The sequence below is a fragment of the Emydura macquarii genome, unplaced genomic scaffold (assembly GCF_026122565.2).
Source record: "Emydura macquarii macquarii isolate MOO-44397 ecotype Brisbane River unplaced genomic scaffold, CSIRO-AGI_Emac_v2 contig_480, whole genome shotgun sequence".
Taxonomy (NCBI): Eukaryota; Metazoa; Chordata; order Testudines; family Chelidae; genus Emydura; species Emydura macquarii.
This window is the reverse complement of record NW_027130617.1, coordinates 130,939-707,654: the sequence shown is the minus strand read 5'-3', so window position 1 is coordinate 707,654 and position 576,716 is coordinate 130,939. Positions and strand designations below refer to the sequence as shown.

At 39.9% G+C, this 576,716-nt stretch overlaps 5 protein-coding genes and 1 long non-coding RNA gene across 11 annotated transcripts; 2 read left to right on the top strand and 4 right to left on the bottom strand.

Moving 5' to 3' along the window:
- Positions 1 to 41,199: 41,199 nt before the first annotated feature.
- On the bottom strand, positions 41,200 to 56,721 carry LHX9 (LIM homeobox 9). Of its 2 annotated transcripts, none has more exons than XM_067538227.1 (5): positions 56,448 to 56,721; positions 54,637 to 54,839; positions 53,186 to 53,541; positions 47,183 to 47,385; positions 41,200 to 42,584 (listed from the first exon to the last, which is right to left on the bottom strand). In XM_067538227.1, exons 1-5 carry the CDS (start codon positions 56,619 to 56,621, stop codon positions 42,528 to 42,530), a joined length of 993 nt encoding a protein of 330 aa, XP_067394328.1. In that variant the 5' UTR covers positions 56,622 to 56,721; the 3' UTR covers positions 41,200 to 42,527. The 2 variants fall into 2 exon arrangements, with proteins under 2 accessions (XP_067394328.1, XP_067394327.1); XM_067538226.1 differs by lacking the exon at positions 41,200 to 42,584 and adding an exon at positions 45,635 to 45,942.
- Positions 56,722 to 67,294: 10,573 nt separating this feature from the next.
- Positions 67,295 to 72,834, bottom strand: CUNH1orf53 (chromosome unknown C1orf53 homolog). The gene is given in 4 exon segments (XM_067538225.1): positions 67,295 to 67,502; positions 68,901 to 69,002; positions 72,384 to 72,683; positions 72,686 to 72,834. Coding segments are annotated over 4 exon segments (531 nt in total). The 5' UTR covers positions 72,743 to 72,834; the 3' UTR covers positions 67,295 to 67,430.
- Positions 72,835 to 111,602: 38,768 nt separating this feature from the next.
- DENND1B (DENN domain containing 1B) lies at positions 111,603 to 361,883 on the top strand. Of its 3 annotated transcripts, XM_067538290.1 has the most exons (23): positions 118,364 to 118,940; positions 122,221 to 122,285; positions 188,129 to 188,172; positions 218,265 to 218,314; positions 229,088 to 229,207; positions 238,857 to 238,926; positions 241,349 to 241,429; positions 246,995 to 247,054; positions 248,882 to 248,935; positions 253,904 to 254,014; positions 272,404 to 272,504; positions 282,689 to 282,734; positions 287,437 to 287,538; positions 298,008 to 298,133; positions 311,517 to 311,618; positions 319,683 to 319,773; positions 324,717 to 324,757; positions 325,688 to 325,756; positions 328,895 to 328,951; positions 329,819 to 329,929; positions 345,825 to 345,913; positions 351,513 to 351,729; positions 353,985 to 361,883. In XM_067538290.1, the coding sequence occupies exons 1-23, from the start codon at positions 118,924 to 118,926 to the stop codon at positions 354,540 to 354,542; spliced, it is 2,382 nt and encodes a 793-aa protein (XP_067394391.1). In that variant the 5' UTR covers positions 118,364 to 118,923; the 3' UTR covers positions 354,543 to 361,883. The 3 variants fall into 3 exon arrangements, with proteins under 3 accessions (XP_067394393.1, XP_067394391.1, XP_067394392.1); XM_067538292.1 differs by lacking the exons at positions 118,364 to 118,940; positions 188,129 to 188,172 and adding an exon at positions 111,603 to 111,722; XM_067538291.1 differs by lacking the exon at positions 246,995 to 247,054.
- Positions 361,884 to 377,206: 15,323 nt separating this feature from the next.
- CRB1 (crumbs cell polarity complex component 1) lies at positions 377,207 to 480,704 on the bottom strand. Its single transcript, XM_067538270.1, has 12 exons — positions 480,656 to 480,704; positions 479,774 to 480,355; positions 470,177 to 470,372; positions 465,773 to 465,912; positions 463,636 to 463,818; positions 434,277 to 435,230; positions 429,563 to 430,113; positions 426,533 to 426,698; positions 420,418 to 421,324; positions 418,492 to 418,620; positions 414,479 to 414,605; positions 377,207 to 377,422 (listed from the first exon to the last, which is right to left on the bottom strand). The coding sequence occupies exons 1-12, from the start codon at positions 480,702 to 480,704 to the stop codon at positions 377,207 to 377,209; spliced, it is 4,200 nt and encodes a 1,399-aa protein (XP_067394371.1).
- A 74,352-nt stretch (positions 480,705 to 555,056) lies between these two features.
- On the top strand, positions 555,057 to 575,713 carry ZBTB41 (zinc finger and BTB domain containing 41). Of its 3 annotated transcripts, none has more exons than XM_067538287.1 (11): positions 555,057 to 555,201; positions 556,200 to 557,437; positions 560,322 to 560,529; positions 561,815 to 561,884; positions 565,811 to 565,958; positions 567,554 to 567,683; positions 570,039 to 570,134; positions 570,957 to 571,063; positions 572,567 to 572,672; positions 573,830 to 573,918; positions 574,709 to 575,713. In XM_067538287.1, exons 2-11 carry the CDS (start codon positions 556,315 to 556,317, stop codon positions 575,359 to 575,361), a joined length of 2,730 nt encoding a protein of 909 aa, XP_067394388.1. In that variant the 5' UTR covers positions 555,057 to 555,201; positions 556,200 to 556,314; the 3' UTR covers positions 575,362 to 575,713. The 3 variants fall into 3 exon arrangements, with proteins under 3 accessions (XP_067394388.1, XP_067394389.1, XP_067394390.1); XM_067538288.1 differs by having other exon boundaries at positions 555,057 to 555,251; XM_067538289.1 differs by lacking the exon at positions 555,057 to 555,201 and adding an exon at positions 555,893 to 556,045.
- LOC137146800 (uncharacterized) lies at positions 555,876 to 567,667 on the bottom strand. The gene is made up of 3 exons (XR_010918054.1): positions 567,521 to 567,667; positions 567,091 to 567,181; positions 555,876 to 556,050 (listed from the first exon to the last, which is right to left on the bottom strand). It is a non-coding gene; the product is annotated as an uncharacterized lncRNA (long non-coding RNA).
- Positions 575,714 to 576,716: the final 1,003 nt, after the last annotated feature.

Genomic DNA, 576,716 nt, shown 5'->3' with positions numbered 1-576,716 from the left:
TGAAGTCACTGTCACTGCCTTAAGTGGAACAACATGCTGCAAGAGAAAATGTGAGCATACCATTTTCCTTGTCAATATTTTTGGCTAACAGTATTTGTTATTCTATTGCCGTAACACCTTGGGGTCCTGATCCATGACAAGGGCTCCTTTGTGCCTGATTATCTGTGCCTCAAAGCTTTAAAATTTAAGTATGAGATGTGAGACAGCAGATGGATACAGGACACATGCACAGAGGGGTGCAAGGAACTAGTGAGACATTATTGGCTAGCACAATAGGCAGTGGTCTTAGTACACTAGTGGCCAACCTGTTATCAAGTTTATTGTAGGCATCATGGCACCGGAGAGTTTTGAGGAGGGATTTGAAGGAGAATAAGTAATTCTGCAGAGTATGTCGCAGGGGGAGGGAGGATGGTCTTCCCAAGCATGAAGAGCAGCATGGGGAAAGCATGAAGGTGCTTTTGGAAAATGTAACAAGTGGGCAATGGAGGCTGGCATCATGGTCGCATCAGAGGTGGGAGTTGACACTTCAATTGTGAGTTAGAGATGACAGGGAGGGTGGGGATAAGCCATGAAGGGCCTTGAAAGTGAAGACAACCAGCTTATGTTTGGTGTGATAAAAAAAAAAGGGGGGGGGGGGGAGCTAGTGGAGTGATGCAAAGAGAGGGATGACATGGTTAAAGTGACAGGTTAGTAGAATTGTCTTTAGAGCATCATTCTGAATGGATATGAGCAGGGCAAGTCTGCAGCTAGCATGGCCAGAGAAAAGGCTGTTGCAATAATCAAGATGTAAGATGATGAGAGACTGGATGAAAATTTAGCTGTGTGGATGGAGAGAAAAGGCTTGTAGAAATGTAATGTAGAAATATTTTCAAGATTGAGATCTAGCCGGTAAGTGAGGACCTAGAAAGAGGTCCATGTCAAAGATGATGCCCGGGTTATGGGCCTGAGTGACAGGCAGGATGGTAGTGTTGTCCATAGTACTTCAGTTACTTGTTGACTTCCAAAGTCGGATGCTGATTTGCATGTGTAATGAAACAACTGAAGTAAGCCTTATCAACTCTCTCTACCTATTATCGCCACATAGGCCTTCTTCCACCTTTGTCCCTACTCCTCCTCCTGTGTTTCACAGCAACTACTGGAGCCCTGCAGTTGAGACCAGTTGATGATGACCCAAGTGTCAGCACTGCCTGGCACAGACTTCTGTTGTCCCTTCCCTTGTCCAACCCCCACCCACCCTTCTGTATTTAAAAATCAGTGTCATGATGATTGGGTGTCTTGCTGACGCGCCCTTGAATAAGTAAGAGTCAGACTCTGCTTTCCCATAGAGCACTAGAAATTGGCAAGCTCAAACTAAATTCTATAATTTAAAAAAGGCTTTAAGTGTTGATAAACCAGCTATTAAATTCTAAAGCAAGGGACAGATCCTCAAATGGTAAACTGGCCTTACATTGCATAGGTGGCCAGACTACATGATCATAATGGTCCTTTCTGGCCTAAAAAGCCCTACGAATTTAAATTCCATTGACTCCATTGGAAGTTGAGTTTTTCCTCCTCTGGATTCTGCCTAACTGTACAATGTATCTTCACTGATTTACTTAGGATCCTCAACATAAAGTGGGTGGATTGCTGCACTAACATCAGTGTCCTCACAGAGGTCAATATCTTCAGTGTTGAGGCTGTTTATCCAGCACCAGCTGAGGTGGAGTTCACAGTGTGTGTGCAAGCCTGATGCATGCCTCCCAAAAACAAGTGCTGTATGCCCAACTTTACCAAAGAAGAAAGGAAATGAGGAGACCAAAAGAAACACTTCAAAGACACCCTCAAGACATGTATCAAGAGATGAAGCATCAGCACCACACACTGGGAGACAGTAGCCCAAGATAGGGCTAACTGGAGAAGACTTAACAGAGAAGGAACAATCACTTTTGAGGAAAATCGCCTTGCCCTAGTCAGAAAAACACCAGAAAAGAAGGGCCAGACAATTGTTATGCAGCAATTGTGGCCCAACCCTGCCTTCCAACACCACCTGTGATGTCTGCCAATGAGTTTGCAGCTCAAGGATCAGACTCTCCAGTCACCAAAGGACCCACATAAAATAAAACCTGTGAAAGAGATCATCCTTCTCTCTGAGGGATTGCTGAAGACATAGGTACTGCCATAATGGATCAAACTCATGGTGCATCTATCTAGTATAGTTTTCTGGCTTCAAGAGTGTTCACAGCTAGATGCTTCAAAAAGGATGCAAGAAACCCCAATGAAGGCAGATGTCAGATAATCTGCTCCCCCAAAGGAGTTTCCTCCGATCTCCTAATAGAGATAAGTTTAAGCCTTGAAGCATGAAGTTTTATCCTTGCTAAAAGCTTTTTTTTTTTTTTTTTTAAGTATTTACAATTATAAATCGGTATATTCTAATTACCATATAAAATGTTCAATCCTTCTTTGAGACTTACTATGTTCTTGGCTTCAAAGACTTATTGGGAAAATTGATGGATTCCAAGGCAAGAAGGGACTATTGTGCTCATCTCATCTCACCTTCTACATAACACAGGCCATAGAACTTCCCTCAAAATAATTCCTAGAGCTTATCTTTTCGAAAAAATAACCACTCGAGTTAAAAATTTCAAGTAGTGGCGAATTCACCAGAACCCTTAGTAAATTGTTCCAAGCGTTAATTACCTTCACTGTTAAAAATTTAGACCTTATTTCCAGTCTGAATTTGTCTAGTTTCAGTTTCCAGCCACTGGATTCTGTTACACCTTTCTCTGCTAGATTGAAGAGCCCATTATCATATATTTGTTCCCCCTGTAGGTACTTATAGACTAATCAAGTAATCTCAACTTTTTTTTTTTTTTTTTTTTTTTAAAGTTTAAATGGATGGAGCTCTTTGAGTCTATCATGATAAGGAATGACACTGGGTTCCACCATCTAATAATGCATTGTATGAAAAAAATATTTCCCTTTATGCTGCCTCAGTGAAATTGGATGTTCCCTTGTGTATTACAAGACGGAGAATAGAAGTTCCCAATCCACTTTCTCTATAGCATGCCATCCATTATTTTGTAAACTTTTAGCATGTATCCTCTTATTAATTCCTATCTGAAGTAAAAAATCTTTTCATTCTCTCAACAAGAGCTTTTCTATGTTCCAATCACTCTAGATGCTTGTCTCTGAATTTCTTATCTGCAGTATTATGTTGGAGTTGGGATGACCAGAACTGAACACAGCAACCATCTCAGAATATGGCCCTAATATTAATTAATCATACCATTCTGCACTGTGTTTATAAAAGGTATTAAGGCCTAGTTCTGTACACACACCTCTACCTCCCATCATCTTCAGTGGGAGTTAGCTGTGTACCAGAGAGCAGAATTTGGCCTGAAACTCTGACCAGTGCAGGTTTTAATTTCTAATACTGTTGCTGTGCTCATTTGCAGTTCTAGACACGTAATCCTTTGTTGGTTTAAACACCTTTGTTTTTATGGATGGCTAGATTTGAATGAACATTAAGAGATTTGCATGCACATACTGTATATGTCCAATTAATCTTTGCTCTGCTAGCAGAAGGTCCCCCCCCCCTCTTTTTTTGCTATCTCACATTTTTAAAGCTAGTTTTGGACTACAAATCTAGCTTGCATTTTAACCCTAGCAGACTGAGGTACAGTAGTGCTAATCAGGGCCTGCCCTAGACCAAATGGCACCCCAGGCAAGGAGCATCTTTGGCGGCCCCACCCTCCATTTGTTAAACTTTTGAATACCTTTTTTTTTTAAATTGCTTTTAATTGCTATTCCATTTCATGACTTTGATGCACAATTTGCAACCATGATTTATCCCTGTCACATAAAATGATAAATTTGCACTTTAGGATCTGTAACTCTGTATTTATTCATGCCATATATAAGTAAATAAAAAAATTTGTTTCCTCTAAGCTTGTAGAAACTTTAATCTGAAGAATAACTGAAGTGTATTATCATCAAGAAACTGAACTGTGCATCAACATTGGGTGCAGTTTTTAAATAAGTATTAAATAGTATTACAGTAGGTGATAGCCTTAGAATGTTTAACTCTATCCTTAATTCAAAAAGTCGTTTTTCTTGCCTTTGCCCTCACAAATTGAAGCACACCATCAAAGAGATCCAAAGACTGGCCAATGGCATTTTCAAGCAACAAAATAGTAAGTGATAAAATAGCAAGCAATTTTGTTTGGCCATCGTCGATCAAAGATATCTTTTAATGAGCCTGAGCTTTGAAAAGCTGCGCTTACCACTCGCGACTTTGACCAGCAGCATGAGCAGAATCCTCAAAGCTATCCACAAATTAGGGAAAAAGTGTCCTTCAGTTCTTAAAATCCCCCAAGTACATCTTCACAATTACACAATATAACAAGGTTCACAATAACGCAGCTGGGCTCTCATGGCATTACAGTTCATTCTCATATATTTACTGACTGGCCCTGCCCCTTATATACCCACGAGAGCATGGCTGACAACATTCGCGGAGGCACAAGGAAAATGTAGTTCTCAGAAAGTGTGGAAGATTTCACAAGATTCTACAAAAAGTTCCAGAACATTCTAGGAAGTTAGTGAAAAATTATTCCACATACAGAATACCTGAAACATTTTACTTCAAAACATTCCATTTTCCCTTTTGTTGCTAACCACAAAAATAGCACCCTGAGACCAGCACCCCTGCAAGCCCAGCACCCCAGATGGTTGCCTGGGTTGCCTGCCCCTAAAGCTGGTTCTGGTGCTAACAATCGTTAACAGGTTTAAATAGATGTTTATAGGTACTGGAATGCCTAAACTCTTGCTTTACTGCAGAAAGTTACTTGTTCAAGTAGTGTTAGACATGGGATTTCTGGTAGTGAAGTGGGAGGATTGGTGTACTTATTTGAATACCAACACAGATTGTCATGAGTTATTACTACACTGAATTCAAAGTGAAAGGTCAGTATATCCACATTCAACCTTTGGTTTGCTAGTGAAATGATAGGAGATTTTGTTATAATAGCACCTTGAAGTAAGATCACAGATTTATTGTCTGGGGTGTTGTACATTTTACACAGCAAGAGGCATATCCTTAAAAACAAACAAAAAAAAACCCAAACAAACACAGCAGCTTACATTCTAAATAGACAAGACACAAAGGAAGTATTACTACTCCATTTTACAGATGGGTAAATAATACACAGACAGATTAAGTGACTTGACCATGGTCACACAGGAAGATGGGCTGAGCCAGGAATTAAACCCAGACTTCCTAAGTACCAGCTCAGGGCCTTAACCACCAGGCCATGTTATTTTCTAGTTATTTTTAAGCACAGCCTTCCAATCTTTTTTGCTTATACATTAGCAGATTTTTCCATGATTAAATCAGAAAAACTATACTTATCTATTTATGGTTAAAGGACCTTATTAAATTTATAAGGGTAGATAAGGTTAGATTTTTATATAAAAATAAAAAGTTAGGTACAAAGAATCAAAGAGAAGAACACAATCTGACCAAAACCGCAGTTTCTGACACTGCATTATATAAATAATTCAGTATTAAGCCTTGGCAATAGATTTCCAGCTCTAAATTTTACAAAACCCATACACAAACCTGCTTATTCAAACATGGGAGATCATAGATTTTAGTAAGTCCTTACTTAATACATTAGTTTGTTCCACAGATGGCAATAAAATTCATTCTGTAACTAAAATGTCTAATTTCATCATCATCAGTGAAAATAAATAATTTATCCTCCAACTTCACCCAACATTTGCATATTATTCCTTAAGAAATCTATATCTGTCTCCAACCATGCATTTCCTTGATCATGTTGGGAAACATTAAAACTTGGTAACCCTGAAAAATAGTCAAAATTTGTAATCAGTTTCAAAATGGTCATCGCTATAGTCATAAAAAAATAAATTAACCACTATATCCTTTAATCCTTCTTGCCTCAATTATTTTCTAGACAGTGGTAGGCAAAAGCTTTTTCTATGATTAAAAAAATTATACAAATTCTGTATTTAAAAAAAAAAAAACTAATGAAATGAGCAGAGCAGTAATAGGATATTGGTATATAGAGAAGTGACACATCCATGGTGGCAACGATGGTATTCTGAGGGAGGTTGCTAATGTTGTGGCATTACTGGAGGAAGTTGGTTGTGTCCTGGAGGAAGCTGGCCTTCTGTGTAATGAGTGATTTGAGGATGGTTTCTATGAGTCCTTATATCAATCACATCCATCACAGAGCATACAACTATACAGTCCCTGAAATCCAACCACCAGAGAGTGTTCAAACCAGCAAACAAAGAGGGTATGATTATATTAATGAGGTCAACAAACTCTAATACCACATACTATAAAAACCCTCAGACCATATCATGATTTACCCAAGAAAATAAGGATATCATCAAATCCTTTCCTGAACAACTCCAAAAGAAACTACCACCTCATCCCCCACAAACCCACCCCAGGGACCTTCTATATGCTTTCTAAGATACACAAACAAGGGTACCCAGACAGACCCATCATATCTTGCCATGGAACTCTTACTGAAGGACTATTAGGACTCATAGAAACAATCCTCGAACCACTCACCACACATAGGGTCATCTTTCCCCAGGACATTACCAACTTGCTCCAGAAATTCTATAGCCTCCCTCAGAACCCCTTCTTGCCACCATGGATGTCCCTTCCCTATAAACCAATATCCCTCAATGGACAGCATTACTGCCTGCCTCAAATGATGGACAACTCTCAGATCCTCCCCCAATCCAAACACAATCAAAATCATCCATTTAATCCATTACAGTTTTATAATTTCTCTCTCTCTCTCATTCACACACACACTCTCTCCCCCTCTCTCCCTCCAAACCATAGGAACAGCCATGGGTACCAGGATGGCTCCCCAGAATGCCAGCCTCTTCATGGACCACCTCGAGGAAGAGTTTCTGGACAAATCCTCCATGAAACCAATGAGATTCCTGAGATACACTGATGATATTTTCATCCTCTGAACAGACAACCTAAATTCCCTCAGATTTCCACCACAACTTCAACCACCACCACCCATCGATCCAACTCTCTCTAGAATACTCCCACACCAGCATCAACTTTTTGAACACCACAATCAGCTTCAACAATGGACTGCTACAGACAAATATATACAAGAAACCCATGGATCACCACACTTACCTCCACACATTCAGTAATCATCCCAAACACACCAAGACGTGTTATTTACAGCCATGCACTCATACCACAGAATATGCTCTGAAGAAAAAGTCCAGGATATACACCTTAAACACCTAAGACTGCCTTCACCAAACAAGGACAGTCCACCTCAAAAGTAGATCACATCATGAAACAGACCACCCAAATATCCCCCAGAGAACCTGCTTCAGTACAGAAATAAAATTTCTCTTACCACCCCACGCTGGAACCCACATGGGGTATCATTAAACAGTTACAGCCCATACTCCTTGGGGACCACATCCTGAAATAAATCTTTCCCCAAAACTCCTGTCTGACGTTCATTAGAATCTCCCAATCTCACCAAGCTAATCAGAAACAAGCTCACCACAGACCAAGATACACCAACCTAGAGCAGTACCAGATCATGCCAGAACAGATGCAAAACCTGCAGACATATCTCCACTTCTACAACAATCAACACCCACCATCTCCAACATATCTTTCATGATCCATGGGTCCTACACATGCCTATCACAACATGTGCTGTACCTCACCCAATGCATTAAATGCCCCAACAACTATGTGGGTGAAACCAGACAAATCACTATGCTCTCAGATACACTCACACAGTAAAATGATAAGACAAAAACAACACTATATCACCTATGGGCAAAGCTTTTCATAAAACAAAATCACTCCATACATGACCTCAGTCCTCATCCTCAAAGGAAACCTGCACAACACCTTCAGAGAGACAGGCCTGGGACCTTAATTTCATAACTTAGCTAGACACAAATCATGGACTTAAGATTCTGGATTTATGGTTTATTACAACAATTTAAAACTCACTTACCCCACTTTTTTGTCACTTAACCTTGAATGGTCTCACATAAGATGTTTACTTATGCGCAACAATCTGTTCCCAGACCAGAGAAGAAGCTCTGTGTAACTCACATAAGCTTGTCTCTCTCACCAACAGAAGTTGGTTCAGTAAGAGATATTATCTCACTCACCTTGTCTCTCAGAAAACTATGTGTCACTGCGCCACCTGCTGACGCCTGCCATATTAATCCCAAGGCTACATTGATTGATCTATTGAGCAATAAAAATACTAATTGTCGTAATCAAGTTCTATTTTTAAAGGAATAAAAAAAAAATCCCCTTCATTAAACAGAGACTCTCCAAAAATCATTTATTACTGAAGTCATTCAATTAAAAAAAAAAAAAAAAGAGAGAGAGAGAGAGAGAGAGAGAGAGAGAGAGAGATACCAGAAAACTACTCAGTTACTCCCTCATCCTCCAGAAAATTTAAAATCCCCAATACACAGCCATACATTAAAAAAAGAAAGAGCTAGCTCCATCTAAATATCTGGCGCTGGAAGTTGGCATTCCCAGTGGGGTGAAATCAGGCCAGCTGTTCTGAGAAGCTCATGGTAAGAATTCCTAGTAAGTGCAGGCATAGCTCAGGAAGGGGTAACAAACAATGGCCCATTCTCCATTACCAAAATGTGGGTGTGTGTTTGGATTTTCTTTTTTTCAGGCTGCGAAACATTTTTAAAATGTGATTTTTCATGCAACACATTGGAATCTGAGGCACCTTTTTCTCAGGTTGTGGTGCTGCAGCATGGTAACGTGCACATACGTCTGACGTGACAAACTAGGGAGGAAGTTTACAACTGAGCATTTTTTGACACATGCAATTTAGAGAACTAGAGCATTAAGATAAGAACACAAATGCACCTATATAGTGAAAAAGCTTTAGGTCAGATGTTCATAACTAAATCTAATTAATTACTGAATGATATCATGCAAAAAAATCCTCTTAATTTTAATATTTAAGGATGATTCTCCTGTATTTAGAATTTCTTATTGGCAGCTCTCCTTATTCGGTGGCTAAGCAGATGAAAGACAACAAACCTTTAAAAAAAAAAAAATCAAAGTAGCATTTCACATGAAGCTGCTGTTTTGTTAATGGTCTTAGTATTTATTCTTCCACTTTCTTGTTTAAAGTACCTTGAGAGACCATAGATGATTTTGCCTGAGGCAGCAAAGAGCAACAAAACTGAATGCAAGTCCTTCTGTAAGGGAATTCTACAGGAGGGGGTGGAAATCCAGTTGTCTCAATGGAATTGTCTGTCAAATATACAAGACAGACCAGGTACCCTACTTGACCAAACATGACAATTTAACATTGCCTTTTCAAATATGTTGATGTGATCATAAACATATTATCAAGTCCTGCAGCATAATCAGCAATAGATGTACAATTGAAAGTCTTGACAAGTTTTATCAGGAACTTGAGCTTTATGTACCTTCTACCAAACTTAATTTGCTTTTTCATAAACTCAAGAAACTTTTTTGAAAGACCTAATAAAATATTCCATTTTCTTTTCATGGTTACATTGGATCAGCGAGCATGGGATTGGTAAATGCTAGTTTTGCAGAATACAGTGATTTTTTCTTTAGGCCACAAATCCTTTTTTAAGATTCACCATTTTGCTCAGAAAGACAGATTCATTAAATAAAAAATTTCTTATTTTTCCAAGGATCTTCCCCCCCCCCCAAGGACAACAAATGGAGCATACATAAAATATAATAAATAAATAAATAAAATACACCGCTCAACCCAATCCTAATATATAATTTATTAAAATACATCAACAAAAGAACCTTTACGAAGATAGCATTAAAACTTACAATTAAGTCCACCAAAGCAAGAAAGATATTTCAGAGTCTAACTCTACATTCAGTACTACAAAACCTTTAGGGTCCCTCTTTCCCTCAGAGTTCACTTGGGTGATTAGTACCCAGCTTAGCCTACGCTGGGAGCGAGCAGCCGCACTGCAAAGTCTGCAGAGCCTACAGTACCGCCAGCGATCGACACGCAAGCTACATAATGTAGCTTGCATATCTCCCGTTGACATAGTTATGTTGACATACCATGGCATCTACACGGCACTGCATCAATGATAGTGCAGCCTTATTCCTTTCGGTAAGATGGACTAATGGCGTCGACTGAAGAGCCCATCTCCCATCAATTGAGCGGGTCTACATGACCTGCTTAATCGATCCTGTTGCATCGATTGCTGCGGAGCCTGCAGTGTAGACATACCTCAATTACTGTGTTTTCATTGGTGCTGCACTAATATGTGTGTGTTGCTAGGACTTCCGAGAGCAAATCCTATGGTTCTTTGTGCTGATGTATGCTAAGCCTATGTATGAGTCTTGCACAGAAAATTGTGAAATAACTTGTCAGTTTTTGGGGGCACATAGGGCAAAGTGTGGGAAGGCACTGGAGGACTATCAGAACTTGAGTGATTTAGTCTGCAACCTGCCCACTTTATGGGGAGGTAAGAACTTGAGTGAAAACACCATGCGGACTCCAGCCTATGTCCCTGGCTGGGCCAGCTAGCTCAGGTTTACAGCATCAAACTCAAGTGAAAGGATTGTGTGTGTGGATGAAAGAGGAGTTATGGACTACACCTGTGAAAGAGCCCAAGTTATCTCTTCAGTGAAGACCTATATACTGTACTTGAACCACATAAAATCCAGCCAAAGTTTTAGGCCTCAGTCCTGAAATATGATCTCCATGGGCAGGACTCTGCTCACATGGAGGCCCACTGAAGTCCAGGGGGCTCTGCATGACTGATCATACAGATCATTGCCTGTAGATCAAATAAAGTATCCATGTATCTGTTGTTCCAAATGATACTTCTCTCTTTATCAGTATCAAATATTTATTCTACTACCATTTTATTTTCTTAAAAACTTCAAGTGACATTACTAGCTATTTACACTAGATATGAGAGCACTTTATAGGTCTGTGTTATTAGTTTGTGTCTTTAGTTTGTAGCCATTAAACAACAATTAAGCAGTAAGGCGTGACAGGTAATGCACTTATCTCATAGTTAACTCCTGGGGCATTATAAAGTAGAAGGTGCAAATGATTGTGTCTATTGCCCATGGGAATAATTATATCTAGGAAGCTATTTCCTAGAGGTGCGCTTAGAGTCTTTATTTTGGATAAATGTTTCTAACTTACATACACACACAACAGCTGTATTCATAGGATTTTCTAAAATTGGATTCTGTAATTGCTTAAGTGTACTGCTGACGTGGAGAGGAGGGGGGAAGCAGAGCTGTGTTATGTTGATCCCATAGTTCAATCTACTCCACTATGATATGCCATAAATCACAACATTATGTTAATAAAACATGAAGGCAAGTCCTCTGAACTGAGTGTTAGCCCTAAGATACTATACTTCCATCCTTCACATCTAATAGTTAAGCCCATTTAAAACTGTCTGATGCATTAATTCTTTTAATGGAGATTTACTGCACAACCTGTGTTAATTTTGGAAGAACAGTGGTGATATGATGACAATTAAATCCAGAGTGAAGCCATTAGATTACATTTATGCAATTTATTGTAGGAAGACCTTTCCCCTAATATATACACTTATCTCAAAGATAAAGGTATGAAAGAGTTCTCAGTTACACACCAGGAATGGGATTCAGCAGCACAGGTAGGCATGCTAGGGGTGGAAGGTTGTGTGTCTAAGGAAGGAAAACATGGGGCCATAGCGCACACACTGCTGCAGTCAGACATTTTGGCTTGCACTGCAAGCTGTAGGCAGCCATAGGGAAAGTGCTAGAACTAGAGCAACCTGCAAAATCAGGAGGGGGAAAAAAGGTGACTTAAAGCCATCTTTGGCCCTCTTCTCCTCGACTATGCCTCAGCTTAGAAACAAAAAATTCTTCCCATGATGATAGTTCAATCATGAAGTTCTCTGCAAGATCTGGAAGCTCTTGTTCAGCTGCCCAGTTTTCCTTCCAATCAGTAGCATACATGGTGGAAAGGAAGGAGAAAACAGAGAGCAAAGGAATTTCAGAGTGTGAAACACTCAGTTACTACTATCATTGTTTATTCATTGCTGTCAAGGTGCAAGGAGTTTTGTCAGGATGCCTTCAGCCAAAACGCCCTCTCCTAAGCCACAGTGGCATATTGTAATACAGCACTGTCATATCACATTGTGTTGGCCCAAATTGGTCAGAGATGAGGATCTAAAAACAATGGGTGAACAGAACAAATGAGCCCATTAAGTTCCCAGCTCACTGTGCAACACCTGACAAGGCTGTTAAGAATTATATTGAAAGGCATAAGAATTGTCTTCCAAATTAGTCCCTTTAGCTAACCAAAATGGGATAGGCTGCTACTTTGGCTTTGGTCTAACTGAGATAAAAAAAAGTTTTATACAAAAACCAAAGTTTATTCTATCTCAAGGTATCCTTGTAAAGCAATAAGTGAGTTAGATGTAGATTGTACAGTGACTGCATAATCAAATAATAGCCACTATGCTCTCAGTAAGAATTCACACACATCCTAGGGCCTATCAGGCAGAGATAAAGAATGTTAATCAGGGCATAATCTTGGTGCTCTACTCGTATTGAAACTCACATGGGATCCTTAATTTACACCAAAGGCAGATAGAAAACCTTGTCTTATCTGAAGGATGGCACCTTTAATGAGGTAGCATCCCCTACTACTGCATTTCCACGTCAGCAATGGAAATGAGCCTAGTCTGAAAGCTTAACGCATAACCTTTGGCCAAGAGGAGCCAAGTAGAGTACAAGGAGAGCCATGCTGATGGTATATGGTCATGTTCTGACCCTTTGAATGCAGAACATAGTTTTACTTCTTTTAGGCTCTCCATGACCTTGCTCCTATCTGCTTCATAATCTTTTTGTAGAGTCTTCTAGGTTTACTAGTCCTGTCCTCAAAGCTATTATTTAGGCTTCCCTTTTGTTTGAGTTCCTTTGTGTTTCTGTAACTTTGTTCTTTTTCTTTGACGTTTATCTCCTTATAATCTTAGCTAAATCATTTTCCTATCTCAGTACACTGGCCTTATAAAGTTTAATATAAAAACTCCTTAGGTTTGACTACAGTTCACTGAATGCTCCTTTTCTATTTTACACCATCCTCTATGAATGTTTTGATGCTGGTATATAAATGAAATGTCTTGTGAGTTTGAAAACAAAAAATTGAATTACTTCATAAGGAAAAATTATTAAGGTGGTGGTATAAACTACAGGTGGTGAAGTCCTATAGCAGATCAAAAGGTCATGAAATCAATCATAATAAAAAAAAAAGGGGCAGTGATAAGCATAGGTAACTAATTGAGAATATTAGAATGGAAAGTGGATAATCCCATTTAAGTAGTTTGGAACAAAAACTGTGAGAATTGCAATTAATGAGTAAAACAGAATTGAGGTGGGGATAGCTGTAAAAGTTACATAAAATGAGCTTGTCACTTTCTCCAGGGAATGATGGTGACCCAGACAAAAAATAAGTTAGGTTTCATCTGTTTTGCTGTACTGTTTCTTTTGAAAAAAACAGAAACAGAAATCTTGCTGACAGATTCAGGGCACACCTTCCAGCAGTTAAAAGTGGAGATTGCTGCCCTACTATTCTTTCCCAATTTGTTCTATCCAGTTATGACTTCCATGACCTCTCTGTCTACACCTTCCAAAAAGGGTTCCAAGACACCTGGTACAGGAAAACAGCCCAAACCAAACTTATTACTTCCCACTGTTAAATAACAGATCTACTAAACTTTCAGTGGCTCTCTTTTATTGTTTTGGTTTTTTCCAACCCAATCCTATTTTTGCCCAATTTTTCCTTCCTTTTCAGCTGGGGGGAGGAAGGGGTGGGACCCACTAAAATAGGTGCCATGTGTTTGTTCCACTATTCTCCCTATTACAAAACTGCTAATATGGGGACTGACCCAACGGCCATTGAAGTAAAAGAAGATTACCAGGGACTTCAGTGGGCCTTGGATTAAGCCGATAGTGTCCAATTACTGCAATACATTTGGCTTCCTAACTTCCAACTTTAAAACAAAAATAGCAGAAAAAGGTTAACTGACATGCAGTTTTCCTTAAGATTTGGGTGACCTCACAATACCTGCATATTGCCTACCTCTACCCAGTCCCTTGCCCACAATCTTCATTTCAATCTTAGCTAATAGCCAAATAAGTCACTTCAATAACAATGTGGATATTTTTAAAAAACAATTATAACAATTGGGTACACTTGGAGACCATGTCACAGCATCCCACAACTCAAACACAAAACTGATTTGCCTCGAATTGTCCCATTTCTTCTAAACCCCAGGGATGTCCAGCTTTGGAAGACAGAGGCTGTTTACTAACATATGTAAATAAATCTCTAACTGATTCATAAATCAAGATGAGCAGACTGAGTGGTTATTTTAACCCTATTGCCTTTAGGTTTCCCCTATGCTTCAGTAGTTGGGAGGGGGAAGAGAAATCAATACCTACTCTCCACAAAACAAATATTTAACGAACCTAACTTTTAAAAATCCAGTTAGGAAACACTCCCTTCCTTCAAGTGTTATTAAAGTAGAATGCAGGCCCCACTCAGAGGCCAATCCTGTAAGGTGCTTTTTCTCCTGCTGGTCCAGTAAGGAGCGGTTACTGTTTATACTGTCTGGGAACTGACAACGCTTAGCACCTCCCAAAAGAGGCTCGGCATCTCACAGGACCAGCCCTAAACAACTGAAGAATCAGAATCCCTAACCTATTGTGAGACCATTAGTCATGTCCTCCACTGACCTGCTGAGACCCTGCAGCAAACAGAGGGAAGGGAAGATCAGATATGTTGAATATAGAAAGCAAACTAATTTATTTTTAACTTCCAGACAGTCTTTAGACAGCATAAAGAAGCAGTATGTTTTGCAGCTCATCTGCACAAATAAGTAGATCTTACTTACTGAATCTGCTTATCATCTGCATACCAAGTTACTGCAGCTTCCCTTGAGGAGGGTGTTATTGAATTACATGAAAGTGAGGCTTCTTCTGACTGGCAGAGAATTCATATTCTTGTCTGAAAATATGTATAAACTGGTAAGTCTTCTGTCCAACAGCTTCACACAAAACTGATACATGGAAGGCCTTTTCCTCTCTCAACCTTAGATGTTCTTAATCCTTCCCCTTTCAACATATTTCAATGTATGTCTTCACTTATATGATCAGTGCTAGTTTCAGGTTAGGGACTGAGACAAGATTCTTTCGAAACCTGTTACTGTTTCCCCAGCATTATACTGACCAGAAGTTCCCACATCTAGCTTTTGTTTCCCTAATATTGTGGCAGCCCAAACTCCTGCTACCCTGTTCCTTTGCAGTATGTCATGCCAAAATGTCTTACTCTACTAAAGTTCTCCCCTGTAATATTGCAGGCTTCTTTCCTCCAGTAACTGAGGAGATGAAGCTGGTTGATGATGAAAAATATGGTATAGTGTCATCATATAAAAGCAAGAGTTGTCTTAGCTGTTCAAAATACCCTAGACTACTATCAACGTGTGGCAAAGTCTAGGAAACTTCTCCGTAAAACAGTTGAGTTAAATTAGTACTGCCCTCTACTTTAAATTGGCTAGACTAGCATAAACTGGTTTTTAAATGATGTTTTATTAACCAATTTAGAATATAAAATCCTGTTGTCAGGGACTGTCTTCTACGTGTTCCATGTAGTGTGCTTGCTTTAATAAAGCAAAAAAAATAAAATAAAATAAAAACCACCACACAAAAATAATAGGGCTAGAGATAACAAACCTTATTCACGAGTGGCTAATTGGACTACTCGCATGAATAAAGACTGCAGGATCAGGACCATAATTTTTTATAATACAGAGTTTATAAGGAATCATGAGGGAGTTATGATGTTTAATTTTTTTCATTCATTAGTTAATGGCTACAGAGTGCCTTGACCACAGAAAGTGATGTCATTGCTAAGTGTTATTGTTAAGATTTTCTTCTATACAACAAGAGCCATGCAATGAAAAGTAATAATGTTTAATAATAATAGAGATTAAATCATAATGGCCACTAGAACATCCATGGTTGGATATGGGGGCAAGGAAAGAGTAACACCGAGTGTTTATAACCCTCAGATTCAGCTCCCAGTAGCAGGCTTTAGAATGTGAGTGAAGTTCTTTTGGTCACAAACAGTTGATACTTATGTGTCCACAAAGCTGCCCCTGCTAACATTTTGGGTTTTTTTTCTGGTATCTGCTAACTGGTAAACATATGTATTAAAATGAAGCCATGGGAGCCAATAAGTTACTACAAAAGTCTGCAGCAAAATTCATGCTGCTTTCCAAGACTCTAGTGTGGCTTCTGCTTTAATATATCGTTAACAATTTTATAGAACTATCCCAAAACAAGGCAGTGCTAGCTTTTCTTAGGTCTATGGATATATGCCACTTTACACCAGTTGAGGTTCTGACCTTCAATCTTAGTGAGTCCCTAACACTTAGAATACCTTTGATGAGCATGTCATCTTTACTCCTTTCTCTGTGTTCCTAATTGTACTTTCTTCCAGTTGTGCGTCTGCTCATCTCTATTCACGTTGAATCTGTGGATCTGTCCAAATACATCAACAATATAATCATCAGTAAACAACAAATTTCAGCCATGACATCCCTCTTCTTTGCGTGTTGTGATTCCTTTGAAGAATAAAGGATCACAATATTTATTAAACACTGCAATTAAACTTTTTTATAAATAACCTATGAGAAAGTATATTCATATATATAGTATCTAGTTTGAACTAGTCAAATCTGTATATTTCATGCTGGCCATAATTAACTATTTATATACCCTTGTTACAGGTCCCTTAATATATACAGATATCATCCCATATCCATTGTACTTATAAAAAAACATTACCTATACAAAACTGATGTGGATATTTTGTTACTCAGCACACAGAAAGTATGCTTTCTGCTTCCACTGAAGCATCTTATAATGCTAGGAATCAGGATTTGGTTTTGTCTTCAACCACTATGAAACTTAAACATCTGGGTTCAATGCAAGTTTCAATATTGAGAAAAAAAAAGTATTCACATTTAAAAAGAACCTGATTCTTCACCATGTGAAACCATTTATGCCAGTGCAAAGTGGATGTAAGACATTAATATTCTGATATGGTAATGTTTTAATCCCACTTTGCACAGGTATGAATGGCTACCTAAGGATCAGGACAGTGGAGAATAATAAAAGTACTTTCGGTGTGCATTTCAAAGTGTAATTATTAAACCCTGATGTGTTTTAGCAACAGGAACACCAGAAGTACACAAATGGATATATCTGGAGTACCATATTTGGATGTGTCTCTCTCTAGAGATCTGCAACTCAATGTTAGTTTTTTAAAAGTGGAAAAGCAAAGTATATATTTTCTGGCCTTTGCATGAAATACAGGGCATATGTTCACATGAATTAACAAATATATTGTTCAGAGTGCTAGGGCAAAATTGACTTTGGACAAAATTGACTTTGGACCAAATTGTCTCCTCTGGACCTGAAGGAGATGAAAATACCCAAGGTTCTTGATGGATCCTTTGCTGTATAGTTTTCTTCTGTATTCCAACCCCACAGTAGCTTTGCTGGGATATGGATCTATGGACAAGGAAAGGAGGTGGAACAGCAGCAGAAAGATGCAGGGTTGTCTTTGGGACTTAGTCTCAGACCTCACTCATGTGGCAATGAGAGTAAAACATATGTAGTGGTCCTAATTCTGATCTTACTTACACCATTGCAAACTTGTTGATATAATCAAGATCCTATAGTCTAACTGAAAATACTGTTTCCGATTTAGCTGGCAGGAAAGGCATGGCCTTTGTGACACTGTATCCTTATCTCAGTACAGTTGATAAAAATGAAAACTTTGTTTTTGGAATCTTATGTCTCTCAGTTCTTTATCATTACCTTCTGCTTCCCCAGCTTTCTCTGATCTTCTCTGATTTCTTAGACATTTCTTAGCTACTGGTTAGATGTTATTACTGTATGACATGTTCAACCTTTAAAACAAATTTACTTTGAAGGTTGGGCACTATTATAGTATGTCATAAGAATGATGTACTCAAGTGCTTATTTCAATGATGGGTACTTCATATCTGAAAATACCATCATATCCTCAAACACATTTATATCTGTAATAAAATTGTTAACCTCTTTTGAAAGACTCAGATAAAATAAAAGGGTGGGTTCTTTTTTGGTTGTTTGCTCGTCTTATAATAGCCTGTCTGGAGAGGCTGTTTGCAAAATGCCATTTTTAGCTTTTATCTGACAGCCACATCTGAAATAGGCAAGAGATCTAACCACTCCCCTGCTAGCTGCCATGCCCACTTATGTTTCTGTGGAAATGGATGTCAGATCCGTGAGAGCTGGAGGCCAAGCAGAGGGATGCGAAGGAGCATAAAAAGGGTAAGGAAAGTCCTCCAACCCCCAGAACTAGGGATCACCAGATAAGCAACAAGCCCCTTCCGGGAGCTGGAGGAATACCCCGGCATGAACATTGCTTAGACTAGATTTCATTAGCATTGAAGGGCCACATTGGCCTGGAATTAGAGCAGAGCCTAGTTCCCTGTCTAGCCTGCAGAAAAAGCACCAGAAAATAGGGAAGTAGCTTTAACTTCTACCAAAGGGAGTGGCAGAACTGGGTGTTAGTGTGTAAGGAGGATAGGGAGCTGCAAAGGCTTCATGGCTCAATATCATCCTGCCACCATGAGTATGGTTAGTCCACTGTTTGAAGTGCAAACCTGGGACTCAGAAAATCTGAGTTCAAGTCCTTGCTACAGGCTTCCTATTTTGACCTTGGATAAGTCACTTAATATCTGTGCCTCAGAGTTCTTCGTCAATAAAATGGGGATAATAGTACTTCCTACTTCACAGGGGTGTGGTGGGAATGTGTTTGTTAAAGATTGGGAAGTGCTCCGATAGGAGCCATAAAAATAGCTCTAATAGGTAGCTGAAAGTCAGTGGGAACTTTGCTACCATCTTCAACAAAAATCAGTTAAGCTTTGTGGTTCGGATTCTTCTCACTTGCACCAGTTTTACCTGGTGTATATATTCATAAGACTAGATCCTCAGCTACTGCAAATCATAGAACTATTGAAGCTATAAAACTGACATCATTTGGGGGATCTGTCCTATTGGCTTCCATGAAGCTACATCTCACTTACACCAATATAAGTGAGGAGATTCAGATCATAGAATCATAGAGCCACAGGATTAGAAGAGACCATGAGGGTCATCTAATCTTATCCCCTGTCAAAATGTAAGGCTCTATACATACAAGCCACTGTGTAAACCATAAAAAAGAGAGAGTCCTGTAGCACCCTAAAGACTAACAAATTTCTGCAGGCATAAGTTTTCGTGGGCTACAACCCATTTCATCAGATGCATGAAGTGGAAACCACAGATAGGAGGTATATATATACATCCAAGGGTGAGAAACATAACAATGAGGAGGACAAGTGCTAACAAAGTCAATTCAGTTAGGGTAAATGAAGCCTATTCACAACCGTTGATTAGAAGGTGAGAATGTGTGAACAGTGACAATTACTTCTTGTAATGAGAGAACCATTCCAAGTCCCTATTCAGACCCAGTCTGATTGTGTCAAGTTTGCATATGAGTTGCAGCTCTGCAGTTTCTCGATGAAGTCTGTTTTTGAAGCTTCTTTGTTGAAGTATGGCAACTTTCAAGTCACCTACAGAGTGTCCTGGGAGATTGAAGTGCTCTCCTACTGGCTTATGGATGTTACCATTTTTTATGTCTGATTTGTGTCCATTTATTCTTTTGCGTAGTGACAGTCCGGTTTGGCCAATGTACATAGCAGAGGGGCATTGCTGGCACATGATGGCATATGTTACATTAGTAGACGTGCAGGTGAATGAGCTCCTGATGGTGTGGCTGATGTGGTTAGGACCTGTGATGGTGTCACTAGAGTTGATGTGCCGGCAGAGTTGGTAATGGGGTTTGTTGCAGGGATAGGTTCCTGGGTTAGTGTTCTTGTATGGTGTACGGTTTCTGGTGAGTATTTGCTTCAGGTTGGGGGATTGTCTGTAAGCAAGGATAGGCCTGCCTCCCACGACTTGTGTGAGTGAGGAATCATCTTTTAGGATAGGTTGTAGATCCTTAATGTGTAAACTATGGTGCTGTATAAATCATTAGTACTATTAATTTTGGACTTCACAGCATTTCAAAACCATGCTCTCATCCTTTTGTGAAGCCACATACCGCTTCTCCCTCAGGTGACAATGAGACAGCAATGCTGAGTGTGAGCTTGTTGGGTTTAGGGTATATAATATGGAAAAAGAGGGAGATTGGAGGGAGGCCTGGAGTAAGTGGAGATTTGGAGTTGGGCTGTATCTCAGGAAATCTGGGTGGTAGTCAGGATATAGAAGGACCCTGGGGAGGAGTAAAGGAAGCTGTTGTGGGCAAAGGAAGCACAGTGGCTTATACCTGAGGCTTCCAGAAGAGGAGGGAGAAAGGTCCCTGCAGCTCAATAGGGGAGACCAGGGCAGACCCTGGAAGGAAGGACTATTGAACTGTTTAACCTGGAGAAGACAAACCACTATTGGCATTGCTCATTTCTGCATCAACAGGGTGAAGGCTGGGTGCCAGAGAGACTAAAGATGTATTGGGTGTTTGGACCTTTGTTTACCTTAGGTGGAAAAGATTGATAGTTTGCCTGGAGAGCTAAGTCATTCAACCACCCAAAAGCCAGAGGAACCTGAGGCACCTGAGTTGAAGAAAATGAGGTAGGGAACTTGAGACATGGTCATGTCCTGATACCAGAAAGGTCACACGCTTTACAAGCATTGATGCTGTTTTTTCCTTTACCTACATCCATTTTCAGGAGGTGGATGGTGACTTCCTAGGTCTCGTCTGATTATTTTGATTCCATGAAATAGTAACAGCAAAGTTCTTAGAAGCAGAAATTAAGAAGCCCGCTTGTGGTTTTTAGGAGTTTCCCCTGTGAATTTAGACCATTGCTCTTGATTAAGACTTGAAGAAGGCCTCTGTGAAGCAGCATTTGGGGCCTCATCCAACCCCACTGAAGTCAATAGGAGACTTTCTACTGATTTCTATTGGCTTTCACTCAGGCCCTTCCATGTTAGGGACCAATAAGGTGCTAACATCTCTAGTATTTACATTTAGAAGGAAAAAGTTAAACAAAAATTATAGCAGGAATACTAGATGTTATTTCCCTTTTCATAGGCATTGTTTTATTTTCATAAGGGAAAGTTTTACTTTAAGGCTTGATCCTGAAAGATGCTGGGTGCCCTAAGCTTCCATAGAAATCAGTGGGTGATTCAGAAGTTCATCACTTTGTAGAATCAGGCACTCAATGTGTCTCACTGCTGTACATGAGCACAGACAGTTGCAGGCTTGGAAGGTTTGACACACACACCTCAACAAAATTAGAGGTTGCATTAAAAAGAGAAAACCAAGAGTTCGGAACAGAAGCTCCTTCAGCTCACTTTTAATAAAGTGGACAAATTTAGTCATGTGCAAATCTACTCAAAGCAATATTAAACGGTTAATTATTTTAAACTCTAGACCCCTCCCCAAATAAAATAAGTTGTCTATGCCGCTGTGTAAACTTAAAAAGCACACTGAATTTCTTTTATACCCTTTGAGCAGTTTTTTATGTGAGACCCAAAATGGGAAAATATTTCAACATTGTTCATTTTGGGTGTATCAGTTGTGATTTACAAAAGATTTCTATCTCCTATAAGAAATTGAGAAATAGTTATGAATGAAGGGCCTGAATCATTTTGGGGGTGTGAGGAATGCTGCATGGGGCCCAAACATGCCTTTTAATGAAAAAGGGGGCAGTAAGCGTTGCCTCAAAACTATAAACGCTTTATTGCTCCTATGGTATTTAGGACACTACAGAAAAAAGCCTATAGAAAGGGACCAGAGATTTTTCGTGTCAACACAAGGGAATGTCAATTGTTTCTTTTCAGTGGAAAGCCTCAAATGAGTAAAGGGACAAGCGAAACAAATCTAAAGTTATTTTTAATAATGCAGAAACAATTGCACACAGATTGTGTTTCACTGAATTTCTACAAATACTGTACTAGAAGTATAAATAAATGGATTTATAAACCAATAAGAACTGGACAGGTTTTCGTTAAGGCCCAATTCTGGTTAATGTGCTTAAATCCCATTGACTTTAAAGGGAGTACTCATATGCTTAATTTTAAACTTGTGACTTTACTGAACTGCATCCTGAAACATTTACAGTGAAGGCAAGATATGAAATCCAATATGCAATTGGTTAAGAGAACCACTAGTACATTTCTCCAAAGTTTGCTTAGTCAGTTTAAAAAAAAGCATAAAAATTTGCATACATAATTAAATTGTGGTCTTGAACAGTGAGAAATGGAAATTGCTTAAATGCATAAGAATCATTGCATTGTTTCTGTTCATCAATAGTGCCTCATAAAACATCACTCTCCAATTCTTGCCACAATCATGCATTATTTTAAACAATAAGTTTCCTGAATCTTTCAGGCAATGGACTGGAATTACTACTGTGATATTTAGAAAACAAATAGATTTGCTTCTGCTCCTTTACAGCTACTTTTATTACTGCTAACAGTGAATCTTTTGCCTTGCTTACTGTTGCTTCTCTGGAATCATCACTTGCACTGTTGTATTATTGTTCTAAGGTCGATATTAAAGTGTTCCTTTCTAAAAAAGGGACGTCTAATTTGGGCCTTCAGAAAGCTCAAGTGGCGATGGGAAAAAAATGGGCATCAGTCATTGTCAAAACCTATTTAAGGATGGAATTCTTCAGAGGACTTACCAAGAACAAACAAAGGAAGAAATTACTTGATGTTATGGTACCTTTTGGGATCTGATTTGTTTTAAATCAAGGAAACATAATTCCTGAAAAAACAGACTATTGTTTTCTACAATCCCTGCTTTGTGAAGTGTAGCTTTTATCAATTGAAAATGTGAATGGCATTTTCTTTGCATGTTATGGAAGTCTTTTGAGAATAAAAGATCTTTAAAGGCCTTCTTAGGACATCAAAACATGACCTATTTGTAAAATGTTTAGTCAAGAAACTTAAGACAAGCTGGATTCCACAAGGATGAAAACATGTTAATAGGCATGAAAGGGGTTCTGCGATAACTTCAAAATCTAAAGACACAGTAAAGCTGTTTGACTATACAGAACAGAAGTGATAAAAGGTTTGTAAAATGAGGAAAGGTTAGGAGAACTGAGCCTATTCATTTTAGAGAAGGGCCTGAGAGACATAAGCCTCTGCAAAGATGAAGTGGGACTTCATAAACGAAGAAGGAGCTGTTTTCATTTGTCCACAAGAGGTAATGAGTGAGCTGCAGCAGTGAAATTTTGGTTTAGCAATTAGGAAAATGTTATAACTGCATGAACCCTTAAGCAGTGGAATGAGCTGCCAAGGGAAGGTTGTTTTGGAATCACCAACTCTGGGGATAGTTATCACCTGCTTATTAGGTGTTGAGTAGCACAGGGGGACCCTTTAACCTAGATGGTTCTGTGATTCATAAAGAATTCATTCTTATGAGGAGGAGATGACTGATATAAATTCAAGATCTAAATCAGTCTTGTTTTAACTGTGCTTCCCACAGAGACTTTGGGGTGGCAAGCTCATATCTGAAAAGGCAACTATTTACCTTCCAGTACAGTAAACTGTGTTTGCAGTGCAATATCACATTAGTACCTTATTTCCTTATAGCTTACAGCATTTGAAACCAATGCAAATTGAAGATAATTGTTATATTTATTAGTTCTTTGTATTTAGGGAAAAGGGAATGGTACACAAATACCCAGGATAACGTGTGAGCGTCTGACTCACTCACAAGCTAATATACAGTAGCACAAAAAGTACACTTTCCAGGGGACTGACTCAGTGGTCTATACATGCTCAAGTGTTTATTGATTTGTAGTTGTTTCATCCTCTGGTGGCAGAGAAGCCTTAGTTCTCATGGTAATGAAGTGATAGAGGTCTGTGTTTTTATAGTCAAATAGGCTGTGCTACATGTTTGCAGCTAGCTGATAATGACTAATTGTGATATTTATTATATTGCCACAAAATCAATACACTTTCTAAACACATGTGTATTACTTTTAATAGAACAATGCAATGTATACTATTCTATGCCACAAGCATTAAAGGGATTAAGATGCTAATGAAGGGCAGTAGTGTGCTAAGATGAGTAGTCATAACTTTTCAGATAACCAGAACAACTGTTGTAAGAAATCCAATTCCAAACCTGATTTAGTGGCAGTGATATTGTGGTAGTGCCCAAAGAACCCTGTCAGGATTTTACAATGCTTAGCATTATGCAGCTCCAAACTCACATCCCATATTGAATTGTCATTTAAAGAACAGAAACCAAGAACAGCTACCACCATCTTCAAAGTCTTCTCACCTTGATCTCGGAAGTAAAATCCTTTATCAAGTAAATCACAAAAAAGTATTATAGAAATAGGACACTTCATTTTACAGATTTCCTGTACTGCATTGGGCCTAATTCTGCAAGGTCCTGAGTATCCTTCGCTCTCACTAAAAGGAGTGCAGCATTTGCAAGATTAGGCCCTTTATGCAGAATAAGCACAATCTTGATTTATTTAAATCAGTGACAGTTTCGCCATTCATAGAATCATAGAAGATTAGGCTTGGAAGGGTCAATTCAGTCAAAAAGTCAATTCAGTTAGAGTAGATGAGGCCTATTCACAACCGTTGATTAGATGACACTTCTAATCACTTCTAATCAACAGTTGTGAATAGGCCTCATCTACTCTAAGTGAATTGACTTCTTTAGCACTTGTCCTCCCCATTGTTGTTTCTTACCTTGGATGTATATATATATATATACCTCCTATCTGTGATTTCCATTTCATGCATCTGACAAAGTGGGTTGCAGCCCATGAAAGCTTATGCCTGCAGGAATTGATTAGTCTTTAAGGTGCTACAGGACTCTTGTTGTTTTTGCTGTATACAGACTAACACCTCTACCCCTCTGTGCCTTTAAAAGAGTTCTAATCTGTCATGTGAATTTGTGTATTTTAGAATCTCTCACTATACAAAACTTACAGTATAACTAGTGGCCAGTATTTTGTAGTGCAACCTTCATAATAGGTGGTGCTAACTCTACTTCCTATCATAATCTCCTATTTTCAGTTTCTTATCACTTTGCCAAACTTCAACCATTTGGGAAGAAATTCTTTATGCCATATATGTCTCGGATTGAATGTTACTGGAAAATTCCAGCAAAAGTGGTTAGCCATTTTGAGAACAAGGCTAAGGAGATAAAGAAAATTATTCTCCTGCCCATGTTAGAAAGTTCTGGTGACCTTTTCTTTGAAGAGTACTAGCACCCCCATACTTTGATGCAAGGACTTGACATTTGGCAGGGGTTGGCCTGTGTGTCAGGAAGTGCATTTTGCCATTCCTGTGAAAAATCCACTCTAATTTGGGCAAGTTAGCAGACTCTGGGAGAAAAAATTGCAGTTTGCACATGCTCAGTAGAGACTTTGGATTTAAGCAGCTAATTCCCTGAAGATTGCATCTGCAGTGGGCATGCTCCAGCCCAGAACTGAGGAGGACTTTCCCTGAAATCACAGTTTTGCACTGGGCCAGGTCCAGGCACCTGAACAGAGAGCAAGGAGACTGCCTCTCCAGTGCTCTCAGTGTCCTCTCTGCTGGGCCCAAGCGAGTGGAGGAGGAAGCTGCTCAATTCAAACGCTGAGGGAACAAGAACCAGACCTGCAGTTGGTGGGAGGGCAGGGAGAATATATTTGGACAAGAAACCTAAGGAGAGGAGGGAGACTGGGACTGGACACCGGTGGTGGGCTAGATAAACTGGGATTGTGAGTTGTGGGGAGACTGGGAGCAGGACTAGCTGGGCAGAGTGACTGGGAGATGGGGAAAGAAATGAGGGGAACTGGAAGCCAGTAGTGTGGGGAAGACTGAAACTGAAATCAGATGAGAAGCTGAGCAGAATCTGGGACTGAGAACCAGTCAGGTCAGGGTGAAATGGGGCTGGGAGGAGGAAGAGGAGGGAATGGGAGACATCTGAAGTGGAGCTGGAATATGGGAGGAAAACTGGGACTGGCTGGGCAAGAAGACCATTAGAAGGAACTGTGGGGGGTGGGGTGAAAGAGACATAAAACAAGGAGCGTGGGGATGAATACTGGGACTGGAAGCCAGTGGGGACAGTAATTGTGGGTTTAGGGGTCAGGGCAACTGGAAGTCATGGTTGGGTTGAGAGACAGATCAAATGAGAGGGACTGGAATTGGCTAGACAAGGAGATTGGAAGCAAGGAGCTGTGGGGAGGAATCTAGGAAGGATGGACAAAATGACTGAGATGTGACATCCAAAGGTATGAGACTGGGACTGGGACTTGAAATCTGGGACAGGCTAGGTGAAGAGAATGAGACTGGGATGAGGAGCCAGAGGTGAGAAAGATACAGGATTGGGACAGATTGTAGGGGATGGGGCAGAAGGAGTCATGCTTGAGAGGATCAGGCAGAAGAATCTGTGCCCACTAGATCACATTCGTCTCCTGACCTTGGAATGAAACCCCAGATTCCTGAATCCAACCATTCCTCTTCTATCAGTAAATATCTGTGAAACCTACTGGCAAAGTGTGTCCCCAATCCCCCTTTAGTGCTTGTCCACATAGAAGATGACACTTACCATGGCTATCCTGAGTCAGAGACTTGAAATTTGGCAGGCAGTGGCAAGGGGTTACTCCAACAGTTCAAGTGCCAGAGGTCTATGTGGTGGATCTAAGAGTTCCAGCCCTATTGATGAACAATGGGTGCGTCAATACGTCATCACTTGATGACACTTGTTTTTAAGCTGACTTTTTTAAAAAAAATGAGAATATTACCCACTCAAAAAATACCTAATGTTAAAACATTCGGGTTGTAAAGTCAAGCACCCAAAAATTAGGAAATCCCAGAATTAAGGTCACCTGTGCAACCTTGATTCATCCTCCTTGTACATATGCATGATCACATAGTCTTTAAATTGCATGATCACATGCTATTTTTTCCACAGGATTCATCCCTCCTTCAGTGTACAGCATGGACTTACTCAGGAGAAGAATCAAGGTTGTGTTGGGAAGAAGGACTCCTGCCTCATTTATTAAGGAAGTTGGAAGATGTATAGTGAATGAGATAGGGGATTACAGGAAGAGAAAGGATGATCTCATGGTTAAGGCAGTTGAATGCTGCCGTAGAGACTTGGATTCCATCCCTGCCTAGGCTGCAGAATTTCTATATGATGCTGGGCAAGACACTTAAACCAAAAATTTCACAGGTGGTCTCTAGATGTATGTCCTTGTTTTCTGGGTGTCCAACTTGAGACCCTGGAGTTTGATTTGCATAAGCATACACAACTGCAGCTGAAGTCAGTGACAGCCGTGCTTTGAATATATAAAGTTCTGTATAATGCCAAATACTCTGAAAAAATCAGGTCCTACACATCTCAGATTGGACACCCAAAGTTAGTGGATACTTTTGACCTTAATCTCTCCATGCCTCAGTTATCTATCTATGAAATGGGGATAATACCCCCATCATGTCCCCAGGGTGCTGTGAAAATAAAATCATTCATGAAGCACTGAGATATAGTGACAAGTACCATAGGAAGGCAAATGACAAAATTAAACTGCCTTCAGGGAAGGGTTTAAATAGTATGCCATTAATAAGATCTAGGGCCACAGCTTGAACAATGAGAAAACAAAACATTGAATAGTTGCTCATTAAATGAGTACTGTCCACTCCGCACTGAACACACTGCCTGCTATAGTAAGGATGGGTCAGCATTGCGATTTTAAGATCACCCATAAAAATACTCTGATGAATTGTTCGGGTGCTAATTTTCTCCTTTAGGGAAATAAATTCAGCTCAATTTTTTTTCCTGTGCAAAAAAATGTTAGAAGAACTAAAGTCTGGATTTTTCAACACTCAAAATAATAAAGTCGACGTTGCTTAAGCAGAGATCGGACAGTCCTTGTGCATTAAAATTTCTTCCTTAATTACCAAGTTACATGCAAATTCTCAAATAAGAATTTTCTGAACCCACTTCTTAGACTAAGTTCTTAGGGGACAGGAACTACATCTATTTTTATGTTTGTACAGCTCCTAGCACAACTGGGTTCCAATCCTATCTGAGAACTCTGAGTAATTAGACTAAACATTCTGTACTATTTACATTTGTTGTATATTTAAAACTAATTTTGTTTAGATTGTACATTTGATTTAAGGCCAAATCCTGGGAAGTACTGACCACTCACAGCTCTCATTGAAGCTGTACAGCAGATTACACACAACACTGAGGGGAGAGAAAACTTGTAAAAGTTGCATCTTACAAAATGCAGCCCAGGCTCTGAACATCAATGACACCCATAAAGTTTAATCACTTCTAAACTCTGATCTGAAAAATCCCCAGGGACTGAGTGGAACAAAGTGTCCCTGCTGCACAGATGTAGGTCTGAGTCAGCCCTGCCTATGTTTAAACCAGCAGCTCCTGAAAAAATAAATATCTCAAACCTCATTTTTAGAGCACTGAACCATCTCATCCAACAGAGCACGAAAACTTAATTGCACCCCAGACTACCTTCTCTTTAGTTTCCTTTGGGCCAAACATTCCCCCATCCCACTCCCTTCTCCACTTATCTATCCTGAGATTCTCTCCCTCTCTGAACTCTGAAAGGAAGATCTAGGGTAGAGGGAGGTTGGCTTGTTCTTTGCCATTCAGAGCTCACAGCAATTCCAAGCAGGACGCAAATAATTTCAAATAACTGTGCAAACATTCCTTATTAATCCTTTTAGCTTCCAGTGAGGTAGATAAGCCTTCGTAGCCCCATTTTACAGTTGGGAAAAAAAATAGAGAATAAGTGATTTCTCAAGGACTCACAACAGATAAATGTCAGATTCAGGAGCAAACCCATTTCCTTTGATTTGCAAGGTAGAGCCTAACCCACTAGTCATTGAGCCTGTCTCTGTTTTCCTATCTGGTTTTATAAAATGCCTAATAAGAACATATTGCATTCACATAGCATTTCTTTATCTGTAGATCTCAACATAGCCAATGCAAGCATTTGATAATGGCAAGTATGAGCACATCCATAGGTGATAAGACAAGGAAGTTGTGAGAGGACAGGAATCAAAGATGGTTGCAAATTTCATAACCTTGATAGAAAAGTTAGTCTGAAGGCTAGCACTAATAGACATTGTGGCAGAGTGCCATGCATGTCAGCCTGCCACCCTTCTTCCATGTATAATCCATATTCATTGTGAATATTGCAGTCAGGTGAATAGATTACAATACAGCCATACAAATGCCAGCACTTATAATATTCTAGGCTTTACTATTCCACTTCTATTTTTATTGATTGATGCATTTCGGGGTCATATTAAGCAAAAATTCAGAAGCTTCCCTTCTCCCTCAAAAAATGAAGATTCCCTCTGTCCCACTGCCATGCACCACCATTTCACCCTTACAGATGCCACACTAATGCTTAATACACCTTATGACTAAAGCAGAGAAGTAGCCTCATGTAGGGTAGAGTCCTGAAAGGCTTCTTAGCAACAGACTGACACTGCTTGCGTTTAAAGGGTCACACACAGGTGTTTTGTTAATGCCTGCTGTAACCCTTTTACCAGGTTGTGGATCATGAGGGCTGCTACAAGCTATATTGATTTAATTCTATTCATTCCCTGAATGTGACTAGGAGTATACAGATTTCACTCTCCTGTGATCCTATTCTTTCCTCCACACAAACATGCTACATGCAATCAGGGGACAAACAAAAGTAAGGACTGTAGGAAGAAAAATCTCAGTTTTGAGTCTATGGGCCTGATTTTCTTGAAACTCACCTAAGTATAATGGAGTCACTTAACTGAAGCCAATGAAGTAACATCAGTCTGATTGAGATCACAAGCTGGAATCAGTTAACAGTCTCCACTAGAGGAGACTTACACACGCTGTTCTAAGAGTCATGCACATGGGCTGTCATCACCCTGAGTTATGCAGTAGATAGGGGTTTCTACAATGTTTCTGTGTATGGAACTTTCTTTTGGGGAATATGTGGGGGAATTATTATTTTCTTGTTTGTGGCTAGTCACAGGGTAACTGGTCCCTTTAAAATGGGAGCAGGGTCCAGTGTACCTTGTGACATGCCTTCCCATCCTTCCCTCAAGCCCAAATGTAGGCTCTACGGCCATCTTTTTTCAAGTTCTCCAGTTGCATAGGCACTACTGCTTCCTCTGACATCAAAAGGGCTAGCAAATCTTGTCAATAGTCTTTGTCTTGCCATCCAGAACCTATGACAAAAGCAAGGCCAAGACTATGTCCAGTGCACTTTATAGGACTCATGAAATCCCCCAGAGTTCTTGGCATGCCATAATTTATAACAGAGTCCTTGGGCTACCTGCAAAGCCATCCACAAGATCAGCCTGTGACCCCGGTTAAGTCTGTGTAAGCTGTTTCACAGCTCTTCGGGCATGTGCCTTTTCAGTGCACCTCCTTCAGCACTGAGAATGTCTGTGACAATATCCAGCTTCCCCTTAGGGTTTCCAATGACTAAAGTCTGCATATCTTTATCTAAATCTTTCAGAATTTCCTTTAACTGTACCCACTTCTGTTCTTCTTCCACCCATATTGTTATGGGACTAATACCTGCCCCCATAGACCCACTGTGTCCTTTTGCCTTTTTCCCCTACAGCCAAAACATACTACCCTGGGGCTTTTGTTTTTTCTCCATCCAAACTGGGACAGCATAGTCCTTCATGTCAATCCCATAATAGTCAGGGCCCCAATCACTCTGTAGCACAGTGTTTTTAAAAATCTGGGCCTCAAGTTTTCATAGAGTCCTGTGCAATGGGCCAGACCTCATATTCCAGATGTAGGTAGGAGAAAGAAAAAAGAAAAACAAATAACCCCCCCCACACACACACACACCTCACCAGTCAGTGTTGCCCACAATCCATCCGTACAGTTGTATGGGGCCCACACCTCTTTCCCTTTCTTCTCCTGGGGCAGCTGATCACTTCCTGTCAGTGGTTCCCCTCAAAATGTTGCCATGGAAGCCTGGGCATTCCTAACAAACCAGGCTGGAACTCCCAGTCATTGGTTCTGCTCTACCTGCCAACTTGGGAGGGTGGCTATCTCACCAGGAAAGACCACGGAGGCAACTGTCTGGTGTCTCTTCCCTCCTTGATTTGATCATCGGGGGGGGAGGGAGGAAGGGTGTCCATCTCACAATCCTGCCAACACCACCATATGGCAAAGGCATACTTGCCCAGTAGCACCCCCTTCTGGCCAAGCATAGCACTGCTGGGGCCTGCCTCAGTGTCACATTAACTCAGGCTCTCTTTAAAAAAGGGGCAAATATTCCCCCTTCTGGAGTTCAATTTATTACATTCAATAAAAAGTATTTCAAAAGAAAACCTCAAACCTTTGAAGTCTTCATGCCAGTTTCAGCTGGGCCGGGCCCAGCCCCTCCTTCCAGACGGTTTGTCTTCCCTTCGGAGTGCAAACACTCTTCTGTTTCAATCCCAAATTGAGCACAGCTCCCTCCCTATAAGGCTATTGTCTTGCTCTTCCAATACCTCTCTGCCTGGAGTTCAGCTTTCTCTACAGGTTTCCTCAGCAGATACCTTCCTTCCCCTAGCCTAGAGATCTACAAAAGCCACTATACTCCCTGCAGTGTCTGCAGACATCCCTCTTTTTTTTAATAAGGCCCAGGTGCCTTCCCTTAAGCCCAGTTGGCCAACAGGTAATCAGTCCAGGTGCACTGGACTTTGCTCCCTTCCTTGCCAGGGCCAGTCACCCTGTGACAGGAGTCCTGTTGCTCATGTCTGCTATGACACTTAATCACAAAGGGTCAAATTCCCCTGTGCAGAAAGCCATTCTAAACCTTATACCTCACTTACGTGGGACTTAAGAGTGCATACATCTTGTGCTGTTTCTCCCCACAAAAATGAATATCACCCATATAGAACACACTGAACCCAGGGTAATATCAAGAAATGACACTCATAACAATACAAGTCTTCTGATGCCCTCTGACATCAGGGAATGGTCAGCAATCCATAGGTGGCTTTACTCTGTAGTCAATGGGGGAAAAAGTGACAGAACCTTCAGGGGCTCTGAAGAAGAAGCTCTCTCTGAACAGGACTGTCATTAGCACTACAGGTGAAAAACCACCCTAGGACACACTCTCCTATTAGCCAGAGAGGAAATGGTAGCCTGCATTCTGACACATGTCAGCATCAAGGTTGAGCAGAAAAGCAGTGATGCGGATACCAGCATGTGTACTAGCAGCATGATTATCCTCACTGCATTTTATATTTGGAATCAATTGACAATCACAACAATAGGGGATTTATGCACTGGGCAAACTGTTATCCTGCTGAGGTGACCTGTAAAAGGGGGGAATTGTTTGTTTTAAATGTTACTGTCACGCTTGTGAGTGGATTATGAGATTCTGCTCCCCTTTAGAAACATTTGTTTGTCTGCATATCGCTACGTAAATGGAAGGCACATGTAGCTGCTTTCACCTTATGCCACCAAGAAATGTATGTATCAAGATCTAAAAATCAGATATTTAGATAGGATTTTCCACACATGCCTCTTGCCCATAAGTCTAAAAATCACCTAGACTGCCTCCCTCCCATTCAGAAACTGTAACCCTTCTTTGAGCCTCAGACCTTAAAATCCAAAACCCTCCACCCTGTGTGTATAACATTAATGACTAGTAAATTCATCTTCACTTACTGTATTGCCATGTATCTCTAGCTCGCTCATATATATTTTATATTACATATAAAAATCGTTTTGAATGGAATAAATAAATAAATACATCCTAATTTGGGGGTTTAGAGGAATGACCATGTCGGTAATAACCGGGAACATCACAATTATGTTTCCATACTGTGCCAGCTTCCCAAAGAAGAGTGGATATACAAAAGAATGTTTTACCACATACAGTGGAGACAATTATGTAATAAATTCCATTTATTTGCACCTCTTGACCATTTTCACTCTACTTGCCCACTAATCCATCTGTCCCCCAGGATTTATTCTAACAGCCCAAATTTCTGAACCTCTTCAGAGAACTGGCATTTAAAAAACTAACAAACAAGAAGACATAACACATCCTGCCAGAGCAATGTTTCACCAGTGTTGTACTAATCGTGTGTGAAGTGCTTTGGGATCCTTTAAAATGAAAAAGCTATTAATGAGCTAATAAGTTAAAAAGGAAAACTTCACCTCAGAATTGTCTTGCTTTTGTCAGTTAAGGCTAGGGCCTTAATAGTACTTAAACTTTTTTTAAATATATGTAACATATTCTGGGCTTGGGCTATCTTACGTCTGACTGACATTCAGAAAACAACGTCAGTGGTCTTTTAGAGATAACATGCTTGCAGTATGCAGCAGAGGAAATGTTAGCAGAGCAAAGAATGCTGTGAGCAACAGAACATATCAAGGCCCTTCCTAAATCAATTGAAAATGTTTTCCTGTGAAGAGGAGAAGAATCAGATAACTCTAAAGCAGGGGTAAAGCTGGCTAAACTATTTGTTGCAAATAATTTTAATTGCCGATTATTCTGTTTGCAAATAATTTCTGAATGAATAGATAATTATTTGTTGTTTTTAAATGTTCATCAGATTTTATTTGGCTGCATTTCAGTTCCTGGTTTGTTCACTTCAATTATACAGTTAACCATTTGCAGTGTGTGATTGGTCAGTTGAGTCACATGGTATTGTTACTGCTCCCTGGCTGGATGGCTGACATTTTTTAAATAACAAAATGAAAAGTAGCAAATAATGACCACCACAATTTTTGGACAAACAATAATTTGAAGATTTTTTGTATTGGCAAACATTTGTAAATGCCCAGTATACTCATAATAACAACAAACTGAACTCATTACTTGTCTGAATTTATTTCATACCTGAGCAGCTCTAGCCAGAGCTGATGGTCAGTAAGAGAACAAGAACTTTCAATTAATGTCATAACTTTTATAGATAGACCCAAAATGCAAAGTTCAGGTCTGGAGCTAAACTTTCTTAAATATCACCAGAGAGATGATCCGTTCCGATCCAAACTCTCAAAGATCAGGGTGTTCAGATCTGGCATTTTAGTCTAGGCTTATCTCTATTGTTTATTCCTCCAGCTGTGCAATTAACTCACCTTTCTTTCTGACTGCCTGATTTCTATTAAACCTTCCCATTGTTGGTTTGCCCTCACATAGGAACTTTTCCCTACCATGCTTTTCTAGGGGCTGGCTGGCCCTTTGACTATTGCAAAGAAACTCTCCTAAAGTGGCTGTTTTGCTACTACTTGCTGCTTTTTGCTGTTCCCGTTTCCTGAGCTGGTAAGAATTCTGACCTTTCCATATTTTTTCCTTTCTTTCTCCTCACAAGAGCTCCAGGATTCTCACAGCTCCAGAATGAACTGCAATCCATTGTGGTGGTTAATTCTGCTCATTGAAGGCTATTGAGGAATTATGTATATATTGTAGTTATATAAACATATTTATTGGAAGGGACCTGAATTTGTGGATCATGTTTGTCTCTATGATGCTTCTGTGCATGGTACTTCCTTTTGGGGGGAACATGTGGATATTCTTATTTACCCATTTGTCACCCAGTTGCTCTTGTCTGTCATGAAACATAATCATACAGGGTCAAATTCACCTGTGCAAAGAACCAGCCTAAGAATAATAAAAAAAAATCATTTTCATCATCTCCTTTAAAAGTGTATGAAGGTGAAGGAAATCTTCTTCAAGAGGGAAGTGTGAGATATGCTGTTGAGCAACATGATGACCTTCAGGCTTGGTTTACAAGTTACCTGCATTTTCCTGTTGGGCTTTTTCTGGTGAATCCTGAACATATTTGCTTCTTTTATGAGCCCAAAATGATGATTTGCACACAGATCACAGCTGCATATTGGGAAAATCAAATATGGAAAAGAAGCCAGCAGGTCTCCATTTCATACTGTGCAATGGCGAAGTCCCAGTAAACAAACATGGATTCTAAGAATGGAGATAAGAATAAGTCACAGGTTCCTGGCTGAAGTCTGTAGCATTTCTCATGGTCCTCTGAAGAGGGGAGCAAGCAACTAAAAGGCAGTGTCTTTGGTGACACAGTATAGGGAAATCACCACCTTCTTGATCTCAGTGAGCTAGGGTTCTTCACAGAGCTGGTAGACAATAATTCCACAATAATGACTGAGCTTCTTCTAAATTCCCAAAACAAAAAAGTCATTTAAAAAGTTAGCTAAGATTTCATATGGTGGTAATAATACTTAGCATTTATTTAACCCTTCTCACATTCAAATCATTTGATAAACATTGTGATGAATCCTGCCTGCCTTATAACATTTGTACAGCACTTGGAACTCTGGGATAAACAATTCTGAATATACATAAAGCATATGAGAAGATGTGCTGAATGCTACTTATGCATAAGGCATCTCGTGCCTTATGACTCTAATGACTCCTAGGTACAGTAAATATTATTTCCCTTTTACAGATGGGGAAAATTGAGACAAAAGTGATAAATAACTTGTCCAAGGCCACAGAGGAAATCAGTGTCACAGCCAGGACTAGGACTCAGCATTTCTTAATTCCTCAGAGTATATTCATACCAAGGTACTATCCCTATTCTTTTCTTTCTTTAGGAAGGGAGGAGTTAGGGAGAAATGAGGACCAACAAACTCAATACAAGTTCACTAAACAAAGCAGATGAGAAGAGAGTCTGCTCAGTTCTGGGATGTGTATTTGCTGAGGGATCTTTCTTACCAATGCAACATAGCTTTGCTTGCAATACTACACCTGAGATACTGTCCATAGCTTGGGACTCCACATTTAAAAAAGCTGCAGAGAAAACAAAAAAAAACCAAAGATACTGAAATAAGCAATACAAAAGAATTGGAGAAGTTGATTAGTTGCAGTGAAAAGAAAAGGGAAATGAATTCATTTAACCTTATGGCAAAATGCTTAAGTAGATAGACAAGAACTTTGTGTAAATGAGCTGTCAGAGGACCTGTTTTTAAAAAAAAAAATAGGCTGTCCAAGCCCATCCTACCATCCTCTCAAACCTTTGCCCCTTTCTAGAACTGACCTGACCCTATTTGAAGGATCTGAAATGTCTGATTCACTATTTATCACATAGCTCCTCACTTCTAGGTTTTATTCAGGACCAAAAAAGCCAAAATACCATAAAAAGGCTGCTCTTGTGTTTCAGACCAGACCCAAGACATTTGCAACTTGGAATCCCAGAAACCAAGTCAGAGAACTCCAGCTCTCATCAAGTTTCCTGAGTCCAGTCTGTAGATACACTAAGGTCAGAGAGTTTGGATAAGATTCAGAGAAGCAAGCAAGCATTTTGAGTTCTCCAGATGGAACCTTTTGAGATTTTCCCATTGCCATTATAAATACTAAGTGCAAAGGAGCAAAAAGAACTAGTGATCTGATCATCACTCGTAAGGGCCTGATTCTTCATGTCCCCCTAGTCTCTGAACTCCAATTTACTTTGGTGGCAGTACTTGACATAGAGAGCTTGTAGGTTTAGGTCCAAAATGAGAAGCAGTGGTTTTCAAGTAATTAATATTTGTGAGGTTCTCAGCTACTATGGTGATGGGTGCCACATAATTACCTAGATAAAGATTAAATTTCAGAAGAGGTTAGCTTACTTGATGTGGAGAATGTGGGAACATTTGTAATATTTTTATTAATAAGTGTGACTCAGTTTACGCATTCACTTTGTATTGCTACCTGCTGGATATGAAGGAGTTAATTTCCCCCCTGAGAGAGGGGGAAATGAATTGGTGGAGGTCACACACACCAGTCTCAGTCAGGCCTATCAAGAACCAAATGGAATGAACACATGTGAATGGAGGGTCCTGCAGAGACAATAGAAGCCTCCGTGCCTGACAGCCAGGAAAGGAGAACATGTGACCACAGAGTGGTTGCTTCTGGAAACAAAAGGAACCAGTTTTGAGCAGAGTTTGCTGCAACTCTCAGACAGGGACACAGATTCAGAGAGAGACTAAGATAGATGCCAGCAAACCATGGACAAGTAGGGCAGCCGTTTCCGCCAATATAGACTTTGTGTTAAGCTTGACTTGTCTATTCTGACCTCAAGACTCTCAAAGGCTATATACAAAAGCTAATACATGCTGGTTTGTTTCAAAAAGGCTGCCCTGTGTCATTCCAGCTACTCACTGATTGCATTGCTGCCTGAAATGGTTAAAGTCTGCAAAGAGGAATCTGAACTCACTGGGATTTGCTGTAGAGACATAGAGAAAAACAGGGTGCTGGAGTCTGAAGGCTCAGTCTGAGTTTTAGAGATTCGGGGCTCATCCTTGAGAAAAACTGAGCTTAAGGCATGGCAAGTAATTGAGGTACTTCCAAAAGACTATATAAAGGCTGGGGCATCAAACCCCTGTAGGTCCATGACATTTGGCTATTAGAAAAAAACTTTGACTAACTGAACAAAGAAAGAGTGGAACAATTTATCTAGCTGAGGCAGTTAAGGTTAATTCAATATAGATTTGCAAGTCAAGACCCAATATGTGACAAGAGTAGAATAAAGAAGTTTGCTTGATACAATAGATCCCAACCCAAGAGAATCTGATTCCTGATTGCAGAGCATGAAAGTAGCATCATCTTAGTCCCAGACATAAGGGTTTAATGTATAGTGAGTCTTCAGCCATATATCCCAACAAGAGGCTTCTGAGGAAAAACAAGATGCCTTCAAAAAAGAAAGTAGAAAGAAAGCCAAGGGTTGTTTAAGAATGATACCACAACTTCACCATTTTAAGAGCCACAATCTGCAACATCTGCTCATTAGGCCCATGTACCACAAAATGGGCATACACTATTGGTCACAGACTGTATCACACCCCCACAGCTTTTTCTTATGTAGAATATTTTTTCTCAAAATGTTAAAATTGCATGTTGTGCCTATTAAATGTGCCAGACAGTCAGACCTAGATAACGAAGGCTATTGTCTATCAGCTGAAGAAGTACAATACAAGTCATGGCAGAGCATGCCTCAGTCTAAAAATAGAAGGTTTGCCTATTAATTGCAAAATCATTTCAGTCTCCAAACTTATTCCTGTCCTTTCTAATGAGACTGCCCCAAAGGATGCCTGCCATCCTAGGTGTGTAAGAGTTTGGCAAGGTTAATTATGAAGTGGGCTGAGCTCACCAACACTAATGTGGTATTTTTTAAATTTATAGTAGTATTTTGTATTTGTATTTTGATTTTTTTTAATGTAACTTATTTTTAATTGGTTTCAGGTATTTGCTAACATTCTTTTTCCCTCTTTACGACAATTATTCACCGAAAAATCTGTCCAGAGATTGTTCCATGTAGCTTCTTTGCCACAGAATCAGACTGCAGGGGGCCAGAGCAGGCTACTGGCTCCTAGGCTCTGAGCAAATCCACATTCCTGAGGGATCAGTAAAGCAGATGGCTGCTGCAGAGCTCCAACTTCAAATCTATGAACATTCTTCTTTTTCCACTACCTCCAGCACCACAAAACCTTAATCTGTCCATAGGTGTAGGCTGCCCCACAGTAATGATATAAGGGCTAATCATATTGGCAATGAGTGGAAGAGTCACAGTGGGGCATATGTGAATTCTGTAGTCCTCTTCTTATGCTGTTCCTTCTCCATCATTTGTTTGGTGGAAGACAGCTGAGAGCTAGATGCACCAGCCTCGAAAACTCAACATTATGCATCATTCCAGACCAAGATCCTTCTGAACTGTGTAGTTGAAGTGCAAGGTAGGCACAGCTAACTTTTATTGACTAGAAATGTATTTTAAAAATGAATAATTATTGAAAATATTTTCCCCCTATTACAGTCCAGTTTAAAAAGAGCACAAAACAGAAAGACATAGGATTTGCCATGTTGGATCAGACCCATTGGCCCATCAGATCTGGTACCCTGTTCCACACAGTGGCTAACATCAAGTATTACAAAGGATGCTTTACTAGCAGTCTCAAGCCCATAAACAAGAGAAGTACACTTGGCCCAAAACCACAACTGAATTCACCAAGAAATGCCCATCATTTCTAATGCTAGTTGCCTTAATATGTTAGAATAGAAACTACTTTGAAATTGTTTAATGGTAATTCAGAGTAGCATACTCCTTTTTAGTAGCAAGCAAGCTCAGACTTCAAAGACTGCAAAAAGTCTGCTGTTCTAGACATTGCAAACATCTGGCAAAATAGTCTAGATACACATGCTTTTCAGGCTATGACATATTTTAATTTTTTGGTCAAACACTATAAAAAGAAAAGCCATAGAGCAATACAATCCTTAACACATAACCTACTATATCAACTCTTTTTTGTTACAATGTGTAATTGTGTAGAGAGTTTTACTTTAGGTCTGAATGACTTAAATCAGTATGCAAGTGTCTGAATGTCTGAAGGCAACACTAGGAGTATGTAGCTAGGTATGTGTCTCAATAGGGTTGTGTCATATGAGAAGCCCAGAAGAATTGCTCAACATTGCAGAATAAATGAGTAACTTCTCCAGCATTGCAGTAGCTGCTGGAAATTCCAGTAATAGAATTTGTGTCCTGTATTGGGGGGCAGAGCAGGGGAAGGAAAATATTTCTAAAGTTAATATAATGCTCAAGCAAGGTGCTTGGATTAGCAGCTCTGAAGCATGAAGTCCTCTTCACAGAACAGAATGGCAGTGGCCCCTGCTGTACTATATGTTGCACTCTTGTTCTGGAGGGAATGTTTTTTAGGAGAGGGTAATTCAATTTCCATGTTCATTCACAGACTGCTCCAAAAACCCCTTCAGGCCAGAGGAAGACTTCAATGACTTCCATGAGCTATGGATCTGACTCTCAATCGTTTGACCTGCTCCCCCAAACCATTTCTCTGGCAAGCAATTTGAAGTAAGATTTTTGCAGGCTTGGGCCTACTGGGCTCTCAAGGATGCCATGTAGTGCTGAATGTGGTGAGATGGTGGTGCCTGTGATGTGAATATTTCTCTTCTACAAACTGGAGTAAGACCCCCCACCAACTCGTTTTCTACACCCCACATTTTTGCAAACATTGATCTGCTTTGTGTTCCATCTTTTCTTGTTTCCAATGGTTCCTCCTCTTCTGTTGCAGTTCCCACTATTTTAACTTGCTTACCTTCTCCTGTACTAGATAAGTATTGTCCTGCTTGTAACAAATCCAGGTGGGCTAACGTAAATCTCCAGATCAGCCATAGCACCATGAAGTCAATTGTAGTTCTGAGTATGGATCGATAAGCAGAATCTGGCCCTATTAACACTAGTTAGATGGGACAGGTGAAATCTTGGCCCTACTGATGTCAATGGGAGTTTTGCCATTGACTTCAATGGAGCCAGGATTTCACCTAGAGCTTTTAGCTAACACCATTTTCTCTCCCCCTCCCCCTTTTAAATTAGATGAAAACTGGCAGCACACAGCCTATGAGCTTTAATGAAAGTATGGCTCTAAGAATTAATGGGGAAAGAGGAGTTAATCCATTTACTAGAGATAATGAACATATTGGTTTCTACAAGATGTTACAGGTAATAGATAGATTCCAACCCCCTCTTCTTCCCACCTCACAAGCCCCCACTAAAAAAATCTCTTAATGGTTAGGTCAATTTCTTAAAGTGTATAATTGCATTATTTGTGTAAGAACAGCAGAAGGAACCAATAATATGATGTGATATGATTAATTGCTTTCTTTACCTTTACGCCTCAAACCTCTCTTACCGTTGCTTCACACAGCAACACAGTTTAAGAATTTCACAGTAGATTTAGGATTGTCAAGTTGATTTGAACTAAATTCTCTGTGCTAATTGTTTTCAACAGTATTTTAAACGTAAACATGTTATTTAAGCAATATTCCCCATAACTGCCCCTAGTAAATGATAACTAACTGCAGCTTGAAAAGTCTAGTTACTGGTTTCCATTAGATCATTGAAGTAATCTGTGTGCAATGTTGTGTTAGATTGTTAATAATAGATGTACTGGGCTTGTTTGGATTTTCTGTTTAGTATTCAGAAACTGAAAAAGTTTAAGAAAACATTCATAATGCTGAGGATACACGTAAGTGAAATATTTAATGTCCATCAGTATTCATAAAAGTTACATTTTTACATAGGGTTCATTTCTATATTATAAAAACTTCATCTTAATGAAAAGGTTTTCTGGCAAGTCTTGTATATGTTAATTAGTTTAACATATGCTTTGGATATATAGCTAAATAGCAATATAGGGTTTTAAAAAAAAAAAAAGTTCTGCAAATAGACCTCTGAACAATTACAAAACAAGAATTGGTTATCTTTACACTTGCTTGTTGTCTTGTTAAATTCAGCAGTGATTTGGACTGGGCAAAGATCAGCTCTTTCTTAGGACAGACTTTTCTTAACAGTTCAACAAATTTGTTCATTGCATAGTGAAGATGTAACCGTCTGAAGGTCCTATAAATTATACCTTTGTATTCTAAAAAGTCATTGATGGTTTTGCATACTATCCTGCATATGCTTTCCTATGCTGATTTTGTTTTGTTGTTGAGGCTGATGGAATTATTATTAATTTTTGTTTTAAATATGTCAGTTGTACACAACAAAGGAAGAGAAGAAAATGAAAAATGTAAACACCAAAGGAAATAATTTTACACTTTGCAACAATATTGCCACCTCATTCTTTTGATTTTCTATATATAACATGTTGGAAATGTACTGTACTGCTTCTTTTCAAAAAATGAATTTAAATTAATTTCAACAGTTATGTGTTTACATAAAGTTAACTATGTTTGCATCAAATAAAATGTTTATTAATGAAAGCTAGTTATTATACAAGAAACATCAAAGAGAAAATTCATCATACAGAAATGTACACTATAGGTGACAGATGGAAAAGTGCATGCAGATTTCTTTGTTTTATTTTTAAAAAAGAAGTCAGAAACAATAGTACTAAAATTACTGGGTTTTGATCCCTATGATCTTAAATGAGTGAAAAGATTTTTTTTCTCTGAATTTACAAAATGCCATTTAAACAGATATGACTAATACACATTAGCAAGCAGGTGGAATGAATGCATTCAGATTTTATTTTACAAGTACTTGTGCTTGACAAATGTGATTTTTTAAAAAAAAAATTAAGAAGAATTGTCTTCAAATAAGGGTTGGGTAGATTGCTGCCAGGTTGCTCTGGTTTTATACACAGTTTCTCTGAATTTGTTTTTAATACCACACAATTTGTTTAATCCTTTTGTTTTGATAATTAAACATCATAAAATAACATATGTTTGGTTAACATTCAGGAAACGACATTTGAGTCTTATTTATATTTTAATTTTTTTTGGCTCGATAGATTTTTTTAAATGTATGATTATCATAACCTAATATTGTCTTTGTCTTCACTGCAGTGGATTTCCGATCAAACTTTTCCCCTTCTTTTAATACTTTAGGGAATTTTCAAACGTCGGGATGTTTGGCTGTAATGCCCCAAGATTTGTTCTCCCTGAAAGAAATCATAGTGACAATTTATTAAACTACAGAGCAACCTGGCTTTTAGGGGTCTGCAATTCTAGTTTGTGTTCAATATACCTAGCATTAAATCTTGATTCATTTCATCATAATTATTTGTTATATTTTTCATGCAATTACTTTAGCTGCTAGTTATCTGATTTTTAAAAGCCTAAGATAAGGTTGCAATATCAAATCAGTGGGGCATTACTTTTCATGTGCAAAAAAACAAAAACAAAAAGGATTTAAAAAATTAAACCCTATATTGTGCCATCAATGGTAAGTACATTTACTACGAAGAAAGTGAAAACCTAAAAAGAAATCCTATTTATAATCTTGTGTTCCCATGTTTAACACCATACATTCATTCACACATACTGAAAATGCAGAGAGACACATTGATACAAGTAGACTTTAAATTAAAAAAAAAAGATGGGAAATAAAACTCCTTGGATCCAAAAAGATTTATTCACACAAATTTAATAGGATATATCACAATTGTTTGGTCCATAAATATTTAGGGGAAATAGTTTCTATACAATGCATTTATCAATAAACAAAGAAACATGGACAATTTTGCTAGACCACTTACTGTACTATAAACACGAAGCTCAATATATAAGATTATTGAATTTATCAACTATATCTGAAAGAGTGCACAACTGCTTTCTATGACATGTTTGTCCCCTCTAACAGGATACACCATAAAAAGAGTTTCAGAAATAAGAGGTAAAACAGTACAAAACTAGTGAGGTGTCAAAAGGGCTTAAAACAGTTAATTTAACAAACAACACATATATCCTGATTTTTCACAAACTTACTCCCAAGTTATAGCATAAGGCACATAGTAGAACTGAGTTATAATTAGTCTACTTAATAAAGTAGATCTATAGTACCATATATTGTTCTGTCAAAGAACAAAATTTATAAGTATCAATATTTTTACCTGTAAAAGTGTATTAATAAAGATCTCAGCCTTACCAAGGTTGTTTGGTCTGGTTAGTGGTAAATGCCCATAAGGTAATAGAAATAGGAAAAGTCACAATTTAAGCTCCATAGAAGATGATAACCATACTTGCTAAATATATAATGGCAAACACACCTTTCTTCTATTACAGTGTTAACATCTCTTCCATCATCTTTTTTTAAAAAATAAGCTACTTTTCTGTGCTAATTTTCTAAAAACCCTGAGCAAAAGTTACAATAATGCACTTTAATGTGGGCAGTGAACTGTCAATATGTAACCACACATTTATACAGCCAAAAAGGACACCTTTAAAATATATTAAATAGCCACTTTTTCACCACCAAAAGAGAGGTTTGATGGGGTCTAAAAAGTGGAGTCTATGTGCAAAGTTATTCTTAACAATCCACTAAAAGCAAGATGTAGATCTTGACTGGTTTTTTTGTTTTTGTTTCTGAGACTTTCCACAATCTAACTGTTTTTAACGACAATAAAGGGGTACAAATGAACATTCACCACTGCCCAGACCATTCAGACTTTTAGCTTAATTAAAATAAAAAAAAATAAAAAAATAAAAAGAAAGAAAAATTGCTATTGTAAACTAGGAAATGTATTCAGATCAGCATCCACAAGGGCTTCTGAGTTTATCTGCCTCAAAACTATCCACTGCCAATTCCAAATTTCAAAAGAATTCTTCTAATGCATTTTTCTTTTATACAAAAGTTAAAAAACTAAAGTATATATTAGAAATATTAATGTACTAAAGATTTAAGTTCATGTATTAAACAAAGTGTCTGATACAATCTCATGAAACTTCTAAAATAAATTCAAAATATCATGAATAAAATGTACTAAAATCAGTTTCCTTAAACATCTTAATAAATTATATTTTGCTTATTTCCATCTTCCCTGAAAAAAGCGTAATTCATCGAAAATTGCCTTAGTAATATACACATGTATGCTTTTAGAACTTCATCCTACGCTCAGTGAAGTTAATGGCAGATCTCCCACTGGCTTTAATGGGGTGGGATCAGGACCATATAGAATGAATTGTTTTCATTAATTTTTTTAGAAAAATTGTAATCCATGGCATTTCTGACAGAGAGGAAAAAATGAAATACTAAAGCTCATATACTGAATTATTCAGCCTTGGGGCCCAATCCCGCAAATAGTCAGGCACCAGAGAAACCTTATGCATATGACATGACACATTGAAATCAGTGGAACTCTTCATTTGAGTAGTTCCTCTGGTGTATACTTCAGTGCACTTCCTCACATGAGTAAAGTTATTCTGGAGCATAAGTGTTTGCAAGATCAAGGGCCATTGGGTGTGCACAATGCAGAATTCACAGACCCAGGGCCTGATCTTGCAGTCTTTACCCACACACCACTCCCATTGGCCTAATCCTGCAAATCGTCCATCCATGCCCTGCTTCCACTGATGTCAATGGACATTCCACATGCATGAATGGCTTGCAGGGTTGGAATTATTGACCTGCATGGGAATTTTGGGTGCTCAGTGAATATAGGGTCAAGCTCATAACTAACATTTATACAACAAAAAAAAAAAAAGAAAGAAAGAAGAAGCATTGACACATGGAATGCCTCTGTCTATTCCAATTCCTAATTTGATTTGTTTTGTAGGTGTTAAAAATACATAGTACGAAACATAAACGTGTATTATAAAAATAAAGTTAGAATTAGGACTCTGAAATTCCATAAATGCACATACAGTCCTGGAGCAGCAAATTATTGGCTTTAAATGAACTGTCAGAGGCTTTTTCTGATTATCAGATGGGAACATAATTTTCTTCTCCCCTCCATCCCCCCAAGATTCTGGAAATAAGTAACATACAATTTTAAGAGGCACTTATTAGAATGATTCATAACCTTTCCTTCAATTGTCTGATGAATTAAAAAGAATCCAAATACAGTTTATAGACAAAATATGTTCATTTATAATGGAGACATATTACTGCAAACTCATTTGCCAAGTGGCTGCAGATGCTACACACCAAGCTGTTTGTTTTCCCAAATATTTTGTGGGTTTATTTAAAAAAAAAAAAAAAAAAAAAGAAGAGTCTTGTAAATAATAATAAAGAAGAATAAGAATAAAAAAAAAACTCAAATGTTAGAAAAGGTTCGTTAAGGTAGTTTGTGAGGGGCTCCCGGATTCGTGGCTGTCCAAGTTAGAGGTCACTGATGTCACTACAGTGATAGTGGGATTGGTCAGGTCTGTTAAAGTGGTCGCAGTGCCGGGTGGAGTGAGAGCGCCGCTGTCTGCTGAGGGCGGTGCCGGAAGTGACGTGCCATCAGCTTTATCGACACCCCCATTCTCCTGCCGCAAAAGGTTCCTTCTGAATTTGGCTCTTGCGTTTTGGAACCAAACCTGCAAACCAATCCCAATTGATTTCTTTACCGATGTTTGCTTTTTGTTTTTGTTTTTGCTTTCATGTATTTTTTTATGTTTGTTTTTGTTTTGCAAATCAGCTAAGTAACTCAACATCTTTTTTTTGCTACTAGTTTATATCATTTCCGTCACATTAGGCCCAGCACTGTGGCTGCTGATTAATGGAACACTGAAGCACATGATGAGGATATCTTATAGCAGACTTGCAGAATCCTACTCACCCACTCATCCAAGGAGAGTAACTTTTCTGATGGGCAAGTAACGTATCCTTGGGGGTGGAGTGGGTGTTATTCCATCACCTCCGTTATCATGGGAAAGGGTGGGTGAGGTAAAGATTTTTGGGCTGGTAAATTTTTGTGACCATTTTTAAAGACTGAAGACTTAAGAAAAAGAAATTACACCATCCCCTATTGCACTGGTTATTAATATAGGTTGCCTAAATCACCTCTGCCCTATAAAACTGTGGGTTCATTTTAAATGTTTTAGGTGACATGTAACACAGACAAGCAGTTAATGCTAACAGATTCTCCTTTGGACTCAGTCACTGCTCTCCCTTTGCACACTGCACACAGCACTACATACCTCACTTTAACTTCACTGAGCTAGCACACAATATGTGGGGATTTACAATTTTTTATTTTAAACTAATACATTGAAGTGTCTTAGGTAGGGGAGTAACTAACTGTAGACTTTACAATGGAAGCCCTTAGTGATAGACATGGAAAAACGGAGCAATCTGGCCCTGGAGGATCATATCAGCCAAAGCTTGCTTGCCATATCCCAGGGAAACCCAGACTTTGCCCAACCAAGGGCCACAATGACAACTTAAAGGCAGCCCAAAGGTTGCACCTAATTCATGTAAAATGGAGCAGATTGCATCTACCTTTGCCCTTAATATAAAGGTCACCTCATAGAGACTACAAGTCCCAGGATGCATTGCTTCCCTTGCTGGGGCTTGTAGATTCTAGAGACTGATCCCTGATATCAAGGATGATGGTGATCACAAAGCACATTTTAGAATTCATTTGGATGGTGGGCTATACACTGGGCACTCCTGCCATATATTTTGTTACCCCTTAAGTTCTCTGCACCCCCCCGAGGGACACAGCAATGTTACTCTAAGAAGAAGAGATATACATATAACACTCTAAATAAGGGAAATACTATTGTATTGGCGGGGGGAGGGATTTTTGTCAAGCCTGTGATGGTGGCATCTTACCTGCAGAACTCTCTTGGTCAGACCCGTTTTCTGGGCAAGCTGCTTGAGGTCCTTGGCATCTGGGTTGTGATTGATAGCGAAGTAGGACTTCATGGTGCGGAGCTGGTGGTGTTTGAAGGAGGTGCGCATGCGCTTAGTCTTCTGGGAGGGGGGATAAGGCTGCTGGTCTCTGTCCAGGTGATCTGCCTCATTCTCATTACAACCTGATCATAAACAACATGACACAACAAGGAGTTGGTGGTGATCATGCATCACACTGCAGTAAATAAAAATAAGGCAAGTTTCCAGAATCACATACTCTTCTGGAGAAGAAAGAAGGAATTGAGCTAATGTGGTATCAGGATGGGCAGGAAGTGGGACAAATAAAAGTCAGGAGGATGGCCTTTCCCTGTTCTCAACATTTATTATTTTCCTCACACCTGCTAAAGAACCAGAATTTTGAGGGCAGACCTGCCAAGTTACACTCCATTGGCATTAATTTTCAGGTTCCGCTGGAGATGAAGGGTCTTGTTGTGTTTTCAAACAGTCATTTAAAATCTCACTTATTTAACATGCCCTAGCTTGAGAGATCAAACCAACATTTTGAATCCTCCCATATCAGCAGCAGCCAAAAAAGAGGCATGAGGTGGGAAGGCTTCTTTTGACTGACCAGTTTGTTGATAAAACTCAAAATAAATGCATTTAGACTCTCCCTAGAATTTTATATTAAAAGTATTGGGGTTGATGCCTGCAACTGGAGTTGGTACCATAGTTAGATTGGCACCTATATAGACCATTATGATGAATGACCAACCACAGAGCTAAAGATCTGCTGTGATTTGATGATGTGTAAGGCTGCTAAAGTGATTTTGAATGATAAATATATTACAGATTACTGCCCCACTGGTGTGAGTTTCATACCAGGCCTGTGGTAGCATTGGGTACCATGGTGTCACTGCCTAGGCTTGGGACAGGAATGACACAAATACCAAGAAAAGTAACAAAGTCATCATTATTTTACTTTTTGGCCTGAAAAATAATCTCATTACTTTCAGGATTATATTTTACAAAGCCAGCTCAATCATGCAGATGACAAACCTGATTGTCACATAACAAAGAACATGAATTTTTAAAACGTCTAATTTAAAAACGGTTAAGAATGTACCATGTAAATTAGCCTAGGCTTCATTAATTCTTCATTTGAATTTATTTTGGTCTACTTCCCTACAGTTGGATTTATTTACTAATCTTAGCCAACTCCCAGTCCCCACAAAAATATAAAAAGCACACTCTAAGTGCTTTGCGTTGCATCAATCAACTCTGAGACTTGCAGTGCTAAAAACAGAGGTAAAACTACTTTCAACTGCCCGAAAAATAAAATGCTCAAGCCTTCTCAGAGCTTTGCTCCCTAATGAATTAAGAGACAAGTCAACGGTAACATATGCTAACTGGACAACACATAGACAAATGATCAGGTGAATGCTCATTCAGGATGGAAGAGATTCTAGCTGCAATTACAGTCATATCTGTACTTTCAAATATAATAAACCAGTAGCTCTGAAACCATCTGGAAGTCGAAATTACCTTGGAAGTAACTTAGAACCACGTTTCCAATATTTTTACTCATGCTTTATTACACATTTACTCAACACTTTATTACACAGGTTGTCTTACTGCCTTCAATGGGACTATTTGAGCAGTTAAGTATTACTCAAGATGAACAAGAGTATCAGAATCTAGCCCTAAGAAGTTATTTTAGCCAACTGTAAGCCATTTTTTACTAAAGCATTCAAGTTATGCAGCACCCATGCCAATTTATTTGTCTGTCTATGCTCTTATAGCACATTCATCACCATGGTTTCTGAGCAGTTATTTATTATGGCTTGGCTTTTCAAAGGGGCCTAAGTCAATGGGAGATGGGCTCATAACTACCTCAGGTGCCTTTGAAAATCCCAGTTTATATAATAATTACACCAGTCTGTTCTCTAGATGGCTGAAACAGCATTGGGTGGCTTAAAATACTACATTATTGCCAGGAAAACTAGGCTATAGATCAAATTCCGGCAATACATTACTGCATGTTTCTTTGCACCATCTATTTTTTAATGACCAGTACAATACACTTTCCATTGCCAAGATCTTGCCAAATACAGTTTGCATAGTTATTACATTTACATACCGTAAGAAAGTGAGTTCTTGAGCAACAGCTGTGCAAAATATTGCCATAGAGAAAGAAAAATTACCTTGATTTTGAGATAACTTACACTTTTCAGTTTTGATGACCTTTCTATATCCCTGGGACAATTGTTCAACACAATTGCTCTCAAAATAGAAATTATTTCTAACATATAATAGCTAATGTGGATCAAGTAAACGTATTTCTAGGGCTTTTATGTGGCACTCATCACTGTAATATCTGAGTCCCTCACAAATATTAATGGCCTTAGCTTCCTAACCCTCTATAGTATTGTTAGGTTCCCATTTACATTTGAGGAACAGAGAAACAAAGAGATTAAGTGATTTGTCCTAGGTCACAAAAGAAGACTGTGTCAGAGCCAAGAATATAACCCACTTCTCCTAGATCCTACTCCAGTGCCTAGCACAATACCATCCTTCCTCATACATACACACACACACACACACACACACACAATCTAAGCAAGATTCATATAATTTTGTTTGAGAATAAACTTTTTTCTCCTTGTATGGTCAAATTGTATGCTGAATCAGGGCTAGCAACACATTTCTTTTTTTTTTTTTTAAGTTGGGGTTGCTTCCATAATGACCTACACATTTCCATAGGAATAGGATGATATTTATGGTTTGGTTAAGAAAGCATCTTATTTTATCGGAAAGGTTAGTTTGTGCCCCACTTCCAATTCTCTTCCATCTTCCATTACAGTCTAACTTTTCAAACAACAAATGGATTCCTCTGGCTAACTGCAGAGTGCAGTCTTCGAAACTTTTTCTATATTTTAACACAAATACATTATGAAAACGTCTAAGTTATGTTCTCCTAATGTCTATTTCTAAAGTTGGAGATGTTTTCATAGTGAATTACAGCTAAGAAACAAAACAATCACTGAGCACTAGAGTCCAGGTTCAGGAACCCATCAGGGTGTAAAACTGCAGTTAAACAGGTCTAAAGTCAAATATTTAGGCTTTAGCAATGATCGGGCTTCTCATAAACATAGTTCTTTAAGGAGTTTTCAGTCATCTTACAAATACTCCTGCCTCCAGATACCACTAGGGGTCACTGCCACATTCATTTAGCAATTCGAACATGTTGGAATTTGAAAAGTAGAGATAGGCTTGGAATTGCAATATTTTAGAGGTGGAAAAACTTACTGGGTCTCTTTCGTACAGAACTGAATGATATTCAGCACCACCAAAGGGGGAAAAAAGCCTTTTGCTGCCCTGCCAAATACAATTGTAAATGATATTTACTGAGGTCTTTTAAAACAAAATCCACCATGCCTGACAAAAAGACTTTCACTTCATCCTGTCTATCCCGTTCTGGTGGATTAGAGAATCAGAGCCCAGATTTCCAGCTAAACCAGTAGTTACTTATGCAAAAGGCCAGCACGTGTTGTGGCTAGTATCTGAGAGAAAGGTACCCTTGAATGCTGCCTTTTAGACTCTTCCCTGCTTTGGGAAAGGGTACATGTTTAAACACCAGATCTGTGTAAGTGTCCTACTTTCCCCATTGCTCCAAGTTCAGTTTTTGAATGCTGTGCATTTACCCTTTGGAAACAGTTACATAGAAGAATAGTTCTCAAACCTGAATCCAAAAGCGAACGAAAAAAAAAATTTGAAAAAAATCTGACTGCCTAGTGCAGAAGGTTTTTTCCCCCGAAGAACAATTATTTCGTGTCGTTTTATAACCATGAGAGATTCTGTTGCTTTCTTTGGTGTTAAAGCAAAATTGGTCAACGGGTTGGAATTACAAGCACTGGACCTTAAGTTTAGTTGCAAAATGTACTTTCTGAAGACCATGTGCCAATCCTGGGTTTTCAGTCTTTTTTCCCTACACAAAAAAAAAAATTTTTTTTTTGTAGCTTTAGCAAATCACTGACCTAGACTGAGTCCAAAGAAGCCGGTCAGAAGCGGCTTCGCTTTCCTGGGACGTTTCCCAGGCGTAAAGGTTGCGTTCCCATTTGGGTGAACTACATTTTGCCTCCTAACTGGTGTTTTTTAATCTCCTTTACAGAGAGTGGCCCCGCTACCAGTGCCTTCTACCTGGGGGACGAGGTAGGGGGAGAGAGAGAGAAAACGCCCATTTCCCTTTAAAAATATGTTTCACCGCGCCCCACACCAGCGCTCAAAGGGTTTTCGCTGTAGTCTATTTATTTTCGCCCTTCACCACGCTTCTGATCCTAACTATAACAACGTATCGCTTCTAAAATTCAGCTCATTGCTTCTCGGGGCCTGCGGCAGCTGGGATGCTCGTATGCGAATAAGGAATAACATGGAACCAAAAGGGAGCTCCGGGCTGGCAATCCACCGTTACAAGTGACGGGACTGCACTGGGCTACAGGTTCCCCTTCCGTCACCGCTTTCGGGAATTGATTAGAAACTGCTCAGCGGCCAGGGATTCCAATGTCATCTTCAATTAACACGGAACAATGAATGCACCGATTGCCCTGGCTCCGAGGGCCACGCATCAGAGGACATGAAATAGCCTCGCCCAGCTAAGCAGTTCCACGCTAAAAGCCCCTCTCTTCAAGAGCAGCACCCCCCAGAAGAAGTGCCCGGAGTTGGTCCGGGGGGGGGGAGACCTCCGCGTCTCAGTGGCAATGGATGGGTTGAGGTCCGGGGGCGGAATTCCAGGCCGGAGTTTGTGCGTTTGTTGGAGCGCGCTAGTTTTCTCCCAACTCAAAGGGACAGACAGCTTCCCTTTCCTGCGTGGTGAACAGTTCATGGCTCTTCGCTTAATTGAACCACGTTGTGACTCCGCTGGCCGTGGGATGAGGGCACCCCCTCGCCCCCCATTTCGGGACCTGGGCCCGCCATCAATAGCCTTTCCCAGTCCAACTGCAGATCACAGCCCAGAATTCCGTTTCCCATCTTAACTGGGAGTTCAAAGTCTTCCTGTCCACATAGGCAAACACAAAGCTGCTCTCCTATAACACCACTGCCCCCCGCACACACACACACACACACTCTTCTCTTTCCGCCCCACGCTGCACTTCAATGAACAAATTGAGACTCCCTAAAAACCTGCGTTTGGGATCGGTCATTTTTAAATTCGGCTTCGCAGTTAATTCTTTTGTCTCCGGGTTAGTGAAATCCCGTTTGAATCGCCCGAAACTATTTAACTGGGCGCTTTCTGGTGCAGAACTAGTTTTAAGATTTCGCTGACAAAAGGTGCTACAGTTAAAATCGTTTCAAATAAGAAAGCAGGGGCTCTTTTCTAGCGGGGCTGTTGTCTGTTCCCTTCATTGGTGCCGGAGCAGACATGCCGCTTGCTCATCTAGATTTTTTTAAAATGTTGCCGCTGTAGGGAGCGGAGAAGAGGGTAAAAAAAAATGTGCCAGCAAAATAGGAAAATATTCAGCCTGAGGAATGAGTTACAGTAACGGAGAATCTCCGGATTTACATGCACACACGTGGCCCTACGGAAATCAGACTTATTTCCTCCAGATTTGTTTTCTGTTGATCAGTTTAGGTGAGCCTAAATTGGGGTCCAAGTGGTGGAGGGTTTGATTTGCACACAATCAAAACAATAGCACCTCCCGCATTCCTTTAGAGACATGGGGTTGGGTTTGGGGATGGCGGGGGCGCTGGGAAGTGACTACCTTTGGGTGTTTGACATTCATAGAGGAAGACAGCTTTTTAGGAGAGCTGCTGTTAGCTTTCCTGCACATGCAGGAAACCCTCCGAGGCTGTGTCTGATTTTCCAGGAGTTAAGCAAGATGTGGCCTGGCTGAGCTACGGAGCATTGCCCAGCTGGAGGGGGGCGGGGAGGGGGAGTCTGAGAAGGCTCCTTCCTGCACAGTGAAAGGTTCAGGGCACCGTTCCCACCTGAGTTGTAACTGACGATGTCCACTCCTAGAGCTGGGCTTTTTCTCTTCCTGGGCCTCCCTTTCTGGACCGTGCCAGTGCCATTGAAGTAAGGCAGTGCCAGCCCCCCGCTCTTGGCAGCCAGCTCAGTGTAGCTCAGCTGAGCGGGGTATTCCCCTTGCAAAAGGGTCTCGAAATGGGCCCTGCAGTAAACCAGGTTGTCCTTCATGCCGAAGTGATCGCCCGTGGTCAGAGTCTTGTTGCAGGTGGTGCAGGTGAAGCAGCTCAGGTGATAAACCGACTCCCTGGCTCTCATGACCATTTCAGAGGCTGAGATCCCAAGGTGGCAGCGGGCACATCTCTGCACGGAGAACCTTCTGAAGGAAACAGAAAAGTGGGCATCAACCGGAAAGGTAAAGGAAAGGTGCGAGCCACTGCCCAGATCGCCCTGACCCGAACCACGCCCCGTTCCTCTGCTCTGCGGAGAGCCCAACAACAGCTGCTCCCCGAGCCTCGCAGCTGGACCCGCTTCTCCGAGAACCGCCTTCACCGTAGGCCTCTGGCCTCAGTCTGACGCCCCCCGCCTGGCTCCTTGCAACCCTTTGGGCTTGTTAGACAGTCAGCGTAGGAGAAAACGAGACCAGAAAGGGCCCGCTTTACTTTTCAGAGGCAATTGATCTGTCTGCCTGGATGGTTTTTATTACTGTTATTATGATTGATTTGACAAAATCTCCAATAGTGCCAGCGAGGATAACCGAGAAGACTCGTTCTCGGCTTTTCTCTCGTTGGCTGAGCCATGGGGAGCAGCTGTGGGGCAGAGGGGGCCCGGAATGAACCCCGGCGAAATAGAAACTCAACACATATAAACGCGAGCCCTGAAACTTCCTTCTGCCGGGGATTCTGCCTGCCTCGAGCCGGGGAACTGTGAGACTTAAACACCAGCCCAGAGGTGCAAGGAGCTGATTTGGTTTAGCAGAAAGGATGGTTTATTATACCAACAAGCGCTGCCTCTGCTATTATTTACAGCGTCTGCCCGAGCCCGGAACACTCACTCCCTGTTTCCCATTAGCTTAGCTAGCTCGCCAGTGCAGGAGGGTGACCCCATCTCTGCCCTCGGGGAACCGACCAGCAATGTACGCGCCCCAGCGAGAGCGAAACTTTTGCTGGGAACTTAGGCGGCGAGCCCACAACGCCCGGCCCCGCGACAAACTGACTGTCTACTGCTGTGTCTTACACTGCCCCATGCTTTAGCTTCGTGTCTCTTGAACATTTCGATCCGTATTTTTCCCCCGTGCGAGATTTTTCCAGGGGGGTCGCCTTTGGTGCAATTGCCCTAGCTAACGCTGACACCTATAGACATGCGGAGCCTCTGGCTGGAAGAAGCCGCGTTTGAAATCCCAGTTGGAGATGAGCGTTTTGGTCCCTGCTGTTCTGGGATGCGCATTTGAACCGGTCGGGACTGATTGCTGTACCTGTAATAATCCTCCTTGCAGTAAATACTGCCGTCCTTGGCAAAGCAGGTGAGCTCTGACTCCAAAGCCAGTTTACATTCACAGCATTTAAGACACCTGAGGTGCCATTGTTTGTCAACAGCCAGCAGGTAATATCTGTCTGAGATCTTCCCTCCACAACCAGCACACAAAGCAGGCTTCTCGGGGCTCATTGGGGGCATGTTCTGCAAAACAACCACACAAAAGTGGATGAGAAAGGAAATCAAGACAGGCGTGAGGCGAGGAATCTGGGACGGCCGCAGGAATGAAAAGCTGAGTTTAGAGAAAGAAAACCCAGCTGTCTGGGGCCTCATTTGCTCTTGCTTTTGAGGGGGGGCAGCCCATCTCCCCTGGGGATGTATTTACTAGGACACGAGGGTGTTTATCCCATCCAACCTCCTCTAACGATGTAACTTCATTTCAGTACCTGAAGGCCGGTGATTAGGCCTCACTAGGAAAGGAGAACTGGTTGTTTCATAGTCCTGGGGAAGGTACAGAGTTGGCTGTAGATTCCCCGTTAGTTTTAAAATTGCACTGTTTGGTGCCTAGGAAATCCAGACTAGTGGGTATTTTACAAGTAGGAAAATATAGCCTTGCTGCACTGGAAATTTGCATCAGTATAGACCTTCCTAATTCGAATTCCTGTTAAGTTTGAATACCGTTTAAACTGTTTAAAATCCCCCCTCTCAATGCAAATAGGCCATTTAAAGCAGAAATGAAGGGGAAAGAGAGTTCCCCCCCCCCTTCTTAAAATTAGTGCCTTTTCCTTCCATTCATAAGCTTCTTGAAGTTCCTGTTTGCCTGTGTTTCCCATAAGAAATCGCTGTAATAAGAAACGAAGAGGGAGGTTATTGTAAATAACAGACAAAGCCCCCAAACGTGCATTTAAGATAGTTGGGGTTTGATTTGGTTTTTGCTTTGTCTTATGGAAGCGGGGGGAAAATCCATCTGTTCTTATCACCGAATTCTTCTTTTTAGCTGAAAAATGCAAACCCGGTTCCATGTTTTTTCCTTTTGGCAACAACTCGCGGGATGAGTTGAAATTACCATTGCAAAACCCTCGGGAGTTTAGCGAGCAGGGGACGAGAGGCAAACCGAATAGCTCAAAGCGGTAGAGCACTTTCCCAGGCGGTTACTTTATGCCCTGCAAGTAGGAGAAAGGGGGGATCTCGCTTTTCAGAAGACATCGCATGAGTGTCCATTTCTCCTGCCGCAGGGGAGGATCACTGCTGAGGTTACAACTCGTTTGCTAAGAAAGGAGATTTGATTTCTAGACCCTTTACCGTAAGCAATAACGTTCAGCGGGGCCGTTCTCTTTTGAATCGTTAGACTTACATTTCCCTTCAAACACCGCCCCTCGCCCCGAAGAAAACAAACTATTTTGCAGCGAAGATTTCTACAGTCTGATCCGGAAAGCGCCGGGGTAAAAATGCACCTTTTCCAAATCCGGACTGTAGCCCCCTGACAAACGAAAACCAGGCTCTCCTTGCAAACGAGGCAGGAGTCAGCGGTCTGCTTCACTCTAGTGCGTTCAAACGTGGCCCTCTTATGAAACTTCAAAATATTTCCCCTCTTACGAGTCAGATGAGCACACACAGAGACATATATTAATTAGACCAATGCAAGGCTCAGCCTCCATTAGAGAGCTAGTGGAGCCTCAGAAATGCTTCTAAACTTAAGGGATGATGGGGGGGGGGAGCAGAGTCTCTCTCGTCCCCCAAACTGTGTCTATCGGGGTGCAGGTTCGTATCTTGCAGTGAGTCCCTTTAGAGGGGTGCTAGCTCTTTTCTTACCGTTTCCCGGCCGTTCATCTGCCCGCCTTTAGCCAGGCGGGACTCGGTCTTGGATCTCCTCTCCATCTCCTCCATGATTCCTTGGATGTGGCCTCCGGAGATCCCGTGGAAAAGCATGGCTGGGGGACGGAAAGGACAAGTATTTTCTTCGGCTCTGCACCCCACTATTTCCATATACAGACCCCAGAGTCTTTAGATCATCCAAAATGTCTACACCAAGGCGCACAGCACAGGCAGAGGGAGCTTGCAATTAGTGGCTTCTCTTTGCACAAGCACCGAGGGTTTCCTGAAGATGTGCAGAAAACAAACAAGGGGGAGAGGAAAAATAATACAATAAAAATTAAAAAAAAAACAAAAAACAAAAAACACAAGACACACAAGCAGGAGGATCTGTTACAGTTGGAGAGCGAGCGGGGGCTCCTGACTGAAGAGACTTGGAACTAGGGGCAGCAAAATCGTCGGGAAAGAAAATAGTTTTGAACACAAAGAAAGCAAAAAGAAGTGCTATTTTCAGCAGTCCCTGGTTGCTTTAAAGTTCCCAGTGCCTGTAGGTTGGATTTGGGACTGCTGCTTTCCGGAGCTCTGTCCAATTTGTTAAGAGACTAAAGCCAGCCCATTTTTGATAATTTAGTAGGAGGAGTTCTCTCCCTAGAGCTGCCGCTGATTTTTATTCAGACAACAAAGACCTGTCATACTTCTCTCAACCCCCTAGTGATGGGCAAGCAGTGACAAACACGCCGATTGGGGACGTGGGTGAGGTGGGATCTATACCCCCACCCTACCCCCAAAACACACACACACAGTCCCGGGAGTTCCCAGGGAACGTGTGTTACAGGGAAAAGGGGAACTCGGAGCATGCTGTGCAGGGTTGGTGAGCTGAGAAGTGCGTCGGGGACTGTTTTGGTGTGTCTCTCCCCTCCTACCCTCCACCCCCCCAACCTTTGCCCCTACAAGTGCAAGATCTTGCAGTATTTATTGTCTCCCTTTGCCCTGCTGAGCGGCTCGGGCTGACTATCCCATTCGTATGGACTTCGGGTTGAGCCCGGTTTGGGCACTTTGGTGGGGGTAGGAAAATAAGGTGAACGCCTCTGTGGGAAGTTCACCCCCTTGGCTTAGGCGGAGGTTACTGCTGGGGGGAGCGGAGCGCCTGGACCTTTGCTGTAGGGGGTTAACCCAAATATTGTCCACCACGGCAACGCTGCTGGCACATTAGCCCCCTCATTTTGGGTGGCTACTAGGCTTCCACGTGGAAGGCGTAACCGCAGACTCTCCGCAGAGATCGCCCTCTGGGGACAGCCCCGCCACTTCGCTCCTGCCCAGCCCCCTGGGGATCAGTGACCCTAACAAGCATTTCTCCCCTGCCTGTATGGCCAAGTTTCAAGTACGAGCCGTGCGAACGTCCAGCCGGGCGCAGACCCCGGTCTTTAACCCTGATCCGCACAGCTGGAGAGTGCAAGCGAACCCCAGCCGCCAGCCCAGCTGTGTCCCGCGAGCTGGCCGGGGAGGAAGGCCGCCCGCTCTGGCACCATTCCCCGGTTGCTGTTCTGCTCGGTGCACCCCTTGCCCCGGACCAGAGAAGCCCGCTGGGCGCAGGGGCTGGGTGGACAGTCAGTTCGGAGTCAGCTCCCTCTCTTCCCCCCACTTACTTTTCACACCATTCTCTGCCTTGCGTTTCCCGGGAACAGCTGCAGGCTGTTTCTTGACACCTCGATCCCTGCTGCAGGATCTTCCTGGCGGCGGCTCCGCTCCCCTTGGCTCCCTTAGGGACCTTCCACACTAAACCCCAGCATGACTCGTGAAAACACACAGCCACAGCCACACCCCAGCCCCCATTTCCTTTCCAACGCATCCCCGGGACTCCTCCCTCGCCCATGTAACCCCCAAATCAGGCACCTTCCTCCCTTCTCTTCCGCCCTCCCCCCCCCCCAAGTATGTTATTTGCAGATTGAGCGTGGCTACATTCCTCCGAGTGCCAGAATACAGCTCATAAAACACAATTTCACACAAAGATGAAGTCAATCAAGTGAAATAAGCCGGGATTTTTTTTCTCTGTTGGCACACTAGACCCTGGACAGCAGGGCTGCTATTTACTGTAAGTAATGTAATTAGCCCTTTTGGATGGAAATCAATTTTTGGTTGGTTTTTTTTTTTTTTTTTTGTAAATAGGAGAGTAATAGCTATACAACCATGCGCCAGACACAAAAGGGTATAAGGGACTCTCCCCTGAAATGGGTAGGTTCTCTCCCAAGTCCTACAGTTTCCTGAGAAGCAGTCAAGGTCTGGGGTGGGCGGGAAGGGAGAGGGGTCTTCAGAGGGTTAGGTTCTCCTCGGAGAAAACAAGTCAATTAGCACAACAAGCCAAAGAAAAAAGGTAAACAAGACGAATCAATCCGGGCTGCGGGCGCTGCGTGCAGCGGAATTTTGAAACTTTCACTGTATTCATTTCTTTATTGCCGGGATGCCCACAGAAGGCGAGAAAATGCAAAGGTTGCCTCTCCTCCTCCAAGAAAAAACAGCTGGGGGGGGGGCGGTAACATATAAGCCAGGATTTCACAGCAAGTGTGGTTAGGTGAAGCTTTAGGAAATTAATCCAGAAACAACGGTTTGGCTGCCTAATTACTAAGAATGTAATGGAAGAAAAAAATTGCTAATGGCTTAAAGGCAGAGGAGCAGCTCCACGCTCCCCAGAGGAGAGATTGAAGCGGTTTGCAGAAAGTGTGTGTGGATATATGTACACACACCTACGCGAGAGATGACCTGTGTATGCATGTGTGTGTCTCTCTCTCTATGTAACGGGGTGTGTGGTATAACGGGGTGTAGCTGTGTACGAAATGCTTTTTAAAATCTATTGTAAACAGATGAATGATATAATGGCATTAAAATTCCCGCTATCATTGTAAATCTAGTGAATTTGCCCCTGCCTAACGTGTCTCTTTATCCCCTTCCAAATAGTCCCGTAGCAGTCGGTGGTAACCAGCCATGCCCTCGCTAACTGGATAGCTTCCCCTTGCTTTTGGGATGATGACAATGATCAGTGTTTTCCCCTAAGGCCGTATTTCCCAGAGAGGAAGTTGTCTGCGTTTGGAATAGACACGGGCACAAAATTTGCCCCGGACGGAGCGTGGAGGGGACCCCAATCGAGTGTGTGTTTGTTTCTCTTCTCCAAAGCCCAGCCGTGACCCCTCGAGCCCCGTCCTAGGTGGGGCTGTTCCCTGCCGGCCTCACTGAAGCTTAGAGAGAGCAAACGCATCGCCTGGGCCCAGAGAGGAGTGGTTTGGTGAGAGCGCACCCCTGGGACCGCACTGAGAAGAAGATCTCCTCCGTGTCCAGAAACCACTACAATGCGATGCCGGTTTCCCTGCACCGGCTCACGCCTTCGTGCCCTCTCTCCCCCTGCCAGCCCGCCCCAGCGGGGTTTTAAAAACCAGCTCCCGGCCGCTTTGAGGGGAAGGGCTCTTGAAAAGTTGGAGCACTCTCTCCCGTGTCCCACATTTTGTCTGCTAATGGCTTTTCGCTGGGTTCAATGAAAACCCTGTCGGTGCAAGGAGGGGGGGGGACTTCAGAGCCAGCCAGGGCGTTTGGGAGAGAGACCAACAAGAAAAAAATCATGTGTTAAATGTCTGTCACTATCTTAGCTCAATGGCTCTGTTAGGAATAATTGGGCAGATCCCATAACAAAACTCAGAAGTGACTAAACCCCTTCCGATTGGGCTCACTTAATGAATGAGAGTCCTTTCTCTCTGCTCCATCTCCAGCAAAGGCGGCCAGGGGTTTCTTAAGCTTTTTTTCTGATTAACATCCTCACGTTGGCAGACCACTTCTGACCTAAAGCGACGCTGAAAGTGTGTTGCTAGCATCAAGCGTGACTTCTCCCTTTCCAGAAAGGCCCCCCCGTAGGCCAAGGTAAATCTATTTCAGGATCCCTAAAGAGTTCATTTCTCTTTGTAAAGTGTACGGTAACTCTGCTGCTCCCGGGCAGGTTGGGGGGTGATTGCCAGCTCTTCGAGCAAGAGGCTTCTGGTGGAGTTTGGCTGGTTTGGTTGGGTGGGAAAGCGAGAGAGAATTAATTTACAACAAATCCGATAGGAAATTTAAAATCCAATCTAACGATTATTCTCTGGGAATCGAGGTTTACCAGGGCTTAATCGAGTCTGAATTTGGTTTCTCATTTACCACGGCTTTTTTCTCCATTCTCTCTCTCTCTCTCTCTGTGGCATTTTAGGAAGGATTGCAATGTTGCTGAGTAATATTCACGCTGTTTTAATATCGTGGTCTGCGATTTCAGATTTTTCCTTTTCATAACAGAGACAGGGCGTGTCTCGGACCCTCAGACTAACGTGGTGAGACGGAGTCTATTGTTTCTGAGAGAATCCCAGGTAAAACGTTGCCCTCCTGTCTCTGTATCACAACACTGACACTCCGCAGTGGTCGCAAAATGCAACCCGTGCCTTCGCTTCAACACTTCCCACTGAACCTTCCGTTCGACTGGTGAAGCCATTTCCAGCTTTGTAATTAGCATGCGCCCGGGACAGATTTCATGCATGTGATCATTTGGATCCGTTTTGCTATCGAGACCTTATTCTTCTGGCCACGGGCTACGGTCTAAAGCCTATTAAAGCGTGAACGGATCGTGTGTTTAGTTCTGAGGGTTTCGAACAAGGTCTACAGACAAATAATAATTAAAGAGGGGGGAGGGTATTCAAGCAGGCGGGTTCTTTCAGCGGAGGAGGGTTTGCCTTCGTGTACCTTGAATCAAGCGTTTGCTTAGTTTGGGAGAATGGCACCGTGGCCACGCTCGAGGCTCTGCCGGGCTGGTTAGCCGGACCACAGACAAATCCGCCCACCGCCTCTTTCACGTGCCCGAACTTTTGGAGCAATTTCCAGTTTATCTGATTCCGGAAAATAACATTTTTTAAAAAAAAATAAATAAAAATAAAAAGCCAGCCAGAACCAGAAGCACCCTTCATCCCGATGCTTTCGGGGGTGGTGGTTAAAGTGAAACGTTTTCAAACTGGAATGATCTTTTCTGCTCTAGAAGGCAGCGATGGAATACGTGCTTTTAACGATCCATTTAATCACCCCCGCAAAATACACGGGTAATAGCAGCGCTGTAGGCACAGAGGAGGAAAATCTGAGCATCAGAGGTGCAGCATTTACATGCATTGCATTTTAAGGAAACGAGATTGTTTATGCGCTTCGATGTCAGAAATAAGCACTGCCATCACCGCCTCCTTTCTCTCAGGTGAAGCCTGCTCAAATTCCCATCAGTTTACTGCGGGCAACTTTCAAATTATACAGAAATAGAGAAAGCGGATGCATTACAATATCATAGATTCACAAAACCAGCCTCTCATTTCTTCCCCAGGCTGGCGGTACGGTGGCTTAATCTGTATTTGTGTTACTCAAAGACTATCTTTATTTACAGAGCAACTGAAGGAAAAGCCCAACCAAAAGTGCTTGTATCTACCGGTAACCTGGAGATGTTCGCATTGATTTGCTTGAGGAGAGGTTATTTTAATTACAAATAATGCGGGGTAGTAATGCCATACACATCCCCACAGCCAAATGGGGGAGTAACCACAAAACACATAATCACACACATCCGAAAGAAAGAGGCAGAGCAAGATTATTGTCTAGCACCGCACTGTGTTCTTCAGAGTGGAGCAGCTCGGCACAGTTAACTTGTTAATTGTTGTATATTAACCTAATTGTATTTGCGCCCGGGTTGTAACTAGAACATGCAGCTTCCCAGGGAAGGGGGTATATTTTGGTGCGTTTGGTCAAGAAGCTTCCAAAACCCAGATTCGCAAGCAGGTGAAGGGAGCCGATTCCTGGGGGGGAGGGGAGGATAAACAAAAACAACCTTCCCCCATCCACCCCAGCCTCTTTTATTAAATAGCTGAATGGCTCAATCTTCGAAGGCTGCTATTTCTAGATTAAAACACACTCACATGCACCAAATGTTGCCTGTGAATACACCTGGGGAAACACGACCGTTCTGTGCTGCTCACAAAAAAAAAAAAAAAAAAAGGCAAGCAAATGACATCCGTGAAATAGCTGTATTCTTAGCAAAGACTCAGGCAAGATCTTACCTTGAGACCTTAGCAGCTTCCCCCAAAATTGTGCCCTTCTTAATGAGTGAGGAATGGGTTTTGGAAGGAGACGAGACGTAATGATCTAGCCAGTAGATGGAGGTTGTTCCTTGTTCCTAGCAGAGAGTCCATGTGTTAATTAAAATAAACAAGCTGCACGGTGGAAAGATATTTTCCTCTCCCTGTCCCACGCCACAGCCTCTAACACAGAATTGACGTGAATTTCTAACCTCTGACCTCTTACCAAGAGACACTTATGCCTGCCCTTTACTTTCTGTTTACGCGTCGAAATGTTTTTTTTTTTAAAAAAAACAAGTAAACAAAAAAGCATGGAAAAAAAGAAAACCCCACCTCCCAAAGGTAGATGGTTTGCTGGGTTTGCCTGATCTAGCTCTCCGCCCTCAGCAAGCAGGTGAGGTGTTAATGGGGAGCTGGTTGTAAATAACGCTAATAAAGCAAAGAACATATTAGGAAATTTAATAAAAAAGCAGCAAGGACTGGAGGGCTGCTAAAATATTGCACTGAGCATTTCCTCCTGATGTCATCATTTCGATCTGTGCAGATTCACAGCTGAGCAGCAACTCCTTTGTGTCGTTTGCATCTCTTTACTTTTTTTTTTTTTTTTTTTTTTTTTTGGTAAATCGTACTGAACCAGCCCATGGACTGTCTCAACCCTTCCCACTTTCATTTAAAAAAAAAAAAAAAAAAAAAAAAAGCCCTCTCAAATGGAGTCTCCCAACAGCAAACTTCAGCGTGATCTGATGTGATCTGATGTACGGATGTCTGGAAAAACCTCGCATTGCCAAACCCGATGAAATTGTGAGTTGTCATACAATACAACGCAGTCAAACCTCGGATAATTGTAAAAGTGAATCCAATTTAACCCATTAGAATAAAATCAGATGCCAAGAGGAATTGGAATCATTGCTTCTTAGGTGACAGCGCTGATGACAACTGATCCAGTGACTCAAAACCATAGGGAAAAATACGGATTTGAGAGTCATTTTTATACTTTGAGTCATTCTCCGTACAGGGGCATGGACAGATCCATCGCACAGGTTTTCTATGCGCTTACGGGGCAGCCGTACACACGTCTTTCTCACCAACTATTTACAGAATGGTTTTCCAGGAGATGGGTTTACTGTAAGAATCCTAGTGGTGGGGGAAGTTGGTTCTGGATCAGGAATACTAGATAACTTCCTTTCTCCTCATGTGATAGTTTCAACTCCTCTAGCCTAAGCAACCTGGCTATTTAGTGTATGTGGCCAGCATTTTTATTTATTCAGAACAGCAAAGGATGCTAATGATCTTACTTAGATTTTGTAGGGGAAAAAAAGAAAAGAAAAAAAAAGTGAAAATAACAGGAGCGAACACTTTTGTGGTGCAATAATAGACAAAAATATTTAAGTGTATGAAACCAATTAATTCAGCACCTTCCTTACATGTGATGCGCCAGACACGGGCTAGGTTTTATGATGCAGCTTTTGTCAGCTCAGCAAGAAAGTTCCCTAGTTTGCCTCGACTCTCGTCATTCTAGCAGTTGTCAACAAACAGCTGCCGGTGTGAACTCAGTTCATGCTGCAGACAAAACAACAGTATCGTGTCGATGAAGTGTTCCCCTCCACGCCATGATTTTCATCGTATTCTTTAAAAATGGGAATCTCGTCAGTAACACCACAGTCCCTGAAGGCTCCGTTTATGTTGTATTTAATATATATCTCCCTGGCCCTTACAAATAGCTAGATGGCTTATATTATAAGGAATAAAAATGTCACGCTGAACGCTTGAAATCATAGTTTCAGGGGTGACATTCGGGGAAGGCTTGTTGATTTCAGTTCCCCTAGTATTTTAACTTGGATCTGCAGTAAAAAACCGAGATCTCACGTTACAGAAACTCATCTGAAGTGACTGGTGAAGCAGGTGTCAAGGAGGGAAAGTAATTAAAGTGTTACAATACTAAAGAGCAGGCTTTTTGCGGGATGGAGATAAGAAAAAATACATACACCGAGCTTGACTTATTGACATTATGGAGCTGCAGGTCAATTTTACTTTCACAGGATGCATGGAGGTAACACTTTAAAAAAGTTTTTCATCGAATCCACTTACAACGGCAAGAACAATCTTTAATACTGAATCGTTTTAATCATAGCAACTGCAGCTCTGTACTTGCCTTGGAAATTGGCCGTGTGCACGAATAGAGAAATAGATAGAGATATATTTAAGTGGCTTGCTCTACTGTGAATCTTCTTGGGACACCGGCACCTTCTGTTTCTTTTCTTTTCTGTTTACTTTGAAGGAGCCTTTTTCTTGCTTCCTGACCATGCCACTGCCAGTGTTTTGTTGCTTTTGCCAGGCTATGTCTGCATTAGCTACCTTGGAAGTAGCATTGTTCCTCTCACAAAATAGAAAGAGGGCAAAGAGAGATTCCTTCCTAAAGTTAGCTCCAGCATTTGTCATTGCCAGATGCGTTACCCTCTCCATGCGCAAAACGCATCCAAAACAGCCTCCGATGCATTTCCCCCAATCTAACGATTTCGTTTAGAAAATATATCTATGTAAACGTCTTCCAGTTACCGACGCCCTAACGGGAGCAGGAGGCAGAGGAATATCCAAGGCTTATAATATGCTACCTGCTGCGTCAGGGCTAAACAATGTCATGGTTTGTTTCATTATTATTATTGCTGCAGAGATGATAGAACTAGACCTTACACTGGAAATTCTCCGGCTAAGAAGATAACCAAGAACGATGGATCCCCCTCTATTGACAACAAAGGGAACCAGTTGCTTGTGGGTCATTAAATTATGGAAACTAGCATTTGAATCCCTGAGCCACAAAACTGCTGAGATGCTACCTTCGGATACTTCTAAGTGCAGCGGATGAGTTCATTTAGGCTACTTACGCCTGCATTTCCCTGCTATCAAAATCTCCCTCTCTCTATTTGCATGCATTCACAGGGCTATCTAAACACCCCTAATAGTCCTACACGTTAATTTACTATTTGCTAGAAGGCGTTTCAGCCACGTTCTGTGTAATGTGGCTTCAGTCTACTCACTAGCCTGCCGTGAATGTTCATTTAGATCCAATCACTAAAACGAGGCAAACGGAATTTAGCTCCCAACTGCTATTCTCTCATCTGAACGCATGCAGAACGATACCGATACGCAAAGGAAATCCATTTGGCTGTTACCAGAAGGCTGCGCTGACGTTCAAACGATCTAAATCTTAGCATCTGGGAGACTGCAGCAAGCAGCTTTCTAGCATGGGGTTCATCCATTTCGTTCAGTCAAAGCTGAAAGGGGACCAGAGGGGACACTAAGCAACTGAATTTAAGTAGACTCGGCTGTTCCACAGTCCACAAATGGGGAGAAACGTTTCTGTTTATTTATTACAGCGAAAGGTAACCCTATCCCGCTCATGTCCTTTTTCTAGGAGAGAAGGTCCATCCTGGAGTAACATCATGATAGCTAAATGTCCAGTCACTGCCTCCAACACAAGCCAGCTCGCACGCCATACTTGAGGGGAGGTAGGTAGGAAAGGAACCGCTTTGATCTTCAAGATATTTGTCAGGTACTTGGTGGGAGTTTGTTTGCTGGAAACAGACAGTGATCAATGGAAACTTTAATCAGGCATATTCGGCAGCTCTTTGCTCCTGACGAGAAAGAGACAAAAAAGACAATAGTCAAGATAGCAACAGCGTTCCTGGGAAATCGAACAGGACCTTTTTAAAAAATAAGCAGAGATGCAGCAAGTCTGTAAGGTGTCTCCTATCCTACCACAGTTCAGTACCTCCTGGGGGCTCGTGACTATCTGTAGGATATTTTACATTTCACTTTATATTTGCAAACATAGTTCTCTCGTCTTTTCAAAGGCACTTGCTAACTTGGACACCAAAACAGTCTGATGTTCAATCAAATACAAATAAGTTAAATTATTCAGAAACTCAAACTAATCCGTGGAACCCCCACTGCCTCTCCTTTCTGTGCCAGAGACTTTACCTCGTAATGAGTGTGTCAGGAAGCCTCCTTTGATTTTTACCTCCAGATGATGGCAACAACCACCCCTTTCCATAGGGGTGGAAAGATCGATGTTTGGTTCTGTGTGTGCTTTGCCACCCTACGATGTTTCGTTGAATGGCAGATAGACTTAGCAATGAGACATTTGTCTTCGTTCGCCTTGGACCAGAGTGGTGGAGGAATTGACTGAGGGGCAAGCTAGATGATGCGGTTCTGATCCGGATTTCATGCCACTCTCGGTGTCAGTGGTACTTCAGTTCAGACCATTTTTTTAATGGCTTATCTAACGATCTTCGAATGTCAGCATGGTGTGATAAAATAGTGCGGGGCGTGCTCCAAAGAGAGTTCTCTACAGAATGGCTTGGCTTCACACAATATAACGAAATACAGATATACGTCCTTTTACATTCTTACTGCGAGAATAAAACCGTTTTGCAATGGGACTATACTTCTAGGGCAGTCTTGCATGTTACACCCTGCACCCAGTGATGTAAATAAAAACAATCATTGAAACTCCTCAATTTACCACCCAAATCAGCAACGTCTTGAAGTGATTTACGGTGTATATAGTGGCAATGTTAAGTAAAGCAAAGGTAATCTGAGTACCGCCTGCACCCGTATTCTTGATTTTATAGATAAATTAATCGTGGTATCAGTTTGCAACGAGTGATTTATACCGCTGAAGAAAGGGAAAGGAATCTCACTAATAACGTAGCATCTGAAACACCCAGGCACACACGGTTTAGCTTGGTTTTTTATTACAATTAAAATGTATTCAAATAAACCAGCATCAATAAAAGGAATGCCAATATTCATGCAGTCGAAGCCACAATGAACTGCTTCTGGCTACGGTTTCTGCAGTCTCCATCGTAGATCGTCAAGCATAAAAAAATGAATTGAACTGCTTCTTTTTGGACTGGTCTTTTACGTTAGCTTGATCATATGGACACTGCAGAAGAAATAAAACAAGTCTTTACTGCATTACTCAGCAATCAGTAAAAAAAAAAAGCGCTCAACTTTAAAGAAGTTAAAGAAGAATTGTTAATGATATTATATAAATCATTTGATCTATTTCGCCCGCCAAACTAAAAGGAAAAATAATGGCAACCCCAAACAAATGGTCCTAATTAGTGCCCAAGAACCATTTCCTAAATATGTCCTTCCAACTCGAAGAATTTCACTGACCAAAGCAATCTCTCACCCCGCCCCCCTTCAACTTCTTTATTTGGTGCATTATTGCAAAATGTTCCTCCTAACAAAGCAATGCAAAGGGGCGAAAAGGACAACAACCTTCTAGCCTCTCAGTGTTTTCTGTAATGGTAGTGTAAACATTTCCTGATCATTTGTAACTTGTTTTCAAATGTCTTACCGGTTGACTCTCTCTTTAGGAAAGGAAAAGGATAAAAGAGTTTTCATCAAAGAGTGAGTCTTTGACAGGATTACTCACCAATTTCACACCGCAGTAGTGGTATAAGAAAACTTTGTCAACTAAGAAGTCAGGGGAACTAGAAGTGAGCAGCTGACTTGCTTGTTCCCCCCCTCCCCCCCCTTTTTTTTTTCGTGCGCTGTTCTTTAAAGCATGTTTTCACCTATTTATTAAATTGACTAAGGGGAACTAAGTGTTACCCACCTGCGGCTTCAGCCACTACACATAGCCTGAGTAGGATACATTTGATCAACAGATTATTATGGACCTGATCTTGTCGCCACTGAAAGCTACGGGACATTTGCTATTTACTTCAATGGAAGCGGGTTCGTGCTGTAAGAGTGCAAAATACTACCTCTCACGCCGGTTAACTCAGATTTCTAAATTGTATTCGGAAAATACCAAGTCCGATTATTTTAACAAAATCACACAATATTCCACCATATCCCACATCCTTTGATAATCTCAGTCAGACTGGAGAACAGATCCTTAAACATAATCCTAGAAAACTAAACTACATTTGTGGCAAAATGTCTTGGTTATGTTAGCTTGTTTCTTTAAAAGGAGAAAGTTTGCTCGGGATAGACTTTCTGACATGCTGGTTCTTTTCATAGGCATCTTGCACTTGCCAAAGAGAACACAACTTACATAAAACAACAGCCTACTAAATAACTCCGGTGAAATTCTCCTAGTAGTTCAAGGAAATAAGGTTAACTTGAAATGTTACAACATTCTCTTTTAACGTTAAATAAATCCCTCAGTGACCTTTCCTGGACTTATTGTCCTTGGCTAGTCTAAATGTAACGGTGAAACGTGCAAGACAGCTTGCTAACTTTTCCTAATGGCAGCATTTACAATATTTTTCAAAGTTACTTAGAGAATATACACTCTAACGCTGCAAAGCAAGGATTTCATACTTACATGTCTGCATGCAGACCCACAGCATCTACCTCTCTGCAAGTGGGCAACTTCAGTGAACACTAAATAGCCAGTAACTGGATCCACATAGTTTTGCAGGCCAGCCTTAAAAAAAAAATACCAAAGAAACAGTCAACCTCAATTCTATATATTCTTCATCTCTTTGTGGTTTCATACTGGAAGTGATTTGACATTATCTCCCTAAAATCCAACTGCTTAGCTGAAACCAGCTCTAATGGTGATTCATGATTAAATGCATTCATACACTATTATAATCTGATCCTCATACTCTAACTCAGACAGAACTGGTAAATAAAGAGATTTGGAGAAGTAATAGAACATCTACAGAGCATATTTTAACACAGCTACAGATTCAGCCTTTGCCATTGTTCCCTTAGAGATATTTTACCTATTAGCTAAATTATTCTAAGCTTTTCAGTGCTATAAGAAGAAAATGGACTTTCACTCCCAGATTGTAGATGCATTTACACTTCGAATTATACTAAAGTGTAAATGTCTGATGCTGAATTTATGCTTCCAGAGAAGGGGCTAATCAAAGAATCAGCTGGTCCTGGAGAGATAAGGTGACATCTACACTCTTCCTCTTCACTTTGGATATTGTACACTTTGGGACTTTTTTACACCACTTTCTTTTCCTTTTCCAAATGTTCTTGAGTTTTCATTTTATTGAAAAGGATTTTTTTTAATGGTTATAAAATATTAACACCTTCTGCTGCTTTCAAGTGCTGCTTGATCAAAAGCAACTCATCACGCCAGCTTTGACGGTAAAAAGCATAACTGCAATTTGCAAACATAGTGCAACTGTTAAACCACTTTATATCAGAGGGAAGGTAAACACTTTGCTGGCATCCTCCTTTGGTGCTGGACAAGGCTGGGTAGGAAGGAAGAATCACTTTTTAATATTTAGGCTACTTTTTGATGGTCATTTCCAGCAATGCTATGGCCAGCGGAAACGTTCAGACCCCAGGGTTTTGGACCGTGTCTTTGGCAGTGTGGACACAGCTTTAAAATGTTCGACACAAAATACGTCATTCTCACGTTTTGGGAAGCAAAGATAACGCTCCTCGAGGGAAGCTGGCGCGGTACATTTCAAAAGTGGTAAGTGAATCAACTCCTTTGCTTTCCTCTTCGGCTGAGCAAGTGCAAACCGCAAAGGGCCACATCCCAAGTATCCCTCCCCGTCTCCTCGTCTTTCCCTGAGGCCCTGGGATAGCGGACGGCCTAAAACAAAGAGACCCAGAGGCTTTTTTAAAATGGGGCCACCAGCCATCTAAACATCAGCCATCAGTCACTAATGGAGGCAAAGGCAGAGAGCCAGCCAGCCACCTCGGAAAGGGAAGGCGGGTGGGAGATCTAGCAGGGGGACGGTCCCATGCCCACGTTAAGGTTATTTACTGTGACCATTCTGAATGGCTACAACTCCTATTTGACCCTACGGCGGGCAGCTGTCTAGGAATGGGGGGGGAGTCCTGGGCTGGTTGGGAACCTCCTTCTGGGGCCAATGGCAAAACTCCAGCCCGGGAAGAGAGTCGGCCCAATGGCTCCCTAGGCAAACCCAGCGACTGATGGCTGGGAAAGAGGCTGCCGCAGCGGGGCGCACAGCCTATCCCGGCACACGGTGCTCGGAGATGCACATCCGTGCCAGGAGGGACAAGTGTTGGCTTTGCGGTGGAATCAGGGAGCGTTGCTTTGTTAGGGGGAGAGGAAGAGGACAACACACACTGCCCCACAGCCAGTATTTACTGGGTGTTCTCATGGGCGTTCAGTGGCGGGCCCCTGCGATACTATTCCTGCAGTCAGTGGTGAGCCAACTTCCGTGCACAATGACAGCAGGTTGCTTCAGTCTCCCCAGAAAGAAACAAAACAAGGCGGCTCCGCTTTCCTCCGCCCTCCGGTGTCGGAGAGGTACCAGCTCCGCAGCCTCTCCGCGCCCACAGGGGAGCGGAGTGGTTATTAATCACGTCAATACCGGAGCTGGAGATGGAAGGCGAGAGCCACTTAACATGTCTGCACCCTATCTGCCTGAAGGTTGTTATCGGGACACATTTGCCTTAATGCAAAACACTTGCGTGCGCAGTACGTACGAAGTAGAAACACAAACGAGTTTGTAAAAAAACCGAGGCCCCAAGGTTTGGCAAATACACATTGGATCTGGCGTTCAGTCTATCAGCACCGGGCGGGCAGACAGTTTGCTCGGCGTCCGGGAGTCGCATTGCATGACTAAGTTGTTATATTTGGACATATTTCCCCCTGCCATAATCAATAACGAAGAGCTGGTGCTGCAGGTCGCTTGACGGTAAATCTGCAGGGTTTAGGTAACACAGCTCATTCAGGCTCTGCATGAGCTTTCTGGCTGGGGACTTCTGCCCCTCTGCTGAAAAATCCCGCTTTTGCTGTCTTAATTGTTCTCTTTTGGGCCAGGCCTTCTTTGACATGCCCCAGCCCTAGAGAAGTATGATGCTAGGAGCGCGCCCCAGAAGCTTCTCTCTCTGCGTTCCTGTGTTTTGTGACTTTCTTCTCTTTACAGTTCCGGGAGGACCATGCAGCACCTTGTGAGCAAATGTCCATGCCTGATCTTGCAGACGCATGGCCACACTTCTGCATAGAGAGGTTCGGGCTAGGAGCCAGGGAGGCCATCTCTACGAAATACCCCCAGCTAGACACCCGGCCATTTAACCACCAATTCAAGAGCAAGAAAGGGTTTCCCATCAATGCCCAATGGCCCGATCGGTACGGCGGGAAGGAATCGGAAACTGGGGCCAAGGTGGCTTTAGGAAACCAGCTCAACACCGCGTTCATCTGGCTCGGCTCCACGTGCCACCATTGCCGTTTGGAACCCCTCCTTCTGCACCTACCTGAGCAAGTCCACGGAGGCCTTTGGCGAGGGCAAGCCCCGGGGAAGTTAAAAGGGCAAGCCAGTCGCTGCGCATTGACCGGGCGAAGGTATTGCGAGGACGCGGAGGGCCCCCGACTCTCCACCTCGGCTGTGCGCGCACGGCCGCTGCAGCCGGCCCCTGAGCGCAGCCCACCGGGCTCATCCGACGTCGTTAGCCCTCCTCCCCCCGCCTTTCCCTGCGCATCCAGGCCACACGGCGCGGTGTCGGGCCGACGCCGGCATAGCCCCAGCTCAGGCTGAAGGAGAGGCCCGCGGAAGGCGACCTGTTGCCAGCCTTTCCTTGCACTGTCATGGCACCGAGCGCCCGCCATTGGGCTGGCCGCAGGAAGCCACGACACGGCTGCGAGCGTGCGTGACATTGAGCGGCCCCCTTCCCCCCCCCGGGCCGTCCGTGGCGCACGGGAGCGGCTGCTGCAGCAGGGAAGCGGGTCGCAGGGAGCCCTAGCCTGCAGCACCCAGCCGGGCCGGGGCGCCTCCAGCCCCGCCGGGGAGCAGCCCGGAGCCGCAAGGCGGCTGCACAAGCAAGCGGCGCCCGGCGGGCTGGAGCAGGAAAGCGAGGGGGGACTCACCGCGCAGGCCTCCCGGTGCAGCGCCACGATCCGCTTCTCCGCCGCCGCCAGCTCCCGGCTGTCCGGCCGGCCCGGCGGCTCAGTGGAGAGCTCCCCGCCGGGCGGCCCCGCGGCCCTGCCGGCGCCGCCCGTGGCCCAGCGCACGGCGAAGCCGAGGTGCCCTGACAGCAAAGAGGCGCTGCTGGGGGGAAGCCGCGGTCGCGGGCCCAGGGGAGGGACGCGGCTACGGCCGGGAAGCCCTGCTCTGCAGCAGCCGCGGGAGATGAGCCCCAGCCAGGCAGAGGGTCTCATTCCTGGCCCTTAAGTTCTCGCCGGGGCGCCACCCACTCTCGCCAGGGCAGGAAGCAAGTCTGGATCATAACAAGCCCTGGGCTGGTCTCCTTGCTGCTCTGCGGCCACCCGGGGAGACAGCAAACAAAAGAACCGAGGTCTGCTCCTGGAGCTTTCACCCCGTCACCCACCTCCGCTCTTCCCTTGCTTGTTCCCCTCCTGCCTTCTCTTCGCAGAGCACTGAAGGCAGCGAAAGGGTTCCCATGGCCTCCAGCGAGCTTTGGATCAGCCCTTGAGACTAGAAACTCTTCAGGGCAGGGACGCTCTTCTCTTAGCTGCTTGTACAGCCCCTAGCCCAGCCGCGCCTCCCTCCTAATGAAGGCCTTTGGGATTACTGTAATGTAATAATAATTAATAATGGCCTTGCCCCTGCAAGTGTATTAACAACGACCACTTCTACACGGATAAGGGGTTTACAGAAAATCATGGCATATTTCTGCTAAGCAGCCAAATCGTTTTCAGTGCATCCTCCCCCTCCCCCCCATCTGACTGCCATGTGTATATATGTTTGAAGGATCAGGGCCGTAAAAGGAAAATATTAAATATGTCTATTTTTCATTCTCTATTTGGTCATTTTTTAATAATTGGATTTCTTGTCTGGGCAAGGAAGTGACTATCTAGATCAAGACACAGTGAGCAGGTAGGCAAAGTAGGTGGGTGCCTGAGATTCTTCAGTGAGAAGCGTGTGTCCTGAGCTGCATATAGGTGTGTGTCTCTGGACATAACAAAATGCCATGTTCTACACAGGATGAAGAACTTTGTTAAGTCATAACCAACTTATTTTCAACCCGGGTAACCTCTGTACTGAGGACTATTCATCTGATGTGTCCACTTCTGTATTTTAGTCATTTTTGTATTCTCGGTTGTATTTTTGGTTGTATTTAATTGTATTTTTGTATTTTATTTTAAAGTAAAAAGTATTGGATATAAACTTATGAACAGTATATTGTTTTATTCCACAGCATAGGAAGATATTCATTCTTGGTATTGTCATCTCAGAAAATTTCTAAAAGTGTCCCAAAAGTGTCATCATCTTTTACAACTTTTTTTTTTAATTATTCATGTCACACTGTCTGGGATGCGTTAAAGTGGCAAAAATACACATAAAATATTGCATCTATCCTGGAAATCTTAGTTTACCTTCTTTCCTATAGTGTTCTTCAATTTCATCAGTAAGATGAGTGTGAAAGTCTCAGTAGTGCAAGTGAGGAGGGATTCAGCACTACAGACTCAGCTCCACAGCGAAGTCCCTTTAGTTGCAGCACACAACCCCAATACACATATGCAATGGCTCACTATCCAACTCACACAAACAACTTGATCTCTGACCTGAGCTAATTAAGATATATTCCCTATACACAGTGGTGAAGTCTATTGTGTTATTTATATGTGGAAAATTGTGACATCGGAGTTAAGTGCATTGGACATTACAGTGCAGCTGAGTGGACAATGGAAGGGAGGTAGTGGAGGTTGAGATGAGGATCTGGTAAGTGGAGTGTTGAATGACTTAACTACTTATTTGCTTTTTACAGTTTGGGTTGGTGTGTTATGCAGTTTAGCAGTCGGACCTTTCTATTTTTTTATTTATTTTGTTTTTGATAGGGGAATATCTACATATATCTACAATATTCTACAACTTCCCACAATGAAGATCCTGGCTGAATATTCTACTTCAAAAGTTTATTTGTTGTAAATATCAGTACATGGAATGCAGTAAAGTATGCTCATTTTTGCAGATGTTGGCCCCTATCCTGCAATTCTTGTCAAATTTAACGTCAGTGGGAGTTTGGCCACTTCTCTTTCAAATTTTGGCAAATAAATTCCTCGTGAACTTCCGCTATGAAATCCGGAACACAGCTGGAACCAGTCAGCACATGCATCTTTAATCTTTTCAGGGAGGATTTTGCAGACCATGTGGTGTAGCACTTTCCACAACTTGTCACCTGAAAACATAGCCTGTGCAATGAGAAACCCTGTTACAGATACACATTTTTGTGGAATACAGGCATAACCATCTAACTGCTGATTTCACATCAAAGTGAATGTTGCTGATTAGAGGTAAAGGTGTATTAGAAGCATAGGGTCTTGCAGAGCCCCACAGAAGTCCATGCAATCAGAATAAGGCCTAGAGTGCAATGCTGCTCTGTTATCACCGATAGCAATAGCAGTTTTGCCTGTTATACAGAACAACCAATTCTGACATCTGGACCATCAGATGCCAATGGAGGATTGTCCCAAACAATATATTTGACCTTTTTTTCCCAGTATTAAATTACTCAAGCAATGGGGTTTCCCATGCTGCTTCCCATAGGAGATTATTCCACCATCAGCTGTAGAGGTCTTTCCTGTTCTCATCATGGAGTGATGAATCAAGGTAAGATGGCTGCTGCTTTTCAAGGAGCCTGTGTGGTGGAAACTGTAGAAGCAGCTGAGAGCAGTTTCCAGCAATGATGGGACAGTCTGGAGAAAGAATTGTCAGAACCTCAGCAGAGCTGGTGTGGCCAGGAAAACTTGATGGGGGTGGAGTGGTTTGAACCACTCAGGCTGTGACTAAACCTGAGGGTCCCAGATTGCAGCTGCCTGGGGAGTTTACTCCCAGGCTTCAGATAAGCAGTTGGTCATAACAGGAGTGACAATGAAGAATTGCTTGTAGGAACCAGAGGGGACTCAGTAGTAGAGATCCTGAATCAAGGTGTGCTGGGGGCTGGCTGCCATGTGGTTGTTGATAGAGATGAGTGGAGGTGCTGGGGTCTGGAGAGCAGCAGGAAAGGGGAACCAATGAAAAGGACCATGAGATTGATCTCCACCAGCATCTGGAGAGCTGGGCTTTCTTCCTGGAAAAGCTGATTGTCTGGGGGATTTCTCTGTTCATTGTTTATGGGGGGCATTTGTTCTAAGGGATGCGATTGTTCAAATCCCCTTGGATTTGCAAGTGGACTGGCTTTGAGCTATAGTCTGGGAATGGCAGGGGAGTGTAACATGGAAAGACATTAGTCAATGACTTTTTGGTAAGTAGGAGAAGGGGATAAACCCACTGGTAAAAGACAATAAGAATGGAGGATTGGCCTTTGCTAAAGTAGATTGAAACAGGGGAGGGAGCTCTCACTGCACCAGCTGAGCTGAGGCATAGCTGGTTACTGAAGCTTTCACTCTGAGCACAGGAAGGTGGGCTGTGCTCTCCCTTAATTCTCCTTATGTTAACATTTGTGGATGGGGAGGCCTAGCTTCCCGTCAGAGTTTGATATCCGTATCATTTCTGGTTGTGGCCATAAAATGGGGACTTTGAATGTCCAGAGCACTGGGGGGCTTAGATCTCAAGCACTCGTTTATGAGGCTTTAAATAGAGAGGGGTGGAAAACTGTTTTCCTGTCCAATGAGATTTTGAAAAATGTTCCCATCCCAAATCAGGATGAAAAGATAATCTTTAACATTTTTGCAAATCTAAAATCCGTGGGGTTTTTCAGATCAGGTAAATAAAAGAATTTTGTTTTGACTTTGTCCTTTTAATTTTTTAAACTTTTTTTTAACCTTTAATTAACTTACATTTTGAAATGAAGTAAAAAAATGGAACTTTTCTGAAGCTGTATTGTTCAAAAATGGCTTGAAGTGGGAAATTCATCAAAACTGACCCTTTGCTGTGAACGGTTCCTGTTTCACTGACTCGGCATTTTTGGTCAAAAAGTTTAGCTGAAAAATTCCCGACTCTAGTTTTCAAGCCTTTGCCACTGGATGTCACACTTATTCAGCAATCACCGCTTGACTCAGCCATGGGAGTAGATGTAGTAAAAAGAAACTGGCATGTAGGACCAACTGGTCTATTGGGCCAGATGCCTGTGACGGTGTAGGGATATTGCCTTCTCCCTCTGAATATCCTACCACAGGGTCATGAGATACAGGCTGGGCAGCGTCTCCTGACAGACTTTCATTTTGCCAACACTGATTTTGCCTGGTATTTGAGGCCCAAAATGTGCAGGAGACCCATGTCCTGTACCTTTTCACTGCCCATTTGTTAGTGTTCAGTGTAAGAGTCCTCATCTGTAAGAGTCAATGCATCATCATAAGTGTCCTGAAATCAGACTCAAGATGTTTGAATCAGTGACGCTCCAAGGCAGGGCATCAAGATGAGACAGCTGTGAGTATAACTCCTGGGGCCCAATTACCCATTGCCCTTCCCTTAGAGGAGAGGCTTCTACTGGTGTAAAGTGAATGTGAAATGCTACCATTCTGATTTGAGAGAGCATTTTACACTTGGCTTTGCACTGGTGTCAACAACTCCCTGTGATGCAGGGCAATGGAGAACCAGGCCCTTGGGCTCACATACAGAACTCCTGTTGATCGCTTGTGTGTCCAGGAGTAGGAGGTCACCAGAGCTGCAGACTTTCAACTGAAGTCTGTGAAAGTCTCTGAGGTGTGTGTGGGGAGATCTCTGGACACACATGGTTGAGTTTTTCAGAGGGGTAGCCATGTTAGTCTGTATACAGAACTCTCATTGTTTATGGTTGAGTTTTGGTTGATTCAAATATGTGGGCTCTTAGAGCCACTTCAAACGTCACTGATGCTGTAGCACCTGATCTTATGTAGGCATCCAGGCTAAACGCAGGGGCCCAGATATGGTCTCGCCAGTGCCATGAGAAAGGGGACTCTCACCTTCCTGATTTGTGAAGTGAAGCCTCTGCACATTTAGTTAACCATCCCGAGCAATAAGCAGAAGCAGTCTGGCAAATCAGTTGTACTTTGCTGAACTTGTAGCACTGCTATAATGGTGCAGGATACTGATAATATGTATTACACAATCACCAGACTTGCTGTTTTACTCAGTATTTCATAATGTTTATGGGTTTCCTTGCTTGAAACTTATAAGCTATAATATGAGGCACAACATTCCTACCTACCTTTCTTGTAGAACTGCTGGTACAATTGCTTTTCATTTGTTCAGTAGTCCTTACCAGCACCGGGGTCCCTGAATGTGTCCATGTTTCACATAGTTCAGTTCTCTCTTCCCCAGACCATTAGAAGCATTTTAGCTATGAGTAACAGAAGCTCTTCCTGTAGATTTACTACTCATCTAGGGGCGAAGTAGATTGTTCCCTTTAAATGGGTGGCACTAATTTTTCTTGGTACTTCTTCCTGTGTTCTGAGGAAGAGAGATCAGTATCTTCCAAATCACACTACCAGACAGAGAGCCATCTGTGAGGGACATTTGGAAATGATACTGTGTATCCTAGTGAGTGTGTTTAGTGCACTCTGCTTTTTCGGTACAAGCTAATCTTTCTTTGAGTGGGAAGAAGACATTTTTTCTGAAATGCTCTTCAGTGAGCTCTTTTGCATTTTCAGCTCTCTAAGCTTCATAGCACAATTAAAAGGGAGCCTAGAAATGACACACATTTGTGAGTCCAGAAATGAAAACAGCCTTTCAGTTGCTATTAGTTGGTATGTAACAAAGTCATTTTATGATGCTAAATGAACTATATTTACTTCTAATGTTTCTGTAGCCAGTGATACTCACATGGCTTTAGCAAGTGGTTATTTCCTCCTAACAATCTCTTATATGTTTCTGTTATAATTTGCTACACGTCATCTTTTGCTGCAGCAATTGCAGTTGTGCTCTGGTTGTAGATCCTTTTTCATTGGTTTATTTTATTGCAAGCAATTCCTCCCACTTTAAGCTCTTTAGAATAGGGACTGTGTCAATGCATTTGCACAGTGCTTAGCACAATGGGGAGATTAGAGCTATTGAGTACTACCCTCAGGTAAATAAATAGTATTACTACTAATAATAAAACATTGGTTGTGCTGGGGCCTCAGCATTATTTAAGCCCCAAACCATTTTATTGTCTTTGCTCTGAAGCCTTGTTATAATTTGATCCTGAGTTCTCTAGGCATGATTTCCATATTACCATCATATATCGACCAATTAAAACTCAGGCAGTTTGCAGAATACGAGTGTCTGATTCTCATTTACACTATGGTTGCTGTACTCTGCTCTGTCATAGCATATGTCTGTGCTATTCTCAGGGGACACAATTGCAGCATGTGTAGCCATAGCTATGCTAGCTTTGATCAGGCTAGCTTGCTAAATATAGAAGTGTAGATTTTGTGGCACGGGTTAGCAGCTCAAGTACACTCCTGCCAAGGGCTCTTGATCCATACTTGGGCAGCTAGTCCATGACACTATCCCTGTTGCTTTGGCTGCACTGCTATTTTTAGCAAGCTAGTTCCATCAAAGTTAGCTCGAATATGCTTACATGTGCTATCTCGATTTCAGCATCGCCATACCCTCAGTGTAAATGAGAATCAGGCCTTGAATCTCATGTTTGGCATTCTTCTAGAGAGCTGTGTATAGAGTTAAACAGTTTTCTCTTAAGTAACAGATGGCATGTACAGTGTCTACAAAAAATATTTGGGCCCAGAAATGTTTTCATCTATTGAAATTTTTTTTGGAAAGTAGAATAGGAAGTGGGAGCAGTTTGAGAAATTAATCAGAGTCTGGATGGTCTCTGGGGAGAGCCTAAGAATTGTCACTGTAATGTTCAGATCTCTGTAGGAATAACATCCAGTGTGCTCGTTACAGAGGCAGATCAAGGAAAAGGCATGAACAGAATGGGGAGATCAATATTAAATATGTTATTACTTATTGTTATTCCTTCTACCTCCCCCTATAGTTGCACGTTATGTAATCTCATATCCTCTGCTATTTAAATTAATATGAAATTCTGTGACAGTTGACTGTTAATAGGAAAAATCACTTCAAGATCAGAGGATAGTTAATGAACAAGGGAACAACAATCTGATAGTTGGTGACTGCTGTAGTTTGCTATTGCATGTGAGCTCACCTCTGGTATTATAGTGACATGGACTAATTGAAATGCTATATATGATAAGTACCTGGTGTGGGAGGAGTAACTTGCAAGTGCCCTGTCCCTTCTTTGAATGCCAGACCTTAGCTATTACAACTCTTTCCTTTGCTTTGTCTTCTTTTGCTTGTACTCCTTAGGAAGACTTCCTCATGGGAAAGCATGTGTTGTTACCTTCCTTTTGAAGGATGATACAGTGAATGTGTCTCATACAGAATAGTTCAATTCAAGTCAGGTTACGAGAAACCCAAAATATTTAAGAATTACAAAGAGAGAAAATAGAAAGTAAACAGAGCTTTAAAAGTTAACTGCAATGCATACGAGCTTTAATAGACTTAGTGGAGTTACCATGCTACTTTAATTTCAGTAAGGAAAATAAGCATTATTAAATGCATTTAGTAATCTTTGCTAGGAATTCAGGTGAACAGAGATTACTTGCATTGCTTTTTTGTCTGCTTCAAATTGGAGTCTGACCTTTTGTTTTCTTGGAATTTTTTTTCCTCTACATTGTTTCAAAATACTGCCCAGTCACTCCTGGTAGGAGGAGATTGCACTAAGAGGAATTTCCTAATTTTGTGACATGAAACAGTGGTCAGTAGAAATAGATTGATATATACCACATGGGCAAGTAGTCCTTCCTTCTCTTATAGGTAGATTGTAAGCTGTTTGTTCTGTCTGTTTGAATAGCACTAAACACAGTGGGGCCTTGCTCCATGTTTGGGCTCCTAGGTGCTCTGGTAATACAAATAATGATGATTATTATTAATAAAGTAATTAATGCTACTCTAGTGCTCATTGTACACTGCAAAACATCAGGGACAGGTAGATTTATTGGAAGCTTTACATGTCCTATTTTAATGGTGATTACTGTAAGAGATGTGGTAAGTGTAACCTACACAAGATTGGTTGCAGCAGCCCAATTGGTGCGCCATGACATCTGTGTCCCCTACAGCTTCTTGCTTGGAAAAGCTGCCTGCCAGCATGCCCCTTTGCTCCTTACAGAGATAGGAATCACACCTCTGGAATGATCAATTCATACTGTTCTTCTGTTAGGCTTTATGTACACTGAAAAATGTAGGGGAATATACCAGTATATCTCTAGCACTGGTACACCTCCAGCAATGATACCAACAGGGCGAGCTCTAGTGTAGACAGGGCATGGAGATTTTTACCTCTTTGTCATTTAACCTCTTTCAGAGCTTGTTTACACTGGTGCCCTCCCTCTTGTTATCACCAGTGGAGCTGTGTACCAGTGCTTGTGCAATGGAGGACCATATAAAAAAATATTGTAGCATAGACAAGGTCATTGAGGGCAGATTCACTTCAGATCCTTCAGCAGTATCAGGCAAACGGAGCTGAATGACCCTGTATAATTTCTAGGACTGTCAAATGATTAATCACAAAATTAAAAAGAAATAATCGTGATTCATTGCAGTTTTAATCACACTTTTAAACAATGAAAGAATACCATTTGTTAAATATTTTTGGATGTTGGGGAGGGAAGTGTGTGTGTGTGTGTTGGGGGAAGTGTGTGTGTGTATGTGTATGATTAATGCATTAAAAAAATGCATTAATTTGTTTTGAGTTAATCACATGCATTAACTGCAATTAATTGATAGCCCTAATTATTTCTTAATGTTTAGTCTACTCACTAGCCTGGTCTATGCTAGAGAATATTGGCATTAGAAGCACCTGTTGCATTTATTACTTCATTCCATTCCAGCTTCACAAACAGAAGTGCTAGCAACGGTGCGCAAGCACTATTGGTAGCACTGCAACTCCATTTTCTCACAGCAAAGTTGACCACCATCGTCTCCATCACAGAATCACTTCGTATAATTGTTTTGGAATTCTAGGTATACAGCTCTTGTTCTGTGAGGTACAATGTAGCAACCAAGCCTTTTGTTATTTAAAAATAAGAATATCTTGTCATTTAATTTTACAAGTACCTGTGATTTAATGCATTGAAAATTACTAATTTATAGCACTCACATCTAAAAGGAATGTGGGTTTAGCACCTCTCAACTGTGAATTGCTATGCCAACAAATACCTGCTTTAAGGACTTGCATTAAGAACTGTGGGATAGGTAACCAGGGCCCAAGCATAATTATTTCGGGCCCAGTACAAACTTGTAACATGGGCCCCTCCCACACACATACCACAATCCCTCATCCCATACATACAATCTCATGAGCCATGAAAAAAGTTGGTAATGGGGGTTGCAGCCTGGGCCGGGTCCCCTAGGGCCCCCGGGGCCCGGTAAAGTGTACCCTTTTTTCCCCCATGTGGGGGCCCTGTAAGTATCCACAATGCACTGGTGTTCCAAAGGTGGACACATACCATTGCCTATTACCAACATTTGTTTGAACTGTAAGTTGTAAAGGTGCAATTCTCTAGTGCAGAGAAGGTGAAAGGGAACAGCCATCATGCAACAGGAATCTTTCCCTTTATATGAGAAGTTTGAAGTTCTCCATTAATGAGACATAATAACAGATATATAGTTTAAAATAAGCAGATCTAAGGAATAAACACAAGTTAGTCACCCCTAAGATAGTAAAGTAAAATACTGGGGCATGGCAACTAAATCTAACTTATCTTTTATCACTTGAGAACATATGAAGCAATATCAAACACATTAGGAGTCTAAAATGATGCAGGCAAATGTAGCTTTGTGCTGAGTAGAGAGTAAGAACAGAATATTTTCATACAAGGACTGGTTTTTCTATCCATAGAGCAGAACGATTGATTGTTTTAGAGCAGAGGACCTCTAGTCATCTGGTAACATGATCCAGTACAGAGATGTTAATACAAAAGTGGAAATATTACAGTGCTTTAGCATCTAGATACATGCACATCTGTTTAGCTGTGTAAATGCTCTCTGAGAAAGTCCAGGAGGGCTGGAACATCTTACGAATCAGGACTCTACTCCAGTTTTTGTATGTTTAAAATAAAACCAATGTTTTTGGAGGTCACTTCATTAGGATTTGCCTTCCACACCTCTTAAGATTAGATAGACTGGAAGTCTCAAAGTGTTCCAATGTACAATGTACATATTACAATCTGGTTAGAAAGAAACTCCACTTCTAGTGATTTTTGTCTGTGGAAATAATGACTTCGTTATGGGCTCCGACCTGCAGGCCTTGCTGACATTACTAACAGATGCAGGATTGGGTGCTAAGAGTGTTTACACTATGTGTTTGTATGTACAAGTTTATATACAATTGGAGCTGTTGACAGAGACAGAAGCAAAGGACTTAGAAACAAAACACAAGTATCAAGTGTGGAATGGGCAATTGTTTGTATCTCTAACACCTTTCCTGTTTCTCCTGACTGAAGAATGTCAAGCTAGTTAGGCAGCCTGGTGGTGGCAGAGTATGTTGCCATGGGACAGATTCAAGTTTGGTGCCTGAGCTTGGTTCTGGCCTTGCATGGAGGCAGAACATTTCTCTTTACCTGCTGAAAATGCCCTTAGAGGGACGCTAAATGGTGGAATTGATTGTTTCCTGAGCGAGCTGTATCTGACCTTCCAGTAAAGTTACTGTAAATTTTATAGTATATGAGAGAAACCACAGTATGTAGAGAGGAGCAAAGTGGAGGGAGGGCAGGTGTGTGTACTTCTACTATCCAGAGGGTCTTGGAAAATGCCTCGGAAAAATAAAGCAGTTGCATCATTTCAGGTAATTTCTTTTATGTCTGTTGACAAACAAATGAATAGAGAACTGGCTGTAGTCCAGAAAAAACAGTTTTAAAACTGACATGCAAATGCTACTTGAGAGCTGTTCAGTGGTCTGTGTAAAAGGAGTTCCAGAGGGATAGCCGTGTTAGTCTGTTTTTAGCAAAACAGCGAGAGTGCTGTGGCACCTTAAAGACTAACAAATTTCTTTGGGCATAAGCTTTCGTGGGCAAAACCCCACTTCATCAGATGTATGAACTCACTTTGTCAGATCCACTTCGTTCTCATGCATCAGACAAAGTGGGTTTTTGCCCACAAAAGCTTCTGCCCAAAGAAATTTGTTAGTCTTTAAGGTGCCACAGGACTCTCACTGTTTTGTGTAAAAAAAAAAAAATAGTTGCTGGTCTTGGCCCAGTTCTTGGTAGACAAACATCTGCATCACAGAACTCCCAGATGTGTTCCCTTCCTTTGCAGTCTCAGTAGAAAGGCCAAGGATCTGGCCTCATCCTTTAGAAGTGATTGTTCCAGCCCAGGGCTGAGATATACTGGCAGGGTAGTGCGGTGTACTACAACCATTCACACTGACACTCCACAGTGGATAAAAGGTGGGTAAGAAGGATGATCTCATGATTAAGGCACTGGGCTGGGTTTAATTCCTGGCTCTGTCAGTGACATCCTGTGAGCTTGGGCAAGTCACTTTGATGCTGTGCCATAGTCCCCATCTGTAAAATGGGGTTAATCCCTCCCTATCCCATAGCAGTGCTGTGAGGATAAAATCCATTAATGACTGCATAATTGCATGTGTTAAAAAGCAGCCCAGAGTTTTTGTCATAGAGCTTAACAAGAAAATAGTCAGCAGGGCTCAGACTATGTTTCAATGCAAAATCCATGCTCCTGTTTTCCTAAGTAGCACAAAACACTTAATACCTTCTTTTTGTCCCCTCCCCTTTTCTCTCTATGCCTATTGTTAGATCCATTTTTGTACCTATTTGACAAAGTCCTTTAAGACTAGGGAAGCATTTAAACTCCAGTGCATGAATTGGATGGCCAATACAGAACCAGCACTTGCTTTAGGATTTGATCACTAGGCACTAATCTAGGATTTTTGTGCTTCCTTCATTTATAGTTTATGATAAAAGATACTACCCAGGTGAAATTATTGTTCACATTTTGAATATTTTTAATTGCTGTCAAGAGATTAAAAAAAATACAGTCACTTATTGTCTCCCTGCTTTTTTTACCTGTTGGTTTGGAAGCATAACATTCTCTTGTTCCCAAACACAAATTTTGTTAATTTCCCATTATTAAACCTAACCCAAAGTTCACTATAATTAGTGGCAAGACTCCCACTGACTTTGGTGGGCTTTGGCTCAGGCTTGTGCGAGGAAGGACGCCTTGTAGCTAAAGCACACGACTGAGTCAGGACACCTCTGTTTCATTCCCTGCTCCACCAAAGACTTCCTCTGTGACTTGAGTGAGTCTCTTTTAATTCTTGACTCAGCTTCCTTTAGCTGTATGATAGGAACAGTGCTACTGTATCCACTTCACAGGTATGTTGGGAAAATAAGCTAAAGTTAGTAAAGTCCATTGAGTTCCTCTGATGGAGTTTGCCTGACTTAGTTGCTAAGTCTTGCTAGGTAGGTTCACTAGTTTGATATTACAGGATAGTTCAATGATACTTTTTTGTGTATATGGAATATTCATTAACAAAAAATAGCTAGCCGCAGAGCATTTAAAAATAACAAAGAATTACCACATCTTTGCAAAGAGATACAAGAGTTGTTTTGGAATAATCTTGAGTCTAACCCTCTAGTTGTTTAGGAATCTGTTGTTGAGCTTGTACCGACAAAGCTGTTGGCTTATGTGAATGTGCATATTTTCTAAGCTGTCGCTCTGAAAGAGAAACAAAATATTTATATGGTAGCATGGTGCTTTTACACATGCTGTCTGTGCCATAAACTGCTTTTCCTTCTGCAGAGAGTGGAGTTTAGAGCTGCACTCCAGAAGCTGTTAAAATGATAGTGAAAGTACATCAGGCTATGAACCTGCTCTCTTTCACTGTTTTCCTTGCCATCATGACTGGTTCCTGCTTGGAAGATGGCAATTTACTGAATAAAGTTAGCAGCCCACACACCCACTGAAAAATTTGCTACATAAAAATTAAATTGGTATCACTTCTGCTGTCCGTAGCCTTTCTATTTCTTTCTATTGCGTGGTGACATAGTAACAGGGCAGAATAATACCCAGTGAAAAACTTCAGGTGTGAACATGATTTTTCCAAAGTCAGGAGAATATGAAAACAGGGATGGAAGAATCTTAGGAGTCTGGATGTTATTCTGACATTTGTATCTGAACTACCCAAGCTTTTTGCATCTCAAAATTGGACTCAGTCTCATTGAACAAGCTTTCATGGGAGGTTTCTAGCAGTCCCACACTGAAGCATGGCAGGAAATGTGAGAGAGAGGCTGTTTGTTTGTTTTCTGGAGATTTTGCTATTTCAGCTGTGCAGAGGGTGGTAAAGGAACTTGCGCCATCATTTCTATAACCAACACCCTAAAGTTGTGAAATGTCTGAACATTTTGGGAGGAAGAGACTTCTTAATTAACTACCCCTTTTCTACGTGAGGTGGAGGTAATCTTACGAAGAATTTCCTCATTCCTTCCTTTAGGAAGGAATAATCAGTTGCACAAATACAAAATGGGAATGGCTGCCTAGGAAGGAGTATTGCAGAAAAGGATCTGGGGGTTATGGGGATCACAAACTAAATTTGAGTCAACAGTGAAACACTGTTGCAAAAAAAAGTGAACATCATTCTGGGATGCATTAGCAAGAGTTTGGTAAGCAAGACATGAGAAATAATTCTTCCACTGTACTCAGCACAACTAGAGGCTCAGCTGGAGGACAGTGTCCAGTTCTAGGCATCACACTTTGGGAAAGATGTGGACAAATTTGAAAAAGTCCAGAGGACAGCAACAAAAATGATTAAAGGTCTAGAAAACATGACCTATGAAGGAAGATTGAAAAAACTGTTTGTTTAGCCTGGAGAAGAGAAGACTGAGGGGGGGATATGATAACAGTCTTCAAGTACATAAAAGGTTGTTATAAAGAGGAGGTGATGAATTGTTCTCCTTATCCACTGAGGACAGGACTAGAATTAATGGGCTTAAAGTGCAGCAAGGGTTAGGTTAGACATTAGGAAAAACTTCTTAATTGTAAGGATAGTTAAGCACTGGAACAGGGATTTTGTGGAATCTCCGTCATTGGAGGTTTTTAAGAACAGGTTAGATAAACACCTGTCAGGGATGGTCTAGATAATATTTAGTCCCACCTCAGTGCAGGGGATTGGACTACATGGCCTCTCAAGGTCCCTTTTAGTCCTACGTTTCTATGATTCTTACTCTTTGCTGACAGACTAGGAGGGATTCATGGTTTGGGGAAGGAAAGCCTGCAGTCCTCTTTGCCAGTCTGATAGAAGTAGAAGAGGTCAAATACCTGACAAGATGTAGATGAAAAAATAAGGGAATTTAAAGTAATCAGCATAATATTTTCTCTGGTGAAAAAGTTTCCCTTCAAATCTAAGCAGCAGCTTTGGCACAAGGACTTCTGTATCAGAAACTACCATGGCAACTCAGTTACACAACAGACTGACTCACTACAGATGCCAAATTCTGGGCAGAGCTCAGAACTTCTCTCCTAATAATCTTAACATTACTAATGCACTTTGAGTTTCAAAGCACTTAAAACATGACAAATTAAAATGAACTCTATGAAGGAATCATTCCACCTGCCCTTGAATTGAAGCTGTCTTTGGGGTGAAGCAACAATTATTTAACCATTGACAAATGGCACACAGTAGATCAGCAGAACGGGAATACTGCCTTATCCAATTTAGATATCACAAGGAGGGTGTAAGTAGAAAAATTGTAATTAGTATTATCTGAGATGAAATTTAGCTGGGACATCAACAAAAAGTGGTGTTAGACATGTGCTTTGCAGAGGGAATTAATTAAGCAGCTAAAGGCTAATCGTCTTACAATTTGTGGGCATAGGTTAAGGTGTCGTGTCTAAAATTCTGTCTTTCTGGCTAGCTGCAGATGGGAACAGAAGAAACAGAATACTCTTGATTTTTAACAACACTTGATGCTGTTGATTTGAGTGGAATAATATTGTTAGCTAATTACTTTGTCTTGAAAATCCATGTCAGGAGAAGGAACTGTCCAATGGACAGAGGCCCTCAGACCAAAGGAATTTGCAGAGGGCATACCTGCAGTCAGCGACTGATTCTGAACCCGACACATGCATAATACAATGACCAACACACCTGAAAAATATAACAAGTTTTAATAATCTAAAGGAAAAATGAAATCGAACAACTGGCTAGAATGAAACAATTAAAAAAATAGAGGAAAAAAAGGAGAGACACCACTTCCCCACCCTATTAAAGGTATTGGTAAAAACTTCCTATACCTGCCTCATGAACCCACCTGCATGTATAGCTCTCACTCAACTCAGAGAAGCAAAAGCTTGAGAAAATAGAGGGGCCTCCCTCCAATCTCTGAAGAGTGGCTTCAGACTTCTCTGTGGAACTGCACTTTTAAAAGAAGGTTTTAGTCCCATCTCCCAATGAAGTAATTACTAAATTAGGGCCCATTTTTGGCTTCATTAGAATTAGTGGCAAAACTTCTATTGACTTCAGTTTTTAACAGGATTGGCCCCTGAAGCTACTTTTATAGTCAAGTGTAGTGACTGTCTTGTCCCTCTAAACATAAGTGTGCTCAGGCTGCTGTATCTTTAGAAAAGAATAACGGCTGTGACTTTTTCAGTCTTCTATGCTCATGTCTAGGCTTGAAATACAGGTGGTGTTTTGAAATGTGTCAGATAACAGGACAGGACAAGTTGCGCTAAAAAACATGCTAGCTGGTGATGGTTGGCCCTCCTTTATTAAACATGACTTGCACTGTCTACATTATTATTATTTATTTGTATGCCAGACCTGTTTAACATCATGTTACTTTAAAAAAAAGGTAGGCCACATGTTTTAAACAAGATGACATAATTTCCTAGTCTGAACAAGGCTAAAAGGAAAGTGAGTGGCTCTGTTTTTCTGTTCCCTCCCACATTGGAGCAATATCCTCCAGCCCAGACTCAACCACGAAGTTAGCCAGGGGATGAAAATGCAAAATTTTATCTCAAAGACAGCACTTTTCTTTCTCTTTGGTAAAGCTAACTGAAGTCAGATTTTAAGGAATGTAATTTTCTGCAAAGAAGGTTCTTTGGGAATGAGGTATCCTGCAACCTAATCATCGTCAGCTGGCTGATTTCTGTAGGTGTCGCAGTGAAAGTGGATCTTGAGAAGGAATGTGAAGGAGAAGAGGGCATGGAAGATGGAAGTGGGAGCATTTATGGGAGAAACAGGCAAATGGGTGTTCAAGGCATAATTAGGAGCAGATTAGTGCTGGAAATTTGAACTAGGCTTCCTCAGTTTGTGTCACCAACGTTTATTCAGGCATGGGTTGTTTCGTATTTAATATCATATATGGATCATATATGTCCCTGGATGAACAAAGGGCTGTAATGTAATCAGATTGAACAGGGAAGATAAACCCTCAAGAGAACATAGTTCAAGCTGTAAATAAATTGCTGCAGAATCCCGGCATGAAACCTAAGGTTTGGTACTCTATCTGTTTTAATATAGAGAGAATGATGACTTACACATTTAAGGAAAGGTTGACTGAGTGATGACTAAACGGGTGTGGTGTAGAAGTAGAATATTACTTGTTATGAGTTTGAGCCATTTTGGAGAGAGGATGAGCCAAAAAGTCAAGACATTTTTCATAACTTCAGAAGGAAAAAATTCAGACGGTATAATTTTAAAATCCTTTGCCTGACTTGTTCCAAACTCTCCAGGGACTTCCACCCTGGATTGCAATGTGGCATGAAAAAATTCAGGGGGATTGTTTTCTTTTGCTATGGAAGTTAGGTTGACACACTTGAAAATCAGGCTTATAATGGGAAGTCAGCTTCAACCTTAACTATGGAGTGGCTACTACATAAGTTTTCTCTTACACTGGCTCGTACTCTTTTATTCCCCCAAAACTATTCCTACTGGTGACTGCGCCCATTGTTCAACTGTGTGATACAAAGACTTGGAGGCTTTGGCCATGATGGATGAATGGGGTTTATTTTTTGGCCATGCCCAGAGCATCTTTGCTCATTGCTGGATTACAAACCCATGTAGCTAGAAGGAAACATCACCCATGCATATTTTGAATGATAGCTTCATTGTGAAATAAAAATAAACCCACTTCTTAGGTGAGATGGTGTCAAGATTTCTTTCAATTAAAATCAAATTCATGTTTCTTTCTGTGCCAGGATGTACAACTTCTTTGCATAACAGAAGGCTCCTTTGTTGAAGTAGAGTAAAAGACTTTTAAATGGTATGTGGTTTAAAAATACATCATGTTGAATTTTTGTATTTAAATCACCACATTTTTGTAACTGGGTCATCTACCCATTAACCATCATGTTCTTTATTCCTAAGTGATGTGATATTAATCTAGATATTTTTACATAGTTTTAATCCCCAGTAATATGATTCTTTTTGCATCAGAGAAATAAAACCCATTAAACATTTGTTGATTCATACAAAAATATAGTATAATCTAGTAATGTGATTAGATGGTATTTAATCTGGTAATGGTGGTTCCTTTGGCTTCATACTCTTTATTTTAATATGTAGGGGAAATTGTGTTATTAAACAACAATTCATTTATCCTTTTGTATCTTTCCTTTGACAGACCTCCCACCTCCTTGGCAGCGTTTTCAGTAACAGATTAACTAAATCCAGGCAATAATTTGCATATGCAAATATCTGCATATGCAAATTATATACGCAATTATTTTTTTTTTTGTAGTCACAGCAGACGTAGTGACAATACAACTGCCTTCAAGTTTTTGCCAAAATGTAAATCCATCCCCATTGTATCTGGTGAGTGAATGCACGTCTGGAGCTACTCATGCCCAGAGGGGACTAGGAAAACTAGGGTGACAAAGAAATAGAGGACACGGGCAGCTCTTTCTGTGATTCTGGTCAATATATGTGTTTCACTTATAAATTCCCCTCTGACATTGATAGTTTATCTGGTTCTTCATTCATTCATGTGCAATTAGTTTATCTCCAGTATATTTACTGAGCTGGTACTATAGTCCAGGTTGTAACTTTGGGCCACAAGAGTCACCAAAACAGGTCAAAAGAATTACAGTAATATGGGCATGCATTCCCCTGACTTTGTGGCTTCACGGGTATAGGGAGGTGAGGGCTGGAGAAGCGAGAAGAAACAGAACATCAGCAACTGTTTTATGTGAAGTCAGAGCCTGGATCTATGGAGATATGTCTCTTTAGCTAAGAGAAAACACAGTCCTCCAACAACAGTGATGAGCCTCTTGAAGAGAACTAGTTTTGCAGCTTGTTTGCCTCAGTGGAAGTTTGTTCTTATAACAAGAGCCCTGTCAGAGCTCTGAGAGGCGTCGGGGTAGTTTCTGGTTAGTTTCCACTCACAGGTACCTCGGAGGGAGACTGCTGCAATGAGAGAATGAATTTGGGAACAGTATTTTGTTTACATGATTTCCTCACTCGTGAATGCTGCCATTCATCATGAATGACCTTGGTGAGCTGTGTCTCCCTTGCATCATTCTGCCTTTTCTGGAAGAACTGTGACTATATTCATTGCCACCCCTTCATGGGATCATTTTCTGGAGACCAGGAAGCCCCGGTCCTGCAAAGTCTCTGTGCAAATTTCTCTGTTGATGTAAATTGGTGGAGCACCATTAACTTCAATGCAGCTTCTCCACTTTATACTAGCAGACATGTGGCCTTCAGCATGGCCTAGAAGCAGACGAACCGTCCAGCCATGGTCATCTGATGATAATTCTTTGGAGCACTATGAATAGATACTGTAACATTAGTGTTGCCTGAAAGAACGAGGCAAGACCAAGTTGTCCAAAAAAATCCAGCAAACTTAAATGCTGCCAAAGCCCTCAGCAGCACCTGCCTCCCCTTCCAACCTCGTGAGTCTCTCTCTCAAACCACACTCACCTACCACCCAGCTGGTGGAGGGGGAGAAGCCCACTGCAATATATGGAGAGAGATTGATACCCACATCATTGAGGTTTGAACCTAGGACCTTCAATGCTAAAAACAAGCTTGAGCTAAAGTAATAACTCCACTAGTTGGAAGTTAGAGTAGGATTTTATCCCATATGTGAACCAGCCACTAGAGAGAGACAGAGAACCACACTCTCCTAGTGTGGATTACACATGCAGCTAGTTAACTGGCTGATTGTAGTAGGGACTGCTAGGAGAGGGGCAATTGGAAAACAACCTCTTTCATATATTGAAATCTTTCAAGAGTACTGGGTCACATTCATCTTGTCTCCTAATTCTTCCATCTATTCCACTATCCCCCTCATTTCTGTTTCTGTGCTTGCTTTCTTATTTGTAAGATGGTTCTCAGCAAGCTAGGGAATTTTCCCCCTCATTGATCTTTCAATCCTTCCTGGGTGACAGTATTCATGCCAGTGGGTGACCCAGAATAATAAGTGAGTGGACATGTTGGACTATCACTAAACCATTTTATTTTACTGAATCTGGAAGGATTCTATGAGCTCAGTCTTGCAAGAAAAAGGTAGCACTCACTCCCAAGTCGGCAAAGATTTGGCCTTGCCTGTGCTGAATTTGCTACATTCTCCTGGAACCAGGGTCCATATTTGGGCCTTTTTCAAAATAACGGAGAAAAATAGATGCCTTTATGTAATTTATTAGTGATGCTTAAACTGTAGGTAATTTTGATTACCAGAAGTTGCAAGATGAATCATAATGGCAAATCTGTTTCAGTGCTTATCTCTTCATGTCAAACAGCAAAAGACTACAAGAATTTTGCTGGCAGTTGCCAAATCTTGTTTACTAAAGTTGCTGGAATTCAAGAAAATGTTTGTATGTGAGTCTTTTCAGACCTTGACTTATGGTTGCATTGTCATTCACATGCCCCTGGCATGCTTTAAGGGACAGTTGTTGAATCCCATAAGAACAGGAACATTTTAAATGGCCAAAAGGCATGTCAAAATACATATTTTTTTCATTTTTTAATGGAATAATTTGTCTAAGATTTGGACATAAATGTAGAAAATATTTTTACCAGGCTATATTGCTAACTAATGCAAGAAAAGTAGGCCTATAAATGGATTTTGGACTGTAGTAGTAGAAAAACACTATTCTGGTCCAATAATTTTAATTTGTTAACATAAAATTGTCACAAATAGATAAGAGAAAGCATGGAAGGCAGTCCAGTGCTATGCCCATATCATTAATTAGGACAGTAGTGTAGTCTAGTGATTTGAGCAGGAAACTGTGGGCCATTGTTCCTGGATGCTGCTCCTAGCTACACTAGTGACTGCTGTGTGTCTTTCATCTCTCTTTGCTTCAGTTTGTCCCTCTGTAAAATAACACATGGAAGAAACAGGAGTTTTGAGAGGGTTAGCTAATATGTGTAAAGTGCTCTCAGATTCTTGGATAAAAGATGCTATAGAGATGCTTAGTGTTATACCAGAGTACAAACCCCTATGTTACAGTAGGAGAGTTAAGGACCCTAACTTTAAGTTGACCAAGGAAATTTAGATTTAAGGCTGGCAATTCCCAGAGAGAGGAAACTCATGAGTTCACACTCAGTTACCACCTGTATCTTTCATTGGGTTTGAATTAGGAGTTGTTCTCTGCTTCCCTGCAGAAATAGTAGAGGGGTTGGCTTACAGAGCCTGTGTGTCTAAGGGCAACCATGGGAGGACAGGGTCATGGATGTGGAGATCTTGTGCCTGAATACTGACTCCTGGCCCACTTCAGACCCTTGGAGTCATGATGTCATTTGCTCTCCTGATGACCACTGTCCCTAAGGGCAGAAGTTCCACAGCACAGTTGGGTGGCCAGAATTAACTTTCTCTGGTGTGCTTTGCAGATTTGGGGGTAGAGAGATTGTGGTGGAGCATGACAAGCTCCCTGATCCACCCATGGAACCTCATCCCACACAAAGTGCTCACTGAGGAGATTCTGCAGATTTGAGGGAGCATACTGAGAGGCTGGGACTCTCTCCTTCCACATCCATGGGCTTCACGGGCTCCAGATTTCCTGACCATCCATAAGTGAAGAGTGTGGTGCATGAGATTTAAGGCTGGGGTTACTGTGACTTTGTAGGTCTGGAATATTCTGAGTGGCAGAGTTCCAAAGAGTTGCCACTTGGAAGATGTTGCAGCTGGAGTTGAGTTAGAGATTGAGCATAAGAGTGATGGGGGTTAGGGTGGGCTGTGTGTAGGATGGCTGGCCTTGTGGTTAAGGCACTGGACAGGACATGGGGGTTTGATTCCTGGCTTTACCGGACTTCCTTCCTGATTTTGGGCAATTCATGAAGGGTCAGGTTTTTTTTAAAAGGTATTTAGGCACCTACATTTTCGAAGCACCTCTGCCTAAATCATTGGGAGTTAGGTGCTAAGGAACTTTCAAAAAATCCCAGTAGGCGCCATCTGCATCTTTAGTTGCTTAAATACCTTTCAAATCTGCCCCTTAATGTCTCTGTGCCTTAGTTTTCCAATCTGTAACCTTGGGACAATTCTAGCACCATGAAATCGTTAAATGCCGTATTAAAGAGTATTAGAAAGTGCCTTTCAATAAATCTGGTTTGCCTTACAAAAACTTTTTATGCTGTAGAATGTGAATATTTATTCATGATGGGAGTCTTTCAAGGGAGAGAAGAGAAAGAGACATAAGATGGGTACTGTTGGCAATGATGGTGTTTTGTGTCAGGGGAAATAAAAGGCTCAGGGTATGCTACACTGCTTATTATACCGCTTTTTAGGTAGGCAGAACTGTGGAGATGCAAACTTTCTGTGGTCGACGTAAGCTGCATTCTGTCGACCTACATTGTCAGTGTAGACCAGGCCTCAGACTCCAATGCTTAAGTGAAAGGTGATTATTAATCCTAAACAGTCCCAGAATGAGCAGTAAACATAAGAATGTGATTTACAGACCCACACAAGTTTACATATTTCTGTGCATTGTCCTTATCTCAGGACTAGAAAGTTAAAACATAAATACTTGCTCAGACATAGTTACTTTTCTCTAATAAAACTAGGCTTGTCTACAACCATTCATTGGTTTCCTATGGCCCTTTTAACAATCTCCTCTCTATTAGAGGTAGACTATTGACCATCCAACTCCTCCTTTTGAATATCCTGGCATAATGGCAGAGCAGACTACCTCTCTGCCCAGTTATAGTCTTGGCTATGCTGCTACAGTAATAGGGGTTTTCTACCAAGGAGAATCTTTCTACAAATATGTAAAAGATCAGCTATGCAAAAGGTTTGATACTTACTTTCACCAACCAGCATTAAAAATATAGAAATGTGGAACACTAATCCCAAAATTCTCCAGGGACTATTGTTAAGACCTTTAAAGGTACAACAACAGTTTTTCCTGAAACAAACAACCCCCAAACAAAACCCAGCATTTTAAGGCAAAACAAGCCCTGGGCAAAACTAAGCACAGCCTCAGCATTCATTATACACTAGAAGGCACTCATTACTGTAGCTGCAGGTTATCCAAACACACCAGAGTGACACCTTTCACAAACATTCTATTAAAAGGAGACTGATAATTGCAGGGCATCTTCAAATACTTCACACTTAATATTTGTGAGCCTACTGGAACTATGGGTGCTGAAATTGATTTTTTATAGCTAGATGTTCTGGCAACAAAGGTTTATTGGAAGGATTTTTAGCAGAACCAACCACAAACATTTGACCAACATTTATCTCACCACAGAACATATATAAAAAGAGATACACATAAGGGAGCATTTCTTGTTGTGTTAGAAAATTTAATAAAAGATTTGAATTTAAGCTTTCAATTAAGACTTCCTGTTGAAATTAAATCTTGTTGACATAGGAGTACTCTTTAGGTATGAAATTTTGTGAGTTTGATTTTTCACTTTAGAAATAACGATTCTGATAATATGATAAAATCTGATGAAATGGGGGAAAAATACTACAGTCAATGCAAAGCTTTTGTCAAAGGAGAAAAAACACTTTGGATAATAAGAAACATGAACCATACATATTGTCAGTAATCATCTGAAGAAGAGAGCTGAAGTCTCTCGAAAGCTTATGTCTACAAATATTAAATTTGTTAGTCTTTAAAGTGCCACAGAACTCTCATTGTTTTTGCTGTATACAGACTAACACGGCTACCCTTCTGGAATCATGTTATCTACATGATCATCAGACTTGCTTTCTGCAACACCTAGGGTTTCTTTCTTTTTCTGGTTTTTTTAGGTTTTCTATCCACATACTGACCAGTCTCACCTACGCTCCAGTCTTCCAAACACTGTAGCATATGCGTAACCTTACTCCCTGAGTACACTTTTGCACCTGCTGAAGTATTTGCAGGATCTGGCCCTTAGTTTATGCAATCTAATAAGATCACAAGTTGAGACTTGTACTACATAAATGAAATATGGTTTGTTTTGAAAATTTCCATTGCACAGGCTAACAGGCATCCATCTTTCTCTGCTTGTCGAAACAGATCTCCAATACTTTGGTTTCATTTTGCAGCTATCACAGAAGACTGAGTATTTTACCAATATTTTATATTTTGAAATTATTCTGTAATTGAAAACTTCTAACATGATCAAGACCTCTTCATACCATGTGAGCCAACAGGTCCTTTCACAATTCTTTGCTGAGCCAACTTATTTTGTCTGAGTGTTTTTGTGGGTGGAGCAATTAACTACAAGTTCTCATGTTCACTTTTCATTCTTATGAATTTCTTTCAGTTTCAGTCTCTGCAGGCAACGAAATATTAAAAGTAAAGAAGAAAAAAACTTAAAGAAAAAACTACATTGTGTCACTATCTTGGAAAATATCTCTTAGAAAGTTTTATTTGAAAGAGTTTTTAATAAGGACTTTAAAGTACTGACAGCTTAACACTACCTAAACGTTGCAGGTAGAAATCCCGAAGTAGACCTCCACCGGTGATGAATCAATATATAGCTACAAGGCAAGAGAAAGTGCCATACATGGGATATAGAGTGAATAACATACAAGGAAAACCCACAGTTTTAGCTACACTTCTGTCTCAACATTACACTAAAGATGGATGCGTGGCCACATTTTGAATAGTCTTACACCTCCACAGGATCCCACAGGGGTTATGTAGGTTGTAAATCAGCATAAAATTTGACCCTTTTTTCTCCAGTGTTTTCCTTCTATCTCATGCCTGGAAAAGCAGCTAATTCTCTCAATGTCCGGTTAAAAATAACACTTAGAAAAGAACCATCTTATGCTAATAACACACGTTAAGCTTGATTGAATACACCCTACCAACAGCCTTAGCAGCACCGAAGCTGGAGTGCAATCTACAGACTGCATGTGGCAACCAAAGATAGAAGATTTCAAAATGACTGGTAGGGTGGCTGGGCATTTTCTGGGATCTCTTGACACTCTACAGTATTAAAAGAAATGCACAAAAATTAAATACAGAAACTACCCACAAAGGCAGCTTAGTGACCCATTGGGCCTATGACTATTGCTAGGCATAAATCTGCATCCTAAGGCTGCCATATTTAGGTTCTTTAAAGGCCAAGGAGTCATAAAATTTAAGGTCAGAAGAGACCAACAGATCATCTAATCTGACTACCTGTATATCACAAGCCACCAACACCACCCAGCAGCTGCACACACTAAATCCAGCAACTGAAATTAGATCAAGATATTAACAGTCCTCAGGAGACTAAACTAATATGTGCCACAGGCAGAGAATAGAAGGGACCCAGGTGCACAAATGCCTAAGGCCATTGCAATGGCTGGGAATTAAGTGAGATATACCAAGATGATCCTGGCAAGTAACTCGTACCCCAGGCTGCAGAGGAAGTTGAAAACCCCCCATTGTCTGCCAATCTGACCCGAGGGAAAATTCCTTCCTGACCCCACATATGGCAATCAGTTAGACCCTGAGCATGTAAGTGAGAACCAGGCAGCCAAGCACCTGAGCGAGAGACTGCTCGGTATCACCTCAGAGCACCAGAACACCCGTACAATGTCCCATCTCCAGCCATAGCCAGATAATATAAACTTGCCTAACACCAGCGATGATCAGCGAACCTGAGATGTGGCAGACTGCCAAAGGAAGCTGAGTTCCACAAGTAAGGATGCTCTGTTGAGGATCCCCATCTGCTCTTCCAAGTGTCCTCCAGGTCAGGGGCATAATATCTGAAAAAAATATGGGGAGGGGGCAGAGTTGTGTCAGCATATGGAACATGACGTGATTATATTATATCCCTCAAAAGTCGGAGCAGGGGAGCAAACCAAGAACTGGGTGTGAGCAACTGCCCCTCTTGACCAATAGCACATGATGCCCTTGCTCAAGTGATGTCTGTGTTTGTTATAAAGTACATTTGGTTTGTCATGCTTTCTTGAAAGCTTGAAAATGAAATGTATTTCTTCATTCCTCTTGTCTTCTTTCATTGGGCGAGCATGGTTCCTCCGGCTTCTGATGCTCCACAGGAACTCAAATCCCTGCAGTGGCCACCATTTTGTAATGACCCACCATCATGGGTTGTTGGTGGAGATTGAACCTGAGACCTTTACGATCAAAAGTATAGGTCTCCAGTACTTCAGCTAAAATTGCCCAGCATGCTGCTTACTCACACTGCTCAACAAACTCCTGTGTGACCATTCAATAGGTTTACTTAAAAAAACCTACACATCGATATTCCTGCATGTGCAGGATTCTGAAGCCATGGCCAACCTGTTGCAGTAACTTGTGTTAATAAAGCGTTAACGCGTGCAAAATGATATTAGGTATGACAATAAGCCTGGGTCATGGAGCATGTTGGGGCTACCAAACTGAAAGGATGGCCTCATCCAGTGTTGGTGGTGGCAGGGGTAATGCTGAAAAAGTGAGACTATGGTTTTCTCTGAGAGATCTGGTGGCCCTTAAGTCCATGTTGTAATTTCCCTCTGAAGGGACTGGAGATGGAGATGCCATTAGCCATTACCACAAAGGGGAAGCCTCATACTTTCTGTTACAGAGAGAATTTACTCTGTTGAGTCACTGGGAAATTCTATTGTTGCATGTGCTTGGAACTGATCCATGGGGGTGGAGCTAATGTTAGACATCTCTCTTTCAAACTCAAATGCATCATTCTTTGTTCTCTGCCTCAGATACTGGTTCTTCTTTGGAATTAGCGTGGCTGATTCAGCATCCAAGGCGTGGAGATGACCTCTCCCTGGACTGAATATTTTATACCTGCAAAGCCATGCCTACCTTGTATGTGCCTAATGTGGCCCTGCATAATTGTAAGAAAATGTAGTGTGTGCCAATCTGGGTGGCTGCACCCATTAGTGCATGCTTATCTTTTAGCAAGCAGAGATTCTCCATGTGCCCAGACTTTGAGCATTCTGTAATTCTGTGCATCCATATATTCTGATTGCCCATCCAGATTGGCGCACATGCAGGCTTTTCAAAATATGGCTTTAAGTTCAGGTCTGGCTGTATCCTAAATGGAGTGGTCTTTGGAAAATATCCTGCGGTACGTAGCAAAACTGTCCTTTTTCCAAGGCAAGCTGGGCCCGTCCCACAAGGTGCAACTTGGGTTTTCTTGACAGATGGTACATAATGGCCAATGCTTAATGGACGCTGTGTTGAAGAGTGTACGTGGCAAGGATCTTTGAGAATATTCCGAGTGAAATCCTGGCTCCATTGAAGACAATGGCAAGACTCCCACTGACTTCAGTGAGGCCAGGATCTCACTCTAAATGGTTACAACTGACAGTAAGTGGTCTGTCCAGCCAGATTTAGCCTTGGAGCTAATGTGTGCTGGAAGCTGTGGAAAATAATCCCAATTTGCTAGGCCAAATTTAAAATGTTCTTGCTATTTGGTGGCCTACCTGAGCAGCAAGCTTTTTCCTGCAAGGAGTGCTACACATATACCAGCTGCATATTTTCTCCTACTATTGATGAGGAAGCAGAGACCAAAATATATTTTCCCTGGCTGATGTCAAGAAGAAATGGTCAATCAGCCAAGGAAACACAGAAAGGGAAAAGGTCCAAAGATTTTTTTGTTTTAAGACACTGAGAGCATAAAACTCTAAAAATGGTGCAGAAACCTTACCTCCCTGGCATTATTCTGTTATATGAAACCATGGGGGATTTAATACAAGTAAGCCTATATCCCTTCCACAGGTTCATAGGAGATTTATCCCCAGGTTTAAAATTCTCTGCATGGCTGTGGAGGGAGAAAAGAGGGGAAAGAGTTCGAAGTGGGGCATCTTTTTGTCTGTATTGCAACTTGGTGCAACATAAAAGAATCATTCTTTATGTTTCATTTCCAGAGACTGATTTCTCTCTTGAATAGGTTGGTTCCCAACAGAACCCTGATCCACCCTGTTGAGCCCTAAGTGACTATGCAATTGCTAAAACCTCGTGCAGTATTCAGAATGTTGATGATTCAGAATGTTGACGATTTGGCAAACTGGCCTCATACTGGCATATTTATATTCACGTATTTGTATTTGATTGTCCAGGAATAGGATTAAGAAATGGATATTGAAGCATTTCTTGCAAAAAGCAGAGGCTACTGAAAATGATGGAATGATTCTTCAGACCAATTTGTACAAGTCAGGGAAGGAAAGAAATAAAAGGGGGAAATAGCTTAAATGCCAGTTCAGTGAATGTATGAGTAAAGAGGCCAGCAAATGCATATGACAGTGAGAAATCTGAATCTAAAAAGGTCAGTGACATTAGTTTGTGGCGGGGAATAATAATTCAGAACTCCCCAATGAAGAGAGTCTGCTACTCAGATGTAAGTACTATAGTATAAAAGATCATGATCCAGAACTACCAGGCCCATTGGACTTAAATTAGAGAACAGACGGGATGCCAACACAGTCAGTCACTGTGGTTCCAAACTAGAAAGTTGGGCAAGAATAGAGATATTTTAATCCAAATGGCATGGCTGCAGTCCTTGGCTCTGATAGAGACCCAAAGAAGAGACTGATTATTGTTTTCCCTGAAGAATACAGAGTCTGGTAATACACATGGAATGAATTATTCATTCAGGTATTTAGAATAGGGTAAAGGAAGAGAGAGAAAGATGAATGATAGAAGAGGAAGGCAACCATTACATGATGTGTATTAAAGATGTGCTGCTTCTAGAAGCTTTGTATAGTTGTTTCTTGTGTTTTAGGGAGCTAGGGTTGATAGTGATGAAGGTACAAATATAGGCAATGTTGAGCTTGATCCTTGAAACACTTACACATGTGAGTAACTTAAATGCATAGTTGCACTATGCATAAAAGGACTATACATGTAATTACCAACATATGTAAGTGTTTACAAGATAAGGCCCTGAATTAGCACACTTAATCTTGTGCCATGATCCCATGGAAGCAAGGAATATGTGCTGGCCTAAAATTGCTGTCTATCCATTGGGAAGCCATCCATAAGTGCATCCAAAAGCAAGTACTGCAATATTTTATAGCACTGGCCTTATGAATAGATCTATCAAGTGAGAAAATGACTCAAGAAAGATGCTCGGCTAATTGTTTTTTCTATTGAAGCACATAAAGCCAAGGGTGTTTAAATAAAATAAACAGATGTCCATTGCTTGGGATTTGTCAGGAGCTAGTGGGCTGGAATCCTGTTCATGCAAATGCCATTTGCATGGTCATGTGTTCTAATCCCATCCTTGCTACAAATTCCCTTTGTAGTCTTGGACAAAATATTTCCCCTCTCTGCCTCCACAGGGGTAGCCAATGGGGATTAGTCTCCACAGGTGACAGAACGCAGCAGCTGAGAGAATGAATTAGTTCAGGGGTTCTAAATATGAGAGTTGCAACCCCTGAAAGAAAGCTGCAAACAGATCCAGGAGAAGGATGACCACCTTCCCTTTTTGGGGGATTGGATAGAAAAGGGAGGGGGGAGTCAGAGGAGATACGGTCCTGAAACATTGTTATGTATTAACTGGGGTCATGATATGGAAAAGGGCTGAGAAATAGCAGAGGAGTGCACAGGAATAAAAATTTGGCCGCTTTTGGAAGGACACTTTCTGTGCCCCCCATGGCGGAAGGAGCTGGATTGGGAGGAACTGTCATCCTCCCGTGGCCTGGCCTAGCCTGGCCCGAAGCGGAAGGAGCTTGCTCTCCCGGCCCTGGCCCTGGAGGAGTTCTTTGCCCCTGCTGATTGGAGGGGGGCCCGTGCCCCTGCTCGCCCCCCCCCCCTTGCACACGCCCCTGAGTGAATGAGTTAAAATTTGTATAGTACTTTGAACATGTAAAATGCTTTATAATGGTTAATTACTAATGACAAAACAATCAGAAAGTTTGGATTCTAAATGCAAATTGCTGATCAGCATTACACTCCAAGTACAATCAGGCAGCTATATGTAGAGAGATTGGGTTCAGCTTTAAAATTTAAGCCAATGTTTACTGGCACAAGTCTCCCAGAAAACATTTAACATAAATTGTGATTTATATCAAACCACTGGCACAATTACTCATGCTGTTCCTAGTTTTCATAGTTGCAGCTGTCATCTTTAGACCTTTTCTAGTCACACTGGGTACCTGTGCAGCGTTTACAGCCTAAAGCATACACATAAAGGGAGAGGAGAAAACACTCCAAGGCTATCTGGCAAAATGGGCTTTCAATGCCTTGAAAAAGAGAAGTTGCATTTTTTTCCCCCAGACAAAACAGATGCTGTATCATAATCTGTGCACTATTTTGCTCAGTCTATCTCTGTCCGTAATTCGGCAGGCTTGTCATCTTGTGAATTGTGTGAACAAATCTAGATGGTGCTAAACTTTTGTTTTTGTACAATGTTTGTGTCTGGCTGTACTGCCCGGTCTTTACTTCTTAGACAAACATTTAATAAGCGTGCCTACTTGGGTCCAATCTCTTGGTGATCTGCAACAGTGGATTCTTTCAGAAGATTTTGTCTTTTGTTAGCCGTAACCCTGACAGCCACCTCAAAAGTCTACTGGGTGCTTTATGGAAGAGACAAATACAAACTGGTTACTAAAGGTAAGATTTTCTATTATGTGTTTATTTAGATGAACAGGGATCCTGTACCAAATCCTGAAAATATTTATACAAATACGTGACTACTTTAAGCGTGCACAGAGTTTCATTGACTTTAATGGGACAACTCATATGCTTATAAAGTTAAGCACAGCTTGCCGTACACTTGATGCTTTCTAAGAATATCTTTGAAGAGCTCAGTCTCAAGGCAGTTATAATGGTCTGTATTTGATTTACAACATGCCATTGAATTAGAAGGGAATTAGAAGGAGGATTTACTTAAAGCTCATGAAGACAGTGATTTAGAACATGGACTGTGGCCATCAGTGTGGGCTGAAGGAGAGAAGTTTATTGCAGAAAACAGCTTGCCTCCTCCTGCAGGAAAAACCCCAAAGTAGAAAGTTTGGAGGCTATCAGATTGGCTCAATGCATCTGTCAGGGCAACACATGCTTCTTCAAAGTAAAGATGACTTTCAACAACACCTCATGTAACCAGTGCTGGATAGAATCATCAATGAGCTGGAACTGTGATTTGGAACAGAGAACCATGAAATCAATAGACCAGCTGGGATAATGCATCCAAGAAATACAGTTTTCTTGGAAAATGAATGAGCATTCTGGCAGTAACTGCTATAGATTAGTAAAGAGCTCAGAATCTGACCCTTGATGAGAGCACTGTTTTTGCCAAATTCTTCAACAATAGTTTCATGACTCCTGCACAGACACATGCCTCAGCCTTATTAGTAAAGATTTAGGGCTTTTGAATACATTCATGAAATATTAAAAGAATATTCTCAGTGTACTTTCCATGAATCTTAAGCATTAAGTCAATGTCATTTTACAGTTTCTTATTGGAAGCTTAAAAATGAAGGCCCAGACCCTCAACTGGTGGAAATCAGCTGAGTTTTATGGAGCTATGCTGATTTACACCAGCTGAGGATGTGAGCCAAAATCTGTTTTCTTCCCCACATTTCTCATCTCTCGCTTTCAAGCACAGACTCTTGTTTTAATGTTTCGAGTTGCTCATGGGTGCTCCACACCTGGTCTGGATTAAAAAGACATGGCATTGAAGTGATTGTTTTGAAAAAGAGAAACACATTATCAACATAACCCTGCACTTTGCAAATGGATGTAAGAAATTATTTTCTTATACACATGGAGAAATTTTTATTTCGGATTAAGGAAAACCAAGGAGGAACAAATATAAAGTCTCCATTGAAGCAAGAAACCACAGTAACTCATTCTGTAATGGAAATGAAACAAATTGTTTCCTGTTGAAGCAGTGAGGATTACTGTATGTTTAAAGATGCAAAACAGAATGACACACACAACAAATTCAGATTATATAGTTATGTACAAGCAAAAAAGTACAGCAGATTTTGGGCCTCCCAGATTTCACAGTTTGAACTTTAGATTTTTCAGTATGTTGATATCAGAAATATAAACCGTAAGAATCCTGATGTGTGACACAAAAGCTTAGGCCTCAATCCTGCCACTGATAGCTGTGATGGCTGACCCACAAGGATTCCCATAGACTAATCCCAACTCTGACAATTGAAGGCCCCAGTTCTGTAAAGATTTAAGTACACAAATATTTTTACTGATAAGAGGAGACCCATTTGCTTCAACAGAACTAATCTCATGAATAAAGTTACTCATGCATAAGTCTTTGCAGGATCAGGCCCTAAGGGCTCAGTGGCTAAAACATGATGTAGGAGAAACATCAAGGGGAGAGTAGACCATACAGTGAAATGGACGGAGGGAAAAGCTGGAAAATATATTATTTTTACCCTCAAAATGAGAAGACTATTCACAATGCCCAAAGTTAAGCATGTGCTTAAGTCTCCAGGATCAGGGCCTTGGTTCTTATATGGCCCCTGTCACCATAGCATGTGAAGTCCTCACAAGTATGTAAAATTAGACGTAACAATAATATGCTCTTTCTTTTTCTTTCTTCCCAGCCTGCAGGACAAATAGCTTAATTAGTTCCTACGGTTGTTTAATATTGTTGTCATATTGTTCAAAACATAATTTGTGAATGAATGTGCTGCGTATGCATGTACAAAGTACTTATTGAGGGGAAGCTATGTTGAAGTAATGAGTTTTTCAGGTAGCTCTGAAAGCAGTGAACTTCATGGGTCATTCTTCACTCTTGTGGGAGTGACTTCCATAGACTTGACCCAGCTCCTGTGAAAGTTCTGTCTTCCACACTAGTGAACTTCCTGTATTGGTCAATTGTTGCTTTGTTCCAGTGGAATGTAGCTGTCATGGAAGATAATAGTAGCTGCCCCTGCTTTGCTCCCAAATACCTGCAGCCAAAATATATCTATCCTTCTAAGACGCACAACAGGGGAAGGGCTCTTTGAGCCCTCTTCTGATCTCTCCCTCCAGCACATCCATCCTGGAGCAACCAAAATGTAGTGCTCTCTCTCTGGGCTCTACTTTATCAGAGATGATTGAAGATGAATAGTTTTGTATGAATAATCTAAGAATTGCATTGAGCCTTTGCTCAGAACTTTTATTCAAACTAAAGGTTCATAAAGCTCTTTTACCTTCTTGTTTCTATTATTTTTATCACTAGCCTCTGCTGGGAAGGGACAGGGAAGTGCAACATTCTTTTACTAACAGTTTTTCATGAACAATCTTGACTTGACCAGAAGCTGGGAGTATCTCAGAGATATAAATTCTCCTGAGATTTTCGCCCAATCTTTCAGACTAAAGAAGTTTTGAGAGGTGAAATAGTCTTTGCAAACTCTCAGGTAATTATCTGAATCAAAAAAAAATTACAAAGGGATTAATTCTTAGGGAAATGGGGAATGAAGATGCCCTTGAAGGGGGGCTGTGGGAATATGTTTTGCCTTTTTTTAAATGTACACAGGCATTGGCCAGGTTAACATTATTATTTCTTATTTGTATTTCAGTAACATGTATAGGCTCTGACCTCACTGTGCTAGGCACTGTACAAACATATAACAGAGACAGTCCCTGTCTCCAAGGGTTTACAGTCTAAGGTCCTTATCCTGCAAACATTTAGGCAGCTGTTTAATTTTACTACCATGAATAATCTGGGAGTAAACGTTTGCAGGATAAGGGCCTTAAAGTAGCATATTTCATTCTATTACCTTTAGTTGCTGAATCATCTAAAAGGTATTTTTCCCTAGCCAAACAGAAAGACTTGTAGCAGGAAAAGAGCTGGAGTTCTGCAGAAAATGTATCACATTTCAGCAAGAAAAATCATAACTTACACAACACCTTTCCATTCCGAAGGGTTTATCAAACTACATAGGTATCATTTTACACTCCACTGCACTGTTTTTGCAGCCATTTCTAGATTGATACTTGGAAACCATTTAACCTCACACACTATTACACAAGAGTTCTGGAAAAGGAAGAGAAGAATATCTTATTCAACGGAAACTACAAGAAGAATTTTAGGTAAGCAAAATGGCACAGCAATTACCCAGACTGGAATCTATTCAAAGACTTCAAAACTACATCATCAACAAAGCAATACTAGAGACATGGTAGGATTTAGCTGAGCTTAGACTTCAACTTTGATTTCAAACACTAGCAAAGTGCAAACCCTTCTTTGGAGCCAGTAAGGCAATGTATAGTTATAATAATTTTTTTCCAACTATTTTGGCACTTCCTTTGATACATACAGAAGAAGTTGTTATTTAATATTCTTGTATGGAAGAACTGCCTCAACAATCTCTCACTCTTGGATGTCACAAAAGTTTTTGCTGCAACTTAGGTAATATATCGAGGGCCAAATATGCACTGGAATTTCACATGTTAAGCTTGGAAAAGTTGGCTTAAATTTCCAAATGTTACAATTACTGATGAATGGAAGTCACCAAGTCCTACTGGTTGATTTTTGACTGTAAAGCAAAAAAGGGAAATCCAAAAATCCCTCAGACGTGGTTTTGGAACAAAATCTTCAACTTCGTCACATCTTGACTATTCTGTGTGAGGAACTAGAAATAAGATTTCACTGGCATTGCAAATTTCACAGCAACCTACCCCCTGAAAACAAAAAGTAAGGATGGTAGAAGTGGTCAAAGAAGATATACATGAAAAAGCATGATTGCATTTAACAAATTAACAATTTATGTTTATCTATTGCTTTCATCCCAGGTAACTTTACAAATGTACACACACATACTCACAGGAGTCTCTTCCCACATCTTGGAAATGTAGCCATCTCTATGGTGGAACTCACCAACTCTTTGACGGTACAGAGCAATGCTACAAGACAACTGAGGACAGGAAGGAAAGAAAAATATTGTGGTAAATTATAACTGCTGGGGGCATTTAAGTAAATAGGATGAAATTAGCTATGTTGGAATTTGGCCAGTGCATTAAGATTAATGATGATAGGGCTTGCTCTGGTTTATGTCTTATGTTCCTCATGCTTCAGGCTTCCCTGCCAGTGGCCATCTGGTCAGGAAGGGACTCTCTCTCCCCTCCCCCCCCGCCCAGTGTATTCTGGGAGGTTTTCTCTTCTTCCTCTGAAGTGTCAGGGATGGCCCCAACTGGAGATGGGAGGGACAATGGGTGGGGTGGGCCAGGACTGTGAAGTGCACTGAGCGTTTTTTCTCTCAGGTGCTTGGCTGGCTAGTTCTTGCTCATATCTTTAAGGTCTAACTGATCACTGGGGATGGAAAGAAATTTTCCTGCAAGCCAAATTGTGGTTTTTCGTCTTCCTTGGCAGCATGTACGTGTGGGTCACTTGCAAGGATAATCTGGGTATATCTGTCATTGCAGGGGCCTCAGGCACTTGTCCGTCTTATTCTCTGCCAGTGGCATATAGTCGTCTAGTCTTCCGGGGGTCTCATTTACTTTGGTCTCATTTCTGTTGTTGGGTTTAGTGTGCAGGCTGATGTGGGTGGCCTGTGACATACAGGAGGTCAGACATGGATGATCTAGTGGCTCCTTCTGGCCTTAAACTCTATGACTCTAATATCACTAGCTTTGCAAAAGGTGCCTGGATTCTTTAGTGACAAGAAGCAGCCAGGACCTCTGTCTGACAAAGAGCATCTTTGGCAGTGCAGCACCCCCTGTACCAAGTTGTGGCATTGGCTGAGCATTGACCCCAGAGGAAGAGAGCTGTTATGTGTTTTCACACACAGTGAACAAAATATGCATTCTTCAGGCTCTAAACAAGCTGTTTCACAGTAAGGAAACAACACCACAAATTAATAAATATATTCTCCCGGCTCTGACATGTGAAAGAATGAACACAGTGTCTCACTGTAACATTCTGCATCTGTCCAGAGCCCAAAATGTTAGCCTCCTCAGTGCTGCACCTGCAGCAGGCAAGAAAACTCCTCTGCATTTAAAGGTATAGTGTACAGACAACAGAATGACATGGCTTGCTAGTTCCATAGCTACATAATCCATAAAGGCTACCAATACAAACTTCCAGCACCAGCTGTTTGTAATCTGACCAGGCAATAGTTCAAGGTGTTGATACTACAGGTAGTTGAGATTCTATCTGCCCTATTTATACTTCTTGAATAAGATAAATCTGAGTGGATTAGAATTTTCTGGCTCCGTTGTGCTGTTTGTATTCCTGTTTCCTTACTGCTCTTTCCAGTTTACTTCCTTTCTGTCTGTACTGGATGAGGGAATGATTACACATAAAACAGTTTGTGTTGATGAATACCCTAAGAGTAGCCACTAAAATCACTGGATTCTGACCTCTACCATGTGACAAGGGCATTGTCATTTGGAACCCCCAGCCAGGTATTTAGATGCAGGAAGTAAGTATCATTCTCTTACCAGGCTCCCGAGCATCACACCTTTATTATATGGTGTCAGCAGCAGACTAAATCTTTAACAAAACTTGAGCCAATGAAGCTACCTTAGTCTGAAAAGTGATCAGACAGATGTTACTTACAGTAAGCTCTAAACAATCTACAGAATATCCAAATGGGACTATAAAGGGGACTACAAACTGCTAGACAAAACAATTTAAAAAATACTCTGATCTAAGTGAGAATGTCAAAGGGAACTTCTCTTTACAAGAAAGTAGCTGCCAGGTGAGACCATTGCCCATTAAGTTACAGAGCTATGTAGTAAAGCTAAGTCGTGAATTCTAATTGGAGACCAAATTTTTTCTAATAGTACTGATAATTAGGTCAAAGCAGTTTTTAGGTCTTGAACTTGCAAAGATCAATGGATATATGCTGCTCTAGTGAAAAGTGTGTTCCTCAAATGAAAGTATGAGCAAGCAATGAAAGAAAAGAAGTTCACCTAATTAAAAAGGCATACTTAATACATCAGAACAGAATGCAAGAGGGAGCAAAAGGTAGGTATCAGAGTTATTTGTCACCTGACTCCAAATGTCTTCTATTTCCAGTTTCAGGAAAGGTAAAATTAAGATTCCCAAAATACTCCTGCCCTACCCACTGCATATTCTGTATGTTTTATAGTAAATGTGTAATGACATGAACAGCAATAATTAAGCTGCATGTTTAAGAAGGGAAACAAGACTAGAAAATATTACATAATGAAACAAAGCTGAATTGACGTTGCTGTGGGACATTTCCTGACTTACTGAGGCTTTTACCTATGTAAGCTTAACAGAGCTTTTGCCATTTTGTGCAAGATCTTTAGCTAGTGTAAACTGGTAGAGTTCTTCTGGCTTTAGCTGAGTGATGCTGATTTACACCAAGTGAGCATCTGACCCTTAATTTCCTAGGTTGTTTTTGAAAGGGGGAGGAATTTTTCTTAGTAAAAATGAAAAAGGCACCACTTTGGGGAAAAAAACGTGTGTTTGGGTGAAATTTACACACTGCTCCAAATCCTCAGAAGACCCTTTTCCTCTATATTAAGGGCTTCACTAAGACTGAGGTGATATGCAGGATTTTTTGCAGGCTTTCTGCGTTAGGGTGAATTTCACCCATAGTCGAGCAGTGCATTTCTCCACAAACACAAATTCTCAGACTTGTGATTTTTTTTCCTACTATGAATGATCACTGTGTAATTTTGAAACTTCAGAGCTTAGTGTCCTGCAAACACTTAGATGCAAGCTTAATTTTATTTCCCTGCCTAGACCTATAGAAGTTAGTGGAACTCCATTTGAGTAACATTAAGAACACATGCAATTGTTTGCTGGAATGGGCCCACCTTTCAAAGTTCAGCTGTCTTGTGTTATTAATTTATGGAACAAGAAGTGGGGAATTCTGCCAATGACTGTTTTACATTAGGGAAAATGGTGGTTTTTGTTTTAAATAAACATACACAACTTAAAATAGCTAAAAGGATTTTCCTCAAATGTATATATATATAGAGAGACAGACAGACATATAAAAATATTTTTTTCAGAGATGAAGCTGTCAAAGTTTCATCCGAAATGGAGAACTACTAAAAGCCAATGCAAGTGAAAACAAGGTGTTTATAACTGAAACTGTTTTCCAAACTTCAACATAGTTGTTATTACCAAACATACACTATAACAAGAGAGTAGTTCTCCAGAGACAATGAAACAAAAATAACAAGCTGTCTGAACAACACTTGTGTTTCCCTGGTCAACCTGCCTGATTTTATTGTAAGAGGCAGTTGTATAAACCGAGGATTAGTTTAAGAGAAGAATGGCAATGAATCTGTAGTAGAACAGTGCATTGTAGGGATTTATGGGTTAATTTGAGTTATAAGGATTCTGTATGGAACAGAATACAGGAGGAGGACTTGGGAGATGCTAACTGGTTGCATCAGTTAAAGGTGAGTCATGCTGATCGTTTTGTTTCAATGATTGAATGGACCTGAGTGGTGTTTAAAGGAAAAAAGTGAAGTTGAAGAAAGACAAACTACATCTTTTGTATATTTAATAGCAGTGGCTGATTGGATCCTGCTATTGTGTAAATAAGTGACTAAAAGAGACTTGCTGCGCCAAAGTATAATGGCTATATTTGTTGAAAATGTTGAATGGCTTGTTAAACAGGTTATAGATCAGCAAACAGTTGGAAACATAAATAATAGAGTTTGCTGGTGCTTCAACAAATTATTTCTCTTGGATTCTGCTTGTGTTCCTGACTATGCAGGGCAAAATAAGGCTATTGCTGTTTCAAGTTTGGGAGACCACATGATAAGAAATTTAACTTAATTAACTGCAGGTTTAATGGAGACAGCTTTGCGAAGACACTAATGGGGAAATCCTGAAACATTTGGGTTTGTTTACAGATACGATTATTAGAATATTACAAACACCTCTAACCATGTGTGCTACAAAAATAACTCCTTCATTCTGAGTAGGTTCATAACAGAACATTGTACAACACTTACAATTGTAAGATGCATTTCAGACTACCAGATTGTGCAAATGCATTGTATCACCTCAGAAGCCAAATATAAATAAGGTGTCAGACTAAACAGGGATATCATATAAAGTCTTGGTCAAATCAAAATATACTTTATTCACACAATTAGTACCTTGCAACACCCATTTGTTTTGCTAATAGATGGAGATAAATAAACCCTTTATTCTAAAGATATTTTTGCTATCTACATTTAATTATAGAATAGGTCCTGTTCTGACCCCAAACTTATATATTGAAGGACGAGTCCTGCAAAAGGGAAGTTTCTGATTGTTTTTAAATATATTTTAAGGACTCTCATATGGGTTACATCTCATAAGTATGGGAATGGCAGACATATGTTCTGTGGAAAAGTAAAATAATATTTTGTTTTGTAAAACTATTCCCTGGACTTCTCCAGTTGCCAAGCTTACTATCTATTATTCGTGGGGAAAAAATGACATGTGCAGAACATTTTGTATCTTAAGAGAAGCAGAACAAATGACTAAAATGGATCAGGCTATTATATTTCAGTAGCAGATACATTTAATTATTTTTTGATGCCAGCAATAGCTATTAATACAGCAAAAACATTTTGACGTGGCAAAGTTTGGGTTAATATGTAAGAACACAATGTTAGTAGCCAAGACAAGAATAGACCAGGGCTGAATTGTAGTAAAGTGCTTTTGAAATGGGTGTTGTTGATGGTGATTTGTCACAGGAATAACAAAGGTGCTAGGAACAAGGCATCACTTTTAATGGTTGGCATAAAATGGACCTAGGAGATGTTAAAGCAGGTCCTTGGAGGACCATTAATGAAAAAAATCCACAAAACCCAAAACACTGTAATTATATGTTAAGACACGCAGTGACCAGAAATTCTCTGTTTATTTTTTTTCAAGGAATTGCAAAAAAATAAAACACTGATCCTCAGAAATGGAGAAAAACCAGATTATTATATTTCAACATATTCCATCAAAACTCTTACCTTTGCTAATGGCAGTATTTGGATAGAAGACTCCAAGGATCAACTACCTGTTGTAAGAAGTGGTGTTTGGTGAGCTGGTAGGTAACACTACACAGATTCAGCACTGAACCAGTGACTCAGAATGATGCTAGAGGGCACTGTGTTGCTGGAAGAACCAACTTCCTGACCATTTGCTACTGAAGAGCAAAGTAAGGGATTGAGAGTCCCTGAGCAAAACAAACTGTACTCAGGAGTGGGGACTTTCCTTATCTTTCAGTCTGAGTCCCTAAGGACAAAAGGGACCTGATTCTGTTGCAAGGTGTTAAGCATCTCTTGAGAAGTCCTGAGCACCCTCAATTTCCACTGAAACCAATGAGTGCTGAAGGTACTCCATGTCACGGTTGCAAATCTAGCTGCACCTCTGTCCCCTCTCGGAGTGAAGCCCCTCAGGTATCAGGCCTTGTGTCTTTATCTCTCCTGGGGTGGCACTCTGTGATTCATTTACTCTTAGACTGGGCCCCAGGCTACAATACCTTTATCAACCATGCTTACCCAGGGGGTCCGATCGGGTTCTTCTCTTCCATGAGTCTGTGAATACAGTGGCTGTCCAGATGGCCTTCTTAAAACCCAAGTATCATTTATTTTTATAATAGGTAGAGAGCATAAGAAAGAGAAGAAGAAAAAAGAATGGGAGGGATTTTAAACCAACAAACCGTTCACACACCTGTCCATCATACCCAACACCCCCAATAACAGCTTCCCCTATAGAAAGAGTCCCTTTAAATCAAGCCAGGGCTCCTTTTTTCATACCAGTTCCTGGGTTTTTTCCCTGCTTGTCCAAATCAGTTCTGCAAGATGGCAGGAGCCAGGAGACGCATCTTAACAGATAATGGTTTTGGTACTGTCCTTTAACGACTCTGAAGTGTTTACCGAAAAGTGGTTTGACCTGACATATTGTTTTCTTCCTGCTTGTTTGCTTATAGTCAGTTATTAAACTAAATCAGTCTAGTCATAGAGTAAACATCCCAATAACTGGGCCAACATATAGTATGCAAATTATTACAGAGCAGCTCCACATCTCTCAAGAGCTGCTCAGCACCTTGCAGGGCCAGGCTCAGCAGAGATTTAAATCATGGCAAACATATGCATTGAGCCAAAAACCACTGACCAAATACTGTGTTATTATTTCACACAAAGGTCACTGGGTAAGTTGCCCTGCTATCTTATAGTAAAGAAGAATGCCCAACCCTGTATGTGGCTTAAGAACATCTTGAGATCCTAATGCATACCAAGCAGTTATTACAACAACAGTATACAGAAACTTACTGTACTGTTTATTTCCATCAGGGGTTAAGAGAAATGCATAATGGTAAATTGTTTTAGTTTGTGGAAAAGACATTGGTTGGTAGATTTTGTGTTCCATAAAGGCAGCTTTCTGTAGAAATGGAGAAGTGTTGGGATTGATTAGCAGGGCAGTGTGATTGGAGAAGTACTGCTAGTATAATGACCAAGAAACCAAATGGAGCCAGTTATTGGCCTAAAATCTTTGTATATTATTGGACCAGGTCCAAGTGCTGGACCCCCACTCAGTTACGTGCCAACTAGAGTTGTGGAGGGTAAGCACTGTGAGCATCAGGATGTTCAGATAAAAGCTAGACACCTGAGATGCTTGTAAGCCTTTGGTATGCAAATACATGTAATGGCAACGGCAAATCCCTCTATATTTGTACAATGAAAAATTCCTGTGTGGAGCTGAGAAATAGGCTTGTGTTGTTAAGCTAATTTCCATGTATAAATTCCACCAGTAAACAGTCCCTTTAAGTGCTGACACCTTGTGAAAGATTGTAATTCACACTGAACCATCCCCTAAAAACTGTAGTTACAAAGTTTAGTAGTGCTGTTCTTTGGTTAGACACAGCAAGACAATTTCCAGAATGACTTGCAAGCCCTGAGCACATCCTTATTTTAATATGGATCAGTTCCTAATTTAATGAGTTTTCAGCTTCACCACAGCAAGTACACGTTTAGTGAACAATAACCGCAAGAATTTCACACTGCTGTTAGCAGAAATTGTTCTCTTGCTCATCGAATAAGGCTTTTCTCTTGCTACAAAACTGTCAAAGAAATCTTTGCTCCATAACATTTTACTGGCAACCAGATTTGCCAGGTAAACTTAAAATGCAGATGACATTTCTGGGATCTGCTATCATTTAGAAATGTGATTCCTCAATCTAAACCGAAAAAGTGAATTCATTCAGCAACACTGGATTCAAGCTGTAAAGAATCTTTTGTTTACAAATGACTTGGATGAATGCCTGTCCTCCACTCAGTCTATGCAGAAAGTGAGTTACTACCAACATGAAGAAGGGATTCATAAGCCAGCCCTATATTTTAAAAGGAAATTAGTATCTGTGAAACATGTCTAGTGGACTGAAAAGTTTTTCTTAATCACTGAACATGGGCAGAAGCAGTGCATGCTTTCACACTATTGCTGTCAATATCTCTCAAATCTTGCATGGAGGAATGATCTCTGGTGGGGAGTGAATTGGGGGAGTTTCTTTGCTCATTCTTTGATTTATTTGAGGATGCTAATGAGGGTGGCGATTGTAATAGGAACTGGACTGAAATCACTAATCCACTTCAAATACTCAAACCAATAGTCTAGAGTAAAAGGTTCATTATTCCCTTCCACTATCAGTTCCTTGATCTGCCATGTTTGTGGGAATCAGAAATCCTTCACAGTGCTTTTCTACCATTCCCAACTTGTTTTGTACATGACAGTACAATTAAATGTAGAAATTGGAAAGCATAGGAAAAGTGTTTTTGTCTTTCATTTAAAAATGAAATTAAATGCAAAACACTAGTGTAATGGTAAGACTGCACAGTTTAAAAGGTAAGGCAGGATATGCCACTTGAAGGCTTCTACAATAAAATTTACATGGGCATGTCACATATCTTCTGCAGTTTATGGTGCACATCTAATAAACAAATACTTTAAGGGCCATATTGTGAACCTATTGCTCTCATTGGTTACTCACAGCAGATTTCACAATCTGGCCCTAAATTACCCAATTAAGAAATAAAATATGCTTGAAAAATACTCCTTAGAAAAAAGTATGTATGTGCAGTAGTTCCAAATTAATATTGCTGTAAGAATTTTAACATTTCAATGTCCTGTCTTCTTAAACTGTGCAATCTGAACATGGCATTAATGTAAATTCCTCTGATCTCCCCAGTTAATTTTACAGTGTTAAGTTTAGAACAAACAGGGTTTAATGTGGAATGCAGACATGCTTAAATTTATGATCTCAGAATCAAAACAATGAATAGTTGCCTGATTTAGATAGAAAATATTTTGCTTTTTAACTGAAACGTATGTAAACATGCAGAGATGGCACTATGGTGGTCACTACCTTAGGTAAATTGGGACATGTGTTCTAATGATATCTATCAGTTACCCATACTCTAAACAATCATGTAAATGATAATGATAAAAATGTCCATAATGAACTGATGTATTGAAATACTTTGCACTCGCTAATGAAGTGATGCATTGTAGGTGAATATATCAGCTGGCCTGCTAAAGTGGAGCTGGGGGTTTAGTCCAGTTGATAAGGCATATTGATTAGAGAGCCTGAAATGCTTCATTCCTACCTTAGTGCTGACCTCTCTCTGGGAGTTCACTCATTAATATGGATGTCTTCCTGCTTATTCACAGAGGTGTGTGTATGTTTGTGCAGAACGCAGTGGTCGTGTGGCACATGCATGGTGTTCACACACCGCATTATTACATTTGTAGTGACAGCTACCAGCTTGTTGCATTCTTGACTGTTAACGATAGCACAGTGTAATTTGCATGTAAAACTTTTATTGAGCCAAACACACACACTCACAAGATGTCCCTGGTATTTATATTTGTCCCTAAAACAAAAGTCTATTTTTTTACCATTAAATAAATAATCCACATACTTGGATACATATTATTAAAAATGCAGTGGGAAGTGGGTAAAACCATGCAGAGTCATTGTAAAGATGACGAACAGGGACTAAATACACCCCAGGGACAACTGACAGTGCATGGAATGATTTGAAATACTTTAGACATTTAATTACTGTATGTCTGGTTAGTGATCTTCATAGCATTCTAGAAATGGCTCTGTATTGAGTCAGTGACTGAGTCTTTACCTTTCTTCTCTAAAGGCCAAATCTTTTAAGGGTTGTGGTTGATTTAGGGGATGTTTGAAGGTAGATACTGGGGGCTATTAATGCTCAAGGATTTGTTTTTGAGATTAATATCATAGGCTGGGCACCCTAATTAGGAAATTCGTGCTTGTTTTGGAGAATTTTGAATAGGAACTTGCTGTATTGTAAATGCAGTACAATTATAACTTGTGATAGTGACTGAGAAATTGAAATAAATTGAAATAAATGCTAGTCTCAGTGAAATCAAGAGCAAAACTTCCAGCATTTAGCCCCAAGAGATGACTGTAATGTCCAATAAGATATTTTTGAGATGAAGTGACTAGTACTGCACATATATCCAAATGAGAACTTTTGAGCACCTGCACAGTCTATTGAGAGGGATGACTCATTTTGACATCTCAAGCAGGTGCTGTTTATTTTGTGGCCAGCACTTGGAAAACTTCCACCCCTCCCACATTCAATCCCTATAGAGGGGTTCAGTTTAAGTAGTTGGTCAGTTAAGGGTGGCTGGTTTCAGCCCTCCTCATAGGATCCTAAGTTACCACAACATCAATTCATTTAGTGATTTATTTTTCATTAAAAAAGATAAAACAGGGAAATTCACTACAAGAAGTAGATGGTCTGGTTTATAGAGATCATGAATCCCCCCACAGCTCCCACTGACTTCAGTGGGAGTTGCATGTGCTCAGTGCCTCTGCAACTGTGCCCAAGAATTAATGCATCACTAAGTTTGAGAAAGTAAGCACTCAAAAGGCAAGAAAATCCAAAAGCTAAGGTTTCTGCTTCAACATCAGATTGGTTTTGTTGCACATTCAACATATTTTATTATTAATTTATATGCCATACGGTGAATAGGATGTGCAAGATGGCCAAGATAATGTCACAGCAGGAAAACTTAATGTTGGTCATTTCCTGACTTCTTTGAGTGCTTGATTCAACTTCAGTAATGTACTAATGCTGTTTTATGTGTTTAATATATCATTGGCTTGAATTTATTCTACTCTTCAAGTGCTGATATTCTGAGTGATTTCAGAAGGCGCAGTGAAGTGGATGTTTTTTTCTTTGGCCCAGTATTGTAAAATTTCTGCTTTGTGCATTTTTCATTAGATTATATTATGAGGTGAAGGAAATTTGGTACAGGTGGGAATTTGGCTGCACAGACCACCAAAGGTGAATATGACGTGGTGAATTCTCAGGGCCAACTTTTGTTTATATCCCATTCCAAACTCAATGGGACTACTACTGTCCATAAAGTGTAAGTGTTTGCAGGACTGGCGATTTACTCTTATAATTTCTTCTCTTGGATTACTTGGTAAGAATTTTGGGGTACAGTTTGTTCAAGACACGAAACAAAACAAAGTTGAACTAACAGTATTATAGGCTAAAATAAAATTCTTAACTTCAAAATAATCATAAAACCATTACTTTTTCCACTATAGAACTAACATATGCATGGTGGTAATAAAACTAGACACATCTGATGTGCATCTGTGATGGTATAAAATGGATATGACATGACTGTTGCCAAAACAACTGCACTATTTGCAAACAGAATGGATCAAATTCATCTCTGGCAAAGTAAATGCAAGTTGCACCTGTTTATGGAAGTGCTAAATATAGCCCAACAAAAGATTGATTCAAATTCTGCATTCACCTATGTGCTGGTTGCTCCCTCTGAAGTCAAAGAAATTTGTCCCTTAAAAACTAAGGCCCTAATTTTGAAAATACACAGGAGTAACTTTATGCCTGTGAGTAGTTGCAGTGAGTTCAATGGGACTATGCAATATAGTTGTTTGCAGGATCAGGTTCTAAAATGTATGTCTCATCTGCTGTTCTTTACCTCTAACGGCTTTTCCTGGTGCGAAGGCCTATATCCTGCAAGCTGAGCCGTATGAGTGGACCCATGCATTTACATGCAGGATAAGGACCTTCCTAAACTGTTTAGATTTAAGCACATATTTAAGGCTGTGAACTGTGAATAATTGCATTGAGGTCCGCTTCTTATCCGCATCAGTGGGAACACTCACAGTGAGTAAAGGTAGGCATATACTCAAATCTTTGCATAACTGGGGCCTACTTGTTTACTTTTCGGCTGAGTTAGCCAGCCTTCTGGATGTAGGAGAGCAGCAGAACAGCTAAATCTGGCTCACCCTGGATTAACAAAGGCATTTTTAGGAAGTTCCTCTTTCTGGGGTGCTGTGTTTTAGTAATGAGATATTTTAGATAATCTGATTTAACATTTATTTCCCTCTCCTCTTTTGGGGTGTGTGTGTAAATGGAAATTCCACTCATTTAAAACTCTTAATCTGACAACCCGCTGTGAATGCTTTGGGGAAGGAGCTCTGTCTGTCTAACTTCAGCTCCTGATGGAGGAAGGGTGAAAAGTGGTGGGTGTTTTGTTCTCCTCCCCATTCTAGGGAAGCATTCATTATAATGAAAGGAGAAGTTCAGGGCCTTGGTGGGGATTTAGAGGAAACGTGTCCGGGCGGGGGATGGGGGCTGCTGTTTATAACCCTACAGCCCCCCAAGGGACAGGCCGAGCCGGCGCTTTTGGAAGCAGCGGGCTCAGGCTCCTCTAAGCCGGTCGGGCCCGTGACCTGGGCCTGCAGGGGCAGGCAGCGCTGGATCGTCCCCGGGCCCCTGGGGTGGGGGAGACCGGCTGAGCAGGCCCTCGGGCCGGTGCAAGGAGCCTGTACGCCACGCTGGGTCAGGCCGCCGGCTGCACCGTGTCCCCCGCCTCCTCAGCCCTCGGGCAGGCCTCCTCCAGTCGGCTCCTGCGCGGCGCGGCCGGGCCGGCGCAGGTGACACTGACACGGGCGGCTGCTCCGGCCACCGCGGAGCTTCCTGCTTCCCGGGACGGGAGGTGCCGGAGCGGAGCCGCAACAGGAACTGACTGAGGCTGGGACTGGGAGGAGGCGGTGCCGCCGCCGCCCGCTCCCCCCCCGTCGCCGCCGCCGCCCTCACGGCCCGAGCCGAGCAGCCATGGGCCGCTGCCGGCAGCAGCTGCTGTAACCTCCGCTTCCCCCCCGCCGCCGGGCGAAGTGTTTCCCCGCGGGGTGCGGAGCAGCCGCCCGGGCCGGGGCCCGACATGTGACCATGGACAGCAGGATCAAGTGGGTGCCGGGCGGCGCGTTTCTGGGGGGGGGAGCTGCTTTGAAGGGCGAGGGGAGGAGGCGGGACTAGGCCTTAGCCTCCCCCAGGCTGGTGGGGCGTGTGGGGCAGGGGCCTGGCTCGCCAGCTGGGCACGCGCGGGGGCGGCTGAGGCGATCCCCGGGGCACGACGAGAGTGGGACTGCGCCGGGCTCTGCTGCCAACCCCCCCCCCCTTTCCCCGCTGCAGGGGGAGCCTGGCAGCCTCCGAGGGAACCGCTGAGGGAGCCCCCGCCCAGTGGAGATGCTCAGAGCCCAGCCATGAATGCTGCAGCCCTCCCCACAAGGAGCGCTTGTCAGCCCCCCGCCTTAGCATCCCTTATCCCCGGGGAGGGAGAGGCTGTAAAAACACCCTCGCTGTGCCAAAGGGGTCCCCCTTCAGTCATCAGGGGCAGAGGCTGTTAGACATGCGTCTTAAAATGACCCCTGCTTGCTAAATCCTTCATCACCAGAGGAAGTGGGAAAGGCACACGCAGGGCCTCATCATAATCTTCACCCCAGTGTGGGAGTCTGCCCCACAAGTGGCAGAATTGACAGCCCATTGTTTCTGTGTCTGGGTGCACACTTACCAGACCTTTACACTTCATAGAAGACAGTACCTACCTACTAGGTTTCTCAGAAGAATGTCCCCGATGACTTGTTTGGGTGTTATCAGGTGGATTACAAAAACAATAGGGAACAAACTGTTGCACTCCTGCTTTATCTGGTTTTTGTCTCTTTGTATCTATTTCCAATAAAGGGTGATTTTTTTGGGGGGGAAGGGGGGTATCCGCTATTTTACTTGACTGTCATATTTGTGAAAATTATAGGCCAATCATTCCTGGTTTTGAGAAACAGCTACAAAAATAGTGTGTAAAACTAGTAACATCAAAACAGAAAATGTTTATCAACATTCTTCTAAAGATTCTAACAACATCTAATTGATTATTGAAGAAAATTACTATATTTTTCAAGAAGTTAAAAGAGAGTAATTCTACCTCGAGAATGTTTAGTGAAGTTAATTTTTGTGATGGTTTGAAGCTATTTGTCCTGTTTGATATGCAGATATTTTGTTATGTGAGCGGTGAATATAAGCTTTAGAAAAAGTTTCGTCCCCAATCTTGCAAAGACTCATACCTATTCATTTTTATGCACTGTGAATAGTCCCATTGACTTCCTTAATTCAGTAATGGAGGAGAGGTTAAATCTGTGTTCTGTAAACCGACTAATCCATATTTATGATGAATAAGTGTGCCGCTATTTAATAGCTATAGTAGAAATGAAAGTCAGTCTAACTTGTATTAAACTAGTTTGACATACTTCTTGACACTTCTAAGTCAACTTCTAAGTGTAAGTAACACCTATGTGGGAGGTGGAGTAAACCTAGAAGTTTTCTGTAGAAACAGACTTTGGTGGTGTACTGAAAGGAGCAAACATATTTTCACAAGATGTCTCATTGATTGTAAATTCAGTTAAGAAGTTGAGCTCTGTAGTCCTAATCCTATATTTATGATACTGTTTTATTGGAAATGAATGTGTTAAATCCAGCATTCTGACTTTCCATTTCTTCTTTAACGAAGGAAGAAAATGAGCCAAGAGAGCATACACACACCTAGGTTTACATTTCATTGAACGCCTTCATGGTATAGGTATTCCACTCTTCTCACTACAGGCTGGATTCTTAGAGCCCAATGTTGCCTTCATTTAAATGAGTGCAACTCTAATTAGTTTCATTCTGATCTTGCTAGCTAACAGGAGAAACAACGGATCAAATTCTTTTCTGTTACACTAGTATAAATCTCCAGTACTCTGGATTTACACTGGTTAAGAGCAAAATTTAGCCCCATATGTGCAGAACCAGCACATTCACGATCCTTCTTTTAAGATTTTCCAATTGAATAATTTAAAAAGTGATTCAGGGAAAGAATATGATATGGGAAGATATGTGATAGTTGCACAGAAACTTGGTGACAAAATAAATGATAGAAAACACATTAAGTAACTGATGATCTCTGAAAGTTTCCCCTCCAGTCCAAAATCCCTCTAAAACTTTTTTTTTTAACTTTGTATTGAACCATCTATGTGTGATATGCTTTATATATATCATTTTAGAAACCAGGGCCCCAGTCTTGAATTCCTTACTTGTGAAAAACTGCTGACTTCCGTAGGCGTTTCCTCCAAGAAAGGAGTTCAAACACATGCCTTTTATGTGGTTACTTAGATAAGTAATTGATATTGTTGAGATTATAATACTTGGTTTTAATATAAATATAAAATTACTAATGAGAATTAAAATAACTCATAAGGGTAAAAATAAATTAAGGGTTGCTTCTGAACCTAACATAATACATCAAGAAATTATTGAAATGGATGAGTTTATTCACAGACAGAGAATATTGTATAGTAATGGTATTCTCTTGCGGCTGTTCTGTTCAAATAACTATTTAGCCTAGGGTTGAGTAATGAGCTATCAGACAACAAATGCAAATGTAATTCATAATTATTGGATTAATATTTTCTTACTGGTTGAATTACTTGTGTTTGGGATTCATTCCTTAAAGATGGCATTGGCAGGAACTTCTGAAGGAGAGGGTAAAGTGACTGTCAAGTTTCAGTTGGTGATCAAATATATTAAAAAGATAAATGTGCTAATGGCTCAGTTTCCAGATATAAGATGGAAGCCTAATCTTGATGGTTCACTCTCATCATATTTTAAAAACGGAAGTGGTTCAAAATGGCAAAGTAGAAAAGGCTATGAGAGAGGTCCAATCTGTATACTGGTTTCAAACTGATAGATAATAAAGAAACCAACAGCGTATTTCCATCCAGTTAGTTTAGTTTAGTTTTGTAAAACAAACTGTCGGCAAGTTTAAAATTGTATATACTTCAACAATATATAAAATGGGGTAATGACATAATGAAGTGACTAAAGAGCTGTTAAACATATAGAACTTTGATTTATCAGAGTAATAAATCACAGAATTTTGCTTGTTTTAACAATCATCTAATTATTCCCAATTCTTGTTTCTCTTGCCTATTCTTTTTTGAAAAGTGTCAGTAGGATGTGAAGGAAAATATGACTTCTGAAATCTGACAAAACATCCAAATAATTGAGATTCTCTCTCTAATTTTATAGCATTAAGTGGAGTGCAAAGGATATAACACTATGGACACTGTAGAGAAGGCTTGATAATTTAGATCAGTCGGTTTATGTGGTTTGTGACATATGTATGACTAATTGATTGACTTGTTTTTTTATTTCCAGGCAAAATCCAGAAAGTACGTTTGATTTGGTACTCAAGGTAAAATGCGCAGCTTCTGAAAATGAAGGTAATGTACTCCAACTGCTGGTATTTATTTATAGAAACTAGGGATGGAAAATATCTATTAGATCATCTAGTCTACACACCCTCCATTCTGTCACCCCATGCTTTGAATTGTTGGTAATTTGTAATTCTGTTAGTACTCATGGCTATTATTCTAATTCATTTTTTCAGTTATTAATATCCTGATGATAAAAGGGCAAGCATTTATAACAGTTTATTGTTGGTATGCTGGTTTATGTTACATACTTTTACCATTTTAATTCATGTAATTTTCCCATAAAATGTAGATTTAATAAGTCATTTCATTTTAGAATGTCTCAGAACTGAAACTAAAGAGTGCTTTGATTTCTCCTTCTGTCTCCCTGGAGCTTTTCTCTTAACAATAAGTATTGCAGGAAGAAAGAAAATACATAAGTAGCAGAAAATAACTTTTCTTGTAGCACTTGTACTGCAGCAATTTTGGAATAGTGCAAATGGCATTGTGAGCTGACTTGAATTGGTATTAGCAATTAGTTTCACACTTCTGCAAGCACTCTGGTGAAAGGTATGAAGTTGCAGGAGTACTAACAGGATCACAATCCTAGTCGGTTATCTGAGTGAGTCTTTTGGTTGCATCTTGATTGTAGGAAAAAATGTGACTTTTCATGTTGAAGTTCAAGTGCTGACTAGAATTGACAAGAATTTCTAATGAGGGACTCAACAAGAACTATGGCATATGCCTAATTTTACATCTTCTAGGACATCAGCATGCCTCCTTGACTTTATCCCCTATTGTTTTTATTTTTTAATTGCTTCCCATGTTTTTCCTCATTCACTGATTCTTCATCACATCCTCTGCTTTCAAGCACACTGCTGTGTTCCCTATCCTAATAATTTTCCTTGACCCTTCCAGCCTCTCCAACTGCCAGTGCATACTCTTCCTCTCTTTCACACCCAGGTTTCTTGAATGTATTATCTGTTGCCAAGGTCTCAGCTCCTCTCCTCTGATTTCCTCCTGGGTCTTCTGCATGCACCCATTTCACTGTCTTGTGACTGCCGTCAGGTAGGCAGGGTATTATATCCTGTTCCAGGTCAAGTCCTTGGGTGACTTCTTTATTTTTATCTTCCTTGACTGAGCAACTTCCTTCACACAGTTGGCTTACTCTCCTTCTTCGATTTGCTCTCTGTGCCTTCATACTTGTGTGTGGGTTTGGCTTTCCTTTCTCTCTTAATTGCTTCTCTTAACATTTCCCATAGTGGCAACTTTCCAGTCATCTCCCATTATCCTCTTCCTTCTCTATCCTCTCTCCCTTGGTAACCTTCTGTCCCTTCTCGTGTCTTAAATGATAATGAGACCCTGATTTACCCTTCCACACCTGATCTGTCTCCCATGGCCTGTCTTTGATTTGTGACTATCTGACATTTTTTCTTGGATGTCCAGCCACCTTTAAGCCATCTTCCCCTTCACCCAAGCTTGCAACCCTTCATGTCATATGCAATTCCTTTTAAGATATAGGCTGTTGATTAATCCTTCTGGTGCTTCTTCTCTGGTATCTTTAAAATCTGTCCCTTCTCTATTCCTGCTGCCAGACCCTTGATCCATGCTCTTGTCATCTCTTGCTTTGACTACTACAGAGTCTTCATTTCTGACCTCCCCGATTCTCATGTTGTATCCTTCAAATCTATCCAGTGTGCTGTTACCAGAAACGTTTGCCTCACCTTCAGCTGTGATATCCACCTGCTCCAATCCTATATTGGCTTTCAGACCCCTTCTGCATCATGTTCAAACTCCTTATACTCAAGCCTGCAAGGCTTGACTTTGGCTTACACCACAACGCTAATTTCTTGGCATGTCCCCAGTTCTCACTGTATGTGCTCTTTCAGTTCATCTTCATGCTCTTTTGGTTGTCTTCTGCTACGAGAGACTCCGTGTCTTTTCTGATGAGCCCCTTATGCATTGAGTGTGCTCCCTGGCCCTGTGTGCCAGGCTGTTTTGCTTTTCTCATCTTCTCAAAATGCATATCTTTTGGTTAGTTTTCTATCCCTGTCCTCACTCCCAATTCTTCATACCTTAAAATGTATTTGTTAAAAGGAAGCAACAGGATGGGTACTTACCAAGTACATATTTTGATTTCTGTTCCATATAGGTTCTTATATTCCCCTCATCACCATTTGCCAGTGGTGTGTTAAGTAACCTGTGTAGTTCAATCTCCCTCTAGTCCTCTTCCCCGGGGGAGAACTCTGTGTGCAGTATAATGGGAACTCTTTGGTAGGTCTTTCTTTCTCTCTCCAATATAAACACATAACACTGCATACATTTTAGAAAGAAAGAATGTCAATGAAGTATGCCTTGCACTTAAAGGGAAAGTGGGTGAAGTTTGTGTGATGGTCCTTAGTTCATTTCATTCTTTTCATTCTCGGAGTTGTCCCTAAGAACTCTCAGTCCCCTGCACAGATGAGCTTTACCCTTATGGTCCAAAGTTCTGTTGTACCTTTGATGGTGGTCTTTTAGTTATGCTTGGCCCAGGCCCTGATGCCTGGAAGCTAAAGACAGAGACTTTGAATTTGACTCACTGTTTTATGGGGAAACTTTCATAGAGAGCAGAGGACGGGTTTGTTGTGCTCATATTAGACTGTGTGGTGAGGTAATGTGCTACAGTGTTCTGTACAAGCTGGAATTTCCTATGTGCTGAAGGCTTCATGCCCAGCTATATTGCATTGCTGTAGGGCAGACAGAACATGACACCGATATGTATAGTTGAGGTCAGGTCACCATCCACTAGGATGGGATGGAATCATCTAGTCAGCTAGAGATGTCGGAAAGCATTACTTGTGTATGATGCTATGTGAATGCTTTGCATCAGTGAGGAATCCAGGAACACCTCAAAACTTCTGGCTGAATTGATGAATTGCGAGGTGTGCGCCTTCCACCAAAGGAGACTGCACCATCAGTGCAATCTTCAGAGCGCTTTCATCTGCCCACCTCTGTCTTGCATGGGTTGAACTTCAACCATCTGTTTTTAATCCAGGAGCTGAGACCAGTGCTGGATGAGATGTTTTATGTTGAGTGGTATGGTCATAATGTGGTGGAGGGTAGGTGTGTCATCTAGGTATTGCTGGCACTTAAGTCTCTGTTTTCTTTTCAGTTCCCCTAGTGGCTGCATGTTGATGTTAAATAGGACTGGTGAGAGAATTGAGCATTCTGAAACTTAGTGAGAGGTCTAGTGGCTGAGGTGCATGCCATGTGTATATTTTAATTATCATCTTTCCATACTCTGGGCATCACCCTAGATTGTTTCTTGTATTAAGTCTAATTTAGATCACAAATGCCTCGGGGCAGGGACCTGTCATTGTGTTTGCCTGTGGCACTGAGAACAATAGTGATGTGTCAAATAAATACATTTGACTATTAAGACTGAATTTATTTAAGGGAATATTGTAAACGCCACAAGAGATCAATGTGTAATTTCGCCAACACCGCTTTAAAAACTGAGCACAGGTTTGCTAAACAAGGAGCTTTCCAGGTCGGTTTATTATAAGGCTAACAAATTTGACCGTTACCCTGTATTGTAAGAGTTACCTTTAAACAGATTTTCATGCTATGATAATCTTTTAAATACATCATACTTCAAAACAAGGTCCATTCACTTGTTTCTTTGCTCATGCCCCTTTTTCTTTCTTATGAAAGAGAATTGTGTTTAAATAGGGGCTTTCTGTCTCGCATCCCATCTGCCTCTTGTACTTGTTCCTGCAGTGAAGTCAGGGTTGAATCTGTGACATCACTGTCATCAGTGTTGCCGTGGAAATATCACAAGCAGAGAATTATAATCTCCCTGCATGAGTGAGCAGCAGGAGAAGCTGAGTTAGGAGGGAGAAAGACCTTAATGTGACCCACAGATCTTTAAAGTTTTAATTTCGAGTTTGTCCTAGTGTGAGACCCTCTTTAAGGTTTTTCTGCATTTTGTTTAACCACCCTTTCTTAGTTGTGCTACAGTTCAAACAAACATATAAAAACTAACACAGCCCTGCTGCATGCCTGACTATAACTAAACCAGTATTTTTAATAGGATGCTGCACACCAGAATCCAGTGTGTTTATGACGTGACACACGGTAATTTGCACTTAAAATTAGCTCTTTCCAAAGATGAGTTTTGGCAGTCAAACATTTTTCAATAACCCCTAAAATATAACATAACTTCCTTGGAAACAGGCCCCACAGGGTAATGGTTCTTTCAATCATAGCGGAGCAAATATACAGTGTCATGGGACTTAAATAACCTCTGAGCTTGGCTTTGAAGAGTAGTTGAATGATTAAAATTATTGCTTCATGATTGGTATAGCCAAGAGTCCTTTCTATTAGAGTAGTTTAAAGTAGGAATATTATTCTTAACATTATTAATCACTTTATATAGTGATAGTGACTAGAGGCCTCAAGCAGTTGGGTTGTACTGGTATGTCTTCACTCACTTTAGACCAAAACTTGGTGTAAGTTCATTCCAACTGAATATATCTATTATTTTTTTTCCACTCTCCTCCTCCACCCATATTGAAATTGGCAAGTCATTCTTAACACTGTATTGTTGATTGAGTGGAGGATGCTGCTGGCTGCAACCCCCCTGCCTTATCACATCAATACACAATGGTATCCCTGCACTTACCAGAACTTTTTTCCCTCCTGACCACCTTTTGTTGCCTTGGTGGGTAGGAAGGGAATGCTTTGTAAACAAAATTAATATGAGTAGTTTTTTTTTTTTTTAAATCCAAATGCATGCTATTTTAGTAGAATATTTAATTCATTTAATAAAATTGAGAAACTCAAAATAACAGTATTTGATTTACTAGGAACCATTGTTTCAACCTTCATCATTTCACTGTTAGGAAATACTTCTAGTGTTTGTTTATTTTATTAGGGGACTGTGTATTTAGTGATGATGGAAGAATACTGACACAGAAAAAAGGCCTTAGCCTAGTTGGAATATATTAAATGTTATACTTTCTACAGGGCTAACACTTTTGCCTTTCCACAACAACTAAGAAAAGTGCAAATGGACTTTACTGTAAATAATTGCATTTGAAACTAAATGTTAAATCTATCAAATTGAGACACATGCTAGTAGCTCATCCACAGGTAGATCATCCACTGCCTAGCCAGTGGGAAAAGTTTGAGGCCCTTGTAATATGGTTAGCATCAACTAGGGGTAACTTGATTAGCATATGTTAGATGAGCACTGTGGATGGGCATTTCCCTCTTCCCCCCACTCCAATGCTTGTTAATCTAGTCTAGTTCATAAAAATTAGACTAGTTTATATGCAGCATGGTTTTCTGTATTGGTCAGGAGAACTTTGCTAGCACACTCTAGAAGCAATGAGGTTTCTTGCATGTTTGAATTGCAGTGTGAACATGGTTCTGCAGTAATTAGAGAGTAGATGCTTTTACTTTATTTCTTAGGAAACTGCAAGGTTCCTTATTTCTGTCAGCGTGTCATACCTTAATTTATTTGGCACATTTAAAAAAAATTATATAGCAGTAGAAGAAGCATTTTTCAGCAGGCATTCTACATTCAGTTATGACTTGTAGAAACAAGGCACAGTTTGAAACCTGACATTAATATTGTAGAATCTGGTATGTTCATTATATTATTCTAAGTAATGGTGTCAGTCTTCAGACTTTTATTTTTTTTAACTTATATTCCAGTGTCTTTTGATCTTTCATGTTAATGATATCTACTCAGTAGAAGCGGCATACAGTGCCCCAGTGCAAACTTCCTCATAGTGGCAACTTGCACATGGCTGTTATTTAGTTATAGCTGTGCTGCAACATTAAAACAAGTTTGCTGTCTCTCCCTGGAGGCCTTCCTTGATTTGAAGGTTATATGCTTGCAGAAGCACCTTTCAGTATCATACCTCAGTGTAGAGGTTTGCCGCAGAGCTTAATTGAAGCTTTCTAGAATCTATTTGTACACATCATTTCAGTATGAAAGACTTAACAGATTTTCACTATATTAATTTTACTGAAATGTAGCACAATAGACAATAAATGTTATTTTAAAGTGGAAAGGCAGCAGGCCACAACTTCTGTGAACATGATAAGCTTTGAATTGTTTCATAGCAAATAAATTCCTTGAACTTGACTACCAGCATATATATCTCCAGTAGAGATGGTCTCCAAACCACTCTTCTCTCTCACTCCTTGAGAAGAATGTGGCTCAAGTTGACCCTTTTCTTTCAGATGACTATAAACCATTTTAAACTCCTGATTACGCCATGTTTGAGATGGTATAAGATGCCCAGAGTTCTTTTGGGTGCACGAGGCTCCTGCCAACATGCTCTTTTAGCCATGCAAAAATCATCTAGAAACCCTAAATAAGACTAGGAGTATGGGGTTTTAGAAAAAGTTGCTTTAATAGCATAGATTGTATTGCTCCACTAACTTTCTTTACAATTACTAATTCCAATAATATTACCTCTGTTAGTGAGGAGCTATGTCTAAAGGTTATATCCTCAAAGAATATCCTTAAATGTTTCTTTTCCTGTCTTAAGAAAAAGTTGGAATCCACTGAACAGTCTGTTAAATGCTGAATGTCGGGGTTTTTTTTTTGTTTTTTTTTGGTTCAGTGTTTGCACAGCACCTAGCACAGTGGAGTCCTGATTTAGGACTGTGACTTATAGGCACTATGATAATACAAATAATACATAAAAATAAGGATAGTGAACCCAGGAGATTTGTGTACTCTTTATTCCAAGTGATATTTGCTTGGAAAAGACATATATTTAAAAGGTAATAAAACTGTGCTGATCACTAATTAAAATGAATCTTAATATTAAGTGAAATGGTTAGTTTCACTAAGGTCAGGTGTACACTCAAAAGTTAAGTTGACTCAGCTGTGTGAAAAATTCATAACCCTGAGTGATGTAGTTAAGCCGACCTAGCCCCTAGACAGCACTAGGTTGATGGAAGAATGCTTCCTATATTGTTGATCTAGCTACTACCTCTCAGGGAGGTTGGTTAACTTCATTGCTGTGGTAAGTGGCTAAATGAGCACTTCAGCGCTGCAGCTGTGCTGCTGTATTGTTTAAGTGTAGACATAGCCTGAGATCCCAATCCTGCAAGCAATTAAATGCAGGTGGACCCTGGTGCCTGTCGGAAATCTGCATTGACTTCACTGGGGTTCTGCCCAGGAGTCTGTTAATGGAACTGCTTGCAGGATCAGGGTCTGTTTTCTCGGTGTTTGTTGGTGTGTTGCCTTTTTCCCTCCCACTGCACAGAGCTCTTCATTAACCACAAACACTCTGTGGGTGTAACATGTACTGATCAGATAACTGTTTTCCTCTGTCAATTCCTTTTCAGAGCATCACTTAAGTCTGATAAAAAGCTAGTTATATCAATGTAATGCACCAAGCAATCTGCAGTAATTAAGTTTTTTCAGAGTACTTGAAACATTCAGTAGAATACCCAGTTATTCTGCAATACAGATATTTTTAACTGCTGGCTTTCAAGTGGAAGGGTACTAAAGAGACATTTACCTTCAAAAGTACTGATCTCTATTTTTAAAAATTGTCTAGACAGAAGGGTGACTAAAAAGCAGCCACACACTGTCCACTACTATCAATTAAATTTGAAATACATTTAATTTTGAAAAATGTATTTGAACATCTTAGCCATATAATCACTTGAATTCATAGATTATTATAAGACTTAACCAAATGCTATTAATATAAACCTAATAGGTGCTTCAAATAAAGATTAACTAGATAGTTTTATGAAAAAATAAATTAAGGTTTAGTTTGTGCCAATACAGTGTTGGAGAAAACGTTCTTTTGAACAGTGGCCTAAAGTTCTGTTATGTGATACATCTACCTTCTAGACTTTGGTTATTGCTTTAAGTACTGTAATGGGATACCAGCATTTAGGTGTATGACCAGTTTGTTTTTTAAAACTCGTATCCCTTTTACAACTTTTTGAAGTTTGTCTTTAGGGTTTTTTAAAAAATGTTTTTAGTAATATGGAAGAATTGAGATTTTTTAAAAATCTTTAGTCCTTAATTAAAATGTTGATGATGTTTGTGTTGATGTGAATATAGTACTGTGATGCTGCTTATGATAGCAGAGTACTATAGATCATGGCAAAAAAGCATTTTTGTATCTGGAATTTAAGTGTGTATCTCTGGACTTGTTACAGAAGAAGCAGTAAGTTGGATGTGGTTATCGGTAAAAATGTTTACCCAAAATATGCAATAATTGTTGCAATGTTGTCATAGCTGTAAGTGCATGTTGAAAATGTACTTCAGTTACAACAAATAAAAAAAAGATTATTTAACTGTAGATCTATCACTATAAATAGTTGTATCAGTACTAAATATTCTGGGAGATACATGTGAGTCATTAGTTATTGTAGTTGAAAGTGATGGTACCTTAACATGTAATTTATTGACAGTGCAGTTATACATACCAAAGATTAGTTCCTTATAAAGTGTTTCTTATAATTTCCATTATTGAATTTTACAAACATATTGTGACTTTAAAAAAAAAAGTATTTGCATATAACCTGGTTCCTTTACAGTTGTTCTTAACTGTTTAGGAGTAGAATAGTTAACGAATTCTTTGCTTAGTGAAGTATAACACAAACATTTTGAGGGCAAAAGCAGATGAATTGTCTCTGAGCTTGTTCAACATGGGTATCGTTCTTTGATTTTAGAAAATATTGCACAATCTCAAGAATACAGGCCAAAGGTTGTCTTAATTCTTGTCTCATGTACAACACCAAGAACATGGTCAGCACTTTAAAAAAACACACAAGAAATCATTATGATTAGTAAACTCCAGTGACATCTAAATGGGTTAATATTTAATTTACTGAATTTTCATTTATTTAGTATGAAAACTTTTTAGGGCAAGAACTAAGTCTTCCGATATGTTTGGATGACACGTAGTGGGTGCTACGGGAATTCAAATAAACTGAAAAAAATTTATTATTATCTTTTAGACACAGATTTGTGACTTGGCCCCTTTCCTTTCCCTTTGGCAGGAGTTTGGAGAAGGTAGGAAGTCTCCAGGGTCCACCCTTTCTTCTTCATCAGGAGTAATCTAGGGCAGTGGCTCTCAGCCTTTCCAGACTACTGTACCCCTATCAGGAGTCTGATTTGTCTTGCGTACCCCAAGTTTCACCTCCATTAAATACTACTTGCTTACAAAATCAGACATAAAAATACAAAAGTGTCACTGCACACTATTACTGAAAAATTGCTTATTTTCTCATTCTTATCATATAATTACAAAATAAATCAATTGGAGTATAAATATTATACTTATATTTCAGTGTATAATAAACAGAGCAGTATAAACAAGTCATTGTCTGTATGAAATTTTAGTTGTACTGACTTTGCTAGTGCTTTTTTTGTAGCCTGTTGTAAAACTAGGCAAATACCTAGATGACATTTACCCCCTAGAAAACCTCTGCATACTCCCGAGGTATACGGACCCCTGATTGAGAAACACTGATCTAGTGGATAGAAGCTCCGTGGAAGATGGCTACTGTGCTTGCTTATTTTCTGCAGCTCTCTTCCCACAGCCCAGATTATTCTTGGTTGTGTGTGTCATGTGGGGAGTGGGGGATTTGGGAGGAGATATAGGCCAAGGACATATATTTATTGTATTCATCCCTCCTCCTTCACTTGGAGAAGAGGTCTTTGGGGGAGGGTTGACTCCACTCCTCAGCAATTATGAGATGTAGCCTGGGGTGGGAGGCCCATTTTACCTCACAGGCACCAACCATAGCAAATGTTGGGAGTAGGCTGTCTGACATGATGATGATGATGGAGATGAATTATTACCTTGAAGACATTTGCTATTGCCTGGCTGTATCAGTTTCTGTGTAATGCCATATACTGTTTATAGGTATGTAACTGGTTTGTAGGCAATAGAAAACAAGAACAAAACATCTGATGGGTTAGGAACTGTAAAGATTAATTTGTCAGAAAAAGAACTATTTTGTAGTCCTATAAAAGAATTTCCAATATGTGTTTAAATACATTAATATTAATATAAATGTGTGTGAGCCTAAGATAGCAAACTTATATAAGTAGGGTCAACCTGTGTAAAACATGGCAGTTCTTTCTCTTTTTCTGAAGCTGAATTTGTCTAATTTCAGTACTTTGATATCAGAGATGACTGCCTGTGTGATACTGTTTGTTTTCTGGCTTTTAAACTTCTGTGTTCAGAAGTGTAAGAGGTTGACTGCATATTTTTCTGAGCTAGTGTCAGCATACTTCTGCCTTCCCACACAGTGCACAGTCCATCTTAGAAAGAAAGTTTGCTCTAAAGTTTGCTTCATTCTTAGAGGAGAGTTGCTATGCTGCTGATACAGTACATCTGCTCTTCAAGTCTAATTTAAAGGCCTCTTTTTCACTTTTGCTGTGGACTTAAAATGTATTTTACTATAACAATTTATGATGATTTTAAAGTTTACAAATCCTGTCCACAGTCATAAGCCATCTCTCTTTGTCTCCCCACCCACTGAAGAGAGTGGAATGCAGTGTTTCTTCTCTGATTCACAGCAATGTTATTTTAATTGGTTTCTTTCCCAGCTGTGATATTGTCTGGTGATGTCCTAGGTGTGCTGATCATAGAATTTTGTTGAGATAGGTGGTTCTATATATAAAACCAATAAATAAATACAGTTATGCTTTTGCATTCTAAAATTCACTAAACAGGCTATTCTGCCTGTGCAGAGTACTGGAGAGTTTTAAAAAAAACCCCAAAAAACTAAAATTGTTTTTTCAAAGCAAATTAGTGCTGTTACTGCTTTAAGAACTTTTGTATATTAACAGCAACTTCTGTATACTTCCACCTGGAGATGAATTTATAAAATAGTCTCTTTTAGTATAGGAGACCATGGCTTGTGATAACACCTTGATATGAAGAGTCAGGATTCTCTGATGTAAACAATGTTGTTTGCTGACAGATGCTTAGGTCTGCACACACTTATGTAAACAACTGCTCTAACACTAAATTATTGGGTCTAAACTTTAGATTTCTTTTGGCCCAATCCTCCAGTTTGCTTCTTTGCATTGGCATTTGAGGGTGCAGATCATTAATAAAGATGAACAAAACCGGGGACCGACCCCTGGGGAACTCCACTTGACCGGTTGCCAGCTGACATGGAGCCATTTTGGAGTTCTCTATCCATTTTATAGTCCTTTCATCCAACCCATACTTCTTTAACTTGCTGATAAGAAAAACCGATTTGCTAAAGTCAAGGTATATCACATCCACCGCCTTCCCTACATCCACAGAGGCAGGGGTCAGGCATGACTTTCCCTTGGAGAATCCGTGTTGACTGTTCCTGATCACCTTCCTCTCTTCCAAGTGCATGATTCCTTAAGGACCTGCTCCATGATCTTTCCAGGGATTGAGGTGAGGCTGACCGGTCTGTAGTTCCCCGGATCCTCTTTCCTCCCTTTTTGAAGATGGGCACTATATTTGCTTTTTTCCAGTCCTCAGGGACCTCCCCCTGTTGCCACGAGCTTTCAATAAACTTTTTCAGAGCACCCTCGGGAGGGCCCCATGGACTTGTGAATGTCCAATCCTTCTAAATAGTCTTACCATGAGTTTGTATAGGGCCTAGTTTAGTGGGACTTTGATCTCAGTGTTGGTCTTCTGGATGCTCCTGTAATATAAATAAAAATAACTTTGAAAAGGTGTTAGAGTGTATTGGTATATTATGCCTGTGGAAGCTTCAAGTGAGTTTCACTAAGCTGGAAGTGATGAGTGTTCTTAGGGAGATGACATGTTCTGGTAGTTGGAATCAAGCAGTGGGAGTCAAGTGGTGTGGATTTTATTCCTGTCTGTGCCACTGATTTGGGTAAGGTACTTAATCTTTCTGTGCCACCTTTTCCTTTATCTGTGGTATTACTGTTATTTTGTTTATTACTTGTATTACCATAAGGCCTGGGAGCCCTGGTAATAAACCAGGAGCCCATTGTGCTAGATGCTGTACAAATACAGAACAAAAGATGGTCCCTGCTGGTATGGACACTTTTACAGGGCATCTGGCCCTTTAAGGGAAGTTAGGCTGGCCTCACTTGTGACTGATTGGCTAGCTCCTACCTCAGACTGCTCAAGTGGCCATAAAAGCTGGCAAGTAGCTCAGTTGGGGTGGAGAGCTGCAGAAAGTTGGTTGGCACCTGTGGCAGGAATTGGAGCAGGGTGACTCTCAAAGCAGCCGATAGAGTGCGAAACTGTAGGTGAGAGGGACAGCCCTTTGTTTTTGGTTTTTACCCTATTTCCCTGAAAAATTCCTGGGTTTTGAAAGAAAGTATTCAGGTTTTACTGATTTATTTATTTATTTCCCCCCCCCAAACCTGGATTTTGCAAGTGCTGGAATTCCTCAAACCCAGCTGCTGCTGTGCTGTGGGGAGCAACAGAGACAGAGAGTCAGGTCCTGGCAGCTGAGCAGAGGTCCCTGCCCATCTTGCATCCCTATTACCTGCCTTCCTGTCTGTCTTGCTTCCCCACTGCGCAGTGGGGGGTGAGATGGGCAGGGGCCAGGAGCTAAACCCGGTCTGCTTTCCCTGCTGGACAGAGCCTCCTCCTGACCTTGGACAATCAGCGTGGCCCCACCTGTTTCCCCTGTGCAATGGGGGTAGCAAGATGGGCAGGGAGCTGGGTCACAGCAGCTGAGACCACTCAACCACTGCAGTGACAGGCCTGCAGGAAGCAGAAGGATCCCGTCCCCTTCCACCCGCTGCCTCGCATGAGTACCAAGCATTCCTCATCTTCTTGCCCTCTGCCAAAAACCAATTGTCTTTGGTTTTTATGGTTTTCACTCATTCAAATTTAAAAAACAAAACAAAACACTTATAAATTCCTGGGAAATTTTAAACAAAAACCAAAAATGAAGGGCCTTAGGGATAGACAGCCCCCTTCAGAAGATCCTGGTTCAGGGAAAAGACCAGGTTTATATGTGGAAATTGCATTTAATTGTTTTATTATGAAGCAATAAAGCTGAAGCATTGAGAAAGGGCTTGACCCAACTTTTGGGCCTGGTGTCAGTCCTTCCTGGACTGGGGAAGCAGGCCAGCAGCTTACACACACATTGCCTTTGTAAACTGCTTTGTGACCCACTGTTGATAGGTGTTGTTGCTAATATCCTGTACTTAGGGTACATCTATAGTGACGGCGGCCAAGTTGCTGCCGTCAGATTGGCCTATCTGGATCCAGAAGTCGATGCTGTTAATCCACTCCCTCAAGTGGTGTAGTGCTGCGTCGACGGGAATGCGGTTCTCATCGGCGCAGTGCAGTGAAGATGGTGCACAGAAGGGAAGCACAGCAATCGACAGGAGTTACGCAAGCTACACAGAGTAGCTTGCGTAACTCCCGTCGACTGCCTCCGAATTGCCGGGTAAGTGTAGACCAAGCATTAGTAAAGATGGGTCTGAACCAAAATCTTGGATCTCAGTGCTCTTACTTGAATTTAGAGCTTCGAAATTTGAATGAGAATCTGATTTTTCCAGATTTTGGGCAGTTAGATTCAGTCCATTATGGAGAGAAGCTCAGGTTGAAATTTTGTGTCTGAAAATGGCACTTTGGTTTGGGCTGTTCTCTGTTATTTAGTTTGCATTCTTGTAAACGTTCCTTAGGTAAGGCAGTCTGCATTGATCATCATCATTAGGATGTCTCACTATAGATTGTAACCATGAGAAAGTCAGAAAATAGCACTGAGTTACCACATAGCGGTAGCTGCGATACAGCAGTTTTCACCGATACTCAAAATAGAAAATACTTGTTAGTAAATGTTAACTATCTTATTTAGGTTTATTGTACTGCGATTCGTACTAGACATAAAGGACGATCAACAGCTCTGATCTTACTTTCATTCTAATAGACACAGAATTCTAAATGAGTTTTGCATCTGATCATAGATGTTACCCAAACCAAGAGCTTTGTTTACTCTGTTTTACTGGTTGTATCTCTGTTAAAACTAACCCATATTTTGCATAACCCCAGTGCTGTTGAATATAGCATAAGAACTTTGCCTTTGAAAAGGGCAATGATGTTGTTTGTTTTACTTTTCACAACGTAGAACATGTTGCTGGTATAGGCCTGCTCTGTCTCATGCACTTGAATACCAAAATTATTTTGCTGTGATAGAAATAGAGAAGTAAGACTGGAACAAGGAAACTGAGTTTAAATCTATTATAAAGGAACATTAAATCTATTACAGGAACATATTCCACCAAAAGGAGGAAAGGAAACAGCAACATTTTAAGCACCTCTTTCTCCACTTCACCTCCAGAGGAGGAATTAACAAATGCCAAAGAAAGTTGATATGCATGTCTGGTTTTCTGTGGCTACCACTTTTCAGACTGGATCTTCATGTCCTTCAGGCTAGCCTCTTTGTGAGGTCCCTGCTGATACGCAAATCATCCAGTAGGGTTCCCTGTGCACTGTGTGCTGGAGGTTGCGTGAGTTGCTAGAATAGTGCCTGGGATAGTTACAAATGGGTATAATTGTCAGGGTCAAACTAAGGCAATTCAGGACCCTTGGCACACTTCAAATGGTGTGCCCAGGGCCCCCACTCTTATGCCATGCTCTGCTCTTCCTTGGGGTGGTATAGGGTTTAGAGTTAAGATGAACAGGGCAATACCCACCTCTTGAAGATTATTGTTTCAGGCTATGAGCAGATCCTGACAAGGATCAGTTACTCGTTTTACATTTTCAAGCTTTTCTTTGCATCCATATCTAGAAACATAATCTTTTTAAAATGAAAGATGAGATTCTGATCTCATCTACCGCTGGATCTGGGGCCCTAGGAATGGACCTATAGTGGCTTTGGCCATTGGTGTTGATTGGGTCTGACATACTGTGTTGTCTTTGTCCTCTTTCCTTTGCTCCCTATGGCTGTTTGCCTTGGCATTGTTTTTCTGTGTTTTATTACAGCATAAAGCAACAAACAATGTAAAATACTGTTTTATGTTATGGTGACTGTGGTTTATTTTATACTTACTTTTGTATTTTTCTTATTATATTGTAACTGCTTGGTTTTTCTTTCCTTCATACAAAAAATTAATTTCTGATCAATGATTGATAGAAATAAATGTTTATAAGCCAATTTGGGGTCTCTGAAAAATACGGTGCATCCTGTATAAAGAATAACTATTCTTCCTTTTTTTAAAGTTTTGTATTCAGAGGCTAGGATCCAGTGATTCATAACCACTTTGACAGATCATATTTTGTTCCTAATTGACATCTCTCACTTAGTGTGAACAAAGAAAGTGATTAAGAAGTATGCTTGTGGTGATCTATATCAGGCAGTATTGTTCATAGGATTTAGAGGTGAATAATAATAGTTAAAGATATCATTATACCTTATGGGAAACTCTGAAAAATACTGTTTCATAAAGACAGTTTTGTTGGGGTACATTGTCTGGATTTCTTCTCTCTCTCAAGAACACTTTCATATAAATAGAATTTTAGTTCCTTAGCAATTCATTGGCTGCTGCTTATTCCGCAGTTGAAGTCAATGTGGTTTGTCTGTCACTTCACAGTTAACTGCTATGAGACAGTAATTGTGAGACAGCTGATGTAGCCTTTGGCTGCTAGGGGCTTAATTCTGAAAGGTGCTGAGCAGTGTGGCCATGATCCAGCCAAGCTTTTAAGCAGGTGAGTAACTTTAAGCACGAGTGGTCTCACTGAAGTTAGTGGAACTCATACGCTAAAAGTGCCTAAGTGCTGTGTTTAGCATCAGGGATTGAGTGCTCTGCACCTCGGAGGATCAAGTCCAAAAATTTTCGCAGTATCCAAATGTTGTCAATGTAAGTAGTAAAAACAAATAATAGGAAATACAATTGAAGTAGCATGTGTCATAAATAAAGAATTCATCCCATTTCCCCCCCTTCCAACTTGTTTTCTCAGTTCTGGCCTGATGCATTGTATTTCTACTTAGAATAAGTTGAAATGTATGTTCATGGGTTCTGGAGGTATTGTAGCTTAGAAATAACTATCCAGAGGCCATAAAGATTTAAAAAAAAAATACTTGGGTGATCAAAACATGGGTAAGGAACAGCGGCTTGCCTAATTAGCTGCTCATGATTATTAGCGATTCCTTAGCTGAAAAGAGTAACGGTAAACTGAACTGATCGAAAAAGCTTTACTTAGACTCTACTGAGGGCTGGTTTACACTTACCTCGCGATTTGGCGGCAGTCGACGGGATTTACGCAAGCTACACAGAGTAGCTTCCCTCCTGCGTGCTGTTCACACTGTTCCCGTCGGGTCTAAACTGACCGCTTAATCGACCAGAAAGATCAATCTGGCGGCGGCAAATTTGCCGCCGTCAGTATAAACACAGCCTGAGACTCCAGTACTTTTTACTTCATTAGTGGTACCAGAAAAAGTGTTATGGCCAAAAAGGTCATTGTGAAGCATTCCAAGATTTAATCAAAGAAACAATATTACTTGTTCAAGATAAAGGAAAATTATTCAAACTTTTATTTTGCTGGACTTGATCACAAAAGGTAAAAACCATTTCCCACTGTGAATAAACTGAAATGTTGTTTGAAAAACAGAGTTTGCGCTTACAGCTGGAATTTCTCAGACTACTGCTGATGGCTCTCTTCCTTTTAAAAAACAGTTGTGTGACATTGAATTAAGGAAACCCCTGTGTTAAAGTTAGCAGACTCCTTTGCCTTCTACGATACTTGCTACTGCCTTCACAATCCTCAAAGGAAATTCACTGTTACATTTTGTATTTTAACAATGAAAAAACAGAAATGACGCTTCTAATTCTAATGAGCAAGGCACAGATTTTACCAAAATGGGCACCCAAGGCTCATTCACAAAAATATAAGATTAAAGGCTTGGTCCAGAAGCTCAAATGGGGAGTAACTTTTTTGAAATTACTAGAGAGAAACTGCTTTTAAACAAGTTTAAGTGAGAGGGGAAAATCAGGCTCCATGAAGAGACTGGAAGCTGAACTGATCTTTCATAAATGAACTTTGTACCTGCTTGGTCTAGTCTTTCCAAGATTAGATGGCAAAAGTATCTCACAAATGCTTCTCTTAACTTAGCTGTTTCATCTTTTTAAAAATAAAATATAACGCTCGGTAGTGAATGATTGTCAAGCAAATTGCATAAAGGCAGCTTTGTATCATACAAGGCTGCCTAGAAGTCTAACTTTTTCATAGTTAGTGATGGGATGTCATCTTTATGGAAAAAAAATCATAACTCCCTATGATTTATTTAGTCAGATGACCTGTAACTAGTCAATTTTTAGCTGGGTTTCGTTTTTCAAAAGCAACATTTTGGCTGCAGCAATATTTTGGAATGTCTAACTTTGAGCTAAATTGGATTTTCAATGTCATAAAAAAAGAAATTCTGTTGAGCCCTGTAGTCTGTTAAGCAGATCCTAATTTCAGCTACATCAGTGGAAAATTGGAGTGAATCCAGTTAGCTAGAGTTACACAGATCTCAGACAGAATTTGACTCAGTAACTGACATTCCACTTCCTACCATAGCTTCAGTTTAAAATAATAATTTTGGTGGGTGAACTGGAAGCTGAATGTATTTACATTTATATAGGTCTTTAGACTGCATAAAAATAGATTTATGAAAACGTATTTAAAAATATAAATAGTGCATATTATGGTTGTGTGAAAATAACTCCTCTTGATTTCAGATTAGCCATACTTACTTTGTAAAGTCTAGATACACAAGTCTGATGTCACCAAGCAGACCAAGAGAGTTTCTTTGAATAAAAGGAAAGAGTATTCGATTGAAGTAGAAGTAATATCAATTACAGTCTTGATGCTATGTGTGTAGAATAAAAGATTGGATGTCTATAATATCAGATGTGCTAGTGAGATTCAAAGCATGAATAAAGATAGGGAGAAGCCTCACTGCAACGTATTCACTGATCATTAGGTTTTTTTAAGCTACAATTCTGTACTATGTGAAACCTAGGGATGTTTCTGATCTGAAAATTATATTCTAATTAATGTTCTTGCTATGGATAGAATGCTGGAGAACAATAAAGGAAAAAACTGATTATGGCTATTGCTAAACTTTGGTAGATCAAGCAGATTTGATCATCTTATTTCACTGCCTCTTCCCTGCTCCTTGTTACTATTACTACATCATCTTCAAGTAACTCAACAAAAAGAAGTCTGGATCAGTTGATTCTTTCCTATGTGAATCATATAATCCCATAGTGCTCATTTATATTCTAAAGTAATTGAATGTGTCGTAAAGTTTAGTTACTTAAAAGAAATTCTGTCTGTTCTGTTACTGTAGACAACAAATGGGACATTACAAGCTCTCTAAAAGCCTATGGATTGCTTCATAACTCTGCTTCTTTTTCTCCCATTGTCTGAAGCCTTCCTCCTCCCACCAAAGAAAGGTTTCATTTTGTGTCCACTGAGGGTGAAATTAACCTGCCATGTGGTATGTTTTGCACTAGCCATCCACATCAGTTAACCCTGCATTACAGCTGTGCAAAGGGAGTCTTGGCAGAAAGGCCTGATAGGATTGCATTTGCATCTTTCATGTGCTATGGAAAAATCTGTAGATAGGATGACATGGAAAGCTGGGGAGCTTTCCAATAGCTCCAACATCCCATTCAGTTTCTATGGAGGGGCTGTTGCTGCAGTTCCTTGCTCTGGGCTGGATCTAGTAGATTTCATTTTCCTAACATGTCCATAGTCCACCTGCATGAAGCCCAAATACTTGCAATGTATGTGGCTGGAGAATAAGAGTTCCTTTTGCTTCCTTGTTATGTGGTCTACTTAGCAGGTTTAGAGCAAACAAGTGGGAATGCTGGAAACCTGCAAAGTTCTCTGAAGCCATGTGACGGAGGATGTAGAGCCAAAGCCTCCATCCCATTTCCTCCAAATGTACAGAATTTCCTCTACGCTGTCCAGGCTTGATAGATTTTCAGAGCTGGGATGGATCAGGAAAATAGTTGCACTTTAGAGCAGTAGCACTCTGTGGATTTCTGAGTGGGAATCTGTAGGAAGCAGCATTAACTTGCAGAAAGACCCTATCTGCGGTTTCTACTGCACAGCTCTTTCGGGGGCTGGAGTCGAATAGGTTCATCCTATGGCTGTAGGGCTTCTGTAGGAGCCAGACTAGGGTGAAAAAGAAAAGCGTTCGGTGCCAAGGCAAACAAGTTAAAAGTTAACTACATGGATGTTAATGCCTGAAGCAGTTACTTAAACAGAGGGAAAACCTTCTGTAAATAATCCAGATTTTTTTTACCAGACACTTGTCTTCAAAGAGAATACACAATAACAATTTTGACTTCACAATTTTGACCAGGCTCTGTATTTGATATATACTATCCTATTTTTCAGATGCTTGGTAGTCCATTTAAACATATAGCAGAGAGAGAAAGCTGTATCCAAGATCAAAATCAGGCTATACATGCAATGAGCCCTCCAAATGTCATGACCTGGATTTCTAAAATTATCTGTATATCTAAATACCAACTTCATCACTAGTGACTTCAATAAAGTTAAAGCCTAAATGAATTTGACTCTTTAGCTGAGTGATGATTTGTCTTAAGCTTGAACTTCAGCCTGGAGTTAGAGCCTGTTCTAAGGCAAAATTTTGCTGTTAATGCCCATGGTTGTTCCCTATTTACACTTTTGTAGGAATTTGGCCCTCTTCTAGGAACAAATCAGATCTACTCAGACCCTAACCTAAACACACATGGAGATTATATAAACCAGGGAAGGGGCTTCCCATCCCATAACATACACTATTGGCTACATTTTAATTAAAGGATGATGCATCTGGATACATATGTATATTATATTATCGGGTTTTCATATTGAGGACAAAGTTATATAATGCTTATGCTGCTATAGAATTGTTACTGTATGTAAACCTAAGCCAAATAAAATTCTTTGACGATTGATTGGCAACCGTTGATCCAAACTGGACGATTGTATACCCATAAGTGGTCTAATTCCATGCCTGATGAATCCACATATGACTGACAAGTCTAGTTCAAGAACGAAACACCTTTTAAAAATTTTGCAGATCCTTGTGTTCAAGACTTCGACGTGTATGTTTAGGCAAGAGTATGGACCTAGACCAGCCATCCCCCTTTTAGACTGATGAGACTGAGTCCAAAGGCCAGACTCAGTCCAGACGTTCAGTGCCTCAATGGTTGTAACTTCTGCCAGACAGCAACAGATCAGACCTATTGCTGAATGCCTAACATCTCTCTGTGGTCATGTTTCTGTGAGGGTGATGTTCCTTAGCTTCACTCCAACCAAGGTATTACCCACAAGGCAGTGGGAGATAGGGTTTTGAGGCACCCTATACTCACCTTACTGTGAAGGTTGTGACGTTGTGGTGTTTTATAAGAGCTACCCTGCCATGAGTAGCCCTAGCACGTGGCCACTAGGCCTTCCAGTCAGATGCAGTTTACGGTCATACCCAGGACCAAATGACCAATGAACACTCTTGTTCTGTATGTGATGCATCACTTTCATTTAGTTAATATTTGTTCAGCATTTGAATATATAGAACACTATATACTAAAAGTGCTAAATACTATTAATCTGATACATCTGTACTTGCAGACTAGAAGTTAATCCAAATCATGGAGCAAACTCTGACAACCTGCTTTGAGATTAAACAAGGGAGTATTTAATACTTACGGGATTATGCCAAGTAAGGAGGTACCTTCGTATTGATTTATGGTCACTCTAATATTATTTTTTCAAGTCTTAGCAATGCACATTTCAACACGTGATTTCCGGTGAGTATAAAACATATCATATGGAACAACAAAAAAGAAAAAAAAGTAGATTTAGATCTTTGCAAATCTACAAAAGATATGCAAAATTAAGCTAATTCACTATGACAGAACAAAACCAATTAATTGCTAGGCGTTGCAATAAAATAATACAACTCAGAAACCACAGTTGGAATATAAATCAATAGATAAACAACATCACAATGCTTCACACATAGAACAGAGTATGTAAAATATTCTTACACAACTAATGCTTTTAAATTAACTATACAGTGCCTAGATGATGGTGGTATTGCATCTGTACCTATTGTGACCCGTCTGTGCCTAAGGTAGCCACCTGAAAATGCTAAGGTCAGGGCAGGCTGTAAAAGGAGAGCAGATTCTCTCAACCCTGGTCTGTGACACTGAAGTCAGACTTCCCAACCAGCCACAAACAGAGCTTCTGATTTCCCACACTGGTTGTCAAAAAGCCAAAACAAAAAAATACACAGCCCCCTTTACTGCATTTCAGTCTCCAGCTCCCAGTCAGCCACTAGGTCCAGTAAAGAGATGAGTTATTTAAAACTCTGCTCTTTACCAAAAAGGTTTCTCCTGACCCCAAAGGGTCAGCCACAGTACCAGATCAGTATAAGTTTAGATCTTACCCAAAATACCATGCTGCCAGCCAATCCTTCAGTAAATAAAACTGAAGGTTTATTATAAAAAGAAAGAAACAAAGTATAAGAGAAATGTTAAAGGATTAAAGCAATCAGACACATACAATTGATTTGAAGTCCATATATATCAGGTTTCTAGTAGAATTGTGGAGTTTGCAGGCTTGTATAGTCCCTCCGGTGTATATCCAGTACCTGGATGGGTCTCAGTCCTTTGTTTCACAGCTTCAGTTCAGTTCAGTTGTAGGGGAGTTGATCCAGAGGTAGGTAGGTGGCTGAAAATGACTGAAGATCGAAGACTGGTGACTGAAGACTGGTGACTGAAGACCAAATGGATGTGGTGCAGCTGCCTTTTATGTTCTTTGGCCTTTGCCATGCTGCTTGTGAAAACTTAAAGGAATAAGATGGAATCCAGAGTCACATGAGTAAGTCCTGGTGACTTATCAGGTATATCCCTGGCTTCTCCCCTTGGGTCCATTGTACCTGTGAATTTCCTAATGGGCCATCCTGTCTGGGGTGTTGCCCAGACACAGCACAATTTGAAATACAGATACATCAACCATATCCATAACTTCCATTACACATATAACACATGAACATAATCATTATCATCTTACTTAGCACATTATAGCCTTTCTAACAGTACCTGACACGGCATATCTCACATGAATTATTATGATTCTGATGTATTGATATTAAATAACATAATAAATGCCCCTTCCCCCCCATCCAGCCAGCATCACACCCCTAACACAAGATTGGTGTAGAAGGGAGTAATCAGAGCTCCTGAATACACCTCAAAGGCCCCCCATATCCAGCCCGCATCACATCTTTTCTACTTTGAGCGTGTGGATCACTAAGAAATATGAGATGTGTTTGAAATAGATATATTTCAAGCTCCTGAACTGATTTTTGAATGGTAGAAAGACTACACTGGGTAGCACTAGTGGAAAGCTTGAAGGGATGGGGACATACAAAACACCTGATAAAATAGCTACATGGATGTTTGAAAATAAAATTTGGAAAAGGGCACTTGGTAAAATTATAACAAACGCCAAAATTATTAATAATGCTGTTACACATATTAGGCTATGCAACAAAATTATGGAAGATAAGATAATGAACAGCTGAATGGGTAAAATTCAGCTTACTTTTATTGAATAGTAATCCTCATCCACAGGAAAAAAAGGGTAATTCTGATACTCAAGGAATCTATCACAGGTTGCAGGAACATAGTGCAAAGTGTTTATATTTAGGCTGCAATATAATACCAACAGGAAGAATGGAAGTCAGGTTTGGACCACAAGTCAACAAGGAAAAGAGTTTTAAAAACAATAGATGAAATATCCTCCTAAGTTAGGAGACTGGATGGTTCAGTAATTAGTGATAGGATACAAAACTTTCAGCCCAAGGTCGTGTTTTCAAATTTAGCCCTGATTATTATCCTGTGATTGTTCTGCTATATCCCAGCCTTCCCCTCCTCATACTGGACCTAGTGGCTGACTGGGAGCCGGAGACTGAAATGCAGTAAAGGGGGCTGTATATTTTCATTTTGTCTTGGCAACACTAACTTTATGCATGATGCGAAGGAGCGGAGGAGGGCAAACTGAGGGCCAGAGTCACTGCTGGATCTATGTTGACTTTTGTTGGTGTTGAGGCAGGCAGAAGGCCAACCAGGGAGGGAACATATGGCTATACTCACTTTTGCTGGGTTAGGGGAGACAGCAAGGCCCAGAGAACCTCAAAATGGGGTGAAAAGTTCCAGAGGGGTAGCTGTGTTAGTCTGTATACAGCAAAAACAACAAGAGTCCTGTAGCACTTTAAAGACTAACAAATTTAATTTCTGCAGGCATAAGCTTTCGTGGGCTGCAACCCACTTTGTCAGATGCTGTGGGTTGCAGCCCATGAAAGCTTAGGCCTGCAGAAATTAAATTTGTTAGTCTTTAAAGTGCTACAGGACTCTTGTTATTCAAAATGGTGTGATGCTGGGCAGGAGCATGGTTAGGGTTCCTCTGAAATGCTGATAAAGGAAGACATCAGTAATACTGCATGCACTCCCATGGGTTGAATTCCTGAGCACCACTTTCCTGTGCTCTCACTAGTACAATATGGTAAGTTATAGACCAGAGTCAAAAGTTTTACTATTAATAAATGATTAATGATTATCTCTTTAAAAAACTTCTGTTTGGGTTTTTTTTTTTTTTTTTTGCAAGTTGAATAACCCTTTACTGGAAATGGATGAGTAAGGCTGGAAATGTATGAGTAACACCTGCAAACAGTATATTTTTGTAAGCAGTTTCCCAGTACTGAATGTTGTTACTTGGAGCTAATGTTAAATTATCCATTCATAGTCATCTCACTCAAAGCAACTTTAGGAGCAAGAATATGAAGATATCTGAACTCTTGTTTAAATTGTACTAGGTAGTAGCAAAATGGGACGTCAGCAAATTAATGTTTTCCATTTTAAATTCTACTTGCATTTGTTTTCACACTGTTTTATTTCAGTACATACACAGCTTATAAATTGCTACTTGGTGGTGAAATTAATCTCAGAATGACAAATGACAAACTGTGGCATGTGTTAAATGTTGGAAGAACACTTGTAGGGTTATACTAAAAATCAGATAAGCTAAGAATATTTGTGTGTGTGTGTGTGTAAAAACTGTTAAGTTTCAGTCAAATTGAAATGTGAAAAAATGTTCAAAATCAGTTATTGTCTGGGAATTCAAGGGTTGTACTTAAATTGAGAGATGAAATTGTTGCAAGGATATCCATTTCATGAAACAGTGGCTAGGCTCCATCAATTCTTACATTTTTCCAAAAGTACTTCAATTTTGTACAGCTCCATAGCATTTGTAGAGGTGAGATGGGGGATACTCCACATTTCTAACACTAACTTGTATCTTTAATGCCTACTTTATAAACATGGGTTGGAGTACAGTGCGTGGAGGAATTAATCTTCTGGTGAATTATTTGGAGATGCATTGAGTCCTACATCTTACATGTATATTAACGTTGATTTCCGTCTGTTGTTTGTTGTTATTTAAACAGACCAGCAGGCAGAACAAAAACAGATAAGAGAAGTCACTGGCAGATAGAACAGTGAATACTGCCCCTCTATTCACCTTTTTGCTCTCCCTCACCAATTTTGTGATGCTCAAAAGGATTAAATGACTTGCTTTGATGGGCATTGTCCTTTGAATTGGTATTGAACTGAGAAGGTTTTAATCCTGGTTCTTACATTGACTTGCAGTTTCAAAGGGGAGGTCAGTTAGCTTTCTTGATTTCAGATATGAAATGGTGGAAATGAATGATACTCAACAAGTTGTATGAATATCCTATTTTTCAGCCTTTAAATTTTTTTTCTTGAGGAGAAATAGCATCACCCTGCCCTATATCACACAAGACAGTTTCAGTATTTGAAAAGAACTGAAGAATAAATTAACTATTTTGCTGTAGGACCCCATAAACAGGGCACTAAAAGTCAAAATATGTATGCCAGTTTTCCAGTAATCAAAATATAAGAAATTCAGCTGATTCTGTTGCTAATTCCATTTTCCACCCTCCTTCTGCTCCCCTTTCCCAAATATGGAATCAACATTATTTTAGATAAGATCTTAGAATAAGTATATCCGTAATAATTAATCACAATGCAATCAGATATGGTAAGGTTCCTGAGTACTACAGTAATATAAATAATAATAAAAATCCAAATAATGCAAAATAAAGCATTTTACAAAGAGTGTGTTTAGAACACTCACCAGTTTTTCAGCTGTTTTACACCACAGTCCCAGTCTATCTCAGGAAAGGTCAGAGAAGTTACAGCTGATGATCTCTGTACAACAGTAGAGAGAACTCCTCATCTTCACCTCATACCCTATAACTGCAGTTTCATTCTGGAAAGCATTTAAAAAATAAGAGATGCAGGTTACACGCTAATGTTTATAAACTCTTCGTTGGACTTGAAATAAAAGAAAAAAGCTTCACTTGGATCCTGTTAGCCAGAGCAGCTTCAGGCAGAGTGAATTTAAAAAAAGACAACAACGCAAAACCCATGGTCTTTTCACCTCAGAAACACTGTGGAGTCTGCATTTTTGTTTTTTTACCAAACACTTGAACAACACATGCACTAAAAGATAATCTATACTTTGCAGAGCTGGGATTTATTAATTGTTTCACCTTCTGACAAATAACATTTTTCCTGCTTCACTAGAACACTTTATCAGTTTTCATCTTTCATGAAGGACTTAATCCTGCACCACTGAAGTCAATGGGACTTTTGCAACTGACTTCAATAGGAGTAGGATCAGATCCTAATTCCTGTCTTAATTGTTAATATATTTTCACTGTTAACACAGTGATCAAACTTCTCCTGCCTCCAAAGTAAATATTTTTATAAAGCCCTTCATAAAATTGCCAGATTTTCACTTATGTACATTTAGTGATCAGTGGTTAAACATTAATTTGCATGATAATATTTATATGTAGTGAAGCAGCTTTGTAAGAACTCCCTTTCAGGCAGGAACTAGTGTGGGCGGAGTGTGAGGCTGAGAGAGAGAGAGCGCTTTCCCTCCAACCATCTGAGTTTGGTGGCTATGTACAGGAAATTACCATATAAACTTTCAGCATTCTGAAGGGGTGGGCTGAACCATTTATCACTATATGTAAGGTATCCATTCCAGTGTATTCAGTATCCACTGCTTTAGGAGTGTCATGAGATTTATAACTAAAGATCTGTTTTTAGAGGAAAAACTGGCTTAAAAATAAATGTTCTTCTGATGCCAAGTGTACTGCGTAAGCTAATGTGCCTTGGTTCTTACCTGAAACATCTCTGCCTTTCCTGACGTGGGTGTCTCCAGAAGCGATACAGCCAATTGTGGCAAATCATGATGTACTCAAATGGAGGTTTGAAGGACACTGTGGAACTAATGTTTGCTTGTGACATAAACTGGGATTTGTACTGTCTTTTCTCAAAGTGAACTAGTATCCTAAATTACTGTGCTACCTAGCTCCTTTCCCATGTGTGGCCTTACAAATTCATGCTGTAACTTACCAGAATGAGTGTTGGTTCAGATGTCTTTACATAGAATATTTGGTTCAGATGTCTTTACATAGAATATTTTGTGATAGCTGATACTTAAAAAATCTTGCATGTGTTTTTATGTTAAATACAAGTGCCTAGAGTTTTAAATAGACATATAATCCAGTGAACTATAAAGAGTGGTGAGCCTATTATGCTTTTATTATCTTATCAAAAGCTGCCTCTAAATGTATCTAAAGTAATTACAGAATAAAAGTACAACTTGCAGTTGTTTAAAATGTCTAAATTTCTTTTGCTTTTTTTTGGGGTTGCAAATTTAGACCTCTTGTTCACTTATCTTCACTAAAACTTTTGTGGGGAACTGGGTTGTGGTGCATACAGAAATTTCTTAAACACCTCTGATCAAATATTAATTATTACCTGTTGAAAACTACATTGAGGTAATTTCTCTCTCTCAAATTATTTTTAAAAAGTAGTATGAACCCTGAAATCTGCAAATAGAGCAAATCAAGAAATTCATGCAGCCTTCTAATGCTAAGTGATGTAGAATCCTAAGATTGGCAAAGGCCCTGGGGATTTTCACCTTTCTCTGTAGCATGGGACACTGCTCACTTGCTGGTGGATTCTCTGTACCTTAAAGTCTTTAAACCATGATTTGAGGACTTTAATAACTCAGTCCTAGTTTAGAGGTTTGTTACGGAAGTGGGTGGGTGAGGTTCTCTGGCCTGCGTTGTGCAGGAGGTCAGACTAGGTGATCATATTGGTCCCTTCTGACCTTAGAGTCTATGAGAAATGACTTATGCACTCAGAAGCCTATATCTCATTGAAAGTCAGTAGGACTTAGGTTTCTAAATGCTTGTCAATTTTGAAGATAGGACTTAGGTTCCTAAGTCATTTAAAGTAAGACTTTTAAAAAACACCTCAATGTATACTTGGTGTTCTAGGGATATAGTGTGTTCTAAAACAGTTTGCATCAGGTTATGAAAACAGTTTGCAAGCTGTTTGTTTGTAGATCTGTAGTGGAAAATGAAGTTTAAAGAATTTTGTCTGCTAATTGAAAAAAGAACAAGGCTGTGATACTATTTGTAAGTAAAGTTACAGATCATGATAAGGTGATATAGCAGTTCGGTGGAAAAGACTTAGGTCAACCAAATCAGCCTTTTGCTACTGCAAGATTGTACCTGTGTAGTTTTTGAGTGCTTTGTCTAACTTCTTTACTGAAGAAATATTTTTAACACATTACAAATCAGGTTTGTTAATTTTGTTCTGTACCTCAGTGAATATCTTTGTAATGTAGTACAACCAGCTCTATATTCTGCTGTTTTGGTGTTTTGTTGTAACTTTGGGCATGGGTGTATGTGGGAGGAAACAGTGACTGAGACCTTTTCTTTAAAGAGATACTGTATTGTTTGAGGAGGGACAGAAATCTGTATGCTAAAAATAGAATTTTGCGGTTGAAAATTCATTGTTGTGCATTTTATATGTGAGAGGCACGAAACAAAATCAATTCTAATTTTCTTCAGAAGTATATTTTTCTTCTTTTGATATCATATCTACATGCTTTGATTACAAAGATATGCACATGATCTTTCTTCCTCTGAGGGAATGTATTCAGGCTGCAGACCAAAGCTCCCCTAGCACCATTAAAACAGTGTGTAAAACCAGTTGAAGTTTAACCAGATTATTGCATTTGCTCTCTTTGACAAAAATGGACAGTGTAATCTAAATCTGACTGAAATAGCTGGAAAACTTCTTGTGAGAAATACTCAGCTCTGCCTCCAAGTGGGGACAGCCTAGGATAGGTGTTTCTGAATAAATCTGGATAAATAAGCTTCAGGATCTCCCAAACCATCAGATCCATGGCCTTTGCCAGAATGGCTCCCACCTACTTCCCCTGGTCTTAGACCAGGTTGATAAAACAAAATTCAGAGAATGCTTCAAAATACTTAGTTCAGTGCTACCAATGTTAGAAATTGTTATCCTTCCTGCCCATGTCTCCCCCCCACCACCTATGGGTGAGACTGGGTTGGTAAAACAGGATAAAAAAGAATAAGAAGCGTTATTTATAATTCCCATCTTTCTCTATGTTCTATGTTCTCTCCAGATGGGAGCAGGAACCAGCTGACCGGGCTTACAGCAGGCTTGGGCTTTCTTGTCAATTTCCAGTGGAGCAGTGAAATGACAGCCCCTCCACTGTTATAAGCCCTAACTAAGTCGACAAAAGCATCTCGTCAAGGTGGTTTTATTTTGTCAAAAAAACAGGGCAGTTTTGTTGGCGGGGGGTTGATTGCAGTATGTACTCTGCCTCTGTTTTGTAGACCAATGCTGACTTTGGTCGACAAAACTCTCTAGTGTAGACCAGACCTGAAATATGCTGTCTCTTGTTGTCCCCAAAATTACTAGCAACTCAGTGTCAACAAAGAACTGACTACAGATGTTACAAAACTATTAGGTACTGAAGCAACCATTCACCATCGGAGGTGGGGAGAGACTGTAAACAAAAGATTTGCATGTTATACCTCATCTATGCAGAAAGTGTGAATTGTAAATTTCTTGTTTACATGGAAGATGTTTCGAATCACATGTATGCCACTGACTGTCTGCATCCCAATAAATGTGTGTGTGTGTAATCCTCAAGGAGAAAAGGAGGGTATAAAATAAGAGACAGTGGCTTCCCCATTACCTCTGCTCCCCCATCTCTACACACAGTAGCAAGATCATTTAAAAGACAAAGAACCATAACTAAACTGGGTAGACTGGTTCTAACTGGATGGCTTTCCAGTTAGCATGGACTGCTGAAACTTTTTGGGTGACAGACACCTTTTTGCTTTCAGATCTTATTTAGCTTGGTAAAGTTGAGGAATTAGATTGTGATTTTGTCCTTTTATTTTCTTTTGTAACCAGTTCTGACTTTTATGCCTATAGATTTTAAGTGATTATAAATTATATCTTTCTCTAGTTAATAAACTTGTTTAATCATTTATCTAAACTGGTGTGCTTTTGGTTGAACTATCTGGGGAATCTCTACTCAGGTTAATAAAGGCTGTTGCATATTCAAAGCCCTTTGATGGACTGATGAACTTTTAATAATCTTACTCTGTTCGTGGGGCTTTGAAGAGTGTAAGATGCACATTTCTGGTGTGCAAAGCTGGGACTGAGGACTATGCTGTGTTGCCCTCTATCTGTTCATGAGTGGCTGGGAAAGCATTCATGTAAGTTTGCTGGGTGTGCCTTTACCTGCCAAAGGCTTTGTGAGCAGACCCTGGAGAGGCTGCTTTTCATTCGCAGAGCAGTGTAAGAGACACCCTGGTCTGGAGAATTAAGGTGACACAACAGTTCACTGGTTCAGATTGTACCCTTGAGGAATGTCACAGATGGTTCCAATACCAAATCAGAATCTCCATGCCGTTTAGAGCACCACTCCTACATCTTTCCTCTCTCCTCCTTCCTTATTTAATAACTGATGGCGTTATAATTGAAATCTGTATACATCATATCTCTGTTCTCATCCCTCCAGCAAAGAAGGGTAGGGCAGAAGCAGTCTAATATTGAATTCCATTGAGCGGATCAGAATAAGTGTCAGATTTGGCTCTCTTTTTTTCCCAAGAGAAATAATATTGACTGATGGCAACTAAGAGCTGCAAGCAAATCCACCAATATTTTATTAGCCAAAGCTAAAGGGCTCATGCTCCATCACAGGCCCCACAACCTTACCCTCATCCAGAGTGCAAAAATCTTACTGTAAATACGCATCTTTACTCAACTTGCTCCCAATGATAAGTCACTATGAAAACAAAACAACTTTTCTGCTTGTCTTAAGACTAAAACCAGTAGTCCATCTGCCTCAATGGGGTCTCTTTCAGTTTCATAGAACCTTTCTTTTGTTCGGGGATGGTGCTGCAGGCGGAACCAGGGATCGGAATGAAACAGGGCCCAACATTATATTTTTAAACCGCTTGTTATGTTAATTGGTTCTTCTTCAAGTGCTTGCTCATGTCCATTCACCATAGGTGTGTGAACGCCTCCGTGCACGGCTACCGGAACTTTTTTCCCCTTAGCAGATCCCGTAGGGCTGGCTCTGGTGCCCTCTGGAGTCCCGCGCACATACCATGGTATATGAGGCGCTGCTGGCCCTACACCCCCTCAGTTCCTTCTCTCCGCCCGTAATGGTTACTGGAACTGCCTGTGCTTGCACTGCAAGCGCTTAATTCCTCGTGTTTTGAGCTTTAAGTAACGATTTTTTGTGTTAGTTAGTTATTTAGCTTAATAATTGTTGTTAGTTGTAGTTAGAGACCTTGAGGTAGTCTAGCTGAGACTTTACCAGGGGTGGGTATGCTCCGGTCTCATGGCTTCAAGCCATGTGCTTCCAACAGGAAGGCTTTCCCGCTAAGTGACCCCCACTGCCTGAAGTGCAGGGGGGAAACCCTTGTAAGGAGATAAATGGATCTGCAAGGCTTTCGGACCTCCAGAAAATCCGCCTGAAAGCCTCGCTCATGGAGCCCCTGACCGGCTCTGAACCAACCCGCTGTGGTACCCATCGTGCCGCCAGTGCTGAGGGCTCCGTCGGCACCTACCTGACTCGGTACCGCGAAGAGATGGAATCAGCACTTGGCGTGCGGATACTCCCCCGCACAGTCTAAGCAGGCATGGTGGAGCACCGATCCGTACCGAGGTCAGATCACAGAGACCCGCTGCCTGAGCCAGCGTCTCCAGCCAGGGAGCCTTCCCTGACTCTTGGGAGTGGGGGAGCCCCTCAGCACCTACCGGCACCGTCGAACTTGGAGGCCATCGGGTGGCAAGAGTCTTGTTGTCCTTGCATACGCTACTGCCGCCCATACCTCCACGAGAGAGAAGGGGCTGGCGTTACAGGGTAAGCCTGTGTTGGGACCCCCTGAATGGCTCAGGAGATCCCTGGTACAGGGAGGAAGATCTCCTGCAGACCGGTTTCCTAGGGTAGAGCAGAAACCCTCCCCTAGAAGTTATCTCAGCTCATGATCGCCGCACCGACCTGCATCGAGATGGAGAGCGAAGTCGCCCTCCTGACACCGGTCTTGCCCCCCCTGGCACCGGGTGAGGTCCATCCTACTGCTCTGGCAGCTGAGAGTTCACCCGCAATGACGCGGCGCTAATCCGGATCACCAGAGACAGTCTCGGTATTGAGGAATTCGCCGGGCGGGCCCGAAACTGGCTGCCAGAGACAGACTTGGCACCGAGGAGTTTGCTCCCCCACACCGAGGCAGCACTGAACCCGGATGCTGGAGATAGCCTCGGCATTGAGGATTCGCCCTGCAATGAGGCTGCGCCAAACTTGGTGGCCAGAGACATACTCTACACCGAGGAGTTCGCCCTGCACTGAGGCCAGTCAGGACCTGATCGCTGGAGTTTGACTCGGCGCCCAGATGCATGCAGAGTGCAAAGTCCTCAGTACCGGGATGATGCTCAGGTCAGCCCAGCTCGCCCAAGTGAGTGTCCAAACACCTGCTCCAGCCGCAGCACCCATATCGAACCTGGTAGTCAAGGTCATTGACGTCGAGGGGACACTCTCTGGAGTGACGGTACTGCACAGTGAGAGCCTTTGGGGCAGCCCCATCGTGGTCTTTTGACAGTGCCTCAATGTCCTTTTGGGGATGCAGTATCTGGGGGAGCCACCACCAACGAAAGGTGCCAGAGCTCCAGGCGCATGTAGCCCCGGATGGCCTTAGAGGCAGTGTTCACCCCAATGGCTGTATGGAAGCCTATGGGTTTTCCCGGGGGGGGTGTGTGTGTGTGGGATGGAACGGGACCACGGCCCTTCAACCCCTTGGGGATGCAGTCAGTACCTTGGGTACAGGGAAAGGGCCACCATTCGCCCTCGGATGATGACTCGGCCCCACGGGCAGGGACTATTGTGGGGACAACCTGTCGACGGGAAGAGATGCTGCGGCCTGCAGAGCCCTCCCCCCCGCCGGTTGAAGCACACTCCTGAGCCCTGGTTGATTCTAGGGCATACTGGGAACTGCTTAAGAGGTGGCCTCCATGTTGGGGCTGGACGCGAAGGAGCTAAAGGGGCATCAGACAATCTCTTTGATGTGCTAGTGGTGGGCCCTCACAGAGTGGGTAGCCCTCCCAGTCTACAAAGGGGTGCTCAAGATAGTGAGGGCCTCGTGGCAAACCTCCTTTTTCATACTCTGATACCTGAATGAGCCGAGAGGAATATTACGCCCCAGCCAAGAGGTTTGAATACTTGTTCATCACCCCGCTCCAGGTCCCTGGTGGTGGTTGCCCCAATCATAGGGATAGGCAGGGCAGCCGGGCTCTACTCCAGAGAACAAAGGCAATTGCAAGCCAGACTCATTTAGAGAAAAATTTTATTCAGTACCAGTACCAGCAAGTGGAAGGTGAGCCCTCAGGGGACTCAGTGAGCTGCTTTGCTGAGGCTCTGCCCGGCAGCAGGCACTGAACTTGTATACCATTGCAGAAGAGGATACCACGGGAGCTAGAGTAGTGCTCCAGGCATCCTAAGTTGCTGCTGATTCAGTGGGCAGAGCCATACCCCCCGTCATCGGCATGTTCAGAGGTTAGTGGCTGCAATCCCAGGCTGTCCCAAAGGTCCAGCAGCCCATCCGGGACCCTCCCATGGATGAGTCAGCCTTGTCTTTGGTTCAGATGGATGCGAAGCTGTGTGGTCAGAAGGACTTCAAGACCACGCTCTGTTCCCTGGGCCGCTACATGCCACAGACCTTTAGGTGTCAGGCAGGTCCCCAGGGACAGCAGCAGCAGAGGTGTCAGCCATGGCCGTCTTGCGACCTACGGGCAATGGGACGGAGTCAAGGGGTCTAGGAGACACCATCTGCCCTGAGTGACTCCTTAGGCCCTCAATAAGGGTCATCTCGGCGATAGAGAAATCGGAAAAGGCCCTTTCTATTGGTGCACACAAGGGCAGTGCCCTAGCTTTTACTCTCCTTCCGGTTCGTGTGGGCCAGAATGCCTGTGGGCCACTGGGTCCTTGATATGGTTTGGTGGGCTAGGTTCCCAGTCATCTTCACTCCCCCCCACCGCCCCACGACACCTCCCCCTTCTTCCCTCTCAGTGGCAATTCCACATTCAAGAGGTTCGGGCCACCTCAGCTTGGAGCAGTGCGAAAGTTCCCTCAGGGCATGGCGGGAGAGGTCCTACTCCAGGTACTTCTTCGTCCCCGAGGAAAAGGGGATTTAAGGACTGTGTCAGACCTATGTCGTCTCACAAATACCACAGGGGACTCAAGTCTCGCACTTCAGTATTGGATACAGGAGCCTGATATGCCACCCTGGACATCAGGAATGCATATCTTCAATGCTTCCTTCACCTCGTAGTGGTTGGCTCCCTTTAACGCTTTATGGCTTTACCCTGTGGCCTGTTCTCGGCCCCAAGGGTGTTTACCGAAGGCCTGGCAGTGGTAGCTGCGCACGTGAGGCAAAAGGGGGTGCAAGATTTGCCCATACCTGGATGATCGGATAATCAGAGGCAGGTCCAGGTCCCAAGTCCAGAGCAGTGTGAGCTAGTCAGGCACCACTTGCGGCTGGCGGGTCCTGCCAGTAGACAAACAAAAGTTCACGTTGACTCAGCTGCAGCCTATGGAATGCATCGGCGTGATCGGTTGCTTCCTGGGCCAGGCCTCTTTGCCCCAGCCACGCTGTGAGGCAGCGTCCCTCAGGATGGCTGACCTGCACAAATGCCCTACGACAACAGCCAAACGTTGCCGACAGCTGCTAGGTCACAGGGTGGCCTTCACCTATGTGGTGAGGCTAGCTAGCCTGACACTTAGGCCACTTCAGTCACTGCTAGCCTCGGTGTACAGTCTGAGCAGGTAACGTCTGCACCGGGAGGCTATGGTCCCCTTTCCTCCTCTCTCCCCTCTCTAGACTGGTGGTTGACTCCTCAGGATATGTGAAGGGGCGCTCTGTTCATGGAGCAGACTCCTCCAGTTACCCTGATATCGGACACCTTAGGCAGAGGCTAAAGTGCCATGTCAGCGCTGACCTCGGCTCACAAGGCATCTGGCCAAGGGAGGAGAGAAGTCAGCACACCAATGGAAAGATCTGCGAAATGCTTGCAGGGTTTGCGGAATGTCCCTCTGCTTTATCGAGGGCAGGGCAGTACAGGTGGTGACAGACAGCACAGTGACCATGTACTACATCAACGGGTGGGGGGAGCCCCTTCATCAGCCTTATGAAGGGAACCTGTTGGTCCTTAGGACCTGGCGGTGATCACCTCCCGGGGGTGAGGAATGATGAGGTGGACCGCGTTAAGGGGTTGCTTTTCCTCACCACTAGGGTTCGCTGCGCCCACTAAGGGCATCTACCACCATCTGGAGGGGGGGGTTTCCCCAAGGGGAATCTGTCTGTATCGGACTGGAGCACGAGGTGTCCGCAGTGCTGCTCTCTCCATGGTCAAGAGGTGAGGGTGATCCTCAACGCCATCCGTCTCTGGTGGTCAGAGAACTTCATATTCACTTTCCCGCCTTTCCCCTCCTGCATATAGTCCTGCTAAAGATAAGGAGGGGTTAAACAGATGCCATCTCGATTGTTCCAGCCTGGCCACGCCAGCACGGGTTCAGCATACTGCTGGATTTCTTGATCACCCACCTCGGGACCCTCAGAGACCTGGACCCTTGACACCTCAGGGAGTGATGGATAGGTGGCCGAAAGATGACGAGTGAGCTGCTCAGAGCAAGTCCAGTGAGTGCTGTTGGGGAGCAGGAAGCCCTCCACGCAGGTCGTGTATCGGGTTAAGTGGAAGTGGCTGTTGCCTGCCAGGAGGAGTCCCTGGGTATTCCGCTCAGCCTCTTGCCAGTACAGGTGATCCAGAAAATACTTGTCACAGTTAAAGCTCCAGGGATCAGCTGTTGCCTCCCTGAAGGCCCACCTAGCAGCCATATCAACCTTCCATCAGTCACTGGAGGGGGAATTGCAGTTCTCCCCTCTGATGTCGGTTAGGTTCCTGAAGGGGATTGGAGGCTCTATTCGTAGGTCTGCGACCCGGTGTCTCCAAGGGATCTCGACCAGGTCCTTCCTGGTACACAGGGACTCCCCTTTGGAACCCATGGCATCGTGCCCTCTACTCATGCCTTCCGGAAAGGTGGCCTCCCTGACGGGGTTTACCTCGGCAGGGAAGGTCTCCAGGATCAGGGCTCTGACCTCGGAGCCCCCCCCAATACTGTATTCGATAAAGATAAGGTTCAGTTGAGGCCGCACCGGGGCCTTCCGGCCCCAGGTGGCTTCCCAATTTCATTGTGACCAACATATATTCTCCCTATGTTTCTCTGAACCACACGGTTCGGAGAAGAGAAGGCGGCACTTGTTAAAAATGTGAGAGAGGCCCTGGCTTCTACATCAGGTGTACGAGGTCGCTCCGGAGAGTGATGCAGCTCTTCATCGCAGCAACCGACCGGATAAAAGGTTCACCAGTCCCTGTGGGTGCATTTTCCTTGTGAATAACTTCCTGCATTGTGTTCAGCTACGAGCAGGTGAAAATGCCGCTTCCGGATGCCACAGCTCACTCAACAGAGCTCAAGCTCCATCTACAGCCTTCCTAGCGTAAGTGCCAGGGCAGGGCATCTGCAGAATAGCTGCCAGGCTGGCGGTACATACCTTCACGTCCCACCAAGCCTCTGTCCAACAGGCGTGGGAAGACGCGGGCTTCAGCCGAGCTGTGCTGCTGGCAGCTCACCGCTAACTCTGGCCCACCTCCAAGGTACTGCTTGTTAGTGGAATGGACATGAGCAAGCACTCAAAGAAGAAAACAGTTACTTATCAGTAATTGATGTTCTTTGCGATGTGTTGCTCATGTCCATTCCATTACCCACCCTCCGCCGGAGTTGGTAGAAAGAAGGGACTGAGGGAGCGTAGGGCCGGCAGTGCCTCATATACTGTAGCATGTGCACGGGACCCCAGGGGGCGCCGGAGCCAGCCCTACGGGATCTGCTAAGGGGAAGAAAGTTCCGGTAGCCGTGCACAGAGGCATGCACACACCGATAGTGGAATGGACATGAGCAACACATCTCGAAAAACATCAGTTACTGCTAAGTAACCTTGTTTTTTCATAGGAAACAGATTTTTGGCATTACTTAAAGTATTGGGGAAAAGCTACTATATATTTTGCTTTCAAATCTTATGCCATGTTAGTGTTCTCTTTTCTTTTTGTAGTCCTACTTACAGCTATATGTAGGAGGGAAGTATTTTTAAAAATTGCTTAGCCTCCACTGCCTTGTTCTTGGATCAGTGCTCTAGATTTGCTTGTTTTCTCTCACACCTACTTATACCTGTTTGAAACCAATGTGGTTATGCTCACCTGTGAAAACTTAGATATGTGTGAAAACATATTTCATGGTAGGTCTGAATTTTCTTGCTCTTAGATCATAAATTTGGTGAGAGTCCATGAATTTGCAAAGTCCTCACACTAGCATAGAACTGGTGATTACTGTATAGTTAGTGTCTCTTCAATTTTCCCCTTCCCTAAAAGTTATCACTTCCATGTCTAGTATATGACGGGACATTTGCTCTAAGGATTAAGATACATGACATTTTACTATAGTACTCTTTAGCTTGAGTGAATAATATATTGTGGTAATGCTACAGGTTTGATTTTACTGCTGTCAGTTTTGAGAAATCTACCTTCTTATTAGTGACTTGGCCAGTCTATATAGAAATGTTCTTTAGATTATTTTGTGTTGCATCACCGAGTGAATGGGTTTGAAATAAATTACACATTTTATTGATATATAATGTTTTTCGTGAATGGAGATTCTGTATGTATCTGGGGTGGAACAGTGGGGTAAGAGGTCAGGATGCTATGGATATCAAACAGAGGACCGAGTATATGTCTCACCCCTACCTTATGCAGCCAGTCGTTCTCCTTTTTCTCCCATGCTGGTGATAGCAGACACCTAGTCTCCCCCAATTCACCTTTATTACTACTACTGGATGTTGGTGAGTGTGGTGGAGTTTTGTATGTTTGATTTTGATGGTGTTGCTACTCTTGGCAGAATGCAGGAAGCAGAAATGACTCATGGTTGGTAAATATGTTTTTCTGATAATTTGGTCTTATACTCGTGCTCAGGAAAATTTACTAGTCCTGAAATTGACAGCTGTCATCTTGACTGACACACCGGAGACTGAAACGGTGACCTCCAGAGGTAAAAGCATGAGCTATTACAGCATGAGCTAAAGAGTCAAGACTTTCTAGTTAGCACTGCAACAGACTCGTATCTTCTTTGAATTGGTCACAGTCTGAGACCTGCAACACACACTCTCCAGTGGGTTGTGAAAACATTTCCACTGGACCCGGAAGAATGTTTCTCTGTATGGCAAGAAAAAAAAATTAAGCTTAAGACATGGCTGTCACCTAATACGTTATTTTATTGTTTTCATTGGAAGTTGATTATGTAAACTTGAATGGTTACAGAAGGTCCAAGGTTGGTTGTCCTTATGTTTTCTGTGACTCTCCCTTTTTTAAAAATAAATGATGGTGACAAGGTCTTTTATAGTCTATTATGGGTTACATCTTTTTTTTTTGAAGCAGGGAGATGTTGGTATGTGTGGTGCCTGCTCCATCTTTACTGAATGTTCCACTTTCTACTGATGAAGGGTCTCCCATAATCATCACCTTTGCTGGCTGTCATGAGAAACTTCTGTTTTGTCTAATGGCGTTCCCCTCTTGTTTCTCCATAGTTGTTGCAAGGTTTCTCTTTCCAATAACTGGGCTCCTTCATAGCACCTCCCCCATGCTGCTGCCATGAGGGAGCCCTGGGGTAAGGGTTAGTGAGTGGCTGGAACCTATTCCTGTAATGGGAAGGAAGGCTCTCAATTTACCGCACCATTTTAAAAATTAAAAAACGAAATCCCATCCATGCTGAGTTGTATATGACTCTGTCCTTTCCTTTGAGACATCCTGACTCTCTCTTTTTTTACAAAGAAAAGTTAATGTTTGACCCTCGGCTGTGGCTCTCTCTACCTGCAAAGCCTGAGAAGCTCTTTGAGTCCCATGTGGCTATAGCTGACTTCACAAGCAGTTCCAATACCAAAATTCCAGGAGGTCTACAGTAACCTGACAACTTATATTTTTTTCAATACCCAATATTATCTCCATTTAACTTAATCAGGTTATTGTAGCACTTCTTGAACATTAAACAGGAACCAGTTCTGAGGTCAGCAGCTGCTTGTACTCAAACCTAATATATTTTGTGACACCCATCATTAAAATCAGGTTATCCTGAATACTGCTTTGTTTTATTCCCCCACTTCAATTCCAGCCTTTTTTCAGCTTCACATATCCTCATAAACCCAAGAGCAACTGGGATCACAAAGTTTTGCAGCCTTATTTCTAGCTCTAACAGTTATTGAGATAATGGACACTATTGAGTATGCTTGTGGTTAGTGGTGTTGTGGGGGGCAAAATTGTAATCGATAACTTTCTGAAACCAGAGAAAATTTAATAAACATCCATTAAAATTAATTTTAAGTCTCATCTATTGTGAACCTTCAGAACTAGAAGAAGATGGGCACAAAGGTGGTGTGACAAACTTCAGTTCAATCACTCTGCTTGAATGTTTGCAACCCTTCCTTTTTCTCTTCCTTATCTAGTTTTTATCTACTTGTTTAATGATAATGAAAGTGCTTTAGTCTGCCCATATGCTATCAGTTGTAGGATTGGGGTCTTATATCGTAATCACTTCAGCACAGAGAATTGTCATCTAACGCATTTGTGAAGCACCAAGAACTGGGAGCGTTATGGGCTTGATTAAAAACAATAATAATGATTTTAGTTATAAAGCACCCGCCCCCAAAAGTACATGGGGAACTGAATGACAATCATAAAACATTTTTCATTTATTAATAAATGAACACCCCAACCTCAACAGAATTACAAACAAGGTGGGTACAAGTTCATTGAAGCCAACAGACTCCCATTAACTTAAATGGACTTTGAATTGGGATCTGTATCAATAAATAATAACAATAATAGTTTTTTTTTTTTTTTTTTTTTGGTGTTCATCAACTAGCGTACTTGGAAGTGGCCATTGATCCCTCAGAGGTCACTGATCCCTCAGACCCATTTATCAGGCCATGAAACTGTTAACATCCCAAACCCCTGGGCCAATCTGTCCATGATGTATGCATATATTTATGCAGAGTAAAAAGTGTTCTTTTTATCTTAGTTATTCATACTTTCAAAAGCATTCTTGATCTGATTTTTTTTTCCTGGCCTGCTTTTAAGTATCGTAACAAGGAAGACTATATTAGTATTACCAGTAATCCAATTTAATAATTCTCTCTTCTGGGCATGATTTATACTGTAGAAAATGCAATCATTTTTGAAACAAAATTAAATCACCACATTGTTTTTCAGAATTCCAGAATTTACTTGTGCTCCAGGTTTACAGGTTTTTTCTCACATAGGTGCTGGAATGCCAAGTACTGGGGGTTCTGCCGGACCTCTGGCTTGAAGTGGTTTCCATTATATACAGGGTTTACAATTTAGTACAGTGGCTCTCAGCATCCCCACTATAAAAATAGTTCCAGCATCCCTGCCCACATATTTCTCTTTAGATGGTGTTTAGTGTTGAAGAGATGTCAGTTGTATAGACCAAGATATACAAGGCTGAAAACTTTAAAAATCTTGGCTGCCATATTTCTAGTTTTTTCACAAACTGTGGCAGTTGCTGTAGGTAATAGTCACTGTCCATAAACCAAGATGATACTGATGCTCTTTGTTTAAAATAGTAAGAAATAAATGTTTTTATCCTGTATTGTGATTTGTCTTAGTGTATCCTTGGATTATATAAGAATTGGGGCTGAATACATTTCCAAAATGTAGGGGTTTGAATGTCATGTAATAATCTCTATATTGTTTTATTGGTGCGCATAGGGCCGTAGCTGTCTGCAGGAAAAATAAATTTACTGACCCATGATTGAATTAGTGCCAATGACTGTTTAAAGCTTTGGGCTCTAAAAGTTTTTCTCTTATCTTTATATTAAACAATGGAAAGTTTTACCGTATGTTCAAATAACATCTTCATCAGGTTCACAACAGGATACCTTAGTTAATTTTCAGTTGAGTGCTTGACAGGATTTTCTTTTTGCTGGTTGGTTGGGTGAAAGTCTAGACATTGAGAGGCTAGGCTTTAGTGGGGCCGCACAATATAGTTATTGTGAATGTTAAGTAGGAGCAGCTTCCTCTGATGTACAGACTCCATGCTCAAACCAGAAGTACAAAGACACAGCTTTTGTTTCAGAGGAGAGAGGCTAATCCAAATGCTGCACACTGTGAAAAACCTTTTATAGAAGGAGGAAAAAAATTGCCTGGAAGGTGAGAGGTCAGCAGTTTAACCTCTGACCATAAAATAAGAGACTAGTGAAAAATGGGATGAACAAGGGGGAAAAATACTTCAAGTACTCTGTGCTTTGTTTATCAAAAACGGGTCAAGAGAGATGACTATCAGGAATGGTTACATGGGTTCTGATAGGACATGTGTGATTCCTAAAGTATCCACTGACTTAATTTTCTTAATTGGATATTAGTGCTTAATTTGAAACTTGTATAGATCCCTTTTCTCAGACACTAGTAAACTAGAAAGCCAAAACAAAAATCTTATCTTCTGCATTCTTTTTTGAAGTCTCATGTGTTTTTTTTCTAAAATCAGGATATCTCTGTTCTTGCTTTGTATAGATAAACCAGTCATTCTTCCTTCCCAATTTCCTTAACTGTTTTCTCTCAGTTCTGTTCTTCCATAGGAAATGCTGAGGGTGGTAAAGAAGTAGAACAGCATGCGACCTATGTGTATGTTATAACCTCCTCACACTTGTTCAGCAGGCAGTAAGATGGGTCTCTTAAGTTAATGACATAGGTCTTTGGGTGGTCACTGCTATTGTACAACACCAGGGGAGAGCTGTTCTAAATCTTAGTGCAAAGGGAATATAGAGACTTTTCCCTCTGATCTCATTTTGGTATTATCAGTACTGGGAATTTAGTCACAATCCAATTAGAAATGATGGAAGTTACGTTGTTAGTTAATTGCTGAGCCTTCTACATTCTCAGATCCACCAGTCTGACTAATCAGTTATCATCCTTTTCTTCAATCAGTCAGCAGATCCAAATAGTAATTCATATACTTAGTTCCTGGAACACTCAAATATGGTGTGCTTCACTACAGTAAATTCACAGTAACTACAACTTTTCTTTGTAATTTCTTTTCCTCAGCATGGAAAAGAGAAGGAGGAAGAAGAAGGTGACATAAAACTTTGTCAATGTACCAGTGGAAGTTTTAGACTCCAGTGCACCATTGCAGGCCTTTTTATATTGGGCATACCCCCCTTCCCACTTTTTGTGAAGGAATCAAAGCTAGGGCTCATTGCCCACTCTCTTCAAATATTTTTAAGGGTGTCAGAAATGAACAGAACATATTTTCTTATGACCAGAATGTTCATCACTTTAGCAATAAGAGAATTGGTCAGTAATTCACCATTGCTCTTCACCCAGCCAGGCCCAGGTCTCCTTAGTGCTCCTTAATACACTTTCTGGGGGGACAGGGAGGGGCGGATAGATGCTTGATTTTAGTTTGTGTTCAGATCTAGTACAATCCCTGACTTTCTTCTTCTTCTTCTGTCTCTTACCCAGGCTTAATCCTTTTGCCCCCTCAGTTTGATACGGTTCTTTCTTCTTTTCAGTTACAATCGATTTCTCACAAAGAAACTACTACTTGTAACTCAGTGGTCTGACATTTTCTTAGTTGAGAGAGAAGTCCCCTTATTCTCTTTAGATTCATAGTCCTTCGAGACCCCTTCAAGATTACTTCTATCAAAATGCAGTACCTCTGTGAACAGCATGTCCAAAACATGAGGCTGCCAATTGAGTCAGTTTTAAATGAAAGTTTCAGGAATCTATTCCTTGGGTGGACATGTCTTGAGAGTCTGTTCTTCAGTTAAATATTTCATTTCCTCCTGTTTGCAATCTGAGTTCCATGTGTGGCTTTTAGCCAAATCCTTTTCAAATGGAGCAAGCTTCTGAAAGAGAAATTATTTTTATGGAGAGGGGGACTCTTCAAAGATGGACCTGTTTGTTGCCTGTTGCATTTTTATGTCCATTGAAGGAAATATATGTATTAGGGGTTCCTGAGAGAATGCTTTATGGAGTCATTATCTCAGCAGACAGTTCCAGATATAGTTTATAGCCAGGACCATCTTGGAATAACTGTAAGAAATTACTCTGTTTTGATGGAACAGTCCCATGGCTTTTCAGTCAAAGTGAAACAAGTGACCCTAGAGTAATCCGGCTACTTGTCTTATTATTAATAGTCTAGTTTATAACTCACTTTCAGAGATCATCTTGCTGTATGACATGCATTGCTGTGACCTTAAGGACTTTGTGAATTTGTTGTGGATAAAGTGAACTTCTTATCCAGGATGACTGATAATATTTCCCTTTAAGAAGTATTAAACCAGAAGCTAAAAGCTATCTCAAGCTTTCTTAGTACAAACAACACTTGCAGTAGATTTTACTTGCATTTTTGACCCAAGAGGCACAGATTTACCTGTGGCTAATTCTTAGTATTTTCTCCAATTAGTCAGAGGAGGAGGAGATTTTTCACCCATTTAGAAAATTACCAGCAATAGTATATCCCTAAGTTCCATGTGGTCATAACAGTAAATCTGAAGCCACCAAAAGTATTTTGTACTCTTAACTAGTCTGTGTGAAAAAGTGGAAATTCATTAACTGAATTAGTAGATACAAACACATGTTTAGATAAGAAATTATTGTGTAAATTATTTTAAAATATAAATAACAGAATGGTATATTTTACTTCTTTTGTTCATTATCTGGTAGCACAGTAGTTTTCAAACTGTGATTGGTGGTGTATTGCTGGTCTAAATAGCTCTCCTAGTCTTCAAGAGCAATGCCTGTTGATATTTGTAAACCAGCCCAGTTCCCCTTTCGGCTTTCCCAATGCTCTGACCAGCTAAAACAAACAAATAAATGCATTTGCACACCCATCAATTTGCACCCTGCACTCCTGCTTCATGTTTTCCTTTGTTGGGAATTTCTTTGGTGTAAATTCAACCATGGTCTTATTTACTGACAGCATGAAATTGGAGGGATAGCAAACATACAGGAGGACAGAAGCAAAGTGGTCTGAAGGCAATCAAGGATCCATGTAAAGATGGATATCAAGGAGGAGAAGTCAATAGCAAACACAAAAAGGGTGCCATAACCAGACAGCTGGGATTGCTACTTAAAAACGCATGTTTTTATCTTGTTTCCTTAATGTGGTCTAATCTTTATGTGCAACTATTGAAAGCAGATACGTTGTGGCATCAGGATTGGAAAAGGCTCCAGAAAAGACCTCTTTGTTAAAAACATCATATAGGCAATACAATTACATGTAAACAGAAGGAAAAGCTAGTTCCTAGTGTGCTCTGTATATTGACAGCAGTAACTTATGCAAAATTGTATACACTTTAAAACATTAAAGGCAGATGTACTTGGCAAGATAACATATTCTCACGGGAGACACAACCTTAATTTATACAATTATTTCATTGCTGTTAAACATTCCCTGGTATTTCCTGGCAATAATAATACCTCCAAAATTATTTTCCTAGTATTGTCTGAATTTAGAAATCTGGCAGATGCATGTGAATATATAATTTACTCATGATCTCTATTTTAGCCACTGGAGCCATTTCAAAATTCAACATTAGTAGCTTGATCTTTATTTATTTAGTTACCATCCTACCATGGTGATAATCACCACAGAAAAATCTTAAATGGAAAGAGATCATGTAGCATGCTTTCTTTTAATTGGCTTCACCTGAGACATAGGTTTTTATGTTTTAGGACTGGTTGTTTCAATGCAACTGTACAACTATGGTGATGTTGAGAAGAACTAAGCTCCTCGTAATGGTGCATTAAGAAAACACTCAATTCATAGAGGATATGTACAACTCTAAGTTCACATTAGCTTTGGAAATGTGAGGGCAAATGTATCATTTTGAGCTTTGCATAAATTTCATTCTATTGGTGATGAACCGTACTATCCATTCAAATAGTTTTACCAGTAGAACTGCAAATAGAGCATGTACGTGTATTTTGGAGGATGTGTGTGTGTTGAGACAAATGTACTTCTGCAGTTTAACAGTATGCTTTATATTTAACTATATTATCAAACTGATGTTCAGTACCTTGTGTCAGTTCCTGTCTAGAATCCTATGTAATAAACAAAGAAAATATATTTTTTTAAATATAGGCCTTATGAGATGCATATTCTTCATAGAAGATATTTTTGTACCTTCCATATAGCGCAATTATCATATTATCACACCATTTAAGGTAAATTGGGGTGATACTTCCACCCTGACTTTGTTTGTTTGCTATTCTGAAAATTCAGTGCTTAATCATTAATAAGTGAACAAAGATAAACTTTATTGCTGAAGGATTAGTTTTTGTAAGCACATGCTGTCAGTGCATTTTTGATAGATGAATTTCTTATTTATTTTATATCTTTTGGGAAAGATTGAGCTGTATGAGGTGGCATGTAGATATACTGCCTCAAGAAGAGCTCCAGGAAGTAATTAGGACTCAATGTCCCGTCCCTGCTTCCCTCCTCCTTCAGAGAGAAACAACAGTTGATGCCCCTTGATAGGGTGTGGTTACTTCTCTCACAGCTCTCTCAGCTATGCTGATTGGCAAGTTGCTGGGAACATAGTTGCGTTTTAATTGTTTACCCCCTCTTTTCACCGGGCAGCCCTCTCACTTGCTTTCACCCTAGACCTGGGACCAAGATTTGGGTAGGGTTATAGGACTGCCAAGGACAAGTCTTACTCCGCTGTGCTCCTGTGTGAAGATGCAAAGTCTTCTGTAGGATTAATCATCATTGTTCTTAGCTGTGTTTTGAGACAGTAGATGCAATATTCTTTCACAAATATGCCATCATTACTTTTGTGCATTGTACATTAAATAGTTTGATGACCTAACATTAAATGAGAATAAAAATATTAACGGTTAAGTATATTTGTTTTTGTTTTGTAAGATTATTACTTTTGTTGCCTTTTTATAGTGTAATATTAAGACATTCCTTTTTAAACCTACTAACTGAAGTTGTCATAGAAAGTTGTCTTCATCTGTACCTTTTCCTTGGGTCCTGTCTGATGAAGTGTATTCCTTTAAAGTCAAATTTCTTTTATCTCATTAGTCCATTAAAATAATTGCCCACAATATTTAGCATTGGGTCTACTTATTTAAGAATAACAATTGTCTCTTTTCTAGTGCTTTTCATCTATAGTTCTCAAAACACTTGACAAAGGACAAGTATCTGTGCTCATGTTACAGATGGGGAAAATGTGGTACAGACAGGTAAAGTGACTTACCCAAGGTTACACTGCAAATTTCTGGCAGAGCTGGAAATAGGACCTTCACTTCTTTTTCCCAGTCCAGTACATGTTTTGCTACTGAACCATGTTGTCTCCCCTGACAGCGCATGTTCGACTGTTCTGTCTGTTATAGATCAGAGGGGAGCAAATGCATGTGAATACTGACCAATTGTGGCTGCAGAGCATAGAAAGAATGGAATATAGAATATGTGGCACCTTCTCTTTGCTTCTTACCTGGTGGGCATTCCTTCATGGCCTCTCTGCTACTTTGTGGCTCCACAGGAATTTGGATGTGTTACCAGCCCGAGAGGGGCATTGTGGGGGCATGGCTGCTCTAGGCAATTTGCTCCAGTAGTCAATTTATGTATTTTCCAATAAGAAAACACCACAGAAAAAGAACTTGCGCCATTTAGTTGGTCCCCATCTTGGAAGTCCTAGCAGTGCAGTCAAAAACAGGTGACCAATTGCAGCGTAGCCACCAAAGTGGAAATAAAGACCCCCAGCACATCGCCTTGAGAGATAGTCAGCCTATGCAGGTGTCTTGAGAGCTCTACAGAGAGGGAGTGCTGATTCTATGTTGATACTTGGACTCCCTAATGACAAGGCCATAGCCCCAGCCTCTTTCTGTCTCCCTATTCCGTCTCTCCTTGGAACGTATCACATCGGTGCAGCACTGACTTAGAACTTTTTGTGGAAACGCTTTTTCCTTCTGTGATTTTTTTCCACTGAAGGGCATGACTTGGCCCTTTCTTTGCAAGTAATTTTGTCTTTTTAAATCCAGAGGTGGAACAGCTCATAGAATATTGTAACTGGTGGATGAACTGAATATCTAGACTAGACAAATAGTCGGTTACTTATCCTAATGGCAACCCTCAATGTAGTTTACCAATTAAAATGATGTTTTATCTCCCCCTTTTCCTGTATAGAGTATGTATGAGAGATACTGAGTAGTAAGAAAGTAATGCTTCATGATACAGTGAGAATCTCAGCTGATTAAAAGGTTTATTAGCTGTTGGAGTAACACTGATCTTTCCGTAAACAACCTATTAACCTGTTTTTCTTCCTTTGTTCTTATCAAAACTTTAGTGTTGACTTTTAAAGATTGGTATGTGAAGAACGTCAAAACATTGATTTTTGTTTTGTTTTGTTTTTTTAAAAAGCTGCACGCTGTCTGTCATAGATAAATCAAGGCTGAGTGTATGTGGTGCAGCATTTTAAATTTTTGTTGTTGTTGATTGTTGCTCACATAGAGCCCTTGGGACAGATGGCCCCTCACTGTTGATGGTTCGATTACAGTGATCCCCCACAGCTTCAGAGGAGTGCGAAGAAAAGAAATTGCTTTCTTTGTCAAGGTGTTTTCAATTCAATTCTCACCCATTAGCCCTGTTTGGTTAAGTTTTGAATTACTCCATCAGGTGACTGATGAGCTTATTTTTTCCCCATGTTATTAAAATAGATCTGGTATACAATGGAAAGGAAAAGCAAAAGTAGATTTATACTTATTGATTTGTATAGCACCCTTCATCTGTATAGGGGCCTGATACATTATGAACGAACAAGACACAATGAATACTGAATCAAAAGTTAGAAAAGAGATTTTTAAACATATTATGGACTCTAAGATGTTCTTCATGTGTATATATAGTTTACTGGAGAACTTACAGGCTACAACTAACCTTTGGTGATGGTGGAGCTGATGATTTTTTAGTCCTCTGTGTAAATAAGAAAAAAAATAGTGTTCTCAGGTTAAATTCCTTGTGGACTATTATTCACATCACAAAACTACAAAATATAATCTGATACAGTTGGCACATTCACAGTCAGAGAGGTTTCAGATTATGCTATTTTAGAGACTCCCTAGAGTAGGAATTGGCCTATCAGATCAGATTTGGGTTGTTAGTGTCACACTAGCTTTCCCTGTGCTTCCCTGCCATTACCTGTGGGGAAAAACAAAGGATTTAAATTTCATAATTTGTATAAATCAAAATATACATCTTGATTGGGAAATTGAGGTCAAGGTGGAGGGGGAGAGAATTTGAAACTGAATCTCTTTGTAAAAACAAACAATTCCATTCACCCTACTTTTTCACATATAGGCCCAGTAATAATTAAAAATATCCCATCCCTGTCTTGCATCCTTTGGCTGAGTTGTACTTATATTAAAATGTGAGTCTCTTTTTTTAATTAGCTAGAATGTAATAAATTAATTTAGAACCCAGAGCCTCAGTTGAAAGCCTGCTATTCCTAGGTACACGCATCATGCAACCCCATTCGTCACACCAGTGCTTCTGCACATAGTGTGTTGCAGTATCTCTGGGGCTGGGTTTGCAAGGCTGACTGAAAGCTTTGGGCCCCATAAATCACAGCTGATCAGAGGAAGGAAGGTGATTTGGTTGAGGATCATTCAAATGGCAGCTGATTGAGGAGAGTTGGTTTTATTAGGCTGCCTGAAGGTACTTTACCTCTGAGCAGATTTGTAGTAGATTAATGTTCACAAGGACAGATAGTAACCGCATCAGGGTTTCACCGTGTCTCTTATATTCACAAAATGCTCAGGACAAGAGGGATGCTGTATCATGGTTGAGAGATGTTGATGAGAATCACGTTTTGCTGGAGCTCCTCAAAGTGTTATAGGCAGCTCATTTCAAGACTGATAATGCCAACCTCTGCTTTTGCTGTTTGCTGTTTCAGTGAAGAGGTGCTTAATGATGAAAATAAGAACACCCTAAGGTCTTTGTGTGGTGATAAGGTAATCAGTGGGAGATACTCAAAGAACCACAGTAAAATGTTTCGTCTTATGATGTATTATACAGATGAAACCTTTATTTTCTGGGGTTGTACATCTTTCAGTACAGCTCAGTCCAAGAAAGGCCTGTTTAATTGATTCATCTATTTTCACTGTTTTGCAGCTCTAGGCATACCTGCTACATGCCATGACTTAGAAAAAGGTGTAATATGCAGATATTAAACAGAGCCAAGTCATCACAGAGCTGTGTGGTACCCACTATTTAAGATGTTAGGTAGATGCTGCAATGATTAAGACCCTATCTAAACTTACCTCGGGGATTCGGTGGCAGTCGATGGGAGTTACGCAAGTTACGCAAAAAACTTGCGTAACTCCTGTCAACTTCTCTCCTGTGCGCCGTCTTCACTTCACTGTGCCCCGTCGATGCAGCGCTATGCCACTTGTGAAGGTGATCTTAGTACGTCGATTTCTGGATCGATCGGTCGGTGGTGACTTTGCCGCTGTCAGTGTAGCTGTAGCCTTAGTAAAAGGTGTGTTGTCTGGCGTATCTATTCAGTATCTAAAACATTGCCTTGTTCAGTATGTCTCTCTTCTCCAGCTAGGGGAGCATTTCATTAGCTTTCTTTTTTCCCTTAAAAGGTATGAGAGCTAGCTTTCAGGCTTCTTGCTGTTTTTATCTCTGTTTTTAATGTTATACAGAAGCATCAGTGTTTTGATTTACTTTTGCCTATTTTATTTGGACTTTTTTTTTCTATCATGTGAAGGATTTAGCATTGCTTTTGAATCCTTTCCAACAGCAGTCTACCAGAAGATGGTGAATATTTATTGCTACTTTTTTGTGCCATTTTTAAAGCCAGGCATTTTGCTTTAGAGGACTCTGACTATTTTTGTATATGCAGATCATTGGATCTGGCCCTCTCTAACTTCATATTAGAGCCTATAGGTGAGCTGGCATTTCCTAAAGGGAATTAGGTAGAAAACAGTATTGCACATATGTCCAAGAAGATACTGGAAATCTAGTCTCTATTAGTTTCAAAAAACTTTTTATATCTTTCCATATGAAGTCTATAGTTTTCACAAAGTAAAAGTAGCCTCTTCATTACTGAAGTAAAATGCTTCTTGCTTAATGTCTTTTTCTATTCAGAAACCATTGGTAGGAAGCATATTAAGCAACGGGATAGATCGGATACATGTAGATGCGCAGGAGGTATGCTTGTTTCTAATTTATTCAGCATATATTGTTCAATAATAATGGGGTTGAAATCTTCTGGATCTTTCTCAAAATCAATCTTGCAATAGCAATCTAGCAAAATATCCACTTGATCTCCGGGAGAGGATGCTCTATACACGGCCTTTAAGAACCTTGAATTGTGCACTTGAGTCTTGAAAGATAACTACATGCTGTGGTTTTTCAACAGAGGAATCTAGGTGGCATAGTGAGCTAGCTTTTCACCTTCAGCTGGATGCAAAACTTGTATTTGATTATAAGTGTAAATGACTTCGGCAGCTTCATCCTGTTCAACCATTGTTCAATTTACAAAACAATTGCACAACTTGTCTCATTTAGTTTTTGTTCAGGAGATGCTCAGGACAAGAATAACCATGGCATTGTATTACATGATGTGCATTAGCAGTGATGTGTGGGGGAAGCTTGCACAGTGCCTGCCTGCCTGTCCTGTGCTTGTCCTTCACTTGCTGATTTAAGACCCTACTTTTCATGATCAGTAAATTCACTCACAGATGAAAAATAAAACGTAATAAGTAATGCTGCAGTTACCAAAGGGCACATACCTGTTGCCATTCTTTACAAGTCCACTCTAATGAGTTAGTAGCTAAAGAAAAAGAAACACCACCTTATCTTGCAGAAAGACCAAGTAAAGGTTGGATGTACTCATTTTATCTGTGCACTTTCTGTGCATTGAACCTTCACCCTGATTAAGGTTTTATCCTGAAGCATGGCTAATAGCATTGCAACCAGAAAGATCCTTTCTTTATGTTCCTAGTTAGCTGCAAATGACTTATTGCTCTGTCTTTCAATGGTAACAAATTCTTGGGTAAAGGGATTGACCTGTAACTCTAACGGAAATGTGGCTAGAAGTGTTGTCTACTTATCAGAAGGGAAAAAGTACATATTTCCTGGTTTCTGAGTTTTGAACACACATGGCCCCTTGACAACTGTTTTCTCAGAATTATCACAAATATACTCATAGTGCTGTCAGCTGAAACACTAGATCCAGAATGCAGTATGTTGAATTCTGCAAGGTATTAGTGGGAGTAGTTTAGTTTTTTTGCATTTTTTTAACAACATAGATTAACTGAGTTCTTTGGAAACCATCATGATACAAGTTAAGACAGAGGTACTCTGAAATAAATTGATGGTAAATTATCTGGCCATTGGCTCTAGCCAGTGCCTTTAATGTGTCATGTACATATATACATCAAATTCACACACTTAAGTAGAGACTGTGCCAAATTCAGACTTGGAGTAAATAATTTAGTTATGACACACACACTTGAAGTCACTGAAGTTACTGAGGAATTATAGTAGTGTGAGTGAAAGCAGAATTTGGCTAGTTATGTCAAGTGTGAGATGGGCTGTTTAAATCATAGCTTAATTTGGTCTGTTTTTCTTGTAACATTTTTCAGGTGAATTGCTTTTGAATTGGCAAATTTGTTACTTTCCATCTCTGTCTCTTAAAAATGTCTGTTTCTGAAACATAAATGACATGCCCTTTGGTGTCCTGAAACATTTTTTCTTACATCTGAATCATACATCTCCGAAATGATAAACTGGTTTTATCATAGTACTCTGGGTCCATGTATACAAGTGAAGGAACAAAACCCATACATCTAAGACTCAGTTGTTAGGACTCATACATTTAAAAAACCTTTAAAATGATCGATCATAGTTTTGTTATAATTCATGTCATAATTTTAAGCTTCATTAACTCATGACCTGCCATGTCTAGAAAAAAATTCTGTTTTTAACTGGGGAAAAGGGGGTTTCTAGCTATGCAGTGGCATAAGTTTCTCATTCCTGGTACTGATTGTTCACTGAACCTTAGCAACAATGGATCTGAAAGGAAAGCCATCAGTATAAGATGACTCTCATCTCTCTTGTAGCAATGGTAGGTAACATTTCAAGATAAACACTTGAGATTAATATAATTGAAAAGATTACTAAACAAATTATTTTCTCTTTTTCCACTTTATTTACTTCGTGTATTTGACAGTACTTTGTGTAGTTAGTTTCACTGATTCTATGGTTAATCAGTTTTCCCTTTTAGTTTTGTGAGTCTTTCATACTCTAATGGGAGTGAACTGGTAAAATCTTCAAAAGTGTCCAAGAATTAGTTTCAAAAGTGATTTATGCACTTTGGTACCTAAGCCCCATTGGCTTTAATGAGATCAGATTCCTGAGCGCCTAAATCACTTTTGAAAATGGGTCTTGGGCACTTTGAAAATATACACAAAACCTATACCCACATCCACATAAGATATATCATGTGTAATTACTGTAATTGAAAAGCCATGTGATAAATCAGTTGATCTTGAAGCTTTTCCTCCCCTGTTTGCACTTTACACACTTAATCCATCTCCTCTGGGACTACTTCTAATGAAGCCTGGTTTAGTAGATGGCTATCTTACAGTATTTAGAACACAATACTCAGAATCACCAGACTTTTCCTTTATCTAAGTTATTGAGATTGGATTTAATTTTGTAAATATGTTTTCTTACACTTTTTATAAAGGAACCCTCTCTAAGTGGGTGCCTGCTTTCTATAGTAACTATCCTATGAAATACTACAGTAACAATAGACTTAACATTTCTGTAAAAGTTTTTTTTAATATTCATCCTTTGATGAACAAAAATGCATCAAGTGCATGATTTGCATAAAAATGTGCTTTCATGTATTTCCTAAAGTGGCACACTCATTTGCATATTGTCTTTAAACTGACATTTTAAGTGCCAGAAAAGTTAGCAAGCATTCCTTAGTTTCCCTTTTTTATGAAGTTTCCCCATTCTGTTTTGTCCTTGTTCTTTCTTTTGATTACTGGTGCCTGGCAAATACTGTAACTTCCTTCCCCATCCCATTCCATCCAGCTATTAGAATATGCTCCACTTTAATCCTGCAGAACCTAAGAGCCTGAGACCACTCCTAAACTTAGATCTTCCTGACAACAGTATATCTTGCACTAGTGCACCCCTGGCATTTACTGTGCATGAAAACTGTTAACAAGGGGAGTTTAATGTGATATATAGGAGTTGTCTTTGCTAGAAGTAACTTTTCTTTGTATGTGAATACTTATACTTGTATGTAATGGTTAGTCTTTTCTCTTCTTTTGTTTATAAATAACTATAACAGTAGCAAGATATTATATTGGGGTGGCAGAACCAGTATAGTTAAGGTTGAGATTCTCTAGTTATGGCAGCTAAAAGTGTATAACTGTCATGCTTATTTGAGGGTTTAAGAGTACTTTAAAAACAAGGCTTTAAGTGCTATTTTTGTGCAATGAATAAATTATTATACCAACAAAACCAAATAAACTTAACATTTAAGAGGTGAGTTACTTTATCGTTTTCTAATGAGAGAATGGGTTTACAAATCAGGTTTATGTATTGCATTCTTTTATTCATCCAAAAAAAGTGCAGGACTATTTACTGTCAACCAGGGATTTTTTCAATATGTGTCTTTTTTCTAAATGTAGAACTCTGCCCATTGGGGAGACAGTTTGTTTGAAACCTGGTCTGCAGAGGCACACTTATAGCCTTTTTTGAACCACCAGATTGTGTCTGTACTAATTAAGTTATATTGATTTTATGGGAATGTTAGTGATCTGTGAGTTTGGCACTGAGACAGTGATTTTTACATAACATTTATCCTACTGAAATTTCTGAAAAATTACATCCCAATATTTTGTACTCAAGCTTTTTCATTTTTACATGTTGGAATACACTAATTTTATAATAAATACTGTTGTGGTAAAACATATTACTTTTATTTTTCTCTTGGTTTTGTTACAAGTATATCTACAGAGGCTAAAATGCTTTCACCAATATATGCTGTACTATTACCATGGTAAAGAAAAGCTTTGTGAGATGAGTTGCTAATGCTGAGAATATTCTCTCTCTCAATTTATATCCCACTTTTGTATTTTTTTCTAAACTAAAGACCATTTGAGGAAGAGGAGGTTGGATTAAAACACTTTGAACCAGTTATTAAGTGTTGCATGAAGACTTAGCTAGATAAATTTGTGTTTGTTATTCAGGGAGAGTGTATTGTGACTGGTGACACTGTACCTTCTTTGAGATTTGTATTTCTTTCTTGTAGTTTCATATTATTGTAGGATGAGGTTGATTACTTTATACATAGGTATAAAACTGTAGACTCTAAAGAAATGTTACTAACTATATATATGTAATGTAACTAATAATGTAAACCTTGTCCCATGAGCATTTTTACCCATTCTGATGTGCAGAATCAGATCTTTAAGTTAAAAACAGTATATTCATTCAGTTCTTTTATAAAAAATTACTAAGACACCAGCAGATAAACTTCATGGAGCTCTGAATGATACTGAAATATGTAAGATACAAAATATGAAAGAACTATGAGAAGCAGAATTCTATGGTACCAGAGAGAATGATACCTGGACAAGCATCCTGCAAAATGCACTCACAGCCACATCCTCACTTTTGTGGTGAGAATTCCAGTGGAAATAATCACACCTTGCTTCTTTGCCCCAGAAGTCACCAACAAAATGATTTAAAGCAGGCTCATCCTCTTCTGGAGATGATATGGGCAAGTTCTTTTGGAGATTAGTCTTTCCTGATCTACCTGAGGGAGGGTCAGGGAAGGGCATTCTCTCTGTTTCATAACACAAGAATAAGCAGACAGTCAATGAGATTAAAAGGTGGCAAATTCAAAACTCATACAAATGAAATACTTTTTCACGCACTGTGTACTGAGACTATGAAATGTATTACCACAAAGTTATTTAGGCCAAGAATTTAGCAAGTTTCAAAAAAGGATTGAATATTTGTATGGATAACAAGAATCTCCAGAGTTGTCATAATGAATGATGGCAATAATTTTGAAAGGATATTACACCACATGTTTCATGGTGTTGCGACTGAGTCGTGGGTGGCCTGACCTAGTAGTCAGAGCCGGCGTTCATGGACACTGGACAGGAGTTTAGGGATTAGCTGAGTCAGGATACTAGAAGATCAGAAGCAGGAGAAAAACGGGATCAGGAACCAGAGTCAGGCCAGTAGGAACCAGAGTCAGGGCAGTCAGGATGCCAAGAAGTCAGAGTCAGGAGACAAATTGGAAGTCAGAACCAGGGATTAGATGCCAGGAAATCCAGGAGCAGGAACTACAGAATGGTTCAGAACGGGTTGCAGTCCTGTTCCTGCTACTGACTTAAGTAGGGCCAGCCAGCCAATCAGCTGCAAAGCAGTTTGCCACTGGGTCAGCAGGGTTCTAGCCGCAACACATTGACGGGGTTAGCCCCTGACTCAGCTATGCTCTGGTTGGCTGTCCCTGGGCTACTTTCTCCCACCCAATCCCTGGATACCTGTCTCCACTAGTCTCCCTCTGGGTCGCTGGGGCAGTCAGCGAGCGGGCGTCCTGCGAGTCCCTCACTGTCGACCGATGGCAGGTATGGAAACTCCCCAGGGTCGTCAGCGGAGGGCAGCTCCTCCAGGTCACAAAGTCCCAGGGGCTCCTCCAGTCCACCAGGTTCAGTCAGTTCCAGGGGGTCCCTGATGTCAGGCAGCTCCTCTAGGTCAGGGCTGGCCTCAAAGGTTTTTTCCCTCCCTGTAGTCTCGGGTGGCTCCTCCCAGCCAGTAGGGCTTGGCGGCCCTACCCAATCACTAGGGCTTGGCAATCCAGGTGGGCTTTGGAAGCTCTGGTCAGTGGGGCGGTTGATCCAAACAGCCGCTGGGCCTGGGCCTCGGGAAGACCCGTCTGCCCCAGCAGCAGCTTCCCCCTTACTGAGCTGCTAGGCCTTCCTTTTATAGTTCCTTTTCCTGCCCTGGCTCCGCCCCTCTGTTTCTGGGTAGTTTGGCCTGTAGGGCCACGTTCTGCTCAGCAGGGGTGTCGCGATCCTTTCTTGGGCCGAAGCTCCGAGGAAGGCTACAACGCTTTCCTACAGGCTGCTCCTAGAAACCCTAAAGACCCAAGTTCAAAACCTGTGGGTCATGACACGGGTTAAGGCAATCTCTGACTATTAGGTATTATGATGAAATTAATAAAAGGGTAGATCATCCCATATCTGCCTACTACAGGGTTCTTATACCTTTCTCTGAAGGACTGGCCAGTGTTAGACACAGGCTGATGGACCATGGGTCCAATCCACTAGGGCTGATGTTCCCTAATGCCCTGGAATCTCTGTATGTCATGTAGTGGAGTATGGGGCTTTACAGGTTTTCACTGATATGAGGTTTAATGTATTCATTAAAGATTATTCAATTGTTTAAAGTCATTTTTGTGGTAAAATAAAGGATACTCATTTAATTTTTTTCATAATTTTACCATGACAAACCACTTTATATTAATTAACATATATTCTTTTTTTTTTTTTTTTAAATCTTAAAATTATTACTATTGTATTTTTTTGTCCTGACAAAGTTAGGACTTTTCTTATTCTTTGCCATGACAAATAGTCGGCCTTACATATCACAAGAGCCTTAAAAGAGCCACTGCAAAACCTGCAAGTAAAGGAAAGGAGTGTAACTACCTTCCAATGTATTACTCCAAATCTTGGCTTGCATAACTGTCTATAATCATACAGAGGTTAAAATATGGTTCCTATGAACACTTGAAAAGAACTGAGTTAAAATCTCACAATTTCCCTTTATTTACTCATGCAGGCTAACAGTGAATCTGTTTCAGCCTGCTAGCCTTCTTTTGGAATCCTTTATGGCTCTGCAGTGCAGTAACATAACTCTGCCTTTGTTATGCTTTCATTAGAGCATTTTGTACATCAGTTGTCCTCAGGACTGGTTTTGACATTAGCGTTAAATTTTGTTGATTGCTTAACATACTATTAATTTTTATTTAATTTTAAAGTCACATGCACAAGGAGAAAAATACTAGAAAAAATATAAGAAAAGCATCTTGAGCAAGTCAAATGGCCAAAATCACTAATTCTATTACTCCATGCAATACTGTGAAATAAAGAGAACAAAAGAATTTCTCTAATACCTGTGGAGGCCCTGCTGTGCTTGTAGCAGAGGTTTTATTTATGTTGGTCACTTATAGTACTTGCTGTGTGCGCTAACTTTGCCATAGATTTCGATGTACTACTTCAGAATTGTGAAAAGAATTGGATGGGGTCCTTCGCATTCCACTGCAGAATCCATCTCCTTGTCTGCTAGTGTTGTAAAACAACAGGTCTTTCAGAAACTGCATTGCTATGTCTTTTACTCAGCGAGCACGTGGCTATCACTCACCCACCCTTTAAAGAACCATGGGTTCAACATCTTAATCACCTGATTTAAAAAGAAATCCTTAAAGTTTCCAGGCCTAGTCCCTCTATGAACAGCCAATAGCTTCTAGTATGCCTCAAACTTGACTTCTCCTCAGTATTGTGTAATGTATTTGTTTTTTTCTGCTTAACAGCCAGATCCTGGCCCTTGATTAGTGTCCAGTGTCACCAGTTTTTTAATTGTTTAATTGGGAGCCTAATCTTTCCTTCCTTCCTTCTTCCTCTGCCCAAGGTTAGGTTTTCATTTTTTTCTGTTAGAGTTCAAAAAATGTCTCCACATTTTTCTGAGGAATTTCTGTACTGGCACTGACCACTGATCTCTCTAGTCTTGCACCTTGTCTCCAACAGCATCCTTTTGTTATTTGATTCAGAGGAGAAGGTGATTTCCCCATGTACTCCTGGAATGCACTAATCCATGGAGTGTTTAACAGAGACCTCCAGCCCCAGGTATGATGATCACATTATGCCCTGAAAAATGAGTGTTGGTTTGTTGTAGTGATTCACAAAGGTTGAGTCCTTGCACTATGCTCTCCACAAACCTGAAGGAGCAGAGGTTGAGGCCAGTCTGTGATTGTACTCAATTGAACAATGCTCAGTTGATCCATGTTCTTTTCTCAGAGGTGAGCACAATGCTTCTGTAGCGCTTGCAGTCACTGCTTCTCCAGAGAGGAACAGATTGAGAAGGACATAGAACATGGGATTTTATAAACCCATTGGCCCCATTCTTGATCTTGTTTTTGATACACATTGCATAATTAATTAATTACTTAAGGACTCTGGACAGACTCTGAAAATTATTCTCTGTGGGAAGTGCTACTTAGGTCACTGAAATGGCATTGTTCTTTATAGCCATCATACTTGTAGAGACGGGCTAACTGGGAACTATATCACTTTGATTTGAACACAGCATTTTTGCAGTGGAAATAATAGTTTAAGACAACCTGTAATAGGGAAACACATAGTGTGTTACCATTAAGAAATAACTGATACAGTCAACTTTCAAAATATGTACTCACCAATGCCAGATTATTGCTAGGTGAGTGTATTCCCTCTGTCTCCAACTGAAGCAGCCAGGTTTGACCCTATAGGAATAATGCAAAGTAAGGAAGAAAGGGAAAAGATCCTTTTGGAGAAGAGAAATGGGAATATTGTGAATCTCCTATCTTCATTAGGCCAGTGGGGTAGAGAATGTGGAAAATGTTCACTATTGCTTCATCAGGAAGAAAATATAGAGAAGCCCTCCTTCTGGTTTCAGATACTCAATATCCTGATGAATAAAGGCGTGGTCTGCTAAGGCCTGGTCTACACTTAGTTTTGCTGGAATAGAAATTTTGGTTAGGGATGTGATATTTTGCTAACAAAAAACTATGCTTGTTAAAGCCCTAGTCTAGATGCAATTATACTAGCAAAAATATTGTTGCTGGTATAGCTTATTTTGCTGTAGGCACTAATAAAGTTTTTCTGGTAACAACAAAATTTTTTTTTTTTTTTGCTGGTATAAACTGCATCTACACTATCAGGGTTTGCCATATAGATATACTGGCAAACCTTTTAAGAGTAGACATAGCTTAAGAAAAGACTGAAAGAAGACTGTGAAAACCTGTGACTGTCCCTGCATCCAGTGTTGGCCCATCATTTCTGTCAGTTTCAGCTTGTAATATTTATTTGCTAAGATTTTTTTTTTTAAACTTAAGGCTGAGTTAGACACTCAGTTACCCCACCAGTGGGTGTCTTCATAAGAAAAAAAGAAAAAAAAAGTGATAAAATACATTCCAATTCCATGTTCTAAGGTGCCCTCCCCCCTTTTTAGTTCATCCTTTAGACCCCTTTCATTTGCAAGACCCACAGATGCTAACCCTCACCAGTAAAAATGCTTGCCATGAACTGTTATCACCTACCCCTCATTAACATAATCAATTTTTAAGAAAAAATGTTCGAAGATAGGATTATCCATTGGGGATACCCTGTGCACATTGCATTGATGATTGAGATTCTAGACTCCTGAGGCAGAGACTGTTGTTTTCCGTGTTTAGGTACTGGTACCCCCAGAAGTTCAAAGATCATGCATGAGCACCCCAAAATATCATGGGTTTGGCTCAGAAAATAAGTTTTTAAAATATATGTATATATTACAATTAGCATTGTCAACAAATGCACATTTATAGTGAGTGATGCGATTTTTGGCCCCCACAACCATCATAACTTATGTACTTCCTCAACCCCCCTCAGTTTTGTGTCTCCCCAGACACAATCAGTTCTGTACCTCCTCCAACCCCTAAGGCTGTCTCTTTTCCCCCAGCACAACTCTGTTTCTCTTGAGTTATAGAGGCATTTCAACCCAGGTTCCAGGTCTGGGGAGTGGACAACTCCAGTGGCTCTTTGTTTCACAACCTCCTCCTTTCCCCCCAATGCCTCAAGTGTGGGTCCTCCCTCTCCCGTTCCATGCCCAATGTCTCAGGATAGAGAAGGGAGGAGAAGCAGAGAGGAGCTGACTAGTTTTTCCGAAAAGTAGAGAAGATAAGAAGGGGTGCAGAGTTGCCTGGAGGTGCTGGGTTCTTTCTTCTTCCTCTTCCTCTTTCTTCTCCTCTGAAAATAGTGTCAGCTGCTCCCTCTTCCCTTATCCAGCAAGTCTTTCAGCTCCTGTAGGGATGGGGAGAGTTCAACCTGCATGATGCAGCATAGCTTATTGGCCGTTTTTTACCAAGAGGCAGGGAACTGGCTTTTCATCTAATGGAATAACAAATTTTGATTTAATATAAGCAGTTACTACTCATTTTTGGAATCTAGAATCTGTACCGTGCAGGATTGTAGGCGCTGTAACATAATAAAGATCTATATTGTTTTTAAAATAAGATGTCTGGGGTATTTATTTATTTTTATTTAAAAAAATAAATAAAAGGTGTTTACAGCTGAGGAAGAAACAAGAGACTAGTAGTTACTGTAGAGGCATATTTGTAGCTACAGTTTATTAAATCAGGTAAAATAGACTGGGAGACCAATTCATACTACTTTGTTTTGTCTAAGAAACATATGAGATATATTTTTAAATACTTAGTATTTTTTCCCTGATAAGCTGTTTGATATTTTAATTGTAAAGTATTCTTGCCCCAATGTTGAGCATGTTTTTTGTAAGAAATGTGTACCCTGGATTCAGTACAAATGGAAGGAATCCTTTTTATATATTTAATTTAGGGTTTCTTCTCATTAGCACATTTACTTAGAATTAAGGCAAGGCATGTGTGCCCTGACGGTTCGGTTAGAAATAGGAAACTAAGAGACACTCAGTGGTTCATCAGCCAACTATGGCAACAGCTCTTTCTGCTAGCAATTCCCATCCTCTCACCCATAAAATCAGCATAAAATTGACCTAACATTGCCAGATCAGATGGGGTATCTGGAAAGTAATCCTCAGGGGAAAAAGAAAAATCAGTCTTTGTGAATCTGAAGATAAAGTGCATAAAGTTGCAGAATCGGATTATTCTTTCTCTTTTTTATTTTTAAATGCAGTGCCCTTTTGTTTCTTCTTCTGCAGCACTTGTGAGAAGTTGCCACAAAGATATGTCAGATGCAGTCTGAGTCTAAACCCCAAAGCAGAAACAAACATAATCTTTTATTTAAAAAAACTGACCCAGATGATTACAATAAAATCCAAAGAAAAAAGGAGAGGGTTGGGTTTTTTTTTTGTTTTTTTTTTTGGGTGGTGGTGGTTGGTTTCCATAAAACAATGAAAAGAAAGAAAACTATTAAACTTTCTGTCTGTGGCATAAGCAATATAAGATATTTTTCTTGTAGATATTTATTTAATAACTTTACTGCATCTATACAAATATTAATAACTGATTAACACAATCACATAAATATTAGTAACTACAGTATGGTGAAGCTTATCTATTTGGAGAAGGTTGAGAGGTGTGAGGTTTTTGTTCTTATTTGTGGGGTTGGATGCTTTTGTTTGAATTAAGATGAGGATTTTTTTTTTTTTTTGGATGGGCTGTTTTGCTTTCAGGAGGGACTGACCAATGGCCTGCCATTGCTGTACTGATCTGTGTAGTTTTAATGATCTGTCAGAGTACATAGAGCTGGAGATAGGTGTGTCTTTTTTGTGTTTATCTTGAAATAAATAAATAATATCCAGAGAGAAATCACACTGCAGTACCTATCATTTTAGATCACTTACAGTTGTTGGAACTTGAAAGAGAGATCATGATAAAGTGGGGCAGTTGAAAATAATAAAAGGTGAGAGAGAGCTGGTATAAAATAAATATAATGCAATTAGGCACAGACACAAGGCGTATTGTCTGGTGATATCGAAAGGACAGGAGACACTTAATATGGTTTTAATCAGGCCGCAACTTTATTATTAGATGTCTGGGACTACCCTGCAGATAGAAGTGTATAGTGCAGGTAATTCCATGATCATTTAATATCTACCTGGGGGCTTCTGCCAGCACCCCTCTTTTTCCATCCAGATACCCCAGCCAACCCATTGCTGGGACCTTACCATCTCCTCCCCCCTGAATGAGGGCTAGGTGGGCTGTAAGGAAGGGGGGTTGGCTCCCTGCCGTGCCAGTCACAGAAGCCCTAAACCCCTCCCATTCTTTCCGCTCCTTTAACAAACACCTCCTTTTTAAGTCCTTTACCAAGCCATTTATCTAGTCATTGTATCCTTCTCTGTGGAGTACCTGAACTGTACTGAACTGTAGTTGTGGGATTTATATTGGTTAAGGTACCATGGAAACACAAAGTAGCTCATATTATAGATGTTTATCTTGTAGCTTAGTATATATAGGGCACTGTTGCAGGATGCCATTCAAGTCCATTGATATATTGTCATTGATGGACGAGTGTGGTTCATCTTTCTAGTGACTAAGGAAACATAGCAGCTAAAAATAATAATAAATAGTGCTTTTTGCATAATTCCTAGCTTACAGAATGGTTTCTGAATAATAGTGTAGCAACTGTAGCTATGGTATGGCAGGATGAAATTTTTTTTAATAGATAGTAATTTTACTATCTGTGGGAAATTTCTATCCAGATTAACAGTACTTAAATTTTTTTGAAAAAATATGTCTTAAGGTTGATCGTTATACTTGTCCGATAAGAACAATAGAGGAAATAAAAGAACATATTTCACATTTAACTTCAGAAAGTTTATTAAATTAATCTTTATTATTTTACAGAAGGAAAGTGTTGGAAAATAAAATCTTAATATTGCTAGTTACAAATGTCCTATAATGAAAAAAAAAAAATCAACCAATCAACCAGCTCCCCCACCCCCAAATGACTCAATATATAAAACATTGAATAAATCACTGTATTGAACTTCTGCCAAAATAGTGTTACCCTTTTCATTCTTAAGCAAGTGAAAGAACCAAAGATGCATGTAACAGTGGTAGATTGCTCTTTTAGACTCAGTTTCTGTAAAGAGATAAATACATCTGATTTCAGGAACTGGGCCTAAATTTGTCAATGGAAATAATTTTAAATGGTAGAGCATGAGGTATTATAGTCTCATGTAGTGTGCAGAAAAAGCAAGCTTGCATACATTATTTCTTTGTGGAAAATAATAGGTTTTGCAATTCTTAAACAACTAATAGATAATAGTTATACTTAGTATTGCAGTAACAGACGGGTATGATTCTTAGCATATCTGAGAAGAGTTTGCATATCCTTTGTGTTATGGGTTACTGAACTGTTTGTAGTGAGAGATCCATCAATTATTTGATAATCAGAATTTGGGCTGTATTATAGGGCACCTAAGTCACCTGGTATAGCTTCTGTTCTCTGAATTGATTATTTAACCTTTATGAAAAGAGCAGTGGTACCTGGAAAAAAAATCACTTGGTTATTCAATCATACAGAGAAAGGTTGGGAGCACTTCAGGAAGATAGATAAATGAGATAAGTGGACCCACACAATCTTTTGCTGTCCACTGGAAGAGTTAAGGAGACTTGGCCTGCAATGGCTTAGATATTCTCAGAATACTCATCTCTGCAAATCCATCATGTCTAATCCTACTGTTGCAGTGGAACGAATGGCCCAATGTTTGCAGGACAAGGCTTTCTGTCTGAGATTTCATCTAGAAAATACTTAGATAATGGTAGACTAGGGAAATAACTGGAAGAAGCAGCTAATGCTATATTGCCACTCCAGATTCCACAGGCGCCTCTGTGATTTGTAGTGTAGGTGCTTAGTTCTTTTGGACCTGAGGCTGCTGCTGAATGCCAAGAAGTAGCCAGGGCTGAATATTTTTTCTGTCTGTTATGGGTGAGTGCAATTCAGAAAGTGTAGGTGCAAAATGCTGGGGACCACTTGTTAAGCAGAGCTTCATGCCAGTAGCACATACCACCAATGCTAAAGGAGCTATATTGGTTGACTGGTGGTGATGATGTGGAGCATCAGAAACCTCATCACGTTCTGCTCCACATGCAAGGTATGCTTCTTCAACCTTCCTTCTCTAACATAAGCACATAGTAACATTATATTAAAACACCTCACCAAAAGAAAACATTCCACTGCGCACACAATTCTAGCCCTGGGGGGAAGATGAGAGAACAAACCACATGTGACAAATATTAGTTCTAGTGCTAATGCTCTACTGGCAGGCACTAAGATATTTGTGATGAGCACAATATAAGAACCTATATGGAATACAGCTGTGAGCTTTTGGGTGGAACTGAAATTGTTTTGACCTTTAAACCCTTAGGTGGCTTGAGAATGGAACTGTCTAGGTTGGAAACAGCAGATGTGCTTGAACTGGAGCTCCCTCTATTTAAACAGGAGGAATCTTCTGTCAGGGTCTGAGGTCCCCTTAGCTTTGAATTTTGCTTCACCGTCAGCTCACTTGGTTCACTAGAGCACAGATTCACTGCAGAGCCCATCTTTTTCATGGGAATAGATTAATAGGTGAGGGTCTTCATTATTGTTTAAAGGTGGGCGGATAATTGTAATGGTAAGTATAAAGGCAGACTACGTAGTTTACCAGGAGCATTCTGGTTGCTTATAGTTGTTTCAGTAAATTTCGATAAATATATGTGGCCCATACAGTGTGGAGAGGTGTTTCCAGGGAACAATTGTTCCTTGGACGTTGACCCCTCCATCCTTGTGTTAGTATCTAGCAACATCACCAACATCTTGCTACGGGTTCTGAAATGTCTGCAAGCAAGGAACCTTTCAGGAGTATCCCATTCCCTGTTCCCTCTACTCTTGCCTCATTGTGCTTATGCTCAGTGAAAAAATAGCATTCTCTCTCTCTCTCGTTTCCTACCTGCCCCCTAACACTCTCACTTCCAAACAAACACAATAATATGTATTGGGTGGGCGGGCAGGCGGGCAAGCATTTCCAGTGCAAATATGTGAACTCACTTATGAATATCTGTATTCACGTGAATAATAACTCCTCCCAAATGTTCATGTGAACAAAAACTGGTCACCTAAATGTTCTTGGACAGGTGAACAAAAGAGGACCTGATTAAGGTTAGGTTTAATAGTGAGTTGGATTTTGTGAATTTATTCGTAAACTCCCCACTCACAACAACCAACTGGCTTGAGGAGAGGTAGAGCAGCATCGACACACTCTCCCAATCTCACCAAAAATCAATAGGCTCTTGTGGGAGGATGGAAAGAAAAAGAAAATTCTTTTTCTCCTTTCAGCAAGTGATGGGTGTGGGGCTTCTGCTAGCCAGAGGCTGTCTCAAAAAATGGGGGCCTGAGAAGTTCCAGTAATCTCAGCCTTTGTGCAGGTAGGAATTTCAGTAGCTAGGAGGAGCAGTGACACTGGACTTCTCATTTGGGCTTTTCCCCAAGATTTCACTCATGGCTTCCCCATGTGATGTATTTGCCTCTGGTAATTAGGCCTTTAGCCCCTAGTCTAGTAGACATCTAGAAGATTTTTCCTTCCCTAGGTTGGAGTGTGGAAATGGGACTTGGGAAATTGGATTCTTATCCCAATTCTGATGTTGATTTACTCCGCGACTTGTGGTAAAACATCTGTGCCTCAGTTTCCGCATCTGTAAAATTGTGATACTTGCCAGATCTACCTCACAGGGGTATTTTAGGGTTTAATTAATATTTGTGAAACAGTTTGGAGTCACTGGATACAATAGACTAAGGTAGTATTGTATTTTATTAAAAGGGGTTGAAAGCTAGAAGAGATAAGGAGGTATATGGTCCTGTTTTGACTTTGCTTAAAGTTTAGTTGTGATGCTTGCACTAGATAAGCACATAACAATCAGTTTTCTAATCCATAGCTTAAATAGCATTGATCTGAATCTGAACGGAAAATTATGCAAAATGGATAAACAAGAATCCCTGAAAATAATGGCCATTTCTGTATTAATGTATAGTGTATTTGCAAATAGCGTATGTGCTGTAGGTAGATTTTAATTATTTCCTCATTTAATCAGTTGTTGTCATTTTGCCATCTTATGTGCAGTGTATGGAAAAAGGCTCTTTCACTTGATGCCATAACTGTGAAATAGAATTTTTGAATATTGGATTGACTCCTTAAAATAAAAAAAGTTGAAATACTCAAAGGTTAAAAGGTATATTTAAATCTGAAAACCTCAGTCCATTGTAATCTACTATTGTTATGTAAAAATATACTTAGAGTTCCATAAATATGAAATAAATGAATCTTTTTAATAATCCAATATCTTCCTTAGTTTTGAGATACATTTTTGCACTTGCCAGAGAGCTTGAAGCTACGCTGACCCTCTCTTTAATATTAATGTACTCTGACTGTGATACTCTGTTCCTTTGCCTCTGATTAATGCTGTCTGTCAATTATTTACAGATCCGGTGGTACTGTGGAAGTTCCCGGAGGACTTTGGAGACCAGGTTGGAAACATGAGATTGAACTTTTTTTTTATGTTAGAATAATAATAAAAAAAACCTCTCTCCTACTCAGCTGTAGAAAGGCAGATGCTAATGATATCAGTGAGCATGTCTTCACCAACTGATGGATTGGTAATTAGAATGCATTTGTGAGAAGAATATGCAATAGTAGTTTTGAAGCATTTTATCCATAGTAGTTCCTTTAGTAGATTTCACATTCTTTTTTATTATTTGAAATATAATATATTTGATGAGGTTTTTTTAATGCAGTTGGCTTTTTATGTTGCTTAGGGTTGAAAATAAGGTACATTTCTCAACAAAGCTTTACAATTAATCTTAATGAGCCAAAAATTTGTCTCGTAAGATATGTAAAAAATCCAACATCTTGATATCTGCTTTTAATATTGGAACTTTTATGAATTATGTTGCCATAGTAATTTACAGCTCAACATTTTTAATGCCTTATAAAATTACTGTTTATTTTACTTTGTAAGACAATTGATTTGCACATATTAGAAATGGACAATGGGATAAACCTACTGATTATGCAAACACTGAAGCCCTAGTTTATTATTATGAATTATTCTCAAAGGTAAACTTAGGACCACTGTATCTAGGGTTGTGTTCATGCTTGATAGCAAGTTTATTAATTAGGTACTGTGCTTAGATGGAGAGAATATTTTTATTTGTGACTTTTTTTTGGTATTTTACTATCATTTAGATCAGTGTTTCTCAATTAAATTTGGCCACGGAACCTTCTTGAACTCGATAAATAATTGCGGAACCCCCAAACTCTTAACAGTATTTTTACATATGGGGCCAAAAAAAAATGTCGAAATAAGCAAATTATATACAAACAACTAGGTCAGCGTTTCTCAATTAAATTACACTTAAATTACACTTACACTCGATACCCTCCGCCGAAAAATCCAGGACATCTTCCCTTTTTCAGCGGCACGGAGAACAGCTGCTTTCGGCGGCACGGAGAACAGCTGCTCGCAGAATCCTAACAGTGTTCCCGCGGAACCCTGGGGTTCTGTGGAACACCAGTTGAGAAACACTGATTTAGATGTATCTGTTCTATTGAGGCCATTTTTATTTGTATAAAAAGAGATACATAGACACAGTTAATAGAAGAAGTGTTTCCCATTATAGAGAACACCTTCCTTTGCTCTCTTTCTTATGTCCATAACCAAGCTTTGGTAGTGTCACCACCAGAGATACTTAAAAATGCTTGTACAGTAGATTTTGATAAATTGGAGTAATGGTCTGAAATTAATAATAGGAGATTCTGTAAAGACAGAAGTGAGATGGTTCATGATGAAAGGCATAGTTAGCTCACACTTTATATTTGTGTCTTTACCTGGTTGGGAGGTTATTACCAGGCAAGGATCTGGAGTTTATAAGTAAAGGATACATGGAATATGAGCAAAATACACCATGATACCTTCTAACTGTATATCCTGAAAGTTTTGAAAAATCCTTTCTTAGGAAAGAATGATTGGGGAACAATTTGGGGAAACTGATATTCTGGTAAAATATTGCAAAGAATAATCTCAGATTTCATGGAAAAAAGTAAATTTCAAGTCCTCTTTCATGCAGAGGTTGCCTTGAAAATGTAAATTGATCAGTAGATTTTGAAAACAACAAGCAGCTGGGCTTTGCTTCTACTTGATTCAGCCAACCCATTGCAGTCAGGGGGATCCTTTCAATTGACCTCGGTAGGCTTTGGATCAAGCCCCAGGAGAGGAGACTTGGAGGATCTAAATATCCTCCATTTCTAATTAGATCTGGTCAGAGCATTTCTAATGAAATAAAATTAAATTTAAATTAAATTTGTGTGTGTGTGTGTGTGTGTGTGTGTGTGTGTGTGTGGCGGTGGGGGTAGAGCGGTGGGGCAGGGTGGGGGAGGAATTCACAAAAAAATTAGTGCATGATTTTCCTCCCATTTTCCAATCAGCTCTGCTTTAAAAGTAAACAAATTATTCAATTTTGAATGTATCCCAAGAAATCATCTTTCCTAAAATCCATAGGCTTACCCCTATGCACTTATGATAATAATGTATTGGTTACATTTACAGAGAGTAACAAAAAATTGCTTTCCTCCCTTGTTGTATGCCTTGACAACTTAATGCTTATTTTACCTTCACTTTCATGGTCCAGCAAAAACCTTCCCCTTCCAATCTCACTTGAGCTGATTTTCTCCTCCTTCCCCTCTTTTTATGCTCTTCCTAATCCTTACTACTTCCTTACATCTTTTTCATCCTCTTGGCTTTACATTTTTTTCCTGCTACTCCTATGAACAGCTTTCTATCTCTTGTTTCCCAAGAGGCGTTTGCTCTTTCTGCAAATTCTTCCTGTGCGGATCTTCTCACCAAAGTTGTCAGCAGATCTCTTTTCACCAGAATTATTTGGTTTTGGCTTGATTCAAAGATAAGTTCTTTGGGGCAGGAATTTTGTCATCTTATTTATTTTGTAAAGCATTCTACACATTTAGGGCTCTATGGAAATAATAGTGACACAATCTGAAATAAATTCTGTCACAGAGAGGAAGGATGGTCCAATAGTTAGGGTGTCAGCCCAGGATTTGCTGTGCCACAGACTTCTTGTGTGACTGTGGACAAATCACTTTCTTTGTGCTAATTGTTTAAATGCCTGCAAAGCTATTCATATAGCAGACCAGAAAAACAAAATAAAACAAAAATCCAACAGCCACCTTAAAATGTGGAAAAATGTTCCAAGAAAAGAAATGGAAAAAAAATCCCCTAAAACCCTTTGCCAATCCTGAGTTTTTACTGATTCTTTGGCAACATGGATCTCAACATAGAATCATAGAAATGAAGAGCTGGAAGGGACCTCCAGAGATCATCTGGCCCAGCCTCCTGCTCAGAGGCAGGACCAAATACACCTAGATCCCATTCCTGACAGGTATTTTTCTAACCTGTTTATAAAAACCTCCAATGACTGAGATTCCAAACCTTCCTTGGAAGCCTATTCCAGCACTTAACTACTCATAGTTAGATGCTCTCCAATTTGTCCACATCTTTCTTAAAGTATGCTTTCCAAAACTGGATACAGTACTCCAGTTGAGGCCTTACCAGTAGAGCAGGACAATTACCTCCCGGATCTCACATACAACACTCTTGTTAATACAGCCCTCAGTGTTAGCCTTTTTAGCAACTGCATCACATTGTTGGCTCATATTCAATTTGTGGTCCAGTGTAATTCCCAGATCCTTTTCTGCAGTGCTATTGCCTAGCTGGTTATTCCTCATTTTGTAGTTGTGCATTTAATTTTTTTCCTAAGTGTAATACTTTGCACTTGTCTCTATTGATATTTCACCATGTCAATTTCAGACCGATTCTCCAGTTTATTCAGGTGGTTTTGAATCCTAACCCTGTCCTCCAAAGTGCTTGCAACAACCTCCCAGCTTGGTGTCATCTGCAAATTTTATAGGCATACTGTCCACTTCATTATCCAAATTATTAATGAAAATATAGTACTGGACCCATCCCTGAAATGTCCTTCCAATTTGATAGTGAATCACTGATAACCACTTTTTGAGTGTGTGTTTTAAAATTACTTGTGCACCCATTTTATAGTAATTACATTTCTCTATTTTGCTTATGAGAATGTCAAAACATTACTAAAAATCAACATAAATCATTTCTTCTGCTTCCCTGCATCCACTAAGCCAGTAACGCTGTCAGAGAAGGAAATGAGGTTGGCTTGGTAAGATTGTCATCTAGAGACTGGCTGTATACTGTCTGGTGAAACTGAGCTGCAAGCAAGTAGTGGAGCAGAGTGCAGTACAATAGAAGACCTATATTATTGAGATGTCAGACAACTGTACAACTTACCCATTATGCTGGAATCTCTGTTATGGAAAAGTAGTGTGACAGAGTTCGAGAAAATCTATTATAAGATCTCTAGAAAAGCAGGGCATTGAAAAGACCTATATTAAAACAATGGCACATCAGCACCAATTGTATGTTATTCTTCCATGCACACAGCAATAAACATGGTCACAAAACACAGGAAAGGAATCTTTCAGACCCTGGAATGAGGTGATAAAAGTCTCAACAGCAGTGGAGAAAGATCAAATCATTTAAGATGATAGACAATATAATTCATAAATGCTTAAGTTTGGAAGCTCTAGTAGGCAATAAAGAAATGACAATTAAAAAGTTCATTGGTTAATTTAATACTGAAGTTGAACTAGAAAGATGATGACCAATTCACTGATTAAAGTTGAAGTAAGATAGCAGCAAAGGAAGAAACAGTTGTTTTTACATTTCGGGAACTGTTTAATCATGAACTGTAGATAGAAAATGTGTCTTGGGATGAAAAAACAAATTTCAGTTAAGTTTATTCATTTAGGAAGAATACTCTGATACCCCTTTTGCTATAATATTTCCATGTTTGTCTGGTGAGAGAGATTTGGTTTGGTGAAGGATGTCATCACTGTAAGAAGTACAATGATGTTTGCAAACAAATTATTTTTCCCCACTACAGCCTTTCACCTATTAATAAGTTTAGTCATTTAGTTATCTCTTGAGAGAAAATCCTCAAACTTCTTTCAACAGAATTTCCAATATTGAAAGTATTTATCTTATATTTTGTTCCAAGACTGTAAAATTTAGAAAAAAATCAATGACAACACAATGTTTTGTTTGTTTTATATTTTTTTGAAGCAAGACAAAAGGCCAGATCTTCAGCTGATGTAAATCACTCACTGATCTACCCTAGTTATGGATCTTGCAAAGATTATTTATTTTTGTTAATCTTTAAACTTAAGACTTCTTATGCTGTCATCACTACCTGTGTACACAGTGTGCATCCTTGCAAGGGCCAGGCTAGGCAGAATCTGGCGTTGAGTACCTACATATGTTGTACTTTTAGGTAGAATAGCCTCCAGTGGCAATCTAGTTTACTCGTTGTAGCAACATTATTGGTGGATGGTTGAACTGAGCACACATAGATCTCCAATTTGCCTGGTTACCTCTACAAATTCAGATCTATGTGAATGGCAACTGGTGGTCAAGTAATCTTAAATTTTAGATGGATAACATATTTTGTATATTCCATCCTGCAGTCCTTTTACAAGCAAAATTCCCATTGAATTCAGTGGCAGTTATGTGACAAAAGACTGAAGATTTGGGTCTGTGCTTTAGCCTTTCGTATCTACATTTCTCATAGATTCATAGACTTAAAGGTTAGAAGGGACCATTATGATCATCTAGTCTGACCTCCTGCACAGCGAAGGCCACAGAACTTCACCCACCCACTCTTGTAATAGACCTCTAACCTATGACTGAGTTATTAAAGTCCTCAAATATTGATTTAAAGACTTCAAGTTACAGAGAATCTACCAGCAAGTGACCCATGCTCCATGCTACAGAGGAAGGTGAAAACCCACAGGGCCTCTGCCAATCTGCCCTGGGGGAAAATTCCTTCCCGACCCCAGATATGGCGATCAGTTAAACCTGAGTATGTGGGCAGGACTCACCAGCCAGACACCTAGAAATAATTCTCTGTAGTAACTCAGAACCCACCACATCTAACATCCCTTCACAGGCCATTGGGCATATCTACCGCTAGTAATCTAAGATTAGTCAATTGACAAATTAGGCTGTCCCATCATACCCTCCCTTCCATAAACTTATCAAACCCAGTCTTGAAGTCAGGTCTTGCCTCCACTGCTCCCCTTGGAAGGCTGTTCCAGAACTTCACTCCTCTGACGGTTAGAAACCTTCATCTAATTTCAAGTTTAAACTTTCTAATGGCCAGTTTATATCCATTTGTTCCTGTGTCCACATTGGTGCTGAACTTAAACAACTCCTCTCCCTCCCTCGTATTTATCCCTCTGATTTATTTATAGAGAGCAATCATATCTCCCCTCAGCCTTCTTTTGGTTAGGCTAAATAAGCCAAGCTCTTTGAATCTCCTCTCATAAGGCAGGTTTTCTATCCTGCGGATCATCCTAGTAGTCCTTCTCTGCACCTGTTCCAGTTTGAATTACATGGGAGACTGGAACTGCACACAGTATTTCATATGAGGTCTGACCAATGCCTTGTATAACGGAACTGACACCTCCATATCTCTATTGGAAATACCTCGCATGATGCATCTTAGGACTGCATTAGCTTTTTTCACTGCCGCATCACATTGGCGGATCATAGTCATCCTGTGATCAACCAATACACCCAGGTCCTTCTCCTCTGTCACTTCCAATTTATGTGTCCCCTGCTTATAGCAAAAGTTCTTGTTATTAGTCCCTAAATGCATGACCTTGCACTTTCCACTATTAATTTTCATCTTATTTCTATTACTCCAGTTTACAAGGTCATCCAGATCTTGTTGTATGATAGCCCAGTCTTTCTCTGTATTAGCAATACCTCCCAACTTTGTATCATCCGCAAACTTTAATGTCACACTCCCACTTTTTGTACCAACGTCATTAATAAAGAGATTAAATAAGATCAGTCCCAAGACCAGTCTCTGAGGAACTCCACTAGTAACCTCTTTCCAGCCTGACAGTTCACCTTTCAGTATGACCCGTTGTAGTCTCCCTTTTAATCACTTCCTTATCCACTTTCCAATTTTCATATTAATCTCCATCTTTTCCAATTTAAATAATAATTCCCCATGTGGAACCATATAAAATGTGGAATTTACTGAAATCTAGGTAAATTAGATCCCACTGCATTCCCTTTGTCTAAAACTTCTGTTTTGTTCTGAACAATTTTTTAATGTTACAAATGTTGGTTATTTAAAAGGTCATTTGGTCTTGTTAGACTGAAATATAATTTCAGCTTCACTATTGTATGAAGTTCATTTTTAATTGAACTACATGTAGAAAAGCACATTTAAAATACTATATTAAAACACAAACCAAATATAATTTTCAGGAAAAAAAATTAGTCCAGTAATTGTTGAAAAAATGAAATAGTTATTTTTGTAAGTGCTTTTTAAAAACAAAACTGCAAGAAACCCCAAATCCTGTGTAATTGTTTGAACACACCCACCCACCTATGGCAGAAAATGAGTCCCAGTAACTGGACATTCTTTGGAGGAAATTTTGGTTCCACTGAACTTAGTCACTGTCAAAACTGCTATTGATATTAGTGGGGTCAGGATTTCATTCACAAGCTTTTCCTGAAGTAGCTTTATTTAAACTGAAAACTCACTGAGTGTGCTCCCTGCCCATAACATCACAAAATAATTTCCCTTGTCAAAGATGTGGAGCTTCCTGCAGGTCATTCTGGGAGCTGCAGTTCAATTCCCTGTAGGCATATTAGAAACAACAGCATGGCTTTATTAGTTTTGTGGTGTGTATGTCACCAAAGCAATAGAGAGTTAAGTATTTAGTATAACTAGCCAACCAAAAAGATTTTTCAATCAAATTTCAGACAGCTATTATGCATGCCTTTTGAATAATGGTTGTCATAAGAGGTTGGCATAAGCTGTGAAGCATAGGGTTTAATATTCCTTCCAAAGTTTTTTATCATCACTAAATTATGATAACTCTAGATATTCTTGGCATCCATATAAACATCTTTTCCTTTTTGAATCTTACTAAGTTCTTGGCCTGAATGACTTTCTGTGGCAGTGAATTCCACGGTATAGTATATGCGTTGTGTGAAAAACTATTTAATTTTATCAGTCTTTAGTTTGTCACCTTTTAATTTAATTTATTGCTCCCCTTGTTGTAAGAAGTTTCTGATCTACCTTCTCTAGACCATTAGTTACTCTGTATACTTTTATCATGTCCTCTCTCTTAATTATTTCCTTTCTAAGGTAAACAGTCCCAACCATTTCTGTCTCTTCATGGAGAGCTTTTCCATGCCCTTGCTCATTCTTGCTGCCATTCACTAAAGACTTTTTGAGATAATGTGCGCACTATTCTATATGAGGCCGCACAATTGATTTACATCAAGGTATTATAATAGTCTCGGTTGTACCATCGTATTTTTTAGGTATCCTAACGTCCTTTCCAGTTATGAGCCATTTAGGCAAAGTCTGATTTCTGTGGTATAATAGATGTCTGCTCTAATGGTTTGATCCTGCAAAGTGCTGAGCATTCTGGCCCTGATCCAGGAAAGCACTTAAACTCATGCTTAACTTTGGACATGTGAGTAGTTCCATTGAGGTTAATGGGACGACATCTGTGTTGAAAATTGAGCACATGCTTAAGTGAGCAGCTGGATAACAGCCAGAGTGTTCAGCATCTTGCAGGACTGAGTCCTTAGTGTCTGGAAGTATCAAAGAAGTCAGCAGTAATAGAGACCAGAGCAATGTGGAAGAGAAAATATTGTTTTTTGACTTAAATAATAGTACAAACTCTATAAAAGTACGAGAGCTATAAAAAGCTGGATTTGGTTTTCAGAAGACAAACTTGTGTTTCTGACAATGAACATTCAGTCATGTGAAATACAATAAAGTATAAAAGAGAGACAAGGTGGTTGAGGTACTATCTTTTATTGGATCAATTTCTGTTGGTGAAAGAGACAAGCTTTTAAATCTGAGCTCTTCTTCGGTTCTGTGTAAGCTTGAAAACTTGTCTCTTTCATCATCAGAAGTTGGTCCAGTAACAGATTTTCCTGCACCCACCTTGTCTCTCTAATATCCTGGGACCAACACAGCTACAAGAACACTGCAAACAATAATATTTAAGAGACAGCTGCAATAGTCTTGAAATCCCAGTTCCTCACCTGCGAGACCAACGCAAGCCCAGGATATCAGGTAGTTTGTACTTCTGTCAAGGCTGCAGAGATGATATGAGGAGACACATCTCACCATCTTTCTGCCCTTTTTGACAGTTTCGTTCTTCTGCACTGATGGGGCATTAGATGCTTCCTTCACGTGCTCATGGGAAATACAACAGTGTTTGCTTCAGGGATGCAGCAAATCTTTGATTTTGTTACTTTGGTCAACCAATCTGAAACAGGAATTTAAGATATTGCTGCTGCTCTTATGTTGGTGAGTTAGATAGTGTTTTTGTTATCTGGAGAATATTTGTGTTTCTGGATTTGAGATTGAGATATGTCTACACAGCAAAGAAAAACTCACAGCTGGCCTGTGCCACACAGCTCAGACTTACGGGGCTCAGGTTGTGGGGCTTTTTCATTGCTGTGTAGCTCCAGGGCTCGGGCTGGAGCCTGGGCTCTAGGACCCTGTGGGGTAGGGAGGTCCCACAGCTCAGGCTCCAACCCAAGCCTAGCAGTCTACACAGCAATGAAACAACCCCGCAGCCTGAGCCTCGCAAGCCTGAGTTGGCTGGCACGGGCCAGCTGTGGGTTTTTCATTGCTGTCTGGACATACCCTGAGTGCGTCAGACATGTGTCTCTGCTCAACCTTGAAAGTATTCTTTTATTTAAATGGTACTCTGACTGCATGGTTTAGGGATATTTAGGAGCTGACAGCCTTCAGTGACTTCGAGGAAAATGGCTGGTCCAACTGAGACAATGGCAACTTTCTGCCTGCTAGCTAAACCCTGCTGAGGTTAAGGTAGATAATTTCCTGTGATTTACTGACTCTTTAACTTCCTTTATGGTTGAAAAGCATCTAATGTTTATTAAGACAATAGGACTTAAGGAAAAAATAATTAAGAAACATTGTGTAAGTAAGGAATGCTTTTATTTTTCTTTCATGCGCAAATTGCAACGAATGGAATAACAGTCATTTTTAGCTATTTTATAAATGTGAGTTGCTACACTGAGTTGTTTTCTCTTTACTTTGGAAAATTTTGTTCAGGCCAATTACTTGTTTAAATATTTTAAAGCACTGGAGGTCACTGAGACCCCTATAACATTCAGGATTTAAAATGCTCCAAGATGCAAGCTAAGCAACTTCTTTTATCCTTCTTTTCACTCCAAAACACACACAGTAAATCATTTATATTGGGGGCAACATTTTTTGCAAAGTGGATGCAGTACTGATGTTAAAAAAAAATTGGGACTTTCCTTCAGTTTTGGGGACAGGTGGCAACTACAAGTATACTTATTGTTAGGGTTGTGATGGTTTTGTTTTATAGAGCTTTTCCACGAGTTAAAAATGCTGAACTTGATCAGCATATGGTACCGGCTAGCCTCATCTCTCTACCAGCTCTTTTGTTGTCTTGTTATTGTTATAGGTCTTAATGACAGTTGTAAGCCATAGTTCTGGATGTAGGGGTTAGTCCACCCTGGGGAGAAGAGGGAGAAACAGCAGTGTGGATTATGGAAATATGAATTGATTTAAAAAGCAGTTCTCTTGTAATAGAATGGAGCTCAAAGAAAGACGGAGGAGAAGCTGGTGAAAAGACGATGGAATATGATGTGAAAATGATCATTTGAATGCTTTCCTTTTCATTCCCAGCTGCTGTTTCTGGTGAAAAGAGATGCATTTGTATATCTTAAGGCTGGGTGAAAAAGGGCCAGATGAATGAATTACTTGTTAGATATGTTTTCATTTTGAGTCAAATAAATTATGTGCATTTTAATAGACTGTGTGCATATTACTAGACTGTATGCATATGTAAGCCACTTTTTTTATCATACAGCTGTAATATTAGGGACTACATTTTGTTAAAATGTTCTCTTCTGTGTGTGTTCAAGTAAGTACAGTATTAATATCTGACAGTCCTTCAAATAGTTTTTCAGCCTGCAAAATTTAATTATGTTAGTGGTTTGACCTATCCCTACAACCAAAGGAGGAAAAATGTAGTCCATTGTTAGATGTTGGATAAGTGATGATGAATCTTTTGGATCATCTTTCTGAGGAAGAATCCCAAAAATAGTTACCTGGTGTCATTCTTAATAGATTTATGTCACTCTCACTCCACTCCAGTTTATTGCTTTCTTTTTCCTTCATTCTGCTCTTCCGCTACACCTTCTCCCCTCTCTTTTCAGTTCCTTCTTTCCATTTTAGCCTTCATTGTATGGATGTTTTGCTCCCCCCACTGTTGGTTCTGTCTCCCTCAGCTTCAAGCCATCTAATGAGGGGGTGTCCCAATTAGGTCTTCCTCCCTGGGTACTGGACGTTGATGGAGTACTGTGCATTACTTGCTTGGTCACTGGTTCAGGCCCAGCTTTTCCTGAGCTCCAGTCGAACTGGAATAGTCTATTATGCTAGGCACACATGCCACTGGTTCACTATCACTTCTCTGGATGCTTCTAAAATGCCACCTCTGATATGTCATTTGCATTTTAATTACATGTAATAATTTCTTGTTCACATGTTAGTAGTAACAATGAGATTATTGTACCATTTATACCACTTCCATTCATTAATCCTCACAACACACTTGCAAGGGAGGTTCAGTAGTTATCCTATTTTATTGCTGTGAACACAGATTGAATGGCTTCCCAAAGATTATACAGCAATTTGGAGGCAGAGCTAGAATTAGAACTCAAGAGTCCATGGCTCCTAGTCCAGTAAAATCCATCAGACTGTAATAATTCATGATTTCCTTATGATATCTCCAAAACACTGTGAAAGGCAGTATACTGTGGATATTAGCCCTCCTTCTCCCCTGAAACAAAGGTTATTGTGGTGTTATGTTTGTTTCTTTGTCTTGCTGTAGCAGCCAGGTTCTCCACTGAGGATTGGAGCCCCGCTAATTAGATGTTGTATACGGAGGTCCCTGAGCCGAAGAGCTTACAGTCTAAAATGAGTGGTTAAAACAAGGTGGTCTACATTAAGGACTAATCCTTAATTAATTAATTAAGTGGTCTGCATCTAAGGACTAATCCTGCACTGCTGAAGCCACAGTGGGAGTTTTGCCATTGATTTAAATGGAGAGAGAGTCAAGGCCTTATTCAACTTAGAGATCTTTCAATATGATCATGTCTTTAAGTTTGGTTAAATATTTAAAATGAGTACTAATTTTGGATGCATGGATGTGTCTCTACTGGTTTGTTTGTTTGTTTTTGGGAGAGGGATAATGGGGTAAGGTCATCTAACTGCTTCTGCTACCACCAGGGCAAAGCTAACAAATTTTAAACTATGCTCATGAAATGTCTTTCCTCTCTTGCTTCCCACTCCCTCTTGGTAGTCCTCTCATTTTCATTTAATCTCTCTTGTCCTTTTTTCAACTTCAATTGTGATAACAGTATTTTGCACTGAAAAACACTGGTTCTCCCCAGTTGCCACAGTGTAATTTAGTGATTCTAATTAAGTTGTATGATTCTAGTTAAACTATGCTATAATAAAATTATGCATGACCTACATTGTCTGTAAAAAGTAATTAGAAATAATTTATTTTTAGGGCTGATGTTATTTCTTTCTTTTTTGAAAGGTTACAAACAACTGTAATTCTGAAACTGTATGCATACCTAGTTCCTTGTAAGCTGTGTTCCCCCCCATCCTCCTGCCCTTACAATTCCTTCTCTTCTTGGCCACAGACTTTTATATATTACATTAAACACAGCCCACACAACTACCCTGTCTCACTGCCCCTTGTGACACAATCCACCACTCTCTTCCCATTATTGCACTCCTCCAACACAGACATATAAGCCAGTGTGCTTCCAGAAAGAATTATGAAATGCTAGACTGGGGAGCTCAGTCAAGCCATTACTTTTTAGAAGGTCTTATTTTTTCAATGTTGATTCCTTCTGATCCTTCCATATACACCAGCCCTTACTTCAGATGTCTTTCTGTTGAGAGAACAGCATTCTGCTCCTTTTAGAACTGTTTATTATTACTATTATTATTTATTAATTGGTTTATTCAATATTTATAACTTGTAGTATTGTAGCACTTGAAGCCTCCAACCAAAATCAGGGCCCCATTGTGCTATGCCCTGTACAAACACATAATGAAACAATTTGTATGGCTGAAGCATATGCCGCTGCTTAGATGGAACCTTGTTTTTAGGACATCACAGTCCAGGGCAATGAGATGCAAATCCATCTCTTAGGCTGGTAAGGCCAACACTTCCACAAAGCTACTGTATGGTCCTGCCACAACGAGTACTAGACATTTTAGAATAGGCACATGTGCAGATGCAGCTTTCAGTGGAACTGTTCTAGAAAAGTATTGCCATCCTATTGACTACAGGGACTGCTATTCCGATCCTAGCCCACTTGGACAACAATCAACTTTCCTTATGTATTGTTCATGGATAGGAGCAGTCTTCAATGCCCTACCCATAGCTGCTATTCTAATTTTGTCTGCTGCATTAGTAATGTTGTTTGTTTGTTCCTGTTCAACTTCTGAAATGTTCCTGGATAAAAGTTGATTTCCTTTTAAGCTTACATGAGACTCCTTTATTTTTCTAACAACTATAATTTCATTCCAACCAGATCTCTCTCACCTCCTGGCCTGTAACAACATGCATGTTATGTTAAGATCTACGGCCTTTGTGCTAATGATGTTTGGCAGGATCCTTGAAACAACTTGAATTGGTTGTCAAAAATCCTGTTGTTTCATTGGTTACATTGCCAAAGCCCTCAGAGCTCTTAACGTACTCCATTGAAAAGACTCTATTTACAGGGGGAAAAACAGTGTCTGATTTGTAAAGAAAATAAGTTTAGCAATCCTGTACCTTGCACTCCAGGGAGCCCCCTTCTTCTTTTTCCCTTGATATTTTATTTTGGGCCTAATCTTGAATAATTATGTGTCTCTTCAGCGGGAATTGCAGGTGCTCTGCTGTTGTTGATATTAGGCTCTTTTATGGGAGTATGTAGTGAGAGTATGATCCATATTTGACTCTCACTGCTACTCACATAGGAAGTGAGACTAGGACTTATTAACAAGTAAAAACTAAAATTCCAATATATCATTTAACTTGAGACAAAGAAAAATAAGCATGTTTGGAATTATTTAAAATATGGGTTCTTCAAGTGCTTGCCCATGTCCATTCCACTATAGGTGAGTGCATGCCTCCGTGCACAGCTACCGGAACTTTCTTCCCCTTAGCAGATCCCGTAGGGCCGGCTCCGGCGCTCCCTGGAGTCCTGCGCACATGCTGCGGCATATGAAGTGCTGCCAGCCCTACACGCTCTCAGTTCCTTCTTTCCGCCCGTGACGATTACTGGAACTGCCTGTGCATGCATTGCAAGCACTTAATTCCCCATGTTTTAACCTTTAAGCAAGGATTTTTGTTAGTTAGTTAGTTAGATTAATAACTGTTGTAGTGGTAGTTAGAGACTTGGAGATAGTCTAGCTCAGACTTTACCGGGAGCAGGTATGCTCTGGTGTCATGGCTTAAAACCGCATGCTTTCAGCGGGAAGGCGTTCCCGCTAACTGACCCCCACTGTCTGAAGCGTGGGGGGGAAGCCCTCCAGGAGAAGAGAGAGGCTTCAGACCTCCGGAAAATCCGCCTGAAAGCCTGGCTCATGGCGCCCCTGAGCCGGCTCCGAGCCAACCCACTTCACTGCGGTATCCAGCGTGCCGTCGGTGCAGAGGGCACTGTCAGCACCGACCCAACTTCTCGAAGACAGAGCGTGGATACTCCCCCGCAATGTCGGAGCAGGCAGGGTGGAGCACCGATCTGCACCAAGGTCGGATCACAGAGACCTGCTGCCGGAGCCAGCGTCTCCAACCAGGGAGCCTCCCTTGACTCGGGAGTGGGGGAGCCCCTCGGCACCTACCGGCACCGTCGACTTCGGTGGCCGAAGAGTGGCAAGAGCCTTGTTGGCCTTGCATACATCACCGCCGCCTGTTCCTCCATGAGAGAGAAGGGGCTGGCGTTACAGGGAAGCCCGTGTTGGGGACCCCCTGAGTGGCTTAGGAGATCCTTGGTATGAGGAGGAAGATCTCCTGCAGGTCAGTTTCCTAGGGTAGAGCAGGAACACTCCCTTAGAAGTCATCCCAGGTCACGGTCGCCGGACCGACCTGCATTGAGGCAGAGAGCGAAGTTGCCCGCCCGACACCAGTCTCGATCCCCCGGCACCAGGTGAGATCCATCCCACCGCTCCGGCACTGAAGAGTTCGCCCGCAAGGACGCGGCGCTGATCCCGGTCACTGGAGACAGTCTCGGTACCGAGGAATTTGCCCTGGTGGTGCTGAACCCGGATGCTGGAGACAGACTCGGCACTGTGGAGTTCGCCCCCCGCACCGAGGCAGCGCTAAAACCTGGATGACTCGCACTGAGGAGTTCATCCCCCGCACCGAGGCAAGCCCGGATGCCGGAGACAGCCTCGATACCGAGGTTTCGCCCTGTACTGAGGCTATGCCAAAATCTGTGGATGGAGACAGATTCGACACCGAGGAGTTTGCCCGGCATCGAGAGCCCTAGGCGGATGGCCTCAAAGGCAATGGTCACCCCAATGGCTGTATGGAGGACTCGGGGGTTTCCCGGGGGGGGGACAGGACCATGGTCCGTTAACCCCTCAGGGATGCAGTCAGTGCCTCAAGTACAAGGAAAGGGCCACCATGCGCCCTCGGACGATGACTCGGCCCCACGGGCAGGGACTTCTGTGGGGACCGCCTGTTAGCAGGAAGAGGGGCTGCGGCCTGCAGAGCCCCGACCCCCTCACCTCCTCCCCACCAGATGAAGCACGCTCCTGAGCCCTGGTTGATTCTAGGGCACACCGGGAACTGCTCAAGAAGTGGCCTCCAATTTGGGGCTGGAGGCGAAGGAGCAAAAGGGGCGTCAGATAACCTTTAATATGCTGCCGAGGGGCTCCACAGTGTGGTAGCCTTCCTGGCCTACAGAGGGGCGCTCAACATAGTGAGCGTCTCATGGCAAACCACCTCCTTCGTAGCCTGAGCCTAAATGAGCCGAGAAAAGTATTACACCCAGCCAACGGGTTTGAATACTGTTTACCACCCTGCCCTGGGTCCCTGGTGGTGGTTGCTGCCAACCACAGGGATAGGCACGGCAGATGGACTCTACTCCAGAGAACAAGGACAACTGCAAGCCAGACTTGTTTGGAAAAAAACTTTATTCAATAGCACTACCAGCAAGTGGAAGGTGAGCCCTCGGGGGCCTCAGTGAGCTGCTTTGTTGAGGCCCTGCCCTGCAGCCAGATCCTGAACCTGTATGCCATTGCAGAAGAGGGTACCACGGGAGCTAGAGCGGTGTTCCTGGCACCCTCAGTTGCTGCTGATTCGGTGGGCAGAGCCATATCCCCCGCCATCGGCATGCCCAGAGGTTAGTGGCTAGAATCCCGGGCTATCCCGAAAGGGTCCAGCAGCCCATCCAGGGCCCTTCCGTGGACGGGTCAGCCTTCTCTTCAGTTCAGATAGAGGTGAAGCTGTGTGGTCTCAGGGACTCCTAGACCATGCTCTGTTCCCTGGGCCGCTATGCGCCACAAACCTTCAGGTATGAGGCAGGTCTCCAGGGACAGCAGCAGCAGAGGTCCCAGCCACAGCCGTCTCGTGACCTACAGGCAATGGAACAGAGTCAGGGGGTTTAGGAGACACCATCTGCCCTGACTGGCTCCTTAGGCCCTCAATAAGGGTCCTCTTGGCAATAGGGCAATCGGAAAAGGCCCTTTCTGCTGGTGAATGCAAGGGCAGCGCCCTAGCCTTCAGGCTTGGATGAACCAGAAGGCCTTCGGACCACGGGGTCCTTGAGATAGTTCGGTGAGCAGGGGCCCCCGGTCGTCTCCTCCCCTCAGCCCCTTGATGCCTCCCCCTTCCTCTCTCTCAGTGGCAATTCCACTTCCAAAAGGTTGAGGCAGTCTCAGCCAGGAGCAGTGGGAGAGGTCCCGCAGGCAATGGCGGAAGAGGTCCTACCCGAGGTACTTCCTCATTTCCCCCCTCACCCCCCCCAAAAAAAAAGGGAGGGGCGGATTTGAGGATGGTGGTAGACCCATGTTGTCTCACAAATACCGAACAAGGGACTCAAGTCTCTCATGGTCCCTCCAGCTCCAGTAGTGGAAACAGGAGCCCGGTATGCTGTCCTGGATGTCAGGGACGCACATCCTCAAAGGTTCCTTCACTTCATAGGGGTTGACTCCCTCTAACGCTTTACGGCTTACCCCACCGTCTGTTACTTGGCCGACGGTGTTTACTGAAGGCCTGGCAGTGGTAGCTGCGCTCTTGAGGGTGAATGATCAATTCAGGCAGGCCCAGGTCCCAAGCCCAGAGCAGTGTGAGCTGGTCAGGCGTCTCTTGCGGCTGGCGGGTCCTGCTAGTAAACACACAAAGTTCACGTTAACTCAGGTGCAGCTACGGAAGGCAACAGCGTGACCGGTTGCTTCCCGGACCAGACCTTTTTGCACGAGCCATGCTGTGGGACAGAGTCCCTCAGGGTGGGCCACATGCACAAATGCCCTACAACAACAGCCAAATGTTGCCGACAGCTTATAGGTCACGGGGGGCCCTCACCTATGGGGTGAGGATAGCTAGCCTGACGCTTTGGCCGCTTCAGTCACGGCCCCGGGATACAGTCCAAACAGGCAGCTCCTGCACCAGGAGGCTATGATCCCCTCTCCTCCCTTTCCCCCCCAAAAAAACCCAACAGCAGCAAGCCCTAGCCTTCCGAGACTGGTGAACGACTCCTCGGGATGCGGGAAGGGGCGTTCCATTCATGGAACATGCTCCTTCAGTTACCCTGATGGCGGCCGCCTCGAGCAGAGGATAAAGTGCCATATCAGTGCTCACCTCGGCTCACAAGGCGTCTGGCCAAGGAAGGAGAGGTGTCGGCACACCGATGTGAATACCTGCGAAACGCTTGCAGGGCTTGCGGACTGTCCCTCCGCTTTATTGAGGGCAGGGCAGTACAGGTGCTGACAGACAACACAGCGACCATGTACTACCTCAATAGGCGGCGGGAGCTCATTCTTCAGCCTTATGAAGGGAACCTATCGTCCTTAGGACCTGGCGGTGATCACCTCCCGGGGGTGAGGAACGGCGAGGCGGACTGCATCAAAACGTTGCTCTTTCTCACCACGAGGGGTCGTTGTGCCTGATAAGGGCGTCTATGACCATCTGGAGGGGGATTTTCCCCAAAGGGAATCCGTCTGTATCGCACTGGAGCACGAGGTGTTCGCAATGCTGCTCTCTCCATGGTCAAGGGGTGGGAGTGCTCACCAATGCCATTCGTCTGTAGAGGTCGGAGACCTTCATATTCACTTTCCTGCCTTTCCCCTCCTCCATACAGTCCTGCTCAAAACGAGGAGGGGCTAAACAGATGCTATCTTGATTGTTCCGGCTTGGCCATGCCAGCATGGGTTCAGCATGCTGCTGGATTTCTCGATAGCCCACCTCGGGACCCTCCGAGCCAGCGTGATCCCAGCCCCAAGGATCACGGTCACCTGTGGTGCCCAGACCTGGACCCTCGACACCTCAGGGAATGATAGATTGGTGGCTGAGAGGCGATGAGTGAGCCGCTCAGAATAAGCCCAGTGAGTACCGATGGGTAGCAGGAAGCCCTCCACGCAGGTCGTTTACTGGGTTAAGTGGAAGTGGCTGTTGCCTGCCGGGAGCAGTCCTGAGATACTCGGCCTGGCCTCTCGCCAGTATAGGTGATCTGGGAAATACTTGCTGCAGCTAAAGCTCCAGGGACTGACTGTGGCTTCCCTGAAGGCCCACCTAGCAGCCATATCAGCCTTCCATCAGCCGCTGGAAGGGGGATTGCGGTCCTCCTGTCAGATGGCGATTTGGTCCCTGAAGGTGGTGGGAGGCTCTCTCCATGGGCCCGCGACCCAGTGCCTCCCTGGGATCTTGACCTGGTCCTTCCTGGCCCACCGCCCTCTCCCCCCTCCCTGAAACCCACGGTGTCATGCCCTATGTTTTGGCCTTCTGGGAAGGTGGCTTTGTAAGGAACTTGGTAAGGAAGATCTCCAGGATCAGAGCTCGGACCTCAGAGCTCCTCCCTCATGCTGTAGTGTATAAGATAAGGTTCAGTTGAGACTGCACTGGGCCTTCTGCCCAGCCTCTTTGGATCAATCACATATCCACTCCAGGTTTCCCCGAAGGTTTGGAGGAGAGGAGAAGGCAGCACTCACTAAAACGCGAGGGGGCCCTGGCTTCTACATCAGATGAACGAGGCCTTTCCGGAGAGTGACACAGCTCTTCCTCAGCGCATCCGACTGGATGAAAGATTCACCGGTCTCCGCCTGGCGCAATTTCCTTGTGAATAATTTCTTGCATCACGTTCGGCCACGAGCAGGTGAAGGTGCCGCTTCTGGACACCACAGCTCACCCAACAGAGCTCAAGCTCCATCTACAGCCTTCCTAGCAGAAATGCTAGGGCAGGGCATCTGCAAAGCAGCTGCCAGGCTGGTGGTACATACCTTTACGTCCCACCACGCCTCTGTCCAAGGCGCGGGAAGGAGTGGGCTTCAGCAGAGCTGGGCTGCAGGCAGCTCACCGCCAACTCCGGCCCGCCTCCAAGGTACTGCTTGTTAGTCACCTATAGTGGAATGGACATGAGCAAGCACTTGAAGAAGAAAATAAGGTTACTAACCAGTAACTGATGTTCTTTGAGATGTGTTGCTCATGTCCATTCCACAACCCACCCCCTGTCCCTGCTGCCAGAGTTGGCGGAAAGAAGGGACTGAAGGAGCATAGGGCCGGCAGCACCTCATATACCGTGGCATGTGCGTGGGACTCCAGGGGGTGCCGGAGCCAACCCTACGGGATCTGCTAAATGGGAAAAAGTTCCGGTAGCCATGCACGGAGGCGTGCACACACCTATAGTGGAATGGACATGAGCAACACACTCAAAGAACATCAGTTACTGGTAAGTAACCCTGTTTTTCAAATATCTGAAAACCATGAAACCGTACTTTAAATGTTAGATTCTGGTCTTGTTTCAAAAATGTACCTTTTACACTAGCTTATTAAAATATATCGTGATTAGTTACTACTAAAACCACGCTACTTCATCTAGACCATGTATTTTCAGAGTACATCACTTTGGCGGTTTCCTGATTATATTTTTTAATCAGTGTTAAATCAGGGATACCACTGTAGCTCTTTTACTTTTTCAGATGATCTGTACTGTTAAACATATACTTTATAGTTCATTTGTACTTTGAAAAGTGACTATGTGAAATAAAGTTACATTTATAAAGAAAGGACTTTTATTTAATAGTTCATTTATAGTCTGAAAAGTGACTCTGTGAAATTGGCACATTCTTACTCACCTGTTCCTTGAGAGCATTCAAAGTAGTATCTCCTTTACTGACTAAATAAGTTTTTACTGTGTGTACTCTTTGCAGAACCAATCCAGATATGGGAGAATTGGCTGGATTCTTTTGTGGCTTTTGCATCATAAACAGAATAGTTAAGAGAGTCTTTATTATTACCATCCCTGAAAGAACCGAGCCTGAATTTGTAAACCTGCACCATTTTGATCTGAAAGTCATTGTGAGTTCATAAGCATGGAATCCCTTGATGCTATTTTTGCAATCACTTTTCAGAGTGAAACCACTACTTTAAGGTGTAGTTCTGAATAGTTAATGAAGGGAATACAATTTGTGGATACTTACTCTGAGCCACTAACTTGAAATCTTCTTAAATGGGATTAGAAGCATTACCAATATAAATCAGTATTCATATAGGAACTAATTAATCTTTGTGCTTTCCTATGTGTATTCATTATACATTATACATATACCACTGAAGAGATAAAGGAAAGCTTGGCAAAAAAATTCCCACCTTGATAATGTTGGCTAAGCTCTACTGGTATCAACTCTGGGAACCTTGATTGTCTGTGTGGTGCTGCAATCCTGACTATGGGGATGTGATTTGTAGAGTGTTCTAAAGTGTGCTCTAACTACCCTGTGTAGACCCTGATGGTGTGAACAAAAAGGTCCCTAGTTTGCACTAGTGTTGTTGTGTGTTATAATGAAAACTAGGTACTTTTTAGTTCATGCCAGTAGGGTCTACCCGGGACCGGTTGTGCACAACACTTTAGGGCACTCTAGAAATCACACCCCTGTAGTCCGGACTCCAGCATCTTATAGGTGGGCCACTGGCTGCCACCAATATTTTGAGCATCACGTCAGTTATGTTTGCTCTGAGCCATATTAGATGACACAGCTTAAAATGCTTGTTGTTGTCTACACTTGGATGGAGCTGAACCGGTATTAGGAACAATGGGAAATTTTGACTAGGCTTATGTGATGTTGTATGTTAGTACCCTCTTTGCTCGTGGAGAATGGTGAAAGGATTATAATTATATATGTATGTTAGATTTATGTTGTATTTTATGAAACATTCTGCAGACAATAATTACCTTTTTATCTTTAGTCTAAACTCCTTTTCAGAACGATTTGTAAATAAAGCCAGAGATGCTGTCATTGAAGCTGTATGTTGGAGAAGAGACACTTTTTCACTTACTGGATGATAATAGAGGAATGTTTATTATCTTTTAGCAAGTGGAGAGTATTTATGCACCAGCAACCAACTTGGAAATTTTCTATCTTAAAAGATAATTGTCCACATAATAATCTGTACTAGTGACATTTGATGGAAGGGAGTACTCCTTTTTTCTCTCTCAATCCAGACCTCCCATATTGCTCAGGGAATAAGAATACCACAAATGTGAATCAAGAAAAAAAAATCAGAAGTTGCTTGTGGATGAATGGTATAACAGACAGACTCTAACAGACTTTGGACTCATATACTAGCCCTGCAGTAATACAGTGGTCTTTATCATGCTCTTGATTGTTCTACAGTAGTAACAACAATTATTTACCTCTGCCTAAACATTCTCCAGTGGAGAAGTTCTTTGTGGAATGCAGTGTTGCTAACTCTCATGGTTTTATCATGAATTCCACGGTATTTGGAGCTTTTTCTCAAAGCTCCAGCTGCTTGAATCAGTTGATTACATGAGAATTCCAGAGTTTAAGAAGAGCAAGTTTCTAGCCCTGATGATTTTGTTCTGAACAAATGAAGTGCTATAAAATATTTTTAAAAATCAGGTGGCAGTCACACAGGCAGCCTTAATTCTGGCATTTCCTAAATTTTGAGTGCTTGATTTTGCAACTTTAATATTTTTAATGTAATTTTTAATATGTAATTTTCTATGTTTGTTAAAAAGCAAACCTGAAAAAAAAATTCAAATGGGGAACCATGGTTCATGAGCAGAGTTCAAACCTTTAGATCCACCATGCAGACCTTGGCCACTTGCGGTACAGTAACTGATAGAGGATGACAGCCTACTACTGCTGTGTGGGCCACCTACCAGAGGAAAACGAGGCATACATTTTGTCAGTGCAGAGCAATGCTGAGCAATGCTGAGGCTCAGGAATCCTGGTTCTGTTCCAGGTTTTGAGGGAAATATACTCTGATTACAGACCCTTCCTCCCCTGACCCCTCTAGTCTGTCCCTGTCCTCCACCACCAGGCCCTACATCACAGTTCCCTACCCCAGTCTACCCTGCCTCCCCATCTCAGACCCCTCCCTTCTCACTACTCCAGCCTGTTACCCCAGTCTCCCCCTCTCTCCATTCCTTTGCATTCTAGTCAGTATTACTTCTGTTTCCTCCATGATGCCTGGTTCCAAAGGGAGAGCATTGAGAGCTCAGGAGAGATAGTCACTCTGCTTTCATATCCTGTGCCTAGTACCACAGCAGCTCCTGACTGCTGAGAGGAGCAATTGTAGGAAAAGTGCAGCTCCACCCTTGGAGCCTGGTCTGGAACATACTCAGTGCCGATGGAGTCTTTGGGGAATTTAGCTTCCAGAGTCTAATAAATCTCTGCTGAGCATGTACAAACTTGAGATTTTTCAGAGGCTCACAGTTTGCTGTTAAGGCAAGATAGCGATGGTTATTTTTATTTTTCTTAAAATTTCAGTGGGCTGATTTGGGGCGGTTTGTTTTGTTTTTAAAATAAATTACTACGTCAGTAAAAGCATTATTCTAGAAAAAGAAACCACTTAGTTTTTTTTATACGTCTTTTACCCAGATTCACATGGATAATTGTTAAAAGACAAGGCTATGAATGATTCTGTGTTTGGTACCAAACAAACTTAAAGAAAAATGCATTCAGTGTCCTAACATTTTAAAGTTTGTTTCACTTTTTTCTGTTCGTTTTATATATCAAACAATCCATCCATAGTATGATGTTTTTTAAAAAAAAGTCTTAAAATATATGAGCTTTTTGAGTAAACTTGGTACTGTTACTTCTGTGCAGTGGTACAGCTGCTGTTTGTGTGTGTGTAGCCGGTTAGTTATGCTTGACTTTTGGCTCACAAGTCTCACCTCTGAACTTGCAGCTTCCTTTAGTGGCATCCTCTGCCACCAGAGGCTGTTGTCTTCTTGTTGGCTAGGCAGCTGGGATTCCTCCCTCCTGCTGGCTCCTTGACTTGGCTGTGCTCCCACTGTTCTGCAAAGCAGAGAGAGCAGTCAGGATATTATATTGTACCTTAACTCTGAATTTCCAGATTTCAGACCTTTTGGTTTTCCTTAAATGTAATCTAAACTGTGGAGTTTCCTGGCTTTCAAGGATTTAATTTGGATTTTTGTAATGTTCTAATAATATTTTTAGCAGAAGTAAATGATATGGTCTTTGAAATGTAACAAGTGGTTTGGTTTGTTTCTTTGCTGGGACCCGATAAGGTGTACTCAGACCTTATCTCCATACTATTAACAGTGTCACTAACTATCCTGCTTTCCTAGAACAGTCCTGTGGTCTGACCAGTGAATTTCTCCTACATGCAAGAGCTGTCAAGTTGTGCTAAATAGCTCTCTTCCTTCATCTTCCCACTACTAGGGCATACTTTTATGCTTCTCTCCTGTCTGCTCTCCTTTTGTTAGGTCCATGCTGCTCCCTGCTGTGTGTGTGTGTGTCATACGGAGGGGGTGAGCAAGAAGTAGAGAGAAAGCAGAGAGAGGACTGAGCTGCCTGGCTTTGCAACAGCCGTCTTATGTGGAAGCATCAGGATTTCACTCTCCTATGGGCTTAATGGTGAAAGGGCTCAAACGCGAGAAGTTTGGCCTTGCAGTAAAGAACTTAAGCACGTGCTTAACTTTAAGAATCTTAATAACTTCACTGCTGTCATTGGATCAGGCCGAGGTGCTCAGCACAATAACAGCTTTGAGTGTGAGCTTTTTTGAGCTTTTTTGCATGGACAAAGGAGGAATAAAAAAATATGGTGGGAACCGTGAAGAAAGGAATCACTGTGGGGAGGGGAAGGGTTGGTAGAAGGTTGGGTGGGACTCAAGAAGGGAGAAAATTGGGAGTTGGCAAGAAAGAGGGAGACATGAGGAAGTTCAAAGAGGGGAAAGAGCTCAGGGGCAGGGTGACCAAATGAAACACCCCCACTATGACACCCAAATAAGGCATTTTACAGTGGAGAAAGAGAGAAACAGGGAATACAAAGAGGAAGAAAGGAAGAATTGAGAGAGAATTAGGTGAGGTGTACTGGGATACAGAAGAGAACAAAGAGCAGGACCTAAGCAGCAGCAGCATCTTTATTCAGCAACATGGGAAAAAGCAAGGCGGTACAAAATAGAAAGGGGTGGATTGTAAGAGGTAAAGGATTAAGAGAAGAGGAATTGCTTCCTTTCAAAGAAAGGGAATGAGAGGGTATGTCTATACTGGCAGCGGCAACTTTGCTGCCGTCAGATCGATCTTTCTGGATCGATTGAGCGGTCAGTGAAGACCCGCTTGATCGACCCAGAAGTCGACACTGGTAAACCACGCCTTCAAGTGGCGTAGCGCTGCATCGACGGGAATCCGGTTCCCGTCAGCGCAGTGCAGTGAAGACACCGCGCAGAAGGGAAGCACAGTAGTCGGCGGGAGTTACGCAAGCTACGCAGAGTAGCTTGCGTAACTCCTGTTGACTGCCGCCGACTCACCAGGTCAGTGTAGACCAGGAGACACAGGAAAATGAAGGAGAGTTTAAAATAAAAAAAAAAGTTGGGCGTGGGGAAAAGCATTAGGCAGAAATGAGAAAAGAAAAAATAACATGGAGAAACGCAAAGGAAATAAATAGAATAAGTAAAAGGGTAGTGAGGAAAAATAATGTAAAAAACCTGTCATTCTAAGTTAGTGATTTTTTTTAAAATTTATGCTCCTATATGTGATATTTTCCTGGCAGATGTCCTGTCTCTCTGCAAGTTTATGGGGGTGAATGGTTATTTTGAGCACCTGTTATATGAATATTGTTGGCTATCTAATCTAGTTCTGTAGTTAAATGGTTGGCATTGTCATGGGTGCTACTTTAAAAAACAAAAACAAAAAAAAAACCCTTCCCCTCCTCCCCCCCCGGGCAATTCTGAAATGTCTCTGGAGTGAACCTAGTGTATCTGTCTCTTGGTATAAGATTAATCCCTTCTTCCTCAAGGGACACCCTCTCTTTTCTATTCTTCTCCTTGTAATTAGTGTGGACACATAGGTGAGGGTCTGCTCACGTTCTTGAGGCCCAGTCTTTTGCTGTGGATCATACACAAAACCAATTGGAATGGTTCGGTTCTGTTTCTTAAAAAGAAAAAAAAAGTTTGAACTGAATGGTAGTGAAAGGGATTTTCCTGCCTCTGATTGTTTAGTTTTCTGGATACATATAAAGCATCCCGGCTTAGAAAGATAGAGGTGCTTCTAAAAAGCCAATCTCCCTTACCCTTCCACCCCATTAAAATACACCATATTGTGTATTCCACACCCAAAACACCTTAAAAGTTACTCACTTTAAACAATGTGCTGTGCCAAACGGCGTGCTTAGTATAGTTTTAAAGAACCAAGTACAAAGAATTCTAGCAAGTTCATCACACTCAAATTTGGTTTGTAGAATTAGGCCTTGTCTATGTGGGAAAGTTTTATCGGTTATACAGGTATAGTTAAACTCCTTCCAAAGTATCATAAACTAAGCTGGAAAAAGGCACTCATATTGGAACGAGAGTGTTTACATAAGGGGTTTTGCTGGTATGACAATGTTGCTTTAAATTCACACCTAAGCTACACTGGTATAACTTTCCCATGTAGACGTCCCCTTAGTCTCCATTGGGTTATAGTTAGGTGACTGTTTGTTTTTTGTTTAAAGAAAAAAATATATTTGTACATTCCCAAGTTACGTTTCTCATCAATATGCACGCCTTTCTGGTATGCAGGCTTTATTGTTTAATATAATAGTTGGTAAATTTACTATCAAAATTCCATTGTGCATTTCAGATTCCAACTTTCTGAATATGACACAATTTGAACTTCTTTGTTCATAGTGGATCATAAATCTGCTTTTTAGGATAAAATTGGGGTGGGAAAAGACTGAATCTCACAAACCCTTTATGAGAATGTATTGTACAGAGGTTATGAGTGAAATCCTGGCTATAATGAAGTCAGTAAGAGTCTTGCCATTGACTAAATAAGGCCAGGATTTTACCCTATATTTTTAGCCATTTGTGGTGGTCTGGGTGGGAAGGGATATTGGACAAAGGTTTAGTGTCAGATCTGGAGAAATTCTGATTAATCTGCTCTTGATTGTTTTTACACAAAATGAAGATTAATTAAAGTAGGATTTTGTATTTCTGAGTATTGATCTTTGTAAGATAATGAAGATTCTCCTCTCTTTGCCGATGACTGCCATTTTAAAAATTCTAGCCTTGTACTTTGAAGCTAGTGATGAAGATGATGCAGTCGTATAACCAAAAGGGCAGACCAGTAATATCTTCCAAAAGCAGTGCCATAAATTGGCAGGAGATTTTCTTACGACAGATGGTCATCACCTAAGCATTAAGCATCATTCCTATGTGCCTCAGCTCTTCTTGCTTTGAATGATGCATATACCATGGTGATGGAGGCCATATAATAATACCTAGATAGATAGATGTATAGTTAAGCAAGAAAAAAGAAAATTATTCTTAAATTTCGGGAGCCTGCAGTGGCTTTGTCCACAGAAGCATAAAGATCTGAATTTGTGAGAAAACTGGAGGAGTGGGAAGTTGTGGTCAGTGAAATTGTGAACTGCCAAGATCTACTGGACTCTAGCTCCATAGGAGGTGCAGTGTCTGGTATGACATTATATACAAGTAGCTATGCTGAGATGCTTCATGCCCTGCCTCTGGGATAAGAAAATGACGTTCCTCTTCTAATTGGGCTTTGCACAGAGGACTGGAATTTCACCCATACTGTGTGATATTTCAGAAAAATAAATCTACCCTTTTTGTAACTGAGGGATTTTTGAAGCTTGCATAACTATACTAATTATTTTGTTAATGTTTGTATGTTTATACAGAAAGTTTTCTAAAGAGTGAGGTAGTTGTCTGTTGTTTTTAACAACACTGTTCGTTTGTTTATGCAAATATATGCGATTTCCTATTTTTAAAAGCCACAATGTTAGCAATAGGTAATACATTGCAAAATAAGTTTATTTCCCAAATTAAACAGTATATACTTTTCTGAAAGCGCCCAATCCAGAGTTACAGGGTCCATAGGTGAAAATAATCCACTGGAAGATAGAATTAAGGATATTTAATGGTCTGATGATTCATGTAACTTTTTCATCAGAGAAGAATACTTTTATTAAACCTTTAAAATAAAAGTGCATATAAATTAGTGTAGTGCTCTTTTTCTGATGAGTGCACAACTTTATATCCAACAAGCAGGTATGTCTTAGGTTCAGACCCCTGGAAATGAAGATTGATTAGAAAACTGAGTTCAAGTTGCATTCAGGAGAAAGGGTCACTGTACAATAAGTGTCAATTTTAAATATGTGTACTACTAATAAATATGAATACCTGTATAATATGATGATTTACAATCAGTACACCCCAACAGTATTTAAAAAGCATCTTATTTTCCTCCATTTTAAAAATCTGAATAGCACCTGTAATTAAGGGAGAAAACTGAGCCCTGGAAGCTAGGTAGGACTTCCATCTATTGATCTGTGTAAACCCAGCTTACACTGTCAGGGGAGAAGCAGTCAACTGCTGAGCTGCTTTGTCAATGACATAAGCTGAGAGAGGATTTTTTTGTCTATACTGTTTATACACCAGTCTATAGACCTGCTGGCTGGTTGAATTTTAAAGAGTACGGAGGTTTAAAGACTTGTCCCCTGAGGGATGCTCCTGCCAGTTGGGAAGCGAGCTGAGGCTGTGTTTTGCAGAAGGTGTGTGTGTGCGCGCACTGGTTGCGGGTGGGGGGAGGGGTGAGAGGCAGTGCAATGGGAAAGTACTGTAGTTCATCTGAGTCTCAAAAATGTTGCAAAACGTACTGATGATTTTTATGTTGCTTAGTCAAAATATTGAATTAACGTCTTTGTTTTGTTTCCTTCCATATGCAGTATTTAAAAAAAAAAAAAAAAAAAAAAAGCTCTGGTGGGAAACTTAGATGAATATCACAAATACATTTCCCTCTCTATTTTAACTCAGTCCTATAATCACCAACCAGCAATGAATATTGTTGATATTAAGACAAAAATGATATGTTTTAAACTAAGATATATAATAAAACTGAAAATAGTTGAGGGTGGCAGGGTACCTGGGTTGGACTTCACCACCTGAGAACCCAAAATTTAAGAGTAAAATTAGTTCTCTGAAAGAAGAAAATTAAAATTTTGTGACCCTGAAAGAATGATCTATTTGAAAATTAATACATTACAAGTTGGGACTGTTTTTTCTTTAGTGTTTTTTCCCCTTGTTTTTTGCTGTGGGTGGGTGCGGAAACCGTGGTTGAACAGCAGTCTCTTTGGAGAATATTGTGTGTGCTACAACACTGGAAAGAGATTTTCCATAATCAAGACAGTATCCTTCCCCAAAATATAGCATATTACTTTCATCCCATTCTTTTACTCTTTTGTCACAGTGTGAGAGTCTCAAAGCTGCTCCAGAACTCGGGGACAGTAGGTTTTCTCATTTTTACCATATATACTGATGTAGTGGTCTATCGGGGGACACACTATATCCTTAGAAAAAGTTGTAAACGTGTCACTTATGCAGAGTTCACAAAGTTTTTAAATATACAGACCTTGCTGGTTAACATATTAATATTTTTCCATGTGTCTTTTACACTCTGTTAAACCAGGCAAATGCTTAATGTAAGGTGCATTCAGTGCAGTGCACAGGAATTTAACGGCATTACTTTAAGTGTAGAGAAGTTGCTGTCACATCCTGCAAAATGTTGAGCATTCTCTGACTTGCATGAGTTTAGAAGGTTCTCAGCACCTAAGAGGATCAAGCACTTAAATCCTCATCCGTGGCACTGGAAGTCTGGCCATGTATATGCTCAATCCTGCAAACACTCACTCAGTGGAATGGTACCTTTATGCACATAAGTGCTTGCAGGTTTGGTGTAGTAAGCAAGTGCTGTACGTCACTGACCCAGCTACATTTCATCATCAACTACCTTCTCTCTAAATGCAAACATTTCACACAGGGCTTGTTTTCCCATCTGGTTTGCTGGAAGCAAGGAAATAAATAGAGTGTTTTTGATGTTGTAAGATGTGTTACACATTCATTCCGGGTTTGCTGATAGTTGATCTGTTAGCTCTGATTTTTCTAGAGAAAGGTCTTGTACTTTTTCAAAAACAAATTAGGGCATTTTTATATTTTAATTAACACATTTTATTTGCCACTAAACAGCTTCTTAAATAAAAATGTGCAAAAAAGAAACACAGTGTCCATTTACATGATGGTTCAAATGCTGTAGTACTGGTCTTACTTTCTCTCTTAATTAATAATGAGGTTTGCTTGTGAATGCCTTACTGCTGTATTGAAGGGATAACGCTGTAAATTTCTACTTTGTACCAACAGAAGATTTTCATTTTTTTCAGCATTTTACTATGAAACATGTATAGAGTTGTTATACCGCTCAGTAATTCATTCTGCTGCCAACTTCATTCCCTTTTCTCTGCCTGCATTTTAATTGAAACAACATTTGTATTTTTGAGCCAGGATCTGTCAGAAGTCCCTGTGGCTAGTCTGTGGTACAAGTAGCAGCAGACGTGGCTTATCCATATGGTGCAGTGCTTCTTGTAAAATCCATATGGCCTTGTTGAAGGGAATCCCAGCGGGGATGTGAAGGGTGTTAATACCCTTCAGGCCAGGCCTTTCCCTCCTGGGGCTTCTATGGCATTGTCTTTGCAATCTGCCAAAGCACAAACTTAATTCCTTTTTAATAATCAATTATTTCAGTCCAGGAACGTGTGCTATATTTCTTGCAATCAAATATTTCTTAAAAAATGTTTTTTTCTAGCAAACAGTACAGCAGAAATACTTAAATAAAAAGTCCTTTTAAAATCCTAACATTATTTCTTTAATCTGTATTTACAGGAAGTGCTGCAGAGTTTGCTGAAGTTCTGCTTTCCCTTTGACGTTGAAAGGTTTGTGGCATAGTGGTCATTTATTTAAAAATATTTAATTCAACATATTCTAAATGATAGCTTAGTGAAAATGAAAATAACTTTTTGCAAGGCAAGACTTGAAGAAATAAGAACAAAATAAAATGCATTGCATCCCATAGTCTTGCACCTGTAGGTGGAAAGAATAAAGACTAAACATTTTTTCCTTTGTTCTTCAACTATGTATATAGTCCTAGAAGGAAAACATCACGGTATAATACTCCCTTGCTTAGGATTTTAAGAATTCTCTTTTGATATAGAACTACGTCGTGGCTCCCAACTTCCTCCAGCCCAATTGTAAACACCATCTGTGTAATAGAAGGATGCAAGATAGTTTCCTCCCAACAGCAGCTTTATAGAAATGGTGAAGTGTATCAGCATATAAAAACTCATTGCACAGTTTAAAACCCACTGTTTGTGTTTCACTTTGTATAAGAATTAAGAGAACTTCAATTGCATGTCAGTAACTGAATGTGCTTGGCCAGCAATGAATTTTTCTGAGGATAGATTCAAGATCTTTGTTTGTAAATGATGTGTCACCTTGCTTGTATCAGCTTTCATGTGGCTTCCATATACCAGTTGCTACTCGTTTCATATGTTCGTACATTATATTATTTATAAGCTAAAAATATTTACTTTACTTCATCAAAATGTTTGACCGTGAGTTTAATGATTATTAATTTAACCAATTGTGTAGACTTGTTGTTTGGAAAACTCACACTGTGTCTGTCTGTGAGTCAGCTGACTCTGTGTTACTGGTAGAAGCTTGGTTTGTACAATTAACGAATGATGCTTCCAGGTCTGGCTGCTCTCAGAATGGTATTAGCATCAGTAGCGTGATGGGATTGGAGGAGAAGGACCCGTAAAGATGTTACTATTTAAGAAACAGAAGACTAGAAAAACTAGCATGTATGGGGGAGTAAAGAAGGCTTTGGGAGAGAACACAGGTGCAACATAGAACCTTACAAATACATGTTATCTGATAGTAAACTTGGTCATTTTACTTCTTAGATGTTGAACTTTAGTTGAGTTGTTTAGTTTCTGAACTGGTTAAACAGACAATCCTTTATACTAGTTCCACGACTTAGCTAACCAGCACTGTTGATCATGTTTAATATTCCTGCATTCAAATCTTTACATTCTTATATTCTAGTGCTTAAAATACGTACCAATAGCTGTTTCAAGTTGATAGTGAAGGTGCAGCATGGAAATCAAATTTGGTGATGATAGAAGCAGGTGAGGTTCTGTTGCTGCCATCCAGTGGCAAGAACTTAATCAGTAGCAGTAAATAAATGATTTTCACAAATTGCTGTATAGTGAAGTTAGATATTAACAGGCAAAGCAATGTCTGTAGTTTAGGTTACCTAGCATTTCCATTTTAAAGGATTATGGCCAGTTTACTGTTTTCTCAAAGTTTTACCTGTTGGGCTGAGGTTTGGTATGTGCTCTCTGTGCAGGAGTGAAGAAAAAATGAATTTGTTTTTGCTAAGAACATTTTGTTGTAAGCTTTTTTTTTTTTTTTTTATGGCTCTAGCACCCAAATACAAGATAATAGAAATTTGAAATTTGGCTGGGACATATTCCCTAGGTCATAGATGTGCCTTCCATTGGTTTGATTTGGGCAAGTGAAAAAGGTTTAAAATTTTAACTTTGTGCATGTACACTGGTTTATTCTAAAATGTAAAACTAAGAAACTCTGAACTTTTCTTGGCAATGTACATGCAAGAGTATATAAACTGAGTGGAAATTTCCATTGAATAGATGACCTCCCAGAGTGCCATTAGATGTCCTTTTGTGTGTTTCACAAAGTAGAATGGAATTTCAGGTTTTATAGTTAGAGGATTCTGGAAAACACTCCTTGAAGCAGCATATGAAAGGAGGCATGATTCTAAAGGGGTCCTGCCGTTGTACATATAATATAGAAAGGTATGAATGAAATGAGGCAAGTGCTCCTATCTTGTTGATTCTGCATGTTGTATGTTATCGAATGTTGTGTGGCTCTCTAGTATGATATGATGGAATTTTGTTGGGTTTTTTCCTTTTTTTTTTTTTTTTTTTTTTTTTAATGGAAATTCCATAAAAAGTAGATTAATAATTTTTAAAATTACAAAATTAAGCTCTGAAGCTCTGGAAATGGCAAGGTACCGTGCACATCCTTAATGTTATAATGAAGTCCTAATTGAGTGATCACATACAATACCTTTCTACAGATCACATGCCTAATTCTGTGCACAAATTAGACAGTGAATGTGAAAAGGATGTGTAATGAACTGGGCTGGGTCCAGAACATCTTGCCTTATTCACCCCATACTAGTTGTATGGTTGTCACAAATGAGACAAGAACCTGCAATAAGGGAAGATAAAGGTAGTAGACTGGAATCTGTGAGATGTGGGTTCTATTTCTGCTTCTGCTGCAGGTTTCTGTGTGATCTTGAATTTACTCGTTGTTCATCAGCTTGGAATTTGTTAAATGGTGATAACAATATTTGTCAGCCTGTCAGTAGTGGTGTAAAGATAAATTATTCAAGGTTTGTGAGGCCCTCAGATACTGTCATGATGAGAAACCTGGGAAAGCCTATAAAGGTTGAGTGCTGTAACCTAATGTTCTTTTTATGTAACATTTTTGCATTTACTATTTTATGTTATTTTCCTGGTCAGGAATTCCACATTATAAACTTTTACATACTTGAACTAGTCACTTCAAAGCAAGGTCGTTGTTAATGTTTTGAGAGCAGCCTGTGGACTTTTACTACTTAGGCCAGTGTAACTAAGTGTGCCTCAGAGATGCTAATCTTGAGGGAAGGAGGGAATAGAAGACTACTTTTTTGAGCCAGTGGCAGCAGCTTTCCACAGGAAGATCTTAAATCTCCTTCCTGAGCCCAGGAGAAAGGTAAACACAGGGCCATTGCTAAGGCTATGTTCAGACTGACGGCAGCAAAATCGCCGCCACCAGATAGATCTTTCTTGATCGATTGAGCGGTCAGTGAGACCTGCTCAATTGATCAGGAAGTCGACTGAGTAAGTCCACCCCCTCAAGTAGCATAGCACTGAGTTGACGGGAACGGCTCAGCACAGTGAGAACAGCGCGCAGAAGGGAAGCAGAGCAGTCGATGTCAGTAGTTTGCATAACTCCTGTTGACTGCCGCCGAATCGCGCAGTAAGTGTGAACCAGCCCTATGGTCTCCCACTCACTTACATAGGCAGAGCAGGAAATAGAGCTTTCGGATTCAGTACTCCCAGCAGGTAGAGTTAGGGAGGCTGTGTCTGCACAGACGGCGGCGAATTCGCCACCATCAGATCTATTTATCTTGTTCGATTGAGCAGCAGTGAAGACATGCTCAATCGATCTGGAAGTCAATTTACTAAAACCACCTCCAGAAAAAAGCGTAGCACTGCGTTGACGGGTACGTATTTCCTGTCAGTGCAGCGTAACGGAGACGGCGGGTAGAATAGAAGTTAGGAAGTCAATGTAAGTTACATAAGCTACTCTACGTAGCTTGCATAACTCCCATCAACTGCCGCCAAATTTGCTAGTCAGTGTAGACCACCTACAAACCTGTTTGCAAATGTGGCATTTTGCTTGGTCCCCACAATGGGAACTATATGACTCAGTTTGCAGATAACAAAAGACGTTTGGGTAGATGCAATAAATATCTCATTTATGTATGTCGTGTCAAATTTGAATGTGTTGTCAAATCTGTTATCCAGCGCTATATGCGTACACCAGATTGTTATTGTCCAATTGCTCAAAAGTGCTGCACTATTGCCTTTGGGCCCAATCCTGCACATAGTACACAGTGTCTGGATTCTTCAAACTTCAAGGGAAGATCTGAGTGGAAAATGGGGGTGGGAGAGTGCAGAGTCTTCATCAGGCCACTAAGAGTCAGTAGGGCAACTCTGGAGCAGCTTGAGGGTGCAGTAGCCCAAGGTGCCCTTAACTCCAATTTGCAGGGGTGAGGATGACTGCAGTCAGGGATCCAGCATTCTTGTATGGCTATGTAAATTTTCTGTGTGCTGGGGTGCAAGGTGGTGGGTCATGCTATGTGGTCCAGAATGCAGCTCACTCCACTTTGCAGTGAAACTGCATCAATTCTACTGCAGCCAGGGTCTTCTGAGACCATAAGCTTTGTCCCTTAAATTATTTTGGTTTTGTATAGAATGCTCTTTTGCAATGCAAACTTTAAAAAAATACACATGGACTTCACAAACATATAAGTAAGGGTGGGGGAAGCAGGACAGATGTGATAAATACTTAGACATTATTCCTTCTAATTTTCAAAAGTAAATAATAAGAATGGAAGCTAAAAATTGTGATCAATACTTAATTTAGCCACTGTACAATAAATAAAGACTGAAAAGTAAACCAAAGGAGAACACAGCGGTATAAAGTGCGATCAGGATTTAAGTTTTAACTTGAGTTTCTGTACTTGGTGATTTAACTCAGACCCTGAATTTCATTAGTGATGATTGTGGTTGATTTATTTTTAAGGGTGAACACCAGACCCGTGCATATATGTTGTTAGGAATTGACTCAGTTAACCCTAGGAGTTCTAGGTCTGGTGTGCAAATCCATAATTTCAGACTTTAATAAATGACAGTTGAATAATAGTTGTAATAGCTCCTTTGGTGCCATTAATGGGTGGCTAATTTCACTTTTGTATGTCATGGGGATTGCCTTCTCTCCTTTTCATATGGGGTGGAGGGATTCTACCATTCAGGTTACAGGGTACATTTTGCATTTCTTTTGTATCATTTGCCAAAACAGCTCTAACACAACTTCTTCTTCCTCTTTCCCCAATCAAATTAGACTGATCAGTTCTGTTTATCCTCTTTCTCCATGTCTTTGTCTTTTTTACCTGTAACTGCTAATCTCTGTGTATGTCTCCTATTTTTTTCAGGGGCCCCACATTCCCCATTTTCTCCCTCAACCTCTATTCATCATGGTTATCCTCCCTCCAGCCAAGGAGACTCAGCTGTGGCTCCCTATAGAGTCCATGACCGCAGATCTCTTTAATTGGCCAGAGGGTCACTAAAGTGCCATGCAAGCTGTGTCATCTCTCCTGTGGCTGCCTTCATGGTACTTGTAGCCCAGGGTGTGAAGGCTCAAATTCAGTCCCAAACTGCAATATATAGCCCCTAGACTACTCAGTCCTCTTTCTGCTTTGAATCTCCTCTTCTTTCATTTGTCTCTGCCCTCTAAGCCTTTCTTCCTACCTTCTGTTTGTCTCTGTTTTTCCCCTTCAGCTTGTGAGCTTTCTGCATTGTATCTCCCAGAAGAAGAGAGTACAGTAAATGTGCTCTTGCAGGTAGGACATTCCCAGGAGTATCACAAAGAGTAGCAAAATGACACTGATATGTAGCTCATTAATTTCACTTGCTGCTCTTGCTGTGTCACTTGGGAAGCATTATGTGCTGCAGTCCTACTACCCCTGCTGGTACATGAGGAGGAGGAAGAAATCTCCAGTAGCAATACAGGATCACTCATATGCTTTTGGATCATACCTGGGCTCCCTCCTGTGCATAGTATTCCCCCACTGACCCAGTAGGGTCAACAAATGAAAATGCCAAGAATGTCATTTTTACTCTGCTGCTCTTGGTTAATGCACTTTTTGTTGATGTGTTTAGGGGAATTGCTAGGTGCAGAAGCCCAGGTGCGATCCAAAGACGTAGTCAGTGGCTGTGGGAAGTCACTAGACCTACTGTCCTCAACAAAAGAACCTATGTAATTTATCTCATACAGAAAACTTTACTTTAGAAGTAAGTAGTGAAAGTGCATTTTCAACCAAGGCAAACACTGAACTAAAGCATATGTAGAGTTCAAGTGATTCCATCATATACAGCATAACTGCTATACTTCTCTCAACCCAGATCAGTATAAAATTTTTGCTCTGACCATAATATATACTTGTTGTCTAATCTGTTACTGCATACTTTAATACTAAAGACAATGTTTATTAAAGATTGAGTCCATATTTGCTTATACATAAATGGTCTCTGTTAGAATGGAAGATTATATAAGTTTTCTGGGCTATGAAAGAGAAACGTTAGCTTCTAGTTTTGAATACTTGTATTATATAAGATATGTATTCTATATATCTATAGAAAATGGCTATTCCATTACATTTTGTGAGAAGATTTTTTTGGTCATGTAACTAAGGAAAGGTTAGAGTTAAGGTTGTGATCCAAACTGGTCATTTAGTTATTTTGTGCAAACTGAACGTATTGAGGTGGATAAAGTATCAAATAAATGATGGAATCCCCTTACCCTGTTCATTTTGGTTTCTTTCTGTTTTTATGTTAATTGAAAAATACATTTTAGCAACCTTAACTCCGTTAACTATTTTTTTTTAATGTGGGCGTTTCCTAGTTTGAGGACTTTTTATCATTTGAGCTGTTTAAATCTTTCTTTGCATGCAAGCTCTTGCCTGTTTCTGTTGGAGGTGTAAGAGATTGGGGAAGCTGGGAAACAGAGCTACTTTAAGCTGGCTGGAGCCAGAGCCAGAGTCAAATCTTGGAGCAGGTGTCTGAGTGCTAGAGCAATAGAATATGGATTGGAGCTGGGGAGGCAGGGCTGGGGTCTGAATCTGGAGTCATGGAAAGGAATTAGTTGGGAACTAAGGACCCAAAGCTGGAGATTGCCAGTGGTCCTTATCTCCCCATTCCCTCAACTGGTTTCTATTCTCATCTCCCAAACCTCCAGGTCTTAACCCTGGTTTCAAACTGCACCCCTACTCTGTACTGTGAGTTAGAATAGCTCCTTGAGTGTCTGGGGAGATTTGCCTTGCTTATAGCTCATCCAGATAAGAGCTGAAGTGCTTAAAGTTGTATGTGTTTAGAACTTTAAGTATTCAGTACGTAACTGGCTGAGCTGTAATTTGAATAGTACTTGAGCCATTGTTTTTTCTTGGCATAAATAGACACTGTTCGGATGAATAATGCTATTAACTGTATTTCACATTTTCTTTAAAATATATCCTCAAATCTAGTTCAAGTCTGAAATTTTGTTTAATTGTAACATATATACCAAAAGTTTCACAGGTGAAAACAAAGCCATTTCGAGGGATTCTAAAACTTCAACAAGGAGTCAATTTTAACTTCTTCAGTCTCCTAAACTATGAAAAGGATTTGCATATAATTACAGAAAAATAGTTTTGTCTCTTAGAGTAAATTGTGTAAGCTTTGGGATGATACCCAATAATTTCTATATGTGAAGAAGGGATTTAATTCTCACTTTACCCAAAGATCACAAGGCAGCCTTAAATTTATGCCTTTATGATATGAACAAGGATCTTTAAAAGTATTCCCTACCTACTGGTATAGTTCAAAGAGCTGTTTCAGTATTATGTAAATATGGATGTAGACAATTTTAAAACTTGATTTATTTATGTGATAGACTGTAGTGACCCTAAAAGAGCCCTTTGTAGTCTGTAGAGTTAATAGGTGTTTATACACATTCTTCACAATTTAATGATTTATTACTGTTAAACTAAAATTATATATAAACATGCATTGCAGGAGTTGCATATAAAAAGGAAGGCGGAAAAGAGGAATGAGTGAGTGAGTAAAAGGGTAGTGACAGTATATGTAACAATACGCATCTGTTCATTTTGCTCAAGAAGAGTGGACCACATTCAGTGAAAATTACCTGCTTTTGACCAACACTTTGCAGAGTATTTTTTCCACCTGAGCTATATGTGAATTCTGTTCTGTATTATAAAGTGTAGAATTATATATAATAATTTACATTTCACAAAGATCTGAAGGGGATTTTTCATCATGAGGAAAGCTTGCAGCAGCCATCTTTTTTGTTCTTTGGTAATCGCATAAAGGACTGTTAAGTATGTCTGTAATAGAGACCCGGGTCCAAGGAAGCTGAATATGTTAAACTGATTGGATTTAAGAGACATCACCCAAAATCACGGTGGTCAGAGAATTTGTCACAGCATAATGTATACAGTAGGTACATGAATTGGAAGTGTCAACACTTGTTTGTATTGGTAATATCTGCTGAATTTTTATAAATCTTATAAAATATGGTTAGGTTGAATTAGTATTTACATTTAAAGACTCCTGTCACTGTACTATCTCAGAATTTTTTATGAGGCTTGATTTAGATCAGCCTGTGTTCTAAATAAGAGGAAACACTCCATGTTCTCCTGCTGCCCACAGCTTTTAGTCAGATAGGAGCCCAGGAATTAATATGGTAGTTTAGGCTTTGATCCTGCAGTCTGATCCAGGTGGGTGGACCCTCATGCCTGTCTGCAGCCGCACAGAAGCAAATTAAAGCCCCACGCAGGCTTGAAGGTTTGCTCACGCAGATTTGATTGCAGCCTCAGAGCCTGCATCATTTAGGAAAGCATGGGTGAAGAGGTGTGTACTTTTTTACACTTGTTTTCTGAATGTTGTTGGTTTGTGCTTAAGTGTTTTTCTTTGGGAAGCAATTTCCAGAGGTACCAGCTCACTACTGAGAGTGTCTGATTTTCCGCGCAGCGTTCTGGTGGTTCAGACAAGTGTAGATGGCATGGTGGATCGAAGATGCTGAGCTGGTCCTTTAATGTAACCTCCTGAAACAGCACATTAGAAACACATATCTCAATGGATAGGGAGAGAAATTATTAATTTTATTTATCTGTATTGCGATCGTGTCTAGAGGCAGCAACCCTACTGTGCTAGGCATTGTATACACACACAACAAAAAGACAATTTCTGCCCCAAAGTGCTTCCATTTGAAGTATAAGAAAACAGACAATAGGATACAATAAATAAATAAGGAAAGCACAAGGTAACTGAGATGATTATGCTAAATATGCTGTGATCAGTGCATAATGACAGACCAGTTATGACATTGCTGAGTGATTTATAGGTATCAAAGCAGTGAGTTCAGGGAGAGATTTTAAAGAAGATATTCTAGGACAGATTTTTATAGGGACCTCCTCCTATGCATAGGGGCAATGTGTAGGAGGAATGCACAGAGGTGTTCACTGGAAAAGTTAACTATAGGCAATGAAGGCCGATGTCATTGGCAGAGCAGAGATGGGTTGACAGCTATATACCATATTGGCGGTTCTAGGTAGGTAGAAGCTAAGTTGTGAAAAAGGGGCTTGAAAATAAAGAAAAGTAGTTTATTTACCATGTTTAGAGACTGAAGATGAAAAGGCTAGGGCACTCTGGCATTAAGGATGACCACTTGTCTAAGCAATTTGATTTGAGTTGTGTCACTAACTTTCAAAAATCCATAATGTGGAATGAACCAGCCATTCCTTAGAACAGATTAGAGATGTCTTAATGGTTTTTACACACACGAGCGCGCGCACACGCATCCGGTATGCTGACCTACTCAGATACGTCTCATGTTGCAAAACCAATTGGTCCTTTGAAGGACCACTGTGTTATGAATACCAAACCTGACATGTTGTTGCTTTTTCTATATGGGTTCTTATATTGTCTCATCACTGTAGAATCTGAGCACCTTCTAACGTGCATTAAACAATGTGACTAGCATCCACTGAATGTTGTTCATTCTTTCTCTCATCTCCAAAGGCAGAGAATTGTGTGTGCAGTATAGTGGGGGTTTTTTTGTGTTTTTTTTTTTTAATTAAATGTGCATTCTGCTATGTGTTTATATGACAGAAGGTAGGTCAAAGAAGTGTGTCTTGCACTTGGAGTAGAAGGTGGTAAGGTTTATAATGGTCCTTTGTTCCTGTGGGAACAGTCTTGGACAGTCTTGAGAGGGGTTACACATGACAGACGTTACCCATTGTATGCAAAGTTGTTTTAGCCATGTCAATCCCAGGATATTAGAGAGACAAGGTGAGGTAATATCTTTTATTGGACCAACTCTGAGTAAGTTTCCCAGACCTGGAGAAGAGCTCTCTCCTACCAACAGAAGTTAGTCCAATAAAATATATTACCTCACCCACCTTGTATCTCTGAGATGTTACTCACGTTACTTAAGGGAGTAGATTGGGACAGAGAGCCTGGGGTGGGTGAGGGCTGAATGGAATGGAACCTAGGGCAGAGATGGGGATGGCAGCTCTGGGGAGAGGGAAGAGGCGAGGCAGAAGGAATGCTGGGAGTCAGTGGCAAGGTGGAAACTGGGATTGGATGAGGAGCCAAGAGGAAGGAGACTGGGCCTGGGTGGGCAAGAAGACTTGGGCAGGGAGTTTAGGGGTGAGAGGGATGTGAGAAGCTTGAGGAGGGTTACTGTTGTGCAACATTAATTTGGCCTCCTTGTATGTATACATTATGATAGTCTTTAATTGCATTATCTCACACTATTTTTTTCATAGGCACTTCGTGACTTTTGAGTGCTTGACTTTGCATCTTTAACATTGCTTTAACATATTTGTGCCTGTACATTTGTGTGTGTGTTTGTAATAAATTAGAAAGTTATATCTCCTGCACAGACGAGCTTTACCCTTGTGGTAGAATATTCCACTGTGCCTGAGGTGTGGCGTGATTGGTTAGTTCTCATCTTGGAGTGTTAGGTGATCTTTTAGGTATCCTGAACCTAAGCCATTGAGCACCTTGAAGATTAGGATGAAAACTTGCTTAATTTTGATTACAGGATTTGTGAAAACTTACCACTGTGTTCTTATTTTTCATAGTTGAAAATACTTTTTCTTCCTAGAATAAATATTGTCCATGCTGCTAACCGAATTAAATATTTGTATCATTTTAAAACTTGCTTTTTTCCCCAGTGTATTATCATATACCATTCAGCCATTTTACAGTCTGTTTTTAATTTTTTTTTAGGGTGTCCCAAAATCAAGTAGGACAGCACTTTACCTTTGTGCTTACAGACATTGACAGTAAACAAAGGTTTGGATTTTGCCGGTTAACATCAGGAGGCAAGGTCTGCCTCTGTATTCTAAGGTGAGTGAGTATAAGAAAAACTGCAGTTTCTTCCTCCATGGATTTGTTGCTTTTAGGTTTATATTTTGTTGTGCTTTAAAATGAGTAGCTTGAAAATCTTCTGAATGATGATGTATATTCGCCTACCTCTGTATTTCCTTTTTCCATATTAATATTAGCAATTAATTTTTGACAAAGGAATAAGCTAAATGATTTTCATAAAATTGAAACTTGGGATAAACTAAATATTCCTACATAAGTATTAGGAAAGATCTGCTTTAAAGAGATATTTGAGAATATTATGTAGCTTTTCTGGCCTGGTATGTTACACGTGTGCTTAAATTTTTTTAATGAAACAGTTGATACAGAAGTTGCATAAAGTTTAATGTTATTATTGGTTGTATTAGTTCCGACGTGATAGTCTGATGCTAATCATTTGGAATTCTGAAGTCCTAAAGATCATTGCATCACAACAACGTTTATATATGCATTCCCATATCTGTGCATAATTTTCATCAGAAACAAAAGTTGAAATATCAAAAATATCATGCATCAAAACATTTGAAAAATTTTGATTCAGGAATGACAAGACATTTTGTTTCAGCATTTTCAATTAAAAGTAAACATTTTGATATTCCTATATCAAAATGGTTTGGTTTGGTTTGTTATACTGACCCGAGATGTGTTCTTTCACATTAGTTTGACATTAAATTGCATTTCCATGTGGTGGTGCATTACCGTCTGGGGTGTGTAATTTGGGTGCCTGATGCCCCCATTCTCTCCTGTGGTCTGGGCTCCTTGGCCAGACTACACCTCGTATAAGGCAGCTGCAGACAGGTGACTCCCATGATGCACCATGCTGCTTAATTAGAGGAGAGACTGCACTGAATCATAGCAGATGTAGTTCATGTACCAAATATTTCAAACTGACCAAAACTAAATATTTTGTTTTGGTTTTCCTTATGAAAAATTAAAAGAACCCATTGTCAATCAACATTTTCTCATGGGCAATTTTAATTTTACAGAAACTTCATTTTCCATTGAAAAATCATTCTGACTGAAAATTCCTAACAAGTTTTATGTAGGAGCTCTAAAACTGACAAAATCTAAACAAGAGTGCAGCAGACTACTTAATTAAGAGCTAAGCAAATCAAACATCTTCCACTTTAAAGAGGAGCATGTGTGCTTGTAAAACTGGAAAAAAATTGGAGGAACCAATCTAACTGCAGTGTAGGACAAGGAAAAGAAACAGAAGTTGGTCTCAAAATGGGAGCCAGCAGCATTACTGAGCCATCAACTACAAACAAGTGAAAAAAGAGCCAGAAACTGCCAGTGGGAGAGGAATATCCTGAAGAACAGGGGGGAGGAAGGTTGGCAGCCTGTGAAGAGGAGTTGGGAAGCAGAGGATCAGAAGCTGGTCAGCTTGTCTAGTGGAGATGGTAAAGGGCACCAGGAGGTTAGGCGACATGTGTTAGAGGGAAAAGGCCTAGCGCAGTGTATAGGGGAGAGAGGCATCAGGAGGCTGAATACAAGGGGAGAAAGGGAACAGGGAGCAGAGACATTTGTAGAAAGAGCATTTTTGTTGTGGTTTGTTGTTGTTGAAAATGCCCCCATTAGATCTTTACTGGGATATTCAGCAGTCTATAATGTAATGGCCTTACCTTGTGGGCAGGGTTTTTTGGAGTGATTAAAAAAATCAGTATATTAATGACAAACTCCCTTCATTTTGCTTTTTGCTTTGTCCAAACCAATGGGCATGAATGTGGCCGTTCGCATTTTCTCACGCATATTAATTGGTTTTCTTACAGTAATTAGGATAACTATTTAATAAAAACACTTGAAAAATACATCCATCTTGGCTTTTGTGGAGCATGAGAATACTGAACCATTTTCTTTGTTGTACCTTTTGCTTGGTATGTCTGGTTTAGGCTCAGGGAAAATTTATGCATGTGCTTTAGCTCAACCCCTTCTCCCACAACCCTTTCTTTCCATATCAGACTAAGGGCTAGTCTACACTTAATTTACGGCAGCACAACTGTATTGGTACAGCTGTGCCGCTTGTGTAGCCACATTATGTTGGTGGGAGATGCTGTTCTGCTGACATAGCACTGTCCACACAAGCGCTTATGCTGGCAAAACTTATGCTGCTCAGGGTTTTGGGCTTTGTTTGTTTTTTACACCCCTGAACAACAAAAGTTTTGCTGGCATAAGTGCCAGTATAGACAAGGCCATAGAAATAACATTTTCTGCTTATTCTCCTAACTTTGTCTGGCTTGTCTGTAATGTTATAATAATGAATGCTTCATCAGTTTCACACATCCAAGTGCTAATGTTAAAATACTGTAAGTGGCACTTTGTGTCTACTTTTGTCTACTATTTATTTACTTGCAAAGTTTTCTATAAGACGGCAGCTAGTGTAAGTATATTTTGCTTATGTTGACACAGTGAAAGAAAAAAAAAGTATTGGAGTCAGATCCTCAGCTGGTGTAAATTAGCATAGCTGAGGATCTGGCCAATGGTCTGCTACTTTGTAGAAATAACTAGTGAAATGAAAAGTGGCAAGCTATAATTTTTCACTGAATCATAATAAAGACATTGCCTTTATTGCTTCTGTTGTGACAATTTCAAATTTACAATGCAGCGCTGAATACATAACTTTACTAAATTTTATAGAACTATACTTCCGGATTGGTAACACATTCATCTTTAACTCTTTGGAGTGGAAAAAAACAACCACTTGAGTGCAAAGAAAACTTTTCAGGAATAGAATGCTGCCTTCTGGTTTTCAAAAAGATCATGCTGTTAAAGATTGAATGTGTTAGGAAATAGCGCCAACAGGATGAGAGTTGCTTTTCTATTGTTTTATTTGTACAAATGGAATACAATTTAAAAGCAACAATTACTATAGGGTGATTGTGTGATGCAGTCCTTAATACTGAAAATGTGTAGTTCACAAATATGAGATTTCATTTTCCTTAGCTGCTGACTGTCTGAGATTGTATTGAAACTTTGCTAACAAAATGAATGTGTCCGTATTTTGGATTGGATCCTAATAGGTATCTATCTGGTCTGTTCTGTGCATCCAAAATTCATTAGAGGTGACCAAATGTGTTAGTATTCACACACAGCTTTCTGCTGGGATTGCATCTGACTATCCCCAGTGTATGCTTTTTTATTTTAAATATTGACCAAATACCAAGGAAATCTTAACCAATTGATGTGTGTTCTTATACAAAAAATTAATTTTTGTTTGCAACAGCATTACCTGTTCCTTTAAGGATTGCTTAAGATTGTTTCCTGTAGCTTTAACAAAGGCAAATTAGGGGAAGGTCGAGGGCAGAAGATGGAGGGTCCCCATTTAGGAAACTGAAATGGTAATATGTAACTAAATTCAGCCTGTATGGGGAAGTAGAAGTAGGCAGAGCAAAAAGGAGAGAAGAAAGTAGAAAGATCGGTTGGTGAGTGGGCAGGTGGGAAGCAGAACAAAAGCAGGGCTTCTTCCACCTGCAGCTTCTTCTTATGGATGGCACCTTGCATTGTGCTAGCTAATCCCAGACCACTGAAGTAAAAGGATTTGATCAATGACAGTGTTGCTGATGTAAACATAATGACACTGGTAGTGGTTGCCAACTGACTGTGAGAGACTGCCCTCTTGTAGTTAATGGGTTCACTTCTCTTGCAGTTTATTCTTCACCTGAAACTTTAATACGAGGAAAATAGTTTAGACATTGTAGCCACAAGAGAATAAATGACACAATATGTATTCTTCTTGTACTATTGAAATGCCCCCAGTAATAAAAGGAGGGAAATTAAAAGGCAGAGAGAGAGAGTGTGCATGTGCGTGTGTGTATAGGGAGAATTGTTTCTAAGTTAGAATGCTTTTTCAGTGTTTTCTATAAGATGGCAGATAGTGTAAGTATATTTTTCTTATGTTGGCACAGTGAAAAAAGAATAGCCCAATATATAGATGTAACACTAATTTTAAAGAAAGAGACATTGATACAATCTACAATAAATGATTGTATAGGTTCTGATTCCAGCTACCAAAATTAAAGCACATTACAAATAAGTGGGAAACCAATCATCTAGTGAATCTGGAAAAAATCTGTTGGATTGCCCTCCATGATCCAGTTCTTCATTCTTTGTAGGACTCTTTAAAACTACATGACTGTGTTGTGGCTCTCACAATGTAGATGTCTGCTGAGTGCATGGTCCCCCTCCAAACTTTTCAGCTAGTGTGACCTCTAGTACGTAAGCAAAATGGGGTGCCCCTTCAGAGTATTTTTTTAATATACCCCATTGTGCCTATGTGCTAGATTGGGTCTTTTTTTCCAAATCACTTTTTATATGAATAATAGTAAAAGTTTGCAAATTCAGATTCGATTGGTATCCTATAATATGTTTGTAAATTTTAAATATTCATAGGGGAAAGTGTGATTCTTTTATATTTTGTTACTAAATATTTTGATAATATTTAAAATCATGTAGTACAGATATTGATCTATACTAAATTAATTTTGTACTGTCTATATTGTTTTAATAGAAAGTTCAGCTATTACAACGGAGATTCATTATGTTAGAAGCAGTCAGCAGTTGCAAGATTTTAAGATTGACCTTATGTATGCTGAGAAATGCAAAAGACATCATTAAAATTTTCTGCCTTAGAGTTGATTAATGAAATTTTATGACTGTAAAATTGTCACCTACATTTCCAAATGAAATGCTCTAATAAGGAAGACAGGTTTATATGGTAAGCCTTTGTAGTTCTTCAAATCAGACCTTGCTTGAAGCTTTCTCACTCTTCCTTTAGGCAAATCCCTTAGAAGCAGAATGTTTCAATTTTACACATTTTGTGTCAATTTTCCAGACAGAAAAGTAGCCCCTAGACATTAGACATTTAGCTACGGAAAGGCGGTTTCCTTAGTTTTATTTGATTACTAGAAGTTAGATTCCTGCTGATAGTTCAGGACTGTTAGTGGTTACTTGACTATTTGACAGAAAACATTTCCTTTCCTTCATTTAACCTTTGACTCATGAATGTAAAAGTTTATCAGAGCTATTTTAGAAGCACAAGTGAGGTGGAAGTCTACTTACTGCAACAAAGATGATGCATGACTTTAAATAAAAGTCTAAGCTACTACCTTGTTGCTATTTTGGATGAGAAGAAAATGCTAAAAATTCTTTAGTTCCCCATGAAATTTCTCGTGGTGGTGTTTTTTCCTGACAGTTATGGGCACATTTGTAGATAAAATCCACTGATTTAAAAACATAAAATTTCCATTTCCATGATCTGTGTTACAGAAGTTGTGTTACTGGATTTATTTTTTTCAGTCCAAGAAAAAAATATCATAGCACCTTTTTCACCAATGAATGAGGAGATTGTCAAGTTTTTCCATGTTTGCTTTTCAGAAGTTTGTAGGTAATAAAGTCTTCAGGGCAGAGACCACGGGTAAAGTTTTCAAAAACATTTAAGTGATTTAGGAGCTGAAGTCCTATTTTCAAAGGTAACTTAGATATTTAGACACCCACATTTCATTGCAAATCAATTAGATTTAGGCTCCCAACAGTCTAAGGGCTTGTCTGCACAGTGGGAAAATACACACTGTGGGGGTGTGATTCCTAAAGCGCACAGATGTGTTGCTCATTAGTTAGTTTGTGTAGATGTGCGCACTAACAGGATCTTCATGGACTGATTAATATGCAATACGAGTGCTCTTTAGGAATCACACATTCCATTATGCGCATTATTGCACTATGTAGACAAACCCTGAGTCATCTTTAAAGAGAGGACTTAGCAGCCCAAGTCACCTAGGTACTTATAAAAACTCCATCCCAGGTCTTCCTGTGTGTTTGTACAGAGCCTAGCACAATGGGGATTCAATCCTTTTGTTGTTGTTGTAAGGCAGTGAAATAATAATATATTAAATTGATTGTACATATTTGTATGAGTTCAAACTTGGGTAGCAAGTTCTTCCTTATTTATAGACTTCTGTTTTTTACCTGCACTCAAAATAAACATCAGTTTGACAGTTTTGAGCTCATACTTATTTTTAATTAAAGAATTAATGCTTTTTTCTATCAAAACTGTAATGCAGCCTTGGTAAATTATTTTTTGAGAGGAGCTGAGTAGCTTCTTCCCCCCATAACACTTTTATGCTTATAGATATGATACATCAACACAATGGCACATATTACTGAAATGTAGGGCCGAATTCTGCAAATACTTATACATGAATAACCTTACTCACATGAGTAATCCCGTTCAAATCAATGGGATTATTAATGGAAATAAGTGTTTGAAAACTCCAGCCAACAAAAGCCTCTGTTGTCCATTGACAAGTAATACTGTATCTCATAACTTTTAAAGTAATTTTAAACACTTATATTAGTCCCTGTAAGCTAGAAACTGATGGAGTTCCTCACTGATATTTTTTCTATTGTGCACACATACTGACTTGGTTTTTTTTACAGTGTTGTGTATGAAAGTAGTGCTGCTTTTACATATAATTCTTTTCTTTTTTCAATATAAAGAGAAAATGCCATTTAAGCATTTATTTTAAGAATAAAAACGCTCACATAATTACTAGCGCTTATCAGACAAATACACAAAGGAAAAAAATTATTCAGGAGGGCCTTTTGCCATCTTTTCACTCTTGGCAGTGTCCTGATGGAAAAATGTAAAGAAAGTAAAGTTAAAAATCTGGCCAGAAACATTGGACTTAATTCGCACTGTTGGATACCTGAAAAAAAGATTTACTTAAAATATAGCCTACTACTTTGAATGATTTTTTTAGTCTTGTGCTGTCAGGATGATGTGTGTATATTTTTCTTTTATTTTTCTGCAACCGTGTGAGTTAAGATTTGCTTTTCTTGCTCTTTTGGCTATAAGTGGCATACTTAAAATTATTTTAACCTAGTTTTCTATGGCTTTAACGGTTTTTAAGATAAAAGTAATTATTGTTTAGTCTTCCAGCTGAGAAGTGAAAGGTGTTCTACTATGGCATTTAAAACATTGTATTCAACTACTAAGATTTTTACTCTGTTTTCCTTCACTTTATTTTTTCTCATTCAAGTTTTTGTTAGCACCTAGAATGTGGGAGTATAAAATCAGTGTATTTTTTCTTAAAGGAAGAAATACTTGGTGCACTAGAAGTACAATAAGTATGCCTCTACTGAAAAGAGACATACACTCGGAATAGATACTGTACTACTACTGCTGAGATGTTGCTGCAAGGCACAACACAGAGAAATTGATGGATAGTCTAAACTAATGACCTGTGACCAGTATGAAAAATGATTCTGTAATTTATAAATTGTACTTTGGTTTTGTAGATAAAGGCTTAGAATAGTACACCAATCTGCATCATACTAGCTTGATGTACAGCAAATAAAAAGTGAGTTTATCATTTGATTTGCTTTAGGATTTGCAGTTTTCCCCCCAGACGTATATATTGCATTTCAGCCACTCAATAAACTCTACTATTAACATATTTCCAAAAGATAACAGAGTAGGTAATCTAGCAGGAAGTAAACTTCCAGTCAATCATTCTGTGGAATTTTCTGTTCAGTGTTTCACCATGACACACAACACTTGCGTCTGTGGCACTGAGTGCCCTTTAGTTAGGTGTGGTGGGGTACACTGAACCATTAATAGCCTAAGGTATTGAAGAGCAAATACTGTAATCAAGTTACGCAATAAAGTCACATTTTAACTACCATAAATAATACCAGGTAGCATCAACTTCTGTTAAAGCACTAAGAAACGGACTAAGATGTGGTTAACAGATGGCACAATGTGCACCAAAGTCTTTTAAAGAAGGCTAACTGTCTAGAGTGTGTCTGTAGCAGCTTTCAGGAAACAGGCTGCTTCAGCCCAAACTCTGCTGACTTGCTGACTCCCTGCAGGAGCCTAAAGCCTCTAGCAGCTTTCAGAAAGACAGCTGCTTCAGTGTGAGCTGCAGTCACATATTGGGCAGGACATTTGAAGTCATCACAGTTTGGGGAGATGTCTGTCTCTTCAGAAAGAAACAGATTTTTGAAATCTTTGTTTTTATTTATTTTTTATCAAGTTTTCTAACACTTTAAAGCTTCCCTATATCTGTAAAAAATAGCAATTCAAATTTGTCAGCTCTCTTGGAAGGAAGACCAGCCTCTTTGTGAACTGCACAGAATTGGGATTATCTACCCTCATGAATTAACTAGGGTACAGGCAGATATTTCCCAAAAGCTGTTTCAGGGTAAAATATTTTCATTCAGAGTAGTCACAGCTAGTCAGCCTCAGCTGAAATAATGAGAGATGTTAGCACATTGCTACTTGTTTTCATGAGTGTATTGATATGTGAACAGCTAAAATATTTTAGTAGTTCCAAACTCTGCCATTTTAAAGATACGCTAGATACACCTAGTACAGAACTACCATCAATCACTTTATCCCACTTCAAAAAAAAAACAAACAAAACCAGTTCAAATTTTAAAACCTCGAGATTGATAAAACTGCTATGTGGGGGGGGAGATGATATTTGACATATACATTTAAAAATCTCTTTAAATAGGAAAGATTGCAAAATAAATGCTCACTTTTGCATGCTAGCCTTCTGAAAATTGGCCTATATGATCCTCTGGGAAATATCCTTTCATAAATAAATGTTAGAATTACTAAACCAGGCAGTTTTAAATCAGATAGTACAGATGTCATATTTCATATGTATTGTATAGTCATATTTGCAATATAGTGTGTGCTTTTTTAAAAACAAACAAATAATGGTGAGATAGTAGAAAGTGGCGTAATATGCCAAATGGAAGATATAATTCTTTCTCCAATTGTGGAAATAACCAATCCATCACAACCTTCATTAATTTATTCTTACAGACATGACTGGTTAGACACATGTAAAACATATGATGGGCTTTTATATTCTGTGAAAGGTTTCTGGAGGTAATAGCTTAGTGGTCTAAAATCAGATTTTAAACCCTGAAACTCCTTGGAGTAAAATCCCTGGATAAAAATTCAGTCAGAATCAATTAAATTGTTCGGAGGTAGATAAACTAAACACCTTACAGTTTCCTCTGCATCTCACCTGGTCCATGGATCATGAATTTTCATTCTGTACAAGTGCAGATATAGATACCCCGTTTGTTTCCTTCTCCTGATCCCCTATCTTAGTGCATTTTTCTTCACCACCTCTTTTGATATGGAATAACTTCCTATTTCCGATTCTCCAAAGAAACCATCCTTGCCTTTGTTCCTCCAAAAGCCTCTTATTTTTAAACCCTGCTTACCGGAAGTGTGTGTGAAATAATATTTAAGAAAAAGAAAAACATTGCAAGTTAGCTTTGGCTTCCCATGTATCCTGTCTCCTCTATGTCAGCCTTTTACAATTTAAGCTCCATGAGCCAGGGATTGTCTTATGCATCCCCAAGCACTCTGTAGGCACATAGCTAATACTAATAATGTTGTTTATTTCCTGCGCTTAATAATTTTCTTGGATTTCTCTTACAATATTCAGTAATATGCTGCAAAGGCAGTAAAATCAGATACTTTTCATCCCTTTTGGAAATTGCTAGTATTATTTTTAATAAAGCATTCTACTTAAATTAGGGGGAAATAGGCAATAATTTTCTTCTTATATTTGGTAAAAATAATAATATATATATATATTCTATTTTACAGTTACCTGCCATGGTTTGAGGTATACTACAAGTTGTTAAATACTCTGGCAGATTATTTGGCTAAAGAACAGGTACTTTTAGATACTTGTTTACTTCTCAGAAAATATTTTACTTGGCATTAGCAGTAATAATTTAAAATCGTACAAAACTGTTTAATACTGTCTACATGTTTGAACAATGTATTTAAAATCTGCAACAAAATTAAAAATGTATGCGTTTTAATTTGGTTAAGTGGTCAGCAAGTCAGTTAACGTATCCCAGTGGTATTAAAAAAAAAATCTAATTATTCTTTTCCCACTATTACTTGGGTGTCATTTATTAATTTTAAAAAGCTGATGAGAACATACTGCAGCGAAGTGTCCGTGTTCTGTAAACAAACCCTGAGTTAAGTGTGAGCAGAGTGTGGAACCACAGGAGAACTCTATGATATGTTGATTGTTAACCAGATAGTTCCTGAGATTTGGGGGTTTATCAGATACCAACCCTTTTTCTGAACTGCATTAGATTTGATGTACTACTTTGCCCTTCATACTAAGTAAAAACCACCTTATCATGCTGTCATCTTGACTAGAAGGGAGAAGCTGCTTGCAATACTCAGTGAAGAATAGTGATAGTTTAGTTTGCATATTCATGAGCAATTAGATATATTCAGAAGATTACACAGGAAAGGAAATACTGGCATCTGTCTATATTAAAAGCATTAAAGATATACCTTCCTGCTTCAAGTATATTCGATGGTAATTTTTAAAAGAGAAAAAAGGATAAATAGTTAGACATATGCTGTAGGCTGCAAATGCTGAGATTGCAAGAATATATGTGCAATAATTATATCTACCAGGCTAAATAAAACAATAACATTTTATAAATAACATTTAAAATAACATTTTATAAATAAACAATATATAATAGCCCAGTTGCATTAACTTAAATAAAGCAGAATATAATGGTCACAGATGTCCCATTGTTAAATAACATATTAAGCCATTTTCAATTTTGTTTTGTTTTAATCTTACTATTTAATTATAATAATAAGGGTTTTTTTTGAGGTCATGCTTGAATGATGAGGCTAATGTGGGGCAAGGACTGTCTTTACCTTTGGGTCTTGCTCAGTGTTGGCACTAAACAAATAAATAGTAGTTCAATATATAGGAGACAAAGCTGCAACTTTATTGTAATATATGTCAAAGAACTCTACGCTCTTTCTGGCACTGTACGAAGTGAAAGTATTTGGTTTGGTATACTGCCTTGACCCTTGTCTCTTGAACTAATAAATATATCCGAGAGCTCCCTGTTGTCTCCCTGACCCAGTCAAAGGTAGTATATGCACCAAGATATAAACCTAAGGCCTTATTTACTAATACCTGAATAACTCCTATCCTTGTACAGAGAGATGGTAGCCCCCTGCAGACAGACTGGATCAGTTTATATGAAAGTTGAATGCACAGTCCTGTTGACCCTTTTGCTGCATTTCACTTGATTACATTAGCCAAACTATTTCTTCATAATGCAGGCTATTGTGCTGTGCCTGTTCAATTTAGGACCAAGTTTATGAACATAAAAATCATGATCTAGGCTCCATTATCACTCCTAAGTACAATTCCATTTTGGAAACCAGGTTGTGACAACCTAAACAGACCCAGTAACAACAAATGCATTTGAGTTGTGTTTACACAGCAGCTTTATTTACTGTGCAACCATGTGACATCTGAATTTATGCATTCACATGTACTGCTCTGTCTAATTATGTTTGTGTTAATGCATTCTGGGAAATTCAGAGGCAGTATCCTATAGTCCCTCAGTAGGGGGTGCCTATAGGACATATAGGCAGAGTGCCTATAGGACATATACCTTGAGTGTCACAAGCAACCCAAAGGGAAATGCATCCTGTGATTTCCTAGTATGTAGAGCCAAGAGGAAAGAAGACCTAGCTAGCTCAGTAACACAAATCTGATTAGGGAGTCTTGTCTTTGAAGCAGCATAAGTATAATCACCTGATTACAGAGACAGCTATGTGCTAGCCTCTGCTCATTGTTAACTGCCATGGTGGTTAAATCTGTGCTAACCATGGTGTGTACAGATCCAAGCTATATGTAAAGTCCACCATGTCTTTGCTTGATTGTAAACTCAGTTAAACATTGTGTAGAGAGGTCTCAAGGCCAATGCAATTTTAGAAAGGTATTGTCAAGCCAGACAAACTGCATTAATGCCATTTTTATATTGAACCATTTTAAAGGGGTTCAGGTACGATGGTTAGTTTACATGTGTATATCAGGAGTGTAGACACTGAAAATGTTAAAGAAACTGACTTAATGACTTGCAAGAAATGATCATTGTCTGAGCCATAAAAGTAGATTGTGCTTGTTCTTTAATATATGGCCGTTGCACTATGAGATGGAATTATCTGTGATTAAATGAAAAGGTATTTGTTAAAATGGAATATGTATTATTTTTATATGATTATTAAGTACCTCTTTTTTTAAATATTTCCTGTAGGAAAATGACTTGAATGATATGTTAAAATCACTGTATAGCCACCCTGTGCCAGAGGCAAACACTTCTGTCAGTTTAAATGTGGTAGGTATTCTGTGTAATGTCTCTTTATTGTAAAAATTTGCATTGTTGTGTTAAAAATAAACCCAGACAAAACCTGGGTATGGGTGCTAAATTAGTAATATCTCATCATATTGCCACCTATTGTTAAATGACTTGCCATACTGTATTACTTACTATGTAAAAAGTGTCTGTCTGTCTGTCTGTCTGTCTGTCTGTCTGTCTGTCTGTACAGCGTTGTCTCAAGGCCCCAATCCTAAAGTAGCAGAAATTGGGGTTTGCTGCATAGGTAAGAGGGTAAGCTACCATAGCAACTGGCAATGCTACTCTCTATCTTGTGCATTGCGAGCTGTCTCAGAAGAGTATATTTAATTACTTTTGCTATTGATCAATATCTGCTCCATGGCCTCTGAACACCTGAGTAGAGAGGGATACAGGATTGGACATACGTCAATCTGAGCTTGGCTTCGCCACTGTCTGCCTGCAGTTGAACTCCTTTCCCGCTTGCGCTTGATCATACCAGGGCGGAGTGCAGAAAAGGGTAAGGAGGGCTTTAATGAACTGTGTAAACATTTCTGCAGGTCCAGACCAATGAACTGGCCTATACCTGCATTGCTTGTATGCACAAAAATATTCCTTTGCCACGGAAGGTGATGTGGGAACGTGTCCTAAAATTGTAGCAGATTAAGGCTCCCATAGGAGTAGCAAAGTGTTGTACACATCACTTGCTGCTATTGTATTGGATTTGCTTTTCAAAGAGTACAACTCCCTGAGGTCACCTTTCATAGTTAATATTTGTTCTGGGTGAAATGGTGTTTTTTGCACGGAATGCTGAAATATATATGTTGGACAGAAAAATAAGACAGTATGCCAACATTTAGTGTTAATAGGAGAACCACAATTTTTGCAGTTCTTGACCTTTTGTTATAACATTAATGTAGCATTAGGTTGTAAGCTTTTTGCATAAAATATATAGTATTTCAGATTTGTGTTAGAATTGTTTGAGGTGATATTTTCAATTGACTCAAAATGTGAACTTTCCTTAATATGATTGGAATCTGGTTGCTGGCTGCATCTGGATTAACAGTATTGGGGTTTTCCTTTTTTAATATACTACTCCATTGTTGAGAAGTTTAACCTAATTACATTTTTATACAGCCTGCTTTTGTGATTCTGTTTTGTGATTCTTCTATTGGCTTTGCAGCAATTAACTAATATACAGTTCTTGGAGAGTCTTCTAGCTCACATCATCAGTGATGTTGGTAAACATATAAAAAAGTGACCGCAAATCTGAGTGGCTTTTTTGCTGCCTTCCCAAATGAAATATCATAAGTAGCAGTACAAAAAGACTTAAGTTTCTTAGATTCATACAGTTTAAGGACTGATGAAACCATTGGACCACCTTGTTGGACCTGTATATCACAGGACATTACATTTCACCCAATTACCCCTGTATTAAACCTAATAACTTGTCTGACTAAAATATAAGTTGAGTTTGGCTAAAGCATATCTTTAATAGATTCCAAGGCTAGAAGGGACCATTGTGGTCATCTATTCTGACCCGTATAACATTGGCCATAGAATTTCCCCCAAATAATTCCTAGACCATATCTTTAGAAAAACATCCAATCTTGATTAAAAAATGATCAGTGATGGAAAGTCTACCATGATTCTTTGTAAGTTTTTCCAGAGGATAATTACTCACACTGTTACAAAATGTATACCTTATTTCTAGTCTGAATTTGTTTGGCTTTGGCTTCCAGCCATTGGGTTGTATTATACCTTTCTCTGCTAGATTGTATAGCCCATTACTAAATATTTGTTCATGTAAATACTTGTAAACTGAATCAAGTCACCCCTTAATCTTCTTTTTAATCTAACTGGACTGAGATCCTTAAGTCTATACCTGGTATCAGGCATGTTTTCTAAGGTTTTAATTATTCTTGTGGCTCTTCTCTAACCCTCTCCAATTTATCTACATCCTTCTTGAATTGTGGACACCAGAACTGGACACCGTGTTCTAGCAACAGCTGAACCAGTGCCAAATACAGAGGTAAAATAACCTCTCTACTTCTATACAAGATTCCCGTTTATGCATCCAAGCATTAGCCCTTTTGGCCACAGTGTCACCCTGGGAGCTCATGTTCAGCTGATTATCCACCATGACCCCCAATCTTTTTCAGGGTCACTGCTTCCCATAGTAGAGTCCCCTGTTTCTTGTAAGTCAGGCCTACATTCCTTGTTCCTAGATGCATACATTTACAGTTACCCATATTAAAACGCATACCGTTTGCTTACACCCATCTTACCAAGTGATCCAGATTGTTCTGTGTTATTGACTGATCCTCTTCATTATTTACCACTCCCCCAAACTTTGTGTCATCTGCAAACTTCATCATCAAAAAAAGGTATCAAGTTATTTTGACAATATCTTTTTTCTGTATAACCATGTTGATTTTAATTTAATTTGATTTAATTCTTTATTTATCAAGTCCCATATCGGCTGATCTATTATTTTATGCATGATTGATGTCAGACTGACAGGCCTATAATTACCCGGGTCATTCTGTTTAACTTTTTTTAAAAGTGGCACGTTAGTTTTCTTCCAGTCTTCTGGACCTTTACCGGTGTTCAGAGACTTATTGAAAATCAACATTAACTCTTTTAAAACTCCTGGATGGAAGTTATCTGGACCTGCTGATTTAGAAATGTTTAACTCTAGTAGCTGCTATTTCTCCTAAGATACTGGTGGAGGGGAAAGAGTGTTTATGTAGACATATCATACTTCATCTGTTTTTTCCCAGCTTCCAGAACAGAAATATTCATTAAACACGTCTGCCTTTTCTGTATTATTATTGATAGTTCTACTATTTCCATCTCCTAATGGACCAGTGCCATTATTGGGATTCTTTTTGTTCCTGTTATACTTACAAAAGTTTGTGTTGTCCTTTACTCTGCTGGCCATAGATTTCACCTTGTGTCCCTTTGCTCCCCTTATCAATTTCTACAGTTCCTATCTTCTGATTTATGTTCATCTTCTAGAAGGACATCCAGTCTTGATTTGAAGATATTGAGTGATGGAGACTCTACCGTTTAGTACTTTGTTCCAATGGTTAAATCACCCTTACTGTTAAAAATTTGTGCCAAATTTCTAACTTGAATTTGTCTGGCTTGAGCTTCCAGCCATTGGTTCTTGTTATTCCTTTCTCTGCTAGATTGAAGTCACTTAGTACCTGCTATTTCTTCCTGTGAAGGTACTTATACTCTGTAATCAAGTCACTTTTCAATCTTTTTTTTTTTTTCTAAACAAGCAGATTGAGCTCTTTGACTTTCATTGTAAGGCATTTTATCCAGCCCTCAACTAATTTTTGTGGCTCTCAAATTTTTCAACATCTTCAAAATAACATTGCAAGTTATTTTACAGAAAACAGTCAAGTGGAATATTTTTTAGAAAACAAAACTGACGTTATTTAATACTACCCCTTGGCACTTTTTGCAAGAGTATTGTATTGCAGGAGTATTGGCGATTTACATTCTTCTACTTAAAATTTCGACTATATTTTCAGTTGGATATAGCAAGCTTATTCACTTCTTGTCTTATCTCTTGAGAATTGCTGCTGGTCTCTTACAGTTGTCGCATTTCATCTTAGAGAGTTTGCCTGTGTTAGAATGTGTTTCATGCTACTTTAAAAGGGGGGAAGGAGGCCTTTATCTGGCCAGCAGCAAGAAAGGGGTCATGGCTCTTCTAAAGATTCCCCCTCTTCCTTGGGTTAGGAGCGTGGGGGGAAGAGGTGGGATTAGCTAAACTGGGGACTGACTGGATGGGAAGGTAGTTCCCTGGCTATCATCCCGCGTGTTGGGGAAGGAGAGAGTACTGTGCTAAACAATTTTTGCTTTGGAATCCATTTAGATGAAAGATACAAAGAACTTGTATAAATGCTGATGCAATGCCAAGTGCTGACTGCAAATAAAGACAGGAAGTGTTGTGGTACCAAATTTTCAGGAGCTTTACCAAATAAACAAATGGACTAAATCATTAAATTGGGTGAGAATTCCCTGCTGAACTTGATCTAGACCCATGTGTGCTAGTAACAGGCATTGTTGCAGGAATCCAGGAGCTGTTTTAGTCTGCAGTCTGGTTTAAATTTTTATGTCTGTTTGTTATGTCCCTTTCTCCCATATTGTAAATGGCAAGGTCTTAAACTGTGGATGCTGATAGATTTAAAATTAAGTTATATTCTGAAAAGGGACTGTAAAAATGGCACTATGGAATTCCATGTTTATTGTCCCTGAGTGGATCTAGATCAGATTTCTTGATGCAGAAATCAAATGATGATGAGAATTGGGAAAAAATCCCAACAAACTCCTCCTGAGATCTGGAAGCCAAACTGTGTTCTTTCAGTCTCACACATCAACACCAGTTTAAAAAAAAAAAAAAAAAAATTTTTGCACATGGAACTTACCATATTTAACCATTCTGCTGCTGATATGTGAGCCAGAATGGAATCCAGGTCACACACTCAAGCTGTGTTTACACTGCTCTGCAACACAGACTGCTGGGATATCAACTGCAGAGTGCACCACAGTGTGCCCCACATGGACGCTACTGGTGCAAACTAAATAGTACCTAGTTTGCGTTAATGTCTTGTTTTGAAAGCACTACATTACTGTGAAAGTAGGTATATTTTAGTTTGTGCCAGCATCCTCCACACAGGGTAGTTAGCATGCCACACTTTCGTGAGCTCCACAGTTTACATCCCCGTAGTTCACACTACGGTGCCGTGTAGTCAAGCTCCTTGATGTTTTGGCCCTGTAATGCTATCAGAAGTAAAAAGTGAAATGGTTCACTTTGATCAGAAATGTCAGCCAGGTGTGGTCTGAATACACAGGTAACAGATCTGATGAGTGAGTCACCATTCTGACTATAACCGCACTTCAGACTTGTCCATTCCCCTGACTACATGTGCATTGAGTGTGTGGGTCATACGTTAATAAAGCAGCACTCCTAGAATGAATTTTATTGGGGGTGGTGGTTTATGGACCATTACTGATAATTATGCTTCATGTACATTGCAATGTTTTTATGTCACTGTGACTGCCTTATTGCTGAGGAGGTGAAATCAGAACTGTCTAGCCTAGGAAATCTGTTTCAGTATATGGAACCAAGACATGGGTGGCATCATTAATTGTTAGAAAAAAACTGAAGTCTAACTTCAAATACCGTAAGTAATGTAGTGGGATTTTCTACTCTATCAACCAACAAAAATACAACCTCCCCCCCCAACACCTTAAACTTTGCTTAATTGCCCTGGAAATACATTTTATGCCTTGCCATTTTATCTGTGGCTATTGTGTGTATATTGATCTGTTGCAGTAGACTAGTTAATTTTATACAACAAATGAATCTTGCATTGTTATTTAGAAGGTCAGAAACTGAAATTTTACTAGTTAAGCCATTCAGCACTTTCATTCTTCTAAAAAGATTGTCCACATTGAAATCTTTGCCCCAATTCCTTTAAGTTTGTGAATCAAATTTTATCTTTTGGTTTAAAAAACAAAATGTTCAATTTTTCTCTCATGTTGCATAAGAATCAAGAGATGTTTTTTGCAAGTGAGCAAGTTCTGAAAAATCAGCCTTACCTAGTATCGGTGAGTTTAAAAGGACTGACTACTCAAATCATACTGGTGAAAGAAATAATTACTTGCCAGATGATTTCTCTGTTGATTTCAGACAATTCATATGTGTCTTTGGAAACTAATTATTCTGTGGCTTTCTAGTCTAAAAAAGTCAATCTTTATTAATACATTTTCTGTTTATACTAACCTTATTTCAGAACTGCAGTATGTGTGAATTATAATCCTACTGCAAAAACAAAACAAAATAAAAAAATGGAGATGAGGGAATAAGTATCCTACATTTATTCTCACTGCCACTTTTTAAATAGCAGAAGCATGATAGTACCCAGCACTTGTTAATTTCATGCCTTTTACAAGATTTTGTGTGTCTTCCTAAGAGACCTCATAATAGGTTGCAGTACTCCAAGCTATATTATTTCCGCTGGAAACAGCAGCTCATGGCTCTGATGTCTAGCAGTAGTGGGTGATGGCTTCTCATAGTACATCTCTGCTGTTCTGCTCATTGAACTGACTATTTCTCTGTTAAAATTATGAACAGTGAGAAAATAATTGATTGTTTCATTTCTAAGTTACTACTGAATAATATTCTGTGGCCTTAAACAGTACGTGGGGTGGGGCGGGAAAATTAAAAGGTTGGGATAAACAGAAAATAGAGGACCTTGTCATTGATCTTGGTGTATTCTTGGTCTTCACAACTGGAAGAATAATTTTCTTTGTCTTTCATTACTATATTAATGCACATCTGTATCTTGGTTTATTTATTGTGCATAGGGCACCATGTTCATGTAATGCATTTATTTTTTGTATAGTTAGTGTTTGGGTTTTTTAACTAGTGTCAAATAAATAAATTATTCTTAAGAGGAAAATGTTCTTTTAAGTCCATTAAGCTAGTGCAATAAGATCTTCCTATATGCATGCAGTAAATCACATTAATAAATAACATTTGCTGATTAAACACAAGCTGTATTAAAAAGTTTATATACTTCATCATGTTTTAGTTGATCTTTTTAAAGTTTGACTAGAAATACATTTTACTTTTAGATTGATTGTTCAAATACATACATATGGATGTATATTAAATAAAAACAGACAGTTATTTTTAATTGCAGAGTACAAGCTCACTAAGAAAATGGGATAAATAAAGCTTTTTCCCCCACAAGATTTAGGCTAGGACACTAAAGATATATTAAACTTATTGAACCAAATTCGTTCCTTGTCTAACTATTGAAGTCACTGGATAAATGTAATTAGTGAATTAAATCTGTACTGAGTTTGATCCAGTTCTATTTACATCCTGAATGGTGTTCAACCTTAAAATATATAAAGCTGTATAAAGTTGTTAATATTTGTCATAGATTAATGTGGAAAGTCAAGTAGTCTTACCCTGAATTTCTGTATAAAGATTGTTGTGAAACTGAGATGAGCTGTACCTGCAATAATATTCTCTCTCTCCTGTTGAATTTATTTTCTTAGGTGAATGATTTTTCCTCTTTCGTTCTAAAATTAGGTTTTGTTCTTCTATAAATCTTTGTAGGGGGAAATTTTTTGTCATAAAATCTTAATCATTAGTCCCAAATTGAATCTGCTGTTTCTTACACTCAGTCTTGGCACAGTATTTAAAATGTGCATAATTTCAATATGACTCCAAAACACTGTCACGCTGATGTGTGATCTGCTGAATCACAAATTCTTATTTGGTGTTTTGGTCTGCTTTATTATTTGTTCAGTAATGATATGGTATATTAATTGGAAAATATAGGCTATTTGTTTAAACAGTTTATATTCTTGGTCTCTTTCTTTTCACAAAATATTAATTTTGTTTTTCTCCCCATTGATTAGCATTCATACTTCATTACTCCTGATGTAACTGGATTGCCAACAATCCCTGAAAGTGTAAGTATGGGTTTTTAAAAAAAATATCTCCGCAGGGGTGTTAACCTTGTTTGATGGGTGTGACTGAATTACATTTTTAATTATGGTTCATGACTGGACCTACAAGTTAAGGCCATATACTGCTTTCCACAGCAGATCTCACACTGGTGTCAATAGGAGGTTTTTACAAAGAACAGGGATGGGGGGAAAGGGAAGGGAGAGAATACAGGTTTTGGCTAATAACAGAATCTTTAATTAGTGAAAGAGTTAGTCAGTAGTAAAAAGTTATACAAGGTTTTTTTATGATTACCACTATTTCTGCACATTGTTTGATCATGCAGTTGTCCAATTTGTGTGTGCATTTGTGGTAAGTATGTATACAAATCATGCCTGCCACTTGTGCACCTAAGTTATTTGAATATCTGGCCCCCCAAAATTGCATAATTAAGTGCCAGAGTTAACATCCCATTGAGATGAATGGAAGCAATTTAGTTTTCTAAGCGTTGTTGTTTCATGCTATTGGAGACATATCCGTTCGCATTTGGAAAGTCATCTTGACCGCTCTAATGGTTAAAAGTTTTTTCTTTGTTTAAATGAAGGTTTGCATCCTATAGCATTCAAATACGTGACAGAGGCAGATAAATACGTTAAACGGGCCGCAAATGTAACGTCTCTGATTTACCAGTGTGTGCTTGATTGTGTGTTTAATAGCTAGCCACTGAAAGTATAGCTTATTTAAAAAGCTTGCCTTCTTTAAATCTTGCATTTAAATGTGGGATCAAAGACATTCATGCTGTTGCCAGCCATTTGCTACCATTTTGAAATGATCACCAGCCCCAGAAAATTAAGTCTGCATGGTGGCACTAAGAAATTATATGGTGCACATAGCAGAATATTGATTCACTACAATGTTTCGGCTCTGTGCCTGTGGTTGATAGAAGCTGTGATTGTTGTGAAAGTGATGTATGTTTTTATGCAGTTCATAGGAAGGAAAGGAAATGTAAACTGAAGTGTCTTTTTCTATCATCTCTTTCCCACTCATTCCATTTGTAACTGTGTGTCCCCTTTCAGTCTGAGAAAAAGTAATAAGATGCTGTGATTTTACATGGGGAGTAAATAAATGGGGGGTAAACAGTAGTAAATTAATAATAATAATAATAATAATTATAATAATTATAAATAATAAATAGAATAATAAGTCCACTTATTCTTTGCTGTGATGCTTAAAGTATTGCAATAGACATTTACTTTTAAAATATAAATAAATCTGACAATTTTTAGGAAAAAAATCTGTACTGCAATATAGAGTGCAGTAAAGTGCTGGATGTACCTTTTGACAGTTCTGCAGCTTTAGCAACACAGAACCAAGCACAACCATCATATAAATAGATTCTATGCAGCTAGTCCTTGGCAAATTACAGTTATCGTGGCACATCTATCTCTGAGATGGTGTATTGACATGTGGTTCAAGAGCCCAGGGTACCTTTCTCCAAACAACAGTTTGGGTCCTTGCAGCCCCTGCCTTCATCTCTTTCAGGGGCCAGGCATTAATTTGTGGGATTCATTCAGCATGCCCCAATTTGTGTGAAATTGGGCCCTTCACACAGTTGCATCCTCATGCTTTGAAAATGTCAGGGCCTTACCTTATAGTTTTTACTCATTATCCTTTCTGTACCTCACACCCCAAAGTACATGCACAAGGAAGAAAGTGACCATTCTGATCCAAGCAAAATTTAAGTTAATATCTATTTATTTAAAGTTTATTTGCAGTGTTAGCCCAGTTCTGGTGCACAGAAATTTTCTCCTCTTTCCAGCGCTGTGTGATCTGGAAGTCATCTTGCTTCTGTTACCCCTAAAGAGGGTGATTGTGTTTGGCATCTTTGTCACAAGAAAGGAAGTGATGGCAGAAGGACACAGCATCTTCTGTCATCCCTCCAGTACACTGAGAGCACAGCACTTTTGGGCTAAGCAGTAGAGCTGAGAGGAGCATTAAACATCATGGCCCTGCTCTTTTTGGCTTTGTCAGAGCCTGGCAGGGTAGCAGTCTTCTGATGTTCTACCTAGGCCAAAGGACAAATTCTACAGGTGTGGAATTGCAGGAAACCTGAAGTAGGGGGAAGGATTGAGTGGGGGAATTGGAGATGGGCATCAGGTCAGGGGAAAAGGAAGAAAACCCTCCCTGCACTCTGAGCCCCCTGGTTGGCCACTGATAGCTGCTTCCCTGTTCAGTTTAGGACCTGTGAAATTAAGACTCATCATCCCTGACCACACAATCTCAGATACCTCCCCCTTCAAGTCCCCTGTAATTAGTGACCATAAAGGCAGACTCTGAGCCATACCATCCTTAGAGGCTGGAGAAGCTTAACTGATAGCTGTGAACCCCATTTGGGATCCTTGTCCCCACCACCCATGGCATACCCAAACCATTCAACCCATTATGGCGTGCATGGTTACCCTGTATAGGTACTGCCAGTGGCCAGCTGTTTAGTCAGATCCACTCTACCATTTCACATTAATAAAAATATTAGTAGCAGAAAGCCCGTGCTGTTGCACAGGTGTAATATATAAAGTTATGTATATAAAAGCTGAAAATGACTGAGAATAGTGAAAGACGATGAATCCCACGTAGTGGTGATGTTGATTTGTATTTGGCGGGGGGATGTGCTGAAGATTTGTGTTGTTTTGTGCAGGTGGCAGATCAGGAGTGTGTAATGTGGTGAGGATTATATGTATTTGCAGTTCTGACATGTGCTGGTTCTGTTGTTGTTTGGGTGGTTCTGAAGAACAATGGCAGTTGGGCCAAATAATCCACCATCTGTACAGTCTTGTTCATGCAACCAATGGTATTGTTGCATGCATATTAGCTATAGAATCATAGAATATTAGAGTTGGAAGGGACCTCAGGAGGTCATCTAGTCCAACCCCCTGCTCAGAGCAGGACTAACATCAGCTAAATAATCCCAGCCAGGACTTTGTCAAGCCACAGCTTAAAAACTTCTAAAAATGGAGATTTCACCACCAGCCTAGATAACCCATTCTAGTGCTTCAGCACCCTCCTAGTGAAAAACTTTTTCCTAATATCCAACCTAGACCTCCCCACTGCAACTTGAGACCATTGCTCCTTGTTCTGTCATCTACTACCATTGAGAATAGCCTAGCTCCATCCTTCCTGGAACCCCCTTTCAGGTAGTTAAAGGCTGTTATCAAATCTCCCCTCATTCTTCTCTTTTGCAGACTAAACAAGCCTAGTTCCCTCAGTCTCTCCTCATAAGTCTTGTGCTCCAGCCCCCTAATCATTTTTGTTGCCCTCCGCTGGATCTCTCCAACTTGTCCACATCGTTTTTGTAGTGGGTGCGCAAAACTGGACACAATACTCTAAATTCGGCCTCACCAATGCCGAATAGAGGGGAATAATCACTTCTGGCGATCTGCTGGCAATGCTCCTACTAATGCAGCCCAATATGCTATTAGCCTTCTTGGCAACCAGGGCACACTGCTGACTCATATCCAGCTTTTTATCCACTGTTACCCCCAGGTCCTTTTCTGCAGAACTGCTGCCTAGCCCATCAGTCCCCAGTCTGTAGCTGTGCATGGGATTCTTCCGTCCTAAGTGCAGAGTGCTGCACTTGTCCTTGTTGAACCTCATCAGATGTCTTTTGGCCCAATCCTCCAATTTGTCTAGGTCACTCTGTATCCTATCCCTACCTTCCAGGGTATCTACCACTCCCCCTAGCTTAGTGTCAGCCTAGACGGACCCCTGGGGCACTCCGCTTGTGACCGGCTGCCAGCTAGACATGAAGCCATTGATCACTACCCATTGAGCCTGATGATCTAACCAGCTCTCTATCCATTTTATAGTCCATTCATCCAACCCATACTTCTTTAACTTGCTGATAAGAATACTGTGGGAGACTGTATCAAAAGCTTTGCTAAAGTCAAGATATTTCACATCCACTGCTTTCCCCACATCCACAGAGGCGGGCTAATGATTGATTGAGTAAGGCTAATGATTGGTTGAGTTACCTCTGATATCACAATGGTCCAGGACTCTTGGCATGGTATAGATACATGCCTATCTGTGGCTGGATCCCACATGGGTATAATTTGTGAAGTCAAATTGTCTGAGAACTTAAAAAATTCAATAGTAACAGGCTGAGAATCCCAGTGATGACTGAACGTGGTGATATTCTGAACAAACAGCGCCCTCAGCAAAATGTATAGCTGTTTCCAATGCTTCACACTGACTCAACAAACATTTTAGGCTTCAGAGTGAAAAGCAAAGTAGCGTTCCGGGAATCTTTTATAGATTAAATTTCTCCATTTATATATGAATGAGGAGGAATTTACTAGCGAAACAAGGTGGGTGAGGTTATATCTTTAACTGGAATAACTTCTGTTGGTGAGAAAGACAAGCTTTCGAGCCTACAGAAGTTGGTCCAGCAAAAGAGATTCCCTCACCCACTTTGTCTCTTTAGTATCCTGGGACCAATATGGCTACAACATTGCATACAGTGAGGAATTTACTAGTGTGACTGAGTTGGTATTAAGTCTCTGAATGCTTTTATTTATATTTTACAAAGGAATGCATTTACATTTTTTAATGTATATTCGCTTAGGGCTCAGGATGGATGCATACTATACTCAAACTCAAAATATAAATAAAAATGAATAGCTGTTTTAAACAGAACTAGCACATATTTGTTCCAAAGTTTCCATGTTTCCAAATTTGTGGAAAATTCAAAGTTCCCTTCCACCCAAAAGGATAATTAAACAAACAAAACGAAGAGACTATATTAAAGTTAATTTTACTTCGTGGTTAAAATGGCAATGAATTGTATGAATAAAGATATTTAATGAACAGACATGTTTCTCTGACAGGATTGATTTTCATTTGTATTGTGAGAAAGTTATAAATAATGAACAAAACGTTTTACTCAATTACCCACTGTTAATATATGTTAACATTTCTTTTTTTATTTATTTAAACAGAGAAATCTTACTGAATATTTTGTTGCTGTGGATGTGAACAACATGCTGCAACTTTATGCCAGTATGTTACATGAGAGACGAATCATTATTACCTCTAGCAAACTAAGCACTGTAAGTACTTCACACATTTCCTTTTAAGTAGAATAAATTGAGCATTTCATAAAAAGACCTACAGACCTCTGCAGATTTAGATATGTTCCATGTGTACTTGTAAGACAATATCTACATACTTTTTTGATATATGGTTTTAATCTGGCTCTTGAAGTACAAAAGTCTGATTTATATAAGACCTACTCAGATACATTAAGTCAGGTTAATTATTTTTTCTTATCAGGAGATGAGAGTTCTTTAACTCTCCAGAGTTCATTTCTGTGCCTGCTACCCTATAAAGAATTCTTAAGGGCTATTATAAGATCTTTATTATTCACTTGTGGCTTATTCCATTGGAGCTACTTGAAGGAAATCAAGGGGCCATGATAATAGCTGCTATCCTAACCTGGTAATAGGTAGATTCATCTTTGTTGCAGAGTAGTGGTTTGGGGTATATACTGTAATAGCTCTGATTTGGAACAGCTCTTGAGGCTGATGATAATTTACAACTCAAAATAGCATTTTTGTTACAGGTTTTAGGGTACTGCCCACACTGAAATGTTTTTCCTTTTGTCAGTATAGATTGGAGAAATGAAAGAACATCTATGTTTGGTTACAAAAACATATCTGAATATTCAGACATTCTTTTGTTTTAAACTTCACAGAGTATAATGGTTGAGCCTTTGAAATTTTCTTATAGCTTGATGCATACTCAAGTGGTTAACTTAGGTTGCAAGTGAATATCATTTGACAAACCAGTTTGCGTCCTAGTATATATTTGTCATTTCGTACCTTTAATCTTTTGTTAAAACTCAGTCACAAAAAATTCTTTTATTTCCTTTAAGCAGTCTTGTATAAAGCCTTTTGTCTGACACACTTTCTGTAGAAGTAATTCAACATTACTAACTTTACTATAGAATAAATGAACACTTGCTTTATTTTCTTTGGGAGCAGGATTTAGATGCAATTTTAAAAACAATTCAGAGCAACTTTTCAGAGATTTACAGATGTGCTACATTTCTAAAAACAAATCTCCAGGTTAAATAATATTTTTGAGATCTCAGGGAATATATGGTGTATAAAGAGTCATTTAAATTCCATTGAGCTGAAAAGGAAATTTAGCGGGGCAGGAAAAACCCTGTGTTGCCAAAGGAGGCTGGTAAGTAGCAGCAGTTCCTACAGTTAAAAAAAGAAAACATATCACAAGTCTCCAAATCTACAACTTATGGTGAATGGGCTGCAGCACTATGTAGAGTTCCATGTGGCTTTAGCGGGTCTTCATGCAAGCAGAGCAGTTCACCAGCATTCAACAAGATGCAGGAGCAGGGCCAAGCTAAATAATCCAGGAACAATTTGAGAATGAATGAGAGATGTGTAGCTTTTAGAAAGTAGTTGATGTTGTAAGTACTATAAGTATGTAAAAATAAATACATAAAAAATCTGCTATTCAAATCCCAGTGCCTTCGACTTTTAAAAGCTAGATCTTTTCCTTTAAATTCTGAATAGGCTAGAATCATCCCTTTCAGTCATATAGTCCAATATTTATTTCTAAAATGCGTCCATCAGGAGTAGTGGGTGCATGTACAAAACATAGCAAAAAATGAGGAACAATAACAGTTTGAACCAATGTCCAAATACAAAAACCCTCCCATACTCCAAAGTCAAGATTTCACATCATCATCATCCCATCACTTCACCCATCCTCCCTCCCTGAAAAAGCCTATGAGAACAGATAAGCATCACACCATGAACAACAAATTTGGACTTTGTCAAACCAGTGAGGGAAGAGAATTCTAAAATGGTGGCTCCTTCACAAAAAACACGTTGGCCCCCACCCTCTAGGTTCGCCAAACTCTGATCTATGCTCTGAAGTCCAGAGGGGTTGGGCAGAAGGTATAATTAAGCCATCTTTGCAGCTCACCATTATAGCTGCAAGCTTGGTCCCTGACAAAAGATAGAATAATCACAAGGGTGCCCTGAATAGCCCCAGTGCTGCCATAGGAGAAGAGATGTGTAGGAGTCACCGTGGTGGTGTTTGTGCCCCTATAAGAATCCTTTATTAGTCAGTTAAGCTAGGTTTAAGTCTGATTTGTGCTGGAAAGCTTAATGGGATATAGAATCTCTCCCGTTTTTGGCTTTAGCTACTTCCCGTTTAGAGACGGATCTGTTAGCTTTAGTGCCTCAGCTGATCTCAACTGCATAGTAAGACACTGTGACCCAGGAACCTCTTTGTGCCGACTAGCAAGGGGCACAGAGGGCGTACATAGGGGTTACAGGAATCTCCTGAGTCTGATATTTACACTCTAGTACACCAAAGAATGTCATAGCAGGTCTCAAAAGCTAGTGTCACATGCATCATCAATCTCATTGTGAAATGCATCTACAGATGTTGTGCAAGGAATTATGTGTATATATACAAAAAATATGTTCTTAATGTCTGTGTCTAGGAATGGGTCAGCAGCAAAGGTGAAAAACAGCAAAAGGTGTCAACCAATTCCATCTATCTGCTTAAATGTAAATTGAGTATTGTCTCATTCACAATGGGTCTCCTGTCACCCGTCTGAACTAACGGCAAATGAAGGATTGTGAGATCTTCAGAAAGAAAATAACAGGGGGGGGGGAAGCGAGAGAACCTTATCTTGAGGTGCACGTCAAATATTTGCTCTGTTATATTTGGGGGGGCAAAGAAAACACCCTTATCGTCCTTCACTGAGGAAGTAAATGTTCAGTGAGTTTGCTTCATGACAGAAGGGTCTCAGCCAGGCTTGGTTAAAAACACTATAGAGAATTTTGGATGAGAGAACCTCCTGTCTAAAGAAGTTTAACCTGTTAGTTTGAATTTAGTCTCTGGAAAACGGGTTATGATTTTGTTTTGTTTTATATGTAACCAATTGTTTCTAATATTCTTACTCTCTATCACTTGAATCTCTGGTTTTTGATAATAAACTTATTCTTCTTTTCACTATACATATATCTAAATGCCTTGGTACTAAGCAAAGTGATGATCCTGAGTTAAATCTTGCAAGCAGGTGCGCCCTATTCCTTTGCGAATAGCGGGCCTGGTAATTTAGTGAGTGTTCAGTGGATGGGAATGCTCTAAGGACTCAGAGGTTGGTGTGTGCCTGTTGCTAGCTGTAGAGGGGAAATGAGGCCTGTGGGAGCCTGGAAGGTAGTGCTTCTGCTGCCAGAAGCTGGGTTTCAGGGAGCTGATCCACAACAGGCACAGACAAGACTGCTTGACACTAAGGGCAGGTGGTGGTGAGGTGCCTCACGCAACCCTGGGGAGTGTTACAGACAGGAGAAGAGAGGCAGTCTGAGTTATTTAGTACCCATCTCAAAAGCTTTATGGGATAAAACTGACACCTGGAAATGGTTTGGAAGCCAGTGTAAGTCACCGGTATAATATGCTTTCAGTGAGAAACACCTCTTCAGAAGCGAGCAACTGTATTTGGAACTATCTGAAGTTTCTGATCAGTTTTAAGGTGCAGCCCCATAAAAAGTTCATTGCAATAATCCACTCATTAAGTAACATAGACACTGTGGTGGAATCGTCACCAGAAAGAAAATGTTGCAATCTCCTAACCAGCGATAGGTGAAAAGCTGTTCTTGTCCAGTTTGCAACCAGAGGCGTCCCAAACAATAAAATCCCCAAGTTGTCAACCCGAATAACAGATTGCAGACAAACTACCATGAATGAGGGAGCTGAGATCACTTCCTCAGTGAGTATTTCCCCCAACCTCCTAACATTATCAGAGTCTTAACTGGATTAAATTTCAGTCAGCTGGCCAACTTCCAAGGACCAGTACTGGCAAAGACGCGATTCCCTCTAAATTTTCTTTATACTGAGTGGGCTATAAACTCCACTGAGGGCTACATTTTTGTCCTTGGGCAAGCTTACAATTTATTATTAAGAGGAAAAAGAGCGCGAGAAAGAGAGACAGAGAAATCCCCCACAGAACTGTGAGAGCACACAAAATGGATTGCAATTGCTTTTTAGAAAGATTACAGTCTATTGTCTAAATGAGTATTTCAGGACTGTTTAAAGTATGGATTATGTAAATGTGTATTTAAGGACTTTAAAAAATGCATAATATTGTCAGGACCTACTACAATAGGGTGACCCATATATGAGTTTCCAGGGAGTTTTATATTTGAGTATTATTGTGCAGTAGTGTGCCAGTAGTTGAACATTCAGTTGGAATGCTTGAGACTTGCTTCCACATCTAGTAGAGACGACACCCATGTTTAAGTATGAGTTATTCAGGATTCTTAAATTCAATCATTAATCTCAGGACCATGAATGAAACTAAAAATGCCATATTTGGCATTTTTTGGTTTTCTGGATAACAGCACTCACAAACAAAACAGATTTTTGCCATCTTCATGCAATAATTAATGTTAATAATAGAAAGAGGAAAAAAATCACATTACTGATATTTGAAAATTGGCTACTGTAATTGTTACTCAAGGTATTTTAGGAACTTCTGTGTCATGTTCTCACCCCTCAAGGGAGCCCTCCTACCGTCTCCTCCCAGGAGCCCCTGTCTCCTCCCACTCCACTCCTTCCCCCTCTCTGCTGGCACTGAGAAGTGGGTGCTCAGATGTGCCGTCCTGCCAAAGGAGGGGGAAAAGCCCCTCTGCTACCTACGTCCTATTTCTGCAAATGTTGCCCATTGGGGTAACTTTTATTCTTACTGTTCCTACCTGTACTGGGATTTTCCCATCTGCTACTATCTGGCAGCACGTCTCCTCCTTTCTTAACTCCGGCTCCTACCCCTGTCCCTGATTTTGCCTATCTGTCTCTCTCCTTCCTCTGCATCCACCTGTTTGATTCCCCTGCTCATAGAGTTTGACTTCCCTGCATAAATTCAGGCCATCTCTCCCCTTCTGCACTCTGGTAGCCCCCATTAATAGTGGGGAGCACATTTTATTTCCAAGTGAGGGAAGAGTCAGGGCAGCGGCTTCAGCAGGTGTTACTGAGCATGCTCACATTGCTCCACAAGCTTCAAGTAGTAAATCATACCAGGGAGCAGTTCATGCCACTACACCAGCTGTGCTTCCAGCTATGTGATGTGTGGTGGATACAGAATAGTTGCTTGGCTGTGCATGCGTGCAGTTTACAGGGAATGTTGGGCAAAGGACTTGGTAAATTGGTCAGCCGCGCTAGTGAGGGCTGACAAAATAGAGATGTAGAGTTGAGTGTCACGGACGTAAGACTTCAGTATGCGCTGCGTCCCCACCATCCATAGCAGCCTCTCTTACAAATTGAACAGGAGTGGTGGCAGAATTACTTACTACTGTACTGGGTTGTTTTGACGTGCGTGTGTATCAATCTTCTAAATTCTTTTATCAGAGCTATTTTGAATAGTTACGAATGATTAATTTTGCTTTTTGGCTCATTAATACATTACTTCATTAAACTGATGGAGTGCTGGGTTTAAATGTGCATGTGTCTTAATAAAAATATTCCAAATAAACAAACAGTCTCTATTTGAGTGATGTGTATGCTAGATTTAGTTCTCTTGGCTATTGCATGTATAAAATAGTATTTTGATGACTGCACTGGAAAGGTAACCTTTTGATATTCCTAAATTAAAGTTTGATTCTTAAGTAGATTTGTCTTTCAAACATACTGCTATCAAGTGCATTTTATTGTTAAGGGAGTTGTCCCTTATTTTGGGGGTTAACTTAATACCAAGTGTTTATGACAGTTCATGAAGACTGGGTTGTGATGTCACCCCCAAGTTATCAGCTCTGTTTCGGTTCACTATCTCAGGGCAGTAGGACCGATAACAAAAGGCATAATTCAAGGCTTCTCTCAATCTCTCCTTACCCTTCTTTTGTGGGGGATGCAAAATTGCTTGAATATATCTGGAAAAAAATTCTTTTAAGTGTAGCACTTCTCGGCTATAAATTTCATGTGTTTTTTATATTCAAGATAAAGGACTGGACCTGGCATGAAAGCAAGAGAAAAATACTTTAAAAGTATTTAAAAAGAAGATTTACTTTGAGGGAGCCAGGACATAGAAGAGAGGGTTAAATTATTAAGTTATTAATTAGCCTTTTTAACTGGTAATTGGGTCATTTGCATTTTTAATCTATGTTCCAATAGATTTAGCTCAATGACATGCTTGCATTTCATTCCCAGCCAAGCAGGCTTCTGTTTTGTATGTGTCTTTTCATAATTGCAACTCTGTTTATTCTTTTGCATCTTTCTATAAATTGATTTGCTATTTTTTTTAAACTCCCTCTGTTTGAATCTTAATAGCAATCTGCATGACAAGCACATAAAGCTGTAAATGAAAACTTCCTTGCACTCAATTCTACTATAGCTTCATGGTCATTATTTGCTCTGGCTGTTGACTCTTTTACTAGTACAGCTTTCTAACTCCCTTTCATAATATGACTGTCATCAACCTTGCAGCTTGCTTGGGGCTTAATGTTAGCATGGGATAGATTCACCTAGACTGAGGATCATGTTCTGTAAGATCTGTTTCTATTAAAAGCTACAATTTTTAGCTTTTGAACTGGTAACTATCAAAGAAAAGCAAATTGCATGATAGTTTTGGAATGAGTGAATGAAACAATGCGGGGATATATTCACAGAGGTGATTTTAGTTGTTTCACTTTAATTGAATACGGAAGACTGATCTTAGATATCAAGTTAAAATATGCAGTATTTTTATGTATTAGTGTTTTAGCATCCACTCCTATATTTGTTTGAATTTTTTTTATTAATGACATGGGAATATAATAGTTTTAATGCAATTTATGTTTTATTTAATCTTTGTATAAATTATTAAGCTAGTGTGGAAAGCTTTTCTGGCAAGACTGAACTAGAGCATTGATTTTATGCATGCTGTAGGCAGGCCCTAGATGTTTAGGCCCCAAGTGAACCTGCTGTGGTAGTCTACCAGAACATCATACCATAGTCTCATGTATTCAAAGCAAAGGAATAAATCATGATTTTACAACAGGGCATCAGTTGACTTATTGCTGTTTTGTGACCGGAGGTAGGAAGGATTGCTGTTTAAAGCCATGTCATTGGTTCTCAAGTCAGTCAAGCATGAAGGCTTGTCATATGCCTCTATAATTGTACCTCACCAGACTTTCTCTAACTAGTCAGCTGGGGCTGTGCATTTTGTCTCAAACACCCGGTTGGCCAGCGTCTGACAGGAGCTTTCTCATCATCCTGTCAGTAATATGTTAACTAGAGTGTATCTTTTGCGGCCTATAGTGGCAGGTGGAAAGGATGCTTCACTTTAAAGCAGATGTCTAAATGTTATCTCCATTTTGACCAATACTTGTTTTAGCTAATACCAACTTGAAAAGTGTGTAAGCACTGTAGTTAAAGTTTTGACTTCACTGTCTGTGAATCCTTTCTGGAGAAGTTTACATATAAAGGAATGCATCAGGAATTTTTTCATTATGTTAATAATAGATGCAACTTTTTTGTAGGTATTTGACTGTGGGCTTTTCCTTGCTTACATGAAAGAGAGCAGCCCCATTCAGTCACTGACTACAGCATAGTTAGTTGGAGTGAATGGAGTTTTTAGAATCTTTAGTCCATATGGATTGTTTTCCCCATTAAATTCTATTCAGCTCCCTTGTCTTGACAGTCCTACTATCTATAGTCAACCAGGGACTAGGAAGACAAAATGACTCCTTTGAGGATGTGATGTAGTTGACCAGCTGCTCAGGAATAGAAAGCACAGTGTCCTTACCTTAAATGATAAGTGCATCACCTTGCACATCACTTTGCTCTCTCCTCAGCTGACCCTGAAAGTGGGATTCATGAGTTTGTTCTCAAATTGATGTATCCCTAGGTGGTGGTATTGTCCACTGAGTTACAAAGGAAGTCCAGTATTAATTGTCTATTTTTCCCCTTCCTTTAATAATATCTTTATGGTTCATAGGCTGCCCATTTATCCTTGGCCATGTTTAAAGAATAATGCTGGCCAATGCTCTGGTAGTGGGGCAGATCCTTGAATATGGCTATGAAGCACCCAGTGCAGGTCAGTGAGGAAGGAGTGTAAAGTTCAGGCCTAGGTTGGCTGTTTGCAGGAATGTTCCTCAGGTGTAAGCTGAAGAAGCCAAAACAGTACCTGCGGATCATAACCCAGTTGTGCCCCATATGCTGGGGAAGGCAATGGCTTAGGAATTGCTATGATGGCTCTGTGCCAGCAGATTAATCTCCCGACACTGGGGTGATCCTCCCACGGTTGGTTCTACCAGCTCTTCAAGCAGCTTCTGCTGATGGTGCAGTTCAACAGGGCTGCTCTTCATCTGAGAAACTGACTGTAAACTTTATAGCAGCAAACATGTCGAGTAGAGTTATCCTGATAATTGTATCCAAATTGTATCTACGGACTTAGGGTGAAATTCTGCTCACAAATACATGCACAAAATTCCAATATGGTCAAAGGCGGTGTGTGCGAACATATCCGAGGGCTGAATTTAGCTCCTGGAAAGCAGGAAAGTGATATTAATTTATTATCCCGTTCATAAAGCATTGCAAAGATTTAACTAATATTAAACAAATACCCACAAATCTAATTAAATACACACACACAGGATTATTACCATTGTCGGTGCCTGTGAATAAATGAAGAACAGCAGCATTACAAAAACAAATGTCATTTTACAGGTGGGGAATTGATACACACAGAGACTAAGTGACTTGCCTAAGGTGACACCGTAAGACCAGGACAAAGCAAGGAATTGATCCTAGATCTCCCTGGTTTTAAGCTGGCATTATAACCACTGGACCATCTTTCCTGTTTTTACAACACAATAGCAAGATGAATGACACTGGAGATGAATTGGGGAAAAGCAGTGAAACTTGTTGACAATTCTGGTTTTATCTGGCTAGGTGGGAGTTGCATAACAGTGTTGTAGTTTTTCTCCCCTTACCTGCCATCTGTATAAAAACATAAAAGATAGTATTACTGTACGCTACAAAATAAGAACATGTTTTCTTTTCAAGAAAAGGTCATGATTCAGAGGTGGATCAGCAAATTACTCTTTTTAAAAAAAAACAAAAACCCACCATCTGCAGTTTAACACTAAGCCAAAAAGAAAAAAATCCTGGCCTGAGTGGGACACCTCTATGAATGAGATGTTAGTTTGCTTTCCGTATCCAGTTAATCCTTGGCAATTCAAAAAAAACTGCCAAACAAGAGTGCCAGTAGGTGCCATATATAATAGCAGCTTTTGTGGATCTGGACTGAAGGTCACTAAAAAAAATCTTCAGGTGCTGAATCAGTACATAGCTGGGCCATATTTGAACTGATGACCCAAAAATGAAATGTTCCATATTCCATTATGAATTGCCAGAGCAATAAGGTCCCTTGAAAGTCTCAGTTATCAGTGGCTGAATAAAAGTAGGAGATATTATTAATGCTTGCACTGAACTGGTATGTCATACTTGCACTTTTTTCCAGCATACTATACCAGCAGTATTTAGCTATCTGCTTCTTCCTACCTAGCACAGCTTCTTGCCCATCCCTTCACTTCTCCATGTTCACTGTTCAAAAGATGAATTACGACATACGAGATGCTCTCTTGTCTTGCTTGCAGTAAATAAGTCGCTTGTCAACTGTTCACAAAGAGTGTTGTTCCCTGCTGCTCCTTAATTAGTGGACAGCAGGAAAGCATGCCATGGAGTTCCTCTACCTTTTGAGGGAGGATGAAAAAATTATTCTTGGGAACTCCCCCTTCAGATGGGAGAAACATATGCAGAACCCTCTTGATTTGTGGTAGAGCCACTCCTCCTGCATAGAGAGGGAAGTAGTTGGGGCAGAAAGAGAGGGAGAGAAAGAAGGTAGTAGGAGGGGGAAAATGGGTGAAAACCTGTGTGGGAGAAAGAGTAGGTGTAGAGCTGGGAAAAATTAGGGAGAGATTTAGAAGATAAGGCATAAATGAGCAAGAGGGGAAGGAAGGTAGCACATGGAAGTGGAAAGAGAATACAGGGAGCCTGAAAGCAAACATTAGGAAAGACAAAAGAGTGAGAAGAAAGAAGTGGGTGGCGGAGTTAGCTTTTTAAAGACTAAAGGAGTACCAGAATGAAGAGACACTCTTTATTCAGTCTAAAAACTTGACTAATATTTTTCAAAACACTGTTTTTTCAAGAGTATCTTTTAAAATATGTCCTAGTATCTTTTGGAGGAAAAACATTTCTAAAAAATTACAAAGGCCTTTTTGCTGCTACACCTTTTCCCTCCACTTTTGCCTAGAAAGGTGTTTCTTTCCCCAGTGCAACGGCATCAAATAAGCTCAGTTTCCTCCTTCCACCGGCTCTTTTCTGGACACTCACCTGCCAGTTGCCTCTTCAGTTTAATTTTCTGCTCTGCTGCTATTACTGGGAAACACCCTTTTCCTGGCCCATAAGGCTGGGCAAGAATTATGTGGGCGCTTCTCCTTTCCAAGGTGGTAGACAAGAATGATATCACCGTGCTGCATCCTGAGAGAAATAGCAACTACCCATCCAGCAACCCAGTGAAACTGACTGTACACAAAATGCTGTCAAATGCACAGAATAAACAAAGTGAAAATACAGATAAAAAGAAGGGGACTAAATCTGAAAAATAGGACTTTTTAAAACTATGCCCACAAGTTTAAAAATACATGTTTTCATGTAATTTATTCAAGGTCCAACATTTCATTTTGTTTCCTTGGCCGAAAAGGTGATTTTTAAATTAAGATCTGATCATGTCCTTGGGGTGACAAACTCTTAGGCCTATGGGACTTTGAGGAAGTGTGTGCCAGCGCTCATTTCTGGACATGACATTAAAAGCCACTGATAACATTAGAGATTGTTTTGGGAAATTGGTTTTTTAGTGCTGTAGCTCATTAGTAGTTTATATGATTTTTTTTTTAAAGGTGATTGTACGACAATATAGGTTAGTTTTACTTGGGCATTTTGTCTAATTTGAGTCACTGTGTTGGGCTTGCAGACAATATTCTGCTAATAAGTTTATGAATTCCTATTTTTCATATTGTTCTGATTGTAAATCTTGTCATCTCTGTTCTCTCAGTTTTATTTTCACGGGGGTTGCAGAAAGTGCTTTGAACAAAGTAATTTATACTGATAGAACGTTATCTGCCAGATAAGAAAAACGGTTTGTGTGATATACGGAGTAATTGTTTTCAGATCATTCTCTTGAATTAGGTGAATCTGCAACTAGCTATCAAATAAATATATTGTAGAAATCTGTTTACAAAAAGCTTTCAATTCAAAATAGCATTGTTTCAAAAAGATTGCAGTGTATCTGCAGAAATTTAGAGGGATGTATTTCCATGAGGCAAATCCTTCAGGATTTCCAGAATGTTTAACATGTGATCTTGCCTTGTTATGCATTAAATTTTGTTACCTGGCACTCAGATGCTGTGGTGATGGGTATTGTAGGAAGAACCTAAACAATGACATAAAATCAAAAGAGAGGTACAAATGTAAAATTTCAAGAGGATACTTTACTAACTGATAGCACTCAGCTACTTAATGTTTTTAGAGATACATTTGACATGTTTCAGCATGTGCTCCTGCTGAGAGAACATACAGTATTAAATGCGTCCCCCTGCCGTGCAAAGTCAGATGATTGGGTTATAGTTTTCCCACAGTTCCTGACAGAACATTGAGTCCTCTGTGTACAGGTCATTCAAATTGCTGAAAGTGTAGTCAAGTTTTATTTTTGTTTGTTTGTTTGTTTGTTTCAAGGATATGTTCCTTTGTGCCTATATAAAGACTCTTGCAGTTCACAGTCTGGAATTTACAAATTATCATCTGAAACAAGATTATTTTATTGAATCATTCCAAAAAGGTAACACACAAGCAGGACTGGAAACATTTTCTAAATTATATACTTCTCTTGGAATCATAATCACTTTCTTAAATAATAGTTAATTAATTAATTGTTAGCTTTCATATAGTTCTTTTGTAGGTATTAAAACATTTTACAAAGGAGTTATATATAATTATCCTCATTTTACAAATGGGGAAACTGAAGCACAGAATATAACTGACTTGCCCAGCACCAGAAATTGAATCCAGGTCTCCTGAGTCTGTGCACTGCTTTATCCACCACGTTAAAAATGCCTCCTATATAATATGTGGATATTTATTAAATAAATATAAACACTTTGGACTAGTAAATGAGTTTAGGAACTGTTTAAATTTATTCCAAACATGTTCCTGACATGATTTAGTTGCCCCTAATTAACAAGATTTTTAAACATGGTTCTAATACAGTTTAATACCATCCTCACTGGCTTGACAAACCATATCAGAAAATAGTTTAAGTGGAGACTTGTTTAAGCTGATTTTAAACACAGTTCTCAGTTAAGTTCCATGCCCAGATATGATGGAATCTTAGAAGATGAGAAGATACATAGAATACCAGAACCTCCGTAATATACTTGTTGACTACCATGAGCTTAATTGTTCAAATAAAAATCTGAAACACAATCTGTACCCAAACACGCAACCGGTGCAGAGCATAACCATGGGTAGGCAGAATCCCCTCTGTTGACACCATAGACAGTTGACTTACCTCAGTCTGTCCTAGCTGTAGTCCAGTCATTTGGAAAGCCTATAGGAAAGGTTCATTGTTGGGGTTGAGCATTGGAATACCAAAAGCACGTATCAGAATTGTCAAGTCTACATGTGAGAAAGAAAGAGAGAGCTGTAGTTTTCTGCTATTAGGGAAAGAATAAACCTGCCTTGACCAGATCTGACCTAGTGCCATCTAACATCAGTTGCTCTTCAAGGGTGCCTCAGTTGTCAGGCTTCTGAAGAGATTACTTATCTGAAATGGGAAGATGTAAGGAAACACTCTGACTCTCCTCATAATTCTTGCTTCACTTGCTCAGTGTAATTTCAATCTTGCTGGGATTCAGTCTCAGCTAATTTAGTGTCATCCTGTCATTAATTTTACTAAGGAAATTTCTTAAACAACGAAATCCCCTAAGTGTCTTGAGACAGTAGCATATTATTAGTATTATCAGTAAGCACATACTTCCCACACACTTCTCCAAAAGATAGCAGATAGAATTAAAGAGCACTAGAATCATTACAAATCTCATGAGAACACAACATAAGATTTCCATTCAGGTTTATGTCGATTTACATGATGACACTGACTAGGGTCCCTTGTCAGGTAGCACTGAAACAGATGTAAACATTCCCACTCATACCTGACAGTGCAATAGAATCTATTGACAGGCAGTATCAAATGGTTCTGACAGCCATAATAATACCAACAAAGACAGACCGTCTCCATTGTGTTATTTGTGATTGACAAAGCTATCTCACCACCATATTCTTGTCTGAAAACAGACAAAAAGTTATCAAAATATTTATGTCCGGGTGCTTTTATAGCTGTTTTGCCACCACTTTCAAGACCTAAAAAATGTACTGGTATAGAACTACCAAACTGTTAGGTTTAGCAAAGTTCATACAACAAACTTTTTCCATCTTCTTTAAACCGTGGAAGTATGTAACTATCAAACTATCACATGTTACAAAAGGAATTCTGCCAGACAAGAATGTAAGTCAAAGTTTTTGCAGGGGAATGGAATGTCAGTTTCTGCACATTGCACTGGGCAGTTCTGACTCTGAAACTAAGGAATCCCTTCAACAATCCAACATGTTTCATAGGGAAGGTCATCTGTGTGGTGGCTCTTAAATCACTTTGTCTGATTTATCATTCTGCATGTCTAAAATCAGGTCTATGAAAATAGTTATGGGGAAATGTATCAGATTTTGCTATTGATGTAATCTCCAGTAGCCGCTAACAAGACTGGTAAAACTGGCCACACTCTTGAAGACAACTCCAAGACAGTTTACTGAAGATACTATCTGCCCTGAAAAATATCTGAAGCACAACTTTCTTGGGGATCAGCACTCTCTCATGTAATTCCCAATAATCCATGTTGAAATGGAATTCAGCCCGGATACAGTAAATTCACTCTTCTCCTCAGACAGCAAAAACAATTCTGCATTCTGCTGGGGACTCACATAAACCACACTGTCCATTACTTGTTTCAACCAGTCATTGTTTCCTATACCACTTTTCTTTGCCACAACATCATGGGACTCAGACTCCACTTTCTGCCCCATAACAAGAGTCCTGCAAATCCACAGATCATGTTTGTGGATTATGGATGGATACTGATCCAAATTTTATATCTGGAGCCCTGCAAATCTGTGGATGTCTCTTGATATCCATGGACTATGTTTGTGGATTGCGGATCGGAGGCAGATACAAATATTGTATCCGTGCAGGACTTTACCCATATCTTCTTTACTCAGGTCCCCACAGAAGTGCTAAATACTGCATTCTGGTGGTCATATATTACCATGCCTTGCAGACCTGTGAACAACAGCTCTGTGATACACAATTCCTTGGTCCCTTAGCAGTCCCCACTGGAAGCTACAGTCAGGTGTCCACTCCCCTCTGAGACTATCAGAGGTGCCTTCTGTATCCCACCACATGCAATGGTGGACTTATAAACTGCTGAGCTTGCAGGAAGTCACATGGTCAAGTACAGCCGTGTCCCTGAATACTTTTAAATTTTCCTTAAATATCTGGTTATTTAAAGCTAAAGATAGCTTTATCCCAGTATCTACAGAATTCCATATATTTCCTTGTATCTAGCAGGGGGAATACTATAAATGTTGAGATCCATTTGGGAAATAACATTACAGTTGTAATTTTAAAAAAAAGTTAAATCACAGGGTAAACCAAAAGCAAAATAAAATATGAAGATAAAAGTGTAAAATCCTTTCATGACACAAAGACCATAGTTATTACTTCTTAAATGTTGTAATGTAGGGTTGACACAGTATTCAGTGTCATTCAGCTGCAAAACATCTTTTCCCATATATGCTTAAATTCCCAAATTTCATTAGAAGTTAGAACACACTAAATATTTATACACTTCCCAGTGGTACGTTTATAAACCTGCTTACTCTTGTTTAAGGAATATTAAAACAATACATTTTTGGTGTATTACATGTAAAATGTAAGGAGAAATATAATGAAACTTTGTTAAATGAATAAACCAGTTAAGTCCATACTTTCCGTGTAGAAAAGAGTAAAGTTGCCATGTAAAAATGTTAAATTAATGCATATCTTCTGAATATCAGTCTAAAACATGGATTGCAAAGTAGTAGAAACCAATTAATAAAACATTAAATATATTGTGAATGTAATTATTCATTTCCTAGGTTGCTTTGGTTATGAGCATGAACCAAAACATAATGCACATTTTTCAATTTTTTGCATAACTATAAATAGAAATGCTTGTGTGTGCATATATCTATTTGTGTGTGTGTGTGTGTGTGTGTATAAATATAAGTTAGACAATGTAAGAATCCTTAATAACACAACTTCATTAACTAGGTAAAGAGATCTTTACCTATTAGGAAAAAGATCTTCATCTAAATTTTGGGAATCTTCTGATTAGCGCTTTGCTTTTTTTTCAGTCTGTGATTGAAATGTCTGCAGCAGTAATTTTTATATGGATAGTTTGGCTTGAAATACAAAATATAATAGAATATAAGTATTTTAATTTGTGAGTCCACATCCATTTTTTCTAAAGTACTTAAATACAGTACTGAATTTCTTGTACAGCATCAAGAACATTACTTAAAGTGTAAAGAAAGCAGTCCTAGATAAATCCAGTAAATAATAACGAACGCAAGAGAGAGAAAGGATGTTCATTTGGCAAAAGATAAATGAATAATTAACTTTGTAACAAAGCAATAATTATTAAAATGGCCATTACCTTAACTCCAAAAACAGTGTAATTGTAGTTGTCTGACATAAAGCTAAGAAACAAAATGTTAATCGGAAATGAACAGTTTAAATATAGAATTATGATATACTTGGCTTCCTGTAGTATAGCTGTCAAGCTTGGCAGTTCGTTGGTCAATAGTGACATTCTATGTGTCAGTGAACAGAGTCTCTTGATACCGTAACCTGCAGTTCACACATTACTGAAGCTCCAACTGTCGAACATTCAAGTCCCTTGGTATTATTGCAGTTTCCAGACTCTCCTGACTGGCTCATGTTTCATTCTTTGGCAATTTGCCCTAATGATATCCCTCAGGAGCTTTCAGACCCTCTTCTTTTCCATATTTAATCGTATTATATTAATCTGAGTGATGAGCAAACTGTGCTGCACAAATTGTAATTGTCTGTGATTTCTGCCAAGCTGCTCTTATAATTATTTTTCCCCATTTTTATTATAAAAATATATATGCAAAATTGTTCTATAATTTTTATAAAGAAGTATAACTGTCCAAGATACCCAGGATGCTAAAGCTTTAATTGCTGCTTTGTTCCATGAAGAGATTTCCCCTATAAAATCCATAACATTTCAGAACTGTACTAGCAGGATCCACATTTTTTTAGCTCTTAAATTTGCTAAAGTAGAAGTGCATGCCTAATAAAGACCAGTACTAATTAAGTCAATATTGGATGGTCATTTTTATCGATGACCTAATAAGACATTATAACCCTCTTTTGTCGTCTTCCATAAACAAGCTGGCTTCTAAACCTCCTTCTGTCTGTGTTGTTATCATAGATCACCACTAGATTATCTGTGGCAAATCAAGTAAAAGGGAAGGCAATTGTAGCACCAGTAGCAAAAATAAAAAGATTAGATTTTGAATCTTATCATGTGGCTGGGTTTCTGAAATCCTATGCTATGGAAAGGTGTTCCCTGACCCGCGCCGCCACCCTGATCTTTTACTACATTTTAGCATCTGCGAACTTCTGATCAGTAGGACTATGTTCTTGGTGATGTCACATGTGCTGGATCTAGGCTACCTCTGTTTGGAAACAGTGTTGATATTTTCTCATTTTGTGCAATTTTCCACCTGTTGTATTGATAAAATCAACCAGATTCAGTCCAGTTTATCTGTCTTCATGGTAAGCAGGGCCATGCATGGGAGAGCAAATGCAAAGTAATTGTTGTTTCAAATGGTTTTGTTCACAACAGTGTGTAGAGGTAGGGCCTCCAGTTAAGGATCTATGGCATGCAGCCCACAAGACAGTATCTCATGAATAGTAAAGCAAAGTGGGCTGTTGGGACCAGTATTAGTGGAGATTAACATCTCATTACAGGAGACCAAGGTACTAGCTTACCTCAAAAAAGAAGTTGTCCACTTTTTGGTCAGGCAACCATCTTCTGTCAACTTTTGTCCTTTCTCTAACCATGTCGTTTTTGGGAGGAGATGTGACAAAGCTGCTCTCCTTTTGTTGGGAGTATCCTGATTTACTGGACTCTTTTTTTTTCCAGAAGTATTTAGAGATGAAAACAGAAAGACAAAGGAAAACTTAGTTCAGCCCTGAGGCTACTCTAATTTGCACACTAACTGCTCTCAGGATGAGGGATGTGGAATAGTGTTGGAAAGTTACCTAAACTCCTTCTCAGATTAATGGAATGTAGCACAAGTTCACTTGAATCCCAGATGTCCATGATGATGATACCTGATCTGTCTTCTACTTTTGATACCCTTGATCGTGATGTGGTGTTAAGTTACAGGAGTAGAGGGAGCTTATGTTTGTGGCTTTGGTTTTTTATCCAAGATTACCAATGGTGATTTGCAGGAAATTGCATCACTTTTCCAAAGGCAAAACTATTTGTATGCTAATGCTTTTGTGGAAGGGTGAATGTTTGGGGTTTTGGCTCCTTAAATTTTTAGCTGGAAAACTATTTCAGTTTTGGGGTATGCAGCGGGCTTGTTGTGCTATTGGATGGCTATCCTTTGCATGGCCTATTAATGGGGATTAAAAAAAAATCTAAAAAGTAAACTGTACGATTCATTTCTGCTGTTACACTGACATCTGAGTTTGTTGACCTTGCAGGCATGATGCAAATACATCTGGTTGCTCAGGCCTTTCTTCTTTTTGAGGGAGGATGGCTGAGGAGGGATAACTATTAGGGATATCTTTTTCAAGTTGTGTCAATTCATTATTTTGTAAATGTTTGTGTACTTGATGTCTTTAAATCAAGATTTGAGAACATCAGTAGCCCTGCTTGAGGCTAAGGGCTTACTACAGGGGTGGGTGAGGGTCTGTGCAGGCAGTCAGACTAGGTGACCATGCTGGTCCCTTCTGGCCTTAAAGTCTATGAGTTTGTGTGTCTTGAGGTTATGATACTTTGGTCTAATGTTGATTGTGGGGTTTAGTGTCTGGGTGGTAGGTGACCTGTGATATACAGGAGGCTAGACTAAATGATCTGATGATCTAAATGCTGAAAATAATTGAACAATTGAAAATAATGTTAACAATGCTATATTTAAACAATTTTTTTTGCAATTGAGACTTTAAAGATATAAACATTTCATTTTAAAAGTTGTACTTTCTTTGTGTTAAAATTTGTGTACATATTTTTATTTTTAGTTAACTGCTTGTGTTCATGGCTCAACTGCATTGTTATATCCAATGTATTGGCAACATATATACATCCCAGTGCTTCCTCCACACCTGCTGGACTACTGCTGGTAAGAAAGCTAATATTTTATGTTTAATTCTGAGATACTTAGCCGTAGTAATGCCTAGTTTTGTCAGTCTAAGTAACTCATGACGACGTTAATAAATTGTGTGAATGAATACACTAATAATGATGTATGCCCTAATTCAGGGAGGCACTTAAGCTGGAACATAGATGAATTTAAGCATGTGTTTAAATGCTTTCCAATACTGTGACCTTATACTGTAATATGACTTAGTATCAATATAACATTTGGAAGCATGTTAACAGAAGCGGTTTATATTTTCCCAATGGAGAATGCATGCGATAATTTTAATAAAAGTGTCTAATGGTTTTCATTTATATAAAGTTGTTTTTTTGTTTTTGTTTTTAGTTGGAATTGTAAACTAAAGCCTGATTCTTGGATTTTGGTTCAGGAGCAAAAATTAATGAGCATAGAGTTTTTATTAATTACATATTATTTATATTTGAATTCCATCGGCATTTTTGAGACTCAGTCACTATTAGGAACCTATCTAGTTCCTACCCCAAGGAGCTGCATTTATAGACTGCTTTTGGGTACCCCAAAATCTTTGCAAAGAAATTGTTTTTGTCAATAAATGCTGCTGTTAAAGAATTGCACCAAACTGCGATGTGCAGGTCACATGGCAGACTTTGTATTCTTTGCAAGTTAGAGTTGAAAGTTGTGCTTTTGGTCACTAGGGGCATTTTTCACAATCGTTCAAGAGAAAGTGGCTCTAGTTATACATATTTGGAGACCATGTCAGGGTAATTTGATGTAATTTACTGTTCAGAAAAGCTTGGGCTTTAAGACCTAGGAATACCAATGACTTCTTATACATTTATTTGTATTACCATAGTCCTTAGTGATTCAATTGAAACAGAGGCCACATTGGGCTAGTCACTGTACATACAGATAGCAACAGATAGTCCCTGCCCAAAGGAGCACATAATTTAAATAGAGAATTCAGAAAAGAATGGGATAAATAATTATTATGCCCATTTTGCAGATAGGGAATTGTAGAGCAAAGAGGTAGTAGTAACTTGTCAAAAGTCAGACAGGAAATGTGTGATAAAGCCAGGAATAGAAATCAGGTCTCCTGAGTGCCTTAACAGCATCTGCCTTCTTTTCCTCTTTTTGGTTAGTGTTTCCTATATCTTCCCCCACACTTGAAATAATGTTTGTGTTTGGTCGGTTGCTGGATTTTCTATAGACTCTATGAGCATTGGTGTTGGTTTCATTGACTTCTGTTCAATTCCATCAGTATCTTCCTGATTTCCAAAGAAATTCTGAATATATTTGCTTAAGGCTTCTTGGTGTGGTCTCTTCTCGAGTGGATGGTTAATCTTCATGGGTTGTTTTTTCTCTCCATAGTAGGATCTTTACTTTATCTGTAAATTATCCTTTTTTTTTTCAGTCCTTCAAAGCATACCCAAGCCCTTCATTTCAAATGACACATTTCTCTTAGAGAATCTCATTCCTGTTTGCTTTCCCTCCAGGCTTTGAGAAAATGCATCAAGACAGGGATATAGCTTGGACACGGTTGTTTAGTTTTTGTGTCACTTGAACTTAGCATCAGAACTCCTAACTCTTCTTCAATATCATCCATCTCTGCTCTTCTCAGAAAGAAGGCAGATTTCTGAACCTGAATCCATCCTGTTCTTCACTTGATACTCTAGGATGTATATCTTGCATCACAGGGTTTTTTATTTCTCACTGCTAAGCCATGAATAGTATATCCAGACACTGTAGTGGCGGGTATTGTAGACCGTTGATTGTCATAATAATAGTTGAGATTCTAGATCTTAATGGCATGACTCAAAAATTTAATTCACATATTAAAGAAGCAAGGAGTTTCTAAACTTGTAAGACTTGTTTATATCCTCTTTCTTTTTTCCTTTAGCATGATAGAAGAAAAATTTTTTTTAAAGTATTCAAGTTGCAACATAAAAATAACAAAAGCAGCTGCATGATAGGGGAAATTACCACAGCAATTAACTTTTTTTTTTTTTGCTCAGCTTGTTGCATATCTATGTTTCTCTCTCTGACCGCTTCTAATACTTGGCTGTGTTCTTTTCAGGCAGATTGAAGTATTACAATAAGGGCTATGTGAAATACTTATGCTTTCCCATGTACTTGACTCTTATTAGCAAAATAAATATTTTCTCTACAATATATAACATGACCCAATGTGGAGGAACACTGATTAGATGTAGGACCATACCATGTGTGATTTCAGTGCTTAAATGCAATGAGAGCAATCCAAGGGTGCTCCCACAATTCAGAATGAGTAAAACCATAGACTGCACCATATTATTTCACTTGGATTTCATTATGTCTCCTATAGACTTAGTCATATTGTCACAGCATCATTGTAAGAAGAAACTCAATTCAAGAAATTGAGGTATTAGCAGCTTGCCACAAAACTTGTTTGTGCCAGAGAGGTGTGTCTGTTTTAAAATAGGTAAGAAACTCCAAAACAACTAAGATGATTTAGTCTACTTAGAGAATGTGGGCCCTGATCTTGCAGACAGTCACACATGTGAATAATCCTATCAAGCCCAATAGGAATCATAGGAATGTAGGGCAGGAAGGGAGCTCGAGGTCATCTACACCAGCACCCAGGGTTGGGGCAGGACCTAGTATACCTAGACCATCACTTTCTCCAACCTGTTCTTAAAAACTTCCACAACCTCCCTTGGAAGTCTGTTCCAGTACAGAACTATCCGTATAGTTAGAAATGATTTTTTCTAATATCTGACCTTTAAATACCCTCCAATTTGTTTGTACGCTTCTTTGAGTGTAGCATCCGTAACTGGACATAGTACCCTAAGTGATATTAGTCTTTTCACAACTGCATTGCATTGTTGATTCATATTCAGTTTGTGATCCACTATAAGCCCCAGATCCTTTTCAGTGATACTACCAATTTTTCCCCATTTTGTAGTTATGCATTTGATTTTTTTCCTTCCTAAGCGTAGTACTTTGCATTTGTCTTTATGGAATTTCAATTTGTTGATTTCTGATCAATTCTCTAATTTATGTAGTTCATTTTGAATTCTAATCCTGCCCTCCAAAGTGCTTGGAAACTCTCTCAATTTGGTGTCCTCCACAAATTTTATAAGCATAGTATCCACTCCAGTACCAGTCATTAATGAAAATATTGAATAATACTGGACCCAGGATAGACTCCTTTGGGTTCCCACTAGATAAGTCTTCCTAGTTTGACAGTGCACCTTTGATAACTACTCCAAGTACAATCTTTCAACCACTTTTGCATCATTTTTATAGTAATTTAATCTAGACCATATTTTTTTAGGTTGCTTATGAGAATGTAATATGGGGCTGTGTCAAAAGCCTAACTAATATCAAGATATATCACATCTACAACTTTCCCCGTAACTATTAGGCCAGTAACCTTCTCAAAGAAGGAAATTAGGTTGGTTTGGCATGATTTGTTCTTGACAAATCTATGTTGGCTATAATCTATACACCAATTATCCGATGCTTACAAATTGATTGTTTCATCATTTCATACATTCATAGATTCCAAGGCCAGAAGGGACCACTGTGATCATCAAGTTTTACCTCCTGTACAGTGCAGGCCATAGAACTTCCCCAAAGTAATTCCTACGGCATATCTTTTAGAAAACATCCAATCTTGATTTTAAAATTGTCTGTGGTGTAGGATTCAGTATCCCCCGCCCCTTAGTAAATTGTTCCAATGGTTAATTACCCTTACTGTCAAAAACATACACATTATTTTCAGTCTGAATTAGTCGAGCTTTGACTTTCAATATGGGATCATGTTTTACCTTTTTCTCCTAGATTGAAGAGCTCATTATTAAATGTTTTTCCCCATGTAGGTACTTAGATTGTAATCAAGTCATTCCTTAGCCTTCTCTTTGTTAAGCTAAATAGATTGAACTCTTTGTCTATTACTATAAGATATGTTTTTTAATTCTTTAATCATTCTCATGGCTCTTCTGTGAACATGTTCCAATTTATCCATATCCTTCTTGACCTGTGAGCACCAGAACTGGTTACTAGTGCCAAATACAGAGGTAAAATAACATCTCTGTTCCTACCTGAGATTTGTCTGCTTAAGCATTCCAAGATCGTATTAGCTCTTTTGGCCAGTGGGTCACAATGGGAGCTCATCTTCTGCTGATTATCGACCACAATCCCCAAATCTTTTTCAGAGACACTGCTTCCCAGGATAGAGTCCACCATTCTCTGAGTATGGCCTACACTCTTTGTTCCCAGATATATAAATTGATATTTAGCTATATTGAAACACACATTGTTTGCTTGTGTACAGTTTACCAGGTGATCCAGATCTCTCTGAATCAATGACGTGTTCATTATTTACCACTCCCCCATTGTTTGTGTCATCTGCAAACTTCATTAATGATGATTGTATATTATCCCAGATCATTGATAAAAATGAAAACTAGCAAAGGGCCAAGAACTGATCCCTGCTGGATCCCACACCTGCTCGATGATGATTCCCTGTTTAAAATTACATTCCAAGACCTATCAGTTAGCCAGTTTTTAATACATTTAATATGTGCCATGTTAATTTTATGTGATTCTAAATTTTTAATCAAAATGTCATGTGGCAGCCATGTTGATTTTCATTAATTACATTACCCACCTTTAATTATTTATTAATCAACTCCTGTATCAGCTGCTCCATTATCTTGCTTGGGATTGATGTTAGACTGACAGGCTATAATTTCCTGGGTCATCCCGTTTACCCTTTTAAAAAATTGAGACACCATTAGCTTTTTTCCAGTGTTCTGGAACTTGCCCAGTGTTCCAAGACTTATTGAAAATCAATCTTAATGGTCCAGCGTGTTCCTCAGCCAGCTCTTAAAACTCTTGGATGCAAGTTAGCTGGATCCACTTATTTATAAATGTCTAACTTTAGTATGGTAGCTTTTGTTTAACATCCTCCAGAGATACTAATGGAATGGAAAGAGTGTTATTAACAGCTTATGATGAGACTGTATCACCTGTTGCCTCTCCACCCACAGATACATAACAGAAATATTTCATTGAACACTTCTGCCTTTTCTGCATTATTATTGATAATTGTGCTATTTTTATTTAGTAATGAATCAATATCATTGTCAAGATTCTTTCTGTTCCTAATATATTTAAAAACCTCCTTATCATTCTTTGTTCTGGCCATAGAGTTCTACTTGTATTCTTTTGCTTCTCTTATCAATTTTCTGCGGTTTCCAACTTCTGATTTATATTCATTACTATCAATTGCTGGTTTTTTCCATTTGTTTATATATATATATATAAACAATTATTATATATAAATTTTATATATATATTATATATATTATATAATATATTATATTATATATAAACAATCATATATATAATATATATATATATATTATAGCTGTCTTCACTTCCCCTATGAACCAGGTCAGTTTTTTAACAAGCACAGCATGTTTGTGCTTGATCTGGGCTTTGGGGACATTTAGAAAACAATATTCTTAACTGATTCCCAATTATCAGTCACAATTTTCTGACTAAACTCTTCCTCACAGTTGATTTGGTTTGTAACTGTTCTCAGCTTTGTGAAATTTGTTCTATTAAAGTACTAAGTATATGTGTATATATATTACTTATCTGCACTTTTTTCCTGCTTGCACATTATAAATGTGATGAAGTCATGATTATTTGTACCTGAGCTACCATTAATTTTTAGTTTAGTGATCAGTTCCTTTTCATCTGTTAGGACAAGATCTAATAAAGAATTCCCCTGTGTTGGCTGCAACACTTTTTGAGTTAGGAAATTGTCATTTATAATGTTTAGAAATTCCAAGAATGTTGTACTATTGGAAGTGTGAGACCTCCATTATATGTCGCTCAAATTGAAGTCCCTCATGATCACTCAGGTTTTTTCCCTGAAATTATAGATAGGTGCATAAGGAGGCAGTCATCTTGTTACTTAGAGAGATTTGGTGGTCTGTAGCAGACACCAAGTAATACTCCATCTTCTGCTTTATCTGTTAGGATATTTATCCATAAACACTCAAGATGATTTTCTTCTGCGTTATCAGTGACTCAGAAACCAATTTGCCATTTTTTACTTAGAGTGCCACTGCCCCTCCCATTTTGCCAGCTGGATCCTTCATAAATAGGTTATAGCCATTGATTTTTAACATTCCATTCATGTGAATCAACCCACCAGGTTTCACTAGTACAAACTAGAGACGTAACCTGGCACATCTTCCCTGGTGATCCAGACTGTTCCCCTGTGGAATCCTTGCTAGGACATCCCTCCTTTCTTTCCTGGATTTTGCCAGCCATTTGCATCTGAGCCCTTGAGCTCAGAAAGTAACATTTTCAAAAGCACCTAAAAGTGGCTTAGGAGCTGAAACCAATGAGACTTAGGCTGACTAAGATCTCCAGTCACTTTTGAAAATAGGACTGAATCTCCTTAATCACTTTGGAATCTTTGAAAATTGTACCCCTTGCCAATAGCAATAATGTCAGAGTGGTACCAGTTCTGAAAAATACTGGGAAGGAAGTGTGAGGTATGAGTCAAAAGGATATGGAGGAAGGGCCCCAAGCACTACCTTGTAAAAGCCTGGATCTCCTAATCTGTAATCCTGTGGTGGCTGTTGTAGCAGCATAAATGCGAGAGTGGGTTTCATCCTCACCACAAGGTAGGAGGTTCTGCAGAGAATGTCCAAGAACAGGTAAAGCATAGTCAGTGGAGGACATGAGTCTGAAACACAGGTTTCATTCTGGCTCTTTCTCATTCTGTCTTCGGGCAGTGTCACTCCCACAATCTGTTACTGGCTGCTTGGCCACCACGTAGTCTCTCTCTTGGTAGACCCATCACACAGTCCAATTTGAATCAGAGAGAATCTCCATGGTATTTCCCTGGCCACACTCGGGCCAGCATGTCTATCCCATATGCAGTGTAGTTGTAGCCATGTCTGTCCCAGGACATTCAGAGAGACAGGGTGGGTGAGATAACATCTTTTATTGGACCAACTTCTATTGCTGAGAGAGACAAGCATATTTACAGTGCGATTACTCTGTCTCTCACCTATCAGTCTTCGTCCTCAAAGGAAACCTGTACAACAATTTCAAAAGGCGAGCCTGGGAGCTTAAATTCATAACTTTGCTAGACTCTAAAAATCATGGTCCGAACAGAAACACTTGATTAATGGCTTATTACAACAGTCTGTAACCCACTAACCCTCCTTTTTGTCCTATGACAGCAGAGGTGTTAATGGGCCAGTCTTGCTTGAATGGTCCTTAGAATATGTGCTAACTACTTATGCTAAACAGTCTGTTCTATTTTGCATTTAGCAGTGATGCTGGGAGTACCTTTTCCAGACCTAAAGAGCTCTGTGTGGCTGGAAAGTTTGTCTCTCTCACCTACCAAAATTGATTCAGTAAAATATATGATCTCACACACCTTGTCTTCCCCATATGCTGTCAAGAGTTCTTGTTAATGCCAGATTTTTATCTTATCTGAAGACTTTTTCATCTACCTACCTGGTTAGCACTCTAAGCATGAGACTTAAGAATAAAAGAAAATAAAAAATGTTTTAAAAAAATTGAACTAACAGAATGTTTGCAAATCATCACATTGTGCATTTTGCTTGTGTGTTAGATGTTTTATGTCTGCTTTTGCACATTCACACTCGATCCTCCTCCAGTGTGACCTGTTTGGTCTGTGAGCTCTGCTGGACATGGACTGTCCCCCGCTCAGTAATGTGCTAGAACAGGGGGGACTCAGTCTCATTTGAGTCCTGTAGGCACTATCGGGATCACTGTGGTAATACTTTTCTGGCTGCTGAAGGCCCTGTTGATGCTGCCACTTTCTGCAGTTGCATTTCAAAACACCTAGAAACAGGTCTTGCATACCAACGGTGTTGACCATCGTGAATGGAGAGAGGGGACAAAAGAACTAGGCTCTCCATCGTACCATGACAGCCCCTTATGAGTTGGCAGATGTGGAGGCTGGTCAGTCTGAACTGTCACTGCTACCTCCCACATCTGACCCCTGTAAGGTTGCTGTCTCCCTTTATCCTTCCTCACGCACCTGGCAAACCAGGCCCTGCTGGAGGGCTGACCCGAATTAGGAAAAATAGGAGAAATTCATACACAGACTACAAAATGTAAAAATAAAGGTCTGACTTAGATTATTGGAAAAATCAACATTATGCTAACGTTGTTAATTTAGATTGAAATCAGGAGGCCTCAGAAAATGTGAGGAATTTACAACATATCAGCTCCAACAAGTAAGCAAAATGGGGTGTGCTAAGCACAGAGTTGTTCAGCCATAACGTTGAACTTCCTTTGTTTTTATTGACTAAAACTAGGTTTTAATAGTCTATGACTTTCATGTGAATGAACACGCCACAATCACATTTATTTTGTTTAATCATTGCTGGAAATTTATGTTCAAAAGTGATATGTGCTTATTTATATCAAGCTAAAAATGTGTCATCTTGTCTGTAGGCTATGATCTATGTAACATTTGCTTTGTATCCAAACTCTATCATACCGATTAAGGAGAATTTATATTTTGTGTCCAATAATTCTGACTTTTGTCAGTAACTCGTAATCTGGGGCTGTTTCATGATATTCTTAAGCAGGCTTTGATAGCTGGATGACTGGGATAAGCCTTCCCCTGGTGAGATTATTTCTAGTTGTTACACAGTATCAATGGAAAAGAATGCTGGAAAGCACATTTGACAGAATATGATCTATATGAAAAATTTCACAACCCTAAACTTTCTTTATTATATGGTTTTGTGGAAAATGTGGTTCTTTGAAGTACATCCCTAGCTTGTTTTATAGTTATTTAAATATTCTCTGATAATCACCATGGACAAGTTTGTTTCACGTATCTAGGTTAATGTGATATTATGCTGTACACCTTCAGCAATTACCTTGCTGTTCAGTGTTCACGTGCTGGTTCTTGGATCTTTTTTCCACCATTTATGGCCTGTTTTCTCACAGATGTGGGTATTATTAGTGTAGCTAACTCTAATTAATTTCTCCACAACGTTAGTTTTGTCAGTTTTTTCCCCTGATATCAAGCATTGGCTGTAGTCTTATGGAAATTAAATTCAAGTAAAATGATGTTATTAATTAATACCACGGGTCATATGCACTCTTTAAATGGTGCTCCTTTCTCTTAATTCCAAATGATAGCATTGCTTTAACTCTTTCTTTTAGCGTGAAGTCTTGGTATGCAGCCAGTCTTTTTTTGATAACCAGTTTACTTGTGAGACTGAGTCAGCTTCTGGATTGGAAAGATATAGAAATGGTGACAAATGCCTTTGTGATCTCAACTTGACTACAATATTTTACTGCAGTCTAAATCTGATGGCTTCACCTGAATTAGAATGCAGCATTTCATGGTATACTTTGGGTTGTTTGCCGGGATATACTTTATTTTCTTAGGTCACACTTGGAATTAGAGACTTATGGTATAGCGCTCAGTATTATACAACTTTAAAACGCCCAATAACAAAGATTGGTATTTGGATCTGGGCTAATGTAAAGGGCCTACGGCCTATATTGTAGCCACAAAACATAGACAACCGAAACTGGCATCACCTCTTTATGATATTTATATTATAATATGGTGATGTAATCATTCCCAATTATGTCAGCCAAGAAGAATACACTCTTCAAAATGGCAGATAAAAGTCTTCTTAAATCGGCTTTCCTCTTGCAACTCTCAGGCTGGAGCCAAACTCATGGCGTGTGGGCTCCCCCAGGTTAGCACTACAGAGCTATGTCTGCTGAGCCTGAACTTGCTTGAACTTAACCTGAGTAGTGCCAAGTCGAAGAGATCTGATTCAGGCTGGCTAGAATATGTGTCAAACCAAGCTGCTAAGCCAGCCTTAAACATCTGATTTTATTTGTCTTAATTCCCCTAGGTGGGTACTTACTGTGTCTTATGTTCTACAGAGTCTGCTCCTGTTGGAGATTTAAAAACAGAATAATTTCTTATGCTTCATTTAGACTAAAGATGTGTCTGCTCAAAACTGCTTTAAATGGTGAAAACCAGTTGGAGTCTGCTTTGTGTAGAGCTTTTCTATATTTGTTTGCCATCAGGTTAAGAAGATGAAGATACAGGTGGTTTGTATTTCAAGAAAAAAAATGATTTTTTTTTTCATTTTTTATTTCAGTGCTCCGATGCCATATCTAATTGGAGTTCACTTAAGCTTAATAGAAGTGAGTAATTTTCAAATTAACCTTTATATTTTGTATATGTGTGAGAGATGAGATCGTGAGAAAAAATTGTAGGGCGTATTATCTTTTTTCCTCATGGGGAAAAATTAATGAAAATGTTGTCAGTTGTTTCATTAGGAACATGCATATTATGGAGAATAATTTTAATGAAGTTGCTTAGAGAATGAATGCCAGTATAAGTAGCATAATGAAATGACTGACTTCAAACAGTGGAAACACCAGGAAAGTAAAATGTCCTTGGTAAAAGTTGGGTTTTCAAATGTGCTATATGGATGTTTAGGTCTTGCATCATGTGCTTTTGCTTATATTTAGTTAGTTTGTATGAATTTCTTGTACATTATGTTTGGTGTATTTGACACCCTGTGTAAAATATCATGTATCTGCTTCACTAATCTTTAGTGGACAGTCAACTTAATTCACATAGGATATGTTTACATTGCCATTAAACACTTGCAACTGGCCAGGGTCACCTGACTTGGGCTGCAGGGCTATAAATTTGCAGTGTAGATGCTCAGGCTGGAGTTTGGGCACTGAGACCCTCCCCACTCATGGGGTCACAGAGGCCGGGCTCCAGCCCAAACCCAAATGTCTACACTGCAATTTTATAGCCCGGCAAGCCCAAGTCAGCTGACATGGTCCAGCCGCAAGTGTTTTGTTGCAGTGGAGACATATCCTCAGACTACAATGTTCCATTTAACAGGGTGAGAAAGAAAGATTGACGAAGCTGCTGTTTTTCATCTTCTTGTGTACAGTTATCATCCTATAAATTACTATGGAATCTCTAACCTTTAAAAAACTTGAAAAACGGATTCATTAATGCTGTAGATGTTGCAAACGTGCCCAAATGCTTTGGCCTCAACTCAAGTTTTTCCTGATGATAAAAATAATTATAATGGTTAACAAGACTCTCTTGGAGTCTACTAAGCATCTGTGACCTCCCCATTCACAAGTCAGACCTTATTCTAAAAGAGTATTTGATTTGATTTTTCCAGTTGAACTTTTTACATTCTTACTCTGCTGTAACTCTCTCTGTAAGAACAATTCAATGTTATCAGATGGTCATATACAGGCATAACCATAACTTTAATTAAAACTTAAAAAAATTGTTTTGCCCAAAGACTAAAGGTTACTTTTTCAGAATGTTGGAAGAAGGAATGTGAGGTTCTAGGCACTGTCCCTGAGCAGTTTTTAATGCTTTAGAGACAGCGGCTCATATTATGTCATCTTGTAATTATTTGAAGATGTCATTTGACCCTGCTTATATGATATGGTTCTAAGTTTTCATAGAAGATACTTTGGGCTGGTTCACACTTACCGGGCGATTCGGCGGCAGTCGATGGGAATTACACAAACTACGCAGAGTAGTTTGCGTAACTGACGTTGACTGCTCTGCTTCCCTTCTGCGTGCTGTTCTCACTGTGCTGAGCTGATGAACAGCGTTCCCGTTGGCTCAGCACTACGCTACTTGAGGGGGTGGACTTACTCAGTTGACTTCCTGATCGATTGAGCAGGTCTCACTGACCGCTCAATTAATCAAGAAAGATCAATCTGGCGGCGGCGATTTTGCCTTTGTCAGTCTCCCATTCAAGGGCTCTCTTTGGTTTCGACTTACAAGGTCATTTCTAAACAAGAGTCGGTTCACATGTGCTTTGGTGAAGTATGGTTTTTTTCTCCTCCAGCCCTGTCACCTGTATTGATGGTCTTCTGTACTCCTTTTGTAGGATAAGAGTCTACACCTACACATGCTATTATGTTGACCATGGTGGCATGGTCCTCTAAGACAATAAGTAATCTGAAAAAGGGTTACTATAAAACTGAAACTGTTGAGTTCCTCCTTAAAGCCATATTATTTCCAGGACTACATAAGCAACAATTTAGCTATCTTTCTTCCAAAGAACAAATCACTGAATTCTTACCTTGTGATCACTTGCTTTCATGAAAAACTGCTTCATCTTCGCTTCTATAAAATGAGTAGATACCCAAGACCTCTGAACTCACAGAAATCCTCAAAACATTAGCTAATGTTTCCTTTGATTCTTAGTGTGCTTATATGCTTAACTTCATCTTCTGTGTTCCACAAATATAAGGTGCTGAAGTGCTGTTGTAATGAACTTTTATCCAGAGACTGTTCTGCCTGCAAATTAGGGGTGAAACAGTTTTACGTAAACTTGAAGTGAAATGTAAGTTCAAAATATGAGTTCTCCAGACATTTCAGTTGCCTCTATCCACATGACTTATGTTTTTCAAGCAGATCTCTACAAGTGGATAGTATATCTATCTTACAGGTTATAGGGCAGCAGACATTCAGTGTTCATGGAAGACTCAGGTTAATTCTAGGACGGTTAATGTAGAGTTTCCTATGTGCTTCGTGTTCCCTTTAAGTACATCTGCAGAGTTCCAAACATACTTTGTGGAGATATTACTGCATTAATTCAAAGGACAATTTTGATAATGCAACCTCACATTTACTTTTCCTTAAGTAACCTTCATTATCTCACCTTGTAATGTTCACAGTTTGTTAATCTTTGAGACAGGAATTCTCCAAATGTCTCTCTCTTTCTTAGACAAGATGGGTGAGGTAATATCTTTTATTGGACCAACTTCTCTTTCTCATATTCTTGGATAATGATGGAGTTTGTGAAAATAAATAAAGAAGGAAGAGGCAGATTCATATCCTAAAGTGTTTAGTAATAGGGTCACATGCTAGGTTGTATACAATTAGTAAAATGAAGCGCTGGCCAGCTCTGGTTACTGTTCTAAGGAAAGCAAGATTAGGTGGTGGTAGGAGGTGGGTTAGAAGCTCGCTGAGAATGTGGGACAGAGGGATGAGAGGGAGAACAAGGGCAGTTACAAGAGAGTCGGTGGGGGAAATGGGGAAGATGGGGGCCATAGCCTGCTCCAGGCTGGGTGGGGGCATAGTTCCTATTGCTGTTACTATGGCAGTTCCTTGGTAACTGGTGCCCTGTGTGCTGGCATTCCGTGTCCCCCACCTAGGTGCTAGTTCTCTGTCTCTCCCGGTGGCATATGGGGTCCTGGCACTGGTGTCTCCTCCAGGACCCTTGGGACCCAAAGATTGATCAGGCTTGGCCAGGGAGTCACATGAGCAGCCAGCTCAGGGCATAAGCTGTGTCTCTCCTGTGTGGTCCCTGCACCACCAACCCTGAATGCCACCGCCTCTACAGCTAGCCGAGTGAAAGAAGACAGGGAGAAGATAATTGTTTCCACATGCTTCCCAGCAGGTGATGGGCCTGACTCTATGCACTATGGCAGCCAGTCCAGCCCTTCCTCCAGGTCCCACTCTTATTTCCCCCTTTCCTCCTGTGTGTGTGCAAGGGAGCAGAAACATACCTGGGTCCTGCTCTTGCCTCTGTGAGATATTGTGAGGCAGAAAACACCGGAGGACAGAATCGTACATGAGCCCCACAATATTTCCATTGCACTGGCACTAGCCCTCAGTGACCTCCCTATTCCACCGCCCTTGGTGATAGAAACAACTGCAAGTTCACCTGATCCGCTTACTGTCATTTACAGATTTCAAATAGTGGACATACCTGACATTTCTGATTTTAGTTTAAAAGAATTCTCTCAGTTTAATTTGATAGTTAGCTAGTAGTGAACCTGTTGGACAATGAGAGTTTTGAGATCATTTGCTCTCCTCTTACTTATATTTTCATGCTATGCCCTTCCCACCTATAGTTCAACTGCTATTCCGCAACTTCCTTTGTTTCAGTAGTAAATGAATTGTAACTGCAGCTGTCTCACCAGTTGTCATGCTCTTTGCCTGGCTGGCAGACAGTGCTATTCTGATATGCTGATGTAAAAGACGTCAACTGCTGTAGCATTATGGTCACCCAAATCATTTGTTAGGCTTCTGCGAGAGAGTTTATTAGGCACATCTTTACATTTTTTCCTTATTGTATGCCTGATTTTTTTCTTTAAAAATAACAGGTAAATGGGTTGCATATGGTATGTCACAGATTAGAGTATATTCATTTTATCTTTATAATTTCCCTAAAATTAAATGGTGACTGTGTTCTGTTTTTAAACCCAATTCTGCCACTTTCACAAGCCCTATACTACTTGGGGCTATATAATTCACTTGTAATTTTGGAAACTTTGAAACACATATAGGTATTAGGCTTAAATATCACCAACCAATTGTTAAAGTATACTGCTGCATCTTCTAAGTGCCCAGTTGTAGTTTCATCCCACATGATAAGGTATTTTAGTATTGGGATCAAAATAAACAAGCAAAAACCCTTTGAACTGGTCAGTAGTTATCCAAACAGTTTCAGGATGAAGGATCAAATTGCACCTTCAGTTCGATCTGTGCAACCCCATTGCCAGCAGCATGGTTACGTGGATGTAATTTGAGGACAAATTGTCCAGAAAAATATCTGAATAAAATTATTAATTTTAATTTTGAGGTTCCATACAGTACATTTTGCTATTTCAAAGTATATGCAGTTTTTGCACTGTTGATGTTCACTGAAGGGGAAAGTACTTTTTAAAAAATTTCACATAATGATATTCCTGATCCATAACACGAAAATGTTTGCCTTTTCACTTATTTGTGAATTATTATCATCCTCTGTATAATCCCCAGTTAAGCATAGAAAATTGTGTAATTTATGAGGACACTATATTAAAATACTAATACCCACTTGAATTTTTTCCTGAACAGAGAGTGAAAAATAGATCACTGGAGGATGTGGTTATGCTAAATGTTGACACAAACACTCTAGAAAACCCGTTTAATGACCTGAACAACCTACCTAGTGAAGTGGTAAGTCTGATGGGTATTTCATGTTGTTGTTTTTTCTTTTCTAGTAGCTTGAATTACTAATAGTTATTTTTGCCTGCTTTTGCTAACTGAAATAAAAGGAATAAGAGGGAAAAAAGTATCAGCTGTAGACCCCATATTTAAGATTTTTACTTTTTTGACAGTTGAGGAGATGTTGAATGGAACATCATATTCCTTATTGTAAAAGCAGGATCATAATTATAAAGCTAGCTGCATTCATTAGGCATTGCTGCTTTAAACGCAAGAGTCTCTTCATCTCATCTTAATCATTATATTACAAAGTAGGCATTTCTGTCTGCCTAGTGGCATGTCTTGCAAAAGAACGAGAGAGTTTTTGAAGGCAAAAAGAAGAAGGGGGCCAATTATCGGCTTCTGCTTCCCTGCCACCTGCCAGCGCTTTTCCTTTTAATTAATGATCTGATGGCACTGGTCAATATAATAAGAAATGCTTGTACAGTTGGGGTCAGAAAATTCAGGCTTTGATCATCTTCAACTTTCTGAAACATTTATTTGTTTTCTCTAAATTATTTCAGTTTTATTTTAATCTTTTCTATCCTGCTGAGGGTCGCATAAATGAAAACCTACACTGTTTGTCATTTACTTTGGCAGAGCAAAGACTGCTTACTTAGAATTCTATTTGTAAATTAAACTGCTAACCCAGTTTGTCATAAAAGACATCTGATTCTTTTGAAATGACGAAAACTGTCTTTTGTCTGTAAAGGATGATAAATTAAGTGCCAGTTCTTTCTGGACTTTGATCTTACAGAGATTTTTTCCCCCCTGCTGCTTATGATAGAACATATTCTGTATTTCATGTTAAATACTCCTCAAAAATGCATTACACTTACCTTGCTTTTCCTTAATATAGTGCTGAAAGTGTACTCTTGTGATACCAATGTGTGTATTTCAAGTTTTAGATATTCAAGGTATAATAGTAGTATGCTATTTTAAATATGTGCCAACAAAAAGTATATTATAGAAAGGACTGATATCAAATAGTAACCTGTTTCCAGAATTGCAGAATTTTTAAACCCGGTATCTTAACCAAAATAAAGCACTACAGTGAATGATAAGCCCTATCTTTATCTCAATGGTAATTTGTCTGAGTACATGTATAACAGAAAGCAAAATCCTGATGCTTACATTAATGATCAGCTCCAGTTTATTTTAATATGGTTATATTCTTAACTTTTTTGAGATAATCAAAGCAGAGGTTGACCAGATAAAATGTCAAATACAGCCATCTCCAAGCTCTAATAAAATAATTTGATATTGGTTATATTTAATCTGATTGTGGTATATTTGTCATTCATTTTAAATGTATTGTATTTTGCATCAGAATAACAAGTTAAGTCAAATACAACCAGTCATTCATTGTTGTGTGAATAATTCTGGCTGACTTTGCATTAAGTGAAAAATGTTATTTTGCTGAGGTTAGAATTAAAATCATGAAAGTATATATGCTTTGTCACATGATAGTTAGATGTGCAATTCAGAATTAAGCGTAATCTTTGTTATATACCAGTACTGTTAGTGACAATGATTTCAAATTGGAAAAAAAAAAGTGCATACATTGGGAGGAAATCTTCGTTTGTTTCTAAACATGCTTATCAAAATACTCTGATTAGGTAAACTGGATTAAAAAGAAAATTAGTGAACACAGATTCCCATACTTTTAGAGGTATGTTGTTCCCCAGGATATGTGCAAGTCCTATTAATGTTAATAAGGGTTACCCAGGCACATAGAGTACACAATGGACTTTTTATAAAGTACAACATTCCATATACAGTATGGAACAAAACAGGGTAACTGTGTTTTTATAGATGTCTCACTTACAGGATTTTATTTGAACATATTTTTCTGGATAAAACAAGTTTTAGTAGGTTACTTTATATTTACTTTGCGTCTCCCCATCTCTTTCTGACTTGAGCAGTGAAACAGTTTTCCTTGTGGAACTAATTTGTTAATTAAAAACACGTACAAATGTGGGTGAAAAGTCCTAAACAAAGAGGACAGACAATATACAGATTTTGGCATATAAAACTGTCTTTCATGCGTAAGAGAAATTACAATTATAACTGCTAATACATGGGAATAAATATTTAAAGAATATTTTAAAGAATATAGAACAAAAATGATAGGTCAGACTGAAAAGATCACAGCAAATACTTGTAAAACACATAAATACATATAAAAAAAAGCCCACAAATATATAGACAAGGGTAATAAACCTTTTGATGAAAAAATATATAAATGGGAATAGCAATTAAGAGTGTTAAAGCATAACAAACTGCTGAAAGTATAAAGGAAGCTTTAAGTTTACCATCCCCCTCCAAAAACTGATTTCAGACAAATTAACAAGCCACCATAATAAATTTAACATTTTCAAAGGATATTCTAAAGCTGCCTCTTGTGTCTAAAAGGAAATTGGATAATAGCTTTCTTAATCAATAAGCCTGAAGATAATATGTTTTCAGTGGCGAGACACGTAACAGTTTAGCGAAGTGTAGTAATCTGACTATTAAAATGTTAATGTTACTTTTACAGTGAATGAATTTCTTTAAAAATATAATATGAAATCTGAAAAAATTACTATTTGATATTGTGTCTAATATATTATAATTAATTAAGTGAGATTTAAAGAACCTTTTTAAATCATTCCGTTAAGCATTTAAATTATACTTACAGGCTAGATGACTTTCTGTGCATGTGAACTCTATTATTTTGTCAGATTGACCAGTGGTCTTGACTGTTCAAAGGTCAGTGGTCACAGTTGTCCTGAATTACCAGTCCTTTTTTCATGTGGACCCTCTGCTGCGTTGCATGCTGTAATCTTCTTAATGGCTTCATTCCAATATTCACACATAATATTTTAGATTTATTGACTGTTAGAAATACTACCATGCCAGTAGCAGTTCCGCTATTCCTAAGGTATTTAAAATTGGACAAATAAATCAATGCAGGACTTTCAGGAATCCTTTATTTTCCTTAAGGGGGAAAAAGCCTTCTTCCTGTCTTCTGACATGAACACTTGTTTTTAGATTTCATCATTTCACTATAGATTTGTCTTATTTCTTTAAAGAAAAACAAAATAAGCATCTATTTCAGTAAGAGTAAATTTTTCTAATACAATAATTCTTAAAACTCCACTTTTTCTTCCTGTTAGGCCTTGTAATATGAAGTTTTCAGTGATGGCTGAGACTAAAAGCACCTCAAAATTATAGATGCTGGTCCCAATCCAGCAATGATTTCCACACATGCTTAACTTCATGTCAGTGGGACTACACATGCACTTAAAGCTAAGCACGTTCATAAAGACTTGTAAGATTGATGTCATGCGTTTAATACCACGAGCAGTTCCATTGACTTCAGGATTGGGCCCTCTGCTTGTCTTGCAGTGTGTCAAAGCTTTGAGAAATATGTAAATGATTTGTGGAAAATTAGAATTCTTTAGGTTTTAATATTTTCTGCATTTTGTTAAATAATGGTTCCAAGTATTAAAAACCTATAGAACAACTGAAAAAGAGAGGGTCTGTATAGCATTTAGACATTAGAAATGCAGAACAGTACCTATGTGTATTCTTTTCATCAAGAATTATATTTTAGATACATAAAGTAAACCAATTTCAACCTCATAAATCAGCCTTATATTTAAAACCACTCCATATTTGATAAGTAGACTCTAATTTATTCAGAAAACTGAATATTTGCTTTAAATAATAGTTCCTGTGAGTATGTTATTCCTCAAAGTACAACAGTTAATGCTGTTGTAAAATAAATTGTGAGTAGTTCCTAACTGTGAAACTGATCTCATTAGTCATAATATTCAAATTTTTTACTTATAAAGTGTGTCAGTAGGAAAACGTATTATAAAAAAAATTATTAATCGGTTAGAAATCCAGAATGGCTGGCAAATTAGGCAATATTGGGAAAGACAGCTGCTTATGTGCAGAGATTTTTACAGTCAGTTGGCATCACGATGTACCTCGGTATAATTTTAGAATTTACAATATTAGATTTAAAATGACAGCATTCTTTAGTTGAATCATGTTTGATTTTGGAAATATCGACAGGCAGAAGCCTGCCAATTTTAAAAAAATAAATGGATATTTAGTGCTAAATGTTGAAGGGCTGAGATGTCCGAAGTCTGTGTGAAGAGAAACTCTTTTAATTAATCTTCATATTCTGAGGTTACCTTTTTGTTGTAAGTACATATTTTTTTAAACTGCCCTCCATTTCTGTGCCTTAGCCAATCCACTGCTTGTGATTTGTCTTATTCTTACAGTGGCCTAATTTAATTGGCTTGAAACACAAGCAACTTCCACTTGTGCTGGAATAATATCTTGAATATCCATCTGAGAGATTTGAGTACCTTGTGTTTAGGTTTGTAGACAAACAAACACATGATTTGTGACAACTTTACTTTAGAGAATTTACAACCAAACTTTAAAAGAATACTGGATCCAATCTTGCAGTCTGTAAGGCTGTAATCCTGCAGGCCAAATTCATGCAAGTGGTCTTTGAAATCAATGGAACTACTCACACAGGCTTTGATTCTGTAAACACTTGAGCACATGGTTTACTATACTTCCGTGAGTAGAGAGACTATGCACATGGATAAGTGTTTGCAGGATCAAGTCCTACTGATTTCAGAGAGACCACTTGCATAAATTTGGCCTTCAGGATTGGAGTTTACAGACTGCAGGATTGACCAGTATTCTTTTAAATTTGGTTGTAAATTCTCTAACGTAAACTTGTGAAAACTTGCGTGAATTTGGGCTGAAGGATTGGGTCCACAATGAGTTTAAAAATAAAGGTTTTTAGCTGTGTTGTTAACAATTTAAATGATGAAAACCGAAATAATTTTATGAATTTATTTTGCATCATTCATTCTGTTTTTACTTTTTATTGACCAAGCGGAGCAAAATATAAAAGAAACTAATCAGTTTCACTTTTATTTCTAGTCAGCTTCTTGTCATCTTTTACTTTCTGACCTCATGCACCATATAGCACAAAGTGTGTGGGTTGCAAAAATCCCAGGGGAATGTTTCAATTTGAAAAAAAAAACAACCCCAAAAATGCTTTCATTGGAATATTATATATAAATATAGAAATATTTATATTGATCATAAAATATTTTTATTTATTCTTCTTATGAAAGGTAAATTTTGGCCTTCAATAATCTTTACAGTGTTTCATTAACATATTATATCAAGGTTCAAGTCACATTTGTTTAAATTAATTACAGTTTACCCTGATTCAGTTGCATTTTTGAACGTTCAAAATCTTCAGGGAAATACAGTGAATATTTCCAAAGTTGTGACATATTTGCTTACTACTTTACTATATCTAGATTTTACATTTCGGAATGTCTCAGCATGTGGTAAAAAGCCTCAACCAAAAAAATAACCAAAAAAACCCCCCAAAAACCCAACCCGGCAAATAAAAACCTGACAGTCTCTTGATGATATCCCATTAGTTCCAACTTTTCCACATTTTTGCTTTACCCATGCTTGCTAGTGTTTAACAGTCAGTGAAGTGACCTTCCCAAGAGGATCCAAGAGTGGCCAGGCCAAGATAAAGATGAAGAGTTTGCTTTCAGTGCAGTTTAACTACCCCATTTCTGATTGCCATAATGGATCACTAGTGTCTCCTGGAAGCAAACTTAACTGTTATTCCTACTTCCTATGATTTGCTTGAGTCCAGCTCTAGCTTTTGTGGCTTTCTAAGCACCAACTGCCATACAAGCTACACAACAATGCACTGTCAACCTGACAATATGTTTGATTTTGTTACTGATATTGTATAAACATACAGTTGAAATTTGTTGTTCTTCGTTTTATGCATGTGTATTACTAAAATTGCTGCAATCATGTCACCCCAGGATGACTCGCATTTCCCCTCTTTGGCTTACCACCTCTAGCAAATCATTTTTCACACCTTTCACTGTTAACGTGCTTTGAGATTCCCCCTTTTAATTCCACCCCATAGCCAAGTCATTCAAACTAATCCATACAAAAGCACTTCCCAGCACCTATTTCCTCCTCGGTGCACACTTGAATCACTCCACAAATACTGATTTATCCTAGTTTAGTTTGGCTTACTTGCAAGCTTCTCCTTTGTTTTAACCATCCCTTAGCTAGGTTCTTCTTGAAGAACCGTGTGCTGATACCACTCCAGTGACACAGTTCTTGTGGGGGCACTGCTAAAGAAGTTCCTGCCACTGCATATGATGTGTGGGAGAGACCTGGTTCACTGGCAAATCATAGTTGCCAAGAGTGGGAAGTCCACTGTGATCTGGTGGAGCTACTCCTTCCCTGTAGCCCATTGTTCTTGGGGAAGGAGAGAGTCTGAGGGAGCTTCCCTTGAACTACAAAATAATCTTTTGGAGGACAGATTTGCTTTCATTAGCAGTGTTTATGGGAGCTGGTAACATCACTCTTACTGCTATAGCACAGTTTACCTTGCAGTGTGTAGAATTCCTACCATATTTTATAGTGGAGTACCTTTGCTTTTATGCTGATACTCTGTGTTGCTGCTCCTATGACAGGGATGTGATGTTCTTAATTCCAGTGAACTAATAAAGTTAGAATGCATCCATTGTTGCAACAGTGGTGGTGGTTCTCTGCTTTCTGCTGCTCTTCTTCATACCAGATAGACACACGAGATAGGAAGTTACCCTTAGTGTACAGTTTACTAGATTGTTTCTTACCACACAAGGTTTTGACCATATTGATTTCTTATCTTTAACTTCTCTTGTTGACTGACCATATTGGCTGGTGCCTCCCCTGGCCCGTAGCCCTCCCTCACCAAGCTTTATTTTATCCTTCCCTCCACTCTCCTCCCTCACCTCTACCCTGACACACCCTCCCTTCCCACAAACTGCCTTATCTCCCCACTTCCCTGCCAGTCCTTTTCCTGTGATCACTGCAACATTGTCTCTCCTCTTCTCAACAGAAAATATATCTTCCTGTGCTCTTCAGCCTGTCATTGCTGACTACATGTGTTGTGTTCTTGCTTACACAGATAGTTGAGTAGGGGAATCATCAATATATATTGATAATCCCTAGCTCCTCCATCCATCCATCCATCCAAAGAAAAACAACATAGAGCCACCAGAATCCATGTATGTCATGCCAAAGCAACATCTTTTTTTAAATTTGTAATCCATACCCTCTGTCTTCTTCTGACACTTTCATTGCTTATTTAATCATTGGTGATCTTTAAACTTGGAGCTTGATCATGCAACTACTTATTCATGTAACTACACACTCGGTGCTTGCGAGATCAGGGATGTAGACAGTAAGCTCCTCAGGGGAGTGATCGGTTGTTTTTAAACATCTGCAGAGCACACTTGTGGCACTGCAGAAGTAATCATCATATTTAGGATAAATGTATTACTTGGCTAAGCTTGTGATGAAGCTGGTAATGCATCTAAAGAGTGTGGTTTATCCCCTTTGCTTCGGTGAGGTAAATACCCGGTGTCAGGTGCTGTTTTTTCCATTTGCCTCAACTGTTTATTTTTCTTGTAGCAACACTTTTTTAGGACTGTGGGCAAAAATAAGTACCAATCCATCAGAAGCTATGTTAGAACAGCATTAAGGGTTGTTCTCTAGTTTTGGTAGCTGGAGCCTACATTAGGATGAGGGGGGAGTTGCTTAAGTGGCAATCCACAAAGGGGTTCTTGCTTTTACTACCCAGAGTGCCTCAGGGAGATGAGGGGACTATGTGACAGAAAGGGAGCTGCAACACCATTTCAGATGGGAGCAGCATAAGGTCTTCTTTTGTTGACCTTTCTTTGCAAGCTGATGTGTAGGGAGTAGGCTGAGGTCTTACTTCCTTTGGTGTGTCAAGTGCACTGCCAGCACTAAATACTCCTGGTTCTTGTACATAGCAGCTTGATCCTGAAAAGCATTTGGCATTCTGGCATTTATCCAGCAAAAAACTTTAGCATGCATAGTTCCATTGATTTCAAGCTTTTACCAGTAAGTTAAATTACATGTTTCTCACTAGTATGTAATAGCGTTCATTCTTTTAAAAGGTTCTCTCTCAATAACAATTGCTACCATAAATCAATTAATTCAGTTGGCTTAATTGTGTTGGAAGTTAAAGTTTCCTAATTCACAATGTGGGAGGTGAGAAATATTTTCAATTACATTTTAAAATGTTCTGGTTTTTTGTAATTTGTTTCTATTTTGTGAAAAACCACCAAATTTTTATTGTGTTTGTTTATTTTCTGTTATTACTTTTGCTTAAAAATGAACTCCTAAGATTGGCCTCATTTTTTTAAAACAAAATACTCAGTTTTAAAAAGTGAAATTTCAATTTGATGAAAACATGCTGGATTTCAATTTCACATTTCAATATGAAAACATGCTGGATATGAAATTATACCAAAAAAATTAAATCGCATTAGACAAAATTTTGCTGTCCAAAGATGGCTTGCAATCACATGAACATTATTTTCACAATTTTTTTTCACAGCCTTATTTATAATGTATAATATACATGAATGCAAATTATTTTTTTAAGGCAGAAGAGGGAGAAATTTCTGTCTCTTGCATTTAGGAAATGCTTTACTGGATTAAAAAGAGTGGAAATCTGGTTTTCATTTTTGACAAACCAGGTTTCTTTATACTGACCCTTGCTCTCTTATTTCAACATCAGTGAAATATAACTGTAATAGCTGACACATCTCTTTTTTAAAAGAACTTATGAATGTTTTTCCCCTTGAATTAAATAAACTTCAATTTTAATAACTTTCAAAATAATCATAAACTACAGAACAAAGAGAGTGAAGTGACAAGCATTTATTTTTGCAACCTTGAACTGTAATTCTTTCTTGTACTGTGAATTGTACTCTTTTTTTTCTTCTTCTTCTTTTGAGGTGTAAGTAAAAAAACTTAAATGAGCATTCGTGTGTGTGCTCTCCATGGGCTAACCGAATCAGAATCTAAACTTTTATCTGGATCTATGGAGCTTGGATATAAATTGAAAAGATCACAGCTATGGGGAGAAGACCTATACTGTAAAGGCCTTTCTGCATAGATTATGAACATCATAACTCAATAATTTTTTTTCAAAACTATAGTTATAATTGGACCCAATGGGGGTCTCTCTCTTTGATCAGATCACAGTAACTGTGACTTTACACTGGAAAATGTCACTACTGTGAAGGTTTATCACCTGTAGAGCTGGTCTTTTCTCTGATGTCATGTTCAGTTCTCATTAGCATTATTCAAAGTTTAGTTGTTAATTAGGTTGACACTTCAATTACAATCATCATCTACAAGAACAGTCATGACTGCTTGCATAAAGAAACAAAAAGATATTCATTCTTGCATACATTTATAAAAGAATGAAACCTGTTTTGGTGATACTTTGTGCTTATAGGGGTAACATAAATGTTCTGTTTAAAGAGTAACTCAACTTAAAATAAATGATGCTTTGAGCAGTATCTGATAACTTAAGTATTGTTTTGTCAGGTACTTTGCAATAAAAAATTAATATGGAAATACATTTCCATAATAATTGCAATTAATTTTTTCAAGTGTCTGGTATTCTGCATCTTAAAACAAGGGTGGTAGAACTGCTCTTATTAACTGCATCCACACATCCTTTCTTGTTTTTAGGAATATCAGAACAATTCCCAAATATATCATCTTGCTCCAAAGCTTCCTTAACAACATGATAGACTTTTAATCTAACTTTACGCATGCCCTCCAGAGTTGTACCATCAGTACTTGTTGTTTACCACATAAAACAGAATAGATTGCCTTCAGAAAATCAGATGCTGGAATTAATGTTTTTTTCTTACTGCAGATGCCTCATCACTAATAAAAGGGTGTTATCCCCTCCCTTCTCCACCCCCTCCCCCCACACATTCAGATGTTTTATTCCTTAGGACAATTCTAAAGACCCTGCACTATTGAATTTATACAGGCTTCCCCAACTAGCAAACAATGGTGGCAACTGCTCCCATGATGTATGAAAAATGATGTATGCTAATAGGTTGGCAACAAAAAACCTAAAATTGAGTGGTAAGTGAGCTTTAAATGCCCTTAAAAATAACCCTTCACAGCATAAATGAAAGATGCCCAACTGGCTTCATCTCAGACAAGCAGACACATGTTATGATTGCAAAAAAATCTGCAGAAAAGCAGCTCACAAGCAGTTTACTGTAAAATAATTAAAGCTTATTTATGTCAAGAGGCCTTGGGAAAAAAAGAGAGCATAAACCAATTTACATTAGCACTTTACCATCGTCCCCCGCTTTCGTTTCAATTAACAGACCAGCAGGTGCTCTTTGCAGTTAAAAAGATAAGCTATCAAGGAGGACGATGAATTTTTGGCTGACCTGTAGACACTGTGGTTTGCCTGCTGATTGGGTTCATACCTCGCTGTACCAATTTCTGAGGTGTTAATTTAACTGTTCCTCTCTGTCATGCAGGTCTCAGCCTTGAAAAATAAACTGAAGAAGCAGTCTACGGCTACGGGTGATGGAGTAGCTAGGGCCTTCCTTAGGGCGCAGGCAGCATTGTTTGGATCCTACAGAGATGCCCTAAGATACAAACCCGTAAGGCTTTTTATTATTTTAATTTGTTTTCCTTTATTCATAAGAACAGAACCTCATTATTTTGCTGTCTGCATAAAAAGTACTAAAGTCTCTTCACAATCTTAAGGGTTTCAAAAAGCAAAATGTCCTAAAGGTTATCTTAAAGTTGATTATAAGCTGGCAATCAAGAGATTGGGTACATGTGCTTCTTTGACTTTGCATCTTGAGCATCTGAATGATCTGTGTTTTACTTACAGTAGATACTTGCCTGCCAGTAAACTACTTTCCAATTTGTCTTCTTCATTGAAACTAAAAATGGAGCTCTCATAAAGAAACTACTTGTATGTCTCACTTAGGATTAGTGATGGACTGCAGGAACTGACATGGTTAGGGAAGGGTCTGGCCAATTTGGAGGCTGGTCATTTTCTCACTTAGAATCCCCCAATGTGTGCTGTGCTGGAAGCCAAGAATCTTTCACTACCTCCTAGCAAAGGCTTGAAATCACCTAGTGAAACTGTTTTAGGTTTGGCTGTGTCAGGAAGCAGGGCCTATAGCAAAGCCAGTCTCCAGGCAACCTAATGAGCACAGCTGGCCTCTAGTAGGCTGCCTGATTGGCCACACTGCCTGATTGGCTAGATGAATCAGCAAGCCAGCTTTTAAGTAGAAGAACTTCAGCAATTGCTCAAAACATTTGCCAATGACAGTGTTAGCTTCTGTTTCTGCCATGGCCCCTGCCTCACTCCAGATAACCTGCTCCTGAACCTTGGGTCCAATTCTTGACTCTGGCCTCTGACTCCGTTTCTGACACTGGACTTCAATTCCAGATGACTAGCTCCCGCTCTAACAACTCAGCACAACTGCCCATGTTCCCGTCACTGGCAATCTGTTTGGTGAATTCAGCATGCTCATGACGTATGACTTCCTACTTTGATATCGGTAATGGGGCAGGAAGGGATGAAAGCCCAGTCGGTTTTAGCAGAGTTTCAGAATGTGTGCGTTTCTGAGGTTCAGTTGGTGCTTCGTAGACTGGAGAGAGCATGGATCTTTGTTCTTCCTGTTTTGTTAATGTTCGTGGAGTAATACTGAGCCTGTTGCTGACGGATGTGGTAAATGCCTATCAAAAGGTGGCACATTCACAGCTGCAGGTAGATGTTCAGAGAAGCAGTGTCTGCTTAAAATACTTTCTTCTAACACTGACTTATTTGCAAACTACGGGGTGGTCTCTAATCTCTTTTTGGGGAATCATAGAAGATTAGGGTTGGAAGACACCTCAGGAGGTCATCTAGTCCAACCTCCTGCACAAAGCAGGACCAACCCCAACTAAACCATCCTAAGGATGGCTAGTGAGATGATGGTTTGGTAACTCCAGTATTATCATGATCTGATATTTCTGACACATTTGTCTAAATTCCAACTGCCTGATGTCATGGATTCAGCTCTAGTTAATATAATTATTGATGATCTTATGATAGACATGAGGGATTTGTCCTAGTTAATAATAATTAATTCTTCGAGTGCTTGCTCATGTCCATTCCATATTAGGTATGTGCGTGCATCACATGCACCAAGGCTGGAGATTTTTCCCCTAGTGGTATCCGTAAGGCTGGCTCTAGCGCCCTCTGGGGTCGCACGTGTATGAGCTGGTATGTAGGCGCTGGCCCCCCTCTGTCTCAGTTTCTTCTTACCCCCCCTGATGGTGCTGGAACGTTCTCTTGCTGCAGCAAACTCTTAGAACCTAGTGGTTTTCCTTAGTTACGTTAGTGATATTGTTTAAGTTAGTTAGTTTGCTAAGTGTTAGTTTTTTTAGACATATTGTAGGTCTGATGAACACAGCCCTGGGCCCCAGGCTGCAAGCCATGCGCTTTGTGTAAGAGGCCTATGCCGGTTAACGACCCTCACCAGAGCTGCTTAATGTGCCTGGGAGAGGGCGCTAGAACCAGCCCTATAGATACCACTAAGGGAAAAATCTCCAGCACCGATGCATGTGGCGCACTCATGCCTAATATGCAATAGACATGAACAACATCTCAAAGAACAATTACGAAGGTCAGTAACTGTTCTTTTGTCAACCTCTGAGTCAGCTAATCATTAGATGTAAATGGTCAGTCTGTGGTTCCTGATAGTAATGGGTATAATTGTTTGTTGATCTCTGATTACACTTGTTCTTGGATGTGAGATATCAGAAATTAGTGATGGGTGCCTTTTGTTGCCCAGGCCTCTATTTTACAGGCTGCCTTGTTTACTGTTGACCTTTTACATACTGAGCCCTAGCTGTCATTCTGGCTAGCAGAGACAAGGTGAGTGAGGTAATATCGTTTATTGGACCGACTTCTGTTGGTGAGAGACACAAGCTTTTGAGCTACACAGAGTTCCTCAGCTCTTCTGTGTGGCTCGAAAGCTTCTCTCTCTCACCAACAGAAGTCGGTCCAATTAAAGATACTACCTCACCCACCTTGTTTCTCTAATATCCTGACACTGACATGGCTACAACTACACTGCATTCTGGCTGACAGGCATTTTTATTTAGATGAAAGACAATTGACTAAATTCAACCTATATAAGACTGAAATGGTGTACCAGAGATAAGCAATTGAGATAAGCAATTTTAAGGAATATGAGAATGTGCTGTGCACCTCTATTTTTTTAGTGAGTGACCTGTGGCAGCTACAGCATTTAAGAGTTACAGTAATTGCTATTTGACATGAAAGTTCGTGTTTCAGTAGTCTCCAAAATGGCTGTGCCCAGTTTCAAGATCTGTAGAGTCCAGTGCGGGACTTAAGTTATAAGTGCATTTCAGATACCCAGTCTTCTTCTTTTCTTGGAGATTCTCCCCGTTACAGACCTTCATAGTTATTTTTTACTTTTGCCGTCTCCATAACAGAGTCTTGTGATTTGTTGCAAATGAGCTTTACTTGAAATTGATTTGGAAACTGCAGCAGTTGCAGAATGGGGTTACCCATCTGCTTGTTGCTATAAAGGTGAGAGAGTCTTCAGTATTAATTCTCTGCAATTTACATTGATGGTTAGTGAACAAACAAGTTCATTTCAGTGTCTTAATCCATATCTGATATATGTGAACAAGACAATGTTGTTAAGGTGGAGAAGGCTCTCCTTACACTCTGACCTGGTGTTTGAGATGATCAAGGAACAGGTCCTTTTTGGTTCAGTAAGTCTACTGGAATTCATCTATAAGGGGCTGCATGTGAGGTTTCCTTGTTCTGGTCAACTTCCTTTTTAACAACTTCTTCTCTTTTTACTATGGTGGTATTAAAAAGTCACTATTTCTCAACAATTGCTACATTCCTATTTGAGAAACCCATTGTACTGAGAATAATATTTAACTGTAATATCAATTGGTAAACATTTTTTAATAGTGGCCTCTGTAGCTCCTCCTTTATTTGCTTTTGCATTTCCCTTCCTCCCATCTATTTTTTTGACTCCAGCGGTCATGTATAAAAGAAAATTATTTATGGAATCACTATGGGAAATGATTTAATTAGGTGTACCATTTCAGAATTTCTCAGCCTGCTGGCCATTGTCAGCCTGTCTTAGGTTGGCAGATACCAGTCAAAAATGAAAATTATAATTTAAGAAAAGAAATATATAGTATATCTAAAACTTAATAATATTTCAAGTGCTAATATTCAATGTCAGTTGCTGCTTATATTACTTTAACTAATGTAGTGTCCCACCATGTCCAGAAGCTATTTTTCCTTGGAGATATATCAGATGTCTTCTAATTTGTTATATACAATAGAAATGCAATACAAAGTATTTGTGAAATTCATATATTATTTCTTTGGGAAACTGTGATTTACAGAATTCTTATTGTGCTGTTACAGTTTTATCTCTGGATTACCAGTTTGAACTTGGTCCAGGTTAGTAGTGACTGAGAGTTGTTGTTGTCCAATGATGATCAACGACCTACATAAAATGAGTTCATCTGAGTTCAGTGCCTAATGGATGTGGATCTACATCACACAAAAAGACTCATCACAGTTAACATTAATTTGGTAGTATTCTCAGAAGAGATGTGTCCTGTACTGTATGGGTATATATAGAATGTACTATTTCTTATTCCAGAAATCATTGTGGTGGGTGTAAAATGAAAACTTAAATAAGAGTCACGGACTGTATCTACTTTCATATTGGGCTTCATATAATGTTTCACAGTGGCATTTAAAGGCATATACTTAAATGAGAAGATTCACTCTAATTTTAAAACAGTTATAATGATATAAATAAATTGATCATATATTCTGAATCAAAACATGGAGTGCTTTTGTGGCACCGTTTTTATGGTCACAAAGCAGCCATACAAAAATACACTTTTTTATTTGTCTGTTGGAGTTATTACTGTTTGCTTCTGGCTCAAAAAGCATATTTTTCAGTTTGGTGAATTTTTTTCCAGTACCTTCATGCCCTGAATGAGTTCAGCTTGAAACATGGAATATTCACTTTGTGTAAAAGAACATCTTTGTTAGTGTTTGCACTTACTCAGCTTTCCACTTCACTCCAAACACTGTTCATCACAGTAAATGATTGCACCACGGTACTATTTGTTTCTAGTAAACACAGAGCAAATTCTCTCAGTATAGCAGTATGTCTTGAACTTAAAAAAAATTGTGATTAGTGAAATGGAAAAGTGGGAATACTGAAAGAAGTTTTGGGACACCAGCACATCATATGAAAAAATGGGACTGTCCCATTAAAATCAGGACATAAATAGAGATGATAGCATGTATTATTTGTAAAGAGTAATAGTAAGAAATGCACTACTGCTCATAAAAGTTTAGTTGGGTGTTATTCCCCAAGAAAAGCAGAAATAATCCATTGCTGTTTTTTAAATCAGTACTAGAATAAAATAATGAAGTTGATACTGCTTCCAAACATTGAATGGTTATTTCAGTAATGGTAAAAACATAAAACAGACACTTTCTCTCTTTCTCTCTGTAACCATACAATTGTAAAAGTTCCTGTTCCCCTTTTACCATTTAGAAATATTTGCCATTTTATTGCCTTTCCATTATTCCAGTGGAATAGAGGAGGAGAAAATAATTAAACCAATTCTGTTCTTAATTTCTCTTTATTTCTTCACTATTATTTGGTAGATGGCTATAAAAATGGGAAATGAAAACCCATCAACACTAAACCTCTTAATTGGATTATGATAACTTTGGATAATGATAACTTTGTACAACTCCTGCACAAGCAAGATTTGAGTCAGATTCTCTATGCCAGTGGAATTTGGCCATAAAACTTACTTAACTTGCCCAGCAGGAATCACCCCACCATAAGGGTGATTCTCCAGTGATGCAGAGCTGATGTATGGGAAGTTAGGCCACTCTCCCTTGTTGCTTCCATGAAAACAGCCATTGCAAGAATTAAAGGCGGTGGCCAGGATATCCCTTTGCCATGCCAATCCTCAGATGTTAATTTGGCCCTTTGGGCTGTTTGCAACTGTTGTAAGCAAGAAATACCCATATATTGCATTAGCTCAGCACCGGAGACAATCCCTACCCAGAGACATTACTAGGATTGGTGGCTTGCAAAGGTGAGCTTTAAGTCACTTGTGCACACACAGATCCAACTTGTGCTTTGTTTCAAACAGATGCAAACCGAGAATCCCATCTACCGTTCACAACTCTTCCTTTTTCAGATTAGGTTCTATTATGTTTGAGCGTTTATCATAAGAACCATGGTCCATCTAGCTGAGTATCCTGTCTTCTGAAAGTAGCCTATGCCAGGTGTTTCAGAGGGAATGAACAGAACAGGATAATTTCAAATGATTCATTCCCTGTCATCAGTCCCAGCTTCTGGCATTTTGGAGGCCTAGGGACACTAGGAGCAAGGGATTGTATCCCTGACCATCTTGGCTAATAGCTATGGATGGACCTTTCCACCAGGAACTTACCTAATTCTGTTTTGAACCCAGTTATGCTGCTGGCCTTCTCACCATCCAATGGCAATGAGTTTCACAGGTTGACTGTGTGTTGTGTGAAGAAGTACTTTCTTTTGTTTGTTTTAAACCTTCTGCCTATTAACTAAATTGCATGAACCCTAGTTCTTGTGTTTGTGAAGGGGTAAATAAGGCTTCCTGTAGGACGGGCTCCTGCCCAGTCTGGTCATTGTGGCCCTTCCTCGGGCCCAGGCTCTGAGGAAGGTCACTGCACCTTCCAAAAAGGGGAACGTTAGCATCCGTAGGAGTCGTAGTCTGGGCCCTCAGGCAGGGCGGGCGAGCACGCAGTCTATTGCCCGGGCCCTCAGGCAGGGCGGGCGAGCACGCAGTGTCCTCTGGTCAGTAGAGCAGGGGACTGTAATCACTCCCTCGGAGGCGAGGACAAGGGGGGGAGGGGAAGGGGACGCAGGCCCACCCAGCTCCACTGCATTCCAGCCCAGGGTCCTAGCAGTGGCAAAGGCGTTGCCACTGAGTCAGCGGGGCTCCAGCCACAACACGCCGATGGGGCTTGCCCCTGTCTCAGCCATGGGCTGTGGCTGTCCCTGGGCCACTTCCTCCCCATATCCCCAGGTACCTGTCTCCTTCGGGTCCTAAGGATCGCTGGGGTACATGGCCCGCGGCAGGCTCACCAGTCCCTCTTCATCCACCAGCAGCAAGGCGGGGAGCTCCTTGGCAGAGGGCAGCTCCTCTAGGTTGCAGGGTTCCTGGGGTTCCTCTGCAGAGGGCAACTCCTCCAGATCACAGGGCTCCGGGGTTTCAGCGTCCGGCAGCTCCTCCAGGTCAGGGCCGGCCTTCGAGGGTATCTCCCAGCCCTCAGACTCGGGGGGCTCGGTCCAATCGCTGGGGCCCAGAGGCCTGGTACAGCCCTTGGGGCCTGGTGGCCCAGTCCAGTCTAGGGGGCCCGGAGGCTCTATCTAGTCCCAGGGGCCCGGTCACTTGGGCTGTTCCCAGGGCCTCTGCTCCGAGGGGCGCTCGCTTGGGGCAGAGGCCCGGCTAAGTTCAGGCCTTCGCTGCAGCCGGTAGGACGATATGTCTGCCTCCAGCAGCAGCCTCTTCCTCACTGAGCTGCGGGCCTGCTTTTTATACTCCCAGCCCTGGCTGAGGCTCTGCCCCTCTGTTGCCGGATTGGCTGGCTGTCGGGACCTATCGCTCGCAGGCTACCTGGTTGCCAGGCAGACTGGCCTGCCAGCCCTTCCACTATCTGATCTGGTCGTTACGGCCCTTCCTCGAGCCCAGGCTCTGAGGAAGGCCATTGCACCTTCCTACACTTCCCTATTCACTCTGTCCGTACCATTCATAATTTTATAAACCTCTTATCATATCCTGCTTTAGTCATCTCTTTTCTAAAATGAACAATCGCAGTTTTTTTAATCTCCCCTTGTATGGAAGCTGTTCCATACCTGTAATCATTTTTGTTGCCCTTCTCTGTATCTTTTCCAGTTCCAACATATCTTTTTTGAGATGGCATGACCAGAACTGCACGCAGTATTCAAAGTGTAGGCATTCCATGGATTTATATAGTGGCATTATGATATTTTCTGTCTTCTTATCTGTCCCTCTTCAATGGTTCCTAACATTCTGTTAGCTTTTTTTACTGCTGCTACACATTGAGTAGATATTTTCAGAAAACTATCCACAATGACTCAGAGATCTCTTTCTTGAGTGGTAACAGCTAATTTAGACCCCATCATTTAGTGTGCATAGCTAGAATTATTGTTTCCTATATGCATTATGTTGCATTTATCAACATGAATTTCATCTGCCATTTTGCTTTCGTCAGCCAGTTTAGTAAGATCCCTTATAACTCTTAGCAGGCAGCTTTGGACTTAACTATATGGAGTACATTTGTGTCATCTGCAAATTTTTCCATCTCACTGTTGACAGCTTTTTCCAAATAATTTATTAATATGTTCATTTATGAATATCAATCATAATCAATCCATGACATTACATAATGGTCCAAATTTTGCAGTTATATAAACAGAGATGAGTTACACATCAGATGAAAAAACTATAGTAGCATAATTAGCATCATGATATTGTCATTCAATTTGTATGCAAAATTGGTATTCTTTCTCTCTACTTTGACACTTTCTTATGATGTTTTTATGTCACAGTCCCTTTTATCCCATCCATGTAAATGTTGCAATAATTTTCCACAGCACTTGAACCTTAGTTTATGCAATGTGTACTGCTACACTGTTTGCATTGGTTATGTAATTGATGTCACTATTTACGCCACTACTGAATTTGACCCAAAAGAGTCCTGCATTGGGTAGACTCCTAATTGGGTAGTATCCAATTAAACCAGGTCTCAATTTTGCCAAGATACGCTGTTCCAAAGTTACAAATTATCTCCTGGGCACTACTGGTACACAGATATAGTTTAAGAAGTGTAATATCTAGTCTTCAGAATTTGAGCAATCTGTGAGCCTTTGCTTTTAATTTCTTCACTTTTCCCAAATTATGTCACAGCCTTATCATTACTCAAAGTTTTGTTTGGGTCAGTTTCCTTTATGTTTCAATGTTAGATGGTTTATTCCCTCTCTCAATGGGGAGGTAACTTTAATATCTTTTTCTTTTGCAGGACTTAATCTTTCTGTTGCCTAGCTTTTTGAAGGAAAGCCAGAATTTTTTAGGGTAGAAAATAAATCATGGCAGTTGTTTATGTTCTTTAATCTTTTAATGAGATACATTTTTAAAGTAAGATTTGTTTCATTATTGTATGTAAAATAGATTTTTCTTCCTTCCTTTATCATGATGAATTACACTTTTATCACACCAGTGTTTATTCTCCTCCCCACCCTCCCCCCATATTTTTAGCAAATTAATAAATAGTTTTTCTCCTTTGCTTATTTTCATGATGTCATGTTCAGTCCTTAACAGGCATAGACTTCTACTCCCATCCATGACAAACATTCACCTTCTTCTTTGCTAGAATCAACCTGTTTGCTTACACAACATTTCCTGTTCTGAACACAGATCTGGGGTAGGCATATCTAGTTAGGCGAGAAGTTCCTATACTATGAGAAGAGGTATTAGCTGACTGGTGTTAATGCTTGTGATTGGTGATTCTTGTTTTTCTACCGTGGTTTTAACCAGCAAAATGTTTGTGTGAACCATGCTACCTTCCAGGGCATTCTGTAAGGATCAGTAGCCAGGCTCTCTGGTTATGCCTTCGCTATGGCCCAGAGGTTAACTTATCTGTGGGGAAATATTTGCTTATGGTTTATTTAGGCTTATGTTTAAAGGGGAGAAGTCCCTTGCAATGGGAGTTGAATTGCCTTAGCCTTTCTCCCAGAATTTGGGCATGAGTTTAGCGGTGGGTGCAGCTAAGGCACTTTTGGAGGAAAGAAAATCTGATGCAAGAATAGGCCTTTTGATTAAGTGCAGTATCCCCAGGCATGATACTTAACCCCCTGTAAGAATTTTAGATTGAAGATTGTATTAAGGGCCACAACTTCATTTACAGGGTAAACATACCTTTTGCCTGTAGGGTCTTCAGTACAGTTTAGTTGTAATTCCAGGAAGTTATTTAGTTGTAATTCCAGGTAATCTAGATTTTGCAGTACGTAAATAACATTATGAGAGAAGACTTTAAACTCAGATGTTGGTTTGTAAATTTTACTGGCACTGCCCCAAGTGGAAACAAAAATGAAGTCCTGCTTTCTTTTTGGTTACTATCTGGATCTTTATCTACTAAGATGCCCTGAGAATGCCAGTAATTGTGGTATTTTCATCCTGGTACCATTAGATGCTCTCTTGTAACAAAGTGCAATGGTTTAATGTAAAAGTGAGATGGTTTTTAAAGACTTGGTGTTTGGTTAATGATGGTGCAGAGTTGAAGACTACAGTTCCCCTTGTTCTCATAATGTAACCAAATTAGAGCTACTGTATACCAAAACTGTATTAAATATATCAAATAAACTTCAATATCAACAATAATGAATAACTGATACAAGTGTTGCACCTTTCTTGTAGGAAAAGAAAACTGAATAAGAAATTTCTCAACTACTTCTGTGCATGGAAAGAATTGAAATGTGTGTTTATTGCTGCTCTTAAAGATTACTAGCTTTGGAAAGCAACAATATCTCTGCTAACCCAGATTGATTTTGATTTTAATATAATCATATAGGTTTAGCTTAATGTTTCATGTTTAACTTGAGTGTTCCATCTGAGTCTGTATAAATAGCTTAATTAAAATGTGAATGCAGCTTAGAGGAACTGATTCCTGCTGTGTGCAGCAACCCATAAAAGGGCAAAAAAATTCTATGGCAACTGTTGTTAAAAGGACATATATCTTGTTTGGGCATAGATTGTTTGGTCTGTGTATTAGCTGTCTACTTTTCAATATAGAATCCCTACTGGGTTTTGATCGAATTTGCTTTGAAAGCACATTGTAGATCAATACTTAAGGGGCTAATGGACTGTGTGCTAGTTAAATATCAGTGGAACATTCCTCCAAAATTGAGTTTCTGAATAGTATTTGTAAAAACAAAGGTGTGTTAGAAATGTGTATTTCATATCAGAAAACTGCTATAATTTTTCATTCATATTTAGTAATTCACTCTACTTTTTGTAACAAAATTTTTTTTTCAGAGTCATTTATAATACTTCAGGGTTATTCCTTAGGTGATTTTTTGTTAATCAAAATATTTTACCCAATAAAATATAAGACATAAGTGCTTGAATAACTCTGTGCCTTAAATTGCTAGATGGAGTTTCAGAGACACAAGAGATGCCCTGAAAAAAGGCATTGATTTGAAAAATTCTGCTGCGTCTAAAAAAATTCTTATTCTGTATTTTTGATATCTTGAGTAGAATCTTTCAAACTGTTGAAACTTTTAAAGCAGCTAGCCTGCTTTAAACAGGTGAGAATAACAATACATTAGTGGATTCTTAAAGGCTTTTGTTTTTTAATGTAAACTATTTATGGATTTCAATAAAATTGCATTTAACAACATGCAGTTATGCTGCTGGTGAGTCTGAGTTGCATTGCAAAGGAAGTGCAGTTGGACCAGTACTTACTGGAAATATGATGCCCCCATGAATACTAGAGAGAGCCTGCTGGGAATCACCCCTCTCTATGCTTTAAAAATATGTATGAAGCACCCTCCCCAGCAAACTCATCACATCACAAAGGCATGATGGATAGAGCCAGCCTCTCTTAGACTGCTAGTACTTTTGGTATTGCTAGCAACTCCTTCATCCACGCTTGTGTTTTTAACACATTCATGTTGTTATATTCAGCACAACAAATATACAAATAATCTGTGATAATCATAACATGTTGGTATCCAGTCAGAATTTCTGCTTGCTAGACTCTCCTGTATGGATGCACTGGAAGGGAAAATTAATTTGTGCTCACTTCTGCTCCTTCAGTATTCTTACACATTCTCAGTAATTCTTACAGTATTCTCAGCTGAACAAGGAAAGGTTCTGTAGAATTGGAGGGCTGGTTGGTGACAAATTGGTCAGAGAGGCAGATGGTCTGGGACACCTGGGGGGAGGGTGGCATTTTGAAGATATTTGGCAGATCTCTTATTCAGATCCAAGATGTGCTACAGCCTGGCCGCTGAAGCAACTTAAATGTTTGCCCCAAGACATGGTATAGTTGGTGAGTCACCAAGTATTGCATCAAAAAGGGATTGTGTACCACAGATTTCCATCCACCCCATGAAGGAAGGAAGATTGTGCTATAAAATTAAGCATGTATTTAGGGATGAACTGAAGCATGGTCTTATGTGCTTTGATGGACTGAAGCCTAGGGCATCCAAGATCTAGTCTTTGGAAAGTCAAGATGGAAGGGAAAATTAAGAGGAAGGAAGCTCTTGGAAATATCGAAACAGGGTTTTAAAATGACATGACAGTGGCTTTAATGTAACATCTCTTTAGATAATACTGTTACCATTTACAAATAAATGTAACATAAAAATCATTTGAAGATGATTTAGGGCTACTTTTGGACAAACTCAATAATGTGCGGACAGATCACATGAGGGAAACTCATTCTCTCAATCCTCAGGCTACACTGTACACTAGAATTACAGGAGACTTTGTGTAAAGCAGCACCTGAGGTTGCCGGAGTTAATAGGAGTAGGAGCAGGAGGAGATGGTGATCATCAGCATAAATATATTTGTCTCCAAAGAGGCCTGCAGTTTGTGTCTGAAAGGCTCCTCTGTTTTATTATTGTAAGAATCCACACAGGGGTGTCTTTGATCCTTTTTCTTCCCAATGTCAGAGATGTCTTTTACCCTATTCTGGGCTTTTACCGTGTGTAAAAGTCTATGGTAGTCAAATGTTCTATTAGCCAAGTCAGGTGTGCATTCTAATATTTTATGCAGGACCTCAAATTGTCTGTTTTACCTAAATCTGGGAAAATCCCCTCCAACCTGATGTTTTTGTTTTGTTTTGTTTTTTTACCATGAAGGCATATACTCTTGAGGGGGAGGTCCTTTGCCTGCATGACAATACTCCTTGCAGTATATCTTTCTGAATCATTATCATGGAAATAATATGCAGACTATACATTGATGTATTAAAATATTTAAAACCTCCTCTATGTAATGGAGTTTATGGAAATTAAACAGTTACCAGAAGAATATAATTTAGGGACGTCTTCCTCCTGTAATTTGATGTGGTCACTGTACAGTAGAGATAGATGCTCTTTTTGCAATTAAGAAATAACGCAGAAGTTGCAGTATAATTTTGTTGTTTCCAGTTACTTTGACTAGCATCTATTAGCCTGTCGTAAAATACTATATGTATTTTCCTTGTCTCATCACTGTGTGCTTTTGATATGACTTCTTAGTAGCGGTCATATTATTCTTACCTTCTTTTCCAAAAACCAAACAGTTTATTGCATTAAAAGTTCAGCTGACATCTTTTAGACCTTTTATATGACTATGTAAAGACTTCCAGAAAAGGCAGGAATCTTTAATTTGACAGTGAAATTGTTGAAAGACCATAGTTATTTTCTCTTAATCATTTTCTGCTTAATCAGCTGTTATTGTTACACAATGTGTTATAACACATTAATGTTGTTGTTATATTCAGCACGACAAATATACTAATAATCTGTGATAATTGTGACATGTTGGTATCCAGTCAGAATTTCTGCTTGCTGCTGCTTTTGGTTTAGATGCAGTTAAATCTGAATAATGCTGTACAGCAGTTGAGACTTGTAACTCAAACAGAGCATTTTCACCATCGAAATATAATTTGGTAAAATCTTTAAAGTAGTCAATATTTTTGTCTATACAATGTTTTGTTTCGCTGCCTCTGCCTACTTTCCTTTTGGATTAAGTAAATACCTATGTGGTTGAAAGGCAGTTAACTGTATGTGCTAACTTTTAAGGGGGAAAAATTGATGAAGAGAAATGTTATATGTGCCACTACTGGTTATAGCAAGGAGTACCTTCTAACTCGCTCTGTTTAAATTTAGGGAGAGCCTATCACCTTCTGTGAGGACAGTTTTGTGAAGCATCGTTCCAGTACAACTAAGCAGTTCCTGGAAACTGCAGTGAATCTTCAACTTTTTAAACAGGTATGACAGGCCAATTGACCTCTTGAGCTAACAGTTTCCTTCTCACAGCTCTTAGATATATATGTTCTCCTCTCTGCCTCTGTATCCATGCCTGCCAGCATTTGAAAACTCTCAAGAAGACCATTTTGAGAGGAAATATAGGAGAGAGGGGGAATGGCAAATGTTTAACTCCAGTGAGTGTGGAAAGAATCTTCTCAATCCCATTGTATCTCAATGCAGGCACAGACACAATCCTCACTTTTACCCAAACATGACTGGGTGTGTCTGCCTCTGGAATCAATCAACAACTCTTCTGAAAAGGAAAAAATACAGAGCTCCCTGTTTTAGAGGCTTAACTTTTCAGTCTCCTCAGTATAGTCAGGCCCCATCGGTTCACAGGCAAAGGCCCGAAAACCACTTTGTTAGTCAGAGATTGTGTCTGATTTAAGTACTGGATCCAAACTGTACTTGTTTCTTTGATTGGTAGAATCCATTAGCCATGCATACACAGACTTTTTCAACATCAAGACCTCATCCAATCAAATAAATTAATAGTTTAATGAAAATTCCTCCATATTGAGTGTTTGGTTGAGCACAAAGCACCACGTCCTATGGAGGATTTACAGTTCGGTAATAATTATTATAATATTCACATAACATGGCTTCAGCAAAGTCCATTATGCACTTTTTTCATGCTACTATCTCCTGGTATTTCTCTTTGCCCTCCCTTCAATTCCCTTATGTAATTTAGTTGTTTGAGAGAGGGTCAAGAGACCAACCCATAAACTTGTAGCCCAGTAAGCTTATCTTTGTTTGTGGGCAAATCTGAAAAAACATCTTAAGGGATAAGGTGGGAAAACTTTTAGAAAAAACATGGTTTGATTGATGCTAGCCTGAATGAATTCAGGCAGGGGAGTGAATGCTTAACTAATCTGCTGGAGTTCTTTGAAGATATACTACCATAATAGATAAGGAAAATTCATTGGATGTAGGATACTTTGATTTTCAAAAAGCATTTGACAAGTTTCTGTATCAAAGATTAATGGCTAAGGTACAGATTTATGGAATACAAGGATGCTAGCTTGTAGAAGTCATAGATAGACACTTTTCTAATTGGACAAAAGTTTTGGAAATACCTACAAATAAATAACATAAATACAGATTTTTAAAAAATATAATACCTGGAATACTCCAGAGATCAACTCTTAAAATCCAGTGTATTTTATTTTACTATATACGTGCAAGGCAGGGGTTGCATTTATATGAAATATTAAAAGTGGTATTTTAAACATTTATAAGTGTTCAGAAGATTGATTCATGACCAAGAAGGCAATACATCATGAAAACATTGTTATTTTTATTGTTATGGTCCAATATTACATGTTTCTGAGTATCTTCAGCTATCAGGGATATTTGTCCATAGACCACTACTGCACAAGCTGAAGGGTCTGAATTATGATATGAGTATTGTGACCAGATCCTCAGCTGCAGTAAATTGGAATAGTTCCACTGAAGTTAATGGAGCTACATCAGTTTACACCAGCTTTTTTACATCTAGCTTTTGAATTGTAATTTATACTTAATTTCCAACATCACTTAACAATTTTATGATTTTTCTAACATTTCTTCATACTAAGGAAAGTAATATACCTTAGCAGATGAGAATATATTAAAATTATTACAATGTAAATGTTTTAATAGCTAATACGTTGCCTTTCCTTTAGTTTTGATCTGCTTTTTCCCTCCCCCTTCTCTAATTAATTCACAGTCCAGCTGCCTCATCTCCAGCAGTTCCCCACTGACAACTGGGCTGCTTTCAAGGTTGTTTGTGTTTTAAAAGGCTAAAGTTAGTTTACAGTGTTCCTGATACTGAGCATTCTTTTTAGCAGAAAATAATTCTTGATAGCAGCCTAGACACCTAGGCTGGACTGAAGGTGTTTTAACTGCAGCTTTTTTTGCTGCAGTTGCTTTATATAAGCTTTGTCTGACACTTTCAGAAGTGCTGCCCTGGCACTTATTCATTTTTTTGCAACTGAGGTCCATTCTCACCACCAAACTCTGCAACACTTCTTAGTGGCTGCAGTAATTTCAGTGGTGGTTTTGCACTGGGGAAAAGCTAAATCAAGAACCATTACATGGTTGTACCCGTACCCAGTACAGTTCATCTTCCGATTGCTGAACCTAAATTATCTGTAGCTTCTTGTTATCTAGAGCAAACACTTGTGTCTTCATTGTACGTTGTTTACCTTATTATATATTTGACTGAACTTATTCTATATCCAACATGATATGAATGATATTATGAGTTATTAAGCTTTGTAATAGAAATTTAATATCAAAGGTGGCCTGGCCACTGTTGAGAGCAGTGATTGTGAAGTGGATTTTTAAAAATCTCTGAGGTTGGTTAGGGAAGAAGCATAGAGACTAATGTTGCACCTAAAGCCTGTGCTATCTTTTAGTAGTTTTGTTTAGCACATAACAGTATCTTAGATTCTGCAGTTACTTCGTATCAAAAGTGTATTTGAAAACTGTGTTACCACAGTGGATAACTTTGCAGATGCTGACATTTAAATAGCAGTCTGTAAACAAGTTCAAGAGATACCTATATTTGTTTTGTAGAAAAGAAAAAGAAGAATGGAGGAGTAAAAAAAGAAGCCTTTGGAATTAAATAAACCAAACAGGGCAAGCATTCTGTGTTTAGATGTCCTTTTTCTTTTCCTAAAGCTTCTTAAATTATTAATGTATTGACTGCTTTGAGTCTAAGAAGTGACTGTGTACAGATTTAACTTTCTTACTCAGCAGATCTGCTCCTTGTGTATATCCAGGTCAGATCTGTTCACTTTAGTGACAGAAACATTTTTTTACTGCTTTTTTCTCCTGTTGGCCTTGCATCTATTGGAGAAGCAGTTGGATTATTTCATCATCAGAAATGTTAACTACATTCCAATTGCAGGACAAAATTTTGCCCACAACACATCTGCACTGTCCTACAGAAGTCAATGGTGTAGCTTTGATGTAATGGAAGGCAGAGTTTGACCGACATAGTCTGTGTTACTGATGATGATGCATTAGCCATAGAGAGCACAGCTTTCAAATCCCAGGATAAAATTTCATAGGTGGAAATTAGACTGCCTGCTTGAAAATCGATGTTTTCAAGACAAAAATGCATTAAGCTTGATTAGGGTACACATTACAGGGGTCTTGTAATTATCCCCAAATCAAGCAGAAATAAATCCTGGAAATTCAGATTTGAGGTAAAATTTAAAAGAAGTCTAACCACTTTAACTATGCCCTGAAGTGACTCTATGCAGTAAGACTACAATTATGATTCATGCATATTAGGGTTTGTGATTCCAGATCAGATTAAACTTAATTTTAAAGAAACACTGGAATTTGTTTCATGGTGTCAGTAGAGGACTGCTGCCTTCATAACAGAAATCATTGAAGTCCTTTCAGTCATGTAATTTTCTAGTGTAGAATCTGGCTGCACTTCCTGTTATACTTCCCCATTCATATGGCAATTTTTTAACTAAAAGAAGGTATATGGAATAGAGATCATAGCCCCAAGGGCATTTGGTGCCCTTTTTATCACTCATTTGGCTGACTAGATTTTAGAGTTGCCTCAGCCATGAAAAAGACTTTTCATGTTTAAAACCAAGAAAGATATCTTTATTCGTTAGTTCTAAGAGGATATTTAATTTCCAGAGAGAAGGCATTGAACCTGAGAAAAGGTCCTTATTTTAAATAAATAAGTAAGATATGCCAATTTTTCCTTCAGGTTCAGGAGCTTGTATTCCCTAGATTTGAAAGCTGTGTTACTCCTGTTGCTACTACTGCTTTTCTTCAGCCTTCAGAGCTGGCTTATTAATACATGATATCTATACCTTGGCTTTTTTCCAGTCCTGAGAAGGCTCTCCTTTAATTAGGATGACATAATATTACTGTTGTTAAACCTGATGCTAGAGTCTGGAATTTAGCTCCTGCTTGTTCCCAGCTTCAAATACCAGCTGCAAGTAGTTATATTTTGGACCTTAAATATTTTTATGGGTGTCCAGTGAAAATAATAACTCATTCATAAGGAATATCTGGACCAACATGAAGATTCTCTAAGGTATATGCTGTTTATTAAAAATTTCCATTATATCATAGTGTACTGGCATTTGTGTAGCTTGTAGAAGATACTGAGAAGTGAATATATAGCAGCTGTAGTGCTGAGAAAGGAAAAATAATATATATTTTAAGGGCACAAAGTACACTGTAAGCTATTTAAGCAGAAATAATTTCAAGCCTCAAAATTCAAGTTTCATGAAGAAACCATCTTTTCCCAACCTGTAAGGAGAAATACTTTACCATATATTAGCACCTAAATTATTTTGCACCTAGTGGCAAAGAGCCTCATTCTCATTTACACTAAGGTCACTTTATGCTCATTGCACTCTGCATTGCTCCAATTCTTCCCACTGCTTATATCCTTTTCATTCTTTCTGCAAACATCCAGCTGGTTTGGCAAGTTGCCTGAACTGTGAGACCTTTGCCTGAGCACTCAGATGCATTTTTTAGTATGTTGCTGTTTATTGTTTCAGGGCTCCAATGTACATTTTTCTTTCTTGTTGCATCAGCAACCCCTTAGTGTTTCCAGCATCTTCTGTTTTCTCTTGATGTACCCTGTCCTTGAAAGAGGAAAGAAACCTGCTCAGCAGCTTCAAGCCATGAAGCAGAACTATGTTCATTATAGACAGCCATACTCCTGGCAGCGTCTGCCTAGAAATCAACCCCAGTGCACAAGAGTGTTAGGTTTGCGTTCAGATATCACCCTATGTGATAAAGAGATATGGGGAGCACCTCTCAAGCCTCTTTGGAACATCCCAGGAAAATACCTGTAAGTCTAGCACAGAAGGATCAGGCCAGAGCATTCAAAGTATAAACCCTTGAAAGGAAAAGCTTGAGTTAGCCTACGCCAGTGAGCATCAGAAACTCAGTGCTAACACCCTCCCTATGGGCTCCAGCAAAGTCAGAGTGAATGCTTTATGAAGTTCTGTTGTTCTTCCAGGCCCCCCCACTTCACCTAAATAATTCTAACTGCTTGAATCAGAAGGCAGAAGTTCAAGTGATAAGTATTGCTATCTAGCCTCAGATAGCCTCCACTCTGAAGAGGCACCAAGACAGCAACATCCTGAGAAATGAAGCTATTTCTTTCAGATTTTGCAGAAGTTATTACAACTTTGCCTACTTTTTCTTATGAGTTACTCCTTAAGCTTCCTATTCCTCAAAAGTGAGAATACTCGCAGATTATATCTACAGAAAAGTGGAAGTTACCTGTAATTCTGCTTCTCTAAAGATACAAAATAAAATAGGATTTTCATTCATTTGCCCACGTCACTTCAGAGTGTGGGAATTACTTTCTTTAAGATGTTTTCTTTCTTGTACCTGATTTCTTTCTTTTTTTTTTTTTTTTCCTCTGAGACATACTTTTAGATTGCTTTACCTAAATTTGAGTTGATTTATTGTGGGAGTTTGTCTTCTGCACAACCAAATGAATTGGCTGGCATCACCTGTTCGCTACAGGCGGTGGCACATAAAGTCCTGCGAGGGAACTGTCTCATGTTGTATCCTCCAGGGGCAAAATTCTTTAAGATCTCTGGGAGTCTGGCTATTCTTGTGGTAAGGAGCTAAGGCCCAAAAGTAAGAATCCTATCAGAACGATGTCCCCAGAGAAGCAAAATTGCAGTTAAATATTTTCCCTTCTGGGTTAATTATGCAGTGCCACTGAGTGGTTTGTCAGTAGTGGATATCAGACTCAGATTCTCTGGATCTAAAAGCATGAGCCTCTACTGCCTGAACTTAAAAACCCAGATCTACTAGCTCAAAGGCAATACAGACTTAGAAGCCTCTCTGAGGTCCATCCTACAGAAGGGGACAAAGAGCCATGCTATGTATACTTGGGTTCCACTAACATTACCTGAGCTTTCTACTATGTAGTACTAAAAACAAACAAAAAACTGGAACAGCATTGCTTTCACTTCCGCTACTCTTCCAAATAAGTTTCCATTGTTTCTGTTAACATTTATATTTGGCAGTATTTACTTTGAAATGTTATATTAGACTAATCCTTGCACTGGAGACTAAAAGTCAGCCTCTCCGTTTTCTGTTGATATTTTACCAAATGATGAGAGTGTCCATAAATCATGTGTTGGTTTATGGCATGGAGTGAATACATAACTTTCTCCAAAGAGATAATGTCTTAGAGTTCAAAGACTGTTTTCTGCACAGCAGTAGCTAAAGATGCTCTTATTGCTCTTATCTCTTTTTCTTATTGTGAAATAATCCAGTGATCCCATAGTGGTCTGACCATGAACCAAATCCATTTGGAAAGAAGCCTACTTGGAGTCAGAATGAAAAATTAAAAAGGAGTTTAGCCATGAAAATACAGGGAATGATTATCTTCGACAGCATGTGCTCTATTATTATTGCTCCTGAAATTTTTTGTACTTAAAGATTGGAGTTTTTCATGTCATCAGTCTATCCATTGACAAGCATCAGATTGCCACTGACAGTACTGTTTGGATAATCTGTGATAATGTATGTACTTAGCCAAATAATTAATTTCTGTTAGCATCTATGTGCTATTTTAGTAACAGTGAATTAACTAGGAACTCCTGCTAGAAAATGAATAATCAGTAAAATGTTTTCTCAATTTATTTTTGCTCAGACTTGAGCTAACCTACTCAAACTAAAATGGATGGATTAGTCCTTGAAAGCATTCTAGAAATGCCAATTTTTCTAGTCTTAATCCTGTAAAACAAACTGAATTTCATTTCTTCTAGGAGGTTATATGAGATTGTTTGTTTTATTTTCACCGTTCTTTGTTTCTGACATATTTGGACTGCACTTTTAGCCTTTGCATGCACAAATGCATGCACTTGCATATGTACATAAATATTGATGTGTTCGAACATGCATCTGCAAATCCCATTAAGTGAAAATTGTTTTGTGAGTCAAAATTCTAATTGATTCATGCCTGTACACACACATGTGCAAGTGTTCGAATTTTCAAATATGCAGGCAGGTATGTGTTTGCACCTGAAAAGCGTGGCTGTATGAACCAGTATGTGCACACAGTCCAGGTGGAGGCTGGCAAAGGCCAAGTTTAAAATATGGCTCTGTATCACACAGTACTTCTGTTATGGCACTCGGTGCATTGGGCTCTCCTATGCTTAAATGAAATACCCTTCCAACATACTTACTGCTGTTGCCAATGTTCCTTTCAGCCTGCAGCTACAAACTTCCTCTCCATCCATATAGAATGACTGTGATCCAAACTCTGCTGTCTTTGGTCTCCTCACACATAACTCCTCATCCAGCAGAGTTTCAATCCTCAGCCAGAATTCTCGAGTGCAGTCAGTGAGCATCAGATATCCCAGTTCAGCCTTACTTTGGAGTAGAGCTGGTCAAAATTTATCCAAATTTCAACTACAGATTTTAACATTTTTCAGCTAGCTGTTCTTCGGACTCAGTGATACTTATCTGGAAAGGCATCAGGGACATGAGATGAGACCAGTTCTTGACCCTTCAAATACAACCTGAGAGAACTTCTCAATATCCATAAGTGATTATAATTTTAAACCTGAAATTAAACATTTATTAGGAAATAAATTAATAAACTTTCACATCATCTGCTGTGAAAAAGAATAATCTAGACAGCAATTTAAAAATACAAAATTTGGGAAAAAAATGAGATTTGGAGTTTCATTCAGAGACTAATCTTGTTAGTTAAAATATTTTAAGTTTTATATTCTCTCACACAAACAATACTAGAAGAGAATACTAAAAGCACTGGTACGATGGTGATAATATTTCTGCCATATGAATACAATGTATTCATATCCACCGTTACAACATCTACCCAAAAGTATTACAGCATTCTTGTGATCTGTAATATTATTTTAACATAGATATTTTACATGTAACATATATGTATGTAGGTATGTGTGTATATATTATATATATATGTATATACTTTAATTTAATATTGTGAAAGTTAAGGAAAGGCCAACATATTTTTGACTCGTGTTTTTTATATTCCAGTTTATTGATGGTCGACTATCAAAGCTAAATGTAGGAAAAGGGTTCTCTGATGTTTTTGAAGAAGAGATCACTAATGGAGGCTTCTGTGGAGGTACAGAATTATTTCAGGAGCATTTGTTTGTATATATCATTGCCTGTTCCACAGGATCCATTGAAGATGTCATTTTGACTTGAACAAAAACCAGATAACGGCTTAACATTATTACTGATTATCTGACTAAATACTTCTGATTCATTTTTAGCAGAGTTTCAGTCTATTATGTATCAGTAGCAGAATAGCTAACTCGCTATTTAGCCAAACATTTGGAGTGCATTAAATGAAAATAAATGGAATTATTTTAATTTAATGATCTGGTTTTTATAAAATCAAGATCAAGTGAGATTTTATTAGATTTTTTAAAGTATTGGCTTGCTTAATAACTGATCAGATATTTACTGGCTGAAGAATATTTTTGTAATAATTACAAGATTTTGATTCCCTAATTCCTTTCCTTTTATTAACAGTTAATTTAGTTATTTTATAATGTCTTTTTTAAAAATTCACATATTTCATGTGTTTCTGCAATGTACCTAAGGCAAATTTCTCCAAAATATAAATTATTACTGTCTCAAGCAAAATGCACTATGCTTAAATAATCTTAATCTTTAGAATTCTACTCTAAAAAGCGACAGTGTAAAAATGTATCTTCTTCCTAATCAAATCTACTATTTCCTGCTTGTGTTCAGTCATATCCACTGACTTTAATGACTAAAATAAATTTTTATTACTTTTAATTCCTGCTAGCCTGCCAAGCCAGTACATCCAAGAAAGCTCAAAGTGGATCCAATTCCATGTTCTGTGTTTCTATCAGGATTCTCTAATCATTTCTAGTTCCATGGCTAGTCAGTTACACCTTCTTAGTTATAAACCACTTATATTTCCTACAATAAATGTGGGCCTCCACAATGCCATTTTTACCGTTAATTTTCATAGCAGAGCCTCAGTCTTCTTTACCAATGTGAATTGTGTGATTTGAACCAAATTCTGTCTCTTAGGGCAGCTTTGGGACAGTCTTCTCCTACAAAGCTACCTTAAAGCTAGCAGATCTGGCCAGTGGAGGATTTGCCCTGCAAAGCCACCATAACAGATTTCGTACCATGTCCTCTGAACACTCGATATAGAAGCCTACTTCTCTAGATCCTGACTGTAAAGTGACCTTTGCTCCCTTCTTTCTCCCATCTCCCTAGTCTTGGGCTGAGATCTGGCCTGTTTTTCCTTGATGAGGTTAGGAGAGAATGGTGGTCAAACCAAGATTTAGTCCTCTCCCCCCCCGACCCCGACCCCCCAGTCTCCGTGCCCTTTAGGGCAACTTACTCCTACAGCTTTATAAATAGTTTTTACGCAGTGGCCATGTCAATTCAGATAGGTAATGTCAGTGCTTCCTTTGCTCCCTGCTGTTAAGAGGTCAAGAGGGTGCAGTGAAACAACATTAGAACTTGGATAAAGTTAGGTTTTTGGCTCTACATTGATACGTTTTGTCAACCTCATGTCTTATCTGGCTATGCTCATGAGGGAATGCTCACCCTCAATAGCAGTTTTTTGGGTTAGAATGTATTGTATCCTGACTTTTCAAGTCAGACAAACTGTATCATATTGTGGACAAATTGCTTAGGGCACCTATTCAATATTTACATAACTGCTGCCTCATTATCATTATGTGGTGGAGAGAGAGCAACAAGTATGGAATTGAGGGTGACATCTGGTGACACTAATGGGGTAGAACTGTATTATTTTTCATAGTTAAATCCCATCAACTTTACCATTGGCCCAAGACTTTACAAAACTGAGTGGAGACCAGCTTTCAGAGAGGTCACTAAAAGTCAAAGTAACCTGTGCATTGGTGAAGGGATAGGGACAGCATTTCATCAGAAATATATATAAGTAGATTTTTCTTTAAATATAGTGATTTGAAAATACGCTTTTTCAGTCTGAAGGATGAAAAGAAATTGTCTACTGTATCAAAATGGCATTCTGCATCAGGCAGCATTCCCACTAAAACTTCTCAGGTTTCCATCTTCTGTCACATGCATTCGCCGATAGAAGTAAATATAAGAATCATCAGTGTGAATGTAACTTTCAGTGCTAGCATTATTGATGGTGCATTCTGTGGTCTTTTGCTTCTATTCTATCAGTTCTGCTGGAGGGACAGAGTTGATGAGTCCTTTTTGTGCTCTCTCTAGGTGTGCCACATGAAAAAACAATTCTGTTAGCTGGTGGAAAATTTGTTCCCCACCTGTTGTAAACTTTTTTCAATCAATTTTTTTACAGGGTAAATGTCAAGTGGAGGCAGGGAATGGGGAAGGAGTATGCCAGTGCAAGCAGAGACCTGGGAATAATGTTGAGAATCAGGTGTTCAACACCCCACCTCCCGGGAGCCTGCTTATTGCAGGCATATTAGGATTGCTAATCATTTTTATGTTCCCTTTGGGCCATCTGTTTTTTTTTTTTTCCCCCTTCTTTTTTCTCTCACACTTTCACACTATGCTTCACTACATTCCCTTTCACAAGAGGAAAAGCATTTTTCATTGCTGGAAAAAGTATCTCATGTTAATGGCAAAAACTTATGAAATTAATTTTATCAGTAGAACTCTTTCTTTTTCTTTAATGTGGTCATATTGGAAAATAGGCTAAAACCCAATGTTAGCCTGTGTTGCATTGCTACTGTTCAATAAAAACTTTTTGCACAGTTATTTAAACTTGCTGGCCCCTGGGCACATCTGGCTGCTCAGAAATACAAACTACAAATCTTGGGATTCTCAGCAAATTGCCTTCATACATAAATAAATATTAGCAAGAAGTTTAACTGGGAATCTTTCCTGCTTCTGTAGCAGCAGACCAGCTGTACCTTTGAACCTATCACCTAATTTTTCTTGGACTGGGGCTTGTTAATAATTTTTACAGATACATTTTACTCATCCAGAGAATATCTTTTTCATAACCAGAAGGTATTGGCAAATTTAGTGAATAAAATATCAGTAAACATTAGTATTGTATTATATTAGTACGCTATTTTTTTTTAATTTATGCTGACAACCTTGGAGCTACTAGTGGAAAAAGATTCTACTTAATAGTGAAGAAGTCAAGAGACTTTGAATCTGTGTCGGGGATCTGATCTTTATAATAAGAATTCATTTTTTCCAATTTAAATTTGAGGTAGTTCAGATATGGCTCAGCACATGTAGTGTTTGCTTTGTGTTTTCCCTGGTTGAGGTTGTATCTGTTTTTCTTCACTCATTGGCTAGTAAATGATAGAACTTCGGAAGGATTTGTGACCTATAAGCCTCCCCATCAGTATTCTGGACTAATAAACCTCATAATAAATTACAAAATCTCATCTACTATAATCTCTGGTAAGAAGTGGAATTCATAGGGGCCATGGTAAACACGCTTCAAGTGTGGGAATTTCTCTCTTAAGAGCCAGTAGTAGTCCATTATTTCAATGGACGTTTGATCAAGTCCCAAATGATTCTCTGTCTAAGATTACCTTGGCCCTGAGCAATAAATTGTTACATTAGCAAGTTCATTATATTGGTGAATTAGTAGTGGCTACGTTCTACCTTGTGGTGAGGAAATAGTTTTTGTGTGTATACTGTGTATCCTCCAGTAACTCTAGTGAGCCTAGTCAATCTTAAGGGACAACTGTTCAGTCACTGTGACTGTTGTGTATTTGTAAAGGGATTTATGCAGGGGATGTGAGAACAGTCAACTCTGTTAAGCTGTCTTTTCCAACTTGGCATCACTTTTCACTCACACCACTGTTGAATTGGCTATTGCAGAATTGCTCGCAAGGAATTGAGTGCAATGGCCTGGAACATTTAAATGAAAGCATTTGTACAAGTCCAAACAGCTAATCCCTTCACTTGTCCCACTCAGAAATTGCTGGATTACCTTTTGCAATTATCCAGTTAGTCCTCAGATATGTTCTATGAGAGCTTGGTTTGCTGGTGTTTTGGCTAATCCAGTTTCTAGTTATTAGATTTATTTCAGATCTTAAGAAACTTTTGAAATCTCCTATGTTGTCAAAGAATATCAGTGTATTCCTTGCAAAGTTGATAAATGCTCTCTTTGAACATGATTTTTGTGAGCTCAAATTTCTTGCATGGAAGTATTCATTCATGGTAGCTATCACTGCACTTCACAGTATCAGTAAATTCAAGTGATTAATCTACTCTGAACATTTCTCAAAGATAAGGAAGTCAGTCTTACGTGCTCAACTGAAGTGCCTTATGAAAGTGATGTTTCAGTTCTACCTCAGCCTATCAAATGTTAGCTTGTCTTTTGTGGCCAATTTAATAATATAATAGCATCCAAAGAACTTATCTATGTTGGTAGTTGTTTTACTCATCCACTTGCCTTCTACAGTGTGAAAGAAATAACATGTAATTTACACTTCCAGTTACAGAGAGTCTCCCTACACAGGAGATGTGAAGCGATGCCAAGGTTCTTATTCCTGTCGCTTGTCCTTTTCTCTTTGACTGTAAGATGGTAGTGTCTACAGCCCAGTTCCTTTTCTCACTGCAAGGTTTTCTTTTTGCCCAGAGAGAAGAGAGGAATGAACCCAGCTCTGGGTAAAAAGGAGGAAAACACTATATTCAATACAAAATATATTCTTTGCACAATATATACATCCCCCTCCTTCAGACTTTTTATGATTTTTTACTTTTGTTTTAGTGAGTCTCTTGTTTTTTCTGACCTTAATTTCTCTTTGTACTTGAGTCAGATTTAGCAGTTTTCTTCACAGAAACTATTGGGTGTAGTGAAAAAGCACTATTGGAAAGAAAATAAGGGGTTCATAATAGAGTAACCCCCATTTTGGTTTTTGTGTATATGGAGTTTCATCCTCCACATTCTTGAAAGACTCAAATTCGTATAAGAATCTAAGTCAATTTTTTTTTAAATACAAAGTATATTATGGAGAGGGCAGGAACACCCAAAAATGTGTTGAATGTGTTTCTGATCATTTTATTTTATTTTATTTTACATTCACATCTTAGGAAATTCAAGATCTTATCAGCAGTGGGTGCATACAGTAAAGGTATAAAACTTTATTTTTATTTGACTAGTTTATTTATCTTTGGAAAAGTCATCATACTGAACATCGAGCCTTAAAAGGATATTTGACTTTATATGGTCAATTTAGTGCCAGTCTCTAAATTTTTGTACTGTTCCTTGTATTTATGTAACAGAGAAAATATCTTACATTATTAAGGAAGTTATTTTTACCCAAATATATTTTGTCATAAAGTAGTGTCTTTGTCATGACAACATCTTTATATTAGTTTAAAAATGAGGAAAAAAATCTCATCCACAAAATAAATGCCAAATTTTGAGAAGCACAGAATGTTTCTCTGTGTATCTAGCCAAGTATTTTTCTGTATGCTGTTTTGTGTTACATTCCATAACTCTGAGTTAGGTGTGGCACGAGGATTTGATAGGAATTTTATCACTTCTAGTAAACAGCAGTTTGGTTAATATTAATGTTTTTATAGTCTGACTAACAGAGGACCCTTTGTTGCACAACATGGTTACCAGGAAGGTTTAATAAATGATAGTATTTTAGACAAAACTGTTATATAATTAAATTAGACATGATTACCTCAATGTGATAGAAATTGTTTGTTTGTTTGTTTTAATGATACAATATATCCATTAAAAAGCCAAGTAAAACTTACATATTACATGTATAATGGTAACAGTTCATGCATAGGTATGAGACTACGTCATTATCTTAGAATGCCTTGATAAATATGTGTCAGCCATGATACTGACGTACTGTAACCCTTGTGTAGTTGTAGACAGTAGGTTGTAGATGCAATACAGCTGTGGAAATTTTTCCTAATTTAAAAACAGGGCCATTATTTCCCTACTTAATTGTATGCCAGCCTGTTATTTATTTTTCTTGCTATTGTCTTAACTTTTAACCTGTGTTGTAAGGGTTATTCAAATATGTTTTTGTATGTTTCAGAAAGGAGGTGCACTAATCAACACAGCAATGACCAAAGCCAGCCCGGCTGTGAAAACAGCATACAAATTTGTAAGATCAACTCAATCTGTGCATAAAAAACCGCCTACAATCTCCAGTTCTTCTCAATAACTGAAAAAGCTGTATCCTACCAATATGTATTACAGAAAAACATTACAGTCTCAGAAATCGTTTTCAGCTTTCATTCCTACTCCAGTACAGTGCTGGGGACTTAAGAGCTGATTCTGAATCTGACAGATAGCTTGTGCAGAATAATAACCACTCCATGTTTTTAAAGGGTTCAGTATGCTAATTTTGGCTTCATTCAAAATATACAGTAGATGCTTATTTGAATACCTATTACATATTTGAAATACAGCTGAAAACCTCTACTTAACTGATGTCATTAAAATATGGATTCTGAAAATACTAAATCTCATTTAAACCAAGACCCCTTTATATCTCCCTGGCTGCGTAAATTTAAAGTGAATATAAATTTAATTTACAGTTCTCAGTGGTGTAAAGGGGTCTTTGTGTAAATAACAATAAGTCCCTAAGGGACAAACTGAGCCTTATCATAAGCAAATGCAACTCCACTATGGCATTAAGTCATTGGTCCCCAAACTGCCGAGCCTGGCCTCGGCTCCTGGCTCCCAGCCGCAGCTCTTGTCCAGGCCATGGCACCAGCTGCAGCTCCTACCATGGCCCCATTCCTGGCCGCAGCTCCAGCCCCAACTGTGGCTCCGCTCCTGGATCCTGAACACGGCTCCCGGGAGGGCACGGACAGGTTCCATTACAGGTGAAGTGGGGAGCAACAGAAAAAGTTTGGGATCACTGCATTAAGTGGTACCTTGTCCAAAAGTGTGTTGGGAAACAAATATATTGAGTGCAGGGAACAATTGCAGTCCAAAACTTCCATTATGACCAATCTATTACTTATTGGGTGTGAGACTCTTCTAAACTCATTGCTATGGTCTTAATAAAATAGCACTAATTCAAAAAGTTATGGACTTACGCTCCTGTCCCTTGTCTTACAGCTTATCTAGTTGAACAGTCAGTACACAACAAGCTGGGGTAAATCTGCACTGCCCTAGCATGTCATGTGCTAACTGTCTGTATGGACCCTGCGACAGTAAAAGTTACCTGATGTGTTTTGATCTAGCCCACTTTGGAGCAGGAATAGATCAAAGTGTTCCAGGGAACTTTTAGTGTGTGGTAGAACAGTCCACACTGACAGTGTGCAACAGATGCGTGTAAATCTTCACTGCACTACTCAGATTGCCACACGCTGTTTGACTTGTTTTATGTCTTCAGTTCAACAATCAGTCCAGTTTTTAAATTGTCTTTAAATATGCCTAACTCATAAAGCATGTGAATTACGTTATATTATCCAGGGTATAAAAACAGTGTGGTACCTCGTAAGAAGTGACACAATGATAAGTATTTTAGGATTGGAGTCAAAGCACATAGGGGAAGAGTCTTCTTTTGCCTTCCTTTTGGCTTTTCTAAAGACTCTTTAGATTGATGCATAGTAAGTAGTTCTGAATAAATCAGTGCTGCAATCTGATGCTAGTAGATTTTAAATAAAACTTTAAAAGAGAATTTTTAATTGTACATCAGTTCAAACTCTCACAAAAGTCATGAGGAAAGAAACAGGTAAATAAATTAAAGGTACTGTATATTCATGCACTCATTTATAATTTAAAAATGGTTCATTAACAGGTTAGCAGGAAATTATTCTCCTCCTCTGTTTTTCATAGATGAGGTTTCATGATTTCCTCCCAGCTACCGATTTTGCCCATTATGTCCCTGACCCTACAACTTTTTCTGCATCAGTTGACTCCTTTGTGCACAAGAAGCCTCATTAATTTCAGTGCAGCTATGTGCATGTTCAAGGGTCCTCACATCTGGAACAAGGTGCAGAAGCAGGCCTATATGTCCTCTATTGCCCTTTCCCCTTCCATACATGCTGCTGCCCTCATAGACCCTTGCCTACCTGCTGATAGGAATGTGGAATATCGATGAGTATTGCATTAAGGGTTGTCTTATGGTGGCACTGAAACAATAATGGAGTTTGTACCTTCTCCCAGAATCCTAACAGACTACTAAATGCATCCAAGTGCTGTGAATATGAGTTTGGAAGATAAACTGTTGTTCTCATGCTAACATCTACTACATGGCACCCTGTTGCATTGTTTGTTATTGAGCTAGTGAGTTTATGATTTAAGGATCAAATTTTCAAAAGCACAACAATCTGGCCTCGAAAAGTGCCCCAAGGCACTTTTGTATGGAAATACTCATCATTCTCCCCATAAACTACATTTCCCTGGGTGCAAAATAAGTAATTAAGATATGTATGTCACTGATTTTCTAGAGTAGATTCTGAAGTTTTTCAGATATGGCCCTTAAATGTGAGAAGTCATAGCCACAATTTTCAAGGCTACTTTTGAGAATTGGTTCTGAAGTTAACTTGAATCTAACTTGATTCATGTAAGAAAACTTTCCTGATCCTCTTAAGAGCAGGTTAACACTTTTTCTAGGAAAAAATAAACTGTAGAAAATTTTGAATACAATTACTTGTCATCTAGAATGAAAATTCATCTCTAAATTGAGGGATGCCCTTGCAATATAATGTGCAAATTATTGTCATGAACAATCATGGGACTTGGCTGCCTATTTTAATGCACACAATTGCCCCCTAAGTATCAGCACTATGTTGTTCAGCAACACTGGAGAAATTATCCACCTGCATATAAAACCACGTCATTTCTTTTAAGATTGATGTTGCCTTGTAAGTTGCCAGACTGCAAAACACTGTAGCAGTCAGCTTAACAATCTTAACAGTTTTCCAAAAAGACTTGCTATTAAAATACTTCTTCAAATGTAAAGGACCATTTCAAATAAAGAGATGGACATTAGAGACCAATAGTATGGTTCATTTTTAGTGATAGTTGAGGATACATTGCCTAGTGTGTTTTCACAACATTTGCATGTATGCACAGAGAGACACCTCTTACTATACTGACAGTTATTAGCATAGTATAGCTAACTGGTACCGCCCATGTGAAATTAGCGATAGAGATTATTATCCTTATCACATAAAAATAAAATAAAATAATTCTCATTTAAATATGGCTTCATGAAGCATATTTTTTTAACAAAGCCTATATTTTTCACAGCCAGTTAAGTCATTTTGTTTTAATTTTCTAGGCAAAAAATCATGCAAAGCAGGGAATAAAAGAAGTGAGGAGTAAGTTAAAACACAAGGTATGTAATACAATTTTTACTTTTTTACCTTGCTTCTTGTATCAGATTGAATCTTATACTTTACAAATCACATGAGATTTGTGTTTTTAATGACTTTTGAAATATGCTTAGCCCTTTGTTCAACAATACATTTTTCATAACGAGCCCTCTGGCAACTATCTGTCATTCTATGCATCTACTGAATAATCTCTTTATTGTTTGCATATTTTATCATAGAACAACAGAGATCTTCAAAGATACGTTAACAGGATGTATGTTTTCATAAAGTTGATTGCTTTGATATCACAATTGAAGCCTTTGCTTCAAGCTGAGAATTTAAGACAGGATAGTCTTGCAGTACAATGTAATTCGGAAGGTGTAGTTGTCTGTTTTGGATTCATAAGAGCTGAGCACAATGCTAATGTTTTAAAATAGAGAAACATTTTTAACTTTCAAAAGTAACATAGAAATATCAGAATGAAGCTTGATTTAGGCATATAACTTACACAGTTTTCCTAATGAGTTTTATTTCTTCACTTATGATTTTCATTGTGGGGAAGGGGAATTAACTTGAATGTAATTTTATAGTTTTCTCAAATATAAAGTTTTTAAAATATTTAATAAACATGAATGGATTTAGAATGTTTTATATATATTCTAAAAACCTCATTTGAAAACTCACACTGTGAAAGATGCATTTGATAATCAATAACTTTTTGCAATGCTGTATTTCATTTTGTTAATAAATATGATATTTTTAGACAGATTTTTAGTAACATGATCTATGTATTAAGAAAATGATTTGTGCTGCTCACAGTATGCATAAATACATAAGGTATGTAGATACCTATTATAAACATTGGATTTAAACTCTATTCTGTTGTATAGGAGGGTGATGAAGAATATGGAACTTGTAGGTCTGGTGTAGTACAGTATGCTCCAGTGTACACATTACACAATCAGAAAAGCAGAAACTCAGAAAAAAGACGACTTGCCCAGGTAAGTCACCTGAAACTTATGCTCTCACTTTCCTAAAATATGGGGGAAAATGTTTTCCTGTTAAAGTAGTGTGTTAATGAAGGTATTTACCATAATATTTTACCATCTGTATTCAGGAAATTTGATGATAAGTAGTATTCACAATAATAGTGCTCGCATAATATACTGTTTTGAGAGGAGAGAGAAAGGCTTATCATATATCATCCTCCTGGAGGACTCCCATTAGGTAATAATTTCATAGGCATAAAACATACATTTCATAACAATCATGAATATTAGTTTTTTAATAAAGGGATTCTGGTATATTCATGTACGCCCAAGTTGATTTTTCACTGCTAATCTTTTTACTACCCTATAATACAGTGGCACGTGTTAATACTTTATCTAAAGTCAGCTGATTTTGAGAGAGAAATGCCTTTAATTCAGACCTTGCTCAAGCTGATAATCATATAATGAATTTAATACTAAGTCAGCTAGCTAACAGTGTGTCAGATGTCTAGTCTTTCTATTCTTGGTTCCTTTAATGGTTCTGGTTCTCTGTAACAGGTGTAATATCTTAGTTTTAGCCCAATACTAATTCCCAAATATCCAAACTTTATTTGGATTATAGCTTTATTCTATATAGAGCAATAAACAGTTCTGGGGTTTTGTGATCTCTTTTTAATAAGAATATGTATGCATTATAATATGTACAAATTCCTGCTTTTTGTAGCACAAAAGTTTATTCCTCAGATGAGAAGTGTGTACTGTAAGTCAAATGAGTACCTCTTCAAATTGACAGTTAAATTTACCTGACTATTGACATTTTTTTACTTTAGATATCATAATAATGTTATGATAAAATTCTAATTCTGTAAGCACATACTTGCATTCAGGTTTTTGAACAATAATAATATAGAAAATGTTTATAGAACATAATATAAAATTAGAGTAGATTAGTGACTTGCTTAGTAGAATGTTAGAAAATTTATGGTAATACTGAGTCCATTGGTTCCAGTGGTATAAATAATTTAGGCGTATCTATTTTAATTATGCAAGTGGATTCTTTTCTGTAACATGTTTTTCAGGTTTTTAAATACAGTAATACTAAAGTCTGCAACTGTGTGCCCTCATTGTATTTTCACAGAGAGACTAGCACAGTGTATCCTTTCTTTCAAGAGCCTACTATAGTTTAAATTTCATGCCTTGACTTTTGAGACCGAAGATATGCAGTTACATTTAGAATTTTAAAAATGTAATATTTGTAACAGAGATTGATACTTAACATATTTATTTTTAATTGGTAACTGTCATTCTAGTATACAGAAACTTTTTCTTCAACCACATCTCTGCGTCCCATAACACTGCATGTTTTAGGCTAGTGTAGAATCACATACCCAAATCTGTTTATATGTTCACTTAAACTTTTATGCATATAAGCAAATGTATAAGAGAAATGTAGCTTAAATATGTATGTGAATATTCGGATGCTTTCTAGTGCTGCGCATATACAAAACGGTTAGTTTATTAATTTACTTCATGGTCAGTTCTGTCTGCTGTTCCACTTTAATTGATTTTAATACTAGAGTCAACATCAATATATTGTACCAAAGTAAATTTTATTATTCCATGTGAATATTTCTTCTGAAGAACTGTGTTCTTGCAGAATACTTCAAAATTTATATGTTTTTTCATTCACATAATAGTGAGATGTAATACATTTTTTCTGCTGACTAGCTATCACTTTATTTTTGAAACAACATAGGCTTCTTTCAGAATGATACAATATATCAGAACAGCTGAGATTTTTTTGTCCCATATAGAGCCGAGAAAATCTAACTGTGCTTTAAAGCAGGAGTTTGTTTGAGACAAGCTCTGCTACTAATGGCTCCATATCTTTGCTGAGCTGAGAAAGCAGCATGACCTGCGTCCCCACCCCATCCTCTACCCTGGATGTCACATGCAGTTGGTGGGTAGGGGCCAACAAGCTGTAATCACTGACCAAGAAGTTTGGTCTTGAACAGCACCAAAAAACGCAAACTGGCCTTTGTGGTCCCAAAACATCATTATATATGGGGCGCCTCAGGCAGTCCTGTATGGTGTACTTCGTGCTGTTTTTAAACATGGAAGTTATTTGCATCAGCTAACAATAATGCAAGATCCATTGGACAAACTGCTGGCTTTGAAAGCTTGCATCTATATAAATTATATAATTTATTATTATTATTAAAAGCAAGTGAATTGCATTCATTGATGTACTTCGTAATTGTTGAGCTTTGTCTTTTTTCTGTAGCTTGCCTTCCTGCTGATTAATCTTTTTGTCCAGGTTTCTAAAATGGCACCCATCACTGTCATGTCTGTATAGTAACCGAAACATAAGAACAGTGCTAGTGGTTACATAGTAACTTATGCATCTAAATATATGTGTTAAATAACAGCTAAAAATTGGTTTATTGAAAAATCAGTTATTCGAATACCTCCAAAATCCCAGACAAAGTGGATTTTTTAGTCTTCTTACCTCAAGATAATGAGGTCCCCCTGCCCCCCCAATCTTTATCAACCATCCCACAGTAAGTCATTTTAAAGCACAGCAACATAAAGAATTCAATGTTACACTTTCTGTTTCATGTCAGGCCTATGGATGGGAGTTTTTATTTCTCCATTGTTGCCTTCCAGTGAATCATAAATGTCAGATTACTCATTAGAAATTAATTCAAAATATTTTTAAATATTTTTTTAAAATAATTTTATAAAATAGTGTATAATGCCAAAGTTTTCTTCATTCTAGAGATCAGTTTAATAACCAGGAGTTTTTCTACAATAGAATGTGAATCTGCTTTTTACCCCACCAAATAATAGTTTGTATGCTGGTCTGCTAATTAGTACGGTTATTTCCTGTTCTGTTGATGAGGCTTAAATAAATGTCAAGGGTACAGCCATGAAGATCTCCCAATTAGGCTTTGCGTTTGTAAAACCCAACCCCTCTTCTTTTGTGTGAAGATGACAGTTCCAACGGCAGCCTCAGCCTAACAGGGCTCAAGGGAAAGGATTCTTCTCTGGTTTTATTGAAAACAAGGCCAGTTTGGCCCAGTGAGAATACTGGCACTGGTCACAGTGCAGAGCCATTTTTAACAATGAATATTTACTAATCTTTATCATTGCTCTTGTGGTTGTTTTAAAAAAATTTCAGACTTTTAAAAAAATAAATCAGAATGAATTATATGTAAAAGAGCTGTTGAAGTCTAATCAGAGGATAAATAATTAAATCTGTTATCATAAACTATAGTGATTATATTGGCTTCCTTTAATTAGCATTTGGAAAATCTTTCCCAAAGAAAGAAAGAAAGAAAGAGAAAAAACACACACACAGTTCAGCTTAGTTTAAGATAGTGTTAGAAGAATTGTTCTCTCTCTCTAATATACGTTTGAGCCCACTCTTCCTTAGGTTAGCTATTCTGGGCTTTTTGTGTGTGCACGAGCTTAGTTGTATTGCAAGTCAACATTAACAGATGGATTGCCCTAAGCAAGGGAAAACCACAACAACAAAATCTAGTGAAAGTAGAGGATTGAAGCTTTTTATTGTTAAGCCTTATTAAAACCTTGGCATGTACACTGCTGTTAACTGTTTCATGCCTTGAACTAATAACATTTCTCTGATATTTTCTATCTTCTAAGTAGACAAAGTACATGAGATACTATGAGAAATTTTGAGTTAAATTTTTTGAACCATAAGCTAATGCAAAACATGAGATTGTTTCAGTCCATGTTTACATTATTTTGCCACATATTAGCAAACAGCACTCTGTGGACTATCTTTTTACTATTTACTGGAATTTTTTGGTAATACATGAATGAAACTACTGAGAACTCAGCTTTTGCAAATTTTATTTTAACTCCTTGTCTTCACATGCATTGATGTAGTGCAGGTTTCTGTGGGTGGGAGGGCGGTATTCAGACACAACCATGTTTCTACCATGTTGCTTAAAATACAAAAAAACCAAAAGGAGTTTCAGTAAGAACAAAGGAGGAATGCCAGAAAGATTTGTTTGTTTCATGAATATGATCTATGTAGTTTTACCATATGTAACCATTAACCCAGGTGATTGTGTGTCTTATTTAAAAGTGAACGTTGCAGGTTTTAAATAGTCCTTATGTATTCAGTGGTTTATAAAACATGCTAGCAGATTTGCAGAGTACTGTGTAACAGCTATGAGCTCATTTTATAATTAATAAGCTACCAATGCACCCTTGTCTCGAAGGAAATAGACGTAAGACTTACAGGCATGCAGTAACTTGTAGCCATAATAAAAAATAGGGCATTTGGATTGTAAGTGTGGATTTACCAGGAATCCCGATGTGTCCGTGCTACTTTACTTATACATATATTGAAGCAACCAAGTGAACTACTTGTCATGACTATGCAGTATTTTAAATATAGGGTTTGAAAGTGTTTTAAAAGTCTATTTTATAACTGAAACCTTAACAAGAGTAGCTAAAACGAGTTGAGATTAAACCTTTTATCTCGCTTTCCCCAGACATAAGTGAATTGACCAAATAAAAGTATTCCTAGCCTTTTTTTTTTAAAGCAGAGCATAAACGTGACTTTCAAATGCTTAGTGTAATAAATCCCAATAAATAGAACACACACAATGCAAGTGATCAGATGAGCACTTCGGCTCCTCCTCAACATCTAGCAAGTCTCAGGGAGGAGGAGGCAGGGTTCAGCATCTTCAGGAGAACACTGAAGGCCCCGAACATCAATACCACCCCCAATGGCCAGCAAAGAAATGACATAATCATTAGCTGCAAAGGACCTCCAGTACCTGACTGCCCTCCCAACCTGGCATGGTTGGAATAGAAAGTAAGTGGGGGAAGAGGGGATTGGAGCATAATTGGAACATTGGAGTGCTGCTGAATATAAACACTGCAAAAGAGGGAGACACAAGTCCCACTATCAAACTCCAATTGAACATTTTCATAAGTTAAAAAAACATAAAAGTAGTAGTTCCATGCTTTTTATTGTATTTGGATTCAGATGAAATGTTTGAAAACACATTTATGAAACACAGAACAATAGCATCTCTCCACATGCCTCATATCAACTGAAAATCCTACATGGAGTTTGGGTAGCTTTAATCCTCATAGAATAATTAAAATAAAGTAGATAAAAATATTACAATTGACAGATGTCATATACAGTAACACTTCACTTTTGAATTTGTCATTTAATAGTGTGCTTCATCTTTAGGCAAACTTTTCCTATAAAATAATTTGTTCTGAAATAAACTCCAGTCAATTAGTAAATTATGTATTTTGAACAAAAGAGGGCATAATCTGAAAATATTGCAGGCAATTTTAGTTTTCTTTTAATTTGTGGGGAAGGTCTTTTGTCTTTGTATGTCAAGTAAGAGCTCTTCATTCTGCAAAATGTTTGGCTTTTCTTTTAATTAAAAATGAAAAACCTAGACAGCAAAAAATCCAAATTATAGATTACAAGGGTGCCCTCTGGTGGTCCTAATATCTTCCCATATATTATACGCAGATATGTAGCCAATGCCATATGGTAAATGCTTGCTCCTTACATCAAAAGATATTTTAGAAAGAAAACAGAGTAACGGTTATCTCAATGGAATTTGTATCTAAAAGAATATCCAGATTTATAGTGTGAATCTTACTTTATAGATGTTTTATTTTGTCATATCCACATTCTTCAAACAGAGCAATCTTTATTTTTTGTAGATGTTGTCTCTGAATATGATTTCCGTATTTTACTTAAAATATTTCTGACATAACCATACCCCTGAGTTGAATTATGAAAAAATATTGAAGGGATAATACCTCGTTCCAGTAGTTTATTTAGCAGATGGATGTATTTTAAAACAAAAAGGAGACGATGTAGATATTGGAAAGCTTTTTATTTTTATCTCTGAATGTTTTTCTTGTATGTTAGCCCATTCTTTTATTTTGTTGTTAAGATCTTAACAAAACAGAAAGAACTCCTCTGGTACTAGCTGCAGTACTGGCGCAAGTTTCTCCATTACAGAAACTCACTGTTGATTTAGAGTCTCACATTTCATTTTATTCTATAGAAGACATCTGTCCTTCATGTGGTTTTGCCTCCCCAGTGATAAACCCTACTTAAGAACCATCTCAGTCATCAAGTTTCCAAACAGAAAAAGGAAGGGCCTGGAAGCTGGTCCAGAAGCTCTTGCTGGCTTTTGGGGCATTTAGATGAGTATTTGGCCTTTTCAGGACAGTCGCCAACACATACTGCCTCAGCTTTATCCAAATGAGAAACCTAGAAAGTGAAAGCTTGGCAAGTGCATTCTTTTGACATATGTGATCTATTTTAGTTCTCGAACTAATGAATGGAGAGGCAGTTCAGCTGTGAGTCTGTCACAAAAACAATCCTAGTGTTACACAGACAAAGGATTCTTTTAAGGATCTAAAAGAGAAACACTATTGTGCTGAATATACTGTGGAGAATGAGAAGCTCTTTAATATTTGACAATTAACTGAAGTAACAAGGGGTACACTTCTAATCAAAATAAATTGTAGGCAGACTAGTATTACACTGATACTTATCTCCTACTTTTCTTTGCCATGCATCCCTCTTCTCCCATCCTACCTAAGAACAGCAGTTACGGACAGTGTTATGGCTCCACCTAGCAGAAGGAAGGAGTCGAAAGTTCTGACAGTCAAGGTATCCGTGCACCTGCTTCCTTTCCAACTTAATTTTTCCTCCCGACCTAGAAGCACGGAAAGAGCAGCCTTATGTCTCCAGTTCCAGCTCTCATTCTCTCTATTCTTTAACCTCTTGTACGTAAGAAGGAAGCAATGAAAAAAGAAGTGATTCAGTTACAGGACAATAAGTATGGCTGATGGAAAAAGGAGGGAGAAGAAGAGCAACAGGAAAAAATCCTTTTCTGTAGAGACCTCACACCTAGTAAGGTTGACAGCTGGAAGGGATAATTCTGCATGGAATTAGCAAGAAGATTTCCGCCTCATGGCTAAATCTTCTTGTCAGGAACTCTGAACTGAGATGTTGTTGGAATCAACCTCTAAGGCTCAATTCCATTGCCCTGCAACCCAGGTTAACTTCTTGGATTGAACAGCCAGTATGAGAGCTCTTCACCTGGATAGGCTCTAACAGAGCCTGTAGGTCTGAGTGACAGAGTTGGAGCTGATGCAATGTTGCCAATTCTCCTGATTTTATTGTGAAGTCTTATTTGGTTCTGTTCTGAAAGCTCCAGCTCCTGGGAATCCTGTGATTGACGTGAAAATCTCAGCTTTCATTTTTTTAAAAAGTTTCTAGCTCTCATGGTTGGGTAGAAAAGCTTGAAAATATGAACCCTCTGCAGGCTTCAAAAATCAGAAGGGAAATAAAAAGAACCCAACGTTTATTATTTTGGTTAAAAAAACAAACCAACCTCATGATTTTTAAGCCAATTGGAAAAATTGGGCCCCTAAAATCATGACTTTTGTACATTTGGGGTTGATAACAGTGTCAATGCCAAAACTATCAGCATGTCAGTCCTCTTTGTTTTCAGAGCTTCCACACTTCCTGACGCCGGCCTGTGTACACTGGGTGAAATCTGTGCCACCCTTACCATCAGGGTGTTGCCCAGATTTTTATGGCAGAATGTGGCTTCTTGAAGTGTTGTTCCCACTCCTGGGATTGCTGTCCCTCTTCTCCCAATGGAAGAAGCTTGGAGCTGATCGCTCATCTAACTCCCCCTTTCTAGCCAGCAGGAGCAGCAGGATCCCTTTGGCTCAGGGGTTCTGAATGTATAATGCTTTTTGGGGATTCATTACTCTGTAATCTGTTTTACCCCAGATTATTTATATGTACCCTTAAGTTTAGCTCCACTTTAACATAGCTTTTAGCTGGGAACTTCCTTTTTTTTAAAAACAGCAATAATTTTGTACATGGACAGTTAACAGAAATCCCAAAGAGAATGTTACCAGGTGATAGTTCTAACGATTTTGATGATATGGTGTATCAACCTGGAATCAATTTTTCTTTATTTTAACTTTTAGGCTCAGATTAACTGGTATGTTCTGACTGCCTTGCCCACTCAGAAGCAGTGCAAAGCAGCCCGAGCGTTCTGGCTAGTTAAAATGGGTTTACAGCTGTTTTACATCACCAGAGCAGCACAAAACAGCCAGGTTGTACATCCCAGGTTTCCCAATCTCCTCCAGATTTCATCTGCCCCTCCCCTCCATGTTTCCCTACACACATAAGTTTCCCTCTCCTGTCATCCACATTCCCCTGCCCACACATTCCTTGCCCTACTTGATGAGTTTGTTTACCTTTAAGGGAAGGACACCACCACAGAGAACGATAAGCCATATGGCATGAGCCATTATTCACTGTAACAGTAACCATCCCTGGAAATGGAACCTGTGCCCTCATGTTTTTCAGGAGATTTGATAGAATCTGGGCTACATCTCCCATCTCAGTATTGTTTTAGTACTGACTGATTTCAAGAAAGGTCTTTAAGACCTTTACGTCTGCTTTAATCGATTCTCTCCTGGTCCATCCTTCACCCTTCTGAACTATTCCTAGTCCCATTAAAAATAGAGAAATTGATTCTCACCATTATGCCTCAAAGCTTCTTTATTTCCTTCTTTCTCAGAGACCTAAACACCAGCAAGTAGTTCTTGGATTTCCCAGTGTTCATGGAAGCACATTAAAACTTCGAGAGACCTATCCCTGAAATTGTAAATAAGGTTCTCTTCGGGTAGCATTTTCAGATGCTGTCAAGATATCCCACAGAGAACAGGGAATTATACTCACTGATTATTTCTCCTTCGGTGGTTTACGTCTTTCAAAACCAGACAGTTCACTGACTCTCCCACTGAGTTTGTTCTGAGGATTAATTCATAGTTGTATGTTAACGAACCTATTATTTTACTTAGATTGTGTCCTTATCTGTTTTTACTGCAGCAGAGAAAGTGTCTTTCCCTGCAGTTTTGAAATCTCATTCTATCTTGCACTCATAGTTTTAAAAGTTTCAGCTTTGTGATGGTTTTCAACCAGGAACAAGAGGCTACTCAAACTACAGCGTTTTGGCAGATTAAGGATTAAATCATCTTAATTTACATTGGTGCTCTGAGCACTATTGTAAAGTAAACCTAACTCCTTTTGCTCATTTCTTATGACATCATTTGTATGTAATTGTGGTTGCTTGGTATAATGGAGAAGAGGAACACTGAACAAGGAAAAATTTACTCACCAGTAATCTTATTTGTCATAGTCCTCTCTTTTTCTCCCATTCTCCTTCATCATTCTCATCTGCCATTGTGGAGTGTAACTTTAAGTATTTCCCCTATGATCTCATTGTCCACTATGTAACCTGGAAGTTTCTAACTGGAAAGGAGTGGGTGTGTTAGTGTTTACACAGTACCCTTGACTGACTGATTTTTTTGCTTCCTTGCTTCTTGTACAGGAGCCATAATTCTGTCTGTAATTCCTGTTGCTAGATAAGATGGGAGAAGGAGAGGATTGTGAGAAATGGAATTTCTGATGACTGCATTTTCTTTATTTAGCTTTCTCATAGACTCAGAATCTAAGGTCAGAAGGGACCAATATGACATCTAGTCTGACCTCCTGCACAGCACAGGCCACAGAACCTCACCAGCCACTTCTGTAATAGACCCCTAACCTCTGACTGAGTTATTGAAGTCCTCAAATCATAGTTTAAAGACTTCAAGGTACAGAGAATCCCCCAGCAAGTGACCCGTGCCCCATGCTACAGAGGAAGGCAAAAAACCCCCAGGGCCTATGCCAATCTGCCCTGGGGGAAAATTCCCTCCCAACCCCAAATATGGTGATCAGTTAAGCCCTGAGCATGTGGGCAAGACTCATCAGCCAAGAAAGAATTCTGTATAACAACTCAGAACCCACCCCATCTAACATCCCTTCACAGGCCATTGGCATATCTACCACCACTAGTCAAAAATCAGTCAATTGCCAAACTAGGCTGTCCCATCATACCATCCTCTCCATAAATTTATCAAGCTCAGTTTTGAAGCCAGCTAGGTTTTTTGCCCCCACTGCTCCCCTTGGAAGGCTTTTCCAGAACTTCACTCCTCTGATAGTTAGAAACCTGCGTCTAATTTCAAGTCTACATTTCCTGATGGCCAGTTTATATCCACTAGTTTATTAAACTACTGACATATGTAAGGAAATCTTTTTCTTGTGTAATTTTTCTCATTTTATTTGGTTCTGTCCATATTTATAGTTGCTGCCATAATCAGTTGCCAGCATCCCCCTCGGTCCTCTTGATGGCAAACCTTGGTCCTTTGTAAACCCTCCATCTATTCAGAGACCAGAGAAGACAGGCACACAAAAGTGTGAAAATTACGGCAAAGCAACCATAACCTTATTAAAATAACGTACATTAACAATTAAAAGAAACATGTTTTGGAAATAGGGAAGAAGATATGTCATCAGACCACCAATTGCATTGCTCCATAGAGGCTACAGGATGAGTGAATAACATTTCCATGCTACAGTGTTACCAGGAGGCACCATGATGCCATCTGGCATTTGGGGATGGGTCTCTGACCTCCTCCCCACACTGGCTACAATTGCTCCTTCTCCAGAGCTTACATACAGGCTAGTTAAGCTTGATGGGTGGTTTAGTGAAGTGACTTATGGAGGTCACCAGCTGATCACTTCTGAGCATCTTAAATTGTTTCTTTATGGAACTTACTATATATTTGATAGAGAGGAAGGAAAAGATAACATAGTTAATAATCTGTGTGAGCTGAAAGAGGTGGGAACATCTACCAGAGAAACTTTCATTTCACTCTTATAAATAAGATAGAAAGATATAGAATGCATGAAGTGTGTGTGTAAATTAATTTTATAAATTATATATTATATAAACAGTGCCAACTGGAAAAAGCCATATGAGTTTAGTAACTGTAGGAAGTTTGTTGCTTACTTTATAAAGCAAATTATGACAGCAGTCCATTAAGTCTTTATAAAGTTTTGGTGCTTCAAGAAAGGAGAGTTACAATATTGTTTCTTCTGGTAATGAATTTAAGAGGTCTGTATATTAGAACTCTGATCAGGAAGGAAACAAGATCTGTACCCCCCTTTCAATAAAATGGTATAAAAAGTGTGCACACTTCAAAATGCAGAAGAGAGAGAAATTAAAAGCTTAAATAACTGCAAACAGCAGGGTTCGTCAGTAATGGAAGGTTTTCTTAAATGACTTTGACAGCTTTTGCAGGTGCACATACTATGTCACTTCATCTAGTGCAGCTTTGAAAAAGATTTATGGCTCTCCTTTTGGAATTTATTAAGAGAGGATTTTTTTTTCTTTTTTGCAAAGCAGTCTGGACATACCCCTCCTTCCTAGTCATTTTTATTATAACTCCGAGAGGAAAACATTTATTCAAAAACATATGATGCATTTTATCTCTGGCTGTTTCATGGCACCTTAAATGATTGTGAATGTGCTTGTTTAGTCCTAGAAATGTTCCTGTATTCTATTTTTTCTTTTAAGATTTTTCAATCAAGATTTGAAATTGAAATATTTTTATGTAAATCTTATTTTATTTATGTTGGCATTTACCAGTTGCATGTAAAAATCTTTCCTCCTCTTAAAATAGCGCGCCCATAAAAATTTCAGTTGACAACAAAAATCCATCTCCAAAGAGAGAGTGAAAGTCAAGGGGAAAGGACGAAATGTCTTTTATCTTTATTTACTTCATTGGCATATATTCTGTCATATTCTGCCTTCGTATACTATGGTGTTGCTACTGGGGTCTACTAATGTGCAGAGTAATGGCAAACCATAATACTTTCAGAAAACTTCTTAAAGGGGCCCAGGCAAGGGTAACTGTTATGCCCAGTGGCATTTACCACAGGAGCTTTTAACTTCAGAAAGGGGAACTACACAAAAATGAGGAAGCTATTTAAACAAAAATGAAAAGGAACAGTGACGAGTGAAATGCCTGCAAGCTGCATGGAAATATTTTCAAAACACCATAATAGAGGCTCAAATTAAATAACCCCCAAATTAAAAAAGAATAGTAAGAAGACCAAAAAAAAAAAAAGAAGGCCACCATGGCTAAGCAATAGAGTAAAAGAGGCTGTTACAGGCAAAAAGGCATCCTTCAAAAATTGGAAGTCAAAATTGAGGAAAATAGAAAGGAGCATAAATTCTGGCAAGTCAAGTGTAAAAGTATAATTAGGCAGGCTAAAAAAAGAATTTGAAGAACAACTAGCAGAAAACTCAAAAACTAACAGCAAAATGTTTTAAAGTACATCAGATGTAGGAAGCCTGCCTAACAAGCAGTGAGGCCACTGGACAGCCAAGATGCTAAAGGAGCACTCAAAGTAGACAAGGCCATTGCAGAGACACTAAATTAATTCTTTACATCGGTCTTCACTGCAGAGGATGAAAGGGAGAGTCCCACACCTGAACCATTCTTTTTAGGTGACAAGTCTGGGAAACTGTCCCAGATTGAGATGTCAGTAGAGGAGGTTTTGGAAGAAATTGATAAACAGAAATAATTCACCCGGATCAGATAGTATTCACCCAAAAGTTCTGAAGGAACTCAAATATGACATTGCAGAATTACTAACTGTGGTATGTAACCTACATTACATGAACCAGATTGCTGGAGGATAGCTAACGTGATGCTAATTTTTAAAAAGGGTCTAGAGATAATCCTGGCAATTACAGGCTGGCAAACCTAACTTCAATACCAGGCAAATTGGCTGAAACTATAATAAAGAACAGATTTATCAGACACACAGATTAACATGATATATTGGGGAAGAGTCAACATGGCTTTTGTAAAGGGAAACCATGCCTCACCAATCTATTAGAATTATTTGAGGAGAAAAACAAACATTTGGACATGAGTGATCCTGTGGCTATAATGTACTTAGACTTTCTGAAAACCTTTGACAAAGTCCCTCACCAAATGCTCTTAAGTAAACTAAGCAGTCATCATATAAGAGGGAAGGTTCTCTCATGGATCAGTAACTGGTTAAAAGACTGGAAACAAAGAATAGGAATAAATGGTCCGTTTTCAGAACGGAGAGAGGTAAATAGTGATGTTCCCCAGGGGTCTGTATTGGGACCAGTACTGTTCAACATATTCATAAATGATCTGGAAAAAGGGGTAAACAGAGAAGTGGTAAAGTTTGCAGATGATACAAAATTACTCAAGATAGTTAAATCCAAAGCAGACTGTGAAGGAGTTACAAAAGGATCTTACAAAACCGGGTGACTGGGCAACCAAATTGCAGATTAAATTCAGTGTTGATAAAATAAAAGTAATGCATATTGGAAACCATAATCCCAATTATACATACAAAATGATGGGGTCTAAATTAGCTGTAACCACTCAAGACCGAGATCTTGGAGTCATTGGGAGCAGCAGTCAAAAAAGCTAATAGAATGTTAGGAACCGTTAGGAATGGATAGATAATAAGACAGTGAATATCATAATGCCATGATATAAATATCTGCTACACCCACACTTAGAATACCATTTGCAGTTCTGGTCATCCCATCTCAAAAAATGGTATATTAGAAATGGAGAAAGGTACAGAGAAGGGCAACAAAAATTATTAGGAGTATGAAACACTGGGGCTGTTCAGCTTGGAAAAGAGATGACTAAAGGGGGATATGATAGAGGTCTATGAAATCATGACTTGTGTGGAGAAAGTGAATAAGGAAGTAACATAACACGTAACATAAGAACCAGGGGTTACTCGATGAAATTAATAGGCAGCAGGCTTAAAACAAACAAAAGGAAGTACTTCTTCACACAATGCACAGTCAACCTGTGGAACTTGTTGCCAAAGGATATTGTGAAGGCCAAAAGTATAACTGGGTTCCTAAAAGAATTAGATAAATTCATGGAGGATAGGTCCATTGATGGCTGTTAGTCAAGATGGTCAGAGATGCAACCTCATGCTCTGGGTGTCCCTAAGCCTCTGACTTCCAGAGGCTGGGACTGAACAACAGGGAATGTTGGGCTGCATTAGTGTGAGCATTGCCAGCAGATCAAGAGAAGTGATTATTCCCCTCTATTCTGCATTGGTGAGGCCACATTTGGAGTATTGTGTCCAACTTTGGGCCCCACACTACAGAATGGATATGGAGAAATTGGAGAGGAGTCTGGAGTTCATGACTGATGAGGAGAGGTTGAGGGAACTAGGCTTGTTTAATCTACAGAAGAGACGAGCAAGGGGGGGATTTAATAGCGGCTTTCAGCTCCCTGAATGGAGCTAGGCTATTCTCAGTGGCAGATGACAAAACAAGGCGCAATGGTCTCAAGTTGCAGTGGGGGAGCCCTAGATTGGATATTAGGAAAAACTTTTTCACTAGGAAGGTGGTGAAGCACTGGAATTGGGGTACTGAGGGGGAGGGGGTGGAATCTCCATCCTTAGAGGTTTTTAAGGCCTGGTTTGACAAAGCCCTGGCTGGGATGATTTAGTTGGGGTTGGTCCTGCTTTGAGCAGGAGGTTGCACTAGATAACCTCCTCAGGTCCCTTCCAACTCTAATATTCTATGATTCTATAAATGGATCACTTGATAATTGCTTTGTTCTGTTCATCTCCTTTGAAGCATCCGGCATTGGCCACTGTCAAAAGACAGGATCCTGGGCTAGATGGACCGTTAGTCTGACCCAGTATGGCCATTTTTATGTTCTTATCAACAGGTATTTCCTGTTAGTCATTTCTGGCAATGCAGAAAAGACTGAGATCCATGAAAAAGTATTACAAAACTTAGCTGCATAAACTAAAACATTTCTTGTCATTCAGTCTTGAAGAAAAAAATGTTTGTGGTAACCTACAATGCATATGCCTAGAGACACTCATGGAGGAGAAAAAACATTGGAGATACTGTGTTTGTGTTTATGTAGAACAATGCACTACTTCATTGTGGCAGCATCTGCACTGGGTGGCATAGTGAAATCTTCAGTGAGTTTTCCCAGGCAGTTTGAGATTAAGGCCACATTTCCTCACCATCAGGGACTTAGTGTAAGCTTAGACATTCACTGAACCTTCTACAATAATGGGGTATGGATTTCTGGCAGTAGCATTTCTCTATTGTAGTTTGTTTTGTTTGTTTGCTTTGTTTTGTTTTTTAAGTTAGCTAACATAAGTACTTTGGCTTTGTACACATTTCACCACGTCTTCAGACAATGTTCAGTTTTCTGATATGTGAAGAAGACCTTTTCTGTGGTTCTTCTGCATGGGTTAATTTTTGTGTTTTAAATTACGTCACCATAACAAGTATTAAAGATGCATAGACTTTGGAGGCAAGTTTCATAACGAATTGCTGTCCTTTCCATTGTACAAGCCACCGAAATACCTGTCCAAAAGCTTTTATTAAGGTAATTAAAACATTTGTTCAAGTACAATAAAATACTTCAACAGAAGTCTGCATTCTACATGGTAAAGCAGATACATAAAGAACCCCATGTTTCATTTAATATTCACTATTCCAGAAATGACTGAATTTCTCATACACAGTAGACTAACTTTAGAATTTCACCCAAGTACATGTCTGGAGATATTGAACCACAATTATTTGTCTAAAATGCTTGCAAAAAAAATAGCCAGTGCTCTTCAGTCTTCAACAGGTGTTGATCAAGGGTTTACATGAATTATTAGGCTATCTATGTCCATTAAAAATATACTGCATTATTTGCTTTTTCATTCGTGGTGTTTGAGTTTTTCCGGTCCTCCTATCAGAATACCTAAAGGACATCACTTACCAATTCATAATGCTCCCTGTCAAGGGCTCAATCCTGCTAGGCTCTCAGAGCCTCATTTAAATAAATGAGCACAGGGCTCTCAGGCCCCAAATGAACAGTGATCAAAAGGCAAAAAAAAGAAAGAAAGATCATAATGTTAATTTTTTCTCTCCAGACGCGTTTCAACCAACATCTTTCCAATGTCAGTAATCATGATTCTGCCCTGGATGATGACGATGATGATGAAATGGACAGAACAAGCAAGTAAGCCATGTGTGGGTGTATGAGTGAGAGTGAGAGAGAGAGAATATATATGTGGGTCTGTCCCTCAAATGGATTTTTAAATCAGTTGAGTTCATGTGAGTGGATATTTTCCCAGTATGACTCCTACCCCAAAAATGGTTAAATATTCCAGTGTCTAATATAGAAATAAAATCCTACTTTTAGTACCAGAGAAATGGGCAGAATATAATTATTATTTATCATTTGTATTACTATAGCACCAAGGATCCCTAGTCATGGACCATGACTCCTTTGTGCTTGGTGCTGTACACACAACAAAAGGATGGTCTCTGCCCTGAAGAGCATATATCTTATATATCTACATGCAAGACAAGAGACAACAGACTGATACAAACAAATAGATGAGGTAGTGCCAGGAAACAATGAGAAAATATTGATCAGCATGAAAGTCAGGGATCTCAGCACACAAGCAGTCTAACCGTTGTCAAGTCTTTTGAAGGCATCACAGCAAAGGAGAGCTTTTAGGAGGGATTTGAAGGAGAATAATGAGGTACCTTTGTGGATCTTTATACACAAATGTAAGGAGTATGGGGAATGAACTGGAAGTATAACTCAGTAAGTTAAATTATGACTTACTGGCACCACAGAGATTTGGTGGGATAAATCTCCTGACTGGCATATTGGTTTTGAAGGGTACAGCTTGTTCAGGAGAGACAGGCAGGGAAAAAAGGGAGGACATGTTGCATTATACATCAAGAGTAAATACACTTGTTCGGAGGTCCAGAAGGAAGTGATAGGCAGACCAGCTGAAAGTCTCTAGGTGAAGATAAAAGGGGGGAGAAACAGGGACAGTGTCATGGTTAAGGGCGTACTATAGACGACCAAATCTGGAGGAGGAGGTGGATGAGGGATTTCTAAAACTAATACAGAAATATTTACTTTACAGTAGTAATGGGGGACTTTAACTAACCAAACATCTGTTGAATAAATAACATGACAAAACACAAAATATGCATAAGTTCTTGAAATTATTGGAGACAGCTGTTTGTTTTAGAAGGTCAAATACTCAGGAAGACAGCCATTTGAGACTTGTTGCTAAAGGAGGAATTGGTTGCAAATCTGAAGGTTGAAGACAGTTTGGGTGAAAGTGATCATGAAATGATAGAATTCATGATTCTGAGGAAAGGATAGCATGAAAACAACAGAATAAAAAGGAGAACAAAGAGTACCAGAGGAATTATAGATTAGTCAGCCTAACGTTTGATACCTGGAAAGATACTGTAACGAACTGTTAAACAATCATTTTGTAAGCACCTAGAGGATAATAGGGTTATACAGAATAGCCAGCATGGATTTATCAAGAACAGACCTAATTTCCTTCTTTGACAGGGTTGGCCTAGTAAATGGAGGAAAGTTGTAGCTACTAGAGCTTCCTATGGGATAGTACTTGGGGTGTGCTACAGACCACCGGGTTCCAATTTGGATAACAATAGAGACCTCTTTAATGTTTTAAATGAAGTAAATACTACTGGGAATTGTGAGATTATGAGAGATTTTAACTTCCCAGATATAGACTGGAGGACAACGGCTACTAATAATAGTAGAGCCCAGCTTTTCCTGGACATGATAACTGACAGATTCCTTCACAAATAGTTACTGAACCCACAAGAGGGATGCCATTTTAGATTTGGTATTGGTGAGTAGTGAGGACCTAATAGAGGAACTGGTTGTAGGGGACAACCTTGGTTTGAGTGATAATGAGCTAATTCAGTTCAAACTAAATGGAAGGATAAAAAAGATAGATCTGTAACTAGGGTCTTTGATTTCAAAAGGGCTAACTTAAAAAAATTAAGGGAATTAGTTGGGGAAGTGGACTGGACTGAAGAACTCATGGATCTAAAGGTGGAGGAGACTTGGAATTACGTCAAGTCAAAGTTGCAGAAACTATCTGAAGCCTGCATCCCAAGGAATGGGAAAAAATAGGCAGGAGTTGTAGACCAAGCAGGATGAGTAAACATCTCAGACAGGTTAAGAGAACGCAGAAAGCCTACAAGAAATGGAAGATGGGAGGGATCAGCAAGGAAAACTACCTCTTGGAGGTCAGAACATGTAGGGATAATGTGAGAAAGGCCAAAAGCCAAGTAGAATTGAACCTTGCAAAGCAAATTAAAACCAGTAGTAAAAGGTTCTATAGACATATAAATAGGAAGAAAACAAAGAAAGAAGAAGTGGGACTACTAAGCATTGAGAATGGGGTGGAGGTTAAGGATAATCTAAGCATGGCCCAAAATCTATACAAATACTTTGCCTCAGTTTTTAATGAGCTTAATGAAGAGGTTGGGGATAATGGCAGGGTGGCTAATGGGAATGAGAATATAGAGGTAGAAATGACCACATCAGAGGTAGAAGCCAAACTCGAACAGCTTAATGGGACTAAATCAAGGGGCCCGGGTAATCTCCATCCAGGAATATTAAAGGAACTGGCACATGAAATTGCAATTCCATTAGCAAGGAATTTTAATAAATCTGTAAACTCAGGGGTTGTACCATATAACTGGAGAATTGCTGACATAGTTCCTATTTTTAAGAAAGGAAAAAAAAGTGATCCGGGTAATTACAGGCCTGCTAGTTGGACCTCAGTAGTATGCAAGGTCTTGGAAAAATTTTTGAAAGAGAAAATAGTCCAGGACATAGAGGTTAACAGTAGTTGGAACAAAGTACAACATGGTTTTACAAAAGGTAGATAGAGCCAGACCAACCTGTTCTCCTTCTTTGAGAAGATAATAGATTTCTTGGGCAAAGGGAATTCAATGGATCTAATTTACCTAGATTTCAGTAAGGAATTTGATACGGTCCCACATGGAGAATTATTAGTAAAACTGGAAAAGATAGAGATTAATATGAAAATTGAAAGGTGGATAAGGAACTGGTTAAAGGGAAGACTACAGCAGGTCATACTGAAAGGTCAACTGTCAGGCTGGAAAGAGGTTACTAGTGGAGTTCCTCATGGATTGGTCTTGGGATCAATCTTATTTAACCTTTTATTACTGACCTTGTCATAAAAAATGGGAGTGTGCTAATAAAGTTTGCTGATGACACAAATTTGGGAGGTATTGCTAATACAGAGGAGGACTGGATTATCATACAAGAAGATCTGGATGACCTTGTAAACTGGAGTAATAGAAATAGGATGAAATTTAATAGTGGAAAGTGCAAGATCATGCATTTAGGGACTAATAAAATTTTTTTGCTATAAACTGGGGATACATCATTTGGAAGAGACAGAGGAGGAGAAGGACCTGGGTGTATTGGTTAATCACAGGCTAACTATGAGCTGCCAATCTGATGTGGCCGTGAAAAAAGTTAATGCAGTCCTAGGATGCATCAGGTGAAGTATTTCCAGTAGAAATAAGAAGGTGTTAGTACCATTATGCAAAGCACTAGTGAGACCTCATCTGGAATACTGTGTGCAGTTCTGGTCTCCGATGTTGAAGAAAGATTAATTTAAACTGGAACAGGTGCAGAGAAGGGCTACTAGGATGTTCTGAGGAATGGAAAATCTGTTTTATGAGAGGAGACTCAAAGATCTTGGCTTGTTTAGCCTAACCAAAAAAAGGCTGAGGGGATATATGATTGCTCTCTGTAAATACATCAGAGGGATAAATACCAGGGAGGGAGAAGAATTATTTAAGTTTGGAAAGTTCAGACTTGAAATTAGACGAAGGTTTTTAACCATCAGAGAAGTAAAGTTCTGGAACAGCCTTCCAAGGGGAGCCATGGGGGGCAAAAAACCTAGCTGACTTCAAGACTCAGCTTGATAAGTGTATGGTGGGGATGGTATGATGGGACAGCCTAATTTAGCAATTAACTGATCTTTGACTGCTGGTGGTAAATATGCCCAATGGCATGTGATGGGATGTTAGATGGGGTGGGTTCTGAATTACTACAGAGAAATCTTTCTGGGTGTATGGCTGGTGAGTCTTGCCCACATGCTCAGGGTTTAGTTGATCACCATATTTGGGGTCGGAAAGGAATTTTCCCCCCAGGGCAGATTGGCAGAGACCGTGGGGCGCTTTCGCCTTCCTCTGCGGCATGGGGCATGGGTCACTTGCTTGTGGATTGGGGGTATGTTACAGGAGTTGGTGGGTGAGGTTCTGTGACCTGTGCTGTGCAGGAGGTCAGACTAGATGATCATAATGGTCCCTTCTGACCTTAGAGTGTAAGAAGAGAGCAGTGTGAGTCTAAGAAGAGAGAGAGCCAGGAGACAAAATCGGAGAGGAAGGCTCATAGGGAGGAGTTGGGTGGATGATAGATTAGAGCAACACAGGGAGGAGGGGAAGAGGAGGGAAGGGTTGCATCAGAGCATCCAGAAGAGGAGAAAGAGTGGGAAGGAGGGGGAGGAAGGATTTGGAAGCAGCAGGAACAGGAGAGAAGAATCCCAACACCCCTACCATGATCCAGAGCAGGGAATGTGTGAAGAGAAGGAGAGGCCTCCATAAGAGGGGAACTGCAGAGGCAGTGTTAGATGAAGGGATCCATATCCCCATGAGAGTCAGGAGCTGGAGGAAGTGAGATAGAATCATAGAAAATTAGAATTGGAAGGGACCTCAGGAGATCATCTAGTCCAACCCCCTGCTCAAAGCAGGACTAACCTCAGCTAAATCATCCCCGCCAGGGCTTTGTCAAGCCGCAGCTTAAAAACCTCTAACAATGGAGATTCCACCACCTCCCTAGGTAACCCATTCCAGTGCTTCACCGCCCTCCTAGTGAAAAAGCTTTTTTCCTAATATCCAACTTAGACCTCCCCCACTGCAACTTGAGACCATTTTTCTTTGTTCTATGGGAGGTTGTGATCTTTTAGAGATGGAGTGAGCATTCCAAAGATGGTAAGAGAAGGGGAAAAAGAAAGAAGTGGGGAAGAATGAGTGTGGGTGGTGGAGAGGGTGGGAATGGTTGGAGGGCTTGCTCCGGGGTAGATGTGGGACATAGATTAAGAAGGAATGCACGTGTGGGACATAGATTTTTACTGATGGGAGTCACTGACATTCATTATCTCCTTCCAGCCACTTGGCTACAGTTGTTGCATCCTGCTGTACTTTTGAACCAGAATGGTAATAAACATTGAGAAATTCCTCCTGCAGCTACAATCAGTGCTAATTTCCCTTACTTTGGTGAATAGAAAAAAACATCTACATGCTACTTGTAATAGCATGGTTTTTCTCCTGGTTTATTAATTTTGTATGTGTTATCATTTTTCAATCAAATGGTATTACTATATAGACCATATTCTAAAAGACTGTTTGTACTCTATGAACATAATTTTCATAATGCTGCGCATAAAATAAATCCATCACTACTTAATGCTTAGTTTTCAAAGCCTGGCCTCCATTTTTGTTCCTGTATGTAACTGGGGCATGCAGACATCTAACTGCCTGTTGGCACCTACATCTGTCTGCATGTTCTTATTTGCAGGTGAAATTGTGGGTGCAGAGGCCTGGTTAAGTACACTTTCAAATTCAAATGGCCTCTGAAAAGCTATCCTTATTTACTTACAGAAATGGCCAGGCTGACATCATAAAATATTCTTTTTTGGCTGATGGAGAGTTTCTTTTGTTTTTAGGTTATCGTCTGAAGACAGCGAGGAAGCATCTGCTTATTTTTATGATAGTGATGATTCCGGTGAAACAGGAATGGCTTCTCATCACACAAGAGAAATGGACTTGCTAGGAGAGATTTTGGACACGCTGAGCGTACACAGTTCAGATCAAGGAAAGCTCTCAGGAGCGAAGAGCCTGGATTTCTTTAGATCAATGGATGATATTGATTATAAGACTATGGTTAGTCTTCCTTTTCATGTGTAAAACAACTTCATTACAGTTAGAATAGAATCTTGCACTTGTAGAAGCTGCATGTATGACTGGCATACAGAAGAATGATTCAGACTGTCGCAACTGTGCTGTGCTGCTGCTCCAAAAAAGAGAAGCATGCATTTCTAGTGAACTCATGCTGCTAGCCACAGTATGAATGTTCATCAGCTGAAGATTTGGGTATTCTCCTCTCCATCTTATCAGTGGTGTGCCATTACATCTAGGGCTAGTTAGGAATCCTACCCAGATGCTGCACAGGCTTCTTATGTTCTCTTCTCCATCCTTCAGGCAGGAATTAGTCTCAATTAAATTTTCTAGAGGCTGTTAATATTAATTTGGCCTCCCGTAATGGAAGTAAGTGTTAGTATATCAGTCTTGGGAAGTTCCCCAGCTTGTTTAAATCATGGGACCCCAAATATTCATAGCTTCAGAAACCATTTCCTTTTCAGTGTAGCAATCTAAGACCCCATCCTGCAAATGGGTCTTTCCACTAAGCCCTCTAATTTCAGTTCAGAGTCCCATTGGACCCAGGGCACAAGTGGATTATTTTGCAGAAGGAGAGCTTTCGCCTGAATATTTAGAATCTTCATCAAATCAGCTCTCTGGTGGTGGTGGTCACTGTCAAAAGACTTTTGTGTCTGTAAATTCCAACTCCTATGCTGGGTGCTTAAGATTTGCTGTTGTTAAAAGCACTCACATATTAGAGCTCCTTTGCTGGAAGTTAACTCTGATGCTAACTTTTAAAATCCATATTAACATCGACATTATAAGCACCATACAAGGATTGCGTTAATAAAATGTCCATTTCGTTTGCAAACTAAAAGATTAATAAAAAAGATGAGTATAACTAAGTACTGAAATGAAGACTAGAAATCCCAGTAATCATGGGTGAGACAAAGTGGGTGATATCTTTTATCAGACCGGCTTCTGCTGGTGAAAGAGACAAGCTTTTGAACTTATACAGAGCTTTTCTTCAGGTCTGAGAAAAGGTGGAAATAGACATACCCCACGAAAACGTGCTTCAATACAGGGGGGGAAAGCATCTGACTGCACAATCTCTAGTTGTCAGCTACCACTCCGCACTGGAACCCCCATGAGATGTCATCAAACAATTACAGCCCATACTTAATGGGGACCAGATCGTGAAAGAAATCTTTCCTAAACACCCTCTCCTGGCCTTCAAACAACCCCCAGTATCGCCAAGCTCACCATTAGAAGCAAGCTCCCCATAGACTGGACACACAAACTCAAAGTGGCACCAGACATTGCCAGAGCAACAGATGCAAAACCTGCAGACATATCTCCGCTGCTACAATGATCAATATCCCACACAACACACCTTTCAAAATCCGCAGGTCCTTCATGTGCCTATCAAAACATGTGGTGTACCTCTCAGATACACTCATACAGAAAAGTGATAAAAGACAAAACCATCATATCACCTCTGGGTGAACATTTTTCACTAAATGATCACCTACGTCTGACCTATTGGTCCTCAGTCTCAAAGGAAACCTGCACTACACCTTCAAAAGATGAGCCTGGGAGCTTACATTTGTAACTGCTAGACACTAAAAATATAAGTGGATTTATGGCTCACCACAAAAATCTGTCACCCACTAACCCCTTTTTTTGTCCTACGACTGGAGAGGTGTTAACTAGCCACTTCCCCTTGAAAGGTATCATACAATGTGTTTTAATTACTTATACTAAATAAGCTGTTCCACCTTGCATTTAGCTGTGACACTGGGAATGCCTTTCCCAGACCTGGAGAAGAGCTCTTTGTAGCTCGAAAGCTTCTCTCTTTCACCAACAGAAATTGGTCCAATGAAAGATATTAGCACACTCATCTTTTCTCTCTAATATCTTGGGACCAACACTGCAAATAGTGATCATGGGTCTGAGTCTCAAATTTCTTACCTCATCATAGTGAATAACCACCATTGCAATTGGCACAAGCTATGTTTTTGTTAACTGTCACAGCTATGTGGTCAAGGGTTGAATGGGCAATGGAGACGGATCTTTTGTCATTCCTAGAGATAATCTTTACAGGTTGGGATAAAACAGTGTAAAAAACCTTGCATTGCAGTTTTACTGCTATGCTGTTCTGTATCTAGGGAAATCCAGGGTTGTATATCCTTCCATGAACACACAAATTTTGTTTCAGTGATGCCAGTGCAGAGGTGCTTCTTGTGACATAAACTATAATAACATGTTCTTTGTTTCAGAGCAAGTCCAGTGCACCTAGTGAAAGCAACCTCACTCTGCTCTGTAGTGGTACTAATGATGAAGTGGAGTGGAATCTTGGTCAGGATGATAGTGTTCTACATGGGAAACAGCTCCCTCCATCGCCAAGGAAACAAGTGTCTTTTAGTGGCCATACGGAATTTGTCTCTGTGCTGGAGGAGGAAAATAATGACAAAACCCTTAGTGCTGATCATATGGATTTCCCTAAAGATTTTATAAAGTCAGTTTCTCCAGCACGATCAGTTGCACAACTTGCTTCTCTGGAATATTCCCAAGTAGATGACTCCTTCCATAGGAAGATAAAACCGAAGGAAACACTAACCAATACCTCAGAGGATCAGCCCCCAGTGAACCTTTGTCAACATCCATCCATTCTAGTTCCTTGGCAAAAAGAAGGGGATGAAGGAAATGAAACCCCAGAAGAAGATGGGCTTCTCCATGAAGTTGTGTCATTATGTGACATGACCTCTGCTTTCCACCACGGTTTAAACACTTCAGAGGATAATTACTCCAGTAAAAGCAGTGGAAATAAAGTGTAAGGGAACTTTGAGAGGAGAAACTACCACCATTAGAGGTTAAAGAGAGACTACTCAGGAGTCCACATAATACATGAAAACCAAAAGATCACAAAGGAATAATTACTTTTACATTTTAAAATACTTCTGATTTGTTTAGCATATGGATTTTCTCCCATTTAGACATCTGCTTATATGTTTCTCAGTTAATTTGTTGGCTGTGTTTTTTGTTCCATATACTTATGCACTCTTAAATCAGGTACTAGTTTGTGTCTGTGTGGAATATACAGCTGGTGCATGGTGCTTACTTGATCCTTTGTGCAGCAGGAAGTGTATCGCCTTTCCATATATCCAGATACTGAAGGTACTGTATTAATCCTATTGGACATGAAATGAACAAAACAATTTAGAGATTTGTCTGAAACTTACAAATATCGATGTTTGTAATGAGTTAATTGCCTTAATCATTTGGGAAAAGGTTTAAATATCTTAGAAGGTGACTTGCAATTGTTCAAAAGAGCAATAATGATTTTCCATGGTAGGTATCTGCTTGAGCAGAGAGGAAAAGGACCTTTTCTAAGCTACAGAATCTCTTGTGAATAATTGGGAGCTTATTATAAACAGAAACTGTGGTCATGTCTTCCAGATCCTGAAAAGGTGGTGCATGCTTTTCTCTTATTAAGTGCTCAATTATAATGTGAAGTTAATTAGCTTCTGTTTACAACTAAGGCACTTTAAAGACATATTATCCAGAGTCTCAATGTAGATGTTTTCATCTAGGAATTTTTGGAAATGAAAGTGTAAGTGAAATTGACAGATTTTATTGCTATTTTTTAAATTTCTTCAATTTAATAATTCTGTACTAAAATTAATTTGTGCCACTACTGAACATGACCATTAGATTTTTGCAAGCCACCTTTAAGAAAAACATTAAATTATTGCTTTGCTGCTTAGGAGTTATGTTTAGTTAAGCTACACAGTATTCTAAAGAGCAGTGAATGAAGCTTATTTATATCACTAACCATCAAAAATAATTGGCTCAGCAATTAAGAATGCAAATACCCCATTCTCATGTTAGCCATGGATGTATACCAGAGAATCTTTTTGCAATTACAAGAAAGGGAATTAAATGGATGCTGCATGTGCTGTATTTAGGTATAAATGTTTATCCTCCTTTTAGCACGTAGCATTCCTGGAAAATATTTATATATTTAAAATTCAAAAAATAGATTCCTTTTTCTGTGTGGAGCACATCCATCCATTCTCCTCGTCCATCCCCCTTTGCTCACTGCCCTCTGTGGTTCAGAACAGGTATATTGTGGGGTGAACCACACTAAGCAAAAAATGGCAACTTTGAATACTGTCTATTGTGCTATTGGCAAGCGTAACACGAAGCAAGGGGTAACAGGATTCCCCATTGAGAGGAATGCTCTCTCACTCTTCCTCACCACCAGCAGGAATCTTCTTCTGTAACAAGGATGGCTTAGTGGTATCCTCAGCACAGGCCAGGGGGAGCAAATTGAAGAAGTCGGGTGTTAGAGGCAGGCTGGGCTGCAATACTTTGGTAGTGGATCACTGCACAGGTTAACACCCGTTGCCATATTTGGATTTACAAAGGAAGTTTCCTCTTGGCTAATGCAATTTGGCTTTTCTTTTCTCTTTTTATCACCATGAGCATCAAGCAACTGGTTATGTCAGGTGGCCCAGGAAATTGGTGTGTAATCCCTTTTTGAGGGGGAAGGGGACGGTGGCTGTTTGATGCTCCACCTACGAGATCTAGAATCTAATACTCTTTAGTCATTTTCATAACTTTGTTGGCAACATCCCTGGTCTTGTAAAAGGAGGTCTTGTATCCCAAACTGCAGACTCAGATTGGATAAAAGGAGGGGGGAGGTAGATGTCAGCTACACGACTGGTGAGGATGGGCCTTGTTACTGGATATGAGGCCCCCTCACCAAAGTGTCCAGTTTTACATGCAAGGGAAAAGGTCAAGTTTTGGATTCACAATTCATGATATAATGTCCTTGGCTGATTAGAACATGAAAGTTTTTGTAGGCGTATTCAGTATATATTGCTGAAGAGGACCATAGGAGCTTACTGGTGCTAAGGACGATTGTAAGTTTTGCATCCTGATCAGTCTTAGGGTTTTCTGTCGTACATACCACCATAGTATTTGAGATGCAGGTGGAGTTTTTATTTGTGTTATCCCAAACATTGGCACTTGGCAAAACTTTGTTTGAGTTACTGAGGACCAAAACTATTATTATATCATAAACTATTAAATGTCTTAGCTGGGTGATCAGAAATCAACAGATAGGAAGTGTCAGGTCTGAACAATGATTAAATGGGAGAGCACCAAGGAAAACCCAAGATGTTTCAGGAGGTGACATTCTTCTTTGTTGGTCCTGAATTGGTGCCCAAGTAGGTATTGCTGTACTGTTAGGTGTGTTTAATATAAGATGGGAAAAACAAAAGTTCTGCCAGTCTCATAGCACTTCTGGTTTGATTGTTACCCTGATAACACTAGAGAAATGAAATGCTTAATTGTATTCTCATTTGTGTAACTGCATTTTGCTAACTTTAATTCCCAGATTTAATTGAATACAGTATAGATTTCCTCTTCCTTTCCTAAACTGTTGTGTAGTGTTGCTGTGCACAGTTCCACCATAGAGAAGGCTGCCTTGTTTTGTAGGTGTAATGTGCTTGCCACTTTTTGCTAGTGGGGGAATGTAGCTGATGCTGCATCTGGTGCCTGCTTGCTGTTCATTGCATGCTTTGCAATAGCTTTTCTTTGGATAAGTTGGCCTTCCAGCCAGGACACCATTTAGTCCACCCCTCCTGGTGGACTTACAAAGGCCAACAGGACACCTGCCCAAATGCTGTTGCCAGATGGCGTTCAGCCCCTCCTCGCGCTCTGTGCCACTAGACCACCTGCTATGCTAGGTACCAGCTCGGGGACCCTATAACCAGCAATCCAATCCCCATTCCCATTCCCTGTTGCTGTTTCCCCAGTCTCCTTCCTACCAAGCCTTCCTATCTTCTCTTTCCTGGTTCTGGGTTTACCACTGGAGCCTACTCTACTCCCCATGGCTGCTTCACCCCTCCTAGTCCCTTGCCAGACTCCTTAAACCAGGACAGGATCCCCGGGCTTATTCTTGCCCTGGACTTCCTTCTTGTTCCTGGAGGCCTCCCTCCTCCCAGGGGAGCAAACTGCAGATTCCTTCCTCTGGAAGCCCACTGCTGCTTTCATCTTCTTGCCTTTTTAGTGCTGTCCCAATCCTTCCCAACCTGGACTTCCCTCTCAATTAACTCTGGCTCTCCTTCTCTCAGGTGAGGTCTGGTGACCTAATTAGTCTCTCAGGCCCTCATTAACCCTGACAGAGCTGGTGTGGGGTGCACACCATATCACAGTAGGTGAATGAATTATATTATTGGATAGGCCTAGGAGGAATCAGAATGGGATAATGTGACATTAGAAACCTACTAGGATAATAGGTGCAATGCACATTTGTAAGATATTCTATTAAATGCCTTTATCTTTTAGACTTATCAGTTTGTCTCTTGGAGTTAAAAAATAGGATTATCAGAAGTTCTAGTCATGTTTACTGTTAAAAGCATGTCTCAGGAATTCTGCATGAGATTTTAGGGTGCGATTTTCAAAAACATCTAATGGACCAGCTTTCACTGACTTTTGGTAGGAGTTGGACACCTGACTCCCTTAGGCACTTTTTAAAATGAGGAGAATTTGAAGGCCACATCAGGTGGCTAATGTCCCTTTAATGATTTATTAGGAGTATAGCACTGAAAAAAATTACTTGAGAATTGTGCAACATTGGTGCATTGATGGTTATTGTTTTATAAGTAATATTCATGTCTCTGGTAAGTGAAACTGCAAATTGGGAAAAAGTAGAAAGTTAAAAGATGGCTGATAAAATTCAACTTTTTGAATTATTTTTGATTGCAATAGCCATGAATGTGTTTCGGTTGCCACACTGATGTCAAATCCTTCCCATAGTGCTGATGCAGTTCGTAGAATATTTACAGTATTTTGACTATTGTGTCTTCCTTCTTTTTTAACCTTATGTACCTTAAAAGTATAACTTTGTCTGTTTGATTTTAAATTTAGGTACATTTTTAGATTCTTTATCATTTGATATCAAAGATCTTTTTAAAAGGCTAATCTCGGTGCCTTATTCAAACACAAAATTACCAGGAAGCCTCCATATTAACAATATAAACAGTTAAGAATGCCAAATTTATCAGATAAGTAGCAATGCTGATATCTCCAGCCAGCACAGCTCTACTTCGTTCTCAGTGCAGTGACAGTCTGGCTATATGCCACATCTATAGTATTTTGATTATCACAGAGAGTCGCATAGAAAGAGAAATTGTCCAAGTCAAGGACTATACAAGTTTTCAAGTTTTATGCATTCTATTATCATTTGTGTGAATTCTCCTAAGGTCTTCTAAATCATCCACATTAATCTCCATCTACTGGTGAGACCTGAACTCAGTTCAGTCAAAAAACAGAGGCACTTTTTTTTTTTTTTTTTTAGATGAATCAGCATTTTATGAGCTTCTCATTTTTCACCCATGAGGGAAATAATCAGGTTCTTTGATTAAACCTTACACTCTCTTATCCATACTTGGTGACAAAGTTCTGACCTACTCAGTCATACTGGGACTTGAATTTAAAGTCTTCCAATTCATCTCTAATAAATTATGCACTGAGCCTCCATGAAGTGAGCCATATCCCCATCATTCTGCTTGGAAAAGAACAATGGGAGAGCATCAGGAGGAAAGACGGTCCTCAGGGTTCCCCTCTCTGAGTTTCCATGTATTGTTCCACTGGGGTGATACAGCTGGGCCCTGCAACCCAGGTAATCAGCAGCAGGTTCAGCCCCTAAAACCTGTGTATCCTGGAGTCTTGGGCCCTGTCTCACTCCAGCTCCCTTGCGTGGAGTGTGACTCCAATAAAGCCAGGCAGCCTTTTCATCAAATCCCCCCCAGAGTGGTGGAAGGATGATCTGTGCCCCATTTATAGCCTTCCTAATTCTGCATGTGTAGATCCCCTCCCCAATACTGTGAAAATCCTTTACAGGTGTCCAGGAATAAACAGAACCATAGATATAGAGCTGCTCCCTGCCCTCCCTCTCTGCATGCAGAGGGAGATCTGTATAGAAGATGATCGAGGACAGTGTGTCAATTCCAGTGCGATATTTTTGGGGTAGTGTAACTTCCAAAATAGCCTTGGTTTGAAGGAAGAGTGTAGTTTGAGAAGCTGTGAAATAACTGTCTTGACTGAAACTTTCACAGTCACGTAGCATTGCAGAAAGTGATATTGATGATGGCTAAAGGTAGGATTTTAAAAAAGTCTCAGTGTTTCCCAGACTCTTGTTGCGGGGAAGTCAACATGCATTTTAACATTGACTTCAATGGGAGCAGAGTTAAACCAATGCTGAGCAGTTTTGAAAATGTCGTCTAAGTGTTAATTTTTTTTTAAGATATCAAAATTTAGGTTTAAAATGCCTTTCAGGCCTTTAGAATGAGTTTTTCCTAACCCTATGTTATTGTTAATTATATATTTCTAGGCAAAGACATATATTTGAACAGGGATCTGCCACCTCTTGGGTGTGTGATCTAATCATGGGCCTGTGGGATTTTTTTTTTTCTGGGTTTTTTCAACCAAAACAATTTGGTGAAGTTACACAAATTCATTAAAAGTTTTGATGTTGCCAAATACGCATTTTTCACCAAAACAAGTTTAGGTTGAAAAATTTTGCCCAGCTGTAGTTGGGATGAAAAGTACAAAGTATGAACTATACCCCACATTTTACTACAGTAAAACATGCTGAACAGAAGCTAGTTCGTACGTTACTTAGGTCAGTTTTAAGAGGATTCACATTTAGAGTCCAGTAACAGTATTAACCCTGGAACAACAAAAGTGGAATTCAAGTAAATTGACGTTTGATTCTGATTGAATAAAATGCAGTTATGTTTCTGTTACAATAAGAGAGCTATTTGGATGTGGAGGGACACGTATCGACTTTCAAAAAAATTACTGGATTTTGTGCAATATTTTTCCTTCCTTTTTTTAAAAGTAATTTTGTTACGACAAATATGCACATCTGCTTTTCAAGCAGATCCTTGAGATCATATTTTTTGGAGCTGTATAAAATTACATGTAGCATTTTAATATGGTTGTATGATAAAAATGTAAACGCTGTCACCAGGCAAATGTGCATCTCCATTGGCTGAAAATGATTGTGGATGTCACGTTATTGTACTATGATAATAATAAACGTGGTCTCAGCAATGATTAATATACAAGTAATCACAGGTAATAATGATGTCTATATTCTACTAACAATGTGTTACTAGAACGTTGTGGGATTAATTTCTGTTTATACATTTAGAAATTCTGATGCTTAGTTATCACTTGATTTTTTTTAACAAATTAAGCATCTCTTCTCAATCTAATCAATGCTAGATAATAATTTATGATGGTGACCATATATATATATATTCAGAATCTAGTTTATGACAGCTCTAATTGTGATAAATCATTGCTTAAATCAATTGTTGCCAGTATCTTTTAATTTTTTGTAAATTAAATTAAATTATGTATTGATGTACATTTTGTTGTAACCTTCAAGCATCTATCAAGAACTGCTTTAAATTGATTTACTTGAATGGGGCAGTAAAACACTGTGGAATAGCTAGTTTTGAATGCAACATACAAACAAGCATATATTTTGTTACTTGACCATTTTGTTCAGGAGAAGATAAGTAAAAATGTTTCATTTGTTCAAGGAAATAACTGATTTTTTTTTTATTCTGTCTGAAAGAGAAAAGAAAAAAGCCTCGGCATTGTATAGAGAGAAATAACCTATTCTGACATTATTTCTAAACTTTTTCAGATTTTTTATAGCCATCTTTGGAAAAAAAAATCTTTATAAAGTTCATTGTTATGGACCAGTAGGGACATCTTTAATATCTATAGGAAAGACATGAAGTACAGGATGTTTTGAGATGTAATGCTTTTATTAATCCTTTTAATAATCATGAAGGTATTTAAATAAATCATTTACACTGTGTTCTAACATGTTTATAAATAGGATCAGTCACTTGCTTTTATTAAAACTGCCACCAAATTTAGGACTTTATTCTGTGCAGCTGCACACTTTAACCTACAGTATGAAGTCATCTCCAGGATTACAGACCAGACCTTAGACTACTATCTGTAGTACACACTGTGTATGTACAATAAATTAACTGTGTTTTTTCCAAGTTATAGTGTCAATGCAAAGTTCTTGGTGAACTCCACGTTAACATGAAGTGCCCCACACTTTAGTATAAAATAAAATGTACTAAAATCAAAACCATTGTGGTGGTGCAGGTTTTTGTTTGATGTAGTGAACTGATTTACGTATTTCATGCAAAAGGATGTGAGGTTAACTTTTTTCCATCAGAAGAAGTATAGTTTAAAACACTATGGTGATGTTGTTATCTTATGAGCTTTTCAATTTGATGCAAGCCATTGGATGATCAAAATGGAGAAGCTAACCAAGTGTTTATTATTAATAATTAGCATTTTTATATAATGCTGCTTTAAAGTGTTGTATAAATATTAACTATCACAATGTCCTATGAGATAAGCATTTGTTAATCCACATTATCCCCAAGTTAGATTCAGATTTGAGTAATTTGATCAAGCGTACACAGAGAGAGCCAGCAGCGGCATTACAACTCCGTAGCTTGTGGCTCCTAGCCCCATGTTCAGACCAGTAAATTATACAGGTCCCTCCAATATTGGAAAACAAGAAAATGCTCAGTTTAGGATCTGTAACACATCCCTTTAAAAAAATCAGTGTTACAACAAAAAGCAAACGGCAAGCTGAATCCCGCCTAGGAAATACAGAGTTATGGCAATGTACAATGCCCAGACAAACTCAACTTTGCTCCCTTTGGGATGCCAGCATAGGCAGACATGATAGCTCTTTATGTAATGATTCGTGGAAAATTGGGTGTGTAAGTGGGCTGTTAGAATGAAATTTACAATAAAAATGAGGACTGGGATTTTCAAAGGAGCCTAAAGCAGTTTGGTGTGCAAATCTCATATAAGTCCAATGGATTTGGGGCCCAAACTCCATTAGGCCTCCTTGAAAATCCCAACCAATTATATCTAGTGTTTATACAGCATTTTTCATCTGTAGTTCTCCAAGCACTTTACAGAAGAAGCAGTTTACAAAGGAAGCAAGCATTTCCCCCATTTTACAGGTGGGGAAACTGAGGTACAAAAAGTGAAGTTACTTCCCAAAAGTTGCCATTGACACAGCCAGTGGAACCCAAATCTTCTGAATCCACCCACTCCAGGGAGAGCACAGTGCCTGCTACAAAGTGTAAACACTTCAAAGACAGCTCTTCCAGTCACTTTTTATATGGCAGGACACAGCACAATGAGAGAGAATCCCTCATTCCCCCAAACATCCATCACATGAGGTTCTTGCATGGGTGTGGCTCAGCCTCTTGTAGGATCCAACCTCCCTGAGTCAGTTCATGTAAAATTGCGACCAGAATCTACAGGCTGTGTGACACAAAATGGCCTCTCAGCAGAATCTGGTCAGTGATTTAAACAATAATTCCCTTGTCCGAGCTGGAAGAATGACAAAAGCACTTTACTGTGTTATAGAAACAAAGCATATAGACCACCGGATCAACGTTGATATTTCTGATCGTCAGTTGATTTTTAAAAAGTTACATCCACTTATTCATCTCTCAATTGCAGACATTTACAACAACAAAATCCAATCCTTGTCACCTGTCCAAGTTGGGATGCAACAGAAGACACAGTGAAGATGAAAAAAATCTAGCTGACACACTCTGAGAACCATTCCCAGACCTGAAGAAGAGCTCTGTGTGGAGCTCAAAAGCTTGTCTCTTTCACCAACAGAAATTGGTCCAACGAAAGACATCACGTCACTCATCTCGTCTCTTGAATGACTCCTGTCAGAATTGTAATGACATCGTCACCAGGAGCTGACAGTTGTTGCTTGGATGCAGTGTGGGAGAGCAAAGTACTCATCCAAGTATGAAAACAGCTTAATATAATTAACCATTGATTCCCCATTTTTCTTTCAGCTTCAGCTTGCCCATTTGCTTTAGTTAATTCTCAGAGCACAGTTACAGTGTAGGTGCAGTTGAAATACCTTAAATGTTGCAATTACACAAGTTATGACCTATAGTAAGTATAGGGAAGTACAAGGGATACAGCAGATGTTGAAGTAGCCTGATCTTTTTATCTTAAAAGTGGCAACATTTTAAAACAGTGGCCTTAGGGGCTACTCTAATCATGTCAAGAAAAACTATGCCATGCGTTTGTGAAAAAAAGAATTTTTTCAGAAAGCTTTAGTACAAAAGTCAGATGGGACACGCCAGGTAATATCCAGGTTGGTACATTATTAAGAAATGTGGTTTATTACAAAAAATATAACTCAAAATTCTGTCATTTTGGGGGCTTGCTTAGATATAGAGGTCATGAAATCCCTATTCATTAGTGTGCGCTGCATAGAATATTGTGGCTATTGCAACATACTCTTATATAGTGCTGCTGTAACCATACGTGAATGGTGGGCAAAAGCGTTTCTTTTTCTTTCCAGAACTTCCAGTGCCTTAACCCTCATGATCACAAAAGAAAAAGTAACTTGATCAAATTTGGGGATTTAGATTTTTATTTGATGTGACAAGTCATAACAGCAGAAACACAAGCAACGCCTTAAGTTATGATGTGGGTTTGTTGGTATCCAGTTAAAGCAAATGGGAGTGAATTTGTGGTTTTTCCTCAGTCAGACAAAATGCTGGCAGCCTCTTTCTAAAACTTTAAAACCGTGAAGGTTGTCAATCCAGTTACAAATTCTGCATGAAATATAAACAAGACCTAGTGTTAAAAGTGAAGTTTAGAGCCTACATTTGAAATATATTCTAGATCATATATCACTGACTTACCACTCTCTCCTTCAAGTTTCCTCTTAAAGTATAAGGTCCAGATTCTCAGCTGGTGTATATTGGCATTGCTCCATTGGCTTATTTCATGAGGCCTATAAATCCTGCCCCTCCCCTCAAATAACTGTCTATAGGTGATCAAACAAAAATGAGGACTATAGAAAACCCTAAACTTCATTGTGAATTGCAAAAATCACTTCCTTTCTGCTAGATTATCAGTTCTTATTTGTGAAGTACTTCTGATGGGCTCGGTGCTGTGTAAGACATAATTAAAGACAGGCCTGATTCTGTAGAGCTTACAGGATACACATACACCCCAAACGCAGGGCGGAAAGTGTTATCCGTTATACCAGTGTAACCCCAATGTGGACACTTGTATTCTGGCGTAAGAGTGCCTTGTTTTGGTTTAACTCGAACCGCTTCCCAAGCGATGTAAGCTAACAGAAAAGAGACAGTCTCATATATAAATAAGAGTATCCCCATGTGAGTTATACTAGTATAATCACACTGGCATAAATGCATATCTTGAGTTATACTAAAAAACTTTCCCATGTAGACAAGGCCTCAGATAACAAGAAATTGCTGGGAGATCCAGAGAGGGGTTGGGTTTTTGGTTTTTTGGTTTTGGGTTTTTTTTTTTTTTTTTTTTTGGAAGGCAGGGGGAGGGGTTTGTTTTTGTTTTTTCTTCCTTCCAGTTTCCTGGAAAGAGCATTAGGCTGACATCGCTCAGTGTCCTGGGCCTCTCAGAAGAAGTTTTTAGCAATGGTTTGGACCAGGGTGGATTGATTTAAATCAAGGCTATTTAAATCATTGATTTAAATCATGATTTAAATCACCAAGAGAAAATAATTGATTTAAATCAAGTTTCCCACTGATACTTTTTCACATATTTCTTAAACAATGGTGCAAATCTGATCACTAAAACACGATAATTTACAACTCAGTACAGCATTTTACAACATCCAGGAGGGTATACTTTGTGTAACTTTTTAGATGATAACTTGATTTTTTTAATTTAGGAAATAGTACATAATACTCATTACCTGTGTCAAGATGCAGATGCAGCAGCAGTACATTAGGAATGGTAAGAACTAAATCACACACACACAATAGCACTTATATTTTATTAAACTAAATCTTACCTAAATGTTTGTTTGCAATTGCAACAGTCTTCTGAGTTGCCGGCTGTCCTTAAACTTTTTTTTTCTTTTTTTAATTTTCAAATTTTATTAACTCTGACAAGTCATCACAACACTAAACATACGCTGTCCTTAAAACTTCTACAACTAGCTCTCATCTTCCCTATTCCCACTGTCATTTTTATTCATAGACTGAAACAGAAGTACAAGTTTTCCTGCTTTTTCAACTCCCAGTCGATTTCTTAGCTTTGAGTGAATAATACCAGACAATGAAAATATTCTCTCTGTGCCTGCAGAGTAAGCTACTGCTGTGAAAAGTTGGCTTAGCAACTGAAGGAAGTCTGTTTCAAGGTACCCGGCTAATGACTTCCACCAATTCAGGGGAGTTGACTTTGTTCAAAACATCATCAGTAAACATGTACTGTTTAAATGGTTCCACTCCAGCCCTGAAATGTATTATGACTGGCATAACTGAGGAGTGATTTTGAGATGCCCAGGCCATGGCAGCAGCATCTTCTTCAGAAGTTAGGCATCTACCTTTATATCTGGGGTCGACAATGTTCACAAGAAAATGAGGTGGAGTTAGTGCTTGATCCATTCACTTCTTTATTGCCTGCAGTTTAACTTTCTGGTGAGGTATTTCTCTCTTCAATGTCTCTTGAAGTGCCTTCTAAATTTTGACAGCATCAGCAATGCAGCAACAATCTCTCTGAAGTTTAAGGCTATGGATATAAGCTTCAGTATACTGAGCATATTCTCTACATTCCTCTTTAATCCAATGTTAGATATTTTGGATGAGATACTTCCATCTATTTTATCATGGTTTTCTTCAGAAATTTTTATGAGAATAGGACAATAATTAATAAATTGTTCAAACAATCAACCACAGAATTCCATCGAATACCTTGAGGGAGAATTAATTTGGATCCTCGTGCTCTCTTCAGTGAAGCTGAAGCTAAATGGTTGTTACGGAAATATTTTGCGACTTCAACAACATTTTCTTTTATTCCTGGAGAAGATGTACTTAAGTCTTTGGCTAAAAGATGCATCAAATGGGCACTGCAGCCATGTTATTAAGGAGCATCCTTCCAATTCTTCTTCTAAGTATTTTCTCGTCTTTGCCACATCTGCAGCATTGTTTGTGATAAAACTGTGCATGTGACAGTTGAAATTTTGTTCACAGTTTATTACAGCTTTCATTGCCACTTCTTTTAAATATTCTGTTGTGTGGGCATTTCCAGATTTGTCTATTGTTTCTGAAAGATATGCAACCCCATCTTCTGTTGTCACACAGGCACATATTACTGGATCATTGTGTATATTGCTCCACCCATCAAGGCTTAAACTGGCAAATTTCCCCTCAGTATTTCCTGCACACTGTTCAAGTTTCTTCTCATTCACTGTATCTAGCAACCTTCCACCAATGTTTGCTCTACCAGGTGGAGTGTAGCCTGGTTGTAAGGACTCAACCATGTCAATGAAGTGTTTATTGTTAACAAAGCGAAAAGGAGAATTTGTGGCATAAATGAACTGAGCAATCTTTTCATCTATGCTGTCCTGTTGGTATTTGCTTGTCCTTACTACAAACCCATCCATGGTGATGGTTTTTACTGGATGATTGAAATCTTTTAGTTGCTACTGATACTTTGTTGTCTGAAATATGTTTAGTTGCAGCACTGCTGCTAAAAGTACCAACGGGTGACTTTGAAGTTGTTGCAGATAGACAGTCACAGTCAAAGTCTCGTATACTTAAATGGAATCCTGAAACAAAATTCAAAAATTATTTTGAATAGTTGTTCTTTTCAGTTCTTCTCACTCTATTATTAGTTAATCGTTTACATTTATTTTCAGCAAGGATGCAGATCCAATTCCAAATTACCTAAAAAGCTAAGACTGACTGCACTTAGAGTGTACTTAATTTTGGAGTAAGCCCCATAAAACTCACTGGCACGTCTGTTTTTTGAGAAAACAAGTATCAGATGGGGTTCCCTTGGGAAAGCTGAGTTATGCTGAAGTAAAATAGGGAATAGACTTACGGCATCACCATTATGATCTGTGGCCATGATGTTCCAAAATAAGGGGCATGTATTATGTAACATAAGAAAATGACACCCAGTGGCAACTGACAATTCTAGATTTTTCTGACTGCAGCTTTCTGTACCGTATACTTGGGTGATAAATTCTAAACCTAGTTCACTAATTAAACAATCCATAAGGATTAGCTAAATTAAACTATTTTTTCTAGCAACATCCAACAAGCAAACAGCTTGGGAATTTACTTGTTAAATCACACTTACGTTAAAAGGCATAGAGAGAGTCTTGAAGAATGATGCATTGCAAAGTGAATTATTTAAGTTACTAACCAGCTGATCCACATTGTTCTTCAGACATATCCACATCTTCATCCACATCATTTTCTCCCAATAAGCGGTTTTCTTTATGATGTTTCATTCTTGCAACTAGACCCTGCATCTCTTTCTTGCATTGCTTACACTTGGCACATTTTCCTTTTTTACCTAGGGAAGGAAGTTCTTCAAAATATTCCCATATAGGGTTTCTCTTATACCCAGGAGCCATGACATTTTTTCTGTAGCAAACATGTGGGGGAACATAGGAAGCTGTACTGAATAATGTCTTCCCTTTTTCTTTCCAGTTCACTCCACTGTACCTTTCTACTCTGCCTCCATCCTTTATCTCTCTGTCTTTAAGATGGTGTCTTAACTAACTCCTCTGCCTTGCTTGGCCCAGCTCCACCACTACAGAAGCACAGAACAACAACAGTCCTCTCCAGCCAGTGTCTTTCTTTGCACATATGACTTTAGTCTGCTGAGAAACTGAAACAGAAACTGAAAGCCCAGAACTTCCACGAAGCAAGAGCTGGTAGTTAGGCTGGACAGACTAGAGCCATTAATTCATTGTTATGAGATGGTAAGTGTAAGTTTAGCATGTTTGTGATGAGATTTAATTGTAACTTATTTTTCTAAATGAGAGAGAAATTTAGTATTTTCTTGATGAAAAAAAATCATTGATTTTTATTCACCCTGGTTTGGACGGATGGGCAGCTGGGCCTTTGGAGGTAGTTGCAAGGGTCTGGGGCAGCATGGAAGAAGGGGCTGAGATGAGGGATAGGAAAAGGAGTCGGTGGTGACTTTGGCACCATTGGCAGAGTGAAAAGGGTGAAGGAGGACTCACATCCATTTTGTAGGCTGGGGAGCTTCTGCAGAGCTTTGAAGGTGGACAAAGGGAACGCAGCTGAGGGAATTGACGAAAGGGGTGTTATCAGTTTAGACTGCAATCTTTGAAGAGCAGGGACTTGCTTCCATGTTTGGCTGTATAAAGACTAGCACACTTATAGAGCTAGCTAGGGGAATAAAAATCTTTTAGGACCAAATAATGGCTGCACTGGGAGGGGGACGGCACAGGGAGCTTCTTCCACCAATAACAGTGCTGCTGCTTGCATTCCCAGGGCTCAATTGGACAGCTCAGTGACATAGACCAAAACATTTAAGGATGGCATCTGACTTTGGGGGCCTCTTCCTCTCAATATAGGGTCTGAGAACCATAATATAACTCCTAACATCTGCAGTGTTACAGTATCAGCAATTTCTTTTATTCAGCACTAACCTGTTCCCTTTTATGATGATAACCCATTAATATAATACAATCTGTTTAGCAATCTGGAGGATTATGTATTTTAAATATTCAGCTGAATAATCCATACAAACAGCTGACCTTCAGTCTGCTCCCAGAATAGGCAACATGCTTATTTAACAATTTGGAAAATGTTAAAATGGCGAGCTTGAAATTAAAATGTCATTTTAAAATATTTGTATTTAACTTCTCTGATTCAGTCCTTTGCTACATCTCCCTCTGGCATATTCAAATCGGGGGTTAGGGTAGCAGTCTGACACTGTGGATACTTTGAACAATGTTGAACGATGAGCAATGTTGGCATTTCAGTCTAATTAGTTGCAGCCTGTTTTGTGATTTGTCTTTGGTTCTTTTGGTTGCTGGCCAAGTATTTTTGTATCTTTTTTTTTTCAATACTCCTCATTGTCTCACTTGAAATGTCAACAGACCAATATTTGTGTAATTGTTTTTTGTTGTTTTTTCTTTGTCTTCTCCCCACTCCGATCTGTGTCAGAAAGTTTGACTCAGCAGTTCTATATCTCAGCCATATTGTATGAGAAAAATACAGCTGAGGATTGATCGGCATGCACAACACAGTTTAGTAAATGCACATCTTCAGCAGAACCATCTATTTTTCTTGTCAGTCTTTAACAACCACTGTTCCTTGACATGGTCTTTTTCCTGTGCTGGTTAAATCAGCTTTAGGCCACATTACACCAGTGCTGTGCAACAATGCAGCTCCATCAAAAGCTAGATCTGAATTTTGTTTATCAGGCCCAGCTTTAATGTAAACAGAATAATTTAGATTCTTTCTCTGGCATCTGGTGGGATGGGCAGGCAGGTATATTGAGCTAAAGCCCTCCCACAGATCACTGGCTGAAAGGATTTTCTGGGGCACTTGACTAGTTTACTTGGAAGCTGGGGAGGGGGCATAAAAGAAACTTGGTAAACAGTACCCTGCGAATTTACTTTTAATGTTCTCAAAAATGACACACCTGGGCACCGAGTGACACATTTTCATCTGTGGGGCAGATGGAGCAACAGCAAACAAGGGGCAACATCCAGCAGTTGAGGGAGAGAGAAAAGGAGGGAAACGTTCATCACTTTTTTGTTTCAGATTCTCTTTGTCATGGTTTTCAATGTGGTTCATTCAGTGGTTCTCTGATCCCTTGGACATTGTGTCCAATTCTTGAAATGTTGCCTGTCTTGCTAGATTTGGCACCAGTACTTTAGGCAGCCTAATGGGGGGTTGCAGGAGAGTCGTATATCATCTGCCTTTAGGTGGGATGTGTCATGCCTCAACCTCTCTAGTCTTGGCTCAGGGCAGCGGGAAGGGTGGCCCATCACTGCTGGGTGCACGCAGATTTGCAGCTCTAGGTGGTGTTTCTGCATGGTAGGAAAAAGCTTGCAGGCAAAGCAGTTCTCAGTTGTTTAAGCTAATTTTCACTATGGAAAAAATGTATCTACAAATCCCATTAATTTTGTTCCACATAAGCTTACACTTTTGCCAGTTTGATTGTGATTGTTAAGTGGCTATTGGCTGCATATCGCATGACTTTTTATGTATTACTGTGCAGTGACATGAGTGCGCAGAAAACATTAAACTAATGATTTTAGGGGGCCGAAAACTGATGTTTAACCTGTGAGTCCTCCACATTACAACCACGTATGCACTGCAAACAAGCTGTAGATGTATATTCATACAGATGAAAATGTCATTGTGGGAGAATTAGGAAGTGCTGTCATCCGAACAACTTGATGTACCAGTGCAAATTTTCTGTCCTTTAGGTTTGCATGCCTTCTTCAAAATCTATCTTGCTGACAGTGTTTTCATATTTCTGCAGCAAAGTCAAATTCAGCACAGGTGCCAAATGAAACTAAGTGGGTTTAAATTGGAAACACACATTTTTGTCATCACTATTTATTACAATACATGCCAATGAAAATTGCACTTCTGGTGAAACTACAGGTGAAATTTAAAAGGTCATACACACTACTGAGTGAAGAAAAATGTCACACTTTGAACAGTACGATGAAGAGCACAAAACCAGATGAAGGCCTGTATAGTTATGATCAAAAGGATGATTTAAAGTTTGGGAAATGTCAGCCTTACTGTTAGACAACATTGGATAAATTACTGGTAAATGTAATTGCTTTGCCAAACAATTTTAAGAGAAAAATTACAAGTTCATAAAAACAGGAATGAAAAATAACTTTTGTGAAGCCAAGTCAAAACATAACTCAAAATTGCTTGGATTGGTTACAGTATAAAAACCCCCAAAAATTTATTCCATAAATAACATTTAAAGGGAATCTACAGGTAGCAATCTCACCACTGAAATGAGAATGCGCATTCTGGTCTTTGGGATTCCCACTTCTGCCTTTATTCATAATTTAATCTCTGCCTTTTCAATGTGGAATAGGCCTTGGCACTTTATGGCATGCATCATAGCTGGAGTTTAGGTTAGAACATGCTTTCATTGGGTGCATGGGGCATTGACTATTGTTCACTTCAAATGCATGTGCACTATTTAAACAAGACCTTACTCTGCTCCCAATAAATACATACCAGATGTATCTTTTATAAATGTTACATTTTGCAGCATCTTGACACATGCCAATAGGTTGAAGGCTGTGCGTGCTCCATTGGGGCATGAAAGCCCCTTCCATTCATTCAACTGTGACGTTTTATAATAGGCAAAATGTTTAGTGTTGTCAACGACTCAGTGTTCACTTTATTGACTTACGCTGTGCGATCTGATGCTCTTACTCGAATCATATACAGAAGTGTCAGGTTTCGTTATTTGCAAGGCAATCAAGTAAAGTAGGAAAAGGAACATTGGCAACACCCTGTGATTCCTGGGGTTATGCATTTGCACTTGTTATCCTTGTCCTGAAAATAGTGGGTCCCAGGTTCATGGCTCAAATTAATCAAATGCAATGAAGAATTTTTCAGTTGCCTTGCTAGCTGGAAGAAGAGAATAAGGTAGACGTTTTCTGCTATACGTTTGTTGTACTTGTCATGTCCTCCTTAAATTGCATCTACCATTACCGCCTTTCTTATTTAAACTGTAATTTATACTGGGTCCAAAATCTGAGTGTTTATCAAAATGAACAGTTAACATTGATTGGTAACTGGCTACTAAACAGTTATGCAAGCACTCATACTCTGATACTGACACTGATGGTAAATACTAGTTCAGCTATTGAACCATAGGCCAGACCTCAAAGGGGTGTGACTTCCAGCTCTAAGGGCACGCTGCTGAGAATGGCCTGCTGCAGTTGGAAAACTCTAGTGGAGTTTCTTAAATGGCAGAGTAGCCTGTTAATATAAGTCACAGCAATTTCTAATCGCATAGGTCAACTAAATAATAGAGAAAATAGCTTTTTATCAAGGGGGAGAAGAATCCTTTGAGAATTACTCTTTCAAGGCTTCTTGGCAACATAGTAAAAACCTTTCCTTTATGTTCTCAGCATTCACCTTTCTCAGCATTACTTTAAGGCAAGGCAATGTTTTCTTTTTATGTGAAGTCCACTGCGGTGAATCATCATCGTTTGTATTTCTTTGAGGAGCTCAGAATCCCTGTGCATTCTGTTACTAATATGACGGCATCGTCTGGTTTTAAATTATGGTGATTACATTTATCTTGCAACTTGTCCTGACGTCCAGAATTAAATAGGCGCTATTTTAAACACTCAGAGTATTCGCTGCCCAAAAAACTTCATTAAGACAAAGTTAAGATTGACCAGAAGTGGCTTGTCCCCTTCCAGAGTGTTGATTGCCATCAGTACTTGAAACTCCGAAAAACAGAGTTAAGGTACACTCCAGCCCTGCTCTACAGCCATAATTCTGCTCCATGGAGCAGGCCAGAGCCACAGTAGATATACTTAAGTATGTGTTAGTAAGCCAGGGCTGCCCTATGCTAAGCAGACATGAGGAATGACTAAATGTGCCATTTTATGTGGTGTGTTGTCCTACAGAATTGTATTCTCTCATTCGTCTGCACGCACGCCAACTTTACTGCCCTTCACTGTGCTCTGGACAGCTGTATAACCGATGCAGGGATGGCCTGCAGCAAGTTGCACAACTTATGTTGCAATATGGGGAGAGTTGCCTCTCCACCCAAAGGGATTACAGATGGCTCATTTGTGCACTGAGTTATGTCAGTTGTGCAAGTAGAGAAGCACAATAATCTGTTCTTGCTGTGGGGATTTGTAAGTCTGATGGCAGATAGGACGGTACACTGTAGGTTAGAGATGACATTCCAGAGGCAATCCTTAAAACAAGGATCAAGGGGTTGTAACATCTGACAACCTGGGATGGCTTGTGCAGAGTAGGTTCAGTAGTTGAGGTAAGGCCAAGCACAGCCAGCTGGTGTTCAAATTTACTTAAGAGAGGACATGGTCTGACAGTTTCTCCTATCATACGGTTGTTCCATATCATCCGTCTGACGGGGGTTGGGGAATCACTCAACGAGGGCACAGTTAAGGCTGTACCTAAACTCTGTACCATCCCAGAGGGTGATGGGGAGCACAGCCACTGCAACCCATTTTAAGAGTGCAGCTTGCACTTCCCAGAGAGGGAAGCCTAGCCTAGTCTTTCCCTTGGGGAAACTAGGGCCACTACAAGCATTAAAATAAGTTGAAAATGTTGAGTGGGCTCCTAATAGTTCCAGCTGGCTACTTGGTTTGGGAGCAATGGGTCTGCTGCTTCCTGAGGCCCCTGGCCCTCCAGGAGAAATCAGCAGAGACCAGTAGACACCAGATGAAGGATTGGAAAGTGGACTAGGGCTGTAAAATGTGCTCGTCCCTTCCTTGGGGATAAAAATGGGTGTGGAACTCTTGCCCTTAAGCACCTGCACAGGTCCAAGAACAGTTGGCCCTACTTGTCTCTGTTTGACCTCCTATCCAATTCCACACATAGTGTGAATACCAATAAGACTAGGGAACAGTCACAAACAACTCAGGAAAGACCCATGTAAATTAGGGAATGGAGAGCTAGATTATCAACTGATGTAAATCTGCATAATTTCATGGACTCCAATGGAACTTTGCCGATTCACACCACCTGATCCTAAATATTTTTCCTTTAACACACACACAGTACAGTCTGTCAGCATGAACACATAACCAAAGCTGTGCATGCAGCAGGAGACTTATACAGACAGCCCCGGATCCCAGCTACAAAGCAGTTTCATATGATTTCCATATATGGTAAATGTTTATGGATCACTTGGTTCCAAATGGCATGTTTCTTGATTTTTGAGCAGCAAATACTGTTCTGGCCTGGGGTTACTTTTCTTTTTAAATGCCTGATCACATAATCCCACAGAACAAAACAAAAACATGGGCAGTTCTTGTGCATGATTTGTCACAATCCCTGTTCGTTTGCCATTTCTGAATTTTAAGGCTGCACGTAGAAAATAACATTTATGTACCATCCATACTACAATATTATATATATATAATGCAGAGAGAATTGAGTTAATTTTACATTTAAAAAACTGCAGAAGGCACATACTTTAGTAATGTATAGTTCTACTAAACCTTGTGTCCTGGCCAGATTCCAGTTAGGATAATTACATGCTGCCTTATTTAAATTTCCCTGGAGTTTCATTTGGATGCAGATCTCACTATCTCTTCCTATCCTAAACTACTGGATAATTGTAGGTGGTTTTCAATAGGTGCTGGGTCTCACCTCTTTCCACTAGCGATGTGGGGAATAATTTAGGGGCGGTGATGATGCCCAAAGGGTGGGTGGGAATGTGTTTGGAGCTTGGTAACCCAAATCATCCATTTTTTTTTGATGAAATAAGTTTCATTGGAAAAATTTTGCCTAGCACTATCATTAACAAGCCTCACTGTGTTTCTTATTAGTCCTATTACCTAGTCTCATATTATAATGGCTGAGCTAAATTGTAAACTAGTGCGGAGGGCCTCAATGTCAGTCAGCTGAATGCAATAACAAACAAATCAAACCCTGCTAAAGGCTCAGCTAAAGCACCACAGTCTCCAGTATTTTTGGTTTCTTTCTTTCTGTAAGTAGCTGTCATTGGGGTTCATTGAAGTCAGGAGCAGCTGAATAGACAACTGGCATCCATTCATTCAAAGCACAGGGTGCGCCAGATTCTATCCTAACTTTACAGTATGTGCAATTCCATTCAGTTCAGTGGAGCTGCAGGAGTTGTAACTCAGAGCAGCTTCTGGATTGGTTTCTGTGTTTGTTTGTTTCCTGTTTCACTAGGTGTTTTTGAGGACTGGACAGAAGCTTGTATTTTTCTCCTTCGTTGTTCTCTGTAATCGGCTGATGACCAATAAAGAATATAAGCTTTGGTCAGATTTGGTCCTCAGTAGCCCATTGGGGATTGAGTTTTGGGCATTTAACAAGTGGGATGCTTAGCAGTAGATCCAGCTGAGCTCAGTTTTTGTACTGGCATAAACATTTGAGCTATGTCCAAATCTGGGGTAGGATTGAGCAGATATGAAAAATGCTATACACTGGGAACTCCAGGAGAAATAATTTGGTGGCAAATTTTCACTGGCTTCATCTCCCTTCTGTGAGCACAATTTGTGTGAGCATAAAGCTTAGTTACATTTTAATTACCTGATTACAGCTAGATAACATCTGCACCTACAGTTCATTTATAAGCACAAAACAACATGGATGCATTTTTGGCGGATGCCAGTTCCTCCCACCAACTAGGTGGTTGAGCCTTATATCCTGTTGAAAATTTCCCCAGTGGTGTCTGTCTTGTTAGATGACTTCCCAAACTTTCCTTTGATCCATCAATTATATTTTACATTTCTCTAGCTCTTCCAACAAACGTTTAAACAAATATTAAGGAATATGAGGTAGGCAAATATCACCCTCCGTTAGAGGGAAACTGAGGCACAGAAAGGTGAATGACTTGCCCAAGGTCACACCAAATCTGTTGCAAAGTTGGGAATCATATCTTATGATTCCCAGTCCAGTGCTTTAGGCACACAACAATTATTCTCCTTTCTTGATATTTTCCAGCAACCTTGGGCAGCACATTTTTGAGCAAGCTTATCTGTTTTGCACTTAATGTATATTTATGACCTGGGTTGCATGAGGGTTAAGAGTGCATGTTAGTGTAGTGATACAGTAAGAACAAGACAGCGGTGGGGAATGCAGTGTTGAAATAATGCTTAGATTCCATGCCTTTAAAGAGGTGTGATTAAGTAACCTGGGTCAACCTAACATTTTGGAGTGTCATTTCTGATGCTCAGAGAAGAGCATGTGTTTGTCACTGGAGGCTACGGGAATTCTATCTAGAAAACGATGGTGAAACAACAGGTGAATTGAGCGCACTGAAGGGAAGTAAGCCAATAACTTTTGAACTGATTATTTTGCTTCATGGAGAGCAGCCCCATAGCTTCCGTTTAATCCCTGATTAAAAAATGAAAGTAGATATGCTGAGACACACAGTTCTAATGCTAAAACTGCTCACGACATAATTATGATGTATTTATTGTACAGGCTGATTTTATTTCTCTGCATTGACTTCTGCAACAATGATTCTAGGCAGTCAAAGGGAAAAGCAAAACAGAAGCTGTGGTTCAAACAGTATCTGAGAGACAGGCACTTGCATGTATTCCAGAAGCCATTACACTATGTAAGGCCTACTGCTGATTACCAAGGCTGAAAATTCCAGTGCAAACAAAATTGTCCTTTCAGAGGCAGGTCCAAAACAGTGAGAAATGGCATCAGTTCATTCAAATGTTAAAGACCCTTAAGGTTATTGGATTAAATGCCAAATATTTTCAACAGCCTCTAAAATCATCACATATTCCTTGGTATCAAAAAACAAGATTAACAACCATTTCCATCATATTTCCATACTATATTTCCTTTCGGCAAGATGCCTGCCAGCATGTAGCGCAGAGTGTTTTCTGCTATATCAGTCTTTCCATTGGTGGTGGCTGCACCATGTTCCACATCTCCACACGGGATCCCTCCTTCTCCTGCCGGCTGGGGCTGTAGGTCCCTTGAGTCGCCCGTTTGTTGGCAGCTATGACGGAAACCACAACTGCCAAGAAGAGGATCAATAACAAGGCCAACGTTACTGAGCCAATGGCGGTGAATATGTTCGAGATCAAGTCAGCTGTCAACTGGAAGGATTGAAATAATGGCAATATAATTGATGTTAAGAACATAGAGGCACATACAATGGAGCTACCGTGGTAAGAAAACATTCTGGAGTAATAATTTCAAATATAATGGAAGATCTAACATTTAAAGAACATTTTGATAGTAGAAAAGTAGATTAGCTGTCCAAAGTTTGGTGCTTTAGGTCCTATGGAAAGTAAATCTATTGCGGCATACTATATTTTGAGCACCTAACTAGAGCTGGGTGAATTGTGTGTAATGACTAGTTTATTTGACAACTTTCTTTCTGTTTTGCAAATCATTTGTGAGTAGACTGTGTTTTTCTCAAATGGAATTATTATTCAGAAATTGTTTGTTGAATTGTTTTTAACCAACAATTCTTTGTCCAGTGGTTCTTCACAAGCCGTTCATTGCAAATCTTTGATATTTTAAATTTTATCGGTTCTGATTGGATACATAGGCACATAGTATTTCTATTTCTCTCACTGGATGAATCAGGTTTCTGGTGTGCTGGCTTGCACTTTTGCTTTCCATAAATACTTTTGTAAAATACACCATTTCTTTGAACATTCCTGCCAGTACAAGTTGTTTCCTGGAATGTTTACATACGGCGAACATGCAAGCCTTCCCTGGGGACTGCATCTTTATGTAGTGGGAAAACTTGGGTATTCCACTGATTGTGAGACCTATGTTGATGGGAGTTTTGATAGGGCCTCCTAAACCAGGCAGATCTAATGGTAGAGACCTGAGGAAAGCAGCCCACTGATCGTCCAGTTTGGGGGTTGAGTGATAGGCCAACAATCTATCCTAAAAGAGTTATAGAAACACAACAAGGTAGCTATTCCAGCAAACAGCATGATAGACAGGGTTGGCGGACCCTTGTTTGGGCCCTAAGTGATGTCTGGTGGTCTGGAAAGGATACAGATTCAGAACGTGCAAAGGACAAATATGAACACAACTGTAATGCATTTGATGGGAAATTAAAATCAATAAATATTCACAGAAAATATTTTGTAATACCCTTCCACCCCAGATTGACTAATATCGATAGAGCTTGCATCCTTAAGTCTGGAGACATGTCCATGTTTCCATAATTCCCTTTCAGGAAGCAATACAGTGCAGGATGGATGTTCAGATTTTATTCGTTTATGCCCGGTTTTCATATAGCAATGGGAAATGCAATAATGTTAGCATGCAGCATATACAGTCAAACAAATCTGCCAGAAACACCTTTATTGTTGGATTTTTGCAATATTAAAACATTTGTTTAAAACAATCTTTCTGCAGTCATGGACGCCATGGAAATGATGTGGGTGCCATGGAAAAGTGGTCCCTATGAACAGAATGACCCTGCAAGGAATTGGTCTTCCAGGCAGATTTTGCCATCATCTTTTGATTTGTATTACAAGTGACAATTGAACTGTTGTAGATGCACATGTGCTTGCGGCAGAACTTTCAAATCCAAAATGTTTAGAAACAGAAAACAGCAGGTCAGAACTCAAATTCAATTTCCCAGAGAGTTAGATACAGCTTGTTACAGAATAGTACTACCCACATTGATAATCTGTTTAATAGTCATTCCCATGGAGTATGCAGTGAGAGTTCTAGTGCTGAGGATAATATTGTGTTCAGAACAGGGATATTCTAAGTGGGTGTTAATTCTCTATAAATGCCCAATATACACATCTTGATCCCACAGTGTTCAAACTCTTCTGCAATAGAATGACAGCACCACAAGAAAAATAGTAAAACAAGGTTTTATTTCTGGATTAAAAAAAAAAATCCAGCTACTGTAATAAAAGCAAGTTTGGCTCAAGGTCTCTCCTAAGGGGATTCATGACCAGCTGCGATTACTGTCTCCTCTGCCCTTGGTCGTTAAATATGACTCCTATGATTTAAACAAATAATTAATTTTCCTTTATAGAAATAACCTACTTCAGGTGAAAGATTGCACAGTATCCAAGTAACTGGAATGAGGTGACGCAGAACATGTCAGTCTACTATGTTATTGTGTCCTACCAGGAATGTCGTTTCATAAACTCTTGAGTTGGCATTTTAAAAATATTGTTTTCTATTTCTATTAGAGGTCCGGTTCTCTCTCTCTCTGTCTATCTGTGCTTATAGGGCCCTCATCATTGTAGCACCAGAGCATCTCTCAATTGTTAATGGATTTTTACCCTTATGATGCCCTCTGAGGTGTCACTTTCATGTTACAAATTGGAAAAGTGAGGCACAGGGAGATCAAGTTAGTTGCCCTGCCTCCTGCATCCCTGTCAGGGCCACTAGTTTACCCTTTCCCCCTCACTCACAGTTAACTCTGTGTTCCTGGGTTTGAATGGGATCATCTGTACAAGTTATTGTGCTCAATGCAGTGGTTACTAGCTTAAATGTAATGGCTGGTGGTAGACAAGAAATCAGGCTACATGATCTAACGGTCCTTTCTCCTCTTAAACTCTGTGAATCTGTTGGATATTTTTCCAATCAGCAATAGTGTAAATCTGATTATAATTACACCTATGAAGACACTTGAATCAATAGTAGATTCTAAGTTCATGTCCCATCACTGTGTTTTTTGAAGATAAGGTTTACACACAACAAGAATCTGTATGGTAATTTATACATACGAAAAAACACAAATACAATATAAATGAATGTCAGAATTATCCAAGCTGCATTTGTATTATACTGGTCAGTATAGAAATACGTTTCTGTTGTTTTGCAGTAGTCATTCTGCTTAATTTATCACTGAACTGTTATCCTTGTGCATAACCATTCAGTGCAATAGAAATTACTATAGAATTGATTCTATGGAGAAGAACCATATAACTGTATGTCTCTTGTGTCTGATTTAGGAGCATTCTTGACTGGACAGTGACCTACACTGGAGAAAGCCAGTGGAGTTGCAGATGTTCCTAGAACTGAAATCTGTCAAAACATCTCAACCTGATCCAATCTGTCAAGTGGCTACAGCTTTGAGCAAGATCTACAGAGCCATTTTCTATCATAAAGGGACATACTGACCAACTTTACTTCTCCGTTCAGCGTTCACTGCTGATTTTCCAATATTAAAAAAATTCACCCTTCCTCAATCTACTTGGCAAGGCCCTATTGAGCTATTAAAAACTGTGACTCACGGACTGTCCTCCTGATCTGTCAGTTCTCATAGCAAAGCTCAGGTTTACAGTGCGGGTAGCCCCATTAGCACTAGCAGTGAACTGATGTAGAGTTGCCAGAAGGTTCTGTAGTCTGGTCCCATCAGGATCAACTGTTTCTTCACTAATTGATTGCTGAACAGTTAATTTAATTTGGAAATCATAAAACAAATTGGCTTGTCTGAAAAAGAGAATTAGAAATCTCGATTGTGGGCATCAGGGTTGGCTTGTCACAATATTTGGTATTGATGACAGTACTCGGAAACATGAAAAAAAAAAAAAAATCTCCCACGGTCCCAGGGAAGATAAAGCCTTGAGCAGTGTCTTTAGGAACATAACAGTCCTACTTTTTAAGGAGATGTCAGAAGGTGTTTTCAATTAACAAACCCACAATAAAAAAAAATGTTTGAATAATGGTAGGGGCTGGACTTAAAGGCAGAAACGAAGAATTAAAGTCACACCTGTGTCTTAACTCATCCTGTTATTTCCCCTGGCTATTGCCTGGCACTTTGTATGGAGCCAGACTGGGAACCCCTCACTTGTATTAGTGAGCAGTTGCTCATGTAACTAGTCCCTTGGACTCTAATGTGATTACTCATGTGAGTAACTGCTTACCAACAGGAGTAAGATGTTCGCAATCTGGCCTGTGATGCTTGTAGGGCCATCCTCTACTCTGAGACTCCTGCAGTACTAAGGCACTGAGTAATATATGGGTAATGTCTCTTTGCTTACTGCACAGATCGTCACAGCAGTGCATCACTTTTTTATTTAGCGTCACATTCAGCTATTGTACTATGCCAACTTTCCCATGGCAGCTGTGTTAAGAGCTCCATCTTTGAACTGAGCGTGAGGTCACGGCCACTTGCTTTCAGTATACAATATGCTTAATCAGTATGTCACAGGGCTGTAATAGGATCCAACACAAGCAGTTTTTCCTTGAGCCCTAAGAGCAGAGAGAAAAAAAATCCTGAAAAGCAAGAAAGGATGCATGGTATATTTTACTGTGTCTCAGCACAAACACATTGCTACAGAACACCTGGAAACTTCCTGGGTAGTAGCATGTTGTGAAATTATTCTTCAAGACAGCTGGCCTAAAAGATAATGTTATACTCAGTGGCTGCCTTTCAAAATTCAATATTTGCTAATAGATATCACACAGTTTTCGCCGTTGTTTCCTAATCCAAGTACGGTGCTGTTTATAAGTAATTAACTGTATGTAGGGAATACAGACACAATGTTAATTAAGTGACTGTGAGGTAATATTATAAAGATTATAATGGTGACCAATTTATAGTCATGAATTTTGATATCTCCACTCACAATACGAATAACTATTGCCAAATGTTTGTTGCTTAATGGTGACCACCATAGATGGAGGAACGACACTTAGGTGCTCAGACACCATGGAGATGGGTGAAGTGTAGAGCCTAAATGGCTAATGTAATTTCTTAAATTCTTTGCCTATACTATTAAGCGTGGATCCTGCAAACTACTCCCTGACAACAGCCTTTGTACTTGCATGAAACCCCATGACTTCGCAGGGGCACCATACAGACACTGGAGTCCATCAATACAGAGCAGCATTCAGGATCAGGGCCTTAGCCTGTAAGTATCCAGCAACTCAGGTGAAAATGCTGTGCAGCATTTGGGAGTTATAGTCTTCTCTTCATGTTCACCTCAGTCTTGCCAATAAATAAATAAATAAATAAAAAAGCTAGGCTGGCTGAGGTTTTCCAAGGGGCCTATGGGAATTATCCCTTTATATGCTTAGTGGGAGTTGGGTACCTAATTCCCTTAGGGCCCCTCTGAATCCTAGCCTTTATTACATATTATTGCCTTTAGCACTTCATCCTGCTGCAGATAACAATAATCAACAGACCTTTTCTCAGGGCTCATTGCTTTGGGAGTCAAATTAAAACTTGGGCCAGATAGTATTTTTATACCTTTTTTAAGTGAGAGAGTAATAAAAGGCAATGTTACTCAATTAGTTCTCACTTAAAATTGCTCTTAATTAGCTACTGGACTTAAGCAGAAAAAAAAACTCAATGATATTGATGCTACATCATTCACTAAACTGGGCTTGAAATATTTTACATACATTACTTGAATCCATTGGCAATTATTGAATTGGTTGCTGTAGATTCCAGATTGTCAGTAAACATCACAGTGGCTAAAATAAGACAAACTGATGCTGTGTTTAGTGTTTGCAGAATTATGCAGGTTCCATTCAGTGATGGGAAAATAACCAATAATACTTATAATAATACCCTAAAAAGGCTTCTGAGTACAGAACTGTGAAATCTAATCAGCCCAGATCTCCTACATCTAAGGAACAGTCACTCTACCCTGAGCAGTTAGCACAGAGGTTTCCTGTTTTCCTGGGTGCTGCTGCTGAGGCTCTGCAGGATGGTGAAGTGAAGATAAGATAATGCTAAAGCTTAGAGAAGTCATTTAAACTGCAGCTTAGTGCTGCGGGGTAACACAAACCTTCGGTCGGTTTGTACTCAACAGACTGTGGAACTCACACACACAGCAGCAAGCAACAATAGTTGAAACTTAAGAGCTTACACCCGGCGTGGTGATGAGTGCCCTCAGCTCCCCTGACCATGCAAGCCAATCCAAACAACCACCATAAATTCAATAACCAATAATCACTTACACTCCCTAGATTCCAAAGGTTTATGTACTGTCCACGGGACGACGCTGCTATGCAACCTCCTCTAGGGTGAAAGACGAGAATCGAGTCCTTTAATTTATAAAGGCCTACGCAGATTACCATGCAGGTGATTTTTTAGTGCATGCTAGACCTACGTACTAGGGTCCCAGCTCCCATGGCGTAGTGTGCGCGCAGACTGCTGGATAAGCAGGGCCCAACCGCAAAGCCAAAGCCACATAACACTCATCACTCTTTTGTGATGGCTTCTTACTTTTTGAAGGAAATTTGTAGCCAAGGAATCTCTCCCTTCTGAAAGGTAATATTCTAGAATGAGGAGGGGGTGATGGTGGCCCCATGAGAACATGTTTTAACTGGAGAACATTAGAAAAAAATATGGCTGAATTCTGGCTCTGGGAGGCAGTAGGTTGTGGGGGGGGGGGGGGGGGCAGTGCAGGGAGAAATTACCGGCCTCATTCTCCTCTCATGATCTTATACTACTGTGGCTCCATCAGCTTCACTGGGGCTAATCCTGATTTATGCCAACGTGAGTGATCAGAGAATTAGGCCCTTTCTCTCCAGGTACAGTGTCAAGGACAGGGGAAATGTAGGTCTCTTGCTATATCTGTGCAAAAGGAGCCCCCTGTGCTCCCCTGGTGCAGCCATCGTGGTTCTTGTTGCATGGGCAGGTAGTGACATGGCCTGAGAATACGTCATTGTTGGGCCATGCAATGTTTCCTGAAACATGAATGGAATCTTGCATTCAGAAAGCAGAAATGGATGGATTATGGCTGCCTCTAGCACAGCGCATTAGGGAGTGGTCTCCTTCAATTCCAGCACCATAGGAGTCATAATCTGGCAGTTTAGCAAGACAGAAACATCACAGACAGCTTTAAAATATGGGAAATTGTAGAGCTCTGGAACATTTCCTCCACTGCCCTTTGCATCACTTTCTTAGAAGTGTGCAGCAGCTGATGTGCACCAGAGTTTTAGCTACTTGATTTCCTCAATCTGAGTAACCTTCAGTCCTGATGCTATTGGACAGGTTATCACTTAATTCCTAGGGAAGCAAATCTGGTCCATGTCTTCATATTTACTGCCTAAAAATCAAAAGCATTTGCTAAAGTAATAAGGGACTATTGGCTTGAATAGCTTTAATCCATGTCAGAATTACTTTAAAGGGGGTGAGGGCATATAGGGATAATTTGACCAGTCAAAGAAAAACCGTAAAATTGATGAAAAAGCCCATAGATACACTGATCTTATTTCACTGTGAATTTGCAACCTTCTTATCAGAAAATTATTCTGTCTAACAAATCCATGTCTACTTGAACCATATTTTGCCCAGACCTCCGAAGGTGACAAGCTGTTTCTTTAACTTACCCATGTAATGACCATTAGTCTAATTCATTCAACCTATCATTTAAGCCTTGGTTTTATTTTTATCTATTGTATGATTTATTCATTCCTTTGATAGCTTCTTGATTCATGTTATTCTCTGAACCTTTTTTAAAAGAGTCTCAGAAGTAACTAATCATAATCATCACTGTCATCTCTACACTGAAGTACAAAATCTAGGTTGAATGGTTTCAGTGCATTGCATAATCTGAGTAAATTCCTTTCTTGGAACTGTCAAAACTTAGTTGTCTGACAGCCATTTGTGCTAGCTATTTCACAATTAAATGTTGGGGAACAGATGATAGTAGCTATTGTGATCAATCACTAAACTGGACTGGACTTTTCTAATTTAGAGTAAAATAGTCTGTGATTTCAAGCAAGGAACATCTCATCTCTGACCTCCTGTAGAAAGTGAGCGCACATGCAGATGATTGAAGTCTGTGCATTTAGTTGTCTATTGTAATCTAGCCTACCATGGTGAAAAATGTGTCTTGGAAGGTACGGAAAATATTCATTCTCATTGTGAGAAATTCTGGCCCTATTGAAGTCAATGGCAAAACTCATTTTGACCTTAGTGAGGCCATTTCACTTACTGATTTCAATGGTAGTTGAGGATTGGACCCTATAGGAGTGTCATATTAACAGTGAGGCAGATATCATCAACTAATGGGCATTAGAAATGTTGGCCTCAGTCCTTCAATCTGAGCTGCATAGTTGGGGCTCCTTATGGGACTTTGCTCATGCGAATCAAACTGCAGGATCAGGGCCACCATCAGTGTTCGTAGAGCTCTTAAAAATGGTGCAATGTGTAAACCAAAACAATCCCCTCTCTCCAAAATCCCCAGTAATGGGTTGCAGCAATAGTCAGTTCAGCTACAATTTTATTTTCATTATTTGCCCTTGGAAATCCAGCTTTGCGGAACTCATTGGCTGACTTTAATGATGACTCTATAAGGAATGTTACAAAGGACAAATAGATCTAAAGTACATTTTCTGTAACGACTTGTTATACTAATATCTTGTTTATGTTGTATTCATTGTAAAATATTGGTTGGTTAATGGAGGTGGTCTGATGATGATGCAGCATTGCGTTCAGTATATTTGGAGACTATTTGGGGTGGTCTTTTTAGACAGGAGGTAACCTAATTAGAGTTTTCTTTTCTTGCAGGGTCCCTCTGTTTTATTGGGGACTCGATTGTGCAAACTGCTTGGCATTCTGGTCCCTGTCAAATACCTGCTTAATTTCAGGCATATGGATACTCCCTTATACACATGATTAAATGCTTTGCCGGGTCAGGTGGAAATACCTCGCAGGATTGAGACTGAGGTGCCTTTTCTCTTTCACCATCACTTAGTTTGTTCTCTGGAGCGAGCAGAATGCCTCAATTGGCTGTTTCAGGAGACAAGCCATTATTAAGCAGTGGGGCTTTTAGTATACTAACTGATACTGTTTTGCAACAACTGCCAATGTTAATGTTATAAATGTGCTCAGGTTCTCGTCAGGACCATTCTGCTGGTGCAGCACAGATTGAATGTACAGCTTCAGTGTGTTGTTCTAAGATGCCTTTTAAAATTCTACTGACAGCCTCTGGTGTAAAATTTAACCATCTGCTGCAGTTTAAAAACACAAGGGAGCAAATGCATCCCTCACGTAAAACCACTGAACTAAATGTAATTATGCTCAGGACATATTTGGCCCAAAGTTGCTACATCTCAGACCCGGCAAACAATAAGACACAGTGTTTTAGTAAATGTGTCAGTCTCTGTGGATTGACATTTCTTCACATTTGGGTAAAGCTTCTGGTTATTACATATAATTATTATTTGGATTATGGTTGCACCCACACTATGTTAGCTGTTGTCCTCATATATTGGAAAATGGTCTTACAACCTGAGGCTTGACACCTGAGAGGTGTGCATCCACATGAAGAGATCCCACCATAGGATCGAAGCCTCAAAGGACAAGCAACTTAAGAGGCTGGATAAAATATCCAGTAAAAAGATTATTATTTAAAACAGTGTCTCCTACTGCCCCCTACCTAGCTATATTTAGGTGGCTAACTTCTTGTAGGTGCCCTGGTACGAAATGGGTCTTGAGGAAGGATTTGGAGGAACTAAGGGCAGAGGCTTTACAGGTCTGTTTAGGGAGGGTGTTCCATACATAAGGGCAATGTGGAAGCGGGTTGTGGATGAATGGGGAGCCAAAGCTGGCATTCAAGGTGAGGAGGGAGTGGAGGGAAGTGCAAGGTGTTAAACGCCAAGGGCAGATAAGTAGGGAGGGGCAGAAGTACAAGAGAAGAGATGGCGAGGATCTGACGGTGCAGAACACAGAAGAAACTGAGGGATTCATTGAAGACAGTGAAGTGGCTAGAGCAATGGCAAGGAAGGTAATCTTTGAAGCAGCCTTTTGTATACATTGGAGTGGAGGCGTGATGTAGGCACTGATGGAGAGAGGACAGAGCAGAGGAGGAGGTTGTAACATTCAAGATAGGGGACAATGAGGGCCTGGATGAAATGTTATGTCAGAAGATGTGGCACTATTTGGACATAGATGAGCTGGGCAGGGGATAAATCATAGAATCATAGAGTTGGAAGGGACCTCAGGAGGTCATCTAGTCCAACCCCCTGCTCAAAGCAGGACTAACCTCAGCTATATCATCCCAGCCAGGGCTTTGTCAAGCCTCAGCTTAAAAACCTCTAAAGATGGAGATTCCACCACCTCTCTAGGTAACCCATTCCGGTGCTTCACCACCCTCCCAGTGAAAAACTTTTTCCTAATGTCCAACCTAGACCTCCCGCCCTGCAACTTGAGACCGTTGCTCCTTGTTCTGTCATCTGCCACCACCGAGAACAGCCTAGCCCCATCCTCCCTGGAACCCCCTTTCAGGTAGTTAAAGGCCACTGTCAAATCCCCCCTCATTCCCCTCTTTTGCAGACTAAAGAGGGGTGGATGATGACACCTGGGTTACCAACCTGCGTGACAGGGAAGGTGCAGAATTATTTCTAATGCAAACCTTTCATTTTTTTTAACCTTAGTCTGGTTCACACTTTTTCCTCATCTGGAATGAACATTCAGTGCCTGATTCCGATCCCCTTTGTGCAGGTCCAAAATGAGGAGTAATTCCACAAAAGGCAGTGGTGTCAGATACCGGCACTAAACCACTTCCGATGAAACCGGAATCAAGCATACGATGCTTAATGCTTTCTCCTCACCATTGTGTATCATCTTACATTGTTTTCAACATATGCAGCCAAATTCTGGCCTCTGTGTGTGACCCCAGCTGATTTCATTTGACTTTAATGGAATTGCACAAGTTTAACGGAGGGCATCTTTTATCATCTGGCCCCTAGTCACTTGTCTGTCTGTAGAAATAATTTACCTTGTGAATGAAGAATATTTGTTCTGACCAATTCCAATGACAGGTCTGTCCGATCCAGGTCCTGCAGACAGCACAACGTTTCCCAGGCATGCTGTGGGCGCTGCACGCTGTTCTCCAAAAGATGTGCGGACACAGTATTTGTTCCTGGTGAGTTTTGACTGAGTAACAGTTGCCATTGGTCAATAAAAATAGAAGTCTGCTATGGGAAATGTATGACCTCAGTGTGACTAATTTCTACATGCAGCCAGGGTAGGTGCATGTTGTCACAGCGAGCACAAACAAAACCTACGCTAAGCTGGGGCCCGATCTCGATCCCGTGAAGTGCTGAGCATCACCTGGGAAGCGCTGGGCATTCTCTGCTTCCATTGAAGTCCGTGGGAGCTGAAGGTGAGTCTCATCACAGGTAGAAGCTCACCTACCCAAACACGTGCATGATAGGCCCTGAGATTGGGATTTTCAAAAGGGCCCAAAGAAGATAGGCACCAAAAGCCCATGATTTTCAGTGTGAATTGGGCACTTAACTCTCACAGTATGTACATCATATTTGCTATTTGCTCAACCTTAACAAAATGCCCCTGCCCCTCCCCACCAGTGTAGGGCCAAGAAGAGTGACAAGATGCATATGTGAAGGAAAAGATTGGGACTTGGCTTCAGGCTAGGTCTCCTTTGGTGGTCACAGGTAGATGTGTACAGGGAGTGTTTCAGTATCCCCCCCATCTCATTATAATAATTACTGAGAGGTCAGGTTTACATGTCCACCCCTTTACACTGCAGAGTGTGAAGGTGCTTGAGGGCTTATCCATTATCACAACACATTTTTATATGGTGGCATATTCACCCCCACCCCTCCTATAACAAAATGGATGTACTGTGTTCAAAAATGCAATTATGCAATTCTCTAACACACTTTGGTCCTAGGACTAGAAACTCCAAAAATTCCAGCATTTGAGCTAAAGGAGATGTCCCTTAAATGGTTTTAGTAGCTGGTCCTTTATTGTCTCTCAGATTAGATCACTGGAGTTCAACACTAGAATAGTCACGGCAGGGCAATATCATCCCATACTTATACACAAAGGGCCAAATGGCATCATTTTGGCACTGATCCCTATTGGTGATAGTGCTACCAGTGGTCACCTGCTCCCCCTAGAGTTGCCATCCCTCTCTGTGGGCTGTTGCGAAAGGAAGTGAGGCTCTGATCCTACTTCTCCCCACTCTCTCTAGGGTAGAATACAAGAGCCGTGATCATGAATGGTCCTCGTATTGACCTCATAGACTCCTTGAGCCCTTACCCCTCTGAGCATCTACCCAACTGCTAGTCACAATCTGACCCAAAGCTGGTGCATTGCACATCTTTCCCTAGGAACAGAGTGTACCAGTTATACATATATCCATTGTATACTATCATGATTTCTGTAATAATGATGATTAAGACTTTGCATGTTTTGTCTGAGTTTCTCAGTTCTTTGTAATTATTAAGCCTCACAACTCCCATGGGAGGGCTTGTAAAATGGGGAAACTAAGGCACAGAGTGAGGTTAAGTGATTTGCCCTGTGTAACACAGAAAGTCTGTGGCAGTCTTGAATAGAAACAAAGAGTCACGATTCCCAGTTTTGTGGATAGCTCTGCATGAGTACTTCAGCTTATCACAGATCTGCTAATCAAAAAACTATAAAAATGCAAACAATATCCAGGGAACCAGTTGGTGCTAACCTTCTGCAAAACAGCCATGTGGTACTACCTAGCATTACCATGATGCTGACAAGTGATGATTACGAAAGTAGTTATCTGAACATTTCACAGTGTCAGACTATAAGGTATCAAGTCAACAGCTATCTTCTGTTGGTGCAGCACTTAGATTGCAGCCATCTAGTGCTTCCAACTGTAAATATTAATGGCAAAAGATAGACCTTTATTGGCTACATATTACTTGCCTCAACACATGACACTCCACTATTAGTTTCTGAGATGTAGCTAATTCTAGCTAATTCAAGTTTGAGTATATTTTTATCTTGTCAGCAGTTTCCTAATAGAAAGTCAATCAGCGTCCAGATAAGGGAGAACTAACAGCAGCAAATGATAGGTTTGAAAGAAACTTTGAAATAAATGCATGTTTGAACAGGATAAATGAAATTCAATATAAAATATGTATTCCTGGCCTTTCACACCCTGATTATCATTGGATGGAGCTCATGCCTTCACACACAGTCCATATCTGATTCAGAGATTTGACTCGCCTAGGGATATGTTAGGACTTGGCAGACCTCTTTGTTGCGGACAGGGAGGTGTGTGATTTTCTGTCTCTGACACACACACAACCTGAACTCTGACCAAATATGCTCTTGTTTTAATTACTGGGCAAGGCTGATGATCACATAGGCCATCCATATAAAATGTCGTGAGCTTGCTGTTATGGTTTGGTGCTTGAGTGTGGCTTGGATGAAGCTGGGGTACATACTGCTTTTTGCTATCACTTGGAAATGTAAATGGATGCCTGATGAAGTGTTCGCAGTGTTTTGTAAACAGTGCTGTGGGTGGCATGAGGGTGGCAAGAAATGCTGGAGACTTCTTCCTTAACTTCTTAGTTCCATGCTTAGACCTCACCGCCACCTAGAGATAACTGTTGTTGCCTGTTATTAATGTCAGAATATATGTTACGATGCAAATGATGTTAAGTTGTCTCCTAGTTACTGGAAGGTAATAGCAAAATTTTCAATAGTTTCCTTGCTGGGTTTCCAGCGTCATTAGAAACTTATTGAAAACCATCATAATTAAAGTTGGAAAAAATCTGCTAGGTAATTGACTCTATTTCCATGTAAAAGCAGAAAATAGTCTGGTCCCTCAGTGGACGTGCATCAAGTATGAGCGTGACACTAAACTTAGTGTTAGCCAAATGGAGTGGTGGCTCCTCAGGGCAGGCATGACTTGTTCACTTTGTTCTGAGTTAGATCAAGAAGTATCTTTGCCCACGGATGTGAGCTGGCTCTGAGACACCTTCACATGTTAATTTTGCCTCCCCACTTTCAGATAGCCCCAATGCCCTCTGTAAAAAAGCAGTGTAGTATTTCTCCTCTCATAAATGTCTTATACTCCCCAACAATCATGGCCTATCACCCTGTGGCATGACTCACAAAGAAGGAGCATTCCAATTCTCTCATAAAATATCTGTCAGAACATTAAGAGGAAGCATTTGTCTTTTTCACTTCTTAGGTCTTGTCCTTTCAAGCATAAGCTGTCTGGGGCAGAGAATATCTTTTCCAATATGTTTGTACAGCACCTAGCACCGCGGGGCCCAGACTGCTCAAGGTCTCTAGGTGCTCCCACAATATAAACGCTTAATAATAATTACAAGAAGAATAGGCCCGTATATACTTGTGGGGGAACAAAAAACGTGTGTTCTTTTGTCTTTGTCAAGGCATCCTACAGAACTGAATGCTCAGGGGATATTGCGGCACTACTGCTGAGGCAGCTGGACATCTGAAACTATATGAAGCTTCTTGCTTGGGAAAAAAGTGAATGCTGAAGCTTCCGTTTTGTTCGAATTGCAAGGATATTGCACTTGCAGTAGCAACAAATTATCTGCACATGGACACTATTGAGAGGACCAGCTGGCTCCTGCAGCCCTAACTCAGACAAAATTTTCATTGAACACAAGGGTCAGGCCCTTAGTTATATTTAAGACTAGGACAAGCGCTCCATCACAAACACTGACCAGCCAATCACTCCTCCTAATGTAAATATGTTTAGGATAACTTACACAGTCCTTGCTTTCCTTTGCTGGTGCCTGAGGGTGCAGCTCAACAGTCCACTGGGTAAAGAGTGCTGAATAGCACTTTAACGGTCTTGTTCTGAGCTAAAATATTCAGAGACATTGAAATGATCTGTTCCCATCCATCTCATTATCTGTAATTGCCCCCAAACCAATAAAGACCTGTTTCTTTTAAGTCAGCGTGTGCACGCTTTTGATTTCTCTCTCAATAGGAGCGATGCAGGTGCCACTAGCCATCCACATAGACTTGAGATCCTTTTGAAGTCCCGTAATGATTTTTGTGTTAAGGAAGGGAATTAGCCATGTACAGAAATAAACAAAAGATTTAGTACTGCTACTGCTAGCAATCTGAGGTGAATGTGGATTTAAATAAAAATGCTACAGGTTCCCCAGACTTTGAATGCAAATTTCACATCCTGGTTTTTCTGATGGTCTTGAGGGGCATCCAAAGCATTTGGATAATCAGGGGTTCATATAAATGGGTGACTGAGAGTGTTAGTGGTAAGTAACTGATAAGTACCAATAAATTCCATGTAACATATAGTACCTAAGTTAATATATGCATTTATCTATGCTTTATGCAAACAGCGAACTTAGAATTTAATGCATTAAAATACCACATGAATAAAATTAATTGTCATTTAACCTCTACTGACTTAAAATGTGAGTCAAATTCATTCTCAGTCAGAATCCACTGGCATAAAGTCAGCTATTGTGGTAATTGAAATTAGTAATTTTAAGAGATTAAAGGTGCTGAAAGTAGGCTGAGTCTAGCATCTGTGAAACAGCTGTGAAAAATGCAGACATTTTAGATAATGCTGGTTTGGATTGGTGAGGTTTGATTAAACGGCATTCACCTGCATTTAAGTCTGAATAATGCCAAATACACCTGTAATCACATACTCAATGGTTTGGTTATACAATTCAAACTGGACACCTCTGCAGCATAAGTGACAGGATTTATCCTGCTGTTCTGATAGTAGAATATTCAAGGTATTTCATATTCTCAACTTTGGACCTAGACACCAAACAAGAGAGTTTAGAGAAATAGAAAATCACTGTGTGATGTACAAGAGTTCGGGTAATTATGGAAATATCAGGCATGGTTCCATAGTCAAGATTGAGCTGAATTTTGAAGTTAAAGCAGGGATTCAACCTCTTTGTTACGTATGAAGACAGCTTATCCTCCCCAAAATTACAACACTCACTCTTTGAATACAGAATTAATTATCTGGGAATGTAAAAGGAAATTGATGATTAGAATATGAGTAAAGTAATTTAAATATGGGTCCTTTAAAAAATTTAGCACCTAATGTTGCACTGTGTTTTGTCCCACATGCTCTTAATAACAGAATAATACAGACTCTTCATACTTCCCGTGTAGCTAAAATTCTTTGAAATCTCGTGTGTTAGCAATGTTTGCTGATTTTTTTATTTTTTAAGATTACTGGTTATTTTTTGCCATGACACCATGAAAAACAAACAAAAAAATTGATGTGTCTTTAAAATCAGTTTAATCCAGTTAAAGTCCATAAACACTTTGTTTGCCTGAACTGATCATTTCCAGAACTTAACATCTTTGGATTCTTTTTAAATTTAACTTTGATTTTCCTTGGATTATAACATTTGTTTTTAGGATAATTATAACAACACTGTAGTGTTTATTACCCTTAAATCGCTGATATATTCTCAATGTTAACCCCAGTTTAGCAGACCTTGTAATCTCATAATATGATATTGATTATGAACGACTCAGCCTTGTGGTATCTTGGAGAAATGAGAGCGAAAAATTCCACTAATCTTTTCTGATTTGGTGTGCTGACCCCAGTTAACTTGGAGCTGGACACGTGTTCTGATTTGCTGGGTAGGGGATATGTTGAATGGTCTGATTAGCTTTAATCAGAGGTTGGATTATTAAACAGACTCATCTCCTTCCTAATACTAATGTGAAAAAGAAAGTAGTGAGAGTTGGGAGACTAACAAATGATCTAAGCAGCTCCCAGGAGAAGGATATTTGTATGATCTGACACAGTTTGTTGCTATTATATATATATTATAGGGATTTAAGAAAGAACGGTAAATGACGTTGTAGGCACTATTTTGAAGTCTTTTCCCTTCTGTCAAATATGCATATACTTCCACTCTTTTATCATCATCTGTTACTGCTGTTCATACTTAAACCCCAGTCATGCAGCATGTAGTATGTGATTGGACAGCTGCACCTGTGGGGAGCCCCAGTAAAGCCAATGTGCCTCCATGTGGGTGTACCACTCCTCCCACATCCTACATGTCACAGGATTGGTGCCTTAGCTTGTAGCTTGTGTTAGAAATTAAGGATCTTGCCCTTATTTTCCCTCACTGTGGACTTCTGTTTTTATTTATAAGGAATAGTATATAGGAGAGAGAAGGATCCTTAATATTATTGACATGAACAACTCCTTACTGGCATATTCTCTAGAAAGATCAGGGGAGGCAACCTCATATCTGAGCACTTCATATAATGTTTGGGTGGCAGTGTAAAACAATTCAGTTTTGCCTCTAGAAGAACCCCTCCAGTTGCCTTGATAGGGTTTGTTCTGGGTGAGGAGTAAGCATGGGCATATCCAGGAAGTTCAGATCCAAACTTTCTCCAAGTTCAGAGATATGTGGTTTCAGGGCACCAATTCAGGCCATTTAGTTTGCATCCAGATTTTAACTCTCCTAAAGTTTGGGGGGTTGGATGTGAGGTTCCAGTTCAAACCCATCTCCAGTTAAGGGAAGCTGGCTGTAACACTGTAAGAATATAATCATCAGACAGTTACATGAATGAGGGGTACCATGGGTAAAATATCTTTCCTTGACCTTGAGCAAATCATTCTTTCTCTGCCTCAGTTCCCAATGGAGCAGGGGCACCAATTAGTTAGGGCGTGAGGGGGAGGAGACAGTTGCCTCCCCTCCCGCACGCTTCATACCATGTGTGAGCAGCTCAGGCTCCAGGCCTAGTGACCAGCTCTGCTCCCTGACACCCTCAGTGGCCAGAGCACTGCAGGCAGCCTGGAGCCCCATCTCCACAACACACCCAGCCCAGCTGCTGGGACCCGCTTCTCCAACTGTAGCTCTGCTCCAAACTCATCTGCTGCCATGCCTCACTGCTGACTGGCTGACAGCTGCGATTGGCGAAGATGGCTGGAAATGTCGTTTCTAGGGGATGATGAACTGGGAGATTTGACATGGCTCTTTCATCTCACGTGGGAGAAGTGGCAGGCACACAGTCTAATGGATGTAGATGGGACTCTGCTGTTCTGGATGTGGTGAGAGGGCTGTCATGGGCGTGGCAAGGGCCCCGATCTCCTCCATATATAAAGCAAATGTTCCCCCCTCCATGGATTGTAGTGCATGACTGGTCCTAGCCCCTCCAGTGCCATATTGCAGCCCAGTGGTGTGTGGATAGCCATCTTCTGCTTCAGAGCCTCAGCTTTAACTAGGAAAAGGACAGTGAGGCTCATCCCTTGCAGCTATGAAGGGACTAGCTGATGATAGATTTTTACATTTTATCCTCCCAAAAATCTAAGAGCTTCTGGACCCCCAGCTGAAAATTGCCCCCTCCTCACCACTGAAATGGTGCCCCTATGATGGAGGATGGCATAATGTTATTTCCATACCTCTCAGTGGAGGTGTGAGCATATGCTCAGAATGATTGTGAGGTGCTCAGACACCACCATCGTGGGCATCATATAAATACCTAGCCAGATAGATGTTAGCCAAAGATGAACAAATTATGCACTAACTGAAAAATTATTTTGCTAAAGGAAATGCTCCCCCACCCCCATACACACACACATTTACCTCAAGATTGTATTTGATAGCTCCTCTGAAGAGATTCTGATTAAAATGATCAAATTGGTAGGAAATAGCCGGCTAACTGCAGAGAGAATGTTTGAGGAAGAATGTTTCCCAAATGGTGATTTTAATGCTTCGCCTCTGTGTTAAATATGAAGTATATTTATAGGAACATTGTCAATCAATACTAAGCATATAAAATTTATCTTTATAACAGAGGAACCTCGTTGTTCCTCAGTGGCATAATCCAGTTAAAACCATTTACGGATAATGAGGCCCCCTTTATTGATACAATCCGCATGTTCAGTATTGTTCTGACATGTTTGATTTATATACCTGCATTATATTTCAGATTGCCACTTTTATGGCTCCAGCTCCCCTCAGTATTATTGGCTGCATTCTCGTGTTTCCCTTGCTTCTGTCATCCCACCTGGCTGCTGCGGGATCTCCACAGATACTTCCTTTTTGGCAGCTTCAGGGAATGTCATATGATATTCTGGCTGTTCTAAGGATCTCTTCTGGGAATAACTTCTCTTCTGGATTCTTCAGAGATCACCTCAGGGGTTGCTAAGACTATCTGGGAATATCATACACAGGAGACCAAACGCTAAAGCTTACATATAGGGTGAGTAACCCCCAACTGTATAAATAGCTATGAAAGGAGACAGTTTATCCTAGTGAGTTTTCCAGTGTGGGAATGTATGTTGCTTTTTAATACACAAAAGGCAAAAATATACTTTCAGTCTGAATGATTTTTATTTTCATTTATCGGAAAGAACAAAACAAGAAAGAACCAAAGTAAAGTTTCCATGAGAGAGTGTGAGAGTGAGAGCACAGTGTGAGTCTTCTCTGTAACCTGTTGCACCAGCCCACCTCACAAAATGACAGCTTCCCCTGCTGACAGACTCTTTAGAAATGTAGCAGTGCAGACTTTGAGAAAGCAAAGCCATAACAGTTATATAGCCACACATGTTACAGGGAGAAAGAGTAGACTTGTAACCTCCTCACAATTTGGAAGCCATTGAATGTTTTAGCCTTACCTTTTTTTAATGCAAAATTGAAATTGTAGCGTTGCTGGGGCCTATCACCGCCTGTTCTCTCCCTCCAGTTCCACTTGCCATACTAAGGACATATTCAGATCCATCTTCTCTCCACAGCTGACAGCTCTGGCTCATAGCTGTCAGTTTGCTGTACTTTCCTCAGGCCATGCAATCTAGTCTCTCTCTCCCTGGATGACAGTTAATCAACTGGGAAGGAAACTTCCTGTCACAAGGCCATCAAGACAGCCACTGCACATGTCATGTCATCCACAAAGGCTTCACTGTCCTCTTTGGTAGTTGTGGTTGTGTAAATGCTACAAGGTCACCTCAGAAAGGGGATTTCTTTCACCTTATGTCATGCGCTGGTTCTTCTTCAAGTAGATGCAGCCATGTAGTCCATGTAGGTGTGCACGCACCCAAAGCACTGAATCCGGAGAACTTTTCCTAGCAGTACCTGTAGGGGCAGCACTCGCATCTCATAGCCTTAGCACCTCCCTTGGCCATATAAGGGCGGCTCCACCCCAACCCTTGTCAGTTCCTTCTCACTGTCTATGGCTGGAGTCAAAGCTCTGTGTGATGTTCTTTCACCTCACACTTTCTGTCTCTGTTGCCGGAGAATTTTTTCTTGGTATATACTTGTAATAGTACCTTAAGTTTAGTTTAGTGTTAGTTCGATTTAGTTAGTGTAATTGACTTCCTTGTGTGATGCTCTCACCAGGGTTCAAGCATTGTCTGTCATTAGGGGGACTATCCCCAATAGTGATCCCCACAGGAGGTGCTTGTTGTGTCTCAGAGAGGGATACATCAAGGAGCAGTGATCCATCTATAAGTCATTAACAAAGAGGACTCAGGTGGCAAGGGATTTAGGGTTGAAGCAACACTTTCTGAAGCAATAGGCTTACTTCAGCACCGACAGCTGCATCTGATCAGTGGTTGTCTGTGGATCTAGCTAGTGAGGCCTCTCCATGTTTGGGTTCCCCGGCTGGAGGAGAAGTCAATCACCCTCCTCAGGTACACTGAGGAAGAAGATCCCATAAGTCCGACCTAGACCATTCCAGGGGCTCGAAGAGACTCTATTTCCTTTTTCAAGAGCAGTGCTGACTGGCACCATCCTCTTCTCAGAATGTGGGAGGAAACTGGCCCATCTAACTGCTCCCTGGTACCACACTGAACTCATTGATAGCCTGTACCATCAATTCTGGTTCCAACCATGAGGCGTCCATTGAGTCCAGTGCTGACAGCATTGGCACCATTGCCAACTATCTCCTGGCTAGCTGCTTATCAAGCAACATCAGACCTGCTTTGCCTTTCGGTCCCGAACTCTCCTTTGGTGCAGGAGTCTTCCAGGCCATGGATTCTACCTTGGGCCATGTGGCATAGCCACTGGCTTCACCAGTAATGTAGCCTGTACCTCACAGGCCACAGAGAGTGGAGCTGAGGCTGACATCAGGCCAATCACCGAAGAACTGCTTGATGCTGCTGCACCACTTGGCACCATCACTGCTTTGGTGGCAGACACCACAGTCAAGTTTGATGCCACCATTAGCCTCGGTGCTAGCACCTCTTCTGGTATCAGGTGGGAGTGTGTCTCAGTACCGTTGGTGCCAACTCTCCATTCCTCTTTGGCACCAAGGCTGCCCACCTGCTAGGCTTTGGACAAGTCCAGTCATCTGCTTTCCCCATTGGGACTGGCTCTCCTGTTGTCACCAGGGAACCTCGAGACTCCTCAAGATCCTCATTGAGGTCATCATCCCCCCTGCTTGGGGACCAGCTGACCATAGACAACTGGGTCCTATGCACTCTCAGATCAGGTATAACCCTTCTCACGAGACACTGTTCCTCAAGCAGGTTCAGTCCCTACCAGATCTGGGGCTGTAGAGGAGGTGCCCTTGCCAAATCAGGGTCAGGGATTCTACTCCTGATATTTTCTGGTTCCCAGACCCAAGGGAGGGGTGAGCTCTATTCTTGACAAATACATCAGATATGTGAGCTTCTGGATGTTCATGTTAGCAGCTATCCTCCCTGCCTTAAATCCCAAAGACTAGTTTGCTGCCCTGGCCCTTCAGGATGCTTATTTTCATGTAGCAATTCTCCTGAGTCACAGGAGGTTTCTCTGTTTTATCATGGGGGACCAACACTATCAGTACACTGTGCTCCCCTTCGGTCTGTCTTCAGCTCCTCGGCTTTTTATCACATGCACGATTACGATAACAGCAAAGTTCGGGAAGAAGGGAATTCATATCACCCCATATCTGGAGAATTGGTTATTGAAAGGCAAGCCCATAGAAGAAGCCCTCTCTCATGTTCAGTTCACGCTATGCTTACTCAATTGTCTGGGTCTTATGAACTTCAACATTGGTCCAAACTCAAAGAATCGAGTTAATTGAGACCCTGATTGGCAATATGAGCTCAACAGCATTTTTGACTGCCCACCAATTCCAGGCAATTTGCTGTCTTTGTCTGGCACTGTGGTCTCACCCACAGCCTGAGGATGCCTGATGTTGCTAGGTCATATGGCTGCCTGAACACAAGTAGTTAAATTTGCATGGCTATGCCTATGTCCTCTTCAGATGTGGCTGAACTCATTCTATAGTCCAAATCGACATCCCTTGGACAGTGCGGTCCAACTTCTGCCACCAATCCTGGACTCATTACGATGGTGGATGGTGCAGGACACTGTGTGTCAGATTCTGAAACTCCTCTCACTTCTACCAGTTTTACATCAGTGTCACCCCATTTACTTCAGTATTGTTACTCCCGAATTACCTGAGGTGAAAGTGAGAGGAGAATTGTCCATTGTCTCTATTTTTGTTTGAATAAAGTTAAGATCAGTTATGTTCATTGCTGCCTATTTGTTGCAAAGATGTACGGTAAAATGCAATCAAAGAATCAGCTATTTATGTAACTGTCTCTAACCAAAACATCTTTCATGTTCTCAATAAAGGGAATCTTTCATTGCTTTTTGTTGTGGAAAAATTATCCTGTAGACTCAGTAAAGTGTGCCCAATTTTTTCAGAAATTATTGGGAGTGAATTTTCATAACAAAACCCGAAAATTTGCTAGGAATGCACAGATAGAAAATGCACTAGACAAGCATAATTCAGCAAGTGATGCATAGACAGATTTACGTGCCATCTTTGGTTTAACTGGAAACATTATCGTGTCACAGACCTTTGAGAGTGTAATACTCAGTGTATGGTTTTATTAAGTGTATTCCGAGGTACTAATACTTTGGTATTAGCATTATTCATTATACTATAAGTAATATCTAATGAGCTACAGCACTACCACTACCCAAGTGTGCTTTTTAATGAAATGGTAAGCAGTCTGCAGTAAGGTCCTGATTCAGGAAAGCACTGAAATGTGTGCATAAGTCCTACAGACTTCAATGGGAATTAAGCACATGTTTCAGTGTTTTCCTGGATAGGAATGCTTTACTGAATCAAGGCCTATGGATCTCTGGGCCAAAAAAGAGCTTTTCAACAACTCCCATTTCAGAACCAAAATAAGTGGCTGGATTTCAAGAGCTCAGCTCCCATTTAGGCACTTAAATGAAGAAGCCAGATTTTCAAAAATGTTCAAGATCCAGCAGCTACAAAAGCTGTCCTCTGACCTTTAACTGCCATTTATTAAAGGGTCATCTAAGAATGACTTAGATAGATAGATAGGAAAACCATTTGCTATTTTTTTTAAATGGCAGTAAACAAGGTAGCTTAAAGACAGAATTATCTTGGGCCCCAGTCCTACAATGAACTCCATGCAGACCTTGTGCCACAGTCAGTTCCACTAGCTTCACCGAGCTCATTGCAGGATCAGATCCTTAGTTTTCAATGAATGAGACAGACATTCTATCTGATGAGATTGCAGCCATCATGACCTAGTTGCAAGTGAATGAAGTTTTCCATTATAAACGCATTCCGCTTAGCCAATACCTTATTTTCTTGTTTTTCTCATTAACATTCAGGTGAAAGCTTGGACTACGAGTTTTCAGCTTGAAGGTGAAGTTGTTCGGGTTTGTCTGTTTGTTTGTTTGTTTTTGAATTTTTAGTCAGGTGAGCCTTTTGTCATTTATTGGATAGCTACAGATTTATGGTCTGGTTTCAGACACTGTTTTGCCAAGTTCTCCAGCAAATAAAAAGCTTCTTAATTTTTAAAAGTGAAAACTTTCGATGATTATAATGATGCTGTGGAGGGGAAACTTATGTGACTTTTTAAAATTGCCATTATTGTAAAAATGAAAATTTTTTGGAAATTAACAACTGACCATAGATACCAAAAACTACTTATGGAAAAAAATATCCCCCATTCATTTGATTGATTTTAAAAATATGAGTTTATGGTGGTGATGAGGTGGTGGTAAGGTAATAGTAATATAAGGAGATTGTAAGAAAACACAATATCAGTGCATGTTTAGAAAGTCAATGTAAGTCGTAAGAGATTTGGGAAAATTATATTGTTTGAATCCATGATGTTATGATGTAAAAAAGGCAAAAGAATGTTTATATGTTTTTATAGAAAAATTATTAGAGTGAATATTGGAAAAATAATATGTTATATTTTGTTAATAATATGTTATAGAAATTAATTGTCTTTCTAAAGCAATCCCCACCAAAGGCGCTCAGCCTACAAATGATAATAAAAAGAAATAAAAGAGAAAACAATGCCAGGCTGCATTACATTAATGCGTTTTAAGGTGAGAAATGACTAAAATAAATGACCATGTGATGTAAAAGTGAGTCTCCGAGGAAAACATTAGAAGGTGAGGAAAAGGAAAACAATGCCACTGCAGTGTAAAGGATGTTATACAGACAAAATTTGTTAGTCTGAATACTAAATCTGTTATGTGAATGCTGTGCTAGAACTGATTCCTATATTACAGAATGTTATGCTATCATATGTCATCTTGACTCCCTTTTCTGCTTATATTTACCATACACATTAAATATTCAACTGCTTCTCACTGATGCATGCAGTAATGCTGGCCTTGTGGGGAGCTTTCCTGTCTTTTACTGCTATGACACATTAGCTAACTTTACTGTCTTTACAGCATAATGTTTTTGCACATTAAGGTACAGCACATATTAAATATTACATTTCTTGCAATATCCTTTTTACATCTGTTGTTAAATCAAGAGTATACTATGCAACTAATAAAAAAAACAACAAAGGATATTAAAGGGCTGTTCTGCTCTGAAGACTGACTATAAAAATGGCATTGTGACATTTCCAATGACTTCCAGAGCAGAACCATTCAGTTTACAAATCGAAAGATTTTTTTTTTCTTACTCCACACTCAACCTAGAATAGGAACAAAGCTCGGTTCTTTCTGTCTCATGCATCATCATTAATAAAGATTCTGCAGTGATAATGTGGTTAACAATTATGTTGGTGCAAAATCCAGCCCCTCCTCCTCTTCCCCCGCCCCTCAAAGTTATGTTGTTTCTGCAGGGCTAACAAAAGTAGTAAAAACCTTATTTCAGTCAGTAAAATAACAATGACTCTAACAGCCAGATTGTGGTAACTTGACACATATTTGATAGTACCTTATTCTGCAAACAGTCCCACTCATATCAATAGGACTTAGCATAGAGTAAGGTACTACACAGTGTGAGTAAGGGGTATCACAGTCCTAGACTTAAATGCTCACAGAGAGAAGATGCCAATTTTATATAGTCATTTTTTAAACCATAATCACTTTTTAAACACTAAACACCAAAATTTGACTACCCAAAATTCCATTGACTTCAATGACTGTTTTGGACATGCAAATGAGAACTTTTTTAAGTATCCCGGATTCCATAGCGTTAACTTTCTGTCAAGCAGGGATCCTGCTCCCACAAGGCCTAGCAGTAGAGGAAAGAGAATCCTAAGAAAACAATTCTATTTTTAAAAGACTTTGCCTTTAAATGTTAGTCTTTCCCTCCAGATTGCCATAGCAGAAGAGAGAACAAAAGCCACAGACACAAATATTCTCATTGTGCTGCTAAGATTGCATTCCCTTCCTCACCAATAGCCATTTTGCAGGCCCACTGTTCCAGCATCAGGCCAGCCCCGTTCTCAGATCACCACCTGGTGGCCATGATGGCCTCATTGATACCTAAGAGGCCAGGAACGGCCTACTGGCATTTCAATAACATCCTGTTAAAGGATGTAGGTTTATGCCGGGGTCTTCTGCCACAACTACACGCAAGGAGCCAGCTGAAGGATGTGCGTGGAAATAGAGCAGCTGGAGCAGGAGGTTTTGGAGCTGAAGAGGCACGTGATTGCTCATCTTGGGAATTCATCCTTCTGTGGAGAGTGTCAGGAGAAGTGGGATGAGCTCCAGGTCCTTGATGACCATCAGGCCCGGGGTGCCTTCATTTGATCCCACATCCAGATCCTTCTATGTCATGGCAGAGGACAGCATCTCTCTCATGGTTCTGGTGGGGATGCAAGGCCAGGGCCTTTCTCTCCAGATCCAGCTAATCCCAATGCTTGCAGGGTGCTGTGGGATGAACTCCTTTCAGTAAGTGTAGGTGACCAGGACCAGTTAAAGCAACCTCTCGCTCTGGCCAAGTTCTTGGAAGCCCTTCATCAGATGTCCACTAACAAATCTCTGGCCATTGATAGACTGACCGTGGAGTTTTACTGTGCATTCTAGGATATACATGGCTCAGGCCTTACCGCCATTTGGTCCAAGTCCTTGGAGAATGAGGTGCTTCCCCTGTCATACTGGCATACTGTGCTTGCCCTGCTACCTAAAAAGGGGGGCCTCTGCAACCTGAGAAATTGGCACCCAGATTCTCTCCTCAGCAGAGACTACATGGTAATTATGAGAGCCATCTGGCTGGGGTATGCGTTGGCAGACATGAGCCGCCTTGACCAGGCCTACACCGTCCTGGGCCAGACCATCTCGAGAATCTCTATCTGGTCTGGGACCTACTTAATCTAGCATATAGGGGGATGGTCTGTCACTCGCCCTCCTGTCCCTGGACCAGGAGAAGGTGTCTGACAGGGTGGATCATGGGTATCTCATTGGCACTCTGCAGTCATTTGGCTTTGGCCTCCATTTTGTGGGGTTTCTCCAGGTGCTGTATGTCTCTGCAGAGGTCTGGTCAAGCTCAACTGTCGATTAAACCTGTCACCTTCAGCCATGAGGTACGTCAGGGCCCACTGTCCGGCCAGCTCTATACCATTGATATCTAGTTCTTCCTCCATCTCCTCTGCTAGAGGATGATGGGGTTGGTGCTTCAGGGGCTGGACTTGTGGGTGGTCCTGTCAGTGTGTGCTGATGATGTGCTCCATGGCCCAGGATCTGGGAGACTGGTGCAGCTGGAGGCTTGCCAGCCATCTATTAGGTGGCCTCCTCTACCAAGGTCAATGGGGTCAAGACCTCTGGCCTGATGATCAAGGACAGGTGGCAGGTAAGCTCCCTCCCACCTGTGCTCTATGCCATCTGGTGGAGGAGTGGGTCCACTACTCTATGAAGGCATATACCTTTCTGTCACTGATCCCTCCCTGCTGGAGGATTGGATTGATCTAAAGGCCAGGGTGTCTGACCAGCTGCAGGGGTGGACGGGGCTGCTCTGGTGCCTTTCCCTTTGAGGAAGGACACTGGTGCTCAGTCATCTGGTCCTGTCCATGCTTGGGCACTAGTTCAACACACTGAGCCTGAAAACCTGACCAGCCTCCAGAAGAACATCCTGGAGTATTTCTGGCCATAGCTGCATTCAGTTTCTGTGGACATCCTGATTCTGATGTCCATTGGAGATGGCAGACAGGGCTGGTTTGCATCCACAGTCAGGTCCAGGCTTTCCATCTTCAGCCCCTTCAGAGACTCCTTTGTCACAGAGTGTGCTGGTGCATGCCTTCCTCCATCACCTCTAAGGGCTCTGATACAGCTGGCAGCTCTTTTATCTCCACCTGAGAGGTCTCCCTCAAGATCTCTCTGAACTGTCAGTCTTTTACCTGGATGTCCTCAGGATTTGAAAGCTGGTTTCTGTGACCAGATCTATAGCAGCCACCAGGCAGGAGGATCTCCTCACAGAACCCATACTACACAATCCTCATCTCCATGTGCAGGTGGTGGAGTTCCCTGTGATACACTAGATGTTGGTCCTGGCTGGTACCACCAGACTTGGAGACCTCCTGTACTATGATCAGAGGGACTGGGTGAACCCCATGGCGCTTGGCCAGCATGTGGGGCTGTCTACCCCGTCCGCTGTTGGGGGCAGCCTCACCTCCTGCTTCTCTTGCTTTCCTCCAATGAATCCTGTGAGGGTGCTTCCCATTCACCCCTGGCCCTCCAGAACTCGCCATCAGGCTTCTGCTCTTAAGCCTCCCTGGCCATCCCCGACATACCACCTGAGCCAGCTGTATATTATCCAGCTGGTACACCTCCAAAACATGCCCAGAGAACATCTTGTATGTGCTCATGCTTCAGACCATCCACTTCCTCACCCTTGTGTCCCACCCTGACACTAAGTAGTGAGGAATCCTGGTGGGCCAGTCTGTACTGCACTCTGGTTCCACAGCCTTCAGGGGAAATTAGTTGATAGTTCCTCCACAGAGCTGTGAGCACAGGTGTGTACCTGACATGGTTCACAAACTCCCCCAACACCTGTCCCTTTTATGGTGAGAGGTAGACCCTGGCTCATATCTATGTAGAATGCATCAGATTGCAGCTTCTCTTCCACCTCGTCCACTACTGAGGTTCTGGCTGCACATTTTCCCACACATCCTGACCCATGCACACCCCCTCCAGGTCCCCACAAAGTCAGGAAACCTCCTGGGGCTGGCCAAGATGGCCACCCATCATTCCAGGAGGAGGAAGCTGAACAGGGTAGAAGGGATGCACTGTGACTGTGGGGCTTATTTTCAGTCCCTTGTCCAATCGTACCTCCAGGCAGAATTCCTCTAATACAAAATTACTCAATACAGTTAAGTCCAAAGCAGACTATGAAGACTTACAAAGGGATCTCACAGAAGTGGGTGACTAGGCAACAAAATGGCAGATGAAAGTCAATGTTGATAAAGGCAAAGTAATGCATATTGGAAAACATGATAACAAATATATGTATAAAATGATGGGGTCTATATTAGCTGTTACCATTCAAGAGAGAGATCTTGGAGTCGGACAGTTCTCTGAAAACATCTGCTCAATGTGCAGTGGCAGTCAGAAAAGCTAACAGAATGTTAGGAACCATTAGGAAAGAAATAGGTAGATAAGACGTAAACATCATGCCACGATATAAATCCATGGTACACCCAAATCTTGAATACTAAGTGCGGTTCTGGCCACCCCATCTCAAAAAAGATATATTAGAAATGGAAAAGGTGAAGAGAAGGGCAACAAAAATGATTAAGGATATGGCACAGCTTCCATATGAGGAGAGGTTAAACAGACTGGGACTGTTCAGCTTGGAAAAGAGATAACTAAGGGGGAATATAATAGTCTATAAAATCATGAATGGTGTGCAGAAAGAGATTAAGAAAGTGTTATTTACCCCCCCTCTCATAACACAAGAACCAGAGGTCACCCAATTAAGTTAATAGAAAGCAAGTTTAAAACAAACAAAAGGAAGTACTTCTTCACACAACGCACAGTCAACCTGTGGAACTCATTGCCAGGGGATGTTGTAAAGGTCAAAACTATAACTGTATTTAAAAAAAGAATTAGAGACCTTCATGGAGAATAGATCCATCAATGGATATCACCCAAGATGGTCAGGGATGCAACCCCACGCTCTGGGTGTCTCTAAGCCTCTGACTGCCAGATGCTGAGATTGGATGGTGAAGTGGATCATTCCCTTTGAAATATGTGGCAGTGGCCATTCTCAGAAGACAGGATACTGGGCTAGGTTGACTACTGGTCTGACTCAGTATGTCCGTTCTTAGGTTGACTGTCCATTGACTCCCTAGATGTCTTTGAGGCGCAGTGGGCATTGGTGAGGGTGTTCTCTGCTTAATGTCCCCCTCTGGATCCCTTATTTTTCACCTTTGCCCTCACTCTTGCTTCTGGTTTTTTTCATTTGTTGTCCCAAGTATTCAGTTGTAGTCTGGGCTAAGTGGTGCCTCCCCATTAATTGAGAGGGTGGGCCTTCAGTTGGGGATGGGCCTACAGTATTAGTTTCCAGTACTACAAATAATACCAGTGGGCAGGCCCCATCTTGGTACTTTTAATTGCAGGTTCTTCAGCCACACCATTTCCAGTATGAAATTCACAGCTGGGGCCCACAAACGAAAGACTCATCATCAGTAACCTTCTGAAACTAAAAACACTTAGGACCAGTTTTTCAATGTTCCTGAGCTCCTGTCGCCTTCAAGTGAAATTGTGATTGCTCGACACCTCTGAAAATCAGTGCTCTAAACAAGCATGCATTCATCTCACATCTTATGAGGTAGGTAGGCGAATATTATTATTCCAGTACTGCTAGCCCCATGTATTCAAAAAATCATGAGTTAGATTTTTTAAAAATGTCATGATTTTAAAATCAATCTCATGACTTTTTGTAGCCTAATTAATTTGGAGTTCTTTTTAATTGCCTTCCAGTTTTTCAACCTTTAGGGGGTCACATTTTCAAGACTTTTTTTGCACCTAGGAGGGCTAGAGTCTTATGTTTTGTGAAAGCGGAGATTCTTGTGTTGGAGTTGGGTGCTTTAGACACACTAAAGTTCTGAAGACTTTTGATAACATTGCAAGTGCTGGCATCACTGGTGTTCCCATTTTACAGATAAAGGAACAGGTAGAGTAGTTATGCAATATACACATGCCTAGCAGAAGTCAGTGTGAGAGCCCGGAATAGAACTCTCATACGTTCTTGGCTCCTATTTCTATTCCCATTCTATTCTATTCTAAGTTTGTGTGCTCAAACTATTGGAGCAAAACAAACTCCCAGAGAACAAAGTCCTTAGGGCCAAATCCTCTCCCCAGAGTAAATGCCCCCTGTGAGAATTATCAGGCTATCTGGAGATGCAAAAAAGCAGCACTGCATCTCTTAATATTTGGGAAGTTTTCTTTGCCACCCTAAGGGTTAGAAATTTTTCTTTTTAAATGAAAGCTGACATCCTGCAAAATCCTATTGGGGCTGTCAGACAAGAAATCGTCTGAGGCCTGGGCTGGAGCTGGCTTAATCTGGAACTATGAGTGACTAACTGGGCCCATGTTTATTAATACATTGCATTACACCTCCTTGAAAAGAAAATACATTTAATCTCCTTATGCATTAAGAACGTGCTATATAGAAGCCAGACAGAAAGGTGGGTTTAGGAGTGACAGGAGAGCAGACAGCAAAGTGAACATAGAGAAGAAGATAGAGTTGTTACTTTCCTGATGTCCAGGCTTTTTAGTCAATATGATAATTACTCATGAATAACTGCATAAGTATGAAAATGCAAATAGCTAGTGATTAAATTATTCATGAGACATCAGGCATTCATTATTGTAATTAAGTATCATTAGATACATTCATATTATTAACACTTGCAGTTAATGAATATGTTAACTAATCACTGAGGAGCAGATTCAACCACAATTCCAAGGGTCCACCCTATGAAAGCCTGATTGAGTTTTTGTTGAATCTGGATTCAATATTGTACATATTTTACATGCTTATTAGTGTATTTTAATGACATTTAATGTGAAGTGTAACAATGCAGCACGTGCCACTTGTCCATTTGCCCAAGAGGGTAAAGTGGTACCAGCTGGAATAGGATATGGAAGTAGCAATGGTGTGTGTGGGTGAGGGGAATTCTAGCCATCTTAACGCAGAACTTTAACTGTCTCATGAATTCAGCCACCACTTCTGCATTACTTGTACGTGTACAATAAGGGTACCTTTTGTTAGTGAATACTGTTCCAAAGGTGCAATCCATGTTATTGTTCAGGAAAACTTTCTAAAGAATAAGCAAAATGGCAAGCTAATTTGGGCAGGCACCATATTTTCCTTTGTGTATATATACAAAGTAGAAGGAGAAGTAATTGGCTTCATCTGCAGCATGGGAGATTTAGGTTAGATATTAGGAAAAATGTTTTACAATGGATAGTTGAGCTCTGAAATAGTCTTCTAAAGGAGTTTGTGAAATCTGTGTCATTCCAGGTTCTTAAGATCAGGTTAGTCAAATCCCTGTCAGGAATGGCCTGGGTTTACTTGGTCCTGCCTCAGCACTGGGGGACTGAAATAAATGACCTCTCAAGGTCCCTTCTAGCCCTATATTTCTAGGATTACATAGCACAAAGTGCTCTCAGTTTTAATGGAGCCTTTGGGTACTGCAATATAAATTAAAATGACCAGCCAAACCCACCAGAGATCCTGGGCAGTTTTTGTCTTCCTTTACAGTGAGGGGCACAGGTCACTGGCTTGTGTGAGCTAGAGTAAGTGGAGGATTCTCTGTAACTTGACGTTTTAAAATCAAGATTTGAAGATTTCAGTAACTCAGCCTGTTATGGGCCTATTGCGGAGGTGGGTGGGTGAACTTCTGTGACTTGCAATGAGTGGGGGGTCAGAGTAGATGATCATCCTGGTGCCTTCTGGCCTTAAAGTCTACATGTCTATAAGTTTTCTGCAAGGGGAAGCCTCTTAAATTCTAAAAAAGACTCTGAAATCATGTGTAATTAAGAATATCATGGTGCTTTTACTCCTGACATATCCAGTCATATGTTCTGTTTGCTTTCTTAGCTGTCCCTTTACAGGTGATCTATGGTGGAGTTTCCTTTTTAAAAAAAAATGAGTTTAAGTTAAAGTTATTTAATCTGATATTTATTAATTTTTTTAAAATCCCACTTTTTAAACCTTAAATATAAAGAATATGAAGTCTGTTCTCCCCTGGTTTTACTGGAAAATCTGTGTATGAGATATTCTATAGGCTATCATATCTGAATAGAAGGGGATGGCATATTGAAACTTTAACAAAGACATCCTAAACCCCACGAGTTTATTAGAGATTGAAAGTAAATAGGGGTTAACAAAGTAATTAAATTCTTTTTAAACAATCTGACTAAAAATTCCTTTCTTTCTGAATTATTCAGATGTTGGTCTCTTGGGATTTCATAATTTCAATAGTTTTCCAGTCACCAAAGAGCCTTCCAGGGTAGATGACACCTGACTTTCTAATGTAAAAAGAAAAGAAGACCCCAAAAAATCGTAATTTTTGTTTTGTTTTGTTTTTCTTTCTTCCAAAAGCTTTTAAGAAAGAAACATAAAAGAACAAGCCCAGTTCTTACAAAAAATCCTTTGTGGGTCACTTTAAGCTGTCTCAGTCAAGTGCACAATCTCTACAGAAAGTTTCTGCCATATGTCTCTCCTTAAAATGCGCTTATTGGAATTCCTTGTATTTTAACAGAACAACAACTGAAAAATAGAGTACATCTATAAGTAAGGAAGAAATTTGGACATATTCTGTTATTTACAAATCTTGATGTTGCTATAAAGATCCTAATAATTATTTGGACTAGTTTGTGTTAACTGGTATATGCTATGCCTCCTGTGGTTTCCTCATTGTGTTCTCCTCCTTCACAACCCATGGCATACTTTGTTTATAGCTTTTGCACTAAAACATAGCAAACTTTCAGCTTCAAAAACTTGGGGAAGAGCAGGGTTCAGGTTTAAGCAAAGTCCCAAGAGAATGCTTTTTCCGATGACATTTGATGAAATCAAAATAGGCACCGAATATATTCTGGGGTGCAGAATAATGCTCCTCTGACTAAATGGCATCAGTTTGAAAAGATGATTAAGTGGCCACATACATTTTGAGGGTATCATTACAGTGCAGGAGAGCTATGTTTTAAATGTTTGTGTAACATACGTCTGAAATGTAAACATTCAGCAATCACAGTACATGTTAAGCAAATGAAAACAGTCCTCAGCAGAAAAATGAGAAGAAGTAGACATAGAGAGACAAAGGCAGAAGATTTATTTGGTGTATATAGATGGGATAGCTATGTATACACACAATGCAGTTGAGAATACAGAAGTACAAAGAGGAAAGAGCAGCATTTCTGAGTCAGGAAATGTTTCATGAGAACAAGGCATTTGAGGAGGGAAAGAAGTCATTTACAATCACAGTGGATATAGTGGCATTAGTGATATGTATACAGAGGAAGAGAGCTTGAACTGCTGCCCTGCTATTTAATATATTTGAAATAGTAACTTTTTATGTACCATGTAATACATATATAAGATATATGGTATACTGTATATATCTATGCATTTCAATATCAAGCTTCTAGAAATGAAGAAATAGTGTGTTTGAAATCTCTATACAGGTATCCATTCTTTGGTTTTCATTTCTTGTTCATCTGGTGCATTAGAAATACAGTATGCCAGGAACACTGATATAAGATACATCTCTTTCCCCAGCTTTCCTTGTCACTAACAGGAAACTGAAATCAGTTATCTGAGGCAGCTTGTGGCATGATAGTCAGCAGACTTTGCTATACAACAAAGCACTTAATCATGTGCTAAATTCCAATTAATTTCAATGGGATTTACATGACAGCTGGTTGGAAAACCAAAATTTTTCCTGTGTGAAATTTAAAACAAAAAATCTTGGTTTGATATTTTTCAGATGAAAATTTTAGCTTTCCTGCTAGAACTTTCAAATTAAATATTTTTGTTTCAGATTGACATCTTGAAACAATATGATAATAATGATTTTGACTTGAAATGTCATTTTGTTTTAATTTTTTGGTTTTTATAAAACCAAAACAACAGTTTAAATCAAAACAAAATGAAAGCTGCAGTTTTGAATTGACATTTCAACATAAAATGCATTGTTTTTCTTTTTCAGTTTCAAGATGCCAAAACAAAATGACATTTTAAGACAAAATAAAATGAATGTTTTTGTTTCCTCCCTTGGCATTTTGAAAACAAAAAATAAAACATCAATTCATATTGAAGTGTTGATTCAAATGAAAATTTTCATTTTGACATTTCCGGCAGGCAAATCAAAATTTTGGTTAGATGTCATTTTGTTGTGAAAAATGTTAGTTTCAATTAAACCAGATTTTTTTCAGCAGGAAAACTTCCCATACAATTTTTTTAATCAGCTCTAAATGTGTTTAAAGTTAAGTATGTGCCAAAGTAGTTTGCCAGATTGGGGCCCATGTTGCATAAGTGTAAATACCATTACTTGACTATTTGCTTGTCTCCATAATTAGAGCCCAGCGTGGATACAAAACTTGTATTCGCATCTGATCTGTGATCTGCAAAAGTGGTTTGTGGATATAAAGCAGATATCTGTGGATTTGCAGGGCTCTGTCCATAGTCTAAACGGTCTGAGAGGCATATCATCCAAATAATTCTATTCTGATCTAAAATAATCCGATAGTATACATAAGAGAACACTTTGTGTTTATGTTTTTTTGATATTGTTACAATAATTTCATCCCCAATATGGAACATATTTTGTTATATTCTATTCATAGAAGTGTGGTTTATGTATAAAACAAAAGAAAGGAATAACATTTTTTTACAAGAAATCAACAGCAGAATTACCTCAGGCATTTCTCTAATTAAAGAAAAATGACAAAGAGATTATCTTGGTGTAATACAGTTATTATACAGCAATGTATTACACGTAAGTTTTCAGACCTGGGCAGCTCCTTGAAACATTAACATGCTACATGTGACAGAGACACGTAACAGCATTCTGCACAAACATACAATAATGAATAGAACTGGAGAAAGAGAGTCAGGTGTCGGGGTGGGGATGTGGTGCATTTGACACTCAGGCTATGTCTACACAGGGATAAAAACACGTGTCTGGCTTGGGTCAGCTGACTTGGACTCTGGGGTTGACAAGTTGCTGTGTAGACTCTCGGGCTCATGCTGGGGCCCGAGCCCTGGGGCCCTGTGGAAGACGGAGGGTCGCAGAGATCAGGCATCCCCCCCAAACTTGAACATCTACACAGGGATTTTTAGTCCCTCACCTCGAGCCCTGTGAGACCAAGTCTGCTGACCTGGGCCAGTCGCAGCAGTGCCGCGGGTCTTTTATCCCTATGTAGATGTACCCCCAGGAGCTCAGGAATTCAAACCAAGCTGCTGTCTCTCAAACTGTAGAGCCTCAGGATGTAACACTGTTGCCCAGCATACTTAATAAAGTCCTGTAAACACTTACTCTTGTGATTAATAAGCTCAAGGGGACTACGCAAATGAGTGTTTGTAGGACTGGACACTGTACTAAAATAACATGAGCAATAATACTCAAACAATTCATTAGTGGACTTTTGTCATGTAAAAACCCTGTTCAGAAAGAACAAAGTATGGTATGAACATATTGTCCCAGATTCAGCAAGGTACTTAAGCAGATGACTAAATGTAAGCAAGTGATTAAGTCCCACTGACTTCAACTTGCTCAAAGCCATGTACGTGCCTAAGTACTTTGCTGAAACAGGCCTCATCTATGATGGTGAGAAATATCATGCACTTAATCTTCATTCATTAAGGATAACAATGCACACCCCTTCAGTGAGCAAGGCAATTAGTTCCTGAAGTGAAAAATAAGCATACTACTCTTCAAGGATGTATGTATTACAGTATTAACACACACGGTTCACAGATAAAATAGATTTACTTAAATGGTAGCAATATTGTAACTAACAAAAATACTCATAGACTCATAGACTTTAAGGTCTGAAGGGACCATTATCATCATCTTGTCTGATCTCCTGCACAACGCAGGCCACAGAACCTCGCCCACCCACTCCCATAACAGACCGCTAACCAAGGACTGAGTTATTGAAGTCCTCAAATCATGGTTTAAAGACTTCAAGGTACAGAGACTCCACCAGCAAGTGACCCATGCCCCATGTTGCAGGGAAAGGTGAAACCCACCCCCAGGGCCTTTGAATTTGAAATATGATATCCTCTTTGGACTTTGGTTAAAATGAATACATTCAAATCATGGTGCATGTTTGAAAGCCATCCCAGGTGGATGCATAGAATAGTGAGATGCCTTTTTGTTTTAATCAAATGAATTTTATTCAAATGAAATGAACAGATAGTAGTGCCAATGCTACTCCCAGTGAAGTCAAAGACAATTCTGCCACTGATTCCAACAGGACTGGGTTCAGTATATTGCCAGTGGTTAATCCAGAATAGTACCACATTATCCACTGGTGTCAACCTATCTGATTCCACAGACATCGGACCAAACTTCTAAATCAACAGCAGTGAATAATATGGTGTGTGATATATTTAAATGTTAAGGGTCCCATTAAAGTCAATGGGACCTTTGCTATTGACTTCAGTGGGGCCTGGATTTCACCCTCATCTCTTAGAATATCTCATCACGGGCTAATCTGGTGCATTAAACTGTGAGACACATGGGAGACTGTGCAATACACCAATAGGAATGTAATAAAGCAGTTTTTTCAGATGATATTCACTATCTACTAGCATCTGTTCCAAATTAAGTAAATGAACCAAAGCAGAGTGAAAATGATTTATAAATAGGGGAGAACCAAGATCTGAATATTTGCTTTGGAAAGTTCTATATATCTCTCATTTTTACACAAAATAATATAAAGAAATGTGATGCTACCTAGAAATTTAGCTTCTGCATTTAAAGCCATAATTGGAGAATTAATTATTTACAATAAAATATGTAATGCGTTCAAAACATTAGTAAATTATTTTAAAAATGTGGTTCTTATTGCTTTTCTGAGTCCTAATCTAGTTTCCTGTTCAGTCAAGGCATCTTCCATTTTGTTTCAATGGCTTTAAAATTCTAACAGTGCATAGACTGCTAATAATCTTCCTGTTCACCCCACTCAACTGCTGGATCATCATCCATTCGCAGAATAAGATATGAGAGAAGCTGAAAGAGATTCTGCCACAATAATAAAGAGACAAAAAAGGAGAGGTCGCTTACATCTACCTCACAGCGGTCGCCAGCATAGTTTACATCACAGACGCACTGGTATTTGTTACGTAGGTTCTGGCAGAGGCCTCCATTCATGCATGGATCAGAATTGCACTCATCAATGTCCATTTCACACCTACAGTAAAAGACACCAACCACTAAGCAACTGTGATAGCAAAGAGATATCATTCAACAGACAACGGTTTCAGTCACTCACTGTCCTGAAAATAACAAACATTAACTACCTTACCAGCTATGCTTAAATCTTTGATGCCTTGTGTTGTTTTCACATACAGGTTTGAAAATGGGAAATCCCATACCTATGGATTTTGATATTCACATGATACTAAGACATGTAAAATGGGCTTTTGTGACTTAGGCTATGTTTACTCACGGATATAAAACCCTGCAAGGATGGAAGGTCCCAGAGCTTGGTCTCTAGCCTTAGCCCGAGTGTCTACACAGCAATTTTTAACCCTGCTGCCCAAGCCGTGCAATTTTTAGTCAGCTGACCCAGGCCAGCCATAGCTGTGCCACTGGACTTTTATCCCTGCGGAGACATATGCTTAGAGCCTAATCTTGACTACCTTCTGTAGAGAACTGTGCTCCCTCCACTCTCACTGATGTCTGTGAGAGTTGAAGGCATTTAGCATCTTGAAGAACTGGGCCCTAAGTCACACAAATGCCCATATTCATAGATTCCTAGATCCCATAGTTACAAGGGACCACTGTGATCATCTATTTACATGTCAAAGGGTATGTCTTCAATGACAGCGGCAAATTTGCCACCGTCACATCAATCTACCTGGATCGACTGAGCGGTCAGTGAAGACCCGCTCAGGCAATCCGGAAGTTTGACTTGTTAAAACCATGCCCTCAAGTGGCGCAGCGCAGTGAAGATGCCATGCACAACGGAAGTTAAGAAGTCAACGGGCGTTACGCAAGCTGCTCTGCGTAGCTTGCGTAACTCCTGTCAACTGCCGCCGAATTTTAAGGTAAGTGTAGACAAGGCCTAAGTGTCTATGTGAGCATCCAAATACCTATTGCTTACTAGGAATCCCATTAGACTCCTAGTAGTATCCTTCTGCTAGTATCGTTGACTAATAATTCCACAAAATATATGTCAAGTGTAACATTGTAACAGATTTTAAAGGCTTAATTAATTACTATTTAATGGTTTTAAACAATATTTATTATAAAATAGAGGATATCCCACTTCTCATGACAAATAATTTATTAGTGAGAGCAAGAGGGGTGAGGTAATATCTTTTACTGGACCAACTTCTGTTGGTGAGAGAAACAAGCTTTCAAGCTACACAGAGCTCTTCTTCGAGTCTGGGAAATGTACTCACAAGGAACATCTACACTGCAATTAAGAACCTGCACCTGGCCATGGCTGGTAGACTTGGACTCATTGGGCTTGGGCTAAGGGGCTGTTTAATTGCAGTGTAAACATTCACGCTTGGGCTGAAGATCGAGCTCTGCGACCCTTCCTGCTGCAGAGTCCTAGAGTGCAGCCTCCAGCCCGACCCCAAATCTCTACACTGCAATTAAACAACCCTTTAGACACAGTCCAATGAGTCCAAGTAATTTGGCATAGGCCAACCATGGGTGTCTAATTCCAGTGCAGACATATCCAGAGTGTCACAGCTAAATACAAAGTGGAACAGATTGATTAGCATAAGTAATTAACACATATTTCAAGGGATCCTTAAAGGTGAAGTGGCCCATTAACACCTCTCCAATCATGTGAGGGGAGGGCTGGGTGGGAGGTTTAAGCGGGTTACAGATAGTTGTAATAAACCATAAATCCCAGTGTCTCTATTCAGTCTATGATTTTTAGTATCTAGCAAAGCTATGAATTTAAGCTCCTAGACCCATCTTTTGAAGGCGTTGTGCAGGTTTCCTTTTAGGATGTGGACTGTGAGGTCAGAATTTGTTCTGGTAAAATAAGCTTTGTGTGTTATGAGGTAATGGACTGATTTACTTTATTAAATGTCTTCAAAGAGAAAGAAAATGCTAGTTTACCTTACAACATTTTGGCAACCCGGAGAAAAAGAGAATAAATATTGTGGAAATTTAGGTTTTAAAAAAGAGAACAAAGTGTAGAATGTCTCATCACAGCAGTATGTTACCACGCAGTTTGCTCAGTACTGGATCACCACTCAGTAGTAGGACCTTGGGAACCATAAAATAGAGGTTGTTGCCAGCCAGTGGGTGTGGATGTAAGGAAGGACTCTCATTCCCAAAGCTCTAGTTAGCAGGATGCCTGGAGGTGGAAGGAAGAAGGAAAAAGCACTTTCCTCCTATCTTGCAGCCCCAAGAAATATACACACCAAAAAACTGCTTGAGATGGTTTTTCTTCTTTTCTTTTCAAAATCTTCTGGGGTTGGCAGGAGGCCTTTCTGGATGCCTGAATTAAATATTACAGCACAGCAGCGATTGCCAACTGTACTCTGTACTGGATGTGCAGGAATTTTTCATTTCATCTATCATTTATAACTTACTGCAGTGATTCTACAAAGTCAGTGGGCATTAAAAAGTTAATGAGAGAGAGGGAGAAAGCTTTTCTTGAAAGTTCTTTGGTCTATGCTAAGGCTGCATATTGCGAGCCCATTGGGCCTTTAGACATTGCGTGCCACTGATTTAGTTTTCTTTGCATTGACAGAGAGAGAGAGAGCAAAATAATTTGTCTTATGTTTTCGACCTTCTTTGTACAATATTTCCTCTCTTGCTATCAGCTGAATGCTTCTGAACAAAACTTGGGATAACCTGTAGGGGTAGGGATCATGTCTTCGTCTGTTTGTACAGCACCTAGAACAATGGGCCCAGTCTTGACTGGGGATACAGGTGCTACTGCACTATAGAGAACTGGTAATAATATAATAGACAATAAATATGGGTTGCAGAGCTGTATACCACACAATATAAATTTGATCATGAGTGAACTTGGTGGGTCCTTGTGCTAAGAGCTGCACTATAGTATAATATATATAAAAAATATGTTTACCAATTTTATTTTTATAGTTGTTTTAGAATTTGGTACTTAACTGGCAAGATACAATATGAGTGAATGTTCTGTGCATAACACTTTCCCAGTGAAAGGACACCTCATGTATTTCCACTGGATGTCAGTTAAAATCAGTTAGTTTTGTGTATGTGTCTTTGTGTATTATATGGCATGTGGGTATGTGTGCATGTGTATATGCAGATAGATAAAATCACTATAATGTTCTATGTTGTCATGTTTGAAACTGGCATGGAGCCAGAAATACTTGTATGCAGAGGGCGATGTGATCAGTGTAATGTTATTTAAGAAAAAATGTGTCTTGGGTCAAATTCATCCCTGATTTAAGTAATTGGAGTTACGGCAGGGATGAATTTGACCCTTTGATTTTTGTAGAAGTAAAATGTTGTTAAACCCTGGAAGTCTTATTTAGCAAAGAGAGGATTAAACTGGGCAAATAATTGATTTTTTGGTTCACTGGCTGAATCAAAAAATTGGAACAAAAAATTGTTTTGGTTTCACCAAAATGTTTTGTTCAACCCAAAACATTTTGTTCCTTTTTTGGGTTTTTTAACATTTTGTAAAAAATAAATTTAGGCAAATTTCAAAATGAAACATTGTTTCAAAATGAAAAATTGGAATGTTTCATTTTAAAAATATCAAAACAAAATGTTTAGACAAATTCAAACTTTAAGCCCCACCCCCCACAACTTTCCACTTAAACTCTTTGCCAAATTCAGCCTAAATTCACAAATAATTTCAGTTGACCTGTAACTGCATTTTTTGGCAAGTAACACGTGAATCAGAAAAATTTTGCCCAGCTCTGTTTATTTTGAATAGACAGAGCTCTGTCTCATTGCTGCAGGAAGTCTACAGCAGGTGAGGCACCATTTCAATCACTAATTCTGAATGTACAAAAAGGGCCATTCTGGAACTCGTGTTCTAGGAAGATTATGCAATACTCCTATAATAACCTGCTGAGGAAAAGTGTATGTAAAGTTCTGACGTGTCTCACCGTTCTCCACTAAAGCCTGGCATGCATATACATCTCAACTCGCCTTGGAGCTCAGTACAGTTGCCATAGTTGTAACAAGTGATATTTCTCTTCTCATTCCCACAGACTGCAGAAGGTAACTTGATGCGCCTAGATAAATAAGAGGCAACAGCAGCAGTTAATATCTATTTATTTCAGGTAAAATCTAATTTTCCCTCCATTTATTTAACACCATGTAAAAATGCTAGTCTGTTTCAGCTGTATGTGTTTAGGGTTTCTATTTTACAGATGACTTGCTTTAATAAGGCTTAGACTTTAATAGCATTGGGCTCACACAGAGCTGTACTTTACTCCACAAATGTGCCCATCAGCTTCGCAGGGTGCCCAATCTGGCTATAAAGCAGCACATAGTTGTGAAGCTGCAGAAGGACGCAATGCATGTACTCAGACATTTTCTAAGGGCTGCACAGTTTTCTTGGAGGAAGCAATGCTCCACTTGTCTGTAGCTATACAACTGCTATCTGGCATACTTACTACCTTTGCTGCTGCCTGGATAATAAATCAAATGAAGCAGCAGAACAGAGTGAAATTCCATTACTAAAGGGTGTGTCTACAAACAAAGGAAAGCTACAGCTGAAGTGTAATTCACATTAATTCAACTTGCTTTCCCAAGCTCCACTAATACCGATTTAATAATTTACTATGAGGCAAACAATGGGCCAAACCCTCCCCTTAGGTATGTGACTTGGCACTATTTGGTAGCAATACTATTTAGCAGAGCGTTTATCTGATAGAATCTATGTATAGGACATAGTATGTCAAATGGAGAAACAAAATTTGGTAGTGACTCAAAATATATAGTTTTCAAGTCTCAGTTTTAATGAAATTAGAGGGCCAGATCCTCAGCTGGTGTAAATCAGTGTAACTCCATTGAAGTCAGTGGACTCTGACTGGAAGTCAGAGATAGTAATCCAGTCTCTGTATCAGCTAAGAACAAATAGCTTAGCCAAGCTGAAGCCTATGTATCAATTTTTGGTATAGCAGCAGACCATTTAGGAGAGGAAGGGCATTCAGTATTTTGTGTTCAAGTTTATTGGAATAAACCTGCATGTCCTTACTCAGGCAAAACTCCCACTGAAATCAGTTTCTGTTGTCTCAAGTTGCCATGTATGGGGCTGAAATAAAGCCAAATCTGGTCTCCTCATTATATTTCAATTCTGGACAGTGCAAATTCTGTGAGGAAAAAGATTTCCTATTATTTTGGCCCCATAAATGTCTTCCAGGAACATGGAAAAAAGCCTTTTCAACAAACAAACAAGATGAAATTTTGCAGTGTCTATGTGAATTAGGAACCTAAGTTCTATTGACTTGGGGACTTAAGTTCCTAAGTCTCTTGGATGTTTTTGAAAATGTTACCCAAAGACAAATGCAAAGTCCATGTTGTTTGGATTTACCTGAATACAACACTATCTACAAATTATATTGTGGTTCCAACAGAATTCAAATGCATGTCCCTACTGCAAATTTGTACAATTTCCCTAAATTCCTTTGAAATGTTAATGTCTGTGGGGTAATAATTCTGCAGGGAAAATCTAAGTTCTGATATACTCTTAAATTTAGGTTAATGTAACTATGGTGCTCAGAGGTGTGAAAAATTCCCACTCCTGAGTGTCATAGCTATTCCTACAGAATCCCTGGTGTAGATGCCACCACTCAAGAGGTGGAGTAGCTACAGTGACAGAAAAACCCCTCTTTGCCGTAGGAAACGTCTGCACTGTAGCACTACATCGCACAGCTATTGAGCTGTGGCTATACCACTGTAAGGCCTGTCGTGTAAACGTAGCCTAAGTATTAATCTAGGATTGATTCAGTTTAATTTAAACACATTGGAAAACATCTGACAGGTGAGCTCTGATGGCAGGAGTTTCTGTAGCTTATTTATAATACCTGCAAAATTTTCCAGAGAAGTTACCAGCACACAGGCAGGAATAAGTGTTAATTCCATCTACGCAAGTTGCCCCATTGGCACACAGGTGACCACGGCAGTTGTCTATGTTCTCTTCACAGTTTACTCCAGTGTAACCAGGGTCACATCTGCACTCATACGATGCAATTCTGTCAGAGCAGTTTCCATGGATGCAAGGGTTTGAAAAGCACTCATCAATGTTGGTTTCACAGTGTGCACCAGTCCATCCCTTGGGACATGTACAACGATAATGACTATATAAGTCTTCACATATCCCATCATGCATACAGGGATCTGAGCTGCAGGCATCCAATTGTAAACAGCCAGTAACAACTGAATTTGCAGATATTTTGAGGAATTGCTCTTCTTGAGGTTTTTTAGTGTGGCCATCGTAATTGTCAAAGTACGAGAGATAAATGCCACTGATTTCTATAGTGCTCATGCATCCTCTTAGGCCATCCAGGTTGTCAAAAGCTTTGTCAGCCACATAAATGTCTATTTCTTCTCTTAGAAAGTTGATGCTTCCTGTGGCGACTGTACTAGTTGCCGTGTCTTTTTTATCATCTATATCAATGTGCCATCTAGACGACTGGGATAGGGGTTCTATCATCGAGAGAATCACTTGATGCCATTTCCCATCATTTACTGGCTGTGAACTAGAGAGGGTCAGCACATAAAAGCTGTTGCCACTTTGCAATTGAAACACCAGCTTGGTGTTCTGAATGCTAATGGCAATGAACTCTGGTTCCTTCTCAGCATACAGCAGTATCACGTCAGCATCCCTAGTCCGAAAGCCAAATACGATATTGGTGAGGTCTCTCCTTATCTTCCCATTGGTTCGGTAAAATATTGCACTGCTTCTGCCGCTAAACACAGCATTGGCAACACCTGTGCAAAGATAATAAATAATATCTGTTGAGGAAGCAGGCCGATTTTAGATTGACACATGTGCAACAATTACCCTACTCCACTGTGCCAGGCTGCCTGCCTCTTGTCATTTAAATCTTTCCATTTCTTGCCATGAGGAATGCTAATTCTAAGCAGTGTCAATGTTACACCTCCTTGCCTCTCATTTTAAAAAATAAGAGTCAGATGCCAATTTCAGCTGAGGATCTAGCCCTAAATGTTGTAAACCCACGGACATCCCATGTTCTTTTGTCTAAACTTTCACTGTCTCTTAGGCCGCAAGATCTTTGGGAATTGTGACCCCCACTCTGATCAGGAGAATCAGGAGAAACTCCATGGAAGGCAGTAGAGACATACTAGTGTAAAACAAATGTATCTGAGATCAGAATCAAGCCCTGTTTCTTTGTCTTGTACAATACTTAACAAATAAAAAATAACAAAGGCCCAATCCTCAGCTGGTGTAAAGCAGCAAATTGATCTACACCAGCTGTTGAACTGGGAAAATAACTTTGAAAAGGTTCGTCAAATTCAGGCTGAATATAACTTTAGTGGCTGGTCTTAATTTATGTGTGTGTTTTGTTTTGTTTTTGCAGGAGGGTAAATAAGTGATATTAGCCAATGGTAGGAATTACAAAGAGTGTCTAATAATTAGTTCATGTTACAGTGTTGTTACAATACTTGCCTGAATTTACAATCCTTGTAAACACCCAGTAGCTCCAGAACTGCAGAGGAATAGAAACCCTCCCTCTTCCATTTCTCTCATTCATGAAATAGTATCTTAAGGATTTTTTTACCAAGAAATTTAGAGTGATTATGATTATATAAAGCAACAATTTTTTATCCTGATTCACTGTCACTGGTGCAACCAGTGTAAAACTAATATAAGGAGACTCAGGCCCATGATGTTGAAGTTCCTTCAATTACATACTGGCATATTTCACAGAAGTTTGGATACTATTGCATAGAAACAAAGACATAATTAATGATATATATCTGTCTTTCAGGAGTTTATGGAAGTCCATTATGGAAAATCCCTACCACTGCCACATAAAAGAGCACTGAGATCCCAAGGTAAAGACTGCTAAAGATGTAAATTGCTTTGATTTTAGCAAAAGGAAACTGCAATTACTTCCCCTTGGTGTCTCTCTAAGTCTGGCTGGTCCCTCTGGGATTCGCCACTGGATCCATAGATGGTACAGCCAACAATGCAACTGCAAGTGACAGGTGCCTGTCCATAAACCTGTGCCCCTTGGGAAATGCCAAATGATGAGGTAGTGGACCCCTTGGGTGAAGGAAATGTCACCAGAAAAGCAGATGAGCCAGAATCCTGTTGGCCAATGATATCCACTCTACTGGGACTTTTCCATTTAGAAAAGATGCAGTTGCAGACTCGATAAGTCAGGTGCTTCCTTCAACTCGGAGTGATGTTGCGGCTAGAAGCTGCACCAGCCTATATCAATAGTCTTGACCTTCTTCTTGCCATTGGAGTTCTACAATCCCTGCCGAAAGAGAAGGTGGAATGTTCATACTAAGTTAACCAGACTTGAACTGAAAGACCATGAACTTCGGAAAAGTCATAATTGATACAGAACCATATCTATTAGGTGTTGGTATTGCACTCCTCAGTCAGACAAGACTTTCAGAAACGAGATCACTAGATGAAGTAAACTACCACTTCTGCTGGTCTGGGAAATCTGAAAATGAATCAAGGATATATGGTGTCAGATTTGCCGTCAAGAAGTCTGTACTTAGTGCATGTCCCCTGCCCCCCAGCATTTATTAATGAGAGACTCATGTGACTGTGAATACAAACTCGGTAACCCTAATTTTTCTGTCCATCTATGGACCAACACTTGACTACTCTAAATAGCAAAAAGATGAGTTCTATTCTCACCTGGAACAAATAATCAAATATGTCCCCATAAGGAACAGACTTGTTCTCGGTGATTTCAATTCCCATGTGGGTAAGGACTGGGAGCATTGGAGCACATCATTGCCCAACATGTCACAGGCAGCCTTAATTAAAATGGCCAGTGTGTCCTTGAGTTTTGCGCCTCTTGTGAGCTGAATACCTATTTTGCTGGCAGCAGCAGCTGTAAGGTCACATGGAGGCACCACCGCTCCAGACACTGGCATCAGCTTGATCACAGAAACATTCACGATGTGCTGCATGCTCGATCAATGCATAGCGCTGATTGTGACACTGACCATGCCCTGTCAGGGCCGAGCTCCAATTACATCTTAAAAAGATCCATCGTGCAATGCCAAAAGGCAACTAACTCTCAAAGATGTAGATAAAGCTATCAGAGATTGCACCTGGGAAAGCAGCAGGCAATGATTAGATACCTCTGGAGCTCCTGAAGGAAGGCGGGAGGAAGCTTGTGAGTGACATCCATGCACTTCTCTGCACCTGCTGGGAAGAAAGCCATATACCCCAGGATCTGAAAGATGCAAAGATAATTACTCTACATAAAATAAAGGGGACAGAGCAGACTGCAACAACTATCGAGGGATATCTTTACTCAGCATGGCCAGCAAGGTGCTTGCAAGGGTCCTGCTGAAACAACTCCAAGTCCTTGCTGATAGAGTTTATCCTGAGAGCCAGTGCAAGTTCAGAGCTAGACGCGCTATGACTGACATGTCCTTAAAAATGCGCTTGTTGCAAGTAAAAAGCTGTGAAGAACATGCACCTCTCTATGTGGCATTCATTGACCTTCAAAAGGCCTTTGACACGGTTAGCAGGAATGACAAATACAAGATCCTGTTGAAAATTGGCTGTCCACAAAAAGTGCTATTCATATTTAAGAAGTTCCATGAGGGAATGAAGGCAACTATCCAGTATGAAAATGAAACATTGTCTGAGTTTAGCATTGATACTGAGTGCCTACTGGCTTTGGCATCTTCTTCTCTATTCTTCTTAAGTACACTCTCAGAAACAATCAATCTGCTGTACTAATTGAATCAAGGATGGACAGCAGCTTGTTTTACATCAGGCGATTTCAGAGCAAAAGGCATGTCACCCAGCTCACTATTTGGGATCTGCTCTTCACAGATGACGCTGCATTAATCTCTAATTCAACAGATGAATTGCAGATCATGATGAATAAGTTCTCTGATGCATGTATCAAGTTCGGCATGGTAATTAGTATTAAGAAAACAGTTGTCATGTCAAAGGCACTAACATCCTATCTAAAATCTACATCAGTAACGAAGCTCTGAACAATGTGGATCACCTCTGCTATCTTGGCTCAACTTTAGCCAGCTCACTTAGCCTTGATACAGAACTTGATGCGTGAATCAGCCAAGCTTCAGTTACCTTTGGCAAACTTACCTCACGTGTCTGGAACAAGCTGCTAACCTTGAATACAAAGGTGTCCGTCTATTAGGCTTGTGTCTTCAGTACCCTCCTTTACAGCTGTGAGAGCTGGGTCACGTATTCCAAGCAGGAGTAGAGATTGAACAGCTTCCACCTTTGTTGTCTCAGAAAAATCCTTGGGACTAATGGATCACTAACAATAAGATCCTTGAAAGAATTGGCCTACAGTCTGTGCAGACTATGCTGGATGCTCGCAGGCTTCACTGACTGGGACACATGGAGCACATACCTCAAGGTCATCAGCCAAAGGTAATGCTCGATGGCCAACTGAAGAACTACCCGCAATGCAGAGGAAGGCTAAAGCTCCAATACAGCAATAGGTTAAGCAGGGTCTTAAGAAATTCAGCATTCCCACTGACAACTGGGAGAGCTGTGCCCATAACTGCTCAGTCTGGAGAAGCCGGGTCAAGGCTGGTTCAGTCATTGTGAAGAATCATCAAAGAGCCTAGGCTGAGGCCCGTAGGCGAGCCAGGAAGCAGAGCGTGCTCCAACCCCTATCTAGTGAGTGGACCTGTAGCTACTGTGGGAAGGTCTGCCACTCATGCATTGGGCTCTTCTCCCACACAACTGCCATGCACACTGAATGACTGACTTCGTTGTGTTTTCTTTCATATGTCAAGATGTTGGATGGCCATATATAATGAGTGTTTATAGTCCACTATAATCAGCTAAAATTATGGATAAGATATTACCTATTTTAATGTTTTAATCAAAGAATGTGTGATATTTTGATTTAGGTTATAAATATAACTATACCTTTTAAAATACAAATATGTGTTTTAATATTTACTCTAATTGAATTCTTTTTCCTGTCTCAACAACAACATGCATCATATTGATATGTTTGCAGGTTACTCCATTTCCTCTATGCTAGAAACCTTTTGATGACCAACTTTTTTATTCCTAGGAGTCAGCTGTTCTTAACTGCTTCCATTGCTTTTTGTGTACATTAATCCTGCTTCACAGCATTGTGGGGGTATTTTTTGAAGGAAAAAAAAAGGATCTCTTTTGAAGAACACCATAACAAAACCTTAGCTTGCTTTTTAAATTCCACTCCATTTGAAGGGAGGAGAAATAGAAAAGAGATATCCAGCATGTTGGTTAATGTTCTTATGATAAGTAGTGGTCATTAATTTTCAAATGAACCAGCATCTTGGAACTCCGGTGCTCTTTATTAAGATACCAGTTTAAATTGCTATAGTTCAAATGCATTGCTGGTGTTAGGATGCTTAAGATAGCTTTTAAAGATGTTTTACTTTAAGAAAATGGACTAAAGCAGTGTGCAGGAGTATGTCATCTGGCATGTCTTTCCAGGAGGAGGGAGAACATCTTAAAATTAATCCTCTTATCTCCCTGCAGTGGCACTCTGATGGAACAAAGTGGTCTATTTTATAAACATGCCAAGTAGATGCATCGATTAACTGAAGAGAAAAGCCCTGGCAGGCAATATCATCTGAATTCACACTCCATTCCTTTCAAAATGGGAGGCCTATTTTAAAAAAGGGGCCCAAGATTAATTGGATCTTAATTTGTGATCAGGCATAAGTGATGGATGAAACTTGAATTTTACTATCTCATTATTCCATTCATATTACTCTTCATAGCAGTGATCAGGATTTTATTTATTATTATTTATTTTATTTTATTTTATTTATTTAATTAATTATCATTATTAACAACTAAAGAGAAACAACATTCAGACAGTTATATGAAGATTGGAATGCTTGATTTAATTGAAAGGCTCATGAAAATCAAAGTTATCTGAAGTTGTTTCAATTCCCAAAAGGCTGAAGGAATGATTGAAATGTACGTACATTCAAATCCTTGGTGTACCAGCTGGCATTGTGCTTCATGAGGACAAGGGCTGAGCTCACACCACTTAACTTCCTCGCATGCTTTCCCTGCTGTGTTTGGGGGACATGTGCAAGTGAAGTCATCCCAGATAGAATAGCAAACGCCGCCATTGTGGCAAGGGTTGGACTAAATGGAAAGATTAGAGACAATCATGGTATTAGCAAGTGGCATTGGAGTGCCACACAAAGGAATGCAGGATTGCTTGGCAGAAAATACAATTTTGTTTACTTTGGATTGAAAGCTATAAAGCAGGGGTGTCCAAACTTTTTTCACCAAGGGCCATATGCGATAAAATACACAAACAGCCGGGCCACTCACTCGAGATGAAGTACGTATTGCCTCACCTGGTTTATTTAAGTAAGTAAACTAAATCAATCAGCCTACAACACTGCTTTTCATGAATGGGATTTTTTTTTTAGAACAAAAAAGGTTGGCAGTTCATTCTCAAAACAACTGCCTCTGATTGCTTCTGGATGGTGGTCCTTCTTGACAGACCTGGAGGGGGTGGGGATATAAAATAAATTATATACTATATTTCAAGCTTGTTATGCAAATAAGTTTGGATTGTCAACAGATCAACTAATATTTGTTTTAAAAATGCTATCAACATAAAATGATTACATTTATTAAGTAATAGGGCTTAATAACACATGGAACGTGTAATATATTTTGAACTCAGGGGAACACGGTTGCGCTCAGTGGGAACAATGAAGTTGCGCTTTGGCCTGCAGGATTGCTGGCAGGTCCGGAGTCAGTTTTGTGGTTGAGATGCGAAGGACGTCACAGAGATGGTCGTTGGTCATTTTGGTTCTCAATCTGCTTTTGTTCAGCGTCATCAGAGAAAATGTTTGTTCACATATGTATGTTGAGCCGAACAGACTCATCATTCTTTTTGCGTGGCGTCTCATCAGAGGAAACTTGGCTTCTTCCAAGCTCCGGTAGAAGTCAGGTAAGGAGAGAAGCTGATGTTGATTCTTCAGAGAATCATCACACTGCATTTCTATAAGTTCTAATTGCAGACTCTCTTCCACTTCTGCATTTATCATGAAGGGAGTCGCGAACAGCTTGATATCGTTCTCAATGGTAGAAAAATCTTGGAAGAGCTGAGAAAATTCTGTCATGAGAGATGTGATCACAGACACATATTTCCCCTTTTTATCAGTGAGATCGGCCTTTGGAAACGCAGATCTGATTTCGGACAATGTGGGGAAGTGCGCGACATTGAAGGTGCGCAACTGTGCCTCAAACAGTCGGAGCTTCACACAGAATGCTTTCATGTGTGCGTGAAGCTGCGGTACGAGTTGGTCTTTGCCTTGTAGGTTTTTGTTGAGTGTGTTGAGGTGTTCAGTGAGATCAACTAAAAACGCCAGGTCTGCCAACCATAGAGGGTCACTCAGCTCGTGAAGAGGTCGGTCCTTTTCTTTCAAAAACTGGTCGATCTCTGATCTCAGAGAATAAAACCGCCGAAGCACGGAGCCGCGACTTAGCCAGCGCACTTCTGAATGGTAGAGCAGGTCCCCATATTCAGCATCAACGTCAGTTAAGAAAGTTTGAAATTCTCTGTGGTAGAGTGCTCGTACTCGAATTATGTTTACCGTTTTCACAACAGTGTTCATCACATCGCTAAGCTGTACTGTCTTGGCACAGAGTGCTTCTTGGTGGATGATACAGTGCATTTTAACTGCCTCACCTCCGCTCTCCTGCACCTTGGCACACACCATAGAGGCCATTCCTTTGCGCTCGCCTGTCATAGCTGGAACTCCATCCGTTGTAACTCCACACAACTTGTCCCATTTAAGCCCTATCTTGTCAATTGCATTTGACACAGCTTCAAAAATGTCTTTACCCGTTGTTGTGGTATTTAGACTGCTGAGATCAAGCAGCTCCTCCGTAACGCAAAAGTTATTGTCAACTCCCCGCAAAAAAATTAATAACTGTGCGGTATCTGTGGCGTCTGTGCTCTCATCACATGCAATGGAGTAGAAATCAAAAGCACACGTTTTGTCTGACAGTTGATGTTTTATGTTGGCTGACAAGTCTTCGATTCGCCGCACAACTGTGTTTCTTGATAGGCTAACGCTGTCGGATTCTTGACTTTTTTCTGGGCACATTATTCCTGCGACTTTAGTGAGGCACTGTTTTATGAATTCACCATCTGAAAAAGCCTTCCCATGCTGGGCAATGAGTTGAGCCACCTCATAGCTGGCTATTGTGGCATTTTCTTGAGTTTTTTTGGCACAGGAAAAATACTGTTGTTGAGCTAGCAAGATAGTTGTCATCTGCTTAACCTTCTGTTCTCGTTCCACACCAGTGTAGGACATGTAGGTCTGATGTTTGGTTTCGTAGTGTCGTCTTACATTGTACTCCTTCATCACTGCGACACTCTCATTACAAATCAAACACACACACTTCCCCTTGACTTCCATAAAGAAGTATTCATTTTCCTACCGTGTCTGAAATTTTCTACACTCACTTGCTATCTTGCGTTTCTTTGGTGTTGTCATTTTCAGTGCGCTGTGGCAAAATTTTTCTTTCCTTAATTTTGTTTTGTAGAGGAACTGCCTTGATCAACTCAGTAGCTCCACCTAGAGTTAAAACCAAGAAGTGCAATACCGCCAGGTTTCATGTGCGGGCCATATTCTGGTATATTTTTGGAATTTGCTGCGGGCCAATTAAAAATGGATCGCGGGCCGCAATTGGCCCGCGGGCCGTAGTTTGGACACCCCTGCTATAAAGCCTTACAGGTGTCATGAACTGATAGCAGGTTTAGTAAATGGGTATCCTTACCTCACCTTTTCATAACCCCCATATATTTTGCTGCTGATGTCCATGATTTTCAGCACTTTTCAGCAAAATCTGCTCTTACCAGCGTGTTTATATGTTTAATTAAGATGTCACTACTGCCCCATACTGCATGGGAACATTAACGGGTGAAAAGAGGAGTCCTGGCTCTAAATATGGAAAAATGCTTTGAGAAATGGCATCCTTACCTTACAAAGGTTGTCACCAGTACAGCCCTGGGTCACGTTGATCAGTGTTTGGTTGATGCCAGAATTTAGTGAAGTGGTAATAGGGAAGAATTCCAGATGTTGGTTATTCAGTCTTATGTCTTGGATACAGCCTTTAAAATACCCACCATTTATATCAGTTTCTTGTTTATCTGGGAGTCCTCCAACATAGAGAATCTTCCTACTTTGAACTGTTAGCATCGGAGTAAAAATGTAGCCTAGCTGTTGAGACGACTGGAACAATTCAGCCTTATTTGGCTCTATTTTTAATGATATTAAGTAAAAATTTCCATCACTCACAGTCCGTGTGCCTAACAATTTGGTGGAATTTGAGGCCAACATGACTAGTTTCCCATCTTCCAACCAGATCCTTATATACAGAGATGTACTGTTCCTCAAAGCTAGTAACAAGCCAGAAGACTTCCGTGTTCGGACAAACATTGATATAGTCATATTTTCATTCTGACTGCCATCAACGGAAAAAGCAGCATACCCTGAAGAGTCCTCATGTCCAAATCGGCCTGGCATGTAGTCTTGATGTGAGGGGGAAAAGAGAGAGAAAATAAAATAGTTTAAGACCAACTGACTAATGGAAGCAGGACAATGATCAAACAGATGTTTGATAAAGAGAGGCATCTGCTAGCGTTTAAGGACAAAATAAGGATTTGATTCTATTCTGAGTGGCTTCAATGGTAAAATTCTCATTGGCTTCAATGGAAGCAAGGTTAGGCTCTATTTTGGTACGATGGGGTATATTATTACACCACCTTTTTCCCCTTTTGCAGCCTCTGTACATATTGTGAGGCTATGTATTCAAATGGTTTCCTAGGGCAGACTCCAGCACGGTTATTTGTATTGGTCATGAGAAGTGTGCATTTTGAGCACAACCTAGCTGTTACCATCCCCTAAAGATCAAATACAATTCTGGACCCACTGAAGTTAATGCAAGTTCTGTGGTTGATTTCAGTGGGGGTAGGATTTCACTCCAAGACCATATGCATTAGTGCTGGCACAGGGAAGTGTAACTTACACTTTCTCATCCCAAGTGGACCCCCATACACCATTAGGGATTCACTCTCAGGTGGGCAGGCAGTGTTTCCCCTACATATCCTACCTAAATGTTCCCATGAGGGAAAGTGGACACTATTAAACCTATGACTAGGTCTCCAAAGAGGCTGATAAGAGTTGTGCTAAATCATATCTCCTATCTAGTTTCTACACATCACCACCCACTCTGGAACTGTGATGGCCCTCTCTTCGATTGGCAGATTATACCTATGCTGACCTGTGTCACCTTAGATCCATTAGTGAATCTGTCTCCCAAACTGTTATTTCTATATATGAGCAGTCTGCCAACACAAGACACTGCTGTGCCACTGGGGTAGGCAAATGATCTAGAATTCAAGACACTTTTTAAAATGTTGTGTTTATCAGTTATGATTAAACCAGAACTCCTTTTGCTGTCTCCCTTTATTTTCCATAATGAAACTAAGACTTTTAATTAAGGACAGAAAATATGTCTCCCAAACCATTGTAATGAAAAATGTTTATTCTGATGCTTTTTAAACCACTGCATTTCTACTCTTTTTACATTTTAAGTTTCAATAGGCTTTCTGCCTAAACACTTTCAAGAGCTATTTTTTAATATGTCAAATGCATAAAAAGTGTCAAGCTGGTTTAAACAAAGAAATCACTCCTGTAAGTAACAGTCAGAGTCGTCTTTTGTGCAGTAAAACTCCTGGACTGGGACCTCATATGTCAAGTTTCTGCCTGCAGCACTATTTTTTTTTTATGACTTGGTTATAAAACCAATGAAAATAGGGGATTGATTGTGGAAACCCTAACAGTCCTTTAACAACCATCGTGTTAGTATGTTCCACAGTAACATTATTTAGTAAGGGGAATAAATCCCTGACTTGTTCCTGAATAGACAATTTCATAAATAACTAAGTATGAAATATTTTAATTTTATGAATGAGATTATCCACATTTCTTTCTATATCTGCTTGTTAAAAACATGACATGTAGAAATAAATCTCCCCTTTTGCTGAAATGGGTGTTTTGAGCTTGAAAGCTTTGCAGAGTGCACCCTCTCTAGAATTCAGCCCTTGAGAACTAAGCTTTTTTCACATTAAAAAAAAAAAAAGAGCATTTCTAATGGAGTTAGGAGCTGGAGTATAGGAGCCCTTGCAATATGAGAAGGAAGAGTTAGTTCTAGAAAAAGGTAATACTGTACTTGAAATTTTCAATTACTTTGCCTCCAAAAAGAAATCTTGAATCTGATCTTAGGTTTTCTGGGACAGTTAGCATCACCTTAGTCAATATTAACATTTTGGGTCATTACATCTGGATGCTGATCAAAATAAGTCAACATCTGTTTGTTATTTTGAATATGTAGTGAAAATATTGCCTCATGTCAATTAAATACTTGGCAGCAACTTTTCTTCAAAAAGACACTAACATTTCTTATGTTACCCCTCGCCACAAGTCCCATCTTCCCCACTTAAAGAAATCTGCCACAGCGTTTTAAGTACAGCATATATCTAGAATCCATGTATCAAAATGGCATGGTGGTATGATTTGCAAGGAATATTGCGGTCAGCAGAAAAAAGATACCGAATACTTTCTAATCATTCTCAACAGTTCTAATGCAAGAATAAGCCTCTCCTAGCCCTGAATGGTTTTCATTTCACTTCATATAAAGAGGCAAACATATTTACCAGATGTTGTCCTGTACTCCAAAGTTGCTTTTCAAACCTTTGGATAAGTTACAGCTGGACTTCAAAGCAGTCTGTTACAGTTACCGCTCAGACTTTATCATTTTACAGTAAAAAAAAAGAAATCAGGTACCAATAACTATTAAATACAGCATATGAAATGATATAGTATATAAACATTTTGAAATGGATTTCAAGATGCAGCTTTCTGGAGAAATATATCCAATAAGCCATGGGAACAGATCCTCAGCTGGTATACATGAGTGTGTAGCTTCATTGCCTTCAATGCAGCTATGCCAACTTGCACCAGCTGCGAATCTGGCCCTTTAAATCTAGCCACAGCATTGCTGCTGCTCTTCATTTTTTCCAGACTGCTTGGTTTAAAAAATAAATGGTCATTTCTTCACCCCCAAACTAACATGTGTTAGTAGAAAATTACTAATTTGTAACGGGGGAGGGTGAGTGTACGTATGTGAACAGAAGGCCGAATCCTGTACACCTTCCTTGGGCAAAACTCCCATCAGAGTTCAATAGAAATTTTGCTGAAAAAGGAAGGGAGGGTGCAATTCAAAGTGCTCCTGAAAAGTGATATGTTTACAACCCTGGGGACTGAGGCACTCTGTTTATCCACTTAGCTGCTAGAGCATAGCAGACAGCAATGTAGGAACTGTAGCTCTGGTCTACGCTTACTGGGCGATTCGGCGGCAGTCGACTCTGTGTAGCTTCCGTAACTCCCGTCGACTGCTGTGCTTCCCTTCTGCGCGCCGTCTTCACTGCACTGCACCGACGGGACTGATCGGTCTACACCGACGGGTGTACACTGATCGCTCAATCGATCCAGAAAGATCGATCTGGTGGCGGCGACTTTGCCGCCGTCAGTATAGACATGCCCTCGTATTGTCTCTCCAGTTTGCCTCAGCTCATTCTTGATGGAACATTTGGGTTATTCAATTTCCAGGCCCATTCAGGTTTTGGCCTCTCTGCTGACTCTGTCCATAAGGTTGCCAGTTAATTGGTTTTTGAGGTGTGGGAGCATGTCCAGTAGGAAATGGACTTATTTCACACTGGCCACCAGACAGTATTCAGATGGTAACAGCTATTGGTAACTACCACCCCAGGCTGGACTTCAGCCAGCTAACTAAAGATCCATTTACCAGTCCTCAAGCCATCCATTCTCCCTAGGTTGGTTGGTAAAACAATGCTATTGACTGTCAGGCTTAATGCGCTGGTGAAAACTCATATAAATATTTTTAAAAATATCTATGTTTTTTCATCTGTTTGATATTTTATTCATTCTTCATTTACCCTCAGAAACATGAGCCCTGCTTGACATGCATATATGGATACTGGGAGCAAAGGGGGGTAAAGCACCTGAGTGAGTTTTTAAAATAGGACTTAAGTTCGATGGCTGTATCTATATTATGGGCTAGTGGTGTGATTCCCCTGTCGTGTACATGTACTCGCACTAGTTCACTAGCTTGTCCAGTTTCAGACGGGTTTGTAGTCAGCCCAGCTCAGCTGCGCCTCCACTGCTGCTACCAGTGCTACTGTGGCTACACTGCTGTTTATATTTGCTTTAGCTCAATAAGTGCGAGTATGTGTACGTGAGCAAGGGAATCATATCCTTAGCTTGTAGTGTAGACAGTGGCTTTAAGTCACTGGTTGCCAAACCACAGCAAACCACAGTTTCCCAAAGTTGAATGGAATATTAAAAGTAAAAAAAAAATTAAAGAACTGGATGAACCTATCGGTTTATCTTGACTTTTCTGCCCACTGAAATTTAGACTTCCTAGAGAGAGAACTTGAAAATAATGAACAAGTGCCACGACTAACCTCTTGGGTTTTCTCATCAGTTGAACAGTAATCACCAGAGGTCCTAAGGGTCATGGTGTTTCCTCACTGACGTAAGCAGATTGGCTGTTTTGTGATTATGTTTTGAGCTGTCGTTTAATACACTAACGCCAAAAGCATTATCTTACCTGTTGAACAGTTTGGCCCTGTGTAGGGCCTGTAGCAGTCACATAGATAACTCTGCCATAAGTTGATGCAGCGTCCTCTATTTTGACAAGGATGGTTTTCACACCAGTCCTTTCTAGTACAGCCTGCCTTGACATTTAAAGATGTTTCGCTTGATATGTTCTCGGGGGTAATAATGTTCAAGTCTATTTCAATGTCCTGCAGACAGCCTACAAATGAAGGTGCAGAATGCATATTATAGATGTTAGGTAGAGAGTCACTGCTTGTGTTTCCCACTGGTAATCCACCGAAAAAGGTGTGCTGAAATGCAAGCGTCAGTTGATCACTCTCTATTGCAGCAGTAGCTTTACTGACACATGATTCTATACAAGACTTGTCTAGCAAATTAAGGGTAACAGCTCTTGCTAAGGTTACCTCCACGGAATGCCATTCTCCATCACTGACATTATGTGAAATATGCAAAAGAGCCTGTGGCTGGTTATTGACTTGCATGAATAAGTATAAGTAACCATTTAGTAACTCCAACTTCACAAACGTGTCTTTCTCCCCTCGGTGAAATATAAAAGCTGTAGGTTGCACAGTCTGAAACCTCAGATTTATGTTATAGAAAGATCCCTGTACAGGGGTTACGTCGCTGTTCACCCAAAGGAAACCACTTCCCCGCAAAGAAAAGGTGGTTATCCTTTCACAGTGTATTCCAGTATACCCAGGCGGGCACAGGCAGCTGGATCCATGGTGGCCATTATTTAAATGAGGGATACATAAGCCACTGTTTTGGCATTGATGGTCATTGCAGCCAAGCAGGACCTCTGTACAGTTCCTGCCACCATAAGAATTCTCCTCTTTATCTCCATATGGGCAATGACAAGTGTAATTTCCAGGAAAATTCTCACAGGTCCCACCATTTTGGCAAGGGTTCATGTAACATTCATTGATGTCTTCTTCACAGTGAATACCTTTAAAAAAAAAAAAAAAAGATTTAAGTGCAGGCCAGAAGCACATGTCTAGTTTTTCTCAAACGGTTTTACAAATTTAATAAACTGAACTTTAATTAGAGGGGGGAAATCTGTTTATCAAGAGATGGGCTGGTGCCCAGTGATTGACAACAGTTAGAATAGATGCTGTTCTTTTTTGATACTGCAGTAGAGCCTAGTGGTCCCAGTCGGGATCAGGGCTTTGTTGTGCTAGGTGCTGTACAAACACCTAAGTAGTAAGTAATTGATGATGAAACGATCAAGCTACAAATTTGTCCTGAATGAAATTAGTGTAATGAAATTAGGATAAAGATATGATCAAAAAAATTGCTTTCCACAGCAGAGTGGGTGTGAAAGTGGCATTTCTTTTGGAAAAATGCATTCTTTATCACATGGTAAAAACCAAGATAGTTAATTAGTTAATTAATTGTTAGTTAATTAGTATTAATAATAAAATTATAATAATACATAGATCAGAGACTGTAGGTTCTTCTTTCTCTTTTACATTCATTTGGTTGAAAGGAAGGTTAGTCCAGTGGTTAGAGTGCTACCCTGGGCTGTGGGAAGCCTAGTCTAACTCCAGCTCTGCCACAAACATTATGTGTGGCCCTGGGCAAGCCACATAGCCTCTCTGTGCCTCAGTTCCTTATCTGTAACATAGGAGTAATAGCACTTCCCAACCTCACAAGTGTGTTGTGAGTATAAATACATTCATGATTGTGCGGTGCTGAGATACTACAGCAATGGGGGTCATATAAGTACCTTAAACAGAAAAATGTTTTCCCATAATCATGTCCCCACTCCTCGTTTTATAGATTCAGCTTTCTCCAGGATGACCCTGTAGTCTTACAAACAGATGGCTCTTTGAACATACATATCTGAAGTTCTGATATTCAAAGCTCATTTCACCATGTTTCTAGACTTTTCCTTCCTTCAGCTGATTCACTCTGATGCAAAACGGGTATAATAACACATATCTAACAGACATCTGAAACTTAATAAATGGATCCTAGATCCCCCAGTTTCCCTTCATATGCAGAGCAGCCAGGCACACCAGTGCCATTCAAGAGTGACCAGTACACCTGGAATGGAGAGGGGAAAGCCACTTACACCTCCCATTGAAGCCTGCAGAAGTTCCCAGTGGGATTTTTGGTTGAAAACTTACATGAGTTGCAACATGGAGATTCCAGTTCCCTCCCCAGTTTTTTTTCCAAAGAAGGAAATGAAGTGTCTTGAGCTCTTTGGTTGAAATATAATCACAAAGTATCATCATTATGAAGTAATTCACTAATATCATTTTTGAATCCTAATGTTTCTCACTGAAATTAAATTAGCTTAGTTGGCTTTGTGTTGGCTCTCCATAAACTGTGTAAGTAAGTACCCTGTAGTGTAGTTAACAGCATATAATGAGAGACTATACCCTTCATCTAGTGGAACTCGCTATCACCCACCATACCTGCCTTTCCTTACAAATCTATAAAGAGATTGACTACTGCAGCAAAAGACAAGCATCCTGCAAGGGAAATTATAGAAACAAGTTAAACTATTGATTAGCTTGGAATAGCTGCAGAGAGACTTAGTTAGCCACACTAATTCAGTGTCTGTCCACTTTACTCAATCATTATCTTAACTAGCCTCCGGTCTTAGCAATGACCCTTGTCATTTATCATTCTCAAATTAAGGTGTGAAGTTTCTGGTTGAAACTTCAGATCATCAAATGTAGCCAATACTATCTCTTGTGTTCTGGCAATGGACTATTACTGCTGTAATCTCTTTGTTTCCCAGCTAGGCTTATATTTATTCCATCATGAGATGTCTATTTGTACATTAATGTGTAGTGACACCTGGCAGAAATATAAATAATTGGGACTGACTTTCTTAAAGACAAGTTCACTTTCTAAACCTTCACTGACTGGGGGCCAGACCAATATCTGCCTTACCCAGTTTACAGTAATCTATATGCTGTAGTCTTGTCCCGCTTTTTGCTATACTAGAAGTCATTTGAATATATGAAAAGTGAAGTCCCACTGAGCTGTTCTGCTTCAGCCAATGTTTTAATACATCATCTTCCTGACGTAACCCACTTTTTCTGCCTTGAACATAAAGAATGAAGTGTCCACAAGTTGTATGTACAACTCAATCTTATAGTGCTGCTGTAGCAATTTGAGTGTCATTGGGTTTTTGTGTTAGGGCTAAAAATGTATGCGATATTGAAGCAGTAGGATCAGTTGAGTGCTTAAGTATGCCAACAGCTGTACATCCTCAGAGTTGTCAGAATTTATTTAACAATGTATGGATCATAACTTCATATTACACCTTTCGTAGAGTGAATTGACAAAGTGGATGGCACAACATATAGCCTGTCTAGGTATTTTTGTACCCCCATTTCTGATATCTGAGCCCTTCACATATATCATGGCATCTACCCTCCCAGTTTATCTTTCCTGACATTCATAAAGCTGTCACATAAAAGGGCTGATTCTCCACTTTTTTTTGCATCCAGTGTAGTCATTCATACCTGTAGGAAGTGGGTGTGAAGTCAGAATAGAAGCAATCGCACCCACTTTGTATTTATTTTGTGTAGGAGTAAATGTCTACAGAAGTACAAGGCACTTAGGTGCACATCAAGACAAAAATAAAGTAATGAAAATAAATCCATGAACAAAGCACATTTGTTTGAAAATTGTGTACATTCCACTTTTTAAATTACGTAGAACATTTACTAATGGTGATGTATAACAAAGAACGAAACCACATTACCGTGTTCCTTAGCCTATAGAAAGTCAGCCATGGATTGTAAAGAATCTGCATTTGAAGAGCAATTTTAAGAAACATTACTTCATAAGAATTTCAATGTCTGAATGTGAATCTCTGTTTTTTAAGTAGTATTAAATGATATTTCAAAAATTATAATAGAGTATTCTAGTTTGTATTAAGATCAACAGAAAACATACATGCAAGCCCCACTGAAAAGCCAAAGATCAAATCCCTGTTTTCTCGAGAATAATTAAATCTCCTTACAAGTATTGGCTGATATTATTTGTTGTTTGCCAGTTGGCTGTGTAAACAAGGACCACTGTCACTCAAGATTAAAGGATTAGTCAATATTTATAGAACTACCTATGTGATTCAGCTATTTCAGTTTGGTGTACAAGTCACCATGTAAAACAATTGTTTGCATACTGGTAGGCTGTGAGATGGCCCAAAAATTAGTGTGGGTAGGAATGCTAATTGTCCCTTCAGTGCTAATTGTTTTCATAGTCATAAGCATCTGCTCAGCTAAATATATTGTACATTCTTTTCAAAGCAAAATTATCCAGTCTTCTTTGTACACAATTATTTCATACTATAATTTGAAATCAGGAATACTTTTAAAATGTTTCTTTTCAAATGCCATACATTTGTTTGTCTGCATCTGAGATGATGCATTTTATTTTAGAAATTAGATTAAATGTGTCCATTTGACTTTATACTTACAAAAACTGATAATTTCTTTGCATTTTGAATGTGGTATTAAGATAATACAGCTGTTTACTCACCAAATTTTTAAAATCTTAAATTAAGCTGTTTGTTTCAAAATTAGTAACAAATGATTGCCACAGAAATTGAATGATATAAAGCAATTATTCAAATTTAATTTGCTAAATGATCATTAGTCTTCACTCCATTAAATAATAAATATTAAAGCTAATTCCTGAATTAAACTTTTGTTTGCATCTTTGTTTAGAAATCTGTTTACCATCCTCTCCCATTTCAATTTCTTAATGCATTCTAAATATTATGCAAGTAGTGAACTGGTATTCAGGCCAGAAACTGTATGTTCAAACTGCCAGAAAACACTGAGAGGTCTGAACCAAGACACAGTTAAGCAACAAAAAAACAATTACCTGTAAACACTGTCATTATAACAGCATAAGCCTGCATCCTAGTTGCAACCATTTTTTTCTGCAGTAAAGTGGATGTTACAAAATTTACGTGGTCGACGAAATAGATTTCTGTAAATTTTGAAACAGTTCTAGAAATGAGGGCTTCTTTTCCAGGATTACCTTGCTCCACATATGTACTATGTTCACTGATGTAGCCTGACAGTATATTTTACCCAGGCAGATTAGCCGGGCTTAACATAAAACTCATTATGCTGCTTACGCAGTAAGATATGTATACTTGGACTCTTTCTCACGCTGTAATGTATAACACTCCATCCAAATGTGCATAAAATAAACTTGGGTTGCATATTCACAGAAAAATCCATTGTTGAGCATCTCTTTTAAAGACCGATTTGACATGCACGGGGTTCCATTTCCTTTTTTTGAGAGATTTTTTTCTTCAAGATTCTTCCCCCCCTTCCCCCACAATGTTTTCAAAAGAGTTAAAAATCCAGGTTGACTTCTCTACAATCATTGTTACTGGAAGACATTCCAGGCCTCAGTATCCAGATAGAAAAGACATTCAATTGCTTCTTGTTTATTTATTTATGGAGGCTAAGATACTCAGTGTGTATCCCAGTAGATTTTTAGATACACCGCCTACTGAAACTTTACTTATGTAGACTTTTGAACCTGATGAAGATGAGAAAAAAAAATGCAGCTGTTGAAACAGGTCTGCAGTCTGTGTGATACTAAAATACTTGCAGTGCAACCAAAGCCTATTGGCAAAATCGTATTATAAAGTTTTTACAGAATGTGAATACCACCGCGCAGAACAAGCCATGCAGATTAACACCAATCCACCATTTGCACTTGCAGTGATGTAGATTATTTTCTACAGTGATCTGATTCCAGCTTTTCATCAACTTCAGGAGAATTGTTTTTAATTTAGGCTTCTTTTCTTTCTTTTCTTTTCTTTTTTTTTTTTGAAAGGAAAGTGATTAAAGAATTCATTTGAAGGGACTTGGGGTAGTGGATTGAGGCATTTGTATTTTTTTCATACATACATTGAACATGTTTTGTTCTTTTATTTTGATTATATTGTTTGTTACATGTGTGTATGCTGGATTGCATAAAATATTGCTATGGGTTCATGTCTATATTTGTCTTCGATCATGCATTGAGCTGGGTTATATAATCAAATTTTTCAAAAGACTAATTAGAAGGCAGACATTAGTATACAAGAAAAAGAACAGCAACCATTTAGATATTATAGCCTGGATGACTTTGAGGAGACTTGATCACAAAACAGCTACTTCTACATTTTAAAGAATTCTAATTTGAAATGAATCCCTTTTTATCATTGGGATCATACTGGTATTAGTCACTTATTTCTTGGACAAGCTGGTAGGGGATGGCTGGATAATGTATGGGCCAAATTATAGTCTGACATCTATATGGGAGTGTGTACTCCAAACCGAATAAATAAAGCAGAGATGGGCTCCCCTTTGTATTGCGAAAGCACAGCATCTGATTTCTGGTTGGATGCAACAAATACATTAATACAGAACTGGTGCTCCTTGCATGAGTCACAGCAAACAGCAGGAGAAAGAGTGCTTGAAGACAAAGTGGGCAAGGTGCCTGGATGTTTGCAAACCAATGTTTAGATAAGTAAGCCGTCCCCTTCAGCCTGAAGAGAGTTATGCTTATAGTATGATCATGCAGATAATAAATCCATGTGCTTTGGAATGCTGTAATTCAGACTGTTTCAAAGGTAACTCAGGAAGCCTTATACAAAATTATGGAAACCCTGGTAAATTGTTATGACTAAAGATTATTATCAGCATTTATCTGGTGTTCATGCTATGGTATCTGGGTAATTTACAAGGCTTAAGGTGCATTTCTATACAGAAAAGTAACTCTGTAATAATGGCACTTGGGAGTTGGTTACTGTTGCTGGATTATTTCTGTAACAAATGAACTCAATGCACAAGTAAAAAGTTTCACAATTTGAGAACCCTGGGATCTCAGCTAGAGAGATCAAACAACCTATTCCCCTGCTGCTTGCAAGGGGAGTCGAATAAAATCAACCAGTCAACTAAAATCAGCATTGTAGCCTTTCTGAAGGCCTGAGCAACTGTTTTTAGAGTTGATCAGATTTCTGCTTGCTCCACCTATGGAGGAAGCTCTGCCATTCAAGCAAAAAGTTCAGGTTTATCAACTACACATTTCTAAACCACGTGAGTGTGCAGCTCTGCTAAATGGAGATGGGCCTGAAAGAAAACCACAGATTTGTATTCAAGTTTGCAACTTGAAGCTAACTCTATCCTGAACCAAACCTGAACACCCTGCTATTTGGGTTCAGATGTTCAGATGTGCTCTTCAAACTCCAAGTTCAAGAGTGCTCAGATCTGAGGGTTTTCGTTCAGAGCCTTACAAAGAGTTCACATCTGGCATTTTGGTTTGGGCTCATCTCTCTCACAAAGCTGAATAATTTCTAGTGTCTAAAGTGTAAATGAAGCTAACTCTAATGCAAATAGGAGTAAACCTTGCAGCAACTTAAATGATAATGTGCCCTTTAAAAATATGTATTCTGGGGGGTGGCCAGGGAAGAATATGTAATTATCCTCTCCACACCTATCTTAACAGTTGTATTGGAACAGTCTGTTCTAAAAGCTGCTTCACTCGCTGCAGTATCTTCTGTTCCAGAGGCTCATTAATCCTGAGGCCAGCTGAATGATCTAGCTGGGTATATATTCTTCAGTGCTCCAAATCTTATTGAATAATCATGAAAATTCAAATTTTGCCACATCTGTGCAGATATTTGCAAAGAGATAATTACTTCTTGCTGGAAGGAGGAAATGCACCTTTATGAATGAGAGAGTGCAAGAAAGTGAAATCAATCATCCTAAAAAATGTTAATTAAATCTCATGCTTCTGGGTGTAAATCAGTTGCCACAAGGGGTCAGGAGGGAAATTTCACTCCTATGTACATTGCACAGCTGGCAAGGTGAATTAAAGGATTTTTTTTCTCTTCTAAAATGTAAAAAGCTGGTTTCTGCTGGATACTGGTCTTAATCCAACCAGCAATTTGCTGGTTGCTTTGCTCTGGCAAATTTTGTGTTGCTGTTTTAGCAGGAAAAAGTCATGTACTACATAAGACAAAATACAGGGAAGGGCTGATGCACATGGAAAGTTGGAAACCCTGTTTAAAACTGCATTATAATAAGCATTTGCTGACATTGAGATAATGTACACATGATACCTTTCACATAGAACAAAAATTTTGTAAAGTCCTAGTAACTTGTTAGTTATTGCTTTATTGCCTAGAAATTCATTATTCTGCAATTTTTCCTCGTGCCAGTTGAAATGTCCATTTTAGCCTAATACAATTTTGGGGGGATGGCGGGGGGAATGGAAACAGAGCAGAGTGACTTGGCTTACTCATTAAATATGCCACTCTTGCTGAGGGATATGGAATTCATAATGTGCTACGACTGGTATAATATGCTGTAACTCAACCTTTTTAAATTGCACTGGGCTGAAACTTCATAGACTAGTTTGAACTTTTCAGCCTTCATGGTTTTTTTTTTAAGCAAGGAAAAAAAAAAGCCCTAATCTCTTACATCATTAAACCTTTTTGAGTACAACAGCATTTGGACATTTTCCCCATTTATGTTAGATGTTTTGTAACACCTTAAATAGATTTCATTTGAAAACAAAAATACATGCTGTAGGTGATTGTGTAGTGAGGACCGGTGTGTTTATTTTATTTTACAAATATTGGAAACAGCTAACCTATTTAACCACTGGTATCAACTTCTGAGTAGTTTCAGCTGGGCTTTTTCCATGAGGTTGCTTTGCTAAGCATCAGTATATCTCACTCAACATTCTATGTAGAGCATGGTCCAAGGTTAGCAACTTACAGCTTGTGAATGGCATGAAACCTTCGCAAGAAGAATAGTATGGCATAGCTGCCCCTTGTCTCTAGGCCCACACTCTAAGTTTAGATTCACTTGGACAGCTTGCCTGTGCCTGCCCATATGGATCTGCTTGTAGTATTGGGGCCCTCATCTGAAAAAACAAGAAACCTGGTGCTGCTAATGCCTTGCCTCCCATGTCCCTACTTCTGTTGAACTGATTGATTAGTTCACTTGTGTTTACTTTTATGGGGCAAGGTGTCTACATCCATACACAGTAGCCTGTTTGTGTCTGTTGGATGACAGGGCATCTTCTGGAGGACACGGCAAATATTTATACTTCAGTTACTGAGGTTTCTTTTGCCTTGCTCATTTTATTTTATTTTTCTCATTTTCCGACATTTCTGTATTTCCAGATGACTTTACGCAGTTCTAGCCATAGACAAGTGATGTTCATGTTCTCTCCACTCTGGTACTCTTGAGATAGCTGGTAGGCACTAGCTCAGTCGGTAAATAGCTGCAGATGCCCGATGTTGCTATTAGTTCACCAAATTACACATGTATCTCAAAGTCAGTGTGTAGAAGACAGTCAATAATTCCATTTTTAAGAGCAGAGATGGCATAACACTTTGCCCACAGCACCCTGTTATGCTTGCCCACAGCTTGGGTAGATTCGCACCCCATGACTCTCCTGGCCTCTGGGGTACATTGTGGCACCTACTGAGCAGACAGTTCAGTGGCCTTTCTGTCTCCCCTCTCATTGATCCTAAGATGGATATGAGACAGAAAGGACCAACTGGGAGAAGGAGGGCAGTGATAGCAGTGGGGACACAAGTGGAGGAGTGAAATACTGGCCTCAGCATGCCCCACACTGCAGCCCCAGCCCCAGTGCAATGAAGAACAATCATTCCTGGGCTTCCCATGCAATGGTGTGTCCCTATGACACCTCCCGTGTGGCTCAGTGTATATATGTCACAGAATGCTCCAAAAAGAGCAGTTGAGAAAGCAGCTTGAGGTTCTGCCCATGGTGCAGAATGGACTGTAGGAAGAAGTGAGGTCTGGAGCCAGTTTAAGAAGTCTGAAGTGAAATTTGAAGAATATGGGAATCCAGAGTAGAGCTTTAAAAGGAACATAGTCAGAGAGAGGGCACAGGACAGATTAAAGGGAGAAAAGATGAGTTATGAGGAAACCAAGGAGGAGGAAGAAGTGCAATAGCCAAGACAGAAAACAGAATAATTTTAGTAGCTGCAGAGAGACAGCAGGTATGATTTTGGAGACGCATTTGTGGGGAAAAAAAGAGAAGGTTTTGGAGAGGAATTTAATGTAAAGGGAGAAGGAGATGAAGGCATCAAAGATTACACCAACAATAGTGGTCTGGGTGATGGGGAGAATGGCATCAATGGTGGAAGAGAAAGGGAAGTAGAGAAAGTTTGGGAGACAGGATAGTGATTTGGTCTCAGCAATGGTGATCTCACATTTTATATATATGGATACATGTAAATGAGAGAGAGGAAGGTCTTGAAAGCAGATCTGAGGTGGATTCATGGAGGAGAAATCAACATTGTCAAAGGCAGAACATAGTGAAGAGTTAGGAAAAACAAGAGGCCATTGAATTTTGTAATGGAGAAAAGGCAGCCAAATGAATGGAAGCAGACTGTCAACTCACAAAAGGTGAAGGAAAATAGGGGAACAAAATAGAACAGAAATAAGTGGGACAGGAGCTACTGGGGGCAGGGTTGATTGGAAGGAGCTGTGGACTACACATGTGAAAGCCAAAGAAAGATGTTTTGTTTTCTACTTGCAGTATGCTGTGATTGCAAGTGCGATGGCAGAATGTCAGAGAGAGGTTTGTACACAATTCACCCCATTTTTCATGTTTCACTTTGCAGGGGACTCCAACCAGACTGTTAAATTCAAAACATCAATGATCTGTTTTGCATTTTGTGTAGATTACACATTTGTACCAACATATACGATGTGTGTTTGAACTGCAAAGTATCCTTGGGGACCTAAAAACAAACAATCCCTTTGAGCTCTTTAATAGGTTGATACAAGGTCACATTTCATTGACTTAAAATCTGTTCTGAGCACTTGATTAAAGAAAACTTCACTATGGAATTTAAAAACAAATTAATTTTCACTCCTAAAACTTCCGAAGAGTGTTTAAGAATGTTTGCTGTTTGATGAATACGCCTATTGAAAGGCTTGGCTGCATCCAGTCTCTTGTAAAAGGAATTTTGTCCCTTGTCTCTTGTTGGCTGTTTCCTCTTTGTTCTAATTGAGACAGGCGTGTACAGCCATTGTGCTGTCTAGTGTGAAACTGCTCCTGCCCTTAACTCTTGCCCCGGGAGATAGTAGCTTGAAAAAATATTTCAATGATTTGCAAGAAATTTTGTTTTGCTAAAACCAATGTGCATCTGTACAATCTATAAAAGTGACTGTGTTTGCATAACTTCAGTGTCAGTCCATATTACAATAAACTCAAAAAGCCAGTAGGCTAGAAAATGATAGTTTTAATAGGGCATACCCAGCTAAAAGGAGAACAGAGCCCTAAGAATAGATGTGTATATCTGTGTATGCATATATATATATATATATAGAGAGAGAGAGAGAGAGAGAGAGAGAGAGAGAGAGAGAGAGAGAGAGAGAGAGAGAGAGAGAGAGAGAGAGAGAGAGAGAGAGAGAGAGAGAGAGAGAGAGTGTGTGTGTGTGTGTGTGTGTGTGTGTGTGTGTGTGTACGGGCATACTGTATGTATATTATACTAGATATTTTATATATATACACACTATATACAATATATATTATATACAGTGTATATAATACTATAATACTATATATTATAACAGTATAATATACTAGATATAATGTGTATATATATGTATATAATATACTACATATAATGTATCTCTCTATATATATCTCCATATAATGTGTCTTTTTATATATATATAATTTGCAATTTAAAATAGAAAAATGAGTCCGTACTACTCCTCCAAGCATGCCTTCAATTACCTTTGTCCTTACCATTGTATTTAACTATGGTTTGCTATGGACTGGATACAGTCTGTAATCATACTTAACCTGCAGGTTAGTGCACAAATAACCAGCTAGTTCTTGAACCTTATATCAAAGGGCTTGTCTATACAAACACTTAGTTCACGGCAAGCTGGATTGTATATCAATTCTGCACTAACCTATTGCACACTAAGTGCCTCGTTGCCCCACACTAAAAATTCCCTAGTGCAATTTGATCTATCCCCTTTTTCAAAGCAGGGTAGATCAAAGCACATTAGGGAGCTTTTACTGTGCGTCAGCAGTGTCCATATGGACATTTAGTGCGCAGCATGCAGGGACAGGGCAAATTCACAGCCTGACTTGCTGTGAACTAAGTGTTTGTGTAGACAAGCCTTAAGGCTTAACCTCAAACACAACCCTTCTCCCACTTATGCACACAACCTAATAGTAAATAATAAAAAATCCTTTTGGTAGGAAAAATATCAATGCCCACATTACAGTATATTATCCATGAGGCTATAGAACTTTGACTATCTAATAATGTCTCACCAGAGTGAGATCAATCTGAATGAGGCCCAAGAAATCTATTTCTACCAACTAATTACCAGCACAAATTAGCTACATATGCTGCATTTTTCTTTTTCCTTAATCCAGTATTTCTCAATGACCAGTCTGTGAACCTGTGCCAGTCCCTGAGATCTCCCTGACATAGTCTAGGAAGGCAGCAAGCTGGTTCCTGGTATCTAAAAAGTTGAGAAACATTGCATCCTTTCTCCCTAAACAAACAGTAACTCTATTTTCAAGATAATTTAGATATTTTCTTATTTAAAAAGATGATCAGAATTCTTAAGGGAAGTAAAAGGTTAGTTTAACGTCCTTTAAATTCTCCTTGCACCTGAAAGAGTCACTAAGCATATCTAAACAAAAACAGGTCATGCCTCATTATAATCACTTCAGCGTTGACTTCAGGCAGTGCAAATGAGCAGATATAAATATGCAAAATACTATCACTCATGTTCTTACTACCTGCAAACACTAAAACAATTAAGAGGTAGATGCTACAGGGAACAATTTAGGTAAAAGAGCTTTTATGTGACACACCACATACAATATACATCTTTTGGAACTTGTTTCCCCAGATTATTTTTACTGCTTGGTATTGTGACATACTTTTCATGTACTTGAGAAAACCTTAGCCATGGGATTCATCAGTGATAATTATCTGTCAGCACAATGTAAACCTCCTGGGTTCAGTCAAGAAGAAGCATGAAAACGCACACAGGTTGGGGGCGGGGCGGGTTGTTTGTTTTTTGTCCTGGGTGGGTGACAATGGGAAACTGGTGTATGAAGTTTTATAAGAAAACAGAACATTTAGGTAGTTGAAATGCTAGTCAATTTTTTGAGGCAAGACACCGTCTTTTTAAGGCATAAAATAGTAGAATTTCTCTCAAAAAATAATAAAACCAACCACTTAGGGTTTGATCTTGCAAACATGACTCGGCTTCATGCTTACCTACTGAGTTTAAAGCCTCCTCACAGAAGCATGAGGTCTGACTGTGGTGGTTTGCAGGATCAGGGGGCCTGACATAGTGCTTTTCAATTTCAAATACTGTGTATTATTAACTAAATCTTATAGCACTTCTGTGAGGCAGGTAAGTATTATCCTCATTTACAGAGGGGAAATCGGAGGCAGATTGGCAGTGCTGTTATAGTTGTGGATCTTCGGCGGTTTCTGTTATAGAACGACTTTAGAGGTTCTTGTCTTAGCAGCTTTTGTCTGAGAAGTTTTAAGGCATTATCTGTGCATGACAGTCTTGAGGATTTCCATTACTGAAGGATTTTCCCTGCTTTTTACTACTCTCTGGTTGAAGACCCATGATGACCTTTAAAAACTAGGTTGTATTCCTTGTGGAGCCTGACATTGCATCTCTTTAACTGACTGGACAGTTTATGAATCATCAGTGCCAGACATTTCCTTCCTCCAAGTAAAAGTGTGGTGTCTCTGCAGTGTTTTCCACCTGTATTGGCCTCTGAAGTGAGAGGTCACATCCTAGACTCAAACTCACATCTCCTGCGTGGAAGCAGTGAATTCTACCACAGGCCAGCCTGTTAACTAAGACCATTTAATATACTTCAGTCTGGAGCTTGGCGCACAGTTTCTCAGTCCAGATGCAATTATTTTTTAAAGAAAATGCCAACAATTTTGCTCAGCCGAGAAATCTGAAAGTTCAAAAGGGTAAAAAGCATTTCACACCATAAATAAACTATTAAATGTATTTGAAAACAACGTTTGTAATTACCACTGACATTTCTGAGCCTACATGGAGGTGCCTATTATGCTTAAAAGGTGACATCATTTATGTCACTGGCATTATGGGAACCTTATGTAAGGCACTGCATACCTGTTTCTAACCTACTCTACTGCTGGCTTAGCAGTCGAGAGACTACATGAATATGTGTGTGTGTGTGTGCGTGCGCCCGCCCTTAGTGTCAGGATATACACATACATATGCACATATATAATACTTAAACAAAATATTTATTTTGTTGAGACTGCAGAGTGTGTTGTGAGTGCTCAGGATCAGGCACGCTGACACTCACTGCTCCGTGTCTGCACGAAGCTGCAGCTCCTGATTTGTCATAGCATCCCCAGGTCTGTGTGAATCTACGTGACCCAGAAGCCCAGCTTCCATAGTCTCCTGAATCCAGAGGCCCAGTGTTCACACCATGCGAGCCTAAGAAAACACTGACACTAAGAGCCTGAGTCTGCCGACCTAGTTCAAGCAAAACTCCTTGGATTGTAAAGATTGAATACAATCTGCAGGATTAGGTTCTAATCGCTCCTTCGGGACACAAAGGCCTAAATCTAAAATCAAACAATTGCCAATGTTTATAAGGTCCCACACATCTATAAAACATTTTATGCTTCCTCTGCTGGCTCAGCAGATGCAGGGAGTATGGAGAATTTTCCTACAGCTCTGCTGATATCAGTGTAGTGATGTTGCTTCATAAGCAAAGGACAAAGCATTGTGTAAATTGCAAGCTAGAATAGCGCACTGAAAATCCAAAATAACGTTTTCCAGGGTAATGGGGAAAAACAAGTAGGAACATAAATTATTCTCAAGCCCTACAGAGGGACCCGCAGACTGTAGAGTAAAAGAAGTATATTAACTAACTGCAATCTTTGACCCTGGAAAGACCTAGGCACCACAGGGTAAATTAAGGAAAGACTTACACGAATTCAGCCTGGCCACTATTTTTCTGCTGTGATAGCACTAAATGTTGTATGTTTAGGAATCAAGATTAACACCGAGTTTACATTTGAATAGTGGCCAACATTACTGGCATAGCTAATATATAAATACTGCACACACATGATGTGGTTACTGCTATCTGAAACCTCGGTACTAAATTCATTCATTTGTAAAGAAGACCAAAATAAATTCTGGCTCACTAACAAACACACACACATGCTGTACATCTTGAAAAGCGAAATGATGACAAATGTTTTCCTCTTACCACAAAATACAATCCTGCCAGCCAAGAGAGATTGTGCAGTTTAATATAGATAATGTGGAACATTTGGACCATTTTAATTAACAATCACAGCAATTTGAGAAAGGTTTTCTAGAAAGAAAGCAATAAAGTAACTTCAGGAACAGCGTCTTGTCTATACATAGCCCAAAACCATACACCCATTTGTCTCGTTTCTAACCAGATTTATACTTTAACTTCTTTGACTTCAGCAAGGCTATGTTTCATGTACGCTAGTATGATGGAGCTCAGAATCAGGCCTTCTGCCTTTAAAAATATTTATTCAAATAAAGTTGATTTCCTGGGTTCCCAGTATACTGTATCTTAATAGAGTTTATTATGGTGAGTTTATAGGGCTGTTTTCACAATCATGTTGGGTAAAACAGCAAAATACTCATGTGAAGAATTTTTGTTGTTGTTAAAAACCTAACACTGGCCCAAATTTAACATTGGGGTAAGTTGATGCAACCCTCAGTAATGTCAGTAGGGCTGTATAAGATGTGATTTGGCGCTTTTACATTCATTTTTGAACCATTCAAGTGAGTCATTTTGTTTACCACTTAAAGATGGATCTTAAATATCCCAGTCATCCTCTAGAATATATGGAGCATGTAAAATGTGTGTATCCTACACATCCAACATACTCCATTTGTTTCCCTTCTTGCTATATGTCAAGCTTTTCCAGGATCTTCCTGAAGACCTGAGAGAGTACAGTTCATTGTCTCATTTCAAGTTTTATTATCCAAAGCACAGCATCTGATACATTGTGCATATGTCTTGATTTGGCAATCTGATTGTAAATTTGACCAGTATAATGTGGCCCTGTACAACCTAATGCTGAAAAGCATCAGCTGTACAAACCAAAGTTCTCCATGAGTTGGGGAATCAGATTAAATAACAGAGGCTGAGTGACGTTCTGCCGTCAGTTACACATGTACAGCATATTAATTGATTTCATATGGGGTGTTGCTGAGAGCACAATTTTCTCTTCCATGGCCAGTGATAGGATTTTCCTTGCCTTCAGTCTGCCTTGTACAATCAAACAAGAACCTGGTTCTTTATGCAAAGAACTCAGTCAGACATGTGGGAGAAGGAAATATCTATTTAGGAAAACACACATCATTAGCTGAAATAGGATGCCAGGAGTTGCAGAAGAGGCACCAAGATCAGCACCCACGTTGGTCTAGGTAAGGCTATGTCTATATTGCCGGCAGCACCGCCAGCAGTGCAGGATCAATTTTGTAGGTTCGACTGAGCGGCAGTAAAGACTCGCTCAATCGAACCTGGAAGTCGGCTCTGTAAATCCACCCTGGCAAGTAGCGTAGTGCTATGACGACGGGAAGGCATTTCCCGTCAGCGCAGCACAGTAGAGACTCTGTGGTAAATAGGCATTAGAAAGTCAACGGGAGATACGCAAGTTACTGTACATAGCTCCCATCGACTCCCGAAATCCGCAGCCAATGTAGACCAGGCCTAAGAGATCTTACTAGTCTCTGGCTGTATTAGGGAGTTGACAATTACTCCCTATTCAGTCATTGGAAGGTCACAGTTTGAGTCCTGTGTTCAGTTCTGAGTTGCACAATACAGAATGGACCCTGTTAAACAGGACAAAATGCAAGGGCCATGCGAGGATGAAAGGGCATATTCTATAAGGAGAGACTGAAGTAACTGGATTTCAACAGTTTAGCTGAGAGGTGACAAAACTGGGACATAACAGACTATAAATATCTAATATACTAGAAAAAAGGCTGAGGAAGAATTATTCATGGTAGTCAGAGGAAGAAAGGTAAGTAGTAATGGCTTCTAGAAACTTCAAAAGGGAAATTTTTTGATATTTGGAGTATTTTTAACAGAGTCCATCCGATAATGGGATAATACACCAGGAATGGGTGCAAGGGGAGAAAAGAAGAGATGTTCTTGGAGAATTCACACCTGAGAAACACTCTCCTGCTCCCAATAATACACAATTCTTTTTCTAATGGAACTTGCTCAGCCTGAGTACTGAACATGGGGATTCCTGCAATTTCTAAGTATGTTATTTGTCTGCACGTACCAGTGTCTAGGAGTTTGTGGCTGAGAAGACCCTCATCTCGCTCTCCCCTGCCACCCTCCTTTAAGGGAACAAGTTTTACATACTAAAAAGTGGTTTTGCGCAGCAGTATTTTATGCAGAGAGATGTGCCAAATTCATAATATGCATGGCTTGCAGGCTCTGTCAGTCATGTCGGGATACATTATATAATGCTGGGTAACAATGTAACCAGACAAGATAGATCATAGAAATGAAAATCCTAATGCAAAAACCTCTGCAGATGTTCTGAAAATAGTGTTGGAGGAAGCTTCCTAGGTTTTAATTTCCTATGCATTTCCAACTCAGAAAAAAATTAATTGGATATATATATATACATAATATATATTTTTCTGCTGAATAATGCAGAAGAGATGCCTTTTGCTGTGAACACATTGAATTTCCTCTTGCACTTTCAAGGAGGAAGAAGTCCAGGGAGATGGTTTTGAGGGTGGCACATCTCTCATCTAATTCCTGTTCTGCGTGAGGAAAACATACATACATAGCCATGTTAGGACTCCAAATGTTATCTTCAGTGTTGCAAACCAATCATAAGTATTGGGGCCTTATTTTTATTTAATGACATCAGGAAAAGCTCCAGAGCTCCTTCCTGAATTACCATGGTTCAACCCTGGCATGACTGCAGCACAGATCATCATTGCAAATGTGTCCGTCTTTGCTTATTTTTGCATTTCCATAACAAGCTTTCCTTCTAAGTCAGGAATATTATAGTGAGGCTGAATTCATTTGCAAAGTCCATTTTCATTTTATTAAGAAGGATCCTTCCTGTTAAATATGGGGCCCTTGCTGGTGCATTGTATGTAGGATATGGAAACATTTACATCTAAACTTAGGGACCCATCAAGCATGGTTAACTTAGTCTGACTGAAATTTCCTTATGTTACCTCAATGGGATATTGTGAGACTTCATTAATGTTTGCAAAGCACTTTGATATCCTCAGATGAAAGGCAGAGGCAGAAGGATGTCTGTGGTTAAGGCACTGGACTGGAACTCAGGAGATGTGGCTCTGCCACAGATTCCCTGAGAGACCTTGAACAAGTCATATAATCTCACTTGGCTTTTATGCTGCAGCTGTGAAATGAGGATAATAATACTTCTGCACTCACAGTGGTGGTGTGAGGATAAATTCACTTTTGTTCATGTGGTCTTCAGATCCTAGGGCAATGGGAGCCATCTACAGCAAGAATCTGGATAAGTACTGAAATGCCATAAGAAAGTAGTGAAGCAAAAAAAGGATTATTACACAGAGATGCCCTGCACATAGTTTAACAAAAGGCTCCCAAAAACACGGGCCCCCTTAGCTTATGATAAACCCCGTGTTATGTGCTACAGAAAAAATGGTTGCCATTTAAATGAGGAATCACTGCCCCAATCACAGCCCAGGGAAGAGGCAAACTATAACTTATATTGAGGTGCATGTTTGCTGGAAATATTGTTACCCTTTGATAATTCAAAGACCTTAAGATTTAGGCTTAGCAGCGAGGATCTGGGAAAGGCAATGCAGCCAGTCTTTAGCTATTTGAGTGACTGACACTGGCTCAGGAAGATGAATATTACACCTTCTTGCACCTGCGAGGCCCTGGGGCTGAAATCACAGTGGGAACTCACCCCAAGAGAAAACAAGTTATATTTCTAGAGCTGCACAACTGCATGGATCTGGTGCAACTGATGAAAGGGTGCCGCATTAACTCCTGTTGAAGTGCCATACAAACTCTGCAGGTGGAAGCTTAAAGAGGGAAGTGCTTGTTCGTGACATTTCCCAGTAACGCCCAGACACTCACAAGTGCCACCACTTCAGGGGTGCCATGCTGGCACAAGGGAGGTGGCAGCAGCCCTCCCCTCTGATGGATTTTCCAAGGAACGACCCGGCATAGATTCAGCAATGAGCCCAACCTTGTAGCCTCGGATACAAAAAATGACTATGACTTTATGAAGAAAAGGGGCTGGACTGACAGGGAACAAGGATGGAGACTGGAATTGAACACAGATGCATCTATGCATTCCCAAATACATGCAAAGCACTTTCGGACTCACCTATTGGAGCTTTGCAGGGACTAATGGAACCTTGTATGTGATTCAAAGAGAGTCAAGTTTCAGATATTAAAATAAAAATCAACAGCAAAAGTAGCAGAGGAGGAGGAAGATACAGAAGAATCAATTCACTATAAGCACAGCTGATGACAGAGTGAACAGCTCCTATACTTGGATGCTAGGGATTGAAGAAAGGTTAAAAACATTGAAGAAAAGAAGTGTTATAAGATCTATTTAAAGCCTGTCCAAATGGTTTTTCAAGATCAGAGGCTTCAGGAGAGAGGAAAAAGTACTTTAAAGTAGTGTAGGCTGATGTTGGAGACTTAGTGGTTGCAGTAGCACAATTTCCTTTTCACCCCACATGTTTTTGGTCAGAGTCATGCATGTAAGACATACAAAAAGGGCTACTGAGGGAACTTGGTTATTACACCCATGATACTGAAATGGGCATGGCAGCACTGTATAAATGGCTTTTTCACATGACCTGAAAACAGCAGAACTTTTGCTAGAACTTTTACAACATTCTAGTGTAGACACGGCCTGACTCTCATTACCACTGAGTCTCCTTTAAACTGCTCTGACAGTGTAACGATGGGTGTTAATAAGATTTCGAAAAGCACCATTCCAAAGATCTGACTCACACGCAACTCTAGCATTGAAATCTCCAAGGAGCACAATCTTGCTCTTCTTGGGAGTATTAGTCAAGACTCAGTCAAGATCTGAGTAAAATTGTTCCTTGGCATTCTTGTCAGCATCAAGTGTTAGGGAATATGCGCTGGTGACAATAGCAAACTGGTTGTTGCTAAGCTTGAAATGAAGAGTTATAAGATGCTCATTGATTCCTACAGATAATTCTGTGAGCTGCCTAACAAACTTCTTCTGAATTGCAAAGCCAACACCATGAATGAGCCTATCTTCTGCAATTTCCCTTTCTAGAAAAAGGTGTAATCTCCACCTTCTCACAGTTGACCTTCTTCTGGGCACCTTGTCTCACTCAGGACAGTGACATGGATGTTATAACACACAATCTCTCTGGTGGTGATAGCAATTCTTTCTTCTGGTCATACATTATTTTTGTTATCCATCAGGGCACAAACATTCCATGTAGCAAAAGTCACTTTCTCTTTATAATTTTGATCGCAGGCAGAGCGATACCACGGGACGTGATAATCCAGCCAGGAGTGGGTCAGATAGCCTAAGTTTGGGGCATCTTTTCTAGCCCTCTTCCCATATGGGGTGAGCAGAGGGGATCCTGAAAAGGACTGCTCAGTCACAATAGCAGCTGCCGAATTGCACCTGTCTCAGTCCAGGTGCCAAGTGACCATCTAACTACTGTCACCTCTGTACAGATTTGTGGTGTGGGAATCTGTCCCCATCACCACTAGTCTATCACTGCAGGACTTGGAAGGTTGGAGAATATTATTTCCTGTGGTAGAAGCCTGTGAGTGATTTTTTTTTTAATGGGGGGAGGCTGGTGCAGCCACACGATCATGACAAACTGGAGGTCTGAAGCCCAGTGGCGGGGAAGGTCTGAGATGACTGGAGATCTCCAGCTTGTGTCAGTTGTCATCCCTTCACTCCTTTATAGATGTGAAACCTGGGTGACCTACCGAAAACATCTTAAGAGTTGGAGAGAGATCACCAACAATGCCTCTGGAAGATCCTTTGCTTCAAGTGGGAAGATCATCACCGCACTAATACCAGCATTCTCACTGAAGTCAATGTCACCAGCACTGAAGCAATGGTCCTTGTGCACCAACTACTTGTGTGCAGATGGCAGATTTTCACCTCCTAAAACAAGCTCTCTACTCTCAGCTTACCTATAGTCAGAGCTCTTGTGATGGTCAAAGGAAATGCTACAAAGATATACTGAAAGCATATCTTAAGAAAACTGATGTGGGAGACGCAAGCCACCAACCTCAATGGTGCCATATTCTCCATTGCGCAATTAGGCAGTGGCCCGCTTCGAGAAGCTCCTTGCTGAAGAGAGAGAGAGAGAAGCAAGGAAAAAGAAAAGTTTCTACCAGACAGCGCTGACCCGCTAAGAAATGTCTGTACCTATTGTGGGTGGATCTGTGGTTCAGGATTGGACTCCTGAGTCATCTGAGGGCTCATATGTAAATCCGTGATAGATATTGTCCTGGAATCAAGGGATTGCCGATGACGTTAATAGGATTAGGATGGAGCAGATGTAAATTGCATTTGCCCCCACTTTAAGGCTTCTTTACACTAACAGTGTGGTGTAAAGGGTGTCTCAGAGTAAATGAGAATCAAGTCCTAACCCTGCACAGTATGTCTTATATACACTGTGGTTGATTTTTACATTGTTTCTATTCCACAACTTGCAATGGAGTTACTCCTGATTTACACTGATGTAAGTGAGAGAAGAATCAGGCCCAGTACATACAAAACAGAGCCATTCCAGACTATCAGGTAAACAGTGGAGTTTATTTTGTGGAGCTAGTGGTCTCAGGTGTTAGATTTTGGACTTTTTCATTATTCTACCTAAGTCTAGCTAGGGTGCAGGCCTGACAAGAGACCCTCCTTGAATTGAAACAGGATCATTTCTGGTCTGAGCAAGAATCACACAGTTTTACAGTGGTCCAGAATCTGGTTTGGCAAATCTACCATGAATTTTGATTGCAAGTACATGCCATGTAGTATCTGACCCTCATTGAGAGGCCTTAGAGATTCTGTCGAGACCTGACCTAATTTGGCTATTGAAGAGTTGGAGGCTTATGAATTTATTTCGAATTCACTTTTCTTTCTATGACCCTCAACAACTGACAGTGTTACCATCACATACAAATGTATTAGTTTTGTGTAACATGTATGGCTGCACATTTGTTATACCCTTCATCCCTTATTGCTTACTGGCTGCTTTGCCAACCAATAGGCATCGATCACTGGGCCATATGGGGAACTGTACCTTTAAGAGGATCTGGCAAGAGCTAGTTGGAAGCCACTGTTTTCTTATGCAGAGGCCCATGTTAAACACTGCTGATCAGTTAGAACTTAGTTCTCTGTCAGACCACTTGGCTTGGAGTGATCACTGCACATCACAGGCCATATTCTTATATCCTCCAAAGGATTCCTCCAAAGGTTCTTGCCACCTTTACAAGTTTCCAAGTTCTGCTTGGCCTTAATAGAAAGTCTAAGTGAGCTTGGCATGATCAGCCACTGAGCTGTCTATCTAATCTCTCTGAGCTGTCTGACTTCAGCATTACCAACTCCTGCAAATTTATCAGATGGGATTTTGGCTTCTGCTAGAGTTTGAGATGCTGCAGGGCACAAGCAATTTTCAGCCCCGCCATTGGAGAGGACCCTATCTGAGTCCATCTTCCCCATCTTCTGAGGAAGAACAGCCAATCAGAGCTGTTGTAGAAGGCAGGCAGAGCTTTGTCCCCTCCCCTCAAAAGCCAGAGAAGAGTATAGGTAGAGAAGGGGGAGAGGAAGCAGCTTAAGACCATTTTCACAAGTGGTGATAGGAGAGGAGGAAGCATAAAAAGTCCCGCAGTTCAGGGTGGCTCTGCTCCCTCCTCCCTTTGTCCTCCTATGAGAAATGTGCTGGCTTCTCTCTGTTCCCTCATCTTCCCTGTCCATTGTCACAATGCTGAGCCTGTAAAGGAAGAGAGAATGAATATCCCCTGGAGCTCCCCTCTCCCGAGGCCTGGGATGGGGGAGAAAACCCTCTGGAGCTGCAGGAGGAGCAGAGGGGTGCAAGGGCCAGATTTGGCATTAAGAGGGCAGAACTGATTTGATGGCTAGGTAGGTGCATAATTAATTGCTGGGCTGTGAAATGGGCAGATGTGGGACTGTGTGCGGGAGGAAGGGTGCAGAATGAATGAATTAGAATATTGGGGTTTGGGGAGAAGGTGGACACTCTGCACCAGCAGGCAGCATTTACAAACCTGTGTAATTGGATCTTGGGTCTTGCAGCAAGAGCCAAAATCACCTTCCTGTGTAAATTCAGGAGAGTTGGCAGCACTGTAATTGTCACACAGTCATTGCGGGTTGGCAGGGGAATTAAAAAAACAACAGAGACAAAAGCCACGAGAGAAACTTAAAAAACAAACAAATCCCAAACTCATGATTTTTGAGTGTCAGATTCACGAGTGTTGAGCATTTGGGATTGGCAACCTGTGTACAGAGTATCTTACCCATTACCGGATACCAGAAATAATATTTATATCTGTATAATATTCTGGGCCCAATTAATCCACTGTTGCAGGAACTTTAATTTGCAGGCCCTGCTTCCACGGGAACAGCTACCAGGAAAGGCCAGGTGATATTACTGTTCCTGCCCTTTGCCAGGGGTTTTATAGAGGAGAATAGCTGCAAAATCTACCCTGGTCTCCATAAGTGGCTTGCTTTGAGAGGCTGCCTGGCAGTGGTACATTGCAGCCAGCCCAGCCTTATTCTCTTTCCAGCTAACTCTCTTTATTTTGTGGAAGCTGTGCTGGGTCCCCTGGCAGAATGCTGGGTTCCACAGGTGCTCACTGTAGGAGCAATCTATTCCATCCTATTGGATGGGGCAGGCTGTGCACACCTACATATGCAGAAGCCTCAAGGAGAAAGCAGTGTGTACCTGAGGCACGATCTCCCCAGGGCTCCTGCTGGGGTGGTGCAGCCTGTCCAAAAAGAAATGTCAGGAAATTCAATCTGAAGGCTGATGTCTCCTCTGCTGCTCTGTGTCTTTCTTTCACACTGGCTTGAATTATGCCTAGAATAGGATGTGTCCAAATTAAATGAGTTTTTTAGGCTTCAGTCCCATCGTGTCCCCACATCAGTGATAGGGTGGTTTTTATTTGTTTGCTGAGTGTTCACTGGCTAGCATCTGCCCCAGCTTCCTGTCTCTTGGTGATCATTCCTCCCTCCCCCCGCAACCACTAGTGCTGGCAATGAATGCACATATGACACCAGTCTGAACACATCATTTTCTCATGTGTTGCCCCAACATGCTGGGAAAAGGGCCAAGGAGATTTAAAAGGGGAAAATAGAAAATGAAAAAAAATTCCTGTGCCAAAACCCTCTTGGGAATTCAGTGTGTCAAAGCAAGTAACAGTGCTGATGGCATAACTGGCAGGGTCATTTAGTGTCAGAAAGCCACCGTAAATGGTAAAATCCTTAATGCTCAATGTTAAGTCAATTGGCAGCAGGCAATGGGCATGCTGACCACGAACAGCTTAGGTAGCTCTGCTGTTCCCATCCTCACTGCAGCTTACTCAGGTTTATTAATGTAAAACTGCTGGGTTTTGCTGATTGTTTTCAACACAGTCCTGCTCTCATTCAGACTAATGGCATAATTCCTATTGATTCCAGCAGTGGAGGTTCAGATTCCAGCATCACGGCTCTTGTATGTTAACCTTCCATTGGGATCTATGTATCTGTATCTGCTTGGACGGACCTAGCAAGCTCTGCAGCATTTAAGTGGCTACATTTGTGATGCGCTAATCTCCAGTGTAGGCGTGAGGCATGGGGGCTTTATTTTTGTTACAATCTAGTAGAAGCAAGTCACTAGCATATCAACAACTGTGTCCCCCTGTACAAAGCTGGTTCTGCTGAAATGTCAGTAAACAGTTCATTAAATGTTTCCATACATGGAAGTGAAAAGTTTAATCTTTCAACCAACAACATTCTTCAAAGATGTGTAGTACTAAGCCATACAGTACACGCATGTCTCCAGGCCAGCACGCTGGCTGCTACAGTGGTGAAACCTATATGTAAATGGCTATGCATCTAAATTGAGCAATTTACTTCTGTACATGCCTAATTTAACACTGGCCTACTCACTTAAAGTTATGTCTGTGCTAAAGTACCTTGCTTCATGAATCAAGGCCACAAAGAATAATTTTTAATGAATACTTGTCTTTAGACCAAGGTAGCAAATTACAAACCTATTTTATCTTAAATAAAAAGAAGACCCAACCTATTAAAAGTACTTTTAGGCTATAGACACTATAGTTAGAGACAGCATCCACATTATAAGGGCCTCATCCTACGAACTGCTGAGTACCTCTTAAAACTTGAGCATCCTCAATGCCTATTGGCTTAAAAGGGAGCTGATGATCTCAGCATGTTGTAGGAGCTACTTGGCACCTTGCAGCTTTTAAGGGTTTTGCTCCTCTCTAGAGCCTTAAACTTTTGTTTTCAAACACTTGCAACTCCCTCAAAAAAATTGTCATTTGGGATTAAATTCCCCAGACTTGTTTTTAGCTGAGAAACAATCTTTTTGGCACATTTTAGATTCAGATGTATGTAGCTGGCTTCGAGTCATCCAAATATCAGGGGATATTTTCCCTCTCCAACTCTTGGGATAGGAGTGTCCAGACCCAAATTTTTAATTCACCCAACCAACTACCAACAAAAAGAAAATCCTGCCAGAGGCTATTTATTTCTTTACCCCCAAATGTCCTGAAGCCTAATGTACGTAATATTCTGCTCTGGAGTAGACATGTTTATGTTCATTATCTTCTGATCCATTGGCTAGAAAATGGGAATTTCATATCTTCAGAAAGGAGAGATTCTTCGTTTTTCACTGAGTTACAGCACTTTCTTTTAATATGTCTACCTATTGTATTTCAAAAGTACATATCTGAAGCATGTACAAAATCAACACCTGATCCAAAGGCCATTGAAGTCAATGGAAGACCCCCGTTGAATTCACTTTAGATCAGGCCCTTACATAGTGTCAGAGTACATGTTGTGCTATTTCTCTCCTCTCCCCCTTTGGAGGGTGGAGTATGACTATACATGTCCACTGTTGTATGTATGACTTATTGGGGTAAGGGATGGGGAAATTGTGCCCCAGTAGAACAACGCGAGCCAGATCCTTGGCTGGTGTAGCTCTGCTGATATCAGTGGAGTTATTCCAATATATTCCAGCTAACGATTGATCCTGGGAGTTAGTCCCATGTACTCAAGGGCAAAATTTGGCTCTACTAGGTGTTGTGAGGGTTTTTTTTTTGGCTGTTTGAATTTACATTCCACTGTAATAAAATGAGTATAATAAAATGTATAAGGTTAGGGCAAGAAACCAAGCTGGCTTCAAGATTGAGCTTGATAAATTTATGGAGGGGATGGTATGATGGGACAGCCTAATTTGGCAACTGACTGATCTTTGACTACTAGTGGTAAATATACTAATGACATGTTAGATGGGGTGAGCTCTGAGTTACTACAGAGAATTCTTTCTGGGATTTCTGGCTGGTGAGTCTTGCCCACATGCTCAGGGTTTAACTGATTGCCACATTTGGGGTCAGGAGGGAATTTTCCCCGAGGGCAGATTGGAGTAGGCCCTGGGGACTTTTTGCCTTCCTGTGCACATGGGGCATGGATCACTTGCTGGTGAATTCTCTGTACCCTGAAGTCTTTAAATAATTATTTGAGGACTTCAATAACTCAGTCCTAGGTTAGTGGTCTATTACAGGAGTGGGTGGGTGAAGTTCTGTGGCCTGAGTTGTGCAGGAGGTCAGACTAGATGAATATAATGGTTCCTTCTGACTTCATTGTCTATGAAAATGTATTAAAGAGAAGCTTTGTTCTGCTAATCCTTTGCTGTGATAACAATCTGTGGACACATACAGTGTACTTAAACATACACAGCTCTTTAGGTGTTAAGGTCAGAAGAACTCAAGATCTTCAGCTCCAAAAACACAGACTTTGAACAAGCAAGCCAAAGCAATTTAGCTTAGCCACTGAATGGAACTGATAAGCAGATGACAAGGTCTGACATTCCATACAGTAGAAGGTCATTGTACACATACTTATATACACATACACAAACCAGCAGCCAATATGTTGCAGTCTGTGAACTTGATTATGGATTTACCTCCAAACTGAGCAGTGCTACTGCTACAGACCTGGATCAGCCCCAGTCTTCCTTAATTCCCATTGAACAGTGTGATTTATCATTTGAGAGTCTGGGTATTGGGCTCTAATTGGAGAAATGATTTACCATCACTAGAAGTGAATGTTTCCATTCTATTCTCATGTAGGTTTGAAAATGGCTTAAAAGCTGGACCACACTGAAAACCAGAGGCTGCAGCTGAGCTGTCCTGAGGAACGAGAACAAACCTGTTTAGCCACTGCAGCGCACAACATGTGGCAGCTGAAGGGTGCTTCATCAGCAGCTTCTGCAACCTTCCTTATAACACATCCTTTCTTCCTGTGTATAGCTAGCTACATATCACACTGGCTGATACTGTTCGTTCTGACTTGCTTTTTTATGGTACCTCCTACAGGATGAGGACATAGATATAAACACTTTAGCAAGGACTTTCAAAAACAGGGTCTAGTGAAAAAGGACTTTCAAAAAGAGGGTCTAAATTCCTTTGAAGTCTATGGGAGCTACTGGGTACTCAGCGCTTTTGAAAAATCAATGTAGTGCCTAAATATGGAGTTAGGATCATAACTACTGAAAGTGTGCTATATTCCATATGCCCATCTGCATACACTCACACAGGAATTATACAGCTGTGCAACAGAATTAGCATTTGCTTAGGGCTTTTGTAGGGAAGAGAGTATCTAGCAAGCACCATTGCCATCTAGGCCACAGAGCAGATAGCAGCATCTATTATTATTTACTGTTAATAAGCATGGATAAGCATGGATGGCACTTTACAGAGAATACAAAATACACTGTCTCTGCCCTAGAGAGTTTATGATGTAAGGGTTGGATTCTTTTTCATACTGAGCAATATCTAACCCTGTAAGTAGGCCCATTGACTTTCGTGAAACCACCCAAGGAGTAAGAGTGGATAAGAGTGGCAAAATCAGAGCCTAAATCAGGCAAACCTGACACATGAACGGGAACAGGCAAAGGAAGTGATAGGGAAAGGAGGGACAAAAGTTAAACCAAAGAACAATAATGGGAGCCATGTTGTACAGCATATGAATTTTTAAAGTAGGGCAAGGGAGGCGGATCAGAGAAGGTGAGAGAAGAGGGATTGGAAGGAGATGAGGGTGCTGAGTGTATGGGGGAGGGATGTAATTATCATAAAAGGAAGCCTCAGACAGAACAAAGTGCAATGGCAATACTTCGTGACAGGATAGGGAAAGACTGGAACAGAATAATACAGAGTCCCATGGCCACTCTGTGGAAAGTCATCCAAAATCCAGAGAGACAGACAGAAGGAGAGAACTGCAGAAGAAAAATCATTTTATGTACCTGCTGAGTCAGAGAGGTCAATTGTGCTACCCACTGAAGGACACGGCAGATTTTATAAACCATTCAGGAGGTGAACGGAATGACAAATTGAAGACAGGTAAAATTCATCCCTTCTATTTTTAAAGACTTATTCTTTTCTCCTGGGGAATAGGAGATTGGAGTTGGCAGGGCCAAACTATAGATCCAGAGCCTTACAATGCTGTGCTTTTTTAAAGGACCAATGCACTAAATAACTGAACATGAAACTCAAGACTGACCTACCTTTCGATTATAGAATTATGATTATCGCTAAAAGATTTTTATTAGACACACAAACTCCTTTGATGTTAATTTTCATTTAAAATGTAGAATCTTACCAGTGCATAACGTATCAAATTTATCAACAGAGTTACATTTCGATCATTGTGATGGAGGATTATCACTGGTACCTAGATACCACTATATGGAGCGCATTAAGAATGCTGAGATTGAGGGAGAAATTGCAAACTTGGCAGATAGACTTTTTACTTCATATCTGATTTACAAAAATACATCATCATTGTTATTACTCATTGTGTGGAATGTAATTACTCAGTTGTGGAATGTTGTAAGTATGCACAGTGATTTTCAAAGAGATGAGAAGTTTATTTACTGTAACCACCAGGGGGACCCTTTGCACTATGTCACCTATACAACATGTAACTATAGTCTACGGATTTATTTGTATCAGAGCCACAGGCTACTGTAACAGATTATATCTTTAGTTTTTCCCAGCAAGCTTACCTGTGAATCCTGGCCGACAGTTACACACATAACCTGATGCTCTGTGGTAACTGAACTCTGATGGCAGTTCTGGAATACGTCCATACCAGGTTTTCCAGGACCGCTCCACACATTCACTCTCATAGAAGCATGGATTACTGCTGCACTCATTTACATCAATCTCACAGTGGGAACCTGCATAACCTGTGGAATAGAAATCAGAAGGTGTTTAACTCAGTCTTGCAAAACTTATCCACCTAAACTAAGCCACTTAAAATGTGTGTGAGAGTTTCAATTCTCCAGGGGAAAAGATTGCTTCCAAAATTATAGTCTCATATCAAATGCTTAAGAGAAAATTATTCCCCCTTTAATTTCCATTAATTCCTCAACAAGAATGTGTAGTTGTCAAACAATATACATGGTCAGTGTGATGGCAGAGAGTAGTCAGAACCAAAATTCTGGATTTGAAAATTTTGAGCACCATGAACTTGGATAAATCTGAATACAAACTTCATAAAGTGTCAAACTGGACTCTTAGATCTGAATGTCTTCTGAGGTTCAATATGTGCAGTTAAGCTTTTTTATGTTTTCTTTTTTAACCATTTTTGTTCTGATGCTGATTTATGGTTCCAAAAATCCACAGCAAGAGGGGATATTTTCATGGTGATAACTAGAAATAGGATATACTGGCAAACTAAGGAGAAAGGGACAATTGTCACAACATTTTTTGCACAGTTTTGCAGACCCAAAAGATTATAAATGTTTACAATAAGCATCCACACTTAGAGGTGATTGACTGAACTGAAGCAAACTTTTAAGATTTGCCTATTGCTATTCCAAGCTTTTCTCAGTTTTTATGTGAGTGTTTGTTCAGTTAGTATTCTTTGAAGCAGCTGGCCTTTTCCAACCATTGCTTTTTGCTGTTTATTTTCATTGGTTGAATTTTTTCAAATACACCATGTACACCTGGGTAATAAGCAAGTTGCAGATGCAGCTGGACTAGAAGGAAGCCACTCAGATTCTAAAAGCTCTCAATGAAAGGGAAAAAGTAAGACCCCTCAGCTTTACCTCACTGCCAGTTCAATTGTACACACAGTGTACATCTTGTGATTAAGGCTGGACTGGAACTCAAGAAACATATTCTTGAAACAAAGGACTGAGAATGACACATCTTGTGATTAAGGCACAGGACTGGGAATCAAGAAATATATTCTTGGCTTGGCAGCAAGCTTCATAGGAGTGTAGGGAGGCTAAATAAATTAATATTTGTGAAGTAATTTTAGCTCCTTGAATGGAAGGTGCTATCGAATTGCAAAGACTTGTTATTCCTGAGACACCTGCATAATTCTGAGAATTCGGTCTAATTGATGCATTTCTAATGAAACAATCACCTTAATGTCTGTGCTCCCATTACACTGTAGTAAGCAGGAAAACAATCTACCATCATGCAGACTAACCACAATGAGTCATTCTGAAAACTATAGTGTTTGCATTCTGACTGGGGATGCAGGAGCTTTTTCTCAAACAACTAACTATGAAATGATTCCTCAGTTAAGCAGAACATGGCCGTTGGAAGGGGCATAAAACTCTGAAACTACTCCCTGTATGATGACCCTTGTTCTAATTTATAAGAACCTGCACTCAGAGAGTCACAGGAGGTTGGTTTCCAAAATCAAATGATAGCTCAGTGTGTTTCCAGTTTGAGCATTCAACATGTTGCACTGGGAGCACCAGGGTTCTCATTTCAATCAAAAAGTCCCTTTTGGAAAGACTGAAAACTTGGTGGTGGCAGCAGCAGTTCCCATGTCCTAAGGGCTGATGAACTGGGCATGTGATTGGGAAGTAAACCCCAGACTATAGTTCCAACTGTACTAATGACTTGACTTCATAATACTTTGTACTCGTGGAGAAGACCTTTAATTGTTTTTATTTCGACCTCATATGGGGGCATCTGTCCTCAGCTGGGGTAAACCCGCAGAGGTCCATTGACACCACTGGAGCTATACTGAGGTTCTGTCCCATGAACCCTTTCTAAGGCTGGTCACATACAATATTTTTACATGTATGTCGGTACATGTTTTCTTTGTATTTGTAGATTAGTAAGGACATCTCTACTTTAAAAGAAAGGAGAATTATTGTAAGGGAATGCAGAGCTTACCAGGCCAACAGTGGCATGTATAGTTCTCAGCGTTGTCCTCACAGGTAGCATTATTGTGGCATGGTTGTGACCAGCATAAGGGAATTAAGGTTTCACAGTGCAGGCCCATAAATCCACTCCTGGTACAGTTGCAGCTATACCTGCAATGCAAAAGGCCGACATTGACTCTAACTAGAAGTCATAATGATGACTGATATATATCTTTGGACTGAAGTTTTTTTACAGTGGGAACATTTTCTATGGCATCCTATGTTGAGATGACCCATTTAAAATGAAATGCTTTTCAAAGTTGAAAGAGCAGGGCAGGGACTCTGCCGCCTTTTATTTTTGTACAGCACCTACCCTATTGTGAGCACTATGGGAAGCAAATAATAATAATAATAATTATTATTATGTATTGTTTATTATGTAAAAGCACAATGCCTTGCAAGTCTAACTGATATACTCATAACACTTTCAACAAGGGTTTTTTCCCCAGCCTTGGGTCTTCTGGCTAACGAACTGGAATGGGTCTCAGGAAATCTGGTTTCAGTCTCTAGATTTACCACAGATTTCCTGTGTAACCTTGGGCAAGCCTCTATGCCTTAGTTCCCCATTTATAAAATGTAGATAAGAAATACAGTAGAATGATCATACTACATTCCTTTCTTATACCTATCTGTGTCTGCCTGGTCTACTTAAACTGTAAGCTCTTCAGGGCAGAGACTGTATATGGCCAGCACAATGGAGGCCCTAAATTGAGATGAGGCCTCTATGTGATATTGTAGGAGAAATAAGATTAATATCTCTCTAACTGGACAGTAGTGCTACGGTTTTCCATTCAGAAATAAAATTGCTTGTTTATGAAGAAGAGATATGAACAGGTGCACGATTGAACTATCTGCAGGCAATCAATAGTGCCTGCTTTTAATCCATTGTGCTAATTTCAGAAATGCCGTGTCACATTACACACAGTACCTTGTAATCACACTGTGATATGTCATATCTCCTATGTTTCTGGCCTGATCCAATTAAACATCTAATGCAACACATGTCATGCAAAAAGACAGGGCTCTGCAAAATGGCTGAGTTATAGTATGCTTGTTGGGGTGATTTGCATTTCATCTTTATCTAGTAAGAACAGGGGATCTGTGCATGTCATCAAAAGTAAATTAATTCAGCTACATTTCCTTTATTTTGAAAAAAATGTATTGGCTTTTGTGCAGTGAAAGCCACGGAGAATTCTGACTGAACATGAGCCTTAAGATAAAAAGACTACACTTGTTTTGTGATTTCAGGGTTTAATTCTGAAGTCTTATTCTGGAGAAGCAAGTGATGTTGTTGAACACCAGGGAATAAATTCCAGAGCATAATGCAATATTTCTACAGTGGTATGATCATTCCACTGTATTTCTTTGAATAGTAGGAAAAAAATTCACAATAGGGCAAATTCATTCCCTAGTGTGTGTAACACCACTAAAACCAATTGGGTATGTGACTTCAGTTAGTTTTTCATGTTTTCATGACACGTTTTCTGCTTGGTGAAGATCTGTGTTTGGAGAAGAGGCTTATCCCCTTTTAGTCTGTCCTCTCTTCTCCCTTGACCCAGATATGAAGTCACAGTGAATTTTCAAATAGCATTGCTTGCACTGCAAAAACTGCATATGCACCCATTTCTCATGTACACTCAATTGTTGCACATTGCAATTATTTGCTAAGGGGTCCTTGAGGGGAAACTTGTTTCCAGGCAGACTATATAGAGGATTTGGTTTGCATAATTAATCAAGGCAGGGTAGGGTGGGTAGAAAGCCTAGCGAAGCTCTAAATTCCCCATCCATATCGCCTAGTGCTGAGGGCTGTAATTTCATTGGTGTAAGCTTCTAAGAGAAATCCCTGTGTTCTCTTAAACAGACTGTCAGATTGATTTTTCTTGAGGCACACTACTTCAGATTCTCAGATTGTGCAGAATAGCTACCTGTCCAGACCAGTGCTTGTTTTAGGCCTGACCCAAATTCCACTAAAAGTATTTCCATTGGCTTCCATGTGCTTTGGATCAGGTCTTTTGAGCACTCACAGCTATATTTTGTGTGTGCACATACTACTGTTTTGTGGGTGCAAGTTAGGTAAATAAGTGTAAATCAGGAGCCACTCTACTGATGTCAGTGTAACTATATGGGTGTATAACTGGTTTCAGAAGAGAGTTGGGCCCAGTGTATCAAATTCTGTCCTACATTCATAGAATCATAGAATATTAGAGTTGGAAGGGACCTCAGGAGGTCATCTAGTCCAACCCCCTGCTCAAAGCAGGACTAACCTCAGCTATATCATCCCAACCAGGGCTTTGTCAAGCCTCAGCTTAAAAACCTGTAAGGATGGAGATTCCACCACCTCCCTAGGTAACCCATTCCAATGCTTCACCACCCTCCTAGTAAAAAACTTTTTCCTAATGTCCAACCTAGACCTCCCCCTGCAACTTGAGACCGTTGCTCCTTGTTCTGTCATCTGCCACCACCGAGAACAGCCTAGCCCCATCCTCCCTGGAACCCCCTTTCAGGTAGTTAAAAGCCGCTATCAAATCCCCCTCACTCTTCTCTTTTGCAGACTAAACAAGCCCAGTTCCCTCAGCCTCTCCTCATAAGTCCTGTGCTCCAGCCCCCTAATCATTTTGGTTGCCCTCCGCTGCACTCTCTCCAAATTGTCCACATCTTTTTTGTAGTGGGGGGCCCAAAACTGGACACAGTATTCTAAATGCGGCCTCACCAATGCCCATGTACCATTACACCCATGTAACCTCACTGAAAGCAATAGGGCTTCAAGACTGAAGATTAGGGCAGCGTTTCAACAAATAGCTCATGATGCTAAATCTGTGACATCACACTCATGTTCACAGCAGTAGCTTGTCCATGAAAGGGTTATAACTTCACTGTAGGATGAGGCAGAAAGGAGAAATTAGGGTGTGAAGAATAAAGGCCTTCTTCTAACTCAAATATCTGAATAAGAGGCGGGATGGCAGAAAATGACTGGCTAACTACTCTCATATTTAAAATTTGCTTTGCTGTCCAAGCCCCTTTTTAATGTAATTAGTATGCAGATCCTTTTTCATTATGTTTACTAAATTGACCTCCAGATACACTGCAGTATAATCAGTTATTTCAATGTGTTCCTACACATGCCATAGTTTTGGTCTCCAGTAGGTAAATGAGTGCGATCTGATCTGGCTAGAATGAGCATTATTGCTGCTCACAATATGTGTGTGTCCTCAAAAGGTCTGGTGCTTTCTAAATGACTGTGCTGAGTGGGTGTCACATGCAAGATGACCTCTTTCTCTCACTCCAACTATGCTTCAGCTGCACTGGAAAAATCAAGAATTGTTTTCTATTGCTCAGAGTCATTCAGTGCTGCAGAAAGGGAATTCTACAAGGTTAGCATAATGTTGCAATGTGGTGCGAAAGATCATTGCTGGAACATGATCTTTTCCCTCTTGTGAATTAAAGTCAAGGCCAGGCTCTTGATGACATGGCTCTTCTGACAGATTTTTTTATAACTGGTACCTTCAAAATAGCCCCTTAAGAACTGGAATTTGCACAACAGGGAACAATCTTGCACTGCCAGAGGAATTGCCTGGCTAAAATAACTGATCTTTTCCAGCCTAACTTCTATATTATAGATTTAATTTTGCATAGTATACCTTCTTTTGGAATCGCATGTAAAGTATGTAATGCTATCATCAAAGAGCCAAGACCTGGATTTTGACCTTGGATCTCCTTGTAAGATTACTTAATTTAGGCAAAAGGAACTTGCTTTTAAGTCGTGTCCCTTTCCCTTATTTTTTTCCCGTCCTTTATCTATTCAGATTGTAGGCTTTTTGGGTCAGGGGCCTGCTGTCTTATGTACCTGTAAAATGTCTCACATTTCCTAGTGATGCCTAACTAAGGTTACTATTAACCCATCTTTCACTTTTCTTTAATGTTTCTATTCTTTCAAAGAGGATAGCTTAACAATGTCAACATGTTTATTTTGTACACTTCCCCATCTTGACTAAGAAACAGAAGTTTTAGTAGATTCTATGATTTTCAAGATTTATCAAAATAGTGCAGAATTCACCTCTAAATCACCTTGCGCAGAACTGACTAAATAGCACTTTGTAAAGTTACAAATATGAGGAGTCCAGTTAGTAATCAGTCTTTCAGTAATCAGTCAGCACACTCCCATTGGTTTATCAAGTCTGGGCCCAATCTTGCATTTCTTAACACACCCAAACTTGCACTAAATTCAGTGTGGGATTGGGCCCTCTTTTGGTAAATGAAATCCACAATTTGACAATTCCAGATGACCAGATAATCGGTTATTGCAAGCTGTTAGTGTCCAAGTTAAATAGCATGGGTCCCTCCTGTGAATAAGTTACCCTATATCTAGGATACATACCTATTGTCATCATCTATACACTGCCCTCCATGGAGGCATGGCTGACTGGCACATTCATCAATGTTGATTTCACAGAGTTCACCTAGGAATCCAAGCGCACAGGAACAGAAATAGCTACCCAAAGTATCATGACAGGTTGCACCATTTAGACAAGGCTGTGACAAACACTCATCAATTTCCAGCTCACAGTTTATACCTTAAAACAAAAAAAAGTTTAGCAAAGTGTTAATTCTTCAGGTTTTCTCTGGGAACATTTTAAATGTCTTATTTATGTAAGCTTTCTTCAGGCAAGTATCTCTTCTAGAAAATCATTTGCCTCTTCAGTAGGGACTGCAAGATTACAGTTTTGTAGGTTTGGGGGAATTTACAAAAAGAACAGAACAGCTGTCATTCACAAGGAATAATTACAATCACATCCTGTTATTTAAGCATTCACATGGAAACTGAACCCTTTAATTTTCAGATTACTCACGGCATGTTACAATTACATTTGTATTTAATAGCATCTGTGAGGAACTAGTCACTTAAAGGGACTCTGTCAATATTGGCAGGCCTTACAGTTAGTTGAATTCATTGGGAAATTGTCTCATTGTATTGGTCTTTGCTCTTTGTAATTCATAAATATGCTAATATGTCTGATGTCTTGTTTACAACAGGCTGCAATACCATATTGTAACAGCCCTCTGGAATGTTCTGCAAGGTTAATTCAACTTTGAAGTATGTTTATCCATATTTAGGATACCGTGCAGGCTAAGATAAGTCTCTTCTACCTATTCCAAGGAATGCTGGAATAGTGTTTGGTAAGTAATGTTTTTCTTTTGACCAGGAAATTCTCCTAAAATATCTTTTTAGCACCATTGCTACCTTATTAGCTAAATGGCGGGCAGGAGATTCCATTGAAAACTGTGACTATGCCATCAAAATTTGGCAACTCACATTTATTCAATGGCGATACTGAACGCTGGCAGAACACTTATAGTTGTCAGGTTAAAACCACCAGAAAACATAATATTTATTATTTTTTAAAAATTAAATTAGAAGTGCATAAAAATATGAAAATCTGAGCAACTCAGAGCAACATCTACAAAGTATTCCCTTTGTTTGGCTTTGCAGAAAATGAAATGCCTCCTTGCTCTGAACAGTAATTCAGGAAAACCCTTGTAGGGGTGAGGAAGGTCAAAGTTCAAATCCAATTTGTTGTCTTGCCTTGTCTCATTCAGAATCCAGCCTTCACAGTCAAGACCTATGTTATTAATTCTAACATAATGACAGTATCTGTTCCATGCTACAAATAAAATATGTATTAGAACAAGGCATCCCTAAACTTGGCATGGTTTCCCTGGTGGTGTAGATAGGTCTTTTAAGAGCTGTGAAATCACATTGAGGAAATGTCACATAAAAATTAGGGCTGCTCCTTATATTCTTCAGGTACATAAAACACCAACAGCTTTGGGCCAGATGTTCAGCTAGTGCAAGTCGGAGCTCTGACGATTTACCCCAGATAAGGATCCAGCCCCATTTATTTTCAAATTACGAATTTTGCCTGCCCTAGTGCTTGGAGTCTGCTCCAGCTCCCACAGTTCTGCAAAGCCAGATAATTAGTGTGCTGAGGCAGTGGACTTATACCCAACATAACTGTGTTACCGTTACCTTGTCATTCTCCCTTCCTCCCTGCCTGTTTGATCATTGATCTCTTGGCATATGATTTGACTGTAAGCTCTTTAGGGCAGAGATTGTCTTTGCGTTAAATTATGGGTACAGTGACTGGCACAGCGGGGCCCTGATTAGGACATTTGCATGCTCCCGCAACACAAATAATAATAATAATAATACGGAAGTCAGTGGCCAAACTTCTGTTGACTTCAGTAGGTACAGGATTGGGCCTGTAGGCCCAATTCTGCACCACCAAAGTTATTGGGAGTTTTGCACCTTTAACTTCACTTACAGCAGGATTAGGCCCTTCATGGACATATATAGGATCACCTACCTGTCTATAATTCCCAAGTGCTCACTCTTGCCGCTCGTGCACACTGCTCATCTGTTGAAAACTGAAGCCAGTGGGGGTTTTGTCTCTGAAGAACTGGGGCTGGGATTCTCAAAGGGGCCGTAAGAGACTTGCATGCCCAACTTCCTTTGACTTTCAATGGGAGTTGGTCACCTAACTCCCTCAGGTACCTTTGAGAATCCCAGCCTGAGTTCCTGTTGCTTCATAGTACTTGGTGTCACCCAAAGAGACCATGTGAATACTTTGCCGTTCCAGAAGGGGGCAGGTAGCACGTAAGAAGCCAAGAGCAGAGACTGTGTTCCCTCCTCACTGGCCCCTTGTTGAATATTTCTTTCTCCAGAAATTGCTTACATCTTTATTTAAGGCTGCTGGCACCACCCTTTTTAGTCAGGGCCATATGGTGCCCTGGATGTCTGCCCTGGCACTTTGGAGGGAGGTAAGAATCCTCCTGGGGACTCCCCAGCAGCATACACCAGTGTCGCACTTACATCAGCCTTGGAGAGGGCGTGGTGTGCTCCACCTTCCACGCTTGCCCCTCCCTTGCCCCGCACTCTTTCAGGCAGCCAGTGCCATTCGAGGCGCTAGGATGGAGTGTGGTCTCTGTTCTTCAGCCACACTATGACTGTCCTCTGCACGAGGTGGAGCCTTGGGCCCTCTTCCCCACTGCATACCTGCACAGCAGCTTGAATTTAAAATAACCGCCTGAGGTAAAACTTATCATCTGTTTGCTCATCAGTGAGTGACTGGAGTTACTTTTGTCTTTCATTTGCCTCTTCAGTCCTGTTGTGTGGCAATTCTCAGATACAGAGGGCAGACACCTGGATCTGGGCCATGGCTCACCCTAATAAATTGTTATGGCTCTGCATGCAGCCAGCTGGTGGTGAGTTCATCCTTCTTGTTTTGGTTCTGTTCCCTGATGCACACTGCTGTGACCTTGTCTGCACTGAGGATTTTAGGGAAATCTCCTACTCGTGCTCAACTACTGTTACAACTTTGCTGGTGCTAGCAAAGGTCAGAGCTCTAAGTGAGTTCAGGTGACCTGGTGATGATAACCCCAGCAGCCTTTCTACTTCCAGTGCTCCGACCCTTGCTAGGAACAGGACTAAAGCAATAGAAGGAGGTTTCCTTAGAGCCCTCAGTGTGGTCCCAACCTTTGAGTTTCCACATGCACTGTTCTGCTTGCTGAGAATTAGTGTTTGTTGAATTTTGACTTTTGTTTTTGCTGAATTTTGAACTTGTGCTGAATTTCATGAACTCTACATATATGGCTAACCCCCATGTCCAGTTCAACCTAAGTTTCACCTGCAAATAATTTTGCAAAACAATAAATAGATTCCTTTTATTCAGGTCTATTTTAAAATCACATTTGATTCAGTAGCTAGTGATAATTATGAATTGGGATTTGGTAGCACCTACTCAAGTATCTCAAAACACTCTCATGGCCTGATCCTTCGTTATTAAAGTAATTATGAGCAGGAATGCAACCTATCAGCCTCAACGACTTAAGCTTCACCCAAGGTCACACCAAAAGTTCATGACATTGCCCAGAACAGAAATCAGGCCCGTGCTGCCCATGATTTATAGCCTCTACAAACATTTTACAAATACTGCCCACAGAAACCTATTTCCCTCCACAAATCTACCTGCTGACATTTTTTTCAGTTCCAAAAGGGCTGTATGCTTCCTTTTAGCTATGGTAGGTGATGTCTGCACTCATCTTGCTAGAAGCTGCAGTTAGAACAGTGCAGTGCTCTGACCTCCAGATGCTTATCTCCCTGCCATTTGCTCACAGACAAAATACCAGTGTCTTTATATTAAAATCCGTGGCATTTGAGAGCTCCACAGACAGGCGCCGGCTGTAGTACAATATGAATGGAGTGGAATCCAATTGGTTTCAGCAAGTTTCCTGCTTGTAATTATCAACCCTAGCACCACACCTCGTAACATGACTTTAGAGCTCATTAATATTTCTTAGACGATGGGAAAGTTCCATTGGAAAAAAGGTTGTTGCTAGAGACATGATTCTGAAAGGGACCAGAATGTTACAATGCAGCCAGGCACAGAATAAAAAAATTAATGTAGGGTGAGGAGATGACATTTGCAATATAAAGACAATGCATTATTTTTTTGTGTGTGCTAAGGGGGTAATTCAGATATTTCAAGAGCCTTTTGAAGGCTTGATTAGAAAACCAAAAATAGTTCTTGGACAAACAATCTGTTTTGTCATAGCCTCCGGTTTGTCCAGATAGCTTTGAAAAGCTTTCTATAATGTGTCTAGAGCCTTCATCAATTGTCAGATTTAAAGCCAGGTTATAGAACATACAAAGTCCCAGCTCTGAACATACCCAAATCTTGCAGAATTTTGGTTCCAGACTCAAGCCACGTCTGCCAAAAGAATCAGTGAAAATACTCAATATCAGAACCCTTTAATCTCTACTTTAAATGGCAGATTGTAATTTTAGAGGTCATTTCTGACAATTGAATCCATACAGTCTCAGTTCCAGAGAAAAATATTTTCACTTAATTAAGAAAATATGTATAGTTGTTTTAAAATTATTGGAAAATTTTTGCACTAAAAAAACCCTGTTTGGTTTTCAAATGAAAAATACCCAGCTAGGAGGCCATAATATGTACAGGCCTAACCCATAAAAACAAAGACATTCAGTCCCAATCCAGCAAAACATTTAAGCACGTGCTTAACTTCAGTGCACATGAATAGTTTGAATTAAAATCACAGGGACAGCTCATATGCTTTAAGTTAATCACAGGCATAAATGCTTTGCAGAACCAGAGCCATTCTTCATCATGTTCTTATCTAATTTAAATAAAGAACACAAATATTCACCTGCGCACATGGTCCCAGTTAGCCGTGAGGAGAGAGGAAACACAGGTGAAGATGATAAATGTTTAGTGGGGCTTTGTAAAGAATCACAGCCAACGTTTTCTCATTTGGGTGCTTAGAGTTAGGTACCTAACTCCCTATTTAAGCGCAGAAGTGACCTCTGATTTTTCAGAGGTGCTGAGTGCTTCCATTTCCTGTTGTGACTTCAGTGGGAGTTTCATAGGTTCCGAGCACCAATGGAACTGGGTCAGGTCACGTGGCCAGCTGCCTGACAATAGACACCCGAATTTGAAAACGTTGGCCTTATATTATATTTTGCCCAAGCATGGCAGGGGTGAAAGAATCTTCAAACATTATAAACTGACTTGTTCTGATGAGTACAACTGCCCTGTGCTGGATGGAATATGTCAGACCTCCTCTAGCTTATCTCTGTGTGTATCTTACCTTCTAGTGATCGGCTTGAAAAGCAGACCCTGCCTCTCCATATATAGAAAATTAAGAGAAAACTCTTAGCTCAAACAGAGGAATTCTGTGTTTTTGGAGCAGTAAGTCATTATCCATGCTGCACATATATTATATTTGCTAGCAATCATAGTGTCAATACGTGTGCAGCCACAGATCATTACAAGTGGATAATTTTGTGCGTCATATGTTGCAATACTCTAACACAACCGGGGAGGAGGATGGAGTTTTAAAAAACTATCCTACTACTGCTGGAAATATTACATCAGTGCAAAAAGGCAGGGTGAAGAAGGTGAAGGCTTAGTTTTAGGCATGCAATAATATCCTCACATTGTGCTGAATTTATCTCAAATATAATTCTACTGTAGTAAATGGAATTGCACCTAGGATGAATTTGGCATATTAGATCTATTTTATCTGTTGCTGAGTGCCATCAAAACAGTTTTCTCTGTTGTCTCTGAATAGGATTTATTTTTGGAACTGCAGTATACATCTGTGATAATTTACACTTAAATGTTTGTCGCCTACTGGCAATGGGAGATTGGTTTCAACTGTGTCAAGTAAAATAATAAATGTGACTGGCTATCAGCAAGTAGCAGGCTCTTATACCAGGCTCTGTTTACTTAAGTAAAATGAAAGTGCAGTTGGTACAATGGAGAAATACTGCATTTTGCCCGCATATCCATCAAAGGTTTGTCAACCCAATTGATCTTCATTATTTAACAGCTGCGTGACACATGTCTAGGAAACAATTTCATACATGCAGGGCAGTATCATAGTAAAATAGAGAGTTTATGCTAAATTTTCCATTCTTTAGCTCTTCATACCTTCTAACCTCTTCCATTTGTGTCCGAATTACGAGAGAGATTTTTCAGCTATTTTAAGAATCGCATGCAACATCCTGATAACACAAAATAGCAGTGATAGCCCATGAAACTGGTAGCAACTGAAGCCAGTAACTCAAGCATTTGGTTAACATTACTGCTGTAGATTAACTGTGCATTCTCCACCTATGTATCAAAAGTTATAACCTTTTTAACATCCTAGGGAAATGAGATGAGGTTGGATGACTTCCCACTGTGATTCATAGTGTCAGGCCAGGATAATAACGGTTGGCAAGATCCTCTGACAGAGTAAATGAGGATTTTTATTACCAGTGGGGACACCTAAGGTTTTCATCCAATAATCCCTCTGACTTGTGCATTTAACACAACGCACAGCAAGGCGCAGAAAATAACAAAAACGTCTTCTGATAAATCATTTGGTTAAGTAGGCTTTAAAAGCTGGCATTTTACTGCTGAAGGAACAGTCAACTACTCCTTTATAGAATTACTGTTATTAGCCTCATTGCTGCTGGAAGCCAGGCCTGAGCAGTACATCAAAACATTGCAATCTCTTCTGCTTTGTATATAACACCTCTTTTCCTTCCTTGGCTTCCCCCTCTTTCCTCCACTTCTTAACTCTTATTGTACTGATTGCAAGATGGGAGGATCCCAGAACTCACGCTGCAGCCTCAGCCTGAATGTCTACGGCACAATTCAACAGCCCCTTAGCCTGAGCCCTGGGAGTTGGAGTTAGCTGGCACGGGCCAGTTGGAGGTGTTTAATCAGACACACCATCAGAGTGAAAGTCCCTGATTTTGGTGAGGATAGAGAGACTCAGAAACAGCAGAGCTCTGAGATAAAAGGAGAGTGACTCCAGCAGAGTGAGCTTCCTCCAACAGTCTGTTTTGCTCCTAATTCTTCATTTCTGTCCTTTTTTTTCTTTATGATTTTATTATGTGTCCGCCCCACAATCCTTTGTCTTTAAAGAGGATATCCTCCTTCCTTTCCACAGATCTCCTGTGCTATAGATGCCCTGGATCTAGATAACAGCACAGGTCAAACAAATACAGTTTTCTGAGTATAGTAGGAGGCCTAGGCCAAGTCTGATCAGTTCAGAGTAGCCATGCTGATTGTTAATAGGTTTTTCACTTCTTTCTCCTCTTTGGCTTTTCCCTGGTTCTGTCGTTTTCTCATGCCTGGGCCGAGACACTCACTGGCAGCAGCAGGGTGGCAGGAAGGCAACAAGCTTCCTTCAAATCCCATTCTCTTTGCACATGAGGGATATTAACTGGGGGCTGGCTTCCAAAGGAAGCCTGTGTCAGTAATGGAAATCTGCTTTTCCCTTCGCACTTTCCCTTCCTTGCGGGGTCGTTCAGATGGGGTTTTAAACCACATCTTTTATTTCTTATTCATTTCAATCGCTTGGAGCAACTGCTATATTTTTTTTTATACTGCCTAATGCTTTTTTTATTCTTACCTCACTAGAGATCAGCCACTAAATCTCTCTTGCTTTTTTTAAAAGCTTGATAGTGCTAACCCTCCCCGCCACACCACCCGAGAACAGAGCTCTGCACTCGGTGAGACTGTTTATTACACAGAATCAGAATGCCTACTAAAGCAATGGCCTGGAACCATGAAAGTGCTTCCCCATAGAGTGAATTACATGATAAGCCAGAAAAAAATCACTTGAATATTTAAGGACACGCGTTCCCAAAAAATGTGGCTGTGTGTAGTGGGATTACTACAAATGCTGTGCTGGAACCCAACACCGGGTTTTTTTTCAGGTGGCTTTGTTATCTAACTCCATGCAGTCATCAAGAAGTCAAATGAAATCCGATTACGATAATGAGTAAGTTCATTGGTTATAGTTTTTCAATAACATTAACAATCAAGCCAAATTTGTCAGGCACTGGAGCTAAACTGCAAGTACCAAAAACAAGTGCTTGCAGCCACTGAATGTGCAAAGAATGTGGGTTTTGCAGACATTATGAATGCACATTTTTGTTTTGTAGATTTAAAATGGAAGGATGAAAGTTTGGCTCTAAATATCTATTTTTCTTCAAAAGGAAAAGACATTTTCCCCTAGTTCTTGACAGAGAACTTCCTTTACGCCTGTTGCTTTATCACAGTGATCTTCTTTGGAAACCCATGTAATTTATCTATCATCTTTCTAAGGCCTTGTTATCATAGCACCTATCTGATCAAGAAGGCCTACTGTCAATAGTCAACTCAGTGATGCAAGGTGCCGTCAAAGGCTGAGTAAATTGCCTTTCCAACACTCTTAGCCACTAACAGTTTGAAGAATGAGGAACTGGACATGGGGAATGAATCTAAGTCTCTTGCATGGCTAAATGTAATGCTAATTACCATTTGGACAAATGTCCATACTTCTGAAGTGCACTCTCTAAATATAAAATGTCTGCATCACTTAAAGGGCCAGCCTGACTACTTATCAGAGGAAGGTGAAAAGATATTTTAGAATATGTTGAACTTACTGAAATACTATTCCCAGTTTCCATGCTGGAGGGAACTTTCTGAACTTTGAGTTTCATTCAGAATCTTTTCCCAGGTTTTGAGCAAGGGTGTTTGACTGGGGAGTCAGCCACATAACAGATTGCAAGTGCATGACTGAGAAGTGGTGCAGGAAAATGAGTGGTAGTGGAAACTACTGGATAGAGTATGTGACATCAGTATGTTATATTATGCATAGACTAGCAGAGAAAACAGAAAGAAACTAGAAGTAAACTTTATGAGAGGCAAAGTCAGGTACAGTATTGTAGGTGAGAGTGATCAACTGAAAAACCAAGGGGGGGCATGGAGGTCCAATAAAATGGAGAAGGAGAAAGAGGACTTTCAGCTGGGAAGGGTATAGAATAGCCTACAGAGAGAGGAAAAGAAAGAGATTGAATCAAGCATTTGAAAAAAGTCTGAAAAAGAAACACTTTCTCAGCAAAGGAAAAAGTGAGAGAGAAGAGGCTGTGGAGGCAGAGGAAAGAGATCCTGAAAAGCAAATGCAAAGGCCAAAGAGCATTCATTGCCTGCTATGCTCAGCAGATTAAATCCAGTCTAAGGGATGTCAGTCTAAAGTTTTGAAACTTTCTGTGCCTGAAGATAACACTCCTATTTTATTTGATTAGCAAAACACATGGTGTTGCCTTCTGAGCACATTCAGTTTAAGAAAGTTGCTTTAAGAGGAAAGTTTTTCAAAGTCTGTGAAGTAGGTTGATCTTTGTCTAATGTTCTGTAGATTTTGTGTAATGTGAAACTTCCTGAATCCTCCCATATCTAGCACCACTAGCCAAAACTGACAGTGATAACCCATACAGCAGCAACACTCAGCAGAGAACATGATCCAGCTTTGTTATGCAAATGTGAGTAAATAAACAGTGAGAAAGGTATCTTGGAACATAAAATAAAGTTGCTCTGCATGTCAAAATGAAAAAGATGTCTCCAATAGAGCTTACCCGTGTACTCAGCTGGGCAGATGCACTCATACTTGCCTATCTGGTTCAGGCATGTAGCCCCATTCAAGCAGGGATCTGAAACACATTCATTTACTTCCAGGTCACAGTGCTTGCCTTGATAGCCTGGGACACAGTAGCAGGAGTACCCGTCAGTTCCTTCCCTGCACAATGCTCCATTGTGGCACGGATTAGAAATGCATACATTGAAATCAGTCTCACACAGCATGCCCGTGTATCCTGCACTACAAACACAGGTAAGGCCAGCCAGGCCGTTCTGACAAGTGCCTCCATGTCTACAAGGGTTTGTGTCACACAGGTTGATGGCTGTTTCACAGGTAGTTCCACTGTACCCAGTGGGGCAGTCACAAGTAAAGCTGAGGTTTCCTGCAGTGCTTAAACAGGTAGCATTTTGAAGACAAGGGTTTGAGGAGCAAGGATCATCAGTTTTATTGCAGTCTTCCTCCAAAATGTCAACTGTGTCCACACAGCGGCAGGAATCATCCTTAGCAGCAGCATCACATGTCGAGTTCTTTTGGCAAGAGTTTGACAGGCACCTGGAATCATTTCTTATGCTAAGTGACTCTAGGAAGGAAACACAAAAATTACTGATGGCAACTATTTAAGTGAGCACAGCATCAGTTCAGGGCAAGAAGTGAAGAATATTTTATCCAACTCAAACAGCACAAGGAATTTAAGTAAGTTGAAATGTAGGTGAATTACCAGGGTTAATATTCTCCTCTTACAGAGTGCTATGAGATCTTTCTTGCTCATTAATAGGCAGGACTTAGAAGACTGTGTCTCCTCCAATTGACAGGGAGCACCTCATTGACCCTATCATCACAAGGCATTGCTTCAGTTCCCATTCAGAGGAAAGGCTACCACCTGGGGAGTCATCAGCACCACTTCTTGCAGCACCTTGGCGTTCTATCATTGAGATCTGACCCTGATTCACCCCAGCTTAGTTTGTAAGGTCTAATAGGATCATTGGAGAGATGATGTCAACAGCCCAAGAGATATTGCTGCAGGATGTCTGTTATCCACTATGGTCCCAATTCAGCAAACCATTTAAGCGCATATTTAAGTTCATCTCTAGTAAGCAAAGCACAAAAGCCTGTTCCTAAATGCTTTGTTGAACAGGGATGGACCGCTGACATGGACCTGGGGAAGCAATCCTGTCATTGCCTCCTACCAAGCTGGTAGGTAATCCTAACATAGACTTTAGACATAATGACTCAAATGTCACAGCCGGTGATGGCCCATGAGTGGAAATAGAGTGATTAATTATTGACACATAGCACATGGAAGAATATAGAAGGTGTGGAAATAATGACATTAAAAGCTTAACACATATATAACATTTAAACTGTTACTGATCAGACTGAAAAATCTGATTTAAAATATTATGATTACAATTTTATCCCAATGTAACTTTTTTGCAGTTGCCACCGAGCTCTGAACAAATATTGGAATGTCTAGTGAACATTTGAGTGGCCTAGAACAACTTCAGTGATGACAAAATAACACCCCTGGAACTGTGCAGCATTCTGGGCCAAAAGAAACCGTAAAACTGTTTAAAAAAAAAAAAAAAAGTATATCACCAGATTGGAAAATCCATGTTTATAACAACAACAAAAAAGATGCTGTCACATCTGGGCTGAGAAACTGTTAAATAAAGCTGAATGGACCTTTCAGAAAGAGGCTAATGAGTCAAGAGACAAAAAAGACGCATGTGTGTTGGAGAATACATATTATATGAAATAATCTGTGTTGCAGTCCTGGTCTGAATACATCATATTAGTCTTTTTTCCCTCTTTCAATTTCTGCTCTGGAGTTCTGTTTTAGACATATGCAGTATATATTTGTTGTATTGTAGCTACTTGATAATGAATGGTGGGTTTGTTATATGTGGGTGAGCTGACCCTTTAAGGGGAATTCAGGCTCAGCTACCACCAGTCTCTAATTTCTTCTTGGGTCTTGGGACTGAGAGTCCAGAGAGCAGATGACTGAGAGGTAGGCCAGCTAGGATATATAAGAGGCAATGTGCTTGGGGTGGGGGGGCAGATGATATTGGTAGGAAAAGCAATGAGTTGGGAGACTCATCAATAATTGGGCTCTGCAGACAGATCAGGGATAGCTCACTGCTGAGAGATTTCTGGAGTAGAATAATGGCAGGCTGGGGAAATGTACCAAGAGCCAGGGGAGTTCCCTGTAGAAAGGGAGCCAAGAACTGAGCCTGGCTACAGAGGTCTGAGGAAGGGACTGGCAGCGTAGGAAGTGGCCTGGGGGAAGACAAGCAGGGTGGGGTGTTAGGGAATAAGACAGCCACTTCACTCTCCAGGGTGCCTGGATGGGAGCTGAGGGAAAAGGAGAGCCTAGGCTCCCTGACACCTCAGCTATATCACCTGGAGAATGTGAGCTGGCACAATCAGTCCAGAGAGGGAGGGAGCCACACTATCTAGAGAGCCCTTGCATTGAGGGATGAACAACCGTTTAGCCTGGGAAGGACAATGGGACAGTGGTCAGTCTGTAATACAAGAGTATCAGGACCCTCTTCACTGAGATGAAAGGACTAGGGCTGTTTATCTGGGAGGCCAATAAGACCAGTCACAGAGGACAAAATGGCTTGTGTAGCACAGCAGGGCCACACTGTGACTCAAAGGGTGGGATTTATGAAAGCACATAAGCAATTTAGGAGCATACGTTCCATTAACTCTCAATGGGTTTTATGCTCCTAAGTGAGTTAGGTGCATTTGGAAATCCACCCTCTGAGTCACAATCTGGTGTTGGTTCCCCTCCCCACACACTTTGTTCTATGAGGGAAGTTATGCACAGTTTTCTTCCTGATGCAGGTTACTTCCCCCTCAGGTGTGCTGGCTACTGTATGGGGGTGGAGGGATAGGGTCAAAGGTCTACTTACTCCCCACCCACCTATACAGGATATGACCTGTGGTGCGAGTAAGCCATGCCAAGGGGAATGGGGACATGGGTGCAGAGGATGGCTCAGGTCGAGTGATAAAAGGCAGCTATTGGGAGAATAATGTCTCAATTAACATAGCTGGAAAAAAGAACAGGGTAAGTGAAGAAACATTTTAATGTTCTTGGGAGCTAAATTTTGGCAGCTTTACATAGAGATCACCTTATGAGCCCTCACATGTTCCAAACGAAGCTCTGCAAAGAATGAGCCTTTTCCATTCTCAACCAATTAAGATCACTTGAGCAGTGACCTGCTCTGACAGAGATTCTTAAAATTAATGTTTAACATTAGAAAAATTCAAACAAAGCACTGATCACTTTCGATTTAGACTGATTGACACATGAAGTAATTATCTGAGTCTCTTTAAAACATCACTACATTAATCTAATTACTAGAGAAATTAGTGCCAAGCCTTTTACCCCATGGTTAAGGCCTTTTGATGTAAGTAAGATACTTGGCAGTACACTTCACAGGAGATGGAATATATTGGGCTCTCTCTGTTTTCTACACTAAATTCTTTGCAGTAAAGCTTGCCACCTACTGGTCATCATCCATACTACTAGAAATGGTGTAAATAGTTGAACATTAATGAGATAAGAGTTAGAAGAAACTAGCCACATTTAAGAGACTTTTAGAAATAAAGGGGCCAGATCTTCCCTCAGAAAACTAGTGTAAATCCATTGAAGTTAACAGGGTTGCACCTGTGTAACTGAGAGCATATGACCAGTCAACACTGAAAAATGTCTGATGTTCTCTCTTTTTAGAGATTTTTGCCTCAGTGGCCAGAATCCACTCTCCTGATGTTGCAACATAATGTTATGTGAATGCCTGGCCATGTGCACCTGAGGACCAGATTTGACCCTTCAAGGTTAAACCAATGGAACAATAACAGAGATGAAGATTTTAGAGTGAGATATTTCAAAAGAGCCAAAGTGACTTGGCACAGTTCCACGGATTGTCAATGGGACTGACTCACTTAGGTGCACAAGAAAATCCCATCTTAATACATCTGCTTTAGGGGTCAGTTTCTGCTAGCATCTGTCCTGTTCAGAGCTAGCGGCTTCATCTGGTTTTTTGGTTTTGTTTTGTTTTTTTAAACAAAAATAAAAAAAATTTTATGGATAAAATTAACAGACACAATAGAGTAAATGAATCCCTCAGCTCTGATTCTAGTCAGGTCTTATTTTAACAATTCTTATCTTTCCAGAATGAATGACTTCAGGTTCAAAGGGGAACAACCACTGCCCCCAATAAGTTGAATTACACATCCACTTTGTTATTAGGCCATTTGCTGGTTTCTTCCCTAACCTTCGCCCAACACCCCCTCTGATTACTCATATATTAGTAAGGACTCCTCTGAACCCCTCCTCTGTCCCTACTGTCCCTCATCAACTAGGCTCCAATCCCAGCACTGACTCGCTTGTCCAGCTGTGCATTGCACCATGCCACCTGCACTCCCAGCAGACACACAGCTGTTACAGAGTCGGTTTCAGAGTGACCTGGCCTATTACTATCTGGTACCTCCCAGAGTGACTTTTGTCTGTTGAGAAGGCAGATATGGTGTTCTCATCTTTCATTCCAGTTAGTCTCAGAATCTTTGCAAGGCTGGGGTTCAGCCCTTTTTGCAGTCTCACCTCCCACCCCCACCCCCACCCCCTTGCCCAGGAGGGATTTTTTAATATACTGACAAAAAATTATCTTTGGTCACTGTCAGGATATGAGAGGTGGGTGCAGACTTGCCAGTATGTAGGCACACTAACCAGTTGCCAGAAGTTGCTTCCCCTGGACCATTAAGGTCTTGTCCTTGGGCAAATCTGAGGCATGGATCTGGAAAGACTAGGGAACTAGGACAAAAGTTGCAACTGTGAGTCCACACTGTTTTCCACCTCTCTCTCAGCACCTTGACTGGCTATGCTCCTGGTTCTGCCTAGTGTCTAGCATTGTTTTGCTAAAATGACTGCTTGAGACAGGCTGTTGAGATTGGGCTATTTGCATTTAAAATGTACATTTATACAACGTTTTTCATCCCCACCTCTCACAGTGCTTTCTGAAAGTGCTATGTATCACTATCCCCATTTTACAGAAAGGCACTGAGTAATAAATGAGTTGCCCAAAGTGGCAGGCTGAGTCAGCTGCAGAGCTGGACTTGGAACCCAAGTTAGATGACTTGTCGCTAGGCTTAGTTCACTGGGCCACGGCAGCACTTCACAACACTTGGACTTTCTATAGCATGTTCCACTGAGGATCTTAAAGCACTTACAAACATAAATCACTTACTGGTAAGATGATTAGGTAAAAGTTTTCTTTTTTTTTTTTTTTTAAAAAGCCTACATGTGTAGCTAGCAGTCAGAGAAGTAAAACAACTCTTTTGTCCTGCAGAACTCTGCTGGGTTGTTTCTGATACATATACACAATCCCAAATAAAATCCTTCAGCAAAGACTTGTTCTCTCTGGACACATCTCCATAAGGCAGCTAAATATTGTAACTAGTGGCAGGAGCTTTTACTAAATTTCAGTCACTAAAGGCCTTATTAATCAACTCAAGTCAGGCCTGGACTGTGCTAACTGATTCATAATGGCCTGCAGATGCTGCTTGTTAGCAAAGCCATTCCTCAGATGGGTCTGTTTTCTCCTGGAGAAGAGCCTTAATCTTCACTGGGGTTCTCAACACCAACAGCGGTAGGGTCCTCTGACGTAAGCTACAGATGTTTTCTGACCTTCTCAAAGGAGTTGGTGTATTTCCTATGGGAAGAACTCCCCTCCAGAAGACCACTAGATCCTGGATACACTTTAAAGTCATCAGTATTGACAAGCATGTGGTGCTTGGCAGGGCACTTGGTTTCCGTTTATTGAACACATAGCTAGTGTTTCACTTGTCCATTAAATTAAAATCAGGAAGGTTAAATTATTCTCTCTCTCTCTCTCACACACACAGAGCAAGGGAGATCAGAGTGAAGACTGGCATTCTGTCCTTACCCAGACCTTTTGTTTTGGTATTGCACAGATCCAGCAGTTCATGACTATGCATAGTTCACCAGAGGGGAGCACCATCCCCTAGTGTTGCCTAACACACTGTCAGATGTATGCATATTTAGATTAGCATGTTTAGCTTTACACCTGCCACTGAACTGTTAGCGTGTATTTTGTCCTGCTGCAGCACACATGCTGGACCATTAGTTGATTGCCGAAACTTTCCAATTTTTAATCGCCTTTAGCGATAACTATTTAATTCCTTAATTATTAATTATTAAGCAGGGATTACATTGGAGAAGGAGAAATTGAGTGCTGCTCTACTCAAGTTCAACCACAGTCCCTGTGTATATAGGCTGGGATTTTTTGCTAAAATGATCAGCAGCAAAATAGTTAATCATGTTGACACGGGGATAATCCTCATTAGCTTTCAGAAGTGACAGCACATTGAGATGAACACAGCAACATTGGCCTCTCTTAGAGCTACCCTTTCAGTTTGTCTGGGGACTTGGCAAAAGCAGATGGCACTGGTTCATGTTCACAAGGATTCCTTTGCAACCAGATGAGTCTAGTAGAGAAGTGCTTGTACAACAAACTCCTGAGTAGCTGCTCAGTCCTGTCCCTGGTGGTGGGAGTCGGAGCCATCCTTCAACATTTGTTGTTTGTTTCTTGTTTAAACAAATCTGTCACTGAGAGTATGAGTCTGTGTCACTGAAATATCAGGTTCTCTGGTTTGAGTAGGATTTTGAAAGAATTAACATTCAAGTAGAAGTGTATGCATTGCTCAAAGTGCTTAGCACTGCATGGGAGAATGCTTGGCTCTGATACACCGAGACACATCTCAGTTTATCTGCACTGTATCAGTGAAAAGAGATGGTTCATAAATATGCTGTGAGTCACTGGCAAAGACAGCCCCAGAAGGCTGTGCCTATGCATTAAATCTTGGCATGGCACTTAAGGAAGTGCTGGCGAACATGAGAACATAGACACATAATCTGGAGACCAGACAAAGAGATAGGGATTGATTTGTCTCTGTCATCTTTAGCATGAATTGGAAGGAAGGGATGTTATGACTGGATCAGCAGATGGGGAAGGAATGCATGCCAAGGGGGTAGATACAGTACTGATAAAGCTTTAGGAATGTGTAGTGATGGACGGGAATACCTCCAGAGGTACAAAGCACTACCAACTTCATCCAGTAGCACTGTCTGAGGTCCAACCCCTTCCTTCCCTCAATCCAGCTCAAGTTCTCCTGAATCATATGGCTCTCACAACTGTTCCTCTCTCTCTCCCATTCCTATCTGTATCCCATCTCTTGTTCCCCAAGCTTCAGCAGAGGTAGAAAAGCCATTCCCTAGGATCTGACTGACTTGGTCCAGATCCTGTGCACAGTTTGGAATTAGTACCTGATGTTTACTTTATTTCCAAAATGAAACGAAGTGCTGTACTTTAGAAGGCCTAAACATGCGTCTGTCAAACAAGCAAGCACATGCCAGTGAGTCCTTGGAGGATGCAAACAGCGTGGTCATAAAAGAGTTAAGATTAAGGGTCTCTTGAATCTGTTTACTTCAGTTGGATTTCCAAAGCATCCCATCATGTTGTTATAGAAACCACTATCCAGGTTTAAATCTTGATTCAAGATTATTGCCATAGTAACCACCACCACCAAAAAAAGTCAGTTATTCAGAACATTCAATTTCCATGGAAAAGGCCAATTTTGTTTTCAAATGCACTTGTATCAACAGAAACAAAGAAATTAAATTAACAACATATTTACTGCAGCAGAAGCACTATGCAAGGCATATTAGCGTATCAGTAACAACTGAAAAGCATTATAATTTGAAAATGTTGTTTAGGAAACACTTGAAGATCAAAGACATTTGTGATTCAAATTACAGAATTGGTTATTAAATGAGTCTCTTCATTTCATTATTCTTCCATCAGCCCTGAAAGCACATGCTAATGTGACACTGCTCCCCAAGAATGAAGGCTGTTACAGTTTTCCATTGTTTGCTTTTGCTACCGTTTTTATCTTTGTGCAATCCCAGCCTACCTCCTCCTATGAGCACCTCAGCAGCAATCCTTGCAGCAGCAGCTACTGATTATACTAAACACACTGACAATATGACAGGTTTTCCTACAAAACAACCACACACTGATTGCCTATCAAGTCACAATGTGGTGTGTTTAGTTCAAAGGCACTAACTTGGCATCACACATCCTCAGCAGCTTCCCCCACCCCATTCAGTAACCCAGGAGACAATGAGAGCAATGGTGCTGCTCATTAACTCATGTAGCATCTTGCCAGTTCGTGCACAAATAACACAAACACCTCTAACGTGTGATTGCTTTCTTCCTCTTCCGCTTCTATTCTTTGCTTAGATGTAACAGGCCTGATTCTGCTCTTACTTACATTTGTTTTACACCAGTAGCACCATTGATTTATGCCAGTATGAGAGGAGACCCACACACTGTGGGCTCAAGAGGGCTTTTAAAGCATGGCAGAAGGCAGTAAGAGACTCACCATCCCAAGGGCAGCTCCCAGTGGCTTTGCGCCTCAAGCCCGTAGATGGGGGTCACCAACCCTCCAGCATTGTCCAGGAGTCTCCACGAATTAAAGATTAATCTTTAATTAAAGATAATCATGGGATGGAACCTCCAGGAATACGTCCAATCAAAATTGGCAACCCTAAGAAATACAGGGGGTGTCTTGCTGCTGCCACATCCTTTGCCAGGGTGCACGGTGTGCTCCCAGCTGTGCTGGCTAGTGCGCAGGGAGAAGCAGTGCCATGTCGGGCTGGGCCATGTCAGTCAGCTGAAACTATTTTCATCCAACAGAGTCAGTTCAACCAAAACATTTACTGAATTCCCTCAGATTTGCTCAATTGTTTTGATCTAAAAACTAAACAAAACAAATCAGTGTTTTGTTTGACATCTTTTTTTAAAGGAAATATTTCAGGGGGGTTTTAAATCAAAATGACTTTTTGCTTCTAATGTGACTTGTTTAATTTTAATTTATCTTTAAAAAAAAAAAAAAAAAGAATCTCAAATATAACTCAGTGTTTTGGGGTTGAACAAAACATTTCATTCGACCCGAAACAATTTTTTTTTTTTTTGGGTTCAGCCACCAAACTGAAAAATTGGCTATGGGCACAGTTTTGGTGCCTCTCCCTGCCTGTTGTGGCAAGCCTAATACCGCTGTCGGGGCTCACTCTCCATTCCCCTTCCTGCACCCCATTTCGTAGGCCTGTACAGGGAGCATTTGCACTCTGCAGGCCTGATCCTGCAAGATGCTGATCACCAGCAATTCCCACTGAAGTCACAGGGCCTGATTTTCCATTGCTTGGCACCGTGTATAGTCATTTGTAGTTGTGCCAAGTGAATGCAAGGGGGTGTAAAACACTGACAGCCTGAGTTGGTAGCGTTTTCTGCACTAAGAGTTGGTAGTCACCGTACTAAGTGACTACATGTAATTACATGAAGTGCAGGACAGTAGAGAATGAAGCTCAGGGAGCTCCTGATACACTCCACCCCATGGAATCAGATTTTCAATTCAGGTGAGTTCTACTAAATCATACATATATACCTTTTATAGTAAGCTATGTTGCGGATTCGTAGCGCCATAATATAAATGGACATTCTCTCCATCTAAGGCTAGATAGAGTATAGCTAGGAATCTAGTTCTGTATTGAGACTTTCCAACCTGCTTCCTCAGTTAAGACCTTATTAGCTTAAACCCTGTGCGATGGGCTGGACTAGGCTCTGAGGCCCCCCGCTGAAGGCCTCGTAGCTCTGCCGCACCCTGATGCAGAAAAGGACAGTGGGAGAGGGTCCAGTAAGCTCCCTACAGTGGCTGCGTGGGATGCAGCCAATCAGGAAAGAGGCTGCAGGGAGCAGCCAATCAGGGCTCAGAAGGCTTGTATAAAAGGAGCTACAGGGCCAGTGTGAAATCAGTCTGCTAGCAGAGATGGGGGGAGCAAGAGGTTTTCCTGGGTGGCTGAAGTGGCTGGACAGATCAGTTGCTGGCAGGGACTGGAGGAGCCCAAGAATAGCTCCTGGTTGGCTGCTGGGACTAAGCAGATAGTTACTGGCAGGGACTGGGGGAGCAAGGAAGGAGTTTCTGTCTGGCTGCTGGGACTTAACTAAGATGGCTGATGGGGAAGTAGCCCAGGGACACACAGAGCAGCAATTAATAAAGGGACACAGCAGGTATCTGCTGTATTTAAAGGGTCTATGGGTTGGGACCCAGAGCAGTGGGTGGGACAGGGACCCTTCCACCAGCCCCTGGGGGAAGTGGCTATGCATTAGGGAAGGGAATTAGAACTGTGGCACCCCAAGGAAGGAGGCTGCGCTATTGGGACAGACTCAGTAGGGAGCTGTAGTCAATGAACTGAGTCCAAGACGTGGTGGCTAGGCAGGAAGGCTGGGGTCACTGAGAACTTAAGTAGAGGCAAGGAGTCCCCAGGGAAGAAGACTTCGGGGCGCTGCTCAATACCAGAGTATGAACCTTGCAACCTAGCCAGACTAACCGTGATGGGTCCTGTAAGACTGGTTAAAGACTGAGTCCAGGGAGGGCTACAGGAAGACACACCATCTGAAAGGGAAATGTGATAGGCCCCTGCTGGGCTAATTAAGGGCCTGAGCCCAGGGAGGGCTGCTGGACATTTTGGACTGTGTACCCCGGAAGGGGTGTTTTGTGCACAGACTGTGTGTGACTTGATTGGACAGCTGAGTCACCAAAGACCTGTCTGACAAGTGCAGCAGCTGACCGTGAGCAGAGAAATTGAGCAAACCTGCGGGCGCACACACATTCGACCAGGGGGGACCTGTGAGAGGTGAGTGCACCCAGTGACACTGTGTTTCAGTTTTAAGCACAAGATAACTGAGGGCATGTGACTCCTGCACAGTGGGGTAGTTGTTGCTAAATAGGTTGTTGATCCCAAACTATATGCTGTGATGCTGTGGCTCTAAGGGATACAAATGACTGTTCTTTAAAGTAGCTTTTCAGAGGCAAAGAACTGGGATAATCATTACTGTTTGTTATGAAACAATTTCCTCTGACAAAAGGATAACTTTGATTACTTGGCTAAAAGTTCTGTTTCTTCAAGGAACCGAGAGAGAGAGAGCCAAATATATAAAATAATTTTGGGGTGTTCAAAATACAGTTTGGATCCAAATGTTACTGCTGCTCACTTGGAAAACTATAGAAATACATCCCCTCAAACCTCGTTGGCCTTTGGTTATTAATTCTCCTGTTTGGGTGGGACACTGTGTTAGTCATTTTTCCAGTAATAAGCCCCTCTTGTAAGAGAAACTCTTATCGAAAAGCAAATTGTTTCAAGAGGCATAATTTGAAATGGTGCATTTTAGAGAGAAATTGCCTGCTGCCATGGCATTAAATTTTCTGCAGCGTATGGCAAACGGCAGTGTTATCCAGGATGCAGATTCAAATCTGCTCCCTCCCCTTCCCTGGCAAGCCCATGCTCCATAAAAATTACATAGCTGCAGGATTCTGCCAAGGAAATATTATAAAATCTTAAACCAGGAGTAAACAAACACACTCCGCTAACAATATAGTCTATGTCGTGTCTTGCTTTTTTCTCTCCCTGTTTACATACCGTGCTCCCTCTTCTCTAATTCATCCTTGGGGTACCCCACTGACTTCAGTCTGGGCACACCAGAGAGAGATTTGACTCCTCGTCTCCTCCCCTTTCCCTCTTTAAATTCTCTCTCTCCCCTCTTACCTTCTCTTATTTCCCAGTCTACTAATTCAAGCTTTTTTCCCCTCCTCTTCTAGGGCCTGATCCAAAGCCTGTGGGAATTTTTTACATTGATCTCAGTGGGCACAGAATCACACCCTCATTTCTTTGAAAGAAAGCAGAACTTTTGTCCCACCTCTTTGCCTCTGCCCTGACTTGGAGCAACTTCTTCTTTCCCATCTCTCACACTTCCTCCTCTTGGTACTTTTGTTTTCCTTCCTCACTTAATGGCCCCATTTCTCTCCCTTTTATATATTCTGTTTCTTTTGCTTCACCAACACTTGCATCCTCCCTAACAACCCCCTTTATCCCTTCCCACAGTTTTAAAGGGCCCTGTGTAAACAGATCTTTGGAGCCATTCGCCATTAAAGAACCAAAGGGGTTTCCTCATTTGGGGATAGGGGCATTCTGCTGCAGTTCTACCAATCCAGGACCTAGCAATACAATGTACATAAGAAAGAAGCATCCTAACACTGTTTTGATTAAACTGCATTGTGTGAAAATCAGATTTATCTGGGCTGGACAGTAGGTTCAGTCAGAAAAAAGCCTTAAGAAAGATCTGATAGTAATGTCTTGTAAATACTCAGTGACTGCATCTAACCTACAGTCTTTTAGGAGATCTTCTTCATGACATGGCTTGCATTACAGCCCCAAAGGGCTTGGCACAGCAAGCAGTGCTGAAAGGTTGAAGAATAGATTTAGAACTAATTCCCACTACTTGAGGATTCTCAAAAGCAATTTTCTTCAGGGATCACATTTCCTTTGATCTTTGGGATAGACAATTATTATACGTAGCCTTGAACCAAACTAGGCATTCTGTTCCTGTACTCCCAAAGCATTGTCTTCAGTTACAAGAAACAAACTAGCTGAATTAATAGTTTTCAGTATAGGTGCATGAGTGGTGTATTTTCATGACCGCATGATATTGATAGTTTTAAGGAACTGATTATTAGTCTGACATTTGAATAACATAAATATAATTTTAACTTCATTAATTTTGATGTAATTAATATATATTTTTATTTTCCTCCTTTGAAAGAGGAAATCTAGTTCTGTTGTGATTGTTGGAGTTGGTATGCATAATAACCACAGGAAGTAATTGTGAGTAGCTGACATTCAAAATCAGAAATGTGTTGGTTAGTTTTGACTGGATATACAGGTCACATGGTATGTTTGTTTCCTTATTGGATATGCCTAAACCTTAGGAATTGTCTACATGAACAGATAATTTGCAGTAAGCTGAAATGAATCAGCCCACAGTAGCCTGCCGCACACTAATTGGCCATGTGGACACTTTAATCCACTCCACTCCTGTTTCAAAGTGGAATAGATCCAGGTGCCTTAGGAACTCTTTTAGTGTGCTGCAGCAGGGTCCACATGGACACTTTGTGTATGGCTGGCTAGTGAGAGGTAGATTTACACCCAGCTTTCCATGAGTTAGGTGTTCATATAGACAAACCCTTAGGATCAGGTTGCCAGTGTGAATATTTCAGTTTTACAAATTCAGAATTCATATCCTGCAAATATTCTCCAATATTTGCTTAATTGCACTGTTTCAGCAAACACTTCTGTCAATAAATTCCTTTGCTCAAATATTCACAGAAAATAAACACAACAATCATGGACATAGCCAAAGGAAAATGGCTTAAGATCTTGCAAAAATATTTGCATTAGATGTTTGGCAGTATTGCCCATCTGTGATGAATACTAATAACTAAAGCATGTATCTAATTACAATCTCTGATTAGCATCATCTTTACAGAGGGGGGGGGAAAAATCTAATACAATGAAATATAAAATAAGAATTTATATATTTTATTCAAACATGTAGTATCTTTGTAATTTGCTAGGAACATATAATCTCTAGTTTTAAGCAGAAGCAAGGAAAGCACAGTGTGGTGCTATAGTGATTTCCTCCCAAAAACTGTTACAACTCACAATCCCCATCCCAGATTTTTTTCCCTAAAGTCTCCAACTGGCCCTCATTCTAGACACAGTTCCCACTGGTGTCAATAGGAGTTGTATTTGCTGACTGAGAGTAATGTAGCCCTCTGAAGTGTTTTTATATTATAAGAAATTTGCTAACTCTTCTCTGATCCTGAAATCCAAGATATACATGCCATAGCTAAATACAGGAACTGCCAGAGTTATTGGTCCATCAACAGTTTTTCATCATCATGGGGGACACTGTCTTCAATTCATCTTTGCAAAGAAAAAAAATCAGTGGTCCCCCAATGAGCAAAATTCCAAGGAAAGTCAATGGATATTTTGTTGGATTACTAATCTACAGAATTTGGCTCTTTGTGCAGATACAAGAGGTCTCAGACCTTTCAGTTTGTTCCCAGTGCCCTAAAACATCTCAGACATTTCTGATAGAAGTTAAATTCACCAAGGTGCAGTAAATTACACAACCCTGCACCAGCTGATTGGTCTGTACTCTGAGTTAGATGCACCCTAAAGTACGTTATATAGCAATGCTTCTGTCTACCTGTGCACAGGATTTTGATGGGAGAGGGCATCCCCGCTGAGGGATTCTTTCTGTGTGTCGATAGCACCTGCAGCAATGGAGAAGGTGCAGCCAGGTTCCACCGAACACATCCTCCTCACAGGTGCCTTTACTGTTGCTAGGGCTATGCATCTGGGTCTGCTCTGGCTTCCACTTGACAGAGACCCAGGATTGAAGTTGGGCCTGGAGCTGAAACATGGTATAATTGCTATTATCATATGAGTACTTTACAGGCATTCCATGTGTGTCTATATGTGTAAACTACACATAACAGCCCTTGTAATCTCAAGTCCAGGGTTTCTTTGACTATTTCAGGTGAATAGGGTTGTCTAATGAAGTCTTCATTGGTGTCAGGCTGCTACAGGTTTCCTTTAATCTGTTCATCTACTTGAGATAACGCATTAACAGTAGGTATTATCTGCAATAGTTATATATGAATCTCAGGCTGACATGTCCATCCCAGCATCACAGGCTTATGAGTCGTCAGTGGAGTGTTTAGGGTATAACTCTGCCTGGCAGAGTTAATGTCCACATTTCATTTGTGTGGGTGCATGGTTCCCTAGCAATAGTGTGTACTTAACAAAACAGACTAGAGAAAGGGGTCTGCTGTACGAAGATGTATTGTGAAGCTAGATCTTCCAGTCTATTAAGAGTGACTTGCACCTCCCTTGTGGCCCAAACAAGCCCTAAAGCTCATTTAAATGGCCACTTGAGATTTCCCCTGTGTAAGGAATCGCACAGGAGTGCAGAACTCCTGTGGTACCCTCCCCCCCCAGCTTTTGGTGCAGGGGATATGGCCAAGAAATAGGGAATAGGGCTGGGCCTTGGGAATCTCAGTGGCCCTATGGAGCCATTGGTGGCTGGTGTAAAACAGAGTAGCCCTGTAGATACTCTAACTTATACTAGAGACCAGCCCAGCAGAGACCAGCCCCTTCTGAGCTGTGTGGAGCACATAGGCAGTACCACAAGCAGGCGAGGAATGTACTAAGTGGCACCTTATTATACTCCATCTGAGAAAAATCCCTGAGTGCATTTCAAACCCCAGCTTTAAGTTTCTACCACAATAATAACCTTTTGAGAGGAAAAGCCCTTGCTGGCCAAAATCTGTCAGATCTTAAAAAGTGTGGCATAATTCTGGAAAGTGACTGACTGTAAGACTCCCTTCCTACTCACCAGATCAGCAACTTGTGTAATATGCAGAATAGAATTCAGCTCATTCTCTCCTAAGAAATTAATCAGTTTTGTGCATCATCAACAGAACTGTGTCCCACTAATCCCCAAATATTTCTGTGCACACCCAATGAAGGCTAATGGGGTTGCACAAGTGTCACTACAAGGACACTATTTGGCCTACGAAAACTTTATTAGTGGCAGTGATGGGAGAGGGAAAAAAAACTTGATTTATATCCCGGGATGAGTTTGCAGAACTGACCATTAAAAAACATCCCCATAGTTTTCACCTGTAAGATGAGAAAATTGGATCTGATTACCAGTGAGTAATGACAAACATAGAACCCCCCAGTGCCATATGTACAGTCATGTTTCCAGAGTAGAGCTGTGCTTTAAGCTCTTATCATGACTAGATATCACTTCGCAGGGGTCAGAAAGGTGTTTTTCTAGAGTTGTGCCCACGCTGAAATATCAGAACCTGAACCCCCTCCCCCGGAATTTGGTAAAGGTTTATATCCAGAACCAGTCTCTCTAAAGGGCTAAAACAGAACACTGAATCTCAGTAATCCTGAACATCAGCAAAATTCAGACTAGAAACTGGCCCTAGATCCAAACTCCCTGGCTTGAGTCCATCTCTGCTCCAAAGATACTAAAAATCTACAATAAGATTTCCATCCCTTCCTCAGTTGCCTCATCACAAGACAAATATTCAGTTTTTACATTAGAAAGTCCATCAAGTCCCCAAATGATACCTATTGTACCTTGTCCAAAATATCCAGGTCTTTATCTACATTCTGTGCTCCCCATACCACTCTAAGGGTTTCTCTCCACAAAACTGGGATTGCTGCAATAGGAGTTGCTGAGAAGACACAGTCTGGCCCTAAACATATTCTAACCATTACTTTCCTTGATTTGTTATGCATTAATTTGCATATGTAGCGCTGCTGCTGCCATGTAACACTAAGCTCCTCCTTTCAGGTTATTATTGCTTACTATTTCTCTGAAGTCCTTTTTGTCCTTTTTTCCTTGAGTAAAATACCATTCAAAGTATAGTTTGCTTTTTTTTTTTGGTCTCTTCCTACCTGCATCACTTATATTTACTGAATTCACTGCATTCACTACACTATGGTGGCTCTAAATTCTTAAATGCAGTGGCCTAGAATGCATTAGTCTTAGTGCCAAAGGACTACTATCTGCTTCCAAGTGTAAAGCCATTTCCTTTTCATTTGAATTTCATTTTAATGATAGCAGTTTTTCTACCATGGAGGAAATACCCCCTTCCCCTCCCACCCCCCACCCCAATAATACCAGGATGAGCCTCCACTCCAGCTAATTTAATGTGATTCTAAAAGGAATTCAGGTTTGAATAGCTTGCTTGGAAGGGAGTGTAGCCTGATGGTTGGAGAGTTCACTGATTCAACACCTTCCCACATTCCAGCATGCTGATCTCCTCTAGGAGCTCCTGCTATGAATGAAAGCCGCTCCTCTGCATGAGGGCAGTAGTGGAAACACTGCCAGAGGGTGCAAAGAGGTGTAATTAACACATCCATGCACCAGTTTGACTGAACCTTGACCCACCGCTCCGTAGTAGTAGTAGTAATAAATTGATTCTTCTTTGAGATGCATTTTTGCCCATCAGGAGATAAGGGTTTTTTTTATTTAATTACAGTTTGTAACACCTACTAGGAATTTGTCAGACATTATTTTCAATGTCATAATTCTTTGCAGTTACTTTAAGGTTTCCATAATACATTGTCATTTCCTGGCAACACTGCCTTCACCATTTGCTACAGGAGGGCTTGATATAATGATGGTTTTCATAACCATGTCAAGGCAATGTAAAGGTAGCATCAATGCAATTCTATGGAGATGACATTGCGACGGGAGGGAAAGGGAAAGCCCTGTCAGTACTCAGTACAGGTCTATAGAGGAAAATATTTCAAATGATAAAATAGTGTCTCTCTCAACTCACAATGACAGATCAAAATATGCAAAAGCAGAATGTAGCCACTGAGTGTCTGTCAGGGCAACACAGTGTTAAAAATAGAGAAGTCCAATTGGCAGGGGTACCTGTCATAACATGTTGCCCCTTGGTATCCTTATTTATCTCCCTTCATATATTCCATTTCCAGTATAGCACAAAGGGACCGTGTGGACGTGCCCCTGGAACCGGGGAGCAGCGTCCGGGTCTGGCTCCCTCTCTGGGTCCTCCTCAGAGGGGGACCAGCCCTCCCAGCTACCTCTCATTGGGAGCCGTCTTGCGCCTTTCTTAAAGTACGCAGTCTAAAGGCCAGGCCCTCAGGCAGGGCTGGCGCAGCAAGCAGTCTAAAGGCCAGGCCCTCAGGCAGGGCTGGCAAGTGAGCAAGCCGCTCTTGGGAACGGCACGGCGGGGGAGGCTTCCTCACGGAGGATAGGGAAGGGGGGAGGGGGACACAGGCCCACCCATCTCCACTGCATCCCAGCCCAGGACCCTGGCAGTGGCAACAGTGTTTGCCACCGGGTCGGCGGGGATCCGGCCACAACACGCCGCCCAGGTTGCCTCCGACTCAGCCACCAACGTGCGGCTATCCCTGGGCTTCTTCCTCCCCGAAACCCCCGGTACCTGCCTCCTCTGGGTCACTGGGGTTCAGTAGACCGGCTAGGCCCTCCTCATCCACGGGTGGCAGCTCCGGGAGCTCCATGGGCTCATCCTCGAAGGGTAGCTCCTCCAGGTCCTGCGGTCCCCAGGCCTCAGGCAGGGCCGGTAGGTCCTCGGGGTCCCAGGCTCGGCATGGCTCGGGCAGATCTGCCTCCGGCTCCCAGGCTCCGGGTGTTTCCGGGGGGTGCTCTTCAGGCACGTAGTTCTCAGGGAGCCCTGACGGGCCCTCTTCTGTTTCCCAGACCGTGGGGGTCTCCGATGGTCCCTCCGACTCCCAGGCTGTAGGGTACCTGGGGAAGGCCTCGGTCGATCCCCGGGCTGGGTTTAAGGCCGACCACTCCCTCTCAGCCTGGCTCGCCGGCCCGGCCTTGGCTAGGCACATCAGAGGAGGCACATCCTTCCCCTTCAGCCGCCTCCCACTAACTGAGCTCCCCGGCCTGGTTCTTAAAGGCCTAGCTCCACCCCCCTGCTTCCGGTCAGGTGGGGCCACTGGGGCCTTTAAAGGCCCGGACCCGCCCCCTTGCTTCCGGTCAGGTGCTTCCCTGGGGCAGGCTTCTATCAGCCAGGGTGGGTCTGGCTCCCTCTCTAGGTCCTCCCGGCTACAGACCCCAATCTGACTGGAGTCTCTGGTCACTGATATATAAAATATTAATTCAAAGTATCCCCATCCCTTTTTGTGCTGCAGGGTTGCTGCTCTTGTTACACAATGCTGGAGTTTGTACCTCTGTAAACAAGGATATTCCAGGGTCCATTAGCAGGTCAGAGACTTTGCTTACCTGACATACATACAAATAAGTGCTACCTTCTGGGACATCATCGTTGAGTCATAGCTGTCAATATGTCATACTTCTGGAAACTGCATACAGCTGTCTTGCACAGCTTGATCTTGGAAGGTGCAGACCATTCTGCCTCCAATTCAGCAGAGAATTTAAGCTTGTGAATAGTCCCACTGACGTGAGTGGTAATGCTCACATGTAAAAACTTGAGCATGGATTGAGACCAGTGTGTTCAGCACCTTACGGAATGGATCCCATAATGCCCTTCACACAGTATGTTCCAATGTGCTTTATAGGGTTGATCTTGCACCACTGAATGGAGATTTTGCTATTGCCTTCAGTGAATGCTGGATCAAATCCTATAAATAGTGTATAAAGCAAAAAATCTGCAATTAACTTGTTACGAAGACTAATATCCAACAATCAATCCAAATCCCATTAAGTCCAATAAAAACAAAATAAAATTTCACAACTATTGGCTTAATGGAAGTTGGATCTGGCCTTTCATATTTCAAAATTAATAAAACCCTGTTTAGCTTTCTACCCAGTTCATGTCTTAAGCTTAGCTGGTAAGACCTGAAATATTATCTGCCTATGGACCACTCGGGAGACAGATATCGTAATGGCTCCTGGTCTCTGACATTTTTATTTTATTACTTGTATTACAATAACACATAGGAACCCTAGCCACGGACCAGGATCCCAGCAATAGACCATTGTTCCAGAAAAACAGTGACATACTGAGCTATTTAAAAGGCCAACCTGTAGGCAAAGAATATGTAACTTGGACTTTCTAAAATATGAATATTAGGTACCTCTATGTATTGAAAGGACTCAGTCCTTGGAAAATACTTACAGCTGAAAATATTTGAGATGTACAGTAATATTCAGATTTGGATAACACTATAACTGCTTTCCTAATGGGCAAAACACAGAGGAAAATGGGATGATCCCAGGAGAAGCAGTCAGAGCACAGACAAAACAAAACACCCCTGAATCAACCTGTCTTGTAGCAAGATCCTTGGAGAGCAGGAGAGAGACACTTCTTCTTTTGAGGAGGAGGGCTAGTGGGAGTGGATGTATAGCTCCTAAAGGGCCAGTTTCTGATACTCTCTCATGTCAGTCAGTATTTTACTCACACAGTTGCAATGACATCTACTGTTGGAGAGAGGTACTCCCCAACATGCCTTGACAGTATCAGAATCTAAAACTAAGGCCTTAATCATGCAAGTGAATCTGTGTGGCTGGACCTCTGACATTGTATAGAATCCCACTGAAGTTCATGTGCCTTCAGAAGTGCACATCTCCCCAAAAAGGTGGGAAGAATGCAGGGCCATGACCCTTCTACCCCACTTCAGCGTCAGACCACAAAGATTTAGAGTAATAACCAGGACCTTGAAATTTCAGTATCTCAATGAGACACACGTTAGCTAATGTCTTGTCCATTTTGGGGACAAGCCACTACTGGACACTCTTAACTTTCTTGATAGGGCCTACTAAAGACTCCTAAGAAAAATAAGCTCTTAAATTATTTTCAGTGGCATGTACAGTTTAGTTGCATGTCTCCTAGTAACTTTACTGGAAGTTACATACCTAAAACTCCACATGTTCCCTCAAAAATCTTTGGCAGATTGTCAACTGCTACTGTGAGTGAACAAGTTGAAGTGCTAGATGTTTCTTAAAATGACATCTGTATAGATTTGCTCTCATTTTGCGGGAAAAACCCCATAAGTACAAGATATATCCGTCAGTACCAAATTTTCCAGCACACTGCTTATGAAACACAATTGAAAATAAAGATTATTAGAGTAGCAAAAATTTCTGCTCTGCTACTGTGGCTATTTGTTCAGGAAGATAAACTCCAAAGCCTTACCCCTCTGTTTTTTTTTGTTTGAACTGCAAGTAGCATCTGAAACTAAGCTCAACCTGCAGCATCGCTGTTCTTAGTAAGCTGTTTTATCTGAGTATAGCCTAGATTGTTAGGCTTTTTTTCTCAGAATCCATGAATCTGAAAATATTCTGCCAATTTGGATCAAGCATCATTTGTAGTTGAGTTTTCTTTCGCCAGAGGCTCAGGGGCCTCCTGCCATTACTGTTCACACCTCACCAGTTATGTGCCTCTAGTAATTATTGCAACTAACCAATCATCATGAAGGAAGGCCTATAGGATGGCAGATTGAGGATTACAGTGCATGGCTGGGCTGAGGTGATAATGAGACAGTGCAATGAGTGTTGACCAGATAAAGAGATGCTGTGCCACTGAAACCCTTTCAAACCAGCAATAGAAATCACAGACCCAATGATTGGCTATGTTTGTTATGTAGCAAAATGTGTTCTGTCTGGCAAGGGGGGAGGAACAAAGGGAAAAAAGTTACTTGAAAATATAAGGTTAAACACTGGGACCCTTATGCAGGCCCACTAGGAGCAGCATACGGGTGTGCTGCCACTGGAGCCCCTGGGTGGAATTGTAGCTGAACCATTCTTTTAGGGCTCTCCCAGAAAACACATGCCAGAGTGGCAGCTCTATCCTCTCTTTGGGAGGGTCAGCATGCCCCCAAGTCTAGCTCTAGCCACTTTTGGCTAGAGTTCCTTAATGAGCCTTTGGCTGGTCCCTGCACAGCAGTACAAGTGTGAGGAACTCCTTGTGTCCTTTCCCTGTACATCTGAGCAGGTGCTAGCCAGAGTCTGGCCCTCAGGTTTTACTTATTGCTTGTTTTCATTTATTACTCCAGCAAAAAAACCCATTGATCTAGTGGATGGGTGGCATTGCAGTCTGGGACTTTTAAGCCTGAGGAGAGACTAAAGTTTTTTAAGCCTATATTTGGTGTAGTAGTGCATCTTCCTAGGGAATCTCATGTTGCCTATTCCTATTTAATAAAGGTTCTGTACCAGGAGGGCATATTTCTGTTTAAAATCCCCACTGATTTCAGTCATGAAATCATAGAGTTCATGATTAAGGAATAGCAGAAGGGAAGGCCGAATAAAAACAATGGACTTCAAGAAGGCAAACCTTTGCAAACTCTGAGAATATGTAGGTAAAATCCTGTGGGAAGCAAGCCTAAAGGCGGGAGGGTGAGGGGAGTTCAAGATTTGGCAGTGTTTTAAAGAGACATTAAGGGCAAACTATACCAATTTTCAGGAAATTTAGGAAGTAGAGTAAGAGACCACTCTGGCTTAACCAGGAGATCTTCAATAATCTGAAACTCAAACTACCCCCCCACCAAAAAAAAAAAAAAAACCCCACAAAAAAGTGGAAACTAGGTCAAATTACGAAGGATGAATATAAAAACAATACTAGCATGCAGGGACAAAATTAGAAAGACCGAGGTAGAAATGGAGATTAAACTAGCTAGGGTCCTAAAGACTAACAAGAAAACATTTTATAGATATTAGAAGCACGAGGAAGACCAGGGACAGAGTAGGCCCATTGCTGCATTTTCTTTCTCCTTATTGAGTAATGTCCTGACACGTTAAATGTCTCTCTTGTTTCAGTTTTCACCAAAATGTTTAGCAGTGATCAGATAACTAACATAATGAATGTCAGTGTAAATGGGGTAGGATCTTAAGCTAAAATAGGGCAAGAACAAGTTAAGAATTACTTAGAGAATTTAGATGTAATCAAGTCAGCAGCAAGTACATCTGATGAAGTACATCCTAGAATACTTAAGGAACTGGCTGAAGAAACTCTGACCTATTAGCAATTATATTTGGGAACTCATGGAGGATGGGAGAAATCCCAGAACATTGGAAAAAAGCAAATATAGTAACTATCTATTTTAAAAGGGGGATTAAGGTCAACTTGGGGAATTACAGACTTGTCAGCTTTACTTCAGTACCCGGAAAGATAATGGAGCAAATAATCAAACAATGAATTTCTAAGCACCTAGAAGATAAGGTGATAAATAACAGGCAACATGGATTTGTCAAGAAAAATCATGTCAGACTAACTTAATATTCTTCTTTGACAATGTAACAAGCCTTGTGGATGGCAGGGAAGCTACAGATGTGGTATAGCTCGACTTTAATAAGACTTCTGATACTGTCTCACATGACCTTCTCATAAACTATATCTCTCTAGTTTAACATAAGGAGGGTGCACAAAACTGGCTGGAAAACCGTACTTAAAAAGTAGTTATCAATGGCTCACAGTCAAGCTCAAAGGGCATATCGAGTGAGGTCCCACAGAAATCTGTGCTGGGTCCAATTCTAGTCAATATCTTTATAAATGATTTGGATAACTGCATAGAGAGTACACTTGTAAAGCTTGTGGATGATACCAAGCTGGGAGGTGTTGCAGGCTCATTGGAGGACAGGATTAGAATTCAAAAAGATCTTGACAAACTGGAGAAATAGCCTGAAATAAATAGGATGGAATGCAATAAGGACAAACGGAAATACACTTAGGAAGGAATAGTCGTTGCACAAATACAAAATGGGAAATGACTGTCTAGGAAGGGGTACTGCAGAAAAGGGGCTGGGGATTATAGTGGATGTGATGGGGTGTGTTCACCTCATACTGGAAAGGGGTTAAAAGCAGCCTAGGGGGGAGGCTGTGCAGGGAGCAGCCAATCAGGGACCAGTGGGCTCCTATAAAAGAGTTGCAGGGCAGAGCTGGGTCAGTTGCTTCAGGGAGTCCACTGAGAGAGGAAGATGTTCTTAGTGGACTGCAGGAAGGTAGCACTTTGGACAAAGCAGTTGCTGGCAGGGACCAGGGGGAGTAAGCAGGAGTTTCTGGCTGGCTGCTGGACTTGTGGACTGGAGGCCCTGAGAAGAGGATCAAGAAGGTGCTGGGGCCATGGGGAAGTGGCCCAGCGAATTGAAGTAGTATTGGCAGAGAAATTAGAGAGACAGCTGGAGGCTGCTATCTACATGGTCCCTGGGCTGGAACCCAGAGTATTGGGTAAGACCAGGTCTTCTCCCCCCAACTCACCACTGGGGAATTGACTGGACTATCAGACTGAGATACACCCTTCCACCATCTCCCCCACCCACTTGAGGGCTGGGCCACAAAGAGGGCTGTGTCATGAAAAAGACACTGTAGTTCCTGGGCTGAGACAGGTCTGCAAGCAGAGAAGATGGTGGGAGAGGCTCTACTGGGAGATGGCATGCTGGCTGAGAGCTGATCCCTGAGATGGCCAGCAGGAGGTGCCATTCTGGTGAGTGATCTCCATCACATGGATCACAAACTCAGTATGAGTCAACAATGTAATGATTTTGCAAAAAAGTGAACATCATTCTGGGATTTATTAGGAGTGTTGTTAGCAAGATATGAGACGTAATTCTTCTCTCCTCTATCTCTCCAAATCTACTCAGCACTGATAAGGCCTCAACTGGAGAACAGAGTTCAGTTCTAGGAACCACACTTCAGGGAAGATGTGGACAAATTGGAGAAAGTCCAGAAGAGAAAAAAAAATGATTAAAGATTGAAAAAATTGGGTTTGTTTAGTCTGGGGAAGAGAAGACTGGAGGGTGGGAGACATAATTGTGTTCAAGTAAAAGGATGTAATAAAGAAGAGGGTGATAAATTGTTCTCCTGATCTACTGAGGACAGGACAAGAGTTATAGACTTAAAATTGCAGCAAGGGAGAGTTAGGTTAGACATTAGTAAAAACTTCCTAACTTTAAAGGAAGTCAAGCATTGGAACAAATTACCTAGGGAGGTTGTGGAATCTCCATTACTGGAGGTTTTTAAGAACAGGTTGGACAAACACCTGTCAGGGATGGTCTAGATAATATTTAGTCCTGCATCAGTGCAGGGGTCTGGACTAGATGACTTATCATAGAAATATAGGACTGGAGGGGGGCCTCGATATCTTATTCTTTGTCACTGAAGAGTCACTATTCACAATTCTTTGCTTTCTTTTAGTCAAACTAACATCTCATCGACACTAGTAGCCTCAAAAAGGAGAAATCATGGGTAACACCACAGCACCAGCCGTCAGGTACTGTGGATTCTATTCATAGCTCTGGCACTGACCTGCTGTAGACCCTGAGCAACTAATGTCCCTGTGCCTCCATTTTCTCATCTGTAAAATGGCAATAAAACCCACCTCCCAGAGGGGTTGTGAGGATTCACTCATGCCTATTTATGAAGCACACTGAGCTTCATATGCCAGGCACTATATGTTCAAAAGTTTTATGGATAAACTGTCTCTAGCTCTGTGCAGATGAGCAAACAAGTGGAAAGGTGTGCAAGAAGCCCCCCTCTCACATGCATTTGCACTACTATGCACAGCCTTGTCACAATCACAGCCTTGCACTCTGCGCTAAATTCAGAGTAAGTCTAGAGGGAGTCCAAACTGATGTGATGTTCCTCCTCTTCTGGTTTCAACAACATCAAACTTAGGTCAACTTAGACTCCCTTAGGTTGACTCCTTTACATTCATGCTCACTTGTCAAATGGGTGTAAGCTGGTCCGAGGGAGCCTAACTGAGTGTAGAGGATCTAACTTACACCTGACCTCTGAATCAGGCCTTTTGAGTGTGAAGATTGGAAAGACAAATGCTACAAGTAGTGCAAACAAAGGAGTGGGATAGGAAAAAGCTAGATCCTGTGGTGTGGTGTGTACACCGTGCACTTTCAAAGGGTGGCAATGGGAGTTACTCTGCCCTGTGTACCCCTGGCACAATGTCTCTGGGAGCAGCCTGCAAATCCCTGTACCATCAACAGCGGCATTGCAACTGTCACGCTGGCTGGATTGGGGTGGGGGAGGGAACATTTATTATGTTTAACATCAATATGTCAAAATCATAATAAGTGAGATATGCAGTGTCAGGTACTATTAGAAAGGCTATAATGTGCTAAGTAAGATGATTATGTTCACGTGTTATATGTGTAATGGAAGTTATGAATATGTTTGATATATCGGTATTTCAACTTGTGCTGTGTCTGGGCGACACCCCAAACAGGATGACTACAGCACTAGCCTGCTTAATGGCCCATTAAGGAAATTCACAGGTACATTGGGCCCAAGGGGAGAAGCCAGGGATATACCTGATGAGTCACCAAGATTTACTCATGTGACTCTGGACTCCATCTTATTCCTGTAAATTTCCACAAGCAGCATGGCAAAGGCCAAAGGACATAAAATGGATATGGTGCAGCTGCCTTTTGTCTTCAGTTGTGTTCAGTCTCCAGCCTACCTCTGGATCAACTCATCTACAACTGAACTGAAGCTATGAAACAAAGGACTGAGACCCATCCAGGTACTGAATGTACACCAGAGGGACTATACAAGCCTGCAAATTCCACAATTCTATTAGAAACCTGATATCTATGGACTTTCACATCAATTGTATTTGTCTGATTGCTTTAATCCTTTAACATTTAACTTACAGTTTGTTTCTTTTTATAATACACCTTTAGTTTTATTTACTAAAGGATTGTCTGGCAGTGTGGTATTTTAGGTAAGATCTAAACTTGTACTGATCTGGTACTGTGGCTGACCCTTTGGGGTCAGGAGAAATCTTTTTGGTAAAGAGCATAGAGTTTTAAATAACTGATCTCTTTACTGGACCTAATGACTGACTGGGAGCCAGAGACTGAAATGCAGTAAAGGGGGCTGTGTATTATTTTGGCTTCTTGACAACCAGTGTGGGAATCAGAAGCTCTGTTTGTGGCTGGTTAGGAAGTCTGACTTCAGTGTCACCCACCAGTGTTGAGAGAATCTGTTCTCCTTTTACAGCCTGCCCTGACCTTAGCATTTTCAGGTGGCTACCCTAGGCATGGGTGGGTCACAACAACCCCATTCTGTCTCTTCCTGTATAAATGGAGCAGCAACAAATATAGTATGCAGCAGGAGTAAAACTGAGGAGGACATCTAGGCCTATAATAAACCTGAACTCCCATGTAGCTCTGGACACTCCTTTAATTCAACATTGTTAGTAAAATGCCATTTGAAAATCAGGCCAAGCCACCTGAATTAAAACCGATCCCTTCGAGCACTAAGAGGACGGGGTGACATGGGAATTTGACCTTGAACATGAAAGCAAAGCCCTAACTGTGAGCACAGAAAAATGTTAGCTTCCAAGACTTCACTTAAGAAGCAGAACTAATTAGAAAAGATTAACAGAAATGAGGCATGTAATAGCTGGAAAGAGGCATGACTGCAGTATGAAAGGCTGAATCACTGGTCTTGGCAGCAAGGTCAAAACCCTAGAAACTACACAAGTTGTGGTTTAGGGTTGTTTTTAAAATGAAGTGACAGATTTTGCAGCTGTTCCTAGGATAGCAGCGCTCATCAAATGACTGTTTTGTACACAGTTGCCTCCTCCAGTCCGATATTATTCTAAGCTGCAGTGTCACGGTACAGTTTCTGAGCATGGGGCGTCTTGGTGAGGGTAGTGTTGAGCATTCCTGCTGCTCTGCAGGAGGTCTGTTAGAGTGGCTTAAGTAATAACCAGGCTGTGATGCTGGGATACTGCGATACTGCAGGGGAGATTTTGGAGAGAGGCTTTTGAACCGTGCCTCAGGGCCAGTAGTGCAGTTCTTCTGATGGCTTGGCTGAGATGACTGCTATACCAGCACCATAATTGACTCAGCCTCACTGAAAATGTTTCATCACCTTATTATTGTTATATCAATTCTTCTAACCCTTCCCAAAATGCTTTTTGGTATGGCTTTATTTTCCAGAACCCAATGTTATTGTAAGTGCATAATACATGGCTGTAGTTACCACGGAAAATACAAACACTGAGCAGTTGATTGCAGAAAGGAAGTAGTCACCCATGAAGACAGTCTAACATTTTTTCCATTCGAGCTAATTCACAACCATAGTATAAAAGCCATCCAAGGCTGAAAGATGGGAGATTGCTTCACCTCTCAGCTGTCTGTGCATGTGTGTCTTTTGATAAAATAAGTGAAAGCTTTATCTGTTGTCAAAATATTTGACACAGCTCATCTGTACTAAAATAAGTAGTAATTAAATCATTCGTAGTCTGTAGGTGCATTTCTCCAAGAACAACATGTTTCTTCGTTGGCTCAGAGAACACATTGCTATCATTCAGATAACAATGAAAAAAATAGATTTCTGAATGGCTGCATCTTGCCTGATGCATAGAAATCCCTATCATATATAACTACAGCCTACTTGCTTTTAAAAGAATGCAAATGCACATGCTACTACCATAGCGAAGAGCTAACATTTAATGGGCAAGGATTATTATCACCATTCAGTCAGTCTTTAAAGAGGATTAAAGAGTGTGGACCTACTTGTGGCGCCTCCTAACACAGGGAAGGAATCTCAGGGAATCCTCCTGAATCCACTTGAAAATAAACCATTCCTGATTATAAGATATTAAACAATGTTTGTGTATATAAACATAGAACAGCCTACTGAGCTTGACCTGCTATAAAACCAGAGCAACTCCACTTACTGGAATGGAGTTACACCTGTGTAAGGCCAGAATAAGTAAGACTGGAATCAGGGCTATTGTATGGTGCTGCAGGGGTACTGCTGAGTCTTTTGGGTCACGTGATGCAGCCCACATAAATGCCACGGAAAGCCCTGGATGCAGCAAAACTACTGTGGCTGTGCTAGGGAGAATAGCAGGGAGTGCCATGTGGAGCACCACTCCCTGAAGTCTGCCTGGGCCTGAGAGCGCATAGGATTCTTCAGGGCAGGATGCAGGACCAGTACATACCTGAGTATATGGAGGCAACAGTCTCCCCACGTGTGCAGTGTCTGCTGGATCTGTTGTAGTCTCCAGGCTATGGTAGTGGCCTCAGAGCAGCTCCACTTTTGCTCTGCAGCCTGGTGGGAAGAATTGCATCTTTTCCCACCCAGCCCATCAGATCTCCCCACTGTTCAGTGAGCTCATGTGCTGGGAAGAGGATGGCCTGTTTCTCCATCACAAACAAAGACAGAGGTACTGGAATGTCCCCTGATTCTTTGTGAATTTCAATGTATTTCGGAAAAAGCCTTTTAAAATGCAAAAATAGCAATTGATTTAGGCTACCTGGTGTCCTCGCTCTATCACAGGAGCCCCCAAATTGGCTGCATGCTGGATGTAATAGAACTAGACGTGAAATGCTAAAGATCGAAAGGAACAGACAGTTCGCATTATATCAAGCAGAGGGCGTTTTTACACAGGCCATGCTTGCAAAATGTTCAGTATCATTAAGTGTGAATATAGAATTACAAATGTCAGTGGTGTTTCATTTGGGAAAAAATTTCAACTGAAAAGGCAAAGATGATGTGGATGGGGCTGGGGATAGTGACTGAGCTTTGTTTTATTATGTCTGGCCATTGTTTGACCTTCTCATTTACATTGTAGATGCATCATTTTGTGCTATCCTGTAATGGGACACACTATAATGCGCCATTTCACATATTAGAATATAAGGGCAGTGAGCAAATAGGTGGGGGTTAAAGAAGTCTCCCTCTCCCACACACTCATTTGTTTTTTTTTTTTTTTTTTATAGAAATTCAAATGGAATTTTTTTTCAAGATTCTAAAATGTTTAGAAAACATTTTGTTAGACTTCTTTCTTTCTGGGCCTACAACAGAAAGAACCTTCAAGGCCCTGCAGAGCTCGGCTCCATCCTACACCTCTGATCTCCTCTCCGATTACAGCCTTCCCAGCTCCACCAACAACTGCCAGACTCAGTGCTGCTTCTCTCACTGACAGCTCCATGCCATTTACCACACCACCCTCTAGGCCCTCCTCATGCAATCTGCAAAGCTGGTGCCTTCTCTCTTCATGCCCTCTTGAATACTAACTTCCCACTCTATACTGGCACTAGGGAAGGGGCCATGGCTGGAGAAAAGCAAGTATGGCCAGGACTCTTCCTCACACTGTGCCAGACTTCAGCTGTGTTTTTGGCCCCCTGTGGATGTTGAAGCCTGGTATAAGGGACACCAGCCTACAAAATGGAGCAATGCTGGCATAAGCCAATGATATACATACACCCTAATCTGTGCTCTGCATAGTTTATCCACACCCTTGGGTCTGGCCATAATGAACATTTCAAAGCCACATATGTGATGCTCAAACAGTTTACTTTTTCCACCTGAATATTCTACTGAAATTTACACTCTGGCCAACCATTATGGGACATTCAGCAATGGATACTTCACATATTCATGAAAATGATTTAAAAAGCCAATATCACCATGCAAACAAACCAGAGGTGCTGGTCACTGGTTTTGAAAGGTGGGTGAGTTATGTTTCTATCTGTTGATTTTTACTTGATAATATATCACGGACGACTCCTCCAGGTGTGAGAAGTCTGGATGTTCTCCTGTCCCCAGATGGTTGTGTCATGGATCAGTTACTGAAACTTCTTTTTACCATCTACAAAATATCACCAGGCTCAGATCACTGTTCAGCATATCAGATTTGTTACTAGATATGTGGCTGTCTTTTCAGTGCTTGATTATTGCTCTTGATTTTGGGAGTTTCTGCTCTCGTTACATAACAAATGCAGCTTATTTGAAATGCTTTATATCCACATCCTTACAGACGTGTCTTTATTGGATCATTTTCTAAAAAATTATTTTGGGGAAATTCTATGGCCTCATGGTATCATACAGGAGGTCAGACTAGGCTACACTACAGGTCAGACTGTATCATACAAGAGGTCAGCTAGTCTGATGATCACTAGATTAGATGACCATGGAATGTATGGACTGTCTGAGCATATTACTTCTGTTTAAAAGTTTTTGCTTTAGCTCCCTGTCAAATTATATATTTATTTCAAAGTCCTTTGACTCGCATTCAAAGTCATGAATGAATATGACACAGTCCTACATAGCAGAGCTTCCCTCTTGATGAGTACAGTTTTCTTCAGGAGGCAGAAAGATGGTTCCCGCAGAACTGGAACAATGGAGAACCAGGGCCATTATGTTTTGTGGCTGATTATTTAGGTAGGAATCAGCAGGATATTTGGTTTGTCCAAGTTATAACTGTGATCTAGAGCTACGTGCCCTTGTCTGTGGGATGCAGAGAATTAAAGATGCTTTGTCTGTTGTCCTATTCTAGGGAAGATTAAAGAAATAGGATTCAATCATGCTTGGCCTTGTGCAGATGAGCAAGGGGAGGAAGAAAGTGGAAGGAACCTCTCCCTTTGAGCAGCACCCACTCAGATTGCAGGGGCATGGTGCCAGTACATGTGTGCCCTAGAATAGACAGCCTCAGGCTAGTACCACTGTCCATTATAAACTCTGCACCCTGGCTAGAAGCATGGGACCCAAGCAGAGACCATGCACACAGTGGTTTAGTGCTCTTAGAGGCTCTGTGACAGCTGCCCCCAATTGCAAGGGCTGCACAGAGGTTGCTCCAGCCCTGAGCTTGCAGCAACAGTGGCAGAAAGGCTCTGCAGATGCCTGAAGAGAGAGGATTATTTTCCTTCAGCCCCAAAGGGTCCTCGAAACCCAGCTGCTTGGGCTATGCATGTATTAAGGAGAGGATCTGAGGCTTCCTGCAGAAATACACAAACCCTTGTACGATTTGTCAAAAGGCAGGAGTCACCCTTAAATGACACACTCACTTTATAGTGATTATTTTTTATTCATCTAGAAAATAAGACTCTAATTTGAAAATCTGTTTCCATTTTTTTTGCCAAGTTATTTTTAATTTAATCTGAGGCCTTTCACTGATTAAGCCATTGTGGAAAAACTATAAGAAAATGGAGAAAAAGTCAATTTAAGGACTGATTGATAAACTGTTTGTCTTTAAAATCAACAATCAAGAATAACAGTATATCTAGTGTATCTGCATGACGCCTGTTTCTTGAGAATCTAGATTTAGGATCAATCTCCCATGGGGGGGAGGGGGGAAGTATCAGGAACAGAAATATTTATCTTCGATTATTTTCTTGACTCTTCAAATGCTGCAAAGTTGCTTAAGGGTTAAAACATTGTTTGAAATGTTTTATTTTTAAAGAGGTGTCTTTTACAATTAACCAAAGAGTGAATATTTAAGTTTGATGGAAAAATCTAATTTGGTTGATAAGGTTTGAAGAGCCTCTTAAGTAACCCTGCTTAGTTCTCATGGTTATTGGTAAACTACAAATTTCCTCTGAGTTCACATCTGCATGTTTGTTGAAGAGCATTTTGAATTTAATTGGTACAGGAGCCCTAGCTATCTAATTCAAAACAAAGTCAGCTTTACCTGTTAGTGTTCTGTATAACACAGAATAATAATCATTCTTTGCACATATTTGCTGCCTTTTATCCAAAGAGCATAGTGTGGTTTTTCAAATAATAAATTCAGCCTAACAATACCTTCTAGAGTTAGACTATTATTCCAGTGATACAGATGTTAAGTGACTTGCTCAGAATAAGTTTCCTGGCTCCCTGTTCTGTGACTTAAATATAAAATAACCCTTCCTACACTCATGGAAGAAATCCATTTTCAAATTTACTGGATCAAATTATTTTAATGTGTGATGCACCCTTTGAGTTTGGCACTCAGTTAAATCACACTCAAAGTTCCTGATTACATAATTATTATATTTATGTAGGAAAAGGATTGGGATTTTTTTTGTCCATCTGAATAGGTGGACTGGAGATAGTAAACAGGCTCATAAGAAATGATCAATTTGCCAATGTGTATTCACTTTTCACTCAATTTTACACTTGCATAGGCAAATACTATGGACAATTATCCATTGTGTACAAAAGTTAAGTATCTGCATGTGTAAAAAGGATGCAACTACTGAAAAATGGGCCAATAAATATTAAAATCCTAAATACACAGTAGGACGCTAGACCAGTAATGTGAATCTTGAGAATTTACAAACAAATCCAAGTCTCATAAATTGTGAGCAATATATGTTACCAAAGTTCTGATGTAGTAGACACATTTTGGTGGTAAACCTATGTAACCTGAAGCTATACAATGGGGCAGGATCAAACCCTGGAAATTAACGAAGTATACATGTGTAATAAAACTGCAGTTTCACCAGTTGTAACAAGCATGACTATCCATTAGAGGAATAACTCCCCAGAGAAACACACCAGACAACGGGTAAAATTTTGCAAAATGCCTGTGCAACCTAAGTTTGTGTGTGTGTGTGTGTGTGTGTGTGTGTGTGTGTGTCTCTCTCTCTCTCTCTCTCTCTCTCTCTCTCTCTCTCTCAAAAGTGACTTTGTAGTCAAGTCTAATTGAAAATCAATGACTTAGGCTCCTAAGTCAGATAGGGCCAGATTTTCAAAGGTATTGAGGCACCTGAAGATGTAGTTCAGTGACTAGTGGGATTTTAAAAAATGCACAAGCACATTTGTTGCCTAACTCCTATTTCAATCTGCATCTTTTGACACTAACACAGCTTTGAAAATCTGGCCCTTAAGCACTTCTGACACTTTTACCTATTTATATATATGATTTCTTCGTTTGTGTCCAATGCTCAGCTCTCTTTAAAATTCTATCACTGGTCTCTCAATATATTTTCTCTGATACACAATATGTCAATGCTGCAAAATGATGTGCATAGCCTGTGCAGCTAGCTACCCTTCATCTAAATTTTTTCTTGTTATTAGTGTAATAGATAATTATTCACAAACAATACCAATTTATAGACTTGATTAATGATCTTCCAACTGAATCACCTTTTCCCTAGGTCTTTCTGATTTATGACTATTTATATTCCTGTGTTGACCACCCAAAATTTTTTTTAAATAAAAAGATGTTAGATTTCAGCAGTTTTTGCAAAGGTAGCAATCTTTCCTGAAGTTGACATTTTCTAACTAACCTTAGAGTGAATATTCACACTTTAAAATTCTCATCTTAATGAGTTACCTATTGCATTTTTCTTTTATCATTTCCTTTCTTTAAATTTTTTTCTGTGTGCTTCATAAATGCGCATGTCTTTTGGGGGGTGTGTGGGTGTGTGTGTGTAAAATATGGAGTAAGCATTTGAGAGAAGTCAGAAGAGAACAAGCAATTTTAACAGTTGCATATCCTTCCTAGCTCTTCCAGTTTTGACATGGAGTTCAATGGGAGCAGCATCTAGCTTTTACACCTAAATTTTCAGAAGTGCCCATTAATTCTGTGTCTTCATTTTGGCATAACCACACGGATATCTAGAGCCTAATATAAAGAGTCTCAGTGCCCATTTTAGCACCTTCACAAAACATGCAGCGAGGATGACTCTCTCTCTGTATTGGACTGTGAAATATTGAATTGCTGTGTTGTAATCTGGTTGTGTTGTTCAGTTATTGAATGGTGGGCATGAAAAGAAATGGAACCTTGACTAGTTCTTTTAAGAACTTAAAGTTCTCTTCAGTTGTTAGACCCTGGTCTACACTTATCGGGCGATTTGGCAGCAGTCGGCGGGAGTTAAGCAAGCTACAGAATAGCTTACGTGACTCCCGTCAACTGCTGTGATTCCCTTTTGCATGTTGTCTTCACTGCATTGCACCGACGGGAACCGCATTCCTGTTGATGCAGCGCAACACCACTTGAGGGGGTGGTTTAACTGCATCGACTTCTTCACCCTCGACTTCAGGCCCCAATCCAGGGACCATACAAGAAGCCACAGTATGAGGCTGCTACAGGAAAGCTGCTAGCTTCCCTGGGTTACTTCCCTGTGTCCCTTGACTTAATGTCTGCACCCTGCTCAGACAGGTGCCCTTCGTGGCCTCTTTGCCAGGGAAGGCTCTTGACTTCTGACAGCCCCACTGGGCAGGGTAGTGCCAAACCAAATGTCCAGTTCAGTTCAATCTTTCCCTTCTGGCAGGGTCTTTTTCCTCAGGCCTCCAGGCCTGAGAAAAGTCCTTTGCCCTCTTCAGGCAGACTTTTCCCTCCCCTGGTCTTTGTACCTGCAGGTTTCTCTTCTGCCAGCGTTCTGCTCCTTCTCCTAAACCTTCCTGGTTTCTGACAGTGTCTTGCCTGCTCACACATTCTCTGGTAGCGTTTCTCACTCTCACAACTCCATCTACGCCCTTTATCTGGAGGGGAGGCTTTTAACAAGTCCTGGGCAGCGCCTTGACTGGCTCCAGGTGTGTTAATTAACCTGGAGTAACCCCTGCTCAGCTACTAGGGGAAAAGGGACTTGCTGAGCCTGGGGCTGATATATTGGCCTTCTAGGACTCTCCAGTAGTCGTTCGGTCTGACCCTGTCACATATTCCCCTCCCCCCCTGCTGCTCAACACCACAGGGTTGGGCAACTTGGGTCGCTAGACAGTGCACCCATGACAGGCTATCTGCATTGCTGTGGCAGCTCCCGGCCCTATGTTGGATGGTATATTGGAATGGTTGGAGGGACAGGAACCACTTGCTCACCCTTGCAGTCTTCTCTTTGTTCCGTTGCATCCACTGGAGGGGAGCATGGTTGGTCATAAGGGTAAATGTTCAGCCCAGCAGATCATACCTGAGAGTTTCCATGGCCCACTTGACAGCAAGACACTCCTTCTCCATCACTGCATATTTTCGTTCCCCCCGGAAGGAGCTTTCTGCTGAGGTAGAGAATGGGGTGTTCATCTTCTCCTGCCATCTGTGATAAGACAGACCCCAACCCTACCTCAGATGCATCCATCTGTAGTATAAATTGCTTTATAAAGTTTGGGGCCACAAGTACAGGGTTACCACAGAAGGCAGTCCGTAGGTCCGTGAAGACCTCCTCCACCTTGTCGGTCCATTTCACCATTTAAGGGCCCCAAGCCTTTACCAGGTCCATCAGGGGACTTGTTCTGGTGGCAAAATGGGGGATGAATCACCGTAATACCCCACTATGCTGAGGAATGCTTGGAACTGTTTCTTCCACAATGTACCCGAGGTATTCAGCTTCTGGTAGTCCTATGGCACACTTGGCTGGATTTGCTGTAAGACCTGCCTGCCTCAGGGTATTCAGTACTGCTTCCACTTTTCCCAGGTGGGTTTCTCAGTCTGGAGTATGGATAATCACATCGTCCAGGTATGCAGGGGCATAGCTGGCATGGGGGTGCAACAACTTGACCATAAGGCACTGAAAGGTGGTTGGGGCTCTATGTAGTCCAAAGGGGAGGACAGTGTACTGGAATAGACCCTCAGGCATGGAGAAGGCAGATTTCCCTAGCCAAAGAAGCAAAAGAAAAGACTGCCAATACCCTTTCATCAAATCCACTGTGGTCAGGAATTGGGCCTTGCCCAATCGGTCAACTAACTCATCTATGTGTGATATAGGGTATGCATCAAATTTGGAAATCTCGTTCAAATGGCAAAAGTCATTACAAAACCTCATGGTGCCATCGGGTTTAGGCACTAGCACAATCAGGCTGGACCACTGGCTGTGGGATTCTTCAATGACTCCCAGTTCTAACATTTTCTTTACCTCAGCCTTGACTTCCTCCCTTTTTGCCTTTGGGTCTCTGTAGGGCCTTATTTTTACCTTGGCCCCGGGGTTTGTGATGATGTGGTAAAAGACCTCTGTTATTTGGCCCGGCTTTGTTGAGAACACATCTTGATTTCAATTGACCATCTCGGTCACCTTGGCCTTTTAATCTGGTGTTAGGTTGGGGTATATCTTCACCTGCTTGTGTGGGTTGTTTTTCCTGAGGCAGAGTCTCTAGAATGACTACACACGCCTGTTGGCCTGCCAAAGTTTCAGGAGGTTAATGTGGTAGACTTGCTCTTGTTTCCAGCATGACATTTCAGAAAAGATAAGGCTAAGGAGGGGATATGACAGAGGTCTATAAAGTCTTGAATGGTGTGGAAAAAGTGAATAAGGAAGTGTTATTTACTCCTTCACATAACACACAAACCAGAGGTCAGCCAATGAAATTAATAGGCAGCAGGTTTAAAAAAAACAAACAAAAGGAAGTACTTTTTCACACATCACACAGTCAACCAGTGGAACTCAATGCCAGGGGATGTTGTGAAGGCCAAACATATAACTGGGTTAAAAAAAGAATTAGATAGGTAATAAGTTCATGGAGGATAGCCATTCATGGACTTAAGATGATGCAACCCCATGCTCTGATTGTCGCTATACCTCAATTGGCAGAAGTTTGGACTGGATGATGGGATGAATCACTGCTAATTGCCCTGTTCTGTTTATTCCCTTTGAAGCATCTGTAACTGATTACTGGGCTAGATGGACCATTGGTCTGACCAAGTATGGCTGTTCTTATGTTCTTATAAACAAGGCACTCTGCCTCATGGGCCTGATTGTGATTTCATTAAATTTTGGTTTTACACTAGTGTAACTCCATTGATCTCAGTAGAGTTACTCCTGCTTTACATTAGTGTCAGAACAGAATAAGACCCTATCACTCTCTGTACTGAACTCGGAGTTCAACCTTCTACCCCTTAAAATTGTTACATAGAGACGTAATTAGCTTACATTATTTGCCATGTGCAGTTCTTGCTGCCACATAAATTTAGGCTTTACTCACAACTTGCAGAAGTTATTCCCTTGTGCGTGAGTTACGGTGGTGCCAATGCCACTTGATATCCTTGTGATTCATACAATTTGCTTCTGAAAGCAGAGAAGAATTTTTTGTGTTCTAATGAGGCACATAAAAGAAAAAAGGAACTTATAAAGGACTCCAGTGAAGTTAAAGCTCTCACTTTAGGGTTGCTTTGAATGATGATGAGAATTAGAAAGAGGAAGAAATATTTTATTTACGATGAAATCTATAGACACAATATGTGCAAACCACGATGGAAGGGGAAAGCCACAGAGCTCCTTACATTAGCCCTTTGACATAACTGAACACATCTCTAGCTGCCACTGCATTCCATAGCTAACTAATGAGGATCTATTGAAGTACAATATCTGTTATGAACTCATCAAACATTCATCCTAACAATACTTCATGATTCTCCTGATTGCTGGGAATCTGCTTGCTGTCATCCTGGTATGCATGAGGGACCAACAGTGTGAGCAAAACCACAAATGTCTTTTTGTAAGAAGAGCTTTATTCCAACTAGAGTAATTAGGCATTAATTAGAAGTTTACTGAGTAATGGGAATCATTACAGGAAAGGAAAAGTCCTTGTTCATGGGGAAAAATTACATAGTGCCCACATTTCAGAGGGGAAAGGAGGAGTACAAATAAAGCTCAGATGTTTTGCACGTACTACCAAATGGAATGACAGTCTAATTTATGTACATTTCAGGTAGAAAATTATTGAATAGTATACATTAATAAATGGTGGTTTTTGTTTTTGTTTTTTTTTCAATTGAGCTGAAAGGCCATGAAGCCACTGCAATAAATGAAGACCGTTTTTTATTTTAAAATGTAGCTAGTGAATTTTTATTAAGAATATTAAATCGTATTTCATTAGAATTAAATACTTCATTGTGAAGAGTGTATGATAAAGCAAACAATAACAAAATTGTTGATTGGTCTGTTATAAACTGAGTTAAAATCTAAGGTCCTGACCCTGCAAATAACTCCTTGAGCTCAGAGGTCTGCCCTCAAAAGTCACTCATAGAATTGGGGCCTAAATTATACTTACATTTGGCACAATTCACTTGCAATGGTAATTTTGGAGAGGTAACTTGCAGTTGGGAGGCCCATGTCTGTCCACAGCTACATGGTGACAACTTGCATGAGATAGTAAGATGTGAGCAACTTGTTATCCATGTACTTTTTATTTATTTTATTTTTTTTTCTCCAGACTCGACCCCATCTATTATTCTCTCTGGTGACACATGATTCCCTCTCATATAGATTTCAAAATATGTGGGGATTTCCGAAAAGGAGGAATTCACTGTAATTATTTCATTTGTCATTTCTGTACACAAACTAATTTGAACTGCTGCCTTGTGTGCAGCAAAACAACATCCACAGCTATCTATGAACTGTAGCTGATAAGACATAAGAGCTGCATTGTGTATTCCAAAAATGTACCATTTATATAGGGCTTTAATGGCATGACAAAGCTTCTGCCCCACTGGTAGGGCTTTGTGTGAATAATCTTTTAAATAAAGACTTGAAGTAGTTTCTCTTTTAGGAAGGCTTTTTGCAAAAATGGATGCATCTCTAGCTGTGCCAGTTTGTGCTTGGAGGGTCCCCAAAAAAGGGATAGAATCAGAACAAAAGTGGGTGGGATCATAAAGAGAACACTGATGCATTGTACCATTAGAAAAAGATGAATGGGGGAAATATTGAGCTGAAATTAATGCCAGCCTTCGCTTGAACAAAGTGTTCACATATGTAGCTACTGTTAATTTATCAATTTTCATGTGTTCTTTCACATTTGCCATCTAAACAAAAAATGGAACACTCAGGGATAGGCTACAGATTTGCGAGACTCCAAGGAGGATTTGGGTATATAAAGCAATGATTAGATGACATGGGTACATAGCTACTGTGTTTTTATCTGATTTAATCTTGGCCAAATATTGTTCATATTATGGAAAAGATCTTTTTTTATGTAGGAGAACTCTGAAATTTTCATTTAAAAAAAGGATATCTGAGAATGAATGAATTTAAAATTTTATATGAAAATTAATCTGATACTATCTTTCATACCATTACAGCTTTGGGATGAATACAAAAGGTACAATTTTCTTTGAATTGTTCTATAGTGCCACATATAAACAGAAGTATACAAAATGAAATCACTTGCAGTATTTTGTGGCATGTGATGTGCATGTCAGTTAACTGAGAGGCATGTGACACACCTACACTTCATCTTTCCTCAAACTAGCAATGTTGTGGTATAGCCTGTATGATTCTTCCACAGCCAATAACCTTGTTTGTGATATGCCTCTCGTTTCATCCACATGCATGAACTAGACGCATCACGATGTAACTCCTGCTGCATACTGCTACAATGCATATTTGCCAGGTATATTGAATAACAGTTGGAAGCATCCTAATTTTCTGATGTTGAAAACATTGATAAGATTTTAGATTGCTGTTGTGGCATAGTGTGTGCAAGTCTCTTATAGCTACCGAGGGTGTTCAGATCCTGACTGGATCCTGATCTGAACTTCCCCAAAGTTTGGGGGACATTAGGACCACAGTTTTGGTTTGGATCATGGCAGAGTAATGGTCCAGCTGTAAATCCATATCTGGGCTTCTTGAAAGTTCAGTGCTCCTTGGATCCAGGTTTTGACTCAGACTCTTTTTCACTGACCCTGTTATGCATGCTACCATGTAATGTGTCTAATATTACTTTTCCAAGGTAGCCTGCTTTCACATGTTTTGGTTCTATATAAGACTATTTCCAACTGTCTCTTACCTGTCATTCTGATTATTTTGACAGTTGGATCTCTTTGCAGAACTATGTGGATCTGATAATGTTCACTGTTATAAAAATGATCTACAGACTTCAAGGAAAGAAAAATGCTGGACACTATTATGTTCTTTAAGTGCCTGCATTATAAATCTTGAATTAAGGAAAAAATGTAACTTGCCAGCAGAGAATTCCTCTGCTGGTGGGTTAGCTCCTGGGGGCATAAAGCCTGGAATTAGCTCCTTCACCAGCTGCCCCCTGCCTACAGCAGACTTTATGCCAATGGCAAAAGTTGAAGAAGCCCCTAGGCTGCTCTCACACCAGGGCCAGGCCATTGCAGAATTAGGGAGCTATCTGCTCTGTAACATGGCCCCTCCTCCTGTGCCAAGGGAGAATTGCCTCATTTTTTTTTTTTTTTTAACAGTGGCAGTCTCTCCCTCTCAACCAAAGCACCCCCTCTAGCAAATGTTAGAGGAGAAAGATGAGTTATTCACTGTGACTAAAAGAACAGGCTTGGGCACTGTCAAATGAAAGGAAAAAGCATATTCCACCATCAATGGTCCTTCACTGAGAATCCTTTGCCACTAGTTCCAGATGTTTAAATTTAGGATCTATTAGCTTGAGCACCTCAATTGACCTCGACTTCTGGGGGCTGAGGTGGTATCTCAGGTAGCCAGGAGGCCAAAACCATGTAGGGCTTTATGAATCTAGTCAACATTGTGTATCAGCTGGACCTGAAGCAAACAGGCAACCATAGGTTTCCTGTAGCTGATTCTACCGAGCAAGGAAGTAACCATCTTCTGCACCAGCTATTATTTCTGAGTGCTCTTTAAATGTGGCCGCCTCTCGGTAGGTGTACACTGCAATGAAAGACCTGCAGCAGGGCTGTAGCTGGCCTTGGTCAGCTAACTGGGGCTCACGGGGATCAGGTGGTGGGGCTAAAAATTGCAGTGTAGACATTTGGGCTCAGACTGGAGTCCAGGCCCAAACATCTGCACTGAAATTTTTAGCCCCACAGCCCAAACTGCAAGAGAATGAGTCAATTGACTCGGGCTCTGAGACTCTGTGCCTCAGGTTTTTTATTACAATGTAGCCCTTAGCCATATGGACCAGTAAAACATTTCAGCAAGAGCTTTAAATATTTCCATATTCAGAACAGCACTTACCCAGGTGCTTAATATGAGGCATGTGCTTAAATCCCATTGACATTAACAGAACATAAACTCATGCCTAAAGTTAACCCCCTTTTTATGTGCAGTCCTGACTAGAGAGGCCTTCCTGAACTAGGCCAGAGCGTGCACTGCAGTTATTCAATGTAGAAGTCAGAGGCTTAGTCTGGTCCAGTTCTAAATTTAAAAGTTGCAGCTGAATAAAAGAGCTCCACTTTCCCCACCTACACCAAAAAACATTTGGTCTTTCCCTCGGTTAATATACTTTAATGATGGCTATGAACAAGTGGCTACAAATCATAGCCAAAGAAAGAAGCTAAAATTGATTCTGCTGTACAACATGTCAAACAGCAGGGTGTCTGCATCTGAGGTGCAAATTAGCTTACTGATTGCAGACAAGATAAATATTGAATCATTTGAAAAGAAGCAAAGAACATTTGCCTGTGCCTTTCAATTAAAAGGTAATTTCACAATGACATATTAAAGTAGGGCCAATGTTTCATTCAAGAAATTTAACATCAATATTTGAGGTGGCAGATGTTCTATTACATGTAGAATTTAAATGAGGAAAGATGGCATTTTCCACTGCTCTTCATTGGCTTTATCTGATTTGTCGAGCAAGCTAGCACATTTTATTTGTAACACGAATTTAAAATACTGCACGGTGTCTGAAGGGAACCCGTTTTCCTGTCTAGAAAATGTTCTACAGCTAGATATTGTTTGCAGATCCCATAAAAATGAATCTGCTCAACTGTACATTGGACGCTTCGTCGTGTTCTCTGTGTACAGGCGACGCACATCAAACCCCCAGATCTCAACACTTAACAATCTAGGTTTGAATCTAAACTTTGGAACTCCAGCCCATCCATACTGTGGTATGAATATGGGATGAAACTTCACAAAGATAATCATTTATCCCTCTGTCACTCTTTAACAATCAAAGAAAACGGCATGTTGAACAGTCCTTACAAGCGGCCTTTGCACCTCTTTCGCTCTCTTACTCATCCCTGCCTTACCATTGCACTACTCTGTATTGCTGCTACTAGGAGTACTGCTTCTTGCTGATCGATAGAAGGAAGAGCTGCAGGGATGCTAGCTGAGGCAGTGCAACTGACTTTAAAGAAAGAAAAGTATCAGGTATTCCATGGGACTCAGTATAAGTCAGCCAAGAGCCAAAGCTCCCAGTGCTGTCAATGTTTATTTCCTGCTGTGTATGTTTGTGGGTTGGGGTGCTGGGCACCTCACATCATGCCAGTGATCAGACTAATACATTTCATATGTAATTATTCTTCGTTTCCTAGGGGATAGTGCACCTAGCACTGGCATACACGAGGCAACAAATGAGTTTTGAGAGTGATTAAATGAAGAACAGTGCTCAGATACCTTAGCGAAGAGCCTGATATAAATGCCGAGATTTAATGGGAGCTGCAACATCTGAAAATCACAGAAGACATTTGCCATTCTGAATATACTGTGGTCACTATTAAAAAGTCAGTTTACCACAGTGTAACACTCCAATGATTTAGATATTTCTTTCAGATTCCATGGTTTGGTAACTGTTGACAAATGCCTGTTTTATTGGGTACCACTGTATATCAGTGCCATAGCAAAACAAAGATTTTTTTTTTTTTTTTAAACAAACATTTCCTTTGCCATATTAGTGTTTTGAACATTCGGTGCTGTTGCTGCTCCATCTCTTCCAGTGAGGTCACTTTAGAGATAGGGTTTGGGAAAATAACTCTTCAAGGATAGATTCTGAAGAAATGAATAATTACATGAAGAGTGGGGATGTGTGAAAGTGGAGTGATGTAACTTGACCCAAGCAGCATCAACCAGGAATTAGTTATCGTGAGAGGGGATAATATTTTTCTGGACTGCGGTTTGCAGGTTGAAATCCCTCTCACTGTACAGTTTGATATTAAGTGACATGAGTACATATAATAACACAAACAACTAGTTTATTAACTTCAATTTTATGAAATTCTATTTAATTTTAAAAGTTGTTGTCCCCCAACTTTACATGATGCTATTATATGTTCCCCTGATGATGTAAATTCCTAGTGTTATGAAAGGTTTTGGGTGCCCCCCTCCCCCCAAGACTTTAATAAAATGAAGGTTTGCCATATGCTCAACACTTACATGATGATGTACAAGCACTGAATAACTAATCCTCTTAACACTGTTTGAGGTAAATATTATCTCTGTGTCACATATGTGGAGACTGACACTTGATGATAAAGCACCTTGAGCTGTCCTTTTAAATTATCTTTTGTATTCTGGATTTATGTGGAAAAATCTTTTTATATCAAATTCATAGTAAATTGCAAATGCTAACTAATCTGAAGATGTCAATGCTAAGTAATATTATTGCTGTTTTTAGATATTTCTATGTGAATGCAAAATAAAACATGGCTTCAAAGAAGCCCTACTAGGCAGATTACTGGGATCTTCAATGGGATATAAGGGCACTCAACATCTAGTAGAATCAGTTCTTAAATCTATTATAGACCTTCAGCCAACCTAGTAGCTAAAAAGTTTTCTGCAATCAAGTACCCTCAAGATTGCAGAATGTGCAGTGCTTAAACATCTATTTTGGTCCACTCCTTGCTGTGGTTGTTCCGGACCAGTCCTCCATCCACTGCAAAGTAGTCACAAACCAGGCTTAGCCCTCTACCCGAGGATTCAACCACTACAGGGGAATCCTCAGGTTGTATAAGGCAACCCCTCTTTTAGCCTCTGCCCCCCAACATGGACATATCTAGAGAAAGAAAAAAGGCCCAGAGTCTGCTTTAATCTGTGCCAGGGTTAAACAGGGCCCCAGTACTGGAGAAGGGTGTGTAAAGGTGACAAGCAGCTACTTTTGCCTCCCCTGAAGTCCTGCATCAAGCCAGGCTCAACCAAACCCAGGACTGAGCCCAGGAAATGTATTTTATTTTTGTTATTCTGTACTAGCTTCTGGGGTACTGCTTGTGGCCTCCATTCAAGGGCCTAGGCTTCTATCAGTGCCTTTTGTGTGCATTATGTATAAATGAAATTTCTTCATTATCATTTCAGTTCCTTTAATTATAATAAAGGATTCTCTCCCAGAGACATTTACATAGAGATTTAAAGGCTGTTTGCTTATGCAATAGTACAGTGACTATAAAAATTACATCTTGAAAGCAGAAGTTCTAAGAAGTCTTTTCCCAGCACTTTTCCTGTTGTTTGGAAAAGAAAATTCTGGTTTCATTGGCGCAAACATTGACTGTGTAATGCAGTACATCCTTCGGTAAGAAAACTAATTAGCTAAACTATACTTGAATGTATAAGATATTTCACATTAGTTTTCCTGGCTCTAAAGTTTGTTTTGTTTTTTAACAGTGCTGGTTCACGTAACTGCTTCTGTTGGGTTTTCAGGGTCTGATTTGCGTTGAGCTGTAAACTGTACAAGTAACAATCTGACTGATGCAGCAACAGAAGGTGACCCAGATTACAAAACACTGTACGCTAATGCCAAGTCTTCTTTAATGGCAGCTGCTCAAAGCTTTGTCTTACTGCAATTCAGACTCAACAGTCACAAATCACACAGCCTCTTCAGACAGACACACTCTGGCTGTCTTCATTTTAAACATGTTCAATAGCTACTGCTTTCATAAACATACATCAGCCTCACCAGCTGAGGCCATTTAGTCTCCTTGAATTGTACTTGCTGTCATCCAGCTGACAAAATTATCAAGGAAATCCATTGTACATACTTCTGCTTATGTAGAAGTTTGTTGAAAACGTATCCTTAATAAAAATGATCAGACTAATTATCAACTAATGTTGATATTTACAAAGGTTAAAAACAAGGCATGTAAACAACAACACAGATCATATTTGTTTAAATGATTTCCCAAGAGTTTCATTTAAAAAAATGATTTTATGGTAGAGCTTAGAGAGTACCATGATGGACATTATAACAATACATAATCTAACTGATCAGATACTATAAAAAGTAATATGTTAGATTAGGAAACAAAAGAGAAATCTCCATGTTAACACATCATTTTAAACATCACCATTTAAATGGAGTGTTTGAAGGGTTGCAAAAGTGCAAAGTTTAAAATTTGTGTATTTTTATGAGACTATTTCTGAGGGGTTTCCTAGCACCAAACTTTGAATATTCAAACCAAAAACCATTTAAATGCTTTCATTCTCTACTAACATTAAACCCTGTGAACACTAAGATCTGAAAGCCATCTGTTCTATGAATGTATAAAACTTATGGTTCCCTGGACCAAATCCTTTTGGCATCTTTAACCAATAACTTAGAGGCTTCCTGACAAAATGATCTTTCTGCTAGAAGTGTTTATCTAGCCATAGGACATGTCAGAATGATAAGAAAAAGAGCAACACTTACTTTTTAAATGGATGAGTAGCAAAAAACTGAGGTAGAAGATGAGTAGAGAGTTAATTCTTGAATGAGCCATATTCATCTTGATAGGACATCCTCCTCTAAGTTGCCTGGTTGCCAATGGGCTGGTGCTGATCTTTACTGATTTCTCCTCACCTCGGAGACCAGGATGATAACCAAGGCACAGAGTCCATTACATGCCATCTCTCCCTGTGACCCTCGTCAGCATGTTCACTGCAAACCTACAGACTTAGATTCAAAAGGCAGTTGTGCTTGTTAAGATTTTAGTTGAGCAGGTTTTGGTGATTTTTCAAACCTGGTGCAGATTTCTCTAGTGGCTGGATTGGAGTCTTTCCCCTGGCTTTCTATTATAGAACTGTGCCACTAAAAAAATGCCTAGCTGAAATTGCGCAGAGAATTCTAGGGTAATCTTTTAGTCTTTGAGAAGACAACTCATTTTATCCTTTCCTTAAGGTTCCATTATATCTCACGCTCTCTAATATAACATTACATTACTCGTACGAATAACACTTTTTATACATTTTGCATTCCTACTATGTTAACCCCCCCTTACAAAATGGACTAGAAAAATAGAGCAATTTCATTTTAGCTACAAAAGCCAGAGCTATTCCCTTCATCTTTGGTTAGTTATTCATAGAGTCTTTTCTGTACTATATATCGCCATGCAGGTGCATTAAAAGGGGATTTTGCCCAAGAGCTCTGGACTTCATTAGATCATATTTATAGTTCCAAGCTTTATGTGGATATTTACCATCGTTTCCATTACAAAACTTGGTTTTCTTGGAGTTTGTAAACTCAGACATAAAAGTTTGCTCTGGGATAACTCTCACTACATAGACTGCATGTTCCTAGGTCCAGTACGCTTTTGTATACACTTAAAAATCTGTTTGGCTGTATCTGTTATAGTCCAGCAGAAAATCATGCTTACTAATTTGGGTTTCCCTTGTACTGTTCTTTGACTGAAAAGAAGCTTTATATTTATTCAGCAAAGCACTAAAGCACATGCTTAACTTTCAACATGAATTCAGTGGAACTTAATGAAGTTTAAAGTTAAGCACAAGTTTAAATGCGTTGCTGAATAGAGATAAGATTGATAAGTACTTTGCTGAATCAGGACCTTAGTTTGAGGGAGTTGGTTATTTCTCAGTAATTGATGGTGAGTAAAATATTCTCTGTGTCCACTGCCTGGAACATCAACTTTTTTCTACACACTGAAACCAAACCATTTTCAAGCATCTTTCCCCAGCTTCCTAGCCCTTTCTTCTCTTCCGCCTTAATCAGGCTCAGCTGCCACTAGAGACCTCCCGTCTAACTTCTTCTATTAATGGGGCTTCAGACAGTCCACTTCTAAACAGGTCTGCAATCCTTTTCTCCCTTCTCCTCCTTGCCCAGTATCTGAATCAGGAAATCTAGCCAGTCCCTTCTTTCAGGCCTGTAGCTTCATCTGTGCCTTCCTACCACCATGACATTTCCATAGATGATTCTGCAGAAGACCCAGAAGAGCTCCAGTCTCCCTAATGGGGTTCAAGATTGACTCTTCTAGTCAAATCTAATTAGATATAAACCTTATAGTCAACTGTATTCCTAGGGGGAAACAGTAACATTTTGCATACAACCATAACTCCACATTAAATCCATGCTAATGGTCTATCAGCTTTCTCTATCTTTAACTCTTTCCTTTGATTCATATTTTGCTTTGCTACTTTGTTTCATTGCCAGCTATTTAGTTTATTTCTTAAATTACTCTCTGAAATATGAGCATAAATACATGAACATGAAAATAAAGTTCTGCCTTTTGGAAATTTCTTCTGTAAGGTTAAATTATGCCATTGAATTCAATGCTGAGTACCTAATAGAATTTAGGTTTCAATTATTAATTTTTTATTTTATTTAAAAGTCTGACTTTTCCCATTACAATTTGCATTAATCCCTAAAATGTTTTCGTGGCGGTAGCCACTGCAAATAAGAATTTGATAAATATCTTTGTGCTGGAATTATAATTAAATTAATCATACTTTGATTAAGAAGACAGTGGGTGCAAGTCCATAGTTAAGGTTCCAACCTCAAATGTAATGCTTATTTTGATCAGGCAGCCCCCAAATTTGTAAGTGGGACTACTATTGGTCTGAATTTTACGTATTCACTGTAAGAGTGGAGTAAATATTTTTCTTCATGATTTTCTGAAGTGTACAATCAGAATTGTTTATAGGGCAAGGACTCAAAAAATATATAGTTACCACATTGGAAAAAAATGTCCTCAGCTCTGCCTTGCAGCAAAACAGTTACAATCACTAGTAAATCTAGACCAACATTACCGATCCTTCAAATAACTGTCTCTTATAACTGTGAATAAAAACTTAAATATCTTATTCTTCTTCATGCAAAAATTGTACAAAATCTGTGCTTCTATACAAATATACAAATCCACAGGAACAAAGAGATGCTCCCTATTTTAGATTATAAGAATATCCTGTAAACGTCCATGCTTTCTCATTGATCAAAACAATTCCATGTACTTATAACTAGACCATTATTACAAGATACAAAGCTAGTGTATGGACAAATCCTAATCCTCATGCTAGTTCATAAAATGTGTATCATCTTCAGGGCAGCCAAAAGAGAACACTCTTCGTCAGCACAACATCTCTCTCGCCTTTCTTGAAATTCCCCTCCACGTTTTTAAAAAGTCTATATAGAAAGTTTCTTCCTCCTCGCCAGCCATTCCTGTCCTGGAATTTAAATGTGCTTCTCACCAAATTAATTTCAGATCAGGGCGCTTCTGATTCACTGAAGGAGTTGAAGAGAGAGGTAGGAAGGAACCCCATTATTACTATATTTTGCATGCAGCAAACATTATCTATAAATTCAATTTAAATATAAATGGAATTTAGCCTTGATGAGATTTTTTGTAGTCACTTAATGCAGCCATTAAGCCATTTTCCTTGCTTTTGGCTCATACAATCCCATGTCTTCACATTGCAATCTACTGCCTTTCACCTAAGTGTGCTCTCTTGTAGTTCTGATTGCTCCACTTGTGGTGATTACAATACTGTACGTGTTTCTCACCCTACCAGTCAATATGATTTATTCTAGAATATCTCTTTTCACCTCTGGCCCACAACCTTCCATACCTACATCTTTTTTTCCCTGATATAAATGCTATATTTCAACTTTGAGATGTATTTTAACACTGATTATCTCCACATCTGCCTCTCCCTCATATAATATATTCCTTCTTGATTGTGTGATTGACCATTTTCTGTTCTTCTTCCTTTTAGTTCAAATACTACTAGAAGATAATTTTCCAGGTTGATTAGTATTTCCTTTACATTCTGTACAATATTTGTTTGGGTGTTTTTTCATGTACACTGAGTATTACATGGACAGATATCAAAGAATAAAATAATCTTTACAGATTTAATCTGTACAGGTTACAATTTGAAAATTTAAGACATGATGTTACAAAGCTGTTGACAGATAAGCAGATTTGCTTTTTTGAAATTGATCCTCCTGCCCATTGGCAATTAAAACAACTAGTAACTGGTATGTATTATTAGCTAGAAGCAGACAGATTTATTTTTTTAGGTGGCTGATTTCCCATAAATGCTTCAGAGAGATAGAGATAAAGATAATAGACCATTAGGCCTCTTGAACAAACTCAGTACTATTCCCCTTCAGTCCTAGGTTTTGCACACCTGATCCATGCACTCCACTTTATGTTGCAAAGTGTTGCTTTTCTTTGGGGCTTTGGCTATTCCTTGCCTGAACTGAGCAGTACTCATTGTCAGTCTTGTGTTAAATTATAGTAAAGTTTTGTCACAGATGTGTATTACTGGCAGGATTTCATCTTACAGTAGGAACCAGTGGAGTAACAGGGTCAGGATTTGGGCCAAAGTTTTGTCTGAGTAAAGACTCCAAGATTTGACCCTCCATAAATATAATTTCTGAAATAAATGTTTTTCTTTTGCTGTGCGTCAATGCCTTTAAATGACTAATTTTATTGTGGAAGTCTCAGTGCATACTATATTTCTCTCTCCAAAGAGAAATGTCCTAAATAATTGTCTTGGTAGGAAAACAAAATAACGTCAAGTTATTCAGGTGCTCACTTAAATAAAAAGATAATGAGATCAGTACTGCAAGCTCTGTAATAAAAGTAACTGATGTCCTTCGTCTGCTTCACAGACATCCCAAGTCATCCAGATAGAATATAATAAAGCATCAGTTGGCTTTCTATAATGCTTTTCATAGTTGAGGTATCACGGAATACTTTACAGTCAGCACACATCTTCAAACTGCTACCAGAAGAAAAGAAAATGCGGAGTATACAGGGAGGTCTTTTAATCCCTGCATAATAAATAGGTTTTAGAAAAACTTTAATTAAGAGAATGGTAATCTAAAACGGGGGGATTGTAAAACTACATTTGAAACCCATTCAAAGCACACATTAATTTCTGTAATACTATTAATATAGAAACTTTTATCAAGCACATCAGACCCCTTTACAACCAACTACTTTGACCTCTTAACATGGTTGAGGCAAGTAATTATTACAATGTCCACTTCACAGATGGGTAAACTGAGCCAATTAGATGTAAGCGGCCACATTCTGCACCCCACACAACCCTACTGAAGTCAATGGAGTTGTACAGGACATAACTCAGTGCAGAAATTTGCCCTTAACTTGGCCAGAGCTGTGCAGTACAGACTCCCAGTTAGGTCATATAACCAGTGAACAACATTTTCTCCTTTAACTTTGAAGTCTAGAGTCACTGAAGTAACTGAAGGCATTGAGTAGGGCCCAGATGCTGCTTGTTTTACTCATGCAAGTTGTCCACCTAACCTCAAGAAAACAAATCAAGCAAGCTGGATCGAAGCTCATAGGAGTAACGCAAACAGGATTTGACTCTAGCATTATAGCCCTGGCTGGGCTGTATCATAGCAGCTGATTTTAAACTACAGGTGACTGACTCACAGAACAGCTGTAAACTGACACTTTATTTAGTTCCACCACTAGCTGGATGCCCTTTCCATGCACTTAAGACATAAAGTAGACCATGCCATCACATTTTTGGGCACTGAAATATACACCTTTCCAACTTAACTGGAACCTTAGAATCATGGAGTCTGTTGAACCTGTGAGGATCTGAAACATACATATGCTGGCTCCTGCATGGCCTCATGGTCATAGCCACTTCCCGACAGCTCTGGTAAAGTGGGGAACAGCAGCTTATGACCCCAACAGCTTCAAGCACTCCTGGACGTCCACATTGGCAGAGCCTATGTCACTTCCTGATTGGCCACGCCATGCTATTCAGGACCTAAGGACAAAGCATATGGGCTGTCTGTGCTCCTAGGTGGATTCCTGGCTTGCTGCTGCAAACAGACCCTGCTGTAGCCTCAAGCTGCCTTGCTCCCGCTACTGGTCCCTGGCGCCGCTCTGCTCCTGCCACCTCTTTCTGTTCCACTAACCCTACTTTGGCTGACTCACTGGGCTCAGACCTCATGCAGCTCCTCGACCTCAACTCTGAGCTCACCCTACAGCGCATAACAGTGGTATGGACTGCTGCTTCTGGCCAAGACCCTGTAGACTGAAGTCAGACCACATTCTCTAGTCCCCCTCTAATCCTGACCTTGACCCATGCCCCTGTAGCTAAAGTCATGACAGAACCACGGATCCCAGCAGAATCACATGCTCTACCAGCCCCAGGGATAACATATTTGGGAAATGCTCATTCCCAGAATGATCTCTGACCGATATTGCTTCTTGGGTAACTAGTAGGAATAGGTAAACTGGCTGAATAAGGCTTGCTTGGCAGTCTTGTGGATAGTGAGCAGTATTCCGTTAAGACAATAGAAAGTTATTTGAGTCTGTCACAAATTTGTCAAAGATCTGTTTACACATTTAGCCAGGAACCTAGTACCAGGAACAATTACATGTGCATCTATTCCACAAAAGCAGTTCTCAGTAAGACAACAATCTGACATTACTTTCACCCTGTCATTTTTGTGCAGAACTATCTTGTAATTAAATTGTACATTGCATACTGTTCAGTAAATATTTTTTTCTTTTGAGAGTCCATTTTCTCATAGTATTTTAAAATAATTTTTCTTTCTTTTCTCTTGAGCTCTTGATTTTGCTCTTTCTTTCTTCTTTAGCCAGAACAGGACTGAGAAGTGAAGTAGAACATTCTGTTCCTAAAGAGAGGAGAGAACACAAGCTTCACAGCTATGCCAATTTGCAGCTGATCAATGGGCCTATGAAGTGAAAGGGTTAGATTTGAAAATTTACAGTTATTTTGCAAAATCTGGCAAGCCTGATTGTGCACTTAAAAAAAAATATTTCTTTGAAATTCTAGGCACAGAACTGTTTCCCCACGTAGCTGCTATTCCTGTCAGGAAAGAAGGGATTTCTGAACTGCTAGCCTAAAATGTCAGATTGCTGACCTGACCTGGGCAGATGGTAGGACAAGGCAAACCTTGTCGACTCAGGCACACCTTCTTTGCTGTGTTCAGAAGTGGTGTGAATGTTGGCTGGCCTCGTCTTGCATTCCAGGAGTGTAAGCAGATAAATTATAGTTGTCTCTAGTAGGTGTACTAGGTGGAGATGGGTCTTTTTCTGCATGGCAGACATACAAAAAGTAGAAACATGAATAAACTGCTAAGGAGGAGTACAAAAGATAGCACAAGCATATAGGAACAGAATCAGAAAAGCTAAAGTACAAAATGTGTTACACTTAGTAAGGGATATAAAAGGCAATAAGAAGAGGTTCTTAAAATACATTAGGAGTCAGAAAAAGATGAAATAAAGGATAGGTCCTTTATTTAGTGGGGAAGGAGAGCCACTAACTGATGATATCAAGAAGGCAGAGGTATTTAATGCCAATTTTGCTTCAGTCTCACTAAAACTGTTAATGGTGACAAGATAATCAACACAGTTAGTATTAACAACAAGGGGGAAGGAATGCAAGCCAAAATAGGGAAGGAACTGGTGAAAGAATATTTAGATAAATTAGACATATTAAAGTTGCCAGGACCTTAAGAAATTCATCCTAGGGTATTTAAGGCACTAGCTGAAGCAATCTCAGAACCAGTAGCAACTATCTTTGAGAACAGATGGAGGACAGGTGAAGTCCCAGAGGCCTTGGGAAGGGCAAACTCTGTTCCGATTTTCAAAAAGGAGACCAAAGAATTATAGACCAGTCAACCTAATGTTGATATCCGGAAAGATACTGGAACAAGTTCTTAAACAATCAGTGTGTAAACAGCTAGAGGATAATTTTAAGGAATAGCTAGCATGGATTTGTCACTAAGAAATCATGCCAAACCAACCTCATTTCTTTTTTCGACAGGATTACTGATCTAGTGGATGGGGGAAGCAATAGCTGTGATGTATCTTGATTTTAGTAAGGCTTTTCACATAGTCCAACATGACATTCTTATAAACAAACTAGGGAAATGTGGTCTAGATGAAACTAGCATGAGGTGGGTGCACAACTGGCTGAAAGACCATACTCAAAGAATAGTTATCAATGGCTGACTGTCACACTGGGCAGGTTTATCTAGTGAGGTTCCGCAGCGGTTCAGTTCTGGGTCTGGTCCATTCAATATTTTCATTAATGACTTGGATGATGGAGTGGAGAGTATGCTTATAAAATCTGCAGATGACACAAAACTGAGAGGAGTTGCAAGCACTTTGGAGGGCATGATTAGCATTAAAACAACCTTGTTAAGTTGAAGAGTTGGTTTGAAATCAAGAAGATGAAATTCAATAAAGACAAGTACAAAGTACAACACTTAGGAAGGAAAAATCTAATGCACAACTACAAAATGGGGAATAACTGATGGGTAGTATTATTGCTGAAAAGGCTTTGAAGATTTAGTGGATCAGAAATTGAATATGAGTGAACAATGTGATGCACTTGTGGAAAAGGCTAATGTTGTTTTGTGGTGTATTAAGAGGAGTGTCGTATGTAAGACTGTGATGGGGAGTCCATTCCATACAGGACTGGATGGGGTTAATATGGCCAGGTAGGCCTATTAACTCCACATGCTGCACTTGGGGGGAAGAGCCAGGGAGCAGAGAATTGATTGCAAGCATGTTCAGCTGTGCAGGAATAGGTGGACCCTATAAAGCCAGCAAGCTGGTAACAGATAGGGACTGCTGCTGGGAAAGGGCAGTCACTCCCTCCTTGGGAAGAGGGAGGAGAGTTTCGAGCTGGTACACCTAGAGAAATAAGGGGAATCAGGAATGGTAAGAAGCAGCCCAGGGAAGGAGCCATGAGGGCTGAGAGAGGAAAGCCCAGAACTGTTGGGTGTAGAGTCCTTGGATTGGAACCTAGAGTAGAGGGGAGGCCTGGGTTCCCCTACCCGCCCCTGGGGAAGTGTTAACAGAGGAGCAGTGAACAGGAAAACTGCCTAAGTCATTCTGGGATTAATAGAGAATTGAAGGACTGTACCATGTAAAAGGGAAATGCTGAGTGACTTAGCTGGAGGATTGAGACACAAAGAGGTTGCTGCAGTTCCTAGGACGAGAAAGGAGCTGCAGACCAAGTGCAAACCACAGAAGGGGGTGTTAACCTCGAGAGCTTATCCCCAGTGACCAAGGGGAGGCACCAGACAATTGATTAGTGGAGCACCCCATCACAAAGACACAGTTGCTCTACTTGGCATTGATGAGTCCTTAGGTGTAGTACTGTGTCCAGTTCTGACGCTCATACTTTAGGAAAGATGTGAATAAATTGGACAGAGTCCAGAGGACAGCAACAAAAATAATAAAAGGTTTAGAAAACCTGACCTATGAGGAAAGGTTAAAAAAACTGGCCATATTTAATCTAGAGAAAAGAAGACTGAGGGGTGACCTGATAAGTCTTCAAATATGTTAAGGGCTGCTCTAAAGAGGACTGTGGTGAATTTTTCTCCATGTCACTGAAGGTAGGTCAAGAGTTAATGGGCTTAATCTGCAGCAAGGGAGATTTAGGTTAGATATTAAGAAAAACTTTCTAAGAATAGATAAGTGCAGTAATAGACTTTCAAGCGAGGCTGCAGAATCCCCATCACTGGAGGTTTTTAAGAACAACTTGGACAAACACAGGTCAGGGATGAGTGAGGTTTATTTGGTCCTGCCTCAGAGCAGGGAGCTGGACTTGATGACCTCTTGAGGTCCCTTGGAGCCCTACATGTTTATGATTCTATAATAGGGATTTACATTCATTTAAAAGAAAACGTTTCCCTTTCAGTTTGTGCATGAGGTAACCAACTATCCACTTTCAAAGTGTTTAGATCTCCACTATTTCTGCCTTTCTTCTTCACAAAATCCTTGTTAGGAAAACTGAATTTAAGTCCAAAGCATAGGGCATGAGTTTCCATTGCACTGAAGTCAATAGCAACACTGGCATAAACCTGGAGTAATGAAATGGAGAATCGGACCCACTGTCTCTTTATTCATGACAGCAAATTGCTGTTTTAATCTCTGTCACTGGCTGCAAATTCTCTCTTTTGGAGACACATTCTCTGAGGCTGTATCTATACTGCCCTGCAGTTTGGTCTATGGGGGTGTGAACAGTAGTGAGCACCAAAGTGCTGCAGTGTAACTCTTCCATGTGGACGCTGTGGGTGCATTCTAAAAGGTTCCCAGAGTAGTCCTCTTCAAACAGGATTACATTAATGCAAACTATGAAACTTTTAGTTCGTACCCCCACTGTTCACACAGGGAAATTACAGCTCAGCACTCTAGTGCACATCGCTATTCTCACCCGTTACCATAGTCTGAATTGCAGGGCACTGTAGACAAGCCTTGGGACTCTGCAGCCCATGGTCATGATGTGGTGTGATAATAACTCAACGCTTTCAGGAAAATAACAGAAGAAAATAGTAAGTCTGTGATGTTCCTCATTAAGTTAACTATTGACACGACAATGTGTATGGCTAGACTACTGGGATGTGGAGGAACGCTTCTGATTGTCCAAGGTACTCCTCGGCACGGCCACCTGCCTAAACTGAACAATCACTACAGAATTTAAGGCTGACCTCTCTCCCTCAGCTATGAGGACATCATCAAACCAGGTTCCCTGAACTTTCTAAAACATAGTGCATTTTTATGGTGTGGTTTGTAGTATCTGTCCAGCTGTGTCGAGTGGCTCACAAATGTGGGTGCCAACCTCAGGGCAGACTGTTACAAACCACAGCACAAACCCCAGATTGGTTGTGAATTCTATCACTGGATTTCACCAACCAAGTGTGAACTCCTCAAGCACTATAACAGCCTTAACATGAAGTCACAGACAGTCCTCTTAGGCAGTCCAGTTTATCTTGGCACCCAGGCATGCCTACCTTTATGATAGATGGTCCCTTACATCTAAAATCACAATATTCTGCTTACCCCCAGGCCCAAAAGACCAGTCACTTACCCAGGTCAATTGTACATTAGATTTCTCACCAAAGAAAACTCTTGTAGCCAATCCTGTAATCAACTAACTATAAAGATGTATTAACTAGGAAAAAGCAGTAAGAGAGTTATTTACAAGGTTAAAGAAGGTAAACATACACACTCAAATGAGTTACAGTCTTAGGTTCCACAAGTATAGAAGCTGCTGTAATGTGGAAGCTCTATATCCTTTAGGACTAACCCAAGGTAAGCAGCATGGGGTTCCTTTGCTTGTGTTTAGAAATATTGCCCTCTCCAACTTCCAAGCAGCATGACGATAACAATCCCTCCTTGAGAGGGATTTTTATTCCCTTTCCCCAGCATTCAAGCCGTGATGGGATAGTTCATTGGTGTGGGGGAAGCAATCAACAAAGTCTTTTGTCCCAGTCAGGAGCGGAAACCACCCGCCTGCAGCCCCACTGCTGATATAAGGGGAAGCAGTGTGTTGACACTGTGTTGCCCTAACTAAACCGACAAAAGCCCTATTACCTCTCATCGAAGTGGTTTTATTTTGTCAAAAAAACAGGGCAGTTTTGTCAGCGAGGGGTTGATTGCAGTGTGTAGACCACCTCTGTTTTGTCGATCAGTCAGCTTTGGTCGACAAAACTCTCTAGTGTAGACCAAGACTAACTATCATTTTATAACATGGGATACAGATACTATAAGTAAGATTAAAACATGCAGCATCCTACAAGCATTTCATAATGTCTAAACACAGTCTTATAACTCTAACATCTATTTTAACATTACTAACACACAGGAGAGAAAGACTGGTTTCCAGCTGTGTATTTGTCAGTGTTCATGAGGCCTAGGGATGCTGGCATGAGCTGGCACCTGGTCTGCCAGCATCACAGTATCCTGTGGGGTCTTACAGGACTTTGATAGAGTTACATGGAGGTATTTTTAAAATAGGGTTGTACTGGGTCCTTGCAGACTGCACACTGCAAATTCCCACAATTTGCATATCTTTCCTTCAGCCAATCGTGTTATAGGTGTAGCATAAACCCTATTGTGTCCTAGTATGCCAGTAGAAATCATATTTTTTAATCGTGTTTAATACACAAGATTTGGAAGACCTACTTAATTGCTGGTAAATGTATAAGCAATATGGGTATATGTCCTCAACATTATATGGTATTTGCTATGTTTTTTGTACACAGAAAGATGTTTTGCATGCTGAAAATGAAGTGTTCAGTTGTGTGATACCAGAAGGGATAGCCATTTAACACATTGCATACTTGCTATCAATATGTTTAAAAGAAATTGCTAAATTAGTACTATAGGCTGGGAGGTACCAGATTCTGATCTCAGTTACACTAGTGTAAATCTGAAGTATCTCCACTATCCTGGTTTAATGGATCAGAATCTGTCCCCTAGATATTTTCAACTTTAGGTGATAACAGCATTATTGATCCAAGTACTTGCTCATGGTCAATTTAAGCCAGTTAAGGAGCAAACTGTTCAGATCATTGCAGTTTCAGAAAGGAGTTTAGGCTGTTTTTCTTTTAACATGTAAAGTGCCCCCTGGGTATTGTACACTTTACAGACAAAACAAACTGACTCTACTAAGGTATTGCAGGACTCCCCTGGGAGATGCAGAACTCAATAGCGTGTGATTCACTTATCCTTACCTTTGATGAATTCTTGCACAAAGAACATGTTTTTACTGCATAGTGTGTGGTTGATACCACCAGGGAAGCAATTCCACTGTCGGAGATGAATGCTAGGTCAGCCCTTGTCACTGCAGATGAAAATCTTGTGATTAGTATTCTGTACCTTCCTGCTAATGAACTGTCTAATCATGAAGTTTTTGTCTGTACTGATAATCTTCCAGTGATTGTCAAGGTTACAAAGGGGTTTGACAAAAAGAGAAAAATAATATTTTACAAAACTTTAACATACTCAGTGTTAAATGCATTGCAAATTTTACTTTGATCTCCATGCCTTTTAACTTCAGTGTTGGAGGTTCTATTTAAACCACTATAAATAAAGGTCTGTGAGCAGTCCCCCTATAATTTTTTTTCAGGGTTACATAATTCACCCACTGAAACAAAAAGCCACAGGAGATCTGAAAACAGGTACATTAATAATAGGAAGTGAATTAGGAAACTTGTCATATTTAAAGGACCTTTTCGGTCATGTAAGCAAAATTTCCAAGGCCATTTGAAAGAGATTTGAGTTAATTATATGTGCAACTTAGACTAAATGATGATAAATAGTTTCAGAATGAGAAGCAGCCCAACAGCCTCTACTAAAGGGTACTACTAACATAAAAGGAGGGAGAAGAGCAGCCAGAGTCAAGAAGCCAGGAGCTTCTTTGGTTACAGAGATCATTTTCATTTTAAATGATAACTGTACATATATAATTTCATGTAATACTGTGCTCACCCCAGGTATGGCATAATATGGCAAATAGGACTGTGAAGGGAGGGCTGGGAGCTTATCTACATAGATAAATTAGTGGAAAAAATTCACACACTAGATCACTCCACACTGATTTTTCCCATATTGACAAGCCCTTGGAAGAAACATGATTCTAATGCTGTTGATCTCTTCTCTTAAGAAGTGGCCACACTGAAAATTCTGGAGAACTCTTGGTTTTGCAGGCCCAGCACAGGACTGGAAGTCAAGATGCTCAGATTCTTCTTCTGGTTCTGCCCCTGATGTATCCCCTTGGGCAAGTCACTTAACCTCTCTGTGCCTTGGTTTCCTCACAGAGGTATTGTGAAGCTTCATTGCAGGGGCATGACATTCAGAAAGTTCAGAGCACCCACATCTAAAAATCAGACATCTTTGAAGTGTCCCAGGTTGGCACCCAAAACCACTAATTCCTCTTGAAAATCTTGGCCTTCATGTTAAAATATTAGGTAATGTTATGAATCCAATAGTGGTAGATAATAGTTGGAGCCCTCTGAAGGATATCAAGTCACTGTTACATATTGGTTAAGACAGAATTCTCTGAATGCTAATGCATTTCTTATATGCCAAACTAAATTTTGGAAGATTGTCAGGTTGAATTGTTCATGAAGGTGGAATGGAGTATTATGGATTCAGAAGTTGCACTCACTAGTCCAGAATACTTTGCACACACTTTGTTCATTTGGAGTGAAATTCACTTTAGTGTAGAGGACATACAGGAGGACTGGTGCACTGTGGGCTTGATCCTTGACTCATCCAAGAGAGACAAGGTGGGTGAGGTAATATCTTTTATTGAACCAACTTCTGTTGGTGAGAGAGACAAGCTTTCTTGTTTACACAGAAGGAATTTAGTTTACAGCACTCAGCTTAATTCTACTAAATGCCAGAAACTTTCAGTGATCTTGAAACTAAGAATTACATTTGTGACCCATAGCCAAGCTAGAATGAAAACAAGAATACCACCATTTCTATTTATAAATGGCCAAACTTGATTTGGAGTCTGGGAAGGTGCCCTGACAACAATAAGGAGATTGTTGTGGAGATTTTCTATTTTGTTTTTTAAAACTGATCACTAAACACCACCCAAATCTTATTAAAATAAGTGTACTATTTATAAAGAAATGTATAGCTTAAAGGTAGCAAAAATCTTATTTTTCTCATATTTGAGTGGAGAATGAAAATGCAATAAATAAAGTTTGATTTTTCACAAAATTTGGCATGGAAGTAAATCTTAGTCTTATTAACAGCTATCATCCTTCGATTCAATTTTTTGGTCAAAGGTTTTTAGACATTTTTGCAAGTATAATCTGACTAATGTCAATTTTTATTAATAATTTGATGCATAAAATGGTATACAGTGATAAGCAGGTAAATGAGAACATGCGAAACATGAAGTATTTCAAAGTCTTTTCTGAATATTTGAGGGCATAACATAATCCATTACAATGTAAAAGATTTTCTTAACTGTTGAACATTGCACAATTAGTTAGGTATACATGAGAAGAGGTGGGAAGTATCAAGTATTGACCAAGATCCTGAACTTCATGGGCCATTGGTCTAATTTGATATGGCAAATCTTACATTGCGTACATTATTGAAACATTTCATTATATTGAAACCTGCCATTATATTTAATAAATATTACAACCGCAGAGATCCAAACTGGAATACCAAAAATAAACCTCCTAGAACTTTGGGGCAAATTAGAACTGAATCTGAGCTCTGGGATGCAGGCTTACTCATTTTTATTGTGAACCAATTTGTTTACAAAAGATTAAATAAATCAGTTCAAGGTGAAGTTGTCTACACAGACAGGATTTGGTGCTTACTGAAAACAAAGTTTCAAGACAAAATATATTTCCATCTATGGTTAAAAAACGTAAAGCATTACTTTATAGAGGATGAGAATAGTTAGAAATCAGGAAGAACAATTAATTAAGATTACCTACTGAATCTTCTTAGAACTGTCTGTAAAAGCAGCACAAAGAAACAGACTGCAAAACAGAACATTGTTTAAAAATAAGTCATGTATAATTAAAATGAAGACATCATTAGGACATACATAGAGCATATTAGTGGACCAGTACTCTGACCTGTGTAATACTAGGACCATAACATCCTGGTCAAGGTTTGTTAACCTCATCACCTTCCATCATGTCAGTGTATACCTTTGAAAAAACATACATTAAATTAAGACTAAATTTTTTTTTTAAATGGATATGACTATATGGAACACTGGAGGGTGAGATTTTTTTCAAAGCTATCTCCTTACACATGTTGCCTCCTCAACAGTTTGGGGATAATCCAGCAGATTACCTGCTCCAATGAAGACTTTTCCCCTCCTGCCATGATGAGATCTGTGGCCTCTTCCTTTGTAGCACCTTCTCTTTTTCTTCTACATGCACTGCCAAATATGCTGGTGCCTCACTAGCCTAAGTTGGGCAAACGTGCATCACACATGCCTTGAGCTGGATGTTATTCCTCCCAGAATGACAGAGCAAACTGAGGCGAGATATCAGATGCTGTCATTGTGACGGTCCTGACTCCAACGCCATGGTGTGGAGTCCTTTTGCTCCCCTTGTGTTGAAGAGGAGGCAGAATCATTTAGAAAGTAATCCCTCTCTGGTGAGTATTTGGGGAACATCAAAGGGCATAGAGGCCCTGCCTCAGCAAGGAGGATTCCAGGGGACACTGGCGATATCCCTTCATCTTGTTTTTTGTAGTTTTCCTCTATCTTATCCAGGATTGGTCATTTTACATTGTCTGTCTACTACATGCCCTATCGCTGAGGTTAAAAGGAAGGCTACCTTTGTTTATTCTTGAGTGCAGAGACCACATTTCAACTTGAACAAAGACATTAGAGACCTGGATGTTCCTTTCTTGCCCTGGCTATTCATCCTGCCATCCTTCACATGAGGAAGAAGAGATCCCTGCCAATGAAGAGAGAGATTCTGATATGGTAAGGTTGACCAGAAAAAGGGGTGATAATACTCTGGATGAGCAGATGTCCATGACCCAGAGGAAAATGATATCATCCCTAGACTAAGAAGACAATTCAGCAAACACTAATAAACACCCAAGGTATTTATCATCCGTATGGTAATCCAGAACATTCTGGAAATGGAATGGAGACTACTTCCCCATTTTTAAAGAAATAGAAGATGAAATCCTGGCCTTACTGAAGTCTCAATTGCGCCAGGATTTCACCCAAAGACTCTGTGTGCACACAGCTTTGTGCATGCAGTCATGTCTATGCATAAGTTTTGTGTGCTATTATTTGTGCATACAAACTATCAAATTTACATGCACATAAGCAATTTCTGTACCGAAATTTAATGTAGACAGGGAAAAAATTGAGCTCAAACATTTTGGTGCATATTCTATTGCTGATGTGCACAAGTGAGAGCCCATAAAAATTGGGCATGGATACAAGGTCAAGTTGAGGTTTCTTTGAAAATATGGCCTTTGAAGCCTATTCTCCTTGCCATTGATGTAAATAAATTTCATTAGCATCAGTGGGAATTATACATGGATATAACAGAAGGTAGTAATAGATGGAGTGCTAATGTAGGCAGGACTAAAGGCAGTTACTAGCCTTTTAAACATCTTGTCATCTAACCCTTTTCAAAGCAGATCTACAGAATACTGAGGTTAAAAATACCAGCAGTGGGTAACACCTTGAGTACCCTGGTATACCCACTGGTGCTGCCATTGGTGAAGTTGCACTAGTTAGCAATGGTGGGAAATGTCTCAGAAAAAAGCCCATTGTAGAAAGAGGCATGGATTAGAAATAACTTGCATAGAGGACAATTTAGCTTTTTATGTTTTTCAGGTGCTTCTTGAATTTCCTCTAACAAAAAGTAAATTCATTTTAAAAACTAAGGGGCAGATTCACTCCTGCATTATTCCAATTTTATGTCGTCAATGAAGTTACACTGTCATACAATGGAATAAGACAGTGGTGAATCAGACCCTTAATTCTGCAAGTGTTTAAGGAGTAATATTTAAAGTAATGCAGAGGATTTCAGTTATACTGACCCACATACTACTCTGAATATTTTCAAGCTAATGGACTGCAGCCTTTAGCTATTTTTAATGGAGAAGCACAAACCTCTTAAGATATTGCAGTATTGATATGGGGAAAATAGTTACTATATAGGAACAGTACAAAAACTACTTCTAGTAATGTTTTTTACTATACCATGACGGACTGACCAAACCATAACAGTTCATCAGAGTAGGTTTAGTGGAGCCATGCATCCAATAATTTCTCAATAAAAGACAGTAGTTTTTTAAAATTCAAAAAGACTATGCAATTGGTATGGCAGACTGTTGCACTGACACTATAATGGCTACATGGGGAGATTATGCTGCTATTACATTTACAATGACATTTTACTAACTCAGATATCACTTAATTGCCACTATGACTTTTAAATTTTTTTCTACTATTAATATGAATTTTTAAAGAGCTCTTCTGCACCTAATTCAGATTTTTCAGCATAAACTCCTTTGCTGGCATTTTATACAGATAGAATCACTAACTAGGTAGGAATAACACTGAATTTCCTGGCTATTCTAAGTTAGATCAAACCCTTTTCTATAATACTGTGCATTTATGTACTGTATAATGACCTAATTATGGCTTGTCCTAACAGAAAACAAGTATGTACTGCTTTATGTAGTCAACAGTAGTCTTAAAGTTTAATTGATCTTCATGTAATATAGATTTTCAGTTGAACCCACCACACTGATTAATTAAACCTAACTGTGTTTTCATAGTTTAGTTTTGTAATCATCACTTTAAAATATATAGCTAAAGAATCCGTTAATGAGAGTCACATAAGTGAAAGGATGGTTCTATAAATCTCTGCTTCTAATGTAGTGATGCTCCATAAATGGATATGCTGCTCAGGCTTTCATTTTGTAGTGTTTTTTTTTTTTTTTCCAGGTAATTAGATATAAACTTCATAAATGTATCCTCTCACACTGCATGTAACTGGACTGATTGAATGCATTATCGAACAACATAAACTGGTCTCAATAAATGCACAACATCAGATAAAAATGCTCTGATGACCCTAAACACATCCTCCAGTTTCAACAAAAAAGTTCCGTTAGGAAAAAATGTTGTGGATAACACAATAATATCTACTATATTTATCATTTAAAATCAAAACTATATACATGTTTAACAAATCCTTATTAAAGATGGTGCAGAATAGAATTTCAATCTCCATTTACACTGAGAAACACCATGCCTTTCAAACAGAGAGATGAATGTTGATTGCCTGACAACTGTAACCATGTGAAGTTTCATCACAATGGACAGGAAAAGGGAAGAGCTCTAGAAAGCCTTGATAAAAGCATAGTTGACTACATTTTATTCTTTCCTAATTCATCTAACGGTCATTAGCATTACATATGGAATATTCTGAGATGACAATGAGGTTTAGAAGCTATTGGTAGCGCGTCAGCTTAATGTGTTAATTTTTTGATCAAATAGCAATTCTAGCCTTTATTATTATTTTTTTTACAATATCCAGAAACTACTATGCTTGATATTTTATTCTTTTAAGCATTAATATTTTGATGTAATGATTTGAGGCTGTTTTTTGTCTCAACAAATAAAAAGTATTGAGTGCAATCAGTACATCAGTGTGTATATATATATATCTTACCATGCAGCCCAGCTCCTATTCTTTTATTGGCAACATCATTATTATGACATGAGTAGAGCTGGGTTAAATTTTTCAGATGAGTAGTTTATTCCTGAAATAAACAGTTTTGGGTCAACCCAAAAATATTTAGAAATTTGCTGAATCATTTTTTTGGGGGAAAAATCCAAACGTTTGGCCTAAATTCACTGTGGGATTGAGGCATCATTCATAAAACCACTGGAGGAGAAGAAGAAGGTGATACCCTCCTTATATAGCCCAAGAGATTAGAGTATTCACCTGGGCTGTGGAAGACCCACTCTAGAGGGATTTTAAATCCTTTTAATGCAGAGCAGGAAACTAGAAATTGATTATTCGCACAGGTCTGCCTGAGGCCAAATTATTTACATTCAGTGCAATCCCTTTACTTAAATTATAGGGAAAGTGCAGATTTTGGCATACATTTTTCCGGTTGCACATCAGGGCATACTTCCATGTGCAACTGAGAGAAGGATGGAAGGTCGATTAGTCCATAGGGTATAGAAATTGAACCATTTGCAAATTCATTATACAATAGTTTTGAACTGGGAGCATTCCTCAAGCAAGCATCTATCCATGACAATTCCCTAAAGTGTCTGTCATATCACCAAGGACTTTTAAATTGAGTGTAATAACAGAACAAGAACATGAACTCCCTTTTTGGCCTTGGCTATGGAGCATTTAGCAAAGTGTGCCGAGGAATTTCAGAGTGTTGTAGTTTGGAGAAGGCAGAAGGTGGCTTTTCTGACAGTGAGGCTCTGCTTTATGTATGATTCAGGCCCGTGCCTAAGCACTTAAGCCCATGCTTAAGTCCCAACATGCTTAAGTGCTTAGTTGAATAGGGATAGACCTAAGAACATAATGCTCACTGCTTCTGTTTTGCTGAATCATGGGTTATATAATACCCCAAGACCTCAATTCCAATTATTATATCCATTGCTAAGCAGTTACATTTATTCTCAATTTTCAAAATAATGTACTAGTTGGAGCTTTATGTAACCTTACAAGGGTATTTGACTCCAGGCCTAAAATCTTAACTATCAACTCAGATCCTCAGACTGAATCTATATAACACATCAGAACTAGCTTTTAGCTTTAGTACTTTATCTTTTAAAAACAGCTGGAGTTACCTTTTGCTTTCAGTTTGGCAGAGCTAAATGTATTAAAGCTGTATTTTCATGCTTGCTACACCTGTGCCAAAATACCACTACTTCGTTTGAGGAGAAAAGCTAAACGTCTATGTAAGGAGGAGTGGAAGAGGGTTGGAAGGCTTTCATATTGATCTTATGGCCCAATGGGCACTACCAAGGGTGATTTCAGTGAAACTCCAGTTACTTAAATCTAATGGGAAGAGGGTTAGCATACCCTACTACCCAGTGATACAACTCGACCTGTCAGCCAGGGGTAATTGGTTTCTTGTTGACTGAACAAAGTGATAATGGCATCAGTTTTCTGTTACCATTTATTATGGGAATTCTTGTTGTATTATAATAGGGCCTCAATGGAGAGTTCACTCCTGCAAGACTATCTGCAGATCTCTTGGTATGCAGTGCAGTGGGGATGCCCAGCTTTGCTGAGGCTTCTGGAGATCCAAAGATTGTTTCTGTGCAGGAAGGTATAGTTATGTTTGTCCTTTTGGAAAATGACCTTTTTGATATTAGGAGTATTTTCTCATAAGAGGCTATCTTCTCCATTGTGCCTGTGCCTGCCTGATTCTGCTCTGCACATCCCCAGTGCAAGTTAAAGCTGCAGGTTGCAGTTTCAGCTTACAATGCTGGTGAAACATCACAAAAGGACATTAGCCTCCCTTTGCCATGTACACACTCTTCACCCCACAAGTTCACATTACACTGGTGACAACATAGCTCTAGTGGATGAGGTGGCAGTAGAATGTGGTGGAGCAGGCACAGAAAGTGGCATAGCCAACACCGGCCAGAGATTTCTCCCTACATGCGGAATTCACTAGGGAATTTGTCCACCTGGTGTATGTTTGTAGCACAACAAGAACTCAGTGGAACCAAGAATCCAGCCCAAGGACTTCGATCTCCTCAATATTCATTACTCACCTTTCACCTTTAGTATTTCACCATTTAATGGTCCCTCATGTAGATCTTTGAAAAGAAAAGTAATTATGGAGCTTAAGAGCGGTATAAGATGTGATAATGAAAAGGAAATGATACCCAGCAGGGCATGCAATCAGGCACAAGATTGCCACTGTTCCACATAAGGAACTTCCACTGAAATCCAGGGGAGTTTTGAGCAGGGACTCGTGAGATGATTACCCTTGAATAAGCATGCCATGCTTAAGCATGACAGCGTTAATACAGTAATAAAAGGTCAGGGTTTAGTACAACACCACTAAATATCCCATTATATACTAGTACGGATAGGGAGCAGAGTGTCAGGCCTATTAAACTAGAGATTGATTTTGACCTTTTCTAGTGATTTAATCTTATCTATAAAATGTACACATTCTGATAAGATAGAGATAAGTCTAGTTTGTGTGGTCTGTTTTTTCTGTAGGGGTTTTTATATGATATGTTCCACATTCTGCTTCTCTTTGTTTGTTTCTGAGGCTGTAACTCTGAACTATTCCAACAGAAGAATTATCTAGAGAAAAATTTCAGACACTAAGAGAAACCTCCTTCCAAGGGAGAAAAGATGCTACTCACCTAGCTCACTGTTACCTAGGTTCTTGGAACAGAAGTGGATTTTTCTTAATTTAAAGCAGCTGTTAGACAAAGCACAGAATATTTATATAAAATGTCTGATACTTTCCAAGACACTTTGTCGGATTTGATAAAGAAGAGTAATAATTTCAAGAAATAGGAAAAATGTAGAAATCTGAACCACTGATCTTAAAACTATGGGCTAGTTTCCCGTAAAGTCCACAATGGCACAGGGTACCAGCAGGAGAAAGTGTGCTTTCAGGGAGTCTGCAGCAGTGCAAGGCCCCCGCAACCTCCTTTCTGCCTGGGGGACTCCATGGCTGGCCAGTACAGCCCCAAGAGAGGACCGTTCTGCCTGAGATTGTGCTTATTCAGCAATCACGCACGGCAACCTCTGCCAGCTCCCTGAAGCTACTAACGCTACTCTCTCCAGAAGAAATCCTGAGTGAGCACAAGCAGCAGTCCTGCTGTCAGTGCTCCCTTGGATTGATCCCCCTGGGGAATAATAGGCACAGTGAGAGAGACTCTGACCCTCCTTTCTGCACATCTCCGTTCCTGCTGTTATAAAAGAGGAGAGGCTTGGTCAACAAGGTACATGTGCCAGGAAATAACATTATTATTACAAACCTCCAATTGATTAGTGTCCCACAGAGAATTGAATTGGGAGGCCTAGGCTGTCTTTTCATGGCCTAGCTGAAATTGCATCTTGGCAGCATTTTCCCCAGTAGGTCTAATTCAGCACAGTGGTCTAGAAAATGTGTTTAAGTCTCCAGCCAATACTATAATTCACTCTCTTCATGGTCTAGTTTAAAAATGTTGTGTGAATGTGGCTTTTAGGAATAAAATACAGAAAAATCTTAGAAAAGAGGACAATCCAGATTTCAGGGCATTTTTCCTCAGACATTCACTCATCAGTGCTGAAATGAAGGAATCATAAAACAAATGTCTGAATGAAAATATGGGTTATAGTTTCAGAGATGTTAGGCTAAGAGTGATCATTAAAAGTTTCATATTCTATATATCTTCAAGATTTGTAGGGATGAGAATGCTTACATTGGATAAGACAGAAGCTGTGGGCATGGTGAAGACTATTTGTCAGAAGTAGATGTGGACTTTTATGCTAGTGGGTTTGCCACTGGGGGACATATTGTGAAAAACTGCAAGAGATTTTAGGTTCTCTGTGAATCAATGGGAGTTACTGCTGTCACCTTTTAAAAAGTTGCATGCTATATCTGTAATATTGCTTCTCTTAAATTACAGTTAGCATGCCTGGATATAATGATCTTACTACTCACTGCATTAGAGTAGATTTGATCTCATTATCTGAAATTTGTTTTTACTAGAGCCTAGATGTGAAATTTTTGAGCTGGGAGCGTGCATATAGGGTTGAAGCCACCATCTCTAATAACCTTGCAAACTTAGGACAAAGCGAAAGCATTCCCCTGAATTTCTAGCATTGCAGATCCATTGTGTTTTTATAGATATATTCTATCTATGGTTAAAATTCCATAGGATTCCTCATTTTACTTGTGTTGTATTTTTAAGCTATGTAATGTATCACACAGGGCTCAAGGCTACAGTGAAGGGGACTGAAATTAAAGCTGAAGCAGATAGTTAGATAGCTGGTGAACATAGGGAAATGCCAGTGGTTGTGTACAAATTCCTTTGTGGCTGATAGATAAATGCAAATACTGAACTCGATAATGCAAAATAAAAACAAATCGAACTTTACCTGTGTAGCAGGTTTTTTTAGTTTGACCTCTAGTGGCATTTCTTGTATGGTTACTTTACCTGAAGTCTTCAGGGTTGTATTGAGAGTTGTTTTAGGTTCAACTCCTCCTTTCACTTTAGTTCATATCAATGCTTATCTGACATTAATCTCATTCCTCTGTGTTTTATTATTTTAGGATATATTTTACTATTCAGTCTCATGAAGCGATGTTACCAGCCTGGGTGTCAAAAGGGGTGACTATTTTTTGTCAGAATATAACTCTGACTGTTCCTTAATATGGCTCTCTAGATTCTGTACTAAAACGCTTGAACACTTGTCCCAAGTACTTGCTGCTTTTAGTGACTGATTAGTTCTTCCTTCCTGATGTTTATGATAATAGTAATATGGCTGTAATATTTATATATTATTGGGCTGTAATTAGGCCTGGTCAAACAGTTTCTGCTTTAATGGTTTCAGTGGAATATTGAGGTTACATAAGAATGGCCATACTGGGTCAGACCAATGGTCCACTAGCCCAGTATCCTGCCTTCCAACAGTAGCAAATGCCAGGTGCTTCAGAAGGAATGAATAGAACAAGTAATCATCAAGTGTTCCATTCAGGTTTTGACTAAACAGAATTTTTTGTGAAAAGTGTCTGGTTCCATGGAAAATTTCAACATTTCATTGAAAACCCAAAAATGTTGATATGGAAAAGCCACTGTGGTGCTTCATGGAAGTTGTAGTGCAGGTTCCACATGTCCTCATCCAGCTCTGTTGCTCGACTCCCCACCCAGACTGTATCTTCCATGATGCACTGGCACCATGGGACTCCTATGATGTACCATGGTGGTTCAGCAAGAGGGCAGACTATTATGCATCATGGCAGATGTGTTGAGGGGAGTAGTGTGTGTGTACATATACATAATAAAGTTTTAAAAAATTTACAGTGTTAAAGAAGGATTATATGAGTGGGAGGTGGTAAAAAATTGAAATTTGTGAGGGACAGCCTCTAGGTTGCAGATGAAACTTTCAAAAATCCAATAAATACCTGCTTAACTTGGCTGAATTACAGTAGTTTAAAAACAGATTTTTGCATGTACATTAGTTTTTATTATACATGATAGACTTTGTAACATGCAGGATGTGTGAATAGTGAAGATTTTTTTTAATGGAATGAGGTATGTTTCTGACACATTAACCTCACTAAGCTTCTGAAAGTACATTCTACTTGCATTGGGTATCCATGTAGAATTTTTGTGTAGTGCTGTCCATTTTTTGGCCTGTACTTCTCCTCTTCTTCCATATGTGAAGTCCCAACCCCTTTGCTCAAGCAAATCAGGTCGCTGAAGCACAATTTCATCCACCTGGCCTGCTGCCTGAATTGCTGGCTGTGAATTTGGCTTTAGATTTACATATATACCTTCCTCTTTTTTGTAGATCCAATTTTTCAAAAATTCAGGTGCTGCTTTATTTACATTCTTGACAAATGTCTACATAGTTTTGAAGTGGGTTCTTTTTCATGAATGATGTGTTATTTTAATATTCTGCAAATGTATGGCGATTTGGTGAAATTTCCTTCCTCTGGTAATTTTTGCAAATGTAACTCTAGATAGAGATTTTTAAGGAAATACTAATATAACATACTATTATGCTGCTGCTTCTACTTCTACTTCTACTTGAAACCCTAAGTAAAAAAATAATATCTTTCTATGGACACCTCGCTTGTTGGTCACAGAACGACTTGCTTCCAGCACTCTTATGATCAAACAAGCCCACAGGCAAACAAGGAAAGAAAGAAAGAAGAGAGATAGTTACATCAGAAACATTGCCTGTAAACCAGTATCCAAAGGAGAATGGAAGTTTTACAACTGTATGGCGACCATGAAAGATGGAAGGTGACGATCAACAACCTCCACATCAGAGACGTCACTTGAAGAAGAAGAAAATAATAATATGCTTCTACAAACAATGTAATATTTAGGGCTAGACAAACCACTAAATATTCTGACAGTGCAAGAGAGATCTGGACAATAGCAATCAGACATAGAAAAAATAGTAACCTCACATTTTTCCACTTTTTACATGTCTTCATTAGTATGAGTAGGTCAATCAATACCGTTTATATTACAATACAAATATTCAAATACCTGTACTGCCTTCCTTTATTCGTAATTAAAGTCAGCCCTTCTATTTGATCTAGGTGACAAATGTTCTAGTAAAATTGGCAATAAAAGTCATTATAACTGCATAAAGACTAGTATGACATTCCCGTAGTGCAATCTGGACTGGTGAATCGCTGTGTCACCCCAATCCTCACTCCTGGAGTCCATCTTACTCTGCTTTGTCGTGAGGACTCCCACTGCTGCGTGTCCACCGCACAGCCTCCACCAAGTAAAGTGCCCCCAACTCAATGAGTGAGTGATTCTAGCCAGCCACTCTTTTGGGTTATGCAACAAAATGACCCCAGCTACCATCCCCAGTTCCAGATGCAACCCTTGGAACTGCCGTCTTACAATGTTCAGTGCTGCCCACTGAACACTGCAAGCTCATATGTTCATCAACTTATTACAGAAATTGATATGCACCAACCTTGTCACTCCAAATGGCTTCTCTAACACACTTTAAACCAAATGCACTGTTTTAGGTATAATAAACAAATACATTTATTAAACTACAGAAGGATTTTAAATGATTATAAGTTAGAGGAAAGCAAGTCAGGTTTAGTCAAAATAAACAAAAGCCAAACACATTCTAAACTAAGCTTAACACTTTCAGCAACCTTAAAAATTCAGATGATTCTCATCATGGGCTGGCTGGATTCCTTTCGAGCCAGGCTCTCCCTCTGGGTCAGCACTTCAGTTGCTCGGTGGTGTTTGTAGATGGAGAGAGAAGAGAGTGGCAAAATGTCTCCCCTTTTTAAAATGTTCCTTTGCCCGGCTGGGTCCTCACTCCCGCCCTTCAGGATCATGTCACAAACAATGTCTATGTATGGTTTCCTCCATGCCTTGAGTCACTGAGGTCCTTTGAGGATTCCTTTGTTGACATCTAGCTCAGTCCATTGTTTCTGGAATGCGAAGCTAGGGTAGTTTTATACAAGCCTTAATGAGGTACGAACTGCCTCTCTGCTCAGAGTCTTGCTTGGATATGTTTTGAGCCATGAGACACATCTTTGGAGTTATCAAATAGCAAGACATTATAACCATGCACATGACATTGCAACAAACATATTACTATAACAATAATGTTCAGTACATCATGAGCATTCCAAAAACATCTTACATGACATACTTTGCATTAAACGATACACAATTACACTATTAGGGTGATCATGGGGGTGCAGTGTGTCACAACTAGCAAAATAAGAATTAATACATGGTTAAATTTTTTCTGTATCACTTTTAACTATTAAAGTATTACTACTGAAAGAAACATAATTATCTCAGACTTCAAGGAAGGACATTCCTAAGGAGAATTATTGTTAGTAACACCAATCATGATAATAGATCACTTAATTGCATAATTTGTATTTGAACTAAATCCTTCATGAAAGATAAAACTGAGAGTAAGTTTTGAAAAGAGGAAGAGAGTGTTGTCTTAACTTGTCTAGGCTTACTCTGAGCCACAATGTCTGCTGAATTTTATACTGCAAGCAACTTGCAGAAAGGACTATGATTTTCTCTGTGGTTTGCACAGCTATCAGTGTTTAACTAACAGATAATATTAGCAGTAATAATGAAGCAGCAGAGGCGAGAACCAGGAGCCTTAATTCATTTGATAGTGGTAGAGGGGAGCAAAAATCATTGCTTTGGGCCAAAATCCATCCCTGGATGCAACTCCTATTGCTATCAGTGAAAGATGTGTCTATTCTGAGGAGATAATTTGGACACTAGTATTGACTTCTACCCAGAATGCACATTACTTCTGCGTGAATTGGTTTTTCAGTTAAATACATCTCAATGAGGACAGTGGCTGACTGAGAAAATGCAAACCAATAAAAAGATTTGTCTGAAACTTCAACAACAATAAAGACTTCCAGTAGCTATCTGGCTTGCTCAATAGAGAATAAAAAACAACAGAGGTGGTGGGAAGGAGATAATACTGCTACCTAAATTCAATCAAAGGGTCACATGCACTGTTCTAAGTAAAGACTGGAGGAACATAAATACTCAAGCAGAATACTCCAAGTTTAAGCATGTTGAGTTTCTATCTGATTTTACCCCCATGAGGGAAGGGCTTGTGAAATTATGGTCTATAGAGGAGGTGGTAGTTGTAATCTGCAAGTCCCGCGGATCCCACCAGAGAAGAAGACAACCCTGCAGGTCCCAGGCCACATGCTCCCCTGTAGAGAGGTGCCAGGGGAGATGCTGGGGCTCAGTGCTTCACTGGGTACCTCAGGGCTTCAGCCCCAAGGGGTGCACCAAGGCTCAGGACTACATGTTATGTTAGGCAGATCTAGGATCCATGGATCATCTCTTCCAGCACTAAATGCTCAAATAAAAACTATGAAGACTATGTGGATGAAACCAGACAATCACTGCACGCTCGAATGAACTCACACAGAAAAATGATAAATGACAAAAACACCCCATCACCTGTGGATGAACAATTTCACAAAGCAATCACTCTATATCTGACTTTATCAGTCCTCATCCTCAAAGGAAACCTGCACACCACTTTCAAAAGACAATCCTGAGAGTTTAAATTCATAATTTCACGAGACATTAAAAATCAGGGACTGAATAGATACTAGATTTATGATTTATTACAATAATCTGTAAACCACTAACGCCCCTTTTTGTCCTATGACTACAGGGGTGTTAATGGATCACTTCACCTTGACTGGGTCCCTTAAAATACGTGCTAACTACTTATGCTACGCTATCTGTTCAATCTTGTATTTAGCTGTACCCCTCTTAGTACCTTTCCCAGAGCTGAAGAAGAGTTCTGTGTAACTCGAAAGCTTGTAGCTCTCACCAACAGAAGCTGGTCCAATAAAAGATATTACCTCACCCATCTTGTGTCTCTAATATCCTGGGACTGACATACAGCATATAAAGAACATTAGATATTTTTCCCTTTGCACAAGCAAAACCATAATGAATACTGATTGCTGTATTGTTACTTGATGCCATTGTTACACTTCAAGACCAGCAATAAAAATGGAAGGAAACAATTGAGACATATTTCAAGTATTATTTGAAATTTTAGCCTTGAATTTTAAAACTATAATCTTATTTCATGAAATACCTATCAAATGCAAAACAAAAATAGAACCACATATAAAAGAGCAAGAGAACTCATTTTAAGAAATCATGCAAACAGATGGGTTTAAAATATAAAAGTACAAGCAGACAATAAAAATAGCATAATCGTTAACAAGAGGATATTCTGATGACAAATACAAATCACCAGCCTCCCTATCTTTCAGTAATAATGCCTGAAAAATACACATTGCTAACTAGGAGCAATGGAAGTTACTAAAGATATCATTTACAAATCACATCCATAATTACAGAACAAAGATACTGTGGAATAAAGCCCAATTTTCTACTTGTGTAATGGTATTTATTTGAAGCTTTCATAAAGGCATGCTTAGTATTCTAGAGATCCTATTGTCACCAAGAACTAGCTCTTTGTGGAATGGTGAAATTATAATTAACAGAACCATGGAAAACCCTTGATATGCTGATAAATTGCACCCCCAAGTGGATACATGTGTTATATATCTGTGACGGTTATATTTTTGTCTTTTTTGGGGGAAGGTAGGGGGGAAGTCACTTGGAAAGCATTAAAACAATGGCAATTTCATAAATAACTTTTTGTAAAGTGCTTTGAAACTCTCAAGTGAAAAGCACCATAAGGGAAAAGTATTATTATTACTAAAAGATATTTTATTTTGTTAGCAAGAACTTTCTCAACATTTTTGATAAGGATAGTATTGCTTTGCTCTTTATACAGTGTTTTTCATACTATGTTTGGGTCAAAGTCTGTCTTTTGGATACACGTGGATGGCTTCTGTAAAAATCAGTGGGGCATGTGTGGAATTTGCCCATGTACACAGCACAAATTGAAATAGCCACTTTTACTTTATTCACAGATGTCAAGTTTTCAGAGGACTCTCCCTTAGTATTTTATTTTTTGCACTGAAACCGTACCTGTCCCTGCTTCTCCAAAGTTGGTAGCCACGTGATGTGTACTAGTGTATCATAGCTTTTCTTTACTCCTTCTGTCATGTTAGGTGCCAGTTGTCACCACTTGTCCGCTCACTGGAACCAGTGGGCTAGGCTTCCACCCTCCTCCTGGCTGCATTTTAGTGGTGCAGCACGTATAATCAGCTAGAGTGTGTCTGGCCAGCCAACCCACCATGTGGGGAGCAAGGCGACTCAGCCTGCTTCTGTATCTAGCATTGTGCGGGGAGAGAGCCATGCTGCCTCGGGGAGTGTAAGCGGAGCGTGGGGCCAGCGATGCTCTTTGACGCGCTGAAGGGAGAGAAGTGGGGATGGTGGCCCCACCACCCCTCTTTGCCGTACGTGTGGTCCAGCTGCCTGAGCTCTCTAGCTATCAGGCCGCAGGGCCCCACCCGGTCTGTCTGTGCGCCCCTCCCTGTCTGGGCCCTGCCCAGGGGCGTGGCCTAGCTCAGTCTGTAACGGGCTGCTGGGGACTGGGGCCTGAGGCCATTCAGAAGGCGGCTCCGCGGCCAAGGCCAGGACAGCTCGACCGTTGCCTTTGGTCTCTAGTCGGTCCCCGCCCAGCCCGCTCTGGGGGGAGGGGCTCTTCCCCATGACGCTGGCTGGGCAGCGCACACGGGACACCACGTCGGCCAGCCACGTCCCGACGTTCAGCCGCCCGCTCTTGCTGCCAGCGCGTGCTCAGAAGGGCCGAGTTAGCCAGGCTGGCTGCGTCTGACGCAGGGCCGCCGGAACCCGGAAATGGGGGAGGCGGTGTTGTGTTGTCGGCGCTGTGTGCGAGCGGGGCGGCGGTGTGCAGCGGCAGCCGACAGGCAGCGGCGGGGAGCCCCGGGCAGTGCCCGCTCCGGGGCAGGTGGGTGCGGCTGCGGCTGCGTCCGGCGCTGAGCGGCGTCTCTGCAGCTGGTAGGCGGCTCCCGCGGCACCCGGCGAGCGCTTTACGCACCCTCCTCCCCGGTAATTGGGTCGCCGCCCTCCGGGGAGCCCCACAGCCCGCTGGGGCCCGGGGCCAGGTGCGGGCGCGGGGGGCGATTATGTGGGGCCGGGGGCCCTTCTGCCCCTAGGCAGGGGAGCTGGGGACTCTGCTCAGGTCCCAAAGCCGGGGGGAGCAAGGGAGCTCCCGCCTCTTCCTCCCCTGGGGCTGTCCGGGGTGCCGTGGGGGCCGTGCGGCAATGACCCCGGCCTTTGCTCCTCTGGCGGGGGGAGCGAGACAGACTGACTCTGAAACGCACGAGGTTGCTCCCCGCATCCCGGGCTGAAGCAAGGACGTGCTGGGCTGAGGGTTTGACATTTGGAGGCAAAATGAGCTGACTTGACACCCGACATCTCGCTGAGCCGCACAGCAAGTCTCACGCCGCTGTTGTGCAGGAGCAAAAACTCCGCCCGGGTGTCAATAGGGGGATGGAGTGTAAGGTATCGAGCCCAGAATATTTGAGTGGCCTAAACATTTTGAGTTCAGAGAGTTAGTCAGCGAGAGAAATGCACAGATAATAAGGACAATATTTAATGTTGATACTGGGTTTTGGTTTTAATTCTTTTCTGATTCTGAAAAGGTGCTGCAAAGAGCAAAACAAATCTCTGTTCAAGAATATCTTGCATCAATCTCAGAGCATTTCACGAACTAGGAGCATACTGTTCAGTGGCCTGATAAACACATGCCACATATTATTTCTTCTGTCAATGCACAGCAATGTTACATGGTAAGCTAGAAAGAGAAGAGACTGAATTTTAATAATTTAGTAAATGTTTAAAATATGCAAACCCAATTAAAAGTAAGTAGGAATTGTATATAGTGTTAATAAGTAAACAACACACTATTGGTTCACAAGTGTAATTATTAATATTCTTTTGCAGATTATGAAAATATTTACATCAGTCTATTAAAAAAAATTCAGAACTGAAGTAAAGCTTCACCATAAATCTTTGTAGCTGCTTATGAAGTTTCTGATATTAAAACTGCACTATTGAAATGAAGAAAAGGAGAAAGCTTCCTGGACATCTAAATGAAAAGATACATCTTGGCCATGAGAAAAATACTTCTGGTGGGATTCTTGTAGTAGACTCTGACCAAGAAACTGTCACCAAATGTGCAGAAGTAGCTATTGCAGACCAGCTTGATTGTTCCCAAGAACTTCCTCCATCACCAGAACAAAGAAAGCTCTTAAGTTCACTGCAGTATAATAAAAATCTACTTAAATATTTAAATGATGATAGACAGAAGCACCCATCTTTTTGTGACTTACTCATAATAGTAGAAGGAAAAGAATTTAGTGCGCACAAAGTTGTTGTAGCTGTTGGCAGTAGTTATTTTCATGCGTGTTTGAGCAAAAACCCAAGCACAGAGGTTGTTACACTAGATCATGTAACTCATTCTGTTTTTCAGCATTTGCTTGAGTTTCTGTACACATCTGAGTTTTTTGTATATAAAAATGAAATCCCTTTAGTGTTGGAAGCAGCAAAATTTTTAGACATTATAGATGCAGTCAAACTGCTCAATGATGAAAATATTTCCAGCATACAATCTGAAGTAATAATTAAAAACCCAATACCAGATGAAACTCTCAATGAATTGACTGGTAAACTATCAAATAGTTATCAGTGCACTTTTTGCAGTCGAAACTTCTGTTACAAGAAATCCTTAGAAAACCACTTGGCTAAAGCTCACAGATCCCTTCAACTGGAAAAAAAACATGGGTTAAAAATGGTTGAGAGAGCAGATATTTCTACCAGAAGATCTACAAGGAACCGTAAATGCCCAGCTAAGTTTGATAACAACGATAACGACAGCAGCGATGTGTCTGACAGCAACTTGGATAAAGTCCATTCTGAGAGAGAAATGTGTAATAAAAATGAATCGGAAGATAGTGGAAGTGAATGCAATGCAGATGAAGAGGGTCAGGAAGAAGAAATGTCAGATGAAGATTCTGAGACTGATGAGCAAAGTGAAAAAGAACATAATGATCCTGAAGAGAGTCCTGAGCCAGTTGATTCAGGAGGAGATATTCCTGAAGGCTTCGCTCCCGTCGTCATTCAGAGTAGTAGCAAAAAACTATTGCAATGTCCCAAGTGCGACAAAACATTTGATCGAACCGGTAAGAGCAATTAAAGTTTGTCTCCTTCCTCTTTGCCTCATGGTGATACTTTCAGGTGGAAAATAAATCTTTCTGACTTTTATGTTTATAGAGAATTAATGTTTGTTTGCTAAAACTTAGTCTGAGATGCCACTTATCAATTTTGAAAATCAGAAATTATCATTGTAGTGCTAAAAGTAGGAAATGAATAAATGAGTGCTTAAATAAATTAAAAATCCTGCAAATGACCAATCTTTTTCTTCCCCCATTCTTGGTCTCATTTGTTAGTTTATGAAAGAGGCATGAAGAGAGAGAGAGTCAAGTAACTTATTAGCAGAGGAGAGGGTAAATTGTAAAAAATCTGAAACATGGGCTTGACTTTCCACCCAACTCTCCAACTTTAGCTGATTAAGGTAGCTGACATGTCTGCTAGTGCTATGGTATATTAAAGGCTACAAAAGCAATTATTTTGTACGGTAGAAGCACTGTCTCCCCAGCATGTGGCTCCCTAAGGATGAAAACACTTACATATACAATTTCATAGCTGTAATTCATAAGCAATACAGATGAGGTCTGTTAGACTCATTAAATAAACATGGTGTAAAAATACTGAAGAATGTAATAACGCTGCTAACACAATTGTACACAACTGAAGAATGTATGTCTTTCAAAATGAGCCTTGTATGCTTGTACAAATATAGTAACTAATTTTATAAGATGTTTTGACACATCTGCGTGTCAAATAGAATAACACTAAATTCACTTTTAGATTTGTTAGGTCTGATTGCAATATTAAATGGTCATGCCATTAGTAAGTTTGTTGTTGAAATCTGAAGGCAGAACTTTTCTTTGTGTGGGTCACTAGTGATAGTGTTTAGCCTAATTGCATTTTTACTTTCAAGACACTATCCACTGAGACTGTCATCAAATTTAATTTTATACCACTTATCGAGGGACGTGCTGGCTGAAATTTTAGGCGTGGGATAAAATAAGACTACTTTTATCGAAGAAAATTAGTCTTTTAATCATATGTTATATTCTGGTTTAGGTGAGAGAAATGTTCCTCGGTATCTAGAGAGTGAGCACTTCAGTCTGTTCCCAAAGCTTTCCCTCTGTCTTTCTAAACTGAGGGTTAGATCGTGCCTGCCTTATTCACATAAGCAGTACCATTGACACCATGGATTTAGCTCTCAGTTTTTCCTTCTCCAGGGGTATCGTTCACTTCAGCCGAGATAGTTAATGTGTTCTTAGGCTTTGATTATGAGGTACTGAGCCTTCTCTACTGATGATTGAAGTCATGGGAGTTAAGCAGCACCTCATCAGATCAGGCCCTTTTGATACCATTTTAACACTTCCACTGTAAATTCCTATCATCCTAAGATTTTAGAATTGATAGTCATTATCTGGGAAAAGAAAAGCTGATTTAAGTATTTAGACTGGTACATTATAGGGAATTGGGCATGCTTGCTCTGATGGTATTTAAATTTGATCTTTAAGGAGGGGGACCATTTTGTTTTTTGACCTTTCTGGTTGCAAAACACTTGAATATACATACAAAACTTTATTAGCTAGATACTTGATAGCTTTTATATAGTGCTCTTCATCTTCAAAGCACTTTACAAGCATTAACTAGTTGATCCTAACAACAACCTGGTAAGTATTATTATCCACATTTTACAGATGGGGATACTGAGGCAGAGGTGAAATGAGTTGTCCAAGGTCACAGATTATATAATAATAAACTATTCAACATTAAAAAAGGTGAGACATCTCTCTTTTAAAATAAAAATATGTGGAAAATTATCTGAATTTGATAACTGTTGCTGATTTTTTTGATACTGAAAGTCTAGACTGCAAAGGCGAATAATCTGTGAAGTTTTAGTATGTTTTTTTTTTAAAATGAAGTAGCTTGAGTGATGGTACAAATGAAGTCTGAAACTTTTCTCTTTGTGCTCTTGTAATTTAGAGCCACAGAATTTTTGTGTTAAAAGATGGAGGGAGGAGGAGGAGTGGAGGGGGAAAGAGAACCATTATAGGCTCCCCTGATTCCATTGATGTTTTTAAGAACCATAAAACACTTCTTTCTTTGTGTTTTCTAGAGTGTCCAAAAGTAGTGTGTAGGTGTTGTTACAGAGAAATAAAAGCAACTTCCAGTCCACATGGGCAGACCCACATTGCAAGATTGGGGTCTAATTTTAGCCAAGTCATGAATGAGAATGATAAACCATGTAGAAGGAATGGGGGAAAGATTATTAGTTTTTTATTTTAGTATTGTAATGCCTTGGTGCTCCAGTCATGGATGAAGCATGAGGGTCTCTGTCTTTGTTAGTCTTTGAATGTACAAAAATGAATGACATGAAGTTCTGTTTTTAAATTTCCAAACTGCTCCCCATTTTGAAAGAGGTACTTCATGAACTGGGCTATTTAAAAAAGGAAAAACTAATGCATCTCATTAGTTTAGAATCAAAAGTGCTTTACAGAGATGAATATGTAGGCTCAGTATGTGGTAACAATGCATGGAGTAAAAATAAAACACATTTTAAAAGTAGTAAAAATTAAAGTATTTTGAGACCTTTTAGTTGAATTATCTCTATAATCCCTGTAAACTAATCAGTAAAATAATTGTTCATATGTATGTGGAATATGCCTAGATTTCTGTAGGGTTGGCTAAAAGCAATCCTACAGAACTGTACAATTACACCCTAAGCTGTGTGCTCTGAATCAGAACTGTGTAAGGCCCCATATTGTTTTAGGCCTCAAAACTTTGATGGGAGATTCTAACAAAAATATAAATGTACTGAAGATGGTAAAGAATGTAAGTTAGTTTGTTTGCTAGTCAATATGTGTCTTTAAGCTGATGATAGCAGATGATTGTTCTATTTTAAACTAACATTTTATTTTGTAGGGAAGCTCGAGATCCATACCCGTGTACACACAGGTGAGAAGCCATTCGAGTGTGATATTTGTCATCAGCGCTATTCCACAAAATCTAATCTGACAGTTCACAGAAAGAAACATAATAATGAAACAGAATTTCATAAGAAGGAGCACAAATGTCCATTCTGTAATAAACTGCATGCAAGCAAAAAGACCCTAGCAAAACATGTGAAGAGGTAAGTATGAGCAGGATAGTCTGTTTTGCTTCTGCATAATATATTTTCCAGCCCCAAACACAAAATGCTGGAAAACAATTTAACTTTTGGTTCCTTTCTAGAATTTTAAAAATACATATTTAACAGGACATAAAAATTAACAGCAGAAAGTCACATACCATATAAGGTGATATGAGGATAAATTAAGCAATGTTTGTAGAGTGCATTGAAAATGGAAAAAGTTCACATAGATGCAAAGTATTAGGGCGTTGTGAAGTGATAGTGCCACCATAGCTTTCTACTACAAACTTCAACTAGCTCAAGAAAGCTACTTACTGAAGTTGATGCTGCCAACAGTTATCACCCTGTATTTCCCCTTTTCAGGTAAAATTGTGAGTTTTTGTTGCATGGCAAATGTGATTATATCTGGAGTCCACCTGTTTCCCTGATCCCTTTCAGTGTGTTTTTAGGCCTGGGCTTGATACAGGGACAGCACTGGTTTTGGGGGCAATGATATCCTCCTGGTGAATGGTGAAAATCAAATGTCCATGCAGAGTCTTAGGTCTATCAGATGCACTTGATTTAGCTAAAAATGAAATATTTTTATTCACCTATAGAATTTGGCAGGGATATATTCTTTTTAAGAGGCCCAATAAAGTAGTATAATAAAGTGATACAAAGGAACTGGCTTATGGGCTAGCATGTGGTATTGCAGGAGTCTTTAGTCAAATTTTTTGAATATGTTAGGTCTTCAGGATTTCAATGTCATAAGTATGCTGATGACACTCAGCTTTCGTCTGTTCACTGGATTGCAATGGTATGGTTTAATTGGCTTTCATGGTGTACAGCCAAATTTTTGAAGCCTGCATCATCTTAAACTGGGTGAGCTTCAATTTAGATACAAATGATCATGTTAGCAGGCTCTATTTACTTGCAAAGGAAGAGGGTAGAATGTGACCCAGGTTTAACATCTTCATTAGAGCTGTCTAGGGCCATCTGGATTTGGGCAGACACAAATATATTTGATGTTATACCTATATTGACCTGATCTTAACTTACTTGTTTGAATGCATATAACTTCAGAATCTTTCATCTCAAGCAATAAATATTTCATATACTGTGTATTTGAACAAAGGCTGTGTTTAAAATATGATAGTCAAATGTGAAAATAAATCGACTTGGAAATAACAAGAGAACAGGACCCTGGCACTGCTTGCTGTGTTAACTAACGTGCATTAATATAAATAATATAGCAGTTAAGAAATTATAGCTAACATTACTCATTTTCACTGATCTTTCCTCCTAGGTTTCATCCAGAGAATGTACAAGAATTTCTTTCCATTAAAAAGACGAAGAGTGAAGGCTGGAAATGTGATGTAAGCATTACTTTGATTTTACAAAAAAATCAAATAATTTGAGTGTTTTTCTGCTGGGATTCTTTTAAATTAGTTATACAGAAATTACTTGATTTAATGAGTATTTTATTTTCATTGCATTATTCACCCTGGAGTCTCAATAAGCTGTATAAGCCATAGTGAAAGTTAATGTTTGTGTTCATCAAGTTGATGTTATTAAATACTGTTTTAGTGTATGCATAATACTCTGTGGCTATTTAGAAAGTACCAGATTTCATTTTACAAAATAGTTCTGGCCATGAAAATTATTAAAATAGGTATATTTCACTTTAAATGGGAGTTGAGTATTATGATTAGCAAAAAATAAAGCCAATACTAAGAAATTAGAGGCAATCTTATCTTTAAAAGGGGAACAAAGAGGACAAAAGTTGACTGGTCTATAGTTTCTCTAACTTCTGTGCCTGAAAATATACTGGAACAAATTATTAGCCAAGTTTGCAAGCACCTAGATGATAATAGGATCACAAGGAAGAGCCACAGCATCAATTTGTCAAGAACAAATCATTCCAAACCAATCTAATTACACTTCTTTGACAGGATTACCAGTCTAGCGGAGAGGAGGAAAGCTATAGGCATGATCTATCTTGATTTTTAGTAAGGCTTTTGACACAATTCCAACTGATGTTCTCTTAAACTAGGGAGATATGATGTAGATGAAGTTACTATAAGGTAGGTACAAAATTAGTGAAAAACATACTCAGAATAGTTATCAGAGGTTTGCTATCAAACTGGGAGGAATCTAGTGGGGTCTGCAGGGATCAGTCCTGGGTCTGGTACTATTCAATATTTTCATTAATAACTTGGGTAATGAAGTGGATAGTGTACTTATCAGATTTGCACATGACACCAAGCTGGGAGAAGTTGCAAGAATTAAAATTCAAAATGACCTTGAGAAATTGGAGCATTGGTCTGAAATCTGTATGATGCAATTCAATAAAGACAAATGCAAAGTACTATGTTTAGGAAGGAAAAATCAAATGCACTAATCAAATGGCTAAGTAGTAGTACTGCTGAAAAATACCAGGAGCTTATAGTGGATCACAAGTTGAATGAGAGTCTAGCACAGTGGTTTCCAACCTTTTTGGCTCGAGGGCCACAAACATGATTTTTACAACCCTGAAGAGCCCCTAGTGTCTGCCAGCAGCCTCCCCCCCCTTCTCCCCTCCATTGCAGCCAGAAGGGAAGGAGTTCAGCAAGGAGGATCTCCTGTCCCCCTGCGCTCTACCTGGGTCCCTAGGCAGTGGCTCCCTTCTGCAGCCAGGGGGACAGGAGATCAGTGCTGTCCTTCCTCTGGCTCCAGCAGGGACCCCAGAACTAAGGACCCAGGTGGAGCACTTTGCCATGCTCCCTGCTAAAGCCGCTGGAGGGAAGTGCTGATCTCCCATCGCCTTGGCTGCAGCCAGGAACCTGCATTGGCAACGCGCTCTGTGTGGATACTTAAGTAACGGCTCCCTTTTGTAGCCAGCAGGAGGGGAGCCACAGGCCACTCTGAAAGACCCCGTGTGCCATGGGTTGGGAACCATTGGTCTAGAATGCGATGCAGTTTCTAAAAGGCTAATATCTTTCTGGAGTGTGTTAACAGGAGTGTCATGTAACATATGGGAGGTAATTGTTCAGCTCTACTGAACATTGGTGAGGCCTCAGCTGGAATACTGTGTGAGTCCAGAGGAGAGCAACAGTAATGATATATGGTTTAGAAAACCTGATATATGAAGAAAGATTTTTAAAAAATTAGGCATATTTTGTCTTGAGTAAAGAAGACTCAGGGAATCAGTAAATATACAGGTATGTTAAGCATTGTTATAAAGAGGACAGTGCTCAATTGTTCTCCATGTCCACAGGAGGCAGGACAAGATGTAATCGCTTAATCTGCAGCAGGCGAGACTTTGGTGAGATATTAGGAGAAACTTTTTAATTATAAGGATAATTAAGCATTGGAATAGGTTTTCAGTAACAGGTTGGACAAACACCTGTCAGGCATGGTCTAGATATACATGGTCCTGCTTCAGTGCAGGGGGCTGGACTAGAGTTCTTGAGGGCCCTACTAGCCTGACACTTCCGATTTCTTTTATCTTAATCATACACTGCCCCATAACGTGTAGTCTTGGAGGTACTCCTGAAGGGGAAGACTAAAAGTGTAATTTAATATGAGCAAAGTTTTTCCTCCTATTTTCTCATTTGGCTGTATACTAATACCCAACTGAATAATAATCAGATACCAAAATAGGCTTTAAGTGCAGACCTCCCAAATCTAGCTCTAGATATAAAGCCATAGATGTCTTTTCTAGGTTTCCCCAAGGAATTGGGTATCAAAGAAGTGACAATTAGTATGGAAATTTTCCTGTGTGATTTCCGCCCCTGCTTCACCCTCCCAATTTTGTAGTGTCAAATGTAATCAGATTTTATTTCCTAATCATGTTTTTACAAGAAGTGGAACATTTTAAGCAATCAAAATATTTATGCCAACAACACCATGGTTGTACCTATACTAAGTCTGCTGTATATTCAGAAGTTCATATCAATGCCAGCCCTAACATGTTACTCTGCTAAAGCTTATAAAGCAAGTTGGGCTTGGTTAGTAATTGGTTGGGAGACAGACAGATGCTGTAGGAAGTAGACGTGTTTATTCAGTAGTTTTTTCTTTATCTGTTGTGACCTGATGCAGATAGTGGTTTCAGAGGCATTATGTGACATGACGTTCTGTCTTTTAGATGAGACGTACAGCTCTTTACAAATCCCATATCTTTACTAAATGTGAAATTAAAAAGAGCAAACTTAGATTTTGATTGCCCTTGCTTGGGAAGTTTGATACTTGCCACAGCAAATGAGTTAGTAGATTTAGAAAGCCCTGCCTTTAAAAATAAATAATAATCCTTTGTGTTAGCTGAGTTTTAAATTGAAGTACTGTTAATTTCTCTAACATTGGATGCACATTGGAAATATGGTTAGGAAGAACTTGAGAGTAGGAATAGGATTTTATCATGCATAACTGATTAACAGAATGAGGGAAGGCCCTAAAGTTGTGGCCTTGCTTGAAAGAGGCTCCTCCGCTCAAATGCAATAAATGCATGCCCATCTAGTAGGCAGTAGTAGTAGTCAGTGTTTGAACCGTAGGACTTACTCCACATACACTTTTTGACCATGTAGGAATACTAGATAAATTCCCAGACACATTTGAGTACTAAAAATGGGAGTAGAAGCAGTTGTAAGTAGGCTTGGAATGATTAGACTTTTTATCGGTAAATGTTGATTTCACCATACACACACACAAATGGAGGAAAATATTTCCTTTTGAGAATTGAAATTTACAGACAGGCAGAATAAGACTTCATGAGCACAATCCAATGATCTAGATTTGTGAATTAGGATTCTTACAAATGGCCTAGCGAATAAATATTAAAAATAGTTGATTTAAGGATATTTACTTATTACATTTTGACGTGTGATGTTGACTGTTTGTTTAATGTTTTATGAAACTTTAACTTTTTGAACCTCAAAGTCTACTACTGTGAAAATTGTCTAACATCCACCCATAATTTCCTGCAATTGTGAAAATAAGTTGATAAAAATCTAAATGCTTAAAACCAATAATTTTGTGCAGCTGTGAACATCTAAATTTAGAAAAAAATCTAAATACTTCAAAATAAATCTATATTATCCATCAAAATTATTTTAAAAAATAATTAATTTTGCCAAGCCTATGTATAAGCAGCGAAACATTCTAACTTTCACAACTTCTGGAATTTCCTGCCCTTGGATTTGAATTAAGTTATTTGGTTATAAATAATCACATAATTCAGTGTGTTAAGAGACTATAGAAATAAAAAAAAAAAAAATTCCTAAGTTTGTCTCTAGGTAATGTTTGACCAAGTATTTTGTCATCTTAGATTTGTAAGAAATCTTTCACTCGAAGACCTCATTTGGAAGAACATATGATTCTTCACACTCAGGATAAACCCTTCAAGTGTACCTATTGTGAAGAGCACTTTAAATCTCGGTTTGCAAGACTGAAGCATCAAGAAAAATTCCATCTTGGTATAAAAACCACCTTCTTACATGAAAAACAGTAATTTAGAAGTAAAACATTCTTCCTCCAGTGGGTGCTGAGTTTGATTTTTTTCTTTCACCTTGCTCCTGTTAAATATTTTATTTTATTAGATTTTGTTAAAATCTTTTGAAAGCTTTTAAAAAAGCAATAGCTTGATACTATTTTTTGATTTTTCATTTAACTGCATATTTTAAAAAATATCATTGCATCAAAATAACAGTACTATATACAAAAGCCATGTTTGGGCTAGCTGACTGGGCCATTCTGGTTATGGTTGACGGTGTAGTGTGTGTGTTAATTAATGTGTATTATCAGTTAACTTAATGATTGTTAGATGTACATATTGTACATGAGCATCAGTAGGGAAAGGAGATAAATACTTTTCACTAGTTTTTTAAACTTTTCCTGGAATATTTTATGTTTGGAGGAGCAGAGAATGGGATGACTCATCTTGTGGTTAGGGCACTGGACTGGGACTCTGTTCCTAGCTCTGTCACAGACTTCCTGTATGATTTTAGGGAGTTAGCTGAACTATATGTCTCAGTTCCCCACCTAAAATAAGGATAATACTGGCTTTCTGCTACCATTTTCTTGTTTATTTAGATTATAAATTCATAAGGACAGAGACTTCCTTGCTTTGTGTATGAACAGCATCTAGCACAGTAGGTTTGCAAACTCAACTGGGGCCTTAAGGCACCACTGTCTATACATATAATAGATTCTTTTAGGAGGGAGAAATATCCCCATAATCTGGAAACTTCAATAAAACAAAACCTGAAGATATAAGATGAATATTAACTTCTAAAGGTATTCAAATGATTATGAACTGTGCAGTCTCTTGTAGTATTTTTCTGATACCACAACAGCTGGGATGTGAGGGTATTTCTACACTTTGAGCTGGACTTGTGATTCCCAGCTTGAGGTGATACACTCGCACTAGCGCTGATTGAACTGTATAGATTGGAGTGAGTAGAACGTAGTTACCACTGCATGAACGGCATGTACGTACTCATGCCAGCAAGCCCCTCCTGTTGCAGTGATCAGAGATAGCATGGGTATGTCTTTTCAAGATGGGAATTGCACCCCCAGACACGGTGAAGTAATTGATATTATAGATACCTGGTTTGGTTCCTATTCACATTGAAGGTTGCCGAAAACCAGATTTGTTGACTTCCAGGTCATGCCGAAGATCTGTGGGTTCTCCCAGGCTCTTTTTAAAAAGGAGACATGAATGTGTTGGTGGTTGGAATTTGGTTTTGGAAGAATCCAGGCGGGCTAACATCATTGTTAATATTGGTCCTAAATTGTTATGTTTGTATAGTAGTTGTACATGAATTCAAAGCATTAGATTTTCAAAATCAAATTAAACTGTTGACATCTGAAGTGCAAAACACTCAAATGTTTAAATTTTATGTACTGCAAAATAATATGCCTCACTTATGTAATAATCAATAACTGATTAAACTAGCCTTATGTCTTGTAGCTTGAATAAGGCATGCATCAGTGACCCAAAATATACATCTGATTTTGACGTAATGTAATTACTCACAACGTAATAGCAGTTCTGATTATCTCCTTTCAGGACCTTTCCCATGTGACATTTGTGGTCGTCAGTTCAATGACACTGGAAATCTAAAACGCCATATAGAATGTACTCATGGGGGAAAGAGAAAATGGATATGTTTTATATGTGGAAAATCAGTAAGAGAAAGGTAAGAAGGAATATCTCAATCAAGGCTTGGCATAAGATGCTATTTTAATATAGAAAGTGAATAGCTTTGAGGTTTTAAAATCAGTTATTTTCAGAGTTTTAAGTTTTAGCCAGTGTTTTAAAGAAGCAGTATTTGCCACAAACATATGCATTTATGGCATGATTTAAATATGCGGGTGGGAAGCAGACATGACTGACTACAAAACACCAAATGTAGAAGACATACTGGTGAAGTCTGTTGGCTGTATTTGAATTTGCTGCATTTTGTGCAAGAACATCCTTCACAAGCTATGTAACTGAAGAGGGAATGAGATTTTTCTGCCACAAGTGCATTGCTGAACATAACAGGAAAAAGAAGAACAATTTATAGGAATGGCCAGAGAGAATTTGGAGATAAGTTCTGGCCTTCTATAGATGGGGGCGTGTCTGTGTATTTTCCCCTGCCGTTTCCTCCCTCTCAAATAAGATTTCATGGAAGATTTAAAAAAATTGGTTGGGAAAACTCATCCTTCCCTCCCCCCCTCTTCTTTTCCTAAATGGAGCGAAACTTCTTGATTTCTAGCCACGTATAATTTAAAGTGTTAAAATCTGGGTAGTGTGTTGTGCCGTTACAAAGTTACATATCTGTACCACCTATATAGCACCTGGTATGCTGGATGCTTAATTTTTCATGCAGAACACAAAATAAGCATTTTTATATAGCTGGCCCAGTGGATGGCCCTTAAAATCTGTATAAATCTGTAGAAAAAGGTTTTTGTTCTGCAGGGGTTAATACTTAGCTGGTTGTATGAGAAACCTGGTATGAGTTTTGAAACAGACTTTCACGTAGGTTCAGCACAGATGCTTTGCACAGCTGTCTTTTTTTAAACAGTGGTTGAAACATCATCTTTTACATTAAACCTGATGTTAATATCATTTATATTTGAATCTCATGATTTTTTCCCCCCTTTTGAGAGTATTATAAAAATTATATTCTTCTTTTGTCATCAGTCATCTCTACTTTTTAGTCACTGGGGTTTAGATATTCCAAACATCTTAAGAGATCGTATCATATATTGAGAATTTCTGAGCTTGTATCTGTTCCCTATGGGCTCATTCCATATTGCAGCTGGCTCTCATTGAGTGTTGTGGGAGGAGGATTTGGCCCCAAGTGGGACTAGTTTTGTTAGTTTTTTTCCAGCAGATAGAGCAATCTAGCAGAACACAGTGAAATAGCAGAATTTAAAATTACAGAACTGAAGGGCGTGTACGCATTTAAATAAAAAAATGTACAAATATTATAACAAGCCAGTAAATAAGATACAAAAGCCCAGCAAGCTTTTCAATTCCCTGTAACTCACTTTTACCTTGTAACGCAAATTGCTGGTAAAAAACCAACAACTTTGAAATAAACCTAAGTTAATGTAATTTACTTGAATACGTGCACACAAGTAAATATATTTGAAGTTACTAGTTTCAATGGCAAATTTAAAAATATCAGTGCTTCTAACTGAAAATATTTTACCTATTACTGGTAACACCTAAAATTACTAACTAAAATAAACTAGAGAAACTTTTTGTTTCAAGCAACTTATATATTTAGTAGCACTTTGAGAATGGTCAACTTCACTGGTTCAGTTGTATTGTCTATCGGTTTCCTCTCTTGCCTGAGTGGCTTCACAAAGTCACAGAAAAGAAGAATTAGAAAAAGAAAAGACAAAATGTGATAGTGCAACCACAAATTGGCAGGGCTGCATACTTTCACATTAGCGCATATGGAGCGTAAGCCCTATGCTGAATTAAGTTTGCAATAAAGAAAATAATTTTGATTTTTCTTTTTTGACTTTAAACTACAGATTTGCTGTAATTTTTTTTTTGCATTGAATTTTTTTCTTTTCACATAAGCAGAAAAAAGCAAAGAGAGGTTCCAGTGATTTCAGTTACACAAACTGAACATTAGGGTGTATGCAGTAAACCAATATCTTAAAATCAGGATCAGGCTGAAAAAGAAGTTGTGCTGTGCTGCGGAGGGATAAACCATCATGAAGACAAAAATTGTCAATAACCATGGGGACAGTATAGAAAATATTAGCAAAAAATACATTTTTTGTACATACATGCATTCCTTATGTACTTCAATATAAGGTGTTCCTTTAAGAGTATCTTGTTTCTAGAACAAACCTGAGGAGAGAAGACTACATGATGAATGAAGTTCGGGAACTTTATTTGTCCATATTCTGTGTAATTTGATACAAATACTTGAGTATTTAATTCTTTGTTTACCTAAAGTGATGCATCAGAGTTAGAGAACATGATTCCATCTAAAGTAGTTAAAATGCTGAGTTCCTAAAATATTATTTTTGTTTTTTTAACCTAGAACAACTTTGAAAGAGCATTTGAGAATTCACAGTGGGGAGAAGCCTCACCTTTGTAGTATTTGTGGACAGAGTTTTCGTCATGGAAGTTCCTACAGGTAATGAAGCAGATTCTGATTCTGTTGAAAGAGATTAAGCTACCACCTTCTAGATGGTGATTTATATATGTTCTTTTCCCACATACCTTGAAGAATTACATTGATAATGTTTGATTTGGGTTTCCAACACAAGTAAACATTTTTCAAAACTGTTTTTTAACTTAAAGAAATCTTGGAAATTTAGATTCATATTGGTGGTAAAATCCTTTTTATTTTTAACAATCTAAATTTGGGGCTTAAAATTACATGAGAGTATCCCTTTCACATGCTAAAAATATTTATTTCATCAGTTTGACAAACTTCAAGAAACAAAATGTTAGCATTGTTCTTTTCCTCAACTGTAATACAATTTATATTGAAATTGACTTCTTCCAGCCCTTCTGCAAACTTTGCTGTTTGGGGGAAAAGCCATAGGAAGTAGTGGACTGCAGTTTCCATGTTCATGTTCATTAAGGTGAAGTTACATTCTAAAAAGTAATTAAAATGACATCCTGGGTTCTCAATGACTTCCATATCATGTTTGCTTAGCTTTACAAGTAAAGAAGAAAAAGATGATATTGCAAGCACTGCACATTTAATTTGGGATTTGAAAGTAGAGCTGTGGTCTTTCTGGCTCACTTAAGAATAGTAAAAGATTCTGCAACTGGAAGTTATTTAATAATTCTTTAGTTGTATGTATAGGAATGCAGCTTCCTATCCTATTAGCTGTACTGGTTCTGCATGCAGATCTGTTGAGAAAGATGCCATTTTAATAATCTCATTTATGACCAAAAACATGTTAAACTTGAACAGTGACATGAATTTCTCTACATATTAATATAGACTTCATCTGCGAGTTCACCATGATGACAAGAGGTATGAATGTGAAGAGTGTGGGAAAACATTTATTCGACATGACCATCTAACAAAACACAAAAAAATACACTCAGGTAAGCAATATCTTTGGAAGCTTGCTCAAAGTATCTAATGAAATAAAAGTGAGCAGAAAATTAATTGTGGATGCTTATACCTTTTTTCTAAGGTTTTGAGTGGTATTTAAGCCTGTGACAAATAATACTTTTAGTGCTCTAAGCTAGGGTTTATTTATCTCTTCAAACACTTGCAAAGTTTAAGGGATGAATGTTTCCTCTGTGTTAATACAGAGAGTTGAGGGCCAGTCAAAAGGTGTAACATTTGTTGCTTTATTTGTTTTAAAAAAGCAAATGTGATAAAGGAGGATTTTTTTTTTTTGAGTTAAGATTTCTTTTTTAATAGCAGTTGTTTGAAACATTAACACCATAACACAAAAGAAGCTGTCATTCACACAGTCTCTGTCAAAGTTTGCACCCTGATCACTTTAATATAGGGTACAAAGATGGGAAAATGAGACTTGCTGTTTAGGTTTCTCAAGTTCCCCATTGTGGATAGGTAGTTGGGAGAACCAACTCTTGAGCACAGCAAGGCAGGTGGAAGAACAGAAGAAAGTGGTTTTTAACATTTCCCTCCCTCCCCTAAGCTATCTTGCACTTTGGGGAAAAATGGGAAGGGCATCAGATCTGTAGAGGAAAAGAAGTATTGGAATGATTGGGGATTTCTTTCTTCATCCAGAATAGGCTCCGAAGGGAATATAAGATTCCCTAGAGAGTGGAAATTACTTTGCAGAACAGTGTGAAGATATGAAAGTGATCAAGGTCTTAACTTCGTGAGCCTTTGTTTGAATAAGACAGCTTATTATTTAGTGTTTGAAACCCTAACACCCGCTACAAAACAAAGAAATCTTTGAAAACTCAGATACAAAAAAATCCCTTTTTCTACTCTATTTGCTTTTTACTCTAGAAAGTTACTTACTTTGACTGTCCAAACTTCCTCTACTTACATGAGAAGAAACATTCTGCCACTTTGTGAAAGATCTCAAGATGACTCTAAAGAACCATCGAACTTTTAAACAACATAAAAGATAAAAGGTAACTATTGAAATTCAGAAAAAAAGGATTAACATTTGGATGTAGCATTCAGTTCTTAAAACTGATTGTTGAACTGGCAGTGCCAGAGTCAAAAGTCCTACATTTACTCTAAAATTTTGGCCTTTTTTAAAAGCTCTTGGAGGTTGGATTGTTAAAGATGAAATGTCATGAAAGAGAGTGAACTTTCAGTCATTCTCATCCATCTCCTTCCTCTTCTCTCTGGAGATATATTGGGTAAGGTCCCCCAGCCATGAAGATTAGCTACTGTATAGGAGGGAGAAGAGGCCAAAAATGAAGAGATGGGTAAAAACTACATTTCTGCCTGGATCAATCTCGAACTCATTGCTTTGGGTAATAGAGAAACCCTTTTGAGATATGGAAGAGCTTTTGATTGTCTAGAGCCTTTCTATTAAACACGTTTGTACTTTTTCTGAAATTTTAATTCTTGTTACAATTTAATTTATATTTGTTACTGGTCTCCTTTTAAAGGTGAAAAAGCACATCAGTGTGAAGAGTGTGGGAAGTGTTTTGGCCGTAGAGACCACCTAACTGTCCATTACAAAAGTGTTCATCTAGGAGAGAAAGTTTGGCAAAAGTAGGTATTTATTTAAATTAAAAATTTAAACATTTCCATATTGGGGGAGAATTGTATGTCTCCTGCTCTGTGGTTTTACCCACATTCTGCCATATATTTCGTGTTATGGCAGTCTTGGATGACGACCCAGACACGTTGTCTGATTTAAGAACACTTTCACTGCAGATTTGACAAAATGCAAAGAAGGTACCAGTGTGAGATTTCTAAAGATAGCTATAGCACTCAACCCAAGGTTTAAGAATCTGAAGTGCCTTCTAAAATCTGAGAAGGGTGAGGTGTGGAACATGCTGTCAGAAGACTTGAAAGAGCAACACTCCAATGCAGAAACTACAGAACCCAAACCTTCTATTGGTGGCATCTGACTCATGATGATGAAAATGAATGTGCTACTTTGGATCATTGTTGAACAGAACCCATCATCAGCCTGGAAGCAGGTTCTATGTAACGGTGGCCGAAGCATGAAGGGGCATACGAATGTTTAGCATATCTGACACATAAATACTTTGTAATGCCAGCTACAAAAGTACTATGTGAAGCTCTGTTGTCACTATCAGGTGATGTAAATAAGAAGCAGGCAGCATTATCTCCTGTAAATATAAACAAACTTGTTTTGTCTTAGCAATTTGGCTGAACGAGAAGTAAGACTGAGTGGATTTGCAGGTTCTAAAATTTTACATTGTTTTATTTTTGAGTGCAGTTATGTTAAAAAAAAATAAAATAAAATAAAATAAAAATAATAATTCTACTTTTGTAAGTTGCACTTCCACAATAAAGATTGTACTACAATACTTGTATGAGGTGAATTGAAAAATATTTATTTTTTGTTACAGTATTTAAATATTTAACAGTGCGATTTAAATATTTTTGGATGTTTTCTAAATTTTCAAATATTGATTTCAAGCAGAACACAAAGTATACACGGCTCACTTGATATTATTTTAAAATATTTAAATATTTTACAGTGTGATTTTTAAAACTGCGATTAATCATAGTTAATTTTTTAATTGTTTGCCAGCCCTAATGTAATATAAATGTAGAGGAGAAATACAGAAATATGTGACTCTTATGCAGTTTGTGGAATCTTTAAAGGTTATGTACATATTTGAGACCTTGGAAAAACCTGATCTTCTAATGTAAACATGTTTTCTTCTTTGCAGATATAAAGCAACATTTCATCAGTGTGAAGTCTGTAAGAAAGTTTTTAAAGGGAAGTCAAGTTTGGAAATGCATTTTAGGACACATTCAGGTAAAACTTCTAACTATTACTCTGTTACTGCCAACTTGGAGTGTCGCCAAATAATGTTAAATTAGGACAAGACTGACAGAATTCTTCTAACTCTTCAGGCTTTATGACCCTTTATGGCAGCAGTAGCAAGATAGAGCATGAACTGAGCTCCCTACTGCTTGTTGTGTGCCATCCCCTTGCTGAGTATGAATACTGCCTTCTGAATGTACCAGTCAGTTCCTTCTTGATTTCTCTCAGCAAAGGAGCTCCTGGTTTAGCGTGTGTTCTGAATCATCCATCTGTTTTAGTGATGCTTGTATATTCTTAGTAAATTTACCCATACCTTCCAATCAATCTGGAGATCTAGGGAATACTTAATCTCATTTGTAACATAAATTAGGATTTGGAACCCAGCTACCCAGTGGAAAGGTTAGTGTTTTAATACACTCAGGTTGGCATTCTCTGCCTCTTCTGCAAGAAAGTAATTGAGCTTCTCTAACAATAAGAATAACATTCATGTTATTGTATTCTTTGTTGGGTTTATTGACTGGTCTCCTTCATATGCACTTGGCAGAAATCACAACTAGTTGGATTTGAGGAGAATGCTATACTGATATCACTTCAAAATAACTTTTTTTTTTTTTTTAAAGTGAACTGCTGTTTTCCTAGTTGCCAAACATATTTTTTCCAGTGGAGCTACTTGTTACCATATTTTTTATATAAAATACTTCCCACCCCCAACAATGACTTTTATATAGGGATACTAGACTTCACATTTTACGTATTAATGCTGACTCCTTTTCTCCTACAGGTGAGAAACCATACAAATGTCAAATTTGTAGTCAGTCCTTTAGAATTAAGAAGACATTAACAAAACACATGGTTATTCATTCAGATGCTCGGCCTTTTAACTGCCAGCATTGCAATGCAACATTTAAACGAAAAGACAAGTTGAAATACCATATTGACCATGTGCATGGATCAAAGGCTGCAGAAGAAACAATAACCACTTCTGAGGAAAAACTAATCTCCTTGCCAGTACAGTACACACCTGATGACAAGGTTTACCAAGCTGAATCTAAACAATACATGGAGCAGTCCAAAGTCTACCAAACAGAAGCCAAATCTATGCTACAGAATGTACCAGCAGAAGTATGTGTGCCAGTAACACTGGTACCAGTTCAGATGCCTGAACCTCAAGCTGATCTAGTACAGCATACCGCTACTCTCTCACCCCAGTCTCATGGCATTCTTCCTCCACAGACTCAGCAGCCAGATTATCAACGAGCAACGGATTTGGCATTTCTGGAAAAATATACGCTCACTCCCCAGCCTGCAAATATAGTTCATCCCGTGAGACCTGAGCAAATGTTGGATCCTAGAGACCAGTCTTACCTTGGAACTTTATTAGGGCTTGATACTGCTCCAACTGTACAGAATATGTCAAATAATGAACATTCATGATCAGATCATAACATTCCACCTAACTTACTAAGCCATTAGCCATCAGAAGATTAATATGGCTATCAAGTTTTGTAGTTTATTTGAACTTATAGTTTTCTGAACAGTTTTGTTGAGTGCAAGGAAAAAATAGGTTTGTTTACATATGTGAAGACACATTTTGATGTATATTTATAGTGTTTCTTGTGGTTTTAAAGGCTTTTAAAAATCTTTTATAGAAGGTCTCTTGAAAATAGGTTCTCAAACATCTTTTAAGGATACTTTAATCCCATACTTGGCAATTAATGGAAATAAATGTTCACCTGTCTGCATCTCCCTTTCCAAATAAACCTTTTTGTGGATAATGGAAAGCATACTAGAAGGCTTAAAGGTTATGGCCAATTCATTAAGATCACAATTGGAAAAGAACAGGAAATTAAACCTCTTGATGATCCCTCACCTTAAACTAAAATTTTAACTTCATCCCAGACAAACCTGGTTACATTTTTTTATTCTAATTCATACCTGAATACTGGAATTATGAAGATGAGGCTATAAACAATACTTATGCTCTTAATCTTTCTTCAGTCTTTTAGAACATTTCCAACATTTGGGCCTCAAATGGTTGAGCGATGTGGTGGTAGTAAACTGTAATCCTCAGGCAGTAATAAAAGATTGGAATAGTTCATCCTTGTTTTATGAGCACAGAATCAAACTGAGCTGAAGTCCTCACTGGTATGCCCATTTCCACATTTTTGCAGTGTAAATTAATTTAAAAGGCTCTTTCCAGAACAGTAATTTGCTTACATTTATTAAAAGATTAATGAAATCAGTGACTTTAAATCTTCAATTTTGGAAAAGCAAGCGAAAGAAAATAGTTTATCATCTTACGCGATAGTCATGGTATATAGGTGACAAATAATTAGGAAGAAAAAGGAAGTTTAGAAAGTGCAAGGGCTTTAACTATTCTTTCACTGTTTCCTAATAGAACGTATCCTAATATCAAATATATCTAAAATAATTTAAATCATTAAACCCTCAAATTCTCGTCTAACCTCATTCCCAAAATCTTCTCCTTGTTGTAGATTCAGTAGGTCTTATGCAAAAGGAAATACGTAGAATCATGTTTGTGTGTCTGTTTTATGTCTCAGTAGGAATTACATTTTAAACTAAACTTTCACGACTTTCCATAAAAATCTGGTTTTCTCACTTTTCTCATTTATTGTAAATGATTTTATATCCAATTTCTAAATCATGAAACTGGAAGCTCATTTGCTATGGTGAGTCATTGTTAAACTTCTGCATTTGGTAGCAGCATAAATAGTCTCTGAAAAAATGTCAGCATTATACTGGTACAAGCTCTTAATGGCACTACCTTG

Coding starts and splice junctions, on each gene's coding strand:
- LHX9 (XM_067538226.1), bottom strand. CDS start 56,621: ATGGAAATAGTGGGGTGCAGAGCCGAAGAAAATACTTGTCCTTTCCGT. Junction 53,542..54,636: donor TGCAAGGAGGATTATTACAG/GTACAGCAATCA, acceptor TGTTTCCTTCAG/AAGGTTCTCCGTGCAGAGAT. Junction 45,943..47,182: donor TGACCAAGAGAGTTCTGCAG/GTAAGATGCCAC, acceptor ATTGGTTTGCAG/GTTTGGTTCCAAAACGCAAG.
- DENND1B (XM_067538290.1), top strand. Junction 247,055..248,881: donor ATCAGCCTTACCTAGTATCG/GTGAGTTTAAAA, acceptor CCCATTGATTAG/CATTCATACTTCATTACTCC. Junction 287,539..298,007: donor ACAACCTACCTAGTGAAGTG/GTAAGTCTGATG, acceptor TCTGTCATGCAG/GTCTCAGCCTTGAAAAATAA.
- CRB1 (XM_067538270.1), bottom strand. CDS start 480,704: ATGATAGAACGCCAAGGTGCTGCAAGAAGTGGTGCTGATGACTCCCCA. Junction 470,373..479,773: donor CTGCCCAGCTGAGTACACGG/GTAAGCTCTATT, acceptor TTTTGTTTTAAG/GTATAAACTGTGAGCTGGAA. Junction 463,819..465,772: donor TACATGCCACTGTTGGCCTG/GTAAGCTCTGCA, acceptor TCTATTCCACAG/GTTATGCAGGTTCCCACTGT.
- ZBTB41 (XM_067538287.1), top strand. CDS start 556,315: ATGAAGAAAAGGAGAAAGCTTCCTGGACATCTAAATGAAAAGATACAT. Junction 560,530..561,814: donor CTAGCAAAACATGTGAAGAG/GTAAGTATGAGC, acceptor CTTTCCTCCTAG/GTTTCATCCAGAGAATGTAC. Junction 567,684..570,038: donor GGAAAATCAGTAAGAGAAAG/GTAAGAAGGAAT, acceptor TTTTTAACCTAG/AACAACTTTGAAAGAGCATT.